Raw genomic sequence first — 550,000 nt, forward strand, 5'->3', positions numbered from 1 at the left:
GACAAACAACCATTCACACTCACATTCATACCTATGGACAATTTGGAGTGGCCAATTAACCTAGCATGTTTTTGGAATGTGGAGGAAACCGGAGTACCCGGAGAAAACCCACGCATGCACGGGGAGAACATGCAAACTCCACACAGAGATGCCCGAGTGTGGGATTGAACCCTGGTCTCCTAGCTGTGAGGTCTGCGCGCTAACCCCTATATATATATATATATATATATTATATGTTTATTAATATATTTTATATACTAATAATGTATAATTTATATAATTTATATTTAATTAAATAAATATATATTATATGTTTATTAATATATTAATGTATGATTATTATATATATATTTATGAATTATTATTTAATTATGAAATTATTCAGTGTTGTGACCTTTTACAGCAGTGACATGTACAACTGGTCGTAGTAGTAGAAGTATTACATTATTTAGTTTATTATTATTTATTATTTTATTATTCATTATTGTATATTTTATTATATTTATTAAGGTATATATTTATAATATGTATATTTATTAATATTTTATATATTAATGCATTTATATATAATTTATATAGTTTATATTTAATTATATATATATATACAGGGCTCTACGTTAAAAACAAAAATGACTTGCCCATGGGGAATCCTTAAGGTGAGAACTACTTGCCCGAACTTGCCCCATGTAAAATGAAAAGACTGCCATAATGATATCATATATCAATATATGCTGATAATTCATCAGATAATAGTACTGATGCATTGTATTTGGAGGAATGTCTGAAAATGTGTGGAGATGTATGTTAACATGGCAAGCCATGCTACCTTACACATGGTAGTCGTAGTAAGCAGTGATATTTATAAGTTGTGCACCACAATGAAACATTTGACACGTTTGTGTACTAGTAAAGTGTTTTTAATCCAGAAAAAGAAATGCTCAATGGTCAAACAATAATTTGTGAAGCAAAGGTGAGAAAAATACACAGAGAAATTGAACCGCTAGATTTTGTAGCTTGTGCAAAATCAGCACTTGGTATTGGATCTAATGGGTGGTGTTTCATTGTGATCACTTCAAATTGTCACAGGAATGTGATTCACTCACCTGTGCCATCATTTGATTTGCTGCCGCTAATAAAATACTTGTTTAGGAGGCACTGCTTCATCACTTTTTGGTGTTTTTTCCTTCAGAAGTTGTTGAAGAATTAGACCATGTTGGCAGGGACGCCATGATAGATGTTTTCCTACTCAAACCATCGCTGATTGGTTGATCGCGAACAAGAACGGGTGTGGGTAAAACGCGGATTGTGGATTACGGACCGCGGTCTAAATAAACGATTCTGATTGGTCCATTTCAAGATTTGCAAGGATTGGTTTGCAAATTACCATCGGAATTACGCAGTCCGTGTTTTACCAACACCCAACAAGAACCGCTTTTAAAAAAACTCTTGGCAGTACAGCATGCTAAAGTGCACTTGCCCGACGGGAATATTAATGATTGGATTTACTTGCCCGAATTTTGTTTTGACTTGCCCCGGGCCATCGGTACATCGTTATTGTCGAGCCCTGATATATATATATATATTATTTATAATATATATGTTTATTAATATAGTATATATATTTATTAATTATTATGAAATTATTCAGTGTTGTGACCTTTTACAGCAGTTTAATTTATTATTATTTATTATTTTATTGACTATTATATATTTTCTTATATTTATTAATGTGTGTGTATATATATATATATATATATATATATATATATATATATATATATATATATATATATATATATATATATATATATATATGTGTGTTTATATATATGTTTATTAATATATTATTATATATGATATTATATATATTATATATATTTCTGAATTATTATTTAATTATTATGAAATGATTGAGTGTTGTGACCTTTTACAGCAGTGACATGTACAATCTTCAGACATTATTTAAAATAATGTTCAATGACAAAGCAATAAAAAAACACCCAGCAGTCAACATTCACTACTCATTATCATGGCCACAAACAGACGTCCTGCAGTTCTTTGATTCTCCCCGGCATGAACATACGAGGAGTAGGACGGGCCCGGTAAGGATGGAGGAGGAGGAGGAGGAGGAGGCCTGGGTGAATTAAGAGAGCATTGGCAGAGTCTCCCCAGGGATCTGCGCTGATTGCCTCCAGCACAGCTAATTGATTTAGTGCGAGGTCGCCCCCAGTGACAGGAGGCCAAGGGAGGAATTTCCTGTTTCTGCATGTATAATTCAGTGGCTTCCTGTGCCCGTGAACGCATGCGCTCGCTCTTCAGACCGGACACTTTTACATGTCTTCATCGATGGAAACGGATGCAAGCATACCACTTTGTTTATGTGTTAACTGAGGCTGTCAAGTACATGTAGTACATGTATGCAGTAGGCGCTGTTCTGGCTTGTCAAGTACACGGAGTACATGTATGCAGTAGGCGCTGTTCTGGCTTGTCAAGTACACGGAGTACATGTATGCAGTAGGCGCTGTTCTGGCTTGTCAAGTACATGTAGTACATGTATGCAGTAGGCGCTGTTCTGGCTTAAGACCAATTAAGACCATTTCTTATTATTATCACAAAGAATGAGGAAAACGTTACTATTACCATGAAAAATAGGATTTCATTATTGTAACATTGTGGCCTGTGTACATCTAAAAAATATATGATATGTATGTGAAGTATAAGTGAAGTATTTCTATAATGCCTCATATTATCTCTCTAGCAAGATCTCATAGTGTATAGACTGGTCATATATTTCATATTCTCTGCAAACTGTATTTGTATATAACTCTGGGAAAAACTGTTGATTTGTTAATACCTGGGTTACATATATGAAACCATCTATGGTTATTATGTTGTTGTTTATGCAAAATTTAGTATTTTTAGACACGCGCGTAAAAAACATGAGGAGGATACAGACAGGAAGTGCCATAAAATAACAAAGTAATGTCCATGGTGACTGGGGATCTGGAATAATGAGACCAAGTGGAACACATGGTGGTTTGAGGCCTCCTTTGTTGCTCAAAGTGTCCTGGGGGGGGGGGGCTTTCACACAGTGGTCTTTTCATTAAAGGAGCAAAGAATCATATTCTATATTATTCTTAACCTTCCTCTTGTGTTAGCTTCCTGGTATCATATCTTATGTTAACGGGTGGGTTTTGACCCGTGTATTAAATCAGCTATAAAATACACTAAAAACAATTTACCATCAAATTTGCTTCTCATGTCTTGGTTACCTTCTTAGGCTTCCTCATCCATGAAAATGTTGCTTTTAATACTTTTGGTGTGGGCATGGAGGCCTTTTTTTGTCACTATACCCCTCCATTTCTATTTCCAAAAATGGTCAAATGAACCTCAAAAGAATCATATTCATAAATTGAAGGTTCTTTTGTTACCTGGCTATTACTGAGGGATATAGAACATATCTCTTAAATCAATTAGTTTGATTTATTTTCTCATTTTAGTATTAATCACTAAAGAAACATCTATGGTGTTCGGGTGAATTTTGACCCATATATATTCATGTCAAGAAAAGGTAGAAAAAGTTATTGTTTTCAGCAACAGAACTTTAGTATAAAGTGAAATGAAAAAGCAGAACAGGTCCAGATCTTGGTTCACTGGACTTCTTGCCATTCTTTCCATGATCCAAATTGTAAATGTGAAATCAGCCATCAGTCAAATGAGTGAATTCACCTCACATGTCTGGACCTTGTTTTTCTGCTGGTATACTGGAAAAGCGGTCAAAACGAGAATCCCCTGAAGCTTCCATGATGAGAAGAGGAGCTGGTTGTCATTGTGTTGGCTAATTGTACACTTATGATTTCAGTTGGGGCTCAAAATATTGCTTTATAGTCATATTATTATAACCGGGTCGAAACCGACCCTAACAATACAGTGGTCATAATTTCAACCAGACCATTTTAAAATGTAGTGATGATGCAATAAACAAATGTTATGTGATTGTTTTCATGCAATAAAATGTAAAACGGGTCGGTGCCGCCCCCAACACAAGAGGAGGGTTAAAAAGCACAACATACGCTACATCCTTGAAAGGCTGCCTCTCAGGACTTTTTCTTTGGATTAAATTACAGATTTCTCACAAGCCATTGCTGTCTTCATCCTCCTCCTTCTGAACTAAAACCGCTAATGACGTCTTCTTCCATGTCGGAACCGAAAATTCCAACAATTCCTTCGCCACACACCCTCTTTTTTTATGACATTATATCTCTCTTATTTACAATAACATTTTGGACGGCTCATATCTTTGTACGAAATCAACAGGCGATCAAATCCTCATTTTCTCCCACTGCATTATTTACAATTTCATAGACAAAAATCATCTTTTTCCTCCTTTTCAAAGTAGTAAAACTGTCCTATTGAATTGTTCTTTTCTGGACAAGATGCTATCTATGCAGTCGCTATCTACGATTAGCATGAGTGTGAAGAGCGCGGACAAAACATCCTCACATCATCGGACAGTCAGCGTGTCTCCATGAAGCTTTGGCGTCATCCAGCCAGGATGTCGTGAATGACCTCCAAGAGATGAGAGCACAGATTAAAGATGAATAGTTTGGTTTGGGCCAAGATGAGTCATGTGATCTCAGTGGGAAGCGATGTGCAAGTTGACCTCCGGGAAAAGTCACACAGCTGAGAGCTCTTTTATTGCGAGCAGAATTGATGATCTACATGCACATTTATCATCAAAGCTAAACTTTTATTCCTGGCATTTTGCATTTCAACCTGAATTATAAATCAACTTTGTGAAATAAGCCAGTGAAAAATAACAACATTGCATTTCCATCCCTTTTGAAAATGACTCCCTCTGTCATCAGGATCTGGTGATGAAACAATAAGACGAGGAGGAGATGTTTGCTGCTGCTGGCGTAGCGTCCATCATGGCCGCCAACATGGAGGAAGAGTGACCTGCATGACCTGCTGTATCCCAGGTGTGTGCTGCATTTTAACTCTCATTTTATCTCTCGTCATTGAAACCAACACAATGTGTATTTGGACATAGTTACTACCTCACAAATGAATGGAAGGTTGTGAAAGTGCTGGGTATATCACAGCATGCCATAGCAACCCCCATGATGCCGTGCATGAACGTCCTCTTAAATGTCAGCAGCATTGAGAGGACATCAGAGCGAAACTACTGAATGTTTTATTAAATTTGTAAAACACTTTTTTACAGTTGAGACAAAAGTGGTTCATGTCAGTAAATGATGACTATATACTGCATGGGGGGGGGGGGTACTGTCAAAGGTAATCAAAACATGGCAAAATGCATTTTTCAGCAATGGCGTCAGAATAAAGTTGTAAGTGTAATTATGTAATAAGAATAATGTCATCACGTTACAGGAAAAATGATGTATTATGATTGATTAGATATTAGGCCTGGCAAATGATGACAAACTTGAAATGAGCTGAAACTTGAACTCGAGTCAAAGATCCTCATACATGGATATTAAAGAATATTAATAAAGTGTCTGTGAACACACATCACTAGTGGTCGTCTAGTGACAATAAAGATCAAGAGTGGACGAGACGTGTTAGAGGTTCATATCCCATAGGTCAGGGGGAAAAGAGCATCAGACGATCCGACTGCTGTCATAGCAGAGAAGTGTGACTTGACATGATTGACATAGGTTAGTTACGCTACAGATATGAACCTAATTCATGAAATAAGTTAGTTACTGCTGTTAACATACTTTTTTTGACTGGCCTATTAGATATATATACTGTATAGATTATGGGCAAAGTATTTTGTTCTACTATTACTCTCAATGAGAAAAATATGCATTATTACAAGAATATACAGTACATAATTGTATGTATGTATGTATGTGTGTATACATATATATTTATACATACATATATGTACGTATATATGTGTATGTATGTATGTATTTATGTATGTACGTGTATCTATGTATATGTGTATACATATATATTTATACATACATGTATGTACGTATATATGTGTATGTATGTATGTACATATATATGTATGTATGTGTGTATGTATTTATGTATGTACGTGTCTCTATGTATATACATATATATTTATACATACATATATATATATATATATATATATATATATATATATATATATATATATATATATATATATATATATATATATATATATATATATATATATATATATATATATATATACGTGTATGTGTATGTATATATGTATGTGTATATATATATATATATATATATATATATATATATATATATATATATATATATATATATATATATATATATATATATATATACATACATATATATATATATATACATACATATATATATTTATACATACATATATATATATATATACGTGTATGTATATATGTATGTATGTATGTATGTATATATATATATATATATGTGTGTGTGTGTGTGTATATGTGTGGATGTATGTATGTATGTGTATATACATATACATATATATATATGTATATATATGTATATATGTATATGTATATATATATATATATATATATATGTGTGTGTATATATATATATATATATATATATATATATATATATATGTATATATATATATATATATATATATATATATATGTATATATATATATATATATATATGTATATATATATATATGTATATATATATATATATATATATATATATGTATATATATATATATATATATGTATATATATATATGTATATATATATATATATATATATGTATATATATATATATATATATATATATATATATATATATATATATATATATATATATATATATATATATATATATATATGTATATATATATATATGTATTTTCCATACTTTTTTCCCTAGAAAAAATGTCTCAAAAATAAAGTTGGACTGTTATGGGGGGGGACCAACAACAAAAAACATACTGCTTCTCGAAAATCTGAATGTTATCAAAATCAGCTATCAAGAAAACCATCAAGAAAAAAGTTCCAAACAATAATTAAAAAAAAACATTACAAGAAAAAAGGTCAGACTGTTATGAGAATAAATAATATTTTCTCAAGAATCAAGTCACAAGACGATAAAAAGTTTATGATTTGGTATTGAATGCTATTTTCCATGATTTCTGTTAGTAGATGTATCCACTATTTAGAAAATAAGACTAATTAGTCACGGACAAACATTTGATCAAGTGTGCAAACTGCATGTGAGGTGCAGATAAGTGACTGAATGGGCGTCTCATTTCTATGCTTTATGTTGAACTGGTGAGAAGCACACAGCACTGTTGACTTTGCTTCTATTTATAGTCAATGATGATTAAAAAAAAGACAATTGCAGGAGTTGATTCCCAATTTCTGCAGAATATGGAGAATAAGCAACATCAGGAATGTGTTCATAGTGCTTTTAACAACTATCCTACTTATTGAAATAGACAGCAATACAGTATTGCCATCTTTGATTTTGCAGAGTTTGCAGCAGTTGCTTTGGTTGTTGACGTTAGTCGATGCTAGCTGCTCATTTTGATAAGATCCAAATCGAAGATCTGCATGGATGAAGATGAAATGCTCATTGTTCATGGACGCAGTCAGGGATGTATTTGTATAACATAAAGTACTTTCTAGTGGTGCATCAGACTGAGGGCTGTTTTTAATCCGTCCATACAGTAGAGTTAGTACAGTATATATATGTCTACCATCACTGAAGCACCATTGTGACAATGGCTTCCACTCACCGAAAGCGCTACTTGTGACACTTGAATTGAAGTGTATGCTTTCACCTTTGTGTGTGGACATACCAAGGCTGAACAATGACTCAGAGACACACACACACACAGTTTCCATAGTTACATAAGGAGGCGGCGCAATGCAAAGAATTATCAAGGACACGTTGAAAGACACAGAAAATATTTCATGACAAGTCATAATATTCTAACTTTTTCTCTCTTCTTTTTAATTAAAAAAGTCATAATGTTAGAATAATATCGTAAAATGTGTTTTTGATCAAAGTTATCATAACAGAATTTTGAGAATAGAAAGGTTTTTAGAAATTATGTGACTGAAATCAGGATACTGACAGAATTTATTATTTTTAACAAATAAACTTGATTCATTCATTTTCTACCGCTTTTTCCTCACAAGGGGGTGCTGGAGCCTATCCCACCTGTCTTCGGTCGAGAGGCGGGGTACACCCTGGACTGGTGGCCAGCCAATCCCAGGGCACATATAGACAAACAACCATTCACACTCACATTCATACCTATGGACAATTTGGAGTGGCCAATTAACCTAGCATGTTTTTGGAATGTGGGAGGAAACCGGAGTACCCGGAGAAAACCCACGCATGCACGGGGAGAACATGCAAACTCCACACAGAGATGGCCGAGGGTGGAATTGAACCCTGGTCTCCTAGCTGTGAGGTCTGTGCGCTAACCACTAGTCCACCATGCCGCCACAAATAAACTTATTTTAGAAAATTCATAATGTTGTGAGGAAAACAAAGTCATAATCTTACAAGAATGGACTCAATTATCAGATTGTAATTTGAAAAATTGAATTACAAAAATAAACTTGGATTTTCTGAGAGTCGCAATATTACTAAAATAACGATCTTAACGTTGCTTTACGACATAAGACGTAAATGTTATGAGAAGTCACGAAGTCATAATGAGAACAGACAGAAAAAAAGTAACATATGTAGGCTGCACTTAAGCTGCAGCTGTCATGTCAGAAAGGTACACTATAAACCTTGTCATTCTACCTACACTCGTGTTCCCTGCACCAGATGGTTTTTTTTTTCTTAACAGTGCAACAAATAACAGCACAGGAGACACAGCAGGTGTGCATGTTAATTATTTTTTGCCCCCCCGCAGTTCAACAGCTGCTGCTGTCCAAGCAGTCCACGCAGAAGCTGCAATAACGGTAAACGTAACATTTGTAACCTCACTCATCCACTTGGGTCCTTCTCATTCACAAACATATACTCCGTCTTGCTACGGCTAATCTTTATTCTTCTCCTTTCCAGGCAAACCTCCAATCTTCTAACATCTCGTCCACCTCTTCCCTACTCGCACTACAAATCATAGTATCATGTGAGTGTAGTTATGTACTTATATAGTGTAGATAGAAGAACTGCAGTTCTCATCTCTGTGCTGTTAAACTGTACTTCTTACAGCCTTAAATTAGCCGCACTATTGATTAAGCTGCCGGGTTCATTCATTCATTCATTTTCTACCGCTTATCCTCACGAGGGTCATGAGGGTGCTGGAGCCTATCCCAGCTGTCTTGGGGCGAGAGGCGGGGTACACCCTGGACTGGTGGCCAGCCAATCCCAGGGCACATATAGACAAACAACCATTCACACTCACATTCATACCTATGGACAATTTGGAGTGGCCAATTAACCTAGCATGTTTTTGGAATGTGTGAGGAAACCGGAGTACCCGGAGAAAACCCACGCATGCACGGGGAGAACATGCAAACTCCACACAGAGATGGCCGAGGGTGGAATTGAACCCTGGTCTCCCAGCTGTGAGGTCTGCGCGCTAACCACTCGACCGCCCGCTACCGGGTTCAAAGCGTGTAAAAAAAAATAAAAATAAAATAAAAAATAGCAGTATATACACACTATACTATAGTAGTATAGTAAGGAAATGATGGTACATTTCTAAGAAAAGTCATCAAAAATATATAAGAATGAGCTGTTCTAACCGTATTATTTATGACTTTATTCACACCAAATCACCACAACACTGTAGTAATGTTCTGCCTTTAGAGTGTCCATTTTTCCGACAGTCATGAAGTATGCTGGAGCCTATTACACCTGATTTCTGCTGAGAGGCTGGGCACACCCTGAACGCCTCAGGTGATGGTAGATAAACAATCATTCATACTCACATTCATACCTATGGACAATTCAGATTTGTTCATGTTTTTCGGAATGTGGGAGGAAGCCGGAATACCTGGAGTTTACCCACGCACCCACTGGGAAAAAAGAGGTTCTTTCAGTTCTTCTTGGTATTCTGCAGGTTTAAACACATTCCATAAACATTGAGTGGTCAGGGAAAGGCGTTGAGGGTCTGGATATGTGAGATGGAGCTCGTGTTTAATCCCGTGTCCTGCCGGATGATGGATGACGGCAAAGTGCGTTCTTTTTGAAATAAATTACACGTCAGTCATCTCATCCTCCATCTCATCGCCCTCTGTTTCACCTTCAGCCTCCACTTCTTCATCCTCCTCTTCCTCCTCCTCAGACGTCACATCCGGCTCGTCCGACTGGGAGACGCACTTCAGACACGAGCAAACGAAGATGTAGTTTTCCCTGGAAGAAAAAAAAATAACTTGCCAAACTTTCCGAGTGTGGTGATGCAATTCAAAGATGGAGGGTATTGGAATCACGTGGATCAATAAACGGAAACTTGGAGCGGCTGCCGTTGCCCCCAACATGTTTGCCTCCAAGCCGCCCATTACTTCACGGCGCCGGCATCGATCCGCACGCACTCTCGGCGCTACGAGTCTCATTCAAGTGTTTCTTACCTCAGAATTTTGTGTCTGCTATGGCGGCTTCTGTCCCGCTGGCAGCAGTCCAGATAGCTGATGCAGATCTCCTGGGAAAACAAGCGACTTTCATTCCCAAGCAGCTGCGGCAGACTCGGAAGTCAAACCTGAGATGGTACGATTCGGAAAGGTGAGAACGATGACGTATTGCTAAAGTTTCCCGGTGACTTCATAGCTAGCGCTCTAGCTAATGCTATTTACATTCATTTGCATTGAAACTAGCCTCCGAATAGTCAGCAGTTATGCTGGGAACTAGCAACTCTTAGCCCAAATGTTAGCAACAGTTAGCTGCGGTTCCTCAAACTGTGGCGTCAGTCAAAGGTCAAAAAGGACGTGCATGTTAATCACGCGTCGTTAAAAGGGACATTTTGTTAACGAGAGTGGGGGGTGGAGCCCACTCTACTAACTAACTTGTAATATTATTATTACAAGTAATATTACAAGGGAAAACAGATGAAATATGCATAGTACGTATATATGAACTATCGCTAAAGATAATGTTATGACAAGTTGTGTTGAAAGTAGTTGTAGTTTGAGAAAAAAAATTTTTGGGGGGGTGGGGGGGGTTCTTAGTGGAATAGCGGTTGAAATGCTAGGAGAAAGGTCATTCATTCATTCATTCATTTTCTACTGCTGGGGGTGCTGGAGCCTATCCTAGCCCTAACCCTAACCCTAGCCCATTCACACTCACATTCATACCTATGGACAATTTGGAGTGGCCAATTAACCTAGCATGTTTTTGGAATGTGGGAGGAAACCGGAGTACCCGGAGAAAACCCACGCATGCACGGGGAAAACATGCAAACTCCACACAGAGATGCCCGAGGGTGGAATTGAATTCTGGTCTCTTAGCTGTGAGGCCTGCACGCTATCCACTCGCCCACCGTGCAGGGAGAAAGGTCATATTTCTTTATAGATTTTTTTTTTATATTTTAAATGTAATCTATTCTATTTAACAGAAGAAGAAAAAGTTATTTGTAAATCAAAAGAAAGAAAAATGTGTAATTTGAGTGAAAAGAAAATGTTCCAAAAATAAAAAAAAGTGTTGCGACCTGACTTTGCATCTATTGGCCAAAGCTTCAACAAAGAGTCAGCGTTCTATTCTAGCGCTGCACAAAGCGGCCCACATTCATGACCCCCGCCCTCAACACCCCAAGTGTCCGCTGACCTCTCCAGGATTGATGTCGCTGAGGGCGCTGAGGTGAAGCAGGAAGTTGTTGTCCGGGAAAGAAGCCTCGGCGTTTGGCATGCAGCTGTGATTGCCTGACAAATGATAGCACTCTTTTAAGTTCTTTGGAAGAGAAAATATAGATAAATAAAACACCAACCAAATCAAGTTATATAGAAAAAAAACTAAAAAGATGTAACTATTGAAATAAAATATTGTAATAACTATAACATGTAATATAATACAATTATAAATTTAATAAAATTTAAAAAATGTCCACTTACATGAGCTTTGGAGTAAAAAGAGACCTGAGCCTTCACAGTTTAGAAAGTCTCCCGTTTCTGGAGAGCAGGCAGAGAAAACACACAAACATGTACAAAAAATACTACACTCAAAATCAATCCAAAAAAAGATATTTTCAAAAAGTGTTTGACCTCTCTCAATGTCTTTGTACAGCTGGTCGATAAAGGAGTCCAACTGCGCCCTCTGCTGGTCAGGAAGCTCAGCTGCATCGCAGGCATGAACCCATTGACTGAGGGAGCTGATAAAAGATTCATTCATTATTAAAAGGATGATAAACAAAACAAAAAAAAAGTGCTAACCTTGTTCCAATGCCTTGCCCGTTGGTTCCGATCAGAGCAAAGAGTGAGCGGAAACCCTCAGGAACAAACCACTACAAATAAAACAAGCACCATTGATGATTTAGTACAGTTGTGAACGATAAACCCATGCAGCTGGATATCAATAATCAAATGTAGAAAAATGGAACAGGTATCGCCAGACGAGCAACTGGTTTCCAGTCCAAAACTGGGGGATTTCTAACCGTTTGTTATTTCTTGAATAAAATAATAGCCCATATTTCCAAAGGTGATATCCATTTACGTACAATTAGATTTAGTTATTGACATTTTTTCTTCCATTGTTTTTGTTTTTAATCATTAGGCTGATGACCAGTCCACGGTGTCCCCCGCCTCTCACCGAATGTCAGCTGGGATAGGCTCCAGCATTCCCCGTGACCCTAATGAGGATTATGTGGCAGAGACAATGATTGAATAAATTAGGCGTGAATTTTTGATTAATGTCTACATTAACAACAATAAAACTGAACCCAATTGGACCGTATCTAATCGTTTTTGAATCGCATTGTAACCAGTGTATGTAGATTCAAATGGAATCGTTCATCATAAAGAGATTTACATCCGTATTATTGAGTCATCTTAAGTCTTCTTATCCAGCCAAGTCCAAGTAGTAAGTACAATGGAGTGTCTATTCTGTACAGCAGGGGTGGGAAAACTTTTTGACTCGCGGGTCGCATTGATTTTACCAAATTGACGGGGGACCAGACTATATGTTTTACACGCAACAGTCCACCTGGAATTATTGTATCTGTAAAAGTGTCATGCAATCTGCTATGTGTGCACTTTGACATCATTTATTTGACATAAAGTGCGTTATAAATTTATAATAATCAAGTTATTATATTTAATATTATTTAATATTAATTATTATTATTTAATAATATTTATTATTATTTTATATTGTTTATTATTATTTTTTATTATTATTTATTATTATTTGCTTGTGTCAGACCACATCAAATAACCAAATTACTACTTAAACCATGACTGCTATGTGTGCACTTTGAGATCATTTATTTGATGTAAAGTGCGTTATAAATTCATAATAATCAAGTTACTATATTTTATATTATTTATTATTATGTAATAGTATTTGATATTATTTGATATTATTATTTATTATTATTATCTGCTTGTGTCCCTTTTTTCCAGGAGCACTTTGTAAACAACAGACCACATCAAATAACAAAATTACTACTAAACCATGAAAATGTTGTCTCAAGCCATGATGCCAGGTTGTATGGTGAGTTGAAATGAAATACTTTGGAAAGAACAGGCGGGCCGTATTCAAACACTTTTTGGGCCGGATGTGGCCCCTGGGCCATGGTTTGCCCACCCCTGCTGTATAGTGAAAGTGCATATGGTCATGGAAAAAAATGCTCTTGAATCGGCCCACACACAAATTTAAAAAAATGACCATGCAACCCTGCTGTGTTTGGTGTGCTGTTATTTTTCTGATACGCCACATGGGGGCACTGTTGTTAAACACCAAAGCTTCACCAGAAATGTGTCACAAACCACAATACACTCTACCAAACACACACTGTAGCTTTAGGGTGTTTAGTCGAGTCACCACCAAATTTGGTGCAGACCTTACAAGAAAAATGGACTTTTTGCGGGTAATTTTGTCCATCATCCACAATCCTAGGGCTGCACGGCGGACAAGTGGTTAGCGCGAGACTCCAAATTGTCCATAGGTATGAATGTGAGTGTGAATGGTTGTTTGTCTATATGTGCCCTGTGATTGGCTGGCCACCAGTCCAGGGTGTACCCTGCCTCTCGCCCCAAGACAGCTGGGATAGGCTCCAGCACCCTTGCGACCCTCGTGAGGATAAGCGGTAGAAAATGAATGAATCCACAATCCTTGTGTGAGACATGAACACATACGTCTCTCTTTTCTATGCGTTCTAAAGATATACAAACAGATAAAAAGACACTGGTCGAAAGAACACTTATTCTAAAGCCTCCAGCTACAGCAACATTATTATTATTATTATTTTATTTATTGTTACACTTATGGATTAAATGGTGTGCTTACCCTACTGAGATGATCGTCGAACAGAGCTTCTTTGAAAAGACGCTGCAGAAACACCAGCTGATTCTAAAAACATCACAACGTTACATCACAGTCTACATTATTTCACTTTATTCCCCCCCTCCCTCACAAGGGCGACTCACGCTGAACTTCTCCCCCAGCAGTTTGTGGGCCAGCTCCTCCTCCTCGTTGGCCGTGCGGCTGCAGAAGTGAGAGAACAGCTTCTGCCAGTGTGCTTTTTCTTTGGCCTGGATCACAAAAAAGTATTTATTTGGACTTTTTATACAGTTATTTTGCTTTCATCACTGCACCCAATGCATTATAATTCCATGTTTGGAATATAGTCACCAAGTCAGCTCACTTGTTTGATAGTAGCGACCATTCTGGCCATCAGCATGATGCTGGAGGTCTCAGGAGGATAGTGAACGCTCCTGCAGAAAGAATAACATTTAAAACCAATAAAGGCACATGCAGTCTAAGTCTGACTGTCACCTCCATGCGTCTTTCAGCTTGTTGATGGGGTGGTCTGGATCATCCTGGGACGGACCCAGACACAGCGCTCCATGGTACTGATCCGCTGCCGCTTGCCGACACTCAGCGCTGCAGTACATCACCTAGCATCATACGGGTAAACGATGACGAAACAGGACATGGAGCCTGGGAACGTCGGGGGTGGGGACCCTGACCTGACACTGAGGGCAGACTTGGTGGAGCTCTGGTCGGACCCTGCAGAGTTCAGGGTAAGGAAGGCTGAGGGCAGGGTTCCTGGTGAGCCTTCTTGCATTGTCCTGTGCCGTCTCCAGGGCTCGCAAACAGTACTCACATGCTGATAGAAAGATAAAAGAAAAAAACAACAACAGAATTCCATGTAAAGGTGAATATACTTAGTGAAATTCAGCCATCTTGTTATTTAAAATCTCACCTTCATATTTATACACTGCATTCCACAGAAACTGGGCGCTAACGAGTGGGCGCTCGATGAAAATAGTCCCTCCCTTCTTGATGCATCTCTTGGCAAACAGACCTTTCCCCTTGAACACAGAGCAAGTTGGAAACATCAGGCTTCACCACACATCTTTAAATAAGAGTCCTTCCAAATGCAACAAACCTAGCGTGGTGCTGCTGTCAGGATGAGTGTAACTGACATAGCTATGCTAATGTCATCCTGTTCCACTCCTTATTGTATGTATCATTAGCATTAGCTCATTAGCATTAAAGCTACAGACGCACGAAACAACATGTTCCCATAAGGACTTACATTAAGCACTTTTCAACTGACTACAATCTAGCTGAAAGCACTCATTACTGTAATTTATTTGTTCATACAAACAACCTTAATGGTCGTTATTTAGATCAAACCCAGACAATTACAGCTTGCAGCACTTTAAAGAGGACGCTCCACTTTATATCGCTTAGCTCTCCAGCACCGGGAAACAGACCATAACACAGCAAAGCAAATGATCAAAAGGCGTCGCAAAGTAAACGAACCTTGACGTTGTCTATAAATCTCACATCAACGCCGCCAGCAACTTTACCGGGATCCACGCAGAAGGAAAACATGTCATCTATGGGGGCAGCCATCTTGCCACACGACCTTTCACCTTCTCATCCGGGGCATTCTTGTCTAACTTCCGCCGCGTGTTGCTTGGCGCGCCCTCTGATGGCCAATACGTAAACAGCAGCAAAAACTGCAAACTATTTTATAGTTTAAAAAATATCAAGATAAAAATAATACTACTCTTCACAGACATGGAAAAAGACAATTTATTATCAATTTTAAATTACGTAAAACCATTAAACCTTTAGTGTATTATACAAATATTTGAAAACAACACTTCATATAGGTACACTCATATACAATTCTCTAATAAAAGTGTGCAAAATAACAAAATTAGGTGTACATACTGTACATACCTTTCCAATCTGCTTGCAATGACGGAAAAGGTTTCCATTGTTGATGGTAAAATACTGAAATAATGTAAGTATGAACCGTCTTGAGGCAATTCAAAAACATACTACAGTACAGTCTCCACATTTTTCACATTGGTAATGTTTTTATCCCTGTGGTATGACTACATTCAAGAATAATTTCAATTGTATGAATATTATTTACTGCAGTGCTTCTCACAGTTAAAATAGACAACCAACATCTTGTCAAACTAAAACCGGGTAATTAAAAATGTATTGAGGAATACAAATATTTGAAACAATTTGGGTTGACAACTCAGTAAAACGTAGTGCAAACTTAAAGAACAATACCAACCATAACAATAGCACCGTTTTATATGGCATCTGAAAAAGCAGCTCTCATGATGTTCCATACTGCAGCAGCAATTTTAGCAAGTTTTTAATTATTACATTTTTGCTCGCATTCTCGTTTTCAAACTGGCTCATTTCATCCTTAAACTGGAGTGTTAATAATCTTTTGTATAAAAATTGTATTTGACCAAATGTACAATTGATGTTATTATGTTTTATAATCATTTTAGTCAATTATTCATGTGTATTGTATATGTGTATTTTTCTTAAATGTATGTTACAAACTATATTTAATGAGCATTTGCAGCAGAAATGATTAAAACATATTTCTATTAAATTAAAAACAATATTATAAAATGTTACAAAAATATTATTAATATACTTTTTATTATATACATGTAATTCGTCCCCAAAAATAATTGTAATTATTTGTATTTCGTTTTTTAACTTTGGGGATCAATACTTCAATTCAATTTTTAAAAATGGGAGAGTAAAATAAGGTATTTTTGCTGCCCCCCTGTGGCAAACACTGTCATTGCAGGTCTAAAGCGTACGCCTGTATTCCCACGGTACTGTAAAATACACGTTTAATATCCTATTATATATTTAATCATGCTCCTACAAACTGTAGATAATTGTTAAAAGATTGTTTTGTTAGGATGGGAAGAAGATATTTTTTTTTTAAATCCCAAAGCGAGATGAACGCTCGTGTGTTTCCTCCCGTCTTCTCTCTTCTCTGAACGCGTCGGGCGCCATCCATCATAAACCTTTGTTGTAGGTCACCACCTTGCAATCTGTTGCCATGGCGATCTCAGGCTCCAGGTGAGACACCTCAATCTGTGAAGAAGAGGCGCAGAGAAAGGCTTGAAGGTGAAACTTGAGCGCTACATGTCCTCTAATTAGACGTGTGTGTGTGTGTGTGTGTGGAGGGGGGGGGGATGAGGCATCCGGACACGAGGCCCCCTGGTCTTGAATCATGTGCATTTGGAGCATGAATGCAGTGGCGATGTACCTGTGACATCTGTGGGAAGAGGCTGATGGCCACGGGCAGCGACAGGCCGAACGTCAGCAGACACACCAGGCTGTGGATGGGCAGCATCAGTCGCCGTTTGGTCTGCAGGAAACGCAGCCTGCAAACAGAAAGAGAAGCACAGGAGAAACATGAGGCGGCGTACGCATCCCTCGTGGACTCACCAGCCTGGAGTTATTTTGGGATATGCGGTGGGGGGGGGGGGGGGGGGGACCAAAAAAACGTGCCGAGTTGTTCGATTGATCTGCCTGCGTGAAGCCACCTCAGGGTGTAATTATTCAACCTATTCTATTATTAATGAACAGAGCTGGAAGAATTTCAAAGATTCATGAATAGATATGGAAATCTTAAAATACATCCAATCTAATCTACATATTCATACATTAGTATCAGCTTTTGTGATACTAAAACATATGTTGTCATTCATCTGTGAGAATACATGCACATGTAAGCAAGCGTTCCATGTTTGTTTGTTTTATAGATGAGATGATAAACTACTCTTAAAATCGACATGTCATTTAGTCATAACTGATCATTAAAAAAAATAACAATTTTGACATGTATATTCTGTAATTAGTCGATTTTTATTTATATGAATTCGTATTTTCAAACTCTGAATTAATTAATAATTTAATTACAAGAACATTTGTAACATTTTGTATTAATGTATTCTTTTAAATTAGTAAGTAGTGTTATAAGTATATAAGTATTATATAAGTATAAGTATTAGATTATTTTATTATTAAGTATTATAAGTAGCGTTATGTTTATTAACAGATAATAACAGATTTATAACAAAATATAAAATAATAAAAAATAATAAAATATTTTAATTAATTCAGAATTTCTAAAATATACAAATCCTATTGAAATTATGATTTAAAATGGTATTATTATCATATTATAGCTACAATAATTATTATAAAAAAATTGGACCAAAAATATCATTATCATCGTATCATCGTAATTATAAATTCACTATAATTAGAATTAATAATATTATGATTATCATTACTTACAAAAATATTTTGTACATCTATTATATTCAATATTTTCGCTATATTTTTCTCATCGCTTATCCTCAATAGGGTAGTGGCGTTATGTTGGATGCTGGAGCCTATCCCAGCTGACACTCTGAACTGGTCATATTTATTTTTGTTATATTTAATATGTATTTATATATTCTTTATTATTTTTAATAATAATATTTTAAATAATTATTATGCATATAAATAATAATTATTTTACTTTTTTTTTTTACCAAAATGTGTACTCTGCCTATTAGAAAACACTAAGTTGGTGTTTAATGAAAATGGTCAGTGTGTCTCATTGAGCTAATGATGCTAATGATGTTAGCATTTCCTTCTTGTCCTATGCTGCCCTCTGTTGGTTATCAGGCTGACGTATGAAATGAGATTTGACTTTTATTGATTGAAGTGTTCTACTTAAAAAAAACACAATTTACTTAAGTAATTTAGCTTGAACATATTTGGTCATTCCAAAACAAAACAAGAGTTGATAGAACAGCTGGAACATCTGCTGTTCAAGTTGCTGGTCCTGATTTTCAAGTTGGGACTTTTCTTCGTTTGCCTCAGGCTGCTGCCGCTGCTCCCACTAAACGTGCTAACACGCCTTGTTGGGTTCTAGCATGCCAGGAAGGAATAAGGATGGAATACTATCTATCTATACTAAACCATTACAGTACGGACATGCACTTTGTTTCATAATCAGATTTTTTTCTGCATTTTCCGCAGTCGATTTAATTATAGGGACTTTTTAAAATGTGTACTTGTATTTTATTTACTTTTATTGTATTTTAGTTTGTTATCTTTTGTTTAATAATGTCTTTAAAAAATGTCCAAAATATACTATTTATTTAAAACCAACCTTTAAATTGAAAACTTTTATAATTCAGTATAAGAATTTTTTTTTTAATGATGGCATGTAACGTAATTTATTAAATTTATAAAATAAATGTAACACTACATATAATATTAAAATAATTTTATTATATTCCATTATAATGTATAGCATTTTTTATTACAGTATAATCATTTATAATAATAATAATTTTTAACCCTTTTTCTCACCCTGGGACAGCTGGGATAGGCTCCAGCATACCCGCGACCCTAATGAGGATAAGAAGCATAGAAAGTGGATGGCTGGATCCTACTACAGCGAGCAGGTAGAGTTCCTGTGTGTGTTGCTGTCAGTGTGTACGAACCCTTCTAGGTAGGACATGATGATGGGGGGCAGCACAAAGATGGGCATGGGGAGGACCACACGTGTGAAGGCCGTCTCTGCAATGGCCTGGGGATGACAACATTGTGCACACGCTTGGTTTCAAACACGCACATCATTTCCTCCATCAGGAGATCAGATGGTAGCCGAGTGACGCCAGTGGGAAATAATACGTTTGCCTCTGAAATATTGGAGTAAAGGGAACGTAGTATGTAACTCACGTGTCTGGCCGCAATTTTGGAGGAGCCCACCACCTTGCCATCGGCGTCGAGTACGTCGATGCCTTCGGAGAGCTCGTTGTGTCTCATCAGGGCCACGTTGCAGATGTTTGCACTCGCTGGGACAAGAACGTTGGAAGACGACACCTTCAGTGCTAAAATGTTGCAGAAGAGCTCGACTGCTGCTGAGTGAGATCCCTTCAAGGACGTACCAACCGCCGGGAAAGGGACCAATCTCTGGATGATCGTTCTGGTGGCAGGACTCAGCTTGTTGGCCTTGTCAATCAGAACCTTCAGTCCCACCTAGCAAACACACGGGCCTTTCTTTATCCTTGTACTTCAAGTGTGTGTAATCATTCAATGCTGCTATTACTGTATACACAGTAGGTAATGCTAATATTTCATTTGAACATGCATCACATTACAATTGAATGCATCACATAATCAGTTCACAGTTCCACATGTCCAAAAGGAGTAGGAAGAAGCAAAGCTTATTAAATCCTACCCCTCCATCTAGTACTTTTACAATCACTAACTGTTACATTTGTTCACTTCCTGCTTTCCTAATATAGCATTATTATATATTATTATACAATGCATTATTTTTGCTGTTTGAAGATGAACTATATCAGCAAGTTGAAGTATTTGTGATTTTAGAAATAAGGAGTTAGTATGTTCTCTGTAGGCGGCATTATGAATTATCCTTACTGACCTTTTTTGCAGTACATTTAGCCAGTGAAGATTGCTTTTATAGTTATTAGCCCATATTTCCACACAATAAGTAAGATATGGTAGAACCAGAGAGCAATAAAGAGTGTGGAGTGATTTCTGATTGAGAACAAATTCCGCTTTGTTCAATATTGAAATATTTCTGGCCACCTTATGTTGTATATTTGTAATATGAGGTTTCCATATATTCATATTTTTATCTATTGTGATCCCCATAAATGTATTTTCCTTCACCCTTTCAATGTCTACACCGTCTATTTGTATTTGCTGGTGCGTGTCCTTTCTGCTGTTAGCAAACAGCATGATTTTAGTTTTATTTAGGTTCAAGGACAATCTATTATCATCAAAGCATCTTTTTAGTGTGACCATTTCTTCTCTGACTGTTCTAATAATTTGGTCTGTACTCCCTCCAGAACAAAAAGCAGTGGTATCATCCGCAAATAATACCAGTTTTAAGTCTAGCACTAGCATCCATGACATACAAGAGCACTCACTGCAATAGACACAGCACTGGTCACAGCTCCCAAGTAACCTTGAAGGAACCTGGAGGTTGGCGTTGGCTGGAAATAAAACACCAACATTCAGCTGAAATTGGTACTTGAGTACATTGTTGGTGAAGTATGTGGTCTTTTTACCTTGGTAGCGTTGCGGTTGGCGTAGTTGACACAAGCATTGTGACTCTGATTCAACCACTGCAGCAAACAAAAGGCCATCACTCAAAAGCAGTAAGCAACCAAGACCTGGCAACGTCAACATGCGAGCACTTCACTTCTGACTTCTAATGAAATTTAAAAATCAATATGTTCTTTAAAGTGATTAACCCCCAGGCCACACAGCTAGCCTGGTTTTCTCCGGGTACTCCGGTTTCCTCCCACATTCCAAAAACATGCTAGGTTAATTGGCCACTCCAAATTGTCCATAGGTATGAATGTGAGTGTGAATGGTTGTTTGTCTATATGTGCCCTGTGATTGGCTGGCCACCAGTCCAGGGTGTACCCCGCCTCTTGCCCGAAGACAGCTGGGATAGGCTTCAGCACCCCCGCGACCCTCGTGAGGAAAAAGCGGTAGAAAATGAATGAATGAATGAATGCATCAGATTACAATTGAATGCATCCCATAATCAGTTCACAGTTCCACATGTCCAAAAGGAGTAGGAAGAAGCAAAGCTTATTAAATCCTACCCCTCCATCTGGTACTTTTACAATCAGTAACTGTTACATTTGTTCACTTCCTGCTTTCCATAATACAGTTTAAGTTTTTTTTTTTTTTTTCGTTTTTTGTAATAATGCACCTGGTACCGAAGTACTCGGTGATATGAGCATCCAATGCCATAATGGGTACCATAGTGCATGTCAATATAGTGATATATATAGCACATCATGACTGGTTCAAGACTCTTCATCCTTGTATTTAGCAAACATCAACTGCTTGTATTGTTTCTTGAATTGGCTCATCGTTGTGCATTGTTTGATTTCCTTACTCAATCCATTCCATAGTTTGATTCCACTATGTGTACCCCGCCTCTCGCCTGAAGACAGCTGGGATAGGCTCCAGCACGCCCGCGACCCTCGTGAGGATAAGCGGTAGATGAATGAATGAATATTCCTGCTGATAGCTCCTATTTAAAATCAATGGTGTTGGACTCCTGGTATTTGACTTGAGCTCCCTGTAATCATCCGGTGCTAGTTGCTAGTTGCTAGTTGTTAAAACATCAATATGCATCTTGTATTTGACTTCAGCTACCTTGGAAATATGGTGCAGGATGGCATTAAAAAAATCAATTGGCCATCTGATGTCGTCGCACATTAAAAATGTGTTTGTTGACTTCAGTTCCTTCAGCAGTGTGGTGACATCTAGCATTAAAATCAATAGGGGTTTACTCCCTGGTGTCATCTGTCATTAAAAATCTATATTTTGACACCATATTAAAAGTATCAATCAAGGATCTTGTTTTGGATTCCAGCTACTTGAGTGACTGGAAGTCCGTCAGCATTTAACACCAACAGGATGCTTCGTCTCGTACCTCGGCTATGCTATGCTATGCCCGCTGCTGTTATAAATAGGGTTCTTGTTTTTTGGCTTTCAATTATATCTGGTGTCACCTTGTATTAAAAATGAACAGGGATCTTGTATTTGACTTGACTTGAGCGACTGTGGCTGCATCTTGACAGCTACCGTGACTAATTAGTAGAAATTGTCTAATAATTATAGGTTATCACATGATTTGTCTGGCATCAGGCCAGGTATCATGCCCCCAAGTGTCAGTATCTGATACTGGCACGCGGGGGCATGATACTGGGCCTGATACCAGACAAACCATGTGATGATCTTATTATCACATACTATTTAATCATGAGCTTATTATCACGTACTATTTAATCAAAAGACCATTTTGTTTCCAGAAAATGTTCAGTTTATTACATGTATTATATGTAAACAGTGTAAACACAATAATTGCAAAAATATTTCAACAATAATATTTTATCAACAGTCTTATCTTATCAATGTCTGTCCTCCTCATGAATGGTGATTAAACGTTCCATTTCTAATATTCTGTTTGCTATTTTCCCTATTTGTCTTTCGCCGGGAGTGTCAACCGCTGACATGTTGACAGAGCACAGACGGCAGCAAAACAAACGCTCGTGTGCTGTTCTCTGATTGGTTGTTTCACGGGCACGATACCAGAGCAGCGCGCTCTGAGTGGACAGCTACGGGGGCTGATACTGGACATGGTTAAACTCTATATTTTATCAGTATCACTGCCCTGGGCTTTGACACAGTATAATTTGGGCCTTTTCCCGTATCATTCATGGGTGCTTTCTAGGGTACAGGGCCAATTAATACTGTAGTATGTGATAATTATCGGTACCGATAATCATCCTTCCAATATTGGTTGATATCAGTATCAGACGTGTTCCCGATCATGAAAACCGATATTAAAAAGATACTGTATACAACACATATGTGTTCATTACACCACAGATATGTCATATTACACATATCGATATCAGAAAATGAGAGTTGGACCGTATCGGCAATATCAGTTTTCGTAAAAAAAAAAAAGCCAATATCGGACATCTCTACAAATCAGTAGGGTTCCTGTTTTCCTACTACTACTACTACTACTACTACTACTACTACTACTGCCACTGCTGTGACCCACACCAAGTTAAAATCAACTCTGAACCCCCCGCCACCACTTCCTGTCCTCCCACCACTCAGCTCCGCTAGCGACAGAAGACATTTACAACAATACACACAAGTATTAATCTTATTTATGTCTTCAATGGCTCATTTTCTCTCATTATGTTGACTATATTGAGTAATAAGAGTGTAAAGGTGATTTTAAGGGTGTTATTATTTCATTTCTAGAGGGTTGTAATGATGTTAAGAACCATATCTAGAAGACCATAAACAGGTTCAAATAAACCATAAACAAAAATATTCAATTTATAAACATGAAATACGGTTAATTACCTTATCACGATCATGTCTGGGACCAATTGATCGTAATAAGCTGCTTTGACTTTAGCACATGTAAACGTGGGTTTACCAATGCCATCCAAAATCAATAGCGTTCTTGCCTTGACATGGACATGAAGTCTGAAGATTTTTAAAAATGTTCTGACTTAGCCGCTGAAAATATGAATCCTAATTGCTGATATGCTTACATGTTCGTCACACAAATCATCAAACAAATTGAATTGTCTTTGTTGTCAATGGCAACACAACTGAACCCAAAATGCAGTTTTTTATGATTGTGTGATAGCTAATAACTGGTTGGGCCCCCCTTAGCAGCAACAACTGCAATCAAGCATTTATGATAACTTATAATGAGTCTCTTACTGCGCTGAGGAGGAATTTTGGCCCACTCATCTTTGCAGAATTGTTGTCATTCATCCACATTGGATGGTTTTCCATCATGAAGTGACTTGTTTAGGTCCTACCACAGCATCTCAATAGGATTCAGATCAGGACTTGGACTAGTCCACTCCAGAGTCTTCATTTGGTTTTTCTTCAGCCAATTAGATTTGCTGGTGTGTTCCTTCCTGCTGCAGATCCCAAGTTCAGTTTGAGGTCTCCTTGAGGACTTTTTGGTAGACATGGTTCCATTTATCACAGCAAGTCTTCCCGGTCCTGAAGCACCAAAACAGCCCCAGACCATCACACTACCACCACCATATTTTACTGCTGGTATGATGTTCTTTTTCTGAAATGCGATGTTACTTTTAGGTCAGACGTAATGTGTGAAACATTTGTCTCATCAGACCAGAATGTTTGACCAAAGGTCTTGGAGATCATCAAGATGTTTTCTGGGAAAATTGAGATGAGTCTTTTTGTTCAACAGTGGTTGTCATGGTTGAACTCAGCTGTTTTTGCCCGGAGTCCTTCTAATGGTGGAGTCATGAACACCGACCTTAACTAAGTCAAGTGAAGCCTGCAATTCTTTTAATGTTGTTGTGGGGTCTTTTGTGACCTCCTGAATGAGTCATCGCTGTGCTCCTGGGGTCACTTTGGTTGGCCGGCGACTCCTGGGAATTTTCACCCGTGTTCCACGTTTTGACCATTTGCACCTAATGGCTCTCGCTGTGGTTAGCTGGAGTCCCAAAGCTTCATCATCTTTTCCAGACTGATAGATGTCAATTTCTAAACTGCATTTTGCATTCAGTTGCCATTGACTAATATTGAATTTGTTTGTGGACCTCATTGCAGTGGTGCAGTGGTGCAGTGGTGCAGTGTGAGGAGACAACGGAAAGAAAGAGGTGTTGTTAACATGCTAAGAATGGTGGATGATTACCTGCCATATAATGGTGGACACCACTGTCTGATTGGGCAGGAGGAGGCCAATGACCTACAGTGGACGACAGTCAAGGGACAGCCGCTTATTTTAGGACAAAATAAGCCTACTTTCTTAAAAAAAAAAAAAAAAAAATGAACATGGTTATGACATCAGCCTCAAGCTCATGACTCAAAATGCGATCGCAGCAACACGGAACTTACAATGGGCGTTCCGAAAGGTACGTAACCTGCGCAGGCCAGAAAATAAAAACAACACTAAGCGAAGAGAACAACAACAACAAGAAAACATGGCCGACTTAGCAAAGATCTTCATCTCCTCAGCTCGTACCTGACATTCGGAACGGCATGAAGATCTTGTCGCCTGTGTCGGGATGAATGATGGCCTGAGATGACATCATGACAGCATGACATCATCCTGGTGTGCTCGTGTCACTCGTGCTCACTGACGACTTACCTGCTTGACCTTTTGGGCCTCCCACAGCTTGTCATGGACAGATGAGGTTAAAGGTCAGTATGATGTAGGGGACAACGGCGTCTGACTGAAAGACTCACCTGAAGATCAGAGACTCCTGTTGGAAGTCTTCCATGTTTAAAGTCATCCAGGAGTTTGATGCTCTCTTTAAGACGCGTCTATATTCAATTAAATACAATTTATTAATAGTGGAAACAAATACATATGCATATTTAAGCAAATTGGACTTATAATTGGCCTAAATTAAGCATTTTCAAGCATAAAAACAGCTAAATAAACTAAAATGCAACCACAAGGCAAAAGAAGCGTTCTAATTGTGACTGTAGTATTCTACATTGGCCACTAGGTGTCAGTAACCTTTGTCAGTAACTGATGGCCTGGACAGGCATTTATTGCAAGTAACTGGAACCATTGAACTAGTAGCTCAGTAATACTGTATACTACCTGAACAACAAAGGACCTAGAAGAGACCCTTGTGGTACTCCCATGTTGTTTATGTTGTTTACATTCACATGCCCATTTGAACCAGTTCAGAGCTGCAGGTGACATTTTGAATTGATCGAGTTGATTGAGTAAAACACTGTTACTTTGATTGCTAGTATTAAAGGCCCTTTTTTTTAGGATGCAGGAATACTGCCTGACAACATTGTCTTCATCCAAAGAAGCTGTTTGCTACTTCTGTGTCTAAAACAAAATGGCTGTCAATGAGTTTGTTAGACTCGAAATGTTCCCTTACTTGTTCAGCGACATTCCTCTCCACAACTTTTGAGACAACATGGAGGGTGACAGTGGGCCTGTACTTACATGCTAGGTTTTTCGCTGCTAATTTGTGTACTGTTCTGTACTGTGTATTTATATTGTACAGTTTTTATTCATTACACTGGGGAACAATATTTTTTCAACTTTCTGTTGCATTGGATTTTTTAACTGATTCTGAATGATTTTTAGGTGCTGATTTCAAATCTGAAATTAGTTTTTCTCCATAAGCTCTAGTTTTCATGCAATTTGAGATAGATGAAATAGTCTAAATATATGAACTTACGTAACCCAAATCTATGCGTTTTGAGATTATATACATAGATTCCATTCCTGTTCCAGTTTTCAACGGTTTGCCTTCATTAAACGATAAAGACATTGGACATGATACGAACGAGGAAGACAGTTGTGACAATGAATTGCCAGAAACTGAGTGGGAACAATCCGAGGAATGTTCTTCAGAGACTGAATCTCCCCCAGTCCCCAAGCCTCTTCACCAAACTGAACTGAATGACTTAGTTCGGGATTTAGGTCTTTCAAAGAAAGCAGCTGAGCTTTTGGCATCAAGATTACAAGGCAAAAATCTTGTTGATCACACTGTTAAAGTGTCATATTACAGAAAGCGCGACCAGCTTTTTGTGACCTTCTTTTCTGAAGACAGACAGTTTGTTTACTGCCATGATATCCCAGGTCTTCTCAAAGAACTGGGTGTTCCTCACTATGATCCAACTGAATGGCGGCTCTTTATAGACAGTTCTAAACACAGTCTCAAGTGTGTTCTTTTGCATAATGGCAATGTTTACGGGGCAGTGCCTGTAGGTCATTCAGTTCATCTGCGGGAAGACTATGATGACATCAGAATGGTCATGGAATTCTTAAAATATCGTGAGCACAACTGGATCATTTGTGTAGACTTGAAAATGGTAAACTTCCTTCTTGGTCAACAGAAAGGTTTCACCAAGTTTCCATGTTTCCTCTGCATGTGGGACAGTCGAGCACGAGACAGACACTGGGTCCAGAAGGACTGGCCTGTTCGTGAAAGCCTTGAAGCAGGCATGCCAAATATCACACATGACCCAATTGTTGACAGAGATAGGATCATCTTTCCTCCTCTGCACATCAAACTAGGTTTGATGAAACAATTTGTCAAGGCACTGGATACCGAAGGTGAATGTTGTCGTTCGGCAAGATCAAAGCAGGTGTGTTTGATGGCCCACAGATTCGAACCCTCATTCGTGATGATCAGTTTGTTGCCAAGATGACCGCCTTGGAGAGGGCAGCATGGTTATCCTTTGTGGCAGTCGCTTAGAACTTCCTTGGAAACAACAAGGCAGAGAACTACAATGAACTTGTGAACAGAATGCTCCTCGCTTTTCGTGCTCTCAGGTGCAACATGAGCATCAAGCTTCATTTCTTGAACAGCCACCTTGACCAGTTCCCTGAAAACCTGGGGGCTGTGAGTGACGAACAAGGAGAGCGGTTCCACCAAGACCTAAAGATCATGGAAGAACGCTACCAAGGTCGCTGGGACAAAAGTATGATGGCCGACTACTGCTGGAGTATTAAACGAGATTGCCCAGATGAAGTGTACAAACGCAAAAGTTACAAACGCAAATTCCTGCCTGACTAAAATACTGTACTGACAGAAAGTGATAAGCGTTATTAGCTGTGATTGACTCTTATCGGAAGAACGTTGTAAATTATGCTTATTTCACGTTGCGATAAAGACTGTCTTCTGAGAAACGCTTCCAGAAAAACATATGGCACTTCTAACAATGGTGTACTTTAATCTAAAATCACATTTTAATGTTCTGTTTCTTTTGCCTTGTTAAATATACTGATTTGTGGCTGACATTGCAATATCCTATAATAATGCTCGATTTTTTTCTATTTTTAATAAAAATTAAAGATTGCATAAAATCTGTAGCTTGCAGAAAAAAACTAACTTCAGATTTGAACTCAGCACACTTAAATTGACTAAAAACAAGTCTTACTTTAAATGCAACATTTTGAGTGTTCCCCAGTGTTATTATAGGATTTGGGAGGCCGGAGACCCAGGAGAAAACCCACGCATGCATGGGGAGAACATGCAAACTCCACACAGAGATGGCCGAGAGTGGAATTGAACTTGGGTCTCCTAGCTGTGAGGCCTGTGTGCGAAGCCACATTTTTATATTTTCTATGCCGCTTATGTGCTGGAGCCCATCCCAGCTGACTTCGGGCGAGAGACACGGCACTCCCCGTACTGGTCAGCAGTTCTTTTCATTTTAAACGGGACCTGTTATGCTCATTTTCGGCCCAGCACAGAAAAGCTTTCCAGATCTTCCAGACTCTGCACCTATTCCAACTGTATTTCTTTGCAACATTTTTTTTATTATTATTATTATTTAGTACACCCACGGCCTGGCTCTAGGCATGCCTACTCTGCTGTTCCGCTCAACTTGTACCGGGGCACGCCCATATGAGGAAGTCACCGACTGGATACAGCTGGTGACTTCTGTGTTAGAAAAGCGTTTTGACCCGTCCCAAACTTCTTTCAGGACTCACTTCCAAATGTGCAAACTCTATTATCTGAAACTTTGGCATGGTTTAAGAGAATACAATATTCTAACTACATTCATAGGTCAGGAAAGTTGGAAAAGTTACTTATTGTTGTCTTCTAAATGATCAATAACATTATAACACTTCTATGCTAGGATTGCGTTATGCTAGCCATAGCATTTCAGTATGTGGAATCAAACTATGGAATGGATTGAGTAAGGAAATCAAACAATGCACAACGATGAGCCAATTCAAGAAACAATACAAGCAGTTGATGTTTGCTAAATACAAGGATGAAGAGTCTTGAACCAGTCATGATGTGCTATATATATCACTATATTGACATGCACTATGGTACCCATTATGGCATTGGATGCTCATATCACCGAGTACTTCGGTACGGGACAAAAAATAAAAATTAAAAAATTAAAAAATTAAAAAATTAAAAAATTAAAAAATTAAAAAATTAAAAAATTAAAAAATTAAAAAAATAAAAAAATAAAAAAATAAAAAAATAAAAAAATAAAAAAAAATAAATTTTTAAATTTTTAAATTTTTAAATTTTTAAATTTTTAAATTTTTAAATTTTTAAATTTTTAAATTTTTAAATTTTTTAATTTTTTAATTTTTTAATTTTTTAATTTTTAAAATAAAAAATAAAAAAAAAACTTAAACTGTATTAGGAAAGCAGGACGTGAACAAATGGAACAGTTACTGATTGTAGGATTTAATAAGCTTTGCTTCTTCCTACTCCTTTTGGACATGTGTAACTGGGAACTGATTATGGGATGCATTCAATTGTAATGTGATGCATGTTCAAATGAAATAAAACCATTACCATTACCATTACCAAATGTGTGTTAAACATACTGTAATTGTACGGAAGAAGCAGCAGTATTACCTCCGACACCAAGAGCGTGCTTGGGTCAATGATGTCCACAAAGTGTCTCAGACGGCCGAGAAAGGAACCCTGGAAGAGATATACTTTTATCGTACAGTTTTTCACTTATTTTTCCAGTTGTGTAACAGTTACGGATGTTAAAATGTGAAACTTAAAGCATCGCCTGTCGGGTTCATAAAGGTTGCATGACGGTGATGGAAAGAACTTCTTGCGAGGTTCTGCTGTCCACAAACAGTTAAAAGCAGAGAGCACACTGAAGAAACATTGTTTGCATGCAGAGAAGCGTCCTTTCTGTGTTGCCTTCACTGTCCCCATCAGTTGTTGCCAACAGCCAAGTGAGTGCCAACAGGCCCAGTAATAAAAGCAGATGGGCCAAACCAAGGCGGCTTCAATCACATTTCCCCAACAGATATTTACCAATCAGGATGTAGCTAACCTCATTTTATTCCATTTGTATGACGACTGTCAACGACCTTCACTAAAAACCTGCACGATGCCTTCACTGCCCCCCCTCTGCCTGTGTTGCAGGAGACAGGCTCCATGTGAGGAGCAGCCTTTAATTATGCATGAGTTCCAGCTCTCTGGGGGAGAACACAACAAGGCTAGCACAGACGCAGCGCAACACACAGTGCACACACACACACACTCACACACACACACACACACACACACACAGTTACTGCTGATTCAAGAACTGGCCTGATTTTTTTTTTTTAAGCTAGACGTGAGAAAGTAAAAATATGGCTGCATCTTCCATTTTGATAAGCAAAACGGTTGTTGACGTTTGTTATATTCATTGTTGTTTACTTGGTTAGGACTGCACTTAAACTGGGAAATAATAACTATATAAATTTCAAATGTGAATATTAATTAGTATTTAACAATGTCTATGATTGTGGTAGTAACATGTGGTTAAAGGTGCAAAAATTAATTGATGGTTAATCTCGCCACCCATCTTCTATGTCGCTTATCCTCATTAAGATCATACTCATTTGGACCTAACTTATTACTCCATTAATTAATTATGGTAATGGTAACGCTTTTATTTCATTTGAACATCAGATTACAATTGAATGCATCCCATAATCAGTACACAGTTCCACATGTCCAAAAGGAGTAGGAAGAAGCAAAGCTTATTAAATCCTACCCCTCCATCTGGTACTTTTACAATCACTAACTATTACATTTGTTCACTTCCTGCTTTCCTAATATAGTTTAAGTTAATTTTTTTTTAATAATGTACCTCGTACCGAAGTACTCTGTGATATGAGCATCCAATGCCATAATGGGTACCATAGTGCGTGTCAATATAGTGATATATATAGCACATCATGACTGGTTCAAGACTCTTCATCCTTGTATTTAGCAAACATCAACTGCTTGTATTGTTTCTTGAATTGGCTCATCGTTGTGCATTGTTTGATTTCCTTACTCAATCCATTCCATAGTTTGATTCCACATACTGAAATGCTATGGCTAGCATAACGTAGTCCTAGCATAGAAGTGTTTCAAATGTACTTCTTCCCTGAGATCATATTTCTCCTCTCTTGTAGAGAAGTATTGGATGACATTTTTAGCTAATTGCTTATTTTTAGCCTTATGCATTATTTAAGCTGTTTGAAGATGAACTATATCAGCAAGTTGAAGTATTTGTGATTTTAGAAATAAGGAGTTAGCATGTTCTCTGTAGGCGGCATTATGAATTATCCTTACTGACCTTTTTTTGCAGTACATTTAGCCAGTGAAGATTGCTTTTATAGTTATTAGCCCATATTTCCACACAATAAGTAAGATATGGTAGAACCAGAGAGCAATAAAGAGTGTGGAGTGATTTCTGATTGAGAACAAATTTTGCTTTGTTCAATATTGAAATATTTCTGGCCACCTTATGTTGTATATTTGTAATATGAGGTTTCCAGCTCATATTTTCATCTATTGTGATCCCCAGAAATTTATTTTCCTTCACCCTTTCACCCTCTATTTATATTTGTCCTTTCTGCTGTTACCAAACAGCATGATTTTAGTTTTATTTAGGTTCAAGGACAATTTATTATCATCAAACCAGCTTTTTAGTGTGACCATTAATCACATTAATCTAAGAAAAGAAAAGGATCCCAATTGTGTGAAGCTATTTGACAAACATTAAGATTTTTTATGATTTAACATTATTTTAACAGAATATTCAAGCACAGGGACATTTGGTGGAGGACCACCATGTACACCACCAGGCATTAATGATATGAATACTGATGTTGATAATAATAGTGCAATTTTAAGAATGAATAATAATAATAATATTGGTTGCAATATTGGTTGATAGTGTTATCAGACCGACCCCCCCCCCCCCCCCGATCATGAAAACCAATTTAAAAAAAAATGCTGTATACAACACATGTTCATTCCACTACAGGAGATGTGTCATGTTACACATAACGGTATCGGAAATGTACGAGTTTTCAGTTTTCTGCAAAGAAGCCAATATCAGACATCCCTAGATTGGTCCAAGTGTCCGGTCATGTATTGGACATGTCTTCTGCCAGAACATGCTGACTGCATCCATGACTTATTTCAGCTTCTATAGCTTTCATTTGTCTCCATGTTGGTGTAAACGTTGCCATCATCTTGCCAATTGAATGACTCCAACTACAATGGTACCTTGTACAGGTGGAATTCGGTATAGGTGCTTATAAAAGTACCGTTTGCGGTACCCGTCCCTAATGTTGTCTTATGACATTTTTCACCAAAAATTCGGGTGCACACCCTTCCATGTTTTGCACACACACACACAACACTTAAATATATATATTTCTGTTTAGAAAATGCTTTTGCATTCTGTTTGAATTGTGCTGCTTTCATTTTCTGCTGCAACAGAATAAAAGTGAGGTGTCTTATTTTGGACTCTGCTCCCTGGTAAATAAATAATAGCTGAATAAGCAGAAGCAAAAACTGTTTAAATGTGGAGGTCACATGTGCTTCCCATGCAAATCATTCTTCATGTGTGAGGATGGAAAAAAGGGAGTAATGGGCTTCACATGGAGGGGAGCAGCCCATCAATCTTTAAGCCAGGTTTGGGGGGGGGGGGGGGGGGGGGGCTTACACAAGGTTATTGCTTTGTGTCTGATTTACGCTCCTGTCAAAGAGCACACTCAATGTGCTTCCAAGCAGGACAGAGTTAAAGGTGGGTTAAACCTGCAGTGATTGCTTGCTAGTTTGTTTTGGCCGCAAGTACGTCAACTGGTTCAATGCCATGCATTACACTTTAAAAGTTGATGGCGAACAAAAGACGCAACTTTGGCTGCAAAGTGGAAGCATCCCGAGAAGGAGGAAGAGGAGGCTGTTTTCCCATCACACATCCCCTCCTCTTCCTCCCCGATTAAAAGAAAACAACCCAATAATCAAGATGATAAATCAAGATAAAGACGACTCACCTGATCGTAGCGCGACCCGCCGAGCCGAAAAGCAGGGCAAGCCTCCGCCTCCGCCATGACAGCAGACTGTCTATTTCTTATTAATGAACCCAGCGGACGCGTCCTCAAGTCCACCAACTCTCCCTCGCCGTTCAAAGTAAGTGAAAGGAGGGCTGCCGCCGCAAAGCCTGCCGGGAGATGGTGTCCTCTCGCCCTCGCCAGCGCTAGCATAGCAACTGCGCTTGACTACACATCCCGAATGATCGATGATGAGCACCGGTTACATAAGTGCTGCTTATCGATCTCGCAGCTGTGATAACAGCCTGGAGATAGCTACGAAAACATGTTGGGGTTATAAAAATAAAAATAAAACATAAGAATGATTAGCATGGACTGTGTGCTCCATAAAGCAAACAATAATGGTGATTGTCCTTTTCACCAACTCTCATTTTTTCATAAACTATCAAAAAAAAACCTAACAAAAACATATACAATAACATTTAAATAAACAACTAAACGTAATGATGGGAGTTGTTGTTTTTTTGCGTAAAGTTAAGTTGGAGTGCGGCTCCCTCTAGTGGTCAGACTGAGCATTGCAGTACACACACCAAGTTGCACAGTGAGGTTCACACTTTATTATTATTATTAATAATATTATTATTTAACACTGCGGTTGGGTGGAGCGCTTTGGAAGACATATTTTATCTTAACTACAGTAGAGTGAAAATATAACAACATCCTGCAGTCAAGGAAGTGTTCAAAAGGTGCACATTTTTCTAAATATATAATGTATGCAGGGATGAAACTATGTTTTCTAATCTGTCAGTATTTTGGATTACATTTCATACATCAATATATGATTCTGAATGTTCCATCATCATAAAATATCATGACTGCTAGTTGAATTGCTACATTTGAATGTGTTCTGACAGCAGCTGACCTACACGACTTCTAGTAAGCATGGAGAAGCATCGGCTTCATTGAAGCTTTTCTCTCTTATGGTGTTTTTAGCGACATGCATGTTGTGTCATGGTATCGCAACGGGGCAGTATCGGTCGCCGTCTCTGTATCCTCACAGAGGAGGCGTGGTGGCAGCCGCCCTCACTTGTGTCTGGAGCGCACCTGCAGCAGCGTGGGCGTCTGCTCCATGATGCGCAGCAGCAGGTTGTCGATGTAGTCTTCCAAGTCGCGGACCTGCGCCTTGACCTTCTTCAGCTCGCTCTCGCACTTCTCCAGCTGAGCCTGCTGGCGCTCGGACGCCGCCTGCTGCTTGTGCAAGTCCATGTCCTGCTGCAGCAGCAAGGAGATGAGCTCCATGTTGGTCAGGTGCTGGTACAAGGCACAGCGGTCCTCTGTGGGCTCCTGTTGGGGGGGTGGGGGCACACCAACATGTCAAAGGAGTCCCTTTGACGTTCATTCAAGTGTTTGTCCATTGGTATAAGGTGGATGATCGGAAGGATTGTCCTTGAGCGAGATGAAGTCATCACAACAACCAATATCCCAGGGTATTGATTACACTAGAGTCTTGAGAAATGCTTGCTGAGGCATTCACCAGCCTGGTGAATCCGTCTGTGATTTACTGTGGCCTTTTAATGACTCACAATAGATGAAAATATGAGCTGGAAACCTCATATTACAAATATACAACATAAGGTGGCCAGAAATATTTCAATATTGAACAAAGCAAAATTTGTTCTCAATCAGAAATCACTCCACACTCTTTATTGCTCTCTGATTCTACCATATCTTACTTATTGTGTGGAAATATGGGCTAATAACTATAAAAGCAATCTTCACTGGCTAAATGTACTGCAAAAAAGGTCAGTAAGGATAATTCATAATGCCGCCTACAGAGAACATACTAACTCCTTATTTCTAAAATCACAAATACTTCAACTTGCTGATATAGTTCATCTTCAAACAGCTAAAATAATCCATAAGGCTAAAAATAAGCAATTAGCTAAAAATGTCATCCAATAGTTCTCTACAAGAGAGGAGAAATATGATCTCAGGGAAGAAGTACATTTGAAACACTTCTATGCTAGGACTACGTTATGCTAGCCATAGCATTTCAGTATGTGGAATCAAACTATGGAATGGATTGAGTAAGGAAATCAAACAATGCACAACGATGAGCCAATTCAAGAAACAATACAAGCAGTTGATGTTTGCTAAATACAAGGATGAAGAGTCTTGAACCAGTCATGATGTGCTATATATATCACTATATTGACACTTACTATGGTACCCATTATGGCATTGGATGCTCATATCATATCATTATTGGTGCATTATTTAAAAAAAAACTGTATTATGGAAAGCAGGAAGTGAACAAATGTAACAGTTAGTGATTGTAAAAGTACCAGATGGAGGGGTAGGATTTAATAAGCTTTGCTTCTTCCTACTCCTTTTGGACATGTGGAACTGGGAACTGATTATGTGATGCATTCAATTGTAATCTGATGCATGTTGAAATGAAATCAAACCATTACCATTACTCGACTATCTGGACATCCACATTCAGATTTAGCTGCATACTCACAGAAGCATCACCAGATGACCAACATCTTATAAAGGTGTGTTTACCTGGATTTTCTCCGGCTCGGCCGCCACCTGCTGGGCACTGCGTCCCGGACTGATGGTGGACTTCAGTTTCTCCAGAACTGAACGACTCTCCTTCTTCTCTGACTGACTCAGAGGCTTCACAGGGTGGGATCTGCAGGGGTAGAGAGGTCAGCATGGATAAACCACCATGTCACTCCTTAGACTGTGAAATGCTGTATTTAAGATGATTCATGTCTTTTTATTCGTTTATATATCCATGTTATGACAATACATGGTGGCTTTAGTGAGTTAAAAGGAGGAACCGAGTTTCTAGTTTGGATCTTGAGCTGAAAGTTTGGGGATCCAAAGAAAAAGCAAAGCTCCATTGGTTGTAAATGGTGACATATATAAACGGGATTCCTACATATAAAGAGAGGAGGAGAAGAAGAAGCTGCTACAGTTGAACAGAAATGAGCATCAAGACCTGCAACGTCAAAGGAGCCCAGGAAGCATCTGACGCAACGTAAACATGACATGAAGAATCCATGTGAAGCGGTGCACAGCAGAATGCAGGACTTAGTGTGAATGCGTTTAAGCAGCAAACAAGCCAAGCAAACAAAGTGCACAAAATAAAAATGGAGCACGCGTGTCGTTTCCACCCTGACTAAGCTGCGTGTGATTCCCAGTGTGGGTTCTCTCACCTGCTCTCCTGGTGCAGGGGCAGGTTGCAAGCTGGCCGAGTCTCCTCAGGTAAAAGTGAGGTCAGTGCATTGAACCGGGGCTGCTCGGCGGTGGAGGAAGTGTAGGGGGCAACGCTCAGAGACCTGCTGACCCCAGCGCTATGTGGCCCAGTGCCTAAGGGACGTATGGAGGGGCAGCAGGCAGGGGGCGGGGGGAAGTGTGCAGGTGCATGAGCCAATAAGGGGGGAGAAGAAGCCTGCCCGGTTTTTGGAGGGCTTCTCAAATGAGGGGCTACCCTGGCGTGAAGGACTTCAAAAGCCATCTCAGAAGGTTTTCCATTCCCAAAGTCCCCTGATAAAAATTCACTGCTTGAAGATATTTGAGGCGTTTTATTCAAACTATCTAATTCCACATTGGAGGACAGAGATGCTTTCATGGGTTGATATGAAGATGGACCTTCCTTGACCAGACAAGAAAGCGGACCAAGATCAGTTCTGCTGTTCCCTCTTGACCCTCCTTTTGGTCTAACGCGTGCACTGACCACCCGCGGAGACACGTCCGTTTCCACTTGAGGGTTGCCGTTATCATCACAGCCGTTTTCGATCTGCTCTTTTTTATCGTCACTGGAATCACTTTCCAAATCAGGTTGGTTCCTCACGAGATGCTCCTGCGTTTCGCCGTTGTTTGTCTTCTGGTAAACTGTGGAGACTTCGCAGGCTGTGATGGATGCTTCGGTTCCTTCTGAAGGCAACTTCCTTTTGGGTGTTCTGGTGTCATCTTGAGACACTTGTGGACCGGTCCTGCTTAAGGTGCTTAGACCTTTGGCGTCATCAACTACCTCCGACTGAGAAGATCCATCGGAATCAATAAAGCTGATATCGGAATTATTCACATTCATGTTGTGATCACTTAAGTTTGGTGAGCAAGTCACATTGTTATTCATGCATACGGTTTGACTCATACTGGAAGACTCCAACGGCTCTACCGGAGGGGGAGTCTTTGGGAGAACATTAGACGACTTCCTCAAAAGTTCATCCACGGACATCTCCCAAGCTAGAAGATTCCTACGTCCTGCGTTGTTACAAGCGGGGAAAGCGGGCTGGCTCACGTTTCCCGTGCAAAGTCGCCCGTATAAATCTTGCTCAAAGAGCATACCCCCCCAGAAGTCACTGTTGTCTTCCAAGGGTTCGTACTTGAACTTCTGAAGTCTCTCTTCGGGTCTGAATCCTGATGAAGGGATGATCCTGTGACGTTGAACGTCTGAAACACTCGGCTGAAGCATCTTGGACTCCGCCTCTCTCCCGTGTTGCAGGGAAGCCACTCCCGTCTGGGAGAGCAAGCAGGCTTCTTTCTGGACCGCCAGCTCTTGGCCTCTGTGGAGCCAGCCATCAGAGTAGATCTCATTCACTGGAGGTCTTAGCGGTCTCCTTGGCGGTAAAGGCGGAGGCGCCTCCTGCCGCGTCTGGGCAGGGGTTCCCCGATACGTCAGAGTCAGATTGCCTTTAGGTGAGTTGAGCCTGCTTGAGGCAAACGTGTCAAACGAGTCTTCCCATTTCCGTGTGCTCTCAAACATGGAGGGTTTCTGTGCCGCTTTGGGTAAAAACTCAGGCAGCGATATCTGCCTGGTGACAGGCCTGGGGCGCTCCCGTTTGATGGAGGCCATGTTGTTAGCACCTTGAGTGGAACTGGGAGTGGCGTTGCCAGAGGGCTGGAAGGTGTGAAGGGAGGGTGAGGAGCCCGGTGCAAAAGGGGGAGACCTCTGCAGCTCCTCAAAGAAAGGGTTGGAAGGGGAGATTGGGGTCGATGGAGGGGTCATGGGATGGGTGTGACTCTCATTAATGGGTGAGCAGTGACCCCCAGCATGGGAGTCGGGGAGTGAGGAAGGAGGGGATATAGCTGAGGTGTTTTCTACTTTGGGAGAAACTTCCAGCCTGTAGAGGAAAAGAGGGCACAGTGGTCCTCTTAGTCAATCATGCGCCAGCCACCCAAACACAGTCACCAAAATATGAACTGACATTTGTGCTCCCCTAACATTACGCTTCTAAGACACAAAAGTAGCCAAGTGAAACAATCACAGAAATCAATAAGATGTGAAATGAAAATCAAAAGAAGCAAAGCAGATGCGCAACAATAATCAAGCATGAAGAAACCGTCTCCCTAAGCTCATATCAACATGTGGAAACTACGGTGTGATTCGGTGACACCATGGCTGGAAATGAGAAGACGCATGAAATAACTTAGCCCCCCCCCCCCTCCCAGGAGCAAATGAACCCCAACTGGGATGCACCTCGATGGACAGGGTTTCAAAACAAATGCCGTGGAGGCTTGATGGGACCCCGACATCCCATTGACTCACCTTGGCTTGTTCTGGGATTCCGAGGAGCCGAACCAGCCTCTGAGCCTCCCTTCGGAGGTTGATCCGGCCTGGTTGGCATCGGATTTAGCAGGGAGAGAATCACTCCTCCCTCCAGAGAATAAGGTCTTTTTTAGCTTCCACCCTTTGTCGGCGGAATCGGCAGCAGAGGGGAGGATTGGTGCTTCTGCCTGCAGAGGAGGAGCTTCTATCTCAGCTGGTCGAGCGTCCTTGTCCTCGTCCTTTTCTTCTTTCTTCCTGTCAAAGGACCAGCGTCTACCTTCGCCGACGACACCCTTGCTATCGCTTCGCTTGGTGAGGTTCTGGAGGGAACGGGACAGTGAGGAGGAATTTTCCAACAAGACCAACTTGGACGGAAGGGCTCCGGCGTTCTTTGGACTCGACGGCTCAGAGTCGTACACGTGACTGCCGTTAATACACAAGGAAGACTTGGACTGAGTCATGCTTTGACCTTTGAGAGACTCCACAGTAGGATTTGCCTTCGGGGCAGACGTTATGATCTTGCTAGCTTCATCGCTGTAGGCTCTCTTGTGGGTCAGAATCTTGGTGGCTTGCTGAGACGTGAGCACTGCGGAGGCAAACAAATGCGTTTAGAACCAACCGACCATCCATCCACAAAGGTTGAATCGAGGAAACTGGACTCCTCTTGATTGCGGAAGACGCTTATGCTTTCATCAAAAATGTTTTTGTAGTTCAAAGTGTTGGGGACTTCCTATTTAGGTCTCTGGTGGGTGTGTTTCCCTGCGGGTGGTCACAACCAGTGGTGTGTCGGTCATGAACAAACGGGTCAAAAGAACTAGTTCTTTTTTGTGAACGGAATGAACAAGGTCACCGGCCCTAAAATACCCGTTCAGTCTGTTCAGTTCGTTCAGTTGCAAATGCTTGTTTTTTTGATTGGCTGGAGAGTCAGTTCACCGTTCATTTTGCAGGGCGGGACTATCTGCGTGCCTGCCTATCATCGCGCCTCGCTCTTGTGGGTGGGTGGGGTTTAGATGACTGAAAGGCCGAGACCGAGAGATTGACCGACACAATCGGTGACCTTGTTCTTTCCTTTAAGCCGCTTTACCTGCCCACACGCAAAACGTTATACTATTATTATTTATTCTAAATTATTTCAATTATTTGTACAAATTACTGTTTACGCTGTACATTGTTCATATTTGATGTAATCTATTTATTCTCCACATCATTATTTATTATTATACGGGAGCCAGGCAACAACATTTCAATTGCCAATTTCACTGCTGTGTTATTGTGCAATAACAATAAAGAAAGTCTATCTATCTATCTATCTATCTATCTATCTATCTATCTATCTATCTATCTATCTATCTATCTATCTATCTATCTATCTATCTATCTATCTATCTATCTATCTATCTATCTATCTATCTATCTATCTATCTATCTATCTATCTATCTATCTATCTATCTATCTATCTATCTATCTATCTATCTATCTATCTATCTATCTATCTATCTATCTATCTATCTATCTATCTATCTCGATATTGAAGAGGGAATTGGAGGCTTCTGGAGCTGAATATCTATCTATCTATCCATTTTTTTTATGCTGCTTTGCCTCACTAGGGTTACGGGTATGCTGGAGCCTATCCCAGCTGTCTTAGGGCAAGAGGCGGGGTACACCCTGGACTGATGGCCAGCCAATCCCAGGGCACATATAGACAAACAACCATTCACACTCACATTCATACCTATGGACAATTTGGAGTGGCCAATTAACCTAGCATGTTTTTGGAATGTGGGAGGAAACCGGAGTACCCGGAGAAAACCCACGCATGCACGGGTAGAACATGCAAACTCCACACAGAGATGGCCAAGGGAGGAATCAAACCCAAGTTTTCCCGATGGCCTATGTGCTGACCACTGAATATAATCTAATATTACAAGAGCTAGTGTTCCTAATTAACTTTATGAATCCTTGGCCTACCAAAGAGCTAAAGGTTTGGCGCAATCGGCAAAATGGCCGCATCAAAGGGTTAACAGAATCTATCAATAAGCTGATCTATCTATCGATCTAAAAAGAACTAGTTCTTTTGACCCCTTCGTTCATGACCGACACACCACTAGTCATCACGTGTTGTTGCGTTATTGAGTCGGAACGAACGTGAACATGAGTGAATGGACTGACTCGAAACGGCTGACCGGGTCTATGCACAGGGGGGATCACAGGGTAACGACCAATTCACCGAAATGAGCGACATGAACGGATCTTTTTACTGAATGAACTGGAATGATCCGGTTCACTGAAATGAACGGTTTTGCCCACCACTCGTTACTCAACAAGAGGTTGTTCACCTGCCTGGTGGCAAAACAATTGTTAGCGGCCTCTCTTCCTGTGGAATGAGACAATCCTTGGGGGACAGCATTACCACGTAGCATCAACTTTTTCAGAATTACATTTGTTTAGCATTTGCAGCTAGTATTAAATTAGCAAGAAAGCTTATCAGTCTGAAAAAACATTTACCTGAATGACTATACGTATGGGGACCTGACATGTCCCTACAACCAGTCATCCATTCCTACCTGATTTTGTCAGGTCCTGCTCTCCATAGTGGGCGTCCACTCTTGGTACGGTGGTGTAGATAGGCGAGCTGGGGAGATCTGAGAGCAGGCCGAGAGAGGGCGGAGGGCTAAGGGTGTCGCTGCCTATGGAAGAGGTGCTGATCTCTGAGGCCAGTGAGGAGCACGACCTGGTGTTGGATGACTTCCGTAACCTAGCCGTGAAGAAATCTTTCATCTTGCTTCTCTTTTCTTCAGCTATCTCTGCGTTATCTCGCCTGAGGGCCGCGCCTGCGCTTTCATCCCCCGATGACTGTGGACCGGTGGATGCAGAGAGGGCGGCGTAGCGGCCCGGCAGGATGGCAGACGACGACTCCACATCGGGGCGTTTCCTCCCCGTAACGCGATCTTTGAGCTTGCCGAAAGCGGAGCGTTGCTCGTCCTTGGCGGTCAGGTCAAACATGCTAGCCGTCATGTTGTTGCGAGTGAACTGGACCGTCAGCTGCAATTCGCCACGTTCCTTTTCCTTCCGTCCTGCTTTGGAGTGGAGCTTGAACCACCTGGGAAATATCACACCTACGTTAGGACAGTTATCTTTCTGGATCATTCTCAGAGTCAGTAGCTTACTTCCTGGTTTATGGAGGAGGATGAGCACATGGATGTCATCACTTTATTTGACATATATGCACCTTTATCCAGATTGTCACCAACATTAAACGGCTTCTTTCTTGGCACATGAACCACCCATCGTGTGGATTTGTGGTACAATGATTTACTACATCAAAATGATTACTTTATTCATCTCCATATTTACAAAAAATGGCATAATAAACTTGAACAAAAATTTAGGATAGGAGATGTAAGAAAAATAAGAAATAAGAATATATTTTTTTATCAAATAAAACTTGTAAGGTATTTTATTTATGAAATAAAATTGCCTTGCCAGTGCACCAAAAAAAAAGATCAACAACAATGAAAAAAAAAAAAGATTGATTTCCTTCTGGAAATGCCTTTCGTGTATTACATAATCAGCCAATATTGCTGCAGGGCTCTAAATAATGTCACCGCTGTCTGTGACAACTCAACATTTGGTGCTCATTATGAGACAATATCAGCTCTTAAATCTTTGTTGGGACAAATCCACAAGTTTTCCTAAAAAGAGCAAAGAGAAATTCCGAGTGTGCTTCACAAAGTGTGGAGGGGGCGGGCGGAGAAGCCACAATTGGAGCCAGATGTGCTGCCTGCTCTGGTGGAAACATCACACTAGTCAGTGAGTGCTGCTACAGTCCATCACCTGGACCAAAACTACCTCACAACTCCTTCGAATGTCTTCATCTAATACAAGCCATGTGTTCATGTTGTTCAGCTGTTTACACGTCCCACCAGCACGTATCTGATAGTAATGCAGGATAAAAATATCAGGTGGATGTCATCCCAACTGAAGAAGCTATGAGGAATGTTATCCTAATGTGTCATGTAAACTTCCACTCTTTAACAGCATCATCATAACGCTAACAGCAACCCAGGCTTTCTTTACAATCTCTACTGCAGGAGTCTCAAACACGCAGGACACTAGTTTGAGCCCCCCCCTTGATATGAAAGTTTAATGTTAGTGCGGCCCGCACAAGTTTGATATGGATGCTGTATGGTATCATGTACCCAGAAAAAATTATTACGTTTGATTAATGTTCATGTTAAAGGTTAAATAACTGTTAATAGTTATCCTCCCTATCCGTGTGGAAGTGGTAAGTTTTTGGTTATTTAAGTTTAAAGGAAATAACTTGAAGGCTACCGTTTAGGTCGCTAGCTCTCTAGTTTGCGAGTTAGCATGTGTCTCAAGACCCTGCAGTTGCGCAATATGTTGTAAATAAAAAGAGTATAAATGTGACTATAGTCGTGTTTTGTCATGTCTACAGGGCTCTAATAATGCTTTGTTCATTTTAATCTGAAAAAAATCATTTGTCTACCCACCAACTATATGTGGTTTCTTAAGTTTTTTTTTATTATTTGCCGTTTTATTATTATTATATTTATTTATTACTGATTGATTGATTTTCTTTATTCTTGATTTGTTTTTTTTTATTTTTCATCTTATTTTGTGTAGAAAAATAAAAAAAAAGATATTTGAGAACAGTGGAATGTTTTATCAGAGCTTTTCTTGTAGAAAATCGGAACCAAAGCAAAGTTTATTCATTTTTCTGTTTTTAATAAATGCATTTTTTTTTTTGAAAACCTGATGCAGCCCAGTCTCACCCAGACCCCAGCTCCAGTGGCCCCAGGTAAATTGAGTTTGAGACCCCTGGTCTACTGTATTGATCTTTAAAGGTGTTTGGAATTCCGCAGCTCCAATTAGTTACAATGAATATTTGATTTTATGTCTCCAGGACATAACATAATTGGTACTATTAGAGATATGTTGCCAGATGGGCTGAATCTTCCATCACTGTGACATGAGCCAAACCACGTGATCCTGCTTCAAGACAACAAAAATAAAACTTACTCGTCTCTCGGACACATCCCATCCTGGAACATGCGATCCAGCGGGATGACTGTCTGACCCAGAAACACGTCCAGTCCAATCAGGACCCGGTGCATGACGGTCAGGATCAGGTCGGCGCTGCCGGGCGGGTAGGCGCTGCGGCCGCATCCGCCCTCCTCCAGGATGCCAGGGAGGAGCTCGAAGCAGCACTCCTCGCCCCACTCGGGCACCTCGGCCTTGTCCACCAGGCCCGTAGTGTACTTGTCCTTGCCCACCTGGACCACCGCGTACAGGTAGCGGCTGCCGTGCTTACTCTTGGTCCGCAGCCCCCTCGCCCGAAGCACCGTGACATTGACGTGCGTGGGCACCCACCGCTGCTCATCGTCCAGATCGATGAGCGACATCATCTTGCACCGAGCTGTGTCCCCGAAGTGGACGTCTCCGAGCCTGGCCGGGTTCGCCCCAGGTCACTCGTCAGGCTGCAGGGCGGTCCAATCTGCGCACATCCATCCCGGGCCCAGCCAGACACACCGTGTACCGAAAGGGACCGCGTACTGTTGAAGCTGCAGAATAGCCAACGGAAAAAGCAAAAAGGAGATACCGGGATGTCAACATAGCCTGAAGTTCGTCTGGGCGGAACCATCAGTGTCACATGGTCGATTTGAGGTCCACGTGTGTCCAATCTGCAGTACGTCATTGCGTCATTGTGACGGGATGATGCAAGACAAAGATGCGCCATGTGAAATAGAGACACAAGCGGTTAGACGGGGTTTAGAGTGCACGATAGACAAAATAAACATTGCTAAACATAAACATAAACAACATACGTAGGCTATGACGATTGTGGTGCAGTCCTTTAGTGACGCCTTGTTCCTTCGCACTGCAACTCTGGCGTCCTCTAGTGGACGTCAGGGGGAAAGAAAAATCTAACATTTTGGTAGAAACAAATGGAAAGAATATTTCTTCCAAACAATAACCAATCGAATAAACATATAAAACTAGAAATGCACTCAGGAGATGGCAGACCAAGGTTCCCCACATATGTCACTCGGGGTGAGGGTATGCTGGAGCCTATCCCAGTTGTTTTTGGCTGAGAGGCGGGGTGCACCCTGGACTGACACAAACTAACAGCTTGCCTGATAGCTGTCCAGTTGAGATTGATAGATGATTGACAGCTTTGCTACTTAACTTTATTCATCAATTATAAAACATAAAGTGAAACAGATTTAGTAAAAAATGAAATCTATTGTTTCTTTTCACAGTGTCGATAAGAGCCATTTCAAAGGATACAGGAGTGATACAGTTAAAATGTTCACATTCAGAGCACAACAACATAACGCAACCTTTTTAAGGTTCCAGTGGCACTTTTCTACTTGCTTTTTTTTTTGTAAGTAAAAAAAACTGGAACACTCGCACAGAGGTTTATATTACACATCAAGTACACAACATTGTTAACGAGGCTAATGGTACATTCAGATGTAGATTGGCCAAAAATAACGACTGAGAAGTGAAAATCTCCTTGATAACAGGAGGAAAGTGCACATAAAGATGCTGTGCTGTGCTACAGTTGGGGCTGCCAAACATTGTAATGACATACATGCTATAATACTGCTAAGCCGGTCGTAGGTCAAATTTAAGGCATTGTTGTATATGGCAGCAGCACCTGGGGGGAGATGACATACCTAAAAACAAATTTAGGAGACATCATTGACCTTTTGAGCTTTGGTTGAAGCTGCACGGGTGAGCACAGCAGTGAGTCAGTCACTTGAAAGAGCCAAAGAGGACCAATGAGGACGCATCACCTGCAGAAACAGGACACATGAGTATTGTTCATGCAAAAGTGCACAGGTAACGGGGCTCATCGCTCATTTAAAGGTGCTTCATCACAGCGAAGGATGAGGTGGAAAAACATTTTATGCTGGGGGGAACAATTCTAAAGTTACTTTGTGTAATGGAGATGCTTTGTGGGTTAACGGTCAGGACATGCCACAGTCTCAAATGTCCCACTTTGTAACATAATTGAACAATAACAATGGAAGACTTAAAAGTGGCACAAAACCCTTTTTAGTGTCTAACCTGGGTTAGATGATTTTTGTGGGTGTTTTTAGGCTACAAATTTGACTCAAAAGAGGCCTGTAATAACCTCAGGTGGAATGTTTTTTCATGATGTCAACCAGGGCTATATACCGCCCATACCGCCCATGAGTGCATTCAATCTGACACACCATGCAATTCTAAAAACAAATGAAATCTCAGAGGAACCATTATAAAAGCATCTCATTGACTGACAGTAAAAGAGTGTAAAGTGACCGCATATGCTCTTGTTGTTCGCCGCTTTCAGTCTAACTGGCCGTTGTGACATCCTTTCATATAGAGCTCGTCCTGTGACAGGTGTCCATCAAAGCTGTCCATGTAGATGCCGCCAACGCCGCCGCCGACGGTGCCCAGAAACGTGCCCACGGCACGGCCCTGCCGAGCGTGTCCGACGGCATCGCTGAAAACTTTATTGATCTGCTCCTCCGAGGGCATCCACCAGTCTGGGTTGGAGGCACAGTGCATCCGGATGAACTCTGACGGGAAAACATACAGCAACAAAAGAATGTTATTTGGTTCAGTCGTATGTTTAGTATGCTGTCCCTGAGAAGCAACTTACTAACAAAAACAAGAAAGAAGGAAGAAAGGAGACAGAGCACAGAGTTCTTCACTGCTGTGTGAGTTATATGAATATCATAAAATGGCGTGCAGGAGTCTGACTCAAAGATGTCACTAACACTAAAATCATCACACAGCAACCTAACACTCAAAAGGTACATAAGAAATCTACAAATGCCAAATGCCTATTTTAACTTTTTTTCCCCATAATGTGTGCAGAAGTAGGGGCTACACGGCTTCAAGTCAAAGGTTTGAAGGAAACCACTGAACGACGTCATGTGAAAAAAAGGGTATAGCGCACCAACTTTGAAAGTGTTTGTTAACAGACGTGGTCCAAATTCCCAACCTAAGAGGCATAGAGAATGAGCAACCGTAACAACAACCGTCTTTACAACAGAACCAGCCTGTTGGTACCTCTGAGGCAGCTGACTTTGACAGGGTTGAGCGGTCGCCTCTCCAGGCCCGGCTCCCTCAAGTGGACCGAGCGCTTCCTTTTGCCGAGGCCGCAGGAGAACTTGAGCTCGTCGGTGGTGAAGACGTAGCGGATGAGGTAGCGCAGCAGCCGCCTGCCGTCCTTCTTGGAGGAGTTGACGGCCTCGTCCCACTGCTTGCTGGTGATGAAGAGCGGGTAGTTCTCCAGCAGCTGCTTGCTTCCCTGCAGGGAGAAACCAGGCTAGAATGCTTTTTTCCATCCATCCATTTTCTATAACCCTTATCCTCATCAGGGTCGTGGGGATATGCTGGAGCCTATCCCAGCTGACTTCAGGCAGAGGCGGGGTACACCCTGGACTGGTGGCCAGCCAATCACAGGGCACATATAGACACTCACATTCATATTTAGAGCCAATGAACCAAACATGCATGTTTTTGGAAAGTGGGAGGAAACCGGAGTACCTGGAGAAAACCCACGCACACACCGGGGAACATGCAAACTCCACACATAGATTTGTTTTCACTTATCTTCATTTGAAACCACCAACCTCAAATGTCGTCTGATGCTCTTCTTCCTGCAAATATATCGATTTTTAATTGCTAAACACATATTTTCCCAACCAAAAGACACATGCACAGTAGGTTCTCTGAATATGGCTGACATTTCAAGTGTTCTTCTTACCTCTGTGAGCTGCTCTTCTGGTATCGGCGGCATCAGCTGATTGTGAAACTCAAGAACATTCTTGAAGTAGTCAAGAACATCTTGACAGGGAACTATGTAGAAATGGGAGTACAACAATAAGAGGAACCCATTATTCATTAACCCTTCAGTCACACACCGGTGGTGGTAAACTATATCTGTGTCCACAGCTGCCCTGCGGTAGTCTGACGAAGGAAATGTGATGACCTGCTCTACCTCCTGAGCCACTGCCACCCAATGAGAACAGAAACACGAACACACAGCGACACAACGCCCCGAACACTGTAAATCTCCATTCATCACTTCCAGTGTGGTGTTTCTTTGATGGACACACCTGGGACATTCTCCAGCTTGTTGCGAAGCTCCTCGTTCTCCTGCTGCAGCGACAACACCTCCTGCTCTAGTTCCAAACAACGCGGGCAGCAGCTCTCCTCCTCGTCGTCCTCCTCGGGCAGTGTGGAAGAAGGGTGTCCGTATGAGTCGGATGGTGTCGGGGAGCCCCATCCACCTAGGGTGCGTCTTAGAGGAGACACGGGCTCCGCTGAGTGGCACTGCTGCTCCTCATCCATGCCCACCACCAGACGGCCTTGCTGTGGCTGCTGCTGCCCTGAGAGCAGATAGTTGTGCAGGGAGTCTGTGAAGATGCGGAGAACTGCAGAGGTCTGTTGTTGGTTCAGATGGCTTTGTTGAGCCTCCTCCTCCGGCTCGGTGGGGGAGGAGGAAGAGCTCTCTTCAGGCTTGGACTTGCTCAGTGTGGAGCAACGATGGACCAAGGTCACATCCTCCAGCTTGATGTTGGTTGAGGGTTTGGACGACGGCGAGGGCTCCAGCAGACGCCCGTTGTTGAGGAGGCTGAGGACTCGACTGCATTCCTTGGCAAAGGCGTCTAAGATGAGCCGGTTCTCTGCACAACAATGATAAAAACAGCTCAGTTAACGGTGGATGTGTTAAAAGAAATAAAACAATAATTTAATAATATGAATTATTGTGGTTAACAGGTGTAACGAGGAACCAATCAAAAAATGACTGATCAATGATCTTTGTAAGTATAGTATTTAATAGTATTTATTAATTTCATTCAAAAGAAGTATAATATAAATCCAGCCTTTTAGTCCAAGGACGTCGCCCATAATCATTGAGATGTGTCTATCAGTCTGCCACAGATGTGTGGCTTTTATTAATAATACGATCTTGCTGTTGTCACTGTGCACTCGTGGTGATGTGGCTGATATCGTCCACCCCCTGCAACCCCGCCTTTCTCCCCTCTCATGTGTGGCACAGTGAGCTGAGAAGCCTCATAAAATGTCATTAAAACCAATGCGCTCGGCGGTGGAGAATTTATGAGGCCCATTTGTTTTAATCGCAGCACTTCGAGAAGGGCATTTTTTTCTTTGCCTTCTGCCTTAGTCTATTTCCAGTCATCAAAGAACAATCAGTGAAGAGGATGAGTCGTGTATTCTACTTGTCATTGTCACTTTGGTGGTCCATTTAAGATCAGTTAATTTTATTTACCTTCTCTTCTTCCTTAATACAGTGGAGCCTTGCCGTTAACACTGGTGTTGTACAATTTGAAAACGTAACCAGCAACACGTTTTTCTAGCTTTTTGCTACTTTGTCGGCCACACAATAAGTGGAAGCCATTTTCAGATCCGCACCTACTAAATTTAGAAGAAAAAACACATTTGTGCTTATATAAATAGCACCGGTGTATAAGCCATGTGCAGGTCATAAAATGATATATTGTGGTTGGCATGAGTCCATGGCGACCACACAGCTCTTTATTTGACAGGAGCCAATCACGAGCTATGAAAAAACTCACAACGAGCTTGTTAACCAATTGAAAGTTGCAAGAGGCCACGTCTGACTCACAGTGTCATCTTCCAAATGACATTAAACTCATCACACAGCAACTTAACAATCAAAACGTACCCAGGGAATAGACGTTATATTTACCCATATGAGTTTAAATTAACAAACAGCAGCGATTTACTTACTCATAATGCGTAATTAGAAGTTCATTGGAGGACTAGCAACATGAATGGATGATGCTGCAATGCTCTCTCTGCCCACCAGAGGGAGCAAGATGAGCCTAGAGCACAGAAGTGAGGCTGATGTCATTGCAGCACCCCAACAAATGTGTTGCTCAGATGTAATGCCTTATGGGAAAGCTGAAATTTATTTTTTTCATTTAAACATTTATTGGTACATGTTTGTATATATATTTATTTTAAATTTACTGCATGCTGAATTTAATATTGTTGTCAGTAAGATGGCACCATGAGACAGACTGATATGTTGTTATACTGTTCCTATACACTATATAGGCAGACACACTCACTATCTATTGTCTAGATCAGTGGGTCTCTTTACTGAGTTGGCTCCAAGACCCACCATCACTCCTCACTGACAAATGGGGACCCAAATGGTGGACATTTTTCAACACAAACTTCTCAAGTATACTGAATTTAAAGGCAATGTTTGCAACACATCGGTTGCAGTAGTGAGATGCCATCCCAGTTTGTGGCGTGCTCTTCTTCAGCAGATCAGCAGCTGTGTCTCGGAAAGATTTTACGTTAAGTTCACACTTCTTCTAACATCGGCATGCTACCTGGTGGCAGCATGTAAATCAAATAGCACAGACAAGAACGCAAGCCACATTCACAGACATTATGTCATTCCATTATTGTTATTTGGCTCAGACAAGGACTTGCGACCCACTTTTTGGTTCACGACCCACCTACAAATGAATTGCTCCCTTTGGGGATAAATAAAGTTTTCTGAATCTGATTTGGGAATCACAGGTCTATATGAATGCCTGTAGCGGCTTTGTATTTTGCCACTTGAGACTTTCCTGTGCTATGTGCAACCCTTGTATGTTTACATGATAAAACCCATGAATTCAAACAGTGGGTAACTTTATTTTACACGTTTACGACCATTTTGAATTGTAAGTTAATAATGATTTCATGATGGCAACACTTTGATCCATTTAATGTGAGTATTTTTTTTTCCAAAATCCCCCAAATCTGATATTAAATGATGTCTGACTCGAGTGGTTCCAATATTTGAGTCCCTGCTCGTCATACACGTCTACAGGTTTATTATTACGCTACCTGAGATCACACTGAACTGCTGCAAAGCAACAATAAAGCCGCAGCGAGCTGCCAAGTGTGATAAAGAGATTAAAAACTGATTAGAGGATGAGATGTCTCATGTTTAATTTCGCAACAGAAGGGAATTGGATTCATTGCTTTCATCTCAGGGTTTGTCGGGCTTGGACGCGCCCTCCCATCCTTCCTGGGCTCAAAGCCCCCCCAACCCTACAACCCCTGTGAACAGCAGCTTGAGGGGGGTGGCAAGCAAGAACATTGTCTTTCAACAGGAGAATATTTGGGGTACACACACACACACACACACACACACAAACTACATGTGTAGTCAATTCAGTCCGATGCCATTTTGCACACTAGAGATCCAATCATGGCTGTTCTCATTACAGCTGCACATCAATCAAAGCTAACGAGGAAAAAAATGAAGAACTGAAACAAAACATGACGCCTTGGGAGTGCATATAAAATAGATGCTGCTAGTATCATTCGTTTTTTTCGTTCACTGCATTGAATTGGATGCGTTATTGATAGTGGTATCTGACAAGAAAGCCAAAAAATGCCCCTCTTTATATTGTGAATCTGTGACAACATAAGATGTTTTTTCATAAAAATACACATAAAGCACAATGACGTGGAGGTGGCTGACATTCCCCTGAAGCCAAAGTTGTAAACCTACCTGAGCTTATACCAAACGTGCAGTCTGGAGACTCCTGCTTCAGACGTCCAGGGGACAATCTGGACTCGGCTATGCCGCTGATGGCGCTTCTCTGATGGGCACCCAGAGCGGCGCCACCCGCTGTCGCCACCACCGCTGAGGTGGATGTCGGGACCCCGCAGCTGGGCCTGGTCTCGCCGGAGAACCTCTGACGGTGGTAGTGCTGCGTCTGGAATGGGTGAGGCTGCCCGGAATGTAAGACGAACTGACGACCGTCACAAAATAGCGGAGGCTCCATGACGGCGGAGCGGTCGAGGCGCGACTTCTCTGCCGGTAGCTTGCTGTGGAGGCTCCTGGCGGGGACGCCGCGTCTCATCTTAGCAGCGGAGGGGCCTTCGTCGGCGGGCTGCATCCCCCCCTCCATCCCTTCCTTCCAGGCAGCCAGGTGGGTGCAGGTAAGGACTGGTGCGTTTGATCGATCCGTCACTGTCTGGCTCGGTTCCCCTGGTACACACCGAGAAGAGGAGGGAGGGTGATGAGGCTAATATTTACTGACATGACGCCTCTCTCCAATCCCCAGGCGGGAGGGTCGATGTTGAGACTGGTCCGGGGGGGCGCCGGGGACAGGCGGGACTTGCTTTCTTTGTAGTCCACATCCCTGTAGACACAACAGGACCGTAAAACTGTTGTGGAAAAAAAGAAAAACAGCATATTAAATCTGCAAAATTAGGTATTATGTTCTGCACAATACACGTGCCTATCCTTAGACGTGTTTGTATAAGTAAAACAAAGGTTGAAATATAAACACCCCTCGCTGCATTTGATGTTGCTCAAAACTAACGCTATTTGGAAGATTGAGTTTATCCAAACCTGCCTCCGACTGGGTGGACTGAGAGCAAAAGTTACTTTTACCGCAAGGGGGCGCCATATCCACACATATGCGCACAATCATGGAAGAAACCGCTGTTGGATAAGTACTAAACCCCCACACTGATTCTTGTATTGTCTGGTTTTCATAATAAATGTGCTAATAGTAAAAAAGCGATAGCCGTGTTGTTCTTCAGTAAGGTTGGTGAAAATATAAAGAACAAAGAGCATTACTTGACATGACATTATGTCATGTTGCTAAAAGATAGCTCTTTGACAGTGATCGACGGTTATCAAAATAGCTAGCTTGGATTGCTCAACATTAGCCAGGTGTGCCTAATATTAAGGAGCTCGTGTGCACATTAAAAACGTCACGCCAAAGTTCCTGCTGACATATTGATTAAAAAAACACATAATGAACTAAAAACATTCGAAGAGACTACTTATATCCAATAATTCATGGGGTTTTAAATTTGGTGCGACTGATCGCTCTGCTCTTACGTGCGCGTTCTCGCCAATTACGTCACCACAAGCTCCATCTATGGACAGAGCAGGGCGCCGGACTTGAGCGCACATAGCGGTGGAGCTCCGCGGGAGGAAGTCCACGCAGAAAGCCAGACATTGACACAGGACAGACGATGAAGAGAAGAGCAAATGGAAAAGATCCAGGTTGTTTTCATGGGAGAAAAAGACAAAGTTGAATCATTTCCAAAGTGACACAAAGTGGGCTAAAAGGAGTTTAGGAGTTTTGGTGCTGCATTCACTGCCTCCTTTTTTGGATGTAGTCAAGATGCCTTAAGTGGATCAGGTTTGCCCCTCACTCGGATCCCCACATCATCACCACCCGTTTTTTCCTTCCCCGCCGGGATGGTCCGCCTGCTCAGCTGCCTCCTGCTCGGATATGTCACTTGGAACCTGCGGATCTCGAACGCCCAGGGGGAGTACTGCCACGGCTGGCTGGACGGTAACGGCAACTACCACGACGGCTTCCAGTGTCCGGAGGACTTTGACACGTCCGACGCCACCGTATGCTGCGGTTCATGCTCGCTGCGCTACTGCTGCGCCGCCGCGGACGCTCGCCTGGAGCAGGACGGCTGCACCAACGACCGTCCGGCGGACAACACCGAGTATGCCGCACGTAGGTCCAATGTCTTCTCTCTACTGTGCCAATAAACATGCATTTTTAATTAGACAGCAGAAAAAACAGCATTTTGTATTTTAGGACAAACATTTTGTCAGGTTGTGTGACTGGGTTTAGTCATATTATACATATTCTATAGCACTAGTTTCATCTTAAATCAAATAAATGAAGCCATTCACTTTCAGTGTTTACATGTGACCTTTTTTCAGGGTACATAACCTGAAGAAGAACCTTATTTTTGTTATCAATGTTTATCATAATTTGAAGTCGATAACACTGCTTTCTTTCATAGTGTGCAGCTGAATTGTAATACATGGCATTATAAATTAAACAAAACAACCATTTATTTACTTCCTGACGTCTTATTTAGACGGGGAAAGGGTACTTTTAATTAGAGGTGATTGACAGTGGCTTTTTACCGATACACCATTGTCCAGCACTTTATTACCTACAGTATCACAACAGCGACCGATATCAACGCAGTATGAGCAGCAGCTCTCCCCTCAAACTAATGTCAGGTGACATCCTGTGCAATGAATGAACATATTATGCTTCCTTGACTGTGATGCCATTAGATACATATACTGCAAATTGCAATGGAAGTTGCAGAGAAAGTGCCACGTTCATTTTAAACATTCAGTCTCAACAAAGTCATTAAAAAAATCATGAACAATATTGAACTAAAATAAGTAAGACAGGTTCAAAAATAAGAATCAAATTTAAAAATGCTGGTAACAACATCATTTTGAAAGCTGCATATTTCCATGTGGCACAAACATCCATATAGGAACAAAGTAAATTGCAAAGTATGAAGCTTTGGACTAATGCAATCAGTGAAATTCTGAATTAGGCTCGTCTATGGGTGAGTTTGAGTGATTTGTGGGTTTGAGGTGTGATATTAGAGTCTTAGTATTAAAGGAATATGCCTTGCACCCACCCCCAGTGGCGCTTTGCATATTTACTAGGGATGCAACTAATGATTATTTAAATAGCAACTTCTTTATTCAATTGATCATATAAAAAAAAAACACTTTTTCTTTATTGTTTATATCTGTGAAGTTGTGGAATTGCCACTTGTGACATGTATTTTCTCACAGGCAATTTGTACTCTCAAACATTTGCAGCATTTCTTGAAATGTAACAACAAGTAGCATTTATTTTGCCATGACTTTCTGTGAACATAAACAATTTTGTATCTGCTTTGCCTACCATATATCTCACCGACCGTCAGGACAAAGGCTCTTAAAGTGTAGTATTTTTTTCAAGATGGGAAAATTGAGCCGGGTTGATATATTTGAAGTGGACAAGTTTGTTTTGTTGCCATTTATGTTGCTACCACTTTCGAATAAACTGGGCGTAATAGATTGTTCGTGGGTTTTCCCTCCTAACTTTGACGACATTACCTCATCAAAACAAATGTATGACTGACAAGAGGTTTCACTCTGTTCCCCATTGTTCTATGAAACATCTAGGTGCTCAACTTATGCAGAGTGTCACAGCCTACCGCCTGTTTGGAGAGAAGAGATGAGGAAAACAGACATTATTGAAGAATGACGTGTTGTAATTATCATCGATTGTGTGATTCATGAGGATAAGCCGTATAGAAAACGGAAGGATGGATGTGTGATTAATTGATTTATTACTGTGAGATGATGAGCTTCCCAACAGAAGCGTTATGGGAGTTTAACTCATCAGGTGATAACTAACGTAGAAATTCAAGGAGTTAACCTGTTCCATCCGATATCATACCACATCCAATCCAAGAGTTGCATCAAAAAGCAGACATTTAGTGGGATGACATAATAAGAATGTATAATTAGGCACAGCTCTCTTACTGTGAAGTCATTCCTTTGGCTTCCTTGAAACATTTCAAAGTATAACATGAAGTCATTGTCGCTTGTGAAAAGTTAACAGTGGTCCACTTGAGAGCTTTATTCGGTTCAAATTTCCCCAAAACGGATCAGCCAGCCAGCGGGTCGGCCAGCCAGTTGACCTCACACAATTTCCCTCCTTTTTTTTTTTTTTTAATTCCCTGAAAAAATAAATAAACACTCAAGTGATTTCCTCCTGAGAAGTGTACACACTTGGTGGAGTGTAACCTGAACTGTTTGTGTTGTTCCCTGCTAGAATGTGTACCTGTGGAGGAATACATAGAATTGATTGGTAACATGTGAAATACTGTAGTATTCCTGGACTGGTTGCATTTTCCGGCAAATCTGAGGTTGTTTTGAGATTTCTGTTCATAAAATGTAAACAGCCCTACAGCTCCCCGTTACGGTTTAATGTTGGTTGTTTTGACTGTCTACACTGAAGTGACCTGTATCCTGTCTCAGTGTTTACATTTCCAACAAACCAACGCTTTCTCTAATGTTTTAAAAATCCACTTTTTCTTGTTTTGGTCCATCAACAAAACTACTGCAAAAACCCTTTTATTTGATTATGACACAGCATGCAGTGTTCTGTTGCCATTCCATAACAAACGTGTCAGTTCTGTTGATGATAAAAATCATACTTTATAATATAAACAGCAAAAAATGCTTACCAACTTTACTTTGATGGAAACCAGGTTTGACTGGAGGAATCTCGTTAAATACTATACAGTGGTGCAAAGACTCGTATTAGTACAAAATAGGTCGTAATTCAGTGCTAATCCTAAACATTATCAAATAAAGTTGATAATGTGATAATTGTGATTATTTCAGATTAGAACAAGCAAAGTTGTTCATTCATTCATTTTCTACCGCTTATCCTCACGAGGGGTGCTGGAGCCTATCCCAGCCGTCTTTGAATGAGAGGCGGGGTACACCCTGGACTGGTGGCCAGCCAATCACAGGGCACATATAGACAAACAACCATTCACACTCACATTCATACCTATGGACAATTTGGAGTGGCCAATTAACCTAGCATGTTTTTGGAATGTGGGAGGAAACCGGAGTACCCGGAGAAAAAACTCCACACAGAGATGCCCGAGGGTGGAATTGAACTCAGGTCTCCTAGCTGTGAGGTCTGCACGCTAACCACTAGTCCACCGTGTAGCCTAAATCATATCATATATAATACTGAATGTGTTTAAAATAGTGTCACACTAAAACAATCGCAGTGTTTTTAGTTGTCCATCCGTCCATTTTCTATACCGCTTATCCTCATCAGGGTCACGGATGTATGCTGGAGCCTATACCAGCTGACTTTGGGTTAGAGGCGGGGTACACCCTGGACTGGTTGCATTGCTGGATGTATTCTACTTAAAATATGCAGCATTAATTTTCTGTGCCGCTTGTCCTTATTAGGGTCACAGATAAAATGGAGTCTATCCCACCTGAAGGCTGCATAATATGAACTATCCAAGTTTTTTTTTTTTTTTTTTTGGGGGGGGGGGGGGGGGGGGTGTTTCACCTTATGGTGGTATCGAGATATTCTGGTTATCGTGAGTCATGTATCGCAAATGGTATCGGACGATGAAGTACCCTGAGATTCCGAGTCCTAATTAAAAGTCATAGTTGAAAGGGGACCCGTTATGCTTTTTCCCACTTTTCCGACCCATAAATGTGGTTGGAATGTTGGATTCTCGTGTTAAACAATCCAAAGTTTCAGAGAATGAGCCCTGAAAGAAGTTAGGGATTCTGTTTAGTCAACATTTCATGTTCTTACCTGATTATTATTTGCCTGAAGCTGTCGGCTCAGCTGACGAGTGTCTTCCCTTTCAGAGCCGGTCTACATGCCCTTCCTCATGGTGGGCAGCATCTTTGTGGCTTTCGTGGTGGTGGGCTCCCTGGTGGCCGTCTACTGCTGCACCTGCCTGCGTCCCAAGCAGCCCACCCAGCAGCCCATCCGCTTCTCGCTGCGCAGCTGCCAGGGCGAAACCATCCCCATGATCCTCACCGCCGCGCCACCCAGCATCCGCGCTCCCTCGAGACAGTCCAGCACGGCCACCACCAGCTCGAGCTCGGCGGGGGGCGGGAGCTCCATGAGGCGCTTTTCCATCGGCGGGCAGCAGCAGCAGCAGCACGGTTGCCTGGTGTCAGCTACCGTCTCCTCGCCGGCTTCTACTCCGACACAGACGCATCAGACATTGCCTCCGCCACCGCTGCCGCCCCCTTACACGTCCCCTCATGCCCTACCCGCCAGCCATAATCCCCCACACCCCCCTCAGAGTGCCGCTTTCCTGCTGCCCCAGCAGTACTTCTTCCCCCTGCAGCCAGACCCCTTTGCTTCTGCGAAAGGATTTGCCGACTTTGGGCAAAGTTGACAGTTGGACGGGACGGGGACGGAGAGGACAATTAGTCTCGGGAGCTGATTGGACGACCTTGAGAGGACATGCACTTTTGTATATTATGTACAGAAAGACATTCCGGAACCAGGGATTTCTATTTTTGACAATCTGAAAGATGTGTTTGGTGTCTCAGTGGACCGAAGCGGAGGCTGCCAGCTCTCAGCAGACTTCACAGCAGGAATGCGGCGCTGAGATCCGTCATTGTCAGTGCTCAACGGGCCTGTCGGTGGAGGCTTAGGTTGCATCAACAGGTAGCGACTGGTTAAAAAAAAAAATAAAGGACTTCTCCTGTGTGTGCGGCGCCGCTGCTTACCCGACTGTGAAACTGAACCCGGAATCAACACTGGACCGTCTTCCCTTGACGCATCGCCGCCGTAGCAACGTTGATTGTCAGGATTTGTCACATTCCGCCTGTCAGCTCTTGTCTGTTCTTGTCACTTTCTATCATCTTCTGCTTTTCTTGCAAAATACACTTTCTCACGACCTTTACTGAATATCTTGACTTGCATCTTTTTGTGTGAGGAATCACTCAAAAAGCAAATGATGGCTCACAAATGTTCCCAAAACTATTGGGACATCCACCATTAAACCTAAAAGGAAGTGGAAAAACAAACCAGAAAAATGTCAACTTATTTCATGAACTTTTTAATGACTTTGTTGTTTACCAGTCTAGCGTAAATATTTAGAAGCTGTCCCTCGGCATCTGATGTCTCCGCCCTTTCCTGTTTAGTTGCGAATAACCAGCACGTCACCATCGCGCCTACGTTCACGTAAACGGCAAAGACGGAAGAAGTCGGACATTTGGTTTCCTCCATGAATGTAAAGTTTATTTCAGTCGTCCTCTGCGGACAATAAAAGACAACACTTATACATTTGCAGTCCCGACATGCAGAACAATCATGAAAGCCGAAAACATGAGCAGAAAGAAACGTTAAATCAATTTTTTTTGTCTGTTTTGTAAAGTGAAGTGGTACAAGTTTGTGTTATCCACTCATGCAGCGCACAACTTAGAGTTCGGAAAAAGAAAAAAAAACCTAAACAAAGACGACAACAACGTCCACATTCAGCAACAGTTGACAACTTCAAAGCAGTTGGAGCTGTCCTGTTACAAACGCCATCAAACCCAAAAATCGGACAGTAAGAGCAGCGACGGAAAATAAGCTACCTTGGGAGCGGCGGCTCCCCAACTGAGCATCGTAAAGTCCAACATTTACCAAAAACGCTCCGACGAGCCCACGCGGAACATGCATCTGCACACAGGAGGACACCATAGCTAGACCTGGGCTTGTGCACATGGACCAGTATGAGCAAGCATCAAAACACACACACGCGCGCACACATTCGTACATTTAAAAACAAAACACACACCAGGAGATAATACGTCAACAACTTCCAGTCTCGTATACGGACTACCAAGGATTGTTAGGGCTACACTGAAAAGAACAAATAAATACGTAAATACAAAAATTGACAAAAAAGTTCTAAATATGACAATAAATAAATAGAATAAATATCACAAAATAAAGGTAGAATATTCTGAAAAATGAGTGCTAATTTTAACCAAATGATGTGGGAATTTAAAAAGTCGTAATTTTACAAAAATATGAATGTACTACAGTAAAGATTTTTTATGCAGCTTTTGTATGCCTAAGTTTTCATCAAACATTTTTGACAAATTTTTGTCTCAGTTTTCATACAATATTGCACGTAACAAACAAAAAGGGAAAAACATTGCAGGTGACAATAATTTGATTCCATCCATTTGTCATTTTTATATACTGTATATATGATATAAAATAAATACTTTTTAAATATTTTTGAGTGTGTAATAGGATTTACATTATTTTATATAGGAAAAAAAATTGCATGATTTTTGTATGTTCTGGTTTTTGTTGGAATGAAGTTGTTTAAAGTAAAAAGTACAACTTTTTTTTCTTCAAACTTTATTCTGCTGATATTACAAATTGAATTACAAACTTTCGATTGTAATATTTTTACTTTTTTTTTTTACTTTAACATTGCAACTCGTGACAGTAACATTACAACTATATTCTTCTAACATTGCGACTTTACTGTAACTTTAGCAGTTTTCTCTCCTAATAATATCACAACTTTATTGCTGTGACAATACAACTTTATATTATATTTTATACATCATGAACATTTTCTATTTATATTACGAGGTTATTACCGAAAAACTATTTTTTTTTCTCGTAATATTACAACTTTATTTTTTTCATTTTTAACATTTTTCCTGTAATAGTATCACTCTTCTCCCTACTTTTTTTTCTGTAAGATTACGACTTTATTCCTTTAATATTACAGACGTTTTCCTTAATTTCAACAATTGGATTCCTGAAAGATTTCACTTCATTTTCCTGGTTATTTTACTATTTATTTTCTTTGCTGTGTTGCCCTAATGTCGCTTAGTAGAAGACAGACATGCAATGCGTACATACAATAAAAGTTAACATAGTAGAAGTGACACACACAGAAACACACATCACATGCACATGCACACACACACACACACACACACACACACACACACACACACACAGTCAGAAGTCGTATCTCCCATAGGGAGAAGAAAGCCATCGCACAGACATGAAGTATTAAGTACAATAATTAGAAATAAACCAAGCAGTAACAATATTAACCATTGAGAGATGTTTAAGAAAGCGCCGTGTCCTGGGGGAAGGGGCGCGGTGGGTCGGGGTTAAAGGTTACAAAGCCAGTCAAATGCAAAAATGTGTGTACATCTCCAAATATAAAAATACAAATCCACAAAATAATAACTATAGGTTGTCGTCGATACTGGCGTACTGGAGTTTCCTGGGTATTTTTTTCTCTCGTAAGCTAATGGCACTTATGTTGGAAGGGTTCCAATCTCCACTGTTAGGGAAACACAACCACTACGGTCTGAAATCTTGTTTTTTGTCTTTTTTTTTGTGTTTTTTTTTAGTGTACGTGTGCATCCTACGCTAGCTTGTTTTCCTCTGGGATGGAAACGTAGGCACCTTTGTGAGTGTGGAGTCAGGAGGGATGTGTGGAATGCTATCATCCATCAAAAGCTGGAAACCGGACCAAAACAAATCCAGACTAAAACCAGGCACAGTATCTATTACATTACTTGAAAAAGGAACAAGAATGTGTGTTTTGTCGAAGCGAGGATGAAGGCATGATGCAAATGTAAGGCTTTTACACATGACGCGCTTCCTTTAGTGCAAAAAATCAAATCAAGTAACTTAAAAGTCTGCTAACAAGGAGAGTGGGTGGTCAAGTTTTTTCCGAATTCACGAGTACTTCACGAGATTGTACACACGACTGCTCTTTGGCAATCTGACGCCACCTTTTGATTTGGGGTTGAATCGTCACATGAAACAGTGTTTAGTCGGGGTGCAACGGTACATTTGGTCATCGGACACATCATACAGAGTTCCCTCATCGGTCAAAAGTAGGTCAAGGACAGGAAGTCAAACTGATGATACATGATACTTCATGATATAGTCACTGGTCTACTCTGTAAACAAATACAGTACAGAGGAACCTTGGTTAGCATATGCCCTGGTTAGCATGTTTTTCGGTTTAAGTCGAAAAGCTACGCCATGATGTAGCAAACAATATGGCGCACGTCTTGCCACGTCGTTGATGCACTCCGCGAGTCCAACTGTGTTCTTAATGTATTTTTATCACAAAATGTTTTTATTAGCAGCCTTTTTGCTTTCTAACAAAATGGAGACCAGAACCAGAAGTGAAGTCATTAACTGGTGACTCTGTAGTTCTTTGCTAACTAACACGGTTCCGCCACAACTACAATAAAACTACAATAGCAAAACTATTTAAAAAAAATGTGTTTTGTGTTAACATTTTTGGCTTTCCGGAAAGAATCAATTGGATTTACGTCATTTCTTGTGGGAAAAACTGATTTGGTTAGAGTATGTTTCGGTTTGAGTCGCGCCTTCTGGAACTGATTCATGAACACTTGGCATTCCCGGTGAAACACATAAACAAAGTACTTTACTTTTCCTTAAATCCGTTTCATTTTTACATTTTTTTTATAGCTAAGCGGTTTTATGTACTGTAATACAAGTATTATTACTAACTTACTATAATAAAAATAAGACCTAAAACCGAGGTACGTGCCAAACTGTGATTATGGTGTACCGTTACACCCCCGTGGTTTGTATTTAAATTGTCCGCAATGGTTTTTAGTGGGTTTGGTTTAATGCTAATAATAGTTAATAACTCTTCGCTCAATTTGGGGGATGAGTGAGGACGAAGAAAGCACCATGCTCATCACACAAGCGTTCCCTTTCACCAAGAATACGTCATTCCATTCTTGTCTGTCTGTGGTCGTATTAAGAGTCCAAAAATGTCATCCTCCTTCCAAAAATACAAAAAAAAAAGGAAAAAAAACACCACCAGAAAGGTGGAACTTGTGGCTTCGGATTGATTGGTGGGCGCTCACCACTCTCTGCTCCTCTGCTTGGTGGTGTCGTACGCTCGGATCACCTCCGACTGGGACACCACGCCGTTCTCGTCTTGGGAAAAGGCGTAGCCATCTGTCAAGCGGGACAGAACGTATTAAAATGGAGATGACAAACAGCAGATTACTGGGGAAAAAATATTGATCAGAGACAAAACAGGAAAAACAGTATGTTGCAATCATGCATTAAAATAGAATAAATAAAAAATAAAAAAATGTAAAAAAAAAAAAGTTTTTAATTGTCCATTATGTAAATTACATTTAAGAATAAAAATAAATAGTGACGATATATATTTTTGATTGAATACCTAATCTACTTATGTAATACTTAAAAAGGGATTTAATACATTGTCCTTTAATTAATTTTAACTTTATTATTATAATACATAATAACAAGAATAATAATATCTATGTATGTATTAAATTATACTTATTTTTTAGTTGATTAATTAATTAATTTCATATATACGTATAACCGGAAATGTATATATATATATATATCCGGAAATGTATTACATTCATTTCCATTTTTATTATTCATTTCTATATTTATTGACGTTAAAATAAATTAATTTAATAATTTAAGAAACATCCTTTAACAAAAATAACTTGTTAAATGTTAAATTTACATCTTAAATATATAAATGGAGAAGAAAAACACCATACTTTTGCTAAATCAGGAGCTAACAGGCTAGCGAGAATCAGTTAGCTGTTAGCTTACAGACATTTCCCAAAGACACATTAAAATCTAAAATAAAAGCAAAATGAGTTACTAAATGCACAGAATACAAGGTTAAAACAACATTATAAACATTTCATTGTGTTTTAGTTGCACCTTTTGGACAAAGTATGGGCAAAGTATTTTGTACAGAGCTAGGCTAATGCTAAGCAAAGCCCAGTAGCTAGCAACATATTGTGAAACAATGAATATACTCCTTACAAATGTTGCATTTAATGACACAAAACAATGTACTAAGGAGTTACCCAAGCTACTGGTTCCTAAAGTTACCCTTTAGTGGCTCACCTTGAGGTGTCAAATGAGCGGGTCAGTACCTGGGGGGCCAGCGGGTCAGCTCAAAGGAGCGTGCTGAGCCGGGGCGGGAGGGGGGAATAACAGCGCAACATTTGGTCATTTCACCTATAGATTTTTGTCTTTTACTAAGGTCACCGCAGGACACGGCAGGCACACAAGGAAGAGGACAGGAGGACAGGAAGTCATAGAACCAAAAGAAGAGACGAGAGAAAAACGGAAGGGGGGGGTCTAATGAGGAACTATAATGGAGCAGGTGTGGGTTTGAGTCACTAATTCAAATCTGATAAAAGGAATCACACAACAAGCGACTCATCCCCACCTATGAGACAACAAACAAAGAGCAAACTGATCAGACAAAAGGACACAACACAACAAAACACAACACAATACAAAGAAATAAAACACTAAATCAAAAGTGACACCTTTGAACATCCATCAGTGTCGGTCTTTAGTAGTTTTCATCAACTTGAAAAATATTATTTTGATATTTTCAGAAAAAAATAAACAAACAAATAAATAAATTTCATTCTTTAATTAACTGGAAAAAAATGTATTAAAAAAACTTACAGGTTACTCGATATTTTTCAGAAAGTCAAAAAATAAGTAGTTATTTTTTAATTAAAGTTATATTTTAACAAGTTTTCATCAACTTGAAGAATATCATTTTGATATTTAAAAAAAAACACAAATAAATAAAAAAATATATTTATTTTGTTTTTTACATAGATACAAATTTATTTTGTTATTTTCAACTTTTAATTAACTCAAAAAAATTTACTCAAAAAACTTACAGTTTACTCGATATTTTCAGAAAGTTTTATTTTAGAAACTTTAACAAGTTTTCATCAACTTCAAAAATATTATTTTGATATTTTCAGAAAAAATACAAATAAATAAATATATTTATTTTGTTTTTTACATACATTCAAATACAAATAAATAAATAAATATATTTATTTTGGGGTTTTTTTCGACTTTTAATTACCTAAAAAAATTTACTCAATGTTGTCAAAAACAAGCATAAAATAATCAAAAGTATCTCGCTTAATTATATGTCTTTGTTATTTTGAAATAAAGATGTGATTACTGCATAGTTACTCAAAAATTCTGTCCAGTTGCTCAATTTTCTCAAAACCAAAAAACAACTAAGAAAAAAAAAATATAGCTAGCCAAAGTAGTTTGTTTTTTTTAAATTAAGCTTTTTGTTTACATGTTTTCATAAACTCGAAAAAACACAATTTGCAGGTGACTCGATTTTGTCAAAATAAACAAATCAATAAAAAATTCTAAGTAGCAAGTTTTAGTTTAGCAAAAAAAAATCTGCGTTTTTTGGATTTTGTCATAAACAAAGACATAAAAAAGTAGCTAGCTTAATTATACACTTTAGCAAGTCGTTATTTAAAAAAAGGGTTGCAATTACTCGACTACTTGCGATATTATCAAATACAAAAATCAAAAGCTAGCTAGCCTAAGTGGAACGGACCTTTGTTTACAATGTTTCAACAGTATTAAAAAACAAAAAATCTACCTTATAATTAGGGATGTCTGATATAGTTTTTTTTGTGGAAAACGGATATACCTATATTGTCCAGCTATCAATTTCCAATACCGATATGTGTAACATGACATATATCCTGTGGTGGAATGAACACATAAGCATTTTTTTATATCGGTTTTCAATATGGGGAAAAAAATCCATAATACCAATATCAACTGATATCATATTTTTATGCTGATATAGGATATTGGTACTGATAATTATCGGACATCCCTACTCATAATAATGTAATATTATATTAAAGTATTGGTTCATGAAATAATACATTAAAATAAAATATTTTTTGTTAATCTGCTGTGTAGCTAAAGTTAATCCGGTCTGGTTACTTTTGATGTCTTAAAAAAAGCAAATTAAATGTTAAAGGAGATGAACAAAAAGGGCGACGATAAGAAAAAAAAAAGAAGATTTGGATGTACATGCGGTCGTCCTCACGCTGGACGTATTCATCCACTCTTATTTGCTATGAAGATGACTCATCAGCTTAAGGCGGTGCCAGCGTTTTTTGGCGCAATCGGCAAAATGGCCGCATCAAAGGGTTAACGGAATCTATCAATAAGCTGATCCCACTCAATGAAGGTGGGATGTCGTTGTAACTGTATGTGCTTTCACACAGGCGGAAAAAATTCAAGATGGTGGGGATACGGAGCTTCAGACCCCTGTGCCGGCTTTCAAACAGGCGCAGTCCTACCCCTGTTATGACCCTTTAAGTCAGGACTTGGTCTTGGTACCCTCCATGGTGTTTTGTGTGTTGCTCATCTGTAAAAGCGTGCGCGGAATTCTGATGTACGGACGGACAAAAATATTGACACTTTCAGGCAATTTGTGGTCTACAGATTCCACCTGAAGTTTGCCAACTGAACTCCATCCCACGTCACACCCTTGCCACGCCTCCACTTCACCATAGAAAATCCTGTGTGAAAGGGGCTAAGGCTAAGGGATGCCGATTTTATTTTTGTTACAATCCCATAAAATCCTTACTAGATGCATATTGTCTTGACTGTGCAGCCTTTGGTCCCATGACAACAATACTCAGTGAGCGCCACGCAAACCGCACCAAAGTATCTTTTTAAAAAATATTTTTCTGGTCCGGACCGGAATACGTGTAACCCATGTCATGCCACGACCCTAATAAGGAGCAGTCACATGACTCAGCTGAGGTGAGATCCCCTCCTGATTCGCCAGGTCCAGCAAGGTGCTGCTGTGGCTAGTCAACAAGCGGCTCTCAACCCTTTTTTTTTTTTAAATCAAACCTAAAGAAAACAACTTTGCGGTCATTTTTTTTAGATAACTTTAGGCCTTCCCAACTGGCAGCGAATGGGTAGGACTGTCTTTCCTTTTGACTCTGTGGCTAGCGGACTCAAGGATGGAGGACCATTCCTCTAGAGTGGCGTGCCTAAAGCCACCATAACCAAAGACTCATCAAACTTATACCAGCTACTTGACCAACATTGATGTGATCCTCTTTTGTGAAAATGTGCATCTGATTTCACTGAAAAGCACCTGTTTCTGTGTCCTATTCACACCAGTTCAGACCCCCAAGAACTATTCTTCTGCATGATTTGGTGAGATTGCCCTAAAATGACCCCTGCGCTACATACGCATCCAAAAGTGTGAACTTTGTGCAAGAAAAAGAAGACAATGTTGTGTAACTCACGTAGCAGGTTCTGCTGCATGGACTCGGAACGGTACAGACTCACAGTGCTCTTCTTGAAGACGTTCTTCAGGAGCTGGGCCCTCTCCGTCAAACTACAAACACACACACACACACACACAGAAGTGCAGCCAGTGTGTTAGCAGCATGCTGAGAGCCACAGGCTGATTTAATGATCCATTCATCAAGCACCTCCGAGCCAGCCAGAGTCTACCTGCTGGCTCCAACGCCATGTAGGGAGACAAAGTGGACGAGACAAAGTGTGGGTGAAATATGTCATATATGTCAAGCAGCAGGCTGCAGGAAAGGAATTCATGTAAAGCTAACAAATGCGTGGACTACATGTCTTCATGTGTGTGATATTCTGCGTGTGTTTTACATGTAAAAGTGTGTGCGTGTACATGTGCGTGTGCGTGTGTCTGGGACAGCGGCCAGGCAGAGGGATCACTTTCAGCCAGCAGGAGATCTCACACGGATCTGCTTCATGCTAATGGACGCTGCAGGCCTCAGAGCCCAGACAGCTGCACCCCATGCCCCCCCCCCCCCCCCATCGCTACACCTCCTCCCCGACAATACACACTCATTGTATCGCCGCAGCGCACCTCTCAAATGATGACAATCAGCTTTTCGCCGACGCAACGACATGATTGCTGATATTACAGTCAAAACCCGGCGGATTTAGCCGTCATTTGGAAGATTTGAGTCCTGATTTTGACTGATTGCACAGGCTAGGGCGGGATTCTTCTGATGTTGGGAAGGGAATTTCAGGGAGTTTTAGGTGGGATTTGTCATAAAAATGCTGCAAAGGAATGTTACAGTTCAGATTATACACAGGTATATACGTATATGTATATATACATAGTATATACACTCCCCTCTTTCATGTACTTTCAGTCTTATTTTTACATACTTTTATGACAGTTTGAATCGTTTTTCTAATTATTTCATTTATTCATTTGTCATTATACTATTCTTTAATTTAAATACTAGTTTTGTTATTTATCACTATTTTAGATCCTATAATATTGACTCGTAAATTAAAAAATGACCCGGTCAGGTTGTTTTCTTGAAATATCTTCGTAATGAAAAATTGTTATCATTTCATATTCCAGGTATTCCTCAAAAATCATATTTTTGATATCATGTCGTTCACATTTTTAACTTATCTTTTATACATTTTAAGATATTTTTGTTTTTGTGTTACTACCCCAACCTTCCATAAGTGGGTCAAAAATGACCCGGTCAGGTTGTTTTCTTGAAATATCTTCGTAAAGAAATTTTTTTATCATTTCATATTCCAGGTATTCCTCAAAAAACATGTTTTTGATATCATGCCGTTCACATTTTTAACTTATCGTTTATACATTTTAAGACATTTTTGTTTTTGTGTTACTACCCCAACCTCCCATAAGTGGGTCAAAAATGACCCGGTCAGGTTGTTTTCTTGAAATATCTTTGTAATGAAAAATTGTTATCATTTCATATTCCAGGTATTCCTCAAAAATCATATTTTTGATATCATGCCATTGACATTTTTAACTTATCTTTATGCAACACACAATGGATCCTCACATTTTCTATTGTTGTACGGGGTCATTTTCTTTTTCAAAGATGGAAAAAAGTGAAAAATGAAGATGTTTCTAACATGAAATCATTCTTGTGTGGTCCTAAATATAATACTAAATATCATACAAGTGATTATTCCTAACCAAAATGGCAAAATTGTCATAAAAAGGCATTGATTCTAGTATGGGTGATTTTTGAGCCACTTATGGAAGAATGTAGGGTCCATCTAAGGGTTAATATACTATGCTTTGTGATGGATGCCGTTTAAATGTATTTATATATATATTTCTCATTTTTTAAATTTATTGCATTTAGTTATATTTATTTTTTAATATTCTTAAGTTATATCATGATTACAGTTATGGTTTTTACTCTTATTAATAGTAGCATTACATCATATTAAATGCTGCTTTTTAACACGCATTTATGACTATGTTATTGAATATTTTCTGTAGTAAATCTATAGCAAATGCCTTCAATTGTCTTAATCGGAATTGTGATCAATAGTTGACAACTGGATTATTGTTTATTTTTATATTTTATTTATAAGACACTGAGTTAGTCTTCTGTATGTAATTATGTCCACTTTGCATTATGAAGTATATACAGTTTTATCCATAACACTACATTATAAGAATGTGTGTTGCAGCGTAGCTTGTCACTGATCACCAGTGTGTAAACTTAGTTTTTAATACTTTTGAAAAAAAAATATGACTCCAAAAAGGTTATTACAAAAGTGAGGAGTGAGTGCATGCAAGATACTGGATACTAAAACAAGCCCCAGTACAGTTATTACAAAGTATTAGAGTGTGTATGTGTATTACTATGTGTTATTTACAAATACTGCAGTGCAGTTTAGACACACTGCAAGTCACCTGCCAGATTAATAACACAACATGACAACATTAGACAAAAATGGAAGATCTGTAAGTGTATGAAATAGTAGCATTACATTACTGTCTTCTGTCCACACACACACACACATTTTAAAGAGCCTCCATAGAGACACGTGTGCCACCACCACTGACCATGAGGCCATTTTTAGCCAATCAGAAGCTTGAAGAAAGTCATTTCTGGAAAAGTCACATTAATCAAAATGAGACAAATGAAAAATAAAAATAAATAAATAATAAATAAAAAATGCTAAACCACATTCAAAATCATATTTTTGAGGAGAAATGCCCGTTTTTGCGTGGACCTTTTGCTTAGTTTTAGTGTGCGATCTTACCGCTCGTGTTTAGTTAGGTTAAAAGGAACTCTGGTCCATTTGCTGTACTGGTACGGTTCAAGTCTGAATGGGATCATCCCAAACCAGGAGGGTCTCGGTCTGCTTGCAAGTTAAGTTGAATTTATGCATATGGAACTCCCCTGGCACTCCCCTGTAAGACCAAGCTCCGAACCTGGGGAGACAGAGCCTTCTCCATCGCTGCCCCCACCCTCTGGAACTCTTTACCCCATTCACTCCGTGCTTGCCCTGACCTCCCCAGTTTTAAAAACCAACTAAAAAGCCACCTCTTTAAATCTGTTTTTAATGTCTAACTTTTTATACCTCACTGCTGTGCCCCGCCCCTCCCCGCTTTTACTCATGTTTTAACTGTGTATTAACCAATCAATGTTGTATTTTAACATATTTTTTACTCTGTTTACTTGCTTTTATTCAATTCCATTCTTCTGTAAAGTGTCTTTGAGTATTTTTAAATAAAATGTATTATTATTATTATATGTTCTTTACTGTGCAGGACGTGGTCACATGACAGAAATATACGTAAGTGTCCACGCTAATAAATGCTCACCACATATCTTCTTACGGACCAGAGTACCACTGTGTACAATGTGTTTACTGTATATGGTTCCTGTGCTCACTAACTGCTTCCTGAGGTCAACATCATTTTTTTGAGTGTGTAAAAAGACATAAAAACGTGAAGTAAAGGTGCTGCGTACCTTTTCCCTTGCACTACCGCTCCAGGATCTTTGGATAACGCCTCCAGCTCCTGCACCTCGTCCACCAGCGTCTTAAAACACACTCTCTTCACCCTGAATCCAAACATCAAGACATAAAAAACATCACTGAGTAGACTTTAATGTAGTGCAGATGCGGACTGAATCAAAGGCCAGCCGAAACAAACAAGTCCAAGGAGAAGACAGGAGGAGATTCAGGAGGAATTTCCTGCTAAGGAGACTCACACTTTGTAGGCCACGTCAAAGACCAGCGAGGTGATAGGGATGAAGACCAGGCCCATCCAGAAGACCCCCGACGAGAACATCATCTCCGCCTGACAACACGCACGGGTCATTGTAAGACAAGACAGAACTTAGCAGACTATCATATAACAAGAAGAGCTCTTAGAAGGAAGGAACACCTGATAACAGGCAACCTTCATCATCCTCTTCAGCGGCTCTTAATGAGAAGCATGCATGACAAAGACGAGCCAAAACAAACAGTCGTGTTGTGGAAACGCTGAGGGAGATGGAGCCAAAGTGCCCTAATCTGGCGTGACTAAATGATACCATGCCTTTGTCTGGACCACAACCCCCTCAGGCCTCCCGGGTGGAGGAAGTACCTGTGAAGGATTGAGGGTGCGGCGTGTCGTTCACCTGAAAGCAGCTCCTTATAGTACGCATCCTTTTTTTATGATGCAGCAGGGAATCCATTTATCGAACAGAAATGTTGTCATTATACGTAGTTGGGGTCTTAATTGAAAGCAGGAGAGATTTCTGAGACGTCAACTTACTGTAACTTTAATGTTAATAATGATGTGGAGTGCATGAGAAAGCAGAAAGGAAAATGTTACATTGTGGGGCACTCTGTTGGTTGTGGATACAAAGCTTTGGAAGATAAGCCAGCATACGTCCATTCATCTTCTGCTGGAGCCTATCCCAGCTGACTTCACCAGCGTACACCCTGGACTGGTGGCCAGCCAATCACAGGGCACATATAGACAAACAACCATTCACACTCACATTCATACCTATGGACAATTTGGAGTGGCCAATTAACCTAGCATGTTTTTGGAAACCGGAGTACCCGGAGAAAACCCACACATGCAGGGGGAGAACATGCTAACTCCACATAGAGATGGCCGAGGGTGGAATTGAACTGAGGTCTCCTAGCTGTGTGGCCTGCGCACTAACCACTCGATCGCCGTGCAGCTCGTGACAGAACCATTCATTCATTCATTCATTTTCTATCGCTTATCCTCACAAGGGTCTCGGGGGGTGCTGGAGCCTATCCCAGCTGTCTTCGGGCGAGAGGCGGGGTGCACCCTGCTTGGGTTTTCCCGGGAACTCCGGTTCCCTCCCACATTCCAAAAACATGCTAGGTTAATTAGCCACTCCAAATTGTCCATAGGTATGAATGTGAGTGTGAATGGTTGTTTGTTTATATGTGCCCTGTGATTGGCTGGCCACCAGTCCAGGGTGTACCCCGCCTCTTGCCCAAAGTGAGCTGGGATAGGCTCCAGCACCCCCAGAAAATGCATGGATGGATAAATCTGTCTTTCCTCAACAAGTATGTATGTCAGCAAATGTTTTTATATGGAATGGTGGAGCTTCAGAAGATTTTATTATTATTTTTTTTTTTTTGGGGGGGGGGGTGCAGTATGAGAGGGGGCCACCTTTCATCTGTCAGCGCAGGAGCATGTTTACTTTGGTTGTACTGAAACGTTCTGTCGTGATGTGTCAAAGAGCGCTCCTCTCATTGTGACGGACCACTTGTTCAAACTGCTGGGGGAGGGGCCCCTTAGCTGTGCGCTTCCTGTAATGTGACACATACGGGGCCCCCATGATGCACACTCACACACGTATACACACACACACACACACACACATAAACACATCACCATCAGTGTCAAAAGTATCAAAGCGGCCTTTTTGGCTCAAATGAGCGAATGTGTTCGCCATTAGCTGCAAATTGGCTTTGATGTGCGGCGGGAGGAAACCCCAAAACGACGGCAAATCAAAAATGTCTCCGAGATGCGACATGGATGAATAGAGCTTTTCTGTGCGGCTACCTTGACAACGTAAAGAGGCGAGCGAGGCAAATTAAACCATACGTTTATGGCAATTTTTGAAATAACACATTCAGGTGGAAATTCAGCTGTTTTTCTTGTAAGTTGCTTTAATAATTGTCATGTTCTGAACATCTTAAACGTCTTAAACTGCAGTGTTTAAGCTGTCTAGAGATGCTTTTGACAAATAAATCAGCACATTAATAATCCTCCTTTAGAGCAAGTCAACTTTACCCAAAGAGCGAACACAGCAACACTAAATGTTTGCCTTCAGGCATCTAAAAGGGCTCCCCGGCGGCCAGCAGGCGTGACGACACCTTATACCAGGGGGCCCTCGGGAGCTTGGATGGTTGGAGAGAGGTCCTGGAGGAAAAGTGGTTGTGGGGGGAGGGGGGTACTTTTGGGACAAACCAATAATCTTATCTGACTTGTTTGGACAAACTGTGGCGTTCGTTAGCGTTTGGAAAAGCCGCCAAGGGTCTTCTCACAATGTTGGTTTCGTACGATTATATCAAGTTAAAAAGTGTACACCATTTTTCATCTCTATGACTGTACTCTACTAACACAGACAGGAAGCAGAACTGGAGGTAGCAGAGATGAGGATGCTGAGGTTCAAATTGGGAGTGACCAAGATAGATAGGATCAAGAACAAGTACATCAGAGTGACATTATATATTAGAGATAAAGTCCTTTAGGCCAGACTGAGATGGTTGGGACATGTCCAGAGGAGAGATAGTGAATATATTGGTAGAAGGATGCTGCCAGGTAGGAGGCGTAGAGGAAGACCAAAGAGGAGGTTTATGGATGTTGTGAAGGAGGACATGAGGGTAGTTGATTCAGAACACAGGGTTGGATGGAGAAGACAGATTTGCTATAGTGACCCCTGAAGGGAAAAGCGCAAAGAGAAAGAAGAAGACTAACTGCTAACTCCAAAATCAAAATGTTCAGCTCATCAGCGCATGTAGGAATTTTTATTTTCCAACATTCCAAATTTCGGCTTTTTTAGTGTAAATGAAATGGTGCTCCCAACTAGTGAAGAATTATTTTCACTTTCATTGCATTTATTTTAATGGGTGACATAATAGATGCTTACTGGTTGGATGCTCGTGTAATCTTTCAGCATATTTACACATTTCAACAGTCAGTTTCCAACAGTCAGTACTTCTAACTGCCATTGCACTACATCAATATGTACATATATGCTGTACAACATCTCTTTGCACATATGGAGGTTTTTGCATTCTATTTTGTTTGCTTTGCTATTATATTTTTCATATTGTTGCTCTACTGTATTTGATATTTGTACCTTATTTTATTTGATTTATTTTGTTTTACTATACTATTTTACATAGTACCATTCCCTTATTTTCTTGAACTTTGCATGCTACCGTGTTTTACAAGTCTGTAAGCTGCTGGATCTGTGAATTTCTCTTGGAGATGAATAAAGTATCTATCTATCTATCTATCTATCTATCTATCTATCTATCTATCTATCCATCTATCTATCCATCTATCTATCCATCTATCTATCCATCTATCTATCCATCTATCTATCCATCTATCTATCCATCTATCTATCCATCTATCTATCCATCTATCCATCCATCTATCCATCCATCCATCCATCCATCCATCCATCCACCAATACATCCATCCATCCATCCACCCATCCACCAATACATCCATCCATCCATCCACCAATACATCCATCCATCCATCCACCCACCAATACATCCATCCACCAATACATCCATCCACCCAAAAATACATCCATCCATCCATCCACCAATATATCCATCCATCCATCCATCAATACATCCATCTATCAATCCATCCACCAATACATCCATCCACCAATCCATCCATCCATCCATCCATCCATCAATACATCCATCCATCCATCCATCCGCCAATACATCCATCCATCCATCTATCCATCCAACAATACATCCATCCATCCATCCATCCACCAATACATCCATCTATCAATCCATCCACCAATACATCCATCTATCAATCCATCCACCCATCCATCCACCAATACATCCATCCATCCACCAATACATCCATCTATCAATCCATCCACCAATACATCCATCTATCAATCCATCCATCCATCCATCCATCCATCCACCAATACATCCATCCATCATCCGTCTACATTCTAACATTTCAAATTCCGCCATTTTGTTGTCCACTAACTACTCCTACATTTGTCCACCGCTTCAAATCATTCCAACATCAAAAAATCCAGCTCATTCGGGACACAGAGGCTATCATTCAGGACTTTTCAAATTCCCAACATATTCCATAATTCAATATTTTTCTCTGATATTTTACCCATTAAAAATTGACAATGTCCAGAGTAAATAATACAACAAATTGAATAAATATTACAAAGACATATCAACTAACGTCATGATTAAATTGATGCTACATTATCAATACAAATGTATTCAATATAAGTCACTTTGACCAAGATCATAAATTTGCGTTTCAGTTTGTAAGAGCACTTTAAGTATGAATATAATTCAATAAACTCTGAGGCATAATTATCAATGTTTCAATTAAATCTTGTTACGTAACAATTGCATTCAACTCAATGGGGTTACAAATCCAATTCAAAACTACATTGCCACTTGGGCGGATATGAAAAAAGTAACATAAAAGCACCATAAAATAGGAAAAACTACCAAGCAAAAGTTATCTGAACTCAATGTCTTTTATCAGCATGTTCGGCTGTAATATAAACTTTTATGATAGCACCGTTATAAAAATATGGCCCATAAATGGGTCGGGACGACTGTTTGTAACTATGCTAAATTAGCAGTTAGCTTGATATGCTTTTGAATGGCACCATTCGCGAGGCTGTACAATATAAGTTAATATAAGTGTTTTAACAACGTATCCCAACATATGCCATTCCACGGCATTCAGCGGCTTCAATCACAGCACAATAAGGTCAAATGATGTCATAGCTTCTGCAACATTACCTTTAACGTCTGCGATGATGAAGAAACAGCCAACAACTGAGATATTCTCCTTTTCAACACGACTCTGACAGCCTCGTTGACAAGGTCCGGCCCCTAAAACAACACCGGCACCGACAAATCTGCCAATAACGCCGTAGAAGAGCTCCGACGGGGGAAAACAAACAGAGACTTTCTCGCTGGGCTCGTCCGTCCACGCCATGTGTCTTCCAACAAAGACAGCAAACCTTTTACACAAACATTTATCAGTCAGCGCTTTGATTTACTGTGTTTGGAGAAGACCAGGGCGGTATACAATCAATGGCGGAGAACAATAACAGGTCACAATCTGACGATATATGTCGTTTGTGGCGGACATTATGGGTTGTGGTCAAAATGCTTTGGAAGACATGCTAGCAAACATGTAGTACAGATTAGGGATTGACCCATATGGTTTTTTTTGGGGCCGATGCCGATACCGATTTTTTCCCATCACCCTTCGCCGATAGCCGATTTTGCTGGGCCGATATTTGTGACTGATACTGCCTTTGCTCCCTCAATTTACATGAAAAAATGACAATGATAACAAATATTATCACATACTACAGTATTCATTGGCCCTGTACCCTAGAAAGCGCCCATGAATGATACGGGAAAAGGCCCAAATGATACTGTGTCAAAGCCCAGGGCAGTGATACTGATAAAATATAGAGTTTAACCATGTCCAGTATCAGCCCCCGTAGCTGTCCACTCAGAGCGCGCTGCTCTGGTATCGTGCCCGTGAAACAACCAATCAACATGTCAGCGGTTGACACTCCCGGCGAAAGACAAATAGGGAAAATAGCAAACAGAATATTAGAAATGGAACATTTTATCACCATTAATGAGGAGGACAGACATTGATAAGATAAGACTGTTGATAAAATATTATGGTTGAAATATTTTTGCAATTATTGTGTTTACACTGTTTACATATAATACATGTAATAAACTGAACATTTTCTGGAAACAAAATGGTCTTTTGATTAAATAGTACGTGATAATAAGCTCATGATTAAATAGTATGTGATAATAAGTGATAATAATGTTGCAGGGTTCTCCGGCAACACAAAGCTGCCCGGCGGATGCCTGTCTGTAAATCATGCAGCGGAAAAACACATTGGCATACCCACGTGCATATCACACGATACCGATTCAAATAAAGAACGCAAATATCGGCCCGATATATTGGCCGGCCGATGTATCGGTCGATATCGATTCAAATCAAGAACGCAAATATCGGCCCGATATATCGGCCGGCCGATGTATCGGTCGATACCGATTCAAATAAAGAACGCAAATATTGGCCCGATACATTGGCCGGCCGATGTATCGGTCGATACCGATTCAAATAAAGAACGCAAATATTGGCCCGATATATTGGCCGGCCGATGTATCGGTCGATATCGATTCAAATCAAGAACGCAAATATCGGCCCGATATATCGGCCGGCGGATGTATCGGTCGATATCGATTCAAATCAGGAACGCAAATATCGGCCCGATATATCGGCCGGCCGATGTATCGGTCCATACCGATTCAAATAACGAACGCAAATATCGGCCCGATATATAGGCCGGCTGATGTATCGGTCGATATCGATTCAAATCAGGAACGCAAATATCGGCCCGATATATCGGCCGGCCGATGTATCGGTCGATACCGATTCAAATAACGAACGCAAATATCGGTATCGGTCGATACCGATTCAAATAAAGAACGCAAATATCGGCCGGATGTATCGGTCGATCCTTAGTACAGATATCCTGAAAATGCTAAATGGCTTATATGCTAATGGCTAATTAGTTGTAAGCCCCTGCCTTTGATGTATCTAATTACAGTGGACTCCGTTTACATTGACGCCTCTCGGACTGGCAGACTAATGACAACACGAGTGGTTGTCAACATAACCAGAACCAAAAATGGCCATTCCATTTCCTCACCAGCACGGGTGAATGGGTGATAATGAAGATTTTTAGGTAACACAAACAGCCAGCTAAACTGGCATGCATCCCCAGTACCCCACTGGATGGCAAGTACTGGACCACATATACGCCAGACAGGCCTAGACAGTTTCCATCTGTGCTTCCTGCGACGCATCATCGGGATCACATGGCTGGGCAAAGTCACCAATGCCTATGTTGGATAGAGATTCGCTATTCTATCAGCATGCATCACATGATTGGCATGAGCATCAACTGGTTGCGTCGCATGGAGGATGGCCTCATACCAAAGGTTCTCCCGTACAAGGGGCGGGCGTCAGGATGCCACCCAGCGGGTCACCCAGCAATGCGCTTCAATTACGTCTCCTGACGTGACCTGAAACTCAGGCAGATTGGAGGAAAGCGAGGCACCCGACATGGAATTAGACCGCTGAACCAGTCCAGATAATTCTCCCATGGAGTCTACAGTAAAGCCTAGACTACTATGGGTGGGGTCCACTATACCATATATAGCACCATTGGGAATTTCATTAGGAATGCTCAGATCGATCAGCAACCGCTTTCCATGATTGGCGAACACTGATAAAAGCATTTCAACAGCGCGAAGGACAAAAGTTGGAAAAATGCCTGTTTTTTTCCTGAGTGAAAGGGGCTGTAGGTATGCATCTAAGCATGCTAGCACAGCAGATGCACAATAATCTGCCATTTGATATCATATACCTGACTGTGTGACGGACGATGGATCCAGCACCTGTCCTGTCACGACAACACTCCAAAAATATAAATCTTGCCCGACATTGATGAATGTGTGTGACGAAACCAGAAAAGAGGAGGGCTTCTGGCTGTTTTTGACATATTGGGGTTAGCAGGGGGCGGGCGGATGAAAAGCTGATGCAACAACTAGAGTTTAAGGAGCGAGAGAAAAGTGATGGCAAAGAGAGGAAGATGCATGAGCAGATTGAAGGAGGAGGGGGTTAGAAGATGTGGTCCAGCGTCAGGTCTTAGGCATGATCCTGCTTCTTCACAAGCTTCCCTGTGATGCAGTTTCAGGTTTCACACAAAGAAAGAAAGAAAGAAAGAAAGAGACATGTCCTTGTTTGATGATCTACTGGGGGGCGGAAGTGGTGTGGTGTGGAAGATTACCAGTTTGCCACAGGACAACCTTAGTGGGTTTAATGGAGTGCTGCAGGGAGGGGATGAAAGCAACACCAGGCAACTCTAGCGTACTCCACACACAGCGTTTGCTCATAAACACTTGATTAGGTACACCTGCACCATCTACTAAGATCCAATAGAATAAGCTCATTTTGGATTCAACAACAAAATATCATGCAAAAATAATGACAAATCTTATTAGAACAATATGTTGAAAATACCGCTCTGACGTCAAGGTTTATGGAGAATAGAGCCCCCATTTTTAGAACAAAAATGCACATATTAATCATAATGGCCTGATCATAAATTCATTTATTCATTTGTTAGATTAAAGTAACAATTTTACAACAGTTACATGAAAAAAGTCATGCAGTTACATGAAAATTATGCAAATAAAGTACAAATTTTATTATTATTTGTATAAATATTATTTGTTTAAATATATAGCATATATAAGAACGCAAATATCGGCCCGATGTATCGGTCGATACCGATATATATCGGCCGGCCGATGTATAAAATTAGGACTTTATTTGCATAATTTTCTGACTTTTTTCATGTAACTGTTGTAAAATTGTTACTATTGTTAATACTAATTGTTACTACTAAAATTGTTAGTTGCAATTGTACAAGAATAGGCCATAAGCTTGCAAAAAATGCTGTTGTATTAAAAATAACCTGGAATGGTCATTTTTTTCTGTCATAACATGGCCATGCAGTCTTAATTTCACAAAAATAAATATGTAACAGCACGAAGAATAAAAAATCTAGAAAAAACAGCCCTGATTTGAGAAAAAATGTTATAATATCACAACAATGAAGTCCAAATGTAATAGCAATGAAGTTGTCATTTTATGAAAATACACTTGTAAATAGCATGAGGAGAAGAAAAAGTAATTTTTAAAAAGTTGATATGAGAAAAAGTAATTTTAAAAAAGTTGATGTAAGAATTAAAATGGAAATTTACAAAAAATCATAATATGAGGGGAAAAATGTATTTTTTCAGGAAGTTTCCGTATATCAGAATGAAGGTGAAATTTCATGAAATGGCATAAAAATGTCATAATGTGAGAAAGCTGTGATGTGAGAAGCAAGAATTGTACGCAAAGAAAATTATATGAAAAAAAGAAATGGTAGTAGTATGAGAAAAGTGTCCTATTATTATGAGAAAAAAACAGGCATAATATTATTCATTCATTCATTCATTTTCTACCGCTTTTTCCTCACGAGGGTCGCGGGGGTGCTGGAGCCTATCCCAGCTGTCTTTGGGCGAGAGGCGGGGTACACCCTGGACTGGTGGCCAGCCAATCACAGGGCACATATAGACAAACAACCATTCACACTCACATTCATACCTATGGACAATTTGGAGTGGCCAATTGGAGTGGCATGTTTTTGGAATGTGGGAGGAAACCGGAGTACCCGGAGAAAACCCACGCATGCACGGGGAGAACATGCAAACTCCACACAGAGATGTTTGAGGGTGGAATTGAACCCTGGTCTCCTAGCTGTGAGGTCTGCGCGCTAACCACTAGACCGCCGTGCCGCCCGGCATAATATTATATGAGATGAAAATTCCACTTTTACAAGTAATTTTTTTTAATATCACATGCAATATATATATATATATTACATGTGCTATATATACTCTACTGGCAAACATCACTTGTGGACTTGACAGTTCCATCAGAGACAGAAGACGCGAGGCCCCCAAAAAGAAACATTGAGGGTCAGCTGCTTCCTGCGACACGAACAACCAAGCTAAGGTACATGGCTACCCTCGCTTTGTTTTCCTTCCAGTCTCAAAGTCACCTGCGCATACTCAGCGCCCAGGGAGGCCGGCGTAACACAAACAGTCGCCTAATTGGACCAATTAAGTTATTATGCAATACAAGCCGGAGGTCTGACAGGTCCCGAGCCTCTGGTTCTCCTTACAGAGGAGCGCTCGCAAGAACCTGCCGTACAGAGTCAGCGCTGAGGCAACACAGGTCGTACGCAACGATGCTTACCTCGCCTGACATGTCGGGGGCCAGGGGGATGAGGGGCCACAAGGAGGAGTAGATGATGAAGAACACCACCCACAGCCCAATGCTGCCCCAGATGGCGATGTGACTGAACTGCAAACAACACAAGCAAGCGTCAAACTAGTCATCAGGACAATCATTTGGGGGGGAAAATTAAGAACAAGTAGTATTGTGAAAGAATAAAAGTATATTATTAGTAAGTATATTATATATTAATTAGTCATACTATATGAATACAACTCTGAATATTATGACAATAATGACATTTTGTATAAATAAAATATGGTGGCTAATGCCATCAAAATCAAGTTGGATTTCTAAATTAATGAGGAAAAAAACAGAAAAAAAAATGATGTCATATGGAGAAAAAAATATGGAATTTTAGAAGATTACAGTTATAATTGCAGGAGAGAGAAAAAAGTAATATGAGGGGAAAAAAAAGAAAATTGAGAATAAAGCACAGATATTTTTTTAAATTATTTTAAGTATAAAAAAATTGTGTGAGAATAGATTTGTAGGTGTATTCATTTTTGTAGTCACATTTTTTATAAGAAAATACAAAAAGTCATCCTGTGAGAATAAAGGCAATATTATTACAAGAAGTCAGACTTTTATGTCATATTATCAAATACATTGTCATCTAATAAGCATACACTTTATATGCCAAAAAATATCATAAAATGTTGTAACTGTATGAGCAAAACTAAAATTATTATATTTATATTTGACAAGAAAAAGTCCTAATATTTCGACGTCATGCACACGTACCATAGTCCAAGATGACGTTTCCAGCCCGGCTTTAAGGCAAACTGTGATGACCACAAACTGTGTGGGACACAAATGAGAAGAAGCTGGAATTAAGAGGCACCGTATCATGTTCATGTATCATCCAGGGCCATCAGGGTTCTGTACTTACTGTGTAAACCATGTTTCCTAAGAGGAGATAGTCCGGAGTTCTTCCATTGCCAAACACTGTATCTGTGAAAGCATTTCAATGGTTTTTAGGTTATTGATACTGATATTAGATGGACAAAAGTATTGGGATATGTCATTACACCATACAGGAAGTGGAAAGTGAAGAAAATATGGTCATGGTTTTATTTCATTTGAACATGCATCAGATTACAATTGAATGCATCCCATAATCAGTTCCCAGTTCCACATGTCCAAAAGGAGTAGGAAGAAGCAAAGCTTATTCAATCCTACCCCTCCATCTGGTACTTTTACAATCACTAACTGTTACATTTGTTCACTTCCTGCTTTCCTAATATAGTTTGTTTTTTTATTTATATTTTTTACATTCATTGTATTTATATATTATACATATTAATTTATTAATTAAATATTAATTTTATGTATATATTTAAAATATACATGTGTGTATTTATATATTTATATTTATTTATTTTTTATTATATATATTTTTATATATTTTACAATCAGTAACTGTTACATTTGTTCACTTCCTGCTTTCCTAATATAGTTTTAAGTTTTTTAATTTTCATTTATTCATTCATTCATTTTCTACCGCTTTTTCCTCATGAGGGTCGCGGGGGTGCTGGAGCCTATCCCAGCTGTTATTTTATTTTATTTTATTTCTAAATTTTTTGTCCCGTCCCGAAGTAGGAGGTGATATGAGCATCCAATGACGTAATGGGTACCATAGTAAGTGTCAATATAGTGATATATAATTTGATTTTATTTTAGAAATAAGGAGTTAGTATGTTCTCTGTAGGCGGCATTATGAATTATCCTTACTGGCCTTTTTTGCAGTACATTTAGTGAGTGAAGATTGCTTTTATAGTTATTATCCCATATTTCCACACAATAAGTAAGATACGGTAGAACCAATATGGACTTAGCCCCCCCCCCCCTTTTGCCGCTTCCAATCAATAGGTAATGAGAGTCGGCCCGAATAATAAAGTGTTACCACCAAGTTGGATGGATACAATTGTCTTTGATTTTTGTCCAAAATATCCTGGAATTCTTACACACGGTTCCAAAGTGAGAGGAGCGGGGTCCATTTTCTGGTTATTTCTGGACCTCCTCCTGTCTAAAGTTCATTGAGGCTTCGCTTAAGAACTGTCAATCACAGCAAAGAAGGCTTTTGTTTCCGGGAACGGGCCTGTACTTGTGTGGTCCATGGCTCAGGACTCCAAGATTCCAATTCTCTCCACACAAAAAGGTAGCAGTTGCACTTCTGCTATTCGGATAAAAGATGAGTCCAGCTTGTGTATACGTCCACCACTCAACAGAGGACTGGCTTCACTACACATCTTAAACTGCAGCCCATCTGTCAGTCAGTCAGTCAGCACCAGATGTGGGAGCTTTAAGTTTGATCCTGTTGTTTTACCTTCAGCAAATAAGCTCATCTAGTAAAAAGTACACAATAGCGCTTCCTGTCTACATTCATGTACACATTAATGTGTGCTAATTGGTGAGAAATAGTATAATGTGGGTTAATTTCAATGTTCTTGAACGAGTAAATGATGCTAACAAGCATGTATCATTGCTAGGCCTGTCACGATAATCACTCAATTCATTAACAGCATGATAAATAAAATCAGGCTCGATAATTTTGCCGGGCTCAATAAATGGACATATACATATGTATTTATGTTCTATCTCTCTCTCTTTACCAAACAGGCTGGATGACAAGAGGGTTCATTCTATGCTTCTTTCTCAATACTAAATGGAAAACCGTCTTTCTATCAATTATTACAATGATATGAAAATGACTTACTTAATACTATATATATATATTTGAAACAGAAAAAAGCACATGGGCTGCACGGCGGTCGAGTGGTTAGAGCGCAGACCTCACAGCTAGGAGACCTGAGTTCAATTCCACCCTCGGCCATCTCTGTGTGGAGTTTGCATGTTCTCCCCGTGCATGCGTGGGTTTTCTCCGGGTACTCCGGTTTCCTCCCACATTCCAAAAACATGCTAGGTTAATTGGCCACTCCAAATTGTCCATAGGTATGAATGTGAGTGTGAATGGTTGTTTGTCTATATGTGTCTATATGTGCCCTGTGCATGTTTTTGGAATGTGGGAGGAAACCGGAATACCAGGAGAAAACCCACGCATGCACAGGGAGGACATGCAAACTCCACACTCGGGTCTCCTAGCTGTGAGTCCTTCGTGCTAACCACTCCTCCGCCGTGCAGCCCACTTGTATTATTATGCCATATATTTTCATTACAGGTGTAATGTGTTAGGGTCGGCAACAACCTGTTTTACATTTTAATGCATAAAAAGAATCACATAACATTTGTTTATTGCATCAAGGCTTTTTGACTTTGTCAGGAAACTCTATTTCAACAAAATAAAACCAAAAAAAATATTTTTACTACATTTTAAAATGGTCTGGTTGAAATTATGACCACTGTATTGTTAGAGTCGGTTTCGATACGGTTATAATAATATGACTATAAAGCAATATTATTAGCCACAACTGAAAACATGATCTGCTTTTTCATTTCAGTTTATACTAAAGTTCTGTTGCTCAAAACAATAACTTTTTCTACCTTTTCTTGACATGAATATATATGGGTCAAAATTCACCCCAACACCATAGATGTTTCTTTAGTGATTAATACTAAAATGAGAAAATAAATAAAACTAATTGATTTAAGAGATATGTTCTATAGGTCTCAGTAATAGCCAGGTAACAAAAGAACCTTCAATTTATGAATATGATTCTTTTGAGGTTCATTTGACCATTTTTGGAAATAGAAATGGAGGGGTATAGTGACAAAAAAAGGCCTCCATGCCCACACCAAAAGTATTAAAAGCAACATTTTCATGGATGAGGAAGCCTAAGAAGGTAACCAAGACATGAGAAGCAAATTTGATGGTAACTTATTGTTTTTAGTGTATTTTATAGCTGATTTAATACACGGGTCAAAACCCACCCGTTAACATAAGAGATGATACCAGAAAGCTAACACAAGAGGAAGGTTAAGGATGTGATGCTGACTGCGTTCCCTCACCGTGCTGGAAGGCTTGAAGAGGGAACCAGAAGAGGATGACTGAGTGGAAGAGGCCGTTCAGACAATGAGCCCAAAAAACCTGGAAAAAAAAAAGGAGGCGGGGGTTGGAGATGGTAGAAAATCCCAAGAAGAGAGAATAAGAAAGAAAAAAAAACATGAGACAAAGAGTGTATGGAGCTCCTGGCTACCAGGTGACCTCTGACCTGGACCCTTTGTGCTAACCCAGTGCTAGGCTAAGTGGCGGTTTTGTCGGGGCCCCTTCGCTCAATGGCCACCTCGCTAACAGACACGTTGTATATCCTAGTGACTGGGGGGGGGCTGGCAGTGAGAAGCAAGGAACCTAACAAATATCTCAAAAGGAGAAAAAGTAACAGTTCTATTACCTTCAATTTATTTGTACTTTATTGGCATATTAAAACAATTTTGATAATTATCATCTCTCTTACAGTCATGGATAACATTATTAGACCAGCCTTGTTTCTTCATTTTAATGTATGATACAACTAATGTTGATGCATTAACAGGAAGTTGTTGTTTTTTTACATTTTATTTGGGCAAATATATGAAACAACCAGTGCATTTCTTACATCAATCAAAATATAACTTTCCATTATTTACATTTATATTCATCTATCTGATCACAAGCCCAAAGCTTAGAAATGCCTACCCCTTTTTGCAAGATATAATCATGTTCATGTCTTGCTTTCCCCTGTTATTATTACCATTGTAATATTATTATTGTTATGATCATTATTATTATTATCATTATTATTACAATCTGTATCATTATTACCATTATTATTGTTATTATTATGACAATTATTATAATCATTATTAATATACCATTTTCATCATTATACTTGTAACAATTTTTTTTAATTATTATTTAATTTTTCAGACTTCATTGCTTCTTGTAGAGTGCTGTATCATTCCATCTGTTGTTTTCTGAAATCCGCAGTATTTGTGCTTTTATTGTCAATTTATTAGCCCACTTTTTCCCCCTAAGTGTAATATTTACATATCATTTTCTGGATTGCATGTGTCTAATCTTGTGCATTAAAAAAAACAAGAAGTTGAGACTGTGTCTGAACTGGTGACCAACCCAAACATCAGTTTCTTCTTGTTAAGCCCTACCTGAGGTTTTTAGATGTGCTTTTTAGTTTGTGTGTGTCTAGTTCGTGTGTCATACAAAATGCGGCGGCTTTCCACTTCCAAGATGATCTTCTCATCATCCATTGTTGAAGATGAAATGTGATGTGACACACTTGACGACCCCGCGTTACCGGTCATGTTTACATTTCCGATGTAACGCCATTGCACCGGCGATAAATACCAACGTTTAGTGAGTGTTTGGGTTTTCCCAAGCATGTTTTTTTTGACTGATAAAGACTTCATTGAATGAGGACGCAAGCCTTTTACGTGAGAACCGAATAACGGGCAGGGTGTCAACACACTCGCACAGTGTTGACATTCTAATTATTAAAGGTCATTAATGGGTGTGGACCAAAGCTTGTGTGTGTAGAAGGATGATCCCTCCGCATGAAATCATTCCCCCTCTAACAAACCTGCTTCAAATATGCTTTCTACAAAGCCTGTGCCAAGCAAAACACTAATGGCTCATGTAGCATGAAATTAGCGTGAAATGTATTCTGCCAAAAAAAAAAAAAAAAAAAAGAAATAAAAAAAAAACTCCAAGCTGGACCAAAACATCAGAGTTGCTCCAGAGAAATTAATGCCACAACTTCAAAATAAAATGTCACATTTGGGATGTTAGCCTCTTTCTGATGGCGTAGAATAAAAAAAAAAAAAAAACACTTTTGCTGGCATCCAGATCTTTAGATCTTCAGATCTTTAGTCAAGACAAGTAGCTAACATTAAAAAGTGTCCATTTTGTGTCACACTGTCAAAAGTTTGAATGGCAGGAATGAAGCGTGGGAGAGAAGCGTTCTATCAAAACGTACTGCTTCTACACCACAACAACTATTCAACTGTTTCTTCTGGGGCCACATTTTTGGGAAGCCTACAGGACACGAGACTTCTCCCTTCACTATTACTTTTGTTTTATTATAATGTCATAGCTTTAAAAAAAAAAACGTAGTCATAAATAAAGTAATAAAAACACAAATGAAAACAAAAGCACTCTGTTCTAACCAATCTATGCTTCTAACCAACCATGAAAAATGAATTTCTGCGAAGAAAGAGTTGGAGTTAGAGCACAGAATAAATGTTTACAACCTTCTACATACTCTTTTTAATATTATTAGAGCACTCTAGACCAGGGTTGGGATAACTTAACGAAATAGTCCGGGGGCCAGACTATATATTTGATACATGCAACGGTTTTACGTTTATGTATATAAAAAAAAAACAGTCCATCTGGAATTATTTATCCGTAAAAGTGTCATACATTCTGTCCCTTTTCCTCAGGAGTATGTGAACATCCCCGACTACAGGATGACTCGGACGACTTGAAAGTCATGTTGCCAGCTTGTATGTTAAAGGTTTAAAGGGGGTCCCAAACTTGCGGCCCGGGGAAATTAAGATATTTGAAAACAGTGGAATGTTTTATCAGAGCTTTTCTTGTGGAAAAGCGGAACCAAAACAAAAGAAAAAGTTTAGGGTATAGCAGAAGCAAAAGCTTTGAAGACAGTTTTTTAATTTATTTATTTTTTTCTGTTTTTAATAAATGTGTTTTTTTTTGTTTTTTGTTTTTTTAAACCTGATGTGGCCCAGCCTCACTCACCCAGACCCTAGCTCCAGTGGCCCCCAGGTAAATTGAGTTTGAGACCCCTGCTCTAGAAGTACAATAACACTCCCACAGTCACCTTTACACTCACATTACCCAATATCGTAGACATCATCCAAGCAAATAAGCCATTTGGAACACAAATAAGACTTGTGTAACTTGACAGTTACTATGGTACCCATTATGTCATGTTGGATGCTCATATCACCTTGTACTTCGGTACGAGATGCATTATTAAAAAAAAAACAAAAACAAAAAAACCTTAAACTGTGTTATGGAAAGCAGGAAGTGAACAAATGTAAGAGTTAGTGATTGTAAAAGTACCAGATGGAGGGGTAGGATTTAATAAGCTTTGCTTCTTCCTACTCCTTTTGGACATGTGGAACTGGGAACTGATTACGTGATGCATTCAATTGTAATCTGATGCATGTTCAAATGAAATTAAACCATTACCATTACCATAAATATGTAATTATACACATTTTGAACCATCAAACAGCGCCTATGTATTGATTCATTATTAAAATAATAAAAAAAAAACAATAATAGAGTGAGGATGCGATGTTCGAAAGCTAAGTGACGAGGGCCGACTGTACTGTACTGTTCTGGAGTTTCTAAAAAATCTTGTGCAAAATGTGAGCCAAATACTCGACTTCACAGGCACGCTTTGCTGTTTTTAAGGACCGACTGTAAAATGACAAGTCAAAGATCCTCTATATGACAGGCACGCTCTGCTGTTCTTGTGGACCTGCTGAAAAATGCCAGTCAAAAATCCAGAGTGCTCAGCTGTTTTTAAGATCGACTACAAAAAGTGGAGTCAAAGACTTGCAGAAGTGCTCTGATATTTTTAAGGACCTTCTGCATAAAGGACAGTCAATGACCACACTTTGCTGTTTTTAGGAATCTGCTGTAAAAGTGAGACTCCCAAGTCTTGAACTGAAGCGGAGGGCAAGTCTGATGTCACTCATGGCCGCCTGTGGCCCACGGGCCGCTAGTTGAATAGTCCTGTTGTACACGTTGACCTCCGTGGTCACAACCTCCTCACCTTTCCTGCACACTAAACAAAGTCCAATTGCGAGGGGGGAGCTCACTCCCTCCTCCTGCACCCCTCCACCCCGCCCAGAATGACCTCAATCTCTACTGTGTGCATCAACGCCAACACGCCAAGCGAGGGCCGGCGGGAGTGCAAGCAAACCCCTTCCCAAATGTTCCCTCTCTGGTGCTGAGATGCTGCCTAAATGATCGTTCATTGAACAAACACATTTATGCCAATTAGCCTCCCAGCGGCAGCCTCAGTTTGCACCCAGTGGGGGGCAAACAAGCCCACTGAATGCTAATGAAACCAATAAAGGCTCATCTTTTGTCACAGTGGGAACCCTGCATAGTCCTGCAGAGATTGTACACTTAGTAGCTTTTATTAAATGCAAATATAAAGATGGTAATTACAATTAATAAGAAGTAAATATTCTGTGTGGTGTTTAAGGTGCGAGGTGGGAAGGGAGGAACCAAGTAATGGTAATGGTTTTATTTCATTTGAACATGCATCAGATTACAATTGAGTGCATCCCATAATCAGTTCCCACTTCCACATGTCCAAAAGGAGTAGGAAGAAGCAAAGCTTATTAAATCCTACCCCTCCATCTGGTACTTTTACAATCACTAACTGTTACATTTGTTCACTTCCTGCTTTCCTAATATAGTTTAAGGTTTTGTTTTTTTGTTTTTTTTTTGTCACGTACCGAAGTACAAGGTGATATGAGCATCCAATGACATAATGGGTACCATAGTAACTGTCAATATAGTGATATATATAGCACTGGTTTTTACTCAATCCATTCCATAGTTTGATTCCACATACTGAAATGCTATGGCTAGCATAACGTAGTCCTAGCATAGAAGTGTTTCAAATGTACTTCTTCCCTGAGATCATATTTCTCCTCTCTTGTAGAGAAGTATTGGATGACATTTTTAGCTAATTGGTTATTTTTAGCCTTATGCATTATTTTAGCTGTTTGAAGATGAACTATATCAGCAAGTTGAAGTATTTGTGATTTTAGAAATAAGGAGTTAGTATGTTCTCTGTAGGCGGCATTATGAATTATCCTTACTGACCTTTTTGCAGTACATTTAGCCAGTGAAGATTGCTTTTATAGTTATTAGCCCATATTTCCACACAATAAGTAAGATATGGTAGAACCAGAGAGCAATAAAGAGTGTGAAGTGATTTCTGATTGAGAACAAATTTTGCTTTGTTCAATATTGAAATATTTCTGGCCACCTTATGTTGTATATTTGTAATATTCAGCTCATATTTTTATGTATTGTGATCCCCAGAAATGTATTTTCCTTCACCCTTTCAATGTCTACACCGTCTATTCGTATTTGCTGGTGCGTGTCCTTTCTGCTGTTAGCAAACAGCATGATTTTAGTTTTATTTAGGTTCAAGGTTGTAAAGAACATACATTAATACACCTGAAAAAGTAAGTTACATCCATTATAGGGCGGGGGGAAAAGGGGTGAAAATGACTCAGATTTAAAGTGCATTTAAAATGCTTGTTGAATTGGATTTTTAGCACCACTGGGACACATTGACATCACTGATTTAAATAAATGCACAATCGTCCAGGACAAACTTCGAGTCTTTCTGTTTCCGCCCACCCACCACCCCAAACCCTTCCAGCCGTCTGACCCTGCCTGCCCCTGACCCCCATGGCCAATCGCTCTCTAATCCACCTCCACGCAGCACTAAGCAGGTCACCACGCCTGTGAGGAGCGTACAGGAACCCACTGTTACCCCGTGGAAGACGTCTTTATTGCTATCTTAACAAGATAGCCCCCACCACACTAAGCCAAATAAGAAAGGGACAAAATGACGACATAAAAAGTAAAGCAGAGTGGTCTACCTTGGTGTTGAAGCCCATTGCATTCTGGGAGGTTTTGTAGAGCTCGGGGTACTTCAGCATATTTTCTTTCCGACAGGATCGCTCAAATATTCCCAGAGTGAGAGGAGGCAGGGCAGTGAAGATCTGGACAAGAAATTACGACACGTGTATGGAAAAGACAGAGGAAAAAAAAAGGGAAGCAAACCAAGATCAACAAAATTCCAAAAACAGTTGAACAGTCCTAACTTGCATAATATTTGTCTTGAGCTTATACATTCATTCATTCATTCTTTTTCTACCGCTTTTTCCTCACGAGGGGTGCTGGAGCCTATCCCAGCTGTCTTCGGGCGAGAGGCGGGGTACACCCTGGACTGGTGGCCAGCCAATCACAGGGCACATATAGACAAACAACCATTCACACTCACATTCATACCTATGGACAATTTGGAGTGGCCAATTAACCTAGCATGTTTTTGGAATGTGGGAGGAAACCGGAGTACCCGGAGAAAACCCACGCATGCACGGGGAGAACATGCAAACTCCACACAGAGATGGCCGAGGGTGGAATTGAACCCTCATCTCCTAGCCGTGAGGTCTCGACCGCCGTGCCGCCAGAGCTTATGCATACGTATGTAATGTAAAATGAATGCAAGACCAAATGTAATATTTTCTAGTGAAATAAAAGTATTAAAGTGAAAGAAATATGCCCTTCAAGATACATAAGTAAATATAAATATGAATCAACAAGTTAGTTTGATGGTCAAGGCTGAGTGGTATACAGTATACAGTATACAGTATGTGGTCCTTGGTTATTGCTACCCTTAAATATAGCTTCAAGCAAATTCCTATTCCTATTCCTATTGAGATTCCTGGTGGAATTCTCTTCATTCCTTCCTCTGGTTGGTCCATTCAGTACGTGGAGGAGCAGCGACATTAAAACCTCTCATGTTTCTTCACTTCTCAATGCTCAAGCTTCACATCCGCTCTCATGCAAAACTCATCTCTTGACTAACTCGCATTGGAGTCGAAAAGTGAGGGTGAGTTTTTTCAGGGGGGCTTCAGTGGGTCAGTTGGTGTGACTTCTCAGTGGGACCATCAGGAGCAAGGGTCCACACGACACGCACCACTGGACCCCTTTCTTATTCAGAGGAAGATCTCCATGAAGGGGCGGATTCAGACCACTGCCTCCGACAGACTCCCACGGAGCCACAGGAATTTGCACAAAGTCAAAGACTGAACCCCCAGTCTTCCTAAGGCGGTCATCTGGGAATTCATCCCAAAAATGTCCGCTTAACTGCATAAATAACTTCCACCCTGATCAGAAAACATGCATGAAATATGACTTCATTAAGAGTGGCCCCATGATAGAGCCCTGTGGGACTCCCCTTCCTCTTTCTTTTTAATATCATGCAAGCATAGCTGCCCTGGCTAAACTACACTTCCTGGGGCAGAACAAACTGTTGTTCTTTCACATTGGTCACATAGTTGAGGCCACAGGGGAGGTTGGGGCTTTGACAAAAGGTCAGTAAACACGCTGGAGAGTTGTCAGGATGTTAGCGACACAATCCGCCAATGAAGAGATGATTGGAAGCGCAGTTCTTTGACGGGGCGCCCCGTAAGCATAGCTTTTTAGCAACACTCACCACGTTGTACAGGCCGATGCACCAGCGCTCAAACAGAATTTGACCTGAAAAGCCGTTCACAAACGCAAACCAGATCTGTGGGAACAAACACAAAAAAGACAAGAGTGAAACAGCAGCAGAAGAAGTAAATATGTCTCATTCTGATTTCAATCATTTAGGGGAATATTTTGGAGTGTCACCCAAAGAAGCACCAAAAACATTAAATACATATTTCAGTAGTAGAAGTAGGAGTATGTCCGTGTCCATGCTAAGATGCTTGCTTGACAGCACCATTCATTCATTCATTCGTTTTCTACCACTTATCCTCAAGAGGGTCGCGGGGGTGATGCAGCCTATCCCAGCTGTCTTCGGGCGAGAAGCGGGGTACACCCTGGACTGGTGGCCAGCCAATCACAGGGCACATATAGACAAACAACCATTCACACTCACATTCATACCTATGGACAATTTGGAGTGGCCAATTAACCTAGCATGTTTTTGGAATGTGGGAGGAAACCGGAGTACCCAGAGAAAACCCACGTATGCACGGCGAGAACATGCAAACTCCACACAGAGATGGCCGGAATCGAACACCGGTCTCCTAGTTATGTAACCTGCACGCTAACCACTCACACACCATGCAGCCTGGATGGATTTTATTATATGATAATGTAGTAGAGCTGTCAAACAATTGAAATCAAATAAAAATAGTTAATTGTGATTAATCACATTTAACTCACAATTAATCACAGTAGGGAAGTTTGTATTCAGTTTTTGCATGTTATTTTATTCATTCATTCATTCATTCATTTTCTACCGCTTATCCTCACGAGGGTCGCCGGGGGTGCTGGAGCCTATCCCAGCTGTCTCTGGGCGAGAGGCGGGGTACACCCTGGACTGGTGGCCAGCCAATCACAGGTTTATGGTTTATGGGGTCATATTTTGGGGTTGAATAACAACACAGTCTAGTGGTTAGCACGCAGACCTCACAGCTAGGAAACCAGGGTTCAATTCCACCCTCGGCCATCTCTGTGTGGAGTTTGCATGTTCTCCCCGTGCATGCGTGGGTTTTCTCCGGGTACTCCGGTTTCCTCCCACATTCCAAAAACATGCTAGGTTAATTGGCCACTCCAAATTGTCCATAGGTATGAATGTGAGTGTGAATGGTTGTTTGTCTATATGTGCCCTGTGATTGGCTGGCCACTAGTCCAGGGTGTACCCCGCCTCTCGCCCAAAGCGGTAGAAAATGAATGAATGAATAACAGCACCACCATGTGGTGTATTTGTCAGAAAAATAATAGCACAAGCAATACAGTAGAGACGCACGTTTTGACAAATTTTCACCCATTTGTGTGCAGCAGCTCAAGAGTAGAAAAGTTAGCTTACACAGTTGAACCCTACGTTCTTCACATGACTGTATGTCTGTGTCGATGGTAAAATAGGTTAATTTTTTTCTATGATTACTTAAAAAATAGACAGTGAGTCAGAGACGGGTCAGGAAGCAGACTGTTGTTATCAGTCACGTCTGGTGAACATCAGGGCTTCAGCGTTTGAGGCTAAGCAAGCACTTTCTCGCTTCATTTGACTTCATTATGAAGGCATGAGCTGCCACAAATCGGGACGGAACCTATTTGGGTATCCCACCAGTCACCGCCACTGGGCACCCCCCCTCATCCCGCCACTTAAATTGTGAAAGAGAATGAATGCAACCCCCCTTAACTGTCTTGATTGAGGGTGGAGAAGGCATGCACGTAAAGACCAGGATAGATTTTAATGTGTGTGTGTGTGTGTGTGTGTGTGAGAGGGCCCCCCTGCACTACCACGCCCATCCAACCCAGACCCCAGCCTCCCCTCCATCAGGTGCAGTCTACCATGAGGTTGTTGCTTTTGTACAAGAGGGGGGCATTTTTACACGGGCATGGAATGTTCACTCAAAGTTCGTATTTGTTTGTGTTAGCCAACTCTTCTCCTCGCTATGCACAAAAATTATCAAACCATCCACCGCTACTGCGTTTTTCTGACTAATTTACCATATGGTTGTGCTAATACTAAACCCCAAAGTTTCAGTGGAAATTTCTCAGACAGCTTTACAAAACAAGAGCAAGCTTGGCTGAAATATTGTACAAATCCGCCATCAAGGAAATGGTCTTTGCGTGGACCTGGGTCGGATAAGTCACTAGCCACGTTTACATGGACCCAAATATTCCAATTCCTTTCGGGTTATTTGCTGAAACGGAAAGAATGTAACCTTTGTATACACCTCATTCCGAAAGAAAAGTGCCAATCCGAATGAATATATAATGGGATTCCCAGGGGTGGAATATTCCTTTCCCCAATCCGATTGAGGTATCTTGTACCCGCTCAATCGGAAAGTTGTCAGACTGCGTTCTTCTTCGTGGTGTTTTTCTTCTTCTGTTGTTTATTGGCGGTTGGCAAGCAGCTTTGGTGTGCATTAGCGCCACCTGTGGAACAGAATCTAAACCAGGGGTGGGCAAACTACGGCCCGGGGGCCACATCCGGCCAGCCAAGTGTTTGAATACGGCCCGCCCAATATTTCAAAAGTATTTAATTTAAACTCAACATACAACCTGGCATCATGGCCTGAGCCAACCTTTTGATGGTTGTATCAATTTCGTTGTTTGACATGGTCTGTTGTTTACAAAGTGCTCCTGAAAAAAGAGACACAAGCACATAATAATAATAAAAATTAAAATAATAATTATTATATTATTATTATAACTATTATGATTATTATATTTATTATATTAATGCTAATTATTATATTAATTATATATAATAATATTGTTATATTTGCATATTTTACATAATAATATAATAATTATTATTTTAATTTTATTTTAATTATTATACTATTTTTTTATTTTAAAAATATTTAAATATAAATATAAAATAATAAATAATAATAGCAGATTGCATGACAATTTTACAGATACAATAATACCAGGTGGACTGTTACGTGTAAAATATATAGTCTGCCCCCCCCCCCCCCCCGGAAATTTTGTTATATCAATGCGGCCCGCGAGTCAAAAAGTTTGCCCACCCCTGATCTAAACCCTTCTATACGCCATTCACAAGTCCACTTTTATTAAAAAAGAAAATATATATCTATATAAAACATGTGCCGAGCTTAATTATAAAATATTAGCAAGATTGAACTTTATCTTTTCCTGTTCCCGGGTGCGTTCTTTCAGCGAATGCTGAAATATGACTGGACGAAGGAAAAACTGGCAATACGGAGTTATTCCAACAAGTGAAAAAAAAAACTCCAGGAAGTTGGTATCACGTGATGTTGGTGTTTACGTTTTACTGGGCATGCCCTATTGACTATTCTGGGTGATTATAGCGGCACATGTAGACACGCGATTGGAATATTCCTTTCCATGTATACCATTGCTTTCGGAAAGGTCATTCGGAAAGAGAAAAACTCCTCATGCATTTTAACTCATTCATCCCAGCCATTTTGGATGATTTTGACTGATTTTTCAAGTCACACAGAACATTTCTGTTCCTGGGCGATCCAGATATGGACATATACCAGATATGTACAATGTGTAACCGCCATCGCACAACACAACAAAATGTGTTTTCATTTCCTAGTTGCTGTGCAGTGTGTATTTCAATGGGAACGTTGCATGTGGAGCTCTTATAAAATGCACTTCTGCCACATTGTGGCTGTTTTTTCGGGGCAGAACTGCACCAAATGTGCTCTCTTCTATTGTGGAGTTGCATCATTACCTCTTTGAAAACGTAAAAGACGTACAAGTTCAAAACAACTTCTGGTTATTTCCAACCATTGTAAATAAGTCAAAAATGTGGATAACTCCAGCAAGTTTTTTAGTGAGTAGAAGTTTCTAGTAGGTTGGCTGAACGAGTGGAAGCGAGTGGGCAGGTCAAACTGCTGAATTAATTACAGCTCAGCCCAATGTGAGGCCAGGGCCTGTTTATTGTTGTGCTAAGTTAAAAAAGCCTCCTATTCAGAGCGTGGGCTAACTGCTGTGTTTTGGCCTGGTCCTCAGGGTCCCCCCCCCCAATACGTCCTCTGTCTCCCAGCTCTCTCGAGGGACAGATGCATTGATTTGCTCATTACGGGAAGTACCAGGCAGGATTTTCTTCCCCTTTTCTTCTCCACATTGACGGCCACTCAGCGGAGGGGTGTGGCTGGCTTCTCTCCCCCAGTGCACATCTTGAAAACCCAAGCCAACGGAGGGGAGGGAATTGAGCCGTGGGTGATTAGAAGACTCTTTGCATATTCATCAGCTCATGAAAAATCATTGATTGTACAGACTGGCTGAGAAATGTCGGGACTTTGGAAGAGGCTTGACGTTTGTCCCGAACTACGCTCTTAAGCTTCGCATTGCAGAATCCCGAATAGAATCCACGCACAAAGCCACCATTGAGTGAACGAAGTAGCTGATAAATATGCTGCAAAAATATGTGGCGGCCGTTTGCAATGCAAGGCACGGTCACCGTGAAGCCCCTGAATACGCTTTCATGTAATGGCCTCATAAATGCCACTTGTCTGTCAGTGGGCTCTGTGGCACTGTGGCAAGGTGTCAATCAAACATAAGTGGCCGACAGGATTGGCTATTTGAAAGAAGTTGCTATGGTTCCCTTTCCCTTTGAGTGTGGTTGAATCTAGTACCCCACTCACTGCGCTCCTTTAGTTAACTGTGGCATTTGATGGAAAAGTGGGAATCGTGCTTCAGGAATAACGTAATTGCATGATTATAACCAGGTAAATATGCCGTGGACGTGATGAAACTAAGATTAAGATATTCCTTTATTCGTCCCTCAGTGGGGACATTTGTAAACTGACACTAAAAATGTAAAAAAACATTTGTTGCGATATAATCAATCATCTTGCACCGGACAAATCACAACTGCAGTGGAAAGTGAAGCTAAAAAAGCAAAAACTGGTTCAAGCTGTATTCATGTTTATGTTGTTAAACCTAAGTCCTGTAAGACGTAGTTAGAAGCGTATCAACATGTTGGCGTGGCAAATGCTACAAACACCACCAGCAAAGCAACGTGGTTCATGTTTTATTTAAATCTATGTGAAGGACAACACTAATTCAAAAAAAAAAAACTTTAACTGTATTATGGAAAGCAGGAAGTGAACAAATGTAACAGTTACTGATTGTAAAAGTACCAGATGGAGGGGTAGGATTTAATAACCTTTGCTTCTTCCTACTCCTTTTGGACATGTGGAACTGTGAACTGATTATGGGATGCATTCAATTGTAATCTGATGCATGTTCAAATGAAATAAAACCATGATCATTACTAACAAAACACTTTTATGCATATTGGAGTATTAATTGTCATAATTGTAAAACATCACAGATAGGTGACATAACATAGCTGATATCCGGTTCCCGTTGTCATCACGTTTAGTTTTGGATGATAACACAGAATGTGATTTTTAAAAAAAGTTACTTTATGTTTTATCATGTCTGAGAATCTGCCATTTTTTGTCATTAGGGTCAAATGTGTTTTTATGTGTTTTCATTTTAAGGGCCTCTTAAAGACGAGTGATGGTTGACAACATTTTGAGTTTGAGAAATCTAACCAAAAGACAACTATCACCACTGACCAGATACCGCCAAAAATTCTTTACTGGCCGCAGGTAGGTTCAAAAACGCTGGTCGACCAGAAAATTGGTTTTAAATATTACCCAAAACTTGTTGGAGTAAGGCAATTGACAACATATAGTACTTACAATAGTACTATAGTATAGTACACATCTGGCCAAACATATTATATCTATAATATATATATTATATATTGCATGCTCGAGCCTATCCCAGCTGTCTTTGGGCGAGAGGCGGGGCTCATATAGACAAACAACCATTCACACTTACATTCATACCTATGGACAATTTGGAGTGGCCAATTAACCTAGCATGTTTTTGGAATGTGGGAGGAAACCGGAGTACCCGGAGAAAACCCATGCATGCACGGGGAGAACATGCAAACTCCACACAGAGATGGCCGAGGGTGGAATTGAACCCTAGTTTCCTAGCTGTGAGGTCTGCACGCTTACCACTCGACCGCCATGCAGCCCTAGTCAGATGTCTTATTTAGTAAAAAAAAAAAAAAAAAACTTTTATCTGTAAAACATGCTAGGTTAATTGGCGACTCCAAATTGTCCATAGGTATGAATGTGAGTGTGAATGGTTGTTTGTCTATATGTGCCCTGTGATTGGCTGGCCACCAGTCCAGGGTGTATCCCGCCCCTCGTGAGGAAAGGCGGTAGAAAATGAATGAAAGACATCCGACTTGCAAGTCATGTTGCCAGTTTGTATGTTAAAAGTTGAAATACTTAGAAAGCAACTGGTGGGCTTGGTGGACCAAATGTGGCCCCCGGGCCATAGTTTGCTCACCCTTGGTTTAGACATTTTGGCTAAATATATACGGCTAAATTTGTCAAAGTGAAAGTCTCTTTCCTTTAACGTTGAGAACTGATATTTTGCTGAAACTGACCAACGTTCTACTGCTGATTACTAAAGAACAGAAAATGATAGAACCAAACCTTTTTTTTCTGATAAAGATAAGAGACTAATCTTTCCGGGAAGGACGGCTTTTGAAATGAGTTAAATATGTGGAGTCATGGTGAGGTTGAAGTATTACTGGGTCATACGGCCTCAGGTACAATAAAAAATAAAAATAATAAGAATCCCCTTCAGCATCTGCAAGGTTCCCAACCTGGGAGTGATGGGAAGGCATCAGTGTGACAAGTCTTACATTCCAGGCTGAAAGAACGTCTCCTATTATATCCCCTGAAGAAGCATCACACCAGCAGAAGAGCGTGGAGGTGCATTTACCGCAACAAAAGAAGCGCTAGAATGGCAACAAGAGAAGCCCCGCAGACAAGCAACAACACAAAATGTCTCTTGGAGAGGCCGACCATTAGCGCTCTAAAAAAGATGTTGCCGTTCCGCGCCGAGAAGAACACAAACAGTCTGAGAGGAATTTCTGACCAAGATTCGATTATGGTCTGTGGTCGGCTCGGAACGCCGTGGTTCATCTACAATGGCTGGTCGATAGTAAAAGGAGAAAAAGACGGACGGAGGAGGTGGGAAGGGCTGGAGCTATTTTTTGGTTTGAACTGCATCATAAGTTGTGGCAGTAAGATTAATAAAATATTTACCCGCATTACATTTGATTAAAAGAAGGAATTCGACCCTGAAGCACAATTGAAACTGGAAAACAAAACTACAAAAATTGTTGTTTTTCATTTATTTGCGTGTTAGAAGACTTTAGATATTCTAAAAGAGCATATGGTGCAAGATATTAGTTCAGCATGAATTTTCATATCATCAATTGTTCTATTGGAAGGGTTCATGGACTCACACTGACTCATTGGATGTTGTTTTTTATTTTAATGAAGACTGCTCATTATGATTAATTCATCAATATTTCACTTTTGTTTAAGTTAAAATTAAGGATGTCCGATAATTATTGCTACTGATAATTATCGGCCCAATATCAGCATTAAAAATATATCAGAATATATCGGTTGATATTCGTAGCCCCCCAGGGGGGCCCACCCCACTATTTGAATAACACTGCATTAGTCACATTTTAACAGCAACAACATGCTAGGTTAGCCTGAAGAAAAAAATAAATGATGAAACAGCTCTGACATATAAGAAGAGCGCCAGGCTTTATTTTAAGATGTGTAGTGAAGCCTGCTTTGTTTAAATTAAATTTGTTTTTTTTAATTAAATTAAGGGCTGCACGGCGGTCGAGTGGTTAGCGCGCAGACCTCACAGCTAGGAGACCAGGGTTCAATTCCACCCTCGGCCATCTCTGTGTGGAATTTGCATGTTCTCCCCGTGCATGCGTGGGTTTTCTCCGGGTACTCCGGTTTCCTCCCACATTCCAAAAACATGCTAGGTTAATTGGCCACTCCAAATTGTCCATAGGTATGAATGTGAGTGTGAATGGTTGTTTGTCTATATGTGCCCTGTGATTGGCTGGCCACCAGTCCAGGGTGTACCCCGCCTCTGGCCCGAAGACAGCTGGGATAGGCTCCAGCAACTCCGGCGACTCTCGTGAGGATAAGCGGGAGAAAATGAATGAATGATTGAATAAAATAACATGCAAAAACTGAATACAAACTTCCCTACTGTGATTAATTGCGAGTTTAATGTGATTAATCACAATTAACTATTTTTATGTTGTTTCAATTGATGGACAGCTCTACTACATTATCATAAAATAATTATCATCCATCCAGGCTGCATGGTGTGTGAGTAGTTAGCGTGCAGGTCACATAGCTAGGAGACCCGAGTTCAATTCCAAACTCGGCCATCTCTGTGTGGAGTTTGCATGTTCTCCCCGTGCATGCGTGGGTTAATTGGCCACTCCAAATTGTCCATAGGTATGAATGTGAGTGTGAATGGTTGTTTGTCTATATGTGCCCTGTGATTGGCTGGCCACCAGTCCAGGGTGTACCCCGCCTCTCGCCCCAAGACAGCTGGGATAGGCTCCAGCACCCTCCGCAACCCTCGTGAGGAAAAGCGGTAGAAATTGAATGAACGAATGTAATTAAAATTAAAATTAAAATTAAAATTAAAATTAAAATTAAAATTAAAATTAAAATTAAAATTAAAATTAAAATTAAAATTAAAATTAAAATTAAAATTAAAATTAAAATTAAAATTAAAATTAAAATTAAAATTAAAATTAAAATTACATTAAATTAAATTGTCAGGCTGATATGTGGAATATGGCGTCATACCATACTCCCTTGTGAACAAACATGGCGTCACTGTTTCAGATGAAGACATTTCACCAAATGCTCTGCAAAACATTCTAAGATACGGGGGGGAAAAAAATACCCTCGAGCTTCAACACATCAAGCCTTATCAGCCACCCGAAATGCCAGCACCGCTTGGACGCCCGGGGCTTGTTTCGCCACAACTTTTGAGAAGTCCAACAAAAGTTTGACATAGACAATCTGAGGGCTAAAACGATGATGTCATCACAGGGCTCTACATTAAAAACCAAAATGACTTGCCCATAGGGAATCCTTAAGGTGAGAACTACTTGCCCGAACTTGCCCCATGTAAAATGAAAAGACTGCCATAATGATATCATGTAATTTTTTATGGCATCACATGAGAATCTCAAATAAAGATGAAATGAGAGTACTACCATACTACCTTACACATGGTAGTCGTAGTCAGCAGTGATATTTACAAGTTGTGCACCACAATTAAACATTATTGAATAGACACATTTGTGTACTAGTAAAGTGTTTTTAATCCAGAAAAAATGCTCAATGGTCAAACAATCATTGTGAAGCAAAGGTGAGAAAAATCCACAGAGAAATGGAAGCGCTAGATTTTGTAGCTTGTGCTAAAATCAGCACTTGGTATTGGATCTAATGGGTGGTGTTTCATTGTGACCACTTCAAATTGTCACAGCAATGTGATTCACTCACCTGTGCCATCATTTGATTTGCTGCCGCTAATAAAATACTTGTTTAGGAGGCACTGTTTCATCACTTTTTGCTGTTTCCTTCAGAATTAGACGATGTTGGCAGCGACGCCATGATGGATGTTGTCGTAGTCAAACGATCGCTGATTGGTTGATCGCGAACAACGGGTGTGGGTAAAACGCGGACTGTGGATTACGGACCGCGGTCTAAATAAACGATTCTGATTGGTCCATTTCAAGATTTGCAAGGATTGCTTTGCAAATTACCACCGGAATTACGCAGTCCATGTTTTACCAACACCCAACAAGAACCGCTTTAAAAAAAAACTCTTGGCAGTACGGCATGCTAAAGTGCACTTGCCCGACGGGAATATCACTGATTGGATTTACTTGCCCGAATTTTGTTTTAACTTGCCCCGGGCCATCGGTACATCGTTATTGTCGAGCCCTGCATCATGGAAATGATGGCGCTAGATGACCAGCCCTTTACCATCGCTTCTTCTTTATTGATAGTGATGTTGTGATATTTGGTAAAATCTTTTTTTTTTCTTCTTCAAGATACCATCACATTTCAAAAGCACCTCTTCTCTCAAAAGTGGAGCAAACAAGTGGGGGAGATGATAGATTTTCCTCATGCTTGGTGCTCATAAACACACTATAGGGACACATAATACTGCTAGAACATCATTAAAAAGGCACTTTTTTTTCTAACAGTGGACCTTAAAACAACATCTACTGTCCTGATGCTGTTACGGTTAATTGTAGCATCTTGTCTGGAATAAATGACCATGCTATGCTGTGTGGTGTCCAACATAATCAATCATGGAGCGAAGAGAGTAAATGTATTCCACAGGCACGGCTCCTTACAGGAAGCATGGAATCCATCACATGGTCGTACATTACATTGATGGTGAGCTTATAAGTGCATTATGACATCATAGTGTGGGAGGATGCTAAAAGTGGGGGCCGCCACTTGACAAGCGAGATCAAAACACAGGAGCGCCGCCGCCGCCGCTGATAAAGCTGGTGCTGATCGGACGCACTTTACCCTCCCATTCATGCTGCCTTGTCGCTTTGAAGTCGTAATCAGTGTGAGGTCTGCTGTGTGTCGCCAGACAACTGCGGCATTCACATTCATCTTTAGTGGATATTAAAGAAAGAAAGGCACATCGGCCAATTAAATATGGCAAAACTTCACGGTGGTCCTGGCGAACTTTATTACATCTCTACTGTATTTATTCCATGTATTTTATATTTTTATATTTTAACACTTCTATGCTAGGACTACGTTATGCTAGCCATAGCATTTCAGTATGTGGAATCAAACTATGGAATGGATTGAGTAAGGAAATCAAACAATGCACAACGATGAGCCAATTCAAGAAACAATACAAGCAGTTGATGTTTGCTAAATACAAGGATGAAGAGTCTTGAACCAGTCATGATGTGCTATATATATCACTATATTGACACTTACTATGGTAAAAAACAAAAAAACAAAAAACTTAAACTATATTAAGAAAGCAGGAAGTGAACAAATGTAACAGTTACTGATTGTAAAAGTACCAGATGGAGGGGTAGGATTTAATAAGCTTTGCTTCTTCCTACTCCTTTTGGACATGTGGAACTGGGAACTGATTATGGGATGCATTCAATTGTAATCTGATGCATGTTCGAATGAAATGAAACCATTACCATTAGCATTACCATTAGCATTTTCTTCTCTTGGGTTAAAACCATGAAGAAATCCAATGTAGAATGTATTGACTTGGAAGGGTGTTTCCTAGTTTTTTCCTTCTGGGCTGTGTGTGTGTTTTCTTGTTTGTGTCTTTTTATCCAGTAGTGTTGATTTTGGACATGTGTGATGTGCTTCAGCAGCAACACAAACACAAAAAACTTCTACGTATGTCATCAGGCAGTGTGGAAACATCTGCATGCTTGTTTTGGCTTGAATTAGAATATAACGTTTACCACCGTATGTTTTAATGGTGACTTTGGATGTAAAGATTCTACTACTAATTCACCATTTTCTTTTGGTGTGCAATCTGGATAAATATGCAACATTGTTGCATGTTGTTGTTTTTTTTGGGGGGGGGACATTTATTTGATTTTCACACATATATATAGTGGAGGCTGTCGTGTCTTTTTTGGTTAATATTGACATTTTACGGCACAAATTTGGCTCAGTTTGCGTGCATTTTTGATTATGCTAACCAAGGTTTCACCATACGTACATACATATTATACTTACTTAAATAGCAATATTTAATTATTATTTAAGTATTAAGATATTTGACTGTGATTAATCACATTTATAAAATCCATAAATTCATTAAATTAATTAAATTAATCAATTTAGCATTTTTGATTATGCTAACCAAGGTTTCACCATACATACATATTCTAATTAATTAAATAGCAATATTTAATTATTAATTTAAGTATCAAGATATTTGACTGTGATTAATCACATTTTTAAAATCCATAGTTTAATTAAATTAATTAAATTAATAAATTTAGCGTTTTTGATTATGCTAACCAAGGTTTCACCATACGTACATATTATAATTAATTGAATAGCAATATTTAAGTATTAATTTAACTATTAATATATTTGACTGTGATTAATCACATTTTAAAAAATCCATAGTTTAATTAAATTAATTAAATTAATCAATCAATTGCTATTTTTTAATCTATAATAAGTAGGGGAAATCTCTTTGTGGTAAACGATTCAATGTGCAACTTCAACAATAATTACATCAAATTTTATGTAATTTTATGAAAAGGATATCAATTTCGTATCAATTTTAGACTTCTTTCTCTTTGGGCTTTTCCCTTCAGGGGTCGCCACAGCAAATCAATCTCCTCCATCCAACCCTGTCTTCTACATCTGTCTCTCTCACACCAACTACCCTCATGTCCTCCTTCACTACATCCATAAACCTCCTCTTTGGTCTTCCTCTACGCCTCCTACCTGACAGCATCCTTCTACCAATATATTCACTATCTCTCCTCTGGACATGTCCCAACCATCTCAGTCTGGCCTAAAGGACTTTATCTCCAAGGCCTCTAACATGTAATGTCCCTCTGATGTACTCGTTCCTGATCCTATCCATCCTAGTCACTCCCAATGAGAACCTCAGTATTATAATCTCTGCTATCTCCAGTTCTGCGTCCTGTCTTTTCCTCAGTGGTACTGTCTCTAGACCAAACAACATGGCTGGTCTCACAACAGTTTTGTATACCTTCCCTTTCATTTTAGCTGAAACTCTTCTATCACACATCACGTCTGACACTTCTTCACCTCATTTTCACAATCGCCAATGTTCTGTGGACCCCAAGTATTCTATAACTTCTATATCTAAAACAGAAAGTTTTAAACAATATATATAACAATGTATTTAAAATGTATTTAAAACAGTACAGACAGCAAGTATATTTTTGTATTACTATTTTTCTGTATTATTATCATATTGGGTCTTAAACTCGCCCACAAACTTTCAGCAAATACAAAATGTGAGCGAGTGAGACCTCTCACACCGACACAAACATGTTTTCGTTTATTTGTGGCAGCTCAAAGTAAGTATTTGTTTATTTATGATACTTTTAAATAGTGGTTTTAAATTCTAAATGTTTGCGAGTAAATAAAAGCCTATTTAGAAACATTCAGAAAAGATTATTATTAAGCATTTGCCTTCATGAAATGTATAGATGAAAATACCTAAAACACAGGGCAACATGGCAACAGGGCAAACTCAATGTATTTTTAGTGTCGTTTACAATGAATCACCAGCGGTATTCATGCTGGCTCAGCAGTTTTCGCCTTACTAATATTACAAAATCGGTTCTGTTGCTGCTGTTTTGTGCAATATTGTTAATAAAGGACCATGTGATCAAAGAGAGCATGATTTCCTTTCCACCGTTTCCATGCACTCCAAATCAACAGTCCCTCACCAATTGTCGTTGGCATCCAATTTAAAAATATGGCAAAAATATGAATTGCATTAATTGTATGTCATCAGCTAGTATGCAATACTTACCTCAATGATGTAAAGGACGATGTTTTTGTAGAAGCAGTACAGGATACATTTAGCTACACGGTTGTAATTCCAAGCTCCGTGGACGAGCAGCAGATTCTTCAAGTATTTGAACTGTGCGGGAGGAAAAAACAAAAAAACAGGCCACAGTAAATGAAATGGCACTTTACAAACAAGACACCACTAAAGCCACAATAGAAACGTCTGGATTATAGGAAGAAACAGCAGGAACTTGTCTCCTAGCATGGAGATGGCAGAATAATAGTGACCCCCACCAAAAAATAAGAACGACATTATGTGGTCTCCAAAAGTTCAGCATAGTCGTTACAGGACTTTAGAGGGATCCTTCTATAAGCACGCCTGTGGTGAGTCTGAAATTGCAGTGTAATTTCTGGCTGATAAGTGTGATTATACTGGAACGCTCTTTACTTTACTCTCCAAGTGACTGAAGAAGCACTTTTTTTTTTTTAAACAAAGTTTACATTTCATCCTTTAGCTGTCTGACAAAGTGAGAGTGTGAGAAAGGACAGTTTAAGCCTGAAACGTCTATACTGGCATCTTAGAAAGGGGGAAGTGGCGCAGTGATTGCCAAGGCTGGGTTGTATAGATAGCGGTTCATGCTGGTATTTTAGTCATGTGACCAAAGGCTGTGTTGATTTTGTGACATATAATGTGGCACAACTCAAATGTTTTTAAGCAACATACAGTCTGATTATTTTTATATGTCATGTCCACACTGTACCGGATGCTTCTGCTAACATTTCGGAGTATAGGACAACAATATATGAGGAGAACTGAAGTGAGTCATATACGTCAGAATATGCAGATATTGTGTTCATTTGTCGTCAAACAGCAACACCAAGTGGTGGTGTGTCGGTCATGAACGAATGGGTCACTGCCCCTGAAATACCCGTTCAGTCCGTTCAGTTGCAAATGCTATTTTTTTTGGATTGGCTAGAGCAGGGGTGCTCATTAAGTCGATCGCGATCTACCGGTTGATCGCGGAGGTGGTACTGGTCGATCGCTGGTCGATCGCTGGTCGATTGCGGCGTGACATTAAAAAAATATCATCCTCGCATCAATGCCGTCACTTGATTGATATACAGGGCAGCCATTCAGATGACAACTGAATGTTGCCCTTCGGGCGACCAATCAAATCAAACAACGTCTCTAAGTGCAGCAGAACTTACGATGTCAGCCTATCATCCATCCCCGTTACTTGATTGACATACAGGACAACCAATCAGATGACAACTGAATTTTGACCTTTAGGTCACCGCTCATGCGTAAACAACGATGCAAAGTGCTAAGCTAGTCGGCAAATTGCGTCAGATTTTAAGCCCTCGCTAAAGTTTATGGTCACTAAAATGAGTGAAGGAGCTGGACCAAGTAAAAAGGCAAAAACATATCACTTCCATACGGAATGGGAGGTGGACTTTTTTTTTCACAATGTCTTTTTCGAAGTGCGTTTGCCTGGCTAACCTGGCTATCAGCAGCTACTGTCCGGACTATGCATCCCTGGCTGGTTCAATTCAGTGCAAGTCATCAAAGTAAACTCAGGTAATTACAAAAAATGTTAATAGTTAATTATGTGTGTTTTGCAATATTGTCTCATTTGGTTATGTAAGGTACATCAACATACATTGTACGTACAAATAATCCTCAATACATTTGAAAATAAATAGATGTTTTGCATTTTTGTAGTGGGTAGATCATTTTGACTCGGTCATTTTAAAAGTAGCTCGCATGCTGAAAAAGTGTGAGCACCCCTGGGCTAGAGAGTCCGTTAACCGTTCCTTTTGCAGGGCGGGACTATGTACGTGCTTGCCTGTCTTATCCTATCGTCACGCCTGGCTCTGTGGGTGGGTGGGGTTAGCTGACTGAAAGACCGAGACCGAGAGATTGACCGACACTGTCAGTGACCTTGTTCATTCCGTTCACAAAAAAGAAATAGTTCTTTTGACCCGTTCATTCATGGCCAACACACCACTACTGTCGGTGAACTCGTTCATTCTGTTCACAAAAAAGAACTAGTTCTGGCCCAGGCCCAGGGTGGAATTGAACTCGGGTCTCCAAGCTGTGTCCGCCGTGCAGCCCACATTCAAACATTCATTCATTCATTTTCTACCGCTTATCCTCACGAGGATCGCAAGGGGTGCTGGAGCCTATCCCAGCAGTCTTCGGGTGCGAAGCAGTGTACACACTGGACTGGTGGCCAGCCAATCACAGGGCACATATAGACAAACAACCATTCACACTCACATTCATAGAGAATGTTTGAGAACATGCAAACTCCACACAGAGATTGGTCGAGGGTGGAATTGAACCCTGGTCTCCTAGCTGTGAGGTCTGCACGCTAACCACTCGTCCGCTGTGCCGCCGCACAATATTTCATATTTTTCTAAATCTATAAATTCAAAAATAAATCCAAAAGGCACACATTGGAGCTTGTCATAATGACTAAATGAGCGGAGCAAGTAGAAGTTAGCCAGCTTCCCAGATTGGATTTCACGTTCCCAGTCAGCAAATTGGAGCGAATGTAGAGCTACAGTATGCCAACCCTGAGAAAACACATGGACCAAACTCTGGAAGTGTAATTTCATTTTGCCAAGTGGATTATAAGAGGCCACCTGTCTTTGACAGACATAAACCTTGGACACGTAATGCGGACTGAAGCGGGAACAAGCCCGGCTCTCTTGAATAGTAATTGCATACTCAAGGACAGACAACGCACTGTGTTGGACGCAACCATCGCTTTTTCCCATGCTCTGGAGCCCTGTGGCGGCAATAGAAAAATGTCGCATTGAATGGTGTTCTGTGTATAAACACAGGAGTGGTTTTGTTGCGCTAAGGTATCGTATATCGACGCTGAGTTGCGGACATTCTTGCTTGGAAGTACAGTACTTGTTTACACTTTGCCGCAGTCTGTTCCTGATCTGGTAGCGTGGAGAGTTGGGTGATGCTCGTCTTACAGGTGTTACCACTTGACTCTAAAAGCTGACGGCCTGGCAGGCATGAGAGGCTTTGTTGCTCACAACAAATGTGCCGAGGTATCGCTGACGCTAACGCTAACAACATGCTTGAAAGCTATTATGTTGGACTTATTGGAAAAGTCAAGAAGACAATGTTGCCAACAACATGGTAGACTTAAAGCATGTTGAATTCATTCATTCCTTCATTTTCTAGCAGGGAATCCATTTATTTAACATAAATTATAGTTGGGGTCTTAATTGAAAGCAGGAGAGATTTCTGAAACTTCAACTTACTGTAACTTTAATGTTAATAATGATGTGGAGTGCATGAGAAAGTAGAAAGGAAAATGTTACATTGTGGGGCACTCTGTTGGTTGTGGATACAAAGCTTTGGAAGACATGCCAGCATACATCCATTCATCTTCTGCTGGAGCCTACCCCAGCTGACTCCACCAACGTACACCCTGGACTGGTGGCCAGCCAATCACAGGGCACATATAGACAAACAACCATTCACACTCACATTCATACCTATGGACAATTTGGAGTGGCCAATTAACCTAGCATGTTTTTGGAATGTGGGAGGAAACCGGAGTACCCGGAGAAAACCCACGCATGCACGGGGAGAACACGCAAACTCCACATAGAGGGTGGAATTGAGCCCTGTTCTCCTAGCTGTGAGGTCTGCGCGCTAACCACTCAACCGCCATGCAGCCCTAGTTGGATGTCTTATTTAGTAAAAAAAAAAAAATTATCTGTAAAACATGCTAGGTTAATTGGCGACTCCAAAGTGTCCATAGGTATGAATGTGAATGCCGCATGTTGAATTATAGAGTAAAAATGTAATGTACTACTTAAATATTATTACTACATATGTGTAGTAAGTGTATCAATGAAAATGTGTGTCAGTGTTGCCAGGTTTTATGAAAGAAACAAGCCCAACAACAGACTATGATTACAATGCATCCCACAGGATCCCACAACGGGTTCCTGTCCAAATACGCTGCATCTCACCTGAGCAATGGAGTAGTCGGAGGAGTTGGCGGCCTGCAGGCCCTCGTTGCCAGATATGCCGACGCCCACGTGAGCCGTTTGAATCATCCCCACGTCGTTGGCGCCGTCGCCGATGGCCAACGTGATCACCTTCACTTGCTTCTTCACCATCTCCACCACCTCTGACTTCTGGAGAGGAGACACTCTGAAGCAGGAAGACAAAAAGAAAAACGGGTGATCTATACGGTATAATATATTCACCAATGTTTGGTCATACTCCACATGATATGATTGAAGTACAGACAGGTAAGACTAAGTCCTGTTTTGTTTTTCAACTAAAAAATGTTGTATATCAGTATCATACCTTATGTCTTATGATTTTTTTTATTTGATGCGCTGCAAAATCTTGTTGTGACCTTCATGAGGTAGTCACCTGAATTTGTTTTTCCATTGTCATCACCCATTGACACCAAACCATTCATTCATTTTATACCGCTTTTCCTCACGAGGGTCGTGGAGGTGCTGGAGCCTATCCCAGCTGTCTTCGGGCCAGAGGTGTGGTACAGCCTGGACTGGTGGCCAGCCAATCACAGGGCACATATAGACAAACAACCATTCACACTCACATTCATACCTATGGACAATTTGGAGTGGCCAATTAACCTAGCATGTTTTTGGAATGTGGGAGGAAACCGGAGTACCCGGAGAAAACCCACGCATGCACGGGGAGAACATGCAAACTCCACACAGATATTGGTCGAGGGTGGAATTGAACCCTGGTCTCCGAGCTGTGAGGTCTGTGCACTAACCACTCAACCGCCGTGCCACAAGACCAAACCAATAGTGTATATAAAATGTAAACAAATTAAATAAAATAAATTCTATTGATTTTGAATGATCCAGGTTAAAAGCCACATCAGTATCTGTCGGTTGATCACGTGTCATATGCCAATCCAAGAACTCTATGGATTTTGAATGCATTGTATCATAATAGGGCTGCATGACGTTTTCTCCGAGTACTCCGGTTTCCACCCTCGACCAATCTCTGTGTGGAGTTTGCATGTTCTCCCCGTGCAGGCGTGGGTTTTCTCCGGATACTCCGGTTTCCTCCCACATTCCAAAAACATGCTAGGTTAATTGGCCACTCCAAATTGTCCATAGGTATGAATGTGAGTGTGAATGGTTGTTTGTCTATATGTGCCCTGTGATTGGCTGGCCACCAGTCCAGGGTGTACCCCGGCCTGAAGACAGCTGGGATAGGCTCCAGTGAATGAATGAATGAATGAATGTATCATAATATAGCTGAAATAAAACCATACCCATCCATGTATGCAACATGTAAAAACCAAGATCTCTGCTGAATAGGGGACACAATCTGGCGGAAGAGTCTGAGGTCAAATATCATGTTCCTCATTACTGTTCTCAATTTTGATTCCCCACATCCTTACAAGTTGATTTTGGATGGATCACTTCAAGTTCCAAGACCGTGGGGAGCATAAGACGGTCCAGACGTTGGGCCTTGTGCTTATTATAACATGAACCGTTTCAACCATGTTATCTAACGTAACCATCAGATTTTTCCCCGCTCTAATGTGATGTTGAAGAAATGGTCTGCTTGTCCTCTGTTGACTTTCTCAGACGTGGCGAATCATTTGATCTTGTTCTTTCTGTACTTGGTGTTAAACAGAAGCAGTGATGTGGGCTTTTCTATTGACTTATTGTACCAAGTATGTTATACTGTTGTACAATTGCAGGTAAAAACCAAGGCTGAGTGGGGTCAATGTGGTTTTGGAACACCAAAAAGTCTCTGGGACTCTCCAACAGCTTGTAAATACTATTTGTCCCTTTAGAAGTTTTCCATGTTTCATGAACCAGCATGCTCTCTCAAAGCGTGGTGGGCTTGTAACGAGGCCTTGGTGACCTCCGTCACTCGCTGCTGTTAAACTTACAGCTGTACGCCCTCCTCCGTGTCCGCATGGTTGTTCTTTACTGCGCTCTGAGGAGCGTTTAACTCGGCAGACATTTTTTTTAAAATACATTCATGTCCTCTCCAAGGTTTTTTGGTGACGTTGCTTTCAGTGCTCGTTTGGCCTTTTGGACCTTTGAGATGCAGCTGTGTATTTTAATGTACTCATGTCTTTCCAAGGGCTCTTCTGGCAAGACATCGGTAAGACACGTTCCATTTGAAAAGATACTTCAGTGTTGTGTCACAATTAAGCACATTGAGTGACTACTGCTAAAAGATTGCATCACCAGTCAAGCAAGGAGTACAATACAGCAGAACTTCAAATGACAAATTCCCCTGATATTGTCATTTTTGGGGGACAAATACGCCTCCAAAGTGATGTAAAACTTTGAAGTTCATGCTGCGGTCATATTGTATGTTGTATTCTCCTGTTAGACCATGCCTAAGATTCAGGTAATGAGGTGCATTTGGAAGTGAGCACTGAAAGAAGCTCAAAAAGCTTAGGAAAAAATAAAATGGATTTTTTATGGCCCTATACTACGTTACTGCTTTATTCTTGGGAATTAACAATTACAGTGTTTAACTTCTAGGGCTGCACGGTGGTCGAGTGGTTAGCGCGCAGACCTCACAACTAGGAGACGAGGGTTCAATTCCACCCTTGGCCATCTCTGTGTGGAGTTTGCATGTTCTCCCCGTGCATGCGTGGGTTTTCTCCGGGTACTCCGGTTTCCTCCCACATTCCAAAAACATGCTAGGTTAATTGGCGACTCCAAATTGTCCATAGGTATGAATGTGAGTGTGAATGGTTGTTTGTCTATATGTGCCCTGTGATTGGCTGGCCACCAGTCCAGGGTGTACCCCGCCTCTCGCCCCAAGACAGCTGGGATAGGCTCCAGCACCCCCTGCGATCCTCGTGGGGGAAAGCGGCAGAAAATGAATGAATGAATGAACTTATTTTCTCATTCGTGTGAATGCTGACCTAAGTAAGAAGCAGAAAACGTTTTACTTGGCCACAGTTTGACCCTGAAACATCATTTTCTCGTGGGACAAAACCTATCTGAACAGAACTGTACTGAAGCACTGTACTTGCCATAAACAATGCCTACAAATGAAATGTAAAGGTTTAAAAATGCTGGAAAGAAAAACACAGTGTTGACTTGCACTCATACAGCGTGACCACAGTGCTGGACAGCTCAAGTACTTCCTGTTATTTATGCGGCCTGTGCGGGTCAACAGTGCACGTCTATAATGTTGCAAGTTGACATTTGAAATTTACCTCTGACTGTAAAGGAAAAAAAACCTTTAAAGCTTCAGCTGTAAAGCCAGGCGACCATCTTTATGATGAACTGTAAAAGTAGCTTGAGCAAAGGAAACTTGTGCAATAATGCAAAAAAATGATCCAAAACAGAACTGGGGGACATTTTGTGGCTGTATTGAATGAATTATTTTTGCATATTTTTATTGAAACACACATTTTTTTAATAGTATGTGTCATTTTAATATTTATCTAGACCAGGGGTCTCAAACACGCGGCCCGCGGGCCAAATGTGGCCCGCAGGACACTAGTTTGAGGCCCCCGCCTTGATATGAAAGTTTAATGTTAGTGCGGCCCGCGCAAGTTTGATATGGATGCTGTATGGTATCATGTACCCAGAAAAAATTATTACGTTTGATTCATGTTCATGTTAAAGTTTAAATAACTGTTAATAGTTATCCTCCCTATCCGTGTGGAAGTGGTAAGTTTTTGGCCTTTTAAGTTTAAAGGAAATAACTTGGAGGCTACCGTTTAGGTTGCTAGCTCTCTAGTTTGCGAGTTAGCATGTGTCTCAAGACCCTGCAGTTGCGCAATATGTTGTAAATAAAAAGAGTATAAATGTGACTATAGTCGTGTTTTGTCATGTCTACAGGGCTCTAATAATGCTATGTTCGTTTTAATCTGAAAACAATCATTTGTCTACCCACCAACTATATGTGGTTTCTTAAGTTTTTATTATTTGCTGTTTTATTATTATTATTATTATATTTATTTATTTATTTATTACTGATTGATTGATTTTCTTTATTCCTGATTTGTTTATTTATTTTTCATCTTATTTTGTGTAGAAAAATGAAAATTAAGATATTTGAGAACAGTGGAATGTTTTATCAGAGCTTTTCTCGTAGAAAATTGGAACCAAAGCGAAGTTTTCTTAATTTTTTTGTTTTTAATAAATGCGTTTTTTGTTTTTTTTCTTGGAAAACCTGATGCGGCCCAGTCTCACCCAGACCCGAGCTCCAGTGTGCCCCCCAAGTAAATTGAGTTTGAGACCCCTGATCTAGACTTTGCTTTGTTTTCAATCCCTACCTGCAACATATGACAGCCTTGCAGGAGAGGGCGAGGTCCAGGAAGTACTGTCGCACTCCAAAGGTGAGGGCGTATTTGAGCGTCTTGCCGTCGATGATGAGCGCAAAGTCATTCTCCTTGTGGAGAGCGTCTCCCAGCAATCCGCAGTGGTGGCTGAGGGTCTCCCTTGTTCTCTGCCGGTGGGAAAACATTGAATATATTTCATGATTAGAACACTTGATAAATTCCTGCTATTACTTCCAGCCTGGTGGATTTTCCATCTTTATTTTTTTTTAAATTGAATTGTTGATTTAATCGCTTTCACACAGTAAATCACTTTCCTGTTGTTTTGGAACACGTCAGTCTAATTTGGAGATGGATGTTAATAATTGCCATTGGCGGCGTTTGCTCAATTGTTAACAGATGCCAAAACATTGTTATATTATTATAAGACTGTCATTCATGTTCATAAACGACATATAACTTCTACTGATAAAAGGATTTTCATGTTGTTTTAGCAAATGACCGTATGTTGATGGAGAGAAAGAAACATGAGTGTATACAACCTATAATATAGCTCATTTATAAAATGCTAAAATGGAATTAGAATGATTACAACTGAGCCAAAGACTCATTTTTTGGCCTTATGTTTTCTTCAACAATGAGAACGTGTCGACCCAGAGACAAAATGAGATGATGGATGAGCCAGCACAGTAGGCAACCGCAACGAGAACCTTGGACTTAATTTACGACGCCGCAAATATTTTGTAGAACAACACAAAAGACCTCCACTGTAGTATTTGTACCAAAGAACGACTGTTTCCCTCGGCTTTAAAAGGTCATCAACGTCCACTAGGAGATGTTTGAAGACTTAAGTCATATTTTGTCACGCTGACGAGGCATCCATGGGGGACTGATGATGACGAGCGATGGTGGAAAACCATCAACGTGGGACTAACTAAAGGATTTATTGTCCCGACTGGAAGCACATGGACTGGATAGCAGGACTCATGAGGTCATCGCTGTCTTCCACCATCTTCCTCCCAGATGGTGAAGTACTTAGGATATCAGAATATGACAACAACAAGAAAATATACTTTCTGAGATTATGTTGCGCGTTCAAGGTATGGTAGGTTAGTTACACTATTTTTTCAAAAAAATAAATCAAAGAATATTCATAATAGGTTCCAGGGTCAAAATGCTACCATGAAACTACACTACAAATGTAGAAATAAGATATCAAATTTTTAATGTCTAACTTTTTATACCTGACTACTGTTCCCCGCCCCACTTTTAGCCTTGTTTTAGCTCTGAATGAATGTATGGATATTGTATTTTAATGCATCTTTTACTCAACTCTATTTTAATTATTTTTCTCTACTGTAAAGCATCTTTGAGTACTCTAAAAAGCGCTATACAAGCAAAATTTATTATTATTTAATTATTTCATTAATTATTATTTATAAATTATTTTTTATTATTTAATGCATTTTGGGATTTTTCTATTCCTTTTTGTTGGTATATATATATATATATATATATATATATATATATATTGCATGTTTGTCACACTTAAATGTTTCAGATCATCAAATAAATTTTAAGTCAATGACAATACAACTGAACACAAAATGGAGGTCTTAAATGAAACTATTATTAGGGGGAAAAAAATTCTAACTTAAAACTTAAATGAGATTAATTGAGCCATTTCTAAAGCTTTAGGACTCCAGCAAACCACAGTGAGAGCCAGTATCCACAAATGTCAAAAACATGGAACATGAGAACAGTGGTGAACCTTCCTAGGAGTGGCCGGCCAACCAAAATGACCTGAAGAGTGCAACGACGACTCATCCAAAAAGTCACAAAAGACCCCACAGCAGCATCCAAAGAACTGCAGGTCCAACTTGTCTCTGTTAAAGTCAGTGTCTCTACCATAAGAAAGACACTAGGCAATCTGACATGGAGGAATTTGACATGATGAGCCTAGACTATCGAGCAGTTGCTCGACCAAAATCCACTTCTGAACAAAAAAAATCTTAAAGCTGTGGTCTGACGAGACAAAAGTCAAACTTTTGTTGGAAGTTGTGTGTCCCAGTACACCAGGCGTAAATGTAACGCTGCATTTGAGAAAAAGAACACCAGACCAACAATAAAATGCACAATGAGCCAATTCAAGAAACAATACAAGCAGTTGATGTTTGCTAAATATGTGTCAAAAAATTAAAAATTAAAAATTAAAAATTAAAAATTAAAAATTAAAAATTAAAAATTAAAAATTAAAAATTAAAAATTAAAAATTAAAAATTAAAAATTAAAAATTAAAAATTAAAAATTAAAAATTAAAAATTAAAAATTAAAAATTAAAAATTAAAAATTAACAACCAAACAAAAAAAAACTTTATTAGGAAAGCAGGAAGTGAACAAATGTAACAGTTAGTGATTGTAAAAGTACCAGATGGAGGGGTAGGATTTAATAAGCTTTGCTTCTTCCTACTCCTTTTGGACATGTGGAACTGGGAACTGATTATGGGATGCATTCAATTGTAATCTGATGCATGTTCAAATGAAATAAAAACATTATCATTACCAAAATAAGGTGGTGGTAGTGTAATGGACTGGGGTGACCTTTGGTTCTGCAGCAAGACAATGATCCAAGCCCACCTCTGAATGGCTGCCAATGCTTGATTGCTGTTGTTGCAGCCCAACCAGTTACAGTATTAGGTTTTCGATTCAACGACTAACAAATTGACTGCCGGCTCGTGACAAGGTCCAATATGTCAAAGCGGTCAGGTAGGACCAGTGGGACCAGGCAGCAACAGCTTGGCAAAACAAAAACTCTTGAAACCTCATCCTAAAGGAAATATTTGGACAACGGGGCTTTGTAAGAAGAAAGCGAGCGAGAGATGACGGATGAACACAAGAGAGACAGAGCGAGAGGAGACAAACAGAGAGCAGCTGGCCTGATGTGAGCCTTCTGTGGCAAACTGATACATTTGTGTCAGATATGCGTTTCACCACATGGGGTAGAACATAGCTCCAGCTGCACTGGTAGTCAAACTTGGGACACAATCCATTCATCATACACTGCGATGGGCACTCATTCAGGGAATTCATGCCCCCCCCACCCCAAACGCTAATTACGCAACGGAGTTTCAGCGGTAATTCTACATGTCTCCTTCTAAAGACCTTTTGTTATGGCTATAATGAGCCGTTTAGCTTATGTGAATCGCTAGTGTTTGGTTTTGGGAACGCTATGCAGCGTCCATTCAGGGGTCCACAGGAGCTCCCCATAAAGACTGAGCTCCATTGTTGATGGAGACAAGATACTCGTGATTTGGAATGTGGGTGTTTACCGCAGATGTAAAGTCATCAACTGTCCTAGACCGTGATCCACAATGAATGCTTAATCCAGTCCAGATAGAGATGTATGGACGCTAGACCGGCCTGAGAACGACAGCCAATGTTGGCTTTTTTAGCACGGCATCAATGCACAGTCCAAAACGGGTACTTTTTTTACATATTTTCTGACTTGTTTCCCCCTTATTCAAAATGAAAACATTCATTCATTCATTTTCTACCGCTTTTCCTCACGAGGGTCGCGGGGGGTGCTGGAGCCTATCCCAGCTGTCTTCGGGCGAGAGGCGGGGTACACCCTGGACTGGTCGCCAGCCAATCACAGGGCACATATAGACAAACAACCATTCACACTCACATTCATACCTATGGACAATTTGGAGTGGCCAATTAACCTAGCATGTTTTTGGAATGTGGGAGGAAACCGGAGTACCCGGAGAAAACCCACGCATGCACGGGGAGAACATGCAAACTCCACACAGAGATGCCCGTGGAATTGAACCCTGGTCTCCTAGCTGTGAGGTCTGCGCGCTAACCACTAGACCGCCGTGCCGCCAAAATGAAAACATAATGGAATGAAATTACATTTTCTTGAGACAACATTTTTTTTGAATCTCTCAGATGTGTCTGTTTTCATGAAAAAAATTTGCATGATTTTGCATGTTAAAAACTGGAATATTTTTCATGTTACATGGAAAATATATATTTTTTTAAATAAAAAAGACAAAAAATAAATACATAAAACAATAATACCAATGTGTGAAAATGCTTCAATATGTCTTTTTTGTGTTTTTTTAATGCAATTTTTTTTATACAATTTGATGCATTTAAGTATGCTCAGAAATCCATAAAATACATGTGAATTATTCAACTTATTGATTTAATTATTTATTTGGTGTCTTTCAACACAACTACTCATTGCTCGTAATAACAAGATTAGAATGTGTATCAAATGTTGTGCTACTATTAAAGAGACTGTCATCGGGTGAGAGGCGGGGTACACCCTGGACTGGTGGCCAGCCAATCACAGGGCACATATAGACAAACAACCATTCACACTCACATTCATACCTATGGACAATTTGGAGTGGCCAATTAACCTAGCATGTTTTTGGAATGTGGGAGGAAACCGGAGTACCCGGAGAAAACACACGCATGCACGGGGAGAACATGCAAACTCCACACACAGATGCCGAGCAGGGAATCAAACCCGGGTTACCTAGCTGTGAGGCCACCGTGCGACATTACTACTTAGAGTTATTAGTACTATGTCAATATCCAGCCATTCATTTTCTATACCGCTTATCGTCACTAGAGTCGCGGACATGCTGGAGCCTATCCCAGCTGTCTTGGGGTGAGAGGCGGGGTACACCCTGGACTGGTGGCCAGCCAATCACAGGGCACATATAGACAAACAACCATTCACACTCACATTCATACCTATGGACAATTTGGAGTGGCCAATTAACATAGCATGTTTTTTGGAGAAAACCCACACATGCACACGGAGAACATGCAAACTCCACACAGAGATGGCTGAGGGTGGAAGCGAACTCGGGGTTCCTAGGTGTGAGACATGCGCACTATCCACTCGTCCACCGTGTATTTTATGGCAGATGTGGTATCTTTCACTGTGGGTTCAATTTTCAGTTCATTTGGCTCTATTAATACGAGGGATGTATTATGGGTACTGATAATTATTGGCCCAATATGAGCATAAAAATGTGATATATAGAAAACCAATACCAAAAAAATGCTGTTAAAACACATTTGAGTTGATATCGATATCAGAAGTTCAATATCATATAAATTAAGAGCAAAAAGGCCAATATCACAGATTCCCAGGTAATACATACAAATATATACCCAATTGTGTACAATGGAGCGAGGGAAGCCATGCTCCAATGCCTCTTGTGTAGCACATGGCCATGGCCGTGAATTAGCAGCGCCTGGCCCTGTGTCGGTCTCTCGGTGCGGAGGCTTTCTGTCTTTGTTTCACCAAGGTGCCTTATGTAAGCATCTGTTCAACCACAACAGAATAGGAGGTGACATTACAAAAGCGCCGCTGCATGCGCTTTCCAAATACACCCACCCCAAATTTTTGACTTCAACTCAATTCATCATGCTTAACGAGCGGCTGACAGGATGAAGGCCGTCTGTCATCGCCGCCGAACGCTCGCCTGTTTCCAAACATCTCTTCTCACTATTTAGTCCAAAGTTTGTTCTTCTTCTTTGCCTTTTTTCCAGTACGGGGATTTGCACTTTGCCTTCTCACAAACCACAGACAAGGCTCTCCTGCCGGGGGTTAACAGACTTCTCAGCGGGGTGTCTTACAGATATTTAATGGAGATTTAGAATGAGTGTTGGTGGTCGTGGGGTTGGGGGGGCGGGCTAGTTTGCTCCCCTGGAGACACATTTTTGTGTCTTTTGTTTGTTTTTCTGGCAAATACATCCTATTATGCGGAAACAGAAGAGCTAGATATACAGTATTTATTATATATTGTAACAAAACCTAGCCTACATTTACATAGCAATGGGGGTGTAATAGTATGTATAGTAATAATAGTGTAGTATGCATGCCAGGCCCGTAGTTGGCGGCATTGCTACTTAGAGTTATTACTCTAATTATACTAATGAGGTACTGTTTCAATATCCAGCCATTCATTTTCTGTACCGCTTTCCTCACTAAGGTTGCGAGCATGCTGGAGCCTATCCCAGCAGTCTTCGGACCAGAGGCGGGGTACACCCTGGACTGGTCGCCAGCCAATCACAGGGCACATATAGACGTTAACATAATACGTTAACATATTGTGTTATAACATAACAAAAAAAGGTAGTAGCATAACGTTACATAAAATGTAACACAACATCAAATATAACACGACATAATAAACAACAATGCATGATGTAACGTGACCAATAACAAACATACCATGTGTTATAAACTAAGTAATACAGGAAGTAACATAACGGAACATAATAACATAACATAAACCCTCCATCCATTTTCTACCACTTATCCTCACGAGGATCGTGGGGGTATGCTGGAGCCTATCCCAGCTGTCTTCGGACGAGAGGCGGGGTACACCCTGGACTGGTGGCCAGCCAATCACAGGGCACATATAGACAAACAACCATTCACACTCACATTCATACCTATGGACAATTTGGAGTGGCCAATTAACCTAGCATGTTTTTGGAATGTGGGAGGAAACCGGAGTACCCGGAGAAAACCCACGCATGCACGGGGAGAACATGCAAACTCCACACAGAGATAGCCGAGCAGGGAATCGAACCCGGGTCTACTCGCTGTATCCACCGTGCAGCCCAGGTATGTCAATATGCAAAGTGAAATTATGGAAACGATGAACCGAGAGAAGTGTAATTGCACATCCACTACAGTTGGTGGCAGTCATGCCCTCATTGTCAGGGTGTGCCCAGGGAGTATTCTTACTCTATGGGGTAGGGCAGGGGTGCCCATTATTTCCAGCTACCAGACGATCTCTACTCATTACAATTTTAAAGACAAATGATACTATTTATAGTCGTGGCAGAGAGTGGAAGGGATGTCAAATGTTTTCCTCTTCCTTAGGGAAGCATAACAGAAAATAATTGCGACCCAGCGGTGCCGCCCCATGCACATTCTTGCTATGGCTAATGGACACGGAGGAATCTGACATGATTCTAGACTATAAAGCGTCAATGTTTGCGCAAACCCAAAGGGAAAGTTAGATTGTTGAGAAATGTTGGATACTTGCATCAAGTGTGTCCTCGTTTATCACCAGCATGCCCATATTTTTGGTCAGCAGTTTGCAGGAATGTCCTATGGCAGGAAAAGAAAAGCAAAGCATTACAATACATTTCCAAACACAAATCAAATATAGTACATCATGTACACTTTTCATTCATATTTTAGCATTTATATCTATACAATTCTCATTATTCAAAGAAAATGTAAGCAATTCATTCATATTTTAAAATATATCCATCTATTTTCTATGCCGCTTTTCCTCACTACGGTTGCGAGTATCCCAGCTGTCTTTGGGCAAGACAAGAAAAAAACATGTTTTGGGAATGTGGGAGGAAACCGGAGTACCCAGAGAAAACACACAGAGATTCGAACCCAGGTCTTCCCGATCTCCTGACTGTGTAGCCAACATGCTAACCACTCGTCCACCATGCGGCCTATTTTGAAATAAATATTAAAATATATTAAAACATCCATCCATTTTCTATGCCGCTCACCCTCACTAGGGTTACGGGCCTTCCTGATCTCCTGATTGTGATCCACTCTAACACCGTGCAGCTATATCAAAACATAAAAATATATATTAAAACTGGACATTCCCATATATTGTACTATATATGTACTGGTTCCCATTTATAGATGTTTCCAAAAAGCCACATAAGGTTTTAACACAAAACATTACAAAAATATATATTTCCCAATTTAACTGGACAATTAAGTACATTATATTATTTTAGCGGCTACACGGTGGACTGGTGGTTAGTGCGCAGGCCTCACAGCTAGGAGACCCGAGTTCCAATTTCATCTCTGTGTGGAGTTTGCATGTTCTCCCCGTGCATGCGTGGGTTTTCTCCGGGTACTCCGGTTTCCTCCCACATTCCAAAAACATGCTAGGTTAATTGGCCACTCCAAATTGTCCATAGGTATGAATGTGAGTGTGAATGGTTGTTTGTCTATATGTGCCCTGTGATTGGCTGGCCACCAGTCCAGGGTGTACCCCGCCTCTCGCCCCAAGACAGCTGGGATAGGCACCAGCACGACCCGCGACCCTCGTGAGGATAAGCAGTAGAAAATTAATGAATGAATATTATTTGAACCAAATGATTCATATCTTAGTTATTTCCAAAACACCTCCATCCATGACTATGCATTAGGTCGTATTATCTAGTATCACTTTGTCCAAAAATTCACGGAAAGTTTCAACGCAAACAGGAGCGAACATCACTGGCGGAATGTGTCTCCAACACGTTGTTTTGAAGGACGGCAGTTGAAACGCGAGTCTCGGGACATGACTAATGAGTTTGGTTTACAAGGGCTTGTCAGCTTCCTGTTTTAACAGGGAAGTCACAACTCTGAGTTACCTAACATGACTCTCTGGGGAGCCCCCCGAGCTCCCGGCTGGGACAGATGCTCAGGGTCACTGGCATGATGATGGAAGGGATAAGTGTCCCATTTGGGGGGGGGGATAAAAAGCATCAATCTTACAGCTTAACAACGTGAATATTTGCGGTCTTCGACACTTTGTTCCTATCTGAAAACAAATTGCCAGTCCTTAAAGGGGGTTACCACAAAGCTTGTGTTTTTTGGGTGGGTGTGGGTGTGTGGGTGGTATTTTCCCTCAGTGAAAACGAGATAAGACACACACTGGAAACAAGAGTGAAAAACAAACACGACTGAGGTCTGGTGCTGGGAGATTGTTTTTAGAAGTAGAAGAAGTGCAAATGTCCAAAATGTTGGAAAATGTGTGGCAACGCCCCCCCCCCCTCCCCCCATCCCAACGCCGTCTCTGCTCCCCATCCGCTGCTGTCACGGCCCCATTTCCGTGTTTACCTTCAGCTCATTTGACGGCCGCCCGGACAGAGAATGTTGCATTCCTGGCCTGTCATCTTTTCAAGCGGAACTAAACTGCGTTCCCGCAGGACTTGGGGGTGTTGGGGGGGGGGGGGGGGGGGGGGGGGGGTGCAACAACGACATTCACGTCCAGGACGTCTTGGCGTTACAACAATTAGGGCGTCGTGACATTTGACCCGCAGAGGGTACTCAAGGCAGACACTACAAACGCCAGGGAGTCAAAGCGGTGACAAATCTGCCAAAGACTATCATCATCTCTTTGCTGTGCGATGACCACAATGTATCCCACCAAGCATCGCACCGTGGCTTTTTTCTTGTTGTTGTAGTTCAACAATTCATCTACCGCTGGGGGGGTGCTGGAGCCTATCCCAGCTGTGTTCAGGCGAGAGGCACACTGAACTGGTTGCCAGCCAATCACAGGGCACATATAGACAAACAACCATTCACACTCACATTCATACCTATGGACAATTTGGAGTGGCCAATTAACCTAGCATGTTTTTGGAATGTGGGAGGAAATCGGAGTACCCGGAGAAAACCCACGCATGCACGGGGAGAACATGCAAACGCCACACAGAGATGACCGAGGGTGGAATTGAACTCGGGTCTCCTAGAGGCCTGTGTGCTAACCACTCGTCCGCCGTGCAGCTCCATAATATATTATTCATTCATTTTCTACCGCTTATCCTCACGAGGGTCGTGGGGGTGCTGGAGCCTATCCCAGCTGTCTTTAAGCGAGAGGCGGGGTACACCCTGGACTGGTGGGGAGAGCATGCAAACTCCTCCTCCAAGGGAGGAATCGAACTCAGAATTTCCCGATCTTCTGACTGTGTGGCCTACATGCTAACCACTTTTCCACTGTGTGAAACAACCATTCATTCATTCATTGATTTATTTTCTACCGCTTATCCTCACGAGGGTGCTGGAGCCTATCCCAGCTGTATTGGGGCGAGAGGCGGGGTACACCCTGGACTGGTGGCCAGCCAATCACAGGGCACATATAGACAAACAACCATTCACACTCACATTCATACCTATGGACAATTTGAAGTGGCCAATTAACCTAGCATGTTTTTGGAATGTGGGAGGAAACCGGAGTACCCGGAGAAAACCCACGCATGCACCGGGAGAACATGCAAACTCCAGAATGGAATTGAACCCGCGTCTCCTAGCGCTCTACCCACACCACCGCCGTGCAGCCCCTAGTTCAAGAATGCTGTTCATTTTTAAAAAAGCAAAGAAAAATGTTGTTTTCCTGATTTTCCAAATCATTCGTATACATTTCTGCAAATGACTTCCCAACAGCAAGCACTTTGCCTCCATGGAGTTCTGGCTCTGACCGGTCCAGATCGTTACGTACTTTGGACCAACAGCGCTGGGAGTGCGTCCCAGCGCAAACAGCGCAGCGAGCCAACCACTCCGATGCTGTCAGAGTCGCTATTGTACATGACGGCGCGATAGTGCCAGATGAGCGCCGCCCTCAAATAATGGCGGGTATTTACGGCACAGGTCGGATCAAACCGAGCCGTTTAAACGGCGTTGAGTTGAGTCAACACAGCTGGCTTCTGGATGATTTATGGCGTGCTGTGCCAAGTGTGGCGTTTGGGTGGTTCTAGACTTGTGAAAGTGGGCAAACTCAAGCCGGAGAGATCACCTTTCAGTTTGGAAAAAATATAAAAATGAAAGTCAATATTGAGAGGACATTTTACAGCAACATGTGGGCACAAAGGGCCGATTGAGCGTGCCCACAGTGGTAGGTACGGGCTCACACCGAGACACCTTAGATATCCTTTTTCCTGCCATCTTTGTTCATGTGTTGGCCGCTATAGTACCGGAGCTGCACAGTGAGCTGAAGTGTGGAACAAAATTTTCTGCAAGAGTCACTCATTTGCACTTCTAACACTTTCTGTGAGGCCAAAACGCCCCGAGGGGAACCAGACCCGACTGCTTGTGTACATGTGCATGTTATTTACTTCATGTCAGGAAGGGCGGATCATATATCAACGTGTGGGACATACAGCTTGTCTTTTTAGTCAGTCTTAGTGGCTGGATAACCTTTAAAAGGTTTTAATACCGGGTTCAACATCTGTGCCCGAACGTAGGCAGCCGCAGACTGAGCAGCTTTTATTCTTTACGTGAAAACCACAATGAATGCAAACCACCTTGATGATGCAGTATGGTTTGCGTGGTGCTGCTTGGGAGGCAAGTCACCTCACATTAGGACTTCAATGCATTAAACATTCTTAAAAAGGTCTCATAGTGTACCATTTTTCAACATATTTTAGCCTCACAGGTCCCATGTAGTGTCCTGGTAAAAGATGCTATATATCAAATACAATGATGTGGAGGACACAAACCATAGCAATGATAGCAGAGTCTTGAACCAGTCATGATGTGCTATATATATCACTATATTGACACGCACTATGGTACCCATTATGGCATTGGATGCTCATATCACTGAGTACTTCGGTACGAGGTGCATTATTAAAAAAACAAAAAAAACTAACTGTATTTGGAAAGCAGGAAGTGAACAAATGCAACAGTTACTGATTGTAAAAGTACCAGATGGAGGGGTAGGATTTAATAAGCTTTGCTTCTTGGAACTGTGAACTGATTATGTGATGCATTCAATTGTAATCTGATGCATGTTGAAATGAAATAAAACCATGACCAACTCTAGCATAGCTATGTGACCCATGGGGTTAACATTCTACTCACATTTTATCAGCAGCGTGATACGAGGTTAGCCAGTTAGAAAACAAAATAATCTAACTTACAGCTTCCATGTCTGTAGCTGAATCATGGCTAGTTGGCATAGCTTCGGGATTTATTTTAAGATGTGTAGCAAAGCCTGCTGGGTGCACTGATGTGCACACCTGTCGTATCAAACAGACGCAAAACCTGAGACCATGAGGTAGTCCAACTTCCATTCTGTGGGATTTTTCACCTATAGATACAATAAATACCTAAAAATGTCATCCAATACTTCTCTACAAGAGAGGAGAAATATGATCTCAGGGAAGAAGTACATTTGAAACACTTCTATGCTAGGACTATGTTATGCTAGCCATAGCATTTCAGCATTTCAGTCCTACCCCTCCATCTGGTACTTTTACAATCAGTAACTGTTACATTTGTTTACTTCCTGCTTTCCATAATACAGTTTAAGGTTGTTGCTGTTGTTGTTTTTTTTAAAATAATGTACCTCGTACTGAAGTACGAGTGTGTTCTTGGAGTGAATGTTAGTCAAAGGCGGTATCATGTCCATGAGGAAGGAGGTATTCCCCCAAAAAGTGAGTATTTAAGTCAGTTTATTGCTCTAAGGACACATCTTGCTGTTAAAAATGCATTCTAAAAAAATTAATCAGATTAATCACAACGGGCAGATTAATTAATCGTGATTAATCACCATTCACATATATTTTTTTATGTATTAACACAGAGGTGGGCCAAGTATGGTCGCACATACGGTCCACCAAGCATTTGAATCCGGCCCGCCAGTTGCTTCTAAAGTAAAATGTCATCACAGTGAAGAAACCACCTTCAAACAAACCAAAAGGACTTTTAGGCATTTTTACCGATGTTGATGGCCGTCTCCTGCTTGTCCCCGGTCAGGATCCAGATCTTGATGTCAGCCTTCATCAGAGTCTCTATGGTTTCGGGCACCTTATCTTGGAGCTTGTCCTCGATGGCGGTGGCCCCCAACAACTGCAGATTCTGCATCAAAAGAAGGGTTTCAAGAAATAAGTCATGGAGATCTGATCAGTGCTCATAGTAGCTTAAGGCTCTTTTGTTGCATCTTGTTAGAATTACTTTTCAGAGGTTATTAATGGACAAGGAGATCACTTGGATCAGGATTTCAGCCCCCCAGTCAGGGTGGGACCATGCTGAGGACCAGGTCAAGTCAGGCCACAACATAAAACATGTCAGTGATGAATTGGTGCATCACCTTAGCCTGTCCATACGGTCGGTCTTTAACATGGTCATTTGTTAATATAATGACTGTATCAGCAGTCAGGAACTCCAGGAAGACTGATGGCTGCTTTGTGCTTGAATACGGCCTATTCATAGTAAAAACAAATATGCACATTAAAGTAAATTGTACTTATTGTAGACCTAATTCATCGCCAAACATAAACATGGCTAAATTAATGAATCAAATGACTTCACACCACAAGAAGTTGAGTATGTGAGCCTACGGTGCTAAATAATAACTCAAATGCGCCACCTTGTGGTTTTTTTATGTACTGTATACTGTCTGGTCTACTAATGGACTACTGTGTTGCATGTATACTCATTGGCAACCCAATACTACGCTCTTGCCCACTAAGCAGTACATGTTACATTTTCCCCCGTGGAAAACTTTCATGTTTATTCTATGATAGACGACTCCCATTTGTGTGAGTGGGGGGAGGTTGTGGAGAAAAGTGCCAAGTGGGTGATTTACGAGCGCGCCTTGCTGTGTTTGACTAGTGCTTCCACTGGACCCACCACACACAGAAACTACCTGTGGCCACAGCTTCTCATCTCACCATTTTTTTTCCAGATATTTGTGTGTGATTACATTGGCCACACTGGTGAGTCAGGTGGCTTTTATCTGGCGTGGACGTACAAAGCTTCCAAACATACGCTCCAGTTATGGCTTGGAATGAATCGAGTTCAAGCTGGGGATTGGGGATTGGGCTTTGTGTGTGTTTGTACAAGAAGGTGTTCGATGCAGCAAAAAGTCAGACCTTCTCGATTAGCTCGTAGCTCTCCTCCAGCTTGAGGGCTCGGTTCTGCAGGGAGGTGCTAGCTCGGTGGTGTAGCTCCTGCCACTGCTGATAGGACGACTCGCTGATGTCCGCCACGGCAAAGCAAAGTGTGCGTAGCCCTGGATGACCATAATAACAACATGCTGAGTATCAACGATGAACCATCATCATTTGCTATCATAGCTTTAAGCATGCGACTTGTACTCACAGATAACTGGCTTGTGGGGTCATTACATTCATATTTCAGAATTCAGCACATATTTGGTACTGGACTATAAACTAGTATATAATAGGTATATATAGTAATGATATTACTGTACTGAGTTTTTATTTATCATATGAATATTGTATAATATTACAGAAATAACAAAGTAATACCACTTGGACAGTATCAATTAAAACTGAGCACTATTGTCTTTATTAATTTAATAACATTTATTATTATTATCAAAATGATCATATTGTAAAGCAAGATTATACAGTTATGCAGTTTTACACAATTATTGAATTTGATCTTTAATTTGAAAAAAAAATAAATATATATATATATATAATATAAAAATAAAATAAATAAATAAAATAAAATAAAATAAAAAATATATATATATATATATATTAAATGTTTGGGAACATGGTCTCTATTATTATTACAGGAAAAAGCCAAAAGAAACATTTATATATATCTCTATTATTATTATTATTATTATATTATATTATTATTTTCTGTAATAATAATAATGACCATGTTCCCAAACATTTTATAAAATTAAATAAAGTGGAATATTTAAGAATTAAATAAATCAGAATAAATAACATATATAAATACAACTTGAACATTTAAGTTCAATTAAAAATATAACAAATAATATGTTATAATAATTCTATTGTTGTTATTAATATTAATGTGGATTATTTATATGATATATTATTACTAATATATAATAAATACAATTTAATAGTAAAATGTTGAAAACATCTGAACCGATAAAAAATATTTTGTTTAGCATTTTGTATATTTATTGATAAGCTGGTTGGAATTTTTGTCAATACTGTACAGTATTTATAATATTTGATGTTATATTTAGCCCACGGTCTACACTCCTACTGACGTTGTACCAGTAAATGTCACTAGGGGGCAGTATTGGCACAGAGCAGACAAAATCCTTAAAATGCATTTCTATCTATTTAGGTGAAGACTTTCTAAGGATTTTAAGTTTGACTATCCCGACCACGATGATAAATAAAACAAAGTGTATTTTACTGTACGCCACCAGGGGGCAACGTTGATTCACTCACCCTCAGTGGCAAACTGCTCCAGATGCTTCAGCGTGATCTCTTTGTACCGAGAACTGTCCGCCAGTCTGTCGTAAATCACTGTGTCCTGAGAACAAACACACACGCACACACACGCTTTGACGAGTGACACCCAGATAAGTCATTTATTCTCAGATAACCACATGCTGTCTAATAACACTGAACAGCCGTGCATCTCTGTTGTTTTTGTGTTTCTAGAAGGCACCCTGACAAGAGCAAATAAGGAAATGAGTTTTCGGGCGGGCGGGTGTTGCCATGGTGACAGACACTCACGGCTCCTTTGCAGTAGAGGCGGATCTTTCCGGATGGTGTCCGCATGATGACTGACATTCTCTTCCTGGCACTGTGGGGGAGAGAGGGGGAGAGAGAGGGAGAGAGAGAAGGTGTCGCACGGTGAGGTGTTACAGTTGACAAATTATCACGCACAGCTTGAGCATGCGGCGGCTAAAATTGGACGATATGGAGGAAGGTAACACCTCACTGCTGGAAACCGTCACAGACTGCTGAAAAAAATACTTTAGTATCAAAAAAGCCAAACTTTGCTGTCAACTAGTCAGCTACAGACAACAAACAAGCTAACCTAGCATGATGTTGCTGTTAAAATGCAAGTGCAATGTTAGCACTGTAGCGTAAGTAGCTGTGCTAGTATTGCTAACATTTATGTCCTGCCCCACGTTTTAATAATAGTAATATTTCTGGATAATACAACTATTTAGGACTGAATATAATTTTTTTTAGCATCTTAGCCTTTAAATATAGAAAAAACATCACAAAACCAAAAATGTAGATAAATAATTTCTATTAGAAATAATACTAGAAAAATTATTCTAAAAATAATAATAATTATTAAATAATAGAACATTATTTTTATTATAAATAATAATAGAAAAAATATTTTAAAATAATTATAATTATTAAATAATGGAAAATTATTTCTATTAGAAATAATAATAGAAAAAAATTCTAAAATAATAATAATTATTAAATAATAGAACATTATTTTTATTAGAAATAATGAAAATTTTATTTTAAAATAATTATAATTAATAAATAATGGAAAATTATTTCTATCAGAAATAATAATAGAAAAAATATTCTAAAATAATAATTATTAAATAATAGAAAATTATTTCTATTAGAAATAATAATAGAAAAAATATTCTAAAATAATAATTATTAAATAATAGAAAATTATTTCTATTAGAAATAATTTCTAAAATAAATTCAAAAATAATTTTAATTTCTATTATTTCTATTAGAAAAATCAATAATCCCTGAGAAATAGAGGGCATGGAGTCCTTTTCAGACTTTGAACTACATGTGATATTCCTCAATTTAACTTTATTATGCATATTTCACCTTAGTCACCCTTTAGTCATTTACATAAAATTCATAATTAATGTGTGCTGATGGCCTGTTTGGATAGCTACTGCACATGCTCAGTGCATCAACATTAAAATAAATAACCTTGTACCTTGTAAACTCCAGCACGTGAAGCAGCTCATACTTCTCCTCGTTCCCCAGCTAAAAAAACATCACAAACACAGAGTCAAATGACGACAAAGACAAAGAATGATTCCACAATCCGCCTTATACGTGTTTTAGCAGCTGCCTGCACCGAGCTGATGTTGGACGAACAGCCAGGTGGGATTCAATTAACTTCCCTAATGAAATGAACGGCAAGGTACACAGCCCAATGATTAAGCAGAGCAGAGCTAAGCGGCGGGTCTTAATGAAGCTGGAGTGTCTTCTGGAGATGCAATGTTCTGAAAGACGGGAACTGGCTATGACCTCTCTGCCTCCGAGTGTGACCATCAGGTTAGCTAATTACAGCAACAACAGGATGGATGACCTACACTACACATACACACAATACACACACTGCAACACTCGAGCTCTCAAGAAATGATGTTTTTTTTCTTGAACAGAACCATGCAAATAACTGCTGAGTCCTATTTGAAAATGGTACATCCATTTGTTTCTATTTATACATATTTGCAAATATACAATCGAAAGCATGTGCAATTAATCTATGAATACATTTCAACAACAATTCTGTAAGAAAACAAGGAACTGCAAAAATTGCACACCTGAGGCTCAGAGCTAAACCTCGTCCCTTTCAAATGGAAATGTCAACTCTAACAAAAAAAAACCTCTCCAAAAACCTCTCCCAAAATGCTAAAATAGCAGCTAAAATAGAAGGGAACCTCGCTCCATTCATTTTCCAATAGTCTGTGTTGTAGATGAAAACAGTATTAAATACAAACAATAAATTAAATACACTCTAATGTCTCTGGGAGACATTTAGGCTTCATAGGATGCTGAGGTGTTACATTATAGGTCTATCTTTTCCAGCAAAGGGAATCTAACTCCATTCAGTTTCCATCAGTGGGTATCATAGATTCGGTTCCTAATACAATTATATTAACATTGGCAGACATTTATGCAGTAAACAATTTCTACTGTATGGGAAGATGCTGAAGTATTATTCACAGGCTAATATTTCCAGCCAAGGGAACGTCATTCCATTCACTTCCCATCAGTCTGTATCATAGATCTGGTAAATATCACAATTATATGAATATATGTTAAAGACAGGGCGGCACGGCGGTCTAGTGGTTTAGCGCGCAGACCTCACAGCTAGGAGACTAGGGTTCAATTCCACCCTGCTAGGTTAATTGGCCACTCCAAATTGTTCATAGGTATGAATGTGAGTGTGAATGGTTGTTTGTCTATATGTGCCCTGTGATTGGCTGGCCACCAGTCCAGGGTGTACCCCGCCTCTCACCCAAAGACAGCTGGGATAGGCTCCAGCACCCCCGCGACCCTCATGAGGAAAAAGCGGTAGAAAATGAATGAATGAATGAATGAATGAATGTTACAGACATTTATGTAATAAATATGTTCCACGGTATGGGAAGATGCTGAAGGCTAACATTTTCAGCCCAGGGAACCCAACTCTATTCACTTTCCATCAGTCTGTATCAATCGGAAACGTGTGTAATATTGCAATAATATTAATATGTCTGGAAATATTTAGTCAGCAAACCAGGTGTGCTATATATATCACTATATTGACACTTACTATGGTACCCATTGTGTCATTGGATGCTCATATCACCGAGTACTTCGGTACGAGGTACATTATTAAAAAAAAACAAACCTTAAACTATATTAGGAAAGCAGGAAGTGAACAAATGTAACAGTTCGTGATTGTAAAAGTACCAGATGGAGGGGTAGGATTTAATAAGCTTTGCTTCTTCCTACTCCTTTTGGACATGTGGAACTGGGAACTGATTATGGGATGCATTCAATTGTAATCTGATGTTCAAATGAAATTAAACCATTACCATTACCATCATATGAAACTTTGGAGTCAATGAACTTATTGGTAAATGATCAGGAAGCAAATCAGTCGAGCCTGAATTGCATGTAAACTCACCATTTCCACAATGACGCTGTCTGGGGTTCTACCCGAAAACACAAAACCCAGGTTCCGTGCAGCTCTCACCAAAGCACCTTCATCTGAAAGAAAACATAGAGAGAAAATGTAAATATTAGAGACCAAAACCCCAGATATATTTTTTTCCTAACAAGGGTAGCATTTGCAGGCCAGGTATCTTGGAGGAAGCTGCAGGGCGACACAAAGCTATCTTTTTTTTTTTTTTCTTTTTACAGTTCACTTAACAAGCTCATCCCCCATTTTGCTTTCAAAGCCCAAAGCGCCTCACAAGCAGGATTGTTGTACGCAATCAGGCACAAAATAAGCAGAATGTCACATGAAGTAACAGCACTTATTAAAAGGCAATTTTATTTGTTTATACAAAGATATATGTCACAGTTATATATATATGTATGATGTGGCATATTATTATATACAGCTACAATCTAGTTGCGTGTTTCAAGACGAGTCAATGCGAGTTGCAACAATTCCTATTCTTTTTTTGGAACGAGGGCCCACTCAGTGTTTACATTTGGAGCAGCAAACAAATGCCTCAAGGGATGGTGGCATTTTGCAATTCCATTAAGACTGTCCCTTTACTTTATTTATATATTTATTTTACATCATTTACATAATTCTGCTGCTTGCGGCAGTATTGCGCTTTAAACGCAATACTAGGAACATGAAAAAGTCTGGATGTTTCTATTACCATAATAACAATGACAGTAATAAAAAAAAAGTATAATAAAAAATGATAACAACAATAATAATTATCACCATCATCGTCATCATTTTTAGTTGCAGTAGTAAAATGTGACACCATGATTCCTGTATTACAAAATATATGCTAGTAATTTACAGACCGCTGCTTAGTGATAATGTAAATATAATAATTACAAAAAAAACAATAATTCTCACCATTATTATTACATATGTGTGATCATTTGTCATTATAATTAGTAGTAATAATAAAAAAAATTGTAATAATAATTTTATTTTTAAATTTAATTAAATGTGGCATCATTATTTCTAAATTTACTCCATATTATTATTCTTTTTTATTTTATTAATTTACATAATCATGTATGTACTGCTGCTAGGGGCAGCATTTTTTTTTTTGCACTTTTTGGGAATTTTGCCCATCATTCCCAATCCTTATGTGACACATGAACACATTTATTTCCCTTTTCTGTAAATTATAACACAAGAAAATGAGTTAACATGAGCTAGCTTACAATGCACGTCATCGAGATACACGTATTTCCACATATTTTTCTTGGTGCAATGATACATACTTATGCTAGTTCCGTCTACAACAGCGATATAGATACAGCGACAACACTTACGATCTCCACTCTCCTTGGGATGGCCGTGTCTCTCAGCACAAGGCGTGAGTTCCAGTTCTCAGGTAAAAAATGCTGACGGCAAACGAGCATCTTGTTGAGTCTTTGTAGCAAAATTGATAGCTAGGTATCCACTCTTCTGTGAGTGAATGATGCATAGACGAGCGGCTAGCGAGGTGCCGTATTAGTCCGGCAGATAAAAATACTTTTTCATATTAGCTGCTACAATAACAATATCTGTGTAGCTTTGTTAATATGCAAGTCATGTTATGTAAATGGAACACGGTTAGCATTTTAAAAAGTTTTTTTTTATGAGCGCTTTAGCGTCAAAATACGTATTTCCCATGATGTACAATGTTAGCTAGCTCATATTAACTCATCTTCACAGAAAAAGGAAAGAAATATATGTTCATGTTTCACATAAGGATCGTGAATGATGGGCAAAATTCCCCAAAAAAGTGCAGTTCACTTTTAAAGGCAATGCAACAAGCAAAATGCTTTAAACATTTCATTAAAATTCAATTATTAAAATTCCCATATAACAATAATAGCTATTATTATTACTATTATTAGTAGTAGTACCAAGGCAATGCTGGAACAAGCAAAATGATGCATGTGTGTGATATTTACAATAATAATAATAATAATAATATCAGCTTTCTTCCTGTCATTTCTTATGATATACTATAAAATCTCATAGATCGGTGCACATAAGTGGACATTTTTCTATGTAATGACCCAAATGGGTATGATGAGGAAGGCACGGTGTACCTGGAGATGCCGCTTGGTAGGTGATTTTTCCATCATTGCGCTCGGGGACGGCGGTGTGGCAGATGGCCATCATGGTCATGAACTCCAGGATGACAGCAGCTGTCGGCTACAAAATGTAAAATAAAAAAAAGGAAAAGGCACTGCGACTGTGAATTTATTCTTCCACCCATCTTCTATGTCGCTCGTCCTCACGAGGGTCGCGGGTATGATGGAGTCTATTCCAGCTGACTTCGAACGAGAGGCGGGCTACACCCTGGACTGGTGGCCAGCCAATCACAGGGCACATATAGACAAACAACCATTCACACTCACATTCATACCTATGGACAATTTGGAGTCACCAATTAACTAAAGTGCATGTTTTTGGACACAAAATGAAAAAAATCCTCATGGAGAAAGAATCCATCATTGCACGCCTTCCTGTGCACCTTGTGTGGTTTTGCATCACCACTTAGAACCTTTTAGACAACATCAACAACAAATTGCTTGCCGCAAATCAATATTTCATAACAGAAAAGAGACACGTACTGTAGCTAAAGGTCTCACGGGTGCTTTAAAAGTCCTCATTTGTCTGGTATGGAATAGTCTCTGTCACTCAAACGCCTTCTAATGAGAACTTAATGGGCATCGAGGGTAATTAGTTCATCATTTCTTCAATAATTACTTATAATATCTGTTATATCTGTTAAGCTTTAAATCTGTTTTTAATGTCTTAACTTTTTATACCTGACCGCTGTGACCCCCCCCCCTCCGCTTTTACTCATGTTTTAACTGTGTATTAATGAATGAATGTTGTATTTTAACGTATCTTTTACGCTGTTTACTTGCTTTATTCAACTCCATTCTTCTGTAAAGTGTCTGAGTATTTTGAAAAGTGCGATACAAATAAAAGTTAAGGTTAAGAGTTAAGTTAAAAATAAATGATTATTATTATTATTATTAAGCCCTCGTCACACTAAGCACGAATCAGCACAAATGGAAAGCTGTTGGAATACCATAAGAATAATTAGAATGTAGTGACAGTGCAGTTAGAATAGCTTCTAATGCCTTTCGACATTTTTCCACTAATCCACCTCAAAAGTTTTGAGCATGCTCAAGAATGGGCTCTAATATATTGTCACAAATACAATGCACTTTTAAATATCCAGGAATTTTCATTCCGATTGCATTCTGGCACAAGAAATTAGCAGTCCATGTCAATGCCTGAAAGGTGCAAACCTTCTGTAATATGTAATATTCATTCTATAATATGCACGCCAGGCCAGGGGGCGGCGATGTTCCTTTATATAGAACAGGGGTCTCAAACACGCGGCCCGCGGGCCAAATGTGGCCCGCAGGACACTAGTTTGAGGCCCCCGCCTTGATATGAAAGTTTAATGTTAGTGCGGCCCGCGCAAGTTTGATATGGATGCTGTATGGTATCATGTACCCAGAAAAAATTATTACGTTTGATTCATGTTCATGCTAAAGGTTAAATAACTGTTAATAGTTATCCTCCCTATCCGTGTGGAAGTGGTAAGTTTTTGGCATTTAAGTTTAAAGGAAATAACTTGAAGGCTACCGTTTAGGTCGCTAGCTGTCTAGTTTGCGAGTTAGCATGTGTCTCAAGACCCTGCAGTTGCGCAATATGTTGTAAATAAAAAGAGTATAAATGTGACTATAGTCGTGTTTTGTCATGTCTACAGGGCTCTAATAGTGCTTTGTTCATTTTAATCTGAAAAAAATCATTTGTCTACCCACCAACTATATGTGCTTTCTTAAGTTTTTATTATTTGCCGTTTTATTATTATCATTATTATTATATTTATTTATTTATTACTGATTGATTTTCTTTATTCTTGATTTGTTTATTTATTTTTCATCTTATTTTGTGTAGAAAAATAAAAAGTAAGATATTTGAGAACAGTGGAATGTTTTATCAGAGCTTTTATTGTAGAAAATTGGAACCAAAGCAAAGTTTTTTCATTTTTCTGTTTTTAATAAATGCGTTTTTTTGTTGTTTTTTTTTTTTGGAAAACCTGATGCGACCCAGCCTCGCCCAGACCCTAGCTCCAGTGGCCCCCAGCTAAATAGAGTTTGAGACCCCTGATATAGAAGCACTATGCTCATGTCTTTCAGACAAAGCTATATGCTATATATTAAACTTGGATGGAACTAAATTTTCTTAAACTTAATAGTAACAAAACAGATATTATCATCATGGGTCCCAAAAACACCACAACACCCACCCATAACTTCTATCTTCAATTTGACAGCGCCACCCTCACTCCATCCCCGCTCATCCGCAACCTTGGTATCCTCCTGGACCCCCCCCCCCCCCTTTCATTTGAACCCCACATCAAACAGTTAACCCGGACTGCATTCTTCCATCTTAAGAACATAGCCCGACTCCGTCCATCACTTCCATTCTCTGCCGCTGAATCCCTGATCCATGCATTCATCACAGCCAGAATGGACTACTGGAACAGTATTCTTTACGGTACACCTTCCAAAACCCTCAACAAACTACAATATATTCAGAACCTCCTCACCTCCACCCGCTCCCATCAACACATTACCCCTGTCCTCCAAAACCTCCACTTGTTTCCGGTTCCCCAACGCATTCACTTCAAGGTTCTTCTCATCACCTACAAAGCCCTCCATGATCCGACCCCCCCATATGTCACAGACCTCCTCCATCCACACAATCCCCCGCGTCCCCTTCGCTCCTCAGACTCCAACCTCCTGGCACTCCCCTGTAAGACCAAGCTCCGAACCTGGGGAGACAGAGCCTTCTCCATCGCTGCCCCCGCCCTCTGGAACTCTTTGCCCCATTCACTCCGTGCTTGCCCTGACCTTCCCACCTTCAAAAAACAACTCAAAACCCACCTCTTTAAATCTGTTTTTAATGTCTAACTTTTTATATCTGACTGCTGTGCCCCCCCCCCCCCCCCGCTTTTACTCATGTTTTAACTGTGTATTAACCAATCAATGTTGTATTTTAACGTATCTTCTACTCTGTTTACTTGCTTTTATTCTCCATATAACTCCATTCTTCTATAAAGTGTCTTTGAGTATTTTGAAAAGCGCTATACAAATAAAATGTATTATTATTAAGATTGACCTCACAGCTAGGAGGACCAGGGTTCGATTCCACCCTTGGCCATCTCTGTGTGGAGTTTGCATGTTCTCCCCGTGCATGCGTGGGTTTTCTCCGGGTACTCCGGTTTCCTCCCACATTCCAAAAACATGCTAGGTTAATTAGCGACTCCAAATTGTCCATAGGTATGAATGTGAGTGTGAATGGTTGTTTGTCTATATGTGCCCTGTGATTGGCTGGCGACCAGTCCAGGGTGTACCCCGCCTCTCGCCCGAAGACAGCTGGGATAGGCTCCAGCACCCCCGCGACCCTCGTGAGGAAAAAGCGGTAGAAAATGAATGAATGAATTATGAATATTATTATATGAATGGCCTGGACATAACAGCTGTGTATTAAATGTACATTTTGCAGTCCACCATTGTTGTTTTGGTTGTGGTGTACTTATATGTGCACTACACTGAAAACGGAGAACGCGAGAAACCGTATTCTGATATCATCGACTAATCTTTTCAGTGTTTTTGATGGAAAACAATAATCCCATACTTGTGTTTTCCTTACCAAACAAAAGGGGGCCATTATTAAATCTGCTTGTCCGATGGTCCATGGCAACCCTGCTCTCTGACAAAATGAATAAAAGCAAATCAAAGGGTCTTTTGAAAATGAAAGTACACAGTTTCTATTATGGTCCAGGTGGCCATGAAAAAGCCCTCCGCCGCCACCCCCCTCCCGCTGCATCCTCCGAGTATGCTAATCTAGTTTGGTTTGGACAGGTAACCTCTGAAGGACGAGGAGCCTTTAGAGTGGAGAGAAGATGTCTGAAGGTTAAAGCCTCCAGCCAGGTTAGCATCTAGGCTGGTAATTATGACGTGAAGGGGCAGATTATGCAAATGAAGGTCTTGACAGGTTCAAGTCCAAAGAGATGATGGCGAGAGAATACCGTGTTGTCAGCAATAGACCCTGACCCTTGGCCTGCAGTGACTCCTGGGTCATCGCCCTCTGTCACAGCACCAGTGACGGATGCCCACTTAAGACCAGGCTGCTGTGGTAAAAGTTGGTGGTTCGAGGGAAAACGTGTCAACTGCATTTTCATCACAGTATATCTTCTCAAGCGACAATACTATAGAAAGTCAACTCGGGTATATAAGTAGAGGAGTCAGTACACAGTATATACAGCAGGGGTCTCAAACACGCGGCCCGCGGGCCAAATGTGGCCTGCAGGACACTAGTTTGAGGCCCCCGCCTTGATATGAAAGTTTAATGTTGCGGCCTGCACAAGTTTGATATGGATGCTGTATGGTATCATGTACCCAGAAAAAATGATTACGTTTGATTCATGTTCATGTTAAAGGTTAAATAACTGTTAATAGTTATCCTCCCTATCCGTGTGGAAGTGGTAAGTTTTTGGCCTTTTAAGTTTAAAGGAAATAACTTGAAGGCTACCGTTTAGGTCGCTAGCTCTCTAGTTTGCGAGTTAGCATGTGTCTCAAGACCCTGCAGTTGCGCAATATGTTGTAAATAAAAAGAGTATAAATGTGACTATAGTCGTGTTTTGTCATGTCTACAGGGCTCTAATAATGCTTTGTTCATTTTAATCTGAAAAAAATCATTTGTCTACCCACCAACTATATGTGCTTTCTTAAGTTTTTATTATTTGCCGTTTTATTATTATTATTATATTTATTTATTTATTACTGATTGATTGATTTTCTTTATTCTTGATTTGTTTATTTATTTTTCATCTTATTTTGTGTAGAAAAATAAAAAGTAAGATATTTGAGAACAGTGGAATTTTTTATCAGAGCTTTTCTTTTAGAAAATCGGAACCAAAGCAAAGTTTATTCATTTTTCTGTTTTTAATAAATGCGTTTTTGGGTTTTTTTTTGGGGAAAAAAGGCCCAGCCTCGCCCAGACCCTAGCTCCAGTGGCCCCCAGGTAAATTGAGTTTGAGACCCCTGATATACAGTATTTGCGATCCACATAACACAAGCGAGTAGGAGATAGAGCGCATGAGTGCTGTCATGGATGAAAGCACTGCGGTTCATTGTGGGGAAACACACATTCTAAGATGTCATGTGACACGGTAACGAGCCCCAACACACCTGACCAGCTGAATGGGAGTGGCCAGGTACGTCGGCATTATTTGTGTTCTTTCAGCACCACAGGAAACGATGCTCGATTCTCCAACATACTTACGTAGCTTACTTACGTAGCATGCTGGTAACCAGCAGGGGTCACATCGCCATGGACGCAGGTCACGTTTTATAGCTCATTAGCATGCTGGCTTCGGATAATTAGCATGAAGCAAAGGGGATACATACTAATTATTTAGATACTGGACTCTTACTATGGATGTTCGCTGTAAATAGAGTCATATCAAAATAAAAACTGCTTTCGAAACCCATGTGACTGATATCGGAAGCAATCCAAGTGGGAGCAGTCAAACTAATAGAGTATGCGATATTAAGATGCCGCATATACCCAGAGCAACAACAAAATTAATTAGCAGCAGGATTATTTCAAGACATGCAAACAGTGGTTGCTTGTGACAATTAGTACGGCGCCACACTCCAAAACCTGGCAATAGGATGATCCACTGTCTCTTCGTATACAAGACACCTGAACCGTCATGTACACGCCCCACGTGCATAAGCCCAGACTTGACTTACGTGATTACTTTGGAGGTTTTCCAGCAGGCTTGGGTCAACAAATCCAGACTCCTCTGACGAGTGTGTGCTGTGCCTGGAAAGACCACACACACGACCCAAGTCAAAACCAAAAAAAGGCACCGGAAAAAAGTACAGTACACCGGATACGGTAACCACTACAATAAGAAGAAGAACCTACAACAACAAGTAGAATAGGTCTTATGACAACATTTTTTAATATTTACATTTGAAAAGCTGCACTCAGGAAGGCAGTTTACATTATTAAATCACAAAACTATTCATCACATACCGAAATAGCTCTAAATTATTATTGTTAATTATTATATATTAATATTTTATTATATTATATATTATATTTTTATATATTATATATATATATATATAGAGAGAGAGAGAGAGAGAGAGAGGAGAGAGAGAGAGAGAGAGAGAGAGAGAGAGAGAGAGAGAGAGATAATATTATATTATATTAATTATTGTTATTAATGACTTTAATTCATAGTCAGATTTAGAATTTGGGTAACAGTTACAAGTGACTATTTTTAATCGTATATTTAAAATGTAACATCTTATGATTTCACCATCACAGTGTACTCCCTGTAAGTTGTTGTAGTCGAAATAATAATATAAAAATAATAAATATATACAAAAATATAATATAAAAAAAATAATAATAATTACAATAAAAATGTTGTATAGTTATTTTATTTAAAAAAATGATGATAATACAAATTATTTTAAATATTAAGTCTGACAAAGATCATGGATATATTTACATATTTATATTTTATATAATATTTACATATACAATATATACGCAAGTATCTCAAAATATTTTTTGAAATACTTGCGTATTATATATTATAGTAATATATATAATATTATAATAATAAGTAATATATAATATAGTAATAATAGTAATTATAGTAGTATAGTAATATTGAATGATACACAATTCGTATTGTGACTATATAAACTATTATTTCCGTAATTTTATGGTAAAAAATATGAATCCTAATTGAATAAAATATTATTTAAATTGTATTTGTATGAAGATGTTACAACCTACATAAATGTTATACCAATTATACCTTTTAAAAATAGTATAAAAAAAGGAAATATTGCACAACAACATTGTGCAACATGAAATAAATGAAATAAAAAGTATCAAAATTTGAGAAAAGTATTTAGTTGTAGTGTATTGTACGAGCAGTGGCACATATACAACTACATACGAGTACATCAAACAAAGCAAAGAGATCAGGACCACACAACAAGTTTCAAACTGGTCCGACCGGCCGTGCTGTGTGCCATTAGTGCTTATATTAGTGAGCAAGAGTGCAGTGCAGTAAATAAGACTATGCAAAAATACAAAAGCAGGTATGATACATTTGTGAAGGAAAGCCAAAATAATATTTTTGCGGCAACATTTGTCACAAGTATCATCCAAACATGAATAAATGATCAGAAACAAGATTAGTTTCTGACTAGCACCATAACCGTTTACCGTTATAGGGAATCATTCATGAGAGGAACACATTGATAATATCTGGCTAAGGAAGGCTAATAAAAAAAAAAAGATGTCTTTCATTATCCCTGCACCCGTGCGTCGGCTGCCTGGCTACGATCGATCCAGGCGTTCGGTGACGAACGGCGTCCTATAGATCAGGCTGACAGCAGCTTTGTGCCCGCCACTGCAAGCTTGATAGAAACATTCCCACCGGTGACTCGGTGACTGCCAGGGGCGGCCATAAGTCTTCTCAAGCCCTCAGAGGGCCTGCTGAGAGGCCCGGCGAACGGGCCACTCCCATCTGCGGTACGTGCAGGAGGGCCGTGTCGAGGGGCAGGAGTAGGAATATTGTGGAGATCATGGAGGGGTCACTTGGAAGATTTGTTGAAATGGAATTATGGATGCATTTTGACGAAGCTGAGATGCTAGCCTGACCGCTACTTTGCTGGGGAGGGGAGGGGCTTACTCTACATTTCCATGTGACATTAGCTTATGCTAATGCAGAAACAAGGGCTGAACACGGCGGGGTCATCATTACACAACTGCTGCATCGGGGCCGTAACACAACAGCCAGCGTTCATCCACGGGATATTTACGCAACTGTGCTCGCTTTCGCACAGCAACACAGCGTCCCGCGATGTTCGCCACGAGTGTTTGATTTTTCCCGACAATTAATTATTAAACCCCCAACGTTTGATACCCATACATTTGTCACACAGCTCAATGCATCGCTCTACAAAACAGCCTCTGTAACATTAGGTCACGTTTTTAAGGGGACTGACAAGCACAACATTTGAGCGTAATTGGTTGATAAACATGGCCGCCATCAAGGAAAACCTCTTTGCAGGGTCACCCGACTAATTGCCCAGAAGTCTGTGACGATATATGTACCGGATGCACCTCCTATCTATCTAACGAGGGACAATTGAGTGTTGGGTGTTGCAGGAGCATTGTAGCATTGTAGCATTGTAGCATTGTAGCATTGTAGCATTGCAGACATCCCTTCCACACGCCATTGTTACGGCTCTGATAGCCACGTTAGCTCATACTCCCCTCCAGCATCACTCAGCGTGTCGACGGTCCTGAGCTTTCAGCAGGCTGGAGCGCGGCGCGGTCACTTATCGATTTGCTGCCAGCACAGCAGGGGTCCCGTCACGGCAGGAACAAGGGGTGCTGACGGCTCACAATCAATTACGAGGGGGCAGTCTCGAGATTAAAGCTCAGGCACCGGAGGCCTGGATGGGTTTCGAACTTACCAAATGGAAACGGAAAGGCTGCAGTTTCACATTTGCGATCTTGAACGCTGCAGTGAGCATTCCAAGCCGGTGGTTGGATATTAAAAAGTATGATATGGGTATTTTTAGGCATTTATCATAGACTGTAATGGTATTTATTCAAGTTGATTTCTGATTTGAATTGAAACATCCGATGGTTAGGTGTCAGCACTGACGTAGTCAATTAGGCAATCTAATCTAATGTTCACTCGTCAATCATAAACACAGTCCAACATGGCCGAATGCCAGCACATAACAGCCGTCCCTGCGGCGTACAAGGCTGAAGTGTGGACACATTTTGGATTTCTACACAAAGTAGGGTGTGCACAAATGGACAAAAGCCATGCCGTTTGGAAAATGTGTCGTGTTTCCCCAAATACTTTATTCGGGATGGAATCTGCGAGTCCACTTAGCGAGAAACCATGAGGACCTGCCGCTAGCAAGCAATGCAAAGCAAGGTCCTTTTGTATACTACAAAAGTAGTACTGGGATATTGCAGCTATTTTGTTTTTCAAATCGATATGACTATTTAGTTAAATAATGCTTATTTCAAGCATCCTAAAAGGACTTTTTACTGATGTTAAAAGTTACTTTGTTCCACAAAAATACTCTTCTGATGGTGGAGAAGTCAGGGACTGTATACTCTGCATTTGAGCAGGATCTTGAGACATCATTTCATTTATTTGTTTTTTTGTAAATTTAAAGCTGGATGTTAAAGCTTTATTCATCCAAATGCTACACTTTAAGTTTTTACAGAGGAAAGTTAGTGATACAGCATAACATACGGTTCTAATGGAATAAAAATGTGTTTAGTAAGTGCATATTGCTGGTGGAATTCCGTTTTTCCAAATAAATAATCTTTAACTACAAGAAAAACAAAACAAATATGGCCTTGTTAACAGTATCGTGATATATGGTATCGTGAGCCTAGTATCGTGATACGTATCGTATCGCCAGATTCTTGCCAATACACACCCCTATTTGGTGACCCTCCATGTGAGTAATATGTCGACTGATAACCGCGCCAACAGCAACAACAGCGCGGTCGCTAATGAGGAAGCTAACGCCGTTGCTATCTATATTGGACTTTTGGCAACACAACACATGCCTGTGGTTTTAACACATCGAAGTGCAGTTCCGACTGCGAGGAATAACACAGGAAGTGACAAAGTATTTCCATGCAGTGGACCCCCACTTTCGCTCATATCCGGCACGGAGGATAACTTTAGTGGTTTGGAAAACTATGACCATAGTATACCTTGAAGTCGGTAACCGGCCCCTGCCCAATGATGATTACACCCCTGGGACATTCTTTCACACATATTCAGGCTGTGAAAGTAGCGTTTTCATCGTTCAATGTGGTGCACCTTTACTTGGTAGTCGTGTGTGTTAGTAGTATGTGTAATCCATAGTGTACACAAAGAGCCTCTCCATGCATAAATGAAATGTTACTATTATGTTTCTGGGAAGATAAAAGCAGAAAAAGTTCAACTAGACATCAACAACCCATGCAAAATAGTAGCATGCTGTTACTGCACATATTAATATGACTGCAGATGGCCCTCTGTGTGTGTGTGTGTGTGTGTGTGTGTAAAAGAATAGTTGTGTATTAAGTGTGTGAGAACACCAACAAAGCCTCCAACAGTACTGAATGTACATTTGCACACTTCCAAACACGTGTCACATTGAGCAGCGTTGCGTTCAAAGTATCCTGCAAGGCAAGGCAGCACTACCACGTCACACAAAGCAGCAAAAACACAGGAGCAAAAAATGAATAAAAATAAAAAAAAAACCCACGTCACAGTCATCACACGTCTTACCCGTCATCCTCAGCAAAACTAGCATCCTCAGTCTCTGGCACGTGACTGTCGGAGCCAAGGTGGGAAGACAAAAATAAAAGCTGAAAGGACGACTGTTAACATGTTGAATAATATTGTAAATAAAGAGGTCTTTAGGGCTGGATGATGGGTTACTATTATGGGGCAACAGGAGCTAAGGTAGGAGGGTTAGATCTGGACAATCTGGAAATAACAGACTGTCACATAGGAAAATAAAACATAATGTCAAATAGCGTAACACAGGGTAACATAATGTAACATAAGGTACCTCCGCATATTCGTCCGACTACTTTCTTTGTTTGCTCCACACAGTACAGCATGGATTAAAATATTATAATAATATATATATAAACAAATCACATGACGTACGAGCTCACTAAATTCCCCACAACCCTGATTGGCCAAACAATGTCACGTGATCACCAGAGGGGGAATGTTATCAGAAATTGACACAATGAGTCGGGTGTGTCTTGACGAATCCCTGAGACAGACCCACCGATCGAACCCAGGTGAAGAACCACTGATGTAACATACTGTAACATGGCATAATGTAACATAACATGGCGGAATGTGCCATGAATAACTTAACGCATAACAGCATGATGCGTCATATGATAAAGTAATGTAGCCTAAGGAGAACAGAGTGCTGTAACAGTGTAAATATACACACAACACATCACTACATAACGTGACCTACAACAACATAACATACGTAACCTAACGTAACACAACCTAACGTAACCCAACCTAACCTAACGTAATGCAACCTAACCTAATGTAATGCAACATAACGTAACGTAACATAACATATTATGTACTGTAGTGTGAGTAGCATATAACAACAACATAACCTAACCTAACGTAACGTAACGTAGCGTAACGCAACCCAACCTAACATAACACAACACATTATGTACTATAGTGTGAGTAGCATATAACAACAACATATGGTAACCTAACGTAATGTAGCGTAACGTAACGCAACGTAACGAAACCTAATGTAACGTAACGTAACATAACACATTATGTACTGTAGTGTGAATAGCATATAACATACGTATGTTAACATATTAACATATAATACGTTAACATATTGTGTTAACATATAACAACAAAAAAGGTAACATTGCTTAAATAGCATCACGTTACATAAAATGTAACACAAAATCAAATATAACACAACATAATAAACAACAATGCATGATGTAACGTGACCAATAACAAACATACCATGTGTTATAACCTAAATAACACAGGAAGTAACATAACGGAATATAATATAATCCATCCATCCATTTTCTATACCGCTTATCCTCACAAGGATAAGTATGCTGGAGCCTATCCCAGCTGTCTTCTGACAAGAGGCGGGGTACACCCTGGACTGGTGGCCAGCCAATCCCAGGGCACATATAGACAAACAACCATTCACACTCACATTCATACCTATGGACAATTTGGAGTGGCCAATTAACCTAGCATGTTTTTGGAATGTGGGAGGAAACCGGAGTACCCGGAGAAAACCCACGCATGCACGGGGAGAACATGCAAACTCCACACAGAGATGCCCAAAAGGAGAATGGAACCCAGGATTCCCAATCTGACTATGTGGCCACGGTGCCCATACAACATTCTGATTACAAATGAATTTATTGCATCTTTAAAGCTGCTATAGCTAGGAATTAATAGTCCTGTTCTACACAAAAGTACATTAACGCTGAACGAAGAGTAAAATGCGTTATATAAATGTACTCTCCCTTGAAATGTCATGTTGGGGTGTATTGTGGGCGCTTCACTCAGTGAAACAACACCTCTCCTTGAGATTTGGACTCCATTCCAGTGGAATGAATTAATGTCTACACCCTCGGGGATGACTTTATTAATTACAGCAGCGCTTCATTTGTGGAGAGGAACACATACAGGCAGTTGTGTGAGTGCTTTGTGTGCATGCAGTGTGGTGTGTGTGCGTCACCCAATTACAAGTCACGACTTTGCACGCGTGCTCGCTCATGCACTTGTGCTAAAAATGTTCTTGTGTTTCCCCAACCCACATCCACACGTTTATACTTCTAATGCATGGAAGTCAAACAGCAGAGTTTTGTGGGGGTTTTTTTTAATTCCACATGAAGACACACGCAAGCTATTTAGCAACAACGCACGACTAAAGATACTCGACTTAACCTTAGGCGGGCAGTGAAATAGGACATCTGTGATGGGAATAGACGCAAAAGTGCCACGCGGCAAAAGCAGATTTCAGCCTGTTTGTTGAGTGGGAACAATGATAGTGCAGATTTAGTGTGTTCATGGATAATATTTTAGGCGTAAACAATGACAAGTGCCGTAAGCAGCTACTGGAAATGGACTTTTATGCAAACAACAACATAGCTTTCCCTCATTAAGAGCAGTCTTCTCTTCCTGCTGTGGAGCACACATTCATGATCATTAGTTGGAATTAAAAAGCGAAGGTCAAGCAAAGACTGAAGCAGAGTGACTGAAGTATGTCGGGGAGAGAGTTTATCCCGGATGGCCGACAGACGTGACCTCTTTGGATTGTTTTAAATGAGTGCCAATTTGGAGAGAAAAAAAATGGCCAAAAATGTTTTAACCTTCCTCTTGTGTTAGCTTCCTGGTATCATATCTTATGTTAACGGGTGGGTTTTGACCCGTGTATTAAATCAGCTACATATAAAATACACTAAAAACAATAAGTTACCATCAAATTTGCTTCTCATGTCTTGGTTACCTTCTTAGGCTTCCTCATCCATGAAAATGTTGCTTTTAATACTTTTGGTGTGGGCATGGAGGCCTTTTTTGTCACTATACCCCTCCATTTCTATTTCCAAAAATGGTCAAATGAACCTCAAAAGAATCATAAATTCATAAATTGAATTCTTTTGTTACCTGGCTATTACTGAGACCTATAGAACATATCTCTTAAATCAATTAGTTTGATTTATTTTCTCATTTTAGTATTAATCACTAAAGAAACATCTATGGTATTGGGGTGAATTTTGACCCATATATATTCATGTCAAGAAAAGGTAGAAAAAGTTATTGTTTTGAGCAACAGAACTTTAGTGTAAAGTGAAATGAAAAAGCAGAACAGGCATTTTCCTTGGAAAAGGACAAGATGTTCATCCACTGTCATCGTTGCCCTGGTTTGAACATCAGCAGAAGGAGCTGCACCCATTTCTACCAAACATCCCTGATGGGGACCAAGCTTGTCAGATCTTCCTCTGGTCTCCAAATATTTGGTCCAGATCTTGGTTCACTGGACTTCTTGCCATTCTTTCCATGATCCAAATTGTAAATGTGAAATCAGCCATCAGTCAAATGAGTGAATTCACCTCACATGTCTGGACCTTGTTTTTCTGCTGGTATACTGGAAAAGCGGTCAAAATGAGAATCCCCTGAAGCTTCCATGATGAGAAGAGGAGCTGGTTGTCATTGTGTTGGCTAATTGTACACTTATGATTTCAGTTGGGGCTCAAAATATTGCTTATAGTCATATTATTATAACCGGGTCGAAACCCACCCTAACAATACAGTGGTCATGATTTCAACCAGACGATTTTAAAATGTGGTAAAAATTATTTTTTTGGTTTTATTTTGTTGAAATAGAGTTTCCCGACAAAGTAAAAAAAAAAACTTGATGCGATAAACAAATGTTATGTGATTGTTTTTATGCATTAAAATGTAAAACGGGTCGGTGCCGACCCTAACACAAGAGGAGGGTTAAACATCAAGGATGAAACGGCGGCACAGCCATTTTCTCAAATGAGTCACTGCTAAGGTGATTTGAACTCCCCTGCTAACCAAACCAGCAGCACCTACTGAGGATGTTCCATTTCCTATGGCTTCAAACATGGAGGCTTATTAAAGTGACCAGGAGACGTCGACTACTGCGGTGATGACCAATGCAGTTGTCTGTTTACACGTGATTGTGCAAGTCCTAATGTTGACTACACTGCAGCACACCGTCTTTCCTCCAATACATTCACTGTAAAGCCCAGTTCAACCAAAAAGGTAACACCTACAGGGGAACTCTAAGAACTGTAGGAGTATAATTCATACAGAAAGGAATGTAAAATATTCACAGGCATTCACAGAAAGTTATATTTCTAAATATTGCATTAGAGTGTACTGTGTATTCATTGAAGGTATGGTCAAGCTCAATAATTCATATTGAATATTCAATTTGAAATGATTCATCTGTCAAGGAAATGTAATTTCCTCAAATTATGAATGCTTCTTGGAACAGAGTCCAAATAAAACCTTGGCTTCTCGCCTCGTCTACGTCATTAATAAGGCTTTTCACTAATGGGATTAATGGTGTCCTGTCACGCGTGTCACTGACTGTAACAGTAGAGTGGCTCTTTTTCCTTTCCAGAAGTGTTAAACCTTCGACGCTGCTTTACTAAAATGTGAATACCATAAAAAGAGGGTGTTGATGCATTCCAGAGGCAGCTTTGCAGTAAAAATACACCTGTTACATTTAGGTTATCTTGAGAGGAGCGAGGCGAGGGAGGAGAGAAGACAACAGATGGTACCATGATGTGCAAGGTGAAGGCAACAGGAAGCGAGAGAAGGAAGCAGGGGATGGCAGAAAAGGGTTGAACGGTAGGTGGGGGCGTTTCCATACCCGTAGGCCACGCCAGCGATGGTGCACTTCTTGAACTGCATGACATTGCAGGTCAGCGTGCCCGTCTTGTCAGAGAAAATGTACTTCACCTAGTGGGAAAAAACAGTAGAGAACATTTCAAATGGGAAGTCGTCCTAATAATATATATATATATTTTTTTTTTTACCTGGCCTAACTCTTCATTCAGGTTGGATGTACGAGCCATGGCAGGGGTGTTTGTCGGCTCGTAGATCATATCAGTGTCCTGGAAAGTAACACAACAAATATAATAACTAGAAATGCATGGTGAGGTAAACAAAAACGTTTACAAATGGGTCAGTTCTATATATGTTTACACAATATATTCATTCATTCATTCATTTTCTACCACGGGGGTCGCGGGGGTGCTGGAGCCTATCCCAGCTGTCTTCGTAACGCAACCTAACGTAACCTAACCTAACGTAACGCAACCTAACCTAATGTAGCGTAACATAACACAACCTAACGTAACACAACCTAACCTAAGGTAACCTAACCAAATATAACGTAACATAACATAACACATTATGTACTGTAGTGTGAGTACCATATAACAACAACGTAACGTAACACAACCTAACCTAATATAATGTAACCTAACTTAACGCAGCATAACGCAACCTAACCTAACGTAACGCAACGTAACACTACCTAACCTAACACAACCTAACATAACCTAACATAACACATTACGTACTGTAGTGTGAGTAGCATATAACAACATAACGTAACGCAACCTAACATAACGTAGTGTAACGTAGTGTAACGCAGCGCAACGCAGCGCAACGCTGCGCTGCGTCGCAGCGTAACGCAACACAGCGTAACGCAACGCAGCGTAACGCAACGCAGCGTAACGCATCGTAACGCAGCGCAACGTAGCGTAACGCAACGTAGCGTAACGCAACATAGCGCTACCTAACCTAACACAACCTAACGTAACATAACACATTATGTACTGTAGTGTGAGTAGCATATAACTATGTATGTTAACATATTAACATTAAATACGTTAACATAATAACATATAACACTAACATATTGTGATAACATAACAAAAAAAGATAACATTGCTTAAGTAGCATCACGTTACATAAACTATAACCCAACATCAAATATAACACGACATAATAAACAACAATGCATGATGTAACGTGACCAATAACAAACATACCATGTGTTATAACCTGAAGTAACACAGGAAGTAACATAACGAAACATAATCCATCCATTCATTTTCTACCGCTTTTTCCTTATGAGGTTCGTGGGGGTATGCTGGAGCCTATCCCAGCTGTCTTGGGGCGAGAGGCGGGGTACACCCTGGACTGGTGGCCAGCCAATCACAGGGCACATATAGACAAACAACCATTCACACTCACATTCATACCTATGGACAATTTGGAGTGGCCAATTAACCTAGCATGTTTTTGGAATGTGGGAGGAAACCGGAGTACCCGGAGAAAACCCACGCATGCACGGGGAGAACATGCAAACTCCACACAGAGATGGCCGAGGGTGGAATTGCGCTAACCACACGACCTCCGTGCAGCCCTACACAATATATAACCTGTATAGAAACAAATTTGTAAACATATACTATACTGAAAGTTTGTTTTGTTTTTGTGTGTTTGTGTGTATTAAACAATGGTGGTGGAGGTTGGTGGGACAGTACCAGAAAATGTAAAATAAATACACAACACCAACATAAAAACACAAAACTTATTTTCTTAAAGAGACACTGAGGCCAAATGAGGACTAACTGAAAGTTGCTAAAAAAGAAAAAATGAAATTTTAATGACTAAAGAGACACGGCAGATCTTTAGAAGCACAAAAAAATCTTGGTTGAGTTAGTCAGTGGCAATGACCTAGTTGGGAAGTACACGCGTTTCGTTGCTTTAAGCTTATCTCGCCTTCGATATATCCTCATATCTCACAGAAGTGGGCTATACTCATATTATAACAACCATTTTTCATGTCAGTACATCTTAAGGAACAATACTATAGTATTAACTAACTTAACACACTAACTTCTGTGAGACGCCGTATGTCAAAAAAGGTTTCCACACGTTGGCATTTCAACGGCCGACTCACCCAGTTGATGAAGAAGGCCTGGATGAACTTGATGACCTCCAGAGTGACCAGCAGACTGATGGGGATCAAGTTGTTGAAGAGGATGATAAAGGTGAGGAAGTTGAGGCCAAAGTTAGCCGCTCCGCCATCTATCGAGGAGACGGGTTTGGACACAGGAAGTGATACATAGGACGCACATCAGCGCTCGTTTCATGAGCATCCATCAGTTCAACGTTCAAGAGCCCACAGGTACTTCCAGTCAATGGTCACTGCGAACCCAAAGCAGTGGGGCGTGTTGGGCTAGCATGGAGCATTAGCTGGAATGAACCCAATCCATCCACCCAACCTGGTCTTCAAATTTGACGTCCCACAGATTGAGAGTTAGGGACTAACTATGTTGTTATTAGTGTCACAGCAGCAGCCTTGGCATCCAGCATGATCCAGGCAATGATTTCCAAATGAGGCACTGTGCAAAAATGATGCAGCTCCCTCCCCCCCACCCAAAACATAAAATAAAAAAAGCAATCAATGATCAACATAGAACCCCATGGACACCAAACATGAAAACAGGAGGGATGTCATTTACCTTTCCACAGCTTGTGCGGGTGAGCTCGCAAGAGTTACCTTCCTCAAGCAAACTTAGCGTTGCGCTTGAGAGGGAGGGGCCCCTTGCGGTGACAGAACCGTAGCAAAACAAACGGATGGCACAAAGGAAGTAGCGGGATGGAAGCGACACTGCTACTGGTACAACAAATACAAGGGAGTCTTAGAAGTGGGGCGAAGGAGAGAGGGTGTGCGTGGGGTGGGGTGGGGTGTGGGGGACGTTGGGGCAGACAAACATACTGAATGCTCTCAAGACAAAAAGGAGGGAGAGTCAGTCCATAGCACATTCCCAACCAACAAGGAGTGGAAAAGAGCGGGTGGATGGCGCCGGCGTGTTAATGTTAATGATGGCCACTGCATCGCCACATCGTTAGGTGCCTTCACTCCACAATTCATCGGTTTGCTTGCAAAAAGCACTGCAGGACAAACACCAGTGCAAAACCACACCCGTATGCAGTGGGATATCTACAGCTGACAATTTGTATTCACCAACATTTGCCAACTGCCTGAAAACGGCAATTTTTTTTAAATTTTGGGATTAATTCTAAGACTAATTTTTCTTTGAATTTTTGGAGCATTTAACCGACATTTATTTTTAAAAGATGGAGAGTCGTTCTAGATAAAAACAGTACGGATGTCCAAATCGGACCTTTAGGATCGAGATTGGCGGCCGATCCGCTGTATTTTTCGGATATCCAATCGGCTTCCGCCACGAGATCGAGCTGATCCGGTTGGCGTATTATATTCGTAACTAAGGGCTACAAAAGTACCGTGGTGAAGCTAGTTTCACATTGGATGTTGGACATTAGACTCCATAGCTACAGCAGTAGTTCCCCCTTACTGTGCCCAGACTGCTGTGTCATGTTGTGGGGAGCTTGCAAGGGAAGTGTCGCTCTAACCGCTGGTTAAGACTACGGAAGTCACACAAGACCTCAACAAACTGATTCAGACATCTTCTAAAAGATTTTCCAGGCATTTTGCTTTTTTTTTGGCTCTGTGAAGCCAAAGAATCTAAGAGAACGATGCATTTGTAAGTGGAATATCAAGGGAAGTGTCGCTTTAACTGCTGGTTAAGACTACAGAAGTCACACAAGACCTCAACAAACCGATTCAGACATCTTTGAAAAGATTTTCCAGGCATTTTGCTTTTTCTTTGGCTCTGTGAAGCCAAAGAATCTAAGAGAACGATGCATTTGTAAGTGGAATCGCAAGGGAAGTGTCGCTTTAACTGCTGGTTAAGACTACAGAAGTCACACAAGACCTCAACAAACCGATTCAGACATCTTTGAAAATATTTTCCAGGCATTTTGCTTTTTCTTTGGCTCTGTGAAGCCAAAGAATCTAAGAAAACGATGAATTTGTAAGTGGACTCGCAAAGGAAGTGTCGCTCTAACTGCTGGTTAAGACTACAGAAGTCACACAAGACCCCAACAAACCTATTCGGACATCTTTGAAAGGATTTTCCAGGCATTTTGCTTTTTCTTTGGCTCTGTGAAGCCAAAGAATGGAAGAGAACGATGCATTGGAAGTGGACTCACAAAAGTATGACAGATTGACCTTACGCTGACACTGTGTCCTGTAAGACAGCAGCAGTTGGCCAATACCCGTTCACAAGTTAAAGTGTTTTGCAGCGGTTATATTTTTTAGGTTAACTAACTCATTCTTAGTAAGAGCATTTTGCTTGTTTATTGTATGATACATGAACAAACCCCCACACGGTCGAAGCGTTTTTGGTGACGACAGGTTGAACCTGGAACGGCCTATTTCTATTATTTCTATTATGAGAAATACATTGTTTTGAAATCCAAAGAAATAGCAATGTTCAGCCTTTGAGGTTCCACTTTTCTTGAATGTCATTTTTTTTAACCATTAACCATTAAAAACTAATTCTCGATGCAGAAGATGCACTATTATGTTTTAAACAGGTTTGAATTTGCAGACTCAACTTCGTCTATTTAACTTCCCTAAAATGAAAACCAAAGCAGAACTAAACCACTTTTTTTTTGGGGGGGGGGGGGGGGGGGGGGGCACACTGCCAGTTGAGCAATCTGACTAAGTTGATTTCTATTTTGAGATAGCCAAACTGAAGAGTACAATCTAACAGGTTTGCTTGAATGCATAAATATTTAGCAGTGTGTACTCTTTGGCCTCCATCTGCATGATGTTATCACGGCGTACAGGCTTAATACAAACCATTGCCAGCATCAGCACTCTGTGACCGCCCAAAGTCACATTAATTATTCACCGGGCTTCAGTGACATCCGAGCCAGCGGGATGCTGTGTGTGGCCAGCTAACGCCAATTCCTTTCCGTTTAGCTTTTCCAATGTTGATAAAATGGCGAAAATTTGCAGAAAAAAAAGCCAAGTTGACAGGCTTTCCACCGCTCTCTTTTGTCACAGGTTGGACAATGCGCACTGGAAAGAGCCTCACAAGCTCCTTATGGGGGACAATCAAGTCTCAAAATGGATACCTGCTTTTATGACTTACACTGCCCCTGAAGTGTCTTAAAAAGGTGTTTAACGCCAGAAACCCCTCACCAATACAACCAATAGAGCACTACAAAAAAGGGGGAGAGTGTAAGTCGTAACGCAAGTTTAAATCGACCAGGACACGACCTCTCCTACAAGCCTATCAGGGCACAGAGTAATGGCCGAAGTACCACCGTGATCACTTTGCAGACCAGAGCTTCAGCACTGCAGACCACCTTGCACTAAACACTTGTTGAAATTTTAATTTGACCAAATTCAAGTAGAAGACTGGAGAGTACATGGAAGAACTAGGTGTTACAAGTAGGTGTGATGTTGGTAATGGTAATGGTTTAATTTCATTTGAACATGCATCAGATTACAATTGAATGCATCCCATAATCAGTTCACAGTTCCACATGTCCAAAAGGAGTAGGAAGAAGCAAAGCTTATTAAATCCTACCCCTCCATCTGGTACTTTTACAATCACTAACTGTTACATTTGTTCACTTCCTGCTTTCTGTAATTGTAATTTTTAATTTTTTAATTTTGTTGTCCCGTACCGAAGTACTCGGTGATATGAGCATCCAATGCCATAATGGGTACCATAGTAAGTGTCAATATAGTGATATATATAGCACATCATGACTGGTTCAAGACTCTTCATCCTTGTATTTAGATGTTAGTCTATATGTACTACTCTACTATAGAGCAGGGGTCTCAAACATGTGGCCCGCAGGACAATAGTTTGAGGCCCCCGCCTTGATATGAAAGTTTAATGTTAAGTTTGATATGGATGCTGTATGGTATCATGTACCCAGAAAAAATTATTACATTTGATTAATGTTCATGTTAAAGGTTAAATAACTGTTAATAGTTATCCTCCCTATCCGTGTGGAAGTGGTAAGTTTTTGGCTTTTTAAGTTTAAAGGAAACAACTTGGAGGCTACCGTTTAGGTCGCTAGCTCTCTAGTTTGCGAGTTAGCATGTGTCTCAAGACCCTGCAGTTGCGCAATATGTTGTAAATAAAAAGAGTATAAATGTGACTATAGTCGTGTTTTGTCATGTCTACAGGGCTCTAATAATGCTTTGTTCATTTTAATCTGAAAAAAATAATTTGTCTACCCACCAACTATGTATATGTGCTTTCTTAAGTTTTTATTATTTGCCGTTTTATTATTATTATTATATTTATTTATTTATTACTGATTGATTGATTTTCTTTATTCTTTATTTGTTTATTTATTTTTCCTCTTATTTTGTGCAGAAAAATAAAAATTAAGATATTTGAGAAGAGTGGAATGTTTTATCAGAGCTTTTATTGTAGAAAATCGGAACCAAAGCACTGAAAAAGTTTGTATATTTTTCAGTTTTTAATAAATGCATTTATTTTTTGGCCAGCCCAGTCTCACCCAGACCCTAGCTCCAGTGGCCCCCAAGTAAATTGAGTTTGAGACCCCTGGTTTAGAATCTGTGAGCAACCGGACTACGACTAGGTTTGCATGTCTCCCCATGTCTCCTCTTGCTTTGAAAAGATGTCAGCAGAGGCCTTTGCAAATGTCAGCTCCTGCACCACATGTGGTGTTCAATCATACATAAACACGCAAGAAGCCTACTGCTGAGAAGAGCTTCCGGAGAATAACCTCCTGTCGATGGCAGGAACAGAACTACTTTGGTCTGAAGCTTTGGGGAGTGGCAAAGTGTTTCACGTGGTGCAGAACAAAGAAAGATACCAACAACAACAAAAAAAACATGGAGGAAATGTGAGACACTGTTTGCATCAGGCACTGAAAATAACTAGACGGAGGTGGAAGAGGGGAGAACCTATCGTTGGATCCCTGGTATGTGCTTGTCCACGGGAACGGGCCAATAGAAAGTTGGGCAACCGTATGGGGGCGAGGGTAGGGGGCCTCATTTGCTTAGCAAAGGCAGAGCTTCAGTAAGGGGTTAGTAAGGGGAGGTCATTCACGGATGGCCAAGGCTTTTAAATGGTTGTTACCTGGAGCTGTTAAAAAAACGACAACAAAGAAAAAACAACAAAATCAAACACAACATTAGAAGGGGAACCAAAAGGAGTACAGCAGCGCAGTGATATTCAACCATTTGTCACGCAACACATCTACGCATCAATTAAACAGGGAATGTGCTAATTCCCACATTGCCACATATTTCACTTGTTAAGCCAAACGTTGTTCAACTGAGGCAACGTAAGCAAAAAGAAAAAAACAACCAAAAAACGACACGGTACATACCAGCATTTAACTTAGAACGACCAAATAAATAAGCTGATATGGACACAAGTGAGATTAAATATGTGCAATGAGAGGCGGCGTGCAGCCTCAGGGTGGGGGAGACTCTTACAGTTGAGGTCCATGTACCAGGCGTCATTGCCGCACCGGTACTTCCAGATGGTTTGGCCCACGGAGCAGACCAGAGAGATGGCCAGCAAGCAGCCAAACAGGACCAGAATCTGAAAGTTGGTGATGCGCTCCACGTTGGACAATTTGAGCGGCGGTCGAGTGGAGTTCTGATGAGGCAAACAGAATGAGGATGCTTGGTCAAAGTCAAAATACCAGCTGATGAATATGAATCTTTACATTTCAAAAATAGTAGTATCAGAGAAAAGCAGTAGTATTGGAGGTTCTTCTCCAAAAATGAGGCTCAAAAACTAGGGGTGAAGGTTCCCAATATGTCCCAATAATGTTCTAACAGTGATGTCTTTATGGACTCACTAGTCACTCTGCTGGTGACATGTCGGTGGCACGAGGAAGAGGTCTGTTCAATAACAGAATCCACCCAAATGTAGGCCCGCCCAGGGATCATGCATACTTGTGGGTCCAGCCAAAATGACTGGTGGCCAGCCAATCACAGGGCACATATAGACAAACAACCATTCACACTCACATTCATACCTATGGACAATTTGGAGTGGCTAATTAACCTAGCATGTTTTTGGAATGTGGGAGGAAACCGGAGTACCCGGAGAAAACCCACGCATGCACGGGGAGAACATGCAAACTCCACACAGAGATGGCCGAGGGTGGAATTGAACCCTGGTCTCTTAGCTGTGAGGTCTGCGCGCTAACAACTCGACCGCCGTGCCGCCTTCTGTGATTATGTGTGGAAAAAAATCACTTCAGAATCACTCTTGCGTGGGGACGGGAATTTAATAAGCTTTGCTTCTTCCTGCTCCTTTTCAGACATGTGTAGTCATGAGGTATTGTGTGTGTATGTACATATGTATGTGTATATATATATATAAATAGATATTGTAAGTGTATTGTATTGTAAATGTACGTATATGTGAGAAACAATAATGTAACATAGTATGCATGTCTGAAATAAATTAAGAAAGAAAGAAAGAAGCATGAGAAAAAATATCCTTACCTCTGTCGTTTGCTCTCAGTTGGAGAGAAACGTCACTGAAACACTCGCTGTTTATAACATCATGTAAGAAAAACCTCCTTCATCACAGACATAACACCGCTAACACCCTCACCCCTCGCTAGAGGTGTCGGTCCACGTATATGCCCACTATTTTGTATAAAAAAAATAAATAAATACACTGAACAATATTTTGTTACGTGCAATACCAACACAGAGACAATGTACTAAAACTTGCACAATATTTTCGATACAAATGACACAAAAAACAAGATTTGACGACCGTATTTTCCAGACTGTAAGTCACACTTTTTTTCACACTTGGCTGTTTCTGCGACTTATAAATGAAAAAACGATGTATGTTCCATAAACACTGGACACCTATTCTCTTCATGTTTATTTTTGGTGTAGCTGAATAACCATTTTGTTAGCATACCTTACACCTATTCAGCCTGTTCTCTATTCTTTTATTGTTACAACTTGCCTTCCAAGAGGACATAACGTCAGTTTTGGTCAAGTCGTTTGGAAAATAAATTACCTGCAAAAAATGTGACTTATACTCCAGTGCGACTTATGTATGTTTTTTTTTTACTACCTAATTATGCATTTTTGGCCTCGACTTATAGTCCAGAAAATCCAGTATATATGTCAAAAGTGGATCAAGTCTCACACACTCTTTTAGAGATAGGTGTGGACATCCACAGCTACATACACATATCCCAGTGGGGCTGACTACAAGCACTTCAACTGTCAAAATGTTGGTCAACACACGACTGTGGGACCTCTGAGACGTATTTGCTGTAACACTGTTGAAAAAAGACATAGTAAGGGGCCTTTAAAAGTAAAAAAATACCCTTTAGGGTTGGGCGATATAGACCTTAGCATGTATCATGATATGATGATATGAAATGATAGAAAACTTGAATTCAGAGTCTTGTATGAAAAGTTAGTGTTTATAATGATAATGATTTTGTGACAGCTGCACGGTGAACGAGTGGTTAGCGCACAGGCTAGGAGACGCAAGTTCAATTCCACCCTTGTTCAATTCCTAACACATTCCAAAAACATGCTAGGTTAATTGGCAACTCCAAATTGTTCATAGGTATGAATGTGAGTGTGAATGGTTGTTTGTCTATATGTGCCCTGTGATTGGCTGGCCAACAGTCCAGGGTGTACCCCGCCCACCTCTCGACCGAAGACAGCTGGGATAGGCTCCAGCAGCCCCGCGACCCTCATGAGGATAAGCAGTAGAAAATTGATAAATTAATGAATGATTTTGTGACAGGCGGCATGGTGGTCGAGTGGTTAGCGCGCAGACCTCACAGCTCGGCGACCCGAGTTCAATTCCACCCTCGGCCATCTCTGTGTGGAGTTTGCATGTTCTCCCCGTGCATGCGTGGGTTTTCTCCGGGTACTCCGGTTTCCTCCCACATTCCAAAAACATGCTAGGTTAATTGGCCACTCCAAATTGTCCATAGGTATGAATGTGAGTGTGAATGGTTGTTTGTCTATATGTGCCCTGTGATTGGCTGGCCACCAGTCCAGGGTGTACCCCGCCCACCTCTCGACCGAAGACAGCTGGGATAGGCTCCAGCACCCCCGCGACCCTCGTGAGGATAAGCAGTAGAAAATAAATAAATAAATGAATGACTCAGCGGTCTGCCGAGTAAATACTTCCACTTCTCCTCACGATGACATCATTTCATTCACCTTATATATCGGCCAATCCTACTTTAGATACATCAAGACTTGTACCTGCATGAGCTTCGTGTCATGTCCTGTGTAAACCACCACACCGTGGACCCACTGTGTGTTCCTCAGCTGGGCTCCTCTCAGTAAGATCTGGTCCGGTCCCAGCGGTACTGTGCTGTAATTGAATACACAACACACATGGCACAATTTTAGTTTCCAGCCTCCAAGAAAACGGTCCAGATTGTAAGACGTACTAAATAACAAAAAAAGGTCACTACTGCTAAAATCTTTTACAATGACAAAAAAGAAGCATCAAGCTATTAAAGCCACTAAAAGCCTAATGTACTTTTTGGAAATTGCTTACTCATGGAAGCTTTTTAGTTTCCTGAATGATCAAATCCAATAAAAGATGTCATAAAACTGCCTCCAGTCGCTGGTAGGAAATTGATTTTCCTTCCAATGACAGAGCCTTTAAACAAACACATCATTGGATTTCAGTGCACCAGGTGCCTCCACCTCCAGCCGCCATCGTGGTTCCACTGCGGGCTAATGGACCCCAGCTGATACAGACGTCAGACCAGAACTTTGCCCCCACCTGTGTCCATCAAGTCGGATGTTTCCCACAAACTCGTACAGATGGCGGTTCGGACATTCACACTCCATCCGCCCCGAGAGACGCATCAGGCTGTCGATGTCCTTAAAGTCGGACGTCACTTGGAGTCCCTGTTGTGTGATGTGTGTCAAAAATATACCGTGCAACAATTTCAACTGTATCGTCTTGTAATTACCTGGCGGATTTTTAGGTTTGTTTCACCATCCAGGTTGGATGTTTCGATGTAGCACATTCCCTGTGGTTCACTGCGGCGGCACGAGGAAAAACAAAGACATCACATCCATACAGAGGTGGTTCATTATCTCCAAAATAGGTCCAACCATTCATCCAACACGGGAAAGACTAAGACCCTGTCCTCACGTAGGCGGGTACATCATAAAACCAAGGTATTTTTCCATGATTTGGCCTATCGTGCACACAAACCCGCAGATATCTGGCACTAAAAACAAAGGTTTATAAAACCTCTGGCCATGTTGTAGATTTGCAGAAAAATAGGGTTATGTGTTTGGGTATTTACATAAATAACCAAAGTTATACGTTTCCAAACGACAAAGTATGCTGTGACATCAAACACACGACCTGTGTTTACATCAAAAACAACATGGATGCCCTCGGAGCTGTTGGAACTATTGTTCAAGCGCTTTTTTTCTTGCTTGTTATTGCTAATACTGAATCACTTTGTGTCGGCCGCTTTCCCTCAAATAACCATTCCACGTCCAAGGCATGTTCCTCGGAACAGACCGGGATGTGCTGCAAGCTGGTGGGAGAACTTTGACATGGAAGTCGTCCTCCTGGAGGCATTGCACCATCATATCCGAATGGCAAGGTCCTCATTGTTGTTGTCACAGTTACTATGCACTACACATTATGTCTTTGTATGTTCATATCACCCCGTACTTTGGTACGAGGTGCATTATTAAAAAAAAATAATAATAATATAAAATAACCTTAAACTGTATTATGGAAAGCAGGAAGTGAACAAATGTAACAGTTAGTGATTGTAAAAGTACCAGATGGAGGGGTAGGATTTAATAAGCTTTGCTTCTTCCTACTCCTTTTGGACATGTGGAACTGGGAACTGATTATGGGATGCATTCAATTGTAATCTGATGCATGTTCAAATGAAATAAAACCATTACCATTACCAGTGTTATTAGCATTTATGCAGTTACGTGAGGGGTTGCATTTATTTATTTATTTATTTTAATACAAAGTGGTGCAGACACCATTTTTTTTTCATAAACGGAGAGAGGGTTGAAATAGTTTTAACTTTTTTAAAAAATTTAAAATGTTAATTTTAAATTAATTTTAAATTAAATTAAATTTTGAATTTAAAAATTCAGTTTTAAAAATACCCAGCTACGTGTGGACAAGGCCTGACTACTAATAAAAGCCACTAGCAGAAATACTGCCGTAAATGCAGTAATTAAGGCCTGTATTGAATTCACGGTTTTATCTAACTCTGCATGCACTTTAAAATGTTGCCACTCAGCAGAAACTCATGAATGTTACTATATAACTGTATTGTTATATTACTGTTTACAATGATCTCATCAGTGCTATTAAGTTTGCTCCCTACCGCTATTACAACATTGGTTCTCTTATTGCTGTGTTGTGCAATAGACTTGTTAATAAATTACTATGTGGTCAAAAAGAGGTATGCTTTCCTCTCTAATTTCTCATGCACTCCAAATCATTATTCAAGTTGAAAATGAACAATAACTTTTCATATTTGGTTTTGATAAATAAACACCTAGGCTATAATTCTAGCATTTACGGCAATGAATGTTTCTCCTGAATGGCACCTGAACAACAAATGTATTGATGAAATCACACAAAACAGCAAAGGGCACCAACAGCGGAGGAGAAAGGAAGCTCCAGAGTGGCGTGATGTGATCGAGGTAGCGTGCAGAGCATCAAGAAGCAAAGCAAACAGGCGTGTTGGCAGATTACCGGGCGCGGGGACAGCCTTAGAGCATGCTGGGAAGGTGCCAGCTACTCTTTGTAAGCACTCCTTTAAGCAACAAAAGGGTACTGGTCCGAGCACGGAGCCTGGGAGTGAGGGGCTCATGCCAGACTACAATCAATGAGGTTCAGCCATTCAAGATTATGTAATGGCCAGGAAGCAACTCCTTTAAAAAGTAGGGTGGTATTTGCATGACAACAATCCCGCTAGGAACTGATTTGACCCAAGCGTCATCATTTGGGATGGTCAGTAGCGGCGGCATTGGCCTTTGGGTCAGGCCTACACAGGCGGCACCAAATTTTGAAGGATGTAAAAATCAACAACTCAAAAGACATCGATTGCGGTGTAAACAGCCATTAGAGGTATTTATAAAACATGAAACTAGCGGTCGAGTGGTTAGCGCGCAGACCTCACAGCTAGGAGACCAGGGTTCAATTCCAACCTCGGCCATCTCTGTGTGGAGTTTGCATGTTCTCCCCGTGCATGCGTGGGTTTTCTCCGGGTACTCCGGTTTCCTCCCACATTCCAAAAACATGCTAGGTTAATTAGCCACTCCAAATTGTCCATAGGTATGAATGTGAGTGTGAATGGTTGTTTGTCTATATGTGCCCTGTGATTGGCTGGCCACCAGTCCAGGGTGTACACCGCCTCTCGCCCGAAGACAGCTGGGATAGGCTCCAGCACCCCCACAACCCTCGTGAGGAAAAAGCGGTAGAAAATGAATGAATGAAATTAACTGGCAAATACTCTCAATTAGGGGTGGCACGGCGGTCAAGTGGTTAGCACGCAGACCTCACAGCTAGGAGACAAGAGTTCAATTCCAACCTCGGCCATCTCTGTGTGGAGTTTGCATGTTCTCCACGTGCATGCGTGGGTTTTCTCCGGGTACTCCGGTTTCCTCCCACATCCCAAAAACATGCTAGGTTAATTAGCCACTCCAAATTGTCCATAGGTATGAATGTGAGTGTGAATGGTTGTTTGTCTATATCTGCCCTGTGATTGGCTGGCCACCCCGCCTCTCGCCCAAAGACAGCTGGGATAGGCTCCAGCACCCCCGCGACCCTCGTGAGGAAAAAGCGGTAGAAAATGAATGAATGAATGAAATTAACTGACAAATACTCTCAATTAGCAGAAAATGTGTGAGCATCATTCCTTTCCATTTTGGAATACCACATCATGCAAATTGTCGAGACATCATGAGCGATTTTCGGAACCCCCCCAACCCCTTGCTCATGCATGGTGAAATGATGAATAGTGCAGACGTGAACATGCAGTGTAGTTGACACACAACATCTGGGAGATAATGGAATGTCTTTGACGCAGCTGTTTCTATGGTAACGTCGCCGTTGGTTTCCTGACCTGGACGACAGTATGACGAGGTCAGCCGGGAGATGATCCCCGTTGGCGGCTCGGACTACTTCCCCAACAGTCACCTGACATTAGCACACCAGCGGCAGACAGGAGACAGGAAGGAAGGGAAACAAAGGCGTAAACACACGGAAAGGACAAAGAAAAGACAGGAGCGTCAAAGTCAATGCTGAGGGTCCTTCATCTGCCCCGAAGCAACCAGTCCAATTTCCACTGTCACACCTACACAAATGATGGTCAACCGTCATTCTTTAGGGAGCTAAGAGTTTAAAAGGGCAGACGAGAGACAGAGACAGAAGACGATCCCGATCCCGGCAGCCATCAGAGTGGACTCTGGTTACCTGGATGATAAAACCAAAGTGTCTGCAGGTACGAAATCAAGAGCATTTACTTTGACAATGTCGCCCACTTCCACCTGTAAAAATAAATCGGTCATTGCTGTGCAATTTTAGCATACAAGTTAAGTACAATATACTTGAAGATGATGTAAAAAAAAAATATTTACAACAGCAACACAGTCATTACCACTGTGCAGTGCCCAGGAGTATCTATTTAATAAATCAGCAAATATTAGGATAAGTAAAGTGTGTCACTTGGCTAATATTTGTGTATTTCTGCATGTTTAAATATTGTCCCTAAAAGCACCCTCCAACAAAACCTATACACAAAATTGTGACAAAAGTGTATGAATTTTTACTGTACTTCCTGTTAAAGGGGCAACGTTTTAGTTTAGAGTTCTGAGTGCTGTCATTTATACTATACCATATATTTCTTCATACTGTAAATTAGAAATATAACCAGTGTGACCCAAAGTGTAATGGGAGTAAATAAACTCATCTAATTTGCATATTATGATGTCAACAGGGTCAGAATTTAATCTCTGTAGCAAACCCAGCCATCATTGTTACTTGCAGCACCGCTGCCTCAACCGCTATTAAATAGCGCTACTGTTACATAGATATAAAGTATCTATGAAGCCTGTGAATATTATCATTCATCCAGGTCATTGTATTCCACAAGTGCAAAACACACATTAGTCACAGTATATTGTAACTGTAGTAAATAAACACACTCACTAATCAAGTAAAAACATGAAACAGTTCATTAGGGAAAAAATGGTCACACTAAAAAGATGGTTTGATGATAATAGAAAAATAAAACCTAAATAAAACTAAAATCATGCTGTTTAACAGTAGACAGGACACGCACCAGCACAAGGGTGAACGAAAATACATTTCTGGGGAAACAATAGATGAAAATATGAGCTGGAAACCTCATATTACAAATATACAACATAAGGTGGCCAGAAATATTTCAATATTGAACAAAGCAAAATTTGTTCTCAATCAGAAATCACTCCACACTCTTTATTGCTCTCTGGTTCTACCATATCTTACTTATTGTGTGGAAATATGGGCTAATAACTATAAAAGCAATCTTCACTGGCTAAATGTACTGCAAAAAAGGTCAGTAAGGATAATTCATAATGCCGCCTACAGAGAACATACTAACTCCTTATTTCTAAAATCACAAATACTTCAACTTGCTGATATAGTTCATCTTCAAACAGCTAAAATAATGCATAAGGCTAAAAATAAGCAATGAGCTAAAAATGTCATCCAATACTTCTTTACAAAAGAGGGGAAATATGATCTCAGGGAAGAAGTACATTTGAAACACTTCTATGCTAGGACTACGTTATGCGAGCCACAGCATTTCAGTATGTGGAATCAAACTATGGAATGGATTGAGTAAGGAAATCAAACAATGCACAACGATGAGCCAATTCAAGAAACAATACAAGCAGTTGATGTTTGCTAAATACAAGGATGAAGAGTCTTGAACCAGTCATGATGTGCTATATATATCACTATATTGACATGCACTATGGTACCCATTATGGCATTGGATGCTCATATAACCTTGTACTTTGGTACGGGACAAAAAAATACTATATTACTATATATAAAAACTATATTAGGAAAGCAGGAAGTGAACAAATGTAACAGTTACTGATTGTAAAAGTACCAGATGGAGGGGTAGGATTTAATAAGCTTTGGTTCTTCCTACTCCTTTTGGACATGTGGAACTGGGAACTGATTATGTGATGCATTCAATTGTAATCTGATGCATGTTGAAATGAAATAAACCATTCCCATTACCATAAATGTAACCTTATTTCATGCTCTTGTTGTGTGTTGCCCCAGCAACAATACATACATGCACATATCAGCCTTTTGACAGGTCTCACTGGATTCATTAGATGCCTCACATAACACGGGGGGGGTCAATAGATGAAGTGAAAGCAGCGCAACGAACCAACGTGTTGTGAGAATGCTCGTTAGCGGCACGTCTCAGTACATACCTTCTCCCAATGCACAATCTCCCAGGCACCGTTTCTCAGTACTGAAGGGGAAGAGAGAGGGGAACAAAGAGGAGGCAAGAATGAGATGCAATGCAATTCCATGCAATGTTATGCTTTTTAAAGCCCAATAAGCCCACAACAGGAACTATTTTTTCATACCTTGACATTCTTTTTTGTTGACAACGCTGTCTGCATTGTGGCGTTTCTAGAATAAAACAATAAAAGGGAATGATAATTATACAAATGTTAGAAGATGAACCTTAAGCCCCTACAACAGCACACTTAAAAAACAAACCTTATTTTGTTCATTAACTTGAAATTGAAGAATTGATAAATAAATGATTGTATGACCAACAAGTGGTTGTTTTTGTAAATATCACATACTTTGGCCTGCATGTGCATGTGTTTACTTTGATTTACAAGTGTCCCTGAATGCAGCGCGTCATGCAACTTGTTTCCGAGGAATTACGTGATGCACCTGAATGCACCATTTTAGGAAAAGCTGTAGCAGCATTGATAGCAGTTTGCTAATTTTGATCCTTGTTGAATAGAAGTGTCCATAATCTGACTGGAATCTTTCCATGGTGTCCCAACTCTAAAAGAACCATAAAAGCAACAATAAAGCCTAATTTTGAGGTGTGCCAGCAGGTTTTCACCGCTGGGGCCATGTGGGGATGAATTGGAACACCAGTATCAATGAAACCCTCAAGATAACACTCTTAATGCACAAAGTAATCTTTCAAACTTACATATTTATTGATATGATGCAAACATAGCAAGGAACAACTTACAATAGTGGCTTTTAGAGCCAGACACAGGCGAGGACAACCACCCTCATTAGCATAAAGGAACGGACAACTACAGCTCATTAGCATAAAGGTTACAGACACACAAAAGAGGGTGTTCCCAGTGGGCCTTACTATAGAAAGCGTATACATAATAACACACTTCCAATACACTATTGGGAGATTCTTTTTAAAGTGGTGGAAAATATTATAACACTATTATAACACCAGACCATTTTCAATTGTGAAATTATTCATTCATTCATTCATTTTCTACCGCTTATCCTCATGAGGGTCGTGGGGGATGCTTGGGCCTATCCCAGCTGTCTTCAGGTGAGAGGCGGGGTACACCCTGGACTGGTCAGTCACCAGCCAATCACAGGGCACATATAGACAAACAACCATTCACACTCACATTCATACCTATGGACAATTTGGAGTGGCCAATTAACCTAGCATGTTTTTGGAATGTGGGAGGAAACCGGAGTACCCGGAGAAAACCCACGCATGCACAAGGAGAACATGCAAACTCCACACAGAGATGGCCGAGGGTGGAATTGAACTCGGGTCTTCTAGGTGTGTGGCCTGCGTGCTAACCGCTTGCCGTGCAGCCTAAGAAATTATTGAAGAGAATGTTTTATTACTTACTCAATTTATTGAATTATTTGTGTAATTATTTCCTGACAAATGAATGTATTTCTATTTATTTGTATTTTGGTGGCTATTTCATGAAACTGCAGCACATTAAATGGCATGAAAATAAATAAATGAGTCAGGAGTTGGTGAGAGGGATCAATGACCCTATTGGTTGGACTGTAATATAAGCCACACCCACAACAATACAGTATCTTTTACTGAACTCTCACAGCTAACCGGCAAGTAGTTTGAATAGCTAAACAGGTTGTGTCCTCGTCCCAACAGTCCCAGTCGAGCCTTAAGTTCAAGTCAGCAGTCTTACTTGCCCTCTTGGCCCACTTGACCGCTAAGCAGTCACGCCATCAACAGTGCTGATGTTGGAGGTCTTGTCAAGTGGCATCCAGCAGCGACAGCGGAAACGTGTGCTGGCCCTGATAACAGAGGCGTGGATGCATCTTCTTATGCCCCCCCCCACCACCACCACCACAACATGATAAACTGTTTACTTGCTCCGATTTTGTCCAGTGCTAATTCAATTTAACAGCTAAATGGTTTTAAAAAGCTTCAAGGCGGTCGAGTGGTTAGCGCAAAGACCTCACAGCTAGGAGACCAGGGTTCAATTCCACCCTCGGCCATCTCTGTGTGGAGTTTGCATGTTCTCCCCGTGCATGCGTGGGTTTTCTCCGGGTACTCCGGTTTCCTCCCACATTCCAAAAACATGCTAGGTTAATTGGCCACTCCAAATTGTCCATAGGTATGAATGTGAGTGTGAATGGTTGTTTGTCTATATGTGCCCTGTGATTGGCTGGCCACCAGTCCAGCGAGTACCCGCCCGCCTCTCGACCGAAGACAGCTGGGATAGGCTCCAGCATGCCCGCGACTCTAGTGAGGATAAGCGGTACAAAAAATGAATGGCTGGATATTGACATAGTACCTCATTGGTACAATTAGACTAATAACTCTAAGTAGTAATGTCGCACGGTGGCCTCACAGCTAGGAAAACCGAGTTCGATTCCCTGCTCGGCATCTCTGTGTGGAGTTTGCATGTTCTCCCCGTGCATGCGTGGGTTGTGAGTGTGAATGGTTGTTTGTCTATATGTGCCCTGTGATTGGCTGGCCACCAGTCCAGGGTGTACCCCGCCTCTCGTCAGAAGACAGCTGGGATAGGCTCCAGCATACCCCCGCGACCCTCGTGAGGATAAGCGGCATAGAAAATGGATGGATGGATTATGTTCCGTTATGTTACTTAGGTTATAACACATGGTATGTTTGTTATTGGTCACATTACATCATGCATTATTGTTTATTATGTTGTGTTATATTTGATGTTGTGTTACATTTTATGTAACGTGATGCTACTTAAGCAATGTTACCTTTTTTTGTTATGTTATATGTTAACACAATATGTTAACGTGTTAACATACGTGTGTTATATGCTACTCACACTACAGTACATAATGTGTTGCGTTGTGTTACGCTACGCTATGTTAGTCCAGGGTGTACCCCGCCTCTCGCCCGAAGACAGCTGGGATAGGCTCCAGCACACCCAGCGACCCTCATGATGATAAGCGGTAGAAAATGGATGAATGAATGAATGGTTTTAAAAAATGGTCTCCACTAGAATCATGACTTGACATCTCAGCATCTTTTCCATCAGAAAGGATGGAAGTGGTGTCACGAGGGCTCAACCCTTTCAAGAAGATGCCGGGAAAAATTTCAGTCACATGAGAACGCTCATCCATCATCTCATGTGCAAAAGCTATTTCATCCGACCATTTTTCTCATCACTTCGAGTGCAAAACCGACCATGGAGTCACTCAAAACTAGTGTTCCGATTCACCCGGGATTGTTCACATTTTTTTTATTTCGATTCGTAGTTCAGATTCCTCATCTACCGACTGGAACAAATAGCCGCAAACACCAATGTAGAAGAGTCTGGCAAGCACCAACGAAGAAGAAGTGGCTATAATGTTTGGCTTAATGTCAGTTTCCAGTTTCGTGGTGTAGAAATAAAGTGCAAAATTATGAAATACAAATCATCCTTGGTTGTTTATGTTTCCATGGCAACCAACTAGCGCTCAAACTGTGCAGTGTCTCTCCTCCCCCCCAGTCTTGGATCAACGTCCCCGCCCTGTCAGGGCAACTTGTGAGGCACCAGCAGAGGGGAAACAGATGCGAGGGCTCAGATGACCTTCAGCTTCAAGAGTCATCATCAGAGTTACATTCCAGAGTTTTTTTTCCCTAAACAAGAGAACGGGGGCCGGGTTGGGCATGCAAGATCGAATCGGACGGAATAGACAGGGCTGTCCACCGGGACCTGAGCACCCGGGATCAGATAGCAGAGCCACTGCAATACAGTCTGATATGTTGATACACTGAAATGCCGCATTTCCAAAGTAAACACAGTCAATATTTACATTTATATTTTTGTGTTGCGGATGCTATGGATGCTAATGACCACGTTTGTGCACACAGTATATATAAAAGCAGCATATAGCGGTTAATTAGCTCCGCGAGTACACAGATGTGACCTCTGAAATCAGTGTGTGTTTGCATACACAAATCATGTACACAAACTATGAGGTCAAGTGACCATCAATGACATGAGTGAATTGGTTCCATAGTAGCTACAGTATCACACAAAAGTGGAGACAACGCTCTTATTTCAGAACGCATTGTATACAACAGGGATTTTCAACCACTGTGCCGCGGCACACTAGTGTACCTTGAGAAACCGTGAGGAATCATCCAATATCACTTTTTATAATTAACATTTATTAATCATCATTTGCAAATATTATGTCAATAGTATACATGGACCCAAATATTCCAATTGCATTTGGTTTATTTGCTCAAACGGAAAGAATTGAACAGGGATGGAATATTCCTTTAACCAATCCGATTGAGGTATCTTGTACCCGCTCGGAAAGTTGTCAGGGTGCGTTCTTCTTCGTGGTGTTTTTCTTCTTCTGTTATTTAGTATTGGCGGTTGGCAAGCAGCTTTGGTGTGCATTAGCGCCATCTGTGGAACAGAATCTAAACCCTTCTATACGCCATTCACAAGCAGTGAAGCAGTTTTATAAAAAAAAGAAAATATATATCTATATAAAACATGTCCTGAGTTTAATTATAAAATATTAGCAAGATTGAATGTGATCTTTTCCTGTTTAAATTGATCCTGGGTGCGTTCTTTCAGCGCATGCTCAGATATGACGTAACACGCAGATCCAGACGTTCTTCACTTTTAAAAATGGAGGCCAGCAATCGGCACTGGACTAAGCAAAGTTTGTTTTGGATTCAAAGTAAATTTCAAGACTGGACAGACGAAAAACTGTCAATACGGAGTTATTCCAACAAATGAAAGAAAAACTCGGGGAAGTCGATATCACGTGATGTTGATGTTTACGTTTTACTGGGCATGCCCCATTGACTATTCTGGTTGATTTTCACGGCGCATGTAGACAAGAGATTGGAATATTCTTTTCTATGGATACCATTGTTTCCTGAAAGGTCATTCGGAAAGAGAAAAAGTGGTGATGTAAAAACGTGGCTACTGTGGAGTGTCTGTGGTGTAAAGACTGGCAGAGCAATGTAATATTATATGTAATATAATATAATGTAATATTGGTCCGTGTGGCAACACCTAGCTTGTTCCTCCCATAGACTTATTGATGCACGTGTGAGGTCGTGGTGACATTTTGGAACATTTTTGGTTAGTGGTGTGCCACAAGATTTTTACAATGTAAAAAACGTGCAGTGGCTCAAAAAAGGTTGAAAAACACTGCTATAGAATATATTGTTATTATAATTTGTATATGATTCAAGTATTCAAGTATCTGATGACAAGCCCAAAAGGAGTAGGCTGAAGCAAAAGCTTCTAAATGCCTACCCCTTTTTGCAAGATATAATCATGTTCATGCCACAGATTTGTTTTCCCCTGTTATTATTATCATTGTAATATTATTATTGTTATTATCATTATCATCATTATTGTTATAATCTTTATCATTATTACCATTATTATTGTTATTATTATCACCATTATTATAATCATCATTAATATTACCATTTTCATCATTATAGTTGTAACAATGTTTTGATTTTTTTTGTTTTTAATTATTTAATTTTCCAGACTTCATTGCTTCTTGTAGACTGCTGTATCATTCCATCTGTTGTTTTCTGAAATCCGCAATATTTGTGCTTTTATTGTCAATTTATTAGCCCACTTTTTCCCCCTAAGTGTAACATTTACATATCATTTTCTGGATTTCATGTGTCTAATCTTGTGCATTAAAAAACAAGAACTTGAGACTGTGTCTGGGCTGCATGGTGGTGAGTGGTTAGCACGCAGACCTCACAGCTAGGAGACCTGGGTTCGATTCCACCCTCGGCCATCTCTGTGTGGAGTTTGCATGTTCTCCCCGTGCATGCGTGGGTTTTCTCCAGGTACTCCGGTTTCCTCCCACATTCCAAAAACATGCTAGGTTAATTGGCCACTCCAAATTGTCCATAGGTATGAATGTGAGTGTGAATGGTTGTTTGTCTATATGTGCCCTGTGATTGGCTGGCCACCAGTCCAGGGTGTTCCCCGCCTCTCGCCCCAAGACAGCTGGGCTAGGCTCCAGCACCCCCCGCGACCCTTGTGAGGATAAGCGGTAGAAAATGAATGAATGAATGAGACCGTGTCTGAACTGGTGACCAACCCAAACATCGGCTTCTTCATGTTAAGCCCTACCTTGAGGTTTTTAGATGTGCTTTTTAGTTTGTGTGTGTCTAGTCTTGTGCATTAAAAAGCAAGGTTTTAGGTCTGTGCTCAAACCGATGACCAGCCCGTCTTCACTTGCTGTGTCTAATCTGGGTTGTTTGTTTGCATTGTATTTTATTGTATTGTATTGTATTGTAATGGTTGTTGTATTTTGATGTATGTAGATAATGTTTTTAAATGAGTATTTTAAATCACCACCTTTCTTTGTTTCATCATCAACAACCAACTGTTGCAAACTCAATTTTTGAAGCAATGATATCTTGTTGTTCGTTATTACTATTTTGGTTGGGTTGATGTACTAAAACTATAAAAAAAGACCTATTATTATTATCATTTTCGACCCTTAGCATTGAGTTGTGGACTCCTATACAGCTTTGTAGATCTTCCAGAATCTGCACCTATTCCAGCTGTATTTCCTTGGCTTTCCAAATTGCTGTACTACAAGTAGAAGCTATTTGAAATTCATCATACCAGATCTTCAATGACCTCCTTGACAGCAGCTACCACGAGAATAAAAAGCAGCGGGACCAGCGTTGTCCAGCGACCAGTGGGAGACACGTCTGGGATTTGCTGGACAGAGGAGGAAAAAAAATATTAAAACAAAATAGACAAAATAGACCAAATAGCATAACAGAGATGGCACAAAAGATGTGTAAAAAGTAAGAAGACGGTATAAACGCTACAAATGCAAATAATTCAGTTAACATGCTCATGTTACCCAGTGATACTCGAAGTTGACATATTTCATAATCAAACGTAAACCAAGCTAGGCACCATAACAACAAGAGATGGTTTTGTTCAAGGTTGCAACATCCAGCACGCAGCTAATGAAGATTCACCGGCTGCTTTTCAAAAGGAGCAACTTCAAGGTTACGGAGGATGGAGGCCTTTTCCCTTCATCCGAGCTCTGGGAATAAAAGGTGTGGAATCATGCTAAAGCCGGCTTTCATCCCACCTGGGACACTGATTTTTGGAACTTTGAATCGCATTGCAATGATTGATGCTGGAGAAAACGCATCAATGACACAACAAGCGTCCTCCAAGCTGCAAAGATAGCCAGAAAAATATTGAAAATAAATATGTACATAGACAAAAAGGACTGTAAGTACAGTAATACATTGCAACTAATACATTTTCAACGTGACATAAAGTTTGTTGGGCCAGGAGGGAAATTGAGTTCCCTTTTAACGGAACATAGTATTACATGTATTATTCATAACTAAGGTAACATAACGTTTGTGTGTATGTGTGTGTGTCTTTATGAGAGTATATGCTAAGAAATTACAGACATGACCTTTGGAAACGGTGTCTAGGTCAACGTAAACAGTCCGCCGTTTGCATACTAATGGCAGCAAAGATGCAATTAAAGCGGTGAGGAGAAATGATTTGTAAAGACGGATAGCTTGTGCGTGCGCTTGATAGTATGCAAGTACTGCAGTATATCAGTAGAAGTTGTGTCATTCTTACCTGCAAAAGTGCAATGAAAAGGAAAAAGGCGTTGGCCGCCCTCCTGAATTGTGAGTAGAGGAATCTTGGAAGGAAGGTGATGACGTTGTACTTGGCCGTACTGGAAGGGAAGGAAGAAATATAAGAAGTTATTCCATTTATTTCATTGTAATATTCATATGTGGAAGTATATTTTTAGATATATCTATTTATATATAAATACATATATATACATATACATATATATATATATATATATATATATATATATATATATATATATATATATATATATATATATATATATATATATATATATATATATATATATATATATATATATATATATATATATATATATATATATATATATATATATATATATATATAATATAAATATTTATTATATTATTTATTATTATTATATAAATATATATTTATATATCTAAATATATAAATTATATATATAAATAACTTTTTATGTTTATATAAATGTATATGCTATATATATATAATATTTACATATATATTATATTACATATATTACATATAAATATAAAAAAGTATTTATATATAAATATATATTTATATAAACATTTTTTTGCTGAAATGGTCATTATTTGTTGTATAGAAGAGAGATCACATACATTCTACAAAATATATATACACACACACACATATGTATATATATATATACATACACATTAAACATTTCTATTTGTAATAATAAAAATGTATTTTCTTTTAATTAATAATATTTAATATTTAACATTTACTCTAATCATTTCTTAAAAATCATGAATTTGTTAATCACATTAATTAGCAATCATATATTATCATATTTAATAATATATTTTTATCATATTTCATATCAGATTTTCATTCATTCATTCCGTTTTTTCCTCACGAGGGTCTTGGGGGTGCTGGAGCCTATCCCAGCTGTCTTCGGGCGAGAGGAGGGGTACACCCTGGACTGGACGCCAGCCAATCACAGGGCACATATAGACAAACAACCATTCACACTCACATTCATACCTATGGACAATTTGGAGCGGCCAATTAACCTAGCATGTTTTTGGAATGTGGGAGGAAACCGGAGTACCCGGAGAAAACCCACGCATGCACGGGGAGAACATGCAAACTCCACACAGAGATGGCCGATGGTGGAATTGAACCCTGGTCTCCGAGCTGTGAGGTCTGCGCGCTAACCACTCGACCGCCTTGCCGGCCATATCAGATTTATTTATATTTTTATTTTACAAAACATGTAATGAAATGCATACCATAATAATACCATAATTCCATACTTTACTATAATAAAATAAATAAGAATACCAACAGGTTTTCATTTTTAAATATAAAGACACAATAATAATAGAACACAATAATAATAGAACACAGCCATCATTTTCTATGGTAAAAGGTTTTTGGTTGTAATTTTTGTGAGAACGTAGCAAAGTTTATCACATGTACAGGATATAAAATGAGTTGCAGTGGGAGTCAGAGAAATACTTTGAGTACAGCAACAACAAATAGTAAAGTAGTAAGTAGGTTTGGTGCTCTCAGCGAAATGAACATGAGTGGGAGTGGGACAGTGGAACACCACTCCAATGAAATAACACTAAAGTGTCTTGGCCAAAAACATACTTTCATTAGGAGTCTAAATCAACTTTCACTAAATGAGGAACTATTTTGCTCACCGTATTTCATTTTTGTGCTGGCTGGCCGACTCTTCTTAAAAGGCATTTTCAGCATCTTTCCGAGGCACGGAATGTTTTTGGATCAATTACATTGATTGGTCCTTTGCTCCGATGAAGCCTTTCAGGCACTTTAAGTAACAAGTGACTGCAGTGAGAATATGAGAATAGAGGCGGGTCCTTATGTTACGATAGAGAGAGATGCGTACTGAAAAATCAAGCCATGCTGGAGCCACCGTGCTTTTTAAACCAATCCATGCTGAGATTAGCATTATATATATATATATATATATATATATATATATATATATATATATATATATATATATATATATATATATATATATATAGTAAAGAGAAAAAGTATAATAATATTATATAAATTATTATTATTATTATATTAATTAATTAATATTAATTATAATATAATACAACAAATGATCTCTCTTCTACACAACAACAAATGAAATATTATTTTTAAGCAAAAAAGTATTATGTAAGGAGAAAAAGTATAATAATATTAATAATAATATAATATATATATATATAATATAATATATTAATATAAAAAAGTATTATGTAAGGAGAAAAAGTATAATATTATATAATATAAAAGTATAATATTATATAAAAGTATAATATTATATATAATTATTATATTAATTATAATATTAATGAATTATAATATTAATATTATTATGCTTGTATGCTTATATGCTTATTATGCTTATAATAATATTATATATAATTATTATATTAATTATAATATTAATATTATTATGCTTGTTCTCCTTACATAATACTTACATAATTTGTATTAATATATATAATAATATTATATATATTATTATATTATTATATAATATTAATATAATAATATGATACATATATTATATATATATATAGATAATAATATTATATATGTTATTATTATTATATTGATTAATTAGTATTAATTATAATATTAATATTATAATACTTTTTTGTATTAATATAATATATATATATATATATATTATATTATATTATTAATATTATTATACTTTTTCTCCTTAGATAATACTTTTTTGCTTTAAAAAAATTATATTTCATTTGTTGTACATTTTTTGTGAAATTATTATTTATTCTCATAATATTTTGAATTGATTATGGTAATATTCTAACTATTTGTTTTGTTTGTTTCTCATATTACTATTTTTTCCTATAATATTTAAGACATTACTCTTCATTCATTGCAACTGACATCACTCTTGTAATATTTTATTGCATTTTTATTCTTGTAAAATGATTGCTATTTTTGTCAAATTTCGCTGTAGTGGTTGATTTTCAGTACTCTCTTTATTAGTGTATCGTATATGCCCTTCATGTGGTGTGTGTACATTTAGGTAGACCGAGGACCTGGTTGATGTTGATATATGAAGGCTGGGGGACCAAGTTAAAAGGTGGGATGGTTGGAGGACGTATGCATGCCAGGCTACTGTAATGCTTTGTTTCCACACACACATATCGCAGCAGACTCCCAAGAGACTCTACCCACCAAGCCTTCTCCAAGGAGGGAGCATATTAACTGCGTTTTATCCAACTCAAATCTATCATTCAGGTTGCGTAGTCCAGGTAGAGTAGAAAGAATAAAAGCAGCAAAGAAAGCCTTGCTCAAACGACGACGGGATGTGATATCAGTCTGATAAAGAGTCCTGTCAAACATAAGGAGAGGTCAAAAAAAGTCCAAAACGACGGTGCTCTGTCTAATTCAGCAAATTCCTGTTTCTCTGCACTCAAGACAAGTCAGTTTGTCTTGAGTGCAATTGACTGTCACCGTTTGAGTCCCTCAAGGTACAATCTACACTAATGCAACTATAAATCAAATTGTTGGACTCCAAAAGGTAACTGTTTGTAGCTTTTTTACGGACAAAAAGATACTGATATATTATGGTATGGTACACGAACACTTTTTCAAGACATTGACTGAATATAGGTGAGGATAGAAAAATTAAAAAAAAATGTCCTGAAATGGCAAAGTTACACAAAAAGGCACACATTGGTTCCACAAGACCAAAAATGTCCAATTGTAAACCGTTGAAATGCATTTTGTATCCCATATTTATAACATGGGGCTGCACGGTGGACGAGTGGTTAGCGCGCAGACCTCGCAGCCAGGAGACCAGGGTTCAATTCCACCCTCGGCCATCTCTGTGTGCAGGTTGCATGTTCTCCCCCGTGCGGGTGGGTTTTCTCCGGGTACTCCGGTTTCCTCCCACATTCCAAAAACATGCTAGGTTAATTAGCCACTCCAAATTGTCCATAGGTATGAATGTGAGTGTGAATGGTTGTTTGTCTATACTGTATGTGCCCTGTGATTGGCTGGCCACCAGTCCAGGGTGTACCCCGCCTCTCGCCCGAAGACAGCTGGGATAGGCTCCAGCACCCCCGGCGACCCTCGTGAGGATAAGCAGTAGAAAATGAATAAATGAATGAATATTTATAACATAAACAATACAATCTTTTATGTCAAAATTGGGAAGTTGGACTATCTTTCAAGTTGTAATTTTTATATTTGGCCACCAGATGGTGCAACTTTTCCCCTCATATGAAGCATGCAGCAAACAGACCTGATGATGAGTGTGTGCCTGTGTATGTTTATGTGTGTAAAAAAGTGTTTTTGTATGCAGTTGATTGCATTTTGGATGCACAGTGATTAGTGGTTAGTGCGCAGGCCACACAGCTAGGACACCCGCGTTCGAATCCACCGTCGGCCATCTCTGTGTGGAGTTTACATGTTCTCATGCGTGTGTTTTCTCCGGGTACTCCGGTTTCCTCCCACATTCCAAAAACATGCTAGGTTAATTGGCCACTCCAAATTGTCCATAGGTATGAATGTGAGTGTGAATGGTTGTTTGTCTATATGTGCCCTGTGATTGGCTGGCGACCAGTCGGAAGACAGCTGGGAGAGGCTCCGAAAATGAATGAATATAATAATAACAATAATTTTACAGGCTGCACGGCGAGTGGTTAGCGCGCAGGCCGGGTTCAATTCCACCCTCGGCTATTGCATTTTCATCTTGCATTTTGGTATTTTTTTTTACTCCCATACCATCCGCCTTTTTCTCTCCTTTGTTTATCCCTTTCTGTGAAAAGTGAATTTCAATAAAGTAGGATTTCTTTTATAAATCAATATAATAATAATAATAAATTGATAAATCAAAAGATTCATAGCATAGAAAACCAATTTACAACCTTCTAAATGTGATTTTAACATTATTAGAGCTTTCTCGATATGAAATAACAAACATTATTTAAGACTAAATCATGCTTGTGTGTTGCAATAAATGTTCCCGACATGTGGACAGGAAGCGACATTCAAGTTAAGACTGTTGAGTATAGGTAACTATAACTATATATAGGTAACTATGGCAGAGCACTGACAAGGAACATACAGTACGCTTACATTTATGGCTTCTGACCTTCTTGCTTTACCGTATTGTTGAGTACTTACAGTATGAAATCCCTGCAATAAGGACATCTAAGCCTGACAGCGCTAATGCACAACGACTGCTCCGGTCTCTCCCTGGAGGTAGCGCAGAAATGGTGGGTGGCAAATCTGACTGATGCTTTAGCCTTTAAGCCGTGGCTTTATCAAGGCCATCTCTCAGTACTACTCTCATCTTGCCTAAAAGATCACTCAATGTGCAGTAGTATCTACTGGTACTCAATTCTAGCCTTGGATCTCATGGGGCAGCATTGTGGTGCTCATTACCGCTAACTTCCTCTTCTGACATGGAAAGGGAAAAAAGAATTGAAAACACAGAGCAGAGAATTATTTCCTGGCACTGTCCAAAAGGAATGAGGCACTTCCTTTATGTTTCCATTACAGCAAAGTGCGGCATACCACTGTAGCAATCTTTCAAATATTATACCAAGATTAAACTAATATTTATTCATTCATTCATTTTCTACCGCTTATCCTCATGATGGTTGCGGGGGTGCTGGAGCCTATCCCAGCTGTCTTCAGGTGAGAGGCGGGGTACACGCTGGACTGGTGGCCAGCCAATCACAGGGCACATATAGACAAACAACCATTCACACTCTCATTCATACCTATGGACAATTTGGAGTGGCAAAAAGTGCCAAAATGCAAGATGAAAATGCAATGGCCGAGGGTGGAATTGAACCCGGGTCTGCTAGGTGTGTGGCCTGCACACTAACCACTCGCTATGCGGCCTGTGAAATTATTGTTATTATTATATTCATTCATTTTCGGAGCCTGTCCCAGCTGTCTTCGGATTGGTCACCAGCCAATCCCAGGGCACATATAGACAAACAACCATTCACACTCACATTCATACCTATGGACAATTTGGAGTGACCAATTAACCTAGCATGTTTTTGGAATGTGGGAGGAAACCGGAGTACCCGGAGAAAACCCACGCATGCACGGGGAGAACATGCAAACTCCACACAGAGATGCCCAAAAGGAGAATCGAACCCAGGATTCCCGATTTGACTACATGGCCACCGTGCCCATACAACATTATGATAACAAATTAATTTATTGCATATTTGAAGCTGCTATATGTAGGAAATAATAGTCCTATAGATAATAGTCCTATATAAATTATAGATTGAACTCAGGTCTCCAAGCTGTGAGGTCTGCGCGCTAACCACTCGACCGCCGTGCAGCCCGCAAATTCAGTCAATATCAAAAATATTGTTGGTTTTGATATCATGCTTAGAGTAAAGCTTGATATTTGTATAATATCGATACCCAGCCCTACATGAAGCACGTATAACATGTACGAGTTGCATGACGGAGGCTGAGTGGCATGTACTACATGTACTACATGTACTACATGGGTGTCATGAATCACAGTATCTTGTAAATCCTCTGATTTCCCTATGCCCTCTACGTGCTCAACAAATTTCCCCAAAATTGCTAGCACGTGGTGGCAACACATATGTCAGGATATAACTCCGGCTTAACATAGTGAAAAAAGTTCTACTCCTATTCTGTGTGGAAGTGGTACATTTTTGGCTTCTTAGTTTGTCCTTATTCCCCTCTATTTGAAGCCCTTTCTTAAATGAATGCTTAAAGCGGCAGGCGTCTTTTACATTAAGTACGTATTGCATTTTGATGTCACCAGGCTGGGAAATAATCAGCGCCCTGTCTCCACCATAACCAACAAGCCCATCAAAATCATCCACTTTTCATACTCTTCCTTGTCTCTCACCAAACGCAGGCATCATTATCATCACCACTGCTGCTCTATATGCTAGTAGAAGTATATTTCCAGCAGTGCGTTCTCCCGCGGCTGTGGCTACGTCTACATTTTTTTTTTAATTCCCCCTACGACGCCCTCATCATAGCGGTGGTTTGACCACCTGTGCTAGACGAGACGCACAGGTGGATTTTCCCTTCCTGCAACCCACAACACAGTGACGCTCGCTGGGCTGTACACCCCGTACTCTGGGGGGGCTGCTGCAAAAAAGTTTGGGAACCATTGCCACATAAAGTGCCATGGAAGGCCTATTAATTATTAGTAATAGTAGTAGTAGTAATAGATCATGATGAAGGTGTTTATAATGGTAATGGTAATGGTTTTATTTCATTTGAACATGCATCAGATTACAATTGAATGCATCACATAATCAGTTCCCAGTTCCACATGTCCAAAAGGAGTAGAAAGAAGCAAAGCTTATTAAATCCTACCCCTCCATCTGGTACTTTTACAATCAGTAACTGTTACATTTGTTCACTTCCTGCTTTCCATAATACAGTTTAAGTTTTTTTTCTGTTTTTTTTTTAATAATGTACCTCATACCGAAGTACTCGGTGATATGAGCATCCAATGCCATAATGGGTACCATAGTGCATGTCAATATAGTGATATATATAGCACATCATGACTGGTTCAAGACTCTTCATCCTTGTATTTAGCAAACATCAACTGCTTGTATTGTTTCTTGAATTGGCTCATCGTTGTGCATTGTTTGATTTCCTTACTCAATCCATTCCATAGTTTGATTCCACATACTGAAATGCTATGGCTAGCATAACGTAGTCCTAGCATAGAAGTGTTTCAAATGTACTTCTTCCCTGAGATCATATTTCTCCTCTCTTGTAGAGAAGTATTGGATGACATTTTTAGCTCATTGCTTATTTTTAGCCTTATGCATTATTTTAGCTGTTTGAAGATGAACTATATCAGCAAGTTGAAGTATTTGTGATAAGGAGTTAGTATGTTCTCTGTAGGCGGCATTATGAATTATCCTTACTGACCTTTTTTGCAGTACATTTAGCCAGTGAAGATTGCTTTTATAGTTATTAGCCCATATTTCCACACAATAAGTAAGATATGGTAGAACCAGAGAGCAATAAAGAGTGTGGAGTGATTTCTGATTGAGAACAAATTTTGCTTTGTTCAATATTGAAATATTTCTGGCCACCTTATGTTGTATATTTGTAATATGAGGTTTCCAGCTCATATTTTCATCTATTGTGATCCCCAGATGAAAATGATTGGATTTGTGCTCAATCGACTTATTTGGTTAAATGAACGTTAAATAAAATAGAAACACAACCACCTGACAAAAAACATTGAACAAAAAAAAGAGAGTAAATTGTCAGTAACAAAATGAGCAAATTGTGTTGGAAACACGAGTGCATCCTTGTCCACCTGATCCAAGGTAAACACAGCTGCACACACAAACACCTTGTGACAGTGACCAACTGGTTGGACCAGTTCGCTTTGGAAGTGTTCCCATAGCATCCAGTGTGTGGCAAATGGCATGCTGACTTGCCAGTTTACATGCACTCCGTAACAGTAGGGTGTCGTGATAACAAGTACAAATCATTTATTGAAGGGTTAGCGCGTGATAGTTCATGCGGGTCACGTGCTGGTGTCCATATTTGCTTCTTCATGCTCCCTTTGTATTTTATTATGGGTGTTTCACGGACAACGACAACTTCAAAACAACATATTAAACCCATTGCTGCACGCTTTTTTAATGTTCTATGCATGCTTGCTTTTCAGTTTCATGTTCTGTGTGTGTGTAAGCACATGTAGAACTCGTGCAGCTAGAATGCCAACAGTAATATTCCTTGACAGAGACCTGACCTGACACTTTTGACCTTTAATGCTAAAAGCAGCGCCATCCTCCGAGAGGCAGAGACGATCGCGGTGGAGAAGTGCTGACTTTACGAAGTAGCATCTTCAATCTCAACATTTCATTGAAATTAAATAGCCGCCCTTCAAGTACATTCTGTTATTTCAGCTAACCAGTCGGGAAAAGTATAGAACTCCGCATTTGTGGCGCCCCCTATAGGTTGCACTCAATATCACTAGCATACATGTAATAGAATTATCCTAGTTTTATCGTGATTAGATAAAAGGTCAGTGAGTTACTGTCCAGCCCGTGTCCTGCAAAGACATTGTGCTTGATGGCGGCCATGTTTTTCAACCAATCTTGCTGATATCAGATCCGTAAGGGTGTTTACCAAATTTGGTGGTAACTGAGCTAAGTGTCGGAAAAAATAATAGCCCGGTCTACACGGTGGGGTTGTTTGATGCTTGCTTCGACAGATTCTTACCTGACCCGATTGCTGCAAAACTTTGTAAACTGCGGCTGGTTAAGGTATATCAGTCGGGCATCTTCCTGGTCTGCTAGAGATGTCTTTTCTGACGTGTCCTCCGTCTTTTCATAACCTAAAAGGATGAGGAAAAAATGACAATTTAGAAAAACAGTATACAGGTATAAAGCAGAAAAGGTACAAAGTAGACAACACTAGTTTGTATGGACCAAATTCATATATGCTGCACTCATAATGTTGGTGTTGGTGTCGATACGGTGCATGGGCCAAGTATCTGGACATAAATGAAGCCCGGATGGGTAGTGAGTGCCGCTTCCCACCAGGTTCAACAGAGTGGGATGCAGGCAGCTACGAAAACCAAAAGAGTCTCAGTGGCGTTGGCAAAAAACATGAACAATCGTGTTTTTGTTCCCACTAGCAAACATTTTCATTTGAGGTGGAAAAAGGGCCCAAAGAAATCACAGAGGGACACCTGAGCCAGGTCTACAACTCCAGGATATTTACCTAACAAAAAATGGAAAAACAAAAAAAATGACTGCAAAATGTAAAACCTTTGCAAACGGTTTTGGGGAGGTGAGTTAAATTAGTGACATTAAATGAAATCATACTTTACTACAAAACAGCGGTTTAATATCGTTTCGGCGATATATCGCGATACTTCGTTCCACGATACTGTATCAATATTAAAAAGTAATGGTAATGGTTTTATTTCATTTGAACATGCATCAGATTACAATTGAATGCATCACATAATCAGTTCACAGTTCCACATGTCCAAAAGGAGTAGGAAGAAGCAAAGCTTATTAAATCCTACCCCTCCATCTGGTACTTTTACAATCACTAACTGTTACATTTGTTCACTTCCTGCTTTCCATAATACAGTTTAAGGTTGTTTTTTTGTTTTTTTAAATAATGCACCTCGTACTGAAGTATATGTGATATGACCATACAATGACATAATGAAAAGTATGATATGGATATTTTTAGGCATTTATCATAGACTGTATAGTGTAGTGTCACCCAAAATCAGGTGGGATAAGCTCCAGCTTACCTGTAACTATAATGAGGACATGTAGTACAGAAAATGGATTTTTAATTTATGGATCACATTTTTAACTTATCTTTTATACATTTTAATAAATTTTTGTTTTTGTGTTACTACCCCAACCTCCCATAAGTGGGTCAAAAATGACCCGGTCAGGTTGTTTTCTTGAAATATCTTTGTAATGAAAAATTGTTATCATTTCTTATTCCAGGTATTCCTCAAAAATCATATTTTTGATATCATGCCATTGACATTTTTAACTTACCTTTATGCAACACACAATGGATCCTCACATTTTCTATTGTTGTATGGAGTCATTTACTTTTTCAAAGATGGTAAAAAAATGAAGATGTTTCGAACATGAAATCATTCTTGTGTGGTCTTAAATATAATACTAAATATCATACAAGTGATTATTCCTAACCAAAATGGCAAAATTGTCATAAAAAGGCATTGATTCTAGTATGGGTGATTTTTGAGCCACTTATGGAAGAGTGGAGGGTCCAGTCACTCGTGCATCTAAGGGTTAAATATTAGTATAGGTTTGACCAATTCTATTTCCATGACGTCTTACGAGGAAAATATTTGCGCAATCCAAACGAATGAAAGGTCAAACAGCCTTCTGGAAAGTATTGTTCTGGAATCCCACCTCCTCCTATATGCTGGTGGTGTCAGGTGATCCAAGGACAAGGACAGGCCCAGCTTAGCTTCCACAAGCGCACAAAGAAACGTGCACATAAGTTTCAAACGGAAGGAGAGAACCCATCCGAGACGTGTCACTCTTGCCTCTCTGATCCTGACTAACTCTCGCCTTACCGCTTTCACTTTCTCTCCGGCGTTACACAAACCCTGAATCTTACTTTACACCTCTTGTTATTTTAATGATCCTCTCAGCTGCACTGAAGAGGATTTAGCCAGGAGTGACAGGCAGGCGCTCCACCATCTTCGCCCTGCATGTGCTTCAGGGGCTAAAAATAGCCCCCCCCCCCCCCCTCGTAGTCATCTGGTCACTAGGGGATACACGGGTCGGCTATACAGCTTCGTTACGCAAGAGCCCACCCAGACGTCAGTTCAGCGCAGGTGATTTATTGGATTAGCGTGGTGACAAAAGGACTGGGACGGTCATACTTGGCGGGGGGGGGGGGGGGGGGGGGGCTGCACTGTATGTGTGATGTAGCTTTAAATGTCTCACGCACTGTTACTATATGAATAAACTAGAACAGCCGAGGTTGTGCACCACAATCAAACATTATTGAATAGACACATTTGTGTACTAGTAAAGTGTTTTTAATCCAGAATAAAATGCTCAATGGTCAAACAATAATTTGTGAAGCAAAGGTGAGAAAAATCCACAGAGAAATGGAAGCGCTAGATTTTGTAGCTTGTGCAAAATCAGCACTCGGTATTGGATCTAATGGGTGGTGTTTCATTGTGACCACTTCAAATTGTCACAGCAATGTGATTCACTCACCTGTGCCATCATTTGATTTGCTGCCGCTAATAAAATACTTGTTTAGGAGGCACTGGTTCATCACTTTTTGCTGTTTTCCTTCACAAGTTGTTGAAGAATTAGACCATGTTGGCAGGGACGCCATGATAGATGTTTTCCTAGTAAAACCATCGCTGATTGGTTGATCGAGAACAAGAACGGGTGTGGGGGTAAAATGCGGACGGTGGACTACGGTCTAAATCAGGGGTGCTCACACTTTTTCAGCATGCGAGCTACTTTTAAAATGACCGAGTCAAAATGATCTACCCACTACAAAAATGCAAAACATCTATTTATTTTCAAATGTATTGAGGATTATTTGTACGTACAATGTATGTTGATGTACCTTACATAACCAAATGAGCCAATATTGCAAAACACACATAATTAACTATTAACATTTTTTGTAATTACCTGAGTTTACTTTGATGACTTGCACTGAATTGAACCAGCCAGGAATGCATAGTCCGGATAGTAGCTGCTGATAGCCAGGTTAGCCAGGATAGCCAGGTTAGCCAGGCAAACGCACTTCGAAAAAGACATTGTGAAAAAAAAAGTCCACCTCCCATTCCGTATGGAAGTGATATGTTTTTGCCTTTTTACTTGGTCCAGCTCCTTCACTCATTTTAGTGACCATAAACTTTAGCGAGGGCTTAAAATCTGACGCAATTCGCCGACTAGCTTAGCACTTTGCATCGTTGTTTACGCATGAGCGGTGACCTAAAGGTCAAAATTCAGGTGTCATCTGACTGGTTGTCCTGTATGTCAATCAAGTAACGGGGATGGATGATAGGCTGACATCGTAAGTTCTGCTGCACTTAGAGACGTTGTTTGATTTGATTGGTCACCCGAAGTGCAACATTCAGTTGTCATCTGAATGGCTGCCCTGTATATCAATCAAGTGACGGCATTGATGCTAGGATGATTTTTTTTTTATGTCACGCCGCGATCGACCAGTACCACCTCCGCGATCGACCGGTAGATCGCGATCGACTTAATGAGCACCCCTGGTCTAAATAAACCAAGTGCTGATTTTGCACAATCTACAAAATCTAGCGCTTCCATTTGTGTATTTTTCTCACCTTTGCTTCACAAATTATTGTTTGACCATTGAGCATTTTTTCCTGGATTAAAAACACTTTACTAGTACACAAATGCATCTATTCAATAATGTTTCATTGTGGTGCACAACTTAATAAACAATATCACTGCTTACTACGACTACCATGTGTAAGGTAGTATGGCACGCCATGTTAACATACGTTTCAGACATTCCTCCAAATACAATGCATCAGTACTATTATCTGATGAATTATCAGCATATATTGATGCTAAATATATTCAACATTTTCATTTCATTTTACATGGGGCAAGTTGGGGCAAGTAGTTCTCACCTTAAGGATTCCCCATGGGCAAGTCATTTTTGTTTTTAATGTAGAGCCCTGATGGTCGTGACACAGGAATATTTTTCAGGAGGCGGTTTTGCTGAAAGGTCCCTTCTTATGTTCATTCATTCATTCATTTTCTACCGCTTTTCCTCACGCGGTCGCGGGGGTGCTGGAGCCTATCCCAGCTGTCTTCGGGCGTAAGGCGGGGTACACCCTGGACTGGTCGCCAGCCAATCACAGGGCACATATAGACAAACAACCATTCACACTCACATTCATACCTATGGACAATTTGGAGTCGCCAATTAACCTTTTTGGAATGTGGGAGGAAACCGGAGAAAACCCACGCACGGGGACAACATGCAAACTCCACACAGAGATGCCCGAGGGTGGGATTGAACCCTGGTCTCCTAGCTGTGAGGTCTGCGCGCTAACCCCTAGACCACCGTGCCGCCCCCCTTCTTATGTTAAAAAAGTCTAAATAAAAAGCAGACTTCACTACGCTATTAATATACAGCCATGGTGCTTTGCCAACTAGCTGCCGGTCTACAGAATTTCAATACACACTTCCAATACATTATAGTGGGAGCACTAAAAGTGTTGATAAATAAGCTCTGTATCGATAATCAATCAATTTAAGACATCTCAGCCATAGTGCAGCAGTAAACAGTAAAACAAGGGTGCTGGCATTTTATCGATTCAGCCAACCATATCACAGCCTGCTCTGTGTCTACAAGCGGGAGCTTATCTGTTCCCAACCTCATTCCCCAACTGTCACTGGCACACATTCCGAGATGCAAGATGGAAATGCTTATGTGTGGCATTTTTGTCGCGCTGAAGAAGTATCAAAACAAAGAATGATGAGGAGTTCCAAAAGTAAGCGAGTGAGTCGATCGTTTTCAGTCGGAGCACTCATGAGAAGGCTCCGGTGTTACTCACACAGTCGACATTATGTCAATAATCACAGATTTGAGGTGAAAGTCAAGTTTGGTTGATCAAGGCATTAGTGTCCACACACACGAATGAAATGAGCGAGCTGGCGTGGCGTCAAAGAGCAGCCGGAGAGGCTTTAAGCGGGAAAGCCTGGCCAAGACTGTGATTGATGTTGTGTCTCTGTGTTGTGAATGAGCCCCCGTCGGTGCTCCGGAGTGTGTGTGTGTGTGTGTGTGTGTGTGTGTGTGTGTGTGTTCCCCTGCCAGGTACTGCATTGCACCAGTTGCGGCTGCCATTGCTGCTGCTTAACTCGCTTTTACAGACTTTGCTGTTCAGCTTTCAGGTAAAGCGTCACATTATATTAAGCCTGTAAGAACTCTTTACTAATGCAGTTAGTGTCCCCCCGAGGTTTACAGCTTTTGGGGAGCAGCTATCGGGGGGGTGTTCCAGACATAGACACAAGCGTAGAATGACTTCAAGAGAAGCACTGACGCAATCTTATGGCCACCGGATGGGCTTGTTTTCCTACAGCTACTATATTGACATGAGTTTAAAGGCCGTATAGTCCGACATGGTTCTGTGCTAAAAATAGACCCTCATCAGTATCCAGCCTGCAGAGGGCTTTACGGTACGGAATCTCCCTGGCTGAAAATAACCACTTCCTAATCACTGTGGATAATGTGCTGAGCCATGGAGGTCCGTGTAGGAGCTTCTCCTTACTGTCCCTTTGGTGTATCGCTGTGCCTTTTTTTTTCCACTGCACTAATTTCATTAGCTGCAACCGCTCATCAATAAAGAAGAGCAAGAATGGGAGGTCCGATGTAGCAAGGTGGCCGTTTAGACGAGAGAAAAAAGGGAAGGAACAACAAGTGGGACTTAGAAAGCAAGAGGGGAAGCCTCTGGAGGAAGGCTCAATGCCAGCCAGTGTCGTAAGATGTTTGCGTGCAGGCGGTGTGTGAGGACTATCGCTTGTGTCAGCCAACAGACAACAGAGAGGAACTGGAGTCTCGAGGGGGCCAATATTTAGGGAGAAGGTGCCCAGTGGGAAAATAGTGAGCCAGCAAATAACATATGCTGGTCTTCTTGTGTCTACATGGCAGAATATCCTGAGGTGAGCTGAAAAGTAACTAGAGTATCTCACATTTAAGCAACCTATTTTAGAAGGATCGACCAATACATCGGCGGGCCGATATTTGCGTTCTTTACTTGAATCGGTATCGCCGATGTTTTCTTTCTTCTTATGTCTGCTTATGAGAGGTCTTTATCGTGCACAACACCAACTTTAATGATGAGAGAAAGGTTTTATATATCATACTCAATTGTGTCAGTGTGATGTGTTTGTGTGTGTGTGTGGAGGCGGTTGGGGGCGGGGGGTGCGCGTCACACTGCGGAGGAGCAGTCATCACATCGATGCTAGATAGAACTTGAACTACGACAGAAATGTTTTGCACATGGTGGAATATTTATTCCTTTTAAAGTTGATAATTATAGGTTATCACATGGTTTGTCTGGTATCAGGCCAGGTATCACGCCCCCAAGTATCAGTATCAGTCAGTATGATACCAGACAAACCATGTGATCATCTTATTATCACATACTATTTAATCATGAGCTTATTATCACGTACTATTTAATCAAAAGACTATTTTGTTTCCAGAAAATTTTCATTTTATTACATGTATTATATGTAAACAGTGTAAACACAATAATTGCAAAAATATTTCAACATTAATATTTTATCAACAGTCTTATCTTATCAATGTGTGACAATTAAAGTTCCATGAATCAAGTTTGGGTTTTTTGGTGACTGGAGAAGCACTAGGAATATTTATAGTGTATGTTCATGCTCGTGTGCTGTTCTCTGATTGGTTGTTTCACGGGCACGATACCAGAGCAGCGCGCTCTGAGTGGACAGCTACGGGGGCTGATACTGGACATGGTTAAACTCTATATTTTATCAGTATCACTGCCCTGGGCTTTGACACAGTATCATTTGGGCCTTTTCCCGTATCATTCATGGGCGCTTTCTAGGGTACAGGGCCAATGAATACTGTAGTATGTGATAATGCCGTTTAAATGTGTGTTTAAAAAAGCTGAATCCTACTGTGTTCAGTGTTTACATTTCAAGAAATATTTGTTTAAAATTTAGACCTGTAATATTTGTTATCATTGTCGTTTTTTCATATAAATTGAGGGAGCAAAAGCAGTATCAGCTACAAATATCGGCCCAAGCAAAATCGGCCATCGGTATCGGCCCCAAAAAAAACATATCGGTCGATCCCTACTATTTTATTACAGTATAATTTCTCAATGAACAAAGCTTTAAAAAGCAGTGTCCTTTGGGAAGATATAACAAAATGGTGAAATGTGATGGGTGTCAGATACTGTAAGACTACTTGAAGGATAATCCCCTTTTTGTGGCGCATCATGGGCAGATCAAACAGGTGAAAGAGCAAACCATCCGCGTGTAAGATTTATGACGTCTTGGGTGATAATGCATTAGCGCAGGTCAGGCCAAAATGGTGGGGGTGGGAAGTGATGGCTGCCACGGCCGTCAACACGAGCAAGATGAAATGGCAGCCGTGACAGCGACAATGACGACCTTATACTCCACCGTATTAGCAGTCAATGCTACATTCCTAACTTGTCAGACTTTTATACAGTCGTCCCTCAGCTACATCGCTGACTGAATACTTTATCGCAATTTTTGTATTCATTCATTGCGGTTTTGTGGTTGGATATAATTTAAGAAAATTCTACAAATTGATGAATTGAATTGAATGTAATTGTTTGCTGATAATCACTAGCATGTACCCGGTTGATGGAGGCATATCGCTATGCAGCTCTGAGCAGTGGCGGTTTACGAGCCAACCATCAACCCTTGACAAATTAGGTGTGGTCTGAAGTCCCCCGCTGGGATCCAATACCAGGAAAGAAGCAGGGTAGGGCTCCTGTGAAATACAGTACCACCTCCCCGACTAAGACCCAGTGAGCAAAAAGATCCATATGGAGCAATTCCCAATGTTCTGCCAGACTCCAATGTATCTGCCGCGATGGAGAACAAAGCACTAATGACCGCAAGTCAGCTGGTCAATAAAGTTTCGACGAGGCCGCACGTGATCTGGCGAGAACGAGGCTGCCACAGGATTCATTCAATAACAATAATAATACTGGGAGGGGGGCACCTGGGGCAAGTTGGTGTGATGCAACAAAAACATGTAAGATCAACTTCTACCTACTCCTTTTTGGACATGTTGACTCAGGCAAGTGTAAACATGTGATGGTCAAAATAGACTCAACCAGTACCAAGTGAGGATCTGTGAGTCTGAATGTAAAACAACATTGTTTGAGGGTCTTACTCAATCCATTCCATAGTTTGATTCCATATACTGAAAAGCTATGGCTTTTAAATATTAATTTCATTAAAGATTAGTTGGCGGCACGGCGGTGGAGTGGTTAGCGCGCAGGCCTCACAGCTAGGAGATCAGAGTCCAATTCCACCCTCGGCCATCTCTGTGTGGAGTTTGCATGTTCTCCCCGTGCATGCGTGGGTTTTCTCCGGGTACTCCGGTTTCCTCCCACATTCCAAAAACATGCTAGGTTAATTGGCCACTCCAAATTGTCCATAGGTATGAATGTGAGTGTGAATGGTTGTTTGTCTATATGTGCCCTGTGATTGGCTGGCCACCAGTCCAGGGTGTACCCCGCCTCTCACCCGAAGAGAGCTGGGATAGGCTCCAGCACCCACCGCGACCCTCGTGAGGAAAAGCGGAAGAAGATGAAAGAATGGATGAATTTTAATAATCATTCAAGCTGTTTACACAAAAGCTAAGCAACTTTAAATTTTGGCATTTTGTTACTTCACTATAACCAAAACAAACGAAACCTTAAAACCGAAGTGCGTACCAAATACCATGCGTACCATTACACGCCTAGCAGATATCTGGGAAACAGGATCCACATTTGGCATCTTTTGCATCTCTCAAGTATCATTTTTATCTGCCACTGAAGAAAGATTCTCCCATTATTCTTTTATGCCGGATAAATATTTCAGCAGACAGAGCAGCCACAGTCTATTCATAGGAATCCCAGTCCAGACATGAAGACCTCCGTCCCCCCCACCATACCGTCATCATCACCATTTGTGAATGGTGGGTTAAGAGCTGCAGGAGGGGTATAAATACTGCCTCAATTTAAGCTACAGCAACATGGATAAGTCGCTTATCAGATCACAATGCTGTAACCGGCCCTTGCAGCAACAACAGGGCAGCTGTGGGATTAATCTCCCTCTACCATAGGCTCAGCGGGCTTCGGCGGGATGGCCGAGGGAGATGAGATGACACGGCCAGCTGGGGCTATCTGTGACATCACGGAGGCCGGCCCGCCTCAGATTAGCATGAGAGCGTGGACGGGAGGCTTTCCAGCAACTTTATGAATGGTCAATGCCGGGGAGGGGATGGGAGGGGCAGACGAGGCAGAAACAGACAGTGGATTGTTATTGATGCTCTTGGCTTACTGTAACCTTACTGTAACCGTAATATAAAGTAGCCAGTCATTAGTTCTCTCAGCCATGTCCACTGATAAACAATATGAGTGCACAGTCTAATGTGGAGGCTGTGAATACATTGTGTTTAATGCTAGTCTATTATACTAGTCTCATAAAAATGTTTTTGGGAACATGTCCATTTGTGTGTCTGTAGCTTTAATGCTAATGAGATGTGTCTTGCCATGAGAAGAACTGTATAAAAACAGAATTAACATACAGCTCCCATATCTGTAGATGACTAACAGATGGCTGAGCACCAGGCTTTAATTTAGGATGTGTAGCGAAGCCTGCTTTTATCAAAGATTGTGGCATATAATATTGTAAATACTGCAAGCTAAGCTAACACTAGCTTGGTTATTTTTGTTAAAATGTTATAATGCCACCATGCCTCATGCCCGAAGACAACTGGGATAGGCTCCAGCACCCAGCGACCCTCGTGAGGATAAGCCGTAGAAAATAATTGTGCCCGGAGTGGGGAACATGTCGATTTGTGTGTCTGTAGCTTTAATGCTAATGAGATGTGTCTTGCCATGAGTGCGAGTCTCTCCAAGAAGAACTGTATAAAAATGGAATTAACGTACAGCTCCCATATCTGTAGATGACTAATAGATGGCTGAGCACCAGGCTTTAATTTAGGATGTGTAAGCGAAGCCTGCTTTTATGAAAGATTGTGGCATATAATACTGTAAATACTGCAACCTAAGCTAACACTAGCTTGGTTATTTTTGTTAAAATGTTATAATGCCACCACGCATCTCGCCCGAAGACAGCTGGGATAGGCTCCAGCGACCCTTGTGAGGATAAGCGGTAGAAAATAATTGTGCCTGGAGTGCTTCGGCCCGAGCTACATGCGCTCCCAGGTACACCTCAATCCAAGGTACTTGGATTGGGAGGTTCACTATTTTGTCCGCGGGGTGAACCCTTCCCCTTGGATCTACGCATAGTTGTGGTTGCTAGGCAACGCCTTGTCAACACCGACCGTTGCTAGCTAGCCATCAGCTAGCCACCAGCTAGTATAGCCACCAGCTAGTATAGCCACCAGCTTGCTAGCCACCAGCTAGCTAGCCACAAGCTCTGGCTTTGCCGCCAGAGTTTTTAAGTTTTTGTCCATCCTTGTCAACACCGACCGTTGCTAATGAATGAATTAACGTTATAATGCCATACATGTACATTTGATCAAGCAATCAGCAACCACTAGAGCACCTGCTTTTGTTGCAATATTTTTGACCTGTCCATCCAGAGACAAGGACAGGTACTTAAAATATTCCAAAAGTTATCAAATAAAGGACAGTGAGTTAATCTTGTGGCGCGGACTGCCCACCTGCCAGGTGACGACACCTTTCCATCTGACCTCCGCCTGACCTCCATTCCGCAGAGACACGACCACATGAGTGCACATGCAGGCTTGAGGCAGTAGTCCTGCTGCTCATGTGGAAGGTGCACAGACAGCACAATTAACACTTAAGTCCATCAGCAGAGAGAGTGAGGAACTTTCGGGCTGTCGCCAACCGGATTGCTGATTTCTAACATTGAATGCAACAAAAAGTATGATTTTAAAATCATACTTTGCTTCTTTTAAAAGTAAACAGATGCTGAAAAAGCAGCCATGAACTAAAACAGTCATTTGGTCATTGGATGGCTTTTATCCTCAAACAGCTTACCTGCCGATCGCCACTTTAGTGTCAATTGTGAGAGAGGATTTGGCAGATAAGCGTGCGAGCCAACGCCGCCATCTGCGTTGCTTTAACACGCACGGCCTCTGTCAATCACCTTTAAAGGAGCAGCAGCAGGTATTGACAATCAATAGTCGGGAATATCGTATGACCGCGTACCATTCAGCAATCTATGTAAAAAAACAAGAATTTTATGGACACATTTTACACATGTGGATTTCCCACAATGTGGACCAAATGCTACAAGTTGCCCATTCATTAGCAAACTTAGCAAACTAAAAATGAAAAAACCCACAATAACGGAGGTGCAGACAGGCCGGTGGGGCAGTACGGGGCAGTGTGGGGCAGTGCGGGGCAGTGTGGGGCAGTGCGGGACAGTGCGGCACGTGGTGGGCAAGGCTCTGAAGTGTGCGCTGATGGACAGGCGGCTGACGGATTAGGCTTTAAGCCCGGTAGAGAGGGTTGCCCTCTCTAGATGGGAGGCCTGCCTGGCGCACTGCGTTGATTAAAAAATAAAGGACACTCCTGACAGTCGGTGTCAACAGTTTGTGTGGTTTGTTTTTTTGGAGCAGCAGCAGTGGCAGCATCAATTTTCTGTTGAAGCCATATTAGTGCTGAATTATTTAGCTTTCTTCCAGTAGAATGCGTAGGTCTCCGGTAACAATAACAAAAAACATCTTTGTTGTGCTGCTGAAGACGGATGACAAATTGCCTTGTAATTAGCAGCTAAAAAGGTGGCCTAAAAGCAAGTTTACATGCAAACGCTTGTGAACACCTCAGTGCTTAATGACAACATGAGGTGCACTTGCACCATTTAATAAGGTCCACTAACAGGCTTTTCTAACATGTTTAGCAGGGATGTCCCTTCCGATCCAATATGATATTCATTCATTCATTTTCTACCGCTTTTTCGCGGGGGGTGCTGGAGCCTATCCCAGCTGTCTTGGGGCGACAAGCGGGGTACACCCTGGACTGGTGGCCAGCCAATCACAAGGCACATATAGACAAATTCACACTCACATTCATACCTACGGACAATTTGGAGTCGCCAATTAACCTAGCATGTTTTTGGAATGTGGGAGGAAACCGGAGTACCCGGAGAAAACCCACGCATGCACGGGGAGAACATGCAAACTCCACACAGAGATGCCCGAGGGTGGAATTGAACCTTGGTCTCCTAGCTGTGAGGTCTGCGCACTAACCACTCGACCGCCGTGCCGCCCCAATATGAACGGTTAGCACAACAATGTGACAATGAGATAAAGCACTGAATTGCCTCCAGCACATAAAACATCTCCATGTGGATCCCATTGTGATAAATCAGATAATATAATTTAAATACAACAAAACATTGTGACTCACAGCCATGTGACATTTGAGCATCAAAACACTTGAGATGTGTTAACTGTTCCCTTTCAACCAACAATATACAGTATAGTATATAGACAAACAATCATTCACATTCATACCAATTAACCGAATATGCATGTCTTTGGAATGTAGGAGGAAACCGGAACATGTTTACGTGGAGAAAACCCACGTAAACATGTGGAGAACATTCCCACACAGAGATGCCCAAGCGTTGATTCAACCTCAGGTTTCCTGACTGTGTGGCTACTCCAAATTCCCCATAAGACAGCCCACACGTCCTGAATGAGGTGAACCTTTTTGAGGATTGTGGATCTCTCATAGTCTCTCGAGGTAGTCTCTCTGTAGCAGGGCTACTGCCATTCCATCTCATAAACATGGTTGATACCGTCTTTATACTGCAACCTTTATACTGTCTTTTTCGCTGTTCACTCACGCTCAGCCTCTCCTCCTCTGTATCTCCATGGGGATCTCTGATTGCTCCGCATAGCAAAGGGGTGCTCAAAGCTAACAGCTCCTCCCGAGTGTAAACAAGGAGAAAGAGGCAAGCTATGAATGTAACAAGATGAACATCTAAGGCAGGGGTCTCAAACTCAGTTTACCTGGGGGCCACCGGAGCTAGGTTCTGGGTGAAGCCGGGCCGCATCAGGTTTTCAAAAAAAAAAAAAACGCATTTATTAAAAAGTGGAAAAAAATCAATTAAAAAACTATATTCAATGCTTTTGCTTCTGCTATACCCTACACTTTTTCAGTACTTTGGTTCCGCTTTTCCACACCAAAATATCTGATAAAGCATTCCACTGTTCTCAAATATCTTCATTTTTATTTTTCTATACACAAAATAACATTAAAAAAAATAAATAAACAAATTAAGAATAAAGACAATAAATCAATCAATCAGTCATAAATAAGTAAAATTATAATAAAAAAGCAAATACGAAAAACGTAAGAAACCACATACAGTTGGTAGAGAAATTATTTTTTTCAGATTCAAATGTACAGTATTAACAGTTATTTAACCTTTACCATGAACATTAATGAAACTTAATAATTTGACCCAATTAGCAGGTTAGCATGGTACTCAGTTCCATCTGGGAGCAGCGTGGTAACTTTACCAACATATTTGATGAGATGCTTTATCTTGACGTGTATTTTCCGTTTTATTCCAAATCAGTTCCTGCATTTATCATATAGCGTCATAAGCCTTTAGCTTCATTGCTAATCCAAAGCAAAACAGGGTAGGGTAACAGGGTAGGGTAACAGGGTAGGGCAAAATCATGTTAATTTTGTCCGGTGTGCACACAGCTTTAAGCTGTCCTTTCAACATTAAACTTTGGTATCGAGGTGGGGGCCTCAAACTAGCGTCTCACGGGCGGCATTTGGCCCACGGGCCATAGGTTTGAGACCCCTTATCTAAGGGGTCGGTATGGCACGAAAACGAATAAGAAAGTAAGAAATGAAGCACTATTAAACACAAAAAAATGCTTGCATTTGGGCATATATTGCCCAGCCCTGAGCCAAAGCAAACAAACCAAAAAAACTTGAGCCTGCAGTCATCACACCAGCTGAGAGAAACAAACACAGTGCAATCAGCTGTATGGACCGTATGACATGCTATTGATCCCTGCGGATAAGTTATTGCTCCTGTCCACAGAGTGTGGAGGTCAAGGTAAGACACAAAACACATGAAGCACATCATAAAACACACAACGTCTGCAGTATAGTATGAGTCCAATTTCGTGAAAAACACACATCAGTCTAAACAATTACTTTATGGATGCACCTTTACTAGCATCTTTTGCAAGAGGATGCAGTGGAAAGTTACTGGTGCAGTGAAGGGTCGCAGAGAGAAAGACACAATAGGTGGATTGTATGTCTGTGTGTGTATGTCTGTGTGTGTGTGTGTGTGTGTGTGTGTGTAGCAGACACTTGTTAGTGTGCTGTCAGCCTTGAGCTGGACTATGTGGACAGGCTAGCCAGTGTTTGCATGTCATGTACTCTTATTATTACATTCTCTGCAATAATCACATCACATAGCCATTTTGCTCATTTTCACTCTTGAGAAAGCTTTCTCTCATGACGTCTTCATCACCCCACAAAATAATGTCTTTCATGCATTATTCATTTAACAAAACCATTTGTCTCATGTCCTCACCACTATATATAATTGTTTCTCTCATGTCATAGATCTTATAGCTTCATTAGATCACATAATTCTGTCTCATGTCCTAATCACATCACAAAAACATCTTTTTTATTACCACCAAAAATTGTTTCACAAATGTTTCCATCACATCACGAACAGATTTTACTCATGTCCTCATTACCACCTAGAATTGTTTCTCTCGTGTCGTCATCACTCCTCAAAATCTAAATATATTTGTATTAATCGCATCATAAAGACAGCACGGCGGCTGAGTTGTTAGCGTGCAGGCCACACAACTAGGGGTTCGATCCCACCCTCTGCCATGTCTGCGTGGAGTTTGAACGTTCTCTCCGTGCATGTGTGGTTTTTCCTCCGATTTCCTCCCACATTCCAAAAACATGCTAGGTTAATTGGCCACTCCAAATTGTCCATATGAATGTGAGTGTGAATGGTTGTTTGTCTATATGTGCCCTGTGATTGGCTCATCAATCACAAAATCCTCTTGCCAGAGAATTGTTTCTCTCGTGTCACAAAAAAACATCACCATGTCACCTTTTCCTCAAAGAACAATGTCCCTGATGTTCTATCCTAAAAATGATCTATCTTGTATTGACAAACAATTTCTCTCATGTCCTCATTACATCAAAATTCGGTCACATCTGTATATAATAAAGGTTCTAATAATGATTCAATTCATATCCTGATTCATGGTTGCAGATACAATTCAGGGATGATATGATTCAAAACAATTGAGTAACGTTTTAGCTAAAAATTCAACCAGTGTGACCAGTGTGAAATAAATACCTGGATACTGGACAGTGCAGGTAACTTTCATAGATTCCTGTGTTTTTTTGTAAAGGAATGAGGGCTAAGTAAGTAAGTAAGTAAGTAAACCACAATTAATCACATTTTATTTGAATACAGTGCAACCAGCATTTCAGGTTGAATTAATAATGAATTAATTAACAGGTTGAATTAAATCAAGTCTGATCTACATGACTTGAACTTCAATTTGATACCTCATTCACTTGTCTATTATATTCTGTAGTATTCACATAACAACAAATTACCTATTCATACCTATCATTATTTCATTTATGTAATGGTTTCTCATGTCCTCATCACATTACACAATGATTTCTTATTTATAAAGTATCATACATATTACTCTCTGTGTAATAAATAATAACACAAAATATTTCATCTTGTGTTGTCATCACATAATTTTTCTTGTGTATTTATCACATCACATCACCTTTGACATAATGCTTTCTCTCATGTCCACCCTTTCTATGTGAACTACTTCTCTCATGTCCTCATCGCACGACAAAACCATTTTGCTCATGGATCTTTGAGTTCAGATCATGAAAGATGGAAGAAAAACCGAAATGTGTATCATGTACGTATCATGTATTGCCACTCAGGTCCTCATCACATCACAAATCTATGTCTATCATCACTTCTCATCATGCCACAAAATGATTTGTTTCATGTTCTCATCAACTCCCGCAACATGTCCTCTTCACCATCTACAATTATCTCATGTTCTCATTGCGCGTCATGAACTTTTTTCTCATGCCCTCATCGCCACCAACATTTCTTTCTCTCATGTCCTCATCACTTCACAGAATTTCTCTCATTTTTCACCAGCTATAGTTGTTTCTCGCATTTCCTTGTCACGCCACAGACCTATGGCATCATCACATCACAAAATTATTTTTCTCATGTTCTCATCACATTTTCTCTCCTATCCTCAACACCACAGGGAATGGTTTCCATCATATCGCCACCTCCAAGAACATTCTTTCTCATCTGTGCATCATCACCTACACTATTCTCATCACAACCTAGAATTGTTACTCATGTTCTCATCAGGTCCATCACCCCTTTTTGTTTCTCATCGGTCCTCATCCCATCACATACATCCCTGATGTCCTCGTCACATGACAGAATTACTTATTTTTATGTTTTTAACGTTTTTTTTTATGACTTCTCATATTCTCATCACCACAAATAATAGTTCCTCCCACATCACATTCTCTCATAACAAGTCATGCCTTCCTCACTTTTTGTCTCACGTTTTCGACACCGCCTAGTATCATGTCTGCATGTCCACATGATAATAGTTTAATACTGTATTTCATCACCACCTCCAATTCTCTCTCCCAAAAGTAAGAGAAAACTACCCCGATGTTGTGCATGAGAGTGAGTGGATGCTTGTTGGTGTGCTGTCGGGCTTGAGGTGCAGGGGATGCTTTGCTGGCGGTGTGATGGGCATCCCCCGTCTGCATGGGCAAGAACCAGGTCAGATGGATGCTACATTTGTTTCACTTCAAGAGGCATCACTTCACAGACAGCGAAACAATGAGGATGTGTTTTTGAAGATAAAGACGGCATCTTCCGGTTTAGATGGTGTGCAGTAAGTCGTGTTAAAGGTGACAGGTGTTCAAGAGAAATGCATGATATAATGAAGCAATATGGCATCCACTCTTGGAGACTTTTTTTTAATCTTGGGGGACACGTTAGTACATTTCACTCGGCAGGAAATAAGCACCGTTTCAACACAATGCATGACGCAGAGTTTCAGGAGAAATACACGTACCGTCTGCACGAGTTCGAAGATCCGACATGGTTCTCTGGACGGGCGGCATCTCCACACACTATGCCGGGCGACGGCACCTGTCAAGCGGCCGCGGCTGGTTAGTAGAGCCGCCACTGACAGCCGCTTCTTCTCAGTGTAGTTTTAAAAAAAAACTGGGCCTCAAAATCCTCTACCACGCAGCTTGTTTGTTCCTAACGTGGGCGTGGGAAGGCAAGGCAGACAGCCTTCAGTTCCTGGTATCCGGGAAGGAGACGTGCTCATGAGTCCGACCGCATCCCGGTGGTCACACGGCGGATCTCCTCTGTGTTCCCGCCGCGGTGCGACCAGAGTGAACCTGCCGTAAAGTGAGGCAGAGGGGGGCGGGAGTGTGGTTGCTTTATGGACTGTACCATTCGCAGCCGCAATGGGGGGGAACAAATATTGACCGGAGGTGAAGACTGTGGCGGGAAATGTTTCAATTTGTCACATAGGTGCTGATTAGATTTATTGAAACTTTCTGACTCTGTATGACTGATCCCTTTTTTAATAAAAAAATGAGGATTCGTTTATAAAGTGTTATTTATATTTGAGCCACCCCTCCAAAGTTGCGATTGTGTACATTATATTGAGGCAACCACAATACAGTAGTAGAGTGGATGGCAGTTGTTTTTCAATCAATCGTACGTATTTTTTCATGCATCATAACATATATAACAAACCGAACACACAAAAAATATATATTACAATTTTCGAATACAAATACCATGCAGTGCTTTGTTGTATTGGAATATTAATATATGGTATACTATATAATATGTACTTAAATAATCACTGTACTCTTTACTGTATTTATAAATTATCATACATATTACTAAGTAATAACTAAGTAAGTAATATTACTAAGTAATAACACAAAATATTTCATCTTGTGTTGTCATCACATTATTTTTCTTGTGTATTTATCACATCACCTTTGACATAATGCTTTCTCTCATGTCCACCCTTTCTATGTGAACCACTTCTCTCATGTCCTCATTGCATGACAAAACCATTTTGCTCATGGATCTTTGAGTTCAGATCATGAAAGATGGAAGAAAAACCTAAATGTGTATCATGTACGTATCATGTATTGCCACTCAGGTCCTCATCACATCACAAATCCATGTCTATCATCACTTCTCATCATGCCACAAAATGATTTGTTTCATGTTCTCATCAACTCCCGCAACATGTCCTCTTCACCATCTACAATTATCTCATGTTCTCATTGCGCGTCATGAATTTTTTCTCATACCCTCATCGCCACCAACATTTCTTTCTCTCATGTCCTCATCACTTCACAGAATTTCTCTCATTTTTCACCAGCTATAGTTGTTTCTCGCATTTCCTTGTCACGCCACAGACCTATGGCATCATCACATCACAAAATTATTTTTCTCATGTTCTCATCACATTTTCTCTCCTATCCTCAACACCACATGGAATGGTTTCCATCATATCCTCTTCGCCTCCAAGAACATTCTTTCTCATCTGTGCATCACCACCTACACTATTCTCATCACAACCTAGAATTGTTTCTCATGTTCTCATCAGTTTCTCATGTTCTCAGGTTTTTGTTTCTCATCTGTCATCATCCCATCACATACGTCCCTGATGTTGTCGTCACTTGTCAGAATTACTTATTTTTATGTTGTCAAAATGATTTATTTCTCATATTCTCATCACCACCTACAATTGTTGATCTCCAAATCACGTGCCATGAACATTTTTCTCATATTCTCATCACCACCTGGAATTGTTGATCTCCAAATCACGTGCCATGAACATTTTTCTCATATTCTCATCACAACCTAGAATTATTGATCTCCAAATCACATGTCATGAACATTTTTCTCATATTCTCATCACCACCTAGAATTGTTGATCTCCAAATCACATTCCATCAACATTTTTCTCATATTCTCATCACCACCTATAATTGTTGATCTCCAACTCATATTCTCATCACCACCTAGAATTGTTGATCTCCAAATCACGTGCCATCAACATTTTTGTCATATTCTCATTACCACCTAGAATTGTTGATCTCCAAATCACTTGCCATCAACATTTTTCTCATATTCTCATCACCACCTAGAATTGTTGATCTCCAAATCACGTGCCATCAACATTTTTCTCATATTCTCATCACCACCTACAATGTCTTCATCACCTCCTATAACATTGTCTGTCATATCCTCATCACATCACCACATAGCATTATTTCATAGATCCTCATCACGTCACAGAACTATGTCTCTCTTGTCGTTGAAAGTCATGTCCTCATCACACCATAAATTGTTTATCACATGTCCACCTCACATGCAATAACATTTTCAACATATTCTCATCACAATATGCAATTGTTTTTCTCATGTCCTCATCACCTCACAAAATGGGTTCTCTCATATTTTTTTCACCAACTAGAATTGTTTCCACCATGTCCTCATCACCTCCGATAACATTATCTCTCATGTCCTCATCACCGCCTACAATTGTTTCAGTTGTGTTCTCATCACCTCACATTTCTCTCATTTTCTCATCACAACTTGGAACTTTTTCTCTTGTCTTCACTACCTTTCGAAACATTTGATCTCATGTCCTCTTGACTTTACTACTACACTCGTGTTTCCATCACCTCACAGAAATATTCCTCTCAGGTTCTCATCACCTCATGTCAATCTTTTCTTACATCCCTTTGTGTTTCAGCCTTTTTATAACCATAATGTGCTTTCTTGGGGAGCCTTAATGAAAAGTATATTACAATACAGTTGAATACAGTATAGCACACTATAGTACAGTACCATCAACATCATGTATTCTCATCCCCCCTGCAGTTTGACATGCAAATCATGCTGAGCAGAGCACGAGTGCAGCAGCAGCACCACCGCAGCTGCCTGAGAGAACTGCAGCTTTACAAATAAACACACCCACATTCACACAAACAAGTGGAGGCTGTACCTTTTAATCATGCATAATATACCCCTTGGAAATACAAATACTTTGCATACTGTATACAGTATATACTGTATACTCTGGACTCTGTGAGTATTTCTATTCCCATTGTTGTTCTAAATAATGCATGGCAGCATATTGGATGCCAAAGTGTGTGTTGATGTTGATGAAGAAACATGTTGTTGCTGCTCTTCTACAGTCAATACTAAACATACAGTACAGACGGACATTTCAAAGAAAACTCTACAAAGATTTTTTTAAAAAAAAAAGATACGCCCCTCCTTTTCCATTTCGTGTTAAGACACATCTTCTCCAAAAGACAACCCCCCCCCCCTTCTCCACGCCTAATTCAACATCAGCTCACCACCACAGGGATTTGGCTGTGTGGCTCCTGTGGTTGCTAGGCAACACTGACAAGAAGCCTGCCTCCTCCTCCTCCTCCTCCTCCTCCTCTTCCATGGTGTGTGCGTGTTTATACGCGTAGGAAATGGCTGTAATGTTTTATAACACGTATGATGACACGCGTGACTAATTTAAACTGCAGTACACATTTACACCCCTGATAGCTTAAAAAAAATATTGTCATTTTTTTAGGGAATTACCTAAAAATATCACAGCCTCCTCATACATATTGTTTGCATTTTTTTTTGTTTTTTTCTAGTAGAGTAGATTCTGCTTGTTATGTTACTTATGTGGCCATTCAGCACTTAAGAAGTGTTTTAAGAAATAACAATACAAGCAAACGGTGTTATGTTATCCTTCTAGAATGCTATCTTTGGGCCTTGTTCGCATGCTACCAAGGCTCTGGTTGAGTTAGACTCTGCCCCCTTGTGGCTCACAAATGAGGTGGTTTCAATTACTAGCTGGCCTAAAAAAAAAGATTTCAAAAAAGAGGCCTTCTCATGGCACTCAATAAGTAAGCCTGGCGCATTTGTCTAATAAAATACAATAAAATAAAATAATTAAAAATATCATAGTCATAAAAAAATACATATTTATATATTTTTTAATTCTATTAATTATTATTTTTTATTATTTTTTGCTTGCCTAATAAAACAAATAAATCTTTGTTTTTCAGAGTTGGACTTGCTAGTGAATCCAAATTAGTTTCATCTTGAGGTCACAAACAGATGGTTGGATATTTTCCTTCCGGATTTTGTGACAAAAGAATCCATGGTTCCATTTATCACAGCAAGTCTTTCAGGTCCCGAGTTGTTGTGGGGTCTTTTGTGACCTTTTAGATGAGTTATCGCTGTACTCGTGGAGTCATTTTGGTTGGCCGGCAATTTCTAGTGACGTTCACCACTCTTCTATGTTTTCTACATTTGTGGATAGTGACTCTCACTGTGGTTTGCTGGAGTCCCAATTCTTTAAAATGGCCTTATAACCTTTTCTAGATTGATAAATCTCAATGAATCTAATTGAAGTTGAATAAGTGATTATTTTTCACACAGAGCCATATAGGTTTGGATCCCCCCCCCCCCCCCCAATAATAAAGTTTTCATTTAAACACTGCATTTTTGTTTGTTTTTCAGCAAAAATATAAAAACTCAGGAAGGAAATTGCAATGTATTGTTTTGATTATTAATTTCATACATTGTGCAAGTATCCCTAACGTGATGATTAAATAGTGAATTCAATTTAAAGTGATAATGAGCACATTCACTTCCATTAACCTGCAGCATTTATGTTAATGTTTTTTGTATTAGCATTTGAAATGAGGCAGGTGACAATATAATAATAAATTACATAATCAAAAAGTGCTCTTAAAAACAACAGAATGTTGTTATTTGTACTCTCCAATGAAACCTGTTTTCAAAACACTGTACGGTGCTGAAGAGCTGATAGTCATAGAATCAAACGGTGATGCATCAAAGCTCTTCATATTGTGATATGAAAAGTCTTTATTAAAATGAAAATGATATGTAAAGACCACGACTAATTTATTCCACTCACAAGAGCGAGGCACCCGTCCGCTGTAACAATATTACTGTAACATAAATGCCTTTATGCAGAATGATTTGCTTCATTTCACATAGCCCACTATAATATAATATTCTAAACTTATGATTAAAAACCTCATCAAAACCGTGTGTACCAACGCCAGGGGTCAAGCCGCAACGCTCATCCAAAGTGATGTTGAGGTGTCACATGGCACCTCCTCTATAAATAAACAGTACGTAGAGTCAGACATGACCAAAACACGTCATACAAGGCAATGATCTTCTATCTGTTCCGGGGTCAAACTCTTGCGGTTAATTAAGTGTAAAAAGAAGTCGACTACTGTAGGTTTTTAGTAACCTATATCTACTGCGCCATGTGGGCATACAAATAAATACCCATGGCAAAAGACACCCATAGATTCCCTCCGCAAGGCATGCTGGGTAGTTTGTGCTACCGTTTCTTGTTGTATTTTGCTTGATTGTAAAATATGTTGAGTAGAGCATATTTTGTTGGACTGCCCAGCATGCCTTGCAGGCAAATAATAGTTGCTTCGTCATCACCCGCTTAGCAGTAGGAGTTGATTCATGTGACGCGGTAACTTGTAGCTGTGGATGTGTTGTGTTTTCCATACGTTGCACCGTGAGCAAGTATGTCATTCTGTGTGATGACTATAAAGTATGGTGGTATTTTGGTATATTGATGGCGTTGGCTTGGTTCGCCACTCGTACCCTTCTGTGGTGGAAGAAAAAAAAACACAAAAAAACACAAAAAAAGAAAAAAAAGAAAAAGCACATTTTGTTTGCAGAAAACTATGGTTATCATCACATTTGTTCACCAAGCTGACCTCATATGTTTTATTTTTCCCCGTGATCAAGTGGGTCTTATTACAAATTTTACAACCCGAGGGGCGTTGGGTTTTTGGGTCACTGGTAACAGTAGCTGGGGTCAAAAGGTCAAAGGTCAACATGTGACCCGGTTTGATTCAGGCACACCATGTAAAGCCATTAAAAGTCTGGTGTCCAAACCTTGAAAACCGAAAACTACGGCGAGTGAGCTGTATAATGCATAACGAGGCCGCGATCACCTTACAGTGCTGGCCAGGTTGCCACGGCAACAGCACATGCATAATTGAATGGCGGAGCGAGTGTGACTGGAAGGCGGCTTAGGCTGTCGCCCGCTTTCAGATGGGATTAAAAGACGCTGGCAAATCCATGGCAAACACACCCATGCGCACCCAGGAAGGGGCGGCACGGCCACGTTGTGCCCCATAATGTAAGAAGCCGCAGCGGGGCTCTCAAATGGCGGCCGTGGAGCCGGGTCAGGCCAAGCCCCAGAAGCGGGTGAGGTTCCGCGTGGCCTCGGGGAGCAGCGGCCGGGTGCTAAAGGAGATCTTCAAGGACGAGGGGCCTTGCGACTCCCTGGACTCGGACTGCACCAGCAGCTCGGATGCGGAGCGGGCCAGCACGCCGTCCACCAGTGGGGACGGACCCCTCTATGGTGGATACCTGGGGTCCGAGCTGGATGACAGTGAGAGCGAACCCGACGACCTCTTGGTGTACGCTGGGGCCACCAAGGACTGGACGTTCACCTCCAAAAGGGTCAACATACTCAGCAAAAACGGGACTGTGAGGGGGGTCAAGCACAAAGTGAGCGCAGGTCAGACGCTCTTTGAAAACCTCCCCAGCAACAGCGTGAGTCCATTTCGTTACCTCCACCAAGGAAGATTAGCATAGAACTACTATTGCTTTTACATATAAGAACTGTGGCCCTATGGAGATTTGGATTCTATTAGTTGTCAATGAGACCAGGGTTCGATTCCACCCTCGGCCATCTCTGTGTGGAGTTTGCATGTTCTCCCCGTTCATGCGTGGGTTTCTCCGGGTACTCCGGTTTCCTCCCACATTCCAAAAACATGCTAGGTTAATTGGCCACTCCAAATTGTCCATAGGTATGAATGTGAGTGTGAATGGTTGTTTGTCTAAATGTGCCCTGGGATTGGCTGGCCACCAGTCCAGGGTGTACCCCGCCTCTCGCCCGAATACAGCTGGGATAGGCTCCAGCACCCCCGCGACCCTTGTGAGGAAAAAACGGTAGAAAATGAATGAATGAATATTACTTTGTCTCATTCTCATAGACACAATCTTGTGTATCATCTTGTCTCATGAACTGAGCTTGTGACACCCTTACTTACTTTTACTTCTAGAAGTACTTCTATAAATTCTTCTACTTTTACTTCATTCATTCTTTTTCTACCGCTTATCCTCACGAAAGTAGTGGGGTCTTTGTGTGACAGGCGGGGTACACCCTGGACTGGTGGCCAGCCAATCACAGGGCACATATAGACAAACAACCATTCACACTCACATTCATACCTATGGACAATTTGGAGTGGCCAATTAACCTAGCATGTTTTTGGAATGTGGGAGGAAACCGGAGTACCCGGAGAAAACCCACGCATGCACGGGGAGAACATGCAAACTCCACACAGAGATGACCATGGGTGGGATTGAACCCAGGTCTCCTAGCTGTGAGGTCTGCGTGCTAACCACTCGGCCGCCGTGCAGCCCCACAAAGTAATATTAATACTTTGAAAAAGGAGCATGAAATATATGCATATGCCAATATTTAGCAATCCACTAATTTAATTTCTACTATATTACATTCATCTGCACTCTGTGTGTATGCTACTGGCCCCGTCTCCACCCACCGAGACAAAGAGACCGTGTGACTGACAAATGGCGCTGTTCTATGGAACAAAGGTGCCAAGGTGCTGAGGCGGGGGACAAGGAAAACTAAAAAATATTTGAGTTAATTTTCATCTATGGTGTGAGTTTTGGTCCTTTAACATGGAACTCCAAGATGGCCTTTATGTACCATGCTGTTACTACGACACATTTTGGTGCAACTGGAGATAAAGCTGCACATTCATGAGTAATCTGTTGGCCTCCCAATGACATTTGTTGTCATTTCCTCCATGAATAATGGATGGCTCTTAATGATCCAATCAGACACCATGCAGGAAGTGGTTATCTATGAATTGGAGCCTTGGCAACAGGGTTGCATTCAAGTTTCAACTTGAAGACCATTGTGTGTGTGTGTGTTGTATAAAGTTAGTTGTGTTGTGCGGGAGCAACACAACGCTGCACAGGATACACGCTCCCACGAGAGGACGAGGTCATTGTAGAATTAAAGATTCATGATAGATTTGCTTAAGTGTGTCAAGGAAAAAAAAACCTAATCAGGTTAATGAATTCTCAGCACTTCACTTTCTAGTCACCTCGCGCACACAAAGAACAGGCTGTTGTTGCTGCAGGTTTGCCTGCAGAATGGAGCAAACAATGCGGCTGTACACTTGATTAGGGAAGATTAGCTTTGGTTTGAGCGGGGCGCTGTAATACGCATCAGGTGAGAACTCAACACACGAGGAAGCAACAATAGCTTGAAATGATCGCCTTTAGAAGTATTACACATCTTTCTTGGAAATCATCAAAGTACGCTTTAAGTCAGGGGTCTCAAACTCAATTTACTTGGGGGCCACTGGAGCTAGGGTCTGGGTGAGACTGGGCCGCATCAGGTTTTCCAAAAAAAAAAAAAAACGCATTTATTAAAAACAGAAAAATGAATAAAGTTTGCTTTGGTTTCAATTTTCTACAAGAAAAGCTCTGATAAAACATTCCACTGTTCTCAAATATCTTACTTTTTATTTTTCTGCACAAAATAAGATGAAAAATAAAGAAAATCAATCAATCAGTAATAAATAAATATAATAATAATAATAATAATTTAAGAAAGCACATATAGTTGGTGGGTAGGCAAATGATTTTTTTTTCAGATTAAAATGAACAAAGCATTATTAGAGCCCTGTAGACATGACAAAACACGACTATAGTCACATTTATACTCTTTTTATTTACAACATATTGCGCAACTGCAGGGTCTTGAGACACATGCTAACTCGCAAACTAGAGAGCTAGCGACCTAAACGGTAGCCTTCAAGTTATTTCCTTTAAACTTAAATAGCCAAAAACTTACCACTTACCACACGGATAGGGAGGATAACTATTAACAGTTATTTAACCTTTAACATGAACATTAATTAAATGTAATAATTTTTTTCTGGGTACATGATACCATACAGCATCCATATCAAACTAACATTAAACTTTCATATCAAGGGGGGCCTCAAACTAGTGTCCTGCGGGCCACATTTGGCCCGCGGGCCGCATGTTTGAGACCCCTGCTTTAAGTTGGTCATGATTCAAAACCTATAGGGTTCTTGTTTTGCCATAAGAGTCAATGAATGTGAATGATTGTTTGTCTATATGTGCCCCGCGATTGGCATGTAACTAATTTTCAAGTGTCCGCAAGGCTTGCTGGGTAGTCCTGCCACAACAACAAAAAAAATGAACTCTGAACTTTGGCTGTCAAGAGTATGTCAACATCCCTCTTTGTTTGCTTGCCTGACAACCTCCTCAATATATTTTAGCAATCAAGCAAAAATGTGACATACACAGTGAAATGTTGGGAGTACCACAAGTTACCTAGCATGCCTTGTGGTGAGAATATATGGGTGCTATTTTGACATGGGTATTGTGTGCTGACATTTCCCGTGTGACGCAAGTCCAGGGTAAAATTGGAAACACCCAGTGAGCTGGTCTGGGGTCCGCAAGGAATGTCACACCGATCATCCTCACAGATTAAACAACCAATAGGGTTCTTGACCTCAGCTGTCATTTTGGGCTGGATGGTAACCCCCCCCAAAAAATCACTATGGTTCATACAAAGTGATAATATAAAATCTCCATAGGTGGATTTACTGCTGGAATTTGGGCGTATCGTGATCTACACCACTAGTTTCCGCGTGGTGAGAACCACCTTCGAGGGCTGCGAGCTGGTACGGAAGATTTTCCAGAACCACAGGGTGAAGTTCGTGGAAAGGAACATCGCCCTGGACGGCGAATACGGCAAGGAGCTGGAGGAACGCTGCAAGCGAGTGGGAGAGCCTCCATCGCTTCCTGTGGTCTTCATAGACGGACACTACCTCGGGGTCAGTACTGGATGTCGCTATTGGATGTGTGTTGGGTCCCTGACCGGGATTCTAACCCATAATGCATAATGGGGCTGTAGCGTGCAGTGTTTGTCAGCATTTTCTTTTCTTTTTTTCAGGGTGCTGAGAAGATATTAGACATGAACGAATCAGGAGAGCTGCAAGACCTCCTCACAAAAATTGAGGTTGGTTGTCAAACATGACCAGGGTTCAATTCCACCCTCGGCCATCTCTGTGTGGAGTTTGCATGTTCTCCCCGTGCATGCGTGGGTTTTCTCCGGGTACTCCGGTTTCCTCCCACATTCCAAAAACATGCTAGGTTAATTGGCCACTCCAAATTGTCCATAGGTATGAATGTGAGTGTGAATGGTTGTTTGTCTTTATGTGCCCTGGGATTGGCTGGCCACCATGTTTGGCGGCATACAGTATAGTACAAACAGACTGAAAGTCCTAATATAATAAATGAACGCAGTAGCCAATAAAATGGAGACCAAAAAAAAAACACATCAATAAGTGAGTGTCAGTGATGGCCTCTCATTGATTCTGCTTCCAATACGTTTATTCTCTGCGCATTAATATTACATAACGTCAGTGGCGGAGCTACAGGGTGGCAAGTGGTGGCCGTGGCCACCCCTGGTCATTGTCCGGCCACCCTGCTGTCTATGTAGACAATTTAAGTATCAACTTATTGGTAATTGTAATGGTTTTATTTCATTTGAACATGCATCAGATTACAATTGAATGCATCCCATAATCAGTTCACAGTTCCACATGTCCAAAAGGAGTAGGAAGAAGCAAAGCTTATTAAATCCTACCCCTCCATCTGGTACTTTTACAATCAGTAACTGTTACATTTGTTCACTTCCTGCTTTTCTAATATAGTTTAATTTTTTTTATTATTTTTAATTTTTTTTATCACGTACCAAAGTACTCGGTGATATGAGCATCCAATGCCATAATGGGTACCATAGTGCGTGTCAATATAGTGATATATATAGCACATCATGACTGGTTCAAGACTCTTCATCCTTGTATTTAGCAAACATCAACTGCTTGTATTGTTTCTTGAATTGGCTCATCGTTGTGCATTGTTTGATTTCCTTACTCAATCCATTCCATAGTTTGATTCCACATACTGAAATGCTATGGCTAGCATAACGTAGTCCTAGCATAGAAGTGTTTCAAATGTACTTCTTCCCTGAGATCATATTTCTCCTCTCTTGTAGAGAAGTATTGGATGACATTTTTAGCTAATTGCTTATTTTTAGCCTTATGCATTATTTTAGCTCTTTGAAGATGAACTATATCAGCAAGTTGAAGTATTTGTGATTTTAGAAATAAGGAGTTAGTATGTTCTCTGTTGGCGGCATTATGAATTATCCTTACTGACCTTTTTTGCAGTACATTTAGCGAGTGAAGCCCCCGTTGGCCCCCAATGTGAGAAATAATGACGAATATATGTCTCCACAACTGCATAACCTATTTGTATATACGTACATGTATGATTACACTACATATTTTGTAAGATTGTGTAAAATACTCACATATTTGTAAGGCGTTCATGGATGTGTCCTCCCTGCAGCGGGTGCAGCACCCCCAGACGTGCCAGAGCTGCGGGGGCTTCGCCTTTATCCCGTGCCCGACGTGCCATGGCAGCAAGATGTCCGTGTTCCGCAACTGCTTCACGGATTCCTTCAAAGCCCTCAAGTGCACTTCCTGCAACGAGAACGGACTGCGGCCTTGTGGGAGCTGCAGCAAGTGAGCATGTCAAGTGCCTGAGACCCCCCCTTACTCACCCCCCCTTCCTTTTCTTCCAAGGCTCTCCATACTCCACGGCCATTTGTCGTAGACAAAAGACACAACTTTGTAATAAATCATTTTGTGCAATTGCTCCTTCCATGATTTACGCTGATAAAGATGGAGGAACACATGGCTACTGTTAGTTTAGTTTATTGCAGAAATCACATACAAAACATGACATTAGTATTTTCTCATGCTGTTTATTTTAGCAGCCAACCAATAAGAACAAACCATTTTTATATTATAGCGGGAGTCCTTTCAGTGCATTCACAATACTGTTCATTTCTCACAGCGTTAATGAGAATGCTCTCTGCATTCACAGAACAGTGCAAATACTTTTGGATGGAACCGCACTGCTTGTCTCTCGGCAAGATAACAATTGTGGATTTTTTGTTTGTTTTTCTACACAAGGTGGCATATAGAGAAGGCTCGTGTCTCAGCACTCAGGGAATAGTATAATCCTTTTCTTCGTTTGTCTCAGCATCCAAACAATAAGATGAAAAAGCTTTTTTTTTTTACACACAATCATATCTTAGCGTGAATTTGAATCTCTCAGTAATTCATTGAATCATAAAAATATTTTGGATGCACAACAGTGCTAATGCGAATGCTTGTCTCTCAGCATACATCCTAATAAGATAACAAAAATAGCATTAATGCGAATGCCCATTTCTCAGCATCGTACAGAGATATCATTTTTGCACAAATACTGTGAATGAATGTGAAGATTTGTCTTGGGGTGATTGCTCGCTTCTCAGCATTCACAGAAATATACGGAAAAAATATTTCTGATACACAACAGTGTGAATGCTGAAAGATCAGCATTCATCTTGATAAAAATGACCGCAAAAAAATAGCACTAGTGTGTATGCTCATGTCTCAGCATGCATGACAATTCTAAATATTGTTTTGATGGTCAACAGTATTAGAGTGAATGCTGCTCTCTCAGCATTCACTCGAAGAAAGAAGTCCATGTCATTATTTTACGATGCTTTGACAGTTGCGTGGTCATTATCATGCCGTTTTGTGTAAACAATGTTTAATTCAATAAGTGAATGCTGAGAGACAAGTATCATAGAATTGTTGAATATATTTATGAATGCTGGTCTCTCATCATCTACGCTGAAGAAAAACACATTTTGTGCAGCGCAGCATTCGTGTGAATGCTCGTCTCTCAGCATTCACCGAATAGGACTATTTTGAGCCACGGGAGCATCTCAGTACAAAAGAGGTTGTGCGAATGCTGAGAGACAAACATTGACACGGTTACTAATCACATACTGGCCTTTTGTCTTGACTGTGGAGCAGTTCAAAGCTTCCCGTACGGGAAAAAGAAATCCTACATAGACAGAGAAAAAGAAAAGACATACTGGGTCTAATTTGATACATTGTTGTTTCTGCACAGACAACGCAGACTACACGGCTGTGTATGAAACAAGTGGGTCATGTTGCTTCTTCACTGTACAAAGAAAAATACACTAAAGGATGATGTCACCGACGGCTGCCCATGTCTCTGTGCTGTCATAGCCCTGTACAATGCTGCTTGAACATGATCACACAAGGCAGCACCGTAAAGAGGCTCACAGTGTAGAGCATGCAAGAAGACCGCCATTGACACACCATCACCACCGGTTCTTGTTGTCCCCCCTTTAGATACGCACCTGGTGTGGGCAAAGAAGAGGTTAGCCATCATGATGATGATGATTATGGGTTGTGATTCTTGCAGATGGCAGGCCGTGTGATGGATGGATGGATGGGGTGGGGGGGGGGGGGGTAGGAAACTGCGCCCCCATCTGATGGACAAAGATTAAGGGTGGGGTGGGAAAAAAACACATCCAAAACGCGTCTTCAGAACAAAACCAGTGATGAAAAAAAACGCATTTTGGCAACATTTCTATTGTAACCAATGGTTCAAATACATCACCTTGCACAATGGAGAACGCACACACACAACACACACATGCACGACAACACTAACAATAATGGCGGTTAACAAAAACAAAACCTGCAGTTCTTGGGAGAAAGGTCCAGTCGCGGTGGCGAGCGTCATGTTTTGGAATGGTGGGTCAATGCGCAGACGGCTTGGAAATGCTTTTTTAGAAAAAAAAAATTGACGTCAACGCCCCCCTCCTCCGTACTAGTGGTGCAACGGCGCCATCTAGTGGAATAGTATACACTTGCACGATCAAAATGTGACTTCTGCAGCCATGTTTAATGGTATGTGGAATGGTGTGCAACTGTTCTGCTTCAGTTGTTTCTTATAGTTTGGCTGCCCTATTTACCTTCATGAGAGTTGCATAATATCTGACAAGAATGGTACACCACCGCAAATACAATAGATACTGATAAGAGAGGAACAATACATATATACATATACATGTCAATATAAAAAGGCCAACCACAGCACCAAACAGAAATCAAAATAATTTAATAAATTATTCCAAATTTGTTCCAACTCCTGCATCAGTGGCAACATAATGGAATGCCCTCGGCGCCCCCCCCCCCCCACCCCCCAAAGTCAAGTATGGTACTATGAACACCTTCACAAATATGTATCTCCATCCCTCCTCACCAGGATGAAATGACCGGGCCCCGAAATAACGTAATAATATTGAGACATCTGCAGCTTGTACCTGCAATACAGCTTCAAATTAAAAGCACTGGCCAGTGAATTTGAGCGTGATGATGCATGCACAAAGATAAATTCCTATACTGTATCCCGTCAGCAAAGAAAAATATATATTTCTTATACCCTGTTGGTTTACATATGCCATGAATGGGTTTCATGTTTATCTTAGTAATATTTTAAGACTGTGCTCAAAAGATATTTTTCTCTATACAGTAGAGCCCCACCAATTTATGGTTCAGTATTTGCTCCCCCAGATATTTTCCTCTGTTTAAATTGTTCCTTAATAGAAGGGGGATGTTTTTTGTGTTGCATAGTGCTGCACTATGAATCCAGCAGAGGGCGCTGTCTCACAAGTGAATTCACTCGATATTTTCCAGTAGGAAGATATTTTGACAAAACTAAATGCATGTTTTGTAAGTATGTTGCATTTTGTAACATCCACGCAAATAGTGGGGATCTAATGTACTTTAAAAGACCATATTGTTTTTACTATTTATAATAAAATCTATAAAAAAATGTGTTTCAAGTTGGCTGCAGTTTGTTTGTAGTTTGATCACGATGTGATGTAGAGTTGTGGAACAGCGGGTTTTCAAAGTGTGAGGTGAAGAAGCTCCATTTGATTTGTTTACTTCCTTCATTGAGAGTGGAAACAGAGTCTGTGGGCAGTGCAAGATTCCACAAAAAAATACTAAAATCTATTTTTTTCTGTAATTAGTATGGGAAGCCCCAGCCTGTAAAGTTTTACCTTCCTTGACAGGAAGCTTCACTACGCAAACCTTTGAAAACCCCTGACGGCAACGATTGATAATGTGCATACCGGTACTGAAATTTGAGGATACATTTTTGGAACTTTTGCAACAAACTTGGATTATATCTGGTAGCACCACTGGCCACAACAGCGCTCAAACCTCTCAGGGTGGATCTCACACGTCCTTATAGATGCTTCCACACTATTCTGCACTGAAACCTGTGAGGAGGTGGAGGTTTGTTTTGTATGGAATGGGAGGCAGAAGATCCTTTGTCTTCTCCATCTGGCAGGTTGTTCTATTATAGGATCTCCAAGTCTACGTGGCGGACCTCTGGGTTGCGTTCCTGTTGGAAGAAGAAGAGTGATATGACCAGAAGAAATATCATTTTAAACAGGATTTTTTTTTTTAAGGTTAGTTTTGTTACCTTGAGTTCTTTCTCCAAACGGTCCACCTCAGCACCTAGCGTGTCGATGATGTTCTCACCGTGTTTGAGCATGAAGTTCTCCAGATCTTCGGGTGTCTTCACCTGCTGAATGTCCTACAGAGAAAAAACGAGTGTTTATTTTGGATGATACATCAAGGAAATACAACAAATGACATGCAAGACCTACAATGAGGATTTGGTCAATGTCCTGCTTTTCCAAATAAGAGCGAGTGACCACTCGGCCATCAAAGTCGACTTCCGCCTTAAAGCGTACTTTGCTCAGTCCCATGTCAGTGGCCTTCACGTCGTGGATGGCTCTGCTCATGACACACACCAACACAAAAGCATAAAATGGAGTCCTCAAGACCCTGTGTGAGGAAAACGCTCATATGCTGACCTCACAGCTGGGTCGTTTTCTAAGAACTCTGTCAGTTTCTGGACACGCTCGGCCTGTATGGAGCGCCCCAGCAGTGCCTCTGTGTTTGTGTAGATGAGGAAGGCCGAGACGGTGCCGAGCAGCGTTCCCACTCCCAACGAGCCCAGGCTGTCGTAGTAAGGGTTACCTACGTGGGTAAACAATTGCTTATCAACTCGAGAGGGTCATTCAGAAGATAAATAGTATCAACCAAAAGCAAGAGCTGGAGATACTTGAGATACTTCAATTGAACGATACTCTGGTCCTTACTGGACGTATCAGGAATAAACAAACTACCATTCTTTTTTGTAACATACTGTGTTACTACAGGGAGAAGGACCTCCTGCTTACCTGTGAGTGAGGTCAGTCCCATGCAGCCTGCAGCCAAAATGACCCCCAGCACAGCAGCGGTATCCTCAAGCAGCACTACGTTTGTGCTAGGGTCTCGACTCTGCATCACTGCACACAACCGTACCACCATTACATACATTCAGTGGCTTGGGGAGACTGCTTAGGTCTTTGTCAGAATTGGGATGGAAAAATGTACATTTCATAGGTATAACATCGGCTACACATTGTGTGAATTACTTTATGGCCTAGAGCTTCAACTTTTTTTTTTTTTTTTTTTTTTTTTTTTTTAATCGGAGCACATCCTGCTGTCTGTTCAAGGATAGCGGGCACAGTAGGAGGCTATCTGTAACCTGGGGTTAGGGACAGTGTCGGAGGAGGTCATTCTTTGATCACAGGACGGGACATCAGAAGGTCCCACCAAATGGTTGACCTCCCAGTCAGGAGGTTATCTAGCCTGGGTGAGACAAACCATGCCAGAAGAAGAATGGGTGTGTAGGCTAACCCCCATACATGAGGGCGGCATCGGGGGAGTGACAAGAATTTCTCCTTTCTCTTGTAATGTATTTATTTGCATGCTATGGAGTATAAGAGTTCCCACAGGCCACTCTTGGCCAGACACCTACAGACCGCCATTTGTTTTGCAAAGGTAAAACAACTAAATGTATTCTATTCTACATGAGAAATTTGCCTAATGTGTAAAAAAGTGTTTGCCCCCCTTCCAGATTTCTTATTTTAAGTTTGTCACACCCCTGTGATTGGCTGGCGACCAGCCCAGGGTGTACCCCGCCTCTCGCCCGAAGACAGCTGGGATAGGCTCCAGCACCCCCCGCAACCCTCGTGAGGAAAAGTGGTAGAAAATGAATAAACAAATGAAAGTTTGTCACACACAAATTTAAATATTGTGACAACACAACTGAACATAAAATGTAGTTTTTAAGTGAAACTTAATCTTTAAGGGAGGAGAAATCCATGCCTACACAGCCCTGTGTGAAAAATCCCCCCTGCCTAAAACAAAAAAGGAGATTTAAAAAAAATCCATCAATCTCTGCCATTATTGCTTGGCCTTGGTGGCGATATATACGCATACATTTTCCAATCAAAGATGCATTGTGAGCGACAGCAGGAAACTACTCACATGACACTTGATGCTTGAATATCTCAAATGTACATACCATATTCATAAAATGAGAGTCCATGTTGGTGGGCGCTTCTCTTGATCTCATTGATTGCAACAAGTAGTGTGGCTGGAGGATAAAAAAAAGGCAATATAGCGTAAGTAGTGCAGCAATCTGAAGGGCTGTGTGTAAATGAAATAAATAAGACCTACCTCCTTCAGACACCAGTGAACCTGCCAAAATGCAGTATGCCTGCCACAAAACAACGGATGGAGTTGTATTTAACTTCATATACTGTATATATTGTACAATAGGAGGGGGGGGCAGACTCACCCATAGTAAGGACTCAATGGGTGCTGGGTGCAGCAATCCCATGATGCCATGGTACCAGGAGAGGCCAGCGCCCATCATAAAAATACCCACACCGCTGATGAGGGAGGCGATGTAGCGCATGTTGGAGAAGCCATAGCTGATGGAGAAAGACCATAGTTTGATTTTATTTCTTTAACTTTGGTGCTTTGGGGTTTGCTCAAGATAAACAGGAAATGAAAAGTCATACGGGTGCACTGCATCTGGGTTGCGGATAGACTGGCTAATACCCAAAGCCAGCAGCGCCTGATTGCAGGTGTCGGCCAAGGAGTGGATGGCCTCGGAGAACATGCTGGCCGAGCCAGTGTAAACCCACGCCAGTAGCTTGAAAAAGAAGTTCAGTCCATTTCTGTAGACAAAGAATAGCAGGAGGTTAAACCAGACAGGTAGATAGGGAGTAGTCTGTTATTTTGAGTGAGTCATTCAGAAGGCCGTAATCTCCAGAAGAGTGTCTTTATGCATGTTCTCATTGTAGGGAATGTCTTCACGTGACTGCTTGTGAACTCTAACGCAATTATCGTAATTAAGTCGCACATAGAGGCTCATGTGACACAAAATTCAGTCTTTTTTTTTTTTGTTACAATGGATGAGCTACTCCACCCTCGGCCATCTCTGTGTGGAGTTTGCATGTTCTCCCCGTGCATGCGTGGGTTTTCTCCGGGTACTCCGGTTTCCTCCCACATTCCAAAAACATGCTAGGTTAATTGGCCACTCCAAATTGTCCATAGGTATGAATGTGAGTGTGAATGGTTGTTTGTCTATATGTGCCCTGTGATTGGCTGGCCACCAGTCCAGGGTGTACCCCGCCTCTCGGCCGAAGACAGCTGGGATAGGCTCCAGCACCCCCGCAACCGTCGTGAGGAAAAAGCGGTAGAAAATGAATGAATGAATGAGCTACTCTAGCTTCAAAAGTCTGAATTATACTTAAAAATATGCTTTTTTTATACTTAAAAGACATGCTATATTGTAATTCCATATCATACAAACACAGATTTCAATATGGAACAAGTTGAAGAAATAACTTTGAAAGACATATCGATGTGCCTAACTCTGTAGTGTTGACGTGTCGAACTGCAAAATGAGAACTTACATGCAAATGGCGACCATGACCACTTTACCCGGCCCTTGGAGAAACGTCGTCCTCTGGCCTGACCGTGGCTTTAAGAGAACAGGGCACAAAAAATGAGCTGTGGAATTACTAACAAGACGCTTCAAAAACAGTTTAGTGGTAGAAGTGAATTGCATCATAATGAGAGCTGTGCCCCCCTCATGTCACCGAATAAGGATACCAAAATATTACACACAGAGGCAATCATTTGTAGGACAATTATTGTCATTGTGACAAGCCAAGTACAACACATCAAGAGGCTCACCTTTGTGTTCCCCCAAAAATCTTTGTATTCCTTCAACAGCTGCTGACTGCGAAAGATATCTGTAGGTCAACATAGAGAGAAACATTTATTCATTTTCTATCCTCACGATGGGCGCGGGCGTGCTGGAGCCTATCCCAGTTGTCTTCTCAGAGGCGGGGTACACCCTGGACTGGTGGCCAGCCAATCACAGGACAAACCACACTCACACTTATACCTATGGACAATTTGGAGTGGCCAATTAACGTCAATTGAACTCGGGTCTGCTCGCTAACCACTCGGCTGCCGTGCAGCCAGGAGACAAACAATGATTGTTAATGTTACTGAGTATCATTATGGAATCATCCATGGTGCGTTATTACATTTAAAACACATTGCATCCATACTTTTCTAATGAGTAAATTGGTCAAGCATGTCAATAATAATAATATGCATAACATGCATAACAAAATAAAGTGTACATTGGTTATCAAAAGCAAATGACAGCATACAGGAAGTGAACACCTACTTTCTTGGTACTCTCGCTCCACCTCCTTGCGGAGATTTCTCTCCCTGGTGAGAGCTTCCTGGCTTCCCCACACATCCAGAGCTCTAATGGGCCGAGAGAGAAACAAATCAAATCAATGAAAAGGACATTTGAGTGAATGGCTAAGTGTGTTTACACTGACTTTGCCTCCACATCTGAGCGCAGGAACACGGTGAAGGCCTCTGTGTCATCATGGGGGCTGCGCCTTCGGATTTTGCGCAGCTGCTCCAGGTCACTGAAAGTGCACACAGAGGAAACGCTCGTGTGAGATGGTGCTGCTTCTTGTTAGCTAATCACAGCAGCACGGTTACTTATTAACGGAAGCATGCACAACGGCAAAGTAGTAGCATTGAAGGGATACCTCGGTTTGAGACAGAACTCATTCATGGCTCTAACGGCTGTGATGAAGTTGTTCTGGGTGTACTTGGTTCCATATTCACGCTTTTTCAGGACGGCCCTGACTGGATGCAGCAGAAACATCAGGGAGGTTTATGTTTACATCATGAAAAGAGGGTGGGAATCTATCATGCTGCACAACTGGCACAGATTCAAACGGTTCTGCCTTGGCGGAAGTCTACTGAGTGCTACTTGTGTTAATGGTTTGTCCCAAGCACTAAATAGAAAAAATTATGCTTCGCACCAGTATATATTCGTATACGTATAATACAAATTGTATCACGCAACATAAAGGTTAGGTCATGTTTATGTATGTTTCTTAGAACCTTGTTTAAAAAAGTGGTCGTGCATGACTTTACCTTTCACTTGTATTGTTTCAAGTTTGGTTAGCCCCTTAAGTGGTGAACCTATGAGAGAAACATTTATCACACAAATAGAAGGACGCTATTGAAAAAAAGAGAAGTTGTGCACATAAAATGATGGCAATGTTAAGTAAAGTTCATCACCTGCTGTCGGTGTGCCAGATTTTGCAGTCGCCTTTTCAGTTGTGTCCGATGGAGATTTTGGTGGCTCGTCTTTGCCGTTTCCAGAGGTGGAGTAGTATTGGACTTTGCCTGCAATCAGTGAGGCGACGCGGCAGTCCGGGGGGCTAAACCAGAAGCTAAATGCATTTCCAGTTTGCCAACCTTCCAGACCGAAAGAGTAAAACCAACAATAATTCAACAAAGCTGAGCTAACACACTCCTTAACTAACTCTTAACAGTGGGGGGAAGGGTGGAATAACAAATGCTGCAGCGTTGACAGAACATCACAAAACCATCATCAGACTGGTTGTCACAGATGTCATCTTATGGTCAACGGGCTGCAGGGAGGCCCTTCATTTGGGTTGACAATTGCCCTATGTCTTTACGCATAACCTTCAGGAGATTTCAGTGTTTCCGCTCCCATATTAGCCTAACAAAGTTTATTTTAAACATGTCATTTAAAGTCGCATTTATTTTATAGAATAGGTGTATAATTGCTTGATAAAAAATATATTAACTCGGTCTGTCAAATGATTTAATTATTAATCAGTCTTCAAATTAATCAGAATTAATCACCGTTTGCCACTGTGTGAAATATGCCAATTTTTGCTGCATTTTATGAACAGAAAAAATAAATGACAGGACAGGATTATAGCGTACATATTTCTACGTTAAATATTCATTTTCTACCGCTTATCCTCACGAGAGTCGCGGGGGTGCTGGAGCCTATCCCAGCTGTCTTCGGGCAAGAGGCGGGGTACACTCTGGACTGGTGGCCAGCCAATCACAGGGTACATATCAACAAACAACCATTCACACTCACATTCATACCTATGGACAATTTGGAGTGGCCAGTTAACCTAGCATGTTTTTGGAATGTGGGAGGAAACCGGAGTACCCGGAGAAAACCCAAGCATGGACGGGGAGAACATGTAAACTCCACACAGAGATGGCCGAGGATGAAATCGAACTCGGGTCTCCAAGCCCTGCAGCCTATGTTAAATATGAACAGCTTAAAATCTATTGATTTTGCTTATGAAAAAAGTGACCCTGTATAACTGGCAAGGAGGTGTTGCATGACAGACATTGCATGACTCAGCAGTTTACTGTGCTGTAAACCAAGGGGACACATTGTTGTTTAAAAAATTCACTTTTAAATACATCACAGAAAATGATTTTTAAACACTTTTAAACTTTTGATCAGCCTGTTTAGGGTTAGGTTTCCCAAAAATGCACACGTTTTTTGGTTTCATTTTGCATGTTCATGCTCTACTTCCATCCATTCCATCCAACGGTGCAAAAAGCACATCTTTTTAAATTCTCCCCGGTCTTAAGATTTGGAGTGCATCTTTCCTAAGCTGGTGTTGGACCTCACCGAGACACTGGGGCTGGGGAAAGCTCGCCTTGTGCCGCCAGGAGACCCTGCAGAAGACCTGCCACGGTCTGTGGGCCAGGCTGGGGAACATCCTGGCTGGAGCCGGGCTCGGACGCTACGGACGTAGAGGAGCTGGCAAAGTGACAGAGATTCCGGGTTAGATATGCTAGCAGAACCGCATGACAACTTAACCTCATTCAAACAGATTAACTCTTCCAAGTCCTCGCCACTGGAGGCATGACAACCGCCGAAGAAGCTAAACCGGTCATACACACTAATAAAAACGTACTATCAATACGTATTTTGACCAATTATGATGACGTCAACAAATCCCTTCATCGATGAGCTAGCGCTGTTATTTCACAAAGTTAGCTAGCGCCATAAGCTAACAGAAAGAACGTAATGTTAACCAATTTAATCGACACACAGATTCAAACTAAGCAAACTCGCGGCTGTAATCGTTCAAGATACTCCATAAAAAGTCGTACCTTACTCCGGTGAAGTTTGTTCTGCATAGTCTGTGTCCATTTTGCGAATCTATGGACAACAAGCGGCGACTCCGGCGAATGCTACAAACACAATGAACACGTGACCCGTGACGCTAATCTTTTGGTGGGGGTGAGAGCGGCATGTCGTGAGGACCAAAAGTCTCGTGAAATCCCACTTATCGCGATATTTAGTACTAGCGTCATACCTGCGTACTCAAACATATATACGTAAAAAGCGTTCAACTGAAACGAATAAGCATTCGACATATTGTGGATTTAAATAACTGAATTATTTATCTCGTGTATATAGATTAGATTAGATTAGATTAGAACTTTATTGTTATTGCTCATGTCACTTGTACAGGGCAACAAAATGCAGTTAGCATCCAACCAGAAGTGCAATTTTAGTAGTAAGTAAATGTAGAAATAGAATAGAGCTGTAAATGGACAGATCTATGTACAAACTATAACAGGCTGTGACTATAATACAGTGAGGATATATACAGGGATATAAATGACTATAATATGGCTATTGCAGATTATACAATATAAACAGTATGCACAGTATGGATGTGACAATATATAATAACAGTATAGGTCCTATATTCTATATATTTTCCTCACTGTACAATGTTTTTCTCAGTATGTACTCAAATAATCCGGCTGTTATTACAGATTATTTTATTTTCCTAGTAGAAAAAAAGTTTGCTTCCCCCTATTCCTTTTCAAACGTGTACATGTGATGTACTTAATGTAACTTTGTTAAGCATGTTGGAAATAAGTAGATCAAATATATCCTATGCCATATTAAACCATTACAACACAGCAAAAAAGCAAACAAAACACACAACACACATACATGCACAATAAAAGCAACAGAATCCCAACAACAGGTATGAAAACAGAATGCATGTTTATTTTTCAGTGCAGTGTTGTACGCCCTCATTGCTGTCTTTTGAGGGAGTGTTTTGACAAATGACTGACAACATAATACAATAAGATTGAGGTCTTTGGACTTGCCATCCAGATGCATCACTTCCATTTCACACCAATTATTAAAATAGAATCATTATAATTATATCACTCAGTCATCATGACCTACAGTACAATTTCAGAAAGCCACATCTCAGTTGTGTTCCATTTGGGTCAGCGTATGGTTTTATAAAGCAAATCTTCATACTAGGCTATAATCTTTGGTGATGGTATCTTGTGTCCTCTTAACGCATGGTAACAAGCTCCTCTGAAGAGGTGGGGTGAATGGCGACTGTCTTGTCAAAGTCCGCTTTGGTAGCACCGAGTTTGACGGCCACAGCGAAGCCTTGCAGCATCTCGTCACAGCCCAGACCCTGCATGTGCAGACCCACCACCTGAGGAGTAAAAACAATGCTGTAAGCTTTTAGATGTACCCCGAATAGAGAAGTAGGAAACATTTTTTAAAAAGCGGACACGGAAGGCTACCGTTTCCTCCTTGCCAGCACACACTAGCTTCATAATGCACGGGCTCTTGCGGCTGGTGATGGCATGGTAGAGTGACGTGAAGGACGTCTTGTAGACCTTCACGTTCTCCTTGCCTCTGGCTATGATGGCCTCCTCTGTAGGAATAAAACAAACGGGAGTAAGGGTGGATGTGGGAAACATCGGACGGATCTTCAGCCAGCTTACCTTCTGTGAGGCCCACGGTGCCAATAGGCGGGTGGCTGAACACCACCGTGGGAATATTCGAGTAGTCCAACTTGGAGTCCTTCTTGCCCTCAAACAGTCTGTGCGCTAGCTTCCTGCCTGCAGCGATGGCAACTGACAAGACACGAAACATTCATTCATTTTATACCGCTTATCCTCATGAAGGTCGCGGGGGTGCTGGAGCCTATCCCAGCTGTCTTCAGGTGAGAGGCGGGGTACACCCCAGACTGGTGGCCAGCCAATCACAGGGCACATATAGACAAACAACCATTCACACTCCTCTTGCAGCTTGACGCCTTGCTTTAATTGGAATGGATTGTTTGTTCACCTGGTGTGTGAAGGCTTGTCTAGACACACACACACACACAGATGCTAGATGCTGCTAAACCACCAATTTCAAACAATTTCTCCCACAGGAAGGAATGGAAATACAAGTACAGTAATTTGCTTCAGTGTCAAACTGGCCATCGTAGTATAGAACTGTACAGGAAATGTTTCACAGAACATTTACGCAAGTGTAAAACAAAGTTAACCACTGTTCATGTTTACATGTAAAAACCAGAACATTTCTGGTCCTGGCCACCCCCATGTTGGGGGGACCATCTTGACAAAAATGCACTGTGGTGAAGAACATTAGTTCAGTCTAATTGGCATTTCACTGCAGCACACAACTTTCCGTGGGACAGCAGAAGAGAGCTGCCTATTTTGATGAGATACATAAAACTGTATCTTGCTTGAACTGAAAGCGGTAGGTAAGTTTTCCATCATTTCTTTGGTCGTTCCGGTCAGGTTTTCTCATAGTAAGTTGACTTTGACTTTTCTGAAGCGTGATTGCGTTCGTTCGTTTGTTCGTTTGTGCGTGCGTGCGTTCGTTCTCTACCGCTTTTTCCTCACGAGGGTCGCGGTGGTGGCCAGCCAATCCCAGGGCACATATAGACAAACAACCATTCACACTCACATTCATACCTATGGACAATTTGGAGTGGCCAATTAACCTAGCATGTTTTTGGAATGTGGGAGGAAACCGGAGTACCCGGCGAAAACACATGCATGCACGAGGAGAACATGCAAACTCCACACAGAGATGACCGAGGGTGGAATTGAACGAGGGTATCCTAGCTGTGAGGCCTGCAAGAACCGCTGTGCAACCCGACAGCACTACATATATGTGCTAAATTTAGATCAGAAATATACACAATGAAATATGCATATTTGTGGACGAACAATAGGATGTATTCAACCACAAATTACTATATCGTGGAAGTCTGTGATAGAGTGATGAATATATTTACTCAAAAACAAACTCCACACAGAGATGGCCGAGGGTGGGGACACGAAACGGTCATGTGAAAAAATTAGAACACCCTTCTACTTCTGAACCCCTGCACAGAAATGAGTGAAAACATGCTCCCCTACTATATTACCTGTGCGTTTTATGACAAATACACCCATAATTGGGATGGACATGAAATGAACACCCACTGTAACTTTAGGACAGGGGTCTCAAACACGCGGACACTAGTTTGAGGCCCCCGCCTTGATATGAAAGTTTAATGTTAGTGCGGCCCGCGCAAGTTTGATATGGATGCTGTATGGTATCATGTACCCAGAAAAAATTATTACCTTTGATTAATGTTCATGTTAAAGGTTAAATAACTGTTAATAGTTATCCTCCCTATCCGTGTGGAAGTGGTAAGTTTTTGGCTATTTAAGTTTAAAGGCAATAACTTGAAGGCTACCGTTTAGGTCGCTAGCTCTCTAGTTTGCGAGTTAGCATGTGTCTCAAGACCCTGCAGTTGCGCAATATGTTGTAAATAAAAAGAGTATAAATGTGACTATAGTCGTGTTTTGTCATGTCTACAGGGCTCTAATAATGCTTTGTTCATTTTAATCTGAAAAAAATAATTTGTCTACCCACCAACTATATGTGGTTTCTTAAGTTTTTATTATTTGCCGTTTTATTATTATTATTATATTTATTTATTACTGATTGATTTTCTTTATTCTTGATTTGTTTATTTATTTTTCATCTTATTTTGTGTAGAAAAATAAAAAGTAAGATATTTGAGAACGGTGGAATGTTTTATCAGAGCTTTTATTGTAGAAAATTGGAACCAAAGCAAAGTTTTTTACATTTTTTTGTTTTTAATAAATGCGTTTTTTTGGGGTTTTTTTTGGAAAACCTGATGCGGCCCAGTCTCACCCAGACCCGAGCTCCAGTGGCCCCCAAGTAAATTTAGTTTGAGACCCCTGCTTTAGGGTGCTTAGCCGAATTGTCACAAAAAAACAAAACATACCATTAGGGACACATGTGTGTAAAGTTTGAGCAAGATTGGTCAAAAAAACATGTAAAATTGTTGTACTTACTATATTTGATATAGTATAAAATATTTGTATTACATGTATGCTGGCAATATCTGAACGTGGGTAACAGTATAGTATTTATAACTAATACACAGCAATGTGATTTCACAGGCTGATTGTTTTTGAAGTAAAACCCCCCTTGGTACAATAGATGATGTGACTGAATGAAATACGTAGACCTCATTTGACCAAGCAACTCTGGGTGGAGGGCATGTTGTCTTATCTCACACCACACCCCCATTCCAGATAAGCTGTAAATACAGCATCTATTACTCCACTTCATATTGTATTGATACACTTGAAGGCACATCTTACCGGGTGTGAGAAGCGCTTTGCCACAAACATCTCCCACTGCGTAGATTCCTGGTCGACTCGTGTTCTGGTACTCGTCCACCACAATGTGGCCTCTGTCATCCGTGTCCACACCCTAACACACACAGAAGGCATACACATTTACATTACAGTACGCTAATAAGAGCTGTAATTCAAGATAAATGATCTAATCTAACTAAATCTTTATTACCATAGTTGTAGCTACACAACATCTTGGTTATATTAGCGACACGAGAAGGACTTTGTCATCAAACAAGAGCAATGTGGGAACCTTCTGTTAATGGGCAATCCAACAGCAGCTAGCTTACCTTTCTCAATGAACCATAAATAGAAGAAACACAGCTCTGCGACTAAAAACACACACTCAATGCCCTTTTAATCCGTTATTACACTGGCTTTACACGCTGAGCTAGCACAAGCATTTCCCATTCACGCTTTACTTCTGTGTATAAACATACAGACACACTGACAATTCCCTAACAACTGCAAAGAAAAAATGAAGGACAAAAAGACAGTTAATAGATAAGAAACAAGTCAGTCGATCCATATATTTCATACATTTTTCATATATATTTCATACGAACAATCAGGTTTAACACCGGCTGCCTGTGACGTCACAGTGAGGCTTGTGAGAAGTCACCGACTTCCTTATATGGGCATAAATATGGCCGTAAATTTTGGAATAGGTGCAGATCGGAAGATCTAGAAAGCTTTTTGCACGAGTTATCAGATTGTTACAGGTTTTATGATGGCGAGAGTTTGACCCTGGAAAAAGACGTCACAGTGAGGCTTGTGGGAAGTCACGGACTTCCTTATATGGGCATAAATATGGCCGTAAATTTTGGAATAGGTGCAGATCGGAAGATCTAGAAAGCGTTTTGCACGAGTTATCAGATTGTTACAGGTTTTATGATGCAGAGAGTTTGACCCTGGAAAAAGACGTCACAGTGAGGCTTGTGGGAATTTACCGACTTCCTTATATGGGCATAAATATGGCCGTAAATTTTGGAATAGGTGCAGATTGGAAGATCTAGAAAGCGTTTTGCACGAGTTATCAGATTGTTACAGGTTTTATGATGCAGAGAGTTTGACCCTGGAAAAAGACGTCACAGTGAGGCTTGTGGGAATTTACCGACTTCCTTATATGGGCATAAATATGGCCGTAAATTTTGGAATAGGTGCAGATTGGAAGATCTAGAAAGCTTTTTGCACGAGTTATCAGATTGTTACAGGTTTTATGATGGCGAGAGTTTGACCCTGGAAAAAGACGTCACAGTGAGGCTTGTGGGAAGTCACGGACTTCCTTATATGGGCATAAATATGGCCGTAAATTTTGGAATAGGTGCAGATCGGAAGATCTAGAAAGCTTTTTGCACGAGTTATCAGATTGTTACAGGTTTTATGATGGCGAGAGTTTGACCCTGGAAAAAGACGTCACAGTGAGGCTTGTGGGAAGTCACGGACTTCCTTATATGGGCATAAATATGGCCGTATATTTTGGAATAGGTGCAGATCGGAAGATCTAGAAAGCGTTTTGCACGAGTTATCAGATTGTTACAGGTTTTATGATGCAGAGAGTTTGACCCTGGAAAAAGACGTCACAGTGAGGCTTGTGGGAATTTACCGACTTCCTTATATGGGCATAAATATGGCCGTAAATTTTGGAATAGGTGCAGATTGGAAGATCTAGAAAGCGTTTTGCACGAGTTATCAGATTGTTACAGGTTTTATGATGCAGAGAGTTTGACCCTGGAAAAAGACGTCACAGTGAGGCTTGTGGGAATTTACCGACTTCCTTATATGGGCATAAATATGGCCGTAAATTTTGGAATAGGTGCAGATTGGAAGATCTAGAAAGCTTTTTGCACGAGTTATCAGATTGTTACAGGTTTTATGATGGCGAGAGTTTGACCCTGGAAAAAGACGTCACAGTGAGGCTTGTGGGAAGTCACGGACTTCCTTATATGGGCATAAATATGGCTGTAAATTTTGGAATAGGTGCAGATCGGAAGATCTAGAAAGCTTTTTGCACGAGTTATCAGATTGTTACAGGTTTTATCATGCAGAGAGTTTGACCCTGGAAAAAGACGTCACAATGAGGCTTGTGAGAAGTCACGACTTCCTTATATGGGCATGAATATGGCCATAAATTTTAGAATAGGTGCAGATCGGAAGATCTAGAAAGCTTTTTGCACGAGTTATCAGATTGTTACAGGTTTTATGATGGCGAGAGTTTGACCCTGGAACAAATTTTCAATTTTTTTCCATTAAAAATGTGTTCTCAATTTGGATTAGAGGAATACACCCAATAACATTTCAATAAGTCTGAACAATAATTTGACATGGTAGACATGAAACAGCTGGAATGAAGGTGATCAAAGCACAAAGGTCATGAGAGGACATACCAACTCGCCGATGTTCAGCCCAAACGTGTTGGGCTTCCTTCCGATAGCCCACAGAAGACAGTCCACCTCTTGAATTGTACTGATCTTCTCCTCGCCGTTACCCTTCTCCGGGTCTATGGTGGCGAGCGTCACTTCCAGCCCCGCGTCGGTTTTATGCACTGACTTCACCTGAGAGTTCTTCCACAAGTCGACGCCCGAGTTCTGCAGCTCTTTGGTGCAGTTTGTGCTGATGAAACTGTCAAAGTTCCTCAAAACCTACCATGACAATCTCTGGCCATCACTATATTTATTGGACACATCATAAGGTACGCATGCGCTATTTCAAGGTTTTCTCACTTCACTCTGTCGTATGATGAGGGAGGTTTTGGAGCCCAGGGTGGTAAGGATGCCCGCCATTTCCACAGCAATGTAGCCAGCACCCACGACGACACTACGTCTGTTGACAGAGAGGGGGGGGGGGGGGCTCAATAAAAAGTCACATTTTTAACATCAATCAATAACAGGACAGTTTCAATGAGCTTCTTACTTTGGAAGACTTTCAAGTTCAAAAAAGCCATCACTGGTGATGCCAAGACTTGCTCCTGTATTAAATTATATTTTAATAATTATTACTAGTACTTTTATAATAATTAGGAGAGTAAAAGAGGTCATGCATGCCCTTCACACAAAATCTGATTACTAATCAAATCATATTTATTTGTATAGCACTTTTCCTGCAAGGACATGCAACACAAAGTGCTTTACAGAATTAAAAACAATTACCACAATTAAAAAGCAAAACAAAGAAAGCCCCTCCCTCCCACCCTCCATACTAGACACACACACACCCACCCACACACACCCACAATCACACACAGTAGGGAGACATGGCATGACACTGAGGATCAAGGAAACGCCTCCTTTGGGGCCTGTCCACACTGGGAGGAGCCGCAGGCCGTGCCATCGGGGGACCAGCACCCGGGTCCCCTGACTCCCCCACATCAAAAGGGAGGAACCACAGTCGGCCGGGTCGAAGGGACCCAAGGACAGTACCCCCTCAGCAGACCCGACACAGCCCCCAGTGTGGAGGACCCCCCTACTAATTAGAACTCTGAGTAAATTTCTTACAAAGTCCGCACCTGGAACCTCGGCATCGCTCAACACAGAAGGCTCCCCTCCGGTGGCGATGAGGATGTGTGGCGCTGTGTACTTCCTGCCGCTTACCTCCACCGTGGGCTCAGGATCGCTAGTGAATCTGGCGTGACCTTCGATGGTTTGGATTTTTGCCTGTCGGAGAAGCAAATGCGTCTTGTTGAGGTTGGAGATACATACAGTATGTGGTGTTGGAAATGTCAATCAATGCCAGTCAGGCATAGTAACAGGTAGAACAATTCCAAAAGAAACCTGTGAGTCACCTGTTGCTATTTATATTATATTATATATTTTTATTATATATTATATTATTTAACAGACAAAGTCATTAGAGACTCAATGCAAAGATTTTTTTCTTACCTTGTCGAGATTGTTGCGATAAATGTGGTTCAGACGACGGACATAAGCATCCCGTTTTGTTTTCAGTGCTCTGAAAATAAAATGTGCCAAAAAAATCAAGGGTTGCATGAATGTTATTTTCTTTCTCGTCTATTAGAAAGGAGAATAAATCCGTTGAATGAATCACACGTAGGCACACCTTAAAAATTCCAGTCCAGCCTCTACTGTATGACATGTCACTGATCCCTATCTACTTTGTTTGGACCACTCCTTCCTGAGCCCTGCCTTTCTAAAAACTGTGACTTCAGTGCAGCATAAACAAGACATGACGTGGCAGAGTGGATGTTCTTAGCGCTACAAAGTCACTTACTCCCAGCTGAAACGAACGCTTCCAACCTCAAAGCCGTAGTCGGCGTGGTCGTGGAGGTACTCGGCGTGCACCGCTGCATTCCACATGACCTGCGGAGAAAAGAAAAGGAAAAAAGATGACTCTTATTTTGGTATAAAGTCATGGCATGGTGATTTTTCAATGAAGAGAAATGACAGAAACGCCTACCTTTTTTGGGACGCAGCCAACATTGACCTGGCAGAGAGGAAAATATTCTTAACACTAAATATATACAATAATATCTGCTACAACCACTATCATAAGTGTTTGCCTGCACAACAGGCAGGTTTCACTCCTGTATTTATTTTTCATTGCTGAAAATTCTGAATTATTTCCTTTCCTGGCAGGAAATTGTAACATGTTAAACAAAGGAAGTGAACAAACTATGCAAGACATGGAGAAGCTCTGCTTCCTCATTATATGATGCTCCGTAATGTAACTTTGTTAAACATATGGGAAATAAACTGAACCATATTTTGTCATTAATATTTGACACATGAAACAATTTCCATTGTGACTAAATGTGGAGGTTTAATAGAATTATGTTTTTTGGTTGAATGCAATAAGCAATGGTGGAGTGAAACTATAGGAGCAGTTTCCTCCAATTTATGCAACTTCCCTTCAGTTACACTATAATAGTGTGTACACATACACAACTTATATATGCAAGACTCTTCTATTTAGCAAATGCATAAATGCTTCCAAAAAACAATTCATTTTTATCCATCCATTCATCAATGCTTGTCCTGATTCTGGTCAAGGGAGCCTATCCCAGCTGAATTTTTGGGCCGCTCCAATGAAGATTACTGCCCAATAACCATTTTATAGCAGGGATGTCCCAACTTTTTCCACTAAGGCCCGCATACTGACAAATCAAAAGAGGGGTGTTGTGTTATCTTTGACAAATGATATTATTATTAGCTGGTGCATCTCAATAAATAAATAAAGAGCTCAGGAGGTTTTTCCTGTTCCCAAACTACCATGGCATCTACAGCAGTCGCTCCTGATCAAAGTCATGGGCACCCTGGGCTACAATATCAAGAAGTCCTTGTCCAATATACACCCTCAATCCAACCATCCCTAGCCCTTCTTTCTTCCATACTCTTCACCCCCATCAGCAACACCCTAATTGAGATGCGTGTATTGTCAGCAGTGTGAAGGGAGTTTGCTTTTAGGGTCTCGAAAAGCATAATATATATCATATAATATGCATTATTATGCGTCATGAAGTATAGTGTATGTATTGTGGAGAATTGTGCACATATACTGTATGCATAATATTGAATATTTAAGTATACATTGCACAACACAAGATAAGGAGCACACTAGTCATATGGGCACTGTAACAGAAGGGGACGTGATGAATATCTCCGTGCTTGTCTTTTACATACTTTACGGTATACCAGAGGCGTCCAGAGGCTCCAGGTGTCAGGTGTTTGAATTGTTACTCACGCAGGTACCTCCGAGTTTGTGACCCTCGATTACGGCGGCGGTGGCGCCCAGCTCCGCCGCCCTCCGTGCCCCGGCTAGACCCCCCGAGCCGCCGCCGATCACCAGAAAGTCGAACCGGGTCACCCCTGTTGTTGTTGTTGCCATGCTGCGACGGATCACCCGGAAATGCGAGGAAGGTCGATGTCTGATGACGGACGAGGGGTAGAAGACAATGAAGGGGGTTCGTGTACGAGTTAGGCGAGTTAACAGCGCCATAACCAGGAAGCTGACACGCGTGGGAGGATGAGTGGGAGGGTCAATGAAAAAAGCTGCACTGCTGTGTCATTATGAAATGCAACAATGGTGTGCAAATCCTAGAAAACGTGCCCACAATGGTCCCGGTGACACTCACTTTTCAACAACACGTGTGAACCACAGCGGCGACAGAACTTTAATAGTAATAACTACTCTTTATACAGTTTCATCAAGGTTTATGACTATTTAACATGTAAAAAATAACATCTAAACATACCTCGGCAGTGCGAGTGAAATGGACACCGTTTGAAGAACGCTGCTTATCTTCACAAAGAGCATATTTTCACCATTTTGTGCCTCACTGCATCAAGCTAGTGCGATAAAACAGCCGGTTTCACAAATTTAAATATGTTAAAAGAGCAATCCTGTGTTTGAAGGACACATTCGCGTTGCACTTACTAAAGTAAACAATACGATAGAGTTGTTCTTCCGGTAAAGGAAAGCTCGCAACCAATCAGGACGTTTAAGTCATTTTCGAAAGCAGCCGTAAGAACCCAGCGTAAGTCACGTCATTGTACACAAAACGTAGCGTACCTTACGTATAATTCCACAAAGAATAGCACCGGTGCTACGCTCAGTCTGCCTGCCATCAAATAAATCAAGAGGCAATTATCCGGTTTTGACTGTCAAAATAAAACGCCACTTGAATAATATCATAAAACGTTACTTTATTACACAACTTAAATTAATAAATTTAGTTCAGAATAAACAATTGGTATTTAGAAATTATAATATAAAAGGAACTTAAATGTTCCAACCAATTAACTGTTTAATGAAATAATGTGTCGTCTTATTTTGAAGGCATATTTTTGTTTTCCGGAGTAGTCAAGCTAAGCAACACGAAGCTAACGTTGAAAAGACCCCCCGATTTGCAGCGTTGACAAGCACCAGGAAACCATCCAGCAATAATGTTTTAAACGTCTTATCTTAACCTACAAGTACACAATTTCACCAAAGGTACGTAAGCGGCATTTATCTGCCTGACGAATCGGCATTTTTCCTCCGAACCGGGGCGTCGTCTTTGCGACCCCTCTTGTCGTGGCAAAGCCTCACTGGTTGGGCCTTCACTTTGCAATCAGAGGAAACGTCGACACCCCCCACGCCACCAGTGGGGAGAAAAACCCTACAGATTTATGTTATTAAATTTAATTTAGTAACTCTGCTTAAGAGCGTGTTGTCAAGGCTTTTGTTTACAAACGTATCGAGGGTTGCGTGGATCAGACCGTAAGAATGAGCAATGTAGGGGGAGGGGCTATGCTCTGTTTATCATCAAAACCTTACACCATGTCTTTCTCGTCTCCTCTTCTGCTACACAGCATCATTCTCCAGCAGAAGCAGAATCTGATGTGTACTGTGATGTGAAGCTGTGGAAGTGGGTGGAGCTGCTGCTGCCGGGTGACCCCCTCAACATGAAGCCCGTCACCTATCAAAGCTTCCCCACCATGGTGTACAGCACGCAAGCGCCCGTCCTGGTCCAGTCAATTAGCTCCTCCGTGATGGCACGCTGCGACAAATGTGGATTTGCATCGTCGGATACAGAGCTGTTCAAGAGACATATGCTTGAGCACACGGCGTCGAATCTGCACTGCTTTTATTGCCAGAAAACGTTATTCAGCAAGGAGGAGTTGAACGCCCACCTGCAGCAACATATCAAGCACACGTTCACCTGCCCACATTGTGGACAGGGCTACATGAGGAACCGTTGCATGTTGAAACACATTGAGCGTGTGCATAATAAAAACAGTGGTCAAGGACTTGGCTGGACTAAAAATCCACAAGCCTCCAATGCCTTACCCCGCTCTGAAGCATCAACACGGCAGCCAGTCGGAGTGAATGTCCCAAGCCTCAGCACACCTGCCGTGAGACTCAACAAGGGCGCACAGAACACTAGGACAATGAACACAAAGCTCATTAATCATTCAAATTGTGTTTCAAATAATGTTACTAACAGGGCTTTGACGGTGTCGCTCCCCGATGAAGTGTCCATCCCACCTGGGTGCCTGGTGGAACTTGTTGAAGTGAAAACAGTCAATGGGTCAAAGGAGCTAAAACTGAGGCTGGTCTCGCAACAAGAAAACGAGGCCGTCAGGAAAGACTGCAGGTCAGCAGTAGAACAAAACCTCACCGCCGGGAAGACCTTAGCACCCAAATTGAATCCTCCAAATGCGACAAATTCGACAAACGCGGGGATGTGCTTTGTGAACAAAAAGCAGTTTGAAACAAGTGTGGCCTGTGCACAACGTCCTGACAGAATCCCAGTCAGCACGTCCAAAATCCTTGTCTCGAACCAAGCACCGATAAAGAGGACATCTCAGGAAGTTGTCGACCTGGCCAACTACCCCAACAAAGTTTCCAAAATGCACCACAATCCCGTAAGAGAAACGATGGAAATCCCGGCTACATGGAACAAAGCTGTTACCGATCGAGTGAAACCTGACGCCGTCATTTTCACCAGCCAAGCCAGCAGGGTGGCGTGCCTCCCGCACCTAGACAAAAAAGGACCATGTGTTTCTGCGCAAAAAACAGATGAAAGGCGACCAAGTATTCCAGAGCGCCAAAAGAGTATTCCCGTCACAAAAACAGTTGTGACAAAATGTTCCTTTCGAGACTTGTTGACGTCTGTTAAAGTTGAACCCGATGTAGTTCATCTCCATGACAACTCCAAAATTAAGAATACATCAGCAGGAATCGCCACGGCAAATCGGAAATCAACCTCCTTGGATGTTCCTTCGGGTTCAGCTGTCCGAGGGGCACCTCCGACGATCAAGCTTGGCCAGGATAGCACTCCTCCTCAGACGTCTTTCCCAGCTCCCTCCACGTTGCGACAGATGCTCAGCGAGTCCTCGTCTGTCAAAGCACCCATCGCTTCCTCCTGCTCCAAGTCCAGCCTCCCAAATTGGCCACAGGGTGTCCGCTCCAGGGATAAAGCGCCAGAGCCGGAGAGCTTCCCAGTCATCTCCTCCGTGTTTTCCTTGAGCCAACAACCAGAGGAGGCTCAGGGTACCATGCAGCCGCTAGTCATGGCTTTGCAGGGCATCGACATGGACAAACTCCACAACTCCAAGAACCTGAATCCAGCTGTCGACATCCAAGATCGGGTATTGGCCTGTGGCCCTGTGAAAGTGGAAGGGCCTGACAAAATGATTGAACACTTGCCTATCCCGGCACGGAATGACATTAAAGAGGAGGAGAAAAACAATCCAAATGGGGAGAAAAACAGCATGACACAGACGGACAAAGATGTTCCATTCTTGAAATCGGAAAACAATAAGCCAGTTCGGAATAACAAGACGATTTCTTCTTCTTCTTCTGCTGCTGCTGTTGTGAATCCCATATATGACATGTCAAAATTCTTGACCGTATCTTTAATGAGAGTGGACGAATGCGACGTGTGGACGAGCAGCGGGAATGAACCGGAACCCGCAGCGTCAAATTCCAACCCTCCGCCATCTGCGCCAAGTATCCGCACCGAGATCCAACTGATGCCGCTCAAGGCGGACCAACTGGTGACGCAGCCGGGCCCGGATCAGCCTGTGGTTATCCTCAATCACCCCAAACCACGGTTTCCCGTCCAGGAGACCGTTGACAGTATTACCCACACCGGAAGCCCAGAAAAGCCCGCAAAGTGCCAAATATTAAAGATGAGGCTGGGCAAAGTGATGGGACAGAAATATGAGGTCATGGGATGCACTGTGAGGGTCTCCCCATGATGCTCACACATGAGAAAAAAAACCTTTTACATTTACAATGAAGACTACAGAACTATTTTAGATATAACACTCGAAAAAAAACATTCCCCGCTGTACAATTATGGACATTTTTGTTCAATTCATACTTTCTAATGTGAGCTTCTGTACGAATAATCAATGACTTGGGTATTAGTGGCTGTGCAGGAAGCCTCAGAGGGATTCTGTTTGCAAGAACACAGCCAAGCATTTCATTCAAACATCTGTAAAGTCTTACTAGCGACTCGTAGCATAGATGGATGGATGTAGTCTGTAGCTGCAAATTACATTTACTGGAAGTGAGTAGATTATATTGAACGGAGAGAGATTTTTTTTAGACCTATTTCCTTGCAAGTTGAGGACAGCCACTATTTGACATGGCTTCATCTCGAGAGACTTAATCCCAGAGAAAAAGTATTCATTTCTTATCATGCATTACCCTAACTACACAGCATTTTACTGCAAATTTCCCCCCCCAAAAAACAATTCCCAGTTTTTAGTAATAGATCAGTATGTGAAATATTTTTTTTGCAGGTTTTTGCACACTTAGTGTCAAAATCCATTCATATAAAAAAAGGTGTCACTAATGGCTCCATACATCAGAATCCATTTATGTCGAAGCTATGTATGGCCTACATCCAAAATGTATGTCATTGTGAATATTGACACAAATGAATACAAGTGGATAAAATATCATGCTTTGTGTAAATACAAAAAAAAGTTTGTTATTGTATTGAGGTGGATAGGTTTTACCCCCTTGAAAAGAAGCACCTGAATGCACCATCCATGTTGTGTTTTCAAGGCTTGGCAGCTTCAGTTCGGACATTTCAATTGTTCAGTTTTATTTGTTCTGTATGCGCTTTTGCATTGCTTAGTTAACATATTTTTAATGTAACCCCACTGAGAAATATGCTGAGGTAAAACATTTCAGATTTTTTAGTTTGTCGTCAATGTGTATATAATGTACATTTCCATCTCATGCCCTTTTATTTTTGTATATGTACAGCTCTACTTAGCAGCCACAACACTTACACAGTACAGTACAGAGGTGCCAACCATTCCAGAGACCTTTGCACATTAAAGATGCTAAAACCACTTCAATGTAAGTCAATATATGCTCAATTGGAACAAAACATTGACATTATAGATTTTGTCATAGCAAATCATTTTCAAAATATGCCAAGGGCAGCACTTTGGACACCCCTCATTTATTACAATACTGTCCAAAATTCTGCAGCTACATAGACAACTGAAATGCTCCGTTGACTGAACCCAAGCTCAATGCAGGCAGATGCTGAAATGCACAAACTGAATAATAAAAGTATACGCTCCTTTTCTTTTTACACATTGACTGTGAAAAGCTGTAAGCCTGGTAATAACATAGCAGTGTGTCTAATATAGTGGTTGCATACAACTCTTGTGCCGGATGGCATGTCATGCAGTAGCTAATGAAGTGTTCGGTGATGCTCTCAAGTTATGAAAATATGAATGGTCCTCAAGCCCCGCTGAGAGAAGCTTACTACAGTACTACTACTATGGCTACTTCCATCCCAACTTGAATGTGTTTTTACATGTTTTACTTTAGCCTTTTTCAACACCAGTGTCATCTGTGTTATCATATACCATGTTTTTATTACTGTAGTTTTTTTTTCTATTAAAAGTGTGTTAATGATGGTCATGACCTTAAAATTGGTTGTTGTTTTTTTTGATCACCTCAAGTTGAGGTGGAATTTGTATATTGGCGGTATGGTGTAATACCATAGGACATCCTGCAGATGGGGCTAAAGCTTTAATCTCGTTAGGGTGGCCCATAATGGACTCTACACTCATCAAAGGTAAATTCATGTACCGTTAGGGGGTGAAACGGCTTACAACTAAACTTTATGTACTTATTCGGAAACGCTAGATTTTACCTTGAATAAAACGAAAGCAGATTATTTTGTTTACCGTACATCTCCAGCATTTCATCCCAGTCTCAATCCATATTATGATTCATAGTGTGGATCTCGTACCTCTCACCCCGTGTCCTAAAATCGGGGGTGCCGTGGGAAGGGCGAACTCACACTGTTAGCCAATCATATAATATCTGGGCCCACTTCACAACGAAAGCATATTTGACTAGCATGAACGCTACTCATCAATGCCACGATTGGAGAAGGTGAACAAGGGCACGGCAGTATTGCTCAGGCTCTCATGGAAGCAAGATGTTAGCCCACTACGTCAAGGGTGTCCAAAGTCCTTTTTTTACCCTTAACAATATAAGTTAATAATAAAAATAACAATAAAAAAAACTTTTCTTACTTTTGAGCTAGCCATGGTTCTCTCAGCTCTTGTCAAGTAAACAAAGTATTTCATTGGCTCATTTCAGAGTGACGTCACCATCGTTGCAGGCATGTGTTTGGCCAGCTATGTGGGGCGGGTAGAGCGTGACCTGTGAACCAGGAAGTGCGGGGATTTTGGGTGTGCTGTTCTCTGGTGGCGAGAAAGTGGAAAATAAAGTTGACTGGAAGCAGCCGACAGCCGTGTTCTTTTTCTCTGCCCAAGTCAGGCCGCCCCTTACCACGGTTTGGGGCTGAACACACTGACAGGTGACACCACGTTTTCTCTCACGTAACCGTAATAACTGAAGTAAAGTTCTGACTTGTTTATTGTACTTACAGGTCATTCTCAGCGGTGCTCTGCTCTGTATTGATTATCAGCCGAGAGCTGTCTATTTAATTCAAATACAAGTTCAGTATGAAGTTCCTGATTCCAATTTGAGAGAGTACAACACACCAAAAAAAGAGGTAAATCTGAGGGGAGCGTGTTCACACTCCCATGTTTCCTTCTCTCCTGGATAATTGTAATCTCCCGCAGCGTGAAACAGCCAACAGATGGCCCTGGAGAGCCGCTGGAGCATCATGTTAGCTCAGCATGACATCTCTCTCACATCCTCACTCTGCTTTCATTCTCTGCATGCTCTTGTATTGCCTGTGTATGGCAAATTTATATTGGTTCATTATATTCAACAGAGCTTCTGGTGCAAAGCAGAATAGTAGTACTACAACTTCCTGAGCCATCACGGTCAGTACAATTCAGTCGTTTTGTGAGTGACAAGAAGGCATTACACACACACACACACAAACAGACTCACAATCAAAAGTTCTGTCCAGACGGTGAAATCCAAAGTCCCATGAGGCGGACTCCGACTTGGAATTGGATTTTGCAAGTGTGCAGCAACACTCAGCAGGGCCTTGTCTGGTCTACTTTGCAGAGATTAGTGGGTCATGGGAAGCGGTTTTGGATGACTCACATGAAAGAAGGAAAGAGAGATTATAAAGATGAAACTGGAACATACAAATATTAAAAGCCGTGTGGTGGCTGACGGAGGCTTCACCGTGGGCATCAAGGAGCTTGTGGAAGCTTCTTGTGATACCTCACATACACATTATGGTGGATTAAACCTTGAACGTTTCTGCTGCTGAATGCTGCATTCGATAATGACCACGTCGCCGCTTCTTTTTCATGCGACACAAAGCGTAGAAATGTTCAGGAATAAAATGTTGCGTCCGAACAAATGATACGTGTCAAATAAATCTAATGAATCATCAATTTATGTGGGCAGGAACGTGGTGACATTCTTTTGGTCTGTCGGAAAGCATTTCATCTCTGGATTCAATGCCAAACTGAAACATTTTATCAAAGAAAGGAGACAAATTTTATTTCATTCGATATACAGCAAACCTTGCACAATAAAACTAAACTAAACTTGAAATAATCCACCCAGAGTTACACTTCCTCATGCACACGAAAGGGGGTGTGATTTAGAGATGTTGGATCATAAATGTTCCTCCCACCGGTTATTAATCATAAACACATAATAAAACTAAAACTAAACAGAGACTTGAAATAATCTACAAAATCAAACCCAGAGGTACACCTCCTCCTGCATAAACAAGGGGGTGTGATTTAGAGATGTTGGATCATAAATGCTCCTCCCACCAGTTATTAATCCTAACCACACAATAAAACTAAACAGAGACTTGAAATAATCCACAAAGTCAAACCCAGAGGTGCACTTCCTCATACACAAGCAAGGGAGTGTGATTGCGACATTCATTCATTCATTCATTTTCTACCGCTTTTCCTCACGAGGGTTGCGGGGGTGCTGGAGCCTATCCCAGCTGTCTTTGGGCGAGAGGCGGGGTACACCCTGGACTGGTGGCCAGCCAATCACAGGGCACATATAGACAAACAACCATTCACACTCACATTCATACCTATGGACAATTTGGAGTCGCCAATTAACCTAGCATGTTTTTGGAATGTGGGAGGAAACCGGAGTCCCCAGAGAAACCCCCCCACAGTCAAAACCAGAGGTACACTTGCTCAAAACGCAAGTATGTCCGATAAACAATGTGTTGGCTAATAATGTCCAAACCTGCTATTGTTGTTACTTTTGAGTTAGCAGCATCAGGAAGGTTAACATTTATGTTATTTGTGAAGGACAGTTTTACCCTGGAACAGATTATTTATAGTTCCGTTATTTCTTACAGGAAAAATGACTCTTTTTGTGACTTAAAATGTGAAAAATTCCAAGGTCAACCAGCACATTGGAATCAACCTTGCGGTGTCCACCATACGTTGTAATTTATCTCTGCTCATAAGCAATACATCCTTCTATACCTCCACTTCATTTAGTTCTAAAACCAGGAAATGTTGATTGATGGTGGCTCCTCCAAAAAGTTCACAAAGCCATGACACATTGCCTCGTATCAGAGCGGCCATCTTCCTCCTCCATGATTCTCATAATTCATGTCGGGCGACATTGGTTTCCTGGTCATCCTCCGCTGTAAGCCAACAGTGGTGCCGCACCATCCATCATCTGCTGACCTTCAGCATCGTGCCCCGGGCAGCGGAGGGAGTGACTGATGTCGACACGGCCGCCACCTCCCCGCACCCGAGGCCCCCGCCCGCAACCCCCGCCAGATATCCGTCCGCCATTATCCGACCCCGGTGTCCGCAGATTCCCATCAGTGCTGGCGGCTTTAATTATTCACGCCACTGAATCGCGGTCTCATCGGAGAGATGGACCAGACCTTGCTCGGATCTTATCTGTGAGATCTCATCCTTCTTTTATATGCACTGTGGATTAGAGCCTGCTAACTGCGATTCAACGCCCCAAGCACATGGACGACACTCTTTTCATATCGTGGTTCAATACCGACGATTCAAAACTGGTAACCCACATACACGTGTACCCGCTTTGCGACTGTTGCCAACCCTCCAGGCTGGATCTTATTTCTCAGTGACGGGTCCGGGACTGATGAGGACGGGACGGATGTTTTTTGGCTGCCTGGTGGAGGACAAGGAGAGGAGACAGGAGCAGGGGCGGGGATTTGGACACAGGAGGAGCTGCCAGATTGACAGGTCGATGGGTCGTCGCTCGGGGCGAAGGTGTGGACGTGTTTGGGGAGCTGTCTCAATAGATAAGCATCAGTGAAAATATGAGAGGCGAGATGGTAATCTCTCGCAGGAAGTCCAGGCGATAGTGTTGCAGACCTAACCACAGGAGGGACTACTGACCTTGCAGGCCTCTGATCCATTCATGCTCATTACAAACACATGCAAGCCTGTTGTACGCCGTCTGGGTTTAGCATGGGGGAGATGTGTACCTTATAGAAGCTGATGTGCTGCGTTGCCTTTTAATGTCATTTTCTTGCTTGTTAGTTTGCAGGATTGCATGGAAACTATGTGAGCAATCGGGAAATTTCACAGAAGAGCAGGGGTGTTTGAACTGGTCTCATCCTGGGACCCATGGTCATTAAGGTGTGACCCACTTTTATAAAAGTATAAGCATGCTAGTTTACTTTTTGTTGTAATAGCCTTCATAACATGTTAGGTTCATTGGAGAGCCAAATTGTTCATAGGTGAGGATAAGCTGCATAGAAAATGAATGGATGTTCATTCTACCGCTTATCCTCACAAGGGTCGAAGGCGTGCTGGAGACTATCCAGGTCGCTGGCCAATCACAGGGCACATATAGACAAACAACCATTCACACTCACATTCATACCTATGGACAATTTGGAGTGGCCAATTAACCTAGCATGTTTTTGGAATGTGGGAGGAAACCGGAGTACCCGGAGAAAACCCCCCCACATCGGGGGAAAACATGCAAATTCCACACAGAGATGCCCGGAATCGAACACCAGTCTCCTAACTATGTGACCTGCACACTAACCACTCACACACTGTGCAGCCTGGATGGATGATAATTATTTTATGATAATGTAGTAGAGCTGTCAATCAATTGAAATCAAATAAAAATAGTTAATTGTGGTTAATCACATTTAACTCACAATGAATCACAGAAGTTTATATTCAGTTTTTGCATGTTATTTTATTCATTCATTCATTCATTCATTCATTTTCTACCGCTTTTCCTCACGAGGGTCGCGGGTATGCTGGAGCCTATCCCAGCTGTCTTCGGACGAGAGGCGGGGTACACCCTGGACTGGTGGCCAGCCAATCACAGGGCACACATAGACATTCACACTCACATTCATACCTATGGACAATTTGGAGTCGCCAATTAACTAATTAATTAGTGGAATCGAACCCAGGTCCTCCTAGCTGTGAGGTCACTCAACCGCCGTGCTGCTGGATGATAATTATTTTATGATAATGTAGTAGAGCTGTCAATCAGTTGAAATCAAATAAAATAGTTAATTGTGATTAATCACATTTAACTCACAATTAATCACAGAAGTTTGTATTCCACAGTTTTTGCATGTTATTCTATTTCACCTCATATTTGGTCCCAATGCTGCTACTATGTGGGGATGCATAAAGAGCAAATGCTAATGTGTATATTTCTCTGAAAAACAAACTCCAGACTCGTACTGATGGATGGTGGGTGTGTAAATGCACCCCCCCCCCCCCCCACACTACAACGGAGCGTTCCATGATGACGAGCCAGGAATTTATGTGGGCCAATCCAGTAGGTGGCAGCCTGTAATGAGCCTTTAGTTGGTTTGCCAACCGCCATTAAACATCGAAGTGGATGAGTTCGTGAGAAGCTAAGCGTGAAGCAGAGCGGGTCCGGGAAGAAGGAACGGCGAAAAAATATATTGCCTCATTACCGAAAGTCTTTAGAGCGTCGGTAGAAAAAAAAATATCAACAATCCAGCATTTGCAAACAATTGATTTCTTCACATTTCCATGCCTTCTTCTTGACATTGTGTCTTGTTATGACTGTTGGCATCGTATATTGTTTAATCATCGTTTTGGTTACGTTGTCGTTATTCATCTTCCCCCTCAATACGCACAATCTCTCTCTCTCTGAAACACGCATGCACACATCTTTTGGGATGATGGGTTGTTTTGTTCAAAAATAAATATCTGTCATTTTCACATTTTCTCTAGTTTGAAAGCTGAAACTTTATTCTGTCATTCAGATCATTTAGTGTAATATTGTATATAGTACTGAATGTGAATGGTTGTTTGTCTATATGTGCCCTGTGATTGGCTGGCCACCAGTCCAGGGTGTACCCCGCCTCTCGCCCGAAGACAGCTGGGATAGGCTCCAGCACCCCCGTCACCCTTGTGAGGAAATACGGTAGAAAATGAATGAATGAATAAAATACCATGCAAAAACTGAATACAAACTTCTAACTGTGATTAATTGTGAGTTAAATGTGATTAATCACAATTAACTATTTTCATTTTATTTCAATTGATTGACAGCTCTACTACATTATCATAAAATAATTATCAACCATCCAGGCTGCACGGTGTGTGAGTGGTTAGCGTGCAGGTCACAGAGCTAGGAGACCAGTGTTCGAATCCGGCCATCTCTGTGTGGAGTTTGCATGTTCTCCCCGTGCATGCGTGGGTTTTCTCCGGGTACTCCGGTTTCCTCCCACATTCCAAAAACATGCTAGGTTAATTGGCCACTCCAAATTGTCCATAGGTATGAATGTGAGTGTGAATGGTTGTTTGTCTATATGTGCCCTGTGATTGGCTGGCCACCAGTCCAGGGTGTACCCCGCCTCTCGCCCCAAGAAAGCTGGGATAGGCTCCAGCACCCCTGTGAACCTTCTCCGGGGACTCCGGTTTCCTCCCACATTTCAAAAACATGCTAGGTTAATTGGCGACTCAAGGGTGTACCCCGCCTCTCGTTTGAAGACAGCTGGGATAGGCTCCAGCATCCTTGTGACCCTTCTCTGGGTACTCCGGTTTCCTCCCACATTTCAAAAACATGCTAGGTTAATTGGTGACTCCAGGGTGTACTCCGCCTTTCGTTTGAAGACAGCTGGGATAGGCTCCAGCACCCCCGCGACCCTTGTGAGGATAAGCGGTAGAAAATGAATGAAGAACACATAGAGGAGCTCAGCTTGAGGTGAGGAGCTCGAGAGGAACCAGAGGTGGCTCAGGCATCTAGTCTGGATGGCGCCCGGATGCCCTCCCTGGTGAGGTATGAGGTATTCTGGGCATGCCCAGCTGGGCGTAGACCTCGGACACGCTGGAGGGATGCTGGCCTGGGAATGCTCCTGGTGGAAATGGAAAAGTTGGTCTGGAACCTGGAAATCTGGGCTTCCCTAGTGAGAATGCTGCCCCCTGCGACCTGGACCCCGGCATGGTACTGGCAACCCTTCATGACACTGCAGATGTGTTGGCTTTGTTTTTTGTGATTGGCTTTGGGAGGCTTTTATCGACATATGATTGATTGATGGGAGCATCGCTGTATTTTCAGTAGCTACATGAGGCTCGTATCAATATAGACATGCTATTCTAGCGTGACCAAATGTCCTGTTTTCCCAGGACATTTACTTTGGCTTCTTTTTCTGCTTAAACTGCAATTCCCTTAATGGTCAGGTCTAATTACTGCACCATCTTGACCATTGACCATGCTGTTCCTGACTTTCGCAGCCACCTCTATCCCGCTCAAATATGTCACAGCCATTTTGGGGGGGGGGGGGGGGGGGGGGGAGTGAACATCTGTCCCCGGCCTCGGTTTTAGTTAGTTATGATGGTTTTCAGGTCTCTCTTAAGGTTAATAATAATAATAATAGTAATAGTACTTTGAAATAAAAACAAAAACATACAAAATCTAATATTTTTATTGGCGAAAAGGGACATTTTTTCAAGACACTCGTTAGATTAATAATACTATTTTATAGCAATATGATAATTATAATCATTATAATAATACCATTTTATAGCAATATGATAATAATAAGTAAATGACAAATTAGTTAATATGATTTTCAGGTCTCTTAAGGTTAACAACAACAACAACAACAATAATAATAATAATAATAATTATATATTATAAATATATTTTTAATAATGACATTTTTTCAAGGCACTTGTTAGATTAATAATACTATTTGATAGCAATATGATAATTATAAATAAATGACAAATTAGTTAATATGGTTTTCAGGTCTCTCTTAAGGTTAATAATAATAATAATAATAATAATAGTAATAGCACTTTGAAATAAGAACAAAAACATGAAAAGTCTAATATTTTTATTGGAGAAAAGGGCCATTTTTTCAAGGCACTCAGATTAATAATACTATTTTATAGCAATATGATAATTATAAGTAAATGACAAATTAGTTAATATGATTTTCAGGTCTCTTAAGGTTAACAATAACAATAATAATAGCACTTTGAAATAAAAAAAACATGAAAAATCTAATATTTTTATTGTAGAAAAGGGACATTTTTTTTCAAGACACTCATTAGATTAATAATACTATTTTATAGCAATTGATAATTATAAGTACATGACAAATTAGTTAATATGATTTTGAGGTCTTTCTTAAGGTTAACAACAATAATAATAATAATAGCAATAGCACTTTGAAATAACAAGAAAAACATGAAAAATCTAATACTTTTATTGTAAGTGTCGTTGGCAATTTTAGTTTTGGGGAGTAGAGTGATGGCCGAAGCACATGTCTTGTTTTTTGTACCATTTGTGGGTAAATTGTCCCAAGAAGATAGTAATTGATGTAAAAAGTGACCAGATAATGCATGCCATCCATCCCCATGATTAACTCCAGGAAGCACAAGAAGACATATGCTATCATGCTATGATGTGTTTGAGGGGACACAAAAGGACAAAGATTGAAGGTCAAGTGACTTCAAGATGACGAGTCCATCTCGATGTCAAAGACATCATCGTGGTCACATCAAGCAATTAAAGTGATGATCACAGCAGCTCTTGTGTGTAATAGAATCCAAATGTAACGCATAAAAGAACACTTCAGAAGGTTGTAAAGCTAGCCCAGGTGCAACGGTATCATCACGCCAAGGCCTCACACATACATAAGGGGTCAAAGGTTAAATTCCCCGCAGGGCCTGGAGGAATGTGTGAGCATATTCCCAATACTCCATAGCTCCAGCCCTTTATTTTCATCGTCCGTATGAACAATAGCACGGCAGCAAACTGCATCTCCAAGGAATGGAGTGACCTTCATCTCGCTCGGCGGAGGGCACGCCATTGCATTCTATTTCTCTGGAGATGCGCTTGACTGAGTAGCAAATCACAGGAGGGTGCTGGCGAGACGTGACCCTCGATCCTGTTCAAGAGAGTCGAGACGGCCAACACGTTATTGGCTACAAGAAGAACAGATGGGAATAGCGTTGGTAAACGGGTTCAAAGCAGGGGTGGCCATTGAATGCATCTTTTCAATGCTTTGGGTTACATCGCTTAGGCTTTTTGTTGTGTTGCATTGTTGGTCAATTACGGTCAGTCGTAGCGTCACTTTTACCGTTTTACTAAGCTGACCTATTCCGTGCCGAACAAAGTGCTTTTCTTCAATTCAATCATTTAGTCATCACATTTTCTGAACACTAATTAGGAGAAAAGGGACATTTTTTTATTTTTTTTCAAGGCACACATTAGTTAATATGGTTTTCAGGTCTTTCTTAAGGTTAACAACAATAATAATAATAGTAATAGCACTTTGAAATAACAACAAAAACATGAAAAATCTAATATTTTTATTGTAGGAAAAGGACATTTTTTATTTTTTTTTCAAGGCACTCCTTAACTTAATAATACTATTTTATAGCAATATGATAATTATAAGTAAATTACAAATTAGTTAATATGATTTTCAGGTCTCTTAAGGTTAACAACAACCATAATAATAATAATAATAATAATAATAATAATAGCCCTTTGAAATAAAAAAAACATGAAAAAGCGAATATTTTTATTGTAGAAAAGAAACATTTTTTTATTTTTTTTCAAGGCACTCATTAGATTATATATATATAATAATACTATTTTATAGCAATATGATAATTATAAGTACATGACAAATTAGTTAATATGATTTTCAGGTCTCTTAAGGTTAACAATAATAATAATAATAGTACTAACACTTTGAAATAACAACGAAAACATGAAAAATCGAATATTTTTATTTTAGAAAAGGGACTTTTTTCCAAGGCACTCATTAGATTAATAATACTATTTTATAGCTATATGATAATTATAAATAAATGACAAATTAGTTACTAGGATTTTGAGGTCTTTCTTAAGGTTAACAATAATAATAATAATAATAATAATAGTAATAGCACTTTGAAATAACAAAAAAAACATGAAAAATCGAATATTTTTATTTTAGAAAAGGGACTTTTTTTCCAAGGCACTCATTAGATTAATAATACTATTTTATAGCAATATAATAATTCTAAGTAAATGACAAATTAGTTATTAGGATTTTCAGGTCTTTCTTAAGGTTAACAATAATAATAATAATAATAATAGTAATAGCACTTTGAAATAACAACAAAAACATGAAAAATCTAATATTTCATTTGGAGAAAGGGGACATTTTTTAATTTTTTTTCAAGGCCCTTGTCAGATTAATAATACTATTTTATAGCAATATGATAATTATAAGTAAATGACAAATTAGTCAATAGGATTTTCAGGTCTCTCTTAAGGTTAACAATAATAATAGTAATAGCCCTTTGAAACAACAACAAAAACATGAAAAATCTAATATTTTTATTGTAAGTGTCGTTGGCAATTTTTGTTTTGGGGAGTAGAGCGATGGCCGAGGCGCATGTGTTTTCTTTTCTGAGTAAATTGTCCCCAGAAGATAGTAATTGATTTGAAAAGTGACCAGATAAAGAAGGTGCAAAGTGCCCATTTGTCCTGGGGAGGAGGTGGGGGATGCCCTAAGGAACGACCTGCTAAGAGCATCACAGCACACACACCCAGAGCTCATTAGATGAGTATGGGCATGTAGCAGCGAGGCAGACAACTTATGTGTGCTGCTGGACGGACGGACGGACGGACGGACGGACGGCCGGCACGCAGCAGCTAATAGGCTGAGTCAACAGCGTGTGAAATGAAGAAGGAAATAGGAGTCGACAGCAGACATTAAGCTTCTCTCACACGCCTTCGTCACCCTTCGAAATGGCACAACTTCTTGTTTCTCTAAAGTAAGGGTGTCCAAACCTTTACCAGGGAAGGCCACATGCCGACAATGAAAGGATGCTAGGGACACATAAGCATAAAACATGTAGATATGCTATAAGTTATGTATACTTCAAGAAAAAACAACATCACAGCTCTGTGGTACAGGTGAAAGAGCATCTTTGATCTAACATGTAATGTCCCTCTGAAGTACTCCTTCCTGATCCTATCCATCCTGGTCACTCCCAATGAGAACCGCAGCATTTTTTTTCTTTAATATTATTAACTCTTTATTTCACTTTATTCTTGAAAATTATAAATTTCTTTACAACCTAATTATCCAAAAATGTACATTTTTTTTAACAATTAACCTTTTTTTTGTTTTCATAATATTACCGCTTAAAATGTATATATAATAATAAAATAAATAAATAATATTTCATTCATATTCAATACTTCTATATTTGATTAATAAACTTACTACTACTACTACTACAAATAATATTAATTATATTTATACTGCTAAATATACTGCTAATAATATACTGCAGTATACACTGCTTATACTGCTAAATATACTGCTTTATTGCCATAATATTTTGACTTTATTCTTGAAAATTATAACTTTCTTTGCAACCTAATTATCCAAAAATTTTATTTTTTTTTAACAATCAACAATTTTTTTGTTTTCATAATATTACTGCTTAAAAATGTATATATAAATAATAAAAAATAAATAAATAATATTTCATTCATATTCAGTACTTCTATATTTGATTGATAAACTTAATACTACTACTACAAATAATATTAATTATATTTATACTGCTTAATATACTGCTAAATATACTGCTTATACTGCTAAATATACTGCTTTATTGCTATAATATTTTGACTTTATTCTTGAAAATTATAACTTTCTTTGCAACCTAATCATTCAAAAATGTTAACAATTTTTAACAATTAACAATTTTTTGTTTTCATAATATTACCGCGTAAAAATGTATATATAAATAATAACAATAAATAAACATATTTCATTCATATTCAATACTTCTATATTTGTTTAATAAACTTAATACTACTACTACAAATAATATTAATTATATGTATACTGTTAAATATACTGCTAAATATACTGCTTTATTGCCATAATATTCTGACTTTATTCTTGAAAATTCTAACTTTCTTTGCAACCTAATTATCCAAAAATGTAATAAACTTAATACTACTACTACTACTACTACAAATGATATTAATTATATTTATACTGCTAAAATAAAATAATTTTCCCACCTAATATTATTTCACATTATTCTTGTGAAATTACAATTTTTTCTTCTTCTTTTTCTTAAAATGTTGACTTGATTCTTGTAAAAACACGGCTGATTGGTCAATATTCCAGGCCAAATTGACCAAAATTGAGCAAACTGTACGGGTCAGTATGCATTTTGCTGTGTCCCATCACACTACTGTAGTACTGGGTTTTGGGCAGTCCTGCCCGGACCTGGACCACCTCAACGGGAACTGTTTTTTTTTTTATCTCTGATCAATTAAGAACGATGACACACGTGACCGACATTCTCTCGATGTGAAGAACAAGTGAAAAAGTAAAAGATATATTTTTAACCTGCTTAAGAGACAAGAAAAAGCTGAAGGAATCAAAGCCAGGTAATATTACAATTGAGATTATTGTGACTAAAATACCTCTCGGCTAAGATGTCTTTGTCAGATTTCCACTGGGAGGATCTTTAGAATAACTCTCCATGCTTTTCCCTCCTCATTGATATGTTAATAAGAACCTTGTGGGGTTTTTTTTTTCTTTCTTTTGGGTTTGGAACCCAAATCTTTTCTGCTGAGAGTCTCATTTTGCCAAAGCAGGGAGGAGTCTCATTTCCATACCAAATGCTTGGCTTGGAATGAAACTACTATTAAGCAAATTGTGCCAGTCTAATGATGGGAGAAGGAAAAAAAAAAAGAAGCAAAAACGGCAGTTTCCAAGGTAATATGCAAAACAGTCTCTTTGACTTGTGTTTGAACTATGAGAACCTTCAAATGAGGACGTTTGGATGAAAAGAAACACAAATAATATAATAAAGGACACAAGTAAAATGTGCAAAAATGCAATTTACAGGTGATGTCCTTGGGGATTCTTTCCTGGAGAAAGGTGATATCTTTCGGTCTCCATTAGCTCAGCCTCAGGCCGCACTCCAATACGGTTACTCATGGCCTTCATGCTGTGAAGGAGTACTAGGGAAGTGGCGTGGAAAACACACTTACCCATAATCTATATGCAACTACCGCTATTTGCACATGCATGAACCCCTGCTACTACGTTTCACCCAAAATACCTCCAACAAAACAAACACCTTCTCCATAGACATGGAGCATATTTTGGGCCAAAAACATGCCTGTATATTTGATCATAGTTTCATTTATTTTCACATGACTTATTCATAAAGTAACCCTCAAAATGTCCATTTTGGTGAGACCAGCCATGTTGTTTGGTCTAGAGAAGGGGTCTCAAACACGCGGCCCGCGGGCCAAATGTGGCCCGCAGGACACTAGTTTGAGGCCCCCGCCCTGATATGAAAGTTTAATGTTAGTGCAGCCCGCGCAAGTTTGATATGGATGCTGTATGGTATCATGTACCCAGAAAAAATTATTACGTTTGATTCATGTTCATGTTAAAGGTTAAATAACTGTTAATAGTTATCCTCCCTATCCGTGTGGAAGTGGTAAGTTTTTGGCTATTTAAGTTGAAAGGAAATAACTTGAAGGCTACCGTTTAGGTCGCTAGCTCTCTCGCTAGCTTGCGAGTTAGCATGTGTCTCAAGACCCTGCAGTTGCACAATATGTTGTAAATAAAAAGAGTATAAATGTGACTATAGTCGTGTTTTGTCATGTCTACAGGGCTCTAATAATGCTTTGTTCATTTTAATCTGAAAAAAATCATTTGTCTACCCACCAACTATATGTGCTTTCTTGAGTTTTTATTATTTGCCCTTTTATTATTATTATTATATTTATTTATTACTGATTGATTGATTTTCTTTATTCTTGATTTGTTTATTTATTTTTCATCTTATTTTGTGTAGAAAAATAAAAAGTAAGATATTTGAGAACAGTGGAATATTTTATCAGAGCTTTTATTGTAGAAAATCGGAACCAAAGCAAAGTTGATTCATTTTTCTGTTTTTAATAAATGTGTGTGCGTTTTTTTTTTTGGAAAACCTGATGCGGCCCAGCCTCACCCAGACCCTAGCTCCAGTGGCCTCCAGGTAAATTGAGTTTGAGACCCCTGGTCTAGAGGCAGTGCCACTGAGGATAAGACAGGAAGCAGAACTGGAGGTAGCAGAGATGAGGATGCTGAGGTTCTCAATGGGAGTGACCAGGATGGATAGGATCAGGAAGGAGTACATCAGAGGGCCATTACATGTTAGAAGCCTTGGAGATAAAGTCCTTTAGGCCAGACTGAGATGGTTGGGACATGTCCAGAGGAGAGATAGTGAATATATTGGTAGAAGGATGCTGCCAGGTAGGGGGCATAGAGGAAGACCAAAGAGGAGGATGAGAGGAGACAGAAGCCAGGGTTGGATGGAGGTGGTTGATTTGCGGTGGCGAGGGAAAAGCCAAAAGAGCAAGAAGAAGAAGAAGACTGTACCTCGCCACTTCATGCTTCCACTTTTACGACTTCACTCTATGTCGATTTTTCCAAATACATTCCTAAAAAAAATCATACGATAATTCCTCCCTGTTTTGCAGCTGGCTAGGACCTATTATTACCTCATAAATATGCATATTTAAACAACGCTCATGTATTTTTGGCCTAAATTAAGAATTTCCCATCATAAAAATGCCTAAAAGTAGTGAAATACCAATATAAGGCATTCAGAAGACCATTCAAAGACAAAGGCCCGGGTAGGCGTATAATGTAGCATTCCCACCATCATCGGACAAGTTGCAGCATTTTCACAGCTTAGTGGTTGTGTGTCACAAGTGTGTAATTTTTGTACGTACATTTTATCAATATGTAAGTAAAAAAAATATGTAAGTGTAGTAAGTGTAAGTGGTGTGTAGTAAGTATATCAAATCAACGAAACAGTAGGTTGTGTGTAATATGTGTATTAGCGTAAAGGTGAGTATAAAGGTGAATATAGGGGTGTTATTTTATGTCTAGATGGCTCTAATGATGTTAAAACCCATATTTAGGCTTTTCTATGCTCTAACTATGAAAATATTCCATTTATAAACTGAATCCTGCTTTGCGGAAATTAACTCAAACCAATTAACCGCAATAAACGATCATTTAACATGATTTAAAAAATGTTTTTTGCATAATAATTACATATTTTTTCCATTATTTATTATAGCAGATAATGTAGATATAATGCTTACTGTTTTATTCATAATTTTTATGGACTTCAATTTGTATATATTTAATTTGAGAGCACATAATTTAACATCAATTATTCATAGAGATGATTAAAAAAAATGTTTGGACATTTTATTTTCCCAATTTCATTGTGTCATTTAACTATTTCAAATATAAGAGATAATTCTGTCAGTAATCAAATTTTTGCTCCAAAATATATGAATTAATTTGGAAATCTAACCTCATGTTTGTATGGAGGACGCCAGACACTGTAAGGTGGGATAAAAAGAGTCGGGTGTCCATGCGGTCATTGAAGTACGTATTAATAATTAAGTACATTATTTAAAAAAAAATAAATTATGGAAAGCAGGAAGTGAACAAATGTAACAGTTACTGATTGTAAAAGTACCAAATGGAGGGGTAGGATTTAATAAGCTTTGCTTCTTCCTACTCCTTTTGGACATGTGGAACTGGGAACTGATTATGGGATGCATTCAATTGTAATCTGATCTCATGTTCAAATGAAATAAAACCATTACCATTAGCATTAGCATTAGCATTACCATTACCATTACCATTACCATTACCATTACCATTACCATTACCATTACCATTACCATTACCATTACCATTACCATTACATATGTAATGGTAGCCTTAGTAGAGTAATAGCCACAAAGTGGTATTCCCTACATTATCCTGATGATATTTCCTTAAATCCTAACTTGATACACCCAAATGAATGACCATGTTAGACAAAAGCTCAGCTGCGGGAAAACAACTTCCTGTCTCTCTGGAGGCTACAATCCTCATCAAAGTGCGCTCACTTTCCTGTTGCACACTGATTGCGTCCTCCCGGTGGCTGACAATGAACACAAATGGCCGAGGACGGCTGGGTATTGATCAAAGTGTGGAGAAAAGCTGAGGGGATTTCATTGACCCGTGTGCACGAGTGCGGCATGTTACACGGCGACATCAATGGCCGCCTTTTCCTCTCCGCTCTCTCGGGGGGGGGGGGGGGGGGGGGGCGACTTTTAATCCCCAAACCTGCTTTTAGGTTTGGGATTTACAGAGCAGCACCGTAGCACAGAAAAGACCATTTGTTGCTCCATAATCCTGCATCAAGGTTGCGTTTACATTCATCCTCTCTCACGGCCTTTAAAAGAAACAAGAGCGCTTGAGAAATGGGAAGATCTTCAGTGTTGTGAATTGATGGGCTGACTTTGTGTTCCGTGACCAAGGTCATCAATGCAAAATAGCTGATTTCCTCCCTTGCAGGTGCACAGAACACCATGTGTGCATTTGAAGGTGTGAAGCTGAGAGCGTTTTTAATAAGCCAGGCATCATTAATCATCCCTCATAAACCCATGGGGGCACGTAGTGTTTGCACATGTTAAGGATTACCGTGGAGGGCGTGCTGCTCCTGCAACAGATGACTGAATAAATACATCAATAATATGGCACTAATACATAATACAGCTGTGGAATTATTGAAAAAAGTAATGTATACATTAAGAGTTGATATTTATCTGAAGTGATGCTCCTTAAAAAAGGGTAGGGTAATTATTTTTGATATTATTTATTAACAAAATCAATGTCGCTAAACCCTCCTCTCAAATGGATGCCTTATCCATGGGTAAATAAATAATGCTTTTGGTGACCTTTTATTTCCTTTTCTTTTAACACAAGAAATTGTATTACTACAGCCACTTTTTGAATGGAGACCTTACTGCAAATAAACACTTTGAACCGTCACTCAGTAAATATCCTTGGACACTTTTTGAGCACAAACATTTGTATAATTTAGAGGAAATGTGGTATGTGTTTCCCTATTATTACACAAACGCTCACTTATGAATAAATGCCTTACTTCAAATGAACACCAGCTACGCTACTATGCAAAAAATCTATCTAAAAAATCTTCAGCTATGAATTGCGGCAGTGCTTCTTTCAAAGCACTGCCACAAACTGGGACTTGAAATCGGTGCCTTACTTCCAATAAAATAAATGCCCTGTCAAAAATACACAAAACACAAACAAAACCCGGGCAAAGTCACAGGTAAGAGGTAACAAAGGGCGTAAAAGACAGGAATAGCATAACCTAATAAAAGTACTCACCAAGTCCAGGAACAAACGTCAGCCAAAAGCAAACTAGGCAAGGAAGAACAAGCACACGAGAACACAAACATATACTGGAGGCTGAAATAGAACATTTTAGCTTTTTTTCAAACTCAATAAACACTTTGAGCTCTGCAACTGACTGAAAAAAAAGTTTATGTAATTATAGAGACTAGGCCTTAATTCTAATGGATGCCTTACTTCAAATAAAATGTGGTATCCTCTGTGTTTGTTTACTTTGACACCCCTGGTCCATATTTGAGTACATCCATCTAGATTTGTCATTTTTTTGTCTTACAAAATCACACAAAAAATAGAGGCCTCCTCTCAAATAGATGCTTTACTTCAAATACAAATGTGGGATTCTCTGTACAGTATTTGGTTACATTAACACCACAGGTCTATAATTATGCACATTCACCTAGATTTATTTTTTCTTCTTAAATAACCCCTTGTACAAATAAAGACCTCCTCTCAAATTGATGCCCTATATCAAATACAAATATAGTATTCTCTGTATTTGATTACATTAACATCCCGGGTCCATATTTGAGTATATACGTGTAGATTTGTCTTTTATTCTTACATAATTACTTGTACAAATAAAGACCTCCTCTCAAATTGATGCCTTGTTTCAAGTAAAAATATAGTATTCTCAATAGTATTTGATTACATTAACATCTCGGGTCCATATTTTAGTATATATGTGTAGATTTGTCTTTTATTCTTATATAATTACTTGTACAAATAGAGACCTCCTCTCAAATTGATGCCTTATTTCAAATAAAAATATAGTATTCTCAATAGTATTTGATTACATTAACATCTCGGGTCCATATTTGAGTATATACGTGTAGATTTGTCTTTTATTCTTACATAATTACTTGTACAAATAGAGACCTCCTCTCAAATTGATGCCCTATTTCAAATAAAAATATAGTATTCTCAATAGTATTTGATTACATTAACATCTACGGTCCATATTTGAGTATATACGTATAGATTTGTCTTTTATTCTTACATAATTACTTGTACAAACAGAGACCTCCTCTGAAATCAATGCCTTACTTCAAACACAAAAGTGATATTCTCCTCATTTCATTACATGAACACCTCAGATCTATATTAGATTTATCTTTTCTTGTTACATAATCCTTTGTACAAACAGAGGGCTCCTCTCAAATCAATGCTTTACTTGACATAAGTACCTCATATTCTTAGCAGTTCAGTAAATCCATGCCCCCTTAGGGGCTTTGTGTACATGTGTTTCAATGTAATGGCAGCTCTACCTGATGATAGGTAATCTATGGTATCAGTCTGGAGTTGTATTCTGTTATTTAAGGCAGCATGCAGCACACGTAAAGTCATTCATGACATGTAATACTTAGCTTTGATTCAAACCAGATGTACGCTACGGCGGAGCCAATGGAAAAAGGTGGAACAATTGCACAATCCGGTTGCATAAGATGTGGTGCAACCAAGGCTTCTCAAACTGTGACCTGAACATCGAGCGTGTGACAACACGACACGTAAAAGTCATTTACGAATATTCCGGGCTTCCCTTTCTTTTATGAGCATCACAGGAGTCTGCAGCATGCCGATGCCAAAATGCACCGAGGTTGGCTGAGCACACACACACACGCACACACACACACACACGCTAAGCAGAAGTGTGTGTGTTCTTAGTGGGAGCGATCACTGGCAACGGAGGCTAAATCCTAAGCCAGAGGAGGCCATGCCAGGAAATGAGCGATAACAAAACACCACAGTGCACAACAGCGGCACATCCCGACCTGCTGGCCGCCACGATGGGATGATGGGAATGTGTACACATATTTGTCTCGTGTCTCTTTTTGAAATACTCTATATATGTAATAATCTCAGTGCAGTTCTAACATGGATGAAAAAGCACATTCTTTATGCTAAGCTGCAATGTGAAGAAGCTTATTGGGGCAATTAGCTCGGCGGAGGGAAATGGATGAGTTGTGTGATCCCCCTTGAGAGGACCATAACATGGAGCCATATTTAATTTACATTCAATTTACTCAGTGTAATGCCTTCAAGGAGAAATAGGAAAGGGCTCTTAAAAATCCTTCATCATTCCCGACAGCTGAAGGACCGGGAGGCATTATTCCCTTCTGTGGAGGCTAATAAAGACGCCCGGTCTGCTGGAATTGCTGCTGGATTCATGGGGTAGAGTGGACAAAATATTACTTTTCATTAGTTATATAAAAAATAGAACTATAATATAGAAAATAAAATGCATTGTATACAAATGTATAAGAAATATAAAAAAAATATGAATAACCCATGCAATTTGGACACACTGTTTTTATGTTTTACTTTCGACTTTTTAGCGTGTTAGCTCCCCATTGCGAGCAAACAAGGGTAATTAAAGAGAGAAGAAGAGTGGTTTTACAGCAGGAACTAATTAATGCATGACAGTAGAGCCAAAATTGTTTACAATGTACGTCACAGCCTTTAACGGTCAGTTTTGCGGCAAATCAAGGAATTTTTTCGGAAAAATGTCACGCTATCCTAGAGACTGAAGGCTTTATTACGCTTCAGTGTCACAATGCCGGTGTAAGCGACAGGCAAAAAGGACACTGAAATTGTTCAACTGCATGCAAGCATATTCAACTGCGTGTACATAAAATGTGTACATGTTGGCAGGTCTGATTTTCTTCTGTGTATTGTACACCACTGCAAGAACAATTCTGTTCATTTTTCCATCTTTTGTCTGCTAAGGCTGTTTATTTCACTTTTGTCCTTTAGCGCCATCCCTATATAGTCATCATGTGCACAGTCAAGCCCAATACAATATTCCTGTTTTGTTTGGAATCATTACACAAGACTCTTAGGATTTACTGTTGAAATATAAAGCAATAAAGGATTAAAATAGTCGATTATTATGAGCATATCCACCCATTGGATGCGTGATGGGCCATATTTTCTGACTGATAACAGTTGAAATGAGCACCACCTGCACCTCCCTTCTCAATCTCTGTGGAACATTTCCTGACTATTGAACAGTTGAATAAAAAAAAATCCACAAATTGGTTTTTAGGTGTATCATTTTGGACAAATGCAGTTGTACCAAATATCTTGGCAAAAATACATTTAAACTCAAGCAAAATTTGGGATTTTAAACGAGTGTCAGCATATCACACAAGGCCTTGATTGATCACTTGTCCATTCATTTTCTACCGCTTATCCTCACGAGGGTCGCGGGGGGTGCTGGAGCCTATCCCGGCTGACTTCGGGCGAGAGGCGGGGTCCACCCTGGACTGGTGGCCAGCCAATCCCAGGGCACATATAGACAAACAACCATTCACTATAGTGGTCATGTTGGCTAAATTGTCAACACAAATCTTTTCTATGTATGAGTTATGTTATAAAGCGGAGTTATGTTTGCCATTATTAATGAAGCACTTAACCCTTAATCTTCAAATATGTACTTTGATCTGACATATCTTAAGCAAGTGGTGGCCCTGGCCACCTCGTGGTTCAGCCATTGCTGTTGGACAGTCTATTAGAGCAATTAGCAGCTGAGCAGTGTTTTCAATGCATAGTTTCTGGATTCTGCTCACCATCATGGCAGCCAAACCCGTCAGCTGCTGATTGGCACTCCTGTTTTAACTCTGAACTTGGTTTAGATACCCACTCATGCTGCTACAGAGATCCTCCAATATTAACAGATTCATGTGCTGAATCACGCTTCATAATTGAAGTCAAAGTCAACTTAGTATGAGAAAACCTGACGGGAACGACCAAAGAAATGATGGAAAACATAATGAAAGATACATTTTAATAATAGGTCCTCATCAAAATAGGCAGCTCTCTTCTGCTCTCCCACGGAAAGTTGTGTGCTGCAGTGAAATGCTGAACTAATGTTCTTCACCACAGTGCATTTTTGTCAAGATCGTCCCCCCAACATGGGGGTGGCCAGGACCAGAAATGTTCTGGTTTTTACATGTAAATATGAACAGTGGCGGCACGGCGATCGAGTGGTTAGCGCACAGACCTCACAGCTAGGAGACCAGGGTTCAATTCCACCCTCGGCCATCTCTGTGTGGAGTTTGCATGTTCTCCCCGTGCATGCGTGGGTTTTCTCCGGGTACTCCGGTTTCCTCCCACATTCCAAAAACATGCTAGGTTAATTGGCCACTCCAAATTGTCCATAGGTATGAATGTGAGTGTGAATGGTTGTTTGTCTATATGTGCCCTGGGATTGGCTGGTCGCTAGTCCAGGGTGTACCCCGCGTCTCAGCTGGGATAGGCTCCAGCACCCCCGCGACCCTCATGAGGAAAAAGCGGTAGAAAATGAATTAATTGAAGTCAAAGTCGACTTAGTATGAGAAAACCTGACCGGAACGACCAAAGAAATGATGGAAAACTTACCTACCGCTTTCAGTTCAAGCAAGATACAGTTTTATGTATCTCATCAAAATAGGCAGCTCTCTTCTGCTGTCCCACGGAAAGTTGTGTGCTGCAGTGAAATGCCAATTAGACTGAACTAATGTTCTTCACCACAGTGCATTTCTGTCAAGATGGTACCCCCAACATGGGGGTGGCCAGGACCAGAAATGTTCTGGTTTTTACATGTAAATATGAACAGTGGTTAACTTTGTTTTACACTTGCGTAAATGTTCTGTGAGACATTTCCTGTACAGTTCTATACTACGATGGCCAGTTTGACACTGAAGCAAATTACTGTACTTGTATTTCCATTCCTTCCTATGGGAGAAATTGTTTGAAATTGGTGGTTTAGCAGCATCTAGCATCTGTGTGTGTGTGTGTGTCTAGACAAGCCTTCACACACCAGGTGAACAAACAATCCATTCCAATTAAAGCAAGGCGTCAAGCTGCAGGAGGCCCGCTTCACTGGGTCACATCATCCTGAAAAAGGCAGGCAGACTGGCAGGTTGTGATTCCAGAAAATCTTGCCTCTTTTTGGAACCTTGCTAGCTATCCAGAAATGTCTTCAGTCAATATTGTTCTAAGCCAAGGATGTGACGGGATGGTTGGTTCCCAGAGTTCAATGCTGTATGTGGGGTGAGGACACATTATGTGTGTCTCAGATTAATTAGCTGATCTTATGGGGGAAATGTGCGGTTGTAAAACTTTGGCGGGCTGCACAAGTGACGAGACTAATGAGACGTTCATGATCTCTTAATAGCCGAGTGCAGGCAGCAGACTGTCAGTGAGTCAACCATAACGATCTGCAGCCTTTTGATTACATAGAGGAGGAATAACAGTATTTTATTTACTTCATTTACTGCACTCAATGCCCCAAAACAACAGCAAGCCAACCCCCCCATGATGTAAAAGTGAATGATGTGCTAACGGTAATATGTTATGAGCCTATTTATGAACACCAAACATGACAAAAATTGATATCAATTATGAGAGCTCCGATTGATCAGTACGATATCACGATATCAATATCGGCTGATACTTACTTCATAACGCCGATCCCGGGAGGCTTTAACACAGCGGAGTATAATCTTAACCCGTCAAATGAACACTTCTCATTGCCTTTAAATGTGCAGGGCCCACTGGACTGCTCATCAGAGGCCACAATGCATGTCACCATGTAGACCACCTCTGTTCCTGTCTTAAATTAAATTAAATTAAATTAAATTAAATTAAATTAAATTAAATTAAATTAAATTAAATTAAATTAAATTAAATTAAATTAAATTAAATTAAATTAAATTAAATTAAATTAAATTAAATTAAATTAAATTAAATTAAATTAAATTAAATTAAATTAAATTAAATTAAGCAGCAGGCTAATCCAGGCGTCATGCTTGTGATCCACCTGAATTCCTGCTCTGCATCGTGAAATAGGAGAACCTTCGATGGTATATTCTCGGTATCTCCTCCTTATCCTCTTTGAGAAAAAACAGTCAAAAAATATACCCTACAGCCAGATTTTAATAACCACCCTTATATTAATCTTTGTTTTTAATTATTCTTAATTATTAGTTGTCTAATGGGTCACTTTCTCTGTTTCTACGAAGTCCGTGCAGCGTGTTGGCTCATTTGCATATTAACAGTGATTGGATGAGTGGGAGTGAGGGGCGTGCATGGACCCAGACACGTATACGTATATGTATATGCTGGTTTGTACAGTTACATTAAATAGTGCATTGAATAGTTGCATTTAAATGTGCTTGGTTTTGACGAGCACATTTTGACTGTTTTGATGGTGAAGAGGTGGCCATCTTTGTCCCGAAATTGTCACTACGCCAACCTGAAAGTGTGGGCACCTCCCTGCCACGCCCATCTCAGCGCAGCCCAGTCTACCAAATGACCAGATTGGCTGCGCACGGTGCTCCAAATTTCCACTGCATGGTGTGCGCTGCACTCCACCATCCTGCGCCTCCTCGGGGTGCGCCACAAAATTAGCGCCCTATGTAGAACATTTAGTGTAGAAAGAACTTTGGTTTTGTGCGAGGTTGCGACAGACTCTAGTTATTTCATCTCCTCTTCGGGCACAGAAGAGGGAGTCGGCTGCATCTGCGCTTCAGAAGGCTGCGGATGTGGCTGGAGGGACACAGCAGAGGTGGAGAAACCTCATTGGGGTTTTCAGCTAATAATGTGAGTATTTTGTTCATGTTCTGGTAAAACAAGCATATTGTCTTTGTGTGGCTTGAAATAAGCTATTATGAAAATACATTTTCATTTTGCAAAAGTAGCTTCAACACAAAAAAATGTTAGTTGTAAGGCTGATTTCACTCATGGCTTGGAGAAAAAATTATTTGGAGAAAAATACTAAAATACTATAAGTATTATTATATACAAAGTATTATATAAATACTATATATATTCAAATACACATATTGGCAGCAAAACCAAATATTCCATGTATTGCTCAGTAGAAATAAAGAAAAAATGATTAAGAATGGCTATCAAGTTGTCAAAACACCACAACAGAGCACACCCTTGAGTATGAGTATGTTTTTGTTTTTTACATATAATCATGCGGGTTTGACTTACCGGTCCATCATCACCTACTTTATTTGTTGACATATTTTCCCACATGTACTTGCTTATGCATGAAATCCAAGGTGGTTGAGGTCACCAAATAACCTGTTGGTCTTTTAAATTCATACGGCAGGCCTTGCAAATCATCACAGTGTACATTCCGTACATGAAAATGATGGTTTGTATTGTGGATGAATACAAACAAGATGTGTAGCCCTTTAAGGAGCAGGAAAGTAGATTTGCTACCGTAGACTTCAATCATCAAAGAAAGGTCATGAGAAATAAACCATCATGTTTCACTTTGATATCACTGATGAGGAAAAGCATTTTAAAGGTATATATAAATATGTGAATATTGTCCAAATCATTGAAAAACAAAACACCCATGAAAATAATATATATCTTTAATATAGTATTAATTCTTCACTTTAGAAAGACATCTATTTACAGACAGGAGAATCTAGTACACTTTAAATGTCTCAAAATTGACTTTTTTGTGAATAAAAATGACAACTCTTGCATACCACAAACACAGCAAATATTCTGGAAATATTATTAATTAATTGTAATGACTTAATTAAAATTAATTATGAATATAATTTTGATGAATTCAGTGGTTTTTTTGGTGAAATAATGTAGAAAAGTGTTCTTCAAGTAATACTTTAGTAAGGGGGTGTAAAAATAAATTCAAAAAATTGTAATAATCCACATTAATATGATTATTATTAATAGTTTCATTTTTTTTCACCAATTTAAAAAGAATGTACATTTTTCGCAACATTTTGCTTATTTTCTGGTATGAAATCATACTAAATGATCTCCATTATAGGCTCTGACCTGTCTTAATCTGTGGTACCCTTAATCACAGGGTTAATTAGGATGGGATTAAATGGAATAAAAAGACAGACTTATTAAAGGTTTGCATGTGGCTTCTCTCCAGAATGTGAAAGCGTAGCAGCGGTTGAATGTCCATCAGGTACGTTTAATAAAGTTGAAGCTGCTCTTAACGACATACTAGCGACACGATGGATGCGACCGCCTGGGTCGCTAGAGGTCGTAGAGGTTTTCTGACCGGTGAGTAGAAAAAAAGCGAGTAGTCGCTATAAAAATAGACTCAGAGTTGTGTTCATGTTAGTAAAACAGGACGTCTTCACTTCCAGTTGAACGTTTGGCCCACCAGCTCAAAGAACTTCCTGTTGGGTTCCTGGAAGAAATGGTAGAGTTTCTGCAGGATGGCGGGGGCCACGCGGGGGTGGGCCCTGCCCTTGGAGTCGTGCAAGCAGCGCTCCCGCCCGTGCTCCCTCAAACAGTAGAATCCCTTCGTCTTATTGAAGTAGAAGTTAGAGGCGCTGATCTGCGGCTCCAACCTCAAGAAGCGCTCCACTTTCTTCATTTCGGGCAGGGGGTCCCGGATGAGGCGGTCGCCGTCCACCACGTGGATGCTCTCCAGCGGGAAGTACCGCAGCCAGTTCTGCATGTGCACGTAGTACAGGCTTCGGTTGAGCGCCTTGTAGCCCAGGTTGACCTTCCCGTCCTTCACCAGCACCGCTTCGATGGGTTGGTAGCGCTTGTGCTTCTGGAGACGGTTGTAGAAGACCTGCGTGTAGTCCGACAGCACCCTCTCCGTGGGGTCCCTGAGGATGAGCAGCAACTTGGCGCCCGGGTCCATTTGGTGGATGCGCTCGGGGACTTTGGCGGAGGTGAAGTAGGCGGGCGTCTTCTCCACCGTGAGCTGGTTGGGGAAGGCGAAGGGCATCTGGCTGCGGTACCAAGACAAGCCTTTTTGGAAGTGGATCTCCCAGTCGAAGAAGTGGACCTCGTTCTGGGCCGCCGCCACCCCCCTGTGCAGACTCAGCATCTCAATGAGCGCCCGCGTGCCGCCTTTCCTCACGCCAATGATGATGATCCGTGGGAGCTGCTGCGCTGTCCCGTTGGGGTGGACGGCGGTGCCGTTATCCGCCTGTGGCGACCAAGTGGGCGGCTGCCACTCCGGGGCCCCCGAGGAAGGGACGGTGGGGGACTGCATGGCAAAGAGCAGCAGCCCGAGGAGCAGGGCCGCCATGACCGAGGTCCTGACCCTGGAGGATTTCAGCCTGGCGTGAGGGACAAGACTGGAGCCCACATTGAAACTGGAAAAAAAGTCTCTGCAAGCGAGAAAAAACACCAAACGTTACCTCGTTAGTAAGAAAACAACATAATCCACCAAACGCTTTAAAAGTCAAAGTAAGTCATTAATAATAATAATAATAATAATAATAATAATAATAATAATAATAATAATAATAATAATAATAATAATAATAATAATAATAATAATAATAATAATAATAATAATAATAATAAATTGCCTGTCAATATCTCGTCATGATTTAATCGTATAAGGAAGCACAATTTACTACAATTCTAATCATGAATATGTTCACATTTTATGTCTAGCTATCAATAATATTTCCAAAAAAATTACACAAAAGTATAAGAAAATACAATTACATGACATAATGTAACAAAATAAACATAATTAGAAAATTAAATATATTTATTATAAATAATGAAAATTACTAATCACTAGTCAAACCATAAATGTTTACACTTATATCCAAAACTGTGATAAGTATTATAAACAATAGCTATAAAAGTGTAATGAAGTGAAATTAGTTATGAATATGTTTTACATTCATTTTTTCCTTTTTTTTCTTTTTCTTTCTTCAACATCTGTACATTATTTTTATTTTATTTTTTTTATTCTTTTTTTTAATTCTTTCTTCTTTCTTTTAAGGAGTGGAGTTCATTTCGCTGTATCATCTGCTGTGGTCTGAAAATGGCCCCATGGCCCCACTTTGGACACCCCAAAGTTATGAATATGTTTTACAATAATTTTTTTTCTTTTTTTTCTTTTTCTTTCTTCAACATCTGTACATTATTTTTTTTTTAAAAAAAATGTAATTAAAAAAATATTTTTCTTTCTTTTAAGGAGAGGAGTTCATTTTCTTTGTATCATCTGCTGCGGTCTGAAAATGGCCCCACGGCCCCACTTTGGACACCCCAAAGTTATGAATATGTTTTACAATAATTTTAACAATAAGCCTGCAAACATTGATCTCCATGCAGAGTAATAGTAACATCATAAACATCATATGCTGCATGCATTTACATGAAACAAGAAATAATCCTACCTTTTTTTGTACTTGGTCTACTTTAGTCCACACGTCCTGCTCTTCATGTGGAGCATCCACACTTCCTCTCTTCCAAAAAGCTCCACTTATTGCTGTGGCTGCTGTGGATGCTGTGGACGTTCACCACGAGCACAGCGGGAGAGAGAAGGAGGCAACGCTGACAGGGAGACAGAAGGAGCCTCCACCTCCTCCTCCTCTGAGCAGCCAAGTGTCCGCTTCTCCTCCTTAGGGTTCTTTACGGAGCTTTTTTTTTCTTCTTCTTCTTGTACGCCTACATGGTGGCCACGCCCCCTCCTGACTCACCATGACGTCACGGTATGTGACTGGAGAACATTGCTGGCATGTGGGGCACGCAGCACGGACACGCGCTTGGATATTATTGAATATTATTAGGTATATTGTACTATATTATTCATATTATTGATATGTAAAATAATAATCATATGTCTTTATTCTCTTTCTGTTTCCTTGACCACTGCTGTGTTTGGCACAGAGTGGGTGAGAGACACTTCACAAAATTAGACAAAATAATACATGTAGAAAAGTTGATTAGATATTATATTATTGAATTTTTAAGAAATTATATTATGTTTAAGACGTGTGTAAAGCGTTTTTTTTTTGTTTTTTTATTGGCTCATGGGACATTGTAGAAATATTCATGAATAATGAATGAATGAATATATATATATATATATATATATATTCTCATTTGTTCATTTTCTACCGCTTATCCTCACGAGGGTCGCGGGTGTGCTGGAGCCTATCCCAGCTGTCTTTGGGCGAAAGGCGGGTTACACCCTGGACTGGTCGCCAGCCAATCAGAGGGCACATTATACACACACACACACACACACACACACACACACACACACACACACACACACACACACACACACACACACACACACACACATATATATACACACATTAGAATTAAACAAAAAATACCTTTTTATAAAATAAATATTAAAAAGAAACAATCTGCAATCTGCATCTTTTGATTTTTTTATTTGTCCACATCAGTTAAATATTTAAAATTAAATGTAAAAAAAAAATCCTGCAAATCTAGTGGTTGAAAATCATATTTTGTGCTCCACATGAATTCATGACAAGCATTCATTCATTCATTCATTCATTTTCTACCGCTTTTTCCTCACGAGGGTCGCGGGGGTGCTGGAGCCTATCCCAGCTTCTTCGGGCGAGAGGCGGGGTACACCCTGGACTGGTCGCCAGCCAATCACAGGGCACATATAGACAAACAACCATTCACACTCACATTCATACCTATGGACAATTTGGAGTGGCCAATTAACCTAGCATGTTTTTGGAATGTGGGAGGAAACCGGAGTACCCGGAGAAAACCCACGCATGCACGGGGAGAACATGCAAACTCCACACAGAGATGGCCGAGGGCGGGGACCGAACCCTGGTCTCCTAGCTGTGAGGTCTGCGCACTAACCACCAGACCGCCGTGCCGCCCTCATGACAAGCAATCTATGAAAAAATACATTAAAGTAAGCCAGTGCATAAATTCATACAGTATTGTGAATTTTAGGTCATTATTTTATGAATTTATTTATTCATTTACATCTCTATTTACCTGCAGTCACAGAAAATCTGTTTATTTGAAAAACACCAATTTTTTATGAAATCATCTGCATTTCCCATACATTTGTTTACTGCTGGCGGCCCGCGACTGCTAAATTTGGACCGCCACTGAATCATGAAAAAATCATGTTTTTTTATGTGGCGCTACGCTACATGTTTGCCCTTGCTCATGAACACCTTATAAAACTGCTCTACAAATTTTTGGACTTGGTATACCTCGGATATACTCGGATATCTTTTTTCCATAGCTGCAATGTCCTGATAGAATCCTCCACCGTGCTCATCACTTACTTCTCCCCTTTTCGTGTTGAATGGAAAGGAATCTAGATTGGAATGCAAAACGTGTCTCTTCAGTGACATATTGCAGCCAAGGGCTTTGTAGCCCTTCAGGGGGGTTGCCACCAGCTGCTTATAATTATCTGCCTTGTAGTTTACAACAAACTCTGACAAAAAAGTAAATTTAGTGTTCCTAGTTTAGTAACTCATAAAAAGTGAATAGTGACACTTAGGGACTCGAACATGAAAGAATGTATCGCTGTTTGGGTCCTGCTGTGCTAAATGTTGCTAAAGGTGTTTAAGGGCAGTACTTTCCATGCTAATACAGAATAACACAGTCAAAGGGAATATACAGTATGGGAACTGGAACATGGATGCTCAAAACACACACACAGGACAATCATTCATTCATTCATTCATTCATTCATTCATTCATTCATTCATTCATTCATTCATTTTCTACCGCTTCTCTGTGTTACTGTGTTTGTGTGTAAGTGACTTATTCATTTTTAGTATCATCTCTTCGACAACGTACTTCATATATTGGTCACAGATCCATCAAAAATTTAATCCACAAATGGCCCGCGCTCCGCACTTTGGACATCCCTGGTTTACATATTACACAGGGAGAGGGCAGAGTTAACAAATGAGTGTGTCCGTGTTGTGTTTTTGTAGCATGATCACTAAATGACCCCCACCAAAACCAAAGGCTGGATGCAGGCTTCCACAGTGGTGCGCACACCAGGTTGAAGGTTATGTGGGGGTGTTTGAACTGTCAGAGAGGACTTTCAGGATCAGTGCAGACCTGCCAACATGTATGAATTTGTCATGCTCAGCATATAGTTTGACTTTTTATTACGCTTGTATGCTTCACTGCAACCCGTTTTATGGCATTTGATTGCTTTCAGTTTCGAGTTCAGTCAGTGCAGTACAGATAAATAAATAGGATCAGGTGATCATGTGACCACAAGTGACAAAACCTTGGAAGGAGCCTTGGAAAGCGGAGGACGGGGCCTTAGTGGGTGGAGACACATTGCAAAAGGTGTGCTTGTGTATTGCCTATTGAACGTGACGCAGGCCAGTTGTTTAGGTTGGGAGTCACGGTGCTACATTGTGTGTACAGTATAATCCCACTTTGAGGAAGCCTCAGAGCACATTAGCATAATAATAGCGCAGCTAAAGAGCACAAATACCCTCAGACGCTCACCTCGGCCTGTGTAGCATTTTCTCTTGTGTGCTTGTAGCGTCTGCTGCTGCTTCCTCTTCTCATCAAATTGCTCCCCTGAAGAAGAAGTGAAGTCCTTTTAGTGCGTGCGTGACAACAGCGTTTCAAACCAGTTGAACAGGCTCGTCACGGGCGCCCAGCATGTTGTCCATAAACATGTCGTCCATAAACATGCTTGCATGGCTGCTGCAGGATGTCGCTTTCTTAGGACCAACTGCAAAAACACGAGTAAAAGATCCTTCAGGTTTGACCAATTTGATTTAAAATGTTGATCTTTTTAGACGGTGGCCGTCCAAAGAGAAGTGTGCAGACAACGGAGTGACCTTTGTGTTTGTTCTTGTATTTGCTGAAGTGTGCAACCCCGCAGCAACACAGTAGTGTATTTTCTGCTCAGTGACACACTACAAAAGTGCGCATACTGTATTTGGCTGAAGTGAAGGCGGATGTTGCTGCATTGTTGAGCATCTTATCCACATGGAAGTGTATTCATTTGTTCTCTTTTTGCATCCACCGCATTATAATGTGATGAATTGGTCATGGTAATGGTAATGGTAATGGTTTAATTTAATTTGAACATGCATCAGATTACAATTGAATGCATCACATAATCAGTTCCCAGTTCCACATGTCCAAAAGGAGTAGGAAGAAGCAAAGCTTATTAAATCCTACCCCTCCATCTGGTACTTTTACAATCACTAACTGTTACATTTGTTCACTTCCTGCTTTCCTAATATATTAATATTAATATTTTATTTGTTTATTAATTAATAATATATTTATGTTCTTAATTTATTTTCAAAATTTACTCATGGCCCCTCGTAGTCGTTTTAGGACCCGAGGAGACCTATCTTTTCAGGTTGTTGCGCCGAGGCTCTGGAATGACCTTCCACCCTCCCTACGTTCGCTTGACTCTGTCGATGCATTTAAGAGTAACCTTAAAACTCACTTGTTTTTGCAGGCATACCCAGCTCAGTAGATTTAGGGTACTATGACCATCGTATATTTATGTCTATTTTATTGTATACTGTTTTTATGTACTGTTTTATGTCTATTTTTATTGTACATTGTTTTATTGTATTTTTTTTTAATGTGTATTTTAACTCTGTGTTTTGCCTTTTGTGAAGCACTTTGTGACTTCTGTCTGAGAAAGGTGCTATATAAATAAAACTTACTTACTAAACTTACTTACTATTAATATTAATATTTTATTTGTTTATTCATTAATACTATATTCATTTTCTATTTTTTATTTTTTATTTTTTATTTTTTATTTTTTATTTTTTATTTTTTATTTTTTATTTTTTATTTTTTATTTTTTATTTTTTATTTTTTATTTTTTATTTTTTATTTTTTATTTTTTATTTTTTATTTTTTATTTTTTATTTTATTTTTTATTTTTTTGTCACATACCGAAGTACTCGGTGATATGACCATCCAATGACATAATGGGTACCATAGTAAGTACCATCGTTGTGCATTGTTTCTCGATTACTTGCCAATTGTTTGCCAATTGAAGTTACCCAGCATGCCTTGCGGGTTATACATTTGTATAGCATTGTATTGTTTTGCTTGCATAATAGTGTGCAAGCATTTATTGTGAGACCCACATAATCTAGGCTGGATTAGAGTGTGAAAAATACACTTTTTTAAATGAGTTTCTCGATTACTTGAATTTGTTTGCCAATTGAAGTTACCCAGCATGCCTTGCGGGTTATACATTTGTATACCATTAGAGTGTTTATCTTATATGACAATAAACACAATAAAGTTATGTTAGAATATCGCTTACATAAACGCAATACTAAAATACTAAAATAAAGTCAAAAAGGTTTTCAGATCATCCTCTGTGTGTATATAACGTATATAGTGTATGTATATTAGTTGTATGCAATTTAAATTACTGCTGGACGAAAAGGACAAAAGGATGCAAGATGACAGCCTCCAGCAGCTGCATGCAAGCGTTGACCGTTTAACCGACAAGCTTGCTTCCAAAACGTGCATGACGTTGATGACGCCGTTTCATCAGCGTTTTGCAAGATGACGAATTTCATCATCGCCATTGTGCCCCGGGTATGCTGGTGGCCGTTAAAGAGTCATGGGAATGCACGCGCGAGTCTTCCTAACAAGTAATGACAAGGCTTTCTCCTGAGGTGGATGTACACTGGAGGCAGTGGACGCTTCTCCGGTGGATTCAAGAGCATATTTGATTGTTTTGTTTTTCCATGACATCCCACATAGAGCGTATTCTTTCATATTGACAACTAAACAAATAGATGGTGAAAAGTGTTAGAGTCAATAAGCATCTGTTTGTTGACATTCTGTAAGTGTAAACATTCATTAGCACACAGGAGTTGAATGCTGCTCTTCCTGTGGGCTTAGCACAACCACAAGGGGATTACTATTTATAACTACTTTTTAAAAAAAAAAAAAAAAAGGTAAGCAGCGTGTGTATACGGATAATTACTGCAGAGGTGCAAATCCTGGGAAATGGATGTCAAGTACCTAATGCAAAGAACCTCTATATGGCAGGAGCACGCTGCTGCTTTTAAGGACCTACTGGAAAAACGCTAGTCTAAAATCTTCTATATCACATTGCTATCATGCTATCTAACTGCCAAATTGCTTACTTTTCACTGCCACTATTTCTAAGGACCATCTGTAAAATCTCAGCTCTGTGCGAAGTTTGCATGTTCTCCCCGTGCATGCGTGGGTTTTCTCCGGGTACTCCGGTTTCCTCCCACATTCCAAAAACATGCTAGGTTAATTGGCCACTCCAAATTGTCCATAGGTATGAATGTGAGTGTGAATGGTTGTTTGTCTATATGTGCCCTGGGATTGGCTGGCCACCAGTCCAGGGTGTACCCCGCCTCTCGCCCGAAGACAGCTGGGATAGGCTCCAGCACTCCCCGCAACCCTCGTGAGGATAAGCGGTAGAAAATGAATGAATGAATGTTAACAGTGGAAAGGCGGTGCTGGGACCGCAGTGAACTATACACTAAAAAAAGCTAAATTAATTAAGGCTCCAGCATGACCCTCAACTTGGAGTGTGCGCACCACTGTGGAAGCCTGCATTCAGCCTTTGCTTTTGGTGGGGGTCATTTAGTGATCATGCTACAAAAACACAACATGGACACACTCATTTGTTAACACTGCCCCCTCCCTGTGTAATATGTAAACCAGGGATGTCCAAAGTGCGGAGCGCGGGCCATTTGTGGATCAATTTTTTTATGGGTCTGTAAAGAATATATGAAGTACGTTGTCGAAGAGATGATACTAAAAATTAATAAGTCACTTACACACATACACAGTACACATATAGCTAAATAATAAACAATAAATGTAGCAACTTTTGATCAATCATTGTCAATTTTAACTTAAATTGTGACTTAATTTTGACTTAAAATAATGTACACATTTAAGCCCCGTATATTTCAGGCTAAACCACACCCACTTCAGGTCTTTGCACCACCCATTCCGACTACCATATCATCTATCATAACTATAATATCATATATCATAACCATATCAAGTAGTGACAGCAGAGCAGCTTGTTTGTAGTTCTTGCTTTTCATGGTGATAATGACTTTTGGCAAATGTTCATTGGACCATTATGCTACTAAGCCCCGCCCCCCACCAAACTCACTATAGTCACAAAGTGTGGTAGGAAATACTTACTCTTATATCAAAAATGCGCTAAATAAGAGCACCAAATCACATATTTCACTTCTAACAATGAATATCAAATATATAAAGTATACTAGGATGACTACAGATGACTATATTATTGCTCAATTTGAAGTTTTAAATGATAAAAAAGTTGTACATTCTTGACTCTCTGTCTGCAATCCACCCCAAGTGACCCACTTTTGGGTCCCCACCCAGCAGTTGGGAACCACTGCTTTATATAACAGGAGCACTCTGCTGTTTTTAAGGAGCTACATCAGGAAATTGTAGCGCAGGCCTCCAGGGGCTTACACTTCATAAGTAAATAAAAAAAGGTAAGCCCAAAGTGTGGATGTGTAATTAGTGCAGAGGTGCAAATCCTTGGAAATGGCCTTCATGAGGCACACTGGGGCTTAGAAGGGGGGATAATGAGCGGTGGGGGATTAACCCGGCTCGCTCGGAATGATGCTGCTGCTGATGCTGATGCTGCCACCAACCAGGATGCCCATGCCGCTATCCTCCATCCTTCCCTGGAAGGCAGAGAGAGCTTGCCCAAGGCTGTTTTGATCAGCGTGTGATGTGATGCTGTGTGACAGGCTGCAGACACACACATTTGAAAAAAGATATACTCCACTCAGAGGATTAGTGACAAACTTCACACACAGCGGAGGATAAAATATTTCAGTAGACTCTTCTTCATCACCATTGGATGTGTGTGTGTGTGTGTGTGTGTTTAGGATGGAGGTGTGGCTCAAGCAGATTTCAAGCATACAAAAATAAGGATTTGCAGCTATTTGGCACAAATGAAGTTTAAGAAAATCCACTCTCTTATATTCTCTCACTGATAAAGAATAAAAAGATGGCAAACAACACATGAACAGTCATGTGAGAGGTTGAAGGGGATTGTTATTAACTTACAAACAGACGAAACAGCAGCTGTTTACGCTAATACCGTAAATACCTCATCATATGAGCTGACCTGTCTCTGCATTGCAAACTATGTGGGAAATGTGTATGACATCACCGCTCAAAAAAACGCTACAAAATCCTAAGAAACAATAATAGTATTATGGGAATGTAACCGGAAATTTAGAAAAAAATAATGTTGCTTCATGTCATTTTGTCCTTATTTTTTTATGTTATTAAAACATATATAAAAATTGTTCCCACCAAAATATCCATTTTTTTTCTAAAATAATATCACATATTTTCATAAATATTGCACTTTTTTGATCCACAGAATGTGACACATGAGCTGACCTGTCACTACATTGCAAACTATGTGGGAAATGTGGTGACATCACCGTTGAAAAAAATGCTACAATCCTAAGAAACAATAATGGTACTATGGGAATGTAATCGGAAATTTTGAAAAAAATAATGTTGCTTCATGTCATTTTGTCCCCATTTTTTATGTTATTAAAACATATATAAAAATTGTTCCCACCAAAATATCAACATTTTTTCTAAAAAAAATCAAATATTTTCATGAATATTCCACTTTTTTGATCCACAGCAAAACACTGTTGAGAAGTAACAACTTTGTTGTTATGATTGTGATGTTCCCATATGTTAAATGTTTCACATTCTCAAAAATGTAAAATTTTTCCTCAAAATATATGAAGTTCCTAAAGTAAAGGTGTCAAACAAAAGGCCCAGGGGCCAGATTTGATCCGCCACATTGTTTTATGTGGTCTGTGAAAGCCTCAATATAGTGTGTGACACTTTAAAAATATATCATTTATTTTTTTATGTTTTAAAAGACATTTTATTTGTTTAAATGTTTTCTATATTAATATTTATCTGACTAAAAATTTTAACATTTTGTTAAAAATAAAAAAGACATAATCTTTTTTGCCAAATGTATTTCTTCTGGCAATATCCACTGATAATGTGTACTGCATTTTTTTGTTGTCAAAACCTATTTAAAATGAATTATGAGTGCCACCTCAACGTCTAACTAAATAAAAAGGATAATACAGTAATCAAGCATGTAACAATAACACAAGCTCAAAAATCTGAAAATCAAAATAATATATTTTATCATACATATGTATATATGTATTTTTTGTGTGTGATACTATTCTCAATTATTTTTCTTGAAAACATGCAACTTTTTTCCCTCTGGAAAATGTCTTTTTTTCTCCAAAAAATCTTAAATCGATACAACTTGTATCTTTAAATTGTTTTTAAATTGTGCCGTTTTTATTGCAAATGATGACATACTTTGAGCGCGGAATATCCGCAGCTGCATTATAGCATTTTTCCTATTCCTATTATAACTCTTTATTTGTTGTTCCATTTTGTGGGCAGGAACTTTTTGGGAACTGGACGTTCAAAGAAGTTGGTCAGATGGCTGTTAACACGAACAACATGTCTAAATAATATGCGCCCACTTCCTTGTCTGCTAACAGTGGCTTTTTATCAAGTCTGTGTTGCGGGTACGAATGAAAGGCTCGCTGTCGTCAACCACATCATTGAGTGACATCTGTGAAACATTTAGCTTCTCGCTTCTCATTCAAAGGCATGTCGTGCGGCTACTAGCATGCACGCACGCTAAAATGACATATGTGCTGTTAGACAACCGATGGGTTGCGCTGCCATTCATCAAGTTGTTCCCAGAGATCCACAGTCCACGGCGGGGAGGGTCAGAGTGGGAATAGTGTGTGTTTGAGCTTGTAGAGGGCAGCAGTAAGGAGTCCATGGAGGCCTCGTAGAAAGGCCAACTGTCATACAGACGTGGTATGAGAAGAGAAAGGAAATCAATGGCCATAATTGCTCAATAACAGCAGACACGGAGGGGAAGAGATTGCGGGGTGGGGCGGTTGGATGAATGGAGGGTGTAGGGGTCGGCAGGGCTTTCATATGAAAGGAAATCGGTAGGGTACGTTGTTACACAGCAGGATACTAAAGTACTCTCTGTGACGCACACCCCGTCCGTGGAGTGTGGGGATGATGCCCTCTGCTGGTCGCCCAACGAGGAACAGCCCGCCGGACTGCCAGCGCAACCGGTTCTTCGGGCTAACCGGGAAGTGCTGCCCGGTACGTTTCCTCCAGACCGACGTGGCGTCACCGATACCACGGCAGGACGCCACGCCTCCTCCTCCGGCGTCACCGATACCACGGCGGGACACCACGCCTCCTCCTCCGGCGTCACCGATACCACGGCGGGACGCCACGCATCCTCCTCCGGCGTCACCGATACCACGGCGGGACGCCACGCCGCCTCCTCCGGCGTCACCGATACCACGGCGGGACGCCACGCCGTCTCCTCCGGCGTCACCGATACCACGGCGGGACGCCACGCCTCCTCCTCCGGCGTCACCGATACCACGGCGGGACGCCACGCCTCCTCCTCCGGCGTCACCGATACCACGGCGGGACGCCACGCCTCCTCCTCCGGCGTCACCGATACCACGGCGGGACGCCACGCCTCCTCCGGCGTCACCGATACCACGGCGAGACGCCACGCCTCCTCCTCCGCCGTCACCGATACCACGGCGGGACGCCACGCCGCCTCCTCCGGCGCCACCTCTTCAGCGGCGGGCCGGCCTCCCTGGCCAGGGCCACCATCCTGGCCACCCTCCACAAGGACCCATCCTTCGACTCCGTTGGGCCTGCCGTTTTGGGAGACCTCCAGAGGGGTCCCGCCTCCGTCGGCCCACTCACTGTTCAGGCCGCCCTCCTGGGTGGTCCTGCCACCTCCACCGGCCTAGTCCTTTTCCCTGCGTCTCGTGGTTGCCCTGCTGGCTCTGCAAGGCTTGTCGTCCCGGCCGACCTCCAGAGTGGTCTTGCCAGCAGCCCACCTCCAGTCCTCCCACCTCCCTTCCCTTTTCGTTTGTGGACTCTTTTGGACGTCTGGGATCCGTCCTTGAGGAGGGGGGGGGGGGTACTGTCACAATCTGCATCGCCTCCTGTGTGACAGTTTTTGTGTTTCACGTAGTTTGCCTTAGTTCCTGTTTTCATGCTTTTATTTTGTTGTTTTTCCTGTGTTGGTCTGCCCTGTGTCCCGTCACTTTTACTTTCCCTTCTACGCGCACCTGTTTCGAATTTGATTGTCTTATTTAGTTCAGCCGGGTGCGTTTGCCTTTTGTTGGTTCATTGTTTGTTCTTTGCATGCCAGTGCTGCATTCACCGAATTACGAGAAATAAAGCTAAGCTTTTACCTGCACCAGTCGCGTCATCTCTGCATCCTGGGGTCGCATCGCAACACCCGCATGACGAACCGTGACATCGACGCTCAATCGATTTGATTCCACGATTATTCCGAAATAATGTATGGCAGGGTTAAACTGTCACCATGATCAATTGTACAGTTGTCGAAATCCTCCCCCTGAGGACTTTACGTGGGTTTCGAATATAGGACAAGGGAATCTTAAAGAACCAAATCATAGAATGAGAACCAGATTGTTTATTCCTGACAACAATACCTAATACAGACGTCCGGGCTTATCTGCAGTCCCTGTAAGCCTACAAGTAAGCAGGTGTTTTTACAGCACAGCTGCAAAAAAGCATCCTTCCTTTCCATGCCTGGCCTTTTATACACTCAAGATTGTGTAAGAGGCTGGAGTCCTGGACCAATCAGCTTTCGTCACCGGCATCAAGGCATCTTTCCTTTGCAGGGGCATCAAGGCATCTGAAACATTCCGGTTTTCCTTTGTTGCAAAGCAAGCTGTCATATGCGTACTCGATGTTTCCACCTTAACTGTCAGTTGTCACGTTAGTCCTTTTTCGTGTGGGTGCATGTATAAGTATCTTTTGTCTGTATTTGTGAGACTACGTGTTTGTTTTAGCTTTTATCTTTAGCTAGCAAAATTGAGCAAATACCTTGAACAGGGATTGTAGTTGTAAGTTAAGTAACATTTTAACATTGTTAACTGGCTTCAATAGTTCAAAAGTACAACAAAAATGGACATCTGACCTGAGAATCATCTGAAGAACTTAATGAGCGAATTGTGGTTTAATCTGGCCCGTGGAACTATTTGGAATATAGTATTGAGTTGACCCACTTTTTGGACCTTATGAAAGGTAGTGATTTGCATAATCACTCCTATAGTTGGTGTCCAACTGCCATGACTTTTAAGTGGAACCAATATTATATATAGGATGATTTTTCACAAGCATTCTTAATAAGGGTGATTCAGATTCAGACCCAAAGTATTGTAACTGTACACGGCTAAAAATAGAAACATTTGAAACACATGTCATCCAATACAAGAGAGGAGAAATATGATCTCAGGGAAGAACTAAGTTTGAAACACTTTTTGCTAGGACTGTGTTAAAAAGTCAAGGTATTTGCCCAATTTTGCTAGCTAAAGATAAAAGCTAAAACAAACACGTAGTCTCACAAATACATAAAAATAAATAGACAAAAGATACTTATACACGCACACAAAGGGACTAACGTGACAACTGACAGTTAAGGTTTGAACATAGAGTACGCATATGACAGCTTGCTTTGCAACAAAGGAAAACCAGAATGTTCCAGGCGCCTTGATGCCCCTGCAAACAAAGGAAAGCAGAAACACCATAAAAGAAACGGTTCAAGCAAGGGCAGTGGCGAAAGCTGATTGGTCCAGGACTCCAGCCTCTTACACAATCTCGAGTGTATACTAAAAGGCCAGGCAGGGAAAGGAAGGGTGCTTTTTGCAGCTGCGCTGTAATAAGACCCGCTTACTTGTAGGCATACAGGGACTGCAGATAAGCCCGGATGTCTGTATTAGGTATTGTTATCAGGAATAAACAATCTGGTTCTCATTCTATGATTTGGTTCTTTAAGATTCCCTTGTCCTCTATTCGAAACCCACTTAGAGTCCTCAGGGGGAGCCAGTCTTTCTACAAAAGATTATGTGATGCATTCAATTGTAATCTGATGCATGTTCAAATGAAATAAAACCATTACAATTTGAGCTATTACACCCTGTCTGTACAAAATAACACCGTAAACAGGCATAAAACAGTCACAAGTGATTATTTGACTACAGCAAAGCATGCTGGGAAATGCATCACAAACTACTATATATTTTGCTTGGTGTGAATGGTTGTTTGTCTATATGTGCCCTGTGATTGGCTGGCCACCAGTCCAGGGTGTACCCCGCCTCTCACCCAAAGACAGCTGGGATAGGCTCCAGCATACCCCCTTGACTTTAGTGAGGATAAGCGGTATAGAAAATATATGGACGGGTGGAAATATTTGCAGACTAGTACTAGTACTGTAGCTGTAAAAAAAACAAAGAAAAAGCAAAATACTCATTTGCAGTTAGGTCTTGCAGACGTTTTCCTGGAGAAATTGGATGAACTCCAAATTTTGCCACTTAAAGGGCATTTGTCTTTGAAGCTTCCGCTGTATGCCACCTGGAGGGGCAGTGCCCACCTTGCCCCACTACCATGTAACATGAATGATATAAGCTATCAGTGCTATCAGTACGTTGTGTTCATTCCTGCTCTCAGCCAGCAGTCAGCCAGACTGACTTAGGGAGGATCCAGAAGAAGTGGTATCCTAGCAACAGTGGCACACATCTCTTCTGTTCTTGTGTACACCGATTGTGTGCATGTGTGTGGAGGAAGTTGCCTTTAGAATACAAAGCCCCATCCCATCAAACGACAGAGCAGAGCGTTAATTCCTGGGTGGTCAAAGTGTGGCGCAGGTCTCCAGCTTGCAACTGTTTTTTAAAAAATATTTATTTGTTCTAAACCTATAATGTAGGAAAAAAATTAGATAAATATTCTAATGAGGAAAAATAATAATTTGACAAGAACAGCATTATAATATGAAGAAAAATGTATTTATTTATTTATTTATTTATTTTCACAGCAAAAAGTTGAAAAATTTAAGAAAAAAGACTTTATTCTTTTAAAGTCATAATATGATGAAAAACTTAATAAAACAAAAAATAAAGTTGTATTTTTAAAGTTGAAATATTATGGGAATAATGTCATCATTTTCTGAGAAGTTGAAAATAAAAAAAAACAGCAAAAATTTGAGAAAAAAAGAGCAAAGAGCAAGTTCATGCTAATAATAAGCCTTTTCATTGATTTTTTTCTGCTCAACAAATTATGAAATGCATTCTTTCATTTTTCATCATGTGACCCTTGCTAGAAAACGTTTGGACACCCCTGATCTAACCAGTCCCTCCTTTACCCGCCCCGGCCACCGTGAGGTCATCTGTGGCGCCGTGCCTGCTGACCTTTTCACTAGAATGTCGACATTCCCGGTGCGTATGCTTTACAAGCACTTGGACACGGGAAGTCTCATTCCCGGCAAGTGGATACAAAGCAAAGAATGGGTGGAAGGCGTCCAAACAGTTCTCTGAGGGATGGAGCATCTAATTGAATTACTGATGCCCCCCACCCCTCATGGAAAGATCTGGTTTTACATAAGCCTCCTTTCAGCGTGATTTACTGGGGTCATATTTAAACTCCTGGGAAATTTCATAAACACTTAGAGCTTGTGTACAACATTTGGAACACGTCTTCCTCATTGGAACTACGATAAGATCAATGGTACATTCACTTGTTCCATTTAGATGGAATGCGCTCATTGCACTGTGGAAATGATGCTGAATGAATCTTTTTTTTAACATAGAAACCCTTACTTAACCATAGAAAGTATGGATTTATGATTCACTCATAATGAATTATCCCAAAACCCGCCAAAAATTGGGAAATATGGGCTAATAACTATAAAAGCAATCTTCACTGGCTAAATGTACTGCAAAAAAGGTCAGTAAGGATAATTCATAATGCCGCCTACAGAGAACATACTAACTCCTTATTTGTAAAATCACAAATACTTCAACTTGCTGATATAGTTCATCTTCAAACAGCTAAAATAATGCATAAGGCTAAAAATAAGCAATTAGCTAAAAATGTCATCCAATACTTCTCTACAAGAGAGGAGAAATATGATCTCAGGGAAGAAGTACATTTGAAACACTTCTATGCTAGGACTACGTTATGCTAGCCATAGCATTTCAGTATGTGGAATCAAACTATGGAATGGATTGAGTAAGGAAATCAAACAATGCACAACGATGAGCCAATTCAAGAAACAATACAAGCAGTTGATGTTTGCTAAATACAAGGATGAAGAGTCTTGAACCAGTCATGATGTGCTATATATATCACTATATTGACACGCACTATGGTACCCATTATGGCATTGGATGCTCATATCACCGAGTACTTCGGTACGTGATAAAAAAAAACAACCTTAAACTATATTAGGAAAGCAGGAAGTGAACAAATGCAGCACCCCCAGCGACCCTTGTGAGGATGAGCGGTAGAAAATGAATGAATGAATAATATTCAATCACGACTTGTCTCATAGACCCAATATTGTGTTAGGCCGCACCCCTAAGTTATGACAAAATGCTTACAGAAATGTGTGTGCGGGGCGGGGGGGGCGTGCCCTAACTTCAGCTAAAACACTATGGCGCTCATGTTCGCTTTGCGTTTATTTACGTAACCTGTCACTTCACTTATAAAACAATAGTTTCCAACTGGGTATCAATCTGCATCACCACCATTCATTCATTCATTCATTCATTTTCTACTACTCTTTCCTCACGAGGGTCGCGGGGGGTTCTGGAGCCTATCCCAGCTGTCTTCAGGCGAGAGGTGTGGTACAGCCTGGACTGGTGGCCAGGCAATCACAGGGCACATATAGACAAACAACCATTCACACTCACATTCCTACCTATGGACAATTTGGAGTGGCCAATTAACCTAGCATGTTTTTGGAATGTGGGAGGAAACTGGAGTCGCTTATCCTTCAATTATTGTATAAAATTGGCATCTTAATTTAGCCTTTTTTAGTGTGTAGTAGCGGTCCCAGCCCCGCCTCCCAACTGTCAACATTCATTCATTCAAATTAAAAAAAAAAAAAAAACAACTTAAATTATATTAGGAAAGCAGGAAGTGAACAAATGTAACAGTTACTGATTGTAAAAGTACCAGATGGAGGGGTAGGATTTAATAAGCTTTGCTTCTTCCTACTCCTTTTGGACATGTGGAACTGTGAACTGATTATGGGATGCATTCAATGGTAATCTGATGCATGTTCAAATGAAATAATACAATTACCATTACCATTCATTCATTCATTCATTCAATTCTACCGTTTATCCTCACAAGAGTCGCAGGGGGTGCTGGAGCCTATCCCAGCTGCTTTCAGGCGAGAGGCAGCTGGTGGCCAGCCAATCACAGGGCACATATAGACAAACAACCATTCACACTCACATTCATACCTATGGACAATTTGGAGTGGCCAATTAACCTAGCATGTTTTTGGAATGTGGGAGGAAACCGGAGTACCCGGAGAAAACCCATGCATGCACGGGGAGAACATGCAAACTCCACACAGAGATGGCCGAGGGTGGGAATTGAACCCTGGTCTCTTAGCTGTGAGGTCTGCACGCTAGCCACCATTGAAAGGTAAATATATGCAACTAGAAAACAACCCCCGGGCGTCTTATGCATGGTAGCTTCACATGGATGCTCATCATTGAAACTTGCTAAAGATCATGTTATTGATCTACAAGCATGTTAATGATTAATTAATGTTTATGATGATTAATTAGTTAATGATGGCCCAGATAGTCATGGATAGAAAGAATAGATAGATAGAATACAACCAGTATACTTAGAATGGAACTGGGCCAACCTGCTGGGATTGCCAACATCTGTTCTTGTTAAATTGTTAAAGACTTTTATTGATCGGCTTCTGGGTCTGCATTCCTTCACAATTTACTGCAGCGAGACGGGGGTGGGGGGGTAGGGGGTGGGGGGTGATGGGCTTTTAAAGTGAATTACTAGTTGATGTAGTTAATGCCCGTGTCTTAAAAGTTACCAGGACAAGCATGCAGGCTGAATTCAAATGAAAGTGGCCTCCTCTTGAAGTCCAGTCAGCAGCTCTTGGAGGCTTTGGGCCGATTTAAGTCGGGATTGTGTAAAAGCTAAAGTGACTGCAGATGGCTAAGGAAGGGGTGCGTGGTTTGTGGGGGGATTATAAGTATGGATCATATATGAGAGGAGATATGAACTGTGACCTGGCAGCCTCAGCATCGCAATAGTTTTAAGGTCAGGCTTGTTTTGTTCACGGTACTGGATGTTACGTATACATATACTGCATATGTATATATACTGTATATCTTTGTGGTCGTCACGGTCCCCTCTGCGGTATGATTGTGTGTTTAACCTCACCGGCGTAATCGAAGACCTCTCTTGGCAGGCGGCGCAGACAAGGATCAATAAAAGGAACGTTACAACCAATCAGGCGCTGATTACTTTCTCCACATTGATTCCATGTCTGTCACTGAGGTTTGTCAGGTGTTTCTGTCAATGATCCCCATGAAATAAACAGACCTTGCAGATTTTTATCATCCATTTGTCTGAAATGTTAATATCCACTGTAGTCCACCAGCTGGGACAGTTTTTTTCCAGACGTGACATCAGCGGAGTAAATATGTTTACAGTGATTATGGTAATGGTAATGGTTTTATTTCATTTGAACATGCATCAGATTACAATTGAATGCATCACATAATCAGTTCACAGTTCCACATGTCCAAAAGGAGTAGGAAGAAGCAAAGCTTATTAAATCCTACCCCTCCATCTGGTACTTTTACAATCAGTAACTGTTATATTTGTTCACTTCCTGCTTTCCTACTATAGTTAAAGTATTTTTTATTATTATTTATTTTTGTATTTTATTTTTGTACATACCAAAGTACAAGGTGATATAATGGGTACCATAGTAAGTGTCAATATAGTGATATGTATAGCACATCATGACTGGTTCAAGACTCTTATAGTAAAGATTTGAGCAGTGTCAAAATAGTTTTCGAGGAGAAAAGAAGGGAGAGCTTGCAGAACATGGACTTAAGCCTAACGACATGGAGATGAAGATTGATAAATGTACATTACTCCGGAGTCGCTTATCCTTCAATTATTGTATAAAATTGGCATCTTAATTTAGCCTTTTTTTAGTGTGTAGTAGCGGCCCCAGCCCCACCTCCCCACTGTCAACATTCATTCATTCAAATAAAAAAATAAAATAATAAAATAAAATAAAAATAAACAACTTAAACTATATTAGAAAAGCAGGAAGTGAACAAATGTAACAGTTAGTGATTGTAAAAGTACCAGATGGAGGGGTAGGATTTAATAAGCTTTGCTTCTTCCTACTCCTTTTGGACATGTGGAACTGTGAACTGATTATGTGATGCATTCAATTGTAATCTGATGCATGTTCAAATGAAATAAAACCATTACCATTACCATTCATTCATTCATCCATTCAATTCTACCGTTTATCCTCACAAGAGTCGCTGGGGGTGCTGGAGCCTATCCCAGCTGTCTTTGGGCGAGAGGCGGGGTACACCCTGGACTGGTGGCCAGCCAATCACAGGGCACATATAGACAAACAACCATTCACACTCACATTCATACCTATGGACAATATGGAGTGGCTAATTAACCTAGCATGTTTTTGGAACGTGGGAGGAAACCGGAGTACCCGGAGAAAACCCACGCATACACGGGGAGAACATGCAAACTCCACACAGAGATGGTCGATGGTGGAATTGAACTCAGGTCTCCTAGCTGCACTGTCAAGATATGACTGTGAAAAGATGTTTATATATTATGTATAATGCTTTACAGCCCTGTCGCTATGGTGGAATAGTGTTTAGAACACTATAAGTAAACAAGACATGACTTACTGTTCTGTATTTTTTTCCGTGTGCCGCATCAGGACTAGCATTCTGTTCCTTCATAGCACTCATTATTGCAAAGAAATGAACTCCATTTGTCTCTTGTTCTCGGTACTGAAAGGAAATGCCCCTGTTGTGGTCTGCTGCCCCCTGTTGTCTCTGTTCTGTCCTGCAGCAGACTCCTGCCTTGTTCTCCTGGTCTGCACACCTGTTCCCCATCAGCCATTAGGCCTTTATATACCAATCCACTGTGATCGTTCCCCTGTCAGATCATTTGCCTTGTCATGCCTCGTCCTGCCTGCACATTGCACGCTTCATTTTTGTCTCTCTGCCTTGTACTTTTACTGACTACTGTCTGTAAGTAGTTGAGCCACTTTGTAATCCTTATTTGCTACTTTGTACTCTTTTCTTTGTACTTTTAGCTTCCCAGGGACCTTCTGTCACTTGTAGTTCCTCCACTGTGAGCACCCTTTGTTTATTGCTTCGTTTATGCTCTGGGGACCTCAACACCTGGCGCTAGCGCCACCCGGTGTAACACAGACAATGTGAACAGCCAGCAGAAATGCAATATTTTGATGAAAAATATACCGGACAAAGGACGGCACGGCGGTCTAGTGGTTAGCGCACAGACCTTACAGCTAGCTAAAGTCTGTGTGGAGTTTGCATGTTCTCCCCGTGCATGCGTGGGTTTTCTCCGGGTACTCCGGTTTCCTCCCACATTCCAAAAACATGCTAGGTTCATGGGCCACTCCAAATTGTCCATAGGTATGAATGTGAGTGTGAATGGTTGTTTGTCTATATGTGCCCTGTGATTGGCTGGCCACCAGTCCAGGGTGTACCCCGCCTCATGCCGAAGACCGCTGGGATAGGCTCCAGCACCCCCGCAAGCCTCGTGAGGAAAAGCGGTAGTAAATGAATGAATGAATGAATACTGAACAAAGTCAACAAGCTACCTGGAGAAACATTTGTTTACTCGGCGTAAACAAATGTTACTATGTTGATGTCACCTTGTATGCTAACTCTTTATTCTTTATCCTCTGTAGGCAAAACAAATACATAGATAGTAGATACAGTAAGTACTTTATGAAACTATGATACTAGTATGTACTACAACTCAACCTTAGAGCACATTGTAGAGCTATTAAAAGCAGTCAATGTTGTTTTTAATCAGGTCTCATGTAAGGGGGGGGGCTATTTACTGTATTCCTTGTGCTGCATTAAGAGCTCACAGTTGTGACCGGCACAATTTGACATATAGCTACAACATTCCGGCTGTGGTTGCAATTTCTGCAAAATAATAACCTGCCACACTGATCTTTGGAGTTCTATAAAGTCATATGAAAAAAAAAAAAACATGTTACGGTAGCGGCGGATGTGGCGGCTCAGTACACGTTGCTGTTGTCATGGTTCATTAAGACATCGGGAGGCTGAACGCTGTTTTTCCTCCATTGCAGAGGCGTTAAATTTGGCGGTGTGCTCAGAGAGCGGAGCCGTGGTAAACAAACTGTTTTAACCTTGAAGAACATCAATAAAGCAAAAAAAAAAAAAAAGCGTCGCCTAAAACCCGACTCTTCTCTGTATGCTCATATTTAATGCTGCTCTCTCTCTGTTGGCATTCACAGTAACCTTTTCATCACTTTCTGGTAAATATTTACTTTTTCCACCCAACGATGAATTCCTGTTGCAGCGCTGTGAAGTGTAGCTGTTGGCAACGGCGGGGAAAGTGCGTTCGATGGAGGAGAATTTAAGGAAGCGAGTGTTTCCTGGCATGCTTAGACCTCCACTTGGCTGAAAGGGGGGTGGGGGTAGTCATTTATTACCAGGTCCTGACAGGCAAAAGGGGCCCCCTGAAAATCTCTGATAAGATTTTGGATGTTTTTAGTTTAGCCCGTATGGCTCCATATTGTCTCGGGTGGCGACAAAAAGAAACACAAGTTCTCTGCCATGAATTCATGAGGTTGTGTACTCCCTGGACTGTGTGCAGCCATTAGTGGAAAATGTATGGTGACCACTTGTGTAGGGCGAAACCGAAGAAAATAATGGTTAGTTACGACACTAGTACGATCCTAGCCTTCGGAAAAACTGTATCCAACCATGCCTGGTTGACCTCAGACCCAACCAATGACCTCTGCTAAGTGTTATGAATGAACCGTTTGGTCCTAACCCAGCATTTGTAATGATGGTGCACCCCAGGGCTCTTGACTAGAGCCCTGTTTATTCCTACTCAAAAGAGAAAGCTTAAAAAAACTTTCTCAACATGTTTTCCAAGGCACTGCCAGTCTTCCGTGACTCATAGTTTGATGGGTAACTTATGGTTATTTGTAAGAATTGTCGTTAAATCAGTTTAATCTGTTTATGACATATTACAGAAATGTCTCTGTGAAGTACAGCTTAACTGCAGGCTGTCTTTTTTGATGAGCTACAACGCTGGTTTTCTTGTTATTAAAAAAATGGGTGGGCCAATAAACTTTTACAGTTCAGAATAATTGTCAGTCTTTTAAATGATGGCTCATCCTGCAAGAGGATATTATGACTAGACTTGTACTGCCTAATAAAAGCGGCACATAAACTTTAAAAGCATTTCCAAGCTTTGTAAAGGTTTGGCATCAATACCAGACAGAAATGATCAGATACATGAGAAGCTAACTATCAAGTTTATCATTCCTAAAGCAATTTCTTATATTTGACTTGTATTTTCCAACTCCAGAGCTTGGAAATGACAGCCTTACGGTCCCTCGAGTCTGCTTATGAGCTCCAAATGGGAGAAAAATCTATCATCTTCCTCACTTGTTTGTTCCACTTTTAGGAGAAGAGACGTTCCAATTCTTGTTCTTGAAGTTGTTTCCTCATGTAAATAATATCAGCTCATAAAATGATCCAACCTGCTATAGAAGAGTCTGCCCTGTGTATACGCTCTAGGGCTGCAACTAATTATTTAAATTGGATTAATTGGTCAATTATTTTTGGATTAATCTGATTTAAAAAACAACAACACATTTTTAATTTCCATCTCTTAGCAGCGACCCCTTTAAAAGGGACCTACTGTATTATGCTCATTATTCATCCCTTTGTTGTGGACTCCTATAGAGCAGCTACACTTAATAACCAGCACAGAAAGCTTTCTAGTTCTTCCAGAATATGCACCTATTCCAACGGTCGTGCTTCCTGTGTATTTCACCCATGGCCCGCCTCCAGGCACGCCCACTCCGCTGTGGTTGGTCACACTCCCAAGTGCTCACAAGGACTTCCGGATAGCTGCCGAACCCAACTTTACAGTTCGATAAACGGTATTTTTAAAATGTCCGCTTTTAATATACAGCCATATGTGTTGGATCCCGTATCCGATCCCGAAGTAAATACTGGACAGTCTGAAGTTTCTCATAAAAAGAGGTTCCTTTAAGATGTCGCTGAACGGTAAGTAGCATTAGCATTTTAGCATTCAGGTTTCCACAACATCGGTAACGTGTAATGTGGTCATTACTCGTTTTTTGATTCTGTGAGCTTGTTTGCACCCCACACCCTGTATGCACACTCTATAATGCTACACAGACTTTGTCTTTGCCTTTGTTTCATGACTTACACATAATTAACACAGTTAAGAGACTGATATTGTTATTTACTGTTTGCTCTTCTGACTCTTCCACACAAAGCAACATTGTCAGCTAGTCCTTCTGAATACTGGCTCATGTTCACAAAACAGTTCAGTGTGAAATGCAGTTGAAAGATTCAAATATTTTTCTTTTGCTGGTATGGAATCAGGAACTCCAACCACTTCTGCCTGATGTTTGCCTTGTTAGGAATTGTAAACAAATTTAGCTTTCTCTTACACTTCCTGGGTGACATTGCTAACACTGTAAACAGAGAAGCAGAGCTTGAGGAAATGCAGAGAGCGTATCTGGCCTTGAGCACATGCCCATATAAGGAAGCCAGGCACGTTGTGATGTCACAAAAAATTCGGAAACTTTTAACGTTTAACACGAAATTACAACATTGTAACTACATTTATAGGCCAGAAAAGTGGATAAAGCATAATAGTTCCCCTTTAGGAAAGCAGGAATGGTGGTTAGCATCGCAAGATATCAGAAAAAGTATTCCAGCATCAAGGCTTAATTTTGGACAATACACTTCCAACACATAGTGGGACCTTCTGAGACATGTTTAATGTAGCACTTTGGTAATTTCCCACGTTTCCCATGCAAATGACAAGCTATCGTAGTCCTGAAGCTATACAACACCTCACAGAGTAAACCTGATCAATATGTCACGCCGCCACACGACGAACGCAACTTGACATTGGCTCATTTGTCTCCCCACAGAGAAGACAAGGAAACAGGTTGCCAACAAGCTGCTGCATCTCGCCTGGGAATCGACCATCTGCTCGCGTGCACCATCCTGTCTCCATGGCCGTATGTGTGAGGACAAGACTGCTGCTTCTTTAAGGACTTCACGCTGGAATAATGACAAGTAAACTTTCTCTTTTTGCCGACTTTGCAAGTAGTATCAAACTACTGCTAGCTAAAGCAGTGGGACGTAAACAAAAAGCTTTTGGCCACAATTCTCAAACTACTACTTTAATGCTATATGACCTAGCATAATAGCTAAAGTGATCAATGGATTTCCGCAATAATGATAAACAGAATATTTTTGAAGTTAGAGATTAGAAAACTTTATGGCCTTCTAAATACAGGTTTTAACATAATTAGAGCCTCATAGAAATGAAATAACACCCCTATAGTTAAATAAAATAAAATAAAATAAAATAAAATAAAATAAAATAAAATAAAATAAAATAAAATAAAATAAAATAAAATAAAATAAAATAAAATAAAATAAAATTAAAATTAAACAGCTAGGAGACCAGGGTTCAATTCCACCCTTGACCATCATCTCTGTGTGGAGTTTGCATGTTCTCCACGAGCATGCGTGGGTTTTCTCCGGGTACTCCGGTTTCCTCCCACATTCCAAAAACATGCTAGGTTAATTGGCCACTCCAAATTGTCTATAGGTATGAATGTGAGTGTGAATGGTTGTTTGTCTATATGTGCCCTGGGATTGGCTGGCCACCAGTCCAGGGTGTACCCTGCCTCTTGCCTGAAGACAGCTGGGATAGGCTCCAGCACCCCCGCGACCTTCGTGAGGAAAAGTGGTAGAAAATGAATGAATGAATGAATGAAATTTAATTCTTAACTGTTGGCCTAAATTTAGCATCCAAGTACAGAAATGGCGAAGTTAATGAAAATAGAATAGCATTCAGAAGATGTGATATGTAGTGTAACATCTGTGGCGTGTTGGTGCCTTTAAGAGGTGGGTCCTTGGAAGTGACTTGTGTGACATTAGCTAGCTAGAGTTGACAATGTTTAGCTGAACTTTAGTATTCGAATGTCCCCCATCCAGTACAATCTTACGACAGTCGTACGTTTTCTTAAACCAGTGGATTTTTCAACTGAGTTGTGCATAGCTTATGACAAAGCGTTATCTACGGCTCTTTTAACATGAGTTCACAAAAGTTGAGTTGAAATTCACACAACTCACATAACCAACTTCAAACTTTATTCTGGAATAAAACCATTAGGCATATTGGCTAAGAAAGGAGCCAGTGAATGCCCTCGTGATATGGAATTATGCAGACATACATCAAGAGAAGCACATATTCATGAGAGCGCTTAAAAGTCTGGACTTGATCAGTCATAATTAAACTTCCACCAACAACAACGCATTTACATCTCAAAAAAACAGCTCCCAATATAGTCACATCATCTCCTGGCCTTGGTCTTTTTATAGTAAACAGGCCAAGTAAACATTGCAATGCACACACAAGGCGTCATCAGCGGAGGAAAGTGGACAGGGAAGCAAAAGGGACGTTATTGTGAAATGAAGAAATATTTTTTTAAGCTACATTACCCACAATCCTGCATCTAACTAATAATTCAAAGTAGACACCGTTTCCGTATGAATCAGCATCCTTCTTCTTTGGTGTTTCTACATTCCAACTATATTATTAATATGTTGTTATTATGATTCAAAACAGCATGATTCCCCCGCTGGCTACAATCCACCAGAGGATGTTGTCGAAGTCAACACCTATCCTGCTCAACTTCCTGTCATCATTATTGTACATTTTCAAAATCTTTTCCATCCCTCTCGAGCCAAAAGCAATTCAAATGTCGTACAACTTTGTGTAAATGATTTTTAAACATCTGTAAGAGTTGCTTTACTTACGTAAATCTTCCGCCACCACAGCAGGCGACGCCGTACCTTTAAATAAGAAGTCACAGCAGTGTTATTTTTACTTTCGTCTGCAAAAAAAACGGTCGGAGAGCGACTTTTCAAGGCAACTTGTGCTCATTAAAAGAGTCCATTTACAGCATGAGGTTGGTAATTAGCTTACTTGACACCAACAAACTAAAACTAGCATTCTATTGAAAGAAAATGTAAAACTGCGTCTCACCATGCAGGCAAAATGGTGAAGACTGAGGATAGTGAAGATGCTTCCCCAAAAGAATGCTAATGTTTATGCTATCCGTACAATAACGGTATCATAGTATTCATTTATTATTTAGTTAGCATTATTTTGGTATCTAGCTTGATGGCTATCATTCAGTTTCCTGCAACAGAAAGTGATGTTTTTATTGGAAAAGACTTATCAGGGGCCGCAGCTGTAAAGGGTGTAGGGTGTTTGTTTTGCTCACACTGGCATGCCTACTGTATTATGCTCAGTATTTGTCTCTTTGTTGTGGACTCCTATAGAGCAGCTACACATAATAACCAGCACAGAAAGCCTTCTAGTTCTTCCAGAATATGCACCTATTCCAGCGGTATTCCTTTGGATGTCGTGCTTCACCCATGGCCCGCCTCCAGGCACGCCCATGTCACACTCCCAAGTGCTCACGAGGACTTCCAGATAGCTGCCGAACCCAACTTTACAGGAGTTCATAAACGGTACTTTAAAAATGTCCGCTTTTAATATACAACCATATGTGTTGGATTCCGTATCCGATCCGGAAATGAATACTGGACAGTCTGAAGTTTCTAAAAAAAAAAAAAAGAGGTTCCTTCAAAACGTCTCTGAACGGTAAGTAGCATTAGCATTTTAGCATTCGGTTTTCCACAACATTGGTAACATGTAATGTGGTCATTACAAGACTTATCAGGGGCCGCAGCTGTAAACGGTATAGGGTGTTTGTTTTGCTCACACTGGCATGCCTACTGTATTATGCTCAGTATTTGTCTCTTTGTTGTGGACTCCTATAGAGCAGCTACACATAATAACCAGCACAGAAAGCTTTCTAGTTCTTCCAGAATATGCACCTATTCCAGCGGTATTTCTTTGGATGTCGTGCTTCACCCATGGCCCGCCTCCAGGCACGCCCACTCCGCTGTGGTTGGTCACACTCCCAAGTGCTCACGAGGACTTCCAGATAGCTGCCGAACCCAACTTTACAGGAGTTGATAAACGGTACTTTAAAAATGTCCGCTTTTAATATACAACCATATGTGTTGGATTCCGTATCCGATCCGGAAATGAATACTGGACAGTCTGAAGTTTCTAAAAAAAAAAAAAGAGGTTCCTTCAAAACGTCTCTGAACGGTAAGTAGCATTAGCATTTTAGCATTCGGTTTTCCACAACATCGGTAACATGTAATGTGGTCATTACAAGACTTATCAGGGGCCGCAGCTGTAGAGGGTATAGGGTGTTTGTTTTGCTCACGCTGGCATTCCTGTGCTTGTGTGTGTGTTCTGCAGCCGGGTGGGAGTGAACGGTGGGGATCTTTCAGTGCCGCTCCTATCAGGAACACACAATCGCACAACTGCACTGATTAAAGGCTAAAAAACAACCAGAAAAAGTATGCTGTATGCTGTTTTCACAGTTTTTTTTTTGGGGGGGGCACTGAGAAGTAAAAGTGAAGTCTTCATTTTGACATGTGAATGTTAAAAAATGGTGAAATATACTATATACTATATACTTTTTTTTTGCAAAAAAAAAAAGCGGTAGAAAATGAATGAATGAAGTCTCTTTTCCCTTGCTATTATTATTGCAGAGATTTTTAAGCGCCTGCTAGTCGCCTTCCTGCCAGCCAGGTAGCAATGGACGTTTCCCTGCTAACATTTTATTGTGTAACTTTTATGCGCTTATTACCGCTGCTCTTTGCTACATCACAGTTCGAATGTCACACACTCACTCTTTCGCGTTTTTTTGCTTTTTCTTTGTTTTTTTTTACAGCTACAGTACTAGTCTGCAAATGTTTCCATCCGTTCATCTATTTTCTATGCCGCTTATCCTCACAAGGGTCAAGGGGGTATGCTGGAGCCTATCCCAGGTACACCCTGGACTGGTGGCCAGCCAATCACAGGGCACATATAGACAAAACAACCATTCACACCAAGCAAAATCTACAGTAGTTTGTGATGCATTTCCCAGCATGCTTTGCTGTAGTCAAATGATCACTTGTGACTGTTTTATGCCTGTTTACGGTGTTATTTTGTACAGACAGGGTGTAATAGCTCAAATGGTAATGGTAATGGTTTTATTTCATTTGAACATGCATCAGATTACAATTGAATGCATCCCATAATCAGTTCACAGTTCCACATGTCCAAAAGGAGTAGGAAGAAACAAAGCTTATTAAATCCTACCCCTCCATCTGGTACTTTTACAATCAGTAACTGTTACATTTGTTCACTTCCTGCTTTCTATAATACAGTTTAAGGGGTTTTTTTGTTTGTTTTGTTTTTTTAATAATGCACCTCATACCGAAGTACATACTAGTACCACACTGGGCACTAGCTATTTTTATTGGTGCTTGGTATCAACAATTTTGAACACAATAAGATTTAAAGGGACATACCATGCCTCCAATGTACCATACTTGTCACGGTCCGGCTTGTGAATTGTAAGGTTCGACCCCAGGATGCAGAGATTAGGACCCAAATGCAGGTAAAAATGTATTTATTGTCGCTATGCAGCAGGATGGCGCACAAGCAACATAAACTCAAACCAAAGACATAAGACAATGAACCGACAACGAAGGGAGCGTGCACCTGAACTAAATAGCAATCACTGATTGAAACCAGGTGCAGGAGAAAATGGAAAGAAACGGAAAGCAGGACAGAGCAAAAGAGGAAGTGAATACAAAATAAGGGCACGAATGAGGAACAGAGAGGAAAGACGAAAACTAAGGAAGCTGTCACGAGGGGGTGAAGCCCGATCGTGACAGTAGCCCCCCCTCAAGGACGGATTCCAGACGTCCAAAAGTCCAAAGACAAAGAGGGACGGGAGGCAGGGGGACCGGAGGTGGGTTGCTGGCCAGACCTCTCCGGAGGTCGGCCAGGGTGGCAGGGCCACGCAGGAGGACGGCCTAAAGGGTGAGCAGCCCGAAGGGCACTGGGCTCCTCTGGAGGGCGCCCAGGACAGCAGGCCCCGTGAGAGCCCTGGATGGACCCCTCTGGGGGGCGGCCAGGGCGGTCGGCCTGGCCGGGGAGGCCGGCCCAACATGGGCGAGGTGACGCTGGAGGAGGAGGAGCGGCCTCCCGCCGCTGAGGAAGAGGAGTGTCCTCCCGCCGCTGAGGATGAGGAGCGGCCTCCCGCCGCTGAGGAAGAGTGTCTTGGTCCGGAGGAAATGTACCGGGCAGCACATCCCGGTTAGCCGGAGGAACCGGTTGTGCTGGAGGTCCGGCGGGCTGTTCCTCTTCAGGCGGCCAGCAGAGGCCACCACCCTCGACGGACGGGGTGTTATGTGCGTCCTTCGACGCACAGCTGGTCGTAGTAGCCCCCCCTTCCAAAGGCGGATTCCAGACGCCGTTTACTGCTGGATGTGGAACCAGGGACGGGAGGAGGGGGACCTGGAGGAGGGTCTTAAGTTCAGCCTGCTCTGCTGTCCGGACCAGGTCTACAAGGGACCTCAGGCGGGGTTTGGGCTCTGGAGGGGTCTGGAGCATCAAGCCGCTGGACACGAGAGCCAGGGGATGTTGGGGCTTGGGGCTGCGCGGCTTGGGCACAGGAGGAATCCGGGGAGTCACGCAGCTTGACATGGGAGCCGGACTTTGGGGAACCTTGAAGCTGTGTGGCTTTGGGACAGGAGGAATCTGGGCCGTCACGCAGCTTGGCACGGGAGCCGGGGTTTGGGAACCCTTGAGGGTGCGCGGCTTGGGCACAGGAGGGATCTGGGCCGTCACGCAGCTTGGCACGGGAGCCGGGGTTTGGGAACCCCAGGGGCTGCGCGGCTTGGGCACAGGCGGAATCCGGGATGCCACGCAGCTTGGAACGGGAGCCGGGTCTTGGAAACCCCAGGGGCTGCGTGGCTTGGGAACTGGAGGAATCTGTGACGCCACGCAACTTGGCACGGGAGCCGGGTCTTGGGAACCCCAGGGGCTGCGTGGCTTGGGCACTGGAGGAATATGAGACGCCACGCAGCTTGGCACGGGAGCCGGGTCTTGGAAACCCTTGGGGCTGCGCTTGGACACAGGAGGGGAACATGTGCCGCGCTCCTCTTCGTGTTGCGCGGGCGGCAACGGGAATCCGGAAGAGGGCGGCGAGAGATCGGCGTGCTTACACGGAGTGGGAGCCTTGCGCTTGATCGTAGGCCGGCACTCTGAAGCAGCGTGAGCGGGGGGGTGCACCCCGGCTTGGCGCGGAGGTGAGGGAGGAGGCGGCTTCGTCCGCTGAAGCCTTGTTGGAGCTGGCCGAGACGTGCGTCGGCGTCGTCGTCGTCGGCGGGCTGGTGTGTCAATGCCGTGTCCGGGGTACACCCACGCCATGGGGATAAGCCTGCTGTCCGGCCCCCACACCATGTCCTCCAGCTCCTCCGGAGTGAACCTTGCGCACTCCTCCTCCATCGCCTTAAAAATCTGCAGGGTCCAGAAATCCATCTCCGCGAGGTCGTCGTCTGGTCGGTTCATTCTGTCACGGTCCGGCTTGTGAATTGTAAGGTTCGACCCCAGGATGCAGAGATTAGGACCCAAATGCAGGTAAAAATGTATTTATTGTCGCTATGCAGCAGGATGGCGCACAAGCAACATAAACTCAAACCAAAGACATAAGACAATGAACCGACAACGAAGGGAGCGTGCACCTGAACTAAATAGCAATCACTGATTGAAACCAGGTGCAGGAGAAAATGGAAAGAAACGAAAAGCAGGACAGAGCAAAAGAGGAAGTGAATACAAAATAAGGGCACGAATGAGGAACAGAGAGGAAAGACGAAAACTAAGGAAGCTGTCACGAGGGGGTGAAGCCCGATCGTGACAATACTTTTACAATCAGTAACTGTTACATTTGTTCACTTCCTGCTTTCCCAATATAGTTTAATTTTTTTTTTTTGTCACGTAGTGATATAACGTGATATGAGCATCCAATGCCATAATGGGTACCATAGTAAGTGTCAATATAGTGATATATATAGCACATCATGACTGGTTCAAGACTCTTCATCCTTGTATTTAGCAAACATCAACTGCTTGTATTGTCAGATTTAACTTTACTTTTAAGAACAGCTGACGATCTCTCACTGCATTCCCACGAGCTTCCATAACTATATTTCCCATCTAGCCATGGCGAGTATGGATTAGTGTACATTCATGATGATCATGTGGGGATTTGCAGCATGAGAAATTGCTTTTCAGTCCCGGGAAGAGAATTAGCGGTAAAGTCAATGTCAAACAGGGATTTGGCCAAAGGGGAACATGTCAAGGAAGTTTGGAACAGTTTACTAAACACGCAGAAAGGTATTTATTCGTACATGCACAAAAATCACTTCATGCCCTTGAGACCTCTAAGCTCTTCTTTGGGGAGTGTTGTTTTTTTTTTGTATTTGGTCCACTATATTTGAGATTAGCTCAAATTTTCATCATACATTTGGTAAAATGCACAACAACATTTTCTCTCCGAAAGAGGATTTGGGGATTTAAAAATGTAATATAATGTCAGAGTCCTGTGAGGTTGAAAGTAATGAAAAATTGGGAGATTTAAAAAAAGGTGTGTGTGTGTGTGTGTGTGTGTACATATGTATATACTTTATATATAAGGCAACAACATGGCTTGATGTGCTTATAACAGTCTATTGCCATAATTCTTTATGCAAAACAAAACCATCCTCTATTATAACAAGCATAGGACAAGTCATTTCGCGCCTATTATAAGATTTACGGTGCCACAAATTAGACAACATGGACAACAAATGCGTAAAGTTCATTCATTCATTCATTTTCTACCGCTTTTTCCTCACGAGGGTCGCGGGGGTGCTGGAGCCTATCCCAGCTGTCTTCGGGTGAGAGGAGGGGTACACCCTGGACTGGTGGCCAGCCAATCACAGGGCACATATAGACAAACAACCATTCACACTCACATTCATACCTATGGACAATTTGGAGTGGCCAATTAACCTAGCATGTTTTTGGAATGTGGGAGGAAACCGGAGTACCCGGAGAAAACCCACGCATGCACGGGGAGAACATGCACACAGAGATGGCCGAGGGTGGAATCGAACCCTGGTCCTCCTAGCTGTGAGGTCTGGGCGCTAACCACTTGCCGCCCTGCGTAAAGTTCAGCTAAAGTTCATTATTTTTCTTATATGGGAAAATATACCAGTAAAAAAATATGTAATAAACCTGTCATAACAGTCCATTAAAAGACCTGCCTCAGTTTAATGCTCCGTGGCTTGTTAATTTCTTTTAAAAAAACGTTAACACAAAGAAGAGCAAATCCATTACGATGATAAATGGCTAAACCGTGCCTCAGTCTGAAACAAAAGACAAAGCATCCTGAGTGTTTCATACATCAAGAGACGCGCCCAGGTACAAAGCGGCCATCTTGAGGCGGCGTTCAACGAGCCAGCGTGAGATTAATTAGACTTGTCGTGGATTTGTCATCACAGTACTTCCATTCAAAGCTCATTTCACTCATTTCCTCCAAGAAACGTCTAATTTGAGGACCTTCGGCAAACTCTTGTTAGTCTTTCTCTATCAAACGTCTTTTTTATTAGTTTTACACGTTGTTTTACAAAAACATACAACACACCCCTGGACCCCATTTCCACTCATTGTGTTCTCCCTCAAGGATCATAGTTCCACAGTGAATGTCCAAGTGAAAACAGCAACTGGAATGACGGTAGGTCCACTCAAAACAATGTCACGACATTGCAGCTATATTTTTGGATGGAGAAAACAGGAGCAATATGTTTTAACATGGATACAAAAACTCTACAGTACAGCAGAACGGCAGTACATGTTAGTTAATCATGTATTGTGTTCAAACTTGGAGGTTAATTCTTAAAATATAAAAGAAGATTTGAACTTGTTTGAGTGTAAACAAGAGAAAAATGTCAGAAAAATAAATCGTATGTTGAGGGGTTACAGCCTTAAAATATACATTGTGTGTGCACCACTGTGGAAGCCATTTAGAGATAGTGCTACAAAAACACAGCATGGACACGCTGATAATTAAAAGACAAGTCCTGGCCACCAGTCCAGGGTGTACCCCGCCTCTCGCCCGGAGACAGCTGGGATAGGCTCCAGCACCCCCCACGACCCTCGTGAGGATAAGCGGTAGAAAATGAATGAATGAATGAAAGTCCGTAAAAGCATTACAATACAATTACAGATGGAACAGTGCACGTGTACCTAATGAAATGGCCATGTAGTGTACTTTATGTACGGCCAGTGCTTTCCTGTTTGATGTGATCACGTGAGGTCACATCACTTCCACCCCATTTGGAATAATAACGTGATGCACCTTCCTGTACTGAGCCCGGACCCCAGGTGTGTGCGTGTGCGCATGTGTCTTCTGCGTTCATGCATGTGTGCACCCGCGTAAATCTCTCTCAACTTAAGCGGCGTAGAGGTCATCTATCAGAAGCGTTTAAAAGTGCAGATGTGGCGGTACGACTCTGCCCGCTTTGGCGGGATATTATTAGTTTGCAGCGGAGGAAACCTTTTCAGATGGATTGTGCGGCCTCTGGCTGAACTTAACCTCTATTTTTAAAGGTCAAACATGACCTGAAATGAAAGCAATGAGCTGCTGCGCTCCGTCAGCGGGAAGTCAGGCTGGAAGTTTGCATTAAGACTGCAATGTAACACATTACCTTTGGTACATTGGAGGCATGCTCTGTCCCTTTAAATCTTATTGTGTTCAAAATTGGTCATACCAAGCACCAATAAAAATAGCTAGTACCTAGTATGGTACTAGAATGTACTTCGATACGAGGTGCATTGTTAAAAAAAGAAAACAAACAAACAAAAAAACCTTAAACTGTATTATGGAAAGCAGGAAGTGAACAAATGTAACAGTTACTGATTGTAAAAGTACCAGATGGAGGGGTAGGATTTAATAAGCTTTGCTTCTTCCTACTCCTTTTGGACATGTGGAACTGTGAACTGATTATGTGATGCACTCAATTGTAATCTGATGCATGTTCAAATGAAATAAAACCATTACCATTTTCTACAGCTTATCCTCACGAGGGTCGCGGAGGTGCTGGAGCCTATCCCAGCTGTCTTCGGGCCAGAGGTGGGGTACACCCTGGACTGGTCACATTCATACCTATGGACAATTTGGAGTCACCAATTAACCTAGCATGTTTTTGGAATGTGAGAGGAAACCGGAGTACCCGGAGAAAACCCTAAGCTTTGCTTCTTCCTACTCCTTTTGGACATGTGGAACTGTGAACTGATTATGTGATGCATTCAATTGTAATCTGATGCATGTTCAAATGAAATAAAACCATTACCATTAGCATTAGTCTGGCCTAGCTCGCAGAAAGAAAGGAAAAACAAAAACACTTGGCTTTTCCTTTGTGGAAGAACGGCAGTGACAAGCACTCCTGACGCCATCAGGATGCAGCGGTACTGCAAGTGAGCGTTTGGATTTCTCATCCGCTGGCGTTCTTCCAGTTCATATTCATGTTCACTTCAATCATGACTCAGTGCCTCCGTCCAACAAGCCTCTCCATCCAACCATCAAATCCCAATCGCAGGTTTACCCCTGCCGTCCAAGCTTCTCAATCAAGGCGTCCATCTGTCTACTCGCCAGCGTGGCCGACATAACGTATGCGCTTGGTTTGTTGATGCTAAATTCATATGCTTTGGAGAAATCAGAACTTTAACATCAAAACAATGCCAAATTAACCAAATTGTATAATTGTTTCTGACCATATGGACAGAATTCCACAAAGGAAACCAACCTTGGAATTCAAAAATGTAACCGCTCTAATAGAAATCAATACCCTTCACAACGTCAATCATACAATTCAGGGTTTGAACCAGCATTTCCTGGAAATTTCCTGAAAAATGTAAACTGGGGATGTCCAAATTGTGGCCCATGGGCACCAATTCTACACTGGTCACGAGGTCACGTTCAGTGAGACACACAAGCCTCAGACTTGATCACCCAAACAGCTTTTATTTCAGGTTTGAATGATCTTACAACATACACAATAATCTTGAACACGCACCACTGTTGAGGCCGTAACCCACGCCAAGCCAAAACTCAACTCTGAACCCCTAAATCAAGGCTCCACTGAGTTCCCCTCGCACCAGAACACATTTACAACAACATTCATCAGCAGAAGTCGTATTTACGCATGTATTGAATTTGCTTATTTTCTCTTATTATGTATACTATATTATATAATATGAGTGTAAAGGTGACTATAGGGGTGTTATCATGTCCAGAGGGCTCTAATCATGTTAAAAAAAACATATTTAGAAGATCAACAATAGGTGTTCTACTCTCTAAGTACAAAAATATTCCATTTATAAATAAGGAATCCTACTTCGTGGAAATTCACGCATCACAATCGGGTGTGATACCAATTATCGTATTTTCTGGACTATAAGTTGCTCCAGAGTATAAGTCACACAAGGCCAAAAATGCATAATTAGGTAGAAAAAAAACATACATAAGTCGCACTGGAGTATAAGTCGCATTTTTTGCAGGTAATTTATTACAGCCAACCTATGAAAAAAAGTGCGAGTTATAGTCCAGAAAATATGGTAATACTATTAGTAATAGTATTACCGGTATTACTAATAGTATTAATGATTTGCTATGTCATTGCTGTAATTTGTAATGTTTTTGGACAAACAAAAGAAGGCCCTCATGTCCTTCAGCTTTTGTTAGAAAAAAATGTAGATAGAATGAATATAGTGTTAGTTATCACCCTTATATCCATTTCCATATCCATAGACAATAGAAAGTGTTTGAATGTCCTGAAGAAGAAATGTTCCCGTGACCCTGATCAGAGACCCCCAGCAACCCCCAGGTCCTGGAGGTGCCTGGATGCACCAACAACAACCCTGCAGATGTTCATGTTAATCCTGCAAGAATGTGTCAAGATAAGAACTCATAAAACAATAAAAGTAATGACTCTCACATATACACACACACATAGACAAACAAACACAGCTTGTGCAACTGCTCCCCCCCCCCCTCCCTTAGAGTTGCACGACCATGTAGTAGGGACCCCCGAAAGAGAATAAAAAGAGAGGAGTGTGAACTGCATATTCAGAGTGGAGCGGCATGTCACTGGGTATGTGGTTTCACTCTCCTCGCTGCGAGTAACTTTGAATATTGTTGTCTGTCTCTTCTGTATTTCTGTATTCAAGTGTTTTTAAGGGGCTTACAAAGTCCAAGCTCAAAGCAGTGGGACGTAAACAAAAAGCTTTTGGACACAATTCTCAAACTACTACTTTAATGCTATATGACCTAGCATAATAGCTAAAGTGATGAATGGATTTCCACAATAATGATAAACAGAATATTTTTGAAGTTAGAGATTAGAAAACTTTATGGCCTTCTAAATACAGGTTTTAACATAATTAGAGCCTCATAGAAATTAAATAACACCCCTATATTTAATTAAAATTAAAATTAATTTAATTTAATTCTGGGCGGCACGGCGGTCGAGTGGTTAGCACGCAGACCTCACAGCTAGGAGACCAGGGTTCAATTCCACCCTTGGCGATCTCTGTGTGGAGTTTGCATGTTCTTGTGGGTTTTCTCCGGGTACTCCGGTTTCCTCCCACATTCCAAAAACATGCTAGGTTAATTGGCCACTCCAAATTGTGCATAGGTATGAATGTGAGTGTGAATGGTTGTTTGTCTATATGTGCCCTGTGATTGGCTGGCCACCAGTCCAGGGTGTACCCTGCCTCTCGCCCGAAGACAGCTGGGATAGGCTCCCGTGATCCTCGTGAGGAAAAAGCGGTAGAAAATGAATGAATGAATGAAGTGTTTTTAAGTGTCACAGGAGTTTGAACCTGACAGCCTTTCCACTGTGGGCCCCTTAGTGGGTTAATGTTGGGACTTGACGCTGTAAACAATTGGAAAGACAAACATGAAACCTTATTCGAGGCTACTCCAGTCTTAACTTGGCTTACATTATCAGCACAAACGAGGTCCAGGGGTCCGTCATGTCAAGGTTCAGCCACTGGCTTAAAAAAACCTAAACTCCGATCTCCCCATTAGCGGACCTCAGCATTTCAAGACAAAGCCCTTACGACCCGTTCATATCTCCAAAGACAATGCAGAGGTGGCACTTTCCTTCTTTTAAAGGGAGATAACATGAAAGACAAATGAGCCAGCGGACGGAGCTAGTTTGCAGCTTATGGAGGAAACGTTCAACTGAAAAGCAGGAAAATGTTTCCATTGGTAGCAAAGCTTTGAGAACACACCATTGTGTTCTTTTCCCGGTGCAATCAAGGCTGACGTTAAGAGGGTAGAAAACAAAGAATCATTGATTCGCTGCAGCTCATGTAGCAAAGACACGTCAAAGGCCATCATAAACACTCCAACAGACCACAAATGAAACTACTTCTACTTTCTCCGAGCCAAATTCCATGTCTGTTTTAAATTGCCAAACACTTCAGTCTTCATGGGCTCCAATCAAGATGCTGGATTGATTCTTGGAATGTCTTATCGGAGCTGCCGCAGCAGAGGCTGATGCTGATTAAAGACACAATGTGAGCTTTCCTTGTTTGGCCTCTGGTCCAGGTTCATCCTACCATCACGATGCTCAGCCCTGCCGTGGTTCTCAATCGATATGCTCGCAACCTGGTGGCGTCTTCAAGTGATAAAGAACGCCACAGTCTGAAACCATTTGATATTGTTGGGAATCAATAACATGTATTGGCAATACTTGAGGTGAAATGATGCCTGTATTCATAAGCAAATTTTTCATCATTGTACTGGGAGTACTGGATTTCTGCACCTTACACGTTTCCTTGTAACATAATGACACAGTTACTCAATAAACAAATAAAAATCAGCCCAGATCAGATCTTGAAAACCTTACTATATATACTATACTTACTACTATACTACTCCTACCTTATTTTTAAAATCACAAATACTTCAACTTGCTTATATAGTTCATCTTCAAACAGCTAAAATAATGCATAATTCACCAATTATCGAAAAATGTCATCCAATACTTCTCTACAAGAGAGGAGAAATATGATCTCAGGGAAGAAGTACATTTGAAACACTTCTATGCTAGGACTACGCTATGACTATGCTAGCCATAGCATTTCAGTATGTGGAATCAAACTATGGAATGGATTGAGTAAGGAAATCAAACAATGCACAACGATGAGCCAATTCAAGAAACAATACAAGCAGTTGATGTTTGCTAAATACAAGGATGAAGAGTCTTGAACCAGTCATGATGTGCTATATATATCACTATATTGACACGCACTATGGTACCCATTATGGCATTGGATGCTCATATCACCGAGTACTTCCGTACGAGGTGCACTATAAAAAAAAAACAACAACCTTAAACTGTATTATGGAAAGCAGGAAGTGAACAAATGTAACAGTTACTGATTGTAAAAGTACCAGATGGAGGGGTAGGATTTAATAAGCTTTGCTTCTTCCTACTCCTTTCAGACATGTGGAACTGGGAACTGATTACGTGATACATTCATTTGTAATCTGATGCATGTAATTACCATTACCATTACCATTACTCCAATATAACACTCAAGACACTTCCATAATGGTTCAACATGACTCCCCTAAAGACCATGTTTCAGCATACCTTAGGTACATAGCACTGCTAATGGAGCAAAAAGCTTGTGTACATCCATGAGGGTCACTCCCAAAGACATTCTGGACGTTAGCACACCATCTGTGGCTAAGATGATTTGAACTCAAATGTTAGGGTCATGTGGAACAAATACTGTTCCCATGTGAGAGCCACATATGTGGATTACTATCCAGCTCGGAAAACAAAATTTTTAGCAAGGGCATTAAGGAAAAGTCTTACTTTTGTTTAAGAGGGATTGAAATAATATATATAAAGCCACAGAATATAAAATGATTGGAAAGAGGGGCTGTGTTGCTCAAAATGTAAAAAGCCTCATACGCCATACAGCAAGCCCCGTTCATCCTGGTTCATTGCTTATGTTTCTCACTGAACAAGACAGGACTACACTCATTCATTCATTTTGTACCGCTTATACTCATGAGGGTCGCAGGGGTGCTGGAGCCTATCCCAGCTGTCTTCTGGTAAGAGGCGGGGTACACCCTGGACTGGTGGCCAGCCAATCACAGGGCACATATAGACAAACAACCATTCACACTCACATTCATACCTATGGACAATTTGGAGTGGCCAATTAACCTAGCATGTTTTTGGAATGTGGGAGGAAACCGGAGTACCCGGAGAAAACCCACGCATGCATGGGGAGAACATGCAAACGCCACACAGAGATGGCCCAGGGTGGAATTGAACTAGGGTATCCTAGCTGTGAGGCCTGCAAGAACCACTCGGTCGCCGTGCAACCCGACAGTACTACATATGTGCTAAATTTAGACCAGAAATATACATATTTGTGGACGAACAATAGGATGTATTCAACCAGGAATTACTATATCGTGGACGTCTGTGATAGAGTGATGAATATATTTACTCAAAAACTCAAAAAACACTTTAAAGCAATGGAATTTATATTTTCAAAAGATGAAAGATGATTGACGCAGGAAGATGTAAGCAGGAAAATGTACGAAAAATGACATTTCAGTTCACACAACCAGAAAAAAGTAGTGGGCAAAGCACACATCCCTGTGGGACTCCACAAAGGGACTCTATCGTAATGGACGTTACCGTGGACCTATTTCTTCTGCTATGTTTTAGTCATCAAGTTGTGAATTTCTTGTTTACTTTCATCAATATTTTTAGCAGCAACTTTGGCCTATTTCCACTCATCTAAAATCCACGTTTCATCCCCAATGAGCAACCATCCCATCTAATCACAACTCATGCACTTACTTTTGGAGCTGGAGATGTTTATGAAGTGTTCAAACACGACTGTGCTCAGGAAGCAATTGTCTCGTAGGCTGTGAAAATCAATTAGCTCGTTCAGTCGTGACAACTTTCACAGTCCGAAGCCAAAAAAAGCTCCCCCACCCCACCCCTCCCACTCCGAACAGAGTGAGTGCATCCTCATTGAAATTGAGTCAATCTGCCCTTGGGAGTCGATTTAGACACGAAAATAAAATCTTCACTCGCTCATAAAGTATTTTGATAATGGACATGACAAGCCAATACTCCACAATGTCTATTTGTTTTGATGAATTGTATTTTCCTTTATGTTATCTACACTGCTCAAGTGTGGATTGTTTTGTAAGACATTGGCAACATTTAAAGTGGGCAGTGATAAATTACACCTGAAACACAACCACTCAGGCGTGTGTGTCACTTCCTGTTTGTAATCACTTCCAACCTAGCGACCGTTCTATTAAAAGCAATCACTTTCCATCTTTATTATTATGCTAGACACCTCATGACAGCATTATTATTTACAGTGGACATCAATTAATCAGGTAGCGTTCTAAAGTATGTAAATAATATAATTTTATGGAAAAACAAACCAGCATAGTAATTGCTCCACATGCTGAAAAATGAAAGGATGCATTTATATTCTATAATGCTTAGAGGATACACCACCTGTCAAAAGTTTTACAACTTCAAAATCTCGGAGGAAAACCTTACATTTTTAATTAAGATGGTCTGTCTCTCCTTCATTGTTAATTCCCTTTTTTCTTGCCGTTTTTGTAGCAACAAAAGACTTTCTGCAGTACAAAGCTGTTTAACTGATGTTCACAAGGGTATACGTAGTACCACAGTGTTTTCCGAACACTCCTTTTATGCAGACAGAGGAGGTAGTAAGTATACCGCCTCTTAGCGTAACATAGCCTACCATAAAAGTCATTCATCGCCGTCATCTAACTCCTCCTCCTGAGAATCAAAGTCACTAAAGTCATCTTGACAAGCAACACAATTGAACAGCCTCACAATTCCTTCGTCACACATGTTGTCAGCCTCCCTCGCTTTCTCTTTTGTTGTTGTTCTTCTTCTTTGTTTAGTCATTTAGCTTGCCAGAAAGTACTTAAGAGTACTACAAAAAGTGATATTAGCTTCCTCATCACTACTTCCTGAAGCTCAATGTGATGTTGTTGGTGTTGATTTGAAATATTACAGCTTTTGTCCCGATGTTGAGAAGGTATTTGATGACTTTACCTCCTTACGTTTTTAATTGTTAAGATGGTCTGTCTCTCTTTCATTGTTAATTCCCTTTTACAAAGCTGTTTAACTGATGTTCACAAGGGTATACGTAGTACCACAGTGTGTTCCGAACACTCTTTTTATGCAGACAGAGGAGGTAATAAGTACGCCGCCTCTTAGCGTAACATAGCCTACCATAAAAGTCATTCATCGGCGCCATCTAACTCCTCCTCCTGGGAACCATAACCACTGAAGTCATCTTGACAAGCAACACAATTGAACAGCCTCACAATTCCTTCGTCACACATGTTGTCAGCCTCCCTCCCTCTGCAGTACAAAGCTGTTCAACTGATGTTCACAAGGGCATACGTAGTACCACAGTGAATTCCGAACACTCTTTTTATGCAGACAGAAGAGGTAGTAAGTACGCTGCCTTTTGCCCCGAAAACAGCTGGGATAGGCTCCAGCACCCCCCACGACCCTCGTGGAGATAAGTGGTAGAAAATGAATGAATGAATGAAAATTCTTTGGTCCATTCGGATTCGGAAATCTGTTTCGCCAAATCATTTTTTTGTCCATTTGTGCACTTTAGAACAGCTCCATGAGTTGAATATAAATCAATAATTGTTTTTTTCCATGACACCACTATTGATGGTGTAGTCTATTTTAAGAATTGAATATGCATGCGTCTCTCAGCTTAATTACAGCTCCTCTCTACATGAAAGATGTCCCACTTCCTGTACGGGCTCATTCACATTATTCCTTCGGGGTAACAGGCTAAAAAGCACACCAAGTGTGAACCGCCATTGTTTCTTGATGGGGGTGCATGGTGGAGTACTGTACGAGCTAAATGGGCTGACGCAGGTTCATGCTGAGCGGGCGCTCGCTGCCATCGACTGTTTTTCTCTCTCTATGCCCCATTTTGGCTTTGCAGGCACTAACGCTGCCTCACAAATAACCTGAGTGTGAGGAAATACACTTGTGCATGTCTAAAGCGAGCTGTGGCTTAGCTACAACAACGCTCCAGTAGCGGATAAAGCAGCTTGTAGCATAATCAAGAGGCCTCATTCCCACTGGGGCTCCTGAATGAACACAAACACGCATCATGTACGTACAACTGAGATGATATTGCTCAAATTAGAGTACCTTTTCCAATTAAAAATACACTATTTTCATCTTCATATTCAAATTCCTAGCTGCGTGGTTTTTTTTTACACCCTTGTTGCCATGGTAACTGCAAAACGAGACATTTCAATTTTCCATTAATTGCTCACTAATGCAATGCAAGGCCAACTCCTCTATTTGCTCTTGGCACCGCTAATAACATTTATTAATGATGTTCCATAATCATAATATCCTCCATTCTATCTGCTATCTTACATCATATGGATGTCTATTAAGGCCACATTACAAAGATTGGATCTTAACCAAATGTTTTTAAATTTTTTACACATGCTTATTTTAGTTTTCATTAATGTTCTTATATAGTTTACTTTTTTGTCATTATTTTTATATATACTTTCTATATTCTTATTTTTTTTATCCCATATATCCAGTGTTTCCTCAGTGGGGGCTGTTCTTGGTTGGGGGTTGGGGTGTCTCCTTTCATGGGGTACCTGGGAGCTCTGTGGTGGTGCCCCCCTGCAGCGCTGTGGGTCGCCTGCCTACCTTTTGGTGTGGTGGGCCCCCGAGTTGCGGCATCATGGCCTGGGCCGTGGGCAGCCCCCAGCGCAGATGGCAGCGCTTCCTGGTTCTTCTGTACTCAGGCTAACAAACTTCTTATGTGTGTGTGTGTCTATGTATGTGCGAGTGTGTGTGTATATGTGTCTTGTTGTTGTCTTTCTTTTTTAACATGTAAAGCACTTTGTGCTACATTCTATGTATGGAAAGTGCTCTACAAATAAAGTTTGATTGATTGATTGAAAGAAAAAACAAAGATAAATATTATTACTGAGTGGATGGATGGTTGAATGGTTGGGTGGGTGAGTGGGTATGGTAGGTGGATGGATGGATGGATGGATGGATGGATGGATGGATGGATGGATGGATGGATGGACTTCCTTTATTGTCATTGCACAATAACACAGCAGTGAAATCGCCAATGAAATGTCATTGCCTGGCTCCCGTATAATAATAAATAATAATGTGGAGAATAAATAGATGACATCAAATATGAACAATGTACAGCGTAAACGGTAATTTGTACAAATAATTGAAATAATTTAGAATAAACAATAATAAGCTCTGCTTCTTCCGACTCCTTTTCAGACATGTGGGATTGTAAATTGTAACATGAAGCATTCAGTGTAAACTGAAATAAATGAAAGCATGTCCACAACAGGTGATGAATGACACTTATTCATTCATCGTTCATCCCCTTCATCATCGTGTCTGTGACAAAGGTGAACGTCTGATGGTCGCATATCAAAAGCAGCGGCAGCCTCGAGTGCAAGCGTCTTTTCAACCTTACGGAAAAATGGAGGAATCCTCCCTTGGGGGATGTGTTCAATGGCAGCCGAGTAACAATGTTTGGCCAGAATAAAAGAGGAAGCAATTTCATGTACACTCACTAGACCTTGGCTAAATGACATTTAGAGGTGGGAGAGGTAAAAGGCGGCATGACAATTCCAGAGCACACTTTAGATACTTTGAGCATTCAGGCTGAGATAATTAAAGCCTATTATAATGCAGCGCCACAATGGAAGACTGACAGCTGAGGAGTGGGAGATGAAAGCACAAACATTTTGGTTGCATCAAGGTCTGACTGAAATACTGTAACTACTGCGGTAGGAAAAAAATCATATTTAAGAATAATAGATCCCCCTCCCCCTCAAAAAAAAAACACAAAGAAGTTTTGCAAAGTCGAACCTCCAAATTTTAAGTAACGTTTTAACATTTCTACCAGGCAAAATGTTAAAAGAAATGTATTATGCTTATTTTTCGGCTCTTTGTATTGAGTTGTGGACTCCTATAGAGCAGCTACACACAATAACCAGCACAGAAAGCTTTCCAGATCTTTCAGAATCTGCACCTATTCCAGCTGTATTTCCTTGGATTTCCAAAATCTGTCTGTTTTAATTTATTCCACCTCCAGGCACGCCCACTCTGCTGTGATTGGTCACACTCCTAAGCCTTCCCAAAGACTTAGGAGTTGATAATAAATGAATAAACCCCTGACTTACTGTGCATGAACTAAAACAGTGGTAGCGTAGACACTGCTGATGTGGTGGAACGCTGGAGAAGGCGGACGTGAGGGCGCTTCCTCCACCTAGCTTGCCCGAAGGAGGAGCACTCATTGTCAGACACATTTTGTCAGAGGCACTGCTGGTAATGGTAATGGTTTAATTTCATTTGAACATGCATCAGGTTACAATTGAATGCATCCCATAATCAGTTCACAGTTCCACATGTCCAAAAGGAGTAGGAAGAAGCAAAGCTTATTAAATCCTACCCCTCCATCTGGTACTTTTACAATCACTAACTGTTACATTTGTTCACTTCCTGCTTTCCATAATACGGGTTTAAGGGTTTTTTTGGTTTGTTTTTTTTAAATAATGCACCTCGTACCAAAGTACTCTGTGATATGAGCATCCAATGCCATAATGGGTACCATAGTAAGTGTCAATATAGTGATATATATAGCACATCATGACTGGTTCAAGACTCTTCATCCTTGTATTTAGCAGTATTTAGCATCCTTGTATTTAGCCGTGTTTACAAAGTTCAGACAATTTTGGCCCAACATCTGTCGGGGAAATGTGATCATTACACGTTTTTTTGTTGGACTACCCGTGTTTAAAAACCACACGGGTAGACTCACCAATAGTAGAATGTGAGTGTATGCACACTCTATAATGCTACACAGGCAATCGCTTACGTATACAAAATAAACACGGTGCTAACACTAGGAAATATTCCACAAAAGAGTGCAGCCCATATAAGGAAGTCCGCCTCACTGTGACATCACAGGGAGCAAAAACTCTCTGAAACCGAGTATTCCGAGCCAGACTTCTTTCAGGGCTCACTTCCAAAACCTGATTATCTGAAACTTTGGCATCATTTAACACGAGAAGACAATCAAGGATCTTTAACTCGCAGTAGAGTGCTCCTTTCATACAAAGGATCTTTGACCGGTGTTAATAATTTAGTTGAGTCGTCTTAGTTTAAAAACATAACGTGATGCATTATCTCCAAAACAACGAAATAATATGTTGTCAAGGGAAACGTCTAAGAAAGTTTGTTCTTGCCAAGCTTGGAAATGCCAGCGATAATTGGAGGGCCGACCATTGTGAACCATGTGATCTGTCACCCAGCATGTGGCCATGACCTCTGAACCCCTGCTTGTGTTGAATGCGCTCATTGTTCAAGTCCAAGTTGGGACAATGTACTTCCTGGAAATGCTACCCAACTCAATGATACTGATTTCCTTATCTAAAAGCAAAGAACTGAAAAGACAAGTTGACACAAAGATATACTTTACATTCAAGTCAGGACTTAAGCGAGAGTCTACATCACTTCAGCACAACTGTCAAGTGCTTCACTTCTTAATCTTCTCTTCTTTTGCATGCTTGCTTGTTTGTTTTCTCACATCTTCTCAGTGTTTTTTAAGCACAAAAAGAAAGTGACACTGACCTTGACACAGCATTAAAAATGCAATGCATCTACGGAGGCTGCTGGAAGAAACCAAACAAATAGAATATCAGGGGCCAAGTTAACATTCAAAGCCAGTATTAGTGACTTTGCTTAGTTTGATGTACGCTTTTGTCTTACGGGCAGCTACTTGTATGTGGCATTATGGTAATGGTAATGGTAATGGTAATGGTTTTATTTGATTTGAACATGCATCAGATTACAATTGAATGCATCACATAATCAGTTCACAGTTCCACATGTCCAAAAGGAGTAGGAAGAAGCAAAGCTTATTAAATCCTACACCTCCATCTGGTACTTTTACAATCACTAACTGTTACATTTGTTCACTTCCTGCTTTCCTAATATAGTTTGGGTTTTTTTGTCCCGTACCAAAGTACTCGGTGATATGAGCATCCAATGCCATAATGGGTACCATAGTGCATGTCAATATAGTGATATATATAGCACATCATGACTGGTTCAAGACTCTTCATCCTTGTATTTAGCAAACATCAACTGCTTGTATTGTTTCTTGAATTGGCTCATCGTTGTGCATTGTTTGATTTCCTTACTCAATCCATTCCATAGTTTGATTCCACATACTGAAATGCTAAGGCTAGCATAACGTAGTCCTAGCATAGAAGTGTTTCAAATGTACTTCTTCCCTGAGATCATATTTCTCCTCTCTTGTAGAGAAGTATTGGATGACATTTTTAGCTAATTGCTTATTTTTAGCCTTATGCATTATTTTAGCTGTTTGAAGATGAACTATATCAGCAAGTTGAAGTATTTGTGATTTTACAAATAAGGAGTTAGTATGTTCTCTGTAGGCGGCATTATGAATTATCCTTACTGACCTTTTTTGCAGTACATTTAGCCAGTGAAGATTGCTTTTATAGTTATTAGCCCATATTTCCACACAATAAGTAAGATATGGTAGAACCAGAGTGCAATAAAGAGTATGTGTAATCTAAATATTCTGATGCAAAATGATACAATATATTTTAATATATTTTTAGATTTTGCTATATTTACCAGTAAAGATTTTGCAAAAAGAGTATAAAATATACTTTTAAAGAGTATGCATTTTTCTATCATTTTAGAACTGGTCCGTGTTTTTGGTCAATATGGTGTTTACTTTTGACCTCAAGTGAACTGAACTGCATAAAAATTAACTTGCAAGAGGACCAAGATTCATTCATTTTGTTCACTTCCTGCTTTCCTAATATAGTATAAGTATTTTTTCATTCATTCATTCATTCATTTTCTACCGCTTATCTTCACAAGGCTTGCGGGGGTTGCTGGAGCCTATCCCAGCTGTCTTTGGGCAAGAGGCGGGGTACACCCTGGACTGGTGGCCAGCCAATCACAGTGCACATATAGACAAACAACCATTCACACTCACATTCATACCTATGGACAATTTGGAGAGGCTAATTAACCTAGCATGTTTTTGGAATGTGGGAGGAAACCGGAGTACCTGGAGAACATGCAAACTCCACCCAGAGATGGCCGAGGGTGGAATTGAACTCGGGTCGCCTAGCTGCGAGGTCTAACCACTCGCCCACCGTGCAGCCAGGACCAAGACTCATGTCTTTTTTTTTTTACAAGTATGACAGGTAAGAATGCGATTGAAAACTGCGGGTTGACTTCACAGAGGTTTGACTCTTGGAAACGGATCCATGAGCACACAAGGCCATGTTTCATAAGCATCCAGTATCTAGAGAGACAATTAAGCAGACAAAGTGGAAGTATGCAGCTGCTACTGTGGCGAGTCCTTTGCCAACTGGGAGTCATTGACCTCCACATTGCAACACAGCGTATCGATTTTTTTTTTATTGATATGTTTAAAAAAGGTATCTTTCTTTGCACAGCTAAAGCAGGCCGGCGAAGTAAGCTCTGGTTATGGGAATGAAGCAACAACACTGAAGTCTTTCTTTTCTTGTTTTTCTCCTGTGTGTGTCTGGATGTTTTCTTCATCGTGTTTGTGCGGTACTGTTTGTCCTTACGCCAGCTGTTTTTTCTATCTGGTACGTATTTGTGTGTGTTCAGTCTGTCCTTGTGAGCACAGACAGCATTGTTAGTGTTTTTAGAACTAAAATGTCTGCTGCTTGTCTGCCCTCGTCTTCTACCACCTGGGTGTTTCTTATGACTGCTTGTCAGTTTTTACTCTTGGAACTTTTGATTCCAGCCTCATTTAAGCGCTTTTCACACGTTTTAAAATTATTTTGAATGATTTTTCACTTGGGCATCACTGTGTGGAGTTTGCATGTTCGGTTTCGGTTTCCTCCCACATTCCAAACACATTTTGGTTTTGGTCATTTCAGCTCGTTTAGCTGTCATGAGATAATACGGTTTTTGGCATCACACCCTGATGTAAATAGACAAAGCCAACTACAAGAACAACTGTACTGCAACTACAAGCTGGAAGTATTAATACTGACATCCCCATTGAAAAGCCAGCATCTCAAGAAATGCTGCAAATGTTTGACAGACAGTACAAAATTACACAAATTGTACAAATTGCCTGTGAGAAAATACATGTCACAAACGCCAATTCCGCACCTTCAGAGTGTACATTATTATTATTATTATTATTATTATTATTATTATTATTCATTTTCTACCGCCTGCAACCTCACGAGGGTCGCAGGGGGGCTGGAGCCTATCCCAGCTGTCTTCAGGCCAGAGGTTGGGTACACCCTGGACTGGTGGCCAGCCAATCACAGGGCACATATAGACAAACAACCATTCACACTCACATTCATACCTATGGACAATTTGGAGTGGCCAATTAACCTAGCATGTTTTTGGAATGTGGGAGGAAACCGGAGTACCCGGAGAAAACCCACACATGCACAGGGAAACGTCGATTTCGGTTTCCTCCCACATTCCAAAAACATGCTAGGTTAATTAGCGACTCCAATTGTCCATAGGTATGAATGTGAGTGTGAATGGTTGTTTGTTTATATGTGCCCTGTGATTGGCTGGCCACCAGTCCAGGATGTAGTCAGCTGACATAGCATACCTCTGTGACCCTAATGACGATACGTATTATCGTAAGTAAAATATTTTCAATTGTTGATATTGTCAAAAAAGCATAGCATAGCGATCTACCGAGCTAATTAGTTAGCGTCTTCAATTTAATTATTTTAAACTGTTCTAAATCGTTTCAAAATGAGTAGGGAAGGAGAGCAAAGTCAGAAGCTAATAACTTACCACTTCCACACGGAATGAGAGAACCCTTTTTTTTCTCTAACATGCCATGGCTGACTGGATGCAGTGTGAAGGTAATCTAATGTCATGTCTCTAACATTGCTGACACTTAGTGAGCAGTATAGTATATAATACTATCTATATACTACTTTCATTCATTCCTTCATTTTCTCTACTGCTTATCCTCACTAGAGTCACTTTGAAAACCTGATATCCGACCCAGTTACATTGGGTTATAGCTAACATACCCTAATGTAGGATTATCCATACATGGTACAAAATGATGGATAGATAGTTGGAATTGCATCCATCATCTATTGAGTGATGTGGGTGAAAAAAAAGTGTGATTTTGGTATTTGGAAGATTAAGCCAGGAAGTGTAGGAGGACTGAGATGGAAAGAGACACTTAACGCTGACTGATGCACAAGGACGGAGCTCTTAGTTGCTTCTGAAACAACAAATATTAGAAGTACAAAGCACTCTCGCTACATGTGGATGTACTTTATGCACGCACAAAATGCCGGATGGCTCCTCCAAATATTGTTCTTATACTTTCAAGGGTCAAAATAATATACGTTTACAGAGAAAGAAAGGGCTACATGATAGCTCATTTTACTTGCCACATTTTTTGGCTTCCGATACGATTTGTGTGTCGTCTTGCTGATCTGATTCGGAACTGATACCCCGACAAATAAACGTCTCATTTGCAGTTCAGTTGAGACATGTCCTGGGTCTTCCACAAGGCCTCCTACTGGTTGGACATGCCCTGAACGCCTCCCCAAAGGAAGCGTCTCTGAGGCATCTTTACCAAATGCTGGAGCCACCTCAAAATGCTGGAGCCACCTCATCTAGCTCCTTTCAAGTCGAGTAGAGTAGAGGAGTAGCGGTTGTATTCTGAGTTTTGACTGTAAAGTAGTAGTAGTATGCTGGAGCCTATCCCAGCTGTCTTCGGGCGAGAGGCGGGGTACACCCTGGACTGGTGGCCAGCCAATCACAGGGCACATATAGACAAACAACCATTCACACTCACATTCATACCTATGGACAATTTGGAGTCACCAATTAGCTTAGCATGTTTTTGGAATGTGGGAGCAGAACATCCAAACTCCGGGGAATCGAATCGTCTCCTCGCTGTGTGGGCTGCACGCTAACCACTCGGACACCATGTAGCCCCTGGAACAGATTTGTTCAATTTAAATGTTTTTTTGTGGAAAAAATAAGGAAAATGGCGGCACGGCGGTCGAGTGGTTAGCGCGCAGACCTCACAGCTAGGAGACCAGGGTTCAATTCCACCCTCGGCCATCTCTGTGTGGAGTTTGCATGTTTTTTCTCCGGGTACTCCGGTTTCCTCCCACATTCCAAAAACATGCTAGGTTAAATGGCCACTCCAAATTGTCCATAGGTATGAATGTGAGTGTGAATGGTTGTTTGTCTATATGTGCCCTGTGATTGGCTGGCCACCAGTCCAGGGTGTACCCCGCCTCTCACCCGAAGACAGCTGGGATAGGCTCCAGCACCCCTCGTGGGGGAAAAAGCGGTAGAAAATGAATGAATGAATGAATGAAAATAAGGAAAATCTAAAGTTATAATTTCTATTTCTATTCAAACATAACTGATAAAACCATGATGACACCACCTTTATTAAGGTTATTAAGGTTATGGTTTACATAACTAAATAACTTCCATTAAGCTGCCACAAACACACACAAAAAACCTAACTGTGAAACATTCCAGCAACCAGAAAGCTATAAAAGCATCTGGTGGGTGTGAAGGCCTCGCCCTTGGTGGGACGAGGTGGTAGCCATATTTATTATTATTCAGCTGTGGCCAACAAGCCATTCCCCTCTAGTGGATTCACTGTCAAGGTTCAGCGGTGACAAGAAGACTAATTACTCCATAATGGGAACCGTCCCTTCCTTTTCAAAACCTGCGACAGGAGGCTTGTATCGCACCAAAAGGGGCGATCAGCCGTACATACAAATTAAGCGTTTTCATCAAAACACGCTATTATTTATTTATTTATCTGTTTTTAATCACGCTAAACAACAATGCCCCCTCGGACTGTTTGTTCTACCCCCACTTTGTTTTCTTCAAGCTGGCTGAAGCAGACGTGGTGATTAATATTAATAGAACAGCCTTTAAAATGATAAGAAGCTTTTTGTTGACATGTTTGGGTATAGTGAAACACCGTGTTTGGTTATTCATTCATTTTCTACACCGCTTATTCTCACGAGGGTCGCGGGTCGTGCTGGAACCTATTCCAGATGTCTTCAGGCGAGAGGCGGGGTACACCCTGGACTGGTCGCCGATTTTGGTCATTTCAGCTCGTTTAGCTGTCATGAGATAATACCGTTTTTGGCATCGTACCCTGATGTAAATAGACAAAGCCAACTAGATAAGACAAGAACAACTGTACTGCAACTACAAGCCGGAAGTATTAATACTGACATCCCCATTGAACAGCCAGCATCTCAAGAAATGCTGCAAATGTTTGATAGACAGTACAAATTGCCTGTGAGAAAATACATGTCACAAATGCCAATTCCGCATTGTTATTATTATTATTATTATTTTCATTCATTTTCTACTGCCTGTCCTCACGAGGCCAGCCAATCACAGGGCACATATAGACAAACAACCATTCACACTCACATTCATACCTATGGACAATTTGGAGTGGCCAATTAACCTAGCATGTTTTTGGAATGTGGGAGGAAACCGGAGAACATGCAAACTCCACACAGAGATGCCCGAGGGGGGAATCGAACCCTGGTCTCCTAGCTGTGTGGCCTGGGTGCTAACCACTCGCTACCGTGTTTGTTTAGTAATATAAAAACTAGGGATGCTCAGACATGGGTTTATGCTGCCGACTTCCTGAGACATCGCTCCTGGAGGGCGAGAGTAGCTCATGGCACCCCACAAGGCTACGTGCTGAGTCCCCTACTCTGAACCCTCTCCCATGACTAGGCCAAGGACAATAAACCTGATCCGGAAAACTGACAAGACAAACGATCAATTCTAGAGGGATTAAGAAGAAAGACATGGGGACTTTGTGGAGCGGATATCAAACTTCCGGAACTTAGGCGTTCAGATTACGGAGAATCTTGACTTTAGAATGAAACACTACGGCAACATAAGCGACTTTGATCACCTCAAGTTACCTTAAAAACCGCTGCGGTCTTTTTAGTACAGCTCCATGAAGAGCAGGCTGACATACGGCAAATATGACGCTTGGGTTGGCCCCCACCACCCAGAAAATTGTCAGCTGGCCCCTGTCCACTCCCTGGGTGAACTGCTCAAATGACAGTTCTTCAATAAGGCACGGAGGATTCTCAGAGTCAGGACATGACTTCTTTCAACTTCTCCCTTCAGGCAGACAATATGAGCAACTGGAAATCAAACTTAGTTTCTACCCTCAGGCAATAACTGCATTCAATACAAAACAAAGTTGAGATTTAAAGCGAATGTGTGCTCGTAGCAGTGACCTGGTGGGACAGGAAATGGTGCAATAGTTTGGTTTAAATTATATTATTTTTATTTATTGTGTTCTCCTGTTTATATCATTACATCACCAACAGGGCTTCTACAGAACACTCATTGTATGAAATATAATCACTATGAAGCAATAAAGAAGAATCAATTCTGATTTCCCAAGACTAGACTAGTTAATAGGGGGCATGTATGAAAACCAGTTTAACATTCAAAGTCTTCACTACATCCTCTTTGGTCTTCCTCTACGCCTCCTACCTGGCAGCTCTAAACGCAGCATCCTTGTACTCGTTTCTGATCCTATCTATCCTGGTCACTCCCGATGTGAACCTCAGCATCCTCATCTCTGCTACCTCCAGTTCTGCTTCCTGTCTTTTCCTCAGTGGGACTGTCTGTATACACCAAACAACATGGCTGGTCTCACCACAGTTTTGTATACTTTTCCTTTCATCACAAGAAATGTAACGTCACACAACTATAGTATTGCCCAATGCCAACGTAAACACTCAATTGAAACATTGTATAAACAATATTTATGGGGTTACATTTGGTCATACAATAAATAACCATTTATTTCATGCAGTCTTACTACTGTTTACTAGTTTTCCAGATTTAATGCAAAGATAATGCTTTTTGTTTTTTGTCACACCTTCTATATTTCTGGCTTCCTAGTAGTGTTGAATGCGACATTCCACAACTTTAGCCTAGCTTAGCATAACCGACGATCATCCTGTTGGTGGACGTGATGTAATTAAACTGACGTAAGTCTTGAATTCACACCATATTGATTTCTCCTCGATGTGTCCTGTTGGGTTCCTCTGTGTCATGTGACATTCGTGCGCAGGTAGACGGAGCTTGTCCCCGCCTTGTCGGGCGAATTTGACGGGCAGCGAGGCGGAGAAGCAGGCCGCCCAGTGATTGATAATCGCTGCCAACACGAGAGGTCGGAACCATGCCTCAAAAATAAAAAATAAAAAAAATGGAGGCATCGATTCTGTTTGGCCTTTAAACACTGTGGCGCTCCACCATGTTGTTGTAGGTTCTGACTTTCCTGTATGAAACCTTCATGTATGAAACATGATAGGACCCGCTATGACAACAACTGCACTGCATACATGTGCTAGCTCCAAGCACGTCGCTATTTTTAGTTTGAAGGTCTTTGGTCTGTCTCCATTCGTCGGGTGCCGTTCTCCTGATGGAGCCCAAATCCTCCCACCCGCCTGCTATAGCTCCTGTTTAGAAGCGCCTACTCATTAATAAAGTCGGATCTCGCTCGTCTCCTCGCAACATCTCAGCATAACATCCAACACGCAGCAGGAGGTGGAGGGGTGTGGAAAAAAACAAGTGGAATAATAAAGTCTTTAGGAGGTTCTCGCCGGTCCTAACGAAGCCAAACGAGACCTGTCATTTATCACATTGGCGCCCCGATGGAAGGCGACGGTGGTGATGATGTGAGCAAATAAAGAGCGAGTACTGGTGTGTGTGGAGCAGTTGGTGGTCTGCGGTGAAGGTCAGGCTTTATGACAATATTTCCTTCTTATCCTTTCATAATGCTAACTCCGTGTACATTTGGACAAATGGACAGTAGCAAACCAAGTGAAATGGACGTGCATTGAATCTACTGAAACGCTGATTATAATTACGCAGCCCCGCGAATGCTGCCAACAGAAACATATCAAACTAACTGCTAAATTAGCATAGCTACAAGAATGTTTGTCATGACCCATTTAAAGACCATATTTTTAATTCGGTCCGATCATTGACGTTTATATTACAGCCGAACATGTTGTTACAAGACATAGAGTTAAGATAACCTTTTTTTAGTTAGTTTTTCCTATTTTATGGTGCTTTTATCTTACTTTTTTGATATTCGCCCAAGTGTCAATGTAGTTTTGAATTGGGTTTGCGATCCCATTGAATCCAATGAAATTGTTGTGTATTGAATTATATTGACTCCAAATTGTCCATAGGTATGTGAGTGTGAATGGTTGTTTGTCTATATGTGCCCTGTGATTGGCTGGCCAGCCAGTCCAGGGTGTGCTGGGATAGGCTCCAGCACCCCCGCGACCCTTGTGAGGATAAGCGGTAGAAAATGAATGAATGAATGAATTATATTGACACTTAAAGTGAACTTACAAAGTGGAACATTAATTTATGACCTTGGTCAAAGTGACTCATATTGAAAACATTCATATTGATAATGCTGTATAAAATGTTGCATGAAATGTTTAGTCCTGACTCTGGGCACCCGCAGGAGGTCATGAAAAGACTTGTACACCAGCAGAGGTGTTCTCTGTGCAACAGGAAGCCACTGCAGACCTGCGTACTGGACTAATATGGTCATGCATCCTGGTTCTAGTCATGACTCGAGCAGCAGCGTATAGTTAACATATAGTAAGTTATTGAAAGGCATGGTTTATCATGCAAGACTTGGAAAAAGGTATTTTAAAAGTGATTTCTAAAAAGGTGTTAGTAATCAATATCTCACCACTGCCGCCTCCGACATCCACCCACACGATGTTGCAGTTGTTTACCAAGTACCACAGCCAAAATTCTTTCTTCTTAATCTCCTACAAATAATAATTTGTTTGAGAAAATATTGACTACTGCAAAATCACGGCAGTCGGGTGGTTAGCGCGCAGACCTCACAGAGACCAGGGTTCAATTCCACCCTCAGCCATCTCTGTGTGGAGTTTGCATGTTCTCCCCGTGCATGCGTGCCTTCATGCCCGCCTCTCGCCCGAAGACAGCTGGGATAGGCTCCAGCACCCCTCGCAACCCTCGTGAGGAAAAGCGGTAGAAAATGAATGAATTAATAATTATTGCCCAATATCAGTTGATATTGGTATCTGATTTTTTCCGCATAATGAAAAACGATATTAAAATTAAAAATAATGTTGTATACTGTGTCATGTTACACATATTGGCAATTCAGAGTTGGACAATATTGGTTTTTGGCAAAAAATCCAATATCAGACATCCGTAGTGTCCATGTATCGGTATCTTGTTGAATCATTATCGTAATGATAGACAATAGTTTGTAATGCCATTTTTAATCTATCGTAATAATAATAATAATATATAATAATATATATATATATATATATATATATATATATATATATATATATAATAATCATAGTTATTAGAGTACCCTTATATAAAGTGATAGCCAACTTTTTCTGAGTGTGTGTCAAATGAAAATGAGTTTGCATGTTCTCCCCGTGCATTTGTGGGTTTTCTCCGGGTACTCCGGTTTCCTCCCACATTCCAAAAACATGCTAGGTTAATTGGCCACTCCAAATTGTCCATAGGTATGAATGTGAGTGTGAATGGTTGTTTGTCTATATGTGCCCTGTGATTGGCTGGCCACCAGTCCAGGGTGTACCCCGCCTCTGGCCTGAAGACACCTGGGATAGGCTCCAGCAATCCCCCGCAACCCTCGTGAGGATACATGGTAGAAAATGAATGAATGAATAATAACAAAAGAGCTCACCAGTGATGTGTGGATCGATACTGAAATATCGATACTTCCGATACCAGCTCTTCATGCTTTAAAGTCGATTCTGAAATGAAAATATTGAGACTTCTGCTAAGCTACACAAAAAAATAGGATGATAGCTAAAGTGAGAAGCCAAACTTTGCCAAATGACACCAAACATAACTAATACCCAAAGTTAATAATAATACTCAAAGCAGGAAGTGGGCAGGACATAATGTTGACAGCTGGGGAACCCGTTGCAAACAATCCCTTTAAGCTAATGTACGAATCATTTTGAGCTCAAGTGTGTTTAAAGTGCCTCGTGACCTTAGAATTCATGCAGCTTATATAAGCAGATTTGTGGCTCTTCAAAGGAGAGGTTCTTGATGATCAATTACATTTCCATTTCCATACACTAATAATAAATCTGTCTAGTTGACCTGCAAATAAATACACATGGATTGAAATGTGTCACAGTCCACTCTTGGCCCTTCACTTCAAAAATAAATGAGCTGTACGTCTTGTGTAAAAATGAAAAAGCGAGGAGCTCTCGGTGGGGTGCCGCCGATGCATGAGCGGCGAGCATTACGGCAGGCGGAAAGGTCACCGGCGGAGGGGCTCATAAATCCTTCTGACACGCGCACACGAAAGCACATGTTTCTAATCAGCTCGGGTTCAAATAATATTATGGTTGAAGGAATCACTGGCGGAGTCATTAGCCGTTATCAAAGGCTGGATGAGGTTGGTGTGCTGAGACTCTGCTGGGGGATTAGGGCTTAAAAGCCTCTGGGAACTTCAGCCATGGAGACTAATTATGTGCATTCGGGGTTCAAGCAGGTAGAAGACGTTGGGATTTATTGCCAACATTGGTGTGTGGAGCAGGTGAATCCAAAAATATATACACTATATACAGTGGAAACTTCTACATTTCAAACAGACAGCTGGGATAGGCTCCAGCACCCCTTGCGACCCTCGCGAGGATAAGCGGTAGAAAATGAATGAATGAATAATAATAATAATAATAATAATAATAATAATAATAATAATAATAATAATAATAATAATAATAATAATAATAATAATAATAATAATAATAATAATAATAATGTAAAGTCTGAAGGTGCGGAATTGGCGTTTGTGACGTATATTTTCTCACAGGCAATTTGTACTGTCTATCAAACATTTGCAGCATTTCTTGAGATGCTGGCATTTCAATGGGGATGTCAGTATTAATACTTCCAGCTTGTAGTTGCAGTACAGTTGTTCTTGTCTTATCTAGTTGGCTTTGTCTATTTACATCAGGGTACGATGCCAAAAACCGTATTATCTCATGACAGCTAAACAAGCTGAAATGACCAAAATCGGTGGCCAGTCCAGGGTGTACCCCGCCTCTCGCCCGAGGACATCTGGGATAGGCTCCAGCATGACCTGCAACCCTCGTGAGGATAAGCGGTAGAAAATGAATAATGATAATGATAATGATAATGATAATGATAATGATAATGATAATGATAATGATAATGATAATGATAATGATAATGATAATAACTCTGAAGGTGCGGAATTGGAGTTTGTGACATGTATTTTCTCACAGGCAATTTATACTGTCTGTCAAACATTTGCAGCATTTCTTGAGATGCTGGCTTTTCAATGGGGATGTCAGGATGAATACTTCCAGCTTGTAGTTGCAGTACAGTTGTTCTTGTCTTATCTAGTTGGCTTTGTCTATTTACATCAGGGTACGATGCCAAAAACGGTATTATCTCATGACAGCTAAACGAGCTGAAATGACCAAAATCACCCACCATCCAATTAGAACCCCACTCTTATTTTGGATGTAAACGTACTGACTAGTGTTAGTAGAGTGATACTGTACTCCTCGTAGTCTTTTAAATAACAATTGCACAAAAAACATGAAAAGACAAATAGTGGAGTTAGTTCTTCAGACACTCACTGAGCCAAAATCTCTTCCAAATTGTTTAAAGGTTTAAAGGTTCCATATTAAGATCAATGCATTATTCACACATAAATGAATCAACATGTTAAAAACCTTGCAATCACCACACCACTTGACTTGTTTTGGCCTGTGTACGTTTGTACATGTACGACTTCCTGCCTACTGGGCTACAAGCGATTGTTCCAGCCAGCATCACTGGAAGATTGTTTGGAGAGGCACACTGAGCCACTCGGATGAGCTGTGACACTCATTTCCACAATTGGCTTCAATAATTGGGAGCTGCTTGGTGGGCTGGAAAAGAAAACAAATAAACCCTGCAGCAGCCCTAGGAGGCGCATCTTTGGTTTTCATTTGTAAACACGGTCACCGTTGACTTGTAATTATCTAGTCATCTGGAGACGCCACTGTTTTATTCATCTGACTCGTCTACGGGGCAGTTATGGTGGATTCTCGGGAAATCTGCCTGGAAACAAATGGCCAGTCTAATGTATACCATTTTTTAAAAATGCCAACAAATTCTACCCAGCAACACATGTGCCTGTTTTTTATTGGCCTATGGGCTGAGCCGTATGTCTATCCTTTCAAGGTCCAGTGGGGCAGTTTATGGTAATGGTAATGGTTTAATTTCATTTGAACATGCATCAGATTACAATTGAATGCATCACATAATCAGTTCACAGTTCCACATGTCCAAAAGGAGTAGGAAGAAGCAAAGCTTTGTGAATCCTACCCCTCCATCTGGTACTTTTACAATCAGTAACTGTTACATTTGTTCACTTCCTGCTTTCCTATTTTATTTTATTTTATTTTATTTTATTTTATTTTATTTTATTTTATTTTATTTTATTTTATTTTATTTTATTTTATTTTATTTTATTTTATTTTATTTTATTTTATTTTATTTAGTTTGGAGTGAGTTCTATGAATCCTGCGTGGCGCTTTGTAATTACTTTATGGAGCCATTATGATTGAGTCCCATGAAGTCTGCCTAACAACAAGTAGCCGGGAAAATGTATGTCTCTCTTTTTTTATTTGCACCCTGTGTATTCTGCCTGGCAACAAGTGTTCAGGCAAACCTCAGCTTGTTTTACTGGCCTATGGGGCCGTTATGATTGAGCCCAATGAATTCCACCAAGCCAAACATGACTAAAAAGAACACAAAGCTCACATGCAGGCTGTTCTTTTCTTGAAATATACGACAAAGTATGACTTCTTAGCATGTCTATTGGTTGGTATTATTCAATTAACAACAATTAAAAATCATGGAACTTCTCAGTATAGTGCATGGAAAAGGTTGGGCAGCCCTTTGCTTTGTAAGTGGTCTTTTTTGTTCACTGTAAAAAGTTCTTCTCAGGTAGACTTCACCTCCTGTTAGTCGTCGGGGAGGTAAATGGCTCAAGCACTGACAGTAATTTCTGCTCTTTATATTGCTACTTATCGGCCCTCATGTATGCCGTGTGTTGCTAAGTCGATGGCCATTCATCAATCCAAGACGTTGGCCTATTCATCAACCTCCCCCTTCCTCGCCAACATGTCCCCCCTGGCTGCAAACGTTTTCATTTTAATGCGTGACCACAAATGTAATTTCTGCATTTAATAAAAGCGGCATTTTGGCAGGAGTACTGAGTGAAGTGGGCTATTATTCTGTCACTCATACGGAATGTGCGAAGGCCTGATGCCGGAACGCTCTTTCAAGGGCAGCGACGTTGGTCGCGGAGCTTCGTTGGGCTTGTCACGTGTCTTCAAAGCACATCAATTCAAAGAGGACTCAAAGGCAGAGGATGCAAATTCTAATTTAAGTGGCGTGCAGGACCAACTTGCACATGAACTCCAGTAAAGGAGAAATGTCAAGTGTGAGACACGCACGGCGGATCATGTGTAACACAACAGTGTGCTTTCATGTATTCTACTGCAAGTTGTGCAGTACTGCAACAAAATAAATACATTTCATTTCAGGTTAAATACCTGTGTACAAAATAAAAAGGCTTCTAAGTTCTTCCTCCACTTGTGTTGCATGGCTCTCAGCAGATTGTTGTGTAGCGCTAAAGCGCTACAGCCGGCTAAAACAATGATTCAAGGTTGCAGTGATGGATGAGCGTGTCTGCTCTGATAGCGCAAGGTCATGTGCGTCGGCCCCCGGCCCCCGGCTTGCCTTCGCTATCTAGCACGCAGCAGGGGTAAAGCTGTTGGCACGCCACGATGCTACAACGCATTTTTTTCCCATCTCCCCCTTTGCTGTCCATGTCAGTGTTTAATGGATGCATTAGTTTGCTGTGAGACGTTTAAGAGCAACACGTACAACGGATGGCTTATTACTTATTTTCAGTCTCAGTATGAAAGTGATTGATTTGTGGGCAAAATGAACACATATGTCCTATGAATCCCTGGAAAGTCCGGTTTAACCTCCAGTTAGGGGATATATGATGTCATTAATTTGTTAAAGGGGACCTGTGATACTTTTACCGCGTTTCCGAGTTCTGAAATGTAGTTAGAATGTTGTATTCTCGTGTTAAACAATGTCAAAGTTTGAAGTTTGGACGTGAGTTTTGAAAGAAATTTGAGATGGCGCTGAACGCTCGGTTTCAGAGAGTTTTTTCTAACACTGGTTCCCTGTGATGTCACAAGGAGCCAGGCTTCTTTATATGGGCATGAGCTATAGGCCAGATACACTCTAGGACTGCCCTCCCTACATCTCTGGTTCGCTGTGTTTACAGTTGTTAGCTATGGCTCCTGGGAAATCTTTCTAGGGGGCAAGCTCAGGCAGAAGTGGTTGGAGTTGGTGATTCCTAGCGAGAGAAAAATATTTTCATCTGTCAACAGCATTTCACACCGGACTGTTTTGTGAATATGAATGTGAAATATCCACCAATCTGTTGCTGAGCTATGGCATGGTATGCGTGTGCATGCGTTTTGCCGCTGTGAGTCCTCAGAGGCGGGGGCAAGCCGTTTTGGAAATCCAAGGAATAGATGCAGATTCTGGAAGATCTATAACGTTTTCTGTGCAGGTTATTGTGTGTAGCTGCTCTATAGAAGTCGACAACTCAAAACAAATTGCATAATAGATCTCCTTTAACGATTTGTTAACAATGTTTTAAGTGTTAAACCTTTTAAAGGTGAACCTTACCCGCAAAAAATACAAAACATTTCACCAATCTAGCAAAATATGCGTTATTCCAGGGGTCTCAAACACGCGGCCCGCGGGCCAAATGTGGCCCGCAGGACACTAGTTTGAGGCCCCCGCCTTGATATGAAAGTTTAATGTTAGTGCGGCCCGCGCAAGTTTCGATATGGATGCTGTATGGTATCATGTACCCAGGAAAAATTATTACGTTTGATTAATGTTCATGTTAAAGGTTAAATAACTGTTAATAGTTATCCTCCCTATCCGTGTGGAAGTGGTAAGTTTTTGGCTATTTAAGTTGAAAGGAAATAACTTGAAGGCTACCGTTTAGGTCACTAGCTCTCTAGTTTGCGAGTTAGCATGTGTCTCAAGACCCTGCAGTTGCGCAATATGTTGTAAATAAAAAGAGTATAAATGTGACTATAGTCGTGTTTTGTCATGTCTACAGGGCTCTAATAATGCTTTGTTCATTTTAATCTGAAAAAATAATTTGTCTACCCACCAACTATATGTGCTTTCTTAAGTTTTTATTATTTGCCCTTTTATTATTATTATATTTATTTATTACTGATTGATTGATTTTCTTTATTCTTGATTTGTTTATTTATTTTTCATCTTATTTTGTGTAGAAAAATAAAAATTAAGATATTTGAGAACAGTTTTATCAGAGCTTTTATTGTAGAAAATCGGAACCAAAGCACTGAAAAAGTTTGTATATTTTTCTGTTTTTAATAAATGCGTTTTTTTTTTTTGGAAAACCTGATGCGGCCCAGCCTCACCCAGACCCTAGCTCCAGTGGCCCCCAGGTAAATTGAGTTTGAGACCCCTGCTTTATTTGCACACGTGTGCATAGTTTGGAAAACAAATATTGAGGTTTCATTTATTTTATTACCACAGAGTAATGTTACCTTACTTACAAGTAGACACTAGATGGCAGTAAAAGCACATTTTATGAAGGTTGTCAAATGATTTGCAAATTGTCTCCTATTGTGTGAGTGTGGGTCGAGTGGTTAGCGCGCAGACCTCACAGCTAGGAGACCAGGGTTCAATTCCACCTGGGATAGGCTCCAGCACCCCCGCGACCCTCATGAGGATAAGCGTCAGAAAATGAATGAATTGTCTTGTTGTTGTTGCTTTTACTGAACCGATGCACCACGATAAAGAAGGGATGACTGTGTATGCAAAGAGGATGTGTTCATCACAGAAGAGCCATGTTTCCTCCTATAAACATCATAGCGAAAGATCAATAATTGTGTGCAAAACAGGTTGTTATCTGCATCTGCCGGAGTTCTTATCGAAGCCGCCAAAATTGCATTTGCATCCCTGGAATCCTCCAGGAGATGGAAGACAAAAAGGAATAACTATGCACAAATGTGTACCATGCAAATAGTTTTCACTTATCTTTGTAGCTGCAACAAGGAGGAGGAGGAGGAGGAGGAAAGGGAAAATACGCTGAATAGCTCGTCACACTGATGCACACATATCCTCAAGCTGCATCTTAACACTTGAGGCCTGTAAAATGTGCTGAGAAGCTCCACGTAAACGAGGAGGATGTTGAGAAACTTGGAAGTTGGTGACCATCGGCTGGAAAGCGCTTGAATGTTCTGCTATTTAAAGCAATATCAGTTAGCATCCCCGTATGTGCTTTTTGGCCTTTCATTTAGGGGATCATATACATATATTTTTTATGCATTAAAGGCCACAGGTCACCCTTTAAATAACCCTAAAAAATGCCACGTCTGATTTTCATGTCTGATAACCTCATTTGCAATGAGGGGTTGCGTTCAAAGACTCCACATACATTTGAATGCACGTTTTGAGTTTACAGGGATTTCTGAGGACACTGCAATTGTGATAAGAATATACACATATTGTTCTTCTTTGGGGCTGCACAGCGGGCGAGTGGTTAGCGCGCAGACCTCACAGCTAGGAGACCCGAGTTCAATTCCACCCTCGGCCATCTCTGTGTGGAGTTTGCGTGGGTTTTCTCCGGGTACTCCGGTTTCCTCCCACATTCCAAAAACATGCTAGGTTAATTGGCCACTCCAAATTGTCCATAGGTATGAATGTGAGTGTGAATGGTTGTTTGTCTATATGTGCCCTGTGATTGGCTGGCCACCAGTCCCGCTTCTCACCTGAAGACAGCTGGGATAGGCTCCAGCCCCTTGTGAGGATAAGTGGAAAATGAATGAATGAATGTTCTTCTTTGTCTTTCTGCTTATTTAGACAATGCATACATGCAAAATAAAGATGTGATGTTCGCAGTGTCTGTGAATGCATCTTCAGAATGCAGAGTGTTGTTCCCAGGGTAAACTCAGAGACGTGTCAGAACATTTAAATCACACTTTAAAACCGTGTTATTATGAGCAACGAGAGGTTGCGTTCAAAGACATTGCGTAACTTAATATCAGTTTACTTGTTTTTAGTGTATTTTCCGGCATATGTAGCAAATTGTACATTCAAAATAATAGTTATGCAGTGAGTTATAAGAATATCCACTTCATGTTTATTTACACAGCCCCGATTTGAAATACTATTAAGAAACTGATAATATCTATTTATTTGTCTGTGCTGTACAGACTGAACTCAAAGCCCAAACCCAATAAATGAACAAAATGAAGAGCAGTGAAGCATAGAAGCATATGAAGCATATGAAGCATAGAAGCATATCCATGAGTGAAAATTGCATGGTGAGAACAACAAATGTATACATGATGGCATGTCTGCACTAATATTCCAAGTCCTCCCTGCCTCTCCCCCCAACACGTTCACAGCGCCCTCCCCACTATATGAGAAGCACTGATCTACACACACACACACACACACACACACACACACACACGATAATGCTGTTTTTGTGTTGTTCAGAGTGTCCCTGAATGCATCTCGCATTCTTGGAATGACAATGAGGAAGTGTTGTTCCCAGGATGAACCGACTAGAGACGTGTGTGAGTTGGAGATACATAAAGTATAAAGTACATATATGGTGTTGGAATTGTACTACTGTTGATGTATTTAGGTCAGAATAAAGTTATAAAACAGACAGATAACAGACTTTGTGTGACTGTGACTGTGATTGTGCTTCGAGGCACAATGGGAAAAACTTCAGGGAAGAAGTACATTTGAAACACTTCTATGCTAGGACTACGTTATGCTAGCCATAGCATTTCAGTATGTGGAATCAAACTATGGAATGGATTGAGTACGGAAATCAAACAATGCACAACGATGAGCCAATTCAAGAAACAATACAAGCAGTTGATGTTTGCTAAATACAAGGATGAAGAGTCTTGAACCAGTCATGATGTGCTATATATATCACTATATTGACACTTACTATGGTACCCATTATGGCATTGGATGCTCATATCACCGAGTACTTCGGTACGGGACAACAAAATTAAAAATTACAATTACAGAAAGCAGGAAGTGAACAAATGTAACAGTTACTGATTGTAAAAGTACCAGATGGAGGGGTAGGATTTAATAAGCTTTGCTTCTTCCTACTCCTTTTGGACATGTGGAACTGTGAACTGATTATGTGATGCATTCAATTGTAATCTGATGCTGGTTCAAATGAATTAAAACCATTGCCACTACAATGGAGAGTCCGTCTGCCATAATAACAGAGAAGGTGCTTGTTCTGGTGCGCACTTGTTAATTATGCAATTACTCATTAGTTTTAGCATATTGCTTTTGACAGCTCGACAAAAAATGACATTATAATAAACTAAATATTTATCTTATAGGTTTTACAAGTCAAAGCATCGATCAAGCTAGACAATTAAAAAGAAGCAAAATAATATAAAATAATATTCAGAAAAAAAATACCCCCTCTGTATGTGGACGAATTGTATCAGCTGCTGCGGCTTGCCGATGTAAAAATAAAAACCATTATTATGATTAAATCATTGTCCCCCGCTATGAGATGGTATATTGCATTTAAAATTGTTTGCTTTTGTCATGCTGGTTTTATTGTTGGGTTTATTAGGAGCACAGCTGGAATAAAGGATGTTACCGTACAGTGGAAATAGTTCAGCCACATCAGTAGCAATAAAAGACGTGATTTAATAGTGCTTCTCGTACTATTGGCAACATTTGCTAACTTTGTGTGGTTGCTGTAGTAATAATAGCCAGCAGTAAAAGAGATGCAAAATGGAGTCATGAGTGTAGCATTAGGAGTAAATGTTGTGATGTAAAAAGTAGCAGTGGCCTTTTGTGTCAAGTGTTGGATTGCTTAAAAAAATATCAAAAGGGTGGACTTCGGCCGTGTGACCAATCACAGCAGAGTGGGCGTGCCCGGAGGCGGGTCGTTGGTGTAATAAATAAAAACGGACCGTTTTGGCAGGAAGCACAAATCAAAGGAAATACAGCTGGAATAGGTGCAGATTCTGCAAGATCTAGAAAGCTTTCTGTGCTGGTTATTGTGTGTAGCTGCTCTATAGGAGTCCACAACTCATTACAAAGGGTTGATAAGTTAGCATAATAGGGCCCATTTAATACGTTTTTCCAAAAGACGTGCCGCAAGGCATGCTGGGAACTCAAAAGCACTGTGCAAGAGGAAGCGCTCCCAGGTTTATGGCAGCCAGGAGGAGTCAAATATGTTTTTATCTACATAAAGGTGATTTTATGTTGTTTTTATTGTACAATATGCCCAAATAATTCCCTATTTTGGGCCCCCTGGCAGTCAGAGGACCTTGGAATTTTCCTAACTTTCCCCCCTTATACAGCACCCCTGGTCAATAGCACTCATTATTAAAAAAGATACACTTCATCTATGTGATCGGTATTGGCCGATTTCACTCATGGATGGTCGGTATCCGGAACGGCAGCATAAAACCCTGATCGGAGCATCCCTACTTAAAACCCTTGCGGAATGCTTGATGCAACACAGCCTCAACCAGACTTTACCTCCCCTCCAGCAGCCTCCAGGTAAGATGAGTTTGAGACCCCTGTTGTTGAGGATTACATCAGCTATTTCATCCAATTTCTTTGCAGTGACAATATTTTCTGTAGGTTTCTCAATTACATTAAAAAATTAAGATCTACTGTATATTTAAAAATATTTTTAAAAATACACATGATAATTTATGCATTTTTTTATATATTAAACACATAGTATTTTTGTGTTGTTTACCAATTTTTTTCTTCAGCTACAAAATATGCATACTTTGTACTTAGAACATAGTATGTGCCTTTGCTTACTGTCTTTTTAATTATACTGGAATAATCAGTAAATGAATCATTGTGTTGCAGGCATGTGTTTGGCCAGCTATGTGGGGAGGGTTGAGCGTGACCTGTGAACCAGGAAGTGCGGGGGTCTCGTGGGTGTGCTGTGCTCTCGTTGCCGAAGTAGTCTGGAAATAAAGTTGACTGGAAACAGCAGGCAACCGTGTTTCTTTCTCTGCCGAAGTCAGGCCGCCCCTTAACCACGTTTTGGGGCTGAAAATACTGACAGTTAACAATTGCATCATATGATCAATGCTTTCTACTGTCGCTAATTTCAATACTTTTGGCTCCCTCTGGTGGCCAAACTCCCACATTCCACAAGCACGTCATGTACTATGCACGTTATGTTTGTACCATGTTATATACTGTATGTTATGTTTTAAAAACCTCACAAACATTTTGGAAACACCTTTAAAAGAGCTTACTTACAAAAGTAAAACGTTTCTGTTTTGTTCTAACCTTAAATCACTCATTGAGAGAGTTTGTGAGGCTATGGTCACTATGAACTGTGCCATGACTAACAGCTAACTGCTAACTGTGACGTGTGGCACCATGTTTTTGTTAGCATCAAATGTTTCAATGTTTACCCAAATGTGCTGCCGAAACACAGACCATAGTCACACATCATATAGTATTTGTTCCTCCAGAGGAGTGAGCTCACCGGTGGTGTTTCTCGCCACATTCATTCTTCTTAAGTGAGGCGATGACACAAAGATCTGTGTGGTCCTTTGCTGTTATGCTTTAGTACAGACACGCGTTGTACAAGAGGGATTCAGAGGTGGGGGTATTTTCATAGTTTTACTGCCAAGAACTGCAGTAATGTTTTCACTACTTACTTGATGGCACTCAGCGGGAGGGTTTTATCACCAAAAAAATAAAGTAGTAACAACTTTTAACGGCTTTCATTGCTTTTTCACCATATGTCTGAGGGTGCCACTCGATTTTTATCTATATAAATATAAGTAGTAATGGTGATGTAGCGATTAGCTGGACATTTCTAACATAAAGACGCAATGACACATTAGCATAGACTATGACAATGATTTTGAAAGTATTGGTTTTCATAATAACACATTTTTAGACTGATATCGGTACCGATAATTATCGGACATCCCTAGCGTAGATGCTAGTTTCCATTAGCTCACATTTGTTAGCTTCTTGCTGTTGAACATCCACGTTAGCCCAATCTATGCTAAAGCTAAAGTTAACATTGTATACATTAAACACACTGGCTTTTGCTTTCCTTTTAAATTCAACATAAAAATATTTTAAAAACACAACAGCAATAATAGAAAAAAATATGCAGTATTTTTACAAGAATAAAGTCAAAAACTTGTAATATAAAGATAGTTAATTTTACAAGAACAACATAATATTATGAGGGATATTAAAATATATTATTATTAAACATTATATTATAAAATATTAAATATAAAAAACAGATGAAACAATATCTTAAAATATATATTTTTAAAATATTTAACTTTTTAAAAGTTGTAATATTATGAGACAAACTAAACAACAAATAAAGTAGTAAATTTTGGAAAATTAGGTTAAAGGAAAACTTTGAATATTCATTCATTCATTAATTTTCTTCCGCTTATCTTCACGAGGGTTCAGGGGGGTTGCTGGAGCCTATCATAGCTGTCTTCGGGCAAGAGGCGGGGTACACCCTGGACTGGTGGCCAGCCAATCACAGGGCACATATAGACAAACAACCATTCACTTCTAATATTATGGGACTAAAATAAAAAAATATTATGGGAATACAGTCATAATTGCGAGAACAAAATTAGAAGAAAATAGCTAAAAAAAAAACAGCAGAAATGGAAAAAGCAGTAGTAATAAAATAAAATAAATAAAATAATAAAAGTCAAAAAGTAATGATTAGGCCTGTCACGCTGATCAATAAATCAATTGAACCGAGTAAAATCAAGGAAGTGTATATGCAAATGAGCCGAGATCTGCATTGACACACAAATACGTTTGTTTTCTAATATTATGGGAATAAAGTCATAATATTAAGAAAAAGAATTGAAATGGAAAAAGCAGCAGTAATAAAATAAAATAAATAAAAGTAAAAAAGTAATGATTAGGCCTGTCACGCTGATCAATAAATCAATTGAACCGAGTAAAATCAAGGAAGTGTATATGCAAATGAGCCGAGATCTGCATTGACACACAAATACGTTTGTTTTCTAATATTATGGGAATAAAGTCATAATATTAAGAAAAAGAATTGAAATGGAAAAAGCAGCAGTAATAAAATAAAATAAATAAAAGTCAAAAAGTAATGATTAGGCCTGTCACGCTGATCAATAAATCAATTGAACCGAGTAAAATCAAGGAAGTGTATATGCAAATGAGCCGAGATCTGCATTGACACACAAGTACGTTTGTTTTCTAATATTATGGGAATAAAGTCATAATATTAAGAAAATAGAATCGGTAGCATCCAACAGCCCCTTCAGAATCATAATAACAAGGAAGTAGCCTGCCAACTGATAAGCAGCTGTACAAAGAAACTACAAACATGGCATTAAACATTATTTTTCATCACTTTGATATCAATTGGGCCTTGGCGGAGGTCTAAGAGCACGGAACACTTCAAAACTAGAAGCTATATCACATATTAGCATGTGTTATCACTCTGTTGCTGAGAACATGACTCTCAAACCACAGCAGCCCAACAGCTGAGTATGTGTGTGTGTGCGAGTGTGTGTGCGGTATTCAGTGGGTGGTATTCAGACAAGAGCTCAAGTGCGCTGACTCGTGTCCACCGAGTCGTTACGTTCAAACACTTAAAGAGAACATCTGCTCCCTCTGTCGTCGTCTCGCCGCTTTACTCGACTCGCCCTTAATGCTAAATGAACTCCTCTGCGCCCCTTTTCTCCAGTCTGCATTCGCAGGAATGTGAAAAGAGAGTCAGGGTGTGTGAGATTCAAATGAAACGGGTCAACGACATAGCAGAGCGCTAACTGCATTTTCCAGTCGCTTTGTCGTTGGTCGACGCCGCAGCTTGTCTGCAGCTGCTGCACTGAAACATCTCAACTTTCATTATTTCTTATTTTCTTTCAAGTCAACTTTTTTTGCTTTAGCATTTGTTTTTTAATATGACTCATTGTTATTGGGGTGGCACGGCGTTCTAGTGGGTAGCGCGCAGACCTCACAGCTGGGAGACCAGGGTTCAATTCCACCCTCGGCCATCTCTGTGTGGAGTTTGCATGTTCTCCCCGTGCATGCGTGGGTTTTCTCCGGGTACTCCGGTTTCCTCCCACATTCCAAAAACATGCTAGGTTAATTGGCCACTCCAAATTGTCCATAGGTATGAATGTGAGTGTGAATGGTTGTTTGTCTATATGTGCCCTGTGATTGGCTGGCCACCAGTCCAGGGTGTACCCCGCCTCTCGCCCGAAGACAGCTGGGATAGGCTTCAGCACCCCTGCGACCCTCGTGAGGAAAAGCGGTAGAAAATGAATGAATGAATGAATAACTGTTATAAAAAATAATATTAGCTATTATTAAAATAATAATATCTTTTTAAACACAGTGTATTAGTTTTGTATTAGTTTAAAAACACTTCACCTTCGTCCATGTATTATCACTTTCAAATACTCTCATACAATTCAAATACTCAAATACAAATACTCTCATACTGAGTAGGAGTACTATTCCATTATTCTATTATATCGGTATTGACCCCAAAAATCCCATACATATATCTTTGCTCCAATAAGGTTTATTCATTCATTCATTCATTCATTCATTTGCTACCGCTGATCCTCATGGGGGTCGCGAGGGGTGCTGGAGCCTATCCCAGCTGTCTTCGGGAGAGAGGCGGGGTACACCCTGGACTGGTGGCCAGCCAATCACAGGGCACTTATAGACAAACAACCATTCACACTCACATTCATACCTATGGACAATTTGGAGTGGCCAATTAACCTAGCATGTTTTTGGAATGTGGGAGGAAACCGGAGTACCCGGAGAAAACCCACGCATGCACGGGGAGAACATGCAAGCTCCACACAGAGATGGCCGAGGGTGGGATTGAACTCGGGTTTCCTAGCTTTCTTGACTAGCGCGCTAACCACTCGACCGCCGTGCAACCCGATTTTAGCAGATCTTTGTTCGTGTCCAGGTTGGATTGTGGGCCTGGCTAACTAGTGGATCGCAAGGGTCGTGGGGGTGCTGGAGCCTATCCCAGCTGTCTTCGGGAGAGAGGCGGGGTACACCCTGGACTGGTGGCCAGCCAATCCCAGGGCACATATAGACAAACAACCATTCACACTCACATTCATACCTATGGACAATTTGGAGTCGCCAATTAACCTAGCATGTTTTTGGAATGTGGGAGGAAACCGGAGTACCCGGAGAAAACCCACGCATGCACGGGGAGAACATGGGAGGAAACCGGAGTCCCCATCAAGCTAAAAGCCCCAACTGTCAACTCAACATCCAGTGCGACTGTTGTGTCAAGTATGACGCCATACTGGTTGGCACCCGTTACAGAAGCAGAAGTGTCATCATATCTCAGTGTATTCCAAATACGGGTGCGACCCATCACGGAGTGCCAGTAAATCAAAGCTTTTTCTCTGCGTTTGGTCACAAAAACGTCTTAGCAGGCCCACAGCTGCCATAGCAGGCTACTTAAAGACTTATTTATGCTCCCCGCCTGGCTGCACTTTTCCCCTCCCAACACGGACCATTAATCTGGGAGGAGCTGACTCATGGGGGTGCATTCTACCACACACTTTATCACTGCTGGGATATAGAGCGCGAGGCAAAGGAGCACTTAAACATGCATGGTCACAATGATGGAGGGTAAAAGTCATGCAAGTACATGTGATCAATAGTTTAGAAGAACAGCAAAGTGAGGCTCATTTACAATTCGTGCAATCAAGTAAGACTTCGGTAATGGTAATCAATGCATTGGATGAATTGAATGCATCACATAATCAGTTCACAGTTCCACATGTCCAAAAGGAGTAGGAAGAAGCAAAGCTTATTAAATCCTACCCCTCCATCTGGTACTTTTACAATCACTAACTGTTACATTTGTTCACTTCCTGCTTTCCATAATACATACATAATTATGTATACATACATAATTTTTTTTTTGTTTTTTTTATTTATTTAATTTCTTTTTTTTTAATAATGCACCTTGTACCGAAGTAGGAGGTGATATGAGCATCCAATGACATCCAATGACTATGGGTACCATAGTAAGTGTCAATATAGTGCTATGTATAGCACATCATGACTGGTTCAAGACTCTTCATCCTTTGGACATCTTCTAATGCACATACCAGAATTTTCTCAACAAAACTCAAGCATAATTTACCGAGCATTTAGGAGAAACAATGAACATCCACCGTTCTTGTTAATCACTTCAAAAATTGGTTTGGGCATGTTTCCACGAGGCTATTGGGAACATTGCTTCCAAGTGGTGAAGATGGCTGAAGTGCATCAACTGTCTGGAACTGATGGCCATTTTTATAAACTTCCCTTGCCATCCATCCCGAAATGTTCTCTATGGCATTTGGTATGGTCCAAAAAAGTGATGTTATTCTCCCTGCAAGACGTTCTTGGTCAAGTGATTATTATGAACTGCTGCCATGTCCTGTTGTACTGTTGATATTTTTAAAAGAAGATTAAAGACACGGCTTTTTAATCAGGCTTTTAACTCATATTTTAAACTCTTCTTATACGTTTTTATCTTTTTAGTCCTTTCATTCATTCATTCATTTTCTACCGCTTATCCTCACGAGGGTCGCGGGGGTGCTGGAGCCTATCCCAGCTGTCTTCGGGAGAGAGGCGGGGTACACCCTGGACTGGTGGCCAGCCAATCACAGGGCACATATAGACAAACAACCATTCACACTCACATTCATACCTATGGACAATTTGGAGAACATGCAAACTCCACACAGAGATGGCTGAGGGTGGAATTGAACCCGGGTGTCCTAGCTGTGAGGTCTGCACGCTAACCACACGACCGCCGTGCAGCCCCATTTTAGTCCTATTTTATGCTTTTAGTCTTTAGCTTTTAACTCCAGTGTTTCCTCAGGGGGGGTCCTCCACACTCGGGGCTGTGTCGGGTCTGCTGATGTGGGTGCTGTCCTTGGGTCCCTTCGACCCGGCCGGCTGGGGGTTCCTCCCTTTGATGTGGGGGTCCGCCCGTCTGTCGGAGTCGGGGGGCTCGGGTGCTGGTCCCCCATGGCACGGCCTGCGGCTACTTCCCAAAGGTGGCGTTTCCTTGATCCTCAGTGCCATGCCATGTCTCCCTACTGTGTGTGATTGTGTGTGTGGGTGGGGGGTGTGTGTCTAGGGGTTTTCTTTGTAATTGTTTTCTTTTTAATTGTGGTAATTGTTTTTAATTTAAAAATGTAAATTGAATTAAAAATACATGAATTTCAAAATAACACTGTGTTGCATGTCCTTGCAGGAAAAGTGCTCTACAAATAAAGGTGATTTGATCCTGTTGAAAAACCGTTGAAAAACGGTTACCACACAGACCAGGGCCCTCAGTCATGAAGGATGCCCACTGCAACATCTGCATGTAACCGGTCACCGCTTGACGACCCTGCACCATCTCTCATGCCAGTAAAGTCGGAATCTAAACCACCAAGGTTACATTTTCTGTCATCAGAGAATACAACATTTTTCCACTTTCCAATGTCCCATGTTTGATGCTCCTTGTCAAAGTCTAAACGGGCGCTTTTGTGGCTTTGAAGGAGACAAGGTCTTTGAATTTTTTGTTTTTGAAACCCATTTTTCCCGCAAATGCCGTCCGATGGTTATTGCGCTGCGGTCGGCACCAGTGAGTCGAGGACCGCCCTTTGTCTTAACGGACAGGCAATTGGATCCTCCGGCTCAGCACAGGTGTGATGTTTCTTGGGGTCAACCACTTGAGTTTTTTGTTCCGTAATGCTCAGGATCTTCCCAAAAATGTAGAACGTCTTACTGCGTCTAACCTCAACAGCAATGGCACATGTCATACGAGTAAACTTAACTTTGCTAACAAGTGACAATACGGTGATGCTATTAAGTTGATCTAAAGTCCATTTAGTTTTCTGTTTTCATGAATATAAATATTGAATTCACATTTTGAAGACAAAACCTGGGAGAGCCATAAATGACGGCACAAACCCACAATAGTCTGGAAATAAACACCCACGTCTACACTCGCAAAATTTGTCCATTTTATCGGTGAGTGTTCACCCACATTTTTCCACTCTTGCTTTATTTATTTGCAGACCATGGTGCGTTCACTCCACACCGTCTTTTGTGGCTCTGTGAGATTTCTGGGAAAACACAGCAGTCCTTGCTTAATCATCAATGGGCCATCACAGAGAGGAGCCATCATTTGTGTGTGGTCCTCCATGCTGCTGGAAAATAACTCTTCGTCTTGCGCTCGCCTAGAGGTGGCGGTCTTGTAGTCTTCATGGTTGTCTATGTAAGAGGGTCATTTTTGAAGTCAACAAAGCCTTCATCGTTAAGCTAATGGGGGATATAAGACAACATGTCTTTGTCTCATGTTGGACATCCAGGTGTGTTTTTACTACCTTTTAGCCTACAAGTGTAGGAGACACGCTCCACATGCTAAGCACACATTTTGAACTTAGTCGGAGTGGACATTTATCAAAGTTGGTATGTTGGGAGACAGCCTTGTTGGACTGAAACTGCCTTGGCCTGCACGTACAGTCATGATAAATTGGACAATTTGAGGATGCTTAAATGCGGGACCCATATCCTCAATGGCGCTATCCTGTGAGGAATGTGACTTTAACTGTACGTGTGGCGAGTCTACAAAGAAATGCTCTTTTTACACCCGACAATATAGTCCATACCATAGGTACACCTGCACAGTCTAACGACAGCCAATGACGTTTTGAGAGGTATTCATTTATTATTATGTTTATTATTAGTGAAGTCATTTGCTGTGCTATGCGACTGTACTGCAGTATACCGAGATGTGTTTCTAATAATGTGCTTTTTAAAAATTACATGAGATACCATAAAACATCATGAAATGTAATTACAGTATTTGCGTGACCAAAAAGCTGACTACGCCCACGTTTGTATGTTAAGATGTATATTTCTCCATACATTTTTCTGCTAGCATTTCATCATTTTAGGGTTTTTTGTTTTGCTAGTAGAAGTTTTACATGTTTTGTTCCATCCTATTTCGGTGTCGGTATGATCCCCCATGTTCATCTCTTTCTCCCACTGTTGTGCCTTTTTCCACAAATGACTTTCTTCAGGTTTCTGACTTGCTCATGTAGCCCTTCCCTCTCAGTTAACTTTTGAATAACACTATTGTGATACATTTTGAATATAATACAACGACTTTGCACGATAGACCAATTTGTGGCAGCTCCAAGTTCTCTTTATATTCCCCAAATATAGTATGAATTACTTCTTCCATAAAGCGAGGTAAAGTTAGCTTTGATGCTATTAACGCTTAGATGCACCAGTGACTGGACCCCACACTCTTCCATAAGTGGGTCAAAAATGACCCATACTAGAATCAATGCCTTTTTATGCCAATTTTGCCATTTTGGTTCGGAATAAGTATGATATTTAGTATTATAATTAGGACCACACAAGAATGATTTCATCCAGCATCTGTAAACAAAAGAGTAATGGCCAACAATACATATAATAATGTTAGCCAGCTAGTGTCAGCTAGTTATGAAGTAGGCTAATTTGTTGATTAAAAAAAACAGTCATGAAAGACACATACACAATATTATATGAAGATAATACTTGTTGTATTAGCACTTGATGTGTAAAATAATCTTCCTGAGGGGTGACACTTCTGATATAGTCTGTGTGGTCTACACTTCATTTATTCCTGACAGCCAAAGTTGATAATAATCAAAGGTTGCGATTGGATTCCATAGAAAATGCATGCGGGTCATTTTTGACCCATTTATGGAAGGTTGGGGTAGTAACACAAAAACTAACATTTCTTAAAAAGTGTAAAAGGTAAGTTAAAAATGTGATATGATAGCAAAAATATGTTTTTGGGGAATACCTGGAATATGAAATGATGAAAAATTTTCATTACAAAGATATTTCAAGAAAACAACCTGACCGGGTAGTTTTTGACCCACTTAGTATGCATCTAAGGGTTAAGATATATTGTTAATCAGCATTCACTACAGGAATACTATGGTACAAATACAATGTCAATATTATTTACATTCATAAAGCATGAATATCTACTTATCAGTGTGAATATTCAAATATTAGAGTGAATACTTACTTACTAAAAATTCTCTACTAACATTGGCAGGGCCAAAGCTAACTAGCTAACAGCAACACAAGCTAACAATTGGTTTGAAAACTTGTGTGCTCTTAACAAAATACACACAAAAACTTGCAAAAAGAGTATAGACCATTAAGAAAAAATGCACAAATGTGAAAAATACTCACAAACTACAAAAAAAATTCAACGTTAATAATTTTACTGTTCTGTTCTTTGTAAAGTATGCGATTGTAAGCACCGCCCTAAAAGCATCCCATTGGCTTAAAAGCATCACTTAAATAAGCTTGACGACCATGCGGGTGATTCGTCGATGAGTGATTGACACCTGTGGAGCCAATTAATACATGACAGAAATGAATTGTGACGTTCAAGGCCTACCTCAATTGGGAATATTTTACTTAAACCCAATTAAAACGCAGCAGGATTCAATAGGTTATGATAACACTACTTTAGGTACGAGAATGTTATCACATTAGTAAGGTACTACACTAAAATGGTCCTTGTTGCTTTGCATGTGCTTGAAATGAAAATATTTTTCTATTTCAAAAAACACTGTTGGTGCGGATGAGGGCCATTATGGGTGTGAGTGCTGTTACAGAAATGCACTAAGCATAATTCTTAAATCAGTTCATGAATTTAGTTAATAAATTATTTATTTAATTGAAGCTTAAAAACAGGTTAAAAGGATGTACATTATTATAATGAGCTGACAAATAAGTTCATTAATTTATTGTGTATGTTTTCGTTGTTCCCATGGCGGAACTAAATATTCTTGTTTTGTGCTGCCAAGTGGCAGTATTAATTGAAGGACAAAGGAGGAAGTTGTAAACCAGGGGTCTCAAACACGCGGCCCGCGGGCCAAATGTGGCCCACAGGACACTAGTTTGAGGCCCCCGCCTTGATATGAAAGTTTAATGTTAGTTTGATATGGATGCTGTATGGTATCATGTACCCAGAAAAAATTATTACGTTTGATTCATGTTCATGTTAAAGGTTAAATAACTGTTAATAGTTATCCTCCCTATCCGTGTGGAAGTGGTACGTTTTTGGCTATTTAAGTTTAAAGGAAATAACTTGAAGGCTACCGTTTAGGTCGCTAGCTCTCGAGTTTGCGAGTTAGCATGTGTCTCAAGACCCTGCAGTTGCGCAATATGTTGTAAATAAAAAGAGTATAAATGTGACTATAGTCGTGTTTTGTCATGTCTACAGGGCTCTAATAATGCTTTGTTCATTTTAATCTGAAAAAATCATTTGTCTACCCACCAACTATATGTGCTTTCTTAAGTTTTTATTATTTGCCCTTTTATTATTATTATTAATATATTTATTTATTTATTACTGTTGATTGATTTTCTTTATTCTTGATTTGTTTATGTATTTTTCATCTTATTTTGTGTAGAAAAATAAAAAGTAAGATATTTGAGAACAGTGGAATGTTTTATCAGAGCTTTTCTTGTAGAAAATTGGAACCAAAGAGAAGTTTTTTTAATTATTTTTGTTTTTAATAAATGAGGGTTTTTTTTGTTTTGTTTTTTTTGGAAAACCTGATGCGGCCCAGTCTCACCCAGACCCCAGCTCCAGTGGCCCCCAAGTAAATTGAGTTTGAGACCCCTGTTGTAAACGCACAGCACATGGTTTGTACGTACTATCTAAGTGTGAAGCTAACAGTCACATGGATTTCCAAGACTTTAAGGACTCCAACGATGTATATTTCTCTAAGTTGTTAATTAGTATTTCACGATATGAAGTTTCATTTGCATATTTTTGATATGACGGGATCATTTTGTGACATATACCGTTTGTATCCGGTTGAATGCAGTTCTCACGGCGTGAAGGCAAGGATGTATAAGAAACAAGCTGATGTATTAAACGCCTGTTTCAAGGAACCGACTTACCGACCTGTGTCTGATGTCGTGGAGAGAGCTACAATGGGTAATATATTTGACACAAAATATTTAAAAGCCTAATTACTCATGAAAAGTGCACAGTAAGAGACAAGTATACATGTAAGTGCATGAAAAGTGACAGTGAAGTAGACAGAAGAATGATAGTATCAAACGGATAGAAGTAGCCAAGGCAGTTTATTTGCACAGCTGAGGACAAGCTGAAGCAGCTCAGTCTGACTCTTTCACAGCTCATCACACAGTGTTGCACTCCTCACATAAACAGCCTCAGCCAGACACGTCATGGAGAGGACGACCAGAAGCAACAATTTACAGCCGAGGGGAGGGACATTCTGGGCATTTTACTTCAACTAAGTGCTGCTTTTCTTTCCAGCGGTGATGATAATCTCTCCTGACATTTGGCACCAAAGTGCAGTCTTACTTGTCAAACCGTGATCACGCACTCATACGGTTTAATGGACCGGTCTGTGCATGCTCACATTGCATCACGCTGCACGACATGGCTCATACGTGGTGTCACTGAGACGACATGCAATCATGCCGTCCAGGGAAATGGATGCCAGCAATGAGCCGATGTCGGACAAAATGAAAAGGTTTCTTTGTTTTCATTTCAACGTGTCACCGTTTGAAGACTGACGCTTGAAAATTGTGACAAACGTGAAATTATTTGACCTTTGGGCTAAACCAGGAGTGTCCCAAATGCAGGCTGGGGGCCATTTGCGGCACAAGCTGAACCGTGCCAAAACAACGATGCCTGTTGACGTTCATAGTTGGCAATCACAAAACTCTTGATCACAAAAAATGTTTTTGTGTTTTGTAAATATTTCCCAGGAGACCCGAGTTCGATTCCAATAGCTAGTAAATATGACTAATTGTTATTGGTAAGATGTTTTTGTGAATTTGCTTTTTAAACACAGTGTATTTGTTTCGTATTAGTTTAAAAACACTTCACCTTAGTCCATGTATTACCACTTTCAAATACTCTTATCTTGTGTTTCTCTCATACTGAGTAGCAGTACTATTCCATTATTCCATTATATCGGTATCCACCCCAAACATCCAATATATCTTTGCTCCAATAAGGTTGATACAATATAAATTCATATATACAGATTCATTTGGCAATTGAATGTAATAAATTGGAAGGTTTACCTGGTTTGGGATATTTTTGACCCAACGAGTACTAAAATTGGGCTGCACGGCGGTTGAGTGGTTAGCACGCAGGCCTCACAGCAAGGAGAGCCGAGTTGCGGCACAAAACAGGCTACTATCAGCCGAACCGTGACAAAACAACTATACCTGTTCACGTTCATAGTCTGCAATAACATAACTCTTGATCACACAAAATGTTTTTGTCTTTTGTAAATATTTCCCAGAAGACCCGAGTTCGATTCCACCCTCAGCCATCTCTGTGTGGAGTTTGCATGTTCTCCCTGTGCATGCGTGGGTTTTCTCCGGGTACTCCGGTTTCCTCCCACATTCCAAAAACATGCTAGGTTAATTGGCCACTCCAAATTGTCCATAGGTATGAATGTGAGTGTGAATGGTTGTTTGTCTATATGTGCCCTGTGATTGGCTGGTGACCTGTCCAGGTTGTACCCCGCCCAGCTCTCGACCGAAGACAGCTGGGATAGGCTCCAGCACCCCAGCGACATTCATTCATTCATTTTATTATGAATGAATGAATATTAAGGACTGTAAATGAGTGAATAGCTACCAGCTTACACGTAAACAGGAAGTCTCAGTCATCGCTGATGCTAAACATCCGCAGAACGGCTCGCTCATGTCATGACGGCAAGGCCCGCTGACACAAGTCCGGCCTTCCCAGAAGCCGCCTTCCTCTGCTTTGGGATGGAGTGGAAACATCCGAGGTTGCGGCTCACCTCACCATTCTCCCGTAAAAGTCGAGTCAAAGCACCTGAGAAAATAAGCCGTCGTGTCCAAAGTGGAGTTAAAAATAGACGCCGTGGCCCTCCCTTGCTTCAGAGTCCAAACACATTAAAAAGTCTTTTTTTTTTTCAAGTCGAGTCAAATGAACTTTTATAGTAGTGCTTATAAGAGAGATGGATTCTTTCATTAATTAGTTTGGACACTTTAAGAGCTGCTGCTGCTGCTGCTGTGATTGGCTGCCTGACAACTACTGGACAAGAACACTATTGCTTTCTTTGAGGAGGAAGTGGGTCAAATTGGGAGTTCAGCATGAGAAGTTTTAAGAAATCAGAAGCCATCAATGTGTTTTTTTTTTTTTAATACATGAACTACTGACTGACACATACCTCAGCTGTGTCTTATTTATTTAAAATTATAATTATTTGTGGTTTAATTATTGGCATTTTATTTAAACTGTACCTGAATAAATGGCTATAAATAAATACAAGAGTCTACAGGTGGCGGTTAATGTATTGTTTAGTTTTGTCAGGTGATTAGCATGTTAGCAAGCAGGTTGATGAAAAAAAATAACAATATTCCTTAAATATTCTGGAAATCCTACATACAAATGTAGACGTCTAGACTTCAGTTACTTTCACAAATGAATTGTTCCACTTTCCCTGCCTAAGAAAGCAAATGGTAGAGTCCAAGCTTACATTATTAGCCAAGAACCAGGAAGTAGCCTGGTTAGCTGTTAGCTAACAAACACGCAAAGTTGCAACAAAAGCAGTGTTTGCTGTGTTTTTTTTAAAAGTCTAGTTTGAAATGTTATTGTGAATTCTAAAATACAATTTAAAATAGTAAATAATACAGAAAACAAACTTTTTTGTTTGTCATTTTTCATTTTTGCCAGATAATATGCTAAGCTAACTCGCTCCTAGCTGCATGGTGACATATTGAATGATGGTAATGTTCTTTTCATTCAATTCTGGCAACAATACAAGGTTTCTAAATGTCCTGATTTCCAAAAACAGACACTGTAAATAATCGTATGAAATGCTTTATCGGACACAGCGTCATGAAACGTCTTGTCAATGTGGTCAAGCACCTGCTAACTGATTTAAACCATTTTTTTTCTCTACCATGTGTCCATGCCGCCACAGTAAAGTGGTTGTGTGCTAATTACAGGGCTGGCTCACTTACCACAGAGCTCATATTGGCTTCAGTGACAGATTGTCTGTTTCAGAGCCATGCATCACAAAGAAGAAATATAATAACACGCAGAAAAGTTCCATCCTCCGTGCAAGTGCGTCATTTGGAATAATCACATCCAGGAATGGATTGAAGATCACAATGGAGTGACTGAAGTCTGAGGGATTTCATTTGACACACACTCGGAAAAAGTTGGCTATCACTTTATATAAGGGTATTCTAATAAATATGTTTATATAGATTAAAAATGTCTATCATTAAGATACCGATAGATGGACACCATGGATGTCTGATATTGGATTTTCTGCCGAAAACCAATATTGTCCAACTCTGAATTGCCAATATGTGTAACATGACATACGTAGAATACAGCATTATTTTAAATTTTAATAACGGTTTTTATGATCGGGAAAACAATCAGATATCAATATCAACTGATATTGGGCAATAATTATTCATTCATTCATTTTCTACCGCTTTTCCTCACAACGGTCACGAGGGGGATGATGGAGCCTATCCCAGCTGTCTTCGAGCGAGAGGCAGGGTACACCCTGGACTGGTGGCCAGCCAATCACAGGACACATATAGACAAACAACCATTCACACTCACATTCATACCTATGGACAATTTGGAGTCGCCAATTAACCTAGCATGTTTTTAGAATGTGGGAGGAAACCGGAGTACCCGGAGAAAACCCACGCATGCACGGGGAGAACATGCAAACTCCACACAGAGATGGCCAAGGGTGGAATTGAACCCTTGTCTCCGAGCTGTGAGGTCTGCGTGCTAACCACTCGACAATACATTTTCAAATCCTTACAAGTCATAAGCAATGTTTAATGTTTAGCAGTTCATACAGTAAAATGAGTGCCCTGGTGGTGTAGGAAGTGGGGTGATCCAGAAGAGGACGCTGTTCCACCGTGTTTTGGACTCCCCGAGGCTCAACAGAGGTCTCTCTGAGTCAGTGTTGCCTACAAGAGAGCCTCAGTGTGACAAGTTTACACAAACCATCTGCAGACCTCCACACCACCATAAAAACGCTAATCACAAGCTCATAAAATGTGACTCCGGCACGTCTTTAAAACGCTGAGGTTGGTAACTGTGAATGTGCTTATTGATCTGTGAGTAATATCGTAAAAATGACTATATGAGACGCCATGAGCTTTATCAGTTACTTCCTGGCTAAAAATAGCATGTCAGTTGCTTCATTGCTCTATGAGGAACCGGCTTGAATTCGTCCTCAGTGGGTTGCCGTCAGCTTTTTCATCATCCTCACGTCTCTCTCTAGCATTAGCTCCATCTGTTGCATCCTCATTCCATTGACTAGATTAGCTGCTGGCATCAGATCTGTCAGTTGCATTCTCACGCTATTCAATGGCATTGATTTTCTGTTGCCCCTTTACTATTTTGAAGAGCATTAGCTTTACCATTTGCCTCCTAACTCCATTGACGAGCATCAACTCTGTATGCTGCCTCCTCACTCCATTGACGAGCATCAACTCTGTATGTCGCCTCCTGACTCCATTGACAAGCATCAACTCTGGATGTGTTGCCTCCTCACTCTGTATGCTGCCTCCTCACTCCATTGACTAGCATTAACTCTGTATGTCGCCTCCTGACTCCATTGACAAGCATCAACTCTGTATGTGTTGCCTCCTCACTCCATTGATGAGCATTAACTCTGTATGTTGTCGCCTCACTTCATTGACGAGCATTAACTCTGTATGTTGTCGCCTCACTCCATTGATGAGCATTAACTCTGTATGTTGCCTCCTCACTCCATTGATGAGGATTAACTCTGTATGCTGCCTCCTCACTCCATTGATGAGCATTAACCCTGTATGTTGCCCCCTCACTCCATTGACTAGCATTAACTCTGTATGTTGCCTCCTCACTCCATTGACTGGCATTAACTCTGTATGCTACCTCCTCACTCCATTGATGAGCATTAACTCTGTATGTTGTCGCCTCACTCCATTGACGAGCATTAACTCTGTATGTTGTTGCCTCACTCCATTCATGAGCATTAACTCTGTATGTTTTCTTCTCACTCCATTGACGAGGATTAACTCTGTATGTCATCTCCTCACTCCATTGACTAGCATTAGCTCTTTATGTTGCCTCCTAACTCTATTGACGAGCATCAACTCTGCATGTTGCCTCCTCACTCCATTGACTAGCATTACCTCTGTATGTTGCCTCCTCACTCCATTGACAAGCATTACCTCTGTATGTTGCCTCCTCACTCCATTGACGAGCATTACCTCTGTATGCTGTTGCCTCACTCCATTGACTAGCATTAACTCTGTATGTTGCCTCCTCACTCCATTGACAAGCATTACCTCTGTATGTTGCCTCCTCACTCCATTGACGAGCATTACCTCTGTATGTTGCCTCCTCACTCCATTGACGAGCATTACCTCTGTATGTTGCCTCCTCACTCCATTGACTAGCATTACCTCTGCATGTTGTCGCCTCACTCTGACTACTAGTATTAGTTTTGTCATGCGTTCTCACTTCTTCAGATACAATTAGCTTTTTAGAATTAGCTTATTAGAAACCATTTGCTTTGTCTGCTGCTTCCTCACTCCATTGACTAGACCAGGGGTCGGCAACCTTTACTATGAAAAGAGCCATTTCACCCACTTGCCCACTAAAGAAAAATAGCCTGGAGCCGCAAAACGTTGTATGTTTAAAACAACATTGGAGGGAAAAAAAAAGACGAGTTGGAGTACTCTTGCTAGTACTGGAGATAAACTTTTGTTTTTAAATGAGCTCTAATTTATTTTTTAGAATCGTCAAATAACTCATTAATAATAATTAATAACTCAAATAACTCAAAGTATTACTCATTTCCCTTCATGTTAACCTGTCAGAGAGAACTGGATAGCATCCTGTCTGCTCATTCAGTCACCAGTCAGAACTCAGTCAGGATGCATTCATGGTCTCACACAAAGTTGGATTTTTGTAAACTCATAACAAAGACGTGCATTTTCACCACACGGGTGCTAAAAAATATTCAAGCATTGCAAAGGGAGCCGCAACAAAGAGGCTGGAGAGCCACATGCGGCTCTGGAGCCGCGGGTTGCTGACCCCTGGACTAGAATTAGCTGTGTCTATTGTGTCCTCACTCCATTGACGAGCATTGGCTTAGTTTATCGCCTCCTCGCTCTACTAGCTCTAGATCTGCTGCATCCTTGCTGCCTTGGCTGAGGTTAGCTCTGTCGATTGCTTTCTCGCTTTGTTAGATGTCCTGGTCGTTCAGCTATTCAAGTATATGATGACGACTGACAAGTTTTGTCAGCTGGATGTTTTCCCTTAAATCATCAAATAGACAAGTCATTCTAAACTACTTTGAAAATATGCGTTCTGTATTTAAAAGTCTATAGTTTCCACTTCAGCAGGGGAACTTGATGCCTTCCTCTGATCATTATCAGTGTTATTACTCCACATGCTTATCTTTGGACTTGAATACTGCAATGGATTTGAGAAAAAAAAAAAAAGGAAATCTTGGAAATGTGTTGAAGCGTGACCTCAACATCTGCAAGCCGTAGGGCCGACCTCCTTCCCTCTTCCCCATTTTTTGCAGAAGAGAAGCCACAAGAGAGACGTTGACGGACAACCACCAGCGAGCTCGAAATTCATTCCAACAACAAGCTTACACATTATGGAGAAATCAAACTTGGTGGGATATTATGATGGCTGATATACCACCCACTTTGTTCCCAGGCACAGCAGGAGGGATAAGAGGCCTAAAAGATACAGGAAAAAAGGCCCAAAACCAGAAAGAGGCTCTTCTGGTGTAGAGTTAGGCCCCACCCCAAGAAGACGACGAAGAAGGGCCACTTGTCATGGGGGAGTGCGAGGCAGCTGGGGTTATCCTCAGAGACGCGGCGAGGTGAAGTGGGTGACCATGTTTGAGGTCCGGCCAGCTGTTATTGCCCCTAATGTCCACCAGATGTGCAGGAGCTCACTCCGCTAAGTCCTCGCACATGCTGGCGAAGGGGGGGGGGGGGGAATCAAAGCACACACGCCGTACGTGCGCACACACACACATACACAGCTGGCAAGGCGCTGTGTGCTGAAATCACTGTCATTAGCCATTTAGTCAAATGATGGAGGCAATTAAGATCATTCTTGAATTTTGGAGGGAGGCTGGGCACTTTTTGGAATTCCAGGCCCACATGTGCATGGTGTCTAAAATGAATGACACCTAAAAGGTAGGGGTTTTTTGTTGTTGTTTTTTTACCTCTTTTGGGTATTTGACAGTTTAAGTCATTCAAATATATTTATATTTAGTTATTATAATTCTCACTTTATCTACAATGCACAACGATGAGCCAATTCAAGAAACAATACAAGCAGTTGATGTTTGCTAAATACAAGGATGAAGAGTCTTGAACCAGTCATGATGTGCTATATATATCACTATATTGACACGCACTATGGTACCCATTATGGCATTGGATGCTCATATCACCGAGTACTTCGGTACGTGACAAGAATAAAAAAATAGAAAATAAAAAATAAAAAACTTAAACCATATTAGGAAAGCAAGAAGTGAACAAATGTAACAGTTATTGATTGTAAAAGTACCAGATGGAGGGGTAGGATTTAATAAGCTTTGCTTCTTCCTACTCCTTTTGGACATGTGGAACTGTGAACTGATTATGGGATGCATTCAATTGTAATCTGATGCATGTTCAAATGAAATAAAACCATTACCATTACCATTACATATTTAGGATGAAAGTAAACATTGTGTCCCAAAAGTGTCTAGGGCGTAACAGAAGTGTAAAAAGAAGATACCGGGCAAGGGAAAGGTAGCACACTAGCAGGTCAACGTAAATCAAGTATTTAATTCCAGGAGCAACTGAAAACAATCCCTACATAAGTGGGGACGGAAACAAAACAAAAACAATCCTCAACACCAGGATGCAAAAGGAACTAGTGAAACAAAACATGATATAATCCATGTTATATTTTTTATAATCCATTTACCACAAATGTCTATGTTAGTATCTTGTTGATTAGTTAGCATAACACTTTATAACACTTGAATTTCTTGAATTCAATATTGTTTCTCACCTCAATAAACCAAAATGGAGCCACAGAAAGTTCAAAGTGCCATAATTTTGATAAAGAAGTTCAAAAATGCGATTGAATTTAATTGAATTCAAGAAATAACTCATGTGTGTGATGACATCTTAGGCAGGCTATATCCAGTAGCTGATTTCGGGTTGTGGTTTTGTAAATTAGCATGCTAGCTTCTTTGTTCAGCTAACGACATTTTGTCATAAAAATTAAGAACTTAGTTGGACTCATGCAGTATTAATAAAAATGAGAAGACGCACACTGTATTGTGCGCTAACCGCAAAATGTATGTAAATTGTGGTCAAATTTTGCTGCAAAATCTCAATGTTAACTGAAAAACATGCTAACCGGGGCGGACCCTAACGGAGGTTCCATTGTATATGAATTTAGGAAGGTCGAGCACTGTTTTGTGCTCTGCTTGGGTTATTAATAACCAAAACATGTTTTGGGTATCGGTATTTTCGACAATGCGAGGGAAAAGCCTGTTCAGTCAAAAAGGACCGTTATTGGAAGGTCGGCGTGAAGAAAACAGAGAGCCGCTTTGCTCCGATCACTCACAAGAGGCTTGAACCTTTTTTTTTTTTCACGGCGCACCTCTCGCAGCTCGCTTACTTTGGATGGCGCTGCGTGGAAGGCAACATTAGATATAATGAAACATTCACGGGGGTTGGGCCCTATTTCCAGTCTCTGGTGTTTTACATGCTGATCCAATGCGTGAATTCAGAACAACACTCGGTTACCCATTTGTACCTCATTGTTTTTCTTTTAAACACAAGCAAAAGAGAAGAAAAATCTTGCAGTGAAAGAACAAGAGGATTTAAACTGCTGAGCCATACCCGTCTATTCGACAAGTAGCGTCAATCCAAAGCAGATATTGAAGACTTGAGCTTTTATGAGGAAGGTGTTGGCAGACTGACACCAAACGAGACCTCAATTATCGGCCAAGCTAAATAGTCCATGCGCAAATAGCACGCCAGTCCAAAAATACCAAATAATATCTGGTCTATTTCAAACTCTGATGTCTTGGAAATTCATCTTGGAATAAGAGCTTATTATGACAGTTTGATTTGTGATATGATATAGTTTATTAAGGTTCACTTTTACAGTTGTTTTTTTTAAATATTCATTTAAATTCTGCCATGTGAAATTGGAATAATTGCATAGATTTATAGCTGAGCATTGAGGAGTCTCAGTGCAACGTTTACTTTTTCCTACTTCATATTACCCGCAATATTTAAAGAGGAAACGACTATAAAAGCCACCAGCAACTACAGGGGAACGGATAAGGTTCAATTTGCTGGCAAAAAATAAGCAGTTGCAGGGTCAAACTATTGCCAGACTAAAACTATAGCAAATAAGGTCTTATGTAAAAATAAGGACTGATGTGATGCCTTCTTCTAATTTGCATAATAATAATAATAATTAGCATTGTTTGTGTGTGGATGGGTTTTCGGTTTGTCATAAAATGACATAAATGTGTCACATGACTTGGTTTCCAGTGGTGTGCGGATCGATACTGAAATAGCGATACTTCCAATACCATCTCTCCGTGCTCTAAAATCAATTCTCAAAATATTGATACTTTTGATACTTCGGTCATTCAAGGTAATGTATATCACGAACAGGAACACAATGGACAATAACGTAATTATTAAGATGTTATGTCAAAGATGTGCGGTTCGTGGGAACTACTTTTTCTTCCACCTGAGTGGAAGTGTGTAATGCGTAAGTGGCACATTGCTCCGTCAGTCAGCTTCATCTTTCAAAGTAATGGTCGATCCTAAATGGAACCATGTGTGAAAATGTGGACATCCGTAAATTTGCTTCTGTGCAGAAAAAGCAAATTTTATTTGACTTTTTGGTCAAAATCAGGTGTTTTCGCTGAAACCACCTTAATGTTCTACTGCCGATTTATAAAGACCCAGAAAGGCTAGAAACAAACTTTGTTTTTGTGACGAAAGAAGACAGTCTAAAGTTTCTTTACAAAGTTTCAATGTTTATGTAGTCCTAAAACTGCACGGCGGTCGAGTGGTTAGCATGCAGACCTCACAGCTAGGAGACCAGGGTTCAATTCCATCCTCGGGCCATCTCTGTGTGGAGTTTGCATGTTCTCCCCGTGCATGCGTGGGTTTTCTCCGGGTACTCCGGTTTCCTCCCACATTCCAAAAACATGCTAGCTTAATTGGCCACTCCAAATTGTCCATAGGTATGAATGTGAGTGTGAATGGTTGTTTGTCTATATGTGCCCTGTGATTGGCTGGCCACCAGTCCAGGGTGTACCCCGCCTCTCACCGGAAGACAGCTGGGATAGGCTCCAGCGGTGAGGATAAGCGGTAGAAAATGTATTAATTAATGAATAGTCCTAAAACTCAATTTTCTGTGGGTCTTGAAACTTCAAGCCCCCCACCCCCAAAATATGGCGCTCTCTTCTTTGAAAAATGATTGAAGCCCAACTCTTGTCAGAGAATATGTATGTTGAATTGAAATTTAAGGGCCACTTTTCTACAATCACTTCCTGTTTACCCTTTACTCGGTTCCCCGAGCACCGGCATACATTTACAGTAACACACACAAACACAAGTCTCATTCATTTTCTTAATTTCAATTTATATATTTATTTTTGAAGCCCTGTGATTGGCTGGCGACCAGTCCAGGCTGTACCCTGCCTCTCGCCCGAAGACAGCTGGGATAGGCTCCAGCACCATTTTTTTCAATATTATTTCATACTTGTAAGTCTCCACTAATGTTAAATAAACATTAAAAGGCCAAGGTTTTCTGCGCTCTAAATATAATATTATTCAATTTGTAAATAGGAAATGCTATTTTGCAGAAATTCACTTATCACGTTCGTGTATGGCACCAAATAATTACGATAAAAGAGGGATTACTATGCATGCGGATGGCAAGGTCGAAGCCTTTTTGAAACAAGGTTATTTTGTGGCCTTTCAATTTGAATAATCCCTGCGGCTGACCCCACAGCTCGTGCAAACAGAACCGGTGACGTACACCAGCAGGAACGTATCCCCCTAGTTAAGAGTGCCAGGCGCTGGCCAGTGTAAGTGAGTGTGAACGTAAATAAACGCCATTATAACAGGCATCTCCTGGGCTCCTGTCACACACTGGAGGTAAACACAGACTTTCCTGCAAAATACCTCTGGTGCTCCAGCAATTAAGATATGCCGCGACGGCGCTCAATCATGCTAGCTCTGTGGCAACCCATGCCCAATCACGAGTTAAGAGGATTGTTAAAAAAAAAAGTGCAGCTGTAATATTTGAGTGGAGTCACACTGGGGGCAAACCTGCATGTGAAGTGGCCGGGGGTAAACAAACAAAACTTGCTAAAAAAGTGTTTCCACGCAAATAAAAAGCGAGGCGTTGTCGCTGACTTCGAGTGCATGCAAGCAGTTTAACGTAAGGTCATGCAACACGCTACTGGAAAAAGCACAAAAATTTTGTTAGTTAAAAGGTCCCATATAATACTTTTTTTCCACATGTTAAATAAGCCCTAAAGGTCCCACTGTAGTGTATGTTAATACTGTAGTGCTTTTAGTAAGCCGCACGAGGAACACCCTTATCTGTGTATGTACTGTAGCTTTAATGCTTAAAAGTGGATCAACAACAATAACAAGATTTTCCTCATGTGTGGGGCTCATAAACAGGCTCTAGTGATGCATATTGTTGTTAAAACATCATTAAAAAGTAACTTTAGACATTATTTCCATCTCTGTCCATCTCGATTGTCATCACGATTCACCTTTCGTGGATTCGCTGCTTTGCCGTATGTTAAAAAGATGACTCGCCTTTTAGTATAACACCTATACCGTTTATCAACTCCTATAAAGTTAGCGGCACAAACCGAAAGTCTTTGGGAGTGTGACCAACCACAACGAAGTGGGTGTGCCTGGAGGCGGGTCGTGGGTGGAATACATTAAAATAGACCGTTTTTGCAGGAATCACAAAATCCAAAGAAATACAGCTGAATAGGTGCAGATTCTGGAAGAACTAGAAAGCTTTCTGTACTGGTTATTGTGTGTTGCTGCTTTATAGGAATCCACAACTCCAAAAAGGGCCGAAAAATTAGCATAATAGTACATATAATCTAAATCTAATCATTGCAAACAATTAAGGTTGGCTAATTCATAGATTTCACTTATTGCGGGCTATTTTGTGACGCTAGCTTCCATAATAAATGATGGAACATTGCAATCATTAAGCACTTACAGCTCTGCTTACATTTTTTACGTGTTCTATAATTTGTTATCTGGTAATGGTAATGGTAAAGGTAATTGTAATGGTAATGGTTTTATTTCATTTGAAAATGCATCAGATTACAATTGAATGCATCACATAATCAGTTCACAGTTCCACATGTCCAAAAGGAGTAGGAAGAAGCAAAGCTTATTAAATCCTACCCCTCCATCACATACTTTTACAATCAGTAACTGTTACATTTGTTCACTTCCTGCTTTCCTAATATAGTTTAAGGGTTTTTTGTTGTTGTTTTTTGTAATAATGTACCTTGTACCGAAGTACTCGGTGATATGAGCATCCAATGCCATAATGGGTACCATAGTAAGTGTCAATATAGTGATATATATAGCACATCATGACTGGTTCAAGACTCTTCATCCTTGTATTTAGCAAACATCAACTCAATGCTCATCGTTGTGCATTGTTTGATTTCCTTACTCAATCCATTCCATAGTTTGATTCCACATACTGAAATGCTATGGCTAGCATAACGTAGTCCTAGCATAGAAGTGTTTCAAATGTACTTCTTCCCTGAGATCATATTTCTCCTCTCTTGTAGAGAAGTATTGGATGACATTTTTAGCTAATTGCTTATTTATAGCCTTATGCATTATTTTAGCTGTTTGAAAATGAACTATATCAGCAAGTTGAAGTATTTGTGATTTTAGAAATAAGGAGTTAGTATGTTCTCTGTAGGCGGCATTATGAATTATCCTTACTATTATCCTTACTTCCTTTTTTGCAGTACATTTAGCGAGTGAAGATTGCTTTCATAGTTATTAGCCAATATTTCCACACAATAAGTAAGATGGTGGTCTAGGGGTTAGTGTGCAGACCTCACAGCTAGGAGACCAGGGTTCAATCCCACCCTCGGGCATCTCTGTGTGGAGTTTGCATGTTCTCCCCGTGCATGCGTGGGTTTTCTCCGGGTACTCCGGTTTCCTCCCACATTCCAAAAACATGCTAGGTTAATTGGCCACTCCAAATTGTCCATAGGTATGAATGTGAGTGTGAATGGTTGTTTGTCTATATGTGCCCTGTGATTGGCTGGCGACCGGTCTAGGGTGTACCCCGCCTTACGCCCGAAGACAGCTGGGATGGGCTCCGGCGCCCCCGCGACCCTCGTGAGGAAAAGCGGTAGAAAATGAATGAAAGTAAGATATGGTAGAACCAGAGAGCAATAAAGAGTGTGGAGTGATTTCTGATTGAGAACAAATTTTGCTTTGTTCAATATTGAAATATTTCTATTGCCGAAAACAACTTTGCAGTTTGGCAAGTCTATGCAAAAGCAGCAAGTGGTGCTATAACCAAAGTCTTTTCTTACAGCGGCTAATGTTTGACAACAACAACAAGACATATTCACTGTCGTCAGTCAATATATTGATCGAATAAAAGGGATAAATGATCATTTAACATCACTTTTACCTTAATTCAAGATTTTATTTTTGACAAAGACAACAATGCCAAATAGCAAGTGACTGTATTGCGTGGTAAAGTTTTCAAAAGCTGCAGCAGCTTGACAAAAATAAAGAAAAACATCTTTTTCAAACTTTCTAAGTAAACTTCAGTTAGGTTAAAAGGCAAAATTTAGAAAAAAAACACTTTTTCTGGAACTAGGGGAAATGCCCCAGCTGTATCATATTTCCTGAGATGAGGATCACCGCCAAACTTAGACACCTGGTCTAAGTGATTGGTAGCATAATCCAAGGCTAATGATCCGCCATTTGGACTGTGACATAACAGAACCCTCAGGAGGTTTTTGACAATGTAAGTGTCCACAGAGAGGAGGACAGTCCTGTGGTCTTGTGGTAGCAGGACCACCAAGACCCTGTGTTTATTGTTCCTGGTGGACTCAAGCCGAGCTCTGCACTTTAAGCAAATCTGGCATCCAGCAGGGACACAGGCGAGGGAAGAGTGTTCAAGAGTGCAGGGAAGAATGACTTTTAGGGCTGTTTGGGGCTAACATTTCAGGCCAAGAGGGCACATGGGAGCCGTGGCCTAAGGATGCATCCCAGCCGACCCCCTCCTAGGTGTCAATGTTATGACATGTGCCGCTCTGTTGTTTTCACTCACAACAAGAGCACTTCATCTTGCAGGGTGGCCAGCCTCATAAAATAAAAAAAGCTTAATTTACATTCTGGGGATTCTCCTTTTCCTGTTACACTTACGCTTCACTTCCTGTGGGCTTAAATAAGCACAGAATGAAGTGGGGGGGCTTCATGCCCATTCCAATATACACCTCAAAGAGGTGACATCAGGAACATTACGAGGATGTTTAATGTAGGAGATAATCGCCCATTCTGGAGAACAATCGGAATGTTTTGTCAGTTCTGCTGGGTTATATGTTCCATGACCGTTCCTCAGACGTACATCTCCACAAGGGTCTTGCAACGAAACTTACTCGCTTGAAGTGGAAACTGAGAAATATCCGAGACCAATTTCATGTAAGGTTTCTGGATGTCCTTTTGTCTCCTGGAGTGAAAGACGTGATGTCATGCATCATCTACAGGCTAAAGATGATTGCAGTTGTCAACACTTGTTTCACAATAGCCCTAAAAAGTCGATTTTTAGCTTCTAGCTTGTCTACAACGATCATTTACTTATAAACAGTCATATTATGCTTCTTAATTACACAACAATATTGATTTGTTGACATATTTACAATACAATAGCCCTAGCCAAAAAATCTAGAATAACTTAACATGTAAATCTGTATTGACATTCTAATGCTAAGGGTCCACTGGGCCGGCGCCAGTTGGTGCCAGTTTGCGCCAGTTCGCGCCAACGCAATTTACTGTGGCGCCTAGTGGAGTGCAGTGGCTCAAACTGAATCCCAACTGGCTCGTGGTGGCCCATGTTTTAATGTTTTAAAGTGCAAAGTGTCCACCAATTAGAACCAAATGTCACAAACAATCCGCCTATTGGAATCCACTGGAATGTAATGGCACGAGCCAAGTTGCGACAATGATGCTAGGAGTGCACTGGGCCGGTGCCAGTTGGTGCCAGTTCACGCCAGTTTGCACCAGTTTGGGCCAGTTCGCACCAGTTCGCGGCAATGCAATTTACTGTGGCGCCTAGTGTCGCCAATAAGGTACCTAGTGGCGTGCAGTGGCTCAAACTGCCTCCCAACTGGCTCGTGGTGGCCCATAACGGTGGCAAAAATTTTGTTTGGCGGCAAGAAAATTTCTAAATGTTTTAAACTGCAAAGTGTCCACCAAGTGGAACCAAATGTCACAAACAGTCTGCCTATTGGAATCCACTGGAATGTAATGGCACGAGCCAAGTTGCGACAATGATGCTAGGAGTCCACTGGGCCGGCGCCAGTTGGTGCCATTTCGCGCCAATGCAATTTACTGTGGCGCCTAGTGTCGCCAATAAGGTACCTAGTGGCGTGCAGTGGCTCAAACTGCCTCCCAACTGGCTCGTGGTGGCCCATAACGGTGGCAAAAATTTTGTTTGGCGGCAAGAAAATTTCTAAATGTTTTAAACTGCAAAGTGTCCACCAAGTGGAACCAACTGTCACAAACAATCTGCCTGGTATCCATGGAATCCACTGGAATGTAATTGCGACAATGATGCTAGGAGTCCACTGGGCCGGCACCAGTTGGTGCCAGTTCGCGCCAAAGATTATGTGATTGGCGCATAGAGGCTCGCTATGGCGCCGAATAACGGCAACATGGCAACATACCGAGCGGACATTAATTCAGCGCCGCAGCGAGCCACTACGCACCAATCACATAATCTTTGACGCGAACTGGCACCGGCCCAGTGGATTCCTAGCATATTATGATTAGCGGAAGCATTAGCAAGATGTGTAAGCAACAAAAAAAATCCATTACCATTATGCTATCTTAACATTGGCATGCTAACACCATCCTTCCATCCATCTTTGATGCCGCTTATCTTCATTATGATGGCGAAACGCTTTCTCTGGCCTTCGCTAGCCTTCGCTAGCCTGATGACCAGGGTAAAGACTACATCCTGTTTCCCATTCCACCTGTTCGTCTATCATCTTACTTTACATCATGTAAAGTAGTCGTGTAAACAGAACCTTCTGATCGGGTCTGCAACAACCGTTAGCAAGAATGTAGGCTCTGTGTTTATTCGACGTATGGTAGAAGAATTCTCTCATCATGGGGCACCAATAGCGAAGCCCTTTCACTCTGTTGTCATCACCAATAAATGCCAACCATCCTGATGTTCCCACACTAACATTTACACTTTTTCCGCAACCTCCAAAACTCACAGAGTATGAATGGAGGAGGAAACCTGTCTTATATCACACCGTAAGGCTAAAAAGCGTGAGAAACTGAAACACTTTTAACACCCTTTCAATGTTTCTGGAGTGTTTCTCCATCACTTAGAAGGGGAAAAATGGCAACAAGTTTTTGGTTAAGTGGAGTTTTTCCACCCCTAACAAACAAGGAGCTCTGTGGTTGCCGGTTTAATTGAAGTGTTAATTTAAATCACGGCTTCCATTTCATGAATAAAGCAAACATTGCGCCAAGTGGCTCTTGAAGCAGTGTTTGTTGAATATGTGTAATACATGTATGCTCTGAAGCTGTGTTGTAAATGAGGTTTTCTTTGCTAAGTGTCCTGGCCTGTCACAGCCGCATGATGGACGGCACAAGAATAAACACAACGCAGGGGAAAGGAATATTGAACAAATTCGCAGTTAGCTTAAATATTACACTGGATATTTAGTATGGCTAACTATTTGGCTTATCTATTGCTTAGCCACTTGTCTTATATGGTAGATGGGGGTTACTACTAACTACAATGGCTTGTAGTTAGCTAAGCTATTAGCTAAGCTATTTAGATATCTCTTCAATGTAAAATTACCACCAAATGAAAAATATTCATGAGCAACAATCCATATATCATGCTATTTAGCTTAGCTAGTTAGCTCTATCCAGCTAACTGTCTTAGCAAGCTACTTTTATTAGCTATGTAGTTAGTTATCTATTTACTAAAAATCAAATAACACCGAAATGAACACAGAATTGAAAAAGAGTCATAACTTGTAAATTGATGGCCATTTTGGTATTTTAGCTACATTAGCTGTATGTGTTTATACATGAAATCAATTTAATTGTCTTTAATTGTCTAGTAAACCTGTCTGTTTACCTGTCTAAAATCCTGATAAAACCTTAATTACCACTCAACTGAAAATAAGAAGAATAGAACAATTGTTCACCCATTTTGCCGTTTGCTTAGTTGGCTGGTTAGCTCAGCTAGCTAACTCTAGCTATTTGAACATCTTAGCAAGTCTCTTATCTTTGCGTTGACAGTTGACACTTAACATTTAAGCCCAGTTGAAAAAGACTGAAAATATAGAAGATGGAAGAATGGTTCACCCATTTCGCTATGTTAGCTAAACTTTAGCTTATTAATTGGTTAACCAGTAAGCTCTATCAATCCAAAGGTCTTAGCAAGCTACTTATCTCAAATAGTTAGCGCTAGTAGTAGTAGTAGCAAATAGTTAGTCACTTCACTAATCTTAGCTAGTTGTCTTAGCCTATTTATCTGTTTAAAAGAAAACGTAACAACAAAATGGACACTGTATTTAAAAAATATTCATGAAATAAATAATTGTTTACCCAACCTCATTTGCTTAGTTAGCTGGTTAGCCGAGTGATCTAAAGCTAGCTAAGCTATTTTGCATGGCTAGTTAGCTTCTCTATGGACCTAATATTTAAGTTTTCATAGCAAACGACCACCTTAGATAGCAAGTTAGCTGTTTTAGCGAGGTAGTTTGCTTAGCAAGTCTATCTATCTATCTAAAATAACACTTAACACCTAAATCAACAGCAAATTGCAAATAATTTGACATCAATCACCTTCCATTAGCTCTAATTCAGGTATCTCCCCATCTAATGTGAAATAAAATCTTCCATTAAGTTGGCGGTTTGTTGAAAAACTGGCACGACGGGCGCGTTTATTTATATATCGCATGGGTCGGGTCCAGCTCACAGCTGGGTTTATTTCGCTCTATCAAAAGCTCCCTTTTTGAGTCCCGCTTCATTTTCACCTCTCTCTGGAGGTGGAGGTAAAACATTTTACTGTAAATGCCTGATTTTTTTTTCAGGAGGTGTTTTCATTTGGCCTCAAAGCAGAAACACTCAGCGAAGTTCACGTTTGTCTTATGAAAATACGTGATTAGCCAATATTTCAAGACGCTAACTTCAAATGTCAATATGTACTGTAACACTAACTGTCAAGTGACTACATGTAGCTGCTGGACAAGCGCCCACTTTCACCGACCTCCTTCCGACATTTATTTTGATTTCGGTTCAACATTAAATTCCTTCAGCTATGTGCAGGTTTTTTAGCAGCTAATGCATATTTTAAAAAAAGTCAAAATAGACATCAAAATGACATGTGAGTGCAACGGCTTGGAAAAAAATCACCTCTGCGGCCTCTTGACCTGGAGGGAAGTGGGCCATATAAAGGGTGACAAATTGTTTTCTGCTAGCCATACTTTTACATAATGAGCAAGTTACAAGCTTTTTTTTCCTTTGCATGAACGCCTGGAAGGATGCCACTGCATTTCCAGGAAGAGCACAGGTCTCCCTGCTGCAGCATGAATGGAGCTCTATGTGGGGGGAAAAACAGCCCAGCGTGCTCATTTTTAGCAAACTGACCTTTTTTTTTTCTAACGAGGCAATAAACGAGTGGGGGGGGGGGGTGTATTAAATAAAACATGCAGCCAAAATGGCTTGATTATGTGATGGGTCACAAAGTGCCACTTTGGGTCCATCACGAGTATCCTCTCTCATGCCACGCTATTCAAGTCATGACCACACCCCCCCATACCCGCCCCCGTGTTCATCCATCCCCGTCTTGTAATTAGAAGTCCACCCCCCCAACCACCCTCAAAACCAGATACTTAATGCTACCATCCATCATGTGAGATGTTTCCCTGTATTTTTTTCCTTACATTGACACTAACAAGCACGTCTTTATAGAATATTCCAGATTGGGTCGAAGGGGGGTGGCGGAGGGGGTGGCCAGAGGGGGCTACCTCAAGCCAAGTGCATGTCAGTACAGTAGGTTATTGAATGTAAATGGACACCAAAAAAGTGAAGCAGCCAATGGGGCATCAATGGTGCTATAGGAAATAATGGAAAAAAAGTGATAAACATTATTATTATTATTATTATTATTATTATGGGTGTTTTCTAATGAAAACAGGAGGGTTGACACATACGATTATCACCTGTACAAGCGATCTTATAACACTAAAACTACCATAAAAATTCAAATTGCCGTATTTTCCGGACTATAAGTCGCACTTTTTTTATAGGTTGGCTGTTCCTGCGACTTATAAATGAAAAAAAAACTGTTTATGTTACATAAACATTGGACACCTTTTGTGTTCATGTTTATTTTTAGTGTAGCTGAATAAGCATTGTGTTAGCATATCTTACACCTATTTAGCCTGTTCTCTATTCTTTTCTTCATGTTAGAACTTGCCTTCCAAGAGGACGTAATTTCGGTTTTGGTCAAGTAGTTTGTAAAATAAATTACCCGCAAAAAATGTGACTTATTTTCCATTTTTTTTTCTCCCTAATTATGCATTTTTGGCCTTGTGCGACTTATAGTCCAGAAAATACGGTAATGCCCGGGTCCCGACCCGCCATACTTCCAAGTGCGTGGTATCAAAATTTTGCAAAAAAAACATGGCACAATTTGGGGATCCATACGTGAGTACTGCCTTAGTACAGATTTTAGCTTAGTACGCAGATACAACTTTTGCTGTGTTCGGGCGGCTTCATGCTACGGATTTGGCCGTACCCTCTACAGGCAATGAGCGCGCAACTAACTTGGCACTTCCTCGGTTCAACTGTCCCATGAGCACACATGGATCGTACCAAGTAATCACATGCTTTGATCACATGCTATCTACCTCTGCATGCGCTTTAAAATGTTGCTACACAGCTCATGTTGCGTTTGCCTTTCTCTTTACCGCTATTACAACATTGGTTCTGTTGCTACTGTTGATCAATATATATAACACTGCCTGTTCAATTCATACAATACAGAACAATAGAAGAATGCGGACCGCTGGTTTCGACCACTGATCACCATGGTGGTCTTGAGCCAACTCTCCTGAGAGGGAACACCCCGCCCCCCCACTGCCCCATCCTCCTGCTGGGAGCTTGACCTCTTCACCAACGATTCATCTGGTGCCACGACTGAAACTGAAACTCGAGCAGGTTGTCCACTTTTGGCGCTCCATTTATTTACGACTGTGTCATGCTTGATGCTAAATGCATCAGAACAAAGACATTACATCTCCACAGGGAGGGATCACACACATCCGTCACTTTAATGAGCACAGACCGACCACGTTATTAGGTACACCAACATCTAACTCCTGGAAGTGTGTCCCAAATCTAGCCTGGATGCTGGAATGTTTGAAGGTTCATTCATTCATTCCTTTTCAATTGCTAATCCTCACGTGGGTCGCGGGGGTGCTGGAGCCTATCCCAGCTGTCTTCGGGCAAGAGGCGGGGTACACCCTGGACTGGTGGCCAGCCAATCACAGGGCACATATAGACAAACAACCATTCACACTCACATTCATACCTATGGACAATTTGGAGTGGCCAATTAACCTAGCATGTTTTTGGACTGTGGGAGGAAACCGGAGTACCCGGAGAAAACCCACGCAGGCACGGGGAGAACATGCAAACTCCACACAGAGATGGCCGAGGGTGGAATTGAACCCTGGTCTCCTAGCTGTGAGGTCTGCGTGCGCTAACCACTAGAACGCCATGCCGCCTGAATGAATCATCATAATCATAATAATAATCATAATAATAATCATAATAATAATCATAATAATAATCACAATAGTCATCATAATAATCATATAATCATAATATAATATTATATATATATAATAATATATATAATATAATAATAATTTGAAGGTGATGTTAGTAATTATTACATTTACAGTTCTCACGTCTGGGATTGAACTCATTTTAAGATGTGTAGTGAAGCCTGTTTTTAGTTTTTGATGTGGTTCGTATTTAGTGTTTAGAAGATTATGATGTTAGAAGATGATGTTTTATTTTGAGGTGGTCTTGGACATTAACTCCTAATATTTGCAAAAAGTGTCTTGTTTCTTTTATTGAAAGGCTGCACCCTCATATTTCACCATGCTGTGCTCTGTAACACTTTGGACTTTAATCCCATTTAGTGTTTATGTACTTTCTTATTGGCCTAGCTGTGTGTGTGTGGGGGGGGGGGGGGGGGGTAGCCAGGGGTCTGGCAGGTCACAAAGGCGGCTTTGTAAAGGAAGTTAATGAGTGTTTTGTGAATGTCCCTTGATGCTCTGCAGCTCCGCAGCACCTCGCCAGCGCATCGATGTTAAGTGTGTGTATATGCGAGGGCACGTGTGTTTACAGTACGCGTACGTTTGCATCGTCTTTTGAGGCAATGATTTATAATGTTTGTAGCTTGGCGAGGATGGTTGTTATTCTTTTTTTTTTATTCTATACATTATGCATTATGAGTGGAAGAAGGATCAAATAAACAAACCTTACAGTTATTTGTGGAAATATTAAATATAAATATTAAATACCCCACCCTTGGCCATCTCTGTGTGGAGTTTGCATGTTCTCCCCATGCATGCGTGGGTTTTCTCCGGGTACTCCGGTTTCCTCCCACATTCCAAAAACATGCTAGGTTAATTTTTGGCTGTTGTTTATTGGGGGTTTTCAAAAAAAATTAAAAACCCATTGCTGCCCTTAAGTATGGACTGGAGTGTAAAGGGTTCATTCATTCATTTTCTACCGCTTATCCTCACGAGGGTTGCGGGTATGCTGGAGCCTATCCCAGCTGTCTTTGGGCGAGAGGCGGGGTACACATTTTTGCAGAATCTTGCAGCTCTATCATAAATGCATATTTGTTCAACACACTTTAGTTCATTCATTCATTTTCTACCGCTTTTCTACCGCTGGAGCCTATCCCACCTATCGCCGTGAAGCCATATAGAGGGTTGTAAAATCTAAAACAAATAGCTAGGATTTGATGGTATCTTGGCTTTATGGTTGAAATAAAATGTAAAGACCCGCCTCTAGCTAGAAGACAGCTGGGATAGGCTCCAGCACACCCGCAACCCTCGTGATAAGCAGTAGAAAAAATTAATGAATAAAATGTAAATCTGACTTATTATCTTCGTTCCTATGAGAATGAGGTGACCAGCCAGTCTGCGGTGTGAATGTCAAAGGTCACCGAGGCTCAAAGGGGCAAGCAGTGAATGACAAGAAGCAACCCTCCCCCCCCAACCCCCCACGCCCGGTCCACACATCCCACCAAAAACACTGACCTCTCTTGTCCCCCCCATGGGTGCTGGCCCACCGCAGGCATTAGCCACTTAAAGGAAAGTCGACACCAAACTTCACTGCCCCATGTGCCAAATGATGTTAGGAGGTGACAGCGGCCTCCACGCGGCGAGCGGCGAGCGGCGTACGACTTCTTTTATCTCCACAAGCCGCACCTAAGCATGTGTTTATGCGTGCTAATCCTCACTAACCCAATTAGACCTTCAAAGATGGACGAATTAGTAGCCTTCAATGAAGCATGTGACGTCATCAGGGTCAGTGCAACAAACCCACCGACTTCAAGTCATCTTTTCAAATGTCATTCTTTGACTTTTATGTGGAATAACTAATCCTTTATACAGCAAGGAATCATATTTGGGAAACATTTACGTGGAAATACAGATGAGATAGAGCCTGGCGGTTGAAGTATATGATTTCCTCCACCCAAGTAGGAAATAAATTCATCATGATTCATGAGAAATGAATGAAAAAAAATATGTAAAAAAATTTTATTATTGTACAATATTACCAAATTAAATATTGAAACAGCATAAAGAATGATTTTTTATTTCTTTCCATCCATCCATCCATCCATTTTCTATGCTACTTATCCTCACAAGGGTCGCGGTGGTATGCTGGAGCCTATCCCAGCTGTATTCGGGCGAGAGGCAGGGTACACCCTGGACTGGTGGCCAGCCAATCACAGGGCACATATAGACAAACAACCATTCACACTCACATTCATACCTATGGACAATTTGGAGTGGCCAATTAACCTAGCATGTTTTTGGAATGTGGGAGGAAACCGGAGTACCCGGAGAAAACCCACGCATGCACGGGGAGAACATGCAAACTCCACACAGAGATGGCCGAGGGGGGAATTGAACTCGGGTCTCCTAGCTGCGTGGCCTGCGCGCTAACCACAAGTGCGCTGTGCAGCCTGGAGTGGAGTTAAAAATTAGCTTGAAGCCAATATTATCCAGTTTCATGTTGATAGGTGTGACCTATGTATGTACACTTATTATAGATAGAAATGTCTTTCTGCAGTTAACTGTGATTAGTTATGAGTTAACTGTGAACAGATGCGATTAATACGATTACATATCGACAGTAGTAATATATATATAAATATATATATATCTTTAGACTTTAGACTAATCTTTATATTTTATTTAAGACACTTAACTAAAGTGTGGGGCTGCATGGCGGTCGAGTGGTTAGCGCGCAGACCTCACAGCTAGGAAACCAGGGTTCAATTCCACCCTCGGCCATCTCTGTGTGGAGTTTGCATGTTCTCCCCATGCATGCGTGGGTTTTCTCCGGGTACTCCGGTTTCCTCCCACATTCCAAAAACATGCTAGGTTAATTGGCCACTCCAAATTGTCCATAGGTATGAATGTGAGTGTGAATGGTTGTTTGTCTATATGTGCCCTGTGATTGACTGGCGAGCAGTCCTGCCTGAAGACAGCTGGGATAGGCTCCAGCATACCACCGCAACCTTAATGAGGATAAGTGGCAGAGAAAATGGATGGATGGAATAAATACTAAATGATTCATTATCCTATTTCAATATTTAATTTGGTAATATTGTACAATAATGTTCTAAAAATCTGATATATATTTATATTTATTTTTTGATTTTTTTTTTCAAAATTTATCTTTTTAATATTTTATTAATATTTTTCATTTCTCATGAATCATGATGACATTCATTTTCCATTTGGGTGGAGGAAATCACATGCCTGCCAGTCCAGGGTGTACCCCGCCTTTCTGGGATAGGCTCCAGCACCCGTGAGGAATAGAAGTAGAAAATGAATGAATGAACTAAAGTGTGCTGAACAAATATGCATTTATGATAGAGCTGCAAGATTCTGCAAAAAATGTGAATCCTGATTTTCATGTTTAGAATTGAGATTGTGATTCTCTGGCAGAATGTATGCGTACGTAAGCACAAGCAATGTAAATTCATTCATGCAATCGCTCCTCTAGTGAGCTGATGAACGATAGCCAGCACACTTTGCCAGTTGGCAGCCATCAGCAGGTACAACAGTGCAATCGGAACTGCTGTTGTTCATCCTGAAGATGCCATTATGGATCGAAAAAGAGCCTTGCTGCATCTCAAAGAATGAGATGCAGGAGTCCAGTTGACACCCTGATTGACTGATTCATTGATTAGGAGGTGTGTCGCAACACTTGAGTGTACTTCCTGCTCAATGTGGTCACTTTGTGTCTGTGGTGGTGCATTCAGGAGCAGCACAAAGAGACTGTGTTTGGGGCTTCTAGCGCCTTGCTTTCTTAGCTGGAGAACATAAGTGTTGACCCCGAGACGGAACCCTCTCTCTCTTTCTCTCTCTCTCTCTCTCTCTCTCGCTCTCTTCCCCACTGTGAGTGACAGGCCGGCATGAAATGTGGACGTGGGACCTCGTTGCCCCCGCTGGGATTTAAGGGGGTACACTCCCTCACATGGCTGCAGTCTGGGTGGCCTCAATCACGGCAGAACATCTTTCCGCTCGGCGCTACAGTACACGCAAACACCTCGCCATGGGGAAAGGGAGGATTACATTACAATAAAGCCACCTTTACCCCCCCTCATCCGCAAAAAAGACTGAAATGTCCTCAAAATCCACTCTGTGACGATTGGATTTCTTGTTTCTTTGCTCTTTAGGTTTGTAAAAGAAGAACATTAAATAAACAGTCTCTTGTAAAACAGGCCAAAATCATTAGTCAAGTAATCCATCCTCGCTGACCCAAAGCAACATGGCTGCCAATACATACAAATACATACAGTACGCACAAGACAGCATGGGCCTTATCTGGACATCAGGAATGCACCCAGTTGTTCCAATAACTGGAAAATGAAGTGTCCACATTTTGAGGGGTGGCGACATATCTTAATAAAGTCATTCCATTGCTGCTTTTCTTTGGCTGAGATGCCAGCCATGGTTCCCGCCAGTATTTTTCCTAAAGACGTTTGGTCACATACAACACATACATGTATCGATGTATCGTATATACTGTCCTGTCAAAGTCAGCTTTTATAACACAGACATCACCTCCATGGAGGGGAATGAGGGGCGGGGTTTATATAAAAAACATGCAAGATTGTAAACAAGAGGTGGTTTCTGAGTCCATTAGCACGGATATCGTATCATATCATCAAGTACCCTGAGATTCCCAGCCCTAATGGCTTGCATTATGCCTTTCATTTGTATTTGATGAGGGTTATTATTTCCGTGAGTGGCCCGGAGTAGCACCCGCTGCTCGTTGAGAAGAGCGATACGTACTTTCATGTCAGAGTCATCAAAAGTCTCTTCACTAGGTTTGTTCCGAGTGGTCAATATGGGAGCTTAAATTGTCCGTAGTCAATACTGTTGTAATGGTTACATTTTATTTGATTTCCTTTGGGAAAAACAGCAAATCCAAACAAAACACAAGGTAACTAGCATCCCGTAACAAATTGTGTTCCATCTTTGAGGTTGGCGGGTAATTGATGGTTTAAATTACCGAGAGGCTTAAGGAAAACAGCTTTAATGATGGGGGGAAAAGGCGGTTTTGGAAGGCGGCATGCAGCATCAACAACATGTTGCTCTTTAAAGTGGGAGGAAAGAGCGAGAGAGAGAGAAAAAGCTGTGCCCTGCATCTCACTCGCGAGCTGTGTGGTGCATGTGCAAACAAATAAGGCCAAACAAGTCCAAATAAAGCAAAGTACTTTGGCTGCGTTTACACAAGCCCGCCTCTTGCAGTCGGACCTCCTCTGAAGGTGCAAGTCACATGTCATCAGGCTGGCCGTAGACATGAAAATCAGCGTACAGTTATTATTGGACCCTCACTGATACATATACAGTATCAAACAACAGGAGGATTCCCTAAGTGGTACATTATGGTTGTCTACATCAGTGCATTCTCACTTGTCTGACTTCCTGTTCCTGTTTCTTAAAAATAAGAACGTAGTTGATTGCTCACTATTTTTCATGAAGCTACTTGAGACTCCTAATGTATGTTGCCAATTCAAATAACAATAAAAGTCCATTTTCTGGGGCACAATCATCAGTGCCCCAGAATCCTAATTCGGCCTAGTGGTCGCCGCCCCGCTATATTCTTCTTTTATAAAAATTGAAGCCACTCCAGATCCCTAAAGTAGGTCGCCATTGCAGGTAACAACAAAACTGAATTTTAAAATTCCACTGTAGGATTCTGGGGCGCAAATGATTGTGCCCCAGAATCCTAATTCGGCCTAGCAACAACTTGCTTTATGAACGTGACACGTCTAAGCAGTTGTCCACCACCATATCTGCCAGCGAGCTAAATCATTTTGTTACTTTTGTATGAACTATTATTTTTGGGGCGTCTGCTTTAGTAAATTTCCTTTTGAAGAAAGATCGTAATTAAAAAAGCAATGGTAACAAACTAAAGTGGTCGCCGCCCCGCTATATTCTTTTTATAAAAATTGAAGCTATTCCAGATCCCTAAAGTAGGTCGCCATTGCAGGTAACAACAAAATTGAATTCTAAAATTCCACTGTAGGATTCTGGGGTGCAAATGATTGTGCCCCAGAATCCTAATTCGGCCTAGCAACAACTTGCTTTATGAACGTGACACGTCTAAGCAGTTGTCCACCACCATATCTGCCAGTGAGCTAAATCATTTTGTTACTTTTGTATGAACTATTATTTTTGGGGCATCTGCTTTAGTAAATTTCCTTTTGAAGAAAGATCGTAATTAAAAAAGCAATGGTAACAAACTAAAGTGGTCGCCGCCCCGCTATATTCTTTTTATAAAAATTGAAGCTATTCCAGATCCCTAAAGTAGGTCGTCATGGCAGGTAACAACAAAACCGAATTTTAAAATTCCACTGTAGGATTCTGGGGCACAAATGATTGTGCCCCAGAATCCTAATTCGGCCTAGCAACAACTTGCTTTATGAACGTGACACGTCTAAGCAGTTGCCCATCACTATATCTGCCAGCGAGCTAAATCATTTTGTTACTTTGTATGAACTATTATTTTTGGGAATTAAAAAAGCAATGGTAACCAACTAAAGTGGTCACTGCCCCGCTATTGTTCTTTTATAAAAATTGAAGCCACTCCAGATGCCTAAAGTAGGTCGCCATTGAGGGTAACAACAAAACTGAATTTTAAAATTCCACTGTAGGATTCTGGGGCACAAATGATTGTGCCCCATGAATTCTTTCTCGCAAGAAATGACCATGCAAACATGTCACATTTGGAAGCAGTTCTACGTTGCTGTATCAGCTAGCTTACAATTTTGAAAGATGTTTGTTACTTTTGTAAGGATTCACAATTTTTTTTTTGAATCTGTACTTTTCGTATTTATACGTGTTTTACATTTTTTTTGTGAGAGGCACAAAAGAGAGAGTATTTTTGGTGCCATTTTAACGCCATGCGTGCACACATACAGTTCACTTGCAAATGTGAAAAATTGTTTATGTTTATTTACATGTAATGTTTTGGTATCATTGTTTAGATATTTTGGCAAAATACAGTATATATGGCTAAATTTGTGTCAAAATTATGCTTAAAATTTAGCTTTTTTCTCCCTTTTTTTGCTAAGAAATTATATTTAGCTGAAACTTACTTATGATTACAAAAGAGCAAAAAAAGGCAGAAACAAATTATGTATATGTATATACAGTCCAAGAACACAATATCCAGTGTGCCTTCAATAATCATCAAAAAATGTCCGGTAGGGCTATTGAAAAAAGGTGTGGGATTGAGTGAGTTAAGTCGTTAGCGTACCACTATATTTTTTTCATATAAAAATCTAAGCAAATGATAATGTCGGTCACCACCTCAGTTTCGAAATTACACTGTTGAATTGTGGGGCACAAATGATTATGCTCCACGAATTCTGCCTGGCAACAACCGACAATGCGAACATGTGACATGTCGAAGCAGTTTTATATTTCTGTATCGGTAAGTTTACAATTTTCAAACATTTTTATGACTTTTGTCAGGAATCGCCATTTGTTGTGTGTGTGGTTTAGTAAATTGCCTTGGGGAGAAAAAATCCGAAAGGGGCACAACAAATTCTGCCCAGTAACAATCAGCTAGGCGAACTTAATGCATGTCGAAGCAGTTTTACTTTGCTATATCGGCAAGTTTCCAATTTTCAACCATTTTTATGACTTTTATAAGGAATCACCATTTCTTGCATGTGTGGTTTAGTAAATTGCCTTTGGAAGTGAAAGTGGAAGTACAGTAAGTGGTTGGCTCCCCACTATATTTTTCTCATAGAAAAACCAAAGCCACTCGACACCAATAACGTAGGTCACCATGGTAGGTAACGCCACAATTGAATTTACAAATTCCATTATAGGATCCTGAGTGTGCACCACAAATTCTGCCTAGCAACAGCTCACCATGCAAACCTCTGACTACTTTTGCTTCTGAAAGAGTAATTGAAAGTAGAAAAATCTTTACTTTTCCTGGTACATAGCCAACTCAAGTGCTTGGTACCCCATTATATTTTTCTCGGACAAAAACTGAAGCCATTCAAGACCCCTAAAATAGGTAATGGTGATGGTGATGGTAATGGTTTTATTTCATTTGAACCTACATCAGATTGAATGAATCACCTTTTCGTATAACACCTATAGCGTTTATCAATTCCTATAAAGTTAGCGGCACAAACCGAAAGTCTTTCTATGCACTCGGGAGTGTGACCAACCACAACGGAGTGGGTGTGCCTAGAGGCGGGCCATGGGTGGAATACATTAAAATAGACCGTTTTTGCAGGAAGCACAAACTCCAAAGAAATACAGCTGAATAGGTACAGATCCTGGAAGAACTAGAAAGCTTTCTGTGCTGGTGCTGGTGTGTTGCTGCTCTATAGGAATCCACAACTCCAAAGCATAATTCATTCATTCATTTTCTACCGCTTTTTCCTCACAAGGGTTGCGGGGGTGCTGGAGCCTATCCCAGCTGTCTTCGGTCGAGAGGCGGGCGGGGTACACCCTGGACTGGTGGCCAGCCAATCACAGGGCACATATAGACAAACAACCATTCACACTCACATTCATACCTATGGACAATTTGGAGTCGCCACTTAACCTAGCATGTTTTTGGAATGTGGGAGGAAACCGGAGTACCCGGAGAAAACCCATGCATGCACGGGGAGAACATGCAAACTCCACACAGAGATGGGTGGAATTGAACCCTGGTCTCCTAGCTGTGAGGTCTGTGCGCTAACCATACGACCGCCCTGAAGCCAGCATAATAGTACATATAATAAAAATAAATAAATAAATCTAATCATTACAAACAATTAAGGTTGACTAATTCATTAGTACGTAGATTTCACTTATTGCAGGTCATTTTGGGAAGATAGCTTCCGCAATAAACGATGGAACACTGCAATCATTAAGCACTTACAGCTTTGCTTACATTTTTTTATGTGTTCTATAATTTGTTATCTGGTAATGGTAATGGTAATGGTAATGGTAATGGTAATGGTTTAATTTCATTTGAACATGCATCAGATTACAATTGAATGCATCACATAATCAGTTCCCAGTTCCACATGTCCGAAAGGAGTAGGAAGAAGCAAAGCTTATTAAATCCTACCCCTCCATCTGGTACTTTTACAATCAGTAACTGTTACATTTGTTCACTTCCTGCTTTCCATAATACAGTTTAAGTTTTTTTTGGTTTTATTTTTATTTTTATTTATTTTTATCACGTACCGAAGTCGGAGGTGATATGAGCATCCAATGCCATAATGGGTACCATAGTAAGTGTCAATATAGTGATATGTATAGCACATCATAATCACCAAAGGTTGATCACCAAGTTTGCTAACGCCAAAACACATTGCTGTATCAGCTCGCTTTTCTAAAAAAAAATGTATTATTTTTGTACGGAATCACTATTTCTTTTGTATGTGGGTTTGGAAATTGCTCTTGGAAGAAAAATGTGAAGAAAAAAACTGCAGTTTTCCTGGTACATCGCCTACTTCCAGGAAGAAGTCGGTGCCCTGCTATATTTTCTTGGATTAAAAAAAGCAATAATTAAAGTCGTGTGCCTTGGCCACAACAAAAGCGAATTTAGAAGCTCCTCCTGTCAGGACGTTTTTGTCACAAATGATCACAATTCCTCCCTTGAATTCTGCCTAGCAACAAGCAGACAGAAAAGATAGCTAAAATATGTGGAAAACTAGCTATTGTTTGGAATATCTGTTATATTATTCCGAGTGGGTGTGGTTTAGTAAATGGCCTTTGGAATAAAAATAAGGAAAAAAAACGTCAAAGTAGGTCAGCAAGTGTCGGAGATGAATGGAGGGCAAGTGCTCGTTCTTTCTTCTCCGCATGCAATGTTGCTCTTTGGGTTTTAAACGTGTTGGACGGCGTCCTGAGCGTCCTACGGCGGGCGCGGGCCTGTCAGCCCGTCGGGCCTCTTAAAGAACCATTTGAAAAGGTGCGCCCCGCAGCAACGCGCTCCCTCAATGACCTCTTTATTTGTTAAAATAGATTATTTTAAATAAATTACAGAGCACTTTGACTGAATAAACAGAGACTTCGGGGGCTGCGGCCCGCAGTACATACTTAGCGCTGCCGCAGAGATCCGACATGACTGGCGAGCTGTGTAATCGCCTTTGATTCCGCTGATAGGACGCCGATTCTTTGGCCGGCGAGATGGGGAGCCCGTTGATGCACGTGAAAGCTAACACCGCTAAATGGAGGAAAGTCTATGAACTTGTGATGTTTCTAACCCCGGCGTGTCCACGGAGGAGTCCATTAGAAGAACAGAGGGGGGCTTGAGGGAGTTCCGTCAGCTCCTTCACCCCTCGGAGTGCAACCTCCTTTTCTCCCCCGACTTTCACTTCTCTTGCACAATGTGGATTATTGAGTCATCCGCCCCCACCCCCGCCCCCGCCCCCCAAGCCCCCCTCTCCTCTCACTCTGCTCTGCGTCCGTTTGTCGCTAATGTCTGGTGGCAGCGCCGGATTACCCCCTGAAAAAAGAAAGGCTGCAATAATAAAGTGACAGGGGAAATGGCGGCCAAAGAGAAACCATGAAGAAATTAGCTTTGATTAACCCTACGAGTGCTTGTTTCAATTCTCGCCGCTCTATTTATTTTCGAACATGTGGTTGACATTCCTCCGAGCTGCACATTTCCCGGCACGTCCATTACCAATAATCGCTCGGCGGTTCCGAAAAATTAAAATAGGAGCACACACACACATGCATAAATATATATATGGACATATATATTATGTGAGTGTGTGTGCATACGTCATACATGCAATTTTGAACATCAATATTAGGAAAGCTAACGCGGCCCCGGCTGTTATTCCTTATGGATGGTGTCAACTCAGCAGGAATCTGCACACTGTATGTATATTATCCTAAATAATCCTATTTATTTGCTGCCATGTTCTCTCAGCTCATCTTTGCACAAAATGTCACCAGCCAACTAAATTGGCCATTATCTTTTTTCTTTTCTTTTTTTTTTTTGCCATCACACGTGACACGTGGGAAAAGCATGACTCAGCACTAGCTAACCACCTCACGTTAGACCTAAAACAAACTCAAATAAAACGTCAAACCTTACAACCCAGAATTGAAGAAACAAAAACAAATGAAGAAAAACCTTTGGTTTTCCCTAAAATGAAACCTTTTTATAGATTTTATATTTTTAAGACACATACTTTATTATTACCATTATTGCTGTCCAAATTGCTTTCTCATAAAAAAACAAGTCAATTGTTAAAATACACAAAATCAACTGTACTAAATAAATATTTAAAAAATACATTACACCTGAAGAACTATGTACATTTCATTTTTAAAGCCCTATTTTGTAACTAATGTTGACAAAAATACCATACCTTCAAAATAAAAAACAAAACAATTGTAGATATTTTTTTAAAATGCATTATTTCAATTCTAAATTTTAGAATTACAAAAATACTGTACCTTGAAAATAAAAAACAAAACAATTATTGATATTTTTTAAATGCATATTTCAATTCTAAATTTTAGAATCAAATATGCATTTTCCTAAAAAAAAAATGTGGTTTGATTAAAAAAAAAATCGCAGATATTTCTTTTTATATTTTTTCTACCTATTTTGGGCCCAAGTCCTTTTTTCCATTAAAAACTAAATAAATATTGCAAATAATTTCAACACTTTTGAGTGTAACTTTTTATTGTAATTTTTTATTAAATGAAATTTATGGAAAAAAAAACATTTGATCAGGGTATTTTGGGGCATTTACAGAACATATAATTAAAGCATTAACTATCGCAGGGCTGCTTTAATGTTGTATATTTTAGTCATATGCATCCACTATATTGATAAAAATCACACCCAATCAGGTACGATTTGGAAGCAGTGTGTGTACTGTTGTGTGCATATTGCTGTAAGTGTTTTTTTTTTAATTTGACTCAGTTTTTTTTGTATTTTCTTGCCTTTGCTGTTTGGAAATGTTGAAGAACATGCACTCTCATCTAAATAAATACACTGACATTGAGAAACTATGCAAAAATTTGCAAAAAGGAGAGACTTCAGCTAAGTGTGTATGGAAATGATTTTTTTTGTGCGTTTAATATTTTTGGGGTTATTTTTTGTTTTGGTTATGCCACCTCAGAAGGTGATGGCAAAGAGGAAAAGTGTGACGATAACCACAGACCAGGACATGCTAGGACATGCACTCCCTCTCGGGTAGTCCTGGCAGCTTAGTACAATATTGCTAACCCGGTGTTAGCTACATTGAAAGGTTTATACTCAGTTTCTGATATTTGGGTGGAAGTTTTCCACGTCAAGACGACAATGAATGGTTGTTTTAAAGGGGATCCATTATGCTTTTTCCACTTTTCTGACCTATAAATGTCGTTAAAATGTTGCATTCTTGTGTTAAACCATGCCAAAGTTTCAGATAATGAGGTTTGTGCATTTGGAAGTGAACCCTGAAAGACGTTTGGCATGGCTCAAAACACTTAGTTTCAAAAGGCGTGGTAAAACTGCCCCTTTATGATGTCACACATAGGTGGGTTTCCTTATATGGGCATGCGCTGTAGGCCAGATACGCTCTCTGCCGGCCCCCAAGCTCTGCTTCTGTCTTTATGTTGTCGGCAAAACCTCACAGGAAGTGTTTCTTCGGGTGTAAGGAAAGCTATGTACATTTGTTTACAATTCCCAAAGACACCACCAGTTCCTGATTCCCTAACAGCAAAAGAAATGCATTTTAATCTGTGAACGGCATTTCACAGCGGATTGTTTTGTGAACATGAGCCAGTATACAACTGGACTAGCCGACAAACTTGCTGAAGCCTGACGCCTTTCCAACGGTACTTGGTCGTATGGAAGACTAAGAAGAGCGAGCAGTAAGTAACAGTTTATCAGTGTACTAACTGTGTTCATTTTATGGGAGTCATGGAGCAAAAGTGTAGCATTACAGAGTGCGCATACGGTGAGCGGGGTTGCTAATAGCCTTTTCCCACCACAATTAGGGCTCTAGCCAAGTTTTTTAAACACATTAGATGCTACAATGCTAAAGCTACTTACCATCGAAAGACGTCTTGAGAAACTTGGGACTGTCCAGTCTCTACTTCCGGGTTGAATTCAGGATCCAACACATACTACTACTACAACTAAAAAGCTGGGTTCGCAGCTAGCGGAAGCACAACAAAGGAGGCGTGCCTGGAGGCGGGCCATGGGTGGAACACAGTGGGAAGCACGAAATACAGCTGAATGGGTGCAGATTCTGGAAGATGTAGAAAGCTTTCTGTGCTGGGTATCGTGTGTAGCTGCTACATAAGTCAATACAAAGGGCCGATACAAACACGATGCTATTTCTTCTTTGTGATTAGCAGCGATGGGGGGGGGGGGAGCAAATTCATCAGCCATTAAGTGTCATGAATAGAAATTTCTGTGAGTGAATCTGAGAGTCTCTTGAAGGCAGCAGCACAGAGCAGCTCAGTTCTGCCATGCCGGCTCCTGGCAGCGGTAATTGAACCTAATAGCGGGCGCACACATAGGGAGCCTCTTTGACACCTATGGAGAACATTTTCTATGAAATCATCAAATAAGCGTCACGCAGCTGGTGGGGCGTATCAAAGCGCATCACCGTGGTCGACTCCTTTTCTCGGCGAGTGGGCCTCGACGGGCCTCGACGGGCCTCGACGGGCCTCGACGGGCCTCGACGGGCCTCGACGGGCCTCGACGGGCCTGAGCTCACAAGGCTCAATAGGCTCTGAGACACGAATACATGACGATGATGTGACACCTTCTACTGTGCAGCATATGAATAATTATGAATAATTATTTCTCTCCTTTGGAATGCTGTGTTAAAGTTATCCCACCCCCATAAGTGACATTTAAATATAATAAAACTGATGCATTATTTGTTGAATTGGGAAGATATAACTATATTTATACATACTTTATAGTTAGTTGTCTTAATAAACTTACTATCTTCCAATACACGGCTCAACTAAACCACCTGGACCATATTATTGTACTCAATTCCATACTTTTTAAAAATTAATTTGTTGACTACAATAAAAATAACAAACATTAAAAATGTAAATGACAGGCATCCATAATTCTGAAGTAATTTCATGCAAAAAAAATGCTTGATTTTAAATAAATGACATCATGTGGCCATGCTTTAAATTAATTAAATACATTATGTTTAATATATTATTTAATATTATATTATATATTCAATTATTTAAATATTAGTTAGTTATTAATTATTATTATTGTTATAAAAAATTACAAAATAAATAAAGGCTGAGGACAACTTTAAATTAAAATGTAAAAAAATATAATAATAATATTTTTTTTAAATGTTTCTTTTATTATTTTTTATATATTCATTTTGATGTATTTTTTGGTATCAATTATTCAAATATTACTACCTTAAAAAGTAATATTGTTATTATTATTGCTATAAAAATATAAAATAAATAAAGGCAGTGTACAACTATAACTTTAAATTAAAATGTAAAAAAATTATAATAATAATAATTTAGTTTTTACATTTTTATTTGGATGTATTTTTTGGTATCAATTATTTAAATATTACTACCTAAAAAATATTATTGTTATTATTATTGCTATAGGAAATTATAAAATAAATAAAGGCAGAGTACAACTTTAATTTTAAATTAAAATGTAAAATAAATAATAATAATTTATTTTTGATATATTTATTTGGATGTATTTTTTTGGTAAACAAGACTTTTTTCAGATGATAATAAATGAAAATTACATGTTTTAAGGGCCTTTCAACATATAAACATGTTAATTAACCCGGCTATGCAATGAAAGCCACGGCAAGGAAGATTTGGTTTGTTGCTTTTCCTGCTATAATTGTAATAATATAATGTGTAATCTACGTAATATTCCTGTTAGCACTAACACAAATACTAGTGGTGTCCTGGCTGGTCCGCATGTCTTCATTGTTTCAAAAAAACAAATGGATCAGATCACTGATGTGTTGGGTCGCCACGGCAACAAGACAGGATACAAGCAGTGTAGCATGCATATGATTTTAAGGTCCTACTCTTCCATAACGTTCCTTTATAGAGCTTTCTACAGGCTACTCCAGGGGTGGGCAAACTACGGCCCGGGGGCCACATCCGGCCCGCCAAGTGTTTGAATACGGCCCGTCCGTTCTTTCCAAAGTATTTCATTTAAACTCAACATACGAACTGGCATCATGGCTTGAGCCAACCTTTTGATGGTTTTATCAATTTTGTTATTTGATGTGGTCTGTTGTTTACAAAGTGCTCCTGAAAAAAGGGACACAAGCATAATGATGATAATAATAATAATAATAATAATAATAATAATAATAATACATTTTTAAATATTTAAATATAAAATATTTAAATATAAAATATTTAAATAAAAATATTTAAATAAAAATATTTAAATATAAATATAAAATAATAAATAATAATAGCAGATTGCATGACACTTTTACAGATACAATAATACCAGGTGGACTGTTACGTGTAAAATATATAGTCTGCCCCCCCCCCCCGTTTTGTTAAATCAATGCGGCCCGTGAGTCAAAAAGTTTGCCCACCCCTGGGCTACTCCGTACATGACCTCTGACCTTGTACGGCCTAACCTAGCTGATTTGTTGCGTTTTTTATGCACAACATGCTTTGAATGAGTGCACTAGAAGTGTCAGGCCTCCTTCAGGACTGAAGTCAGACACTTTTTGGGGGGGTGGGGCGGGGGGGGTTACGGAATCCCCTGCGGGGCTTTGCATGTCGTCAGCGCAGCGCCTGCTTATTTTTCAAGCTTCTTTAGGGAGCCAACACGTGTACTTGTTTGGTTACTTTTGACTTTGTGCACGATAAGAACCAGATCGGTGTCTGCTGCAGGCGAGGAGATGCCATTGGCTGGCGGGCCGACAAGCAGCCACGACGGCAGCGGGGACTCGGTCATGTGCGTTGCGTCTGGCGGAGCGTTTTGTCACTCCTGTTGTTCTAACACGGCCTCATTGGAAGCAGCGTAAGCATGCATGGACAATGTTTGGACTTATATAAACATTTTATTTGCGATACTTTTTCTTTCTCACACCTACTGTCGCCTGACTGACGGCTGCTGCCTCTGAAAGTGCCTGAAAGACCCCAGACTACCCTGCCTTATTTTCTCATATATTATGGCTCTCAACTCTTATTTATTTTCTTTATTTGTAACACCTTAAGGTGTGTTTGGGAAGGCCTTTATGTCTGTTAACATGAAGTCACATTATTTTTTTTAGTTTATTTATTTGGTGTCATAATAAAAGTTGGCTTCCTTGGCATTAAAAAGATGAAGAAATAGTATGGAAAAAATAAAAAGCAGTAGTAGTAGAAGAAAGTTACAACACTGTCAGATAAAATAAAAGCAGCATTTTGACACGCAAAAAAACAATTTCTAAAAAAAAAAATCTGATTGTTTGCCTTTTTTTGAGTGTTAAAATGTTTCTGAGTTAAAAAAAATATTGTAAGCAATAAATCTTTATCATAAAAAAAAAAACTTTAGGGATGTCCAATATTGGCTTTTTGCCGAAAACCAATATGCCGATATTGTCCAACTCTCAATTTCTGATACTGATATCAGCCTGTGGTGGAATGAACACATATGTATCGTATGCAGCATTTTTTATAGCATTTTTTGATGATTGGGAAAAAAATCTGATACCAATATCAACCTGTATCTGTACCGATTAATATCAGATATTCTTATAAAATAAATATCTATTAGACATCTAATAATAGATTGTCTAATATTAGCTTTTTCATAGAGAAGTGCAATGATAACCATAGACCTGCTATGGCTAACAATATACTAGATTTTTTTTATTTAATGTTTTGTGCATAAATGTTAAAAAATAATTTTTTTTTCCAGAAAAATGCAATGACAACCACTGAATAGCAAATTAAACTTGTGCACACATACTGTCCTGGCTGCTGAGTACAAAAGTTGTTACATATTTAAAAATTTTTTTACATGTATTTGTGCATGAATTACTTTTTTAAACATGAATGAGTGTATTTTTTATATATATAGAAATGTCCAATATTATATAGTGTCATTGTTTTTTGTTTGGCGCAAAAGTGCGATGATAACCACAAAACAGGAAATCAAACTATTTCGATGTACGACAATACGTCACAGATATATAGTTTATTTTGGTATAAATTGTTTTTAAAAGCTTTTTTTTTTTTAAACTAATGTAAATGAAGCTTTGGAGAAAAATGTAATGATAACCATAGAACACAAAATGAAATATACTGCGCACATCGGTACAATACAGCTAACTTGAGTAAGCTAGCAAAAATTTGAATATAGATTTTGATGTTTATTTGTGCTTATGCTAAATAGGAAGCCACGATAAGTACTCGTGGCTAAGATGTTTAGATAGCTAGGTCCATCATGAAGCGTCCGCTGTGTGTTTGTTTTGTATCTTCACGGCTTCCACTTCCTGAATGTGTCCTGATTGGCTGAGGCGCCTTAATGAAGAAAGTTGAACTCTTCTTTTTGTCTTTTTGGCTTCCATGTTTTTTCTTTGTATGGCGTATGGCGTGCACTGGATCTCGTCAGCGAGCGTGCAGCACAGCTGCCATTGAGCACGGGGGTGGTGGTGGTGGGGGGGTGGATCTCAGCGTTGACCTCCTTGTCAAGGACGCAGATGGGAATTAGGAAAAGTGGAACAATTATAGAAATTACTTTAATATCTTAAAACAAAAAAGAGGCTGTACGGAGAAGGAGGGGGCATGGCAATATATTTATTTGAGATGCTGACTGTCAGATTGAATTTCCACTGCCGCGTGTGTGTGTGCATGTGTGTGCATGTGTGTGTGTGTGTGTGTGTGTGTGATGGACAACGCGGGGTTAAAAAGCCTGATGCTGTTAGCCAGGTGTGTTTAGTATTGCTTCTCTAATCTGACTGTTTGGTTGTACTTTTTAAGAAAAAGAAGAAAAAAAAAGTCAAACATAAGCACCTGTCTGAGACTTGGAGAAGGGCGGGTCGTGACCCCCCAACCCTGAAATGCACACGGCTAATAGAGAGCCATCTGTTAAATTGTAATTGAACGCAACGCGCCACTCTCAAGTCTGCCCGTAGGAGCGTGCGGGATTTAGGCAGACGCTACAATGACAACTTCATTTAAAGTTCAGTGTTTTGATGCCGTTATTCCCTCCCCCTAAAATACGCCTCTTATTAATGATAATTGGGGAGGGAAAGGTGACACGTCTGACTCGTGTTTGTCGGCACATTTTTCAGCATCTTTATTTTTTTTAAACAAAGAATGGAAGTCATTTTTCTTTCTGTAAAAAAAATGTTTATTTATGTTGATTTGTTTGTTTCCTTATGTGTTTATATTTGTATGTCATTTTGTCTGTTATTTCTTGATAGTATGCTACAGGAAAAACAGTCTTCAATATTAAGATATATATTTTTTTTTATTTCATGAATTTTTTAAATTTATTTTATTATTATTATTTATATTATTTACATTATTGTATTATATTATTTTAATATTTTTTGTAAATATATTGTTATTTTTTGTTATGAACCTATTTTATTTATTTCATTTTAAAGGATTCTTTAACATTGCAAGATGGGACCATTTGTGCATATAACTCAACAAAAAACGGTCAGAATACTTAAAAAAAATGCAAAAATCCAGGACAATTTTCACAAAAAACATTAAAAACGCTAAAAAAAAATGCAGGCTCTCTAATTTAGATATCTGAATAGATATTTATTTATTAATATTATTTTAAATGTATTTTTAATTTATTTTTTTATACAAATAGATAAATTAATCCAATTATTTTACAATTATTGTAATTCTTGTATTATTTTATTGATTTGATTGTTGACTAAAAAAACTACTTCATCCATCTAAAAATAATAAGTAAAGAAGATAAATAATAGCTATGGTAGAGGGCAAAATTCCAGCGACTTAAAAATGGCTGCATCCATACGTTGGTGTAAATAACAGCTAGGGGGCGCTGTGTTTACGAAGGATAATCAGTGTGTGTTTCTTGTTGACCTTCTGTGCTAAGCTAATTTGCCGGTAAAGACAGACAGCCGTCGAGATGATTTCAAAGTCAAAGTCAAGCACAAGGCCTGGAAGGCCAAACTTGGGGGGGTTGAGTGAGTCTAACTCTTCAACTAGGACGGACGGCCCCCTAATTGATGGGCGGGACCCCCAGAGGGCACGACTCCTGTCAGATCAACCTGGCAGAAGGAGTGCCAGAGACACATCCTCCACTAATTAGACCCGTTTAAACATTTCCTGCTTGGAAGAACTTAAAGAGCAGGGCCACAATCACAGCAACAATAGCGGCTCACTTAGAAGGAACCCAAATGCCCCCGCCCCCCCCCCCCCCAAACACAGCCGCCCATTAAAAGTCAACCAGATGAGCAGCCATAATCCTTCATCCATCAATTCCAACTAAAAACATGGAACAACATTTCAACCAAAATATCCACCAAACATAATAGAAAATACAATATTATGAAATTCACAATTCAAAACCTAAATTTTGAGGACAAATATGATCCAGAAGCTAAACATATGTGTTAAATATGGAAGACGGAAATGTCTACTCTACATTTTTGTATCATTTCTTTCATTTGGAATTATTTATTGCATGTCAAACTGTAATTGGAAATTTTTTTTTTTTAAATTATATATTTATAAATAAATTATATATAAATTCTTTTATTTATATATTTATTTTATTTATTTATATAAAAACTATTTTTATGTTTATGTTTTATGGAAGACGGAAATGTCTACTCTACATTTTTGGATCATTTCATACATTTGGAATTATTTATTGCATGTCAAACTGTAATTGTAAAATATAAAAACTATTTTTATATTCACATTTTTGGCTTTCTGGAACGGATTCATTAGATTTACATTATTGATTATGGGGAATTTTTGGTTATCATCCGTTTTGGTTAGAGTCGGACCTACTGGAATGAATTAACAACACTAACCAAGGTTTCCAATGTAGTAGTAGGAGTTTAAAAAATGTTTTTTTCAACAACTGCAGTATTTTGTCCTAACGCAATACAGTGCATGTGCACTTTTTCCGAGCGTAGAGCATACAGTGTTCATGTGTGCACAGAAGAAATATTTCATATGGAGATGTTGTCTGTTTAGAACAGTACTGGAGGTCTAACTTGGGCATTTTGTTGTACTCTATTCAAAGCATGAACATATCATTTATGAAAAACAACAAGAGGATGGCGGGTGGGCTACGTGGTGGTCATTGGTGGTTGCTCAGTGCTATTTGAGTTCATATGAAGTGTTTAGCTTGGTAAAGATGAGAATAAAAGGCTTGCGTAGACAATGTTGGCGCCTCAGGCTGTTCAAACGCGTCACAATAAGGTGTTTGTCAATACCATCCCATTAAAAGATGAAAAAACCAAGCCAACTAACTGGTTTTTGACTTCACGTAGTGTGCGCATCTTCCCTTCACTCCTTGTCTCGCCCCAAATAATAAACACATTTTAATTTCATGAACTTAGTTTGATCCCATTTCCACCATGGTAATATGGTCAAATGAAGTGTTGTCACCTCACCTGTGTGTCTTTCAGCGCCAAGCCTTCCACACAATAGACATTGTGAGCAGACATCAGTCAATAACACACAGCTGGAAGAGGAGATCCTGACTCAAATAGCAAATAAACTGTTCTAATTACAGTCTAATTAAATTCCACCCCTCGCTGTTTACTTACTCAGACGATCGCATGTCACTGACCCGGCGGATTAGCACCACGATGCCATGTTTAACCTTTAAGTGGAATTTCCTTTGTCACCTAAACGCACCGCGCTCAGGGTAGACATGCTTCATATCGCCAGAAGAAAAGCACACAATGGAACGCTGTGTCACACCGTGTTCCCGTGACTGCCAGGGAATCACTCATTCACAAAGAGCATTTTTGGGGTTATTAGCAGATTTTTTTATGCGTGATTGTCATTTGCTATTTATAATAATATTTTTTATAATTATTAAATATTATATATAGTACATTATATACATATATATTAATATTAATATATTAATATATAGTTAAAATGTACTATATATAATACATAGTATATATATATAATGTACTATATAATATTTAACTATAATATTAATAAAATAAAATTATTATTATTATTAATAAAATTAATATTAACATTAATATTATATATATATATATGTATGTATATATGTATATATATAATGCACTATATATGATATTTAATAATTATAAAAATATTATTATTTAATATTATATTATTATAATATTATTATATATTATATTATATATTATTATATTACAATAATATTTTATATAATATTATATTAATGTTAATATTAATATATACTTAAGATTATTGTTAAATATTATATATAGTACATTATATATATATATATATATATATATATATATATATATATATATATATATATATATATATATATATATATATATATATATATATATATATATATATATATATATATATATATATATATATATATATATATATATATATATATATATATATATATATATATATATATATATATACAGGGCAGCACGGTGGTGGTTAGCGCGCATACCTCACAGCTAGGAGACCAGGGTTCAATTCCACCCTCGGCCATCTCTGTGTGGAGTTTGCATGTTCTCCCCGTGCATGCGTGGGTTTTCTCCGGGTACTCCGGTTTCCTCCCACATTCCAAAAACATGCTAGGTTAATTGGCCACTCCAAATTGTCCATAGGTATGAATGTGAGTGTGAATGGTTGTTTGTCTATATGTGCCCTGTGATTGGCTGGCCACCAGTCCAGGGTGTACCCCGCCTCTCGCCTGAAGACAGCTGGGATAGGCTTCCCTCGTGAGGAAAGAGGAGGTAGTTCCAGAACGTGGAACCCAGTTTCACCAACTGCCAAGAATTGATAAACGTCCATTTCTGCAGTATAAGTATAATAATTATTGGTTATTATCGTGGACGCTTCCAGGTGTGTGGCATCCAGTTTGTATTGAAAAAAAAAAACAGCCATTGTGTTCCCGTTTGTGCTCCCACCTGGCTGCAGGTGAGCAACATTTAACAAGCCCTCCAACGGCTTGTCTGCCCCACTTAACACCTGACATACCCTCCTCCCCACCCGCTGACCTTTCACCCCTGACCCGTGACTTGACAACCCGGGAAGACGTCTTCAGATACTTTCCTTTCTCTGCGCTTTTCTTTTCGTGGGGGCCTCTCACTGAGTGAGAAAAGCTAGGGGGGGGGCGGCGGGGGAGTTGCACATGCAGGTGTTCATGCCTGAGCACCCTCTCGAGTTCAAACGGCAGCGAGTCCTTAGCAACCAGGTGACAGTCAAACAAGATGTCAGTCAGCCTCCCGCCCGGAGGCCAAGTCGTCTCGTGTTGTACTTTGAAGAATGCCTCATGTTCTCATCGCCCTGCCGCGTCGGGATAATACGAACTCACGGGGCCACGACGTTGAGGTCCAATGCATGAGAAAGTCCGTCAGAGAGGCCTTCGCCTTCGCCTTCGCCTTCGCCTTCGCCTTCGCCTTCGCCTTCGCCTTCGCCTTCGCCTTCGCCTTCGCCTTCGCCTTCGCTCACATGTTTATTATTGTGATTGCTTGCTTTCAGTGGTGTTGATTAGAAATGTAAGGTATCTTTATTAGCATTAACAGCCTTCCCTAATGTTTTGGTCACTTACATGTTCCCAATAACATGCAGTTTATTTTCAATCTACATCACCACTAACTACTGCAAACGCAACAATCAAAAACACATTCCTATCTACAAATGGAAGCGTGCAGATCATCACAATGTAAACCACCAGACATCACAACTATCCTAAACAACAAGCACACAACCGCTACTGGTTTGCTAGGTTTTACTACTACGCTACTTCAAAAATAAAATTCCCCACAGGTAGTGTGTTCCTCATTTTGTACTGAGCAGCCAGAGCCTTGCCTATGTCACAATAACAATCCATTTTCGGTTCTATGGTCACTGTCACACTTTTTTATTGTAGCTTTATGTAAACATTTGAAAATAAGGGACATTTTCTGGAATATAAGAGAAAGTCCTTACTCTTCATCCATCCATTCATTTTCTATGCCACTTATCCTTACTAGGGTCACGGGTATGCTGGAGCCTATCCCAGCTGGCACTGGGCTACAGGCAGGGGTACACCCTGGACTGGTCACCGTGGCACATTGTAAAACTAGAATTGAAAAATAAATAAACAAATAGAGAAAAAATTTAAAAAAAAAACAAGTACATTTTGTAATATTACAAAAATAACTTTTGTGTGTGCAAAAAATGTGAAAAAAGTTTAAATATTGTAGAAAAAAGCTGAAAAAGTAAGATGAAAATAAATACAATTTGTGGAAAAAAATCTATTAAATTTTTTTGAGAAAATTTAATAGAAGAAAAAAAGCACCGTAACAGCAAAAAAAAACAAAAAACATTTTTTTAAATAAAAAAAGACATATGTATGTATGTATGTATATATATATATATATATATATATATATATATATATATATATATATATATATATATATATATATATATATATGTATATATATATGTATATATATATATATATATATATATATATATATATATATATATATACACCCATTTATATATATATGTCTTTTTTAATTAAAAAAATGTTTATATATATACGGGGTAAGGCAAATTGATCTTTTCGAGAAAATTTAATAGAAGAAAAAAAAGCACCCAAACAGCACAAAAAAACCTAAAAAAATGTATATATGTATATATATATATATATATATACAGGGTAAGACAAAATGATGGGACACATTTGTAGGTTAAAAAAAGGTCATCAAATTTGTAGGTTTTCATTCTGTTTCATTATGTTTTAAAAATGAAATCAGTTCTGTCAGTGCGAGGTCGGCCGGTTGATTTTGGTTTCAATGCAGATCCAGTAGCTCTGAAGTTGGTAACCCATAACAAGATGGTGTTTGGGTGCCGGTAGGGGATCATGTCTCCCAAGACTGAAGTGCAAACGGAACACTTGTTGTGTTGCAGTTCCAGATCGGTTTGTTTTGATAAACGTTTCCACAATGAAAGCGCGATGCTCACCAGTCCAATTTGTGGCAGGAACTGAAAAAGAAACTAATGGCATCATATCATCATTTCATCATATTATATGAAATAAAATACAGTAAAGTCTCGTTATATCGATATTGTCGGGAGTCGGAAAAAATATCGATATAACCGGACTGTCAATATATCCGATCCTGCGCCGAACTGCATTAAAAGTGGGCAATAATGCACTCGAGCAGCTTAAATCAATCTTTGCTCTTCGTTGGAATAGGTGTGTATGCTATGTCAGTTGGTTCTTCTGTTGCAAGCATGTGTTTGGCCAGCTATGGGGGGCGGGTTGAGCATGACCTGTGAACCAGGAAGTGCGGGAATCGGTGTGTGTGCTGCTCTCTTGTGTGTGAAAAGTGTGAAAAATAAAGTTGACTGGAAGCAGCCGTTCGCCGTGTTCTTTTTTGGTATTGAAATCCTTAAGCAAAGATTGATTTAAGCTGCTTTTGTATCGATATAAGTAGACCAAATTGGCTGGCGGGAGACGAAAAGGGCATCGTAGTAACCGGATTATCATAATAACCGGGTATCGTACTAACCGGAACTAATTATATCATAAAAGACTAGAAATTTGCCGGGAAATTAAAATAGTATCATAATAAGCAGTAATTTGTTATAACCGATATCGATATAACGAGACTTTACTGTATGTGCTTTTCAAAAATAAAAACACTTTTTTGTTTCATTACTTTATTTGCCTTTTATTTAACCTACACCTCCCTGACTTGACGCGTGACGATGGTTTGGATCTCCAGGTCTTGTTGCTTTTGAAGCACATTTTTCACAAAATGAACTCTTAACTGGGGCCACTTAAAGGGTGTCTGACTTTGAAAGCTCTATCAAAAGAACCTTTTTGACAGTGTCACTCAAACGCCAGCATTCTTTGTGACAGCACGGCTCCTGTATCACGACTCCTCCGCGTGTCCCTCGCTGCTCCTCCCCTTCTCAAAAGTGTCCAATGTTCCCCTGCTGCTGCTGCACAGCTTTACGGCTTCCAAAAACTGGGATGGGGTCCAAGCATGACTGGTAACATCAGTGTCAGTAATTTAATGCGCAGGTGTGAATGGATTCTCAAACAAGACGTGAGGCCCCCGGGGCGGGGGACCCTGCAGGACCGCCGGGGCGGACGACAGGTTTATATAAATATACGCCGCTGAACAGACGTGTCGGCAGGTGGGGGCCCAACATGGCGGCCCAACATGGCGGCCACTGTTTGCCGTGTGGGGTTTTTGGGAGGACGCAGAGGAGGGAACAAAGCGGGATTGGAGCGTGTTTGTTGGGAGAAGACCAGGAAGGAAATGAAAGGAAACTAAAGACACAACATGATCCTTATTAGCAGAAAGAGTCACTCACCAATCAGGATACCAATCACCATCATAAAAAAACATTATTTTCTCTTGCTAGAATTGAACTTGAAAGGTACAAGATATCATTATTTTTGTCATTTTTAGGGGCTTCTAAATGTGTTTATATTTTTCTTTCAATACTTGACACTAACTACTAATAACCACCAAAACAGAGTACATTTTGGTGCACAATATCTATACATTTTTCCCTTATTAATGTTGCAAATTATTTTTGTAGGTTTTTTTGTATTTTTAGATTTATTTTTATTTTTTTCTTGCAATGCTAAAAACTAACTACTAATAACCAGAATTTTAAAACATTTTACAAGAGTGCATGGACTTAATGGATAATGTTGCAAATGATTTTTGTATCTTATTTTTATTTTTTTTAAGGGTTTTTTTGTACTTTTAGATTTGTTTTTCTTGCAATGCTAAAAACTAACTACTAATAACCAGAATTTTTAAAAAATGTACAAGAGTGTATGGACTTAATGGATAATGTTGCAAATGATTTTTGTATTTTTTTTTAAGTTTGTTTTTTTTGTACTTTTAGATTTTTTTTCTTGCAATGCTAAAAACTAACTACTAATAACCAGAATTAAAAAAAAAATTACAAGAGTGTATGGACTTCATGGATAATCTTGCAAATGATTTTTGTATTTTTTAAGGCTTTTTTTGTACTTTTAGATTTTTTTTTTTGCAATGCTAAAAACTAACTACTAATAAGGATAATTTTTTTTTAGTTTTACAAAAGTGTATGGACTTCATGGATAATCTTGCAAATGATTTTTGTATTTTATTTTTATTTTTTTAAAGGTTTTTTTGTACTTTTAGATTTTTTTTTCTTGCAATAACCAGAATTTTTAAAAATTTTACAAGAGTGTATGGACTTAATGGATCTTTTTTTTAAAAGTATACTTCAAGTATAATGTATTGCAATGCTGAAAACTAACTGCTAATAACCAGATTTTTTATTTATTTAAAAATAATTTAAAAAATTATTTTTGTATTTCATTAATTTTTTTTAAAGGGTTTTTTTTTTTTGTACTTTTAGATTTATTTTTTTTGCAATGCTAAAACCCAACTACTAATAACCAGAATTTTTGTTTTATTTACAGGAGTGTATGGACTTAATGGATCTATTTTTAAAACATTTGGAAAGTATACCTCAAGTATAATGATGCAAAAACGTCTGCGAGGCAAACAAACAGCAAATTTGCAGGCCGGAGTGGATGAGGAGGATACGGGCAGGAGCCAGATGGGCCCATCCAGGGATGGCGTATGGATTAAGAGCGAAGAAGAAAGAAAAAAGGAGGATCAGTTTCAGTGTTTCTTTCCAAGCTGCCAAAATTCCCTCACGGTTGGCCTGTCAGTCAGGAGAGAGAGAAGCGCACCTCTAAGCCCGGCGCTAAATCCCACACTTGGCCCTGCGGCCACAGGCAGACACCTGCAGGATACGCGATACCGGATAGTTGATCACCAAGTAGCAGATCACTACCTCCACCAGGGAGGGAAGTCGTGCTGTTGCTTGTTTGCGTACGGGAAGATGACATCCCAACTAACTCTCAAACTAACTGCTGTAGCGATTTCCATGGTGGGGGGGCTGACACGACTTATGCAAAGTCATTTTACAGCAGCTCATATGATAGCGATGAGAAGGGCGTGGCCGCCTTTTGTTGTCCTTTGTCTTGCGTCTCTCCCGTCTGTAAGAATGGAAGGGCAGGACAGGGTGGGGTGGGATGACAATGCAGGAGGGCTTAGGTGTTCCCCCGCTATCGCACGCTCTTGAGAGGGCATCACCTTTGCTTCATCTCTCATCAAATATTCAGCCTGCTGTCAGTCAGTCAGCGGCAGACACGGATATGAGGCACTTTATTAAAGATGCTATTCAACTCAATGTCAATACGTGTTCGCTATCAGCTATAAATGCAGTAATGCATGTAAACCGTGTGTACTGCTACTGCACAAATATCAAATATTTACACCAAAGTGTATCAGTGTTTTTATACGTATATTATTTTATCAGTATATTTTCCTTTTTTTCCACCTTAAAAAAAGTATTTAATTAAAATAAGTCACTCGAATAAGTGTACTTATATTTCTTAAGCAGCAAGACAAAAATTTAAGGTTAAAAACTGCAATATTTGGACAAATAAATCCAATACATTAGTAAATGGTACTCATACTCATACTAATTTTAATACTAAATTTTATTTTTTTTTTAATTTTGCTGTATTAAATTATTATATATTTTGTATTATTTTTATATAATATATTTTATATTTTTTTATATTATATATTTATATATAATATATTTATATGTATATTTATATTAGAGATTGACATATTTTTAGTGATAAGATTATAAGTATGATGGCGTTAATGGCGATCATAGCACATGCCAAAGCATACCTCTGTGCTATGACAGCAGATGGAAGCGTAGAGACTTCCTCATTGGCCCAAGACACCCAAAAGATGCATTCATGGACCTTCTGAAAATCACAATAATAATGAGCGTATGTGTGGTGTAAATAAACAGAAAGTCAAAGAAAGACAATATGTCCATAATCTTATCACTCACGGCCACGGAAGTACAACGTGATGCATTTAAGTATCCTCGGAAATCCCAGAACTCAAAACATAAATTCCACTTACTTGGCGTCTTTGAACGCAGCTCTTCATGGCTCATAACACAGTTAAATGTTGTGCTACTGTTAAAGAAACTTGCGTGAGGAAAATAGATTTTTAACACGTGTGCTAGCTTTTACATTCATATATTGGTTCATACAAGACAGTAAAATGGGCATAGTAGTGAATGTGATTAATCTGGATTAATTATGTGGACAAGTGATTCAAGTTTTTAATCATTTGACACCCTTAATTAAAAGGTTTGTATCATTTATAAACAGTATAGTAAAAATTAATAAAAATTAAAATTAAATTAAATTAATAAAAAATTAAAATTTATAAATAGGCTAATTTGTGATACAAATTTGGGATACTGGTCGTCAGCCAATCACAGGGCACATATAGACAAACAACCATTCACACTGACATTCATACCTATGGACAATTTGGAGTGGCCAATTAACCTAGCATGTTTTTGGAATGTGGGAGGAAACCGGAGTATCCGGAGAAAACCCACGCATGCACGGGGAGAACATGCACACTCCACACAGAGATACCCGAGGGTGGAATCGAACCATGGTCTCCTAGCTGTGAGGTCTGCGTGCTAACCACTCGTCCGCCATGCAGCCCCTCACTACAATATTATATATGAATAAAATGTATTTTTTTACACTATTGTATATCATTATCAGTATCAATATATCACAAAAAGTAAAAGTCAAATATTGAAAGTTTTTAAATGAAAATAAATAAATAAAATATACAACTTTCATTGACTAAAACCGGACTGATTGAAATAAATTTAAAAAAAATTTAAATAAATTTAAATAAATTGTTTGTGGGGTTTTTTTTTAACTTTCAGGTGTGAACATTTGCTTCTATTGTGAGGGTGCAATTGAACCCTGGTCTCCTAGCTGTGAGGTCTGCGCGCTAACCACTCGTCCGCCATGCAGCCCCTCACTACAATATTATATATGAATAAAATGTAATTTTTTTACACTATTGTATATCATTATCAGTATCAATATATCACAAAAAGTAAAAGTCAAATATTGAAAGTTTTTAAATAAAAATAAATAAATAAAATATACAACTTTCATTGACTAAAACTGGACTGATTGAAATAAATTTAAATTTTTTTAAATACATTTAAATAAATTGTGGGGGGTTTTTTCAACTTTCAGGTGTGAACATTTGCTTCTATTGTGAGGGTGGAATCGAACCCTGGTCTCCTAGCTGTGAGGTCTGCGCGCTAACCACTCGTCCGCCATGCAGCCCCTCACTACAATATTATATACGAATATAATGTATTTTTTTTTACACTATTGTATATCATTATCAGTATCAATATATCACAAAAAGTAAAAGTCAAATATTGAAAGTTTTTAAATAAAAATAAATAAATAAAATATACAACTTTCATTGACTAAAACTGGACTGATTGAAATAAATTTAATTTTTTTTTAAATACATTTAAATAAATTGTGGGTTTTTTTCAACTTTCAGGTGTGAACATTTGCTTCTATTGTGAGGGTGGAATCGAACCCTGGTCTCCTAGCTGTGAGGTCTGCGTGCTAACCACTCGAGCACCATGCAGCCCCTCACTAAAATATTATATATGAATAAAATGTAATTTTTTTTACACTATTGTATATCATTATCAGTATCAATATATCACAAAAAGTAAAAGTCAAATATTGAAAGTTTTTAAATGAAAATAAATAAATAAAATATACAACTTTCATTGACTAAAACCGGACTGATTGAAATAAATTTTAAAAATTTTAAATAAATTTAAATAAATTGTTTGTGGGTTTTTTTTTCAACTTTGAGGTGTGAACATTTGCTTCTATTGTGACTTTGCGGCGGTGAAAGCAGATCAGGCGATGGACACGCACGCCTCATCCTGCAAGCACTTGAGTTGAGGGATTAGTCACCAAATACTGCAGATATTAATGACCGCTGTTATAATGAAGATTACATGTCATCTAATCCCCTGTTGCATGATTTAATGTGCACATGCATCACGGTGGAAAATATAACAGGTGAAGCCGTCAAGGGGGGGGGGGGGGGACCTTTAAGTGCTGTTAACTGCTGTCAAACAAACAAAAAGGGGGGAAAAATTTGATAGGCGATAATGTTTCAGTTGACATTCTCCCGTGATACACCTGAGACGTGACTTTTGCGGTCATGGAGGGGGGGGGATTAGGCGTTATGGAGTTTGAAGAGGTTTGCTATGGTGTGAGGTCAGTCATATGAATAAGCAAAGAGCAGGAGGAAGATTAGCTGATGAAAATATATGAATTAGTAACAACAGGCACTCATGGCGTCAGCCCGACGTGTACGATTTATGAATAAGTGATTTCTTTTTCCAAATTCGACTCAATAATTGACGGCTTAATCGGCTCGGCTTAATTGGCGCCCCCCCTGCATGAAAGATTCAAGGTTCCACTTTAAGTGGCACACATCAGGCGCCACTTATAATGATGACAGATGGCCGTTTGTTTGGCTTGGGTGTCACATGCCACGCCTTTTGTCGCATTCACGCTCGCCTCTTGTCCCCGGCACGGATCAGGTTTTTGCTCGCCGGAGCGCTACATCGTTTCTCTTTTTGTCATACGGTGAATTATTGAGCGACGCTAGCGAGTGTTAGCAGCCTCAAAAGTTGAGCTAGATCATATTCTTCTTTCTTTTTGGGCTTTTCCCTTAAGGGGTCGCCACGGCAAATCAATCTCCTCCATCTAACTGCGTCTTCTGCATCAACTACCCTCATGTCCTCCTTCGCTACATCCATAAACCTCCTCTTTGGTCTTCCTCTACGCCTCCTACCTGGCAGCATCCTTCTACCAATATATTCACTATCTCTCCTCTGGACACGTCCTAACCATCTCAGTCTGGCCTAAAGGACTTTATCTCCAAGGCCTCTAACATGTAATGTCCCTCTGATGAACTCGTTCCTGATCCTATCCATCCTGGTCACTCCCATTGAGAACCTCAGCAGTTCTGCGTCCTGTCTTTTCCTCAGTGGCACTGTCTCTAGAGACCAAACAACATGGCTGGTCTCACCACGGTTTTGTATACCTTTCCTTTCAAGTTGAAGCAAAATCATACGGATTGAATACTTTGCAAAAAAATCTCTTGTTGCATCATCATAACACATACTAATCTATCTGATTTAAATAGCTATTACAACAACAAAAGCTACTTTTTGGAAGGAGCGTTGCAAGGCAGGGAGGCAAGGCAGGAATTAGTTATCACTGTCCATTTCATCGGAGCAGGTCCTGTCACATGTTCAAAGATAGCATATTTTTTATCCATCATGATGGTCACGGTGTTTGAGCGGTTCGGACCAGGCATGGTTTCCACTATCGGAGCATTGTGCGATGTCTAATTTCTGGGAGTGTCACGTTACGAGACGATACACACGATAGAGTCTACGAGAATGAAAAGTACAATGAAATAATATCGTTCCTCACAATATGATGGTTTGATTATCGCTCCCACGCTATATCACGTTTTTTTAATTAATTAATGAAATAACAACATCATGGTAGACTTTATTTGTTTCTTTCGGCTTTTTCCACATTACAGAGTCGCCACAGCGGATCTTTTTGATTTTTGGCTCGAGCACTTTAAATTCCAGATGCCCTTCCTGACGAATACTGATGATGACTATAATCTGTTAAAAACGTATAATAATAATACATTTTATTTGGATAGCGCTTTTCAAAATACTCAAAGACACTTTAGAGTAGAATGGAGTTGAATAAAAACAAGTAAACACAGTAGAAGATACGTTAAAATCCAACATTGATTGGTTAATACACAGTTAAAACATGAGTAAAAGGGGGGAGGGGGGGGGCACAGCAGTCAGGTATAAAAAGTTAGACATTAAAAACAGATTTAAAGAGTAAAGTAAAGTCAAGTCTGACTAAGTAAAAACATATTAAAATGCAAGTGATATGTAGTATTCTGGTCACTAGGTGGCAGCAGCGACACAAAACATTGAGACATTACCTTACATTATATTACCTCAACTCAGCATGAAGTTATGGAGTCAGCCGTGGCATATCAGACATAAGTGAGTGCGGAAGTGGTACGTTTTGGCTTTTTAAGTTTAGAAGAAATACATTTGAGGTGAACTGTTTAGCTCACTAGCTAGCAGCCGTTTTAAGTGTTGTGCAATGTCGTGTAATCAAAGAATAATAAGTGCGTGCGTCAAGGCGTTCATTGGGTACACACACGTCTAATGAAAATAATCACTGCCATTAACGAGTGGTGTTAAAAGTCAATTCAAAGAGAAGAAGATATACTAATAGTAATAACTGGAATATATTGAACAGCTAAGTATATTCCAATGTTATTTAAGGTAGCCCGAGGAGTCACACACATTGCTTTAACCAAAGTTGAACATTTGCGAACAAAATAAATATCTCCAACGGACCATTGGGACGAGCCTTAATGACATTTCTGTATGTGCTGACGAACGACCGTGAGGAAAATGACAATTTGTCATGGAAAAATTTGTGAAAATGATCTGGTTTGAGGTTTCTACAAGACGGATGGGATCTTCTGCAAATACACTTTGACAAAGCTCCCTGCATGACCTCCCCAAGGGTCACACATGTGACTCTATTGTTGTGGAAGCCAGAAAGACACACAAACAAGCCTGGTAAAGACATAACTTCCTCAATGGAGGCGGGGACTATTTGACAATAGGCACAATGAAGAAGAACTCCTCAGCTCATATCGTATTGTTAAGGGAGGACAGCTTAAAAAAACAACAACAGGCTTTGCTACACATCTTAAAATAAAGCCAAAAGTGTCAGACCCGTAAGTTTGATGCATAGACAAACACAGCTCATGACTATTAAAGCTACATGGATAGATTTTGAAGAACAAATGTCCAATAAACTACTGTACCTCTGAGACTTAAACTACTTTTAAGGCCCCGTGGGCGGTGAATGAGCGCATGCATGCCAGCCACTCATATGCCACCGCCCCGAAGCACAGGAAACCCAAGCCTCCGGGCCACAATGGCTGTGTAAAGCATCTCACGTTTGCCTCTTCAGTGTAGTAATTAACCTGCCTCTCACCTCGCTGTCCAGCAGCATCCACAGAACAGCGTGGCAATCAGCAGGCACTTCCCCCAACAACCCACACACTGGAACCTGACCGCCTCTGTATTGTGATTCACTTCCAGCCCATGCCTCGTTCGCACCAAACATGGGAAAGGTAATGGTAATGGTTTTATTTCATTTGAACATGCATCAGATTACAATTGAATGCATCACATAATCAGTTCACAGTTCCACATGTCCAAAAGGAGTAGGAAGAAGCAAAGCTTATTCAATCCTACCCCTCCATCTGGTACTTTTACAATCACTAACTGTTACATTTGCTCACTTCCTGCTTTCCTAATATTTGTATTATGTTATGTTATGTTATGTCATATTTTATTTTAATTCATTCATTCATTTTCGCGGGAGTGCTGGAGCCTATCCCAGCTGACTTCGGGCGAGAAGCGGGGTAACTGTTACATTTGTTCACTTCCTGCTTTCCTAATATTTTTATTTTTATTTTATGTATACATATATTTTTTGTATTATTTATTTATTAAGTTGAGTTGCTGTTATTTTTTCATTTTTTTTTTTTTCATTTTTTGTCAAGTACCGAAGTACTCGGTGATATGAGCATCCAATGCCATAATGGGTACCATAGTGCATGTCAATATAGTGATATATATAGCACATCATGACTGGTTCAAGACTCTTCATCCTTGTATTTAGCAAACATCAACTGCTTGTATTGTTTCTTGAATTGGCTCATCGTTGTGCATTGTTTGATTTCCTTACTCAATCCATTCCATAGTTTGATTCCACATACTGAAATGCTATGGCTAGCATAACGTAGTCCTAGCATAGAAGTGTTTCAAATGTACTTCTTCCCTGAGATCATATTTCTCCTCTCTTGTAGAGAAGTATTGGATGACATTTTTAGCTCATTGCTTATTTTTAGCCTTATGCATCATTTTAGCTGTTTGAAGATGAACTATATCAGCAAGTTGAAGTATTTGTGATTTTAGAAATAAGGAGTCAGTTTCTTTAACGGTTTTTGACAGATTCTGGTGAAGCGCTACTTACTGTGTGTTACTATTTTTTTTTGAAATGCCTGTAGTGAGTTAATCACAGGCTCAATTCTGTCCGCTGCTAAGTTTTGTTGTCTTTTAATACGGGTGGAGAAATGGAAATAGACCAAAGAGCCAATAAAAGCAGCCAATTTTGGCGCGGGTTATGACAAAAGCAGCCTTTAAATCAGAAGTGAACAACCCAGTCTTGTTGAACCGCTGGAGAAACACCACATCGAGCATCTTTCATTTCCATCCATAATTTCCTCTTCTCTACGTATGATGACCCCTGAGCCCTCAGACCAGCCTGGTTCTGATTAACCAGACTAAAAGTACTAAAAGTGCCACCAGCAGGGTTTGTGACACCGTGATGGATACCCTGAGAGAAATCACACCCATACTGTAGAGTTTTTCTACACTAGTCGTATTGTGTTGATCGGAGAAAGAATTCCTAACGTCACCTCACATTATATGGATAAGGAAAAGGATGTTGACACTTAGTCTGTGCCATTTTCTTCTGGCATGACATGATGGTCTGTTTGCACCAGGAAATGACCCAGTCTCGCTATATTAAAGGAAAAAATCCTTGATTTCAACATTTGTGTGCCAGACACATATTGGTGGTACAGTCCTTTAAGCTCCAATTGACCCTGACAGCCCAAATCCCCCCTACTGGGATGCCGCAGGGAAGCAGGACGAGGCGCTACCATTGGGGTTTCTGCTCCCGGTGATGACTTTGACACTTTGTGGCGGAGTCTACCCAATCGGCCTTCAAACACAATGATTCTATTACATAAACTGTCCTCCCCGGATCCTGTTTCATAGTCTGAGCGGCACCTGAGGCAATAATATAAACCGACTCCCCAGTCAATGGGCTGTTGGACGGCAGCTTTGAGATCACACGACATGATATCACGAGTGTTGGATAGTAAAACCGGAGTGCGTCACGCAAAAAGAATCCGGCTGCAGTTTTGCCAAATTTAACGTTTCACTCACGTCGGATTACAGAAGGTTCAAAAAGAAACCAACAAAAAAAAAGTTTTCCCCAAACCTGCAGGCTTATAAATACACGGTCTGGAACATCTCTGCATAGCAAGCTGCCGTTTGATGCCCCATTGTTCAATTGACTGTCAACTGTCAAAGTTACATGAGTTACATTCTTGCACAACGTCCCACGTTTGGTGCGATGGTGCAAATTCCATGGTGCTAAACCAAACAAGGAAACTGGAAAAAATGGACAAGAACTCTGCTGCCAAGTGCTGACTACTGCTAGCAAGAAAAGCTAACCGTTTAAAGCAAATGAAACCGGTTTTGGAACTCCGGAAAAATCAGAAACGGGGTCCGTCTACGCTGGCAAGTTTGAAGTAACAAATTGAGTTGAAAGTTTCAGTACATTCTAGGCCAGGGGTCTCAAACACGTGGTCCGCGGGCCAAATGTGGCCCGCAGGACACAAGTTTGAGGCCCCCGCCTTGATATGAAAGTTTAATGTTAGTGCGGCCCGCGCAAGTTTGATATGGATGCTGTATGGTATCATGTACCCAGAAAAAAATTATTACATTTAATTAATGTTCATGTTAAAGGTTAAATAACTGTTAATAGTTATCCTCCCTATCCGTGTGGAAGTGGTAAGTTTTTGGCTTTTTAAGTTTAAAGGAAATAACTTGAAGGCTACCGTTTAGGTCGCTAGCTCTCTAGTTTGCGAGTTAGCATGTGTCTCAAGACCCTGCAGTTGCGCAATATGTTGTAAATAAAAAGAGTATAAATGTGACTATAGTCGTGTTTTGTCATGTCTACAGGGCTCTAATAATGCTTTGTTCATTTTAATCTGAAAAAAATCATTTGTCTACCCACCAACTATATGTGCTTTCTTAACTTTTTATTATTTACCGTTTTATTATTATTATTATATTTATTTATTTATTACTGTTGATTGATTTTCTTTATTCTTGATTTGTTTATTTATTTTTCATCTTATTTTGTGTAGAAAAATAAAAAGTAAGATATTTGAGAACAGTGGAATGTTTTATCAGAGCTTTTCTTGTAGAAAATCGGAACCAAAGCAAAGTTTATTCATTTTTCTGTTTTTAATAAATGCGTTTTTTGTTGTTGTTTTTTTTGGAAAACCTGATGCGGCCCAGCCTTGCCCACATCCTAGCTCCAGTGGCCCCCAGGTAAATTGAGTTTGAGACCCCAGTTCTAGGCCATTCTAGGTCAGGCAAATTTTTAAATCAATAGAGTCCTTGCTTTTACTTAAAAAAAAAAATTTACACGTGTATCAAGACGTTTCAATCAAGTGAATAGCCAAGTGAAACAAAACAAACCTCCTACAAATACTGCGTTTTTTTTAGGGGTTTGCTATTATTCAGGGACTCAGGGGGGCAAGGTCTTTGTCCTTGTCCTCCTACTTCTAAAATGCGATGCAGTGCAGGGACTGTTGAGTTTAAGTGCAATTCATTCATCAGTCCACTGAAAATAGCACCCGTCCATGCCAGAAAGACTTTTTAGTTTTCTGTCCCCGAGTCTCCTTTTTGGGAATCTGCATGTTTTTACTGGCAGGGTCCTCCCACCAGACCAGCACACTATAAATACGACCCTTCTGAATGCCCACATCCTCACCCCGAAAATAAATCATGGACTTTTTGGCTGCTCGGCCGTGGCGGCAGACAGGCAGCACCTTCGAGACAACCGGAGATCCCAATTGACCTGTCGCACAAGCTCAGGATAGAACACCCACCCAGTGAGGCCCCCTTGGGAACTAGAGACTACTAGAGAGTTGTTGGCTCACCTAAACCGATTTGACAGGCTCTAGCGTCCAAAATGTGACGCACTCGCTGGCTCGTGACAGACAATAGAAGACTGGCACAGGTGGAAAATGGAGGAGGGGTTAGAGGGTAATCATAAGGGTGTTGGCCCGGTTCTTACCCACACAAGAAAAATGCAAAGACCACAACGGTGGGCATCTGACCAAAGTGTTATGTAGGATCTTGTTTTCAGACTGACATGTCAAAGTCCCGGCAAAGGGAGAACCAATGACTGCTAGGATGAGGATAAGCAGGCCAAGTAAATACAACACAGGCGGGAAAGGTTTGAGAGCAGGACAAAAGATGACGTGTTTTGGTTTCGTGTTCCGTGATGAAAAACTGAGCAAATTCAGTGTCAACGCAGAAGCAATGAAATGAGCAATAGCATCTGTAGTTTCTGTAGTAGCTTACGTTATTGTTCCCGGTTGTTTTCCATGTTAAGGCAGGGTTTAGTCAATGTGCATGGTGCCAGAAGACTCGAGAGAAGGCCTAGCAAAGCTAATGTCAAAGGCAAAATGAACATATTTTTAGTGGGTAAAGTGTTGGCTAACTATTCAAATCCACGAGGGGAAGCTAACTTTGCCGAGAGAAGGGAATCGGAAATCAGTTCTTGTTGAGAACCAAATGCCAGTGTTTCTGTTCCTTGGAATTGTTTGCATTGTTTGCAAACTTTGGGCGTGAAAGGATAGCATACTAGCGATAATTTTAACATTTTTTCTGCAGGAACACACAGGTGAAAACATCGCGACTGAGATGAAGGAGTTTCTCCAGAATGGGACTTAGATGCAAAGTGTGTAACTGTTGACATGGTATCGACTGTCTACCCTCAACAACTGGAATAGACTGGCTTGCTTTCAACACTTTCCACAGTGCCGTAGGCATTATTTTTAATTATATAGCTTAGAAGACCTATTATGCTCATTTTTTGGCCCTTTGTATTGAGTTGTGGACTCCTATAAAGCAGCTACACACTGAAGCTTTATATACTAGGTCTTTCAGAATCTGCACCTATTCAGCTGTATTTCTTTGGATTTTGTTCGTTTTCTCCTGGATGCACCCGCTTCGCAGTGTTTGGTCACGGTATAGGAGTTGATAAGAAATGTTGATGTAAAATTTCGGCTTTTAACATGTTGGTCTCGTGATGTAAGAAGGGATGCATCTTCAGTGGCTAATGTTGGTAATGGTAATGGTTTTATTTCATTTGAAAATGCATCAGATTACAATTGAATGCATCCCATAATCAGTTCACAGTTCCACATGTCCAAAAGGAGTAGGAAGAAGCAAAGCTTATTAAATCCTACCCCTCCATCTGGTACTTTTACAATCAGTAACTGTTACATTTGTTCACTTCCTGCTTTCCTAATATAGTTTAAGGGTTTTTTGTTGTTGTTTTTTGTAATAATGTACCTTGTACCGAAGTACTCGGTGATATGAGCATCCAATGCCATAATGGGTACCATAGTGCGTGTCAATATAGTGATATATATAGCACATCATGACTGGTTCAAGACTCTTCATCCTTGTATTTAGCAAACATCAACTGCTTGTATTGTTTCTTGAATTGGCTCATCGTTGTGCATTGTTTGATTTCCTTACTCAATCCATTCCATAGTTTGATTCCACATACTGAAATGCTATGGCTAGCATAACGTAGTCCTAGCATAGAAGTGTTTCAAATGTACTTCTTCCCTGAGATCATATTTCTCCTCTCTTGTAGAGAAGTATTGGATGACATTTTTAGCTCATTGCTTATTTTTAGCCTTATGCATTATTTTAGCTGTTTGAAGATGAACTATATCAGCAAGTTGAAGTATTTGTGATTTTAGAAATAAGGAGTTAGTATGTTCTCTGTAGGCGGCATTATGAATTATCCTTACTGGCCTTTTTTGCAGTACATTTAGCGAGTGAAGATTGCTTTTATAGTCTTCTATGTTATATGTTGCAGGGTTTGTGAAAAGTTTTATTTCCAAACATGATGTAGTTACTTTAGTAGTTTTGTAAGGGTCGGGAAGAGCAAATAGGTATTTTGTCTGTTTCCTGTTTTGGTATTTAACCCACAAAAAAACAACACATGAAGTTGCTGAACAAACAGGAAGACAACTTCATCTCCAAGGCAGCTGACCTTGACCAACGTATTAAAGCCTCGCCCATCCCCGTCTTTATTCCCGCCGTGATGTTCTTCTTCTTTACTTCCGTCTGTAGACACACAACAATATAGTTGTGCGTCTGAGCTTTGGAAATGCGGCTGCGGTTGTTTTCTTTGCAGAAAACACCTGTCCAAACAGCGGCAAAGCCAAGGGCAAGTCTTGCCTGTCAACACTGGTGACAGCCCTCAAGAAAAAAAAGAAAAAAAATCAGCCCAGACAATTCCTCAGACGTCCACTGGAGCGAAACAATGCACGTGGGCTGCTGGAATGACCCCAGCTGGGCTGCCGACTTCTGCGCTGTTTGTAGTTTTTATTAGGGACCTGACACCTGGTTGGAGGGATACGGTCTTTGTCTCGTTCATGCGTTCGATGCACTTCATCCACCGCTGCTTTCAGTGACACTGACGAGACTAAAAAAAAAAAGCTTGGAGTCGGATCCCTCTCACAACAAAAGGCAACACTCCTAAGTAATGAATTAATACAGCTTACAAGCATTTATAAGATGTTTGTATCATCTATCCAGAGTGGATTTAGAGGCTATTTCAGTGGAGATTTACAAAACAAAGACCAGGTGGATCATTAGCAAGCAGCGACTTGGCTAAGTCTGTTCAAGGTCAGATTTCAGTCCTTACGCTTCAATTTCAACACATGGATCATTCAACACTTAATCCTCACCCATTGTCATTTGAAGGCATCGGAAAAGCTACTTTTTTTTTTTTTTGGAATGAAAATTTTTGGTTTATTCTGGGATATTCTAACTGCATTCTAAATATTTTTTTTTTTCATTCATCATTTCTTTAATGAATATACAACTTTGATGATACTATAGTCCAAGGGTCTCAAGGACAGTAGCTACATTTACATGAGGAGTTTTCCTGCTTCCCAATGGAATCTTTCCGAATGACCTTTCCGAAAACAATGGTATCCATGGAAAGGAATAGTCCAATCTCTGGTCTACATGCGCCGCTATAATCCAACAGAATACTCAATGGGGCATGCCCAGTAAAACGTAAACATCAACATCACGTGATACCGACTTCCCTGAGTTTTTCTTCCACTTCTTGGAATAACTCCGTATTGCCAGTTTTTCCTTCGTCCAGTCTTGGAATTTAGTTTGGATCAAAAACAAACTTTGCTTAGCAGTCCAGTGCCGATTGCTGGCCTCCATTTTTTTTTTTTTTTAGAAGCTACTTCTACAACTATCGTTATCTAATTTCACCCCATATTCACGTACCAATTGTCATATTCAACATGAAAGTTTTATTTAAAAACACAAAGCAACTAAACGTTCAGTTAAAACTGTACACATGCAAGTCATCACACTTGTATTTACATGAAATGGTAATATAGAGTGTACATAGAAGATTTAGAGTATTGTGTTGAATATTTTGATTTGAATGAATGTTTACATTTACAAATAATGTTTAAACTACAAACATCATGTCAGTCTTTCTCCGACTGTACTCACACGTGAACCTGAAAGGAAACTTATCGATTTAAAAAGAGGCAATACTTGTAATCATAAGGAAAAGATGGAAATGAGTGATTTAGTTTGTACAATATGCTCATTTGTCGGCTGTAGAATTGCCAATTTTTAGCACAAGTGGGTGTGTATTTTCATTCCTGTAATTGCTAAAGATTTTGAAAGTATTAAAAAGTATTGCTGGGTTTCGACCACGTGACGTAGAAGAAGTTACGTCACATCCGGTGAGCTACAGCCACATACACATTTAGTATTCTTGTGCCACATTTTGGAGAGTATTTGGAGAATGATTCATTCCAGTTGTGAGTGTACATGCGATGCATGAAGACATAAAACAGTTGAAAAAACTAGCCAAAGACTGCAGGAATACATTTTTTGTATTTGTCCTTCATCGTTTTCTGCACCGTTCTGCTCTGGAGTTCAAGAGAACCAGAGTATAGACTTGGGCAGGACACCTCAGTGATCCGCCTTTGAGTCATCGGAGGGTGGCGGTCAGTGAGGTGCGTGGAGTCCCCGGTGGATGCCCTGATTTGACGTAAAGTCTCGTTATCGATACATTTATCTGACCCCCATCTCTTTGAGGCCGACAACAAACGGATGTGACATCACGTGAAACCCAGCAATATTTACTGATGTCATGATCGATCACAGAGATAGATGACAGCTGATTTAAGATCCGATCGAAACACACGGGTACACACGACACAGCCTGCAAAGAAGACGCAATACTGACTGACTTACTGACTGAATGATTGATTGATTGATTGACATACAAGATGGCACCCTGTTTTTTTTTTGTTTTCTTTAGTTTTTTGCGTGGACTCACTGCACCACACACATGGAGCTGCGTGGGTTGTTGACCGTCCGGGCCACCGTGTCTTGACTGTAGTTTACGATGTCCGCTTTGACCACACGCTGCAGGGACGCACATAAAGAAAGAAACACACCAGTGAGACACGGCATTACAGGATAATGATTGTGGAACAACAAAGAGTAAGTAGTCATTTTTTTTTAAGTAGTCGTTTTTTTAAGTAGTTTTTTTTTTTTTTTTTGCTACGACCGAGTTCCTCCACCCTAAGCTCTAATTGACGCCGTGTCTCAATTTATTGCCAAGTGGACTTAATTAACTATGCTAACCAAAACAGCAGCACCTACCGAGGACCTTCAAAGTTCCCTGCCTTTCCGAGCAGTTAAGGGTTCTTGTTTTTTAATGCACAAGATTAGACACATGAAATCCAGAAAATGATATGTAAATGTTACACTTAGGGGCAAAAAGTGGGCTAATAAATTGACAATAAAAGCATTAATACTGCGGATTTCAGAAAACAACAGATGGAATGATACAGCACTCTACAAGAAGCAATGAAGTCTGGAAAATTAAATAATTAAAAACAAAAAAAATCCAAAAATTGTTACAACTATAATGATAATGATATATATTAATGATGATTATAATAATGGTGATAATAATAACAATCATAATGGTAATAATGATAAAGATTATAACAATAATGATGATCATGATAATTACAATGATAATAATAACAGGGGAAAACAAATCTGTGGCATGAACATGATTATATCTTGCAAAAAGGGGTAGGCATTTAGAAGCTTTTGCTTCAGCCTACTCCTTTTGGGCTTGTCATCAGATACTTGAATATAAATGTAAATAATGGAAAGTTATATTTTGATTGATGTAAGAAATGCACTGTAATGTTTCATATATTCCCCCCCCCCCCCCCCCCCCCCACAAAAAAAAAGTAAGCTAAGTTTTTCTCTACAAGGAAACCACTAGCTTAGTTTTAAGAGTCCTTTTATTTTTGTTCCGAACTCCAGCATCACATGACAGACCAGTCAAAAGTTTGGACACACTTTCTTATGCTACAGAATGAGACAATGTCCCAACAAACCTGATAAAAGGTTGTGTTTGGTGTCATGCAGGCACTTGTTCCACATATACAGTGGATGGTTATCATAAAGATTATATAAAGTATATGGTATAAAGCAGGGGTGTCCAAACGCTTTCCACCGCAGGACACATACTCAAAAATGAAAGGATGCAAGGCCACTTTGATATTCCGTAAAGTAAATATGCTGAGACGTTACACATGTTTCAAGAAATACTTGTGATATGGTTGAAAAAGTGTATATTTAGTATATACTTCGGTCTGTGCTCTCTGTTCCTCTTTTTATGGTTGTTAATAGTATATTAATATAATGAATATGTCAATTTTCTTCTTAAACAATCTTCTGAATTTTTCTTCTCGTAATATTGTGACTTTAATCCCAAAATATTCAGATTTTTTTTTTGTTTCTCATAATATTACATCTTAAAAAAAATTATATATATATATATATATATATATATATATATATATATATATATATATTTCAACTCGATGCTACTAAATTGACATTATTTTTTAATCATATTACAAGTTTATTCTTGTAAAATTGTAAAAATAAAATATTTTATTTTATTTAATTATTCAAATATGACTTTATTTTGAGTTTTTTCTCACAACATAACTTTTTCCACAACCTAATTTTCCTAAAGTTACAGTCTGATTTGTTGTTTTGTTTGTTTCTCATATGTATATATATATATATATATATATATATATATATATATATATATATATATATATATATATATATATACACACATATATATATTTAAACTCTATGCTACTAAATTGACATTATTTTTTAATCATATTGCAAGTTTATTCTTGTAAATTTGAGTCTTTTTTCTTCGAATATGACTTTATTTTGACTTTTTTCCTCACAACATAACTTTTTCCACAACCTAATTTTCCTAAAGTTACAGCCTGATTTGTTGTTTTGTTTATTTGTTATTATATTATTACGTTAAAAAAATAACATATTTTGTCTTTAATATTTCAACATTATGCAACTAAGGAGACATTATATTTCTTCATAATATTACATTATTTTCGTAAAATTATGACATTTTCTCCTGAGTTTACACCTTCTTTCTCTGAATATTTTGTTCTTCTAAAATTACTTTTGATTTTTTACATTTTTGCTGGTTTTTTTTTTTGGGGGGGGGGGGGGGGGGGGGGGGGTTCTTGTTAAATTATATTTAACATATATTAACAGCCACCGGTCGCAAAAGGCCCCCCAGCCGCACTTTGGAAACCCCTAGTATAAGCACCACACAATCCCTATTGACAGGGTTCTAAGTTCTACATGGTATCATCTCGTCCAGTCTAGTCTATTCTACAGGAAACCTACTCCCACCTATTGAAGCAAACATATTTTGCTCTGCTGGTGGTTCTCTTGTCTAATCGGGCCTTCATCCTGAGGGTAGTTGACCAGCTCAGCCTTTACGATCCTCTGAGCGGGTTCGAGCCAGCCGGAAGATGGAGGAAAAAAAGAGAAGGAGCAAAAAAAAAAAGATGAGAGGGAAACTGGAGTCAGAAAGAGTGAGGACACAAGTGATGACAGATAGGAAAAATGTGAGGAAAAAAATGAAAAGAAATCTAAAAGATGATATCATCGGTAACAGAAACGCAGTGGCCGTGTCTGACCAGCAGGCTGGCTGATGAACGAGCTGCTGAAGCATGGTGTCAATGTCGGTGACGGATCCGAGGACTCGCTATCTGATCTCAAAGACAGAGGAGCAAGATGGAAAGGGGGCTCCTTGGTAGATAGAACTCTGTCAGGGGTCGTGACCTTTGTGTTCAGCTCGCTAAAGCTGACAGCTGATAATGAGCCTTGACTGGGCCCATGGATACACTTGGAACTGAGCCTCTTGGTGCACACATCAATGTATTCTAAGATGCTCATGTCATTGCTAACCAAAACAGCAGCACCTACAGATTAACAGTCAAAGCATCCAGTCTTGCAATATTAAACATAATCATACCTTATGTGGTGTCTTTTCTGGCAATTATAGTCCTCAACTAGTACTACTATTACTACAACTACTATTACTAAACTGTATAAAGTTGTTCTAATTGTAGAATTTGGACACATTTGAGCTCAGCACTAAAACAGCAACATTTAACGCAAAGCATTAAGATAAAATCATTCATTCATTTTCTACCGCTTATCCTCACGAGGTTCGGTTCCCACCCTCGGCCATCTCTTTGTGGAGTTTGCATGTTCTCCCCGTGCATGCGTGGGTTTTCTCTGGGTACTCCGGTTTCCTCCCACATTCCAAAAACATGCTAGGTTAATTGGCCACTCCAAATTGTCCATAGGTATGAATGCGAGTGTGCATGGTTGTTTGTCTATATGTGCCCTGTGATTGGCTGGCCACCAGTCCAGGGTGTACCCCGCCTCTCGCCCGAAGACAGCTGGGATAGGCTCCAGCACCCCCGCGACCCTCGTGAGGAAAAGCGGTAGAAAATGAATGAATGAATGAATCCTCACGAGGGTCGCGGGGGTTGCTGGAGCCTATCCCAGCTGTCTTGGGGCGAGAGGCGGGGTACACCCTGGACTGGTGGCCAGCCAATCACAGGGCACATATAGACAAACAACCATTCACACTCACATTCATACCTATGGACAATTTGGAGTGGCCAATTAACCTAGCATGTACCCGGAGCAAACGCACGCATGCACGGGGAGAACATGCAGACTCCACATAGAGGGTGGAATTGAACTCGGGTCTCCTAGCTGTGAGGTCTGCACGCTAACCACTCGACCACCGTGCCGCCCACTAGTCATTTAGTCACGCAATAATAAATGAACAAACGGGTTCATGAGAAAAATACATTTCTGCAATGGAATTCATGGTCCAAAAAAATAAGCCTCTACTCGGAATATTGGACTAATCGTTGCAACCCAACTCAGCACTAAGTGGCGGTGGTGGAGCTTGAGAACCCGGCCAGTCCTTCCATTACATGCTCTCCCCCGTGACCTCTCTGCAGCCCCCGGCTCATCAAGCACTACCCAGCCAGGGTGGCTCCAACAGCTCGTATCGGGGCCAGGATTAATGCTTCTGGGGAGGTGACCCTGTAAATCCTACAGCTGCCACATTTGGGCACGCGGGTCTCGCTGGTAGGCCTGTAGACCTCTTTCTACACCAGCACGGAGGGTTGGAGAGATAAACCAAATAAATCAGCCAGCCAAAGTAACCTCCTCACCTCTACAACTGCATACCTTTAACCTCTTGACTTGACGCGTTAATGTGCTCAATGTGGGTCTTATTTACAGATGGGCAGGTAGAGCATCACTGGAGGCAGACGCAACAACCAGTGTTTGTGCAACCAAAGGTCATTTACGGTGTGTGGCGACCTCTGCTGACCTAACACACTCCCTGTGACCTCCGTTACAACTAGCGTAGCATTACGTCCGATGGCTGGACAACACATTTGTTCTTGAGTTAATGAATCCAGAAAGGCAGTGAAAAAATAACCTGGTCTTGGTGATGACTCACCTGGGATTGTTCCATTTCAGCTTTGTTGAGCTTCACCCCGAGAATCTCAGCAGCAACCTTCTGGAAACAGAGATACACCTGAAGACAGAGATGGAGGGTGAAACATTACCCACTGGATCAAGACAGTCACTTGGTATAGTCGACTAAAGATCGGCCATACATCGCCCGGCCCATATATCGGGCCGATATTTGCGTTCTTTTCTTGAATCGGTATCGGCCGATACGCACGCGGGTTCGCCGATGTATTTTTCCGCCTCATGATTTACAGACAGGCATGTTTACATTTCAATAAATATTTGTTTAAACCTGAGACCTGTAATATTTGTTATCATTGTCATTTTTTTATGTAAATTGAGGGAACAAAAGCAAATATCGGCCATCGGCTAAGAGTGATGGAAAAAAATCCATATCGGTCGATCGCTACTTTCAACGTTGATGCTCACCGAGTCTCCGGTCTTGGCGGACACAAACTGACTGATGAGGCCGTTCTCTTGGCAAAAGCGCTGGTGCTTGTCGGCCTTCACCGTCCTCATGTGCTCCAGGTCGACTGTGACGAAAACACAAGTGGTCACGTTGAAAGGGTTAACTGTCACATACGTGAACATAAACAGAAGACATGACTGTTTATCCAAGCGAGAGGTGGAGGGCTCGGACAACAAAACATAACTCAACAGTTATGTTGCTGTCAAACCAAGAGACAGCTACCGCTAATTTCATGTTTCCAAAGCCTCGTTTCCACAAAGCAGGACGCTGTTTTATTGCATTTCCACTGACAGAAGCAAAGGGTGTTGCCATTGCTGATGTTCATGTAGTAATAACGGGTTCAACTCCCCACTAAAGTCCTGCCATTATCTGACACGGTGTCAACTTTACAATGGACGGGTGCATAAAATGGATCATAAATAAATCCATATTATATCATATTTGATACAAAAGGGTGGAATCTTGTCAAAATATGCAGTGTTACTTGTGCTGCTATTTTTTTAGCAACTTCACCACATGGTGGCGCTGTTACTGAGCCTCAATGTCGCATTGATTTGAAATGACTGACACAGCACAGCGTGCTCTACAAAACCACTACCCACTGTAACTTTAGCATCTAATTGTTCGTAAAGCGAGAGTTACCGTAATTTCCGGACTATAGAGCGCACCTGATTATAATCCTCACCCACTACATTTTTAAAGGAAAACCCATTTTGTACATACACAAGCCGCACCTGCCCACATTAAAACATGTCAACATATTTACAAAGAAAGACGGTACACAGAGAGAGTTTTCAAAGTGTTAATAATATAACTTAGCAATCATTTTCCAGTTCGGGCCACCTGCTTTTATTACCTCTGGAAGCTTTTTTCGTCTTTTGACATTGCTCCAGTTCTTCCCGTTGCCGTTTCCAGCATCTCACCATCGATTCGTTTATGCCAAGTTTACGTGCAGCAGCTCTGTTTCCTTCTTTATCGGACAGCTCGATAGCTTTTAGCTTGAAAGCTGCGTCATATGCCTTTCTTTTTGCATTTTCCACGATGAGATGTTCACACTCATTTCATTTATGCACAAGACAAGAAGTTGCAGTCTTCCTCGACGCATATATTCCACCGGTCGTAATCTTACCTTTTCTACTCGAGAGCCCCTGGCGGCCTTTAGAAAAATTACATCAATTGGCCGCATCACTGAATAAGCCGCAGGGTTAAAAGTTTGGGGAAAAAAGTAGCGGCTTATAGTCCGGAATTTACGGTACATCCTGACGTACGTGTTACCACAAGCACAGGCGCCGCAATTTGGGGGAATTTGGAGGCCATGGCCAGTAGAAGTGTGTATTGGCAACAATTTGGCAATACGATACGTATCACGATACTAGGCTCACCATACGATATATCACAATATGTCACAATACTGTTAACAAGGCAATATTTGTTTTGTTTTTCTTGTAGTTAAAGATTATTTATTTGGAAAAACGGAATTCCACCAGCAATATGCACTTACTAAACACATTTTTATTCCATTAGAACCGTATGTTATGCTGTATCACTAACTTTCCTCTGTAAAAACTTAAAGTGTAGCATTTGGATGAATAAAGCTTTAACATCCAGCTTTAAATTTACAAAAAAACAAATAAATGAAATGATTTCTCAAGATCCTGCTCAAATGCAGAGTATACAGTCCCTGACTTCTCCACCATCAGAAGAGTATTTTTGTGGAACAAAGTAACTTTTAACATCAGTAAAAAGTCCTTTTAGGATGCTTGAAATAAGCATTATTTAACTAAATAGTCATATCGATTTGAAAAACAAAATAGCTGCAATATCCCAGTACTACTTTTGTAGTATACAAAAGGACCTTGCTTTGCATTGCTTGCTAGCGGCAGGTCCTCATGGTGTCTCGCTAAGTGGACTCGCAGATTCCATCCCGAATAAAGTATTTGGGGAAACACGACACATTTTCCAAACGGCATGGCTTTTGTCCATTTGTGCACACCCTACTTTGTGTAGAAATCCAAAATGTGTCCACACTTCAGCCTTGTACGCCGCAGGGACGGCTGTTATGTGCTGGCATTCGGCCATGTTGGACTGTGTTTATGATTGACGAGTGAACATTAGATTAGATTGCCTAATTGACTACGTAAGTGCTGACACCTAACCATCGGATGTTTCAATTCAAATCAGAAATCAACTTGAATAAATACCATTACAGTCTAAAAATTAATTTAAAAATAAATAAATAAATAAATAATTAAAAAAAAAATAAAAAAATTACTTAAATGCCTAAAAATACCCATATCATACTTTTTAATATCGATACAGTGTCGTGGAACGCAGTATCACGATATATCGCAGAAACGATATTCGTAAGATAGTCAAGAGGGGTTGCAAGTGTATCGTACATATACTATTACTATTATCATACATACTACATATACATATCGTACATACTATTCAAAACTCAGCTGCCCGCCTCCTCACCCCCACCCGCTCCCATCAACACATTACCCCCTGTCCTCCAAAACCTCCACTGGCTTCCCGTCTCCCAACGCATTCACTTCAAAGTTCTTCTCATAACCTACAAAGCCCTCCACGATCTGACCCCCCCCCCCCCCCCATATGTCACAGACCTCCTCCATCCACACAATCCCCCGCGTCCCCTTCGCTCCTCAGACTCCAACCTCCTGGCACTCCCCTGTAAGACCAAGCTCCGAACCTGGGGAGACAGAGCCTTCTCCATCGCTGCCCCCGCCCTCTGGAACTCTTTGCCCCATTCACTCCGTGCTTGCCCTGACCTTCCCAGTTTCAAAAAACAACTAAAAACCCACCTCTTTAAATCTGTTTTTAATGTCTAACTTTTTATATCTGACTGCTGTGCCCCCCCCCCCCCCGCTTTTACTCATGTTTTAACTGTGTATTAACCAATCAATGTTGTATTTTAACGTATCTTCTACTCTGTTTACTTGCTTTTATTCAACTCCATTCTTCTGTAAAGTATCTTTGAGTATTTTGAAAAGCACTATACAAATAAAATGTATTATTATTATTATTATTATTATTATATATGGGACAAGTGATTCGTGACACCCATAATTGGTAGCGTGATTGGTGCACACCAGCCCACCCGTTTTGATTGCAAGATGTGCGTACTGGCTTCCTACGGCGTCTACGGCTACCTTGACTGGGAGAACTGTACAGCATAGGCGCCATGCATCCATGGCCGGGTGTTGGCCAGGAAAAGCCGCCCACTATGGCCGCTGTGCATGCATGGAGGTGGGGCGATCCACAGTGTACAGCTTTTACCATTTTCCCCATTTTTGCTCGTAGCCAGCAACATAGGTGGACATACGGCGGGATGTAACTCGACCATAAGTCATTGACCGTTTGTCTAAGGCAGGGGTCTCAAACACGCGGCCCGTGGGCCAAATAAGGGCCGGTGGAACACTAGTTTGAGGCCCCCGACTTGATATGAAAGTTTAATGTTAGTGCGGCCTGCGCAAGTTTGATATGGATGCTGTATGGTATCATGTACCCAGAAAACATTATTACGTTTGATTCATGTTCATGTTAAAGGTTAAATAACTGTTAATAGTTATCCTCCCTATCCGTGTGGAAGTGGTAAGTTTTTGGCTATTTAAGTTTAAAGGAAATAACTTGAAGGCTACCGTTTAGGTCGCTAGCTCTCTAGTTTGCGAGTTAGCATGTGTCTCAAGACCCCGCAGTTGCGCAATATGTTGTAAATAAAAAGAGTATAAATGTGACTATAGTCGTGTTTTGTCATGTCTACAGGGCTCTAATAATGCTTTGTTCATTTTAATCTGAAAAAAATAATTTGTCTACCCACCAACTATATGTGCTTTCTTGAGTTTTTATTATTTGCCCTTTTATTATTATTATTATATTTATTTATTACTGATTGATTGATTTTCTTTATTCTTGATTTGTTTATTTATTTTTCATCTTATTTTGTGCAGAAAAATAAAAATGAAGACATTTGAGAACAGTGGAATGTTTTATCAGAGCTTTTATTGTCGAAAATCACCTGATGCGGCCCAGTCTCACCCAGACCCTAGCTCTAGTGACCCCCAAGTAAATTGATATAATATTTGATATAATACTATATGTGTATTATATGTATACTGGCATGTATAACTCTTTGCCCCATTCACTCCGTGCTTGCCCCGACCTTCCCTCCTTCAAAAAACAACTAAAAACCCACCTGTTTAAATACGTTTTTAATGTCTAACTTTTTATATCTGACTGCTGCGCCCCGCTTTTAGCATTGTTTTTAGCTCTAAATTAATGAATGGATATTGTATTTTAATGCATCTTTTACTCTGTTTTTACTCAACTCTATTTTTATTTCTTTTTCTCTACTGTAAAGCATATTTGAGTACTCTGAAAAACGCTATACAAATAAAATTTATTATTATGTAATGCAAAGAATTTTGACCACAAACCATAAGGGGGCGCCACAAATGTTATTTGGAGTCACATGATCATATAAAACACTTGCCAGACAGCAACAAAGCAACAGTAGTGAGTATCAGGTGTTAAACTCAATCCCCAGTAACGGCATCACAAGATACTCCAACACAAAAGCATCCACCCGTCTCTGTTATGCTCGGATAGTACCTCAGAAGGCGGAAAATTGCCACGTCAACTACAGCATGTCCAACCATTCCCACACCACATCAAAAAAATCTTACTTTAACCCTCCTCTTGTGTTAAGGTCGGCACCGACCTGTTTTACATTTTAATGCATAAAAACAATCACATAACATTTGTTTATTGCATCAAGGCTTTTTGACTTGGTCAGGAAACTCTATTTCAACAAAATAAAACCAAAAAAATTATTTTTACTAAATTATATTATTGTATTATTAGGGTTGGTTTCGACCCGGTTATAATAATATGACTATAAGCAATATTTTGAGCCCCAACTGAAATCATAAGTGTACAATTAGCCAACACAATGACAACCAGCTCCTCTTCTCATCATGGAAGCTTCAGGGGATTCTCATTTTGACCGCTTTTCCAGTATACCAGCAGAAAAACAAGGTCCAGACATGTGAGGTGAATTCACTCATTTGACTGATGGCTGATTTCACATTTACAATTTGGATCATGGAAAGAATGGCAAGAAGTCCAGTGAACCAAGATCTGGACCAAATATTTGGAGACCAGAGGAAGATCTGACAAGCTTGGTCCCATCAGGGATGTTTGGTAGAAATGGGTGCAGCTCCTTCTGCTGATGTTCAAACCAGGGCAACGATGACAGTGGATGAACATCTTGTCCTTTTCCAAGGAAAATGCCTGTTCTGCTTTTTCATTTCACTTTATACTAAAGTTCTGTTGCTGAAAACAATAACTTTTTCTACCTTTTCTTGACATTAATATACTATATGGGTCAAAATTCACCCCAATACCATAGATCAGGGGTCTCAAAGATGCGGCCCGCGGGCCAAATGTGGCCCGCAGGACGCTAATTTAGGCCCCCACCTTGATATGAAAGTTTAATGTTAGTGCGGCCTGCGCAAGTTTGATATGGATGCTGTATGGTATCATGTACCCAGAAAAAATTATTACGTTTGCTTAATGTTCATGTTAAAGGTTAAATAACTGTTAATACTGTTAATTTTAATCTGAAAAAAATTATTTGTCTACCCACCAACTATATGTGGTGTCTTAAGTTTTTATTATTTGCCCTTTTATTATTATATTTATTTATTACTGATTGATTTTCTTTATTCTTGATTTATTATTATTATTATTATTTATTTATTTTTCATCTTATTTTGTGTACAAAAATAAAAATTAAGATATTTGAGAACAGTGGAATGTTTTATCAGAGCTTTTCTTGTAGAAAATCGGAACCAAAGCAAAGTTTATTTATTATTCTGTTTTTAATAAATGCGTTTTTTTGGGGTTTTTTTTTTTTTTTGGAAAAACCTGATGCGGCCCAGCCTCGCCCAGACCTTAGCTCCAGTGGCCCCCAAGTAAATTGAGTTTGAGACCCCTGCAATTGATGTTTCTTTAGTGATTAATACTAAAATGAGAAAATAAATCAAACTAATTGATTTAAGAGATATGTTCTAGGCGGCACGGTGGTCGAGTGGTTAGCGCGCAGACCTCACAGCTAGGAGACCAGAGTTTGATTCAACCCTCGGCCATCTCTGTGTGGAGTTTGCATGTTCTCCCCGTGCATGGGTGGGTTTTCTCTGGGTACTCCGGTTTCCTCCCACATTCCAAAAACATGCTAGGTTAATTGGCCACTCCAAATTGTCCATAGGTATGAATGTGAGTGTGAATGGTTGTTTGTCTATATGTGCCCTGTGATTGGCTGGCCACCAGTCCAGGGTGTACCCCGCCTCTCGCCCAAAGACAGCTGGGATAGGCTCCAGCACCCCCCGCAACCCTCGTGAGGAAAAAGCGGTAGAAAATGAATGAATTAATGATATGTTCTATATCCCTCAGTAATAGCCAGGTAACAAAAGAACCTTCAATTTATGAATATGATTCTTTTGAGGTTCATTTGACCATTTTTGGAAATAGAAATGGAGGGGTATAGTGACAAAAAAGGCCTCCATGCCCACACCAAAAGTATTAAAAGCAACATTTTCATGGATGAGGAAGCCTAAGAAGGTAACCAAGACATGAGAAGCAAATTTGATGGTAACTTATTGTTTTTAGTGTATTTTATAGCTGATTTAATACACGGGTCAAAACTGACCCGTTAACATAAGAGAGGATACCAGAAAGCTAACACAAGAGGAAGGTTGACAGGCAAAATCAGGGTACTGGTATGATGTCCCACTGTGGACGTATCCCAGATCTGGTCTACCGTTGTCAGATAACCTGAAGTGTATTCCTTGGTTGAAATGTGGCTTATTTCACTTGCAGATGATGGAGTCAGTACCCTCAGGCATCCATCCCCAGCTGGTGCTGAATGAAGCACACTGTGGGACACATTCCACCCTGAAGCCAAGAACCTTTATCTGACCTGATGGGAGCAAAGATGGTCAGGAACAATAAGTGGACCAGGGACTAATTCGCTAAAGGCGATACCGCAAATGCAGAAAGAGGTGTGACTTATGAGAATAGGTAGAAGATAAGGTGGGCACACCGGTCCAAGAAATGGGACTGTCACCTGGCTGCTGATTTACTGAGGCTACAATGACAACACCTAGTTTTTTTTAGCTTTTGTCTTGACGCTGCCTGTGCATTTGACTCCTTTTGCTCTCGCTTCTCCCTTTTCCTCCGTGTGGGGTCACGCCGGGGTCTCTGAGGAAGGTCACCCGGGGGTCTCGCTGCTGAAAAGCAATAGCTTCGCTTTTTATTTCTGGCTTTTGTGCATTAAGGCGACCACACCCGGTATCTGGTGCATGCCCGTCTATGATACCTGGAGGAGGTTGGGCTACTGTACGGTGTTGTGTTTCTCTCTATGCCCCCACCAAGAGTTGTATTCTTTGTGTGAGGCTGTCAAAGATTTACTGTGTTCTCATGCCCTGAGAGCCACACTGAGAAAGACAGATATATGGTCCCATGGTCTCGGAGAACATAAACACTGCTTTTATTGAGGAATATTAATATCTCAGCACAACCACACAACCCCAAAAATGCCCATCAGCCAAGACATAGAAACCAAACTACTTTTTCGTGGGGGGGAGAATCATTCCCCACTAGAGGCAAAGATTATCATCATTGTAAGAGATGTATATATAAACACAAAGCTTTCACGGCCAAGGGACAGACTGTCATGTCTCGGCCCATGCATAAACACAGCTATCTCCCGGGGCGTCAGCCAGTTATTAATTCCCCTCATTAACAAGCAGAGGTACCCTGCATGCTACCTGAGGGTAAACACTGCTAATCCTTTGGATCCTGCACACTTGGGAGAGGTTATCAATCATGTGTCGCGGCGTCAAGACTGGGCAGCATTAACCTCAGCGAGGCTGTAGAGCAACTCCAACTGATGATAATCCAATGAGATCCCATATGAAAGTGACTGTCAAAGAGCATAGTATGTTTATTATTGTGGTTGTACAACGGAACCTCGGTTAGGGCCATTAATCCATTCCAGAAGGCCTGAATTGACAAATGACGGGGATAAATGTACATTTAGCTCACTTTTACCTTCATTGAAGACTTGATTGTTGACAAAGACGGCTAAGAGACAGCCAAGGGACACTACCTTCGTGTTTTGCATGATTTATTTGTTGGATTCAAGAGTGCAGGCACACGCAACTTTGTTTGACTCCAGCCGTTTAGTTGCCTTTTAGTTACCAGAAGAGGGCTGCACCGTGGTCTAGTAGTTAGCGTGCAGACCTCACAGCTTGGAGATCCGAGTTCAATCCCACCCTCGGCCATCTCTGTGTGGAGTTTGCATGTTCTCCCCGTGCATGCGTGGGTTTTCTCCGGGTACTCCGGTTTCCTCCCACATTCCAAAAACATGCTAGGTTAATTGGCCACTCCAAATTGTCCATAGGTATGAATGTGAGTGTGAATGGTTGTTTGTCTATATGTGCCCTGTGATTGGCTGGCCACCAGTCCAGGGTGTACCCCGCCTCTCGCCCAAAGATGGCTGGCATAGGCTCCAGCACCCCCGCGACCCTCGTGAGCATAAGCGGTAGAAAATGGATGGATCGGTGGGTGAGTGGGTGGGTGGGTGGATGGGTGGATGGATGGATGGATGTACTTGCCACTCGCAAAAAATGACCCTGCCCCCCTGACACCCCTTCTCGAGTGCTTTAGGGATGTCAAGGCCTGGCTGGTCCACAACTTTTTAATGCTTAACGAGGAGAAGACCGAAGCTATCCTCCTCAACTATAAAAGCCCCCCTATAGACTTGGGCCCCCTCCAAAACAACATTCATCCCTCAGCCACCAGCCTTGGCGTCATAATAGACAGTGATTTTAAACTCAACAAACAAATGAATGCAGTTATAAAATCCTGTTTTTATCATCTTCGGCTTTTATTTAAAATTAAATCTTTTTTATCTTTGCATCACTTTGAGCAAGACATGCACGCTTTTATTTCATCACGTCTGGATTACTGTAATGCACTTTACTCTGGAATTAGCCAAAAGTCTCTCTCCCGCTTACAGTTAGTCCAGAACTCTGTGGCACGGCTTTTAACAGGAACCACAAAGGGGGAGCACATCACCCCAATTCTGGCCTCCCTACATTGGTTGCCTGTTCGTTTTAGGATTGACTTTAAGATTTTATTGTTTGTTTTTAAGGCGTTGAATGGGCTGGCCCCCAAATACATCTCGGACCTCATCCAAGTTTACTCTCCAGCGCGGTCACTGAGGGCCGAGCAACTTGTGGTGCCCAAGACGAGACTTAAGACCAGGGGGGACCAAGCCTTTTCTGTGGTTGGCCCCAAGCTATGGAACTCTCTCCCCTCCCAAGTAAAAAAGACCCCCAACATCTAAAGCTTTAAGTCTCGTCTTAAAAGCCACTTTTATTCTCTGGCTTTTAACTCGGAGTGAGTCGTATGGTCCTGTGTCTTTTAGTTCTTCGTTTTTATTGTAATTGGTTTGATTTTTTATACTTTTATTGCTTTGTTTCTTGTTTTTAATATTTTAATATCTATTTTACTATTTTATTTCTTAAATGATCTTTTAGTTTTGGATTATTACTTTTTATTTTTACTAGTCTGTGCAGCACTTTGGAAACTCTGTTTATAAAATGTGCTATATAAATAAAGTGGATTGGATTGGATGGATGGATGGATGGATGCCAGAAGGTCAAAGGTTTGCATTCACACTTGTCATGTTTGGTTCAGTTAAATCTAACTCCACATTTGCTCTGCTAGTACGGTTGAATGCGATCATCAGAACCCTGGTGTGTGCCAAACAAACGAGCCGATGTTTGAGAGATAAGCTTGGTTAACTCGGGTTCTAAAGTGAAATCTAAGCTCGTAAATAAACAAGCAACTCAAAGCAAACCAAAGTGCGAGCCATACCAAACAAAACCCACAACACAACCTAAAGTACTATTCAGTAGCATGTGGCAATTGTCTCTCTCGCCTAAATATGAGACTAATCCCAGCGTTTTGGGTTTTTGCACTATTTGTCTGCCTAATGTACCCCATCTCTACAGATCAGGTCAAAACAATCTTTCCGCCATGTTCTGGTTTCCCTCCATGTCTGTCAAACTGTACATCAGCTTAACAACCCAGGAGGAAGTGACTGCAAACACGACCTTCAACTGTTTAGGCGTGCAAGAACCTAAGAGATAGCAAAAGTATGGGGGTGGACGGGCGGTGGATCATCACTCGTCAAGAGCGATGGCGCTCCTTCGCTCTGGTCACCGTCACTGTTTATTTAAAATATCTGCATGCCAATGCGGCGTATTCCGAGTCAACAGTTGGAGAGATAAATATCTGATGGATAAATGAGGCTTTTACCGCAAGGAGCGGCGCCGTTTAGCCACTGTGGAGTGGACCGTTTACAACATCTCAAAACTTGTTTTCTTTAACATCACTGTAAACTTGGTGGTGAGGTTGGTTGCAAACCTTCCAGGGACTAAATCTAAATATATGACCTTTGTTTGAATCAAATTAGATTTCACTGAAATACTAAAAATGTACAACTGAAGAATACGGATGAAGAAAAACAGCTAACTTAGCAACCGATTTCATTTGCTGATTTATATTTTAGTAAACTATTATAGCCGCTACAGGTTGTCAAAACAACTAAATATGACACATCAAAGGGAAATAAAATGATAACATTAACATTCATTCATTCATTCATTTCCGACCGCTGTTTCCTAATGAGGGTCGCTGGGGATGCTGGAGTCTATCCCAGCTGTCTTCGGGCGAGAGGCGGGGTACACCCTGGACTGGTGGCCAGCCAATCACAGGGCACATATAGACAAACAACCATTCACACTCACATTCATACCTATGGACAATTTGGAGTGGCCAATTAACCTAGCATGTTTTTGGAATGTGGGAGGAAACCCGAGTACCCGGAGAAAACCCACGCATGCACGGGGAGAACATGCAAACTCCACACAGAGATGTCCGAGGGTGGAATTGAACCCTGGTCTCCTCGCTGTGAGCTGTGAGGTCTGCGCGCTAACCACACGACCGCCATGCAGAGAGTCTCCAACGTATGTAAGACAATTTAAAATACAGTTAACCTCGGATATATCGGACTCGGATATATCGGAAATTCACTCACAACGGACAGATAAAAAAGAACCGATTTTTCTGTAATGCATTTCCAATAGAAATTCATTGCATATATCGGATTTTTTATAACGGATTTCGCCAATTTCGGACAAAATCTCCAGTCCCGTTCCAATTTCCCTCGCATATATCGGATGGCCGCATCGTGGCGCTCCGATTCACCGAATCATTTGCAGCGTTGCCTGCGCGATTTATATTCACGTTCGCGGGCTTGATTAAAGGTACGAAAACGTCTTTGATGCGCGCGCCAGGGCGTGTGTGTTTAGCCTCGACTTCAACTCCTCAGGCCTTGCAGACAAGTTGTCCAAGTTTAGATCATGTCCGTTTGTGTTAGTCGGTGTGATGGTCAGGAAAGATTGTAACATCCCGGTCTCCCCCATGGTTGACTTAATGCGAGGTTTACAATTTGTTATGCTCAGAGTCCAATAAAGTTAAATTCTCATTACCTTACGTCTCTTTTCATTGCCCAGTCCAGGTACATTGGAAACATAGTCAAGGAAGTGCCTTTTTATAACGGATAAAATCCGATTTACGCATATACCGGATATAAATCCGATATATGCGTAAAATGGACATTTTCCGGTATACGCATATAACGGATTTCGCTTATATCGGACAAAACCAGTGGGAACAATTGAATCCGATATATCCGAGGTTTACAGTAACAAAAATTGGACAATGAGTCAATATGATCCTTGAGTGCCAGTTGCGGTGTTGTGGGGAATGATGATTGTCAACAAAACATCATAGAAAAAAGAAAGTTGAAGCCAACGGGTGCACAATTTACAGAGGAAGGAAGAAACCGGCTATAGATAAATAGTTTCGATGGCCTAAATGGGCTGCTTGGAACGGACTGGAAAATATGGTAACTGTAAAAATTGAGAGTTGTCTATTTTAATTCAAATTTCTGACATGGAAAATGTGAAATTACAGACAAAATAGGAACATTTCAAGTCTAGGATGTAATAAATGAGCTGAAAATACCGATGTTGAAATAGTTGGAACCAGAAGAAAAATGTGGAAATCATCGTATTAACATGACTATGCTGGAGCCTATCCCAGCTGACTTCGGGCAAGAGGCCTGGACTGGTGGCCAGCCAATCACAGGGCACATATAGACAAACAACCATTCACACTCACATTCATACCTATGGACAATTTGGAGTGGCCAATTAACCTAGCATGTTTTTGGAATGTGGGAGGAAACCGGAGTACCCGGAGAAAACCCACGCATGCACGGGGAGAACATGCAAACTCCACACAGAGATGGCCGAGGGTGGAATTGAACTCGGGTCTCATAGCTGTGTGGCCTGTGCGCTAACAGGCCCGTGCAGCCTAATTTAGCTAAACATGTATGGCTAAAGTGAAAGTTATGCTTGCTCCATTTTTTTTTGTTAACGCAGTCGAGTGGTTAGCACGCAGGCCTCACAGTTAGGAGACCTGAGTTCAATCCCACCCTCGGCCATCTCTGTGTGGAGTTTGCATGTTCTCCCCGTGCATGCGTGGGTTTTCTCCGGGTACTCCGGTTTCCTCCCACATTCCAAAAACATGCTAGGTTAATTGGCCACTCCAAATTGTCCATAGGTATGAATGTGAGTGTGAATGGTTGTTTGTCTATATGTGCCCTGTGATTGGCTGGCCACCAGTCCAGGGTGTACCCCGCCTCTCGCCCGAAGACAGCTGGGATAGGCTCCAGCACCCCCGCGACCCTTGTGAGGATAAGCGGTAGAAAATGAATGAATGATATTTTGCTGAAACTTACCAATGTTCTACTGCTAATTACTAAAGAATGAAAAAAGGTAGAAATAAACATCTTTTTTCATTGAACCCATCCATTATTTGTTTTCCTATCTACCGATCAATCACTGATATACACTTGAATTTAAACAATTATGAAAAGAACCCATCATTTTTTGCAGTGTACCCACCAGGACAAAACGATAGACTATATAATAACTCTGTGCTGTATTGTGCAATCATCAGCAGGCTTTTTAAAAATCTGCAGCGGTAACAGAGACACCTACTTATTGGCCCTGCGAGTAGGCTGCTAGGGACCAATTGCAACAAGTTTCCCAGAGAATATGTTTGACATAGCACATTTAATTGCTAGCAGCCAGGTTTTAAACTAAACAGCAGCTATAGGCCGCGTCTGAGGGCTGAGGGTGGAATGTGGCAGAAATGGTGGGACGCTTGTTGTCGGGGGGGGGGGGGGGGGGGCTATAAGGGGTCATATCCTATTAAGAGAAAGTTACACGGGCCGAGACTAATCAACCCCAGGGGAGAGACGATCACTTCCAACATTACCTAACAGCAGGAACTTTTAAGACCCTCTGGGTTTTCTTCGGTTTCCAAGCCCTCAATGACCAACCTGAACCAATGCAGACTGTCAGTGAAGGCAACACATAACACACTGAACCACTGAACCACTGAAATTCAAATAAAACACAAGCTAAACTAGTCATAGGGTGATCCACAAAGCCCTAACAAGATCAGGCTAAGGTCGTGAGATGAAATTTGTTTTTGGAATTTTGTAGTACATAAGTGGTTTTCATTCTTTATGTGACTAATGTACAGTCAAAAGTATGTCTGATATTTCCAACAATACATGTAATATAAATATCCTCATGGTTTCATAAATGGTCAATGACTTATGGACAGTTAGTGTTAGTCCACCAGATGCTTTCTTTGCTTGATTTCCAAACAACTACGCTACAATTTTCCAAGTGCTCAACACCCTAAAGTTACAGTCAGTGTTTTAGGGAAGGAATTGAGCAGAGTGAGATTTTTTTTCCCCCTCAATTCGACTTGTGGGGTCAAACCTTAGGGGTTTAATAACAGTGCCACCATGTGGTGTACATGTCAGGGAACTAACAGCAGGGGTGCATTTTTGGGAAATGTTCACCTTTTAGTGTGCAACGGTTCAGGAGTCCAAGAGTTAGATTCCACAAGACTTGGAAAAGTTTGTACGTCGCCAAAAATAAAGATCCCTTAATGCTTTTGCCTTCTTTCCAGTATGGTCAGTGTTGCTTTGTTTTTGGCTTTTTGGCTTTTTTGATAGAGAGAATCAATAAAGTTAATTGAAGTGACATTCAATTTACACTTCCAAATGATCCTTAACAGCCTACAAAAGTCTTTTAATGTGTGACATAAATCATTCGGCTTTAATCAGACATTTATCCCACCTCCAGAGCACAGGCGGCTAGTAAAATTAAGTGACTCGGTAATTTATGTGAAACATTTACTTTCAGGGGGCGGCACGGCGGTCCAGTGGTTAGCGCGCAGACGTCACAGCTAGGAGACCAGGGTTCAATTTCACCATCGGCCATCTCTGTGTGGAGTTTGCATGTTCTCCTCGTGCATGCGTGGGTTTTCTCCGGGTACTCCGGTTTCCTCCCCCATTCCAAAAACATGCTAGGTTCCAAATTGTCCATAGGTATGAATGTGAGTGTGAATGCTTGTTTGTCTATATGTGCCCTGGGATTGGCTGGCCACCAGTCCAGGGTGTACCCCGCCTCTCCCCGAAGACAGCTGGGATAGGCTCCAGCACCCCCGCGACCCTTGTGAGGAAAAGCGCTAGAAAATGAATGAATGAATAAAATAACATGCAAAAACGGAATAAAAACTTCTGTGATTAATTGTGAGTTAAATATGATTAATCACAATTAACTATTTTTATTAGATTTCAATTGATTGACAGCTCTACTATATTATCATGAAATAAATTATCATCCATCCAGGCTGCACAGTGTGTGAGTGGTTAGCGTGCAGGTCACAGAGCTAGGAGACTGGTGTTCGATTCCGGGCATCTCTGTGTGGAGTTTGCATGTTCCGGGTTTTTCTCCGGTTTCCTCCCACATTCCAAAAACATGCTAGGTTAATTGGCGACTCCAAATTGTCCATAGGTATGAATGTAAGTGTGAATGGTTGTTTGTCTATATGTGCCCTGTGATTGGCTGGCCACCAGTCCAGGGTGTACCTAGCCTCTCGCCCAAAGACAGCTGGGATAGGCTCCAGCACCCCCTGTGACCCTCGTGAGGAACAAGCGGTAGAAAATGAATGAATGAATGAATTTACTCTCAGGACTTCAAATTAAATGTGCAAAAAAAAAGATGTCTGTTGAAATTATTAGCGATATAAAGCAAAAGCAAAAATCAACACAGCAAAAAAAGCATTTATTAAAAGACGTTATTGAAGAGGTAAGGGTACTCTTCACAGCAGAAGTATTGTTCTATGTTTATTTCCAGATTGGAACAATTTTTATCCATTTCATAGAAAAGTGCCTGGCTTATAAAATGAATCCTTTATACGACTGCGGCCTGAAGCACCTTTTACAATTCAGGAAAAAGCCAGTTCTGCCGTAACAACGTGGCAATTCTGTGCCATCAATTAATTCCTTGTACGAGTGGATCTACGTGCATATAACTGGTGACAGAATAATGAGAAGCAATCATCGGCGTATTAAAGCGTCGGTAATAACATAATCACGACGGCTTGGAGTGACTACGGACAGATGAAGTGCTGTTAGCCGGCTGGTGTTGTCGGAGGTGAGCGGGGCCTTTTTGCGAGACTCCTCGGGGGAATCCTGACAGAGACAGAGCGCTCTTTGTGCGTCGGCGCCCCCCTGCCCCGGTGGCCTGAAACCGGCCAGGAACGTCAGGGGACTTGCTTTCCACTAGGTCAGAAGTGTTCTGTCGACAGCTCATTGATCACAGCTCATCTTGTCATTTGATCGTTTTTCATGAAAAGCACACGCGCGGCGTTTTCACACCTCCATCACACTCTCTTCTATGGTGGCCTCGCAACAATGCGGTCTTCCCTCACTCCTTAGAGGCTGGCGGTAGCTGCAGTACTTGCACTACTCGATTCCAGTAAAAAAAAAATGTGGCTCCCAGAGTCTCGCAGGATGGCTTAGCGGGCCCTCAAGACTCGTGAAATGTGAACAAAAGGCCCAGTTCTGAGCTGACCGCACAAGACGCTGCCCGGGGTTTCACTGGCCGTGTCCGCCGAGCTCTCCTGCCGCTGTTAAACTAAGTGGACTTTTATGGGCGAGGCGGCCAGTAATGCGTGCCTCCGTGAGGCCGAAGCACAGCTATGCGCTGTATAATATTTCTACAGAGCACAGGGGTGCCTTCAGCATCGGACACGTTACATCCCTGGGAGTCTATTCACAATGATTCGGTCCACAGGCATCTTCTATGAAATATTAGTCACACCGGAGACCTACAAGTCCTGCTAAACAGTGTGGCACAACTTGGGTAGCTTAAATGCACGTCAAGCCTGTAGAACACTATGATAGTATTGTGGTGCAGGTACTATTTGCTGGAGAAGTATTAAAAGTACAAAGAAACCTTCTACACCACTATGTACATCTGTGGAATACTGTTTTTTTTTATATTCAGTATAGTTACTCCAGACTCCATTCACTGTGCAATATCTCATCAAGCTCCACGTGCAATATATTAGGTTCTAAGTACAATATATAAAGTTCTAAGTGAAGTATTTCTATAATGCCTCATATTAACTCACTAGCAAGATCTCATAGTGTATAGACTGCTCATATATTTCATCTCATTTCATATTATCTGCAAAATGTATTTGTATATAACGCTGGGTAAAATTGTTGATTTGTTAAAATTTAGGTTGCTTATTTTTTTTATACTGTGTATTTTGTACGTTGTACTGCTTAACTGATTCTGTACTCTTGCTGCTGTGCAATGCAAATTTCCCCACTGAGGGACAAATAAAGGCATATCTTATCTTATCTTATCTTATCGCACGCGTCTTGTGGTATTCAATCCCGTCCATTTTTCAAAAGCCGTCCCACTCTGTACCGGTCATTTTTGATGATTTTGACAAATTTTTCAAAGCACACAGAATGTTCTGTTCTGGGGCTAAATATGGTATATATCAAAAGAAAGATTAGGCTCATATTTCATCAGAAAAAAGAAGTTTGTTTCTACCTTTTTTCATTCTTTAGTAATCAGCAGTAGAACATAGGGAAGTTTCAGCAAAATATCAGTTAACAAAAAAAAATGGAGCAACCATAACTTTCACTTTAGCCATGCATATTTAGCTAAATTAGGCTGCACGGTGTTAGAGTGTTTAGCACGCAGGCTACACAGCTAGAAGACCCAAGTTCAATTCCACCCTCGGCCATCTTTGTGTGGAGTTTGCATGTTCTTCCCGTGCATGCGTGGTTTTTCCAACATTCCAAAAACATGCTAGGTTAACTCCAAATTGTCCATAGGTATGAATGTGAGTGTGAATGGTTGTTTGTCTATATGTGCCCTGTGATTGGCTGGCCACCAGTCCAGGGTGTACACCGCCTCTCGCCCGAAGACAGCTGGGATAGACTCCAGCACCCCCCGCGACCCTCATGAGGATAAGCGGTAGAAAATGAATGAATGACTGAATTTAGCTAAAATGTCTGAACAACAATGTTACAACATAAACAACACAAAAATGGTTGTTTTACATTTATTCTAGAAATATAATGAACTTATAAAATATTAGCAAGATTGAACTTTATCTTTTCCTGTTCCCGGGTGCGTTCTTTCAGCGAATGTTGAGATATGACGTAACACGCAGCTCCAGACGTTCTTCGATTTTAAAAAAAATGGAGGCGAGCAATCGGCACTGGACTGCTAAGGAAAGTTTGTTTTTGAGTCAAACTAAATTCCAAGACTGGACGAAGGAAAAACTGGCAATACAGAGTTATTCCAACAAGTGAAAGAAAAACTCCAGGAAGTCGGTATCACGTGATGTTGTTGTTTACGTTTTACTGGGCATGCCCCATTGACTATTCTGGTTGATTATAGCGGCGCATGTAGACACGTGATTGGAATATTCCTTTCCATGGATACCATTGCTTTTGGAAAGGTCATTCAGATAGATTCCATTCGGAAAGAGGAAAAACTCCGGTATCGTAAACAGTACCGTCTCCAGTCAATGACATCATTATTAGCTGTTGACTCTGTAGCTCTTTACTAACAGTTACGGTACAAGCCCAAATTAATGACTCTAAATGAAGTTCCACAGTACTTAAAAGGACTTCCTCACACTTTTCCAGATTGGACAATGAACATAATCATATTCATAGACTACAGATTTAAATTTTTAGATGGAAACAGAATCTCCTTTCACAATTCCTATAAAAGCTAGCCTTTTCGTGCCTTTTTCCATCATTTGGTGTTATGAAAAGCAACATGTAAGTGCCAGGCATTATTATTAACACTATTCAGTGTCACTATTCAGTGTTCTGTATAAACAGAATGCCTCGGTATAAGTCTACCAGTTTTTTGCCTTCAGAGCCATCACAAAGGTGGAACGTTGCCAGCTTGTAAGGGTATCCTGCAATGCCGGGAAAAGGGGTGTGAAGATTAACACCCAAGGCTCACTTCTCCCATCCTGTTGTGGTGAAAGCGATTCTCTGCGTCCATTTTATATGACACACGACGCTCTAGTGTCGACTTTCGGGTTGATTTTGGGATTTGGTGTCGTTGTGTGAATGTGCATAGGATTGCTGCAATATTTGCTAGGTCCTCGGAGAATAATTGGCCAATCTGGTGTTATTATTTTTCCAATGTGGCTATTTTGCAGCATTTCTATAGAAAAGAAACTAGCAGCTTCTGCTTCGAGACTTGTTCCAGGATCTAAAACACTATCATCATGTAAACAAACTTCCACTTGTGCAAATAAAAAGTGATCCAAGAGCGGTGTGGCAAAGTCAGTGATGTAAAAGAAGTTGCGTTTCAAAAACATGTAAGCCAAGGGATGCAGATCAGTGGGTAATATACTAAAAATCTTACGTCAACGCCACCCCTCGCTTGTTGCACAAATTCCTCCATATCAATGTTGTGGAGAAGTGAAGAAATAAAGTTGAGCCTGAGAATGATGAGGGTTCCAGGATGCATTCAGGTCAGGTGGCTAAGCCTCGCTGTGCAACTCAAATGGCCCGTGACTGACCACACAAGACGGAATTGGAAGACTGATCATCAGCTGCATGTGCAACAATATTTACTTTATGGATGGCTAGAATGAATGAGGACTTTCCATGTTTTAACAGGCACAAGAGTCCAAAGAGATGAGAGAGACTGGGGAGGGGTGCACAGCAAAGTCAGCAATTCACAATTAAAATCATAGTTCAAGTTGCGTTACGTTGGAAGGGGGCCACAAATCAGCTTAAACAAACTCCTCGAAAGTATTTGTGCCGGTCGCACAGCTCAGCGATGGCCGCAGGGATCATTACACCACTTATCTGTCGCAATGTAATACAGCTGGAGTTCTTCACTCATCCCCCTTGATTCCAGCTGTAACTCCATTCTACATTTTCCATCTCTGGCCAGACTTTCAATTTAAAAAAAAAAGAGTTTACTGGGACAACTTGATACGTCTGCGCCAACCCTTTCAGGTCGAATAAAAAAGTGAAGAGAAAAAGGAAGCGCTGGATTTGCTGCAAAACGGCAGACATTCCAGGTTTTGATCCAAGCGTAAACCATGCCTTAACTAGATCTATATACTGTATAGACAGTGTCAAAGCTGTGGTTGCACAACCTACCCTGCAACACAGACACTGCTGACGTGTTCATCCCTTCAAATCTGGGGAGGGGTTGAGGGTGCAAGAGTACTGGGCTTTTGTCCCACCACATGTCTATTGTGGCTAAACCGTTCCCTCAGGGGCAATTAGGACCTTTTAGTTTGTTGTAAGAGGACCTAAGTACGAGTGGGTTGAGCCAAAAAAAACATTTTTCAGCTATACCAAAAACAGAAGCGCATTGAGCTCGTCTGCACCCCTGGACTTGTGAGCATCTCTCTATTGAGCAATGTGCAGGCCAATACTGAATACACAGGAGGCAACCATGTGACAGAGGGGTGGTGGAGCTTCACCATACTAAATCTCCAAACACGTCAAGACAGACAATGTTGGTGGACAATGTTGCTTCGGCTCTACCGTGGCTGGGTGGAGAAGATCAAAGACACGTGGAGAGAAAGGGTGAGACGGCGTATCCACGTCATCGAAAAATACGTCGACACAAGAACTGCATGTCGATGCGCCTTCATTCAGAATTAGTGGTGGGCAAAAGCGTTCATTTCAGTGAACAGGATCATTCCGCTTCATTCAGTAAAAATAGCCGTTCATTTCGGTTAATTGGTCGTTAGCCTGTGATCCCCCCCCCCCCTGCATAGACCCGCTCAGTCGTGTCGAGTCAGTCCGTTCACTCATGTTCACGTTCGTTCCGACTCAACAGCTCAACAACTAGTTTCTGTCTGTGGCTGTGTCGGTCATGAACTGAACGGGTATTTTATGGGCGTTTCATTCGTTCGCAATAAAGTTCTTTTGATCCGTTTGTTCACGAACGCCACACCGCTACTCAGAATCAAAACATGGCGGCGGCCACAGCAACAAATTTCAGTGAGTCTGGCCAGAAGAAAAGATGGTGCAACAGAGTATCCAAAGTATGGCAATACTTCACGGCAAAAGGTAATGATGCGGTGGTTTGTGACCTGTGCAAAATTGAGATGGCGTATCACAAAAGCACGACAGCGATGCAACAGCACCTAAGCCGTAAGTTTTCAACTTTTTTTATTTCCTTGTTTGCAATGATTAACCCCGTCATATAGCCAAACGGCACCACGTAACTTCCATTTTATATCTGTTTCATCTATTTTTATCTCACTGACAGCAGCGTGTTAGCATGGAAACCGGAACCAGAAGTCAGTAGCCACGTATACATGGACCCAAATATTCCAATTCCATTGGGGTTATTTGCTCAAACGGAAAGAATGTAACCTTTGTATACACCTCATTCCGAAAGAAAAGTGACAATCCGAATGAATATATAATGGGATTCCCAGGGGTGGATTCCTTTCCCCAATCCGATTGAGGTATCTTGTACCCGCTCCTGCTCCAGTATCGCACACACAGAGCATGTGCACACACGAAAACACACTCCTCAAATACACGCTATAATTAGTTTGATTTCTATTATTATTATTATTGTTATTGTATTATTCATGTTATTATACTTTATTGATATGGGCAGATCATTTAGAAATATATATATTTATTAACCTGGTTTGTGGTTTATGTTTTCAGGGACTAATCAGGGACTTTAAGGGATTAATCAATGAATGGAAAAAATATTTTCTAGATTAATTGATTACAGAAATAATCATTTAACCCAGCCCTAGTGGAGATATCAATAAAAAAAGATATCACTGCGAGTAAAAGCGACTGCAGCAAACGTCCACACATGAGAAAGATAAAGTTTAAGTGTGTAATTGAAACAGTGATGCTGCAAAACAGTCACTTTGAGATTGCAGCAAAAGGCAACAAAAAAAAGAAGCCAAGTCAGTAAGAAAGACACTATTGGAGTTTAACATGGAGTTTCCCATGGAGGGACACTGAGCGGATTGGTCGCCAAGACCCTCTGAGTAAAGACCCCGTGAGTGATGAGGAAGGGTTAAGAGAACTGAACCCATTTAAGTCACCCAAATAGGGGCTGTGCTCGCCCGTGATTGATGGTGCTGGAACTCCTGGGGGAGAGAGAGAGAGAGAGAGAGAGAGAGAGAGAGAGAGAGAGAGAGAGAGAGAGCACTGGTGATGGGAAGGGCCTTTGCGATCACCGCTGCATAAAAACATTGTGGCTTGATAAATGAAGCAGACTGCATGTCTACACAAGTACTAACACAAGTACTAACACAAGCAGCAGAAGAACATTTATATCAGGTCCCATTAATGAAAGTACTTTGGAATATCTGTGTTAGTGCTGCTGACAGTCAGGAATACTTTACTAAGCTTTACTGAACTTTACACGTTCCCTGTTTTGCAACATGTACTTTTTTCATGATGTTTTAATGGTAATGTGTCCCACGAGGGTGTTTATGTGCACCAAACATGAGAAAACTATCATCTCCTTCCATCTTTGAGAGAAGAGGCGCTAAAACACTCACAGAAGAAAAACCTCCTCCCTTATTGATAGGATACCGCCTCTGACCTTCCCCCCACCACTCCACGGTCAACAGTTGTATAAAAATTTAAAAAAAAGTAAAAGCTTTGCTACACATCTTAAAAAAGAGCCTGTCAATCAACTGCGGGACATTTTGTTATCATTAGCAAAAAGGCTTTCCTATTGATTATGATGATGTTGCTGTTAACATGTAACTATAATGTTAGTATTTGCGCTCATATAGTTATGCTAGTGTTACTGGCATTTTATGGAGACTCACACTATCAAGACATAAAAACAGCTCATTAGCATTAAATTCATTGCTCTCTGGTTCTACCATATTCTACCTTACTTATTGTGTGGAAATACGGGCTAATAACTATAAAAGCAATCTTCACTGGCTAAATGTACTGCAAAAAAGGTCAGTAAGGATAATTCATAATGCCGCCTACAGAGAACATACTAACTCCTTATTTCTAAAATGACAAATACTTCAACTTGCTGATATAGTTCATCTTCAAAGAGCTAAAATAATGCATAAGGCTAAAAATAAGCAATGAGCTAAAAATGTCATCCAATACTTCTCTACAAGAGAGGAGAAATATGATCTCAGGGAAGAAGTACATTTGAAACACTTCTATGCTAGGACTACGTTATGCTAGCCATAGCATTTCAGTATGTGGAATCAAACTATGGAATGGATTGAGTAAGGAAATCAAACAATGCACAACGATGAGCCAATTCAAGAAACAATACAAGCAGTTGATGTTTGCTAAATACAAGGATGAAGAGTCTTGAACCAGTCATGATGTGCTATATATATCACTATATTGACACTTACTATGGTACCCATTATGGCATTGGATGCTCATATCACCGAGTACTTCGGTACGGGACAAAAAATAAAAAATAAAAAATATATTAAAATTAAAAATTAACAAAAACTTAACTTAATAAATAATACAAAATAAAAATAAAAATAAAAATAAAAATAAAAATAAAAATAAAAATAAAAATAAAAATAAAAATAAAAATAAAAATAAAAATAAAAATAAAAATAAAAATAAAAATAAAAATAAAAATAAAAATAAAAATAAAAATAAAAATAAAAATAAAAATAAATTAGGAAAGCAGGAAGTGAACAAATGTAACAGTTACTGATTGTAAAAGTACCAGATGGAGGGGTAGGATTTAAATAAGCTTTGCTTCTTCTATGTGGAACTGTGAACTGATTATGTGATGCATTCAATGGTAATCTGATGCATGTTCAAATGAAATTAAAGCATTACCATTAAAGCTACAGACACACAAAACAGTGTGTTCCCAGTAGGCCTGACTAAAAGCACATTTAAAACATCTAAACATTCCACTAATTGTGGGGCCCTTGAGACCGATTAGAAATGGCTGAAACTTTGTAACAGTCCCTGAAACAGATAATAATTTGATTTCTAGTATTTCATACGCATGAAACAAGCATTTTTTCTTGCAAGACCATTCCTCTGGAGAGTTCCATATGGTGTCACGGTGGGCCGCAATCTTAAGATACATTTATGTATGTTTGGACAGAACTTAGCATTCAGTCCTTGTGTACCCAGCAGCAGCACAACAGCATCGCTTTACCTAAACGGCATGTTTGGATTGTGTGCAGGGAGCGTGCACGGGAAGCCTCATCCAAATATTTCACTGGCTTCCCCTCTGAATTGTTACAAGTGGTGCCATTCTTCAATGCAAGCATCTGGGCAGCGCGTCAGGGGCGAGAGCGTGAAGCGTTCCGGCGGTGCCTCGACGAGCACACGGATGGCCGCGCTGTGGTGAAGAAGAAAGGGGAGGTTGTTCCCTGCGAGTGGCACTGCCGTGCAAGAAGGCGGCCGGGCCAAGGCATGAGGAAGGAGAGGAGGGGACATCATCATGGAGAAAGTGGTCTGACCCGCGTGGTTAATTACCACAAATTGCCCTTTGAGGACGGTGAGCCAATTAAAACGGAGACGAAGCCAACCATCCCCACTGCATTAGCCTCTACAATGCAACAAATACAATACATCACATATTTCATCTTCTCAAGAGGCACAACTATAGAACGTCAACACTTTAGAGTATTCAGGGTACTGTGTAGAGCATGTAGTCTAGATTTACTATCCACTAAAAATGCGTCAACACACAGCCATTACTGTTTAAGTAGCTGGCAAGTCAAGTCAGTACACCTCACATGTTGAGTTGGTGTCTTTAGTGTCTCAATTGTTGACTACCCATTCATGTTAACATCAATCAAGACACAAGGTCACACAGCTAGTAGACCCGAGTTTGATTCCACCCTCGGGCATCTCTGTGTGGAGTTTGCATGTTCTCCCCGTGCATGCGTGGGTTTTCTCCGACATTCCAAAAACATTCATTCATTCATTTTCTACCGCTTATCCTCACACGAGGGGGGTGCTGGAGCCTATCCCAGCTGTCTTCGGGCGAGAGGCGGGGTACACCCTGGACTGGTGGCCAGCCAATCACAGGACACATATAGACAAACAACCATTCACACTCACATTCATACCTATGGACAATTTGGAGTGGGCAATTAACCTAGCATGTTTTTGGAATGTGGGAGGAAACCGGAGTACCCGGAGAAAACCCACGCATACACAGGGAGAACATGCTTACGCCACACAGAGATGGCCAAGGGTGGAATTGAACTCGGATCTCCTAGCTGTGAGCCCTACGTGCTAACCACTCACCCACAGTGCAGCCCCATTCCAAACACGTTACGTTAATTGTTGACTCCAAATTGTCCATAGGTATGAATGTGAGTGTGAATGGTTGTTTGTCTATATGAGCCCTGTGATTGGCTGGCGACCAGTCCAGGGTGTACCCCGCCTCTCGCCTGAAGACAGCTGGGATGGGCTCCAGCACCCCTCGCAGAGTATAAGCGGTCGAAAATGAATGAATGAAAGACACAAGGTAAAGTCCATAAACATACGGTTTGAAGAGTTTGGTGTGGAAGAATGGAGCCCAACATGGGAGTCAGTGACCCCTGATTTCTCCCATAATCTTGCGGATGTCTGTGGCAAAGAAAATCACCACAGACACACCCCAAAATCATTATCAGTATTCATAAAGTCTTCTCAGAAAAGTTACAGCTGCCAATGACGGTGTGTCAAAAATCCCCCCAAAACAGGTCCTCACATACACATAAATGTCGTGTTTTTACAAGCTCCTTCTTGTTATGTCTGCACGTCTATTTCGGGTTTGTCGCAAACATGTTGCCCAACTCGTCCAACATCATGGGAACGAAGAAAAGGAGATCTCGACTTCGAAAGAATGCTGCGAAATCACATGTTCATTGTTGTTGCTACAAAACCAAGAATCCCATTTGGAAAAACACACAAACATGGCATGACAGATGTGTGAAATGTAAAAGCACACAGGCAGACTAGAGGAATTAAAAATGCGTGCGTGGAGCTGTGGAGCGCAGACAAACCCTTCAAGTTAACAAAAATGAACCTACAGGAGGGCTGAGAGATTCATAAGGTCTCAAAGGGAGATTGATGGCTCCTAGTGGGGAAATCTGTGTGGGATTTTCTTTTTTGGTAAAAAAAATAATAATAAAAAAACGCACACATGGGAGTCGTCTGAGCAAGAGAGGGAGTGGGGAGTTGGACACTACTTAAAAATTACAGTGCAGGCACGCTAGCCTAAATACAAATGGCGCCCACTTCCAAAGCTGGCGCTTCAGGTGAAGACGACTGAATGTTTCTGGACAGGACTTAAAATTTGACCTGCGACCCCCTGTTAAATAACATTAGAGGGATCCCGGTGTATGTTCAAACCCCACTCTAGCTACCTCTTCATCATCGGCCATCAAGGTGGACAATCGCACACTGACACTTCACCATAACACAGCAGCGCCCAAGACAACACAAAAAAAAGAGTCATGATTATTAGTCATTATTTTGGAGATGGCGGCACGGTTTCAGGCTGATAGCGACCCAAGCCGTCTGGTTAACATCGACCTTGCCTGGTCTGCTGGGCCCACAAGTTGGGAATGGGAATACTGTTGATGAGAGAAGCGTCTGACCGCCAGACAGGGGGGGGGGGCACAGATAAGGAGTGTCCTGGTGTCTGATGGTCCGTGGATGCTAAATCATCGCCGGTGACTCCCACGGAGTTCACAAACATCAGCACTCCCATCACTCCGAACAGGAGTTTGCTTCTTATCGATGGAGTTATCACGCACAACATCGTTTATCTGGCGCTCCAACAAACACTCACTCCTCCGTACACCAACACAGGCACGGAACATGAAATATGAGACACTGTGGAGCAAATGGATCTGTTTTTTTACAGTACCAGTCAAAGTTTGGACACGTTCTCATTCAATAGCATGCAAACATGTGCCCACAATTTTAGTTTGTGTGTTTTTTTTATGTGTGACACTCACTTTTGTTTCCGACCAGCGAGACGACAGGCTGGATGTCACATTCCTCATTGGCCTTCTTCATCATGCTGAACCAGTCCTCCAGATTCTCAAAGCTCTGGTAGTTGGTGATGTCGTACACAAGGAGAACCCCCTACGTAGAAAAAAAAGCAGTATACTGTATTTATAGGTTATCACATGGTTTGTCTGGTATCAGGCCAGGTATCAGCCAGGTATCGGTCTCGGGCTGATACTGACACTTGGGGGCATGATACTGGGCCTGATACCAGACAAACCATGTGATGATCTTATTATCACATACTACAGTATTAATTGGCCCTGTACCCTAGAAAGCACCCATGAATGATACGGGAAAAGGCCCAAATGATACTGTGTCAAAGCCCAGGGCAGTGATACTGATAAAATCTAGAGTTTAACCATGTCCAGTATCAGCCCCCGTAGCTGTCCACTCAGAGCGCGCTGCTCTGGTATCGTGCCCATGAAACAATCAGTCAGAGAACAGCTCACAAGTGCTTAGTGCCTAGTGCTTCTCCAGTCACCAAAAAACCCAAATTTGATTAATGGAACTTTAATTGTCAGACATTGATAAGCTAAGACTGTTGATAAAATATTATTGCTGAAATATTTTTGCAATTATTGTGTTTACACTGTTTAGATATAATACATGTAATAAAATGAACATTTTCTGGAAACAAAATGGTCTTTTGATGAAATAGTACGTGATAATAAGCTCATGATTAAATAGTATGTGATAATAAGATGATCACATGGTTTGTCTGGTATCAGGCCCAATAATATTTTATCAACAGTCTTATCTTATCAATGTCTGGCAATTAAAGTTCCATTAATCAAGTTTGGGTTTTTTGGTGACTGGAGAAGCACTAGGAATATTTATAGTGTGTGTTCACGCTCGTGTGCTGTTCTCTGATTGGTTGTTTCACGGGCACGATACCAGAGCAGCACGCTCTGAGTGGACAGCTACGGGGGCTGATACTGGACATGGTTAAACTCTATATTTTATCAGTATCACTGCCCTGGGCTTTGACACAGTATCATTTGGGCCTTTTCCCGTATCATTCATGGGCGCTTTCTAGGGTACAGGGCCAATTAATACTGTCGTATGTGATAAGTCTGAATATCATTAATCATATGAATTGGGGACAGCTAGGTTAGTAATGGGTGTGAAATGGAGGTTACGTTATCTCCTCATCAGTCCATGTCTGGGCCAGCAAGGTGACTGTTTCTGCTAAGACTGCACCGTGCAGTATGACTGAAAGGTGCATTTGTTGCTTTTTGTTCTACAGACACGCACTGTCGCAACTGGCGTGGTTGGTGCCGACAGCTCCGGCCTCGAGTCGTAGCCGTCCGTACCTTCCAAACAGTACATGATTGATTACAGGATGCACGGGGCGGAACAATAGGTGCAAAAGTTCCACGTAGTGCCCGGCCTTAAAGCCTGCGGAGCAACTTGTGATGAGGTGGTGAGACATAACCGGTGGAGCTTAGGAGAGAAAGTGCTGCAGTTGAGGTTAACATTGTATCATCTCTTATGTTAAAGGGTCGGTTTTGACCCATGTATTAAATCAGCTATAAAATACACTAAAAACAATAAATTACCATCAAATTTGGTTCTTATTTCTTGGTTACCTTCTTAGGCTTCCTCATCCATGAAAATGTTGCTTTTAATACTTTTGGTGTGGGCATGGAGGCCTTTTTTGGCACTATACCCCTCAATTTCTATTTCCAAAAATGGTCAAATGAACCTCAAAAGAATCATATTCATAAATTGAAGGTTCTTTTGTTACCTGGCTATTACTGAGGGATATAGAACAGCTTCACCACCAGCAACCTCTTCATCTGACTCGCATCATCTGTGTCTTCTGGATATACTCCACGTTGTCCTCCTGCTTATCTAAATGGCTATGCTGGTCTGTCCTCTTCATCATTGTCACCAAAAATTTGGTCCAGATCTTGGTTCACTGTACTACTTGGGATTCTTTCCATGATTCAAATTATAAATGTGAAATCAGCCAATCAAATGAGTGAATTCACCTCACATGTCTGGACCTTGTTTTTCTGCTGGTATACTGGAAAAGCGGTCAAAATGAGAATCCCCTGAAGCTTCCATGATGAGAAGAGGAGCTGGTTGTCATTGTGTTGGCTAATTGTACACTTATGATTTCAGTTGTGGCTCAAAATATTGCTTTATAATCATATTATTATTGAGCTTTATCGGGTGGAAAGCGACCCTAACAATACAGTGGTCATAATTTCAACCTGAACATTTTAAAATTTAGTAAAAATTGTTTTTTTGGTTTTATTTTGTTGAAATAGAGTTTCCTGACAACGTCAAAAAGCCTTGATGCAATAAACAAACGTTATGTGATTCTTTTTATGCATTCAAATGTAAAACGGGTCGGTGCCGACCCTAACACAAGAGGAGGGTTAAAGGTCCTCCTCGTACTATTCATTCATTCATTTTCTACTGCTTTTCCTCACAAGGGTCGCGGGGGTGCTGGAGCCTATCCCAGCTGTCTTCGGGCGAGAGGCGGGGTACACCCTGGACTGGTGGCCAGCCAATCACAGGGCACATATAGACAAACAACCATTCACACTCACATTCATACCTATGGACAATTTGGAGTGGCCAATTAACCTAGCATGTTTTTGGAATGTGGGAGGAAACCGGAGTACCCGGAGAAAACCCACGCATGCACGGGGAGAACATGCAAACGCCACACAGAGTTGAACCCAGGTCTCCTAGCTGTGAGGTCTGCGCTCTAACCGCTCAACTGCCGTGCAGCCCCTCCTCGTACTATATATTGGTGTATTTTAAATACACCTCAAGCTTGAGTCAATTTTAGCGGACCTTTAATGCCACTCACATGGAGACGTGGTCTTAAAAGTAGTGCGTTGTGTCTTCTGCAGGTGACACAACGCACTTGACTGCTGCCTGAGGATGCTGTTGTTTCCAAACAGACCATGGCTTATTTAACCGTGGTACCAACAAACACAATTTGGTTCAGTTTGATCTAGGATGCAAATCTGTGCATTGTCATTGTCAGAATTGTGACGGTACCAAAACCACGTCTCCACAATTAAGTGCTGCGTTACACTTTGTCCTTGTGAAGTAATAAGTCAAATTTATTGATTTATTTATCTTTTATGGTGTAGAATTGATTGTTATGGTGTCTTAGGGTACAATGTAGCACATTACTTGGCAACCAGCAGAGGTGCTGTTGAAAAATGACACCATCAGCTATAGGAAATACGTTATGCTACGCTACGTAGCATAACATCACTGCCTCACTGCATTGCGTTTAAAAAAAAAATTATTAATAAATGACCACTGTTTTGTGGTTGACTATGGACTATTATTAGTAAAAGATAAGTGAAAGACAAATTATAGTAGTATTCTGGTCACTTGGAGTCAGTAATGTTACATCCACGTTTACATGGACCCAAATATTCCAATTCCATTCGGGTTATTTGCTCAAACGGAAAGAATGTAACCTTTGTATACACCTCATTCCCAAAGAAAAGTGCCAATCCAAATGAATATATAAATCGGATTCCCAGGGGTTGAATATTCATTTCCCCAATCCGATTGAGGTATCTTGTATCCGCTCAATCGGAAAGTTGTCAGGGTGCGTTCTTTCAGCGCATGCTCAGCTGTGACGTAACATGCAGATGTCTCTCAGGTTTTGAAAATGGCAGCGAACAGTCATCACTGGACTACAGCGGAAACTTCGTTTTTGATACAAACTTAAAAGAACTGAATGTAATTGCAAGACTGGACGGCCGAAAAACTATTTATTATTATTAATTTATTATTATTTAATTTATTATTATTAAAAATTCATCCCATCCCCTCTACGCCTCTTCTTTGCTGTCATTTTCCGCAGGATCGCATAGGTTTCAAGTTGCTGCTTTAAAAAAAGCGTAGCAACTGTCCCAACAACCGTGGTAATCACAGTCTCGTCCGCCATCTTCGATGAATCACGTGATGTTGTTTACGTTTTACTGCGCATGCCCCATGACTATTCCGTTTGATTATAGCAGTGCATGTAGACAGGAGATTGGAATATTCCTTTCCATGTATACACTGTTTTCTGGTACATCATTCGGAAAGATTCAATTGGGAAAGAGGAAAATCTCCTCATGTAAACGTGGCTATTGATGAGACATGATATTACATTACATTACATTCACAATGCAACATGACAAAGAAGTTCTCCTCCTCTTCCATGTGGAAGTGGTAAGTTTTCTGGCCTCTTACAATGTCCTCCTTCTTCTTCCGTCTGAAACCCTTTCTTAAGTTTAGAGGAAATACATTGGAGGCTAATTAGTTAGTAGTAGATCAAATTATCGTTGAGCAATGTGTTGTAAACAAAGAAAAATATGACACAAACAGGTGCTCTAACTACAAAAATATTCCTTTGATTAATTTTGAATATAATAATAATAATCCCGAAAGACAAGAATATTATCTGAGAATTGCGACAGAGTAGAATGCATCGCAGATGTGGCCGAATCCCACGCGGCCTCATCATTTTTGACACAAATTGTGAGCTTCTACCGGCCTGCTACATTCACCATCAGTTCAGATGTCAGTCGATCGCTTGAGTTTATTATCGTGCGGCTCAAGCCGGAGGGAGTCGGGAGGAGGTCTGACCAGACTATAATAATAAGCCCGAGCGAACTCACCGACGTACCTCTAAACTAATCCTTCCTGTGCTTCCTATTACTGTTCCACTGTGGTGATGAGCCCCCCCCCCCGGAATGCCAACGTGATGTTTTGAGCTGTTTGAAAACAATGTTAAGTAATATATTGCATGAATGTATATTAGGGTGCATCAAATTTGAATGGGACATTTTTAATTCATAATATCAATTTGGCTGGCATTCCATTTTTTTCTAATGAACATAAAAATGACTTTTGCAAAGTTTTGAGGAAATCCATTGAGATTTAGGGGTGCCACCTCACACATAAAGTTTTGTAAAATTTCGGAAAATGTGCAATTTCTAGTCTAATTGCCAAAAAGTTGACCTGGAAATGTTGAATACAATGAACTTCTATACTGCATCATTTTCTATAGGCTTATCAAAGGGGGCCCAGACCAAAGACCAATCCGCCACTGCTAGTCTGAAAGGAACTAGTTGTTGAGGGCAGCATCTTAGGTTGTGCTGCTCAGTGCCTAAAATAATAAATGGACAAGTGTATATCACATTATGTAGGACTACTGTACCACTCTCAATAAATATGAGGCATCAGCAATACTGTCTACTCTATATTACTGTTTTTGATGTTATGCTTGCTCGGCTATTAGCTAACTGTCATTAGCAAACTGTAGCTAGCTAATGTTAGCGACAGTAGAGGCAATGAGCACTAAACAGTGCCTAAAATAATAAATGGACAAGTGTATATCACATTATGTAGGACTACTGTACCACTCAATAAATATGAGGCATCAGCAATACTGTCTACTCTATATTACTGTTGTTGATGTTATGCTTGCTCAGCTGTTAGCTAACTGTCATTAGCAAACTGTAGCTAGCTAATGTTAGCTACAGTAGAGGCAATGAGCACTAAATACCTATAAATATGACTACAAACCATTCAAATTACAAAGACAAAACCACAAATTTGCTAGTAATATGTAATAGGAGTATAAATACCAACAAAAATATAAAGATCACCTCATAGTTCTTGAGCTGCAGTATTTGCTGACCTCAAATCTCCATGGCGACCATTGAACTGTTCACCGCAAAAATAGATGTATGGTGACACCCCTAAATAATCATGTATTGGAAAAATATTTTGTATGTGTTGTTTCTACATATATTGGAACACTTTTAGTACCCAGCCATATCAAAATTCAATAATTGTGTAATGCTATATAGATACATATGTAAACCCTGGAGTGGGGTATGTCAAGGTGACTTACGTGAGCTCCGTACACGTATTTATCCAGCATTTTCCCTCCTAACGTTTGTCCTCCGATGTCCCACACCTGGAGGGCCACATTCAGATTACCTACAAGACAAGTTGAGGTGAAAAAAACAAATCATTTGTTACAAATTTGAATAAAATTTCTGATATTCTGAGGTTTTTGTTGGTTCTTAAAGCTAAAAATAGCTGTACGGGGCTAAACGTCCACACTGTTGACTCATGCCGACACTTCCCAGAATTCTTAGTAAAAAGGTGTTTGCATTGTGCCATGTGTGTCATAATGTGCTTGCTGCCAAGTCAGGAAAGTGAGGAGAATTATGTGCTGTTAAGGAAAATGGCAATAATTAAACAGAAAATAGGAGGACTCTTGTCCTCGTGTCAGTGGAAAGTGAGAGACAGCCTGAATGAGAGAGAGAAAGATGGGCACAAAAACCCCCAAATCCAAATAAATATTTTCTTCCTCTGGAAAATCAAAGGGGTGGTCAAAGAAGGCAGGAGGACCAGACAGCGAAGAGTTTATACTGGTGCTGCGCGGCCTCCGTGCTGAGTCCGGGTGTAGCTGCTGTGGACACGGCTGGACGACATCCCCCCCTCTTATTTTGAGCGCGAGGAAAGGAAACGTTGAGGTTCACAGTCAGTACATCTAGACTATACAGTGTCAATGTAAAGCTACATTGAGGAACGCGATGAATAACTGCTCTTTGGCGGCAGCGAGCGCCTTTCCCGCCCATCCAAACCACGCTCGGACACTCGCTTTATTTGTGTTCCAAAGGTTCACACTGACTCAACGCCACTGGCATTTTCTCTGCTTGTGCCTTGGGAGGGGAACCTTCCAGGCCCACAGCTAAACCTCCAAAAAGGTCAAACAAATACGCACATCATCTAGTCCGCTTTATGTAAGCAACTTGCAAAATGGCAATCAAAAACAGTATCACTCTGCGGCCAAGTGTCTTGAAAGCTTGAGTACTTTTTATTATAAATATGGGACTAATAATTATCAGATCTATGAGGAATCACAACATCATACTGATAAACCCGATGACATTATAAAACAGCTTCGATACAATTATTTTTAAAAATGCTCCAATGTGGAGAACTTGCCTACAGGCGAGTTAGGCTAAGCAAATCCAGCGCTCCTTTTCTCCTATATATTGTAAAAAGGAAAGATTGTGTAAACAAACAGACACCTCACACGCTCGTCACACCAAATCCTCTGCAAACACTTGATAATACATCGACCTTCAACACACCAAACCCCACCAACCACCTGAAACGCCACCCCGAAAGCCCACAAAGACGCCACAGCGCTGCAATAAAGCCTGCCGCAAAGGGTCCTTCCTCCATTGTCCGGGTGGGAATATTAATAATAAGCAAGTTGAGCCGATCAAGCCATCACAAAAGGAATGCTGCTCTTCATACAGTTGAAAAGCCAGCTTTAATATGGCAATTTTACACAGTGAAAGAAGTCACATTAAAGGAAATATTATTATAGGTGACGGTCTCAAAAAATATATAAAGTTTAACGTCAATTTGTGTGACGACAAACATTTTAAAATGCACCTGCACTGTTTTCTGTTACATTTTGTAAAGGTTTGTTGGTCAGATCATACTATTTCATTGTACTTTTCTTAATATTAAAATCTCATCTTTTATTCACTTATTTTTGAGTAATTTTACTTTTAGTTTATGTTGTTGAAAGAAAGAAATGAATCAGGGATTTGTCATTTAGGTGAGGGTTTTGCTCTACAATCATCTATCTGAGGTGTTTACAATGGTTGAATATTTTTACTTTATTTTAGTTCATGCTGTTAATAGCCATCATGAAAAAACAATGACGGTATCACTCAGCAACCGCCCGTCTCTGTTGTCTTCAAGAGTGATGGTCTCAAAAAATATATAAAGTTTAACGTCAATTTGTGTGATGACAAACATTTTTAAATGCACCTGCGCTGTTTTCTGTTGGTGTTACATTTTTAAAAGGTTTGTTTGTCAGATCATACTATTTCATTGTACCTTTCTTAATGTTAAATTCTCATCTTTTATTCACTTATTTTTGAGTAATTTTACTTTATTTTAGTTTATGTTGTTGAAAACAACATAAACAGGGATTTGTCATTTAGGTGAGGGATTTGCTCTACAAGGACCTATCTGAAGTGTTTACAGTAGTTGAATATTTTTACTTTATTTTAGTTCGTGAAAAACAATGATGGTATCACTCTGAAACTGCCTGTCTCTGTTGTCTTCATGGGTTGAGTACTTCTACATTATTTTAGTTCATGCTAATGGAAAACCACGTCTGTCCGGTGTCTTCCATGGGTGAGTACTTTTTATTTATTTTTGTTTTATTATACAGCAGTTTAACACTTGTGTGACAGTTAATGTGACAAAGTTACTTAAAACATTGTCAGTCCGAGGTAAAGTCCATGGTTTTATGATTGCAACAGTTTGGACCCCACAGAAGTTAACCTTGATTTTGCCTGAAAACATTATATGCATGAGTGCTACTATCATGCTGTGTTCCGCTATTGCTATTTTTTTGCTAACTCCAGCTCTAAACTTCCACGTTTGTCACATGGTGTTGGTTGGTATTGTTCTAAAAGCTCCTCGCCAGTCAGCCTCGTCTCACCTCGACTTGCCTTGGAAAATGTACATTAAATTTGACAAGCTGGCCTTCATGGTGAGAGAGGCCGACCGCCCCCCCCCCACCACCACCACCAAACACACACACACAGCTCTAAAATATGGTTACTGCTCCACAGAGACCCGGACACAGCACTCCGACGAAAGCCTAGGTGAAGAACCTAACGAAGTTCAAGACCACCCAGTTTGCCGAGCCACCCTCCTCTTCATCAGCTCATCAACACCCAATTCCCCAGAAAATGGGCCCTTTAGCAAGTCAAGTGTTGAGCCTGTGTTGTTGCCGCTCCATTGATGCAGATAGATGTGCGCTACCCTCTGAGGTGCAATAAGAAGCGCACAACAAGGCAATCGCAGGATTAAGTCGGAGTTCATATTAAGTCCAGCTGAGCCCAGCTTCTGCTTACGGCTGCCTCTTTTCTTTCGAGCTCCACCGCAACATATTTGGGGGTTTAGTTCTCCTAAGTCTCATAAGCCCAAATTGACACACAATCAAAACACAACCCTTAGTCCAAATATCAAATCAGCATAACCTCTACTTTAGTACAACTTTAGCTTTGCTTAATGTTGTTTTATTAGGAATGAAAGAATAGACACTTTGCAGGCGACCCCGGCATTGGCAGAGAGTGAAGAAGTGCCATTTTATTCGCTGAAAAAATCTACTTCACATAGCGGTGGGCAATTTTTAAATGTCTAAATATAGCATGAGTGGAGTGAATAAACATTTAATTTTAAAGATCTAATGTGCCTACAGAGCGTGGCTGTATTCCTGCAAGCTTCCACATAAACCAATGGAACATTCATGTTTTATGTGGCACGGGACAAAGATCAGTTCAACTTTTGAGGGGGATTCACCATCGGAACAGAAAACGTGTTCACGTATTTACTCGTGAAGCCGTGCCCACAGGATTATGAGCGGGGCTGGCCCGTGGGCCCGGCGTGGATGTGGGAGCCGTCCGCCGGCCTTGTGGACTGTTTGCTCAGGAGAGAGGAGCTTTCACAGTGAATAAGGCTGAGAAGTGGCAGACGCTCTACAATGAGGCGCCACCAGAAAAGACACATTCAGCTACGAACGCTTGATGGGAAGAATTAAACCCCAACCTCTGGCGAGAAACGCTAGGACAGGAAAATACGCAGGCCGCCAAATAATTAGAAGAAATATAAATATGAAGGACAGTGGAACCTCTAAGGTCAATCCCTTGTAGAAGTACATTTTGTTTGGATTTGGGAAATAGGAAATAAAAGACAAATGAATACAAATAATCCGTTCCAGGGTCAAACTTTCCCCATCAAAAAAACCTTGATTAAATAAGTCACATTTTGACAGTCTTACAAGTGTGAACATAAGGTAAAGCACTATTTTATCTTAAATAAAACAAAAATAAAGTATAACTACTTACTTTTGAAGACGCCCAACAGACACTAGTGGCCCTGGTGCCATTTTATTAGTACCTGGCAACACTTGGAACTGAAACAATCGGTCATAACTTCAACGACGAAGGTGCATTTAGACCAGGGGTGGGCAAACTTTTTGACTCGCGGGCCGCATTGATTTTACAAAAATTGACAGGGGGCCAGACTATATATTTTAAACATATAATTGTAACAGTCCACCTGGAATGATTGTATCTGTAAAGGTGTCATGCAACCTGCTATATGTGCTTGTGTGCTTTTTTTCAGGAGCACTTTGTAAACAGCAGATCACATCAAATAAACAAATTGATTTAAAAAAAAAAACTACCTAAACCATCAAAACCGTACAACCGTCAGGTTGTATGTTGAGTTTCAATGAAATACTTTGGAAAGAACGTGCGGGCCATATTTAAACACTTGGCGGGCCGGATGTGGCCCCCGGGCCGTAGTTTGCCCACCCCTGATTTAGACGCTGATTCATGTCATTCTTTCTCATACAAGTGTAAAAAGAAGTTAATCACTGGAAAAACAACACAACAGTCTTTCTTGACTTTGATAGCAAGTGACTACGATAAAGAATGGGTCTGTTGCTTATTTCACTGAACTTCCTGAATATATTCTTCTTCTTTGATGAAGCTAAAGTATGAAAGAAAGAAAAAGCAAAAGACAAGCACAGAGTAAATCATTTGATGCTTACTGGATTTGCAGTTGTGCACCACTGTGGAGGCGTATTTTTCAAGCACCGACAAAATAGCCCAAATCTTGTCTAAGCACACAAATGAAATACCAAGTGTGAAGTCCTCCAAAGTTTTTTTTACAACACGTGTGCCTGCATGGTCCCAGGAGATGGAGAGAAAGGGAGCGAGCACTCCCAGATGATTATTGTTAGGTGTCTCACCTGGAAGGCTTATTCTCTTCAGGAAGAAATCCAGGCCGATGGTTTGTTTGTACTGCTTCCCAAAGGCCTCCTGAGCAAACCTGGTGGCGAGTGACGTCTGGAACAACAGGGGCAAAAGGGGAGAGACACCGCAGGGAGTCAGCAGGGAGCACCGACATGTCACTGGAAGACGTTAAGTTCTTTTTTTAAAAAAAAAAAAAAAAAAGGAAAAGAAAAGAAAAAAGAATCTGTCTGCAATGCCATGAAAGACGGATTTTTATTCATGCGTGCATAATAAGTTGTTCTTTAACCTGTGTCCAAGCCCTCTGAAAAGTATTGGCAAAACAAAATAAGTTGTTTTTGTATAATCCAGTACAATAACAAACAAACGGCAACGCCAACATGGAGGTAATCACATAATAAGATTTAGAAAATGGATCACCGCATTATGTTTTATGGAAATTGTTTTGAAATGAGAACGACTTGGAAGTCAACCAATGCCATGAAATAAACTGTGTTTTCATTTTCAAAGTTCCACTGTTGTGAAGCACCTGGCACATTACCTATCACCATGGATTCCGTGATGTGGAATGAGATCGAGAGCTCGGTGAACTTGGACTCTCTGGCTTGTTATGTTAATTTAGCCTATTCAGTATATCAATATATATACTATACTATACAAGTATGTTTGTGTAGCGGGTAACTGTTGATGTTATACACCTTTTATTAGAGCTCTCTGGACATGAAATAACACCCCCATAATCACCTTTATAGCTACTTTATTGGGTAAAATAAGTGCAATCAAAAACAATAAGCCATTTAAGGCATAAATAAGATTTGTGTTTATGGAAATGATGTCGGGGATTCAGAGTTCAGTTTTGGCTGGAATAAGTACGGCCACAAGAGTAGCCCGTGTTATTATTATTATTATTATTATATTATTATTAAAGAACCAGATTATGGAGGATTATGTCTCACACCTGTAAGGTCACTGAAACAGCTGTCCCCTAAACGTGGGCTGTGGAGGAAAACTGATGGATGGATATTATTATTGTTATTGTTATTATGATGTTATTATATAGTGCCTGTTATGGGATGAATAATTATAAAATAATAAAAGCATGTAGTTGGTGATCAACTTTGGTGAGTCTTACTACTGACACCTAGTGGCCAGTGTACAGTACTTCATCAATGTTTTGTATTGCCTTAAACTACATTTTTATTTTTGTTAATTTAGAAATTTTTTATGCTTGTAATTTCTTTATTTATGCCAAGAATAAGTCACAATTGCTTAAATATGTTTTTGTTTTTTTTTTACTAATAATAGACCATAGTCACTGTGATTGGCTGGCCACCAGTCCAGGGTCTAGCCCGCCTCTCGCCCAGTCAGCTGGAATAGCCTCCAGCATACGTGCGACCCTAGTGAGGATAAGCGGCATAGAAAATGGATGGATGGAGGCCATAATCAACCATGAAAGAACGCTCATTCATTCATTCATTCATTTTTGAAAAAGTGCAATGTAGAAAGGGACCACTGTAATGTAGTATTTCCTTCATAGTAAAAAAAATCTAAAATCTATAGTGCTTTTCATTAAAAAGTGATGTCAGCGTCACGCTCCATTTACCAACCTTTTTAGGATATTTCGTTCCCTAATATTTTCCTTAAAAACCACCATTTATGTCTCATTTATCATATCAAGTCATCTTTCGCAGTGTATCTACTATGCATCAATAAGAAAGCCGCAATGTGGCATCCACTTTATTATTACAAATTCATTTCACAGACTTAAAATAAAGTCAACCTTTGAAGGGGACAGATGGAACGGCGAATGACAAAAACAGGTGTGGATATGCATGCACGTGTCATGTCTCCAGACCAAATAATTGCCACAAATTAGGAAACCTCCATCACTGTCACCGTTGAGAGAAGGAAGAAAATAGCGCGTCCACGGGGGGAAGAGAGAGACGGCTCAGCGTTGACGCGCCAACTTTAATTCATTTTGATGGATGTGCGGCGGTGGGAAAACAGGAAGCATTGAATGTCTATTAGCTGGCCTCAACGTCAGCGCCGCAACACCTGAGGACCCGTGTGGTGAGGAGCGAAATATATTTTCAAGGAACTCAGAGAGGTGTTTCTAATATGGACTAAAAAAATCAAATAATAAACATACAATGAAGACCGTAACAATGAAAGCACAAACTGTGCAGACAAGATGACAATAAATGCTAATATTTATACAGGTTTTACATGTTTGCATGTAAAAATGTGGTCATTTTCTGCAATTCATCTTACTGGAAGTTCACTGACCTCCAGACATTCTCAATCTCAGCTCGTTGCGGCCTCAAGGGTGACGGCAACAAGGAGAAATCGGCTCATTTAGGTAGCCCAAACAATCAGTGGCAACACGGGAATAACAAGCTTGGACAGCAAAAATGAATCCCACATGCTCGTGCTGGCCTGCTCGGACTTCTGACATTTGTCTTGGCGTTCCCGGTAGCTTGGCTCTCCCCTTTTAACGCGGCCGTCCCTTTGTATTTTTTTTTTCCTCCTAGCGTACAATTGGAACAAGGAATGGTGTAATCCTGACACTCCACCAGAGAACAGCACAGGGTCACCAGTGATACCAATGCCGGGAAATAGAAGGGGGAAGTTCTTTTGAAATAAGAAACTTCGGGAGAGAAGGGAAGAAAACACAGCGAGACAATCATATGATGCAACTCATATAATGTTCTCTTCACTATCAGGAGATAATAGCGCATGTTTTATGTAGAGTAGCTTACAAATGTGGTTTTGCATTGTCGCTACAATATCTTATCATGGGGCAATACTCTACTCTAATAATAAACAGTCATTTGCAGCTCTAACCAAATAACATTGAATAAACAGGGGGGACAGCGCTGAACGCAAAACATTAAATCATTATTATTTATTCTAAATGATTTAAATTATTTGTACAAATTACTGTTTAGGCTGTACATTGTTGTTCATATTTGATGTCATCTATTTATTCTCCACATTATTATTATTTCTCCCCCTGCATGTGTGGGTTTTCTCCGGGTACTCCGGTTTCCTCCCACATTCCAAAAACATGCTAGGTTAATTGGCCACTCCAAATTGTCCATAGGTATGAATGTGAGTGTGAATGGTTGTTTGTCTATATGTGCCCTGTGATTGGCTGGCCACCAGTCCAGGGTGTACCCCGCCTCTCGCCCGAAGACAGCTGGGATAGGCGCCAGCACCCCCCGCGACCCTCGTGAGGATAAGCGATAGAAAATGAATGAATGTTATTATTATTATTTATTATTATACAGGGGCCAGGCAACGACATTTCATTGGCAATTTCACTGCTGTGTTATTGTGCAATGACAATAAAGGAAGTGTATCTATCTATCTATCCATCTATCTATCTATATTATATTTGTGTCTGCATCAATAAACTTTGCTTTGTTTTTTTAATGAAGATTATTTTAAGTCAAAGCTGCAAATGTTGGTTTTGCTTACTGCTCGCACTTTTGGGCACCCTTTCAGGAACACTGACCCATACACAAGAGTGGCAAGATAACTGCGTCTTTACCAGGGTGACGGTCTGCGGCTGCATGAATGCTTCCCACACCAGGGAGCTGCGGTTCATTGAGAAAAAACATGAATTCCAACATGTACTCTATGACATCCTGAAGCAGAGAGCAGTTTTCCAACATGACAAAGAGCCCAAAAACACCTCCGGAATGCCAATTGAAGGTGATAGAGTGGCCAAGCACAAGAAAGGATAGTGGAGGAGTGTAAGGAATCTAACATCCATAGCTGGAAGAGGATTCCAGTAATAACAACCTGTGCAGCTATTGTCAATTCCATGCCCAATGGGATTAAAGCAGTGGGAGATGATGGTGATGATGGTGCTCACACTAAATACTCATATACTCGCTTATATGAGATACTACATGACGCCATACTACAATTAAAGCTTGCTGCAGAAAAGCAAATATTTTGGAAAAACCAGAGTAATCAAGCAGAAAAATAGACTTGTGTGTAAGATATTTACAAAAACATCTCGCCGTCCCACATCTTTGCTATATTTTCTGAATGGGCCAAGCCAAAAATACCGCGGGAGAATGGCCTCCAAAATAAACCGATTACATTGCAATTTTCAGGGGCAAATTGACATTAATAAGGGGCAGATGGGGGGGGGGGGGGGGGGCGTTCAAGTTGTCAGTCAGCGGGGTTGACTTAAAATCCGGGCGTAGGGAGAGGGGAGGGTGGGTGTTTTTTATGCCCAACACACAAGCAGGTAAGTCAGCGATGAGCTGACACCTGGCAACAGTGTGTGTGTGTGTGTTATTAATGTAGCATATCTGCTAGGAGAACTGTGTGTGTGTGTGTGTTCTCAATGCCACATCACCTCCTTAATTTACACTTTACCGTAGAAGAAAAATAACAAGAAAAACTTAGCTTATTCAGAATGAGAACATTTGTTTTTCTCTTTGGGTGGCAGGTTTATACAGCTTCATTCGTTTTGGACATAACACAAGACTTTAGCTCAGAAAGAACCTAAACAATAAACATTTTTTTTCTATTTGGCTTTTCCTTACGCCACCACAGAGATGTACTGCTGAGGAAAGGTGTAATGATAACCAGATAAGGAAGTTACAGTGATGTAGGAAAGTGGAATACAGTACATACTGTATCCTAAAGAATCGTAATTGACCTATTTTGCAGAATCGTGCAACACTCACAACAATAATAAAAATAGATTGGTTTCAATATTTTCCTGTGCAGTTTATAAACTATTTTTTTATATTCAGTTGCTGTGCACGACTATACGACTGCAAAATAGCAGTCGTTAGTAAAAATATATGACATTTAGCTCAATGTGAATCAATCTTTATAGAAACACAATATGAATCAGTTGTTTTAATTAGCTCAACAACAAGCAACACAACTAAAATGTGATGCGTTTAACTGCTGTCAGTAAACAGCAGCATCGCCACTCGAGGCTAAAGCACAATTGTGCTTGTTAGCTAATGGCTATTTAGCATCGCCTGTCGCCATGGTGACCTGAAGATACACTGCAGCTTCAGGAACAGGGACACATGAAGCTTAATGCACACTTGAACGTCGTAATAAAGATAACAATGTCATGTTTCTGCTATGTGGGTACTTTTCAACGTGTTCAAAGTGTATCATTGCTGTGTTTGGATGTTCGAAGCTAGCTAGTTTGTATATGCGTGCGAGTCCTTTACCTTTCCACAAGCGCCGTCGCCGATGACTACAATTTTAAGCTGTCGGTCCTGGCTCTCCTCCTCCGAGTCCGACATGACGCCACTGACGGTGTTCGGCCAGTGTCTGCTTCAGACCTTCTCACTCCAAGCGAAATACGGAGGATTAAAATGAAGCTAGCTGGCTAATAATCACAGACGGATTAGCACAGCGTCGAGTAACAAACGGGCGCCATTTTGACTGTACCAAGTCTGCCACTCTGGTTATCTCCGTCAAACAAACACTAATACCGACTTTTAAAATATTTGCTGTCATAAACAAACTATAATAACATATTAAAAGACACACTAGAGCCGCCTTAAATACATTTATCGTCACAGCTGTATGGAAGCACTCCCAGCGGATCACAGTCAGCTGAATGGTTGCATCCGGTGTGACGCATGCCCCGTTGTCATGCCAACAACCGGAAACATGAGCAAAATGCAACAAATCAAGGTGTAAAGGTGATGTTTTCTGAGGTGCAGCACATTTTTTTAGATTTTATAATTGATCACAGACACCAAATTAATATTGTTGAATGTTTTTGACATGCTTTATTTTTCATGGAGATTTTCAGGTCACTGCAAATGCCTCACTATTAGCTACAGCTAGCATGGAAGTGATGTAATAGTAAACACATGCACAAACAAAATGTAGCTTATTGTGTAACCCTAATAAAAGTCACATATGTAAAATCTATCCATCCATTTCTTATAGCGCTTGTCCTCATTAGGTTCACAGGTGAGCTGGAGCCTACCCCAGCTGACTTTTTGGTTACGAGGGGTGGGGTTACTCCCTGGAATGGTCACCAGTCAGTCACAGGATTCTTGTTAATGCCCTCAAAAATGGTTTGGACATGCTTGATGCCAGTGTTTCCAGGAGGCGAGTGGGAATGTTGATCCAGGTGGTGAAGATGGCTTCACTGTGGATTTTAGATTTAGATCAGGAGAACACACATAGTGGTCTAAAATAGTGATGTCATTCCTCCGGAAGAAGTCCTTCATCAAGCGGGTATGTTGTTGTCCTGTTGAATGAGGGCCTTCAGTCATAAGGGATGCCCACTTTAACATCTCCACATAGCCAGCTGACTTTTGACGCCCCTGCACAACTTGAAGCTCCATTGTTGAATTGAACCCCCGGTCATGATGGCGTCCAGGACATCAGTAGGCATCTCTTTGGCAAGACATCAGAACCATCAAGGTTACATTGTTTCTCATCAGAGAATATAACCTTCTTCCACCTTTCAATGTCCCATGTTTAGTGCTGTTGCGCAAATTCCGAACATGCAATTTTGTGCCCTTTTTGTTTGTACCAATACGACTGCATTCAAAGAGAGAAAGCTTTTTTTGACTTTGCCATCACGGAATCATGACAGTGTGAATACTATCCATGCATCCATTTTCTATGCTGCTTTCCCTCATCAGGGTATGCTGGAGCCTATCCCGGTTGACTTGAAATGACATTAAATGCACATTTTTCCAGGAGTTTGACTTTTAAAGGCATCTTTGAAAACTTGACAGGTTTTGTATAAAATACATAAAATGAATACACTCGTCAATCAATATGTTTAGCTACTTAATGTGGACATAGTAAAAATATGACTGAAATTCCTATCATTAAATATGTTTTGTTTTTTTGAGAATAATAATTATTAAGCTGGGCAGCTTGAATGAATGCAAGTAGGTGACAAAACTAATGTCATGTAACTCTTTATCTGCAAATGTGATCATTTCCTATGCAGTCATGTTTAATGCTTGAGGAGGAATCTACAACTGCACCAACTGCTTAAGACGCACACAGAAGGGAATGCTGCTATGAGGGTATCATATGATTGACAGCTTCCTAATACCTTACCAGGCACTTTGTTCCCAGTCACTTTTAAATGATTATTAGTATTTAATGTTGAAAGACAGTAAATATAGGGGAAATTGGTTTTAAATGGTACATGAAAACAAGCTACAGACACTCAGCGGGCACTTTACTGGGTATACATGCAATTAGATCCAATGCAAGGAAATGGAACAAAAAGGCTGCCTTTGCTATGTATCTGATTTGACCAGCTAAGGCTATCAAATCCAAGAACAAACAGTTTTTAAATGAAACATTTTATTATTAAGAGTGGAAAAACATCCAAACCTACATGGCCCTGTGTGAAAAAGTTATTCACCCTCTGTTGCTTGATCAGCATGGAAAAGGTTCTAAAGTGTTGGGACTCCAGCAAACTACAGTGAGAGCCATTATCCACAAAAGAGATCACAAAAGACCCCACAACAACATCCTACAAACCGCAAGCCTTACTTGCCTTAGTTAAGGTCAGTGTTCATGACTCCACCATAAGACACTGGGTAAAAACGGCCTGCATGGCAGAGTTCCAAGACCAAAACCACCGTTTAACAAAGAGAACATTAAGGCTTGTCTCAATTTTGGTAGAAAATATCTTGATTATCCGCAAGACCATTGTGGAAATACTATAAAATACTCTCAACTGTACATTATACCAACAGTAAAATAAGGTGGTGGTAGTGTGATGGTCTGTTGCTGTTTTGCTTCTTCAGGACCTGGAAGACTTGCTGTAATAAATGGAACCATGAATTCTGAATGTCCAACCATCTGTTGGTGACCTCAAGCTGAAACCAACTTGGGTTCTGCAACAGGTCAAGGATTCGAAACGCACCAGCAAGTCCACCTCTGAAGACTCTGGAGTGGCCTAGTCCAAGTCCTGATCTGAATCCTATTGAGATGCTGTGGTAGGACCTTAAAAAGACGCTTCATGATGGAAAACCATCCAATGTGGCTGAATGACAACAATTCTGCAAAGATGAGTGGGCCAAAATTCCTCCTCAGCGCAGTAAGAGACTCATTGTAAGTTATCATAAATGCTTGATTGCAGTTGTTGCTGCTAAGGGGGGCCCAACCAGTTATTAGGTTCAGGGAACAATCACATAGGGTTATATATAGTTATATATAGTTTCACATAGGACCATGCAGGTTTGGATTTTTTTGTCCCTTAATAATAAAAAGTTACATTTAAAAAACTGCATTTTGTGTGGAGATGTGTTGTCATTGGCTAATATTTAGATTTGTTTGATGATCTGAAATGTTTTATTGAGATGTACCTGTACACCCTAAAGATGGACTTCTTTCAATTAAAAAAATATTGATTTGAAATGATATTGAAATTTTGAATTGAATTCACTGGAAATGAATTAAAAAAAGTGAAATAATTATTAAAAAAACAATATATATATATATATATATATATATATATATATATATATATATATATATATATATATATATATATATATATATATATATATATAATCATTTAAATGAATAAAAGTGAAATAATTACTTAAAAAATAATATATATCATCATTTAAATGAATAGAACAAGTGAAATATTATTTTAAAAATAATATATATAATCATCATTTAAATGAATAAAAATCTGAAATAATTATTTCAAAAATAATATATATATATATTATTTTTAAAATAATTATTTCACATATTTATTCAATAATGTATATATATAATCATCATTTAAATTAATAAAAACATGAAATAATTATTTAAAAATAATATATGTATATTATTTTTTTAATATTTCACTTATTTATTCAATAATATATATATATATATATTATTTTTTAAATAATCATTTCACTTATTTATTCAATAGTGTATATATATATTTTTAAATAATTATTTCACTTTTTCTAGTCATTTAAATGATATATATATATATATATATATTGTTAATAATTATTTCACTTTTTTTATTCATTTAAAGCATTTTTATGTTGTGCATATCCATGCTTGTGCAGCTGTAATTTTTCATTTTTAAATTAAATCCTGTAAATAAAACTCCACCCACAGAAATGACAGATTTTTTCCACTTTTTAGATGCTTTTTAATTAATTTCTTGTCCTTTTGTATTATGCCAATTAAATCCTGACAACAAAGTAGCACTCCAATGTAATAAAGTATAATGCCTGATATGTTTTAATATTCTTTTACCCATCCAAAACACACACACACACACACCAAAAAAAAAGCACACATTACATGTAAATGAAAGAGGCATATTCCTTGCTGCCAATAACACCACCAATTGTGTGTTTTCTTCTTTTGCTTTCATGTAAATGCTCCCAAATAAAAAGTGCTGAAATATCTTACCTTTACACGACACAGTGAGAGAAAGAAACAGAGCTGGGGGGGGGGGGGGGGGTTAACACACATGAGCCTGCAACAATAAAGACAAAAATCAATCACTGCAGAGGTAGGATGTAATTAGACTGGATGGGGTCACAATTAAGTGTCCAATGAGAGGCCTCAGGGGTCCTTAATTGACTTGTTTGGTCAAAAAGTCACTTGATGGGTTTGGAGTGTTGGAATGAAAATGAAAATAAATACAGTCGGCCGTGTCTTCACTGATTGGCCGCACATGAGAGTGTCCAGGCAGGGAGGCAGTAGGCGTACGGGTAGTAGTAGGACGGCTGCAGGGAGAGCAGCGGGGGCCGCAGCACCTCCCCCGGGTTGTACTGTCTCTGGTCGTCCCGCACCAGCACCTTCACCGCCACCTTCTTGGCCGCCGGCGTGGACGCCATCAGGTCCGCCGCCATTTGCCGACGTTTGGTCTTGTAGCGCCGGTTCTGGAACCAGATCTTGACCTGAGTCTCTGTCAGCTTCAGGGAGGCGGCCAGGTCGGCCCGCTCGGGACCGGAGAGGTACCGTTGGTGGTTGAAACGACGCTCCAGCTCGAAGACTTGGGCGTGGGAGAAGGCCGCCCTGGAGCGCTTCTTCCTTTGCTTGGGCTGGTCAGCACTTTTCTCGTCCTGGGTGCTCGAATCTGCAACATGTAGTCCCTTATTAACATATCCCATAAATACATATACAATAATATTACTCTACATAAACATATACATGCTAGTCAACTTAACATTTTATGTTGAGTATGTTTCACATTTTTTGACAGACTCAAACCAAAACAAAAATACAAAAAAAAACGAATATGAAAATATTAAAAATACAAATGAATGGTCATAACAGTAACATATAACGTATCAGTCAAAAGTTTGGGGACGCTTTCCCATGATTTCGAATGAGAACGTGTGTCCAAACTTTTGACTTGTACTCATAATGTATGTTGACGGTATGAGCCTTTTTTTTTGGTCATATTTCAAATATTTATGTATATTTAAATTGTCACATTTTGGTATAAGTTTGGGTTAATTTAGGATGTTGAGCTGGGGAAAAAAATGACAAAACATGCTTTTTCCCGGAGTGAAGGTGAGAGTATAAGAGTTTATTGGACACTTTATAGAGCTTTCCCCGAGCTCAGGATCCAAAAATACAACCAAACTTAAACCAAAAACAAAATTGATAAAGATACGAAAAATACAAATTAATTGTCGTAACATTATATAGAGTACCGGACAAAAGTTTAAAGACATGTTCCAATGATTTTGACTGGCAAAGTGTCTCCAAACTTTTGACTGACACTCTTAATGTTAACGTTGTGACCAGTATTTTATTCATATTTGTCCAAATGTACATGTATAATTTTGTATTTGACTTGTTTAACTTGCTCTACAAAGTGTTTCCGAATGCAAAATTATAGTTTAAGGTGTGATCGTTGTTTTTTTATTACTTCTGAAACTCTAAACTAAACTAAAATGTGTTAGGATCATAATATTTTATAATAACTAAATATTTGAATAGATTGACGCACATCACGCCGAAACATATGGTTATTGGTGACTCAACACTTTATAGAGTAGGTTTCACCTTTTCCCCCACGGCTCAACCAACAAATTACACGCAAGCTAAACTCAAAATACTAAAAAAGAAGAATTGCAAATATGAAAAAATACAAATTCATGGTAATAACATTAAAATGTAGCATACCAGTCAAAGGTTTGGACCTACTTTCCCATGCTTTTGAATGAAAGCGCATGCCAAAACTTTTTTTGTGGTGCAGTATACTCTATATATTGATGTGATGACCTACATATATGATACATATGTATGTATGTAGTATTTTTGTATAGGTTTGGGTGTTATTTGGATGTTCAGGGAAGCAAACATGGACGTTGCTCTATAAAGTGTTTTTAGCCATTTATTGGCCACTTTATGGAGCAAGTTTCACTTTTTGTCCAGCTCAGCATCCAAAAACACACACAAACTAAAACCAAAATAGAAAAAAAGTATAAAAAATACAGTCATAAAATGGTACACCAGCAAACTGGTCAGTTTTGATACACTTTCTAATTCTTTTGAATGAGGATGTGGGTCCAAACCTTTGCCTGTTAAGATCAGTAATATGTATTTTATTTGTATTCTTAACATTTATTCACATTTTTTTGTCATTTGGGTCAAGTCTGGGTCCATCTTGAATGTTGACCTCTGGAAAAATGGGTACATTTCTCCGTAGAGTGTAAGTTGAACTGCAAGGGATGTATCATTTTGAATTATTACTTTTGGAACTGTTTCAAAATGTTTTTTCCAAGATGTTTTATCAAAGCAGACATTAATGTATTATGACTTCTTACACTTTTATTCCAACTCAGCATCCGTAATAGACCCAAACTTGTACCTCAATGCTTAAAAAATATGTATACAAATACAAAAAATATGAAAAAATACAAATGGATGAAAAAAAAAACATATGGCCAGCGCTAATAAAAATCACAAGTTGATAGTCTATAAAATATGACAGCCCATTAAACAGTGAAGACTATTTAGTTTATATCATTATGTACATATTTTTAATTGCTTTGAATTGTGTTTTTGTGTATCATGTGTATGTATTATTGCCATATTTTATCCTAACTATCTATCCGAACAGAAAGATGACACGGGCATTTGCATTTGTTTTTCCAGCTCAGAATCCAGACTAAAACATTAAAAATATACATCATTACATCAGAATACAGTACATATAATAGTAAAAATAATCCAATAGTACAACAATGCTGATCAGACATTTAAGGTGTGTATACTGATGCTTTATTTTACATGTTGTCATGTATTTTAAGATTTTGGTGTTAGTATTTTCTTCTTATTAATAGCACTCATTTTAGCCATCAAGTTGGATTTTTGCACATTTTCTGTTAAATTGTTGTATATTTTGGCTTGTTGGCAATAATATAGTCATACATCAGAGTTTTTTTTTTAACACCCATACAAGAATATTTTGCATTCTAAGAGATATATTGCCATATGCAAGCTTTAGGATATTGAATAAATTATTTATTCATGCTTTATATGTATAGTTGAAATGATCACCAAGTTAGGTTTTTTATAGTTAAAAAAAGACATTTACATTTTGTCCAATTTTTGCTTATAATATGGTTATATACGGTATAGTTTAAAAAGTGCATGCATTCACCCCTATTGAATTCTTAAATAAGATGCATTAAAAGTGATATATATTTAAATAAACAAGGTTTGGGGTAGTTTGTCATTAATTTTATTATCATTTGATGCTTCATATGCTGTATATATTTTAAACACCACCAAGTTGGGTTGTTGCAATGCTTTAAAATGCTTGAAAATACACAAAAAAAGCAAACATTTTGATTTCTGCAGTTTTTTTTTCATTTAAAATCAGATATAATGTAATCGTGTATTGTTAGAAAATGCATGCTGTTTTTTTCATGTTAAATATGCATATACTAGATTGCACGTGCATTCAGACGTCTAAGAAAATTGATTTAAAAGTGCACTGGATGAAAAAAAACATAATTTTATTCACTTATATATTATGTAAGGTCATTTTTCAATATGGTTTTCATTAGAGCTGACAATATGGAGGAGATAAGGGATCAAGGTTTGCCATAAAGTGCATAAATATGGCGCTAATGTGTACATCAAAGTGCATAACTATGCAAAAACAAGCGTATTCTTGCTCTTACCTGCAGCATTGTTGGTCTCACAGTCACTCTTGGTGTGGTCCACAGCTGCGGATTCATGGTCCGTCTCCTCCGGGACGTCCGACACGGTTTCGGCGTCCTTCTCCGGCTGTCCCCCCCGGGGAACCTTGGCGTCGTTGTCGTCGCTGAGCCCGGAGTCCGAGTCGTAGCTCTTCCCGGGAGGAGAGTCCGCAGCACCGCCTCCTCTTCGGGAGTCCCCGCCGAATATGTTCCAGCACGTCGTCTTGGAGAAGACGTCCAAATCCTGCAAGGGTCTGCCGTTGTCCTTCTTGTCCAGGATGGCCTGGATGGAGAAGGGCATGAGGGAGTTGCCTCGCACGGCCATGTTCGAATGTTTTTAAGAAAAAGTTAATCTTGCAGTTAAAAAAAAAGTTTAAAGCGATAAAGCAGCGACGGTCATCAGATCATCCTCACGGCCGAACTTGGAGTTCCAGAGTGCCGCTTTCTGGCTCGCATTCCCGCGGGAGAGAAGCCGTGGGAAGTCGCCTTTACGTCCGCATGAGAGATGCTGTTCCTCCGCATAGCTATGTCATCAACCACAGCGACGTCGCACTCCGAACTACGCTCCTTTTCACCAAACTTTTTCTCTTTTTTTCTATCCACCATCAGTCCTGCCTCACCTGTGATTGACAGCCTCCTCCCAGCGCCGCCTCCTATTGGTCGAGAGAGGAGCGGCAAACCACTTCCGGACTGGAGGCGGCTTCCACGATAAGAGGACAAAACCGAACGCGGAAACGACGTGAGTTTGGCATCGCTTATTGTTTTCACATTATATACATAATTTATAGCCATTCTATTCTATATTTCATCTTCATTTACAAACACAAGTGTCACATTAAAGTTTTTTTTTTATTTTGTTTAAACCTACCCCACCATCGTTTGCAACAACATTTCCCACGTTCAGTCCAGTACTTGAAGGCAGCAACCAACTCACTCGCTTAAATTGTGTGTTTTGGGTTTGAATTTGGTGTTGAAAATTCAACTTTTTACCATCTTTCTTTCCTCATATGTTTTATTTGACTCTAAAAATACTTGGACATGCTACAGGATTAGAGAAAATTTTGACTGGTGCTGTGCATATATTAATAGTGTACATGTATCACGCTAATTAGTACAATACATGTCAAAAAATGCATTTCCACCCACTAAATAAACAAGGGATTGGATTTAAAAATTGAAGTGTTCATAATCATCTGTATTTTTGTTTTTAATTTTTGGAACTGTTTTATCATTTTGTTATTATATAACTATTTCTTTATGAGATGAAGCACTTAATTTTAGGATTTTTATTTGTAGCATAATATGCGGTGTGTATGACATCCTTACTCATTTGCCAATATAAATCCTAATCGATCATTTAAGACTACATATTAACGCATGGAAAAACACGTTGTTTTAGAATTCTGTGGAGCGTAGGCCTAGATATTTATATACAGCAAATTGTCATCAGTACATCATCATAATAATTAATTTCATTTGTAGGATAATAAAAACGTTAAGGTGCCACATTGTTCCAATAAAAGGGAGTTTGTGGGGACTTTAAGACACGTGCCATATTATTATCTTAGCCTGTAAAATGGCAAGAACAATAATAATTATTTTGTTAGGTTCATTATTTTAATAAATAAATACATATCGTCAAGTGTATAGAATATAGTTATCTGCTTGATGTATTGCAGTGTGATTATTGTATTATTGTATCCATGTCGTGTTGTCTATCAATAGCAGTTAGCCAAATTGTTTTCATGAAATGTATCGTAAAAAAAACGTACTGCACGTGCACTTTTTTCGATGTATGTACGTATTGTTTGGAATGTATTATTTCAATTCTAACACAAAAAACAACAATTTCATGTTTTTTGTATAATTTTAAGATGAACGGTAAGTAAAGAAGTTGCTTTTGTTTGCGGATATTTAGACCTTGCACGCGCAGGGGTGAATGATGGACTCCATTGTAGCCATAGCAAGGAAATACAAGCAACATCACATGAAATGAAATCGTATTAATAATTATTAATAATAACAATAATTAATAGTGATGAGCCGTTTTGTTACTTAAATAAAACCAGAGTGGTGGGGGCAGGGGAGGGGGGAGCAGAACAAACCTCAGTTTACCTTCTTAAGCTGCACGAGCTTCTCTTGGGTGTAATCATGTGACCTTGGGGACCAAAAGTCTTTGTGGCAGAGAGAGAGAGAGAAGTCCGGATGCTTTCAACTTAACTTTATTTGTTATTGTCAGCAAAACAAAAGAAATAACCTATAGCAGCATGCAGTCAGTGAGAGTTTAAATTTTAGAACATTTTCACAGCTTTTGTTTGCCGCATTAAATACTGCACGTTTAGTTTTGGCGCAAAGACGGCCCTTAAAATTCTGTTGGAAATATCAAATTATATCCTATACAATAATTAGTTTAATTTGAATCGGATTCTTTCAGTTGCTGCTTTAATAAATGGTCTTAATTACATATCTGAATTCGATGTATTTGATGGCTCCAAAATGTTCCATTTTCAATGAAGCATATATAATATTTATATTAACTACACGAGCTGATTACTTTTAATAGTGTTTATTATTCTATTTTTGTGGCCACCGCAAAAATATTACAGTATATTTTGTGTAGTTTGTCATTTGTATTGCATAGAATACAATTTTCTTTGCCAGGAGAGAGTAAAAAAATATACAGCTTTCTTGTTTTAATTTACGATTCTTATATTTGTTTAAATAATATTAATATTCCTCACAATTTTGGTACATCTAATTATCGCCCATACTGTATCTTCAATATCTTGGCTCGTCCTGCAAATGTCTCCCCCTGCTGGTGACAAAAAAAATTGATTCTAAAAATAAAAAAAAGAAGTCCAGGAAAGATGATACGTTTGCACTTAATGGCTCTGCCGGGAAACAGTTTAGAGTGTTTCTTTTTTTCCCCTCTTTGCAGTGACATGATGCCTTTAATATCCCATAATAATCATCACGATAATAATAATAATAACAATAACAAGCTGCCTTACACGAAGGAAACTGGCGTTAAAAGGCGCCTCCAGCTTCATCTCACAACTTCAGTGTTTTCACAAGAAATAAGTGCTGATGCAGTGGTTGTCATGGTTACGCCCCTGTTGAACCCTCCACCCTCCCCTCCCTCCTCTAAGCGCCCCCATTTTTAAGAATTACGGCCAAATTGTGTTCATATGGACTCTGCCAAGACTCATTTGCAATAAATACCCCCCCCCCACCCCCAATATAGTAATTCTCACCAAATATCCCATAAACCTCCACCCCTCCCTTGGATGACAAAGTCAATCAAGCTCAATGCTGGAGAAAAAGGGAAGCGGCCTTTAAAGTGTGCCAGAGGAAGACTGAACACTTCAGTCAAAGCTTTTAGTTGGAAGCCATTCAATTCATGTCACAACATGGCGGATTTTACACGACGATAACAAGACTATTAATGCATATCCGGCATTGGACTAAAAGGCGAGCACCTGCTCAATCAATCCAGCTCAGAATATACAGGTATATACTGTATACATGTATGTATATACGTACATATGGAAGATTATTATATAGTATAACATACAATGGGGGGCTGCACGGCGGTCGTGTGGTTAGCGCGCAGACCTCACAGCTAGGAGACCATGGTTCAATTCCACCCTCGGCCATCTCTGTGTGGAGTTTGCATGTTCTCCGGTTTCCTCCCACATTCCAAAAACATGCTAGGCTAATTTGTGACTCCAAATTGTCCATAGGTATGAATGTGAGTGTGAATGGTTGTTTGTCTATATGTGCCCTGTGATTGGCTGGCCACCAGTCCAGGGTGTACCCCGCCTCTCGCCCGAAGACAGCTGGGATAGGCTCCAGCGACCCCTGCGACCCTCGTGAGGATAAGCGGTAGAAAATGAATAAATGAAATGAACATACAATGGGGTCATCACACTACCACCACCATATTTTACTGTTGGTATGATATTCTTTTTACAGATGTTGTTGTGGGGTCTTTTGTGACCTCTTTGATGAGGCGTCACTGTGCACTTGGGGTAATTTTTTGTGTGTATGTGTGTTTTTTTGTTGTTGTTTTTTTTACATTTGTTTGATGATCTGAAACATTTAAGTGTGAGAACCATGAAAAAAAAAAAGAAATCATGAAGGGGGCAAACACTTTTTCACGCCACTGTATAATACTAGTATTCTTTTTTTGGAATAGTAGTAACAGCAGAATGCTCCAGCCATATAGAGAATCTCTAACTAGTGATTTTGGCAGTACACTCTCAAAAACAGCAATTTTGGCAGCAGGTTTTCAAAAACAGCAGAAAGGTGCCATCCTATAGTGAGTGGGTCTTTGACTTACATTATGGGAAAGCATTTTTGGCAGCAGTTGTCTTTCATATAGAATATCTTAGGCTATGATTGTTTTTGCAGTTGGTTCCCTAAAAAAACGGAAAAGTCCCTATTATATAGTGCATCTTTGATTCCCATTTTGGGAAGTAGGTTATATAGAGGATCTTTGACTCGAGTAAACATCATGTACTCAATACAGACATTCTACTATCTAATATTCTACTATGTGGATGTGTGCTTAAAAGCTGTATAAAATTATGTTGGAAGGCTATAATTGAAATAAATAATGATATGATACAGGGCGGTGCTGCACGGTTGCCTAGTGGTTAGCGTGCAGGCCTAATAGCTAGGGGACCCAAATTCAATTCCACCCTCAGCCGTCTTTGTGTGGAGTTTGCATGTTCTCCCCGTGCATGCGTGGGTTTTCTCCGGGTACTCCGGTTTCCTCCCACATTCCAAAAACATGCTAGGTTAATTGGCGACTCCAAATTGTCCATAGGTATGAATGCGAGTGTGAATGGTTGTTTGTCTATATGTGCCCTGTGATTGGCTGGCCACCAGTCCAGGGTGTACCCCGCCTCTCGCCCGAAGACAGCTGGGATAGACTTCAGCACCCCCGCGACCCTTGTGAGGATAAGCGGTAGAAAATGAATGAATGAATAATATAATACGGTCATAACATCGGAAAGGCTGTCTTTCTATCAAAGTGGGTAATGATGTGGGTATCTGACCACAAGAGGGAGCCATAGTAAAAATAAAACCATTAGCAGTAATTGATGAAGTGGGTAATAAAATGAAAAGAAAATAGGAGACTTGCTTGACACTAGGAAGAGGTTGTTTATCATAACAAATCAGTCATGATGGAGGTTTAAAAAAGCGTATAAAAAGTATAGATTAAAACATATTTCACTGTCATTCACAGAATGAATATGTAACTATGTAACACTGGGTTTGTCAGCTAATGTCGCTAAATGTGAGTTCAGTCCACCTCAAAACAAAACCAGAACCAGAACTTGAAGACACAGAGTGCTGGCAAACACGTATTCATACAAACCAGAGTCGACCGCTCGGGGCTCTGTAAGAACCTGCAAAAGTCTCCTGTCAGTCTGAGACATCATCGTTTTCCTCGCTTGGACGGGGTCTCCTCCATCTTCTGTCCTCCTCGCGTTCGGCCAGCGGGGGGGCTGGCCTCCCGTTTGCGAGGACCCTTAGTGGTGATCCCCTGTCCTCTGGTCCCACTACAAGGGATGTAAAACAGAGAGTACGAGTCACTACACTGACTTGTTGGATTTCACATGGCATATCTGGATGAGGCACTTACATTAAAAAAAAAGGGGGTTGTGTATTGCAAACATTACGGTAATTCTGTTAGAAAAGCTTCAAAAAGCATGAAGCTATTAAGCACATTAAATTAGAAATGGAATTTGTGCCCCGTTAATGAGAGTCACTGCACCTGATGTCCAACATGATGAAGCCCCAAATTCATGAAAAAATACTATATGGACAAAAGTATTGGGACACAAGGCCAATCCACAACAGGAAGTTGGCTGTAGCAACTTCTATTCTTCTGGGTAGATTTTCCACATTGGCTTTGTTGGCTTGAAATAAGCTATGAAAATAAATGTATACAACATAATAACAAAATAAAAATAAAAATAGTTTTCATTTTGTAACAGTCTTGGTCTTGTCCAATTATTTCTGTCACCCCCCCCCCCCCGCATTACAGGGAATAAAAACAATATCGATAACTCCCGACATGACATTTTTATGCCAATATTCATTCATTCATTTTCTACTGCTCATCACCACAAGGGTTGCGGGGGTGCTGGAGCCTATCCCAGCTGTCTTTGGGCCTGGACTGGTCGCCAGCCAATCACAGGGCACATGTAGTCAGAGATTCTCTATATGGCTGGAACGTTCTGCTGTTACTACTAAAAAAGAATACTACTATTATACAGTGGCGTGAAAAAGTGTTTGCCCCCTTGCTGATTTTTTATTTTTTTCATGGTTCTCACACTTAAGTGTTTCAGATCATCAAACAAATGTAAAAAAAAAAAAACACACACAAAAAATTACCCCAAGTGCACAGTGACGCCTCATCAAAGAGGTCACAAAAGACCCTACAACAACATCTGTAAAAAGAACATCGTACCAACAGTAAAATATGGTGGTGGTAGTGTGATGACCCCATTGTATGTTCATTTCATTCATTCATTTTCTACCACTTTTCCTCACGAGGGTCGCAGGGGGTGTTGGAGCCTATCCCAGCTGTCTTGGGGCGAGAGGCGGGGTACACACTGGACTGGTGGCCAGCCAATCACAGGGCACATATAGACAAACAACCATTCACACTCACATTCATACCTATGGACAATTTGGAGTGGCCAATTAACCTAGCATGTTTTTGGAATGTGGGAGGAAACCGGAGTACCCGGAGAAAACCCACGCATGCACGGGGAGAACATGCAAACTCCACACAGAGATGGCCGAGGGTGGAATCGAACTCGGGTCTCCTAGCTGTGAGTCCTGCGTGCTAACCACTCGACAACCGTGCAGTCTTATGCCAATATTGAGAGGATATTATTGGACATGAAGTCAGACTATCAAGTGAAACTCACCGTGGTCCAGCCGCCGCCGTCTCGTCTTTCCCGCTCTGACGACTGGCACGTGTGGATGGTTTGCTCGGCTTATTTCTGAGAATGAATGACCACAACTTTTACATTTGGGGTATATTAGTATCTTGGTAATGCCTGCATCCAGTTGGCAGTATGATGCAGTATTATCGTCATAATAAGTAAAACTACAAGCGTTGCTACTGCATATGATTAAGTCGACGCTGTGCATTGCCAAAGGGCATGGCAGGTAGAAAAAAAATGTATATATGTTATATTTACAAAAGGCAGTAGTAGCAGGAAGATCACCTTTCAGCTTCCAGGCGAGAGGCTGAGCGTGTTGTCGCTCTGCTTGCCGTCCCTTTCCCGTCCTCGTCCTTCTCACCGTCATCCTCCACCTCCTCTTCGTCGTACTCAGTCGGCTCCTTTTCGGCTTCTGATGTTTTCTCCTTTTTATCTGCGAAAACGTCCACTAAAATATTGAATTTGTTTGAAATAAAAGCATCATTTAAGGGGTATAAAAAAAAAAAAAAAAAGGAACCTGGGTCATCTGCGAGGACTGCTGCTTTGGGGGGTCGTCCCCTACGACCGGGCTTCTTTGGGGTGAATCCTTGCTGTTGGTCCACTTCCTCATTTCCTTTAGATAGACTCACTGAGGGAGAAACTGAGAGAAGATGTTAGGACTTAAGTTTGTCCACAAGCACTCAAGACAAGTGTCCATTTTGGTTTGTTTCATTGTTTTCCTCACCGTTCTCCTCGTGTGTCTTCTCATCACTTTGTACCTCCGTTACATCCTCGCTTGGCTCCTTTACTACATCCTCGCTTGGCTCCTTTACTACATCCTCGCTTGGCTCCTTTACTACATCCTCGCTTGGCTCCTTTACTACATCCTCGCTTGTCTCCTTTACTACATCCTCGCTTGTCTCCTTTACTACATCCTCGCTTGGCTCCTTTACTACATCCTCGCTTGGCTCCTTTACTACATCCTCGCTTGGCTCCTTTACTACATCCTCGCTTGGCTCCTTTACTACATCCTCGCTTGGCTCCTTTACTACATCCTCGCTTGTCTCCTTTACTACATCCTCGCTTGTCTCCTTTACTACATCCTCGCTTGTCTCCTTTACTACATCCTCGCTTGGCTCCTTTACTACATCCTCGCTTGGCTCCTTTACTACATCCTCGCTTGGCTCCTTTACTACATCCTCGCTTGGCTCCTTTACTACATCCTCGCTTGGCTCCTTTACGGCCTCCCCCTCCCTTGGCTCCTTTACGAACTCATCCTCGGATGTCTCCTTTACTACATCCTCGCTTGTCTCCTTTACTACATCCACGCTTGTCTCCTTTACTACATCCTCGCTTGTCTCCTTTACTACATCCTCGCTTGTCTCCTTTACTACATCCTCGCTTGTCTCCTTTACGGATTCCTCTTCGCTCGTCTCCTTTACGGACTCCTCTTCGCTCGTCTCCTTTACGGACTCCTCTTCGCTCGTCTCCTTGATGGACCCCTCACTTTTAACCTTTCCCTCACGTGTCTCTTTTACAGCCTCCTCGCTTTTGTCTTGTCCACTTCTGTCCTTTGCAGCCTCATTTGTGTCCACAGGAAGCTCATCATAAGCGTCTTCCTTACCGATGTCCATCATGACCTCCTCACTTGTGTCCATCCTTCGATCCACACTTTTATTCTTTACAAGGTCCTCGCTTGTGTCCTTTAAAGGCTCCTTATTGATATCTTCTACAACCTCCTCATTGATGTTCTTTAGCGCCTCCTCATTGATGTCCATCATGGGCTCTTTATTTGTGTCCTCTATGACGTCGTCACTTGTAGCCTTCACAACCTCCTCATATGTGTCCTTAGATGACTCCTCCTCTATGTCCTCAATGCTCTCCCTAGTGGTGTCCCTCGCAGCTGTCTCGTTGGCATCCTTCACAGCTCCTTCACTTGCATCCTCCATGATGTTTCCACTAGTGTCCTTAACAGCCTCCTCTCCGGTGTCCTTGTTCAGCTGCACTTCCTCGACATAGCTCACCTCCACAGATTGGTCTGTCTCCTTTGACCTCCTCTTCTTGGCTGCTGGCTCATCTAAGGAGGAGGACATATGAGGAGATATATACGCTGATGCTGATACATTGCAACCATGTCGTAGTGAGCAGCGAGGGCAAACTTCACACACACGTAACGTTTTCCTACTATTATCCAACTATATTTATTATAAAATATACATATATAAGGGATAGCACATTTTATACCTGTTTCAGTGCTTTCCTGGTGGGCGGAACTTCCTGTAGGAGGAGACGACACACCGGCCTCACTTTCTTGAAGCCCGTCAGATATCGCTCCACTTCCCTCTACTATTTTCTGTGGATGATTCAAATGGATTATGATGGGTACAAGGACGAAATCCTATTAAAATACAACAATAATAAATAAAAATACAATATACAGTAATCCCTCATTCATCACGGTTCTTTGTTTCCAGGCCGAACCATGATAAGTGAATTTCTGTGCATCAAAAACCTGTTTACAATCTTTATGTTGTTGTTTTTTTACATTAGAGCCCTCTAAACATAAAATAGCACCCCTATAGTTGGCTTTACACTTGTATTACCCAATATAGTAGCCATAATAAAACCAAATATACTACTTCAGACAAAAATAAGACTTGCAAGTGTGTGTGTTGCTATAAATGTGTTCCTTTGGCAGAGCAGAGTGAGTGGCGGACAGGAAGTGGCGTCAGGGGTTTAGAGTTGAGTTTCAGCTTTGCCAATGTAGCCTGTGTTTTTATAGGCATTATTGTGCCTGATCATGTAAACCTGCAATAGGTAAAAAAATAAGTAGCATTTAACATTACACGTACATATGTTTTGACTAATAATATGCCATAATAATATAATAATATTATTCATTCATTCATTTTCTACCGCTTTTCCTCACAAGGGTTGGGGGGTTGCTGGAGCCTATCCCAGCTGTGGCCAGCCAATCACAGGGCACATATAGACAAACAACCATTCACACTCACATTCATACCTATGGACAATTTGGAGTCGCCAATTAACCTAGCATGTTTTTGGAATGTGGGAGGAAACCGGAGTACCCGGAGAAAACCCACGCATAATATAAATATATAAATATAATTATACAATTATATAAAGGGCTATATATTTATAATAATAAAAAATATAAATATACATTTTTGGTAATTAATTAATATAATATTAATACTAATATTATTAATATTAATTGATTGATTAATATTAATAATACAGAGTGAAGCAGTGATAACTTTTATGGGACAACTGTATTTCTGTTTTGCCAACCTGCTCCTTCTCTGTGGAGCTTGATGGCGACAATGTGTGGGCGTTCTCCTCGTCTCTGCTCAGGTTATCTGAAAGGCAAGATCATATTAAAGGCATTTTGCATATTGCTGGCATGAGTTGATGTCAAGTATCTTACCGGCTTTTGCTGTTGAGCGTCTCCCTCTGCGACTTGGAGTTGGCTCCATATTCTCTAATTCTTTGGGCTGCTGATCTTCCTCTATTTTACAAGATCGGCCCCTGCGTGGTGATGTGACCACCGCCTCCACGGTAGTTTCCTGATCAAGACAAAAGGTCTGTTTTCATTAAGTAATGAAGTACATCTCAGAGTAAAAAAGCTCTTCTGACCTCAGAAGACGGTTCCTTTACATCCTGGTTTGTGTCAGCATTATTACTGCTTTCAATCGCTGCTGCAATGTTCTGACTGGACCTCTTCCTTTTCCGTCCTCCTCGTCCTTCAGGCTTCTCCAACATCAGAAAGACTGCAATAAACACTTGAACCATGCATTGCACCAATGAAAGTTACCTTCTCCAACATGTCTGACTCCTGGACGTCTGAGATGGCGATGACACCTGGATCAGTGATTTTTAAAGTTATCATTTAGGAATTATATGGGGAAAAAAAACTAAAATCCTTAGCAACTCACTGGCTTGTTTGGCCTCTTCATTTCCACAGTCTGGTTCTGTCCTTTTTGTAACGTCTGTGGGAGGAGCGCTGACTTCCCACTAAAGAATAAAATGACGTCCACACATAAACAAGGTTTAGATTGGGTTAGAAGTGCTGAACAAGCTTTTGATTGTTGCCGTAGAAACGTACGGTTTCTTCTTCCTGTGTCTTCATGCCAGAATCACCTGTTGAATCAGAATCAGAATCAGAAAAGGTTTATTGCCATGTATGATCAAACACATACTAGGAATTTGTTTTGTATACATTTGTATACAAAATATACAGAATAACAGTATAAATATATGTACACAGTCTGTTTTTTGTTTGTTATTCCGGAAGTGCAGTCTGATTGATAATGAAAGGAAGGTGAATTCAAACACTGCCAAAGTAGTTTGCATTGACACTTCATTTAATAATTGTATTCTGCATTATACTGAAAATTGTTTCTAATATTTCCAATCGAAATGCAAAATGGTGATTAATTAGGACGTGGCGTCTATTACGATGGAAGCCAGTGCATTGTTATAATTACATTTTGTGATAGAAATCCTGTAATGGCTCCCTAATGAGTGTTTTAGTCCTTTTTTTATAATATTTATAGGTTGTCACATGGTTTGTCTTCGGTCTCGGGCTGGTACTGACACTTGGGGGCATGATACTGGGCCTGATACCAGACAAACCATGTGATGATCTTATTTACATACTACTACATCACATACTATTTAATCATGAGCTTATTATCACGTACTATTTAATCAAAAGACCATTTTGTTTCCAGAAAATGTTCAGTTTATTACATGTATTATATGTAAACAGTGTAAACACAATAATTGCAAAAATATTTCAACAATAATATTTTATCAACAGTCTTATCTTATCAATGTCTGGCAATTAAAGTTCCATTAATCAAGTTTGGTTTTTTTGGTGACTGGAGAAGCACTAGGAATATTTATAGTGTGTGTTCACGCTCGTGTGCTGTTCTCTGATTGGTTGTTTCACGGTCACGATACCAGAGCAGCGCGCTCTGAGTGGACAGCTACGGGGGCTGATACTGGACATGGTTAAACTCTATATTTTATCAGTATCACTGCCCTGGGCTTTGACACAGTATCATTTGGGCCTTTTCCCGTATCATTCATCGGCGCTTTCTAGGGTACAGGGCCAATTAACACTGTAGTATGTGATAAATAACATTACGTACTCTCACTGAGATCCATCTGCTCCTCCTCGGCAAACGCTTCTTTGGCCTAGTATTTCCAAGAACAGAGTTTTACAAGCCATATTGTCAACAATGCAAAAAAAGAGTGCATAGTGTGGCTTGTTGCTCACTTTGGTGTTTGTGTCTGCAACCTCACTTTGCTCTGAAGAGGACAAGAGTGGACAAGAGACAAAGCCGTCAGTTGGATAGGAGAGCTTTTTCTGTTCCCCAAATGTGTGCACGATGATGCTCACCTTGTGTGGCAGGTGTATCACAAGATGTGTTTTCCTCCATGTTTTCTGTGATGGCTTCAGGAACTGGAACGTAATCAATAATTATAATGAAAACAACTCTCAATAATAACTAGCCAATGGAGGTGTGTGGAGATACCATCTTCAACGGCGGCTGCTGGCTGCGCATCAGATGCCATCTCTGCAGCTTTGGACACGTTCTCATTCGGAGGGGTCTGGAGGTCATGTGACTTGGTGTCGACGTCCTGGTAAGCACACACAAACATCACTTCGGGGCAGGAGTAGCAACTGTTTTCACCTTGCGTGTATGTGAATGAGAGCTTTCATGGCAGCCTTGAGTCAAATATTACTGATGATTGTGTTCTTGCTGGTCACAATAGTCCCTAAAACCGTCATCAGACGGCACTGTTATGAAAAATAATAAATGCACATGTGGTGGACTCGGACCACTTCCTTTGTTGTGGCATCAAGAGAAGTACTGTACTAAAAGTGATATTTGTTGTTTACCTTAGGAGATGTTTCAACACTCGTTGCAGACATTTCACTCTCGTGGATTAAATATGTCTCTGTAATGACAAGCAGCGGTTAAATTATTTCAAATAATAAAAGGTCAGTAAGGATAATTCATAATGCCGCCTACAGAGAACATACTAACTCCTTATTTCTAAAATCACAAATACTTCAACTTGCTGATATAGTTCATCTTCAAACAGCTAAAATAATGCATAAGGCTAAAAATGTCATCCAATACTTCTCTGCAAGAGAGGAGAAATATGATCTCAGGGAAGAAGTACATTTGAAACACTTCTATGCTAGGACTACGTTATGCTAGCCATAGCATTTCAGTATGTGGAATCAAACTATGGAATGGATTGAGTAAGGAAATCAAACAATGCACAACGATGAGCCAATTCAAGAAACAATACAAGCAGTTGATGTTTGCTAAATACAAGGATGAAGAGTCTTGAACCAGTCATGATGTGCTATATATATCACTATATTGACATGCACTATGGTACCCATTATGGCATTGGATGCTCATATCACCGAGTATTTGGTACGGGACAAAAAATTAAAACATTTACAAAATAAAAAAAAAATTAAAACTATATTAGGAAAGCAGGAAGTGAACAAATGTAACAGTTACTGATTGTAAAATATATAAAATAAAAAATAAATAAATATAAATATATAAAATGTACATAAATACACAGACACGTGTATATAATATATAAATAAATATTAATGTATTACGATTTTATATATATATAAAATATATAAATAAAATTAATTTAAAAAATAAATATATATATATATTTTAAAAAAAAAAACTATATTCGGAATGCAGGAAGTGAACAAATGCAACAGTTACTGATTGTAAAAGTACCAGATGGAGGGGTAGGATTTAATAAGCTTTGCTTCTTCCTACTCCTTTTGGACATGTGGAACTGGGAACTGATTATGGGATGCATTCAATTGTAATCTGATGCATGTTCAAATGAAATAAAACCACTACCATTACCAAATAACTTCTACCTATAAAATTATGATGAAATACCTTTGTTGTTGGGTTTATCAGGTGACAACTCAGCAGCTACGTTTGGATCTTGTGGTTCTTGCTGTTCCACGGCGCCCTCCTGTGGCTGCCCAGCAGGTGGCGCCACCTCCTGCCTCATGAAGCCAGGGGAGAGTGCGCTGTCAGGGTCCATGGAAAGCAGCGTGAGGGCCGCCTCTTTCATCTTCATGTCGGCGTCCTGAAGTGTTGCTTCTGTGGGGGGGCGCTCTCCATCCCCCGCTGCCGTAGGGAGCCTGGCATCCATGGCCGAGGCGCAGACATCCATGAGCGTCAGCAGGGCGTCGGCCTCTGGAGGCACGGCTGGCATCTCGGTGGTCGTGTCGCAGGTGTCGTCATTAGTGACGGGTTCCGAGTCGTCTTTGACCACAGACGTCTTCTGCTCCTCCTCTGGCACAACATCCACAGAGCTCCTCTCTGCTTTGTCTTCACGGGATGCTTTCTTCTCCAGAACTTTCTCTTTCTTGTCCGTTTTTTTCTTTGCGGTCTTCATGCCAGGCTCCTCAGATGGTCTTCTCTGTTCCTTCACACTTCCCTCCTTCTTCTTGAGTTTTGTTATCTCACCTTTGCTTGAACCTGATGCTCCTCGGGCGTCCAAACTGTGAGCTTTCTTGTCCATTTTTGACAACGACTTTGGATCCTCTTTGGATTTGGATTTCTCCGTGGTTTTTCCTTTGTCTGCAGGCTTGACTCTTTTCGGGGACTTGTCGCTCTCAGGTTTATTGGGTTGCTCGACTTTGGTCCTGTCTTTGTCTCTGCTGTCCGCTTTCGCTTTGGATTTGTCTACTTGTCGCTCCTCGCTGTGGCTCTTGGACCTCTTCAGGATGTCTTTGGAGTGTTTCTCTTTCTTCTTGCTGCCGTCTGTGCCTGGTCCCACCTCAGGCCGGTCCTCAGAGGCGGTAGACGTTTCGGGCCGGAGGAGAAGCAGCTTGGAATCGCTTTTTGCAGCCGTTTTCTCTCCTTTGACTTTGTCTTTCTCTTTCATTTTGTCTTTTTCCTTGTCCTTATCTCTACTTTTGTCCTTCTCTGCTTTGGTCACCTCAACAGACTGAGCCCTCATTCTCTTGGTGGAGGCATCTTTAGGAGCTTCGTCTGCCTCCTTTGTGGTTTTCTTCTCATTTTTCACTTTGGGCTTCTTCTCATCAGAGGACACCTTCATAGGAGCACCATCTTTCTGCTGGGACTCATTCAGCAGAGGCTCTGGTTTCTTCTCCTGCTTCTGTCTGAGCTTGGGCGGCTCCTCTGGCACGCCGCGCTCCTTCTCTTTGCGCTCCTTGCGTGACAGCCGGTCGAACTTGTTGACAGAGCGCTGCCTGAGAGCCTCCAGCGAGCCCAGCTCCAGGTCCAAGATGAAAGAGTGCGTGCGGCTTTTATCAGGCAGCTTCTTGGCATCGCCGGGGTCTTCTGAGACGTTGGTGCTCATCCTGGAGTGCCTCTCGTCAGACGACTCGGACAGGTTTCGTACCAGTTTGTGTTGGTGGCTGCGCAATGGTGTGGTTTTCACCTCCTGAAAAAGACACGGATTAGATTCAATGTATATCAATTAATTCATTCTTATTTGTTACATACTGTTTTTTTAGATGTTTCTCCTGCATCTGCTTTTTTCTTGCTGGTCACGTCGCTCTCTTTCCTGAAGGTGGACAAACGTTAGGAGACGTTGCTTGAAAAAAATAAGCAAAGAAACAACACTCACCTCAAGTCAAGCTTACGCTTTCTGCTCAGGGCCATTTTCTTCTCCAGAACTTTCTGCTCTTTGCGGGCTTCCTTAGCTTGGGGTTTCTGGAGACCAGCAGGCTGGCCACTCTTCTTCTTCTTCTGATCTGTGCAGGGAAACTCTGACCATTAACTCTAGCCCTTGCATGCATTATGATAACCTACTTCAGGATTGTTTTTCAAGTGTTTTTTTGTGACATTTTAGACAAAAAAAATGATCACCTTCATTTTTAAAAATCATAAATTTTTCAAGGAGTTGGTGACGTGCCCATTAGAGTGGACAACGTGCATTTGAACAACTGATGAAATATAGCTGTAAGTAAACCAATAAAAACAAAAAAATATTGCAAACAGCATAAAACATGTTTTTGTTTTATCTTTAACATTTTTAACATATTCCAAAACTACTAAATGTACTACAAAAACATGTAACCAAAGAAAAATTTACCATTTTTGTTATTACATTTTTGTCTAATTAACCCCAACCACAACAATGAGGCCTCCTCATTGATGCCTACTACTACTACTACTACTACTATTACTACTACTAATATTCATTCATTTTCTACCGCTTTTCCTCACAAGGGTCACGGGGGTGCTGGAGCCTATCCCAGCTGTCTTCGGGCGAGAGGCGGGGTACACCCTGGACTGGTCGCCAGCCAATCACAGGGCACATATAGACAAACAACCATTCACACTCACATTCATACTACTACTACTACTTGTCAATTCCTCGAAACTGCTTCATTTTACAATTTGTAATGAATACACGATTTGCAGTGAATGGAGGTTTGATTTGAGCACAATTTCATCAATCAGATCTTCTGGAAATATACGTATGCAGGAAGAAATCTATTGGGTCTGTTCCCTCAATATTTACTTTCCACTCCCCTAAAAAGGAGTCAGGTCTCCCTCAAACCCATTCTAGAGCTTTGTCAGGTAGGACATCCTCAGCTCCCTGAGCATCCTCAACTTCACTGTCACTACTGCTTCCATTTGCTAATACTGTTTTTTCTGGTAACCATTCATCATCACTGCCACTGATATCATCCTTACTTTAGTAAGATAGTATTTGCTGGACTACTTTGTAGGCCTTGGTAGCATGGTCTGTACCTGACCTCTACAAACTATATGGACAATGGTCATTACTCTTATATGGGGACAAAAATCCACAAAATATTGTTATAATAAAAATTCAATTGATTTGCAGCTAAAAAGTTACTGCAAATGAAGTATTTTCAAAAATAACAAAATTGAAGCAATACTATAAATTGTTGTCAAAATATAGCTCAATGTCCAATTTAGTGGACACATGATCAATCACAATTTCCTCCAATCACAAAATCAATACTTGGATATTTTAACAATTATATTACTTCTTAGTTGTTGCTTGATGTTCCAATATTTTTTTCCCTGCATTAGTCTCCTAGAAAAGAAAGAATGGACAGATATTCCTCGCCTGCACGGCACATATGCACTTTTTTCGGCCATCTTGTTTTTGGAACGTTTTTTTTTTGCAACTTTTATAAAAGTTGACCAATGAGTGGCAGTGTGTGGTATGATACACTAGTGTCCACTGTAGTGACTGATCCGCAACTGTGACACTGAGACTCATTCATATAGGAGAAAACAGCTTTTGAATAGCTGTCCACTGTAGTGACCACTGTCCCTGAAAGGGCGAGACTGTAATGAACTAAATGGAGGAAGAGAAGCCTTTCCAGTATTCTACAGCTGTGGTAAAGTCCAAAGACATCAGTTACAGCAGATACAATCTAGTAAACAAACCTTGCTCTTCAGACTGTGATGCTTTCTGTTTGCGCTTCTCTTCCATTCGCTCTCGGTTTTGCTGCCTTTTGAGCAGACGTTCCTCTTTGTCCTTTGCCTGAAACACACAGTGATGGGAGACATGCTGGTTACAAATTACACCCTTTTAAAATGTTATTACGCCAGGCTAGTGTCATTGTCGTTTGCCAATGAGTTGTAGAAATACCTTCAATTTTCATGCACATGCAAATTAATGACAAAAATCAGACGTACAATATATATACACTGTATATCTACAGTATACCTTGCCAATGGACAATACTGTAAATAAGTATCATGTATATATTATATAGACCAGTGATTCCCAAAGTGTGGGCTGTGAGAGGTCATTAAAAATATGAATCATTTTTGCAAATATTTTACAAATTATTTTTACAGTAAAATATTTATTGCACAATTTAAAAATATATATTTATAGGCCATTATAAGTAATAACCTATTGATTGTTATTGACCTGTCACAATATTTGAGGAACCTTATCTTGCATATGTTGAAATCATATAGTTTATGATTGGTAGTAGTATGTAGTGGAGGGAAAAATGGAGCCCAGTTGAGGAAAAAAAAAAGTTGAGAATTAATTCCGCCTTATTCCTTTATCCTCCTGCTTTCATTTCAATCCTGAATCTTTATAGTAGTAGTAGTAGTAGTAGTAGTAGTAGTAGTAATGGGTTATCTGGTACTCCGGTTTCCTCCCACATTCCAAAAACATGCTAGGTTAATTGGCCACTCCAAATTGTCCATAGGTATGAATGTGAGTGTGAATGGTTGTTTGTCTATATGTGCCCTGTGATTGGCTGGCCACCAGTCCAGGGTGTACCCCGCCTCTCGCCCGAAGACAGCTGGGATAGGCTCCAGCACCCCCCGCGACCCACGTGAGGAAAAGCGGTAGAAAATGAATGAACAAATGAATGAAAATCAATGCACGGCCATTATTGTTTAAATAGTTGGCAACACGAGTGAGTGGCAAGGTAATTGTGGCATGCCAAATCAAGCGTGGTGGTAGGCTGCTAGCCCTGTGGTTCATGGAGTGGGAAAACAGGATCTTCAAGGGGAATGAAGGTGAAGGAGCACAACGATGTCCACCAACGATGCCATCATGAAGAAGTGGAAGAGGATTCCAGTAACAACCTGCACAGCTCTAGTGAAGTCCATATCCAAGAGGATTAAGGCAGTGCTAGATAACAATGGTGCTCACACTAAATATTCACACCAAGAACACAATTTGGACATGTTCAATATAAGGTGTACTCATTGGACAGCAATACAGTATATAAGAGGTATGTATCTACAGTGTGAAGACATTTACTCACTGCAGATCTCCGCCTTTCTTCCACGGTGACCTCATCATCTGAGTCACTGTAGTAACGCGAGTACAGGAAGGGCTTGTGGACGTAAGCCTTGCGTCGTGGTTTACCCTCTTTGCCTTCGTCTCCCGTGTCGCCGCTCGCGTCTCTCTTGTCTGATTTGACACCTTAACGTGAAGACAGAACAATGGTTGAAATTCTCTCGTAAAATTCCCGAGACGATATTCGGGGGAACAAAGCAAGTGAGACCATCCGTTGTGTGCTCGCCCTCCTCGGAGGAATCAGACAGTGGCGCGTCATCTTCGCTTTCCCCTTCAAAGGATGACAGGTCGCTGGTGTGTACAGAGCTTACTGTGATGTCACTCAGGCCGTCCAAGTCAGAATCCTCCAAAGAATACTCTGCAGTGTAAAAAAAATAAAAAATTCACATTCTCTACAACTACTTACAATACCATGTACATGTTGAAGAAGTGGGTGGTGCCATAAGGCTGTTTTAGCAAATCAGAAATGACTGATGGCATTTTAAGGAAAAGTAGAACTGCCTATGTCTGCACGGCATACGAGTGATTAGCGTGCAGGCCTCACAGCTAGGAGACCCGAGTTCAATTCCACCCTGGGCAATCTCTGTGTGGAGTTTGCATGTTCTCCCCGTGCATGCGTGGGTTTTCTCCGGGTACTCCGGTTTCCTCCCACATTCCAAAAACATGCTTGGTTAATTGGCCACTCCAAATTATGGGAAATATGTTCTTCCAAACAACAGCGCAGTCATGTCGGGATATTTAACTAGCATTTTTGGTAGCAGTTTTCTCTCATATAGAAGATTTTAGGCTATGATTTTTTTTTGCAGTAGGTTCTCAAAAATGGAAAAGTCCCTATTATATAGTGCATCTTTGATTCCCATTTTGGGAAGTAGGTTATGTAGAGGATCTTTGACTGGAGTAAACATTATGCACTCAATACAGACATTCTACTATCCTTAAAATGTTGCCTCAATTGCACATTGTATGTGTAATTATGTGGATGGGTGCTTAAAAGCTGTATAAAATTATGTTGGAAGGCTATAATTAAAATAATTAATGATATAATACAGGGCGGTGCTGCACGGTGGTCAAGTAATAGCTAGGACCCAAATTAAATTCCACCCTCGGCCATCTCTGTGTGGAGTTTGCATGTTCTCCCCGTGCATGTGTGGGTTTGCTCCGGGTACTCCGGTTTCCTCCCACATTCCAAAAACATGCTAGGTTAATTGGCCACTCCAAATTGTCCATAGGTATGAATGTGAGTGTGAATGGTTGTTTGTCTATATGTGCCCTGTGATTGGCTGGTGACCAGTCCAGGGTGTACCCCGCCTCTTGCCCGAAGACAGCTGGGATAGGCTCCAGCACCCCGCAACCCTTGTGAGGATAAGCGGTAGAAAATGAATGAATGAATGAATAATAATGATATATACAGGCTGCACAGCGTCGAGTGGTTAGTGCGCAGACCTCACAGCAAGGAGACCCAAGTTCAATTCCACCCTCGGCCATCTCTGTGTGGAGTTTACATGTTCTCCCTGTGCATGCGTGGGTTTTCTCCGGGTACTCCGGTTTCCTCCCACATTCCAAAAACATGCTAGGTTAATTGGCGATTCTAAATTGTGAAAAGTGTGAATGGTTGTTTGTCTATATGTGCCCTGTGATTGGCTGGCGACCAGTCCAGGGTGTACCCCACCTCTTGCCCGAAGACAGCTGGGCTCCAGCACCCCCGCGACCCTCGTGAGGATAAGCGGTAGAAAATGAATGAATTAATTAATATGCCTGTGTGTGAAACAACAAAAAAGTGGACTAATCAATAGCTACCAAAATCGTATGAATAATTATAATAAAATAGCATAAGGAGACAACAATGCACCATATGACATCATACAAAGCAGACAAACGCCCATAAATCATAAATGCAAATGAAGTCTTCATCTTGTACTTCAATTCTCCTTACTTGGTCATTTTGTTGTGAATTTTCATCTAAACCATGTGATGGAAAGTCATTTTTGCATTTTTACAGACAGCTACTTTCCCGACCAAAAATATTATTAACCACTTCACAAAACCAATCAAATTAATCAGCTCACCTTCCTTTATCTTTTCCCTGGCTTTCTCCTTGGCCTGGCTGGAATTCCCCTCTTCAGAAAGTTTCCTGCTTGTTTTACTGGCCGCTTTGGGTTTGTCTTCAGCTTGGTCTTCGCCTATAGTTCCTTCATCCTCCATCTTTGGCTGCTCTGTGGGGATCTCCTTCGCCACTTCCATCTGATCTGCAGCGGCGTCATCAGTCTTGGCCTCCGACTGCTGCATCTCAGATGCCGCTTTTGCTTCTTCGGCACCGTCCTCCGCCGTCTTCCCGTCTCCGTCGTCATCCGCACTCGTGCCCAACTCACCCTCCTCTATGGGCCCATCGGAGGCTCTGTGGACCTTCTCTGTGGTCCTGACGTTGGCCTCCTGGCTGAGAGAAGTGATGGCATCAAGGATGGACATGGCGTTGGTGGCCGAGGTGGACGTCGGAGTGGACAATGAGGCTGTGGATGTATAAACATCACAGTTAACATGTATCTAGACGTATCCACGTGTATCTCACAAAGACGTACCCTGTTGAGGAACAATAGCATCCGCTTTGTTCTCCGTTAAGGGAATCGGTGGTGGCGGGGGTGGTGGCAGCTCCTCACTGCTGGTGCCAGGCGAAAGAAACTGATGGACCACCTTCTCCACCTGCGGCCTGAAGATGTGGTTGACTTTGGGGTCCACCACCTGGGCCACGATTCTGTCCACCCCTTGCTCCAGCATCCCGGATCTAAAGGAGGACACGCTCGTTTGAGCATAACGATATCTCCACATGAAGACTGTGTGAAAGGACCAATGTTCTTACTGCAGCACGAGCTGTCTGATGTTGTTTCGCAGCTGGTTTTTGTTTAACTGGGGGCTCCATGTGTGGTTGGACAGGTGATTGGAGACAAAGTTGTCCACCCTTTGCTTCAGGTTCAGGTACGCAGGCTGCAACACACACAAAATTCAACCCACACACCACACCCTGGTTCCTCAATTGGTGTCCTTTTATTTACTCAACTGCATCAAATGTCAAACATCTACTATAAGGTAGGGCCTTAACACCAAGACAATATCTGTATTATTAGCTGAGTAATGCCTGAAACCTTGAACCGTGTTGAATGCGGGAGCATTGCGTTTATATAGTAAAGTTATCTGTATACAATTAACATTTATTTAACTGTCGTTCTTTTTGCAGTGCTGCTGTTAGTTAGCTTAGCATAACACGCAGCCAATTTAGTAGACATGCAAATGTTTGAGATTACAACCAGAGTAACTAAAACAAAGGGACTCGTCAACTTTATGTATTACATGTATTCATTTGATTTATAAAATAAGATCTCCATCGTTACCTTGGTGTCGACGTCCGCTAGGCAATCCCTCCTAAACTGGTCGAAGAGTCCTTGTGTTTTCAGGTGATTCACTATCATTGACACCAACTGAGGATCACCCGGTGGCAAACCCGCCATTTTTAAACAGTGAAGCTTTATTTCAATACAAAAATAATTATTTTAAAAGCATACCGAAAACAAACGCGGGATTTTTTGTTTTGGTACAAGAGCTGTGAGCGGTTTCAACCCGGAAAAGGTTGGCTACAAAACAACATTTAACCCGGAAGTATAACATAAAGCTTCCGGTAGTTCCGTGCGTGTTGTTGGTCATACAGTACTGTAGCTATATATTGGCTAGCTAATGAAAGTTATATTATAGAGAATTAAAGCTCAAACGAAAAAGGTTTACATGGACAGTGACTTACATTTTAGAATTCGTTGAAATATTTTTTGCTAAATTCGTAAGTTTTTTTTTCTAAAGTTAAAGACAATTAAAAAAATATGTCAGCAATACTCCAGTGCCCTCTCACTTTTGGCAGTCAACATACGCCTGGACCACTCAATTCCCAGCGACAGTAGATACAAATAACTTTTGTCTTGTTTCGAGAGAGCCTTCTACCAAGGTTTTGAAGTTAAACTTACTATTCAAAATAGCCCTTTCTTTGTCCGTTTCTGTTCAACATTTGTTCCCGCTTGTGGCACATCCACCACTGCGTCTCCTTAAAAGGGACTTCCAAATGTAGTTAGAATGTTGTATTCTCGTGTTAAACAATGCCAAAGTTTCAGATAATGCCGTTTGCGCATTTGGAAGTGAGCCCTAAACGAAGTTTGGGGTAGCTCAAAACACTCTGTTTCAAAAGGCGTGGTCATACTGCTCGTTTGTGATGTCACAGAGGGGCAGACTTCCTTACATGGGCGTGGCAGGAAGCCAGCGAAGCTCTGCTCCTCTGTTTACGTGCTAGCAATGGCTCTTACGGGAGCTGGACTAGCCGACAAACTTTCCAACGTTATGTTGTGTGGAAGATTCAGAAGAGCAAGCAGTTAAGTAACAATTTCCTAATGTTACTCGTGTTACCAATAGCCATTTCCCACCACAATTAGTGGCCACATTAGACGTTACCATCGAGAGACATCTTGAAGTAACCTCTTTTCTTGAGAAACTAAGGACTGTCCAGTCTCTACTCCTGGATCGGATTCGGAATCCAACACATACGGCTGTATGGTAAAAAACTTTTTTTGTAACACACTTAATTTATATTTTCATAGTTTAGATTAGCTCATGATCACATATACAGTAAATATTTAAGATGAATTTCTTAGATATTTCTGTCTCAGTACCACATATGAAATATCAAATAAAAGTTGACAAGCGGCTGATTTGTCTCATTATTGAAACATTGATAGTACAGTCAGGTGGCTTTAAAAAAAGTGTATCTTTATGAAAAATTTGGTTACTGTGCTTTTATCAATAAAATAAAAAGAGACTAAGGCTGAAACCATCACCAAACACTTCTTTGCCGTTCTTTTCCCCTTTCATTATTTCCCAGCAGTACCCAATGCCTGTCCATTTTTTAAAATTGATGCTACAGTACATTACCATACATTTTCCTATATTTCACTCTAAAACCACCTCCTTTGTAATAACATCCTACAACAGCATTATGATGTTTATTATTAGAATTGTAGCTTTACTTAAAAGCCCCACGCATCTTGAGGCAGTGTTGAGGAGTACTTTGGTGTCAACACCATCAGAAACATTTGTCAGAGAAAAAAAAATGACAATAAAACAATACCTCTTGACGACAGATAAAATATACACCACACTGTACAATATAAAATGAAGAAGAATAATTTCTATCCACCACAAAACCATGGCAGTAGAATGAAAGTGGACAGAATAAAAAAGGGAAAAAAAACAGCCCTGGAAGGGGTGAGGGGGTTTGATTTGGGGGCTCACAAGGTGTCGGTAGGACAGCTAGGAGGCAAGACCCGGCGGGAGTTGGAACGCACCCACGGGTGATCAATAACGCTCTGCAGGGAGAGGCGATCGCTGGGGCAGTGGCGGAGCAGCTTGGAGATCAGGTCCCGTGCTCCGTCTGGGATAATCCGAGGGAACTTCAGATCCACCTGGAAAAAGAAAATGCTTTGTTGACTCAAATATACAGCGGTATGAAAAATTATTTCTTTTTTTTTTTTTTTAGCTTGTCACACTGAAATGTTTAATTAAATATTAGTACAGAGAAAATACAGTGTAAGACTATTTTATAAGACAGGTCATAAGTACTTTTGTCTAGGTTTCAATAAGCATTTGGCAAGCTTTGGCTTTCATATTTGTGTCCACAAAATATTACTATTATCTGTCAATCATTTTAAGAGATGTATGCACCAACCTTCATGATTCTTTTGTACGTTTCGGCATGGTTAGACGTCTCAAAGGGCGGGTTCCCCACCAGGCATTCGTAGCAGAGGACCCCGATGCACCATAAGTCCACCTTCTCGCTGTGGGTGTGGCCCTCGACCATCTCGGGAGGGAGGTAGTCCAGCGTGCCGCACATTGTACGACGTCTGCACAGAGGATCGTGCATGACAAACGGTTTCTAATGATCTGTACTAGCGGTGCACGATACCACGAATCATGATATGACACTAATAAATCTGATAATTCATTTCATTCATTCATTCATTCATTTTCAACCGCTTTTCCTCAAGAGGGTCGCGGGGGTGCTAGAGCCTATCCCAGCTGTCTTCGGGCGTAAGGCGGGGTACACCCTGAACTGGTGGCCAGCCAATCACAGGGCCCATATAGACAAACAACCATTCACACTCACATTCATACCTATGGACAATTTGGAGTGGCCAATTAACCTAGCATGTTTTTGGAATGTGGGAGGAAATTGGAGTACCCGGAGAAAACCCACGCATGCACGGGGAGAACATGCAAACGCCACACAGAGATGGCCGAGGGTGGAATTTAACCCTGGTCTCCTAGCTGTGAGGTCTGCGCGCTAACGATAAATCTGATAATATTAAAAATAATTCAAGAAAACGTGAGATTACAAGTACTATGCTAAAGGTGGGTTAGCCCGAGCAAATCAAGCACTCCTTTTCTCATACGTGTGACGTGCTGTAGATGTGGTGTAAAAAAAAAAAAACGTCAATCGGGGACCTCCCCACTGCCTCCGATACCAATGCTCTGCAAACACTTCACCCTCAACACACCAGAAGTCCACAAAGACACCCACGCCTCCAAAGAAGCTCCCATTTTGACACTAACATGATACTTTTAAAAATCCCCTTAAATAAAAAAAAACACACAGTTTACCTGAGAGAAGGTGCATGTACGGACCAACCAAAGTCGGCTATTTTTAGCTCTCCACGGTAGCCAAGGAGTAGATTCTCTGGCTTGATGTCGCGATGGATCACCTTCCTCTCGTGGCAGTACTGGAGTGCGTCAGATATCTCCTCCATGTACTGGTAACATTGATGGTATACCAATTATTCTATTGAAAAATCACTGAAATATACTGTATATAGGTATATCACAGTGGGATGGTTTACTTACAGTGGCGGCACGCTTCTCGTCAAATCGTCCACACCTCTGTAGCTCCTTGTACATTTCGCCACGTGGAGCATACTCCAGCACCAGAAACACCCTCTTTCGATCGTGGAAGTAGTTGTAAAAGCGAAGGATGTTGGGATGCCTGAGGAGAGGTAAAAAAAAAAATTGCAATTAACAAGTTATTAATAATGATATATACAGGCTGGACGAGTGGTTAGCACGTAGACATCACAGCTAGGAGATCCCAGTTCAATCCCACCCTCGGCCATCTCTGTGTAGTTTTCATGTTCTCCCCGTGCATGCGTGGGTTTTCTCCGGGTACTCCGGTTTCCTCCCACATTCCAAAAACATGCTAGGTTAATTGGCCACTCCAAATTGTCCATAGGTATGAATGTGAGTGTGAATGGTTGTTTGCCTATATGTGCCCTGTGATTGGCTGGCCACCAGTCCAGGGTGTACCCCGCCTCTCGCCCGAAGACAGCTGGGATAGGCTCCAGCACCCCCGCAACCCTCTTGAGGATAAGCGGTAGAAAATGAATGAATGAAAGAAAGATCTATATTGGATTTTTTTAAAAGCGCATACATACATAATATATATATATATATATATATATATATATATATATATATATATATATATATATATATATATATATATATTAACGACATTTCGTTGGCAATTTCACTACTGTGTTTTTGTGCAATGACAATAAAGGGAGTCCATCTAGCTATCTATATATATTTTTTTTTTTCTCCCCCCCCCCCATTGACTTTAATTTGTCACGGGTCTATAAAGGGCCGTCACCTTTATGGAACACCAAAGAGGGAGTGCCCTTAACAAGGGTTAAAAGAAGAGAAGAATATAAACAGGATGTTATGGACCGGCTGTGTCCTGATACTTTTGTCCCACTCACGATCAAGGTGACGTTTTACAGCCAAGAATGCTAAAATGTGACTTTAAACACTTCCGTACAGCTCGTTTTTCCGATAGTGACGGTTGATTTCTATTTCTATTGTTTTCCTGCATGGCAAAAAGTGTGCGAGCATTTACTTGAGACGGGCCTGGATCTCGATCTCCCTCCTCAGCTGGTGCTCCACACCCTCTTTCTCCATCTCTGACTTGAAGAGCACCTTCAGAGCCACGATGGCATGCATCTTCTTCACCCTGGCGAGGTACACGTTGCCAAACTTGCCTTTCCCGAGGGGTCGACCGATGTCAAAGTCATCGATGGTGATCTTCCTGTCCACAAAGTGATTATTCAAGAGGTTGGGAACACAGGAGGTCAACCCAAGACGGACGTGACTATACTTACTTTGCACATGGACCAGAAGACGAAGTGACACATTCTCTTCCTGGTCCTAAAAAAAAAGTAAAGAGTTATAAATTCCATGTCTGCTACTATATACCTGTACACATAGAGGCTCACATTACCTGTGCTGACATTTTTGTCAGTAGTGTCTGGCCGCGGCTTCATTAGAACACGTTGTGGGCCCACCGCCATACTTGGGGTGGCAAACTAATAATAACAAAATAGCAACAAATGAATGATTCCAATCAAGACTAATGAACATCAGACATCTTTAGAAATGGAAAAACATTTAAAAAGACAATACTACACAGTATTCAATTTGTGATTTCTTATACTGTATACAGTGATGTGAAAACCTGTTTGTCCCTTTAATGACTTATTTTGTCACACTCAAGTGTTTTAGATCAAACAAATCTAAATATTAGTCAATGACAACACAACTGAACACAAAATGTAAAAATGTAACGTTTTCTTATTAAGGGATAAAAAACACCCCATGTGATTAAAAGTGACTGCCCACTTAAACCTAAAACTGGTTGGACTGCTGACATGCAACAAGTCTCTTACAGCGCTGAAATTCTTTGCAAAATTGTTGTCATTCAGCCACATTTGAGATGCTGGAAAAGCCTCCAAGGGATTCAGGTCAGGACTTTGACCAGGTCACTCCAAAGTCTTCATTTTGGTTTTCCTTAAGTCATTCAGAGGTGGACTTGCTGTTGTTTATTGGATCATTGTCCTGCTGCAGAACCCAATTTGGATTCAGCTTGATGTCACTAACATATGGCCGCACATTCTCCTTTAGGGTTTTTTGGTGGACCGCAGAATTCATGGTTCCATTTATCATAGCAAGTCTTCCTGGTCCGGAAGCAGCAAAACCAGCCCCAGACCATCACACTACCACCACTATATTTTACTGTTTGTATCATTTACTTTTTTTTAATCCAGTGTTACTTTTATGCCAGATGTTATGAGACACACCTTGCAAAAAGGTTTGTCTCGTCAGACCACAGAGTATTTCCCCAAAGGTCTTGAGGGATCATCAAGATGTTTTCTGGAACGAGCCTTGTTCGTTTTCTTCAGCAGTGGTTTTGGTCTTGGAACTCTGCCACGCAGGCCGTTTTTGCGCAGTGTATTTCTTATGGTGGAGTCATGAACACTGATCTTAACTGCGGCAAGTGAGGCCTGCAGTTCTTTGGATGTTGTTGTGGGGTCTTTTGTGACCTCTGGGATGAGTTGTTGTTGCGTTCTTGGGGTGATTTTGGTTGGCCGGCCGTTCCTGGGAAGGTTCACCACTGTTCTATGTTTTCTCCATTTGTGGATAATGACTCTCACTGTGGTTTGCTGCAGTCCCAAATCTTTAGAAACGGCTTTATAACCTTTTCCAGACTGGTAAACTGCATCCGAGTTACTTTTTTCCTCACTTATTCCTGAATTTATTTAGTTCTCGGCATCTTTAGGTCTACTTCACTTTGCCAGGCAGGTCCTATAAGTGATTTCTTGATTGAGAACCGGTGTAGCTGTAATCATCAGGCCTGGGTGGGGCTACGGAAGTTGAACTCAGTTTTGATAAACCACATTTATGTTTTAACGGGGCTGGAGTGGGAGCAGGCAATCGCTTTTCCACACAGGGCCATGTAGGTTGGAATTTTGTTCTCCCTTGATAATAAAAAATATAATTTAAAAACTGCATTTTCATGTTCAGTAGTGTTGTCCCTACTAATACTGTATGTCCATTTGTTCGATGACCTGAAACATGAATGTGACAATCATGAAAAAAACCTCACACCAACATTAATAAAATGTTTTAATAGGGAAATCTGCCCATTTGTGATTTTTCCTGTCCAAAAATAGGCCATCTCAAGACTTGCTGAGAGAATAACATAAGGAAATACACTGTATTTTCTTTTTAAATACATAGCCTGATATTATGACTCTAATTTTACTTGTTGCAATACATGTTATGCATGATGACTGGATAAACTACTACGACCACAACATTCATTATTGATGTCAATCTGCAATGGTAAAGCTCTAATAATATAAACACAAAAGCTACCAACAAATAACTACACGCTTATAATCAGATATCAGTTTAAAAAAAGAACATCCCTATATCTTACCGGCCGCTGGAAAGTCCGAGGCTCACAATTCTCTTTATTCTGTGAAGGAAAAAAATGCAAGTATGAAGTTTAGCAAATTACGTTCTTCAATAATTGTTGAATACAAATTAAAACCAAACATGTCATGTCATCATGTTTGTGCCATAAATGCATACAGGCCTTTAAAACCACAGACTGGGACGATATTTAAGACGTTCATGGTGTTCATATAGCTATTCTTACGAACAATGCTAAACAGCGACGACAAGGCCGCGAACCATGTTAAAAAATAGCTATAACTTTTTGGGTTTAAAATTAAAGCTCTTAATGTCATCTAGTGCGGTGTACAATCACATACCTATTTGGCGCAATGTTCTAACACCATAAAAACAAATATAAAGCGTTAGTTCAAAATATATGCTAAACCTCGGTCGGCTAGCTCGCTAAAAGTCACCCAAACTGAAGTGACTGCGCATGACAGTCAACTCTGGCCGGCCAATTTCTTACTACAACAACTTCAATAACGCAAGAACATTTACCTGCATGTTCGTGGGGAAAAAAAATCAGTGGGTAATGACTTCAAAAGCGTGGCAAAAACTCCTCAGTCGTACACTTAATTTGCACGGCCGCCAACGTTTTCAAACTGTCACAAAAGACGAAGCTGATTGGGCAGCCGATCTCTGAGCGCTCTCATTGGACAATACGGCCCGGAAACAGGACAGGGACAAAATTGCACGATTGGCTGAAATAGAGAATGACCCGCCTCTTTAATGTTTAGAATACACTTTGGATTTCACGCAAACCTCTTTGTTTCTCTTTACTTGACCCATGCGACGACTAAAGTATAAATAAAAGTAAGAAAAAAATAGGATTACAATAACGTTAAGGCAATTGGTATCGTGTATTCAAATGTGTTAGTCATCACCGGATCAGTCCTTTGTAGATCAAAATATCCCAAACCTTTTTGTCTTTTATGTCTCATTTATTTATTGTTTTACTAGTTTTTTCCACAAAATACCACCACCATTTTATTTAAATGGACATCAGACATAACACTTGTGAATTCTGCACTGTGATGTGAAGCCGTATGTATTAAAAAATTATTTATTATAGACAGGATCTTATTCATTATGAACATTTCTTGCATTACTTAAAAGAAAGAGAAATGATTTAGAAGAATAAAGTAATTTAGCAGAAGTAATTTAAAAGAATCATAGACATTTAAAATATGTCAAGTTGTTCCTTCAGGCCAAAAAAGCTCAGTCTTGAAAGATCCCTCAACATGTGGATCAGCAGAAGTCCAGTCAAGAAACCGCACTTGGTCCAATTCCTAAGTGTTTCTATTTATGTGGTCACCTATGTTTTCCACATGAATACTGGAAGGTCAAATCAACATGTGCTTCGACTGGAGTGTAAACACTTGGTATGGTGTTTGAATGCTATAACAAAGGAGTTGTTCTTTAAAAATGATGCATTTGCTTATTCTGCATTGCTCTGAACAGAACAATTGCTGAAAGCAAGTGTGCAGCACGGCAGCAGGATAGCCAGGGAGCGACGCAGATTCGGAATCAGTTCATCTGGTTTGCTCTCATTGTTGACATTATCTCCACCTGCGGGTTCCTCCTCGCCTTCCTGCTCCTCATCGCCGCCACCTCCTCCCTCCGGGGGACACATCCGCGGCTGGAAGACCACATCTAAAAACTCCAGTCTATGGAGCCCGGCAAGGCCGCGAAGCATTCTACAGCTCCGTACAATCTGCATTTCGCTGAGGGTGCAGGCCTTTAGATAGAGGCGCTTCAGGTCCTTCAGGCGGCTGGCGCAGAGCAACCCGGGTCCGACTTCCTTGCCGCCAAGGCTCAGCTCCTCGAGTCCCAGCCATCCTGCCCCTAACCCTAGGGAAGCCATTTGCAGCTGGTAGCCCTGACGTGTAGTGATGCTTATTTCTAGAAACTTAAGACGAAATAGCCCTTCCACACCGCATGCCCCGTCCTTTGCAGCACAGGTCCTGAGCCCGCTAGCGGTTACTCGAAATGTGTCACACAACTCCAAACGGCTGAGCCTCTGCCACGACGTCAGACTCTGCAGATGCTGGTCTTTAAAAGAAGGGACATTATTAAGGATTAAACATTCAATAGAAATCCCTGACGGAGGCCTACATCCATGACTTCCTTTCTGTTTAGCACTGGAGGTGGCTTCAGCATCCTCTTGAGACGAAGTGGGAAGGTCCTGGTTGAAGAAGCTCTGAGGCAGCTCACAGCCTCGCAGTTCCAACACTTTCAAGGATGGAGGCAGGAGTTGGCAACTGGGGAGGCTTCTCAAGTCGGCATGCAGAAGGTAGAGCCTACTCAGGCGAGGACACTTGGTGGACAAAACTTTGAGCCAAGCCTCTGAGAGGAAGGTGCCTCCTCGGACGGAGAGGAGCAAACCACGCAAGCGTAAGCACCGAAGGCCACAACCTAGATACTGTCGGAGCAAGGCCCAAAGAATACGGGATGTCATCTTATGGAGAAAAGAGTGGAGAGAGAGACTTCATGACAATGGGAATGTTAGAGTCCAGAGACAGACATTTTATGTCATCAGGAACACAATGTCAACAGGTCCAAGTTAGGGTTCACAAAACAATTGCACTACTAAAACCAAAACATAAAACGCAAGATACATTTTTAGAGGCAAATATAAGACCCAGAAGTGAAGATAGTGTCACATAAAAGGTTCACTTCTTCTTACCCCTTTCCACGCAGTCAGGTCCACAAGTCTCCACAGTCTTTGATCCCTCACAAGGCGTCTCCATCTCTTACACACCCTGAAAGGACGCCATTTAATACAACACTTCAATCATCAATCATGGAGTGGTTATTGTCATCAAGATCAATGCGGGGAAGCTTTATTATTATCTTACCTTCCAGCTCGGACCAGCTCACGAACGCTCAAATATGACAGCACGTCAAGTAGGATGTTTTCTGGCAGATAGTTGAGGTTACAAGGTGTAAATTCATCCATTATGTGAACTAAACTCTTGACACTTTGTGTGTGTGTGTGTTGGACGGACAAAAACGCTGAAGCACCACCGGGGTGCGCCTTCATCAACACTCCGCCGGAAACAGCTGCTTGACGACATGATTCTGTGTCACGTAAACGAAATTAAAACTATAATAATAATACTAAGAATTTATAGAATGGCTTCATATTATTAAAAAAACCTCCCAATTGTATATGAATATATTTTGATACATTAAAACATGTAAACAGTCACGGCAGCTAAATGTGTACTTCACAAATCCACAGCGCATGCGCGGCTCTCCGGACAAGATGGCGACCAGCAACGGCGGTGGAATGGAAGTAGACGGGGCAGGCGAGTATTTTATTTGAGCATATATTCAAATTATTCTCATCATAGCAACACAACTCCACACTTATGCTATGTTTAAATATAATTCCGTCCGTTTAGGGCGAAGAATTTGCGGTATAAGTTCCCAGGCTGCTCGTTGGCTGACACGGGCTTAGGTTGTTGCAAAGATGTCAACAAATGAACTAGTTTGAGGCAATATTCTCTTCTTTGTTTATTTAACTCAATCTGTGTCACTGCATAATGCTAATAAATGAGACAATATATAATATTGTAGAGTTATTACCACCCCCATATCCCATTAAGCTATCATATTGTTGCCTATGTTTTTAAATATGTCTATCTTATGTAGTCTGTAGTGTTGTTAATTGCCGAGAAATGAACTTGTGTGTTTCTTCTGTTGTGTGTCTGCAGCGAGCCCCAGTGTGATGGCCTCAGGGATGACCGGCAGTGTCTCTGTGGCTTTGCATCCTCTTGTCATCCTCAACATATCGGACCACTGGATACGGATCCGCTCACAAGAAGGACGACCGATGCAAGGTCAGCTTATTTAGCTTTGTGTAGTTTGTGTGCCTGTCAAGCCGGACTGGTGTGTCATCTCTGGTTCCCTCTCACATTCCAGTGATCGGTGCGCTCATCGGGAAGCAGGAAGGCCGAAACATCGAGGTAATGAACTCCTTTGAGCTGCTCTCGCACACCATCGACGACAAAGTGCACATTGACAAGGAGTACTACTACACCAAGGAGGAGCAATGTGAGCTTTCATGAAGAAATGCCATCTGTGTTCGTTACGTAGTGTTAATTATGTGTGTGTGCGTGCCTTCACAGTCAAACAGGTGTTCAAAGACATGGAGTTCTTGGGATGGTACACCACTGGCGGCCCCCCGGACCAGTCTGACATCCACATTCACAAGCAGGTGAGCAATAATCCTCGTATTGCTATCAGATTAAATACAACAACCCTGATTGTCATGGCTTCTCCTGTCAGGTGTGTGAGATCATCGAGAGCCCGCTCTTCCTCAAGCTCAACCCGATGACCAAACACACTGATGTGAGTTTGGAAAGAATAGAAATGATCTGTTCCTGTCTCAAACTGTCAAACATATGTAAAAACAAATTAAGCGCTATTTTCTTCCCCAGCTTCCCGTTAGTGTTTATGAGTCCGTCATTGACATCATCAGCGGCGAGGTAACCTTCCTCCCTTTCAAGTATGACCCTTACCTTAGCAACGCGTTCTTTCAACGTCGTCCTCACTAACGCAGGCCACCATGCTGTTTGCCGAGCTGAACTACACCCTCGCTACTGAGGAGGCCGAGAGGATAGGCGTGGACCACGTGGCCCGCATGACGGCCACCGGCACGGGCGAGAACTCCACAGGTAAGTTTGGGACAACAAACAGTCAACACAATAAGGTTGTGATATCTCGTGTTGTCGCCGCAGTCGCTGAGCACCTGATAGCCCAGCACAGCGCCATCAAGATGCTGCACAGTCGTGTGAAGATCATCCTGGAGTATGTTAAAGCGGTGGAAGCAGGTGAGACGCCGTTAATGAGCCTGATGGAAAATGGTTATACTTCCTTTCAGCACATCGTTAAGTTGAGGAGCCTCACGCTGCATTACGAGTTCTTTTGATGTCGCATGTACGACTTAGTCTTCTCTAATAATAACAATATCTCTTATCTTAAGTCAATAGGAAGCATTTAGCTGTCATTTGATTTTCAAGAAACTTGACTTTGAACCTGTGCCTTAGCATCGATCCACTAGATGGTGCTGTTTTTCTTGTATTGTCACTATTGAATGAAAATAATAATATTAACGTTTTCAAGGAACCCAAGGACACTGTACATAAAAGCAACGCACACATAAAATTCCCCCACATTTTGTGACTTAAGAAATATATTTTTAATAAATATTACTTTTACTTGTAATGAAATAACAACTAAAAACATATTTTTGGTTCATATTATGGTAAGACAATTGTAAAAAATGGAATCCATAATATATTTATTATTAAATATTTTATTTAGGATGTAATTATTTGACACCTCCCATTTCAAATTATTTGTTGATTAACCCCCCCCAGAAATATATATATACACACATACATATATATATTTTGGTTTATTTTATAGTAAAATAATTGTCAGCATTTAAAAAAAATGCATTTTTTTTTAAATAAATCTTTTATTGTTATTATTTATTGTATTTGTTATTTGATGCCTCCCAATTCAAATTATATATATTTTGGTTTATGGTAAAATTGCCAGGATTTTTAGCAAAAAACATTATTAATTTAAGTAAATTAAAGTAAATTCTAAATAGTATTAATAAAAAAATACATCTTTATTTCTTGATTTTGATGTAATTATTGGCAGTCCCCTCCACTGCAAATAATTTATTTGTAAAGTTAATAACCTATTTGCAATAAAACAAGTAATTACAAGGAATTGAATTGCTCAAAACGACTAGTATGATGAATGGCCATTATTGGAAGTTTGTAAATGAATGTAATTAACAAGGAGGGGTGTTGCATCATTTGGAGTACACGTGTATTGAGTTTGGTTTCTGGCCTTTTCTTGGTCCGACAGGAGAGGTTCCCTTTAACCACGAGATCCTGCGAGAAGCTAACGCCCTGTGCCACAGACTGCCGGTCCTCAGCACCATCAAGTTTAAAACTGACTTCTATGATGTAAGTCCTCTGTTATCAACCCACCTAAAAAAAAAATCCATTCAAGCTTCTATGTTGTGACGTCGCCCCCTTGTGTTCCCCCCCCCCGAAGCAATGCAACGACGTGGGCCTCATGGCCTACTTGGGCACCATCACCAAATCCTGCAACAGCATGAACCAGTTCATCAACAAGTTCAACGTCCTCTACGACCGACAGGGCATCGGCCGCAGGATGCGAGGACTCTTTTTCTGAATCTGAAGGCTTTTTTTTTTGTTTATTTTTGTTATCAAGACAACGACAAGTGTAGCCCAAAGCACTTTGCCACACCGGTAAACAAACCATGGCTCTCACCACTGGAAATGAACATTTTACCCCTTTTTGTTGAATTCTAATTTGATCATTATGTATGTATTAAAATGTTTACTGTTATTGTTTTTTCCATAAGACTCTCCATAGTGTTTCCTTCTCTGCCTGCAGCATTTATTAACATGTCAGCGGTGCGCTTTTTAAACAAGCGTGTGAAGGTAACGCAGCATCAGCATCGTTTTTAGTTTGTTTGAAGTTGGCTTCCTGCTGTTTAACAAGGCATGCGGGGACGAGTCAGCATTCAACGTGTAGCACGACTCCGTTTAATGACCAGCTGGGTTTTTATGTGGCGAGGGAGTAGCCAAACAACCAGAAGTCATACGTTTAGATTTTGTCCACCATTTTATTTTTCTCGTTCAACATTGTTTCATGCTTAACTTGTGGTGGGCCGTACTACCTTTACCCCCAAAAAAAAAAAAATGTGGTTACTTATGATGCTTTTCCAAAGAACTGCATGGCGGGCCGTAAAAAAAGGCTCTCAGGTGTCATATTTGGCCGCGTACCATAGGTTGCCCACCCCTGGGTTACGTTACTGCTGCTTCACATCCGGATGCGTTCAATGGCATCTATGTGCTACGTGTTCAATCAATTAGAGTCCCGCTGATTTCAAACATGGTCCTATTGGGTCTCATCCACGGGTTCGTCAGCAGGTGCTTCTGGTTGAGGGTACTGGAAGCGGGTCGGGTCGTACAGGTCATCCCGGGGGTCGTAAGGCATCGGGGGGTGGTAGTACGGGAAGGGGATGACTTTTTTCTGCATGGGAGGAGGAGGGGGCGCTGGTTCCTCCACAGGTTCCTCCTCCTCCTCTTCCTCCTCCACAGGAGGGGGTGGTGGTGGTGGTGGGGGTCCCACGACCTTCCCCTTCATGGGTCTGGGTGGGTGGTCAATGAGGCAGTCGGGGTCCCAGTAGGGGTCACAGTCGTACTCCATGCCCTTGAAGGAACGAATGAGGGCCGGCGGAGGAGACTTCTTAACCAGGATCGGCGGAGGAGGGGCTGACTTTTTTGGTGGAGGCGGCGGCGGCGGCTGGGGTGCTGCGGCCGGGGCAGGTGGGGCCTTCTGAGGAGTGCAGTGGGGGTGGTAGCGGGGGTCGCAGAGAACTGGCACGGCGCCGGCGGGTAGGTAAACTATGTGGGGCTTGCACAGGGGGTCCTTGTTGTTGCACAGGTACAGAACATCAGCCTGGGAGATGGCGGGGGCGCGAGGGAGAGGCGGGGGCAGGGTGGCGGGCGGATCCGTGGCTTTGGGGACACCCTTCATGGGGGGAGGCGGGGCGACCACTTTGCACTTTTTGTCGGTGCTCGGGTCGCACATGATCTGCGGGACCCCCAGTTTGCTCTGGAAGTAGGAGGCGTTGGGGCCGTAGGTGTTCTCCAGGTACCTCATCTGCTGGTACAACATCCTCAGCTTGTCGATCTCATACAGCTGACACGCAACACCACATTAGGCAGGCACCAATATGACAACAACTGTGTGTGTGTGTGTGTGTCATACTCCTTCCGTGTGTCCAATACTGCTGTAGTAGCGATAGTAAGCCTGGAAGTCCGGGTTCCCTCGGTACCATCGAGAATCCACGTTCCTCTTGGGCCTGGAGTGAGTCAGGAAGTCGTTGGCCCTCTCTGAACCGATGCCGACATCACCGACAGGAACCATCCCTGGACCAAGATGGAGGGAAGATCATAGCTACGTATATACGGCGTCAGTATATGATGATGATAAAGAGCAGTGTACCTTCCTGCTTGATGGCGCTCAGCAAGGATTTGGCCTCCAGCAGGCCTGCAGGAGCAAACATAATATTGTTGAAATGTACACGCCGAGCATTGGGACGCTTTAATGGAGGCTTGCTTTCACAGCTGACCTGGAAGCCATGTGAGGCAGCTCAGCAAACACAACGTGGAAATCATCTGGACTCCTGAATGCAACACATTCAAATATTTACATACAGAATGAAAAAATAACAAAATAATGCAAAAAAACAACCATAAAACTTCATTATTGTAATGAAATATAACACTATTTACTTCATCATAATTATTTTAATTCTGATTGTTTTGATTTGATGTTCCCACTCTTTTGTTGTTTTGTCTTATGTAAGATTCTGTGATGATATGTCACAAAAAATCACTAATTGAATTGGTAACTGCTATGGCGTGGAGAAGGGGTAGGATTTAATCAGCTTTGCTTCTTCCTGCTCCTTTTCAGACATGTGTAGTAATGAGGTGTTGTGTGTGTGCATGTATGTATATATGTATATATATGTATATATATGTATATATGTGTAGATATTGTAAGTGTATTGTATTGTAAGTGTATATGTGAGAAACAATAATGTAACATAATGTGCTTGTCTGGAATAAATTTAGAAAGAAAGAAAGATTTGTTGATTACTCCAGCCAGCTTATAAACATTTTCAAAAATTCAAACTTTTAAAAAAAATTTGAAATGTACTGAAAAATTGTCAATCATAAGGAAAATGAAATATACTATTTACTTCATAATAATATATTTTAATTCTGATTATTTTGAATTGATTACTCCAGCCAGTTTATAAACATTTTCAAAAAAATCAAACTTTTTTAAAATTAGAAATGTACTGAAAAATTGTGAAACATGAGGGTAATGAAATATGACACTATTTACTTCATCATAATCTATTTTAATTCTGATTATTTTGATTTGTTGATTGCTCCAGCCTGTTTATAAACATTTTCAAAAAAAATAACTTTAAAAAAAAATTTGAAATGTACTGAAAATTGTGAAACATGAGGGTAATGAAATATAACACTATTTACTTCATCATAATCTATTTTAATTCTGATTATTTTGATTTGATTACTCCAGCCAGTTTATACACATTTTTAAAATTCATTTTTTTTAAAATTAGAAATGTACTGAAAAATTGTGAAACATGAGGGTAATGAAATATAACAATATTTCCTTCATAATAATCTATTTTAATTCTGATTTTGATTTGTTGATTACTCCACCCAGTTTATAAACATTTTTAAAAAATTCAAATTTTTTGTACTGAAAAATTGTGAAACGTGAGGGAAAAACATATGTAAATGTGCAAAATATTTATATAACTAATAATCAAATACATAAATTAAAAATAAATAAATGCTATTTATATAATAATTATTGCAGAAAAATCCATAAGAAATTACATTTATTAATGTCAGTTGATGTAAACATCCACTTTGGTGCATTTCTTTCAAAAGACAAATTTATCTACATAAAAAAAAAAAGTATTTTAGTATACAAACATGTATTATTAGAAACAGTAGAGAAAATGTACAAAAGTAACAAATGGCTCACCTACTTTCATGAAGACGTCCTCACAGCTCTCACTGGACCAGGCGGGTTAAATAGACGTACGTCTCAGTGCGGGTCACTCTAAACCCTCAACCTGTCATCCAATAGGATCCCTCCTTCATTTAGGAATCAAAATCCTATAGCCCACCCCCAACCACCCCCTTTTTTTTCCATACATACACTTTAATACGGTTGCCCTTTGGCGACAATTAAAACAAAAAAATCTGCCAGCCTTCAGTAAAAAGACGTTTGGATGGAAACAAGGTCATTAAAGCAGAGAGGCCCTGCTGGGAAAAGTGCAACTGGGAGCCAAAATGATGCCGACTAACAACATCCCAGCCAAAAAAAAAAAGAAGGGGGGGGGGGGGGGGGGTGTAGTTTACAGATGAGTGTGTCAAAAAAGGTGCTTATTAGTTGTTCTTTGACATGTGGCCTGCAACACCTGCTTGGCGTTTTAAGCTTCTTTGCTGTTTAACAGTCACACACGCCAATGTGGCAATTTAACCTTTTTATAGGACACCAACATTTCAAGTCAGTTTTTTTCCCTTACGTGCTATAAGAAACCCTACATTTTTTTTTAAATACACCTTTCCAAAAGTCTAATGTTGCAATATAACATTTATTTTTAAGCATAGTTATGTAAAGTGACTTTCGACGCTCCTCCCTCTCCCAATGGGAAAAATGAAATGTATAAAAATATGCACTCAGCAGTGAGCGGAATAGCCGTTTATCAACTCCTTTAAACTTAGCGACACAAACCGGAATGCTTTCTATGCACTGGCGGTGTGACGACCACAGTCGAGTGGGCGTGCCCGGAGGCGGAATGTAGGTGGAATACATTAAAACAGACACAAAATCCAAAGAAATACAGCTGAATAGGTGCAGATTCTGGAAGATCTAGAAAGCTGTGCTGGTTATTGTGTGGAGCTGCTCTATGGGAGTCCACAACACAATACAATGGGATGAAAAATGATCATTAGGGGTCTCTTTTAAGTAACTCGTATTAGACAAAATTAAAATCATATTCATTTTATATTTCATAACTGGAGAAAAATGCAAGACCAATTACAAAATTGCAAGAATTTAGTTTGCACTACTGTATTATAATAATTGTATAATTTATATACATAAATATATATACACATAAAAATAAAAAAATCAATATATTATAAATTATAAAAATTAAAAATAGTAATATTATTCATCAATCATCAAATTATAAAATTAAAAATAATAATAATAATCCAGTAGTGCAAACTAAATTCTTGCAATTTTTTAACTGGTCTTATTTTTGACCAGTTATGTAATATAAAATTAGATTTATTTATTATATACATTTTAAAATGCAATTTTATTATACTTAAACTATTATATGATTACTATAATATATATATATATAATAATTTTAAATATAATTTATTACACTTAAATTATTATTATTATTAGATTATTACTACTGAAGGGTCTAAGTACAGCTTCAAAATGTAAAAAGAACTGGTGAGATAAAAGTGTTGAGAATTAAAGTGAAATATTTGACCAGTTATGTAATATAAAATTAGATTTATTTATTATATACATTTTAAAATGCAATTTTATTATACTTAAATTATATGATTACTATAATATATATATATATATATATATATATATATATATATATATATATATATATATATATATAATTTTAAATATAATTTTATTACACTTAAATTATTATTATTATTATTAGATTATTACTACTGAAGGGTCTAAGTCAGGGGTCAGCAACCCGCGGCTCCAGAGCCAAATGTGGCTCTCCAGTCTCTTTGTTGCGGCTCCCTTTGCAATGCTTGAATATTTTTTAGCACTTGTGTGGTGAAAATGCACGTCTTTGTTATGAGTTTACAAAAATCCAACTTTGTGTGAGACCATGAATGCATCCTGACTGAGTTCTGACTGGTGACTGAATGAGCAGACAGGATGCTATCCAGTTCTCTCTGACAGGTTAACATGAAGGGAAATGAGTAATACTTTGAGTTATTTGAGTTATTAATTATTATTAATGAGTTATTTGACGATTCTAAAAAATAAATTAGAGCTCATTTAAAAACAAAAGTTTATCTCCAGTACTAGTAAGAGTAGTCCAACTCGACTTTTTTTTTATCTGAACTACTTTGACACCCCCAAATTCCCTCCAATGTTGTTTTAAACATACAACGTTTTGCGGCTCCAGGCTATTTTTCTTTAGTGGGCAAGTGGGTGAAATGGCTCTTTTCATAGTAAAGGTTGCCGACCCCTGGTCTAAGTATAGCTTCAAAATGTAAAAAGAACTGGTGAGATAAAAGTGTTGAGAATTAAAGTGAAATAGGCCGTTCGTAAAAAACAAAAACAAAAAAGAACCACCTAAAACAAAGAATATTACAACAAAAAAACTAATGAGTACCTTTACCATTTGTGTTAATCCTCTCAAAAATTGGTTTGGGCATGCCCAGATGTTTCAATTGGATTTAGATCAGGAGAACACACAGAACGGTCCAAGAGAGGGCCGTAATTCCTCCAGTCCTGCCAGTACCACTCAGATGAGGACCTTCAGTCCAGAGGGATGCCCCCCCAGCAACATCTCCACATAGCCATGTGCTGTTTGATACCCCTGCACAACTTTAAGCTCCATTGAAGGATCATGACGACGCCACCTTCACTTGTGCCACATGGAAAACATCTCCTTGTCATGTCAGGAACGTTTGAAGCAATCTGGACCGTCAAGCTTCCATTTATTTTTCCCTCATCAGAGAATAAAACTTTTTCACCGATTAAAGTTGCCAATCAACCTAACATGATGCATGTTTTTGGAATGTGGGAGGAAACCGGAGTACGCGGACAAAACCCACGCACGCACAGGGAAAAATACAATCGGTACACAGAGATGCCCAAGCGGAGATTTCAACACAGATGTTCCTGATGTATGGTCAACATGTTAACCACTCATCCACCGTATGAAACAATATGATGAAAATGTAATAAAAAAAAAAAAGTTAGAATGCACACATTTTGTCCCCCCAAGTGTGAACAATCCTCTGTGAAATGTGGCCCAGTGGAGAGGATCATTTAGGTAGGCCTGAAAATGTTTGCTTTGGGGGTGGAGGGGTGTGTAAATCACAAAGTCATTTTTGAACATCTGTCTTGAAACGTTACTGCAGGAAAATGAGCTCTTGGGCCGTTTGAAGCAGACCTATAAATGTAATACGTAATTGGTAGCCACCGCCGTGGCGCTTCCTGAAAGCGTCCATGTTTCCCAAAAGCCATTTTTCACCTCATTCGCAAACAAAAAGTCAATGAGCGAGTGATAAATTTATTATACCTATGCATGACAATAAAAGAATCAAAGTAGACGATGTATGGTGGAAATATACATAAAAGCCGAGTAAAGCTGGTCAATGTTGGAATATGGATGTAAGTATTTTGTCGGGACTTATTTACAAGCCAAATCGCTTAACAACGCAACATTTAACTTTGGGAGAAAAGTGTCCATGCATTTCAGAGGCCACCCGAACACACACACACACCTCACCGTCCTCCACAATCAGACGAAGGTGATGCGGGTGCGAGCCTGGTTGATCTGCCACACGTTGAGCTCCTCGTACTCCTCCAGGGCTTCCTGGAACTGGGCGGGAGTGTAGCCTCGCTGGACGCACCGCTGCTCCGCCTCAGACATGCGGACCGTGCCGCCGGGCCCGCCGCGGCCGGAGACGGCCTCCGTGGAGAGCTCACGCACCAGAGAGAAGATGACGTCGGCCGGACGCTGAACCCTGCGGACCAGAGAGAGATTATGAGCTTCCAACTTTGCAAAAGAAGGTACAAATTTAAACACTAAGTGATCAGTTTATCTACTGGTCGACTTATAGAAACCCTAAATGATATTAGAGTAATTCAAACTTTTTATTCATCATATACTCCGGTTTCCTCCCACATTCCAAAAACATGCTAGGTTAATTGGCCACTCCAAATTGTCCATAGGTATGAATGTGAGTGTGAATGGTTGTTTGTCTATATGTGCCCTGGGATTGGCTGGCCACCAGTCCAGGGTGTACCCCGCCTTTCGCCCATAGACAGCTGGGATAGGCTCCAGCACCCTCGTGAGGAAAAAGCGGTAGAAATTGAATGAATGAATTTTCATCACATTGACCACCTTGTCTATGATACTGTTAACAAATATGTTCATTTTTCAAAAGATAATGTATAGAATGCAATGGGAGGGGAAAAAAAAGTGTTAAGTTACTGTAACTTGACATTTTCCTGCCTTTGTAGAAAAATTATAAATATTGCTAGATAATTTTAATGATATAAATTATAAATTCATATCATGGCCCAATCATCCCTTCCTGTCACCCCTGTCTCACTGCATAGTATGTTGTATATGTATGGACGGATGATTGCACTATTTCGCTTGTACTCCTGTATAAGTGACAAGAATAAAGGGCTACATCATCATAAATCAATAAAAATCAACTTTTCCCCAAAAGTAATTGAATTTAGAATTCAAACAGTCCTTAAACTGCTGCTAGTTTACCATAATGCACATGATATAAGGTAAGGTATAATACTGTAATAGTGTTTATATAGTTGACACCTGCTTACTTGCCCATTTTTGCACATATATGAGAAATATAAAATAAGTATTTCAACAAATTTGTTTAGTTTACCGTAAAGCACACACTAGAGGGTAAGGCATTAACTTAAACATCTTTAGATGTGAACACGCTGCTCCATAAAAACACCCAGAGAACTTTTTACTGCTTCCTCCAGGACATGTAGCTCCTCTAAGAGGGATGCTAGAATCTCGTAAAATATTTTTTGGGGGGTAGGTGGGAGGGGTCAGAAGAGCCCCAGGCACAAGTGGCGGCGTCTACGCTCGTTAAAGCAAATTTTGAGAGGTGCAGACGCAGACCTTGCGCCGCTGGACTTGTCGGCTTGCAGCGAATCCTTGGACATCTCCATCAGTCTCATGGCCTCGTTGACATCCTCCTTCTCCACGAGGTCTATCGTGCGGAGGCGGGCCTGCACCGGAGAAGCAGATGTCAGGATTACAGGGGGAAAAAATAAAGTAGGAAAAAAATAAAAAGGAGAGACAATATCTTGATGACATTTGCTGCGCTGTGCCGGCACTGTCAGACCGAGACAAGTGCAATGCCCTCTGGGATGGCCGGCAAGTGCCCAAGTCTCCGCCTCTCAACACCAGCTAGTCTCTCACGGGGTCCAAACGGGTTCCCGGGAACGTCATTTCCGAGCGTGGTCAGTTTTGCATGGGTTTGCACAGCTGCTCAGTTGGCACAGGGGCTGACTGCCCACCCTGCAAAGCTGAACATGCTCAGACTCTCAGAAGCGCTTCAAGTATGCCCCCTGGTGGTCGGACGTGTGCAGCATGTGGCCATCAGTCTGCCGGAAGTGCTGGTTTTGCAGTAGGTGGACAATGCTACCTGCACAAACAGCACTTTTGGCAGCCAGAGGTAAACAGGAAGTGCCTTTTACAACAATCACGTGTTTTGTCCAGCGTGGGCAAGAAGTGCTCACGGCGCAGTAGATTGGTGTTCATCACTACCTGCACTGTAAGCACTTTAGCGCACACTGAACCACCGATGAAGACTAAATGGTAAAGTTGCAGTTAACTTAATGAATCCCACTTGGGATATTAGCGATCAGCGACGTTCTCACCAACGCGGTGGAGAGGCGGAGGATGGAGAGCAGGGTACGGGCCGATGTGAAGGTGGTGTCCTTGCTGACCCGTGCCTCCTTTCTCATCTCCACGTAGGCGGCCGTGATGTAGTCGGCCAGCGACTCGGGCACCACGGGCTGCTTCTTCTTACAAAGTGCAATGTAACGCCTGTGAGGGAAATTGAACGGTGGATAATGGACACGTTAGATGGTGCGTTTACAACTGTCACACTCACACACAACAAAAATGTTGCCAAGTTTAGCAATTTTACCCCAAAAGTCATTTTTTAGGATGAATAAATGAGAAAAGGCAGATTAAAAAGTGTAAGAACAACAGTTTTCCAATAACTTCAACTTCGTCACTTGATAAGAAAAGCTTTCAATATAAATAAAAAAAGGAAAGGAAGTTTAAAAAAAAAAAATCAAAATTTGTAATAATGTACTCCAAAATTGTTGGATTTTTTTGTATTTCAAAACAAAAAGAAAACCAAGTCAAGTTTAGATTTTCTAATAAAAACAAGAGCGCACCCCCCCCCCCTTAAAAATACTGAAAAATTTACAAAAAGAGGGATGTAGTATGACAGTGATGACACACGCACCTCATGAGTTTCATGTCAATGGGGGTGAAGTGCGTGGGGGGCTGTCTGCAGTGCTGGTGCACGTAGGTGATGTGCTGGGCCAGACGCAGGTCAGCGTCCGCGTCCGGCTTGTCCTGGATGAGCCAGAGCAGGTCGAAACGCGATAGCAGCGCGGCCGGCAGCTGGATGTTCTGCTCAATGCTCTTCTTGGGGTTGTAGCGGCCGTACGCCGGGTTGGCAGCGGCGAGGATGGAACAGCGGGCGTTCAGCGAGGTCATGATGCCGGCCTGGTTGGTTAGATGTCGTGTTAAAGTACTATGGAAATATGCATACTAGGGCTGATACTATGTGGGAATGCATAAAGGTATTGATGACTGAGTGTTAATGTGCATCAATGTGGTTCATGTGGTTAGTGCTTTTCATTTGATGTTGTTCCTGCCATAGTTTTATACAATACATCATAAATAGATGTTGAAAATCTTCCCTTAGATAATTTGATGCTAAATCACTAATGCTAGCAAAACGCTGGACTTCAATTCAATCAAGTCAATAGCAGCTGTAACTCCAATTTAGCTGGCAGTTCAATGCAAACATCATCAGAGGGATGTAACACTGTGAAAAACACTGGTTAGTTGGGTCACCTTTATGCCAGGGTAGCACTGTATATGACCGAAAAAACAATACTAATACCATCTAATCCAGAATAAGTCAAACAAAGCGACAGTAGATACAAATAACTTGCTATTTGTTCCAGCTTGTGGCTATCGAGTGACCATGCTTCAAACTACGGTGTGGACCGAGGGTCAAACAGGAGGAACACACGTTAATTGTGTGTCAGAAAAATTACCGCCGTTAAAGCAAACCGCCGTTTACATTAGGGATCGACCGATATGGTTTTTTTGGGGCCGATGCCGATACCGATTTTTTTCCATCACATTTTGCTTGGGCCGCTACTGCTTTTGATCCCTCAATTTACATGAAAAAATGACCATGATAACAAATATTACAGGTCTCGTGTTTACACAAATATTTATTGAAATGTAAACACTGAACACAGTAGGATTCAGCTTTCTTAAATGCACATTTAAACGGCATTATCAACTTTAAAAGGAATAAATATTCAACCATGTGCAAAACATTTCTGTCGTAGTTTAAATTTATCTAGCATCGATGTGATGACTGCTCCTCCACAGCATGACTTTTATTCGTCTGTTGCGTTGGTATGTGAGGTTTTTGGGCTTTCTTGTTGTCACACCGTGACTTAAACTGTTATGCCTAGCGATCACCCAGTGAAAGGTGATGGGCTTAGTAAAGTGTTAAAAGCAAGCTAACTTGTGAAAACGCGCTCTTGATGTGATTCAACAGTGGGTACGGGGTACCGCGACTACGTGTGTTGCGGGGTTCTCTGCCGCCCGGGCAACACAAAGCTGCCGCGGCGGATGCCTGACTGTAAATCATGCGGTGCAAAAATACATCGGCGAACCCACGCGCGTATCAGCCAATATCGATACAAGGAAAAAAATGCAAATATCGGCCCGATATATCGGCCGGCCGATGTATTGGTCGATCTTTAGTTTACATGTCATTAACGTGTTAACTTTGACAGCCCTATACAGCCTCATACATATGCATATTCCTAGTTTGCGTTACCTTGGCGATGGAGATGGTCTGCTGCTCCATCACCTCGTGGATGGCCGTGCGGTCGGCATCGGCCATCTTGTCAAACTCGTCGATGCAGCACACACCCAGGTCGGCCAGCACGAGGGCGCCACCTTCCAGGGTCATCTCCCCGGTCAGGGGGTCACGCATCACGGCTGCCGTCAGACCCACGCCGGAGGAGCCTCGGCCTGTCGTGTACTGGCCTGAGGAAAACATGAAGCGGGTTAGCGATATTGTCACACACACAGAGACTTTAGTTGTTGCTAGTACTCACTGCGAGGAGCCAGGCGGTCAATGTAAGACAAGAGCTGGGATTTGGCCACACCAGGGTCTCCCATTAGGCAGATGTTGATGTTTCCTGAGTAGATTAAGCAGGACATTTTTAAAGATTTTATTCTCTCAAAAGCCTTAAAGCCTTAAAGCAGTGCAAGCGCTCACCTCTGATCTTCATGCCCTTCGGGGCTTGCTCCACACCACCAACCAGCAGCAGGAGCAGAGCCTTCTTCACATCCTCGTGGCCGTAAATCTCAGGCGCGATCGATCCAGCCAGTTTGTCGTAGAATCCTTCGTCTAAAAAGCAACATCATCACTGCATCAGACTGCTCAATGCCAAATAAGCCCCCCTACCTGAACACAACCACAACCAAAACTTTAAATTATTATTATTTATTCCAAATTATTTTAATTATTTGTGCAAATTACTGTTTACGCTGCACATTGTTCATATTTGATGTCATCTATTTATTCTCCACATTATTATTTATTATTACACGGGAGCCAGGCAACAACATTTCGTTGGCAATTTCACTGCTGTGTTATTGTGCAATGACAATAAAGAAAGTCTATGTCTATGTCTGGTCTAAAAAAACTGAAGTATAGCATCACAGGACATGTTTAAGGACATGAGACACACCAGTGATGCTGCGCAGCTCTTCATCCGTGAGCTCCTCGTTTCCAAGCTCATCGTCCTCTGTCTTGTTCATGAGCGTAATGCAGTGAGCCTCCATGTAAGTCTCGGAGAGAAGACCCTGAAGACACCAAGTTCAGTTTCAAACAGTATTCTTCAGATTCCGAAATAGGAGGTAATAGAAAAGGTGGCCACTGTACCTGAGTAGCCTGCCTAAAGCCTGTGCGCAGCAGAGGCAGGAAGACCCCTGTGATGGCTACATGGTCTCCAGGCTGGGCCAGGCGTGTGTTTTCGCCACGAGCGTACACAGACATACTTCTTGGGATGTTGCCGACGGGCACCTGGTCGCTCTGAAGTTGGCGAGTAATTCAAGAAGATTCATAAGACAACTCTGATGTCACATTTAGGTTAAGAGGTTTACATAAGGAGGTTTCTTACATGCTCTTGAATGCGGAGCTCCTGGAATTTGACAAACTTAGAGCCTCTGGTCTGCAAGTAGAGGCGACCGCCAGACTTGTTGGTGACGCACTCCTGGCTGGGACACATGACGAGGGGCATGAAAGATGACGACTGGATCTACAAGACAAGAAGATGATGGATGGCGGCCCTCCTCGAGGCGTGACGGACATATGTCAAGAGGATAAGTCTTACTGGTTGGTATGTCTCTGCACCGCACTGGTCGCAGGTGTACGTGGCTACTGCCATCATGGGCTTGACCTCGGTGGCGCGGGTCACGATGCCTCGAACGTTCACCAGCTGCCCGATGCTGTCGGCCCGGACGTCGCGCACCACCTTGGGTTTAGACGTGCTGGGGGGCTTGAAGTAGAGCTCGCTGGGGTGAGACAAAAGAAGTACAATTGTGCGTTTATACATTTAGTAGTAGATTTAACATTCATTTAACAGAAAGGGTGATGGTCCACAAGTGTAATTTGCTTTTATGCTATGTTTTTTAACTTGCACCTATTGACAGCAAAAAGTGTGAAAGTACGACACCCATAGAACCAGAAATGTAACTCTTTGGAACTAATGAATGCTCTGTCCTGGCTGCTCAGGATAATGTGACAAATGCAGCAATAATGAACAACATATTTTGCAAATTCAGCTCTGTTGCCTTTACAGTATGGAGGGGTGTCCATAGCACAGCCCGCAGGTTTTCTTTTTTTCTTTTTAAATTGGCCCTCTGCACATGGTGAATACAATTAAACCAAAAAACACCAACATTTTAAAAATATGTCAAAAGGGAAAAATGTGAAGACGCTGAAATGTTGACATTAACTCCAAATAAAACATAGCTTTGTCTTTAAATATATATCATTTTTTCAAACACTCATTCATTTTCTACCGCTTTTTCCTCACGAAGGTCGAGGGGGTGCTGGAGCCTATCCCAGCTGTCTTTGGGCGAGAGGCGGGGTACACCCTGGACTGGTGGCCAGCCAATCACAGGGCACATATAGACAAACAACCATTCACACTCACATTCATACCTATGGACAATTTGGAGTGGCCAATTAACCTAGCATGTTTTTGGAATGTGGGAGGAAACCGGAGTACCCGGAGAAAACCCACGCATGCACGGGGAGAACATGCAAACTCCACACAGAGATGGCCGAGGGTGGATTTTTTCAAACATTTTTACAAAACTTTAAATAATAATTTTAAAAAAATAGTGCTGGCTTTTCACATCCCTTAATTTTCAGTATGTGACCCGCGGTGGAAAAGGTTTGGACACTCCTGCCTTATTGCAACAAGACTCACCATCCAGGTACAGATAATACATCTCTGCTTGCTACTACGTCAAAATATGTACATCATTTGTTTAAGTACAAAGTTTAACTTATTTACACACTGGAGGTACATTTTTAGATTTACATTTTATGATAGTTTAGAATGTAAAACTGCTGCTTAAAATATTGCATGTACAAGTCATAAAGGTTGTATGACAGAGGAGACAGATTGATCTGGGAACTGATAACTGCAGTTTCCATGATTTCCTACGGGAATTCTCTTCCACGGTGGATTTGATGGTAAATGGAAGTTTTAGCACCGTAACTTACAATCTCCTCATGAGTTCTGGCGGGTATTGGTTGCGCATGTCACGCGTATCCGCAGGGTCACGCGCCCTTTGTTCCATCATCAGGCGGTGCTCGATGTACACATCCAAAGAATCCTTGGCCACGATCTAAACAAAACAGCAGATTCAAGAGAAAGCTGTTAGATAAATCTGAGTCCATCAAATCTCACAAAACAGTAGGGACTTGTGAAAGGCTGCTGCGTCCACTCACAACTTGCAGACATTTGAAATCAGACCAGACTGGCTCGACTCTACTTACATCTCTCTCTTTGTACTCAGGCAGTAGGTCGTGCACGGCGTCAGCAAAGAGGCCTGTGTAGCGCTTGGCGTTCTCACAGACACTCTCCACCAGCTCCGGGTCGTCCTCGGCCACATCGTCCAGGTCCACAAAGAGGGACACCTGCTCCCTGTGAGCCAGCGCCACCTATAATTCATAGACAAATTGCCCAAGGACACGAATAAGCTCTATGTATGTCCCTTTAAGTTTTTCAAGACACATACTCACATCATTAGCTTCTATGATAAAACCTTTCCCCCCATTACCAACATATAGGAAAGAAATGTAATCATTTGAGTAGATCCCCACATAGTCACAATTCAGTATTCACCACCTGGCAGATATATGGATTTTTTTGTGCACCCCGTCCCCAAAAAAGCCTGCTTTTCTATTGAAAACAGCTCATTCATTTAATTACAAAAATGTTATAATGCAGGTAGAAAGGGAGCAGGAAGGGTGAGCAGTGCGTCCATTAGTTACATTTTTATGGGCTTCTCATTTACTCGCAGATTCTCACCATTGGCTGGTATGCTCAGAACGTAATGTCAGTGAAACGCAGGGATCTTCCTTCAAAATCAATGAAGTATCTATTTACTATTTTAACGTGAAAATCTTTCAAATACCACTACATACATCTAATTTCTGTTTTGGAGTGTTTCGATGTTGCCATGCGTTTGCCCGTCGGATCAATGTACTGTAATTCAGGCATAAATGACATGTCGGCGACTTGAAAAGAACAAGCTTTTCCCAAAATGTCAAACCTCTGCACACACATTTAACTCTGGCAATCCCTATTCTTTTCCAAGAACCAGAATAACAAGTTTCACAGCGATATTTTGCTTCCTCTCTCCCGTTTCGTTTTGCTTGAAAGTGACAAACATGCCCACCTTTAAATACCATACCATCAACTGTTTTCATGACATCTACTTACAAGTTGCACTCCGTATTTGAACACCTTCTTTCCATTGTCATCCTCTGTGTAAAACTCCTGCAGGAACCTCTTGCACTTATCTGTAAAAAAAAATCTCAATTCACTATTAAAAGGCACATACAATGAATGGATTTTGTAATGTGGCGGAATATTACAAATGCGGTTAAAAGTGTTAATGAGAAACAGCAGTGGGGCCTCCATGCTGGGAGCTAATTTGTTGTTGTGGAACGACCCCCCCCCTTTCCTCTTTGTTGAGTAACATGGCATCCTGTATTCTCGATGAGTCACTATCGCTTTCAGTGTCTCTTAAAACTACACCCAATGCAAAAAAATGACATTTCTGACCCGTATACCTCATTTCATGGCTGCTTTCAAGATGAAATAACCACCATTGCGTAGCTACTCCGCTTCCGGATGAGGATGACAATACACATAACAAGCGCACTTCGGGGTCCATTTTTTTGTTTAGTCAAAAGACATCCCGCACTTCTTCAAAGTACAAACAACCTTCCAATAGCACGTCACAATAGACTTAAAGACAAGCGGGCGAAATCGGATGTGTCCACACTCACTTTGACGACGCTGCGCTGGTTTGTCGTTTTGTGTGCTGAAGGATGTTTTTGTAAACAAAGCAGCACATGGCTTTGGCGAGCTCGTCACCGCCGGTATCGCTCCGCCGTTTCCTCCGCTCGTAAAATTAGTGCGTGAGGTCTGCTGTTGTTTTTAAGCCAGCCATCTTTTATTGATGCAGCATCATCTTACTTATATTTACTAAACTAGAATATTACGGCCAACATAAGTTAAGCGACTTTTAAGAATACGTTGAACAGTTTTTTTATATTCAGTGCCTTTGCATATAGTGGTATAGTATTTATTTTCCAATGCATTTCACAACTGCATTTACACACACTCGCGAGTGCGCGAACACACACAATAGTAAAATTTTAATGTACGTGTGCATGTTTAGTTTTTACTTTTGTCGTGCACAGTCGCCATCCACCTGCATTGACAGTATTTGTGTGCAGGGCTGCTTATTTTTGTACGCTGGTGTATGTATGTATGTATATGTGTATGTATACATTTTTTAATGATATTTTGTGCTGTTATTGCCCACTTTGCTGATGTTAAACTTCTACTGAATAACTAATAATGCTAATTCGACTCAAGCTAGCTCGAACACCATTGGATTGACTCTTTGTTGTTGTTACAATGTTGCATACTTTGTATGTTGTTGACTTGCACAAGAATTATGCAATTCATAAAAAAGTTAACAATGAAGCCAAAAGTTAGATGGCTAACCAGGTTTAGCATGCTAACGTCGCTCTGTAAGTGTTGTCGGGTGACTATGCACACAGATTTTAAACACGTGAACCTACTTTGGTAGCAACAATGAGATGAAATACACGTAAACAGCACCACTAAGTACTTTGTTTTAGCTGTAGAAGGGTCACCAGTACTACTAATAGTAGTTCTAATACAGCAGTGGGACATGTGCTGTCTCCTTTGTTCCTGTGGCCTCATCCGGGTCACTGGGCAGTCACAAGCCCCCTTACTTAACACATTTGGAACAACTTCAACCCGCACATTTAAACCCCTAATTCACTTCAATAGACGCGTGTTTTACATGCGTTGTGAGGAGATTGTAGTCGCAATCAGATGAATGGAGACGAAAACGCCATTTTGGCCGCAACACTCGCGTAAAAGTGTACATTAGAATGTTTTCACCGGCAGCCATTTTGTCAGGTAATAGAAAGACATACAAATGACTTTCTAGAACTTTGTGTGTAAGCTAACCTGTTGCTGTTTTTTGAGAAAACGACTCTTTACCTTTCTCCGCCGCGTAGTCTTTGCGCGCCATGTCTTGCAGAGAAGGATTTAATTCCACAATCCCAGAGTAAGCTCAAGAGATGTGATTTATTTTCAAATATATGGTCGTTTATGTCTCTTCCACTCTCCGGTGTGACCGACTTGTTGACTTGCGTAAACTCGCTGCTTGTCCGCGCTGCAGAAGTGGCGCGAGTCTGACGTCGCTGTCGACCAATCACGTCGGAACTTGCAGCTCCCAAAGAGGCGGGTCTTTGCCCTGGCGGGAAAGCCGCGGTGGCCGGACCTAACCTTACGTCACATCCTCTTTGTGTGAGTGGCGAATGGCGCGAAAGGCGGTGATTGTATTTCAGTACAAAAGGAAGACAGTAACCAGCAGGTCAACTGTTGACTTATAGAAAGTAATCAAATATGCAATCTATACATTTTATAGTAAGGCAATGCTATCCATTTGTAGTCAGTGCATGTCACTGTTGTAGACATAGATATGTTGCTTTGTTGCAAACAAGATAAGACTCAGCATCAAGCACCGCCATATTGGATGTGCCAATGTTGCTTCGTAAGTGCTTGTGTGAATGTATAAACAAGAGGAATTAACTTAAATTTCTTTGGAGAAAGGCGTTTTTTTAAGTAAGTAAATTTACTTGTATTCATTTACAACAGCCTTGCCACATCCAATATGGCGATGACATTGTTGTATTAGCAGTGAACAAACCCAGTGGTGTGTGATAACGCTCAATTTGGTATCAATCCGATACCAGGTAAATACAGGGTCATTATCGCCAATATCGAAACTCAATCTGAATGAGTTTTTTTCTTTTGTAGCTGCTGAGTCAAGTGACTGTAAATCAAACACAACTGCCGATTTTAGTACTTATTACACCTCATGTGAAAACGCATGAGTCCAGAACTGCATTTTATGATTATGAATGACATTTTCACATTCATTTGAACAATCAACACACTTAATTTACGTTGTTAAATTAAAAAGACATAATAGAAATATAGGTTATGTTAACATGAAACAGAGAGCAGTGTCTTGCACAGGGATAAAGTGAAACAGCTCTTTTGTGCTTGTAAATCATCACAACAGTAACATTGAGACCCTGTTTTTGTTCAATTAATTCAGCTCTCTTACCCATATAACAAGATCCATAGCTGCAAAACAAAGCTTTAACGAGCAAACGTGCAAAACACAAATCAGACATGTTGCATGACAAGTCGACAGGACTTCAGTCAAACAGTTCATCAATGACACTGGTACTGTGGCGGGTGGAGGGCTGTGGAACAATAACAGTATGAGACATATTGAGGTCATATTGCTTTACACAGTGCACAGACTATTGTAGGGTTGATTTAATAAAGATTTGTTTTACCAGCGTGTATGAAGAGTCACTTTCGTACTCGTCAATTTCTTGTTCTGCGGGGTCATCCTCTATCAGCGACAGCCTACATGAACACACGCAAACACACACACACGCGTCGTTATTGCAGCGTCACAAACCGTTCAGTTTTTGTGAGTGTATACACTAAATCCTCTCACAAGGTGAGATGGTTGTTCAGTTCTTGCGGAGTCAAGGTGGAGCCCTGCACCCGTAGGGAGGAGTGTTGTCGCCTGGTGGGACGCACCTTTCGCATCTGTGACCTGAAATGTTTGGGTTAGTCGCAACGCCACCATTGGGTGGGTCTGCGATTGGTACTTCAGAGGCAGTCATGATTTAAAAACTAAAAACAGCATACCCTGAGGAGAATTCATCCTCGGACTTAGTCTCAGATAAACCGCTGCCAACATCCGACTCCAAGATGACATCTTCCCTGGGATCAGCGAGCATTGTGGACGGGTGCTTCCGGGCTGTGGAGGTGAAGGCCGGAGTGGACAAACCACTGTGCATGCTGCTGCTGTCCAACCAGGATTTTTTCACTGTGCTGGACACTGACCCTGAATGAGGGAGATGATATCACATTGAATGATGATGCTATAAAACATATTATCACATACTACAGTATTAATTGGCCCTGTACCCTAGAATCCACCCATGAATGATACGGGAAAAGGCCGAAATGATACTGTGTCAAAGCCCAGGGCAGTGATACTGATAAAATCTAGAGTTTAACCATGTCCAGTATCAGCCCCCGTAGCTGTCCACTCAGAGCGCGCTGCTCTGGTATCGTGCCCGTGAAACAACCAATCAGAGAACAGCGCACGAGCGTGAACACACAGCGTTTGTTTTGCTGCCGCCTGTGCTCTGTCAACATGTCAGCGGTTAAAGAGTAAATAGTAAATAATATAGTAAATATTAGTATAACAGTAAATATTAAATAGTACGTGATAATAAGCTAATGATTAAATAGTATGTGATAATAAGATCATCACATGGTTTGTCTGGTATCAGGCCCAGTCAGAGACCGAGTCTCGGGGTAATACTGACACTTGGGGGCATGATACCTGGCCTGATACCAGACAAACCATGTGATAACCTATAATTATGTAACAGCCAAAATGTATTTTTTCATATGAAAATTACCATAAAGAAACCGGAGTATTATTTTCATTGTCTAACCTTGAGCGGATGTCTTCTTGCGCTTAGTAACCGGGATGGTTCCTGGAGTGGCGGCTTCCCTTCTCTCCTCCAGCTCCAATTTGCGTCTGGCAGAGACACGGCCCTCCAAGGAGAGCTGATACACTCTGACCGGTTGCCAGGAGAGGGCAGCATGGGGACACTTGGATTTCAGGAAAGCAGCCCTGAGAGGGAACAATCAATGAAAAGAACCACAAATGCGTATTTAATGTGTATGTTTGAGCACATTTGTGCTCCACAGTGAGTGAGTGAGTGAGTTCATGCGTGGGCCGTAAAGCTCACAGCTGGGTCCGCTCCTGCTGGGGCAGCTTCAAACTAAACTCGCTGAGGATCTCCAGGAAGGCCACGTTGGGGAACTGCTCTTCTGCTTCTTGCTGCGCAGCACGGAAGGCAAAACCTATGCCACCCCTGAGAGGGGAAAGAAACAACGAAGACCACCACAACCCATCCGGATTCACACTGAGCTGATGAGCACTTCCAGACAAATGAAACTTGCTACTCACTTGTGCAGAGCCAACAGAGGTGTGCGAGCACGTTCGAGGTCAGTGCCGAAAGTCAGGGCGAGCCTCTTGGCTAAATCTCGGATCTTGCTAATATCCTGCCTGCTGACATCCTCCATCAGCATCTCTGAGAAAAGCTGGATTGACATAAAATAATTAGTTATCACACTGACAGCAACGGAGGACATATACGAGCACACCTTGAGCACGTATGATAAATATTACCATGTGTGTCAATATGGCCCACCTGCTGCAGACAAAGGCAGAGAGTCTTGGCGCTCAGCACAGGACTGACCGCCTTGGTCTTGATTATGGTGTCTTTGATGATGTCGCCAAAGTCCCTAAAGTACTGTTAGAAGACATCCAAGACATCAGATGATCGTAATTAGCACAGTATTCAATTACATTTCTGGGTGCCACATTTAATAAAGCTTGAGTCGGGTGAGCTGGATTTTTTTCCTTCACTATTTATAGATTATAGCTTTACCACACCAAATTGGGGCTAATAGAGGGTAGTGGTCATGGTTTGGTTTATTTCATACATGCATAACAGAGTTATATTAATGAACTTTGTATACATGCAAACTTCAACACGTCAGGAAATAAGTAAATATGGATTCCATGAGCTTAAAGACTACAAACAAACATTTTTTCTCATCAAAGATGAGAGTTGTATCTTTCCTTAATCTTATCTATGTAGCCCAAGAATACAATATTCTGTGTGCCTTGAAAAATCAGTGAAAATAATCAAAAATGGCCGGTAACCCGAGAGACGACTGAGATTTAATGAGTTAAAGAGACTCGTGTTAGAAAAATAGATTTCATGGATTGCCATGTTAATACATAGAAAATATTTGTTTCATTAAATACAGTAAAAATGGGCATATTTCAGACATAATGTAGTTGTGATTAATCATCATTGATGAATTTAAAAACTGATTATTCTGATAATTTTTTCATCATTCATTTGACATTCCAAAAGCCAAATCATTGGTGGGAGGTAAATATGACAATAATACACTGTGTTCTTGCTAGGTCGCCTCTTTTGATTGCAGTTCTCTCCGGAGGAGAGTGAGAACAACAGCAAGGTGCGAGGAATGACTCACTCTGATTCACATCCTGGATTCATAATTGAACTGGGCATTTTGCCGTTTTCATGCCTCCAAGAAGTAGCAGAAAAAAAGCTGAAACATGACTTCTACCTTGTGGTAGTGTTTGAAGACGTCGGTGGCAGCTGTGAGGTCCAGTACGCCGTAGATGACCAACTTGCAGTAGCCGGCCAGGTGGAGGCGCTTCTTCTGAAGAAGGGCGATCTCCTCGTGCTCGTCTGTGGAAGTGAAACAAACCCCAGGTGATGACCAGATGTATTGAAGATGGAGTTCATACTTGGAAAGTCTTATCAACGGACCGCCATGAACACTTAATGACAGACAATAATGACTTCAAATACCTTCCACTCCCACACTGTCAGAGTCTGAGAAGACATAGTCCAGAAGGTAGGCTGCCAGTTCAGCACGCATTGCATCGGAGGGCAAGAGGTACAAGCTACGGAGGGCTGGTTCAGAGCGGATAGAATTGGTGCTGTAAAGCAGCAGCAGATCACACAGCAGCTTAAAGGCCTACAGTGGAGGGAAGGAAAAAATATGTTTTCATGATTTTGCATGTGACATCATGATATTTCTGTTGGTACTGATGCTCCAACCTCATCCCTGATCTCAGCCTCGCCCAGACACAAACACGTCTGGCAGATGTGGCACAAGGAGAGAACCTCATTCTTCAGAAGCTTCAGCTCCTCCTGGGACAGACAGACAAGGGTCAGCAACCGGGAAGTCAAACAGAAAATCAAAAAGGAATGCGCCGTTGTCACTCGGGCACCTCGGTGGGTGCAGAGTCGTGTGCATTGGCTTTGGCCCACATCAGATGGAAGGCGGAGCATCTCAGAGCCGACACAAAGAGCTGAAATGAAAGCCAAGAGTAGTCACACTCTCTTCATTATTCATCCAGCATGAAAACAATCAGCCCAGACTTCCTCATCCAGCTCTCTGGATTCCAGCCTGCTTTTAAGAAGGTCCATGCAGGAGTCAAACAACCTCCAAGCTGTTAGGTCTTTGGCACTGGAACACACATATACGTGTATATATTAAATATATAATTAAAAATTAATATATAAATATACTATATATATACAAAAAACTCCAAATTGTCCATAGGTATGAATGTGAGTGTGAATGGTTGTTTGTCTATATGTGCCCTGTGATTGGCTGGCAACCAGTCCAGGGTGTACCCCGCCTCTCGCCCAAAGACAGCTGGGATAGACTCCAGCACCCCCGCGACCCTCGTGAGGAAAAAGCGGTAGAAAATGAATAAATAAATAAATAAAAGGGTGGCACGTTTAGGTTAGCGCACAGACCTCACAGCTAGGAGACCAGGGTTAAATTCCACCCTCGGCCATCTCTGTGTGGAGTTTGCATGTTCTCCCAGTGCATGTGTGGGTTTTCTCCGGGTACTCCGGTTTCCTCCCACATTCCAAAAACATGCTAGGTTAATTGGCGACTCCGAATTGTCCATAGGTATGAATGTGAGTGTGAATAGTTGTTTGTCTATATGTGCCCTGTGATTGGCTGGCCACCAGTCCAGGGTGTACCCCGTTTCTCGCCCGAAGACAGTTGGGATAGGCTCCAGCACCACCGCGACCCTCGTGAGGAAAAAGCGGTAGAAAATGAATGAATGAATGAATGAATGAAAAAATTTTTTTAACTATATTAGGAAAGCAGGAAGTGAACAAATGTAACAGTTAGTGATTGTAAAAGTACCAGATGGAGGGGTAGGATTTAATAAGCTTTGCTTCTTCCTACTCCTTTTGGACATGTGGAACTGTGAACTGATTATGGGATGCATTCAATTGTAATCTGAGGCATGTTCAAATGAAATTAAACCAATACCATTACCATTACCACGAATGAGCATGCACATGCCCTACCTTTTTTTGGATAGCAACACACACCTGTTCAAGGCCGCAATCCTTTTTAAGGCCATGGCGGCACTGTAAACATCGTCATCTGTTGTACCCTGTGTGTACACACACACACAAACACACACCACACTTGAGTTCTGAAAATGTCACATGTGATGATAACCATAGAACCGGGAATAGAATATCATTTTGTGCCATATATAACAGTCTGGAAGCTCAGTAGAAAATGAGTAGTATAATTCAAGTATCATGTCTGAGAGCAATGGCACTCTACTTTAGTTTTACATACCTGCAGCAAGTCACTCAAATAGGCGCTGAAGCAGTCTGTCAGGTTGTCCACCAGCTGACTAAATGCCATACGGGAACGGGAGGAAAAGGTGTAGTGGTCGGAACAAAGCACGCTGAACAGGCGGCCGCACGCCCCTAACACGGCAGCGTCCGTGTGCTTCGCCACAATCTCGCATAACTGAGACAGCAGCTGGTCCAGATGCTGATGACACGGTAAAGCAACATGAGAAAAAGTACACACTAACTGCATTGGCTATTGTTGTAAAGTCTTGAACTCCAATTGGTCTCTTACCTTCTCCATCCCTTGTACACTGCAGTATATCTCCAGGTTGAAGTACAGGGGAGCTTGCAGGAGGAGTTTTACCTTCCCTGCGTCTGCTGAGTACTGGAAGGTGGGCATTGGTGCAAACACATACTTCAATAAATGATAATATTCATTGTACAGTGATATGGGACTGGATTTTCAGCACACATAATAAAAACACTCTTGCACTGATGGTGAGTCACTGGTAGTTTTCATTCGCTCATTCATTCATTCATTCATTCATTTTCTACCGCTTTTTCCTCACAAAGGTCGCGGGGGTGCTGGAGTCTGAGCGGATAGACAACTGTCTTCGGGCGAGAGGCGGGGTACACCCTGGACTGGTGGCCTTGAACAGGTGTGTGTTGCTATCCATAAAAATGTAGGGCATGTGCATGCTCATTTGTGGTAATGGTAATGGTATTGGTTTTATTTCATTTGAACATGCATCAGATTACAATTGAATGATTCACATAATCAGTTCACAGTTCCACATGTACAAAAGGAGTAGGAAGAAGCAAAGCTTATTAAATCCTACCCCTCCATCTGGTACTTTTACAATCAGTAACTGTTACATTTGTTCACTTCCTGCTTTCCTAATATAGTTAATTTTTTTTGTTTTTTCATTCATTCATTTTCTACCGCTTTTTCCTCACGAGGGTTGCGGGGGATGCTGGAGCCTATCCCAGCTGTCTTCGGGCGAGAGGCGGGGTACACCCTGGACTGGTGGCCAGCCAATCACTGGGCACATATAGACAAACAACCATTCACACTCACATTCATACCTATGGACAATTTGGAGTGGCCAATTAACCTAGCATGTTTTTGGAATGTGGGAGGAAACCGGAGTACCCGGAGAAAACCCACGCATGCACGGGGAGAACATGCAAATTCCACAGAGATGGCCGAGGGTGGAATTGAACCCTGGTCTCCTACCTGTGAGGTCTGCGCGCTAACCACTTGATATTTGATATTTTGCTTTGCTTTGTTTTATACAGCAATCGATGACAACAGCAATTGATTACTATAATCTCTCTAAGTTTAGAAAAAAAGGAGCCAGTCCATGGGCTTAAAAAGATTGTGTAGCACCAATAAAAAACACTCACTCAACTAATAAACAGGACAGTTACCTTGGTCAGCAGTTGCGGCAGCAGGGGGATGAAATGGGTGGTGACACGCCTCTTGTCTTGTTCCTGGATCTTCTTTTCCTTCACATTCAGGCCCTTTGTGTAAACATACAAACATAGACACATGTTGACAGGTGAAGACAATGCACAAAAGACTAACTATGTTGCCATACTCCTGCAGTTGTAATAGGTTTGTCCATATAGTGTACCCAGACTACTGAGTAATATGTCTATTCTGTCACACAAACAGTTCAATGCTACAACTACTTAAGCCAGGGGTCTCAAACACGCGGCCCGCGGGCCAAATGTGGCCCGCAGGACACTAGTTTGAGGCCCCCGCCTTGATATGAAAGATTAATGTTAGTGCGGCCCGTGAAAGTTTGATATGGATGCTGTATGGTATCATGTACCCAGAAAACATTATTACGTTTGATTAATGTTCATGTTAAAGGTTAAATAACTGTTAATAGTTATCCTCCCTATCCGTGTGGAAGTGGTAAGTCTTTGGCTATTTAACTTTGAAGGAAATAACTTGAAGGCTACCGTTTAGGTCGCTAACTCTCTAGTTTGCGAGTTAGCATGTGTCTCAAGACCCTGCAGTTGCGCAATATGTTTATATCATTCATTCATTCATTTTCTACCGCTTTTTCCTCACGAGGGTCGCGGGGGTGCTGGAGCCTATCCCAGCTGTCTTCGGGCGAGAGGCGGGGTACACCCTGGACTGGTCATGTTTATATATAAATAAAAAAAAGTATAAATGTGACTATAGTCGTGTTTTGTCATGTCTACAGGGCTCTAATAATGCTTTGTTCATTTTAATCTGAAAAAAATAATTTGTCTACCCACCAACTATATGTGGTTTCTTAACTTTTTATTATTTGCCGTTTTATTATTATTATTATATTTATTTATTACTGATTGATTTTCTTTATTCTTGATTTGTTTATTTATTTTTCATCTTATTTTGTGTAGAAAAATAAAAAGTAAGATATTTGAGAACAGTGGAATGTTTTATCAGAGCTTTTCTTGTAGAAAATCGGAACCAAAGCACTGAAAAAGTTTGTATATTTTTCTGTTTTTACTAAATGCGTTTTTTTTTTTGGAAAACCTGATACGGCCCAGCCTTGCCCAGACCCTAGCTCCAGTGGCCCCCAGGTAAATTGAGTTTGAGACCCCTGACTTAAGCTATCATGGTTGCGTCCCCACCTTCTTGGCCGGGACCCTCCCAACAGGCGGCGTGGCTTCCACTGCCTGTCGGATCACGCAAAACATCAACTCAAGGAGCGCGCCCTCCTCCTGATCCAACAAACCTATATGAGGAGTCAAAAGAAGACTCACAATCATCGTCTTTGGCGTTTATATGCACAGATTTGCAGCAAACTCACATGTTTCCTGTTGTAAAAGTATGGTCATTCTCTCCCAGTCTTTTAGCTCGGAACTGGCCACATCCCACAGGCTGTCCACCAGGTAGGTCGCATGATCATGGAACTTGTAATAATAAGAGTTTCTTGTATGCATTACATTAATCATAAGGAGGTTACAAGGCAGACAAAAGGAAAGAAATGTACCTCGGACTGAAGGTAGAAGGAGATGAGGATCTGGAAAAAGTCTAAATTCATGCCCCTCTCATTCTCGTTGTCAATGACACTTTGTAGCCTGTAACACACACAATGAGAACAATACAAATACTTAGATTTTTTTGGCCTCATAGAGAAGACTGTTAGAGCTCATGGGATGTGTTATAGTTATAACTAAAAAAAACATTTTCCAGTACAAATCTTCTCTAAAAGCGAGGATTCTCATTCATACTAAGATATATTAGCGTGTACGGTATTGTACGAACTTGTACGTCACACTTTTATAGTTTGGCTGGCTCTGCAACACAAGTGGTGTTTCCATATTGTCCTACAATTTGGTATGGCCAATGAGTGTCATTTATTTAAGTCATGATTTTTTAAATGATTTTATTTTATTTATGTCATGTTGTCAAGTATGTTCTTTATGCTATTGAGTAAATGAAAATTCATTCATTCATTCATTTTCTACCGCTTATCCTCACTAGGGGCGCGAGGGGCGCGAGGGGCGCGAGGGGCGCTGGAGCCTATCCCAGCTGTCTTCGGGCGAGAGGCGGGGTACACCCTGGACTGGTGGCCAGCCAATCCCAGGGCACATATAGACAAACAACCATTCACACTCACATTCATACCTATTTTCATTTTCATTTTCATAGGTAACCTATTTTGAAAATGTTAATGTTAATGCCCCGCCCCGCTTTTACTCACGTTTTAACTGTGTATAAACAAATGAATGTTGTATTTTTACATACGTTTGTACGTATCTTTTACTCTGTTTACTTGCTTTTATTCAATTCCATTTTTCTGTAAAGTGTCTGAGTATTTTGAAAAAGCTATACAAATAAAATGTATTATTATTATTGTTAATGTTAATAAACCAGACACCTGTTGTTGGGTGTGCTATTGTCGAGTTGAATAACTGGCCTTTCCAGATTAAATATCTGTTCTTAGTCTTATATTTTGCAAAAATAAATATGACTCATAGTCCAGTGCATCTTATTATTACTTTTTGCATTGTACCATTCCTAAAACACAACTACTGGTGTCTTTTGCACAGCCCTGCACAAAAATTAGACCAAAAATTTGTTTATACCTCTTATAGAGGAAGAGGCCAGCAGCAGATGCCAGGCTGCGGTGTGAGGCGTAAACCAGAGAATAGATAAGACCGCACTCCTTTTCTCCCAGGCCTTCCTCCATACCCCTGCAGATGTGCATAAAACACCAAAAGTTTGTATGAAGCTGCAGATCATCACAACATATTTTTCTTTGCAAGCACACTTGTCATTTGATTTCTTGTAATAGTAGAAAAGCCCCTCACTGGTCGATTAGCAGCAAAAGCTTGACTATTTCCACTGCCACCTCTTGGTCCTTGTCCAGTACCATGCTGACCATCCTCTCCTAAAGACATACACTGTCAAATACACATTCTTCTTCCAGTTCACATCTTGGTTTTGTGTCAGAGAGGAGTTAATGAACACGAAGCCAGCCAAAGAACAAGGCTTAACAAGACAAATGAAAAAGGAGAATAGAAACAATATACTGAAACAATAGATAGGATGCTGTGGCAGGAAGATAGGGCGAGAGGAGGGAGAAAGGAAGCGCTCTGCTCCAGAGGGACACCTCACTTTAAATCTGCTGGTGAAAAGCTCCAGGCGGCCAATGAACTCCTCCTCCTGATACAGAGCCTGCAGGCTTCGCACACACTGCAGACGCACCAGACTTTGCTGAGAGAGAGCAGACAGAAGAGTAACACAGCACACTTGACATGCCATATGCACACAGATGCAAACAGTACGTGGTGACTCGAAGACCGTTAATATCAAGCAACAGAATGAATCACGACAAACGTCTCACTGCTGCACCTTGTCGTTCAACATCCAGCCCAAGTATTTGATATAGCTGTCGGTGAGGAAGTACTCGGGGTTCGTCTTGACCCACACTCCAAGCTCCTCCATGCACATTGCCCGGACCTCCATCATCTGGTCACGGTAGCGGTGCACAAAAATGCCACGGAAGGTGGTGTTTATCATAGATGACATCTCCTCTTTGTTCTCCTGCAGCTGTGGAGCAATTGTAAACACACATGGTTGTGTTCAATATGAGTGTAGCCTAGGTCAAACAGTTAGCCCTAAGGGGTCATCGTGTCACATTACGTGTGTGTGTGTGCGTGTCACCTGGCTGATGGTGGCCTGGAGCTCTTCCAGTCGTTCAGAGTCTTGTTCGTGGGCCTCCTTACCCTTCTCCAGGTCGTAGCGCCGACTGATGGTGTGCAGCTGGAAGGACACCATTACAGCTACTTCCACCATCCCAGAAATTAGCTTCAAGGCTAACAGGGAACAGAAATGCACATCTATTTAAATGGTAATGGTTTTATTTCATTTGAACATGCATCAGATTACAATTGAATGCATCCCATAATCAGTTCACAGTTCCACATGTCCAAAAGGAGTAGGAAGAAGCAAAGCTTATTAAATCCTACCCCTCCATCTGGTACTTTTACAATCAGTAACTGTTACATTTGTTCACTTCCTGCTTTCCTAATATAGTTTAAGGGCTTTTTTTTTTTTTTATCACGTACCGAAGTACTCGGTGATATGAGCATCCAATGCCATAATGGGTACCATAGTAAGTGTCAATATAGTGATATATATAGCACATCATGACTGGTTCAAGACTCTTCATCCTTGTATTTAGCAAACATCAACTGCTTGTATTGTTTCTTGAATTGGCTCATCGTTGTGCATTGTTTGATTTCCTTACTCAATCCATTCCATAGTTTGATTCCACATACTGAAATGCTAAGGCTAGCATAACGTAGTCCTAGCATAGAAGTGTTTCAAATGTACTTCTTCCCTGAGATCATATTTCTCCTCTCTTGTAGAGAAGTATTGGATGACATTTTTAGCTAATTGCTTATTTTTAGCCTTATGCATCATTTTAGCTGTTTGAAGATGAACTATATCAGCAAGTTGAAGTATTTGTGATTTTAGAAATAAGGAGTTAGTAGTATGTTCTCTGTAGGCGGCATTATGAATTATCCTTACTGACCTTTTTTGCAGTACATTTAGCAAGTGAAGATTGCTTTTATAGTTATTAGCCCATATTTCCACACAATAAGTAAGATATGGTAGAACCAGAAAGCAATAAAGAGTGTGGAGTGATTTCTGATTGAGAACAGAAATTATATACAAATCAAACTTTTATTATATTCACTGAAAATAAATCACATGGTTCTACTGCTTTGTACCGAGGTGTGTGGTGTGTTTAGTTTATATGATGATTGCTATTAGCCAGGGTTACCATTAGATACGCAATACGAGTGTCAATCCTACGAGACACAGCACACAGGCTTTGAAAGGCATTTAGCAGTCTAAGTTACCAAATGTTGTTCCTTGCCCTTTGCATGAACCATATTAATTTCTTATGCTTATATAACATATAAGACACAAGGTTTAATATACATTCACAATGTAATAATTTGAGCTGCCAGTCTGTGTGTGCTAATAACACTTCCTAGTAATATACAGCAGTTATTGTTTTTGCAGGATCCACTGAGGGGAGTGTGAATATCCTGCTTACATGTTTCATACCAGCCTAAAGGCATTATGGGTTGTCTCTGTGGTTTTTTGACTCGAGCAAAATAATCACTTTCAAGGAAGGGGAGCAGATGTTACAAAAGAGATGCTACACAGCTAGAAGTGCATTGTGAATAACAAAAGCAGCTCCTCCAGCAGCAAAAACAGATGTGGGCTGAATGGAGCAGGTTGTTCCGCCTCAAGGAGACACAAGAATGCATATAGGTTTTTTTTTTCCATATCAGTCTTTCCGCTCACGTCAGTCATTAGTGTAGGCGAGAACCTTTGTGACATCTTAGCTCAACATGGGTACTTACACCATACAATTCAAAAAGCTGCATAAAAGAATCAGCATTTACACACTACAAAAATAATTTTGGATACAGGTCTGACTAGATTGTGCAAGTGTACTTATTTATGACTATAGTGAGTGAATGTGGTATTGCTCACCCAGCAGTGTACTTGTGTGTCTGAAGGCTCTGACTTGGGAGTCCGTGAGCCCCGTGAGTAGCGACAGCACAAAAGGGAAGAGGTACCCGTCGTATATGAGACTACACCGACAGGAGTGCACGAGGACCCGGGCAAACTCGCAGAGGCCTGCTTTGAATCGCTTCAGCGAGGGGCCCGGCTTGGACAGAGGATATGTCGCTTCATTCTGGAAGAAGAGCCGTACATAATTTGAGCCATTTTTTTACAGTTATAAACAAACCATGCTTGTATTATTCATTTTTTTCTCACCAGATCAAACTGTTTGGTTAGCGTGGCGATGATATTCGCATTTGGCATGGAGTCCAGCATCTCTCTGCTAATCACTCCTGCAAAAGCATGCATGAATACTAGAGCTGTCAAATGAGGACAGTTAATGAATCAGATTAATCATTTTTCACATGAATGAATCCTTACTGATTAATCACCATTTGCAACTATGTCTGAAATATGACCATTTTATATAAAGATAAATGACGGCAGATGGTTAGATATCACACACTTCTGAAAATCCATTTGTCTAACACGAATCTCTTTAATGGTAACTGAACATTTGCATTCAAAGAAAACGTGTTTGCCCCCTTTCTGATTTTTAATTTTGCATATTTGTCACACTTATTTCGACTTATCAAACAAATATTAGTCAATGACAACACAGCTGAACACAAAGCACAGTTTTTAAATGAAACTTTTTATTATTAAAGGAGAAAAACAATCCAAACCGACATGGCCCTGTGTGAAAAAGTGATTGCCTCCTGAACCTAATAACTGGCTGGGCCACCCTTAGCAGCAACAACTGCAACCAAGCCTTTGTGGTAACTTGCAATGGGTTTCCTACACCTCCAAAGTCTTCCTTTTGTTTTTCTTCAGCTGTTCAGATGTGGATTTTCTGGTGTGTTTTGGATCATTGTCATGCAGCAAAACCCAAGTGGATTTTCGCTTGAGGTCACAAACTGATGACCGGACATTCTTCTTCAAGATCATCACAATAAAAACGCCCAATTGAGATAATCCTTAATTTATTAAATACGAAAGAAGTCTTTAAACGGTTTAAGAATTCTGAAAGTCCAATCCCAACAACACATTTTTGTGTGTCATTATGTTGGTATAGTTACTTAGATATTTCAGCTGTCACAAAATCTATTTGTGTCAAAATGAAAGTAATGCTCGAACTGTATCTTTTCACCAAAAAGTTTTTTTTTTCTAGTCGGGAACTGATATTTTCCTGAAACGTACCCATATTCTACTACTGATTACAAAACAATGGAAAATGGTAGAAACAAACTTTTATTTCTGATGAAAGTTGTCTTTCTTTTAGTTAGTTAGTTCTATATTTATATAACCATAGGACACAATATTCTGTGTGCCTTGACAGATCAGTCAAAATCGTCTAAAATGGTTGGTACTGAAGGGATTTTTTTTGTGTTGAAAAATTTAGTTTTTCAACAAAGACGATTTTCGTCTTGGAAGTTGGAGTCATCACTCCATTCTTGGGGTAATTTTGGTTGGCCGACCACTCCTGGGAAGGTTTACCACTGTTCCATGTTTTCCATTTGTGGATAATGTCTCTCACTGTGATACGAATCCCATATTTATTTTGCAGACTGATAGATCTAAATGACTTTCTTTTCGGGGGAAGAAAGAGCAAAAGGGGGTTAATCACTTTTTCACACAGGGGCATGCAGGTTTGGATTTTTTTCCCTTCCCGCCCATCCATTCATTTTCTATGCCGCATATCGTCACTAGGGTCGCCGGGATATGCTGGAGCCTATCCCAGCTGACTTTGGAGCGAGACGCGGGGTTCACCCGGGACTGGTCGACAGTCAATCACAGGGCACATATAGACAAACAACCATTCACACTCATTCATTCATTCATTCATTCATTTATTTTCTACCGCTTATCCTCACGAGGGTCGCGGGGGGTGCTGGAGCCTATCCCAGCTGTCTTCGGGCAAGAGGCGGGGTACACCCTGGACTGGTCGCCAGCCAATCACAAGGCACATATAGACAAACAATCATTCACACTCACATTCAATGACAATTAAAAAAAAAAAAAGAATGAACATTTGTTTTTCCGAGGATGGACTAAAGGATGTTTGCAAGTTGATGAAGTTTGCAAGATACATACTATATGGTGTTGGAGTTGCACTGTTGTCATTGTGTTTGGGTCAGAATATAAATTATAAAAGAGCATCAGATTCTGTGTGACTGTGTGGAGACACTCTTAATTCAATATTTTAATTGCCACGTAATTTTTGGCAGCCTTAATGAATAGACAAATTGAAGTGGCATTCCCTTTTTTTCTCGTCCTTTCAGAAAACACTTCCTATTCAGAGAACTTTAACAATGTGATCCAGTCATGCCAAGGGATCAATACTCCACCTTCGCCCCAGCTGAAATTGGAAAGGTAATCTGTTGACCCACATCCCTCCCACCTCCTATCCATCGCCTGGCTTCCCCCTTGACCCCTGACCTTTGCATCCACAGGACTGAACAATGAAGTTGACGAGAATCAGCATCCCAGTCTCATGACTTTGCTTGTAGGCGTCCAGCCACTCGTCGACCACTGTCTAGGGATGGACAAAAAGACGACAGCTACTCAGACAGCTGGATTCTAAATAATATATCACACGAGTTATCCTCCATGATGCAGGATTGCTTTTTATAGCAGCAAAACACAAGCTCAAAGAGCCATAACATCACAACAACAACAGTAAGGATGGATGCTTGCTGTCAATATTTAACAATGCGACCCAGTGAAAAGCCTTCCTTGCTCCTCTTTGCATATCTGAGGCGACTCTGGAGGCTCTCATCCGTCAGCCTCTGACAACACAGTAATCCCTCTCATTAGAAACCGCCTCCCTCAGTAGCTACGTCCATTCATGTCTTTATCTCTATTCCCCTGTTACCTTCTTGGACCTCTGCTGACAGTTTGCTCACCACCAGGGCAGTCTTTCCAGAGATGACAGCTTCAAAGATATCCTTTGCACTGATAAGGCAGTTGCCCCTGTTCGCTACTCTTGTCCCAGGCTGCGGTGAGGTCTGCCTGGGGGTCCCTTGGGGTGACTGTTCCTGCTGAGCAGTGTCTGGTGGAGAGGAGATGGAGCTGTTAGGCGAACTGGGTGTCGCTCTCAATGCAGCTTTACGTCTCTGCCTCTTGGGTGGCTTGGGATGAGAGGGAGACAGAAGGGCAGCTCAGCAGGGGTTTTCGAGTGAATTGATGCCATCGACAGAATTAGCGGTGGCTTGACATTCAACAATTACAGCTGCGCCATGCTACCTAGACCTGATGATAGCAGAGAAGTGTTGTGGAAATTCACTTACAACTGACATTGCTGGCGCTGTTTTCTTCCGCTTTGTGGTTTTCGCTGGGACCACATAGTCTTCATCTAGATCTGATAAATCATCAAAGCTAACAAAGACAGAAGAATAGAGTATATGTCACTACATATACAGTAACATGTCTCCCAATTATATTAGTTCCCATATTTGACACTGGTACCTGTCAGAGACGTCACTTGACATGTTTGATGCAGAATCAGGGTTCCCCATGGGACAGACTAAGCTAGCAAGGCAAAGGCAGTGTTCATGTTTCAGAGAATTGAAGCTTTTATACATTTTTCTTGACTTTATTCAAGTGAACAAATATCACATTATTGACTGCTTACTTTTTATTTTTAAACAAGTTCAATTTGTATTACTCAGAACTAGTAAAACTGCAAATTATGGACTATGGTTTTACAGTACAAGACAATTGACTGGGTGGCAATTAATTACGCACTTTAGCCTCATCGGTAGTACTACATTGCTAGCCACAATCCCAACAGAAAGTAGTAATAATTACGATTAAAAAATATTTCTCATTAGTTGCTAATAATATGGATTGTTACTTTCCTAATATTGGTGTGGTCTGCTACTTACCGAAGTTTTTTCACTTCTTGACCCAGTCACATCAAAGGCGCGGAAAGGCGTAATACAATCTAACAACAAAGATTCTGATTGGCCAGAGACACATTATCGAAGGCTGTGACAGGTCCTTGAAAAGTTGGCTTGCATCAGATTGGTCATTCCTGTTACCTGCTACAAACTAGATTTGTCTTATCTCTGTAATATAACATGTAGCAAACGTTGTAGCTGCAATTTTGGTTACAAAGTAGTCGTTTTATTGAAGCTCATTTCTAACTTCGAAACATACAAGCAACTGACATAAAATGTTGACAGGATTTATTCAAGGTTTCCCTCCAAGCTAACCCCTCCTTGCAGGTCCCTAATGGGTCCTCCGTGGCACGGGTCCATTGTTCCAGGTTGGCTTACAGCATGAATACCCGTCAACTCCCCAAGCGTCAAAAACGTGACTTCCGGTGTTTACTTTCAAATTAAACTCAATTCCTCCCTCAATAACTTCAAATCATGTTTTATTACGTTGGTGATTTGATTCAAGAGGAACAAGACTGCCGGTTTTACCTTACGGAGAAGATGTACTAAATTAAGAAATATAGCGCACAAGGATATACGAATTGTCCTGCTTTTATTATCGAGCAAGGATACACTTCCGCTTATAGCCACTTAACACATGCACTTTGTGATGACAGTGATGCTGCTGAGAGGGTTGGTACCATCAGTGCTGCTTTTCTCTTCATTGATGAAGTTCAGTGAACAGAGTCGATGGAGTCAAATGTCTAAAATTACACATTGGAATTATCCATTACTTGGGAAAACTATGCCTTTTTTACACGATTGACAATCCAGGGACACGTGTACATCCTAGACCTTTCATTCATTATACAGCATCTTCACGTCAATCTTCCTGTCTGCTGCCTTTTGTGGTGAGGATGGATACCCCACTGACTTTATCCCGGTACCGGCTGCTGGGTTTGCTTTGCACTGTCGTCAGCCTCTCGGGGCTCCGGAGCCCAGTAGCTGCAGCGGGGAGGAGCTGCGCCGATACCCGGCAGGTGTACGCGGAGAAGGGGTACAGCACCGGCACTGCACCGGTGACTCAAATCTCCGGTAAGATGCTTATGAAGGCATGTCATGCTGCATGACACACCTAAATTCAATGAAATTCGTGTACTTTAAAGTATGTTGACTAGAAACATAGAGAATTGTGATATTGGTGCAGAACATTACTATGGAAAGTGCAAAAATCACTAAAGCACCATGTGGCTAGATCATCATGTCTTTTCCCTCAGGATAAAAACAATACTGAGGGTGGTTTAAAACAAATTACACATCCCCTTCCCTTCCTGTTTAAATAGGATGATTAGAGGGGGGGTGACAACATTGCCAACACCAATGCAACAAAGAACCTCACCCTAATTAGTCTTTGCCTATCCTGGTAAATCCCTGCATTTACCCCTTGGGCTCTGCTCACTGGTGATAATCTTATCTGTCTGCATTTTAAATAAGGGAGCTTAATTAAGGAAAACGGTCTGGAAAAGTCAAAATACAACACGACTGTCCACTTCTTGTATGCTGTACTTTACATTCATTACATTCATTTACATTGCATTTGAATGATTGAGTCAAACAGACAGCTGCAGTATTGATTGATTATGTGTGTGTGTGTGTGTTGGTGTGTGTTTTTGCCCAAGCTTGCTGTCCCGTGGGCCATGGGGGAGCAGATGGCCGGGAGAGTGGACGATGAAGAGAAATGGAAATGCAGGGATGTGAGAGGCTAATAGTGAGAGAACAAAAGAGACAGGAGCGGTACACCAGCCAGACTCTAGATGTGTGTGGAAAGGCGTAATATTTGTGTGTCATGTAACATTGGCTGAAACAAAAGACCCGAATCTCGCCCCTTTTTGTCATTTGCATATCATTACCTCTAACATATCAAAGAAACCGACCTGCGCTGAAAAAGAGAGACAGATTGATGGTGAATGAATGAATAATTCATGGGAGCCAAAGGACAATTTCATATCACATCTCTTATCTTTTTGCTATAGGAAAAGAGTGACATATTACATATTTAGCCATCTGACTTCACCCACATCCTGTTTAAACATGACGAATGAACACAGGAAGACCAGTCGAATGTTAAAGATCATTTCTACATTGTGAACACAGGTGAGCACTTGAGGCTCTGTCCTCAGGACTACACCTGCTGCTCCAGTCAGATGGAGGAGACGCTGGCACTTCAAAGCGAGAGGGACTTCTTAAAATCCTTGGAGGATCATAGCCAGTTCCTGCTGACCACCTTCACCCAGAGACAGCGACGGTTTAATGGTGAGGGCATGAAATACAGTAATCCCTTGTTTTATTAATTCATGCTGGAGCCTATCCCAGCTGACTTTGGGCGAGAGGCGGGGCACACCCAGAACTGGTTGCCAGTCTGTGCCATATAGACAAACAATCATTCACACTCACATTTGTCAAAATAATTAAAGTTGACAATTAACCTAACAAGCCTGTGTTGGTAATGGGGGAGGAAAGTGGAGAAAACTCAATCCCTTGTGTATCACTCTTAATTGGTTCCAGACCCGACCGTGTTATGGAATATCTTTGTACTTAACATAAAACCCTCTAAATAGGTTTTCTATTATTATTAGAGCCCCGTAGACATGGAACCGTAACCATATAAACCATATAAAATTCATTCATTCATTCATTTTCTAGCACTTATCCTCACGAGGGTCACGGGGATGCTGGAGCCTATCCCAGCTGTCTTCGGGCGAGAGGCAGGGTACACCCTGGACTGGTTGCCAGCCAATCACAGGGCACATATAGACAAACAACCAAGGTTTAGAAGCCATTGTTGAGTTTACATAAAAGAAAACGTAAAATATTTTCACAAATAACTGCAAAGACACTTTCTGCTGTGTAACAACTGTCGGAAGCGCATAAAAGAAACAGGTGGGTGAATGCTGCATGAGGGTGAACCAATCAGCACGGAGGAAACTGAACAATAACTTCCTGTAATACGTATGGTACGTGTACCCAGGCCTTGTGTCTTCCTTCATTTAACGTTGTTTATGCTTGAAAATTCTTTATTTAGGTAAATAATAATTTGTTTAAATGTGCACATTTTGAAAAATAATAGCTATTAGTCAACCACAAAACAGCGATCATTCATTAATTCATGAAAAAACATGATGTAGTGAGAGAGTGATAATTAAATTGTGATATTACTGTACACATTTTTGGGTGAGGGTGGCAAATATTGTCTTCCAAACCACAAGGGGGCAGCATGTTAGAAGACAGTAGGTTGAGTCTACCCTCCATAAGGGAATGCTAGCTTTCTTAGCATAAGCAAGGATTTGTGAATTTAAAAGCTAGTCCATGGATTGGAAATTAACATTTTTATCATATCAGGAAAGTGATAATAAATAGGCAAGCAAAAGTAAAATGTAATTGGTACAATTTTAACGTTATCTGAGAAGGCAAGGGTGGCAAATATCACCCTCCAAACCATTAGGGGGCAGCATGTTAGAAGACAGTAGGTTGAGTCTACCCTCCATAAGGGAATGCTAGCTTTCTTAGCATAAGCAAGGATTTGTGAATTTAAAAGCTAGCCCATGGGTTGGAAATTAACATTTTACAATATCAGAAAAGTGGTAATAATTAGGCAAGCAAAAATAAAATGTAATTGGTACAATTTTAATGTTATCTGAAAAGGCAAGTATCAAATATCACCCTCCAAACCATTAGGGGGCAGCATGTTACAAGACTGTAGGTTGATGCTAACCAATGCTAACTTTCTTAGCCAGGATTTCTGAAACTAGTAGTTTTGAAATGACGGTCCAGTCATTTAATGTTGCACATTGTTAGGAATTTCTAATCTCAGCCTCCAAACCATTAGGAGGCAACATGTTACAAGACAGTAGGTTGATTCTACCTTGCTAACGTCTACCAATGCTAACTTTCTTAGCATTAGCCAGGATTTCTGAAACTAGTAATTTTGTAATGATGGTCCAGTCATTTAATGTTGCACATTATTAGCAAGGGTTTCATATCTTGCCCTCCAAACCATTAGGGGGCAGCACATCATGAAAAATGAGTATCAAATTCATTATTAGCGTTTGCATTATTAGCTAGCCTATCTCAAATGAAAATATATACACTAGTTTATTGTTACTAAACAATTCACATCCCACCCTCCAAACCAACAGGGGGCAGCACATCATGAAAAATGAGTATCAAATTCATTATTAGCGTTTGCATTATTAGCTAGCCTATCTCAAATTAAAATATATACACTAGTTTATTGTTACTAAACAATTCACATCCCACCCTCCAAACCAACAGGGGGCAGCATGTTACAAGACAGTAAGTTGATTCGACCTTGCTAACTTCAACTAATGCTAACTTTCTTAGCATTAGCCAGGATTTCTGAAACTAGTAGTTTTGAAATGATGGTCCAGTCATTTAATGTTGCACATTATTAGGAAGGGTTTCATATCTTGCCCTCCAAACCATTAGGGGGCAGCACATCATGAAAAATGAGTATCAAATTCATTATTAGCGTTTGCATTATTAGCTAGCCTATCTCAAATGAAAATATATACACTAGTTTATTGTTACTAAACAATTCACATCCCACCCTCCAAACCAACAGGGGGCAGCACATCATGAAAAATGAGTATCAAATTCATTATTAGCGTTTGCATTATTAGCTAGCCTACCTCAAATGAAAATATATACACTAGTTTATTGTTACTAAACAATTCACATCCCATCCTCCAAACCAACAGGGGGCAGCATGTTACCTGAAAGTGATGGCATTCAATTTTCTCCCCCATTATACCTGGAGCACAGTCCTGCTTGAATAATAATAAATCTGTTCCCACAAAGTTGGAACTGAAGGAGGTTTTAAGAGTCTCTGTCTCAGTCTTTAAGAGAATTGTCAATCTGTCTGACTCTAGGCACAGCACAGAGATGATCTGGCATTTCCACCGCCTACTCCTATCACCTTTATTCCCCTCCTCCGTCTTTTATATAACCTGAATGATGAATCAGCAGTGGGAGACCGCATATGAGCCATTAAAGGCTATTTATATACTGTAGACCTCACACTTTCTTGCATTTATTCGCTAACGTGCACCATGTGATGTAACCGTCCTGTGAGCCCGGTGAGGCCTTGGCGGGATGTATTGATGTCGGAGACCTGCATCTGATGTCTTTGTCCATACAGAGTTCTTCAGGGAGCTCATAGACCTGGCCGAGAAGTCCATGAACCAGATGTTCACCAAGACCTACGGACGCCTCTTCACGCAGAACGCGCACGTCTTCCAGGAGCTGTTTGCAGAGCTTCGCAGATATTATTCAGGTCAGTTTATTGACACCTCCACCGGCGCGATATTTGGACGCATGTATATTTAGATGCAAGGTGCTACCAGATGGGCGTATTCTATCACAAATTATGTGCTGTTGTAGAATGTAGTTCTCAATCATCCATCCACAAATTCTGTGTTATTCTTTATACACGACACTGACGGAAAGGATGTCAACACAGTGGTGGCACAGCAGCTTTTTCACACAGAGATCCAGCAAAATAGCCTCTTCAGAGCTGTAACAGTATATCCTGTGTCTGCCTCTCATAGAAAAAATTGTTGCTTTAAACACAACAAGAAGGAGAAGTGAGTCAATGCTATTACACTGCGGAATTGCAAAATTGCAGAATACCCCAACTCTGTACCACACAGGCTGGATGACAAGAAGGTTCACTCTGCATGTGTGTGTGTGTGCATTGGACGGAGAGAGTGAAGCCTGTTGTCAGCCTCCTTATCCCCTAGTATGTGGAGGAGTGTTGAGGGATATCAGACACATTGCATTTTATTCCGCCAACACAGTGTTTTTTAGTCTTAACAGAGACAGGGTTTATTTTTGATTGTTTTGGGTTATTGTGATTTTTAGGTGCAATTTATGCTAGTAGAAACTGAGAGTCCATTTTATTTTTATTAATGTTTTTTTAAATATTTTTTGTTTGTTTAATATATTATGTACTCCAGTTTCCTCCCACATTCCAAAAACATGCTAGGTTAATTGGCGACTCCAAATTGTCCATAGGTATGAATGTGAGTGTGAATGGTTGTTTGTCTTTTTGTGCACTGTGATTGGCTGGCCACCAGTCCAGGGTGTACCCCGTCTCTCGCCCGAAGACAGCTGGGATAGGCTCCAGCACCCCCGCGACCCTCGTGTGGATAAGTGGTAGAAAATGAACGAATGAATGAATCTATCCATCCATCCATCCATCTATCTATCTATCTATCTATCTATCTATCTATCTACAATATATTATGGGGATGCACGGCGGGTGAGTGGTTAGCACACAGGCCTCACAGCTAGGAGACCCGAGTTCAATTCCACCCTCGGCCATCTCTGTGTGCAGTTTGCATGTTCTCTCTGTCGCATGCGTGGGTTTTCTCCGGGTACTCCGGTTTCCTCCCACATTCCAAAAACATGCTAGGTTAATTGGCCACTCCAAATTGTCCATAGGTATGAATGTGAGTGTGAATGGTTGTTTGTCTATATGTGCCCTGTGATTGGCTGGCCAACAGTCCAGGGTGTACCCCGCCTCTTGCCCGAAGACAGCTGGGATAGGCTCCAGCACCCCCGCGACCCTCATGAGGATAAGCGGTAGAAAATGAATGAATGAATGAATAATATATTATGTTAGTTGTGTTATTATTTTTACTATCAAGATGTACACTCCCCCACCTCCATGATGTCTACAGGGGGCAGCGTAAGTCTGACCGAGGTTCTGTCAGACTTCTGGTCCAGGCTGGTGGAGCGGGTCTTCACCCTCGTCAACCCTCAGTATCAGTTCAGCGATGACTACCTGGAGTGTGTCAGCAAACATGCCGAACAGCTGCAGCCCTTCGGAGACGTGCCTCGCAAACTACGCGTGCAGGTGGACATGTTTCTCATACAAATATGGTCGAATTTAGAGATTTATTTTTGATTTGTGTCATTTTTATTTCAATCTAGGTATCCAGGGCTTTTATTGCAGCAAGGGCACTATCTCAAGGCTTGGCCACTGGGCGAGATATTGTCAACAAAGCCACAAAGGTGATTTGTTTTTTTCTATTTCTATTCGGTTTTTGTCCAGAATTTTGCCTCTGTTTTTGTACACTGTCTCAGCTTTTATTTAATTTGCATGGAACAAACTAGTGTGTTTGCCCTGTACTGTATCGCTCCACAAGTTGATAAAGAAGAACAACACTACTGCATTCCATCTCTCCAAGGTCCATCCATTCATCATTTCTAACTATTTTGCATTGTTTTCTGCATCCATCCATCCATCCATCCATTTTCTATAACGCTTATCCTCATTAGGGTCGCAAGCAGGCTGGAGCCTATCCCTCCATGTGAAGCTATTCTTTTTTTTAATGTATTAATTAATTATTTTTTATTTTTTATTAATAAAAAAATAAATAAAAATAATAATAAATTATAATTAATTTAATTTTTTAATATTTTTCAATTAATTAATTATTATTCTCGATCAAATATATTAATTGATTGGATTTACATGATTTCTTATGCAAAAATTGCGTTTTTTGTCTGACCTTTTGAATTGAATTAATAATAAAAATTGATACCAATTTTAATTTTATTTGACGTCAACTGCTTAAAAAGATGCAGTTTTACAGTGTAAAAAAACTTTGGACTTTGGATGTATGAGAACATGTCACTCTACAGTTCCAGTTTTCATATACAGGGGTGCTACCAGGAATTCCTCCGTCCCCCTTTTCATGTTTTAATAATTACCTATTTTTTGTCAGGGGTCATTGGAATTATCCTAACTTTTCCCCATTATACGGCACCCCTGGTCAATAGCACTCCATCCATCCAGGGTCGCGGGTATGCTGGAGCCTATCCCAGCTGTCTTCGGGCGAGAGGCGGTGTACACTCTGGACTGGTCGCCAATCAGCCAATCACAGAGCACATATAGACAAACAACCATTCACACTCACATTCATATCTATGGACAATTTGGATTCGCCAATAGCACTCATCATTGATAAATTGAACAATTCACACTTAATCAATGTGATCAGTATCGGCCTATTTCACTCATGCATGATGAGTATTGAAACCGACAGCATAAAACTCTGATTGGAGTGTTCCCTTGTTTGGACATCTATGTCTTTTGTCCTTATAGGAATATATTACACCTGAAATGTTTACGTTTCAGTCACATGATAAAATGCCGTTGAACTGCAACAGAAATACAGTTGAAGTGACGTTACCTGAGGTCCGAAAGTCAAAGTTCTGTATTGTTCATGTCTCACAGCTGACTCCAGACTCTGAATGTGTGCGTGGCCTAATGCGTCAGTGGTACTGCCCGCTGTGTCGAGGAATGCCCTCCCTGCGTCCATGCCGTGCCTTCTGCCTCAACGTGATGAAAGGCTGCTTGGCCAATCAGGCTGACCTGGACACCGAGTGGGATTATTTCATTGGTGGGTAAAAGGAGGCAGTCTAAATTAGTTATATGGTAATATAACTAATTTTATTTAATTTGAACATGGATCAGATTCCAATTGAATGCATCCCATAATCAGTTCCCAGTTCCACATGTCCAAAAGGAGTAGGAAGAAGCAAAGCTTATTAAATCCTACCCCTCCATCTGGTACTTTTACAATCAGTAACTGTTACATTTGTTCACTTCCTGCTTTCCTAATATAGTTTTTTTTAAATTAAATTTATTTATATATATAATATTTATATATGAATTTGTATTTATATATTTAATATATACACGTGTATGTGTGTTCCAGTGCCAAAGACCTAACAGCTTGGAGGTTGTTTGACTCCTTACATTTGTTCACTTCCTGCTTTCCTAATATAGTTAGCAAAGGTCTGTCTGTCAATATAGTGATATATATAGCACATGATATGTATAGCACATCATGACTGGTTCAAGACTCTTCATCCTTGTATTTAGCAAACATCAACTGCTTGTATTGTTTCTTGAATTGGCTCATCGTTGTGCATTGTTTGATTTCCTTACTCAATCCATTCCATAGTTTGATTCCACATACTGAAATGCTATGGCTAGCATAACGTAGTCCTAGCATAGAAGTGTTTCAAATGTACTTCTTCCCTGAGATCATATTTCTCCTCTCTTGTAGAGAAGTATTGGATTATATTTTTAGGTAATTATGTAAAAATATTGTATTATGAGTGATATTTGTCCTTCTTTTTCAAGCTAATCAGTTGTAATTAGCATTTGCCTTGTAACTTCAACTTGTGGGCTCACATGTTCTCTTCCCCATCAGACGCCCTCTACCAGGTTGCAGAGAAGTTGGAGGGGCCGTTCAACATGGAGTTGGCAGCAGATTCCATCTCCGTCAAAGTGTCCGAAGCCATCATGCACATGCAAGAAAACAGCGTCAGCATCTCCACAAAGGCAAGGAAGTTGACAAAGTTTTAGAATCAGTTGACATATGGTCAATGACTTATTGAGTCCTGCCCGTTTTCACATTCTCCTTGATGGCGGCCATGTTTTTTCAACAATTCTACTCACATGTGTTTATCAGTCTGCTAAAGGTGTGTACCCAATTTCGACTAAACACTCTAAAGTTAAAGTGGGTCATTGAGCTGTGTGTGTGTCAATCTGAGTTAGCTTATAAAAACACATACAGTCAAGTGAAAAGAATCACATTAAAGTTAGGTAAGAATGAATAACAGCATTCAAGACCAATTTCCACTTAACTGTATGATGATGATTATTGTCTCATTTGAATGTCCTTCCTGAGACGACATTGCTGCGACACTGCAGCATTCCCACACACAGCATGATGTTCGTACTGTGAGACTGAAACCTGGCAAGCCAGACCACCTGAGAAGCACCCACGTCCTCCTCAATACTTGGCAGCGCTTCAAGGAACAGGGAGTTCTTTCCTTCACAGCTTTTTTCTCTGATAAAGAGAAAGAAAGTGTGACGTGACAACGGCAGTAAAAACACCACCTTGGATTTCGGTGATTGCTGCACCGAACTTTCTACCACAGACTCTGAGTCTGAAATTGATACTGTTCCTGTAGGTCTTCCAAGGTTGTGGAAACCCCAGACCGCTTCCGGGACGATCCAAACGCTCACCAAAGGAGTCGGGTGGCAACAGGAGGCCTTTCCGCACCTACACCCCGGAGGAAAAACCCACTACTGCTGCAGGCACCAACTTGGACCGACTGGTAAGGATAAGGTTAAACTTAGCTTAGACTGTCCACTTTGGTCTGTACTTGGGAAATAGATCCAAAATTTGAGATTGAGTCCGATCTAGGTCATTGTAATCTTAGCATTGATCGATTAGACTGGACTGGTCAGGTTGAGGTAGAAGACATTTCGCCTTTCACCGAGTACATTTACTCGGTTCATGTTGAAGACGAGATAGGACTCTATCTAGTATCTATTGTCATCTTTGGGCATCAACATTTTTTTCTGTGTCACTGTTCTGTATAAATCTTGGGGCAGTGAATCGATCGCAAACGGACTATTCAAGTTGTCTTAGTAGATTTCATCTGTTATCCGAGCAGACTTCATCAGTTCATGTTCAAAGACTAGACAGCTGTAATCTGAGCTGTTTGAACTCTAGCCTGATCCAGAGCTAATATTACCGATATTCCCGATCGCAACTGGACTGGACTGTTGTTTGACGGTTGTCTTAGAAGACGTTTCGCCTTTAAACTGAGTAGACTTCATCAGTTCACGTTCAAAGACCAGACAGGACGAGAGCTCAGAAAACTCAGACTAGAACTGTCCGTAACTAGAACTGTATTTTAATCTTTGGGCATCGAATTGATCCCAAATGGACTGTTCAGATTGCCCTAGAAGACAAAGGTAGACAAAGTCATTTTTGTCTGTGTCACTATTCTGTATAAATCTTGGGGCAGTGAATCGATCGCAAACGGACTATTCAAGTTGTCTTAGAGGACGTTCCATCTGTCATCCGAGCAGGCTTCATCAGTTCATGTTCAAAGACTAGACAGCTGTAGTCTGAGCTGTTTGAACTCTAGTCTGATCCAGAGCTAATATTATCGATATTACCAATCGCAACTGGACTGGACTTTTGTTTGACGGTTGTCTGAGAAGATATTTCGCCTTTAAACTGAGTAGACTTCATCAGTTCACGTTCAAAGACTAGATAGTAGTAGAGCTCAGAAAACTCAGACTAGAACTGTCCTATGTAATCTATGTAATAATCTTGGGGCATTTAATTGATCTCAGCTGGACTGATCAGATTGTCTTAGACGACTTTGCCTCTCATCCCAGCAGGCTTCGTAGGACAGATCCAGACTGAGCTCTAGTCTCATCTAGTCTTGAACCGGTTGATGACGCCTTCTCAGATAAGAGGTCTTCTAAGACAACCTGAATAGTCATCATTTCATGTACAAAGACTAGATAGGACAGCTCTAGACTGGGCTGTTGAAGCTGAATTGATTAATGAACTGATTAAGCCTGTGAATGTAACCTTGGTGAGACATATTTTGGACGCTCAGTTGTGTTGGAAGTAGTAGGTGCCGGGGCTTCAAAGCATGTGTCGAGTAATTGAGTGGGCACTTCCGCGAAGCGTGTACCGAAGCTTGATTCTTTGGGGTGAGGGGCCGAAATTCATGACGTCCACGTGACGGATTCGGGAAAAGGTTCAGAATTTGCTGCAATGTTTGCCTGTCACTCAGCGAAATATGTATCACATGATACATGGCATTTATGGACAAGAAAACATTCAGCATTTTATATTTACTGTATATTTTATCTTACACTTTGTAGATTAATCATTTGGTGATACATTTTTTTGTAGTACATAATCATTTCCAAGGGCTGCATGGCGGACGAGTGGTTAGCACACAGGCCTCACAGCTAGGAAACCCGAGTTCAATTCCACCCTCGACCATCTCTGTGTGGAGTTTGCATGTTCTCCCCGTGCATGCGTGGGTTTTCTCCGGGTACTCCGGTTTCCTCCCACATTCCAAAAAAACATGCTAGGTTAATTGGCCACTCCAAATTGTCCATAGGTATGAATGTGAGTGTGAATGGTTGTTTGTCTATATGTGCCCTGTGATTGGCTGGCCACCAGTCCAGGGTGTACCCCGTCTCTCGCCCGAAGACAGCTGGGATAGGCTCCAGCACCCCCGCGACCCTCGTGTGGATAAGCGGTAGAAAATGAATCAATTAATAATATATTATGGGGCTGCACGGCGGATGAGTGGTTAGCACACAGGCCTCACAGCTAGGAAACCCGAGTTCAATCCCACCCTCGGACATCTCTGTGTGGAGTTTGCATGTTCTCCCCGTGCATGCGTGGGTTTTCTCCGGGTACTCCGGTTTCCTCCCACATTCCAAAAACATGCTAGGTTAATTGGCGACTCCAAATTGTCCATAGGTATGAATGTGAGTGTGAATGGTTGTTTGTCTATATGTGCCCTGTGATTGGCTGGCCACCAGTCCAGGGTGTACCCCGCCTCTCGCCCAAAGACAGCTGGGATAGGCTCCAGCACCCCCGCGACCCTTGTGAGGATAAGCGGTAGAAAATGAATGAATGAATGAATATATCACATTAAAATCTCCACACAGTGACACTAATTACCTGATTGCTGGATGTTGCTGTGTGAAAATGTACACCATTTCCTCAGTATACTGCTTCACTGGGTTCTGTTTGAAATGCACAGGCGGGCAAATGCAATTGAACGCTCTGATGTAGCAATTTTGCGGGCTCTCTGTGTCAAAGAGGTGAATGAACAAGACTATTCTGAAAGTATTATTCAGACTCGTAATATAGGCAAGACTCAATAACCTCCACAGAAAGCAGCCTTTCTAACAATATTTGGATTCCCACAAATCCATTAATTTAACGCTCAAAACTATGACTCATGTGGAACTGCCTCCAGCCCCCGCGGCTTCACACACTTCCCTCCCACCCTAGCAAAGACGCAGCACACAAGAACGCTTCCAGGCTTGAAATGACGACTCGCAAACTGCCTCTGTACAGGTTACTGAACTGAAGGAGCGCTTGCGGCCCATGGGAAGCTTCTGGGTGTCCCTCCCACACACCATCTGCAACGATGAAAAGATGGCAGCCGACGTCACAAACGAGGACCGCTGCTGGAACGGGCAGACCCGGGGGAGGTTAGCAAGCAATTGAATTTAGCTATCACCCACAAACTGTCTGACGGGAATGATGATGGATGCTTTTCTTAACACGGATACAGCAAGCGGTTATTCCTGCTTTGTGTGGACACGTTCAGGTATCTTCCGGAGGTGACGGGTGACGGCCTGGCCAGCCAGATCAACAACCCCGAGGTGGAAGTGGACATTGGACGGCCCGATGTGAGGACCAGACAGCTGATCATGGAGCTGAGGGTGGCCACCAACAAACTGAGACATGCACAGAGTGGACAGGACATGGACTTTATGGACAGTCAGTACCTTCACACAGTCACTTCATGTGCTTTGTATCATTTTGCCTCAAATAGTTGCCTCCACAGATGGATGACATCTTTTGCCTCTCAGGAGAAATCATTGCAGGTTCTGCCACTAGGGGGGTGTCATAACCTGTACAGTGACTGACAGCATCATGTGTAGACATCTTTACCACTACACACACCAGCACCTGGGGGGATGTGGCATCTGTAAAGCTGAAGTGGACTTTAAAGAGAAGCTAAACATTTCGACATTGACCTAAAAAGAAAGAGAGACTGGACAAAAAGGACAGGAAAAGACTATTAGGGGGAATGTTTTAGTGTAGATTCATACGGGACACAAATTGTTTGAGTTATGTCCACAAAAAAATTTAATATTCATTTTCTACCGCTTATCCTCACAAGAGTCGCAGGTATGCTGGAGCCTATCCCAGCTGTCTTCGGACAAGAGGCGGCGTACACCCTGGACTGGTGGCCAGCCAATCACAGGGCACATATAGACAAACAACCATTCACACTCACATTCATACCTATGGACAATTTGGAGTGGCCAATTAACCTAGCATGTTTTTGGAATGTGGGAGGAAACCGGAGTACCCGGAGAAAACCCACGCATGCACGGGGAGAACATACAACTCCACACAGAGATGGCCAAGGGTGGAATCGAACTCTGGTCTCCTAGCTGTGTGGCCTGCATGCTAACCACTCATCCTAATTTAATAATATTAAAAATATGTATGTATTCCTGTATACAGAGCAATGTGATTGCAAAATGAATATCTTAGTAACCTCCTCTCATAAAGCTTTTACGGTGGAACCTTGGTTAGTGTCAATCTGTTCCACAAGGTCCGACTCTAATCAAAACGTACTCTAATCGAGTCAATTTTTTAAATAGTTTTTAAGACTGGAAATCAAATTTGTCTGTTCCAAATGTTGTTTTGCAGTAAACAATTTTGAAATCAAAGGGATTGAAGACTGTTCCATAGCTGTGAGGTCTGCGTGCTAACCACTTGACCGCCATGCAGCCCAAAATTTTATATTTTTATTTTTATATTTTATTTTATAGTTTTGCTAAAATTATGAAAAAGGAATATAATATAATGCAATGAAATGCAACACATTTTATATTGTATTATTTATTGTTTTTTTCATACTTATGTGTTGGGTAAAACAAATAATAAATAATAAAATATAATATGAATAAATGAATTACTAATATATATACTAGTCATAATATATTGTACATATTTTATTGTTTTTCATTTTTACATTTTGATTTAAATATTTTTATATATTTTGTATTTATATTTAGTTTTTATTTTTTATTTATATATTTTTTATTTATATTTATAAATATATATAAATAATTAAAATGTATTTTCAATAATATTATAAATATTATATTTCAATAATAAGACTTTAATAATAATATCTTTAATATTATAATAATATAAATGCATTTGTGCAACAAAAAATAAAAAATCCAAGTAGACACCTGGCGCCCTCTGCAGTTGAGTAAATAAATATGGACAGTCCAATTAAAACATCTCATTCTTCATCTCGGTGTTTTTGTCTTTGTTTTGTTTTGCTGCCTGTAGGTGAGGAGGGCAGCGGTTCAGGGGGAGGAGACAGCAGTGAAAGATACAATGACGACTGGCCGGGTTACGGTCCTTACTCTCCTCCTTACAACAAGCCCCCTCGTAACTCCGCCCCTTCCGCCCCTGCCTCCAACCCAGCCAAGCCTCCTCGGGTTCGTGAGAGAAACAACAAGTGGAACCGCAACAACGGCCGGGTCATTCATTCTACAGCAAGTCCCCTCACCTCCTCCTTGCTTCCTTTGTTATTGCTTCCTTTCATGATGTTGGCGGCCATCTTGCTGAGATAGCTGCTTTACATCAAGCACATTAGGGCAGAATAATATTCCATTTGGTTACACCAGCACAAAAAACATACCAGCCCAAAATATGTGACTATTTTTAATCCCTATACTACACAAAGCACTAAATATCGCTATATCACCATTCTAAAAATTCTAAATCATATTAGCGAAATGTCCAGTCTTGAAAACCAATATGCCAGAGCATAACCTAGCTGTCTTGTCTGACTGGTGGCCAGCCAATCACAGGGCACATATAGACAAACAACCATTCCCACTCACATTCATACCTATGGACAATTTGGAGTGGCCAATTAACCTAGCATGTTTTTGGAATGTGGGAGGAAACCGGAGTACCCGGAGAAAACCCACGCATGCACGGGGAGAACATGCAAATTAGGATTGAACTTGGGTCTCCTAGCTGTGAGGTCTGCGTGCTAACCACTCATCCGCCGTGCAGCCCTCGATAATTGGTTTTCCAATTAATTTTCGCGATAAAGGATTCATGTTAAAAAAAATTATATTTTCATAGTTAAAGCCTTGAAAACCCATTTATGATTTTTAAAATATGGTATACGGTTTTAACATTATTAGAGCGCTGTGGACATAAAATAACACCCCTATAGTCACCTTCATGCTCCTATTATTTATTGTTTACCACACAATGCCCAACCATTCACACTCCCATTCATACCTATGGACAATTTGGAGTGGCCAATTAACCTAGCATGTTTTTGGAATGTGGGAGGAAACCGGAGTACCTGGAGAAAACCGGGTAGAACATGCAAACTCCACACAGAGATGGCCGAGGGTGGAATTGAACTTGGGTCTTTGAGCTGTGTGGCCTGCGCGCGAACCACTCAACCACCGTGCATCAACCTTCCAAATATCATATATCAGCAATGAGACGTTGTTGCCTGTCTGTATGGCACGTTCTTCTCCAGCAGATATTTGCAGCTGTGTGTCGGACCGACAGCCACTCACTGTTCTTCCCATCCCGCGAGGTGCATTCATGGACATCGGGCCATTACATTATTATTTCTTGGCCCACCAGTTGAGAATCCTCGGCTTAGAATGTACAAAAACAATGACATCTCATGTAAAAATATTGGCGCCTTTTAACATATTTATTATTATTGCTTATTTAACTCAATTTATTTCCATTTAAGATATTCTTTAAATGTTTTTATCTTCTGAAAGAAGTGTTTCTGATTAAAAAAAAAAAGCCAATACCCTCTAAAAACACATAATTGGGTTATTTTGTATTAAAATGTTGACAGTATGAAAGTATTTATATATTTGTGTGCTGCATGTGCTATTTTAGCGAGCAGATGTCTGAATGCTTTTTTTTTTAAACTGTGCGCTTTTCTACTTGCTATTCCTAAAAGCAATGAATGTCTGACAATGACTCCTTTGTGTTATATGATGCTGAATGTGTTTTGATGAAGAAAAAGAGGAAATGGTGGTATTTTTGTGGGGGAAAATAACGTAGACATGATAATCCCAGTTTCACGTTTGTAATAGAAACACACTTTGAAATAATGCTGATTATCGCTGTACAAAAAGCACAGTTTTGTTTGTAAATAACAATTGAAAGCACAAAAAAAAAATATGCGAGGGTGGTTTTAAAAAAGCAACAGTGTTGTCGTTTTGTGTCTTTCCAATGATCGGCATTCAAATGAGCTGCAGTATTTCCACAAAATGTCAGGTGATTGGTGAAAAGAGCACAATTCATGTTGTTAACAAACAAGTGATATTTTCTGCCTCATTAAAACAAATGAACAATGCAATGTTGTCATCTACAATATATACACAGTATGACCCCCCCCCCCCCCACAATACACTGCTTACCCTGCACTCTGATCTCAGGCTTTTAGAGGAGCATGCAGCACTTCCTACATCTTCATAGTGCGAGGACTTCTTATTACATATCTGACATGTGATGCAACCAAGGAGAGAAAAATGCTGCATTATATTATGCATAGACTTTATATACGATCACAGACTCATTAATGTTACCATCCATAGGAAGAAGCAGAGCACTGCCAGGAGCAGCAAGCCGGCCACGATTGTCAAGAAGATGATCCACCAGGCGACTTTGGTGAAGTATTCATCTTCTCTTTCCAGGAATACTGTCACTTTTACCTGCACATATATATATATATATATATACACACACAGTACTGTACTATGGGAGTAGTATATAGGAGTATAGATTTACTATCCACAGAAAATAAGCCAGGCTGCACAGCGGTCGAGTGGTTAGCGCGCAGACCTCACATCTAGGAGACCCGAAATTGTCCATAGGTATGAATGTGAGTGTGAATGGTTGTTTGTCTATATGTGCCCTGTGATTGGCTGGCCACCAGTCCAGGGTGTACCCCGCCTCTCGCCCCAAAGACAGCTGGGATAGTCTCCAGCAGAAAATGAATGAATGAAAATAAGCCGGCTGCACAGCGGTCGAGTGGTTAGCACGCAGACCTCACAGCTACATCAGGGTTCAATTCCACCCTCGGCCATCTCTGTGTGGAGTTTGCATGTTCTCTCTGGCCACCAGTCCAGGGTGTACCCTTCCTCTCACTCGAAGACAGCTGGGATAGGCTCGAGCACCCCTGTGACCCTTGTGAGGGAAAAGCGGTAGAAAATGAATGAATGACATCCATTACTGTTGTCTAAATGGCTGGCAACACAATTTGCATACCCGCATATTAACAAATTTCTAGTTGTGTGTGTGTTTTACTTTGGTCTGAGGCTTTTCTTCCTTGAGTCCGATGTTCTCAGGAGAGTTGCTTAGACTGAGAGCAGCATCCAAGTAATTGAAAGAGCTGTAATCCTATATAGGAAACAAAATATGACTAATTTAGTCCGGTAAAGATACATTATAAGATGCATTTAAACTGAGCACCTGTGTGAGAGTGCTGTTCCAAAGACGGGCATGTAGAACAACTAGTGCAGTATTGTCCAACCCCACTAGAGGGCAGCGTAACACCACACACTTTGAGTCCGTCAGAGCACGTCTGAGGGGGTCAAAAGGTTACAGTAATAATAGTACAATCACTACCATATTCAAGAATCAAGCAGGATTTCTCACCAGGGTTTTATATTTCCTTCTTAGTGGAAGAAATGGGAATCCATCCGTGGAGAGCGCGTCGTATTCTGCCTCGCGTCTCTGCCTTGAGGCACCGCGCCAACCCTTGAAGCCAAATCTGTCAATCCATGTTACAAAATAGCAATAAAAACAACAGAAATCTGTTGGCTTCACTTGCTTAAAAGGATCAATTCGATCGGCGGGTGAGCAGGAGCCATAATGCATTCCCGCACTTGTGATGTGAGTCAAGTAGAGCAGCCGTTTCCCGTTGGAATTCTCTTCTGGCCAGTCCATATCCAGGGATGCGTTGGCAAATGACTTAAGCGATCGGCCCATATTTGGTATCTGTTAGCATAGCTCATTTAGACTAGGAAATGTATTTTGATGAACATCATGTTACCTTAAATTCATACTGAATGGCAGCTCCAATGTCATCCACTGTTTTAATGGCTCTTTCATTCATTAAGCTTGGACTGACTGACACTTGAGACGGCCTGGCAAGCCTGGGAAACAATAGTATATACTGTATACAGTAAAACTCAAACTTTATATGCTGTGTATACTGTAGTTAGCATTCCAGTTGTGCCTCTCATGACTGGAAATGACACAAAAAAGTGGCCAAAAAAGTATGAAATTGTGTTAAAATGAAAATTACAAAAATTAAAAAAAAAAAAGATTTATGTATTGAAATTGTTTTCCCATTTTCCCATTTCCCATTTCCCATTTCATTGGAGTGTAAAGGCTCGCACAACACCAGGACATCACATGTAACAAGGGGAAGACAAAAAATAAAACATTTAAAAAAAGGAAATTAAAACATATATATATACACAATAAAAAAGTAGATAAAATTAAAACAAATAATTATTTGACATTTTTATTGATTTTTATGTATTAAATAGTATTTTAGTATTTTTCTTTATATTTTTTCTTTAATTTATTTAGATTTTTTTAATAGTATTAAATCGTAGGATACTGGTAACTTCTAGCATTACCTCGAAGATGTCTCTCATCAAGTATATAAAAAATATATTATGATAAATTGTAAATATATATTTTTTAAATATATAAAAAACAAAAATATAAATAATTCTGGCCACAAAACTTTTTAAGAAGTATTTAAAAATAGTCAAAATAGGTATC

At 40.6% G+C, this 550,000-nt stretch overlaps 21 protein-coding genes and 2 long non-coding RNA genes across 45 annotated transcripts; 6 read left to right on the top strand and 17 right to left on the bottom strand.

Annotated features, from left to right (window-relative positions):
• Positions 1-8,087: 8,087 nt before the first annotated feature.
• On the bottom strand, positions 8,088-16,072 carry smyd5 (SMYD family member 5). Its single transcript, XM_058076647.1, has 13 exons — positions 15,909-16,072; positions 15,343-15,451; positions 15,107-15,246; positions 14,913-15,034; positions 14,782-14,851; positions 14,564-14,668; positions 14,424-14,486; positions 12,350-12,420; positions 12,182-12,288; positions 12,032-12,088; positions 11,748-11,842; positions 10,559-10,629; positions 8,088-10,343 (listed from the first exon to the last, which is right to left on the bottom strand). The coding sequence occupies exons 1-13, from the start codon at positions 15,999-16,001 to the stop codon at positions 10,187-10,189; spliced, it is 1,260 nt and encodes a 419-aa protein (XP_057932630.1). The 5' UTR covers positions 16,002-16,072; the 3' UTR covers positions 8,088-10,186.
• A 98-nt stretch (positions 16,073-16,170) lies between these two features.
• Positions 16,171-33,960, bottom strand: sfxn5b (sideroflexin 5b). Of its 4 annotated transcripts, none has more exons than XM_058076652.1 (14): positions 33,796-33,960; positions 30,368-30,436; positions 26,250-26,327; positions 26,152-26,178; positions 26,026-26,058; positions 25,899-25,924; positions 25,696-25,749; positions 21,533-21,589; positions 21,392-21,457; positions 20,381-20,471; positions 20,172-20,287; positions 19,934-20,019; positions 17,692-17,809; positions 16,172-17,516 (listed from the first exon to the last, which is right to left on the bottom strand). In XM_058076652.1, the coding sequence occupies exons 5-14, from the start codon at positions 26,042-26,044 to the stop codon at positions 17,439-17,441; spliced, it is 711 nt and encodes a 236-aa protein (XP_057932635.1). In that variant the 5' UTR covers positions 26,045-26,058; positions 26,152-26,178; positions 26,250-26,327; positions 30,368-30,436; positions 33,796-33,960; the 3' UTR covers positions 16,172-17,438. The 4 variants fall into 4 exon arrangements, with proteins under 4 accessions (XP_057932634.1, XP_057932635.1, XP_057932631.1 ...); XM_058076648.1 differs by having other exon boundaries at positions 26,026-26,080; XM_058076651.1 differs by lacking the exon at positions 19,934-20,019 and having other exon boundaries at positions 16,171-17,516; positions 26,026-26,080.
• A 426-nt stretch (positions 33,961-34,386) lies between these two features.
• On the bottom strand, positions 34,387-45,329 carry LOC131131697 (rab11 family-interacting protein 1). Of its 2 annotated transcripts, XM_058076629.1 has the most exons (7): positions 45,203-45,329; positions 44,397-45,058; positions 41,921-42,456; positions 39,356-39,941; positions 37,020-38,930; positions 36,361-36,490; positions 34,387-35,136 (listed from the first exon to the last, which is right to left on the bottom strand). In XM_058076629.1, exons 2-7 carry the CDS (start codon positions 44,780-44,782, stop codon positions 34,876-34,878), a joined length of 3,810 nt encoding a protein of 1,269 aa, XP_057932612.1. In that variant the 5' UTR covers positions 44,783-45,058; positions 45,203-45,329; the 3' UTR covers positions 34,387-34,875. The 2 variants fall into 2 exon arrangements, with proteins under 2 accessions (XP_057932612.1, XP_057932613.1); XM_058076630.1 differs by having other exon boundaries at positions 44,397-45,233.
• A 343-nt stretch (positions 45,330-45,672) lies between these two features.
• Positions 45,673-58,052, bottom strand: LOC131131702 (BEN domain-containing protein 4). Of its 2 annotated transcripts, XM_058076641.1 has the most exons (7): positions 57,584-58,052; positions 51,946-52,607; positions 48,494-49,063; positions 48,142-48,233; positions 48,008-48,034; positions 47,442-47,682; positions 45,673-46,945 (listed from the first exon to the last, which is right to left on the bottom strand). In XM_058076641.1, the coding sequence occupies exons 2-7, from the start codon at positions 52,346-52,348 to the stop codon at positions 46,713-46,715; spliced, it is 1,566 nt and encodes a 521-aa protein (XP_057932624.1). In that variant the 5' UTR covers positions 52,349-52,607; positions 57,584-58,052; the 3' UTR covers positions 45,673-46,712. The 2 variants fall into 2 exon arrangements, with proteins under 2 accessions (XP_057932624.1, XP_057932622.1); XM_058076639.1 differs by lacking the exon at positions 57,584-58,052 and having other exon boundaries at positions 51,946-53,715.
• Positions 53,330-60,054, top strand: shisa3 (shisa family member 3). Its single transcript, XM_058076654.1, has 2 exons — positions 53,330-53,929; positions 57,640-60,054. Exons 1-2 carry the CDS (start codon positions 53,659-53,661, stop codon positions 58,179-58,181), a joined length of 813 nt encoding a protein of 270 aa, XP_057932637.1. The 5' UTR covers positions 53,330-53,658; the 3' UTR covers positions 58,182-60,054.
• On the bottom strand, positions 58,171-200,205 carry atp8a1 (ATPase phospholipid transporting 8A1). 6 transcript variants are annotated; one of them, XR_009130232.1, is made up of 38 exons: positions 199,874-200,205; positions 182,684-182,798; positions 173,423-173,522; positions 172,427-172,525; positions 165,929-165,974; positions 165,770-165,810; positions 163,396-163,469; positions 160,246-160,315; positions 160,053-160,180; positions 159,521-159,632; positions 156,743-156,908; positions 151,334-151,461; positions 149,394-149,471; positions 149,228-149,316; positions 144,571-144,615; positions 139,970-140,042; positions 134,225-134,330; positions 132,111-132,193; positions 130,143-130,192; positions 128,942-129,011; positions 128,651-128,735; positions 127,334-127,473; positions 126,179-126,317; positions 120,757-120,821; positions 113,666-113,838; positions 109,377-109,560; positions 105,394-105,504; positions 91,904-91,978; positions 90,282-90,404; positions 84,633-84,711; positions 81,556-81,617; positions 81,408-81,464; positions 80,625-80,732; positions 70,687-70,775; positions 70,444-70,536; positions 66,940-67,031; positions 63,719-64,046; positions 58,180-62,770 (listed from the first exon to the last, which is right to left on the bottom strand). XR_009130232.1 is itself a non-coding variant. In XM_058076632.1 (37 exons), the coding sequence occupies exons 1-37, from the start codon at positions 199,920-199,922 to the stop codon at positions 62,673-62,675; spliced, it is 3,495 nt and encodes a 1,164-aa protein (XP_057932615.1). In that variant the 5' UTR covers positions 199,923-200,205; the 3' UTR covers positions 58,182-62,672. The 6 variants fall into 6 exon arrangements, 3 of the variants coding, with proteins under 3 accessions (XP_057932615.1, XP_057932616.1, XP_057932614.1); XR_009130230.1 differs by having other exon boundaries at positions 58,171-62,770; positions 63,719-67,031; XM_058076632.1 differs by lacking the exons at positions 63,719-64,046; positions 163,396-163,469 and adding an exon at positions 163,746-163,819 and having other exon boundaries at positions 58,182-62,770.
• A 5,862-nt stretch (positions 200,206-206,067) lies between these two features.
• On the top strand, positions 206,068-211,692 carry grxcr1a (glutaredoxin and cysteine rich domain containing 1 a). The gene is made up of 4 exons (XM_058076653.1): positions 206,068-206,481; positions 209,598-209,837; positions 209,957-210,022; positions 211,420-211,692. The coding sequence occupies exons 1-4, from the start codon at positions 206,089-206,091 to the stop codon at positions 211,597-211,599; spliced, it is 879 nt and encodes a 292-aa protein (XP_057932636.1). The 5' UTR covers positions 206,068-206,088; the 3' UTR covers positions 211,600-211,692.
• Positions 211,693-214,120: 2,428 nt separating this feature from the next.
• On the bottom strand, positions 214,121-222,517 carry slc30a9 (solute carrier family 30 member 9). Its single transcript, XM_058076638.1, has 18 exons — positions 222,369-222,517; positions 221,881-222,012; positions 220,488-220,667; positions 220,341-220,388; positions 219,947-220,046; positions 219,728-219,820; positions 219,568-219,650; positions 219,063-219,121; positions 218,780-218,847; positions 217,880-218,038; positions 217,654-217,789; positions 217,533-217,572; positions 217,378-217,449; positions 216,206-216,313; positions 215,837-216,002; positions 215,627-215,756; positions 215,440-215,553; positions 214,121-215,358 (listed from the first exon to the last, which is right to left on the bottom strand). Exons 2-18 carry the CDS (start codon positions 221,969-221,971, stop codon positions 215,314-215,316), a joined length of 1,692 nt encoding a protein of 563 aa, XP_057932621.1. The 5' UTR covers positions 221,972-222,012; positions 222,369-222,517; the 3' UTR covers positions 214,121-215,313.
• A 738-nt stretch (positions 222,518-223,255) lies between these two features.
• gsr (glutathione reductase) lies at positions 223,256-233,229 on the bottom strand. Of its 4 annotated transcripts, XM_058076644.1 has the most exons (14): positions 233,154-233,229; positions 232,972-233,065; positions 232,461-232,644; positions 231,177-231,203; positions 230,991-231,079; positions 230,642-230,711; positions 230,269-230,416; positions 229,677-229,731; positions 229,487-229,586; positions 229,151-229,405; positions 226,728-226,839; positions 224,031-224,162; positions 223,827-223,960; positions 223,256-223,735 (listed from the first exon to the last, which is right to left on the bottom strand). In XM_058076644.1, the coding sequence occupies exons 2-14, from the start codon at positions 233,031-233,033 to the stop codon at positions 223,586-223,588; spliced, it is 1,518 nt and encodes a 505-aa protein (XP_057932627.1). In that variant the 5' UTR covers positions 233,034-233,065; positions 233,154-233,229; the 3' UTR covers positions 223,256-223,585. The 4 variants fall into 4 exon arrangements, with proteins under 4 accessions (XP_057932627.1, XP_057932626.1, XP_057932625.1 ...); XM_058076643.1 differs by having other exon boundaries at positions 232,972-233,217; XM_058076642.1 differs by lacking the exons at positions 232,972-233,065; positions 233,154-233,229 and having other exon boundaries at positions 232,461-232,879.
• Positions 233,230-233,549: 320 nt separating this feature from the next.
• On the bottom strand, positions 233,550-239,072 carry LOC131131526 (uncharacterized). The gene is made up of 4 exons (XR_009130203.1): positions 238,781-239,072; positions 234,549-234,641; positions 234,392-234,420; positions 233,550-234,295 (listed from the first exon to the last, which is right to left on the bottom strand). It is a non-coding gene; the product is annotated as an uncharacterized LOC131131526 (long non-coding RNA).
• On the top strand, positions 233,581-238,337 carry LOC131131524 (uncharacterized). The gene is made up of 2 exons (XM_058076288.1): positions 233,581-233,711; positions 234,071-238,337. The coding sequence occupies exon 2, from the start codon at positions 234,164-234,166 to the stop codon at positions 236,462-236,464; it is 2,301 nt and encodes a 766-aa protein (XP_057932271.1). The 5' UTR covers positions 233,581-233,711; positions 234,071-234,163; the 3' UTR covers positions 236,465-238,337.
• LOC131131525 (uncharacterized) lies at positions 238,917-242,407 on the top strand. Its single transcript, XR_009130202.1, has 3 exons — positions 238,917-239,067; positions 239,140-239,265; positions 239,336-242,407. It is a non-coding gene; the product is annotated as an uncharacterized LOC131131525 (long non-coding RNA).
• Positions 242,408-262,821: 20,414 nt separating this feature from the next.
• On the bottom strand, positions 262,822-266,017 carry hs3st1 (heparan sulfate (glucosamine) 3-O-sulfotransferase 1). The gene is made up of 2 exons (XM_058075531.1): positions 265,575-266,017; positions 262,822-264,545 (listed from the first exon to the last, which is right to left on the bottom strand). The coding sequence occupies exon 2, from the start codon at positions 264,461-264,463 to the stop codon at positions 263,552-263,554; it is 912 nt and encodes a 303-aa protein (XP_057931514.1). The 5' UTR covers positions 264,464-264,545; positions 265,575-266,017; the 3' UTR covers positions 262,822-263,551.
• A 135,495-nt stretch (positions 266,018-401,512) lies between these two features.
• Positions 401,513-452,775, bottom strand: rab28 (RAB28, member RAS oncogene family). Of its 3 annotated transcripts, XM_058075021.1 has the most exons (8): positions 452,384-452,771; positions 447,167-447,263; positions 442,214-442,302; positions 436,269-436,398; positions 409,655-409,758; positions 409,212-409,289; positions 407,066-407,161; positions 401,513-404,716 (listed from the first exon to the last, which is right to left on the bottom strand). In XM_058075021.1, exons 1-7 carry the CDS (start codon positions 452,456-452,458, stop codon positions 407,066-407,068), a joined length of 669 nt encoding a protein of 222 aa, XP_057931004.1. In that variant the 5' UTR covers positions 452,459-452,771; the 3' UTR covers positions 401,513-404,716. The 3 variants fall into 3 exon arrangements, with proteins under 3 accessions (XP_057931004.1, XP_057931005.1, XP_057931006.1); XM_058075022.1 differs by lacking the exon at positions 407,066-407,161 and having other exon boundaries at positions 401,525-404,716; positions 452,384-452,768; XM_058075023.1 differs by lacking the exons at positions 401,513-404,716; positions 407,066-407,161; positions 409,212-409,289; positions 409,655-409,758 and adding an exon at positions 422,378-431,429 and having other exon boundaries at positions 452,384-452,775.
• A 3,560-nt stretch (positions 452,776-456,335) lies between these two features.
• On the bottom strand, positions 456,336-460,908 carry nkx3-2 (NK3 homeobox 2). The gene is made up of 2 exons (XM_058075752.1): positions 460,322-460,908; positions 456,336-457,254 (listed from the first exon to the last, which is right to left on the bottom strand). The coding sequence occupies exons 1-2, from the start codon at positions 460,662-460,664 to the stop codon at positions 456,833-456,835; spliced, it is 765 nt and encodes a 254-aa protein (XP_057931735.1). The 5' UTR covers positions 460,665-460,908; the 3' UTR covers positions 456,336-456,832.
• A 2,713-nt stretch (positions 460,909-463,621) lies between these two features.
• Positions 463,622-482,834, bottom strand: bod1l1 (biorientation of chromosomes in cell division 1-like 1). 3 transcript variants are annotated; one of them, XM_058075694.1, is made up of 27 exons: positions 482,550-482,834; positions 482,021-482,145; positions 481,743-481,945; positions 481,233-481,673; positions 479,375-479,524; positions 479,132-479,292; positions 477,783-477,879; positions 475,978-476,104; positions 475,854-475,914; positions 474,270-475,791; positions 473,219-473,277; positions 472,851-472,956; positions 472,715-472,777; positions 472,592-472,623; positions 472,464-472,509; positions 471,413-471,447; positions 471,243-471,321; positions 471,122-471,168; positions 470,944-471,060; positions 470,735-470,873; positions 470,599-470,666; positions 469,531-469,639; positions 468,032-469,363; positions 467,825-467,935; positions 467,593-467,740; positions 467,290-467,364; positions 463,622-465,909 (listed from the first exon to the last, which is right to left on the bottom strand). In XM_058075694.1, exons 1-27 carry the CDS (start codon positions 482,664-482,666, stop codon positions 465,786-465,788), a joined length of 5,694 nt encoding a protein of 1,897 aa, XP_057931677.1. In that variant the 5' UTR covers positions 482,667-482,834; the 3' UTR covers positions 463,622-465,785. The 3 variants fall into 3 exon arrangements, with proteins under 3 accessions (XP_057931677.1, XP_057931675.1, XP_057931676.1); XM_058075692.1 differs by having other exon boundaries at positions 463,624-465,909; positions 467,825-467,947; positions 482,550-482,829; XM_058075693.1 differs by having other exon boundaries at positions 463,624-465,909; positions 467,825-467,947; positions 470,944-471,057; positions 482,550-482,827.
• Positions 482,835-483,860: 1,026 nt separating this feature from the next.
• On the bottom strand, positions 483,861-490,179 carry aurkb (aurora kinase B). Of its 2 annotated transcripts, none has more exons than XM_058075697.1 (9): positions 489,855-489,959; positions 489,518-489,556; positions 487,520-487,604; positions 487,401-487,446; positions 487,139-487,327; positions 486,091-486,229; positions 485,851-485,999; positions 484,919-485,093; positions 483,861-484,655 (listed from the first exon to the last, which is right to left on the bottom strand). In XM_058075697.1, exons 3-9 carry the CDS (start codon positions 487,587-487,589, stop codon positions 484,482-484,484), a joined length of 942 nt encoding a protein of 313 aa, XP_057931680.1. In that variant the 5' UTR covers positions 487,590-487,604; positions 489,518-489,556; positions 489,855-489,959; the 3' UTR covers positions 483,861-484,481. The 2 variants fall into 2 exon arrangements, with proteins under 2 accessions (XP_057931680.1, XP_057931679.1); XM_058075696.1 differs by lacking the exon at positions 489,855-489,959 and adding an exon at positions 490,036-490,179 and having other exon boundaries at positions 483,872-484,655.
• Positions 490,180-490,448: 269 nt separating this feature from the next.
• Positions 490,449-492,573, bottom strand: LOC131131211 (F-box/LRR-repeat protein fbxl-1-like). Its single transcript, XM_058075695.1, has 3 exons — positions 492,396-492,573; positions 492,224-492,299; positions 490,449-491,995 (listed from the first exon to the last, which is right to left on the bottom strand). The coding sequence occupies exons 1-3, from the start codon at positions 492,494-492,496 to the stop codon at positions 490,976-490,978; spliced, it is 1,197 nt and encodes a 398-aa protein (XP_057931678.1). The 5' UTR covers positions 492,497-492,573; the 3' UTR covers positions 490,449-490,975.
• Positions 492,574-492,772: 199 nt separating this feature from the next.
• cops6 (COP9 signalosome subunit 6) lies at positions 492,773-495,956 on the top strand. Its single transcript, XM_058075669.1, has 10 exons — positions 492,773-492,848; positions 493,257-493,382; positions 493,465-493,596; positions 493,671-493,759; positions 493,831-493,893; positions 493,983-494,030; positions 494,105-494,219; positions 494,283-494,375; positions 495,430-495,530; positions 495,622-495,956. The coding sequence occupies exons 1-10, from the start codon at positions 492,785-492,787 to the stop codon at positions 495,760-495,762; spliced, it is 972 nt and encodes a 323-aa protein (XP_057931652.1). The 5' UTR covers positions 492,773-492,784; the 3' UTR covers positions 495,763-495,956.
• A 323-nt stretch (positions 495,957-496,279) lies between these two features.
• On the bottom strand, positions 496,280-497,790 carry LOC131131197 (uncharacterized). The gene is made up of 4 exons (XM_058075668.1): positions 497,735-497,790; positions 497,608-497,652; positions 497,371-497,531; positions 496,280-497,301 (listed from the first exon to the last, which is right to left on the bottom strand). Exons 1-4 carry the CDS (start codon positions 497,778-497,780, stop codon positions 496,495-496,497), a joined length of 1,059 nt encoding a protein of 352 aa, XP_057931651.1. The 5' UTR covers positions 497,781-497,790; the 3' UTR covers positions 496,280-496,494.
• A 4,715-nt stretch (positions 497,791-502,505) lies between these two features.
• mcm7 (minichromosome maintenance complex component 7) lies at positions 502,506-513,361 on the bottom strand. Of its 2 annotated transcripts, none has more exons than XM_058075347.1 (15): positions 513,130-513,361; positions 511,303-511,382; positions 510,354-510,518; positions 510,078-510,202; positions 508,675-508,855; positions 508,462-508,599; positions 508,224-508,373; positions 508,030-508,144; positions 507,555-507,686; positions 507,391-507,474; positions 507,108-507,319; positions 505,479-505,744; positions 504,880-505,048; positions 504,116-504,225; positions 502,506-502,976 (listed from the first exon to the last, which is right to left on the bottom strand). In XM_058075347.1, exons 1-15 carry the CDS (start codon positions 513,158-513,160, stop codon positions 502,751-502,753), a joined length of 2,184 nt encoding a protein of 727 aa, XP_057931330.1. In that variant the 5' UTR covers positions 513,161-513,361; the 3' UTR covers positions 502,506-502,750. The 2 variants fall into 2 exon arrangements, with proteins under 2 accessions (XP_057931330.1, XP_057931331.1); XM_058075348.1 differs by lacking the exon at positions 513,130-513,361 and adding an exon at positions 511,875-511,935.
• A 207-nt stretch (positions 513,362-513,568) lies between these two features.
• LOC131131045 (cohesin subunit SA-1) lies at positions 513,569-530,842 on the bottom strand. Of its 3 annotated transcripts, XM_058075343.1 has the most exons (32): positions 530,454-530,842; positions 530,035-530,097; positions 529,857-529,944; positions 529,473-529,697; positions 529,006-529,102; positions 526,783-526,859; positions 526,495-526,699; positions 524,644-524,795; positions 524,332-524,529; positions 524,095-524,193; positions 523,788-523,867; positions 523,563-523,670; positions 522,464-522,551; positions 522,281-522,383; positions 522,102-522,205; positions 520,899-520,991; positions 519,760-519,852; positions 519,469-519,669; positions 519,210-519,274; positions 518,232-518,319; positions 518,081-518,161; positions 517,908-518,000; positions 517,656-517,824; positions 517,408-517,532; positions 516,453-516,554; positions 516,209-516,342; positions 515,988-516,113; positions 515,688-515,869; positions 514,867-515,065; positions 514,670-514,771; positions 514,503-514,575; positions 513,570-514,406 (listed from the first exon to the last, which is right to left on the bottom strand). In XM_058075343.1, exons 2-32 carry the CDS (start codon positions 530,082-530,084, stop codon positions 514,359-514,361), a joined length of 3,648 nt encoding a protein of 1,215 aa, XP_057931326.1. In that variant the 5' UTR covers positions 530,085-530,097; positions 530,454-530,842; the 3' UTR covers positions 513,570-514,358. The 3 variants fall into 3 exon arrangements, with proteins under 3 accessions (XP_057931328.1, XP_057931329.1, XP_057931326.1); XM_058075345.1 differs by lacking the exon at positions 530,454-530,842 and having other exon boundaries at positions 513,569-514,406; positions 529,473-529,618; positions 530,035-530,081; XM_058075346.1 differs by lacking the exon at positions 530,454-530,842 and having other exon boundaries at positions 513,569-514,406; positions 529,006-529,618; positions 530,035-530,081.
• Positions 530,843-531,134: 292 nt separating this feature from the next.
• On the top strand, positions 531,135-547,559 carry gpc2 (glypican 2). Of its 2 annotated transcripts, XM_058075349.1 has the most exons (11): positions 531,135-531,542; positions 532,602-532,760; positions 535,666-535,800; positions 537,209-537,384; positions 537,462-537,542; positions 538,771-538,936; positions 539,756-539,886; positions 540,522-540,668; positions 543,464-543,600; positions 543,720-543,892; positions 545,492-547,559. In XM_058075349.1, exons 1-11 carry the CDS (start codon positions 531,365-531,367, stop codon positions 545,776-545,778), a joined length of 1,770 nt encoding a protein of 589 aa, XP_057931332.1. In that variant the 5' UTR covers positions 531,135-531,364; the 3' UTR covers positions 545,779-547,559. The 2 variants fall into 2 exon arrangements, with proteins under 2 accessions (XP_057931332.1, XP_057931333.1); XM_058075350.1 differs by lacking the exons at positions 531,135-531,542; positions 532,602-532,760 and adding an exon at positions 534,747-534,800.
• Positions 547,560-550,000: the final 2,441 nt, after the last annotated feature.

Source organism: Doryrhamphus excisus, chromosome 6 (genome assembly GCF_030265055.1).
Source record: "Doryrhamphus excisus isolate RoL2022-K1 chromosome 6, RoL_Dexc_1.0, whole genome shotgun sequence".
NCBI lineage: Eukaryota > Metazoa > Chordata > Actinopteri > Syngnathiformes > Syngnathidae > Doryrhamphus > Doryrhamphus excisus.

What these genes read in the sequence shown, in the direction of transcription:
- smyd5 (XM_058076647.1), bottom strand. Translation starts at nt 16,001, where the DNA reads ATGGCTGCCCCCATAGATGACATGTTTTCCTTCTGCGTGGATCCCGGT. An exon ending in TGCAGTGTATAAATATGAAG is followed by an intron (nt 15,247 to 15,342) that starts GTGAGATTTTAA and finishes TCTTTCTATCAG; the next exon opens with CATGTGAGTACTGTTTGCGA. An exon ending in TGCTGGGGGAGAAGTTCAGC is followed by an intron (nt 14,487 to 14,563) that starts GTGAGTCGCCCT and finishes TGATGTTTTTAG; the next exon opens with AATCAGCTGGTGTTTCTGCA.
- sfxn5b (XM_058076648.1), bottom strand. Translation starts at nt 33,852, where the DNA reads ATGGCGGAGGCGGAGGCTTGCCCTGCTTTTCGGCTCGGCGGGTCGCGC. An exon ending in AGGCCCAAAAGGTCAAGCAG is followed by an intron (nt 26,081 to 26,151) that starts GTAAGTCGTCAG and finishes ATGTCATCTCAG; the next exon opens with GCCATCATTCATCCCGACAC. An exon ending in TCTTCCCACAGATGTCACAG is followed by an intron (nt 17,517 to 17,691) that starts GTACATCGCCAC and finishes TCTTCTTCACAG; the next exon opens with ATTGAGGTGTCTCACCTGGA.
- LOC131131697 (XM_058076629.1), bottom strand. Translation starts at nt 44,782, where the DNA reads ATGATGTCGCTCATCGATCTGGACGATGAGCAGCGGTGGGTGCCCACG. An exon ending in GAATCCCAGAACAAGCCAAG is followed by an intron (nt 38,931 to 39,355) that starts GTGAGTCAATGG and finishes TTTCCTCTACAG; the next exon opens with GCTGGAAGTTTCTCCCAAAG. An exon ending in CCGAGCCGGAGAAAATCCAG is followed by an intron (nt 35,137 to 36,360) that starts GTAAACACACCT and finishes CCCCCCCAACAG; the next exon opens with GAGCCCACAGAGGACCGCTG.
- LOC131131702 (XM_058076641.1), bottom strand. Translation starts at nt 52,348, where the DNA reads ATGGAGGGGGGGATGCAGCCCGCCGACGAAGGCCCCTCCGCTGCTAAG. An exon ending in AGCATCAGACGACATTTGAG is followed by an intron (nt 47,683 to 48,007) that starts GTTGGTGGTTTC and finishes TTCTCCCTGCAG; the next exon opens with GGAAGCAAGCAGCTGCTGGA. An exon ending in CAAAGTCAGCTGCCTCAGAG is followed by an intron (nt 46,946 to 47,441) that starts GTACCAACAGGC and finishes TTTTCCCGTCAG; the next exon opens with AGTTCATCCGGATGCACTGT.
- shisa3 (XM_058076654.1), top strand. Translation starts at nt 53,659, where the DNA reads ATGGTCCGCCTGCTCAGCTGCCTCCTGCTCGGATATGTCACTTGGAAC. An exon ending in CAACACCGAGTATGCCGCAC is followed by an intron (nt 53,930 to 57,639) that starts GTAGGTCCAATG and finishes CTTCCCTTTCAG; the next exon opens with AGCCGGTCTACATGCCCTTC.
- atp8a1 (XM_058076632.1), bottom strand. Translation starts at nt 199,922, where the DNA reads ATGCCGCCCGTCCAGAGAACCATGTCGGATCTTCGAACTCGTGCAGAC. An exon ending in GCCTCTACTGCAAAGGAGCC is followed by an intron (nt 128,736 to 128,941) that starts GTGAGTGTCTGT and finishes GTTTGTTCTCAG; the next exon opens with GACACAGTGATTTACGACAG. An exon ending in TAGGAAACATGGTTTACACA is followed by an intron (nt 81,465 to 81,555) that starts GTAAGTACAGAA and finishes TGTCCCACACAG; the next exon opens with TTTGTGGTCATCACAGTTTG.
- grxcr1a (XM_058076653.1), top strand. Translation starts at nt 206,089, where the DNA reads ATGGCGGCCGTGGAGCCGGGTCAGGCCAAGCCCCAGAAGCGGGTGAGG. An exon ending in AAAACCTCCCCAGCAACAGC is followed by an intron (nt 206,482 to 209,597) that starts GTGAGTCCATTT and finishes AAATCTCCATAG; the next exon opens with GTGGATTTACTGCTGGAATT. An exon ending in ACCTCCTCACAAAAATTGAG is followed by an intron (nt 210,023 to 211,419) that starts GTTGGTTGTCAA and finishes TCCTCCCTGCAG; the next exon opens with CGGGTGCAGCACCCCCAGAC.
- slc30a9 (XM_058076638.1), bottom strand. Translation starts at nt 221,971, where the DNA reads ATGTTCCCCAGCCTGGCCCACAGACCGTGGCAGGTCTTCTGCAGGGTC. An exon ending in ACTCTCATTTTATGAATATG is followed by an intron (nt 216,314 to 217,377) that starts GTATGTACATTT and finishes GGTTGTGTGCAG; the next exon opens with TGATGCAGAGTCGAGACCCT. An exon ending in GAAAACGACCCAGCTGTGAG is followed by an intron (nt 215,757 to 215,836) that starts GTCAGCATATGA and finishes TGTCATGAGCAG; the next exon opens with AGCCATCCACGACGTGAAGG.
- gsr (XM_058076642.1), bottom strand. Translation starts at nt 232,715, where the DNA reads ATGGCGCTGTTAACTCGCCTAACTCGTACACGAACCCCCTTCATTGTC. An exon ending in TTGGCTGCGTCCCAAAAAAG is followed by an intron (nt 231,080 to 231,176) that starts GTAGGCGTTTCT and finishes TTTTCTCCGCAG; the next exon opens with GTCATGTGGAATGCAGCGGT. An exon ending in AGCGTTCGTTTCAGCTGGGA is followed by an intron (nt 230,712 to 230,990) that starts GTAAGTGACTTT and finishes TTTTATTTTCAG; the next exon opens with AGCACTGAAAACAAAACGGG.
- LOC131131524 (XM_058076288.1), top strand. Translation starts at nt 234,164, where the DNA reads ATGAAGCCCGTCACCTATCAAAGCTTCCCCACCATGGTGTACAGCACG.
- hs3st1 (XM_058075531.1), bottom strand. Translation starts at nt 264,463, where the DNA reads ATGGCGGCCCTGCTCCTCGGGCTGCTGCTCTTTGCCATGCAGTCCCCC.
- rab28 (XM_058075021.1), bottom strand. Translation starts at nt 452,458, where the DNA reads ATGTCGGACTCGGAGGAGGAGAGCCAGGACCGACAGCTTAAAATTGTA. An exon ending in AATACGTGTACGGAGCTCAC is followed by an intron (nt 436,399 to 442,213) that starts GTAAGTCACCTT and finishes TTTTCTACGTAG; the next exon opens with GGGGTTCTCCTTGTGTACGA. An exon ending in CTGAAATGGAACAATCCCAG is followed by an intron (nt 407,162 to 409,211) that starts GTGAGTCATCAC and finishes GAACCCGCTCAG; the next exon opens with AGGATCGTAAAGGCTGAGCT.
- nkx3-2 (XM_058075752.1), bottom strand. Translation starts at nt 460,664, where the DNA reads ATGGCCGTGCGAGGCAACTCCCTCATGCCCTTCTCCATCCAGGCCATC. An exon ending in TGAGACCAACAATGCTGCAG is followed by an intron (nt 457,255 to 460,321) that starts GTAAGAGCAAGA and finishes TACATGTTGCAG; the next exon opens with ATTCGAGCACCCAGGACGAG.
- bod1l1 (XM_058075692.1), bottom strand. Translation starts at nt 482,666, where the DNA reads ATGGCGGGTTTGCCACCGGGTGATCCTCAGTTGGTGTCAATGATAGTG. An exon ending in GCAGATGGATCTCAGTGAGA is followed by an intron (nt 471,448 to 472,463) that starts GTACGTAATGTT and finishes CTGATTCAACAG; the next exon opens with GTGATTCTGGCATGAAGACA. An exon ending in TCTCGCCTGGAAGCTGAAAG is followed by an intron (nt 467,365 to 467,592) that starts GTGATCTTCCTG and finishes ATTCATTCTCAG; the next exon opens with AAATAAGCCGAGCAAACCAT.
- aurkb (XM_058075696.1), bottom strand. An exon ending in TGACAAAAATGTCAGCACAG is followed by an intron (nt 487,447 to 487,519) that starts GTAATGTGAGCC and finishes CTTTTTTTTTAG; the next exon opens with GACCAGGAAGAGAATGTGTC. An exon ending in GTACATGCACCTTCTCTCAG is followed by an intron (nt 485,094 to 485,850) that starts GTAAACTGTGTG and finishes TCCTCTGTGCAG; the next exon opens with ACGTCGTACAATGTGCGGCA.
- LOC131131211 (XM_058075695.1), bottom strand. Translation starts at nt 492,496, where the DNA reads ATGGATGAATTTACACCTTGTAACCTCAACTATCTGCCAGAAAACATC. An exon ending in GAGCTGGTCCGAGCTGGAAG is followed by an intron (nt 492,300 to 492,395) that starts GTAAGATAATAA and finishes GCGTCCTTTCAG; the next exon opens with GGTGTGTAAGAGATGGAGAC. An exon ending in ACCTGACTGCGTGGAAAGGG is followed by an intron (nt 491,996 to 492,223) that starts GTAAGAAGAAGT and finishes TTTCTCCATAAG; the next exon opens with ATGACATCCCGTATTCTTTG.
- cops6 (XM_058075669.1), top strand. Translation starts at nt 492,785, where the DNA reads ATGCGCGGCTCTCCGGACAAGATGGCGACCAGCAACGGCGGTGGAATG. An exon ending in CGATGACCAAACACACTGAT is followed by an intron (nt 493,894 to 493,982) that starts GTGAGTTTGGAA and finishes TTTCTTCCCCAG; the next exon opens with CTTCCCGTTAGTGTTTATGA. An exon ending in TTGACATCATCAGCGGCGAG is followed by an intron (nt 494,031 to 494,104) that starts GTAACCTTCCTC and finishes TCACTAACGCAG; the next exon opens with GCCACCATGCTGTTTGCCGA.
- LOC131131197 (XM_058075668.1), bottom strand. Translation starts at nt 497,780, where the DNA reads ATGATTTCCACGTTGTGTTTGCTGAGCTGCCTCACATGGCTTCCAG. An exon ending in CTGCCTCACATGGCTTCCAG is followed by an intron (nt 497,653 to 497,734) that starts GTCAGCTGTGAA and finishes TTGCTCCTGCAG; the next exon opens with GCCTGCTGGAGGCCAAATCC. An exon ending in GTATTGGACACACGGAAGGA is followed by an intron (nt 497,302 to 497,370) that starts GTATGACACACA and finishes GTTGCGTGTCAG; the next exon opens with CTGTATGAGATCGACAAGCT.
- mcm7 (XM_058075347.1), bottom strand. Translation starts at nt 513,160, where the DNA reads ATGGCGCGCAAAGACTACGCGGCGGAGAAAG. An exon ending in GAAGGGCATGAAGATCAGAG is followed by an intron (nt 507,475 to 507,554) that starts GTGAGCGCTTGC and finishes TAATCTACTCAG; the next exon opens with GAAACATCAACATCTGCCTA. An exon ending in GACAAGTCCAGCGGCGCAAG is followed by an intron (nt 502,977 to 504,115) that starts GTCTGCGTCTGC and finishes TCTGGTCCGCAG; the next exon opens with GGTTCAGCGTCCGGCCGACG.
- LOC131131045 (XM_058075343.1), bottom strand. Translation starts at nt 530,084, where the DNA reads ATGGGGAACCCTGATTCTGCATCAAACATGTCAAGTGACGTCTCTGAC. An exon ending in CAGCGCCAGCAATGTCAGTT is followed by an intron (nt 529,698 to 529,856) that starts GTAAGTGAATTT and finishes TCTCATCCCAAG; the next exon opens with CCACCCAAGAGGCAGAGACG. An exon ending in TGACAGTGTGGGAGTGGAAG is followed by an intron (nt 517,533 to 517,655) that starts GTATTTGAAGTC and finishes TCACTTCCACAG; the next exon opens with ACGAGCACGAGGAGATCGCC.
- gpc2 (XM_058075349.1), top strand. Translation starts at nt 531,365, where the DNA reads ATGGATACCCCACTGACTTTATCCCGGTACCGGCTGCTGGGTTTGCTT. An exon ending in GAGACAGCGACGGTTTAATG is followed by an intron (nt 532,761 to 535,665) that starts GTGAGGGCATGA and finishes TTGTCCATACAG; the next exon opens with AGTTCTTCAGGGAGCTCATA. An exon ending in GCTTCGCAGATATTATTCAG is followed by an intron (nt 535,801 to 537,208) that starts GTCAGTTTATTG and finishes TGATGTCTACAG; the next exon opens with GGGGCAGCGTAAGTCTGACC.